The sequence below is a fragment of the Dama dama genome, chromosome 5 (assembly GCF_033118175.1).
Source record: "Dama dama isolate Ldn47 chromosome 5, ASM3311817v1, whole genome shotgun sequence".
In the NCBI taxonomy this organism is placed as follows: domain Eukaryota; kingdom Metazoa; phylum Chordata; class Mammalia; order Artiodactyla; family Cervidae; genus Dama; species Dama dama.
In genome coordinates, this window is record NC_083685.1 from 119047085 (window position 1) to 119614847 (window position 567763).

The 567763-nt window shown below is 48.9% G+C and overlaps 18 protein-coding genes, 2 long non-coding RNA genes, 4 other non-coding genes and 2 pseudogenes across 42 annotated transcripts; 16 read left to right on the forward strand and 10 right to left on the reverse strand.

The window, feature by feature from the left end:
* The first annotated feature begins 3844 nt into the window (after window positions 1-3844).
* On the forward strand, window positions 3845-118851 carry B3GNTL1 (UDP-GlcNAc:betaGal beta-1,3-N-acetylglucosaminyltransferase like 1). Of its 6 annotated transcripts, none has more exons than XM_061144429.1 (13): window positions 3845-3928; window positions 5527-5643; window positions 5744-5843; window positions 22562-22626; window positions 46368-46433; window positions 58675-58770; window positions 83465-83560; window positions 90011-90135; window positions 95845-95980; window positions 96128-96196; window positions 96629-96703; window positions 104352-104456; window positions 118260-118851. In XM_061144429.1, the coding sequence occupies exons 1-12, from the start codon at window positions 3866-3868 to the stop codon at window positions 104430-104432; spliced, it is 1089 nt and encodes a 362-aa protein (XP_061000412.1). In that variant the 5' UTR covers window positions 3845-3865; the 3' UTR covers window positions 104433-104456; window positions 118260-118851. The 6 variants fall into 6 exon arrangements, with proteins under 6 accessions (XP_061000412.1, XP_061000411.1, XP_061000407.1 ...); XM_061144428.1 differs by lacking the exon at window positions 118260-118851 and adding an exon at window positions 110588-111599; XM_061144424.1 differs by lacking the exon at window positions 118260-118851 and adding an exon at window positions 105680-106670.
* Window positions 106796-250101, reverse strand: TBCD (tubulin folding cofactor D). 2 transcript variants are annotated; one of them, XM_061144422.1, is made up of 39 exons: window positions 249766-250101; window positions 248484-248534; window positions 241566-241663; window positions 240460-240561; window positions 239078-239224; window positions 237095-237150; window positions 228771-228903; window positions 216456-216501; window positions 214887-215019; window positions 211192-211328; window positions 210509-210569; window positions 209406-209480; window positions 209050-209144; window positions 170552-170708; window positions 161715-161772; window positions 156205-156234; window positions 153256-153341; window positions 146517-146597; window positions 142367-142440; window positions 140790-140907; window positions 140109-140169; window positions 138485-138507; window positions 133320-133351; window positions 130292-130354; window positions 129303-129379; window positions 127612-127693; window positions 124098-124216; window positions 122841-122932; window positions 122023-122163; window positions 121032-121115; window positions 120378-120536; window positions 120157-120295; window positions 118887-119008; window positions 117004-117081; window positions 114444-114533; window positions 113964-114051; window positions 112960-113066; window positions 110759-110843; window positions 106796-107042 (listed from the first exon to the last, which is right to left on the reverse strand). In XM_061144422.1, exons 1-39 carry the CDS (start codon window positions 249983-249985, stop codon window positions 107028-107030), a joined length of 3615 nt encoding a protein of 1204 aa, XP_061000405.1. In that variant the 5' UTR covers window positions 249986-250101; the 3' UTR covers window positions 106796-107027. The 2 variants fall into 2 exon arrangements, with proteins under 2 accessions (XP_061000405.1, XP_061000406.1); XM_061144423.1 differs by lacking the exon at window positions 130292-130354.
* On the forward strand, window positions 197229-200660 carry ZNF750 (zinc finger protein 750). Its single transcript, XM_061141244.1, has 2 exons — window positions 197229-199851; window positions 199991-200660. Exons 1-2 carry the CDS (start codon window positions 198413-198415, stop codon window positions 200658-200660), a joined length of 2109 nt encoding a protein of 702 aa, XP_060997227.1. The 5' UTR covers window positions 197229-198412.
* LOC133058045 (U6 spliceosomal RNA) lies at window positions 245035-245141 on the forward strand. Its single transcript, XR_009693170.1, has one exon. It is a non-coding gene; the product is annotated as a U6 spliceosomal RNA (small nuclear RNA).
* Window positions 250102-251017: 916 nt separating the features above from the next.
* Window positions 251018-260372, reverse strand: FN3K (fructosamine 3 kinase). The gene is made up of 6 exons (XM_061141245.1): window positions 260063-260372; window positions 257788-257939; window positions 256688-256779; window positions 256115-256197; window positions 252310-252432; window positions 251018-251449 (listed from the first exon to the last, which is right to left on the reverse strand). Exons 1-6 carry the CDS (start codon window positions 260201-260203, stop codon window positions 251111-251113), a joined length of 930 nt encoding a protein of 309 aa, XP_060997228.1. The 5' UTR covers window positions 260204-260372; the 3' UTR covers window positions 251018-251110.
* Window positions 260373-267973: 7601 nt separating this feature from the next.
* FN3KRP (fructosamine 3 kinase related protein) lies at window positions 267974-275723 on the reverse strand. Of its 3 annotated transcripts, XM_061144432.1 has the most exons (7): window positions 275543-275681; window positions 273298-273420; window positions 271521-271672; window positions 271067-271158; window positions 269910-269992; window positions 269147-269269; window positions 267974-268936 (listed from the first exon to the last, which is right to left on the reverse strand). In XM_061144432.1, the coding sequence occupies exons 3-7, from the start codon at window positions 271661-271663 to the stop codon at window positions 268598-268600; spliced, it is 780 nt and encodes a 259-aa protein (XP_061000415.1). In that variant the 5' UTR covers window positions 271664-271672; window positions 273298-273420; window positions 275543-275681; the 3' UTR covers window positions 267974-268597. The 3 variants fall into 3 exon arrangements, with proteins under 3 accessions (XP_061000415.1, XP_061000414.1, XP_061000416.1); XM_061144431.1 differs by lacking the exon at window positions 273298-273420 and having other exon boundaries at window positions 275543-275723; XM_061144433.1 differs by lacking the exon at window positions 273298-273420 and having other exon boundaries at window positions 275577-275709.
* Window positions 275724-291423: 15700 nt separating this feature from the next.
* On the forward strand, window positions 291424-317706 carry RAB40B (RAB40B, member RAS oncogene family). The gene is made up of 6 exons (XM_061141246.1): window positions 291424-291679; window positions 312457-312517; window positions 314147-314207; window positions 314817-314894; window positions 315550-315772; window positions 316676-317706. The coding sequence occupies exons 1-6, from the start codon at window positions 291538-291540 to the stop codon at window positions 316945-316947; spliced, it is 837 nt and encodes a 278-aa protein (XP_060997229.1). The 5' UTR covers window positions 291424-291537; the 3' UTR covers window positions 316948-317706.
* A 5022-nt stretch (window positions 317707-322728) lies between these two features.
* LOC133056145 (protein phosphatase 1 regulatory subunit 14B-like) lies at window positions 322729-323160 on the forward strand (annotated as a pseudogene).
* Window positions 323161-325053: 1893 nt separating this feature from the next.
* WDR45B (WD repeat domain 45B) lies at window positions 325054-348789 on the forward strand. 2 transcript variants are annotated; one of them, XM_061144435.1, is made up of 11 exons: window positions 325229-325243; window positions 329497-329571; window positions 334752-334857; window positions 337745-337846; window positions 341412-341499; window positions 342535-342629; window positions 344922-345112; window positions 345705-345790; window positions 346503-346604; window positions 347065-347186; window positions 347533-348789. In XM_061144435.1, exons 4-11 carry the CDS (start codon window positions 337777-337779, stop codon window positions 347637-347639), a joined length of 861 nt encoding a protein of 286 aa, XP_061000418.1. In that variant the 5' UTR covers window positions 325229-325243; window positions 329497-329571; window positions 334752-334857; window positions 337745-337776; the 3' UTR covers window positions 347640-348789. The 2 variants fall into 2 exon arrangements, with proteins under 2 accessions (XP_061000417.1, XP_061000418.1); XM_061144434.1 differs by lacking the exon at window positions 334752-334857 and having other exon boundaries at window positions 325054-325243.
* Window positions 348790-361499: 12710 nt separating this feature from the next.
* On the reverse strand, window positions 361500-412278 carry FOXK2 (forkhead box K2). Its single transcript, XM_061144436.1, has 9 exons — window positions 411851-412278; window positions 388072-388266; window positions 385302-385449; window positions 382636-382782; window positions 377640-377833; window positions 376696-376871; window positions 375317-375613; window positions 374895-375104; window positions 361500-364722 (listed from the first exon to the last, which is right to left on the reverse strand). The coding sequence occupies exons 1-9, from the start codon at window positions 412261-412263 to the stop codon at window positions 364526-364528; spliced, it is 1977 nt and encodes a 658-aa protein (XP_061000419.1). The 5' UTR covers window positions 412264-412278; the 3' UTR covers window positions 361500-364525.
* On the forward strand, window positions 392597-392813 carry LOC133057997 (small nucleolar RNA U3). The gene has a single exon (XR_009693129.1). It is a non-coding gene; the product is annotated as a small nucleolar RNA U3 (small nucleolar RNA).
* LOC133055646 (uncharacterized) lies at window positions 412262-415700 on the forward strand. The gene is made up of 5 exons (XM_061140779.1): window positions 412262-412397; window positions 412467-412797; window positions 413439-413586; window positions 413946-414006; window positions 415365-415700. Exons 1-5 carry the CDS (start codon window positions 412262-412264, stop codon window positions 415382-415384), a joined length of 696 nt encoding a protein of 231 aa, XP_060996762.1. The 3' UTR covers window positions 415385-415700.
* An 11844-nt stretch (window positions 415701-427544) lies between these two features.
* On the forward strand, window positions 427545-427616 carry TRNAM-CAU (transfer RNA methionine (anticodon CAU)). The gene has a single exon. It is a non-coding gene; the product is annotated as a tRNA-Met (tRNA).
* Window positions 427617-427850: 234 nt separating this feature from the next.
* Window positions 427851-427922, forward strand: TRNAQ-UUG (transfer RNA glutamine (anticodon UUG)). The gene has a single exon. It is a non-coding gene; the product is annotated as a tRNA-Gln (tRNA).
* Window positions 427923-430078: 2156 nt separating this feature from the next.
* Window positions 430079-448245, reverse strand: NARF (nuclear prelamin A recognition factor). Its single transcript, XM_061144437.1, has 11 exons — window positions 448100-448245; window positions 447093-447173; window positions 444059-444202; window positions 441955-442087; window positions 438966-439100; window positions 435049-435167; window positions 434344-434473; window positions 434089-434152; window positions 433061-433198; window positions 432630-432787; window positions 430079-431735 (listed from the first exon to the last, which is right to left on the reverse strand). The coding sequence occupies exons 1-11, from the start codon at window positions 448124-448126 to the stop codon at window positions 431494-431496; spliced, it is 1371 nt and encodes a 456-aa protein (XP_061000420.1). The 5' UTR covers window positions 448127-448245; the 3' UTR covers window positions 430079-431493.
* LOC133057663 (ubiquitin-like protein 5) lies at window positions 439883-441941 on the reverse strand. Its single transcript, XM_061144438.1, has 2 exons — window positions 441776-441941; window positions 439883-441558 (listed from the first exon to the last, which is right to left on the reverse strand). Exon 2 carries the CDS (start codon window positions 440218-440220, stop codon window positions 439999-440001), a length of 222 nt encoding a protein of 73 aa, XP_061000421.1. The 5' UTR covers window positions 440221-441558; window positions 441776-441941; the 3' UTR covers window positions 439883-439998.
* Window positions 448246-452801: 4556 nt separating the features above from the next.
* LOC133057666 (cytochrome b-245 chaperone 1) lies at window positions 452802-459123 on the forward strand. 8 transcript variants are annotated; one of them, XM_061144445.1, is made up of 8 exons: window positions 452833-452916; window positions 453258-453434; window positions 453926-454054; window positions 454871-454912; window positions 455727-455800; window positions 456370-456466; window positions 457043-457187; window positions 457631-459123. In XM_061144445.1, exons 3-8 carry the CDS (start codon window positions 453970-453972, stop codon window positions 457890-457892), a joined length of 705 nt encoding a protein of 234 aa, XP_061000428.1. In that variant the 5' UTR covers window positions 452833-452916; window positions 453258-453434; window positions 453926-453969; the 3' UTR covers window positions 457893-459123. The 8 variants fall into 8 exon arrangements, with proteins under 8 accessions (XP_061000430.1, XP_061000426.1, XP_061000433.1 ...); XM_061144446.1 differs by having other exon boundaries at window positions 452834-452903; XM_061144449.1 differs by having other exon boundaries at window positions 452841-452903; window positions 453279-453434.
* On the reverse strand, window positions 453998-455824 carry LOC133057668 (uncharacterized). 2 transcript variants are annotated; one of them, XR_009693066.1, is made up of 5 exons: window positions 455697-455765; window positions 455284-455482; window positions 454791-454958; window positions 454541-454632; window positions 453998-454326 (listed from the first exon to the last, which is right to left on the reverse strand). It is a non-coding gene; the product is annotated as an uncharacterized LOC133057668 (long non-coding RNA). The 2 variants fall into 2 exon arrangements; XR_009693067.1 differs by lacking the exon at window positions 455284-455482 and having other exon boundaries at window positions 455697-455824.
* Window positions 459124-460187: 1064 nt separating the features above from the next.
* On the reverse strand, window positions 460188-475199 carry HEXD (hexosaminidase D). 2 transcript variants are annotated; one of them, XM_061144440.1, is made up of 14 exons: window positions 474668-475199; window positions 474317-474366; window positions 473161-473302; window positions 469881-469990; window positions 467172-467259; window positions 465905-466069; window positions 464597-464780; window positions 463673-463744; window positions 463347-463542; window positions 462516-462598; window positions 461662-461740; window positions 461485-461586; window positions 461178-461267; window positions 460188-460575 (listed from the first exon to the last, which is right to left on the reverse strand). In XM_061144440.1, the coding sequence occupies exons 3-14, from the start codon at window positions 473242-473244 to the stop codon at window positions 460389-460391; spliced, it is 1440 nt and encodes a 479-aa protein (XP_061000423.1). In that variant the 5' UTR covers window positions 473245-473302; window positions 474317-474366; window positions 474668-475199; the 3' UTR covers window positions 460188-460388. The 2 variants fall into 2 exon arrangements, with proteins under 2 accessions (XP_061000423.1, XP_061000424.1); XM_061144441.1 differs by lacking the exon at window positions 461485-461586.
* Window positions 475200-475238: 39 nt separating this feature from the next.
* Window positions 475239-490384, forward strand: OGFOD3 (2-oxoglutarate and iron dependent oxygenase domain containing 3). The gene is made up of 9 exons (XM_061144442.1): window positions 475239-475371; window positions 477891-478108; window positions 481273-481348; window positions 482493-482535; window positions 484316-484380; window positions 485302-485358; window positions 485624-485777; window positions 487856-487979; window positions 490049-490384. Exons 1-9 carry the CDS (start codon window positions 475298-475300, stop codon window positions 490183-490185), a joined length of 948 nt encoding a protein of 315 aa, XP_061000425.1. The 5' UTR covers window positions 475239-475297; the 3' UTR covers window positions 490186-490384.
* Window positions 476354-476434, forward strand: LOC133058121 (U6 spliceosomal RNA; annotated as a pseudogene).
* Window positions 490385-502000: 11616 nt separating the features above from the next.
* On the reverse strand, window positions 502001-503155 carry UTS2R (urotensin 2 receptor). The gene has a single exon (XM_061141247.1). The coding sequence runs from the start codon at window positions 503153-503155 to the stop codon at window positions 502001-502003; it is 1155 nt and encodes a 384-aa protein (XP_060997230.1).
* Window positions 503156-514519: 11364 nt separating this feature from the next.
* On the reverse strand, window positions 514520-515575 carry LOC133055647 (testis-expressed protein 19.2-like). The gene has a single exon (XM_061140780.1). The coding sequence runs from the start codon at window positions 515573-515575 to the stop codon at window positions 514520-514522; it is 1056 nt and encodes a 351-aa protein (XP_060996763.1).
* Window positions 515576-536554: 20979 nt separating this feature from the next.
* Window positions 536555-537610, forward strand: LOC133055648 (testis-expressed protein 19.2-like). Its single transcript, XM_061140781.1, has one exon. The coding sequence runs from the start codon at window positions 536555-536557 to the stop codon at window positions 537608-537610; it is 1056 nt and encodes a 351-aa protein (XP_060996764.1).
* A 27350-nt stretch (window positions 537611-564960) lies between these two features.
* Window positions 564961-566587, forward strand: LOC133055649 (secreted and transmembrane protein 1-like). Its single transcript, XM_061140782.1, has 4 exons — window positions 564961-565089; window positions 565279-565593; window positions 566176-566214; window positions 566460-566587. The coding sequence occupies exons 1-4, from the start codon at window positions 565002-565004 to the stop codon at window positions 566585-566587; spliced, it is 570 nt and encodes a 189-aa protein (XP_060996765.1). The 5' UTR covers window positions 564961-565001.
* Window positions 566588-566686: 99 nt separating this feature from the next.
* On the forward strand, window positions 566687-567639 carry LOC133056147 (uncharacterized). The gene is made up of 2 exons (XR_009692741.1): window positions 566687-566999; window positions 567235-567639. It is a non-coding gene; the product is annotated as an uncharacterized LOC133056147 (long non-coding RNA).
* The last annotated feature ends 124 nt before the right edge of the window (window positions 567640-567763 follow it).

Consider the following 567763-nt stretch of genomic DNA (forward strand, 5'->3'; position numbering starts at 1 on the left):
TGGCCAGCTGGTCACATTCTTTAGGTGCTGACTGAAAATACAGGCTCCTGTGCATATTGTGTGTGTGTACATGTGTACTCAGTCGTGTCCAACTCTTTGTGACCCCAGGGACTGTAGCCTGCCACGCTCCTCTGTCCATGGGATTTTCCAGGCAAAAATACTGGAGTGGGTTGCCATTTCCTCCTCCAGGGGATCTTCCCAACCCAGGGATTGAACTGGTGTCTCTTCCATTGGCAGGTGAATTCTTTACCACTGAGCCACTTGGGGAAGGCCCCAAAGGAGATTATTACTTGCAGGAAAAGCAGTGGTCAGAGGGTCAAGATTAGTGTGTGTGTGTGTGTGTGTGTGTAGGGGGTGTTCCTGGAGCCTCCATTCTCCTGGGGGTGACGCAATGGGGCCCTGATGGACACTGATGTGCAGGGGGAATAAGCTAGAGGCAGCAAGCAAGCCCGCTCTTCCTCCTGAAGAGCACCAGGCCCTCATTCCTCAAGGCTGCTCAGGAAAAGGCCAAGTAACCAGGGCACCCAGCTGAGTGGGGAGGAGCTCGGGACACCCATGCAGGAGTATCTCCCAACAAAGGCCAGTTAAGGAAGTTTTGAGATCCAACCTCAGGTCTCGAGGGGGTTCAGGGAGGCAGCACTGAAGGCCTGGCGATGCTGTCGTCAGTTCACATACAGGCCACCGATTCTTTGGAGGCTACTGGGTGACCTGGTGACCCTGTTCCCTCATCAAGGTCAGGGTCCTGCCTACCTCTTAGGCCTGATGATCTGTGTGTGGGCAGCACCCCGGTGTGGAGCCAGCCCTAGCAGGCAGGAGGCCCAGCTGTGGGCTGAGGGGACAGACAGTTCCTTATGGGGAGGGATGGCTAACATTTCCCTCTTTGCATCCTGCAAACTCTCACTCTGCCCCATAAAAGGGGAAACTCACCGCTGGACCTGGGCTTCCCAGGTGGCTCAGCGGTAAAGGATCGCCTGACAATGCAGGAGATGAAGGAGATGCGGGTTTGACCCCTGGGTTGAGAAGATCCCCTGGAGGAGGAAATAGCAACCCACTCCAGTGTGCTTGCCTGGAGAATCCCATGGACAGAGGAGACACACGGTCGCACACAGTTGGACATGACTGAGTGACTGAGCACACACAGGCACTGCTGAATCCAGCCCCACGGTGCACCCCACTTCTAAGGCACCCCACTTCTGGGGTGGTCTCCTCACTAACAGCCTGGCCCTGGCCTTGACAGTGACACCAGCAGCACTGGCAGGTGGCCCCCAAAGCCTCTGGTGTCCCCACTCTTCCGCCAAGTTCTAGCAGATGTGAATTTATCCAAGCCTCTGCTCCCACCCATGACATTTTCCTGTTAACATGTAGGAGGAAGATGTCTGGTTGGCCTCTCCTGGCCTTTCACTGAATACCCAAGGCCCTCAGGCACAAGCACCCTGGCCATGCACATAGCTCCCGCAGGCACCTGGCGCCCACCTGTACGTCATCCCACATTTGAAGAGCAGTTGCTAAAATCACTCCAGAAGCATCCACATGTGCTAACTGTACAACAGGGCGGTTGGCGGGGATGCTGTTTTGGGTTTCCATCTGCCTTCCTGATCGCACATCAGGCTCCTCTGGCCCCTTGCTCCACCCTTCCCACATTCCTGGTCCTGATTCAAGTCCAGCCACTGCACACAGTTCTGGGCAGGTCTCACCTGGCCTACGGTATACTATGCACGCCAGTGCTGAGGGCCACCTGTGGGATCCTGAAGTCACCACCCGGAAGTGTAGCAGAGGTAAGGTTTCCTTCCCTCTCGCTCAGGTGGTCAGCTCTCCAGGTCTCTGGGAAGGTCTGGGGGCTCAGCTCCAATGTCCATGATGAGGCAACACAGCATGCTGGCCCTGGACTCTCTCCTCCCCTACCTTACTCCCCAGCTCCAACTTCCTGGGAACAAAAGCCCAACTCATGCTTTGCGTTCTGGGCTAAGGGGGTCGGCATCCAGGACACACAAATGTTCTATGTGATACTTGAATGCTCCTGTCAAATCCATACCAAATGTTTGCCCAACTGTTAGTTTAATGCTTCCTGTGATGGGAACCTCATTACTTTCCACAGCTGGTAAAAAGTCCAGCTTCAGTTTCTTAACTCAATACAGTGAGTCTCAACTAGTCAACTAGTCATTTAAAAAAAAAAAAAGAGAGAGAGGAGCAGACAGGACACTGGTGCACACGACACTGTCACACAGCCGGCTGCTCCCTTGTGAATGGATTCATTATCAGGGCACTTTGGCCACCACAGGCAGCCTGTCTTCACCCATTCAAGGGCACTGCCTCCATGGTCAGGCAGTTCCTGACCTCTCAGCAGTATTGCTGCCCAGCAGAGGTCCAGCTGGAGCACTGTTGGGGTCTGTCCCCTCAGGAAACTCGGACAGGACGCTTGTTTGGTGGTCTTGCAGTGTGGGCTGTAGGGAAACATCCAGCGGCTGGCTTTAAAGCTTGACTTCACTCTTCATGGGCCCGCCCAGGGCAGACACATTCTGACTCTGGGTCCAGTGTGGTCAAGCCTAGACCTAAGCCCATCTTTGCTGCCTACACCCACATCGTAAGAGGGCTTTTAAATGTTGGAGGCCCTGGCGGTTGGCACTGGGTTTTCTGAATATAACCAGGATTCGCCAACAGTCTGCAGAAACAACATTTAAAAATAAAGAAAACTGTCACTCACGGGGTGAGCCATGAGCTTTGGGAGACCTGCATCACTTCCTCTCCAGAGGCCCATGACTTTGTCACCTCCTCATCCTACCCTATGTTCATGTCCCTCGTGGTGGGGGGGATGGGGTGGGTTGGTGTGTCAGGCCTCATAGCCTGGCCCCTCTGTTGAGACTCTTCCTACCATGAGGAGAAGAATCTCAACGTCACCCCCATCACCCCACCCCCATCCCCAGCCAAATCCTGCACTTTTGAAGTGCCTCTTGGCACTCTGAATGTTTGCAAAAAGCAGACTCTAGCCAAATTTTTATTAGGGGGAAGGCAGTGAAAAGCAAACTTCTGGCAGCAGGAGATGTACAGGAAGCAAGACAGGAGCAGCCAAGCCCAATTCTGATAGCATGTGCTGTGGAGTGGAGGTGCCAGACGCCGTGGGGACCCCTTATCTCTTCCTCCCACTGATTACTGAGGCAGTTGAGCTCCAAAGCCCACAGCAGGATCTGGAAGTTACAATGTGACTTTTTACCGGGTCCCTTAAAATGGAACTATTCCTAACATACCAACCCTTGGAGCACACCAGGTCCTTGGAAACAAATCCTCAGATTGCTTTTGTCCCATTATAGATAAGGGTGGATTTTTCACTCATCTGGCCTAAGCGTTCCAATTTTTACAACAGGCTTTGAAAACACTGATGCAATTTAAGGAACAATGACATTTGAAGTAATGCTTGCAAGACATGAAACAGCAGTTCGGCTTTGTCATAATTGCTGGTTTGTCGAATGATTTGCATTTAACGTTAGTCTGGGTGGTGAAGGCTATGAAGTTGTGCTCACTGACCCGATGGGTCGGGACGCCCCGTCCCCCGCGCAGGGGAGCAGTCACCTGCTTTTCACACAGAGCCTTTCCATGTCAGACGGCGCAGAGTCTTCCCACCGACTCCACCTCCTGCACGACCCATGCACTCCAGAAACACAAGCGTCCCCGAGGACAGAGGAGCTGACCAGCTCTCTCGGGAGCCCTCCCGCCCCTCTAGGCCGCGCCTCTCCACTGCCTGAGGGTCCCCGCTTGATCGACGTCCCTCTGAGCCAATCGGAGGCGCTCGGCCTCGGTCCCGCCTCCCGGCGAGCCGCCCGCGCAGGCGCTGTAGCCCGAGGTGGGCGGGGCAGCCCGAGGAGCGCGCGCCATGCAGGCCAGGGGGTACCCAGCCGCCGGGGAGATCGGCCCGACTAGCGCCCCCGCCCAAGTGGTAGGTGCCCGGCTGGCGGTGTTTCTGTGGGGGTGCCCCGCCCCTCCCCGGCCCTCCCCGCCCCTCTGCTCCAGTTCAGGTCCCAGTCTGTCAGACTCGCTTCCTCTCATCCGCTCCTCACTTCACCCCTCGGTCCCCCTCACCTCCATCCCTCTACTCTCCGCCCCTTCTCCTCTCTTTTCACCTCCATCCCTCTTCCCTCCATCCTCCTCTTCTCCGCCCTGCTCCATCCCTCCATCCTTCTCCCCTCCGTCGTCCCGGGTCTCCGTTTCACACACTACCACCACCTCTTCTCTTGGGCAGCCTGTGAGGATCTCCGCCCAAATAAACGTTTAAGCACTAGCAAGAGTGTGGACAGAGTAATCTAGGCTCATCTCTGGCAGAAATTCACATTATGTTTTGTATTGTAGATCTTGAGAACAGTAAAAATATTCTCTCCTTTTTTCTTTTAAAAAATAATTCCAAAGTAAGTATGTAAGTAAGTTAGGGAGATACTTTTGTGGATAACATAAATCTAGAAAGGGATAGCACTGTTGAATTAGATCTTCAGAGTAAAGAACTTGCCTTGACGGAACTGTATTTTCAGTACTTATATCTATGAGCTTTTCATAACCATATTCAGATTTAGTATTTGAAAATCCTCTCTATGTTTTGTATAGATGTATTTGCACATGTGTGCGCATACATGCATCTGTACACACTCACTTGGATGACCTGTTTCTGTTGTCTTGTTTAAGAATATGTCCACTCTTTAAGGTAAAAACTCAAAAGAGTGAGGACTGACTGTAACTTCTATTTTCGTACCCAAAGTCTGTATTGCTTAATGTGGCAGTATACAGAAGACAAATCCTGTAATCAGTTGTTTTGTTGGCACTCAGGTTTCACTGTTTTTACTTTATAACACTTCAGAAATGTTTGTTTTATGTGGGTCCTGTGAGAAGAGGACAGTGCCAAAGTGTCCTAAACTGATAGAACAAAGGAAGAGAGAGCTGGAGGGAGGTTACCTCCCTTTTCCCCAACCCTGTCCCCATACTTTGTTAAAGAAAGTATGTGTGTATTAGTCCTGTCTGACTCTTTGGGACCCCAGGGACTGTAGCCCTTCAGGCTCCTCTGTCCATGGAATTCTCCAGGCAAGAATACTGAAGTGTAGGGGGTGCTTAAAAGGGTTTCTTTGTTGCAGTTCCTCTAACATCATGGTTTACTGAAAATGCTTATTTCATGAGTGGGTTCAAAGATACACAGATGCTTGTTTCAACCAAAATGATGATGTTTCTGACCACTGATTGGGAACCACATGAATTTGCCATTGAATTGGGAACATTTTTGATGCCTTTCAGATTTTGTTTCCTTTTTAAAAGCAATCAAAAAAGACCAATTCAGGGAAATCTAAGACAACAAATCTTGAGAGGAGGCGTAGGCACCTTTTGTTTGTCAGGTCGTCCTCTCCCTGGAATCCTTATTCTGGGTTGTTCTGTAAGTCATGCCTTGAGCTTTGAAAATGAGCATTGTGCAGATGGTAATGGGGAAGTAAATTAGAGTCTTGGAAAGAGAATTAAGTTTCCACACTTGTTTCTCAATTCATTTGTTTTGAATTCCAGTCTGTTATCCTCCCGGTCCATGACGCTGAACCGTGGTTGGACGAATGCTTGGGGTCGGTTTTGCAGCAAGACTTTGAAGGCTCCATGGAGCTCTCCATTTTTAATGATGCCAGTAAGGTATTTACAGACTTCCTGTTGGTCATTTGGCCTTAGTGTAAGTCACCTCTGACTGTTTGGAGGAAAGTTTCCTGACCTGCCAACCTCCTCATACTTTCAGGACAAATCCATGACTATCATTGAAAAATGGAAAAAGAAGCTGGAAGGTTCCGGCATCCTCGTGGTCATTGGAGGGCATGATTCTCCTTCTCCCCGAGGAGGTCAGTAACCGTGTTTAGTTTATTATTCTTATCAACTTATGTACTTAAATAGTTTCCTGTTGTTCAAATCTTGGTGAGAAGTATGCTAAGTAATATTGGAGTGTACCACTTATTAAGGACCTGGTAGGCCTGGCTTTCTTCTGCTTCAGTGAGGATTTGTGTACGACCTCTGCTCATTCTTTTTTTTTTTACTTTTTATTTTGTATTGGGGTATAGCCAATTAACAATGTTGAGGTACTTTCAGGTGAACAGTGAAGGGACTCAGCCATACACATACATGTATCCCTTCTCCCCCATACTCCCTTCCCATCCAATCTGCCACATCACATTGAACCCCTGCTCGTTCTTTACTTATTTAGCCTAACAGAAAGCCCTTAAGTGTTTTTATTCCTGGTGTGATTGGTCATTATTGATCATTTCTAATTCTTTTTTTAAATTTTATTTTATTTTTGGCTGTACAGGGTCTTCATTGCTTTGTGTGGACTTTCTCTAGTTGTGACCAGCAGGGGCTGCTCTTGGCGGTGCCCCGGCTTCTCACTGTGGAGGCTTCACTTGTGGAGTATAGGCTCCGAGCACACTGGCTTTAGTAACTTAGTAACTGTGGTCTGTGGGCCCTAGAGCATGGGCTCAGTAGTTGTGGCCCATGGACTTAGTTGCCCCTTGGCATGTGGGATCTTCCCAGACCAGGGATCAAACCAGTGTCCCCTGCATTTCTAGGTGGATTCTTAACCACTGAACCATCAGGGAAAAAAAAGTGAAAGTTGCTCAGTTGCCTCCAACTCTTTTCGACCTCAAGCCCACCAGGTTCCTCTGTTCATGGAGTTCTCCAGGCAAGAATACTAGAGTGGGTAGCCATTCCCTTCCCCAGGGGATCTTTCCAACCCAGGGATTGAACCCAGGTCTCCCACATTGGGGGTGGATTCTTTACCATCTGAGCCACCAGGAAGCCCTGGACCACCAGGGAAGGCCCCTCTAATTCTTAAAATTCTTTTCTTGTGACATTAGATTTGTTTTTGTCCATTTAAAAAATAGTCTTCTTAAAGAATCAGCTTTTGGTTTTATTGATTGTTTATATTGTTTTTCTTTTTCCTATTTTTGTCTGTTTTCTATTTCCACTCTGAATTGCATTATTTTCTTCTTTTCTGCTTACTTTGGGTTTAAGTTATTCTTTTTATAATTCTTAAGGTGAAAGCTGAGGTCACTGGTTTGAGACCTTTCTCATTTTCCCAAACAGGCATCTAGTGATATAAACTGTCCCCTAAGTATCACATTAACATCTCACAAATTCTGATATGTTGTGTTCTAATTTTCATTCAGCTGCAAAATACCTTCTAATATCCCCCTTTGATTTTTTATTTGATTTATGGATTATTTGAAGTCGAGTATTTAGTTTCCAAATATTTGAGGGATTTTCCAGATATCTTTATATTATTTATTTCTTATTTTAACTCCTCTGACGTAAGAGAACATACTTTTTTGATGTGAATCTTTTAAGTTTAGTAAGATTTACTTTACAGTCCAGGATAAGGCCTATCTCGGCAAATGTTCTGTGTGCACTTGACAAGGTTGTGTATCTGCTGGTGTTGGGTGGAGTTTTCTGTAAAGGCAAATCCAGTTGAACACAGTCTCTTGTTTAAATCTTCTGTATCCTTGCTGATGCAAGGTCTGCTTGTTTTATCAGTTACTGAGAGGGGGTATTGAAATCTCCAACTCTAATTGTAGATTTATTATTCTTTCTTGCTGTTCTATCATTTTTGGCTTTATGTATTTTAAATTTTACTCTGTTAAAATTTGAGACTGCTGTGAAGAATTGACCCCTTCATCGTTATGAATAACTCTCCTAATCTCTGGTAATGTTCTTTGCTCTGAAATGTACTTTTTTGATATTAATTTAACTGCTCTGGCTTTATTTTGACTAGTGTTAGCATGGTGTATCTTTTCCATCATTTTTTCTCTTAACCCATTCCTGTCTTTATATTTAAAGGGTGCCATTATAGATTCTTGTAGGGGCTTCCCAGTTGGCACTAGTGGTAAAGAACCTGCCTGCCAATGCAGGAGATTTAAGAGCCATGAGTTCAATCCCTGGGTCAGGAAGATCCCCTAGTGGAGGGCATGGCAATGCACTCCAGTAGTCTTGCCTGGAGAATCCCATGGCTAGAGGAGCCTGGCAGGCTACAGTCCATAGGGTCACAAAGAATCGGGCGTGACTGAAGCGACTTAGCATGCATGCACACGTAGACAGCATATGATCATGCTTTTTAAATCCAGTCTGACAATCTCTGCCTTTCAACTGGGATGTTTACATTAGATACATGTAATGTGATTATTGATATGGTTAGATCTGAATCTCTCTTCTTGCTATTATTTTGTTAGTCATATCTGTTCTTCACTCCATTTTCCTCTTTTTCTGCCTTTGTTTGGGTTAATCAAATATCTTTTATAACAGTGTTTTTGAAATATAATTTATATACCACATAAGTCATCCATCAAAATGTATAATCAAGTTGTTTTTAAGTAGGTTCACAGATGTGTGCAACCACCACCACAGTCAATTTTAGAGCATTTTCATCACCTCAAAAAGGAATCCTGCATCCTCTAGTTATCACTCTCCATGCCTGTTCCTCCCAGTTCTATGCAACCACTGATTTGCTTTCTGTCTATAGAGTTGCCTATTTTGGACATTTCAGATAAACTGAATCAAATAATATGTGTTATTTTTGTGACTGGTTTCTTTCATTTTTCAGTGTTTTTAAGGTTCATGTTGAGGCGTATATTAATACTTCATTCCTTTTTACAAGAGAATAATGTTTAATGGTATAGGTGTACCACATTTTGTTTATCCATTCACCAGTTGAGGCACATTTGGGTTGGTCTACTTTTAGGCGGTTGTGAAGCATGCTAGTGTAAACATTTGTGTATAAATTTTTGTTTGAACACAGGTTTTCAGTTTCTTTGGGTATATACCTTGTCGTTGTATTGCTGGGTCATATTGTAATTCTTTGTTTTAACATATTGAGGAACTGCCGGACTATTTTCCACATTGGCTGCACCATTTTACAGTGCCACCAGCCATGTATGAAGGTTCCAGTTTCTCCACATCCTCACCAACACTTCTTACTTTCTGGGTTTATTTTTGTTATGGCCATTTTAGTGGGTATGAAATGGTTTCTCATCTCATTGTGGTTTTGATTTGCTTTTCCCTTCTGACTAATGATATGGAACCTCTTTTTGTGTTTGTGTTGGCCATTTGTATATCGTCTTAGGAGAACTGTTTATTCAAGTCATTTTCAAATTTGTGCATTTTAAAATTTGATTGTCTTTTTTGTTGTTGAGCTGCAAGTTCTTTACATATTCTGGATACTAGACTCTTATCAGATATATGATTTGCAGATATTTTCTTTGGGTTGGGCTGTCTTTGGGTTGTCTTCTCACTCTCCTGAGAATATCCTTTGATGCACAAAAGTTATAATTTTGATGAAATCCAATTTATTTTTGTTGTCATTACATGTACTTTTGGTGTCATATCTAAAAAGTCATTGCCAAATCAAAGTCATGAAGATTTACTCCTTTGTTTTTTTCAAAGAATTTTATAATTTGAGCTTTTCTATATAGGTGTTTGTTCCATTTTGAGTTCATTTTTTATATAGTGTAAAGTAAATATAACTTCATTCCTTTGCATGTAGATGTTGAGCTGTTCTGACAGTATTTGTTTCAGACTATTCTTTATTCATTGAAAGTCTTGGTACCCTTTTGAAAATCAGTTCAGTTCAGTTGCTCAGTCATGTCCTACTCTTTGTGACCCCATGGACTGCAGCATGCCAGGCTTTCCTGTCCTTCACCAACTCCTGGAGCTTACTCAAACTCATGTCCAGTGAGTTGGTGATGCCATCCAACCATCTCATCCTTTGTCATTCCCTTCTCCTCCTGTCTTCAATCTTTCCCAGCATCAGGGTCTTTTCAAATGAGTCAGTTCTTTACATCAGGTGGTCAAAGTATTGGAGTTTCAGCTTCAACATCAGTCCTTCTAATGAATGTTCAGGACTGATTTCCTTTAGGGTTGACTGGTTGGATCTCCTTGCAGTCCAAGCGACTCTAAAGAGTCTTCTCCAACACACAGTTCAAAAGCATCAATTCTTTAGCACTCAGCTTTCTTTAGTGTCCAACTCTTACATCCATGCATGACTACTGGAAAAACCGTAGCTTTGACTAGATGGACCTCTGTTGGCAAAGTAATGTCTCTGCTTTTTAAAAGGCTGTTTAGGTTGGTCATAACGTTTCTTCCCAGGAGCAAGCGTCTTTTAATTTCATGGCTGCAGTCACCATCTGCAGTGATTTTGAAGCCCCCAGAAATAAAGTTTGTCACTGTTTACATTGTTTCCCCATGTATTTGCCATGAAGTGATGAGACCAGATGCCATGATCTTAGTTTTCTGAATGTTGAGTTTTAAGCCAATTTTTTACTCTCCTCTTTCACTTTCATCAACTAAAGAGGCTCTTTAGTTCTTTGAAAATTAGTTGCTGGAAATGAATGCCATTTCTGGACTAAAGTCAGTAAGTACCACACTGCTTTGATAACTATAGCTTTGTGGTAGGTTTTGATATTGGGAAGTATGAGTCTTTCAACTTTGTTTTCCTTTCTCAAAATTGTTTTACAATTTCATATGAACTTTGGGTGGGCTTCTCAGGTGGCCCTAGTGGTGAAGAATTCACCTGCCAATGCAGGAGACATGAGTTCGATCTCTGGGTCAGGAAGATTCCCCGGAGGAGGGCATGAAAACCTACTCCAGTATTCTTGCCTGGAGAATCCCATGGACAGAGGAGCCTGGTGGGCTACAGTCCATGGGGTCACAAAGAATTGCACACAACTGAAGCGACTAAGCATGCACACATCCGTGAACCTTAGGATCAGTTTTTCCATGTTTTTAAGAAGGACCATTAGAATTTTGATGGGGGATGGCATTGAATCTGTAGATCTATTTGGTTTGTATTATCACTTTAACAGTAGTTAAGACTTCCAGTTCGTGAACACAGAGTGTCTGTCCTTAGGTCTTCTTCAGTTTCTTTTATCAATGCTTTGTAATTTTCAAGGTACAAGTATTTCACCTCTTTGGTTAAATTAATTCTTCAGCATTTGTTTTTTCATTGATCTTGTGAATGGAATTGTCTTTTTAATTTCCTTCTCAGATTGTTCATTATTAGTGTAAAGGGAAACTGATTTTCTTGCATGTTGATCTTGTATCCTGAAATTTTGCTGTACTTGTTTATTAGCTCTAGCAGTTATTTTGTGTGTGAATTTTTAGGATTTTCTATATTTAAGATCATGTCATCTGCAACTGATTAGTTTTACTTCTTCCTTTTAATTGGTTGGTTTATTTCTTTTTCTGCCTAACTGCTCCAGCTAGAACTTCCAGTGTTTAGTAAGAGTGGGGAGAGGAGACATCTTTGTCTTGATCCTAATCTTAGGGGGAAAGCTTGTGGTATTTCACCTTTGAGTATAATGTTAGCTGTGGATTTTTATAAATACTGATTTATAATCATGCTGAGGAAGTTCCCTTCAATTGCTAGTTTGTTGACTGTGTTTTTCTTAATCATGAAAGAAGATTTTGTCCATCTTTTTTTCTGTATCAGTTGAGATGATCATATAGGTTTTTTTCCTTTAGTTCTATTAAAGTAATATATTAACATTGATTGATTTCATATGATGAACTACCCTTGCATTACTGGAATAAATCCCACTGAATCATGGTGTATAACCTTTCTAATATGCTGCTAGATTTAGTTTGCTAGTATTTTGTTGAAGAGTTCTATAAAGATATTCATAAGGGATATTGGTATGTAGTTTTCTTTGGATGTATCTGTCTGGCTATAGTATCAGAGTAATGCTGGCTTCATAGAATGAGTTAAGAAGTGTTTTCTTTTCTTATTTTTTATTTTTGGACGAGTTTGAGAAGGATTGTTGTTAATTCTCTAAATGATTTGTAGAATTCATTAGTGAAACCATCTGATCCTAGCCTTTTTGTTGGGGGATTTTGATTACTGATTCAGCCTCTGTTTTTGTTATAGGTTTGTTCAGATATTTTATTTCTTCTTGAGTTAGTTTTGGTAGTGTGTTTATAGAAATTTGTATTTTTCATCTACGTTTCTAATTTGTTGGCATGTAGTTGTTCATAATATTCAGTTATTATCTTTTTAGGCTTCTGTTGCGTTTAGTAGTAATGTGCACACTTTTTTGGGGCCATGCTTCACAGCTTGTGGGATCAAACCCACAACCCCTGCAGTGGAAGTGCAGAGTCAACCACTGGATCGCCAGGGAAGTCCCCCCACTTTCATTTTTAATTTTAGTAATTTGAAGCATCTTTGTTCTTAGTGTACCTAAAGGTTTGTCAATGTTGTTGATCTTTTCAAAGAACCAACTTTTGGTTTCATTGAGTCTCACTTTTTTTTTTTTTTTTACTCTCTATTTCATTTGTCTCTGCTCTGATCCTTTTATTATTTCTTTCCTTCTGCTAGCTGTTTGTTTAGTTTGTTCTTCTTTTTCTAGTTCCTTAAGGTATAAAATTAGGTTGTTGATTTGAGATCTCTTTTATGTAGACATTTATAGCTTTAAATTTTCCTCTGAGCACTGATTTTGCAGCCTCCTATACGTTTTGGTATGCTGTGTTTTTATTTTGGGGCTTCCCTGGCAGCTCAGCTGGTAAAGAATCCACCTGCAGTGCAGGAGACCTTGGTTTGATTTCTGGGTTGAGAAGATCTCTTGGAAAAGGGATAGACTTCCCATTCCAGTATCCTTGGGCTTCCGTGGTGGCTCAGACAGTAAAGAGTCCACCTGCGATGCGGGAGACCTGGGTTCGATCCCTGGGTTGGGTAGATCCCCTGGAGGAGGGCATGGCAAGCCACGCCAATATTCTTGCCTGGAGAATCCTCATGGACAGAGGAGCCTGGTGGCCTGCAGTCCACAGGGTCACAGAGAGTCGGACACGACTGAAACAGCTAAGTGCAGCACATTAGGTCTTTGAACATATTTATAGTGGTTACTTTGAGGTCTTTGTTAGATCAAACACCTGATGCTCTCGCTGGAAGTTACTGTGCCTTCTTCTTATTTGGTGTCTGGGTCGTGTGTTCTTGTTTCTTCACATGTCTCCTAATTTTGTTAGACACTGGACACATTAGATAACATGTCCCAGGTACTGGTTTCCCCTCTGTCTAAGGGTTGTTACTCTTACTGACTTGTTTGCTTATAAAGTGACTGCTCGGATTGCTTCAGTAAAGTCCGCTCCCCTGTGCCTGCAGCGTGAAACCTCTCGTGCTCTGTCTCAGGAGCGCAGTGCCGGGTGAGCCCACAGTCATCCTGAGGGGGCAGTGGTGTGGGCTGGCCTCTCTTTCCCTGACCGCATCCAGCTGTCAAGCTCCGCTTACTGCTGACTGCTTTGCTGTTTTCAGCTATACCTAGGGGCGTAAAAATAATTCAAGTGAATTCAAGCTCCTTCAAAGGAATAGTTCTTGAGGTCAGTGTTTAGTTTGTTCTGACCCCGGGAGGGCTCCTCCCAGCTGTCTCTTACCCGTTTATGTTTGACAAACTGGTCGTCCCACAGCTTAACCTGTACGGTCGATGAATCTATCAATTGCCTCTTCCGGCGGCCTTTACTTCTGATTTGAGTGTACCCCACGACTTAAACTTCACACCCTATTGCAAGTGAAGTAGGGGAAGGGCAGCAACCCCTTATCTCTCTTCATATGAACCGCCTACCCCACAAGCCAGGGCAAGGGCATTTGGGTCCTCAGTTTTCTTGGTGATACTGCACCCAAGGGAGACAGAGCATCCAATGCAGCATGGGGGCTGGTGGGAAAAGGGAGCCCCACTTTTAAACTGCACTTGCCTGGGCCTCAACCTCAGCAACAGGTACCTGGAGTCAGGATGAGAAATGTCGATGCCCTGTCTCTTCCAGGAAAACAGCTTTTGAGAGGCCAAGCAGAAGAGGGAAGCTTGTATTTTTGGCTATACCTGTCTAGGGTGGGTTTCCTCCTTAGGGGAAGGGAAGGAGCAGATCTTAGCTCAAATATCTTGTTGTTCAGTCACTCAGTTGTGTCCAACTCTTTGCGACCCCATGGACTGTAGCGTGGACTGCAGCCAGACTTCTCTGTCTTTCACATCTCCTGGAGTTTGTTCAGACCCATGTCCATTGTCGTCAGTGATGCCATCCAATCATCTCATCCCCTAACGTCCTCTTTTCCTGCCTTCAATCTTTCCCAGGATTCAGGGTCCTTTCCAGTAAGTCGGCTCTTTGCATCATGTAGCCAAAGTATTGGAACTTCAGCTTCAGCATCAGTCCTTCCAGTGAATATTCAGGGTTGATTTCCTTTAGGATTGACTGTTTTGATCTCCTTGCAGTTCAAGAGACTCTCAAGAGTCTTCTCTAGTGCCACAGTTCAAAAGCATCAAGTCTTTGGCGCTCAGCCTTCTTTATGGTCCAACTCTCACATTCATGCATGACTACTGGAAAAACCATAGCTTTGACTAGATGGACTTTTGTTGGCAAAGTGATGTCTCTGCTTTTTAATATGCTGTCTAGGTTTGTCATAGCTTTTCTTCCAAGGAGCAAGCGTCTTTTAATTTCATGGTTGAAGTCACCGTCCACAGAGATTTTGGAGCCCAAGAAAATAAAGGCTGTCACTGTTTCCCCGTCTATTTGCCGTGAAGTGGTGGGACTGGATGCCATGATCTTAGTACTTTGAATGTTGAATTTTAAGCCAGCTTTTTCGCTCTCCTCTTTTACCTGTATCAACAGGCTCTCTAGTTCCTCTTCCCTTTCTGCCATAAGGGTAGTGTCATCTGCATATCTGAGGTTTTTGATATTACTATTACTGAGTTTTAGTAGATTTTCTTGAATAAAAATTTTTTTTTCATTTGCTTGGTGCCCTTAGGGTCATTTCCAGAGACTGTAAATGGTTGGGTTTTTAAAAATAAGTTTCACCAGTTTTGCTGGCAAGCGGCTGTGGAGCTCTGCATGCTATCATACCAGCTCCAATCAAAATTCCTTCTGGTTCTACTTCATCTTCTTTGTTGGCTTATTAGTTATAGTTCCCTCTTTTGCTGTTTTAATGGTTGATTTGAGTTTATAGTATGTACAACTTATCAAGTTCAATCCCTCAAATGTGTGTAGAACTTCATGTATAGTGTGAGAACTGGACAGTGCATGTCCATTTCTCCCTTCCTACCTTTTTTGAGGCTGTTGTCATGCATTCTACTTTTACATGTGCTGTAGACCCCACAAATGTTGGTATTAACTTAAACAGTCAATCATCTTTTTAAGAGATTGAAATAAGAAAGAAAATTACTCATTTACTCATATAATTATGGTTTTCAGTGCTCTTCATTTCTTTGAATAGAGCCAGATGCCCATCTGCTTTTCCTTCTGCCTGAAGGACTTTTTAAAACATTTCTTGCAGTGATGGTCTGTTGGCAGTGAATTCTTACACCTCTTGTATGTCTTTATCTGGTGCATTTGAGTGTTGGCTGGTGAATCCTGTGATGAAGAAATTTCATCACAAGCTTTATTATCCTTCCTTTAGTCCCTGCTTCTGCCTCCACAGCCCTTCCCCATTCAGGTGAGCTTGTCTCTTGGGTAAGCTGCCTGTATGCTTTTGCCTTCCTCCCTTTTGCTTCCCTTCCGTTCGTCCTTCCATCTTCCTCTGTTCCTTTTCAGAGTGGACGGGGAGAAGAGAAGGAGGAGGCCTTAGGTGGCTGGTCTTGTGTATTTGTGGGAGCAGCTTCTCCCATCCTGTGCTGCCTCCTGCGGCTTTTGTGCTTCACAGTGATGGAGGGACGGGGAGGGGGGCAGTCAGCGCACCACACAGCAGTAGGTGGAGGAAAGAACATACTCCAGAAGTTCTTGCCAAGCAAGCCCCTGGACTGTGGTGTTGGGTTTCCTTCCATACCAGGGTATGACCTCTTTCTGTCTCCTCTTGAGGTTCCTACGGTGTTTCAATTGGATGTTCAGAGCCTTATGATCTTTTGCCTCTAGTGTCGACTTGGGTAGAGAGGGAAGACTCCCAGTTTCTGTGGTTCCCTGTCATATCCAATGCCAACAGTTTATCATATTATCTTGGATTTTCTAGTTAGTCTAATCCTGAATAAATATTTTAATTTTGTTTCTTTATTTCTAATTTATTCTCTATTTTCATAAGTAGTATTGGGGTAGGAAGTCTAGAAGAACAATGTGGGATCACGTTAACTAATCCTTTTATTGTGCTGGCTTAGTGGAAATGTTTGTAGTGTTTCTGTGTTACAAGCATGATATTTACAATTGCTTTCTGATAGATACTTTTATCAGGTACCTTGATATCTCTAATTTAGTAAGCCTTCAGAAAATGAGGTGTGAGTATAGAATTTAATTAAATGTCTTTTAAATATCTGTTAAGGTGATTGTTTTTTTTTCCTCCTAACATTTTTATTGTAGTAAATTATATTAGTATTTTTCTTAATAATGAATCACTCTTACAGTGCCAAAATTAATCAACAGTGACAGTATAGTGTTTTTATGCAATGAAATTGATCAGCTTTCTTAAGGATTTTTACATCTGTGCACATAGAGAACATTGGTTTGTAGTTTTCTTGTGTGAGTTACATGTCTGCTGGCTCAGCCTAGGGCTTGATAATGTAGCTTCGTAAGAGCAGTGACTGCTTAGAACAATTCAGCCCCCTTTTGTTTCAAACTCCCCAGCAAACTAGCTTCCAGCCTGCATTTAGATGGCAGGAAGACCATTTACTTACTTTCATGAATAAATTTCTGCTTTGACTAATTGCAGATTTTTTTTTAAATAAAGAAAATGTGGTTTTTTAAAAAAAATTTAGGCATATAGGAAAGTCTGCAATGAAATGTAAAAGCCCCACACCCTAGGAGCAACCAGTGTTTTTTAGTTCCTACTAGATTTATTTAACTCACAGAATCAGTTGATACTTGCTATGAAAGAGGAAACATTTAACCCGCTGAAGGGACTTCACACTTCCCTTTCTCTTTTTTCCTCCCTCAGAGTTTTAGTTTGTTATAATATATTTATATTGTCAGCATTTATAATCTTCACATTCTGCTCTATAGCTCTTGTTGTTTTATATACTTGATTAATAAGTTGATTCCAATGGTTTAAACCTTGTAAAAACAACACTAGTGGTTTTTTAAATAAGTAACTGTTCTTCACTGCAGACCACCTAGTGGATTAGAGTTGGAAGAGGAACCGAAATGAATCTGCTGCTAACCCCATGCTACACACTGAGGGGATTCCCAGGTGTCAAGATCTATGGAGCCTTTAAAAATCTTCTGCTTTATTCCCTTCTACTTTATATGCATGTGCCATTGTTTGTTTTTTTTTTTTTTCCCCTTTGCTTTTTATTTTATTTAATTTTCTTTTTAATGTGTTTCTTTTTCATTTCTCTGGAATACTTCTTCAAGTAGTTTTTCCATATCTGGTATGTGGATGATAAAATATTCAGGGTATTTACATGTTTGAAAATGTCTTTATTTTGTACTATGTTTATTTGACAGTTTAGCTGTGTATAGAATTCTAGGTGCAAAATATTTTTCCTTAGAATTTTGGAGTAATTGCCTCATTATTTTCTGGTGTCTGCTGATTCTAGTAAGAAATCTTGTGTCAGTCTGATTCTTATTATTTTAAAGATATCTTTTCTGAAAGTGTCTAAAATTTTTCTCTTTATGTTTTGAGTTTTGAAATGTCATGCAGCTAGGTCAAGATGTGGTAGTTTCTTCATTTACCCTCATTTCTATATAGAGTGATTAGCTTTGCATTCTTAGCTTTAATTGTAATCTATTGTGCTTCCAGTAGTTTGACTTTACAATTTTCATGTAAAACTTGAGAATAAGTTTATATGCCTGCACAGACTGCTAGAACTGAAGGTGGAGGCAGGACAGATGAGAAGATTGGCTAGTGGACAGGTTCCTATAAGTTTTAGGAGTCATGTCTTTCTTTAAAAAGTAGTCTTCAATTTTGGCTCCATGTTAGAATAATCTAGGGGGCTTTAGGAAACCTGATGCCCAAGTCCTATCCTAAGATTTTCTTGTATAATTTGTCTGGGGTATAAACACAGCAGGGGGATTGTAAAAGAATCTTCCCAAGAGATACTGAGGTACATCCACTCCTTTAAAACCCTCAGGAATGTGCAGCTTCACCTCCACTCTATGGTGGGCTTGGTCCTGAGGGAGTCTTGTTAGCTCCTGACACAGCTGAAGGTTTGGGGTCCTCCTGGAATACCCCTCAGATGAGATCCAAGGGGGTGTTCGCTTTGAGACCCTGTTTGGACCCAGCAGGTGACTTGCCAACACACAGGGTCGCCGCTGCTCAGATCTTTTCCCGGTGAGGGGGTCAGTAGGGTTGTGGGATAAGACTGGAGCATTCAGGGTAGCTCTCAGGGGAAAGGTGTGAGTGGGAGAGACAATCCTACTTTCCCTGCACCTCTCGTCCTGTAAGCCCCCTTCTCATCTTCGTGCATTCTCTCTGGTCCTTTCTTCCTGCACTGGGTGGTTAGGGGACTCGGTAGCTTTCACTTGATGATTCTTGCTTGTGCCCCTTGCAAGTTCACATGGTTCTCGCCTGAGTCCTGGGAGGACTGTGCTGCTATCCCTGGGGCACTTGCTGATTTACCTGGAGTTCATCTCCCACCCCCAAGTTGAGCTCTCTGGGGCCCGCCCTCTAACGGGTTTAAACATCTCTGAACACTAGCTCTTAAGGAATATGGTGCACTGTTCTGTGAAGGGGCTTATCCTCCCACCGAGGGCAACCAGGATGAGTGCCCTTTGCTTTTTGTAAAGCCTTTTGTAAAGCTTCCAGCCAGTATTTTTATTTTTGTTTCTTGGGGGAGGGGGACAAGTAAAGGGTGAATGTTAGTGAAGGTGAGTTAAGAAACAGTTGGGCAAAAAAAAAAAAAAAAAGAAATAGTTGGGCTTTTGCTAATGAAACAAACTTCTCTCCCAAAATGTGCTCCCCTGCCCAGCCTTGTGTTCCTCACAAATAGCAGCCAATGCCCTCTACCTAGGAAAGCAGAAAACTGTAGAAAATATTTTAGAGAAAAATTAAAAATCAGAAATAATTTTAAAATCTTGGTCCTTTAAAAGAAGAAAGCTCTTTTTTTCTGCTTTTAGAAGGTTCCTATGGAAAGACTGTGTTCTTTGCTGTCGCACAGTGACCTCATGCAGAGGTGCCTGTTGTTGGGTGAGGGCTCCAGGGTTGGGTCCACTGTACCCAACCCAGCCTTGATTTCCTTCTTTGTGAACAAGTATCAGTAGTGCTCACGTGGGTATTGGGAGGGCGTAGGACAAGCTGATGGGAGCAGGGTTCCAGAAGAGGCCGCATGCAGTGGGCCCTCGAGAAGTCTAGCAGCTGTTCTGTTATTGTCTTCTTCCTCCTCCTCTTCTTCATCATCTGGTGCACATTTTTAATATATCCCCCTAAATATTTCTTATTTTCATTATCTTTAGTCTGTTAGAAATTAGTTATAAACCAGTTGTTGTGGAATGTCTATTTCAACTTCCTTCTGAAACATGCTGAAGAATTGATACTTTTGAACTGTGATGTTGGAGAAGAATCCTGAGAGTCTCCTGGACTGCAAGGAGATCCAGCCAATCAATCCTAAAGGAAATCAGTCCTGCATATTCATTGGAAGGACTGATGCTGAAGCTGAAGCTCCAGTACTTTGGCCACCTGATGTGAAGAGCTGACTCACTGGAAAAGACCCTGATGCTGGGACGGATAGAAGGCAGGAGGAGAAGGGGATGACAGAGGACAAGATGGTTGGATGGCATCACTGATTCAACGGACATGAGTTTGAGCAAGCTCTGGGAGATGGTGAAGGACAAGGAAGCCTGGCATGCTGCAGTCCATGGGATGGCAGAGTCAGACACGACTGAGCAACTGAACAGCAACTATGAAAAACCTTTGAAGATTTTTTTTAATTAAAATGTTTCACATCTTCCCTAGCTGAATGAGAGTAAATGAAAGGCATTTTGATGACTGCTGTGATTGGTTGTATAATCTTCACTTTAAAAGCAAGTTGTTTTGTTTTTTTTAAAGCAAGTTTTGTCTTTCATAAAATGCTTTTTATAGAGTAGACATAACTTGAGCCACATCACCTTTGTATGTATTCTATCAATAACAAAAGAGTAAATTGTAGTATTGTGAAGAAATGATTCTGCTGTCTCTTTGAGGTTGGATAAGGTGAATTCATGGGAATCCTGTGTTACACATTAGCAAAATGAAGTTAATTTGATTATGTCAGAAAGGACGCATTTTCCTATAATAATATTTTCTTAACTAGGCAATGTTACATCCACTATTGGATACTGTAAATCCAAAGTATCTATTTTTAGAAGTGTTGGGTATTTAAATTGGGTTAAGATTCATTTACTATTATTTCATATCATAATAGAGCAAAACATTTCTTAATAATGTGGTCACTTGCTAAAATTGAAGTAAAACACAATCCCACCCTCTTCTCTCCAAGAGTAAGGAATGTTAATATCTCACCGAGGCGGGAGTTTTTCCTGCTGTGACCATGACAACCGACTCCCCTCACAAAGGGACAGGCCTCCCCAAACATCAGGCCCTGGCACAAACATTTGACTTTTCAAGGCAATAATATTAAAGCAAATTCCTTATCTTTGCCAAACACAAGACTCATCGTGAGAAACTTTCAGCTTCCTTGGTAGCTGCGTTTTCCTTCATTACCCAAATTCTTGGGGTCAGTTTTTCCCCTTCTAAAACCCAACACCAATAAAACCACTGTCTTGCTGATTTCAAAGTGATTATGAAAAGTCTCTTCCCGTTTATTCCGTTTTGATTCCATGAGCTCTTTCTCTGGGCCTACCTTGCTTTGCGGTGATGATGGAGATTCAGCTCTAGCTACTAATCCATCCCCAGGGGTCAGGAGGCCGGCCCCTGCCTCCCCTTCTGTGCTTTTCCTTTGCTTGCTTGTTATACCTGTTCTTTGAACAGGTTCTTTGAAATCTGTGACAGTCCCACTAATTGGTTTGGGTTGGCCAAGCCCTAGGATTAATGCTGGAAATTAAGGTGCTACCTCACGTGATAACAGCCAAAGACACTCCTCTGGGTCATACCCTTTGAAGCTCTGCGCGAGGGCCGCGGTCCATCCTTGTGGTCGCAGTGCAATTTGCTCCAGACCGCGGCTGAGTAACAGGAGGGACCTGCTTTCTCCTCCTGCTCCCCTTACTGCAGAAAATTGGGGAACACCTGGGGTGAGGCCTGGGGCAGACCTTTGCTGGTGTCCCCTGGGATGGACCACAGTCTTCAGGTCGTCTCAGCTTTGAGTCAGAGGGATTTATTTATTGTTTTAATTCTGCACACATCTGCTGTGCTTTGTGTGACTTTCTTGGGTGGCCCCAAATCTAAGCGTCTCTGTAATGCGATTAGGGTACCGGAGCCTCTTTTCTAGGGAGGTGGGAATTGTGCCCCTCAAAGGCCCCTTGGCTCCTTCTTTGGGACCCAGTGCCTCCTCTAACCTGCCCTGCCCTCGGCATGCAGACCCGGCGTGCTGTGTGTTGATTTCTGTGCTTTGCTCTGTTCTGAAGCCTTTCCTAGCCGCCCTCCCTGCGAGTGCTGTCTGTGGTCCACGTGCTGCTCACTGCCCAGTCCATCACTGGGAACCTCATTCTCTCAATTTAAACTCATGTTGTCTCTCTGGCCCCCTCTGCCATGGTCTCATCTCCTCTCCATAAGCCTCCCTAGTGCCTCCCACCATTTGTTTGGCACCTCACATAGGTTTTCGGTTACCTCTCTTTCCAACTCAGTTGTAATCTCTTTGAAGATGAGGATTTTAAGCCATTTATTAGAATGTAATATCCATGTAGGAAAGTACACCTATCATCAAAGTACAGCTCAATTATTTTTCCACAAACTGAACACCCTGCAGCCAGCACCCTGAGGCAGACCTGACCTCACCGGCCCTGGCAGCACCCCCATCCCCGGGGCACCGCTTCCCTGATTCCCAGGCGCAGGTGAATCTGCAGCCTTTGTGCTCCATGTGCCGTCCCAGTGCTCAGCAATGCAAGGGGCGCCAACTCTGTGTGCGGCCAGGATTTTCATACATGTGGTCTATTTTCCATTCCGTGGGGGGTTCTTGTGCCAGTCATGTCTTGGTGAAGTTGGGTCTGCACCTCCTGGGGGAGCTGGGGGGCTCCCAGGACGTGTAGGAAGAGTGGACACTGACAGGGCCTGTAACTCATCCCTGGAACACGTGCTCAGTGAAATCTGTGCCCGTGAAGCATCCAGTTCAATGAGCTTCTTCTACCAGCTGATCTCTCACGTGTTTGTGGCCCCATCTGTCAGGTAACTGTATAGTGACTTTTATCAGCAGAGACTTCTAGAGGAAGTGCTTCTGTCAGTTCTATTCAGAGACATTGTAATTTTGTGTTTTAAAAATACTCCCCAGGGTTACCTTAGTGCTGTGCTGGATAGATGTTTGCCGGCTTTATTTTCCTTCTGTGAGCACATTCTGTCTTAACACTGGTACTGGGTGGACTGTTGTCTGTTATCATTATATTTACTGCATCAGTTTTATTTAAACTGGTCTGATTTTTTACTTGGCAGTGTGGAGTGTTCCTAGCTTTCCTACCGTGTGTATTGCAATAAGTTTTATGCAAGAGAATCCACTAAAACTGAATTCTAATAGAGCTTTTCCTTTTCTCTTTTAAACAGTCGGATATTCTAAAAATCAAGCAATAGCACAGAGCTCAGGGTCTTACCTTTGCTTCTTGGATGCGGTAAGTAACTTTGTTTTATTTAAATGTCTGACTGTATGTTGGTTCAGTAATTAAGAGATATTACATTTTAGTGTAGTTCTTTAAAATCATTGTTCTAATATGTTACAATCAGTCTCTCAGGTTGCTAAGTTGTTTCTGTGTAATTGCTGTAGCGCCTATCGAGTGGATTGATTTTTGATAAATGGGGTTACATAAAAACAGAAAATTGCACAACAGAGAAACATATAGACAAAGTGAAGATAAACTAAGAAGGTTGTTGACCAACCCAATACTTAAAAGATTAATCGCCTTTAATAGAACTAATTCATGCAAGTTGGTGAGAAAACATAAAGAATAATGAGTAGTAGATAAACAGAAAAGGACAGGAGTGGAGACTTTCAAAGGTAGATATGCAAGCAATGGTTTTAAAAATGTTACATCATTTGTGATCAAACATGAATTAGTTTGGTACTACTTTTTTTTTTTAGCTAATTAATTTGTTTATTTTACTTTACAACATTGTATTGGTTTTGCCATACATTGACTTGAATCCACCATGGGTGTACATATGTTCCCCATCTTGAACCCCCCGCCCACCTCCCTCCTCATCCCATCCCTCTGGGTCATCCCAGTGCGCTAGCCCCAAGCATCCTGTATCATGCATCGAACCTGGACTGGCGATTCGTTTCACATATGATAACTTACATGTTTCAATACCATTCTCCCATATCATCCCACCCTCTCCCTCTCCCACAGAGTCCAAAAGACTGTTCAATACATCTGTGTCTCTCTTGCTGTCTCACATACAGGGTTATCGTTACCATCTTTCTAACTTCCATATATATGCGTTAGTATACTGTATTGGTGTTTTTCTTTCTGACTTACTTCACTCTGTATAATAGGCTCCAGTTTCATCCACCCTATTAGAACTGATTCAAATGTATTCTTTTTAATGGCTGAGTAATATCCCATGGTGTATATGTACCACAGCTTTCCTATCCATTCATCTGCTGATGGACATCTAGGTAGCTTCCATGTCCTGGCTATTATAAACAGTGCTGCGATGAACATTGGGGTACATGTGTCTCTTTCAGTTCTGGTTTCCTCAGTGTGTATGCCCAGCAGTGGAATTGCTGGGTCATATGGTACTACTTTTAAAAATCAAATTAACCAAGTTCTCTAAACATATAGACACTCAGTGTTTGGAAATGCTGTGTGAACTGGTAACGTTGACAGCATAATTTTGCATTTTGTACTAAGAACTTTAAAAAGGCTTATGCTCTGGACCCTGAATTTCACTCTAGGTATCCTTGAAATTCTGAAAAAGATAATATGTACAAAGAAGCTTTAGTGTTATTAATTGTCATGGAAAATTAGTTAATGGAAACAAGTTAATACTGGACAGTAGAATAATGGTAAAGTGAATTGTGGTCAATCTGTATGAGAAAATTACTGTAATGTTCATAAAGAATTTTTAATAACATGACAAATGATGATTGTGAGTGAAAAAAGAACCCATAATTGTATCTGTTGTGTATACTCATGTGTAGATTTTCTTTTTAGTGACACTCTGAGAACATTTATCTGTAGGTAGCCTTCCCTTGGGCCCCTCCAGGCCTGGGGGCGCAGGGTGGGGCTGCACTCCTTTTGTCTGACCTCTGCCCTTGGGGCTCCTTTTCCTCTCTCTGTCTGTTTTGTTTCTCTGATTTTTGACCTTTGTGGTTTTGCATCTGGATTCATCCTGGTGCTCTACCTCGAACACCTGAAATTGGACCCTGGGCTCCATACTTGCAGCCCTTCCCCTTCTCTGAAGTGCAATTTAAGGCAGTCGTTTTCTTCTCGTGACAGCTGTGTGGTATCCCATAGGTTCTGAGCAGAAATCCTAGTTCATTTTCCAGTTTCCATGGTAATTCCTTTCCCTCTTTGTGAACGTAGGTCCCCGGGTCTCAGGGGCACAGAACTGGATGAACCCTGACCCTGGGTTCAGGACACATCCTGGTTGCTGGTCCGTACATCCATCTCCTTATTTGTTTCTGTGCCCATGTTTCTTTTGCTAACACTCAGCACCCGTAATCTTGCTGTCCAAGACTAGTGCTAACTCCTGCTCCAACCTTATTTACACTGCCTTCCATTCCTGGTGACCACCACACAACGCCCTGTCGCCACCCCCTGCTGAACTTTGGTGTCTAAGCAAATCTGAAAAAGAACCAATTAAAAAGTTGTAGTTGTATTTAACTTTATAAAAAGGGTACCAGGCTGTATAAAATATTTTGGAACTTTTAAAGCTTATATTGTTAAGGTCCATCCATATTGTTGCACATCATTATAGTTCATTCTGTTTTGTTTTGTTTTTTTTTAATTGAGGGAGAATTCTTATACAGTGAAATGCAAGATTTTCATTTTGCATCAAAATGTGAAAATGGTGTACAAAATGAGCAATGTGAGGGTTCTGACACCTGTACACACCCCTGTCACTCACAGCCGAATTGGAGCAGACAATGATTCCATCAACCAGAGCTGCTCCCATACAGAGGCCACGAGGTGTGAGCACCTGCGTTTAGCATCCACACCACATTGTGGTCACCTGTGACTGTGAATGCTGGCGGGCTGTTCTCTGTTTTAATCAGTGGTATGAAGGTACCATGCTGGTCATGCTACTACTGGTCAACATTCAAGCAGTTACTAGTTTGGGTTATTTTAATAAAAGGGCCATAAACATCCCGATGTAAGTGTTCCTGTGGGTGTGTGTTCTGTTTCTCTTGGGAAGATAAAAGGCGTGGGGTTGAGGAACCACAGGTAAAGTGGCACATCTGTCTGCAGTGTGGCCCTTCCTGTCTGCTCCACATTCTCCCAGCACTGATGAGTCAGCCTTGGCTTCAACCCCTCTAGCAGAGTCGAAGTGCATCTCATTTGTTTTCATTTACATTCCCTAATGGCTAGTGATGTTGAGCACCTTCTCATCAGTTTACGGGCCATTCATAAATCCTCTTTTGTGAGATGTTGAAATCTTTGCCCATTTTAAAAAAAAACTGGATTGTCTTATTTGTTGTCAATGTTTGGTATGTGTTCTGGATACAAGTCCTTTGTCAGATACCTGCTTCCTGAGTATTTTCTCCCCATGTGACTTGCCTTTTCATATTTTAATGGTGTCTTTTTGATAAGCCGAAGTTTTAAATCTTGATGAAGTTAAAATCACTGATTTTTCTCTTTTTATAGTTAATTCTTTTTTTCTGAGACATCTCTGCTTGCTGCAAAGAAGTTATTCTCTTGTTTTCTTATTTTTATGTTTAGACCCATTATCCACTTTGTGTTCATTTCTGTGTCTCCTGTGGTAGGAAGCAGGGGTTAATTTTTTCATATGGATATTAAGCTGCACCAGTGTTGAAGAGACTTTCTTTTCGCGGTTGTATTGCCCTGGTGCTTTGTTGAGAATCAATTGGCCGTGTCAGTGTAGGTTTATTTCCAGACTTTCTGTTCCGTTCTGTTTCTCTATTGTCTGCAGCTCATTCATTCGTCTGCTGTACAACATTCCACTGGGCAAACACACTGCGCGTATTCACCCGTGCTCCCACTGACGGGCACCCAGGCCATTTCCACGCTCTTGCCCTTGTGCATAGCTGCTGGGGACGTTCTTGCACACACCCCCTGTTGTACACATACGAGAGTTCCTCTGGGGTTCACACCCAGAAGTGAGTGCCCAGGCCTCAGGGGACGAGCAGTTTATCTACAGGAGAGGAGCTGTGTGCTGCCATGTGGCTGGAGACGTGTCCCTCCTGGCAGGTCACTGTGGGCCCCAAGCCTCCCCAGCACCGGGTGCCCTCAGCTCTCAGCTCTCGCCCAGCAGGCGGGAGCAGAGTGGAGCCTCACTCTGCTTTGATGCGTGCGCCCTGATCTCGAGCCATGGTCGGCATCACCCCACGTTGACTGGCCATGTGGGTTTCCTTTTTTCATGACATGTGTTTGCATCTTTTTGCCCACTTCCCTTTCCAACTGCGAGGAAGGTTGTAGGGATAGTACAGAAAGCTCTGTTTTCAAGGGCAGCATTGCTGACCCATTCCCCATCATGCCTGAGCCCTTCCGTGTCTATTTCCTGCAAATAAGGACATCTCCTCTGACCCAGAGCAAGGACGTCTTGCCAACAGGTGGCTGGTCCTAGTGCCCGCCTCCTTCACAGTCACCTAAGGCCCCAGAATGCATGTTGCCTTTACCTGTGAGTCTCTCATCTCCTCATCTGGAACATTCTGCAGGCCCTCCCTGACTTTCTTCATCTTGATGTATTCATAGATTCCCAGGCACTTTTGTAGAATGCCCTTTAAACTGAGTGATGGTGTTGGGCCAAGTGTCTGTCCAGAAATCTCAGAAGGGGCACTGCCTTCTTCTCGCTGTCTCCTTGGGTACCTGTGAATTGTGCCCCAACCCTGAGGAAGCCCTCTGGTCACTTGATGAAGAAGGCGTCTCCTATGTGGGATGGCCCACAGGGCCTCCTGCAGAGACCTTTCCTTTGGCCTGGCCTTCCTTGGGCCGGGGGTGTGGGAAGTGGGCCTCGGCGCCCTGAGCATGTGCTTGCCGGGAGAAGGTGGTTGTGGTCTCCAGCGAACACCCGGCTTGAGCCTGCCCAGTGTGTTCTGTCTCCGTGCGGGAGTGATGCCAGCGCAGCACGCCCACAGCCTGTGTCAAAATGGACCGTTTCTGCATAAGGATTGGGTTCATGAGGCCCCTTTGCTGGGGCATTGAGGTTGTATTTTGACTTGTTAGCTTCCTGGGATGCAGTCTGGTGACTGTGTCTGGATTCAGAACGTATTTCGTTAGGAGCAGTAGCATAGCTGGAGGTCAGCTCCCATGCTGCTCCTGGACCAGAGCTCATTCATTCAGCAGATCGCTACCTGGATGTGCCAGGTGCCTTAGCGGGTGCAGGGCATACAGCAGCGGACAGATGGAGACAGCGAAGGCCAAAGCTCAGGCGACTTCAGGTCCTGAAGTCGCTGCCTCCCCAGCCCCCCCTGACAGCAGCTGCTGTGCCTCCCGCGCCCACACCCCCCGACCCCAGGCCCTGCCATTCCTCTGTCTCTCAGGTACTTGCCTGGCCTGCCGTCCCCTCTGGCTTCTCAGTGACACTCTCACCCGCTGTATGGTGGTGGGACCTGCCTGCGTCTGGGATGTCCCTGCCCCTGCACTTCACTTCTGCACGCGACGTTTATCACCTTCAGTGCTGTGTCCTTTATTATCGTCTTTGTTTGCCTTCCCTCGTAGAATACCAGCTCCACACCGGAGGGAGTAGGGCTTGTTTTTTCCCTGATGTTTCTGAAGCACCTGGAACTTGGCAAATAGTAGATACTAATAGATGGTTGTGAAATGAATGAGTGGGGTTTGGGTTTATGTGTTCAATGTAAATGGTTATGTTAGATTGAATTAGTTACTTCTGTACACTTATCTTGGAACCCAGCCATCCTGTTGGCTGTCATTTCCATGGAGAGCGATCTTCTGAGTCTGTTTACAGATGGACTTTCAGCGCCCGTCGCTGTAGTGCAGTCCTTCAGAGAGCGTGCTCTTAGTAGCTGTCCTATAGGCTGCTGCCTGGGGGCCGGCAGTGCCTTTTGAGTGGGTTGGAAGGGCCACCCGGGGCAACCTCGGTGTCACTCCCAGTCCCCGATGTGTCCAGGGATATTCATCTTGGAGAGAAAGTGAGTCACACAAAGATCCCAGTGGTCTCAGAGGGTGTTTCGGGTGAGCAGGAGGTTGATGCCCATCCCCTCGTGGGAAGGTGAAGTCCTCAGGGACAGTCCCGCCAAACCTGAGAGGCAAAGCACAAAGCTCGGGGACACAGGGACTCGCCCCAGAGGGAACCCGGGCAGCAGGCCTGGCACCTCCCGTGTGGGCTCGAGGGCCCTGTCTACAGCCTTCAGACAGAACCCGCTCTGTGACCTGGGCACTGCCGTCAGGAAATAAATTCCTACTTAGAAGGGGGTGTCTGTGTCCTTTCCTAAACATGTGTTTTGCATTTGCTTACATCACCTTTGATTTCTTTCATCAACATTTTGTGGTTTTTCACAATACAGATCATGTACATATTTTGTTAAATTTGCACAAAAATATTTCATTTCCTTTGGAGCACCTGTTCATGAACATAGCATCTCTAATTTCTGTATTCATTGTTAGCATCTAGAAATGTGATTATTTTATCTGTTGATTTTGCAGAACTCGCTGGCTCTAGGTTTTTAGAGTAGATTCCTGAGGATTTTCTAGATGGACAGTCACATCCTCTGCAAACGGGGCAGTTTTATTTCTTCCCCTCTGATCTCGATGCCCTTTTCTTTGCCTTCTTGCCTTATTGCTCTGGCTGGAACTTCTGTGCATGTGGAGCAGACATCCTTACCCTCTCCTGACCTGGGAGGAAGCACCAACCTTTCACGTTGTGCATTGTCTTCCATTCCTAACGTGCTCAGAATTTTTATCCTGTGGAAGGTGTTGGATTTTGTCTCATGCTTCTGTTTCAGTTGAAACTTGTTGGTTTTTAAAATATGGTTGTTACCGAAGATTTTTAAGATTTTTTTCCATCTTCTTGGAATTTGGGAATTTTTCCCTGTGTGTCAGGAATCATTTCTGGAATATGGTGAGCTCTTTTAAAATGCAGACTCAAGGTTTTTTTCAAATGAAATGAAATTTTCTGTGTTGGCTGTTAATTCCTTCCTTGTGCCTTGTTTCTTTCTTTGGCTTCCGGTGTTTGAATGCTGGGTCTTATCATTTGCTCACTTCCCTCTTGATTTCTGTTTCTCTGTAACTTTGCATTTTATAGTTTGACCCTCCAGTTCATTTACTCAGTTGTGAGCTGTGACCACCCGTTCTGTCTTCGCCTTTGCTGTTAGAAGTCAGATGTATACTTTCCATTCCTCCACGTCCGCGGGCGCCTTTGAGAGCTCCTCTTTTTTGTTTTTTTCTCCAGCAACTCTGGAGGGCTGCCGCTTTGTTTTGTGCCCTGGGTCTTCTCAGGTTCATTGATGGTTGTTATGGCTCTCTGCTCCCTAGGAGGCCAGACCACATGGTCCAGGGACCATGGCAGCAGGCGAGCCAGGAGGTGTGGGGCCTCCACTCCTTGGATTGAGCCCTTCTATCCACAGGTAGGTCGTTTCTGCTGGGTCTGGGAGAGACGTGTTTCCAGGTGTCCTGTGTTTCTGGCCAGTTCAAAACCCAGCTCTCTCCCAGCCTCAGGGGTGAAGAGAAGCTTAATCCTTTGGCATCGCTTTTCCCTAGTCCTCGAGCAGCTCTGCAGACATTCCTGGTGTGCATGGGCACGACGGCCCTCCCCAGGGCATCTGCGGCTCTGCAGGCTCCTGGAGCTTGTGGTCGGTCCTGGGGCTGCTGGCTATTCTCCCCGAGAGTTCCTGTGCAGTTGTGGCCTTTCGTTGCTCTCTGGGCTGGCCATTGTGTTCCACGAGAGACTGTTCTGGACCCTCATGTTCTTGGCTCTGTGCCACCCTGCCCCCACCTCGTCACCTTTGGGTCTAAAAGGAGATGTGGGACAGGGGGGCCCTGTCCAGCTGAGTCCTCCCTGTGTCATGCCCACCTCAGTCTGGCTTTTTTAATTTACAGGATCAGAGAAGGAATTGGGTTAACAGGATCGGGGGAAGGGAGGTCTTCTAACTAACCGATTTACAGGTGACTGGAAAAGTGATTTCAGCCTCTTTTGCCATTAAACATTTTTTCCAAACTACTGGTAAGTGGAAATATTGGCTGGTGTAGATATTAGTGGTTTGTACTTCTATTTCCCCTCCAACTCTTCACTGCGCTTGTGGGGAGGGGGAGGAATGTGGACATAGAAGGGAGAGGAGTGAGTGCCTCCTGCCACGTACCTCCTGGGAGTGGAACACGAGACCACGCACTTTACTTTGAGGTTTCTTGAGAGCAAAGCTTTTGACCACAGGGCATGGTGGTTCCCACAAGGCTACTGAATAATGTTATTTTCACTATATTTGGAATGGCACACTTGCCAGTAACTTATTAAATGCAGATGTTGCCAACCAAGTGAGGAACTTTGTTTCTCCTGTCTCTACAACACATGCCACCTTACTTCTTTAAAAAATTTACTGAAGTGTAGTTGATTTACAATGTTGTATTAATTTCTACTATACAGTAAAGTAACTGTATATGTATATATATACTACTTTTCATATTCTTTTCCATTATGGTTTATCATAGACTATTTAATATAGTTCCCTGTGACCACCTGATTTTTCTGTTTGACTTGACAATTTTAGTATGGGATCATTCAGAAAAGAATATTGTTATCAGCTAAAGAGAATCTGCTACAACTTTAGAAAGCAGTTGAGAAATGTTGTGTGTTCAGGTCTGGAACAGTTGGAAGCTGCTGAATTTCAGCTCCATGGGTAAGCGTTGCTGCCCCTCAACCCCAAGCAGGAGACACATTGCTTGGAAGCCCCAGGAGAGGGGCAACCAGGCCGGGAAGAGCCAGAGCATGAGGCGCTGGGGACCCTCCAGCTCCCGTCTCTTGCCATCTCGCTGTCCCTGAGTCCTCTCCCCTGTTTTATAGCTGCTGGTGCAGAGGAGGTTGTGTGTTTTCATATGAATATGTTTATTATTGAGCTGAACTTCAGTGGTTTTCACATCAAAGATACTTCTGCCATGTTTTAAAGTTATACTTTGATTTGAAAACCACTGAAGTTCAGCTCAATTATAAACATCTAAACACACCACTCACTTTCCTTTCTGCTCCCCCTTGTCTCTTCTTTCCTTAGAGAAAAATTATGGACTTGTGTGGACCCAAGACCTGAAGGGTATCAGTTAGCTCAGGAGCAGGGCCATGTGCTTTAGTGATGGCTGTTTCCCAGAAAGCTCAAGCAGCACCCCTGGGAAGTAGATTAGGCTCTTGGTTATTGAGGGGGAGAGGAAGGGGTGACCCCTTATTTGATGGCAGCTGCAAATTGGTAAAGATCCATGTGTATAGACTCTTCTACTCCTGTTCTTTGAAAGACGAGATAGTCATTCTTAACACTCCTGTTCAGAAGGGTTTTTCTCGAACAGAGGGAAGACAGAGAAGAGTTGAAGAAAGACCTGAGAAATCTTGGCACCCTTGCTACTCACACTTCCTCAACGTCAGTCACTTGGCGCCCTACATATTCTTGTTTTGTCAGCACCATAACCTGTTGTGCCTGGAAAGCTGTAGTTCTTGCCAAGTGCCACCGGACTTGATGTTTTAAAAGAGAAGATGCTTTAGACACTAGTGAACTTTTGAGATATTTTTTATGTGTGCAGAGTGTTTTCATTTTAAGGCTTGGGGAAGGGAAGTGACCTCCGGGTATTTATTGGGCTGCTCCTCCCCAGCGCTGGTTCCAAAACCTGCCGGCCAGGGAGAGAGCCTGCTAGAAATGCAGATTTGGGGCCCATTGCTGCAGGGGCTCAGACTCCAGGTCTCCTCAGCAGACTTGGCTTTAAGGAGCTCCACAGTGGTTCTTCTGTATCCAGCCCCGGTGGCATCCATGTTTTTATTCCCAAGTAGGTTGGTGCTGGACCGTGTTGTCCCAGGCACTCCATCCACTGGGCTCCCGAGGTCTGAGTGGTCATCTTGTCCACTGCCGTGTCTGGCCCTTACTGCCAGTTTCACTGTCCCTCTCTATCTTACCAAACTGTGGGCACTGTGAAAGCAGAAGCCTCTGCCTCCTGCAGTAGCGTCCTGGGCCTGGTGGGCACTAAATTCCAAGCTCCTGCCCTGCAGAGCCTACCACCAGGGTGGACTTGCAGAGAGGTGGCAGAGTTGTAAGGAAAGATGGTGTGGATTCCACCCCAGAGAGGGCACCATCTGCTCTGCATGCGTGTGCTCTGGGCGGACCAGGACCACGGACAGTGCCAGGCGTGTCCTCCCCCTCCAGACTCCCTCTGCCCGCCTTCCTGCCAATCTCCTGTTGGTGGGAGGGGATTCTTGTCTTCTCTCCCAAAGGGAATTCCTTCCTCCACCCACGCAGGACAGAGCAAAAAGCAGGGGCAGGGGCATTGGCAGCACGTAGGTTTTGGGTTCTGTTGGGAGTGCTGTCAGCAGAGAGAAATGCACAACTTGAATTTTTTTGTATATAGTAAAATTGCATGTTTGATTCTAAGTTATTTTTGTGTTTTTCTTATGCTATAATTATAGCTGTTGAAAAATTATATATGCATATAGATAGAGACTAGAAGGGAACTTAGAATGGTGAAAATAGTATGTTCAGAGGATGATGATATTGTGTAATATATAATACTGAGCATTTCTGGTATTACTGCTGTGGAGCTTATGCAATAAACCCAGAATTATAATATTTTCAAAAAGTGTCATGGAATGAACTCAGATTAATTTTTTTCTTAACACTGAGTGTACTTTTTGGTGGGTTCCAGCAGCCTCCTGTTGGTGGTTGTTCATTAGACAGTTGCAATTTTGGTGCTGTCACAGGAGATGAGTGCATGTCCTTCTACTCCACCATCTTGAACCGGAAGCCCAACGCTGAGTGTACTTTGTTAGAGACATTATACTTTAAAAGGGCTTCCTTTGTGGCTCAGCTGGTAAAGAATCGGCCTGCAATGCAGGGGACCTGGGTTCGGATCGCTGGGTTGGGAAGATCCCCTGGAGAAAGGAAAGACTACCCACTCCAATATTCTGGCCTAGAGAATTCCATGGACTGTATAGTCAATAGGATTGCAAAGAGTTGGACATGGCTGAGTGACTTTCACTCACTTACCTTAAGAATCAGTAGTACTGGAATAATACTTACATATAACAAAGTACACTCATTTAAGTGTACATTCCATAAGTTTGGCAAATGTATACACACATATAAAAACCAACTTAGTCAACTTTAGAATGTTTCCATTGCCATAAAAAGTTCCCTCATGCCTCTTTGCAGTCATTCTCCCATGCCTTGAAGCAACCACAAATGTGATTTCTTTAGGTTAGTGATCTAATTATATTATTTGTTCTTTTAGTACATTAGATTTTTACCCCCATTCTAGAACTTCATGTAAATGGAATCATACAATATGTACTCTTGTGGTTGGCCTTTGTTGGCTCAGCGTAAGTTTTTGAGATTTATCAATATTGTTACTTATACCAATAATTCAGTCTTTTTATTGCTGACTAGTGTATCCTAATGCATGGATAAACCACAAATTGTTTATATATATATATAATCATCCATTGATGGACATTTAGGTTGCTTCCTATATTTGGCTATTATGAGTAAAGATGCTATGAAAATTTGTATACAGGTCTTATCATGGACATATGTGCTCATTTCTCATGGGTAAATATCTAGAGATAGATTGCTGAATGATACAATACATGTACATTTAACTTTGTGAGAAATTTCAAAACTATCTTGCAAAGAGACTGAAATCATTTTATACTCCCACCAGCAACTTGTGAGACTTCCAGTAGTTTCATGTTCTTCCAACACTTGGAACTGTCTGTATTTTAAATTTGAGTCCTTGTAGTATACATGTGTTTCTATCTCATTGTTTTAGCTTGCATTTCCCTGATGTCTAAATATGTTGAACATTTATTTGGGTGCTTAGTGATCATGCTGGAGAATCCCATGGACAGAGGAGTCTAGGTTGCTTCCATGTCCTAACCATTGTAAAAAGTGCTGCAATGAACATTGGGGTACATGCATCTCTTTTAACCCTGTAGCAGGTAAAGTGATAAAGCTACAGCATCATTTAATTGAAAAAAAAAATCAGGTATTGTAAATCCTCCAACTTTGCTCTTCCTTTTCAAAATTGTTTCAAATCTCTTTAGCTTTTTCGGGATTTCTGCAAAATTTTAGAATCAGCTTGTCAAGTCTGCTTGGATTTTTTTATTGAAATTGCATTGAATTTATAGTTCTGTTTGGGAATCTTAATATTGAATCTTCTAATCTATAAACCTGGTATATCTGTCAGTTTATTTGGGCCTTCTTAAGTTACTCTCAGAAATATTTTATAGTTTTCGATATACAGGTCTTACATAAATTTAACAAAATACTTCCCAAGTATTTTATGAGTTTTGGTGCTAACAGAAATGGTTCATCTCCCAGTTTTATTGCTATAAATATACTATTAATAAATTACCTTATTTGTTTTAGTTGGTCTTGTTTTGCCTTTTGCTTTTTCGATTAAGAACTCACTGTTTAGTGACCATGGTATCTGTGAGTAGAGACTCTGCCTCTTTCTCTCTGGTCCACATGCTTTTCTCCTTCGTTCTTGGTCCAGTGTCCTGGCTGGGACGCCCCCATGCAATGTCGAATACAAATGGTTCTGGTGACAGTCCTTGTCATGTTCAGATTTTAATTTGTTTCATCATTTACATCATGGAAAAAAAAAACACATAGAGAGGAGCATAAAACACAAATGTAAAGCTCAGTAAATTATCATAAGGCAAATATTTCTGAACTAGCATAGAAAATAACCACCTCAGAAGCACCTGTGTTGCCCTTTCACAGTTACCTTCTTCATCCTCCCCAAAGCTAAATATTGCCCTGCCTGTTTTGGAAGATTTTATAAATGGAATCATGTATAATCTTCCATGTCTGGCTTCTCCCACTCTGTGGCTTGTCTTTTCACTCTCTGAAAGCTGTCTATTGATGAATAGAATTCTTTAAGGAGTTCTAATTTAGTAATCTTTTCCTTTCTGGTCAATGTTTTTTGTCTTCTTCATGTGTTATATTCTCTTACTTGAAGGCCCTGAAGTTATTCTTTGATGTTCCAGATGCTTTTTTTTTTTTTTTAAACCTTTTCTATTTTGATGTAAACCCCACTTGAAATTGATTTTGCTTATTTCTGTTTAACATATAAACACAGCACAGATCATAAGTGCACAGTCTGTTGAGTTTTGAGGAAGTGAACACTCCAGTGCAGCCAATGGCTCAGCCCGGGAATGGAACATGGCCAGTGTCACACATGCCCTCCTGTTCCTTGTCAGTAATTCCCCTCCTCTTCTCCACAAGACAGCTGGGATACTAACACCCTAAGTTAGTCATTTTGACCTTTATGTGATTCATCATGTGTTCTGTGCCTGCCTTATCTCACACAACATTACGTTTTGGAGACTAGTTCACATTATTTTGTGGAATGGCAGTCACTCCTTTTCATTGCTATGTAATATTCCACAATACGAATATACCCAGTTTATCCATTCTGCTGTTTGGACATTGGGGTGTTTGAGTCATGCTGCCAAGAAATCCTTGTGCTTATCTCTTGTCACACATACGAATGCACATGTAGGAACGGAACTGGAATGTCCTCAGGTGCCTATGTTCGGTTTCGGTGGATGCTGCCAGGTTCCCGTGTTGGCTGGTCAGTTTGCACTCCCTCTAATGAACAGGCATCCTGGCTGATTTGTATCCTTCCTTGCAGCTCTGTGAGCTGACTTTAGTCCAGCGTGAATGTGAGTGTGGCCTGTTTCTGGCCTCTGTGTTCTCTCTAGTTGGGTTGTCAATCTGTCCTTTTGTCTACCCTGATACCACAGGGTAGCTTTATAGAATGTCTGATTTCATGCTATATGTTCTCTTCTTCATCTATGTAGTAGTTGGTGCTATTTTTAAAAAATCTTTTTTCATTTTTAGGTAAATGTTACAGTAATTTTGTTCATTTTCACAAAATCCGCTTTGAGGATTTTGATTGGATTATATTGGATCAATAGATCAATTAGGTGAGAACAGCTTCTTTACAATATTTAGTCTTCCTAACAATGACTATATGTTTGTTGATTTATTTAGATCTTCTTTAATTTATCTCAATAGCCATGAGTAGTTTTCATACAGAGGGCTTACAGTCCTTTGTTAAATTAATTCCTTGATATTTGATTTAAAAAAAAACATTTTTATCAGTTCTCTTGAGATGCAGTTCACATAAAACCCACCCATTTAAAGTGTACAATCCAACGGTTTTCGGTATATTCACAATGTTGTGCAACTGTCACCACAACCTAATTTTAGACTTTTTCCATCACCACAAAATTAAACCCCGTACTTATTAGTAATCACCCCTCATCCCCCAGCTCCCATCTGTGGGCAGCCACCAGCCTCCTTTCTGTCTCTCTGGATTTGCCTGTTCGGGACATTTCATATAAATGGAATCTACATAACGTGGTCTCTGTGAATGGCTTCTTTCACTTAGCGTGACGTTTTCAGGGTTCGTCATGTTATAGCTTGTGTCAGTACTACATTTCTCTTTATTGTTCCGTAGCAGTCCTTTGTATGAATATACACTTTATCTGTTTACTAGTTGATGAACATTTGGGTTGTTTCCACTTTTTGACTGTTATAAATAATGCTGCTTTATAACATTCCTGAACAAGTTTTTGTGTGGCTAGGTGTTTTCAGTTCTTCCTGGAGTGGAATTGTTGGGTCATGTGGTAACTCCATGTTTAACATTTTGAGGAACTACCATAATGTTTTCCAAAGTGACTATACCACTTTACATTCTCACCAACAATATATGAGAGTTATTTGACCTTTCTTGATACTACTCTAAGAGGCATTCATTGTACATATAAAGAAATTATTTATTGATCTTGTATCCAGAAACCTTATTAAATTCATTTTTAATTCTAATATTTCTCTGTTGATCATTTTGGGTTGTTTATGTAAGCAGTCATTTTTCCTCTTTCTACTAAGACTTGTAACTTTTATTTTTAATACTTATTTATTTGACTGTGCTGGGTCTTAGTTGCGGCACACAGGATCTTTAGATGTATCACGCGAACTCTTAGTTGTGGCATGTGGGATCTAATTCCCTGATCAGGGATAAAACTTGGGTCTCCTGCATTGGAAGCTCAGAGTCTTAGTCACTGGACCACCAGGGAAATCCAAAGCCTTGTATCTTTTATTTCTTTTTTTCAACTCAAGTCTCCAGTGAATTGTTAAATAGAAATCATGATAATAGGCATTCTTGTCTGCCTTCATAATCTGAAAGAGAGAGCTGAAATCTTTCACTGTTAAGTATAATATGTTGTTTACCATAGTTTTTATTTTCTTTCATATATAGCCTTAATAGATTCTCTTCCAAAAGCCAAAGAAATATAGGATACCCTGAGACAGAAAAAGGGTACTGGGTTTGGGTGGAAATGCTTCAGAAAAGTGTCATTTCTGTTTCCCTCCATTTTAACTGCTCTCCCCCCACTGTGAGCTCCATCCTGCAGTGGTCATCATCTCTCTGTGGTCATCACTCACAGGACTTCCTTTCAGGGTCTCTCCTTCAGCTGAATGCAGTAACACTCACCTCTGCAGTAGACTAAAAGATCTTAAATGTCAGGAAGGATGTTGTGTCTTTAGGGTGGTACTGGTTAGTGCTGGATATAGAATTTGCAAATGTTTTCTCCCAGTCTATGATAGTCTTTTTACTTTCTTGATAAATTTATACCTCAATTAAAACACAAAATTTTTAACTTTTGAAGAAGCCCAGTTTGTCAGTTCTTTTTCATTATTTGTGCTTTTGTTGTCATATCTAAGAATTCTTTGCTTAATTCAAAATAACTAATATTTGCTCCTAAGTTTTTTTCTCAAGATTTTTTTAGTTTTAGCTCTTACATTCAAGTCTGTGATCTATTTTGAGTTAATTTGTGTGTGTGTGTAGGGTCTTATTTACCTTTTCCCTGTGGTGATCCACTTGTCTAGCAGTTTGTTGAAAAGACTATTTTATTCCTGTTGAACTGCCTTGAATCAACCATAATTGCAAAGGTATTTCTCTGTTCTCAATTATGCTTTACTGATTTCTATTTATCTCTAGGTCTCCACTATAGCTTTCCAGTAGTGAGTTTCAAAGTCAGAAAATGTGCAGAAGCTAACACAACACAATTGTTGTAAAGCAATTATATTCCAATTTAAAAAAAAAAGTCAGAAAGTATAAGTCCTCCAATATTTCTTCCTTTTTCAACATTGTTTCCATTCTGGATATTTTATATTTCCAAATGAATTTTAGGGTCATCTTGTCATTTCTACAAAAGAAGCAAATTGAGATTTAGATTTCAATTGTATTGAGTCAGTAGGTCAATTTGGGGAGAATTGCTTTGCTGAGGAATTGAATTTTCCAATCCATGAACATGGGATGTCTGATCTGTTTATTTAGGTCTTTAATTTCTTTCATCAGTGTTTTATAATTTTTACCATACAAGTCTTATACTTCCTTTGTTAAATTTATACTCCAATATTTTGTCCTTTTGATGCTATTGTGAATGTATTATTTTCTTAATTTTATTTCGGATTGTTCAATGCCAATATATAGAAATAATATTGATTTTTGTATCTTGATCTTATATTATGTGACCTTGCTGAACTTGTTTGTTAATTCTAGTAGTTTTTTTGGTGGATCTCTTAGGGTTTTCTAAATACAAAATCTTGTTGTCTGCAAATGGAGGCAATTTTTCGCTTTCCAATCTCTTTCTTGCCTGATTGCACTGACCAGACATCAATACAGAAGTCACAGGAGCAGATATCTTCCCTGTTTCCAGCCTCGGGGAATGCATTCCATCACTCACCATTAAGATGTGGCTGCAGGGGTTTTGTAGGTGATTTTTATTGGGTTGAGAAAGTTCCTTTCTTCCTATTTTGTCAAGAATTTTTATCATGAATGAAAAGTGAAAGTGAAAATTACTCAGTAATGTCCGACTCTTTGGGACCCCATGGAATTCTCCAGGCCAGAATACTGGAGTGGGTAGTTCCCTTCTCCAGGGGATCTTCCCAACCCAGGGATCAAACCCAGGTCTCCCACATTACAGGCAGATTCTTTACCAGCTGAGCTGCCAGGGACACCCAAGAATACTGGAGTGGGTAGCCTATCCCTTCTCCAGCAGATCTTCCTGACCCAGGAATCGAACCGAGGTCTCCTGAATTGCAGATTCTTCACCAGCTGAGGTATCAGGGAAGTCCATGAATAACCATTAGATGTTATGAAATGCCTTTATGCATTTACTGAGATCACCATGTAGTGATTCGTTTTTTCTTTGAATATGATCTGTGACATTAATTGGCTCTCAGATAGTAAAGCAACCTTGCATTTCTGGGATAATCCCACCTGGTTATAGTGTATAATCCTTTTTATATCTTGTTGATATTTTGTCAAGGACTTTTTCATCTATATCTATGTGAGATATTATCTGTACTTTTCTTGTGATGTTATTTTCTTTGGTATCAGGTAATATGAGCCTCAAAGAATGAGCTGGGAAGTAATGCTTCCTCTTCATTTTTCTGGGAGACTTTGTAAAGGTGGGATGTTCTTTATTCTTTGAATGTTTATAGAATTCACCATCTGAGTTTGGACTTTTTTGTGTGGAGAGTTCAAATTACTAGTTCTTTTTTTTTTTTTTTAACTTTTTTTAGATCTATTCAGATTTTATATTTCTTCAGTTTTAGTAATTCATGTCTTTCTAGAAATTTGTTCATTTCATCTAAATTGTCTAAATTTTTGGCATGTAGTTACTTATAGTACTCTCTCATAGTCCTTTTAACTTTTGTGAAGTTAGAGCTACTGTCTTATTTTTTCACTCCTGAATCAGTTATTTGTGTCTTCTCTTTTTCTTGGTCTGTCTAGCTCAGGAGTCCACAGACTGCAGCTCACAGGCCAAACCCACTGGCAGCCTGTTTTTGTATACCCTCTGAGCTAAAAATGGTCTTTATATTTTTAAAATGTTGTAAAAACAAAACAAAAAGAATATTGACAGAACCCATATGTGGCAGAAAAGCTAAAATATTTACTATCTGACCCTTTATAGAAAAAGCTTGTTCATCTCCAGTCTAGCTAAAGGTTTGATAAATTTCTTGATGTTTTCAAAAGACCAACCATTGTTTTAACTGATTTTCTGTTTTTCTTTTTCTTTTTTTCTGCTTAATTGATTGCTGCTATAATCTTTATCTTCCTTCTGCTTACTTTTGGTTGACTTTGCTCTGTGTGTGTGTGTGTGTGTGTGTGTGTATGGTTGGTTCCTAAGATCTTTCTTTGTCACTTTAGGCATTAACAGCTATAAAATTTTCTCCAAGAATTGCTATAGCTGGTTTGTATTGTGTCCTGTTTGCATTTTCGTTCAAATACCTCAGAGTAGTTTCTAATTTCCTTTGTGATTTCTTCTTTAACCCATTGCCTATTTAGAAGTACATTGTTTATATCCATATATTGGTGGTAGATGTCCCCAAATCCTATTTTTGAATTCTAATAATTTTGTGTGGTAGTGGAACACACTTTATATGCTTCTGTGTGCTGTGCTTAGTCACTCTGTCGTGTCTGACTCTTCGCAACACTGTGACTGCAGCCCACCAGGCTCCTCTGTCCAAGGGGATTCTCCAGGCAAGAATACTGGAGTAGGTTGCCATGCCCTCCTCCAGGGGATCTTCCCAACCCAGGGATCAAACCCAGGTCTCCCTTATTGCAGGCAGGTTCTTTACCGACTGAGCCACCAGGGAAGCCCAAGAATACTGGAGTGGGTATCCTATCCCTTCTCCGGGGGATCTGATCTTTAAAATTTTACAATCCCTGTTTTGTGGTGTAGTATACAGTCTGTTGTTATTGGGTGGGAGTTCCATAGGTAGACGACAGCAAGTTGATGTTGTTGGGTGGGTGTCCATAGAGCGAAGTCAGCTGGTTGATGTTGTTGGTTGGTGGTGCTAATATCATCTGTAGCTGCACTATTTTGTCAAGTTATTCTGTCCATTCTTTTTTTTATGTATTTATTTTTTTATTGAAGGATAATTGCTTTACAGAATTTTGTTGTTTTCTGTCAAATGTCAACATGAATCAGCCATAAGTATACATATATCCCCTCCCTTTCCAACCTCCCTCCCAGCTCCCTCCCCATCCCACCCCTCTCGGTTGATACAGAGCCCCTGTTTGAGTTTCCTGAGCCTCACAGCAAATTCCCGTTGACTGTCTATTTTACATATGGTGGAACTCTTTTGAGTCTGTTCTGTCCATTCTTGATGGTGGGTTGTTGAAGTCTCCAACTCTTATTGTTGAATTGTTGATTTTTCTCTTCAGTACCATTCATTCTTGTTTCTTTTTGTCCCACTGTTGTTAGATACATGCATATTTATAGTTGTTTTATCTTTCTGATGGATTGACCATTCTGTCAGTGTTTAATGTCTCTCTTAGTTTCTTTTAATGTTCTTTGTTTTAAAGTCTGTTTTGATTCATGTTAATAAAACTACATCTCTCTTACGGTTATACTTTGCTTGGTGTATCTTTTTCCATTCTTTTACTTTAATTTACTTTAATTTCCATTCATTTACTTTAATGTATTTGTGTCTCTGAACCTGAATTTTTGTCTCTTGTAAATAGCTTATAGGTAGAACTTGTTTTTGTTTTTGTGTTTTTTTTTTTAATTGCAGGACCCACAGTTTGACAACTTTTACCTTTGATTAGAGTTTTGAATTTATTCACATATTTAAGTTTTTTACGATTGGATTTATGTCTGCCATTTTGCTATTTATTTTCTTTTCTGTTTTCTATGACTCATGATTTTTGTTCCTCTGTTTTCTATTTACTGCTTCCCTTTTAAGAAAAATTAAATAGATATTTTCTAGTGTACTATTTATAATAAATTAGTGATTTTTAACTCTTTTAAAATTATTTTCTTAATGGTTGCCCTGGGAAGTCTTTTATTGTCTGTTCTTTTGTGTGTTTTTACTTACAGGTCCCCTTGTCTTTGTGCATTGGTCATTGTATTTGAATACTTCTCTGTGGAGTTAATTTGAGGCCATGGATGAAAGTTCTTTGCCTCAGAGATTTTCCTCTTCTTCTTCTACGTGCCTGGGAGAACCACCATCCTGGGACCCTTGTTATCCTGTTTGAGGCTTCTGGGCCCTGTTAGGCTACATATCTCATTCACCTCTTGAGGAGGTAACCTGCCATGACCTGAGCTCAGAACTGTTGTGGGTTGAATAGCAGGCCCCACCCCCACTCCCAGTCTTGAGCAGACCCTTGGCTCTGATCTCCATTCCCTGCAGCCTGGCAGGGTTACCAGAACCATGGGTCAGAGTTTAGCTATTTCTTGTAGATCAGTGAGGACTTGAGGGGAGAATTGGCTTGTTTCCTCGCTCAGCTGATGCGTCTCAGAGATTTGGACTCAGTAGTCCCCACTACCTTGTTAACTCTGTTTAAGACTCTTTCAGTATCTTTGGTAACTGTGTGCCATTAGCCTGTCATTTCTGCAAGTGGATGTGGAGGCATTTTGACCTGGGTGTGGGTCCTGCCCTGCCATGACTTAGTTACTCAGGCTAAGTACCAAATCACAGAAGACAGCTTCTCTCAAGCAGACCCGCTCCCCTGTGTCTCTGGCTTCGGGAAAATGTAGGTGGGTCATGTACGTGAGTCCCTAACACTGTGCTTTGGAAATTGGCTCTCAGTGTGCAGGTGGGGTTTCCTCTGTTCTCTTCCCTGTCCTTCAGGGTCCTCTGCGTGAAGTGTGCATCCTGAGGTTGAGGTGTGACCAGGGAATTTCTACCTGTGTCTTCAAATCTTGTCCATAAGTCACGCATAAGGAGACTTAACAGAAACCACAACATTGACCTTGCTTTCTTCACAGATCTTCTTGACTGTAGACTGTTATTTCCTTCATGTACAAGTGGTTCCTCCTGCCCCTCACCCATCCTGGGAGTTGGTCATCCCTGGGGGTCCACAGCCTCACTCCCTCAGGACCACCCTCTATTCAGAAGCTACTGAACTCAAAGATGCAGGTTTCTTTTAATTCAGATTCTTTGACCAGATTAGTTTTTCTCTACCCAACATTCTTATGGTCAGAAAGGGAACAGTGTTTCATCTTGAATTAGTGTTATTTTTATAATACATTAAAATTCTTTCCCCTTGGCTGCCAAGGACATTTCTTACCTGGTTATCATTGTGGAATCTTGCACACTTTCGGCAAATAAATATGGAGGTTTTGAACCCTCCCTTCTGTGGTAGGGAAAGTCTGTCTCCAGATACACCTTGGGATCAGGACATGCATACTCTGGGTTTTTGTAGTTCATGCTGATGACCTTTTATATCCATCCTGTAGGCCCCCTCCTGTTTGCATTGCAGATACCAGCTGACTTTTATTAAAACCAGCTCCTGGTATTGGGTACCAGCTGTGAGCACAGTGACCTTAACCAGAGCGGGCCCCTCCCTGGGATGGACATCGATGAAAGGCAGTGGGATCACAGCAGAAACACATCTGGGCTTGTTATTAAAATACACATCACTTTTCATGTATAATAAAGATCTTTTCATGCTCCCATCTTTCAGCAAGTTTTTCCTCTTTCAAAATGGTCTTGAGAGAGCAAGGAACTTATCTATAATCTGCAGTCACTGTGCAGCTGAGACAGTCTGTTACCCTGTTAGGCTATCACTTTTTGACTTGAATGTTTACTCATTGTGTTCATCCTTGACCTTCTCAGCTTAGGGTCAGGGGTGTGTTAAATGTCTCCTGTAGTCTCCTTGTACTTGCAGATGTTCACTTTATTCAGACACCTAGCAGCAAAGGTGATAGAAGACTGTATTAGAATGTTCTTGAAAGCTAAGACTTTTTGGGCAATTTTGCTTTTTGTGTAAATTCTTGAGCTGTAAAACTGGACCTGTGTTCAAATTTTAATCCTGACGTGTAATTGCTATGAGATCTTGAATGGATTCTGTAGAGATTCCAAACCTTGGTTTCCTTGGCTACAAAATGGGGATAATACTAGCTGCTCTGCCTCCAACTGTAGAAAATGGTGATAAATAGCCAAAAAAAAGAGTATTGTGTAAATGGTGAGGTGAATTGAAAATATAATTCCGCCCTGAACAGATACTTCATTTACTCAGCAAATATTTTTGAGGTCCAGCCAAATACAACAGCTGAGCTGGTTCACACACGATACCCGTTGCAGTGGATGTCTTGGTGTCATTGAGTGTGTGTGGGAACTAGAGGCCAGAGGCTTGTGGTGGTGTTCCCGGGGTTCTCACCTGAGTTTGGAGGAAGTGGGGCTTGCGTGTGTGGTGCTGCCACTGCACAGGGTCCCAGGGGAGGTCATGCTGTGGGCAGAGGCCAGCCCTGACCCTGACCCTGCCTGTGGCTTCCTCAACCCTCCCCACTTTCACTTTGAAACACTTGCCTAGTCCTGTACTGACCTGTGCACCTTCCCACTTGCAACCAGGAGTGGGGACTGGTTTAGGAAACCGTCAGAACTTCTAGGATTCGGCATGAGGCCCCCAGACACGGAGTCACTTTTCAGGAATTTGATCAATAGACCTCCCCTTTCAGGGAAATTTCCCTCTTTTGTCTCTGCCCTGCCGCCTTGCTGTACCCTTTGTGGGAGAGAAATAGGCTGAACTCTAGCATAGCTTCTTTTTATTCTCCTCACATTGCTCACCCCACCCCCCATCCCCCACCCCCTACCCCACCACCACTTCAGCTTTCCTTGTTTTCCTTTTTACTGTCCAAGCAGCCAGGGGAGCCCCCCTGGTTTTCCTTTTTAAGGTTCCCAGCTGTGGTTGACCACGCACATGCCCGCACGCGTGGTCCTGATGGGAGCCAGGGAAGGATTCGGGCCTGGAATAGGCAACTCCTCCATTCCCGTTCTGACAGCTTCCTCCCTGCGTTTCTGTTCCTGCCTGCTGAGGGCGCCACTGTGCCTGGAGGGGCCCCTGCCCTGTCCATCCCCTTCTTCTCCCTGTCCTCTCCCTCCTCCTTCCCTCCCCCTACCCTCCCTCCTCCTCTTTCATCACCTCCTTCCCCCTCCTCCTCACATTAGCCACAAGCTTCCTCTCAGCTTACTTCATCTGCAGTTCATTTGATTAGCACATTAGGTCATGAGGCCATGTTGAAGAAATGAGAGATACAAATACAGGTCTTTTAGTTTATCTCATTGCTCAGTTTGAAGATAAATATCCTCCCAATGATATTATTTTTAGCTCTTCTATTGGGCATATTGGTACCCATATTTGCATTTTTTTTATCAATTTAAAGCAGTTTTAAAATTGTGAGATGAAACATACCTATAGAAAAATACACAGAACATGCATGTACACTTTAAATATTAATTAGTAAGTCAATACACATGTATTTACCTCTCAGCAAGTAACTGCATTGCTAATACTTAAGAGGTACACCCTGACCCCCTCCCTACAAAGTCACCACTATTCTGACTTTGGGATTATAATTTTCTTGCTTTCTTTATGGTAGTTCATATTATATGTGTGTGTATCTTAAATAATCAGGTTAATTTTGCTTGACTTTGAATTTTAAATAAATGGAGTAATACTATATATATTCTGTTGTCCTGCCTCTTTGACTCAGCGTTATATCTGTGAAATTCACTTATGCGTGTGTAGCTGTCGTTCACTCTCATACCTCAATGGTATTTGACTATAGCGAGGCACACAATTTACTTACCTTGGCTGGTTTCTGTGCACATCAAGCTGTTCCCCATTTTGAACAACACTGTGGTGAACATTTCTCTACATCTCTCTGGTGCGTATGTATAAGCCTTTTTCTGGCCATGGGGTAAATAAAGTTACTGGCTCTCGGGAATCAGAGTCTCCACCTTGCTGGACATGCCTCACTGTCTTCCTCAGATCCTCGTTCCTCCCAGCTGTGTGGTTCTTACTGGAATTGTCCAACTTCTCACTCATGCTACACTGCCTCCTGGGCAGTTGAGTTTCCCAGATGACTGATGGAGTCATGGGTCACTGGGCAGTGTCTGCACTGCCTGTTCTGGTCTCCTGCCTGCTTCGCCGTCAGGCTGTCTGTCTTCTTGCTTGTTTGTCAGAGTTGCTTCCTGGAGTTTCAAGTGTGTTCTCCCCTGCAGGACGACGTGATGATGCCTCAGAGAGTGAGGCTGCAACACGAAGCCGCTTTGCGACACCCAAAAAGTGTAAGTATGGATGTTTATGCATGTCTCTACAACTTTTGGTAGAAATGCCATTATAGTTTTTTAGATTAAGATTCTTCCTTAGGATTGAAAGAGTCGGTTTACAGTCAGACTGCCCTCTCGGAGAAAGGTGTGTGCCTGGTGTGTCTCCACACTCATGGGTGTTTTTCTTTCAAGAAAAATGTGCTTCTTGTTTTGAGTAGCACTTGTTACTTTCAAATGGGTCCAAAGGATTTTTTAATTTAGTTTTTGGTTTGGTTTAGTTTTATCAGCATTTTTAGAAGCTGTGTACCTTGGACATGAAAACAGATTGAGAGCTGTAGGGTGTATCAGTTTAAAAAAAATCTTATTATTTGCATAACCTCAGACTACACTCTCATCTTTAGAACGGCTTCCACATTGGCCCCCATGAGTGAAGCTCCCCAGGACCCGTCCTCCAGGCAGGGAGGCTCACATCCCCCTGCAGGAGCCCCATGTAGGGGAGCATCTCTACCCACTTAAACTTGGAAGGACATCTCAGGCCCATGAGTCACTCGCCCCTTTGAGGCTCAGGGTCCAGGGTGGCCCAGGCGGCTGATCCTCAGACATGGTGTTTGACCATAGGACTCACTGCTCAGATATCTATGCTGAAGTTTTAGTAAAAACATCTTTGAACCACTGGTCTTGAAAGTGGGAAGGAGAAAGTTCCAGAACTGTCTTAAGATGCATGGTGTCTGCTGAGGAACGGCCCCTGGGTTTTGCTCACTTCTGTCCCTTTGCTGTGTCCACACACCAAAGTGTCTGCAGGCCATGAGTGCACAAGCCCCTGAGATCTGATCCTGGTTGTCTGTGAGGCCTGAGACTTTGCATTTCTCAGGGGCTCCAGGTGCTGTATTTGAGGTCTGACTGTTGCCACTTGGCCTTCATGAAGGAGAGAGCTGGTTCCTGGGACAGGGTTCAGGGCTCAGAGCATGCACCCCATGAAACATGTAATAAGAAAAAGGTTCAAAAACACACTTCCTTCAGATAGTTTCTCAAGGAGTTTGAAGGATGATTTTTCATCCAAGATGAATTCTTTCTCTTCCAGTAGCCCCTAATTTTAGAGCTCTGAATTTAATCTGCTGATTTTCTCTTTTTAAGAAACAAAGATCTGTATAGTCAAAGCTATGGTTTTTCCAGTAGTCATATATAGATGTGAGAGTTGGGCCATGAAGAAGGCCGAGCACCAAAGAATTGATGCTTTTGAACTGTGGTGTTGGAGAAGACTCTTGAGAGTCCCTTGCACTGCAAGGAGATCAAACCAGTCAATCCTAAAGGAGATCAGTCCTGAATGTTCATTGGAAGGACTGATGCTGAAGCTGACACTCCAATACTTTGGCCACCTGATGCAAAGAGGTGACTCATTGGAAAAAACCTGATGCTGGGAAGGATTGAGGCAGGAAGAGAAGGGGACGACAGAGGACAAGATGGGTGGATGCTATCACCGACTCAATGTACATGAGTTTGAGCAAGGTCCAGGAGATGGTGAAGGACAGGGAAGCCTGGCGTGCTGTAGTCCATGAGTTCGCAAAGAGTCAGACACAACTGAGTACCTGAACAACAACAAAGAAATGTACCCCTCATGCTCTGTCTCTGATGGCCCAGCCCCACACACGTGACTAGGACTCTAGGACTTGGCTGTCCTGTGAACACACCTGTGCACTCCTCCTGAGAGCTTTTGTTGTCTTTTCATGGAATAGGTGATGTTCACAATCTTAAGTTTGATGTTGAGGATTCTTATTCCCTAAATTGTAATTGCACTTATATTGCTTACATTTAAACATCATTAATATAAACAAGCCTTGAAACATGCCTGTAAGAAGATAAAAACAGCTGTCTTGAGAGTCCACTCCACTGTTCCTCAGGCTGGACATTTCCAGAAGGCTGGACTTGAGGGAGGCTCGAAAGTGCCCAGCTGCTCCTTTATTGACAAGTGGCCCTTCGGCCAAGGTAGCATCAAGGGAACCACTATATGAGCTGGGGGCTGGTATCGCCAACTCACCAGGGCTGCTGGAATCCTTGGGCCGGGCCCCCATGGCCCAGAGTCTGTCTGTGACCAGGAGGTCAGGGGTGGTCGTAACTAGACCAGCCTTTGGAAAGGAACCCATATCCTCTACTCTGGTCCAGCAGCCAACACTGCCTACCAGAAGCTGCTCCTAGTGCTCCCAGGTCCATCTGCAGTGTCTCAGAGGTCTGCTCTTCCCAGCAAACTCCCCTGCATGCTGACCAGGGCCTGTGGGTTTGTATGTGTTCTTGCCCTAGCCACCTCCCAGCTTCCCACAGGTGGACATTCCAGGCTTCTGAATGGGACCAGGCTGCAGTATCAGTCCCTTTTTGGGTTGTGCGAACGTATGACACTAGCCTGCCTGCAGACCTGCTCTATCTGTGGGTCCTAGGGGACCCCCATGAGGCTGTGGGTACAGCTGAGGGAGAGTTCGGAGCCACAGGTGGGTGACCTGGGACCTCCACCCTCGTCTGCATGGCTACAGGGCCACTCGACCTCATGCTTCGGTGGTCTGAGAGCCCAGCTGCTGGTGGGCAGTGTGACCGTGTGCCCCGGCCACATCACGTTGAATGGCCCACAGCTCTGTGTCACAGGGTTCTGGGGTTTGTGCTATGACAGCCCCGTTGGGGCTGCCGGTCTCCATGTTGTTGACCACCACCAACTTCCTCCAGGGCTCTGCAGCCTCAGGGCCAGACAGCAGGCCTGTGCTTCTCCAGACCCCACTGTCAACAAGGGTCAGGGGTAAACAGGACCCCAAGAAGGCCAGGGAGACTGCCCAGTCCTGTGCCTCTCTCTCCATGGACCTCACCTCAAAGAGGGAGACGTGGTGCCCAGACCTCTGGACCCAAAAGTCTTGCTCACCAGGTGCCACAGATGTCCTCACAGAGTGGCCAGTGCGGGAATGTCCAGGGTGCAGACCACTGAACGATGTGAAGATAGCAGAGAGGGTCCCTACTGCTGACTTGCTGATGCAGCATGTGAGCGAGACGAGTGCTTCTCCAGGGGTGTGTCAGGACCAGCACCCCCATCCTTCAAGCCTCCGAGGTGGCCCAATCTCAGCCTTTTCCTCAGAATGTGATATGGTATTCGATTTACACTCACCTGGCCTTTCTCTTACATGCGTCCCTAATCACATTCCAGGGAACCCTGTGGGGGCTCGGCCAGGCCCTGAGCCTGTGCTCCCTGGTTACACCTTCAGGAACCCAGAAGTGGCCACTGGTAGGACCTGTGTGCCCACGAGCCCAGGTTATTACCTGACCCATGGACCCTTACTCCAGTGGGCATGATGGGTCTGGTGTCACCTGTTTCCTGTGTCCAGCTGCCTCATACGATCAGTGTCCCCTCCTAGCCTTACGTCATGCATCTTGAGTGCGTCACCCTTGGCATCATAGTCCATCCTCATGGGTGGGGCCTCTCCCTTAGCCGGTGGGCCTAAGTCTGAGAACTGGTCCAGGTCTAGAGACGTCAGAGGTGCTTTTCACATAACTGGAAATGGCACAGTTTCCAAGCATTGAGAACATATTTTACATTGAAAGAATTCTGTGTGAAGAATTTTCTAACCACTGTTGACATTGTAGAGAGTGAGATACTTTTAGATCTATTGTTACCCCCACTTTTTTGTGTTTGGTTCACATGTGAAGTTACTTTTGGCGGTTCTCCACTGGAAAAGGTCAGTTTTCATTCCACTCCCAAAGGCAATGCCAAAGAATGTTCAAACTACTGTATATTTGCACTCATTTCATGCGAGCAAGGTAATGCTCACAATCCTTCAAGCTGGGCTTCAACAGTATGTGAACTGAGAACTTCCAGAGGTACAAGCTGGGTTTAGAAAAGACAGAGGAACCAAAGATCAAATTGCTAACATCTGTTGGACAATAGAAAAAGCAAGGAAATTCCAGAAAACATCTACTTCTGCATCATTGACTACGCTAAAGCCTTTGACTGTGTGGATCACAACAAACTGTGGAAAATTCTTAGAGATGAGAATACCAGACCACCTTACCTGCCTCCTGAGAAATCTGTGTACAGGTCAAGAAGCAACAGTTAGAACCAGACATGGAACAATGGACTGGTTCAAAATTGGGAAAGGAGTACATCAAGGCTGTATATTGTCACCCTGCTTATTTAACTTATATGCAGAGTACATCATGTGTAATGCCAGGCTGAATGAATCACAAGCCAGAATCAAGATTGCCGGGAAAAATATCAACAACCTCAGATAGGCAGTGATACCACTCTAATGACAGAAAGAAAAGAGGAACTAAAGATCCTCTTGATGAGGGTGAAAGAAGAGAGTGAAAAATCTGGCTTAAAACTCAACATTCAAAAAACTAGGATCATGGCATCTGGTCCCATCACTTCATGGCAAATAGAGAGAAGTAGAAACAGTGACAGATTTTATTTTACCGGGCTCCAAAATCACTGCAGTGACTGCAAACACGAAGTTAAAAAGATGCTTATTCCTTGGAAGAAAAGCTATGACAAACCTAGACAGCATATTAAAAAGCGAGACATCACTTTACCAACAAAGGTCTGCATAGTCAAAGCTATGGTCTTTCCAGTAGTCATGTATAGATGTGAAAGTTGGACCATAAAGAAGGCTAAGCATCGAAGAATTTATGCTTTCAAATTGTGGTGTTGGAAAAGATTCTTAAGAGTCCCTTGGATTGCAAGGAGATCAAACCAGTCCATCATAAAGGAAATCAACACTGAATATTCGTTGGAAGGACTGATGCTAAAGCTGAAGCTCCAGTACTTTGGCCACCTGATGCAAAGAACTGACTCATTGGAAAAGACCCTGATGCTGGGAAGGATTGAAGGCAGGAGGAGAAGGGGGCAACAGAGGATGAGATGGTTGAATGGCATCACTGACTCAATGTACATGAATTTGAGCAAGGTCCAGGAGATGGTGAAGGAAAGGGAATCCTAGCATGCTGCAGACCATGGGGTCGCAAAGAGTTGGACATGACTGAGCAACTGAACAACAACGTGTAAGTTCAGAGACCTTGAAATCTAGGGATATATAAGGAATTTGGGAAAAATATAGACTGTGTCAGTTTATCTTGTGAAGTGAAAGTCACTCAGTCGTGTCCTACTCTTTGCGACCCCATGGACTATACAGTCCATGGAATTCTCCAGGTCAGAACACTGGAGTGGGTAGCCTTTCCGTTCTTCAGGAGATCTTCCCAACCCAGGGATCAAACCCAGGTCTCCCACATTGCAGGCGAAGTCTTTACCGTCTGCAACACAGTAAAGCTTATCTTAATCTTCCAGTTTATCTTAATCTTAATTAAAACACATTGTCTTATGCTTTTATAAGGTTCTAGGTTAGGGCTTTTCTCGCTAAGCTTGTGTTAAGTGCGCTGGATACTCTGTTCCAACAAAGGAGAAGCTTTTCTCCCAGCAGTGGAGCCGCTGTGCCTCCTCCCACCCCGCATCACAGGTCTGCAGCGAGACCAGGGATTCAGGGCAGCCCTGCTGCACTAGATAAACCAGCTTGAGAAGGGCTGTTGCTGTGGGGCTGGGTTTTATAAAAGTCATGACCTACAAAAATCTTGATTTGCAGTTGCCAGTTGGTGGTTTTGTTGATTATATCATATAGTTTGTTTGGAAAGAATGAAATGAATGCTAAGTATATGTTTGTCCTTGGTCATTACTTCTTTAAGGCCATTTACAAGAAAGCCATTTAATTATGAGGGTGGCAGCTCCCATAAATTGTGCAGCTGCATATTCTCTGCAGAACTTTCTAAGATGGTACGTCAGACGTTTCTTCACCCCCCTACTGAGCATTTTGGAGCGGGGTTCCAAAATGGGACAGGAGTTGGGTGGGGTCAGGGAAGCCGCTGTGTTTGGTCCAGGCCCCTCCCTGAGGGGTCGCCTGTGATGGGCAGAGGTGGGAAGCTCTGTATTCTCAGGACTATGGAGGCACTGAGGATGAAGGTGGGAAGGAGGCAGGGATCATCCTGCAGAGGTTCAGGGCAGCCCAGAATTTTTCCAGCACATGTGGGCGGGTCCTTCCCTGTGGTCTTGGGACAGGGTGATGGCTGGACTTCCCTACATCCGGATGTGAGTCTCCAGGGGGCTCGGGAGGAGTCCTCGGTGACCTGGCCTTCGCCCACCCTGCCTGGTGGGTACATGAGGCAGGAGGCAGGCACCGCGGACCCGTCTCCATCGTCAGGTGACCCAGGGCAGTCATCTCCCCTCTGCTCAGCGCAGCCTCGTCCCGCCCTGTGGGGGTGGCTCCTGTGACCTCTGTCCACCGAGAGGCACTGACCTGGTCAGGCTGAGCGCGTGCCCGGGAATGGCGCAGGCACTGCAGAGAGGGCACGGCTGTCTGAAGGGGCGGGCAAGGAGCCCACGCTGCAGGAGGCTGGGAGGTGGTGGGTCTGCTGTCAGTATCTAAAGCCGGCGCTGCCTCACTTCTGGCTCGGTCCTCACCACTCCTCGCACACAGTGGGCACCGTCTGTGTACCCAGCAGAGGCTGGAAGAAGGAGGTGCAGATGGGGGCTTCACTTAGTCACACAGAACAGAGTCTGGTGGCTGGGCCCTGTGGTCCAGCTCTGCTTCACAGCGAGAGAGACTGGCTGAGGAGCCCTGCGGCCTGCAGTGCCTGGGGATAGGTTTGCAGGTGGGCTGTGGGGGCCTCTGTGTCCACAGCTGGCCCTGATGGAGCCTGGGGAGGGGGCGTGTTGCAGGCCAGGCATCCATCTCTGGGAATACTTGGTATTTGAGAGGTGGGGTGAGTCGGGAGGGGGAGAGGGTGACTGGGGGGCTGTGGGGAGGCTACAAGAGCCCTGCTGAAAGTGGACCTGGTCCAGTGCCTGGGAGATTTGAGAGGCAGAGGCGATGAGGGCACCTCCCCTCCTACAGTCTGGAGAGGTTTCTCAGGTTAAAAATCACAGTGACGGAGCGATGTTCTTCCACATCTGCCCAACGTTGATGTGACCACCACACGTGGACAATACATGTCTGTGTATTTAGGTTTCGTGTGGCTGCCCCACACCCCAGTCACACCTGATACATACCACTCTTGATGAGTAAACACAGGTGAACCTCTTGGGAGCTAGGAGGGTGTTTGAATAGCCCTGTTTCCTAGTGGTGATTGTTGCCCAGGTGATTACACATTGATCTGTAAGTCATGATTTAGAAAAGATTTTTGATGACAAGAAGCATTTGAGAGTATGAAATAAAATAGTTAATCTAACTTAAAATATTAAAACACTGCCTCCATTCCTAAATGTACCCACTTTAAGTATTTTGAGGATTGGATCCATAAGGCAATTAGTCCTTAATGAAATCTAATTTTTGTTTACATTTTAGTAATCTTTAAACTATTCATGAACATAAATTAGGAGCTAATTTCATAAATGTAGTTAATACAGTTTTATGCTTACATTTCCCCCCACCCCCACCCCTTATTTTTCATCTTCAGGCCGTGGTTCTGAGAGGCCTTGCAGGAGGGATCTTCCAGCAACACCGTGAGGACAGTGGGTGGGGAGGGTGGGCTGCCTTCCTCTCCAAATTCAAGGTGCAGGTCCTGGGCTCATTTTACAACTTCCTATTCAAGCTTGTTGTCTGGTTTGTTATGTGGGTTTGCAGTATCAGTTCTCATTTCCATTAAGAACTGAGGTTAGTGAAGTTTAAAAAATTCAGTTTCTGGGACTTCCCTGATGGTCCAGTGGTGAAAACGCAATGCTCCCAATGCAGGGAGCCCCGGTTTGACCCCCGGTTGGGGAGTTAGATCCCACTGCTGCAGCTAAAGATCCCATGAGCCACAACTAAGACCCAGCTCAGCCAAATAAATAAAAATAATTAATTTTTTAAAATAAATGTAAAAATTCAGTTCCTCAGTAAGAGCTTGTAGATGGGTACTGATCCCAGCAACAGCCACGCCAAGCCACCTTGCAATGGCACCCCTCCTAACTCGGCCACATGCCAGTCCCTCCCCCCCTTTTTCTTTTTCTTTCTTTTTTTTTCTATTTTACTGACTTTTGCTGTTTTATTACTGTGTTCCTTCTGTATTTTGTGTAATTGGTTTTCATCTTCTGGTTTGTGTTTTGCCCTGAGCCTCTTTCCTCCTGGTCCTCTTTTCCGTGTTTTGTGTTATGATCCCACTTTACCTGTACTGTTGATTTATCAGCTATACCTCTTTGTCTCATTATTGTCCAGTGGTTGGCTTAGGGCCATGTGCAGATGGCAGCATCTCACATGGAGCATAAGATTACAAAATCACATCCTGTCACACAGTTCATGCTGCAAACCCCACGATATTTGTTTTTATTTTTACCAAAATCAATTATCTTATAAAGAGGTTACACATGGCAAAATGTGTTCTGCTTTTACACATGTTTAACATCACTGCCACTTAGCATTCCGTGTTATCGGTCAGATCGTCTTTTTTCCCCCAGAGAGCTTCCTTCATCTTTTTTGGTAATTTAACTCTTCTTGTGATGAGTTATTTTGACTTTTGGTTTTTCTGAAAAAGTCTCTTTTCCTTTAATTTTTGAAAGCTAATTTCATTAGCTGGCTAATGAATTCTAGGTTGAAGTCCTTTCTTCCTTTAAAGATGCCTCTCCCTGGCGCTTCCGTGGTGGTCCAGTGGCTAAGACTCTGTGCTCCCAATGCAGGGGGCCTGGTTTTGATCCCTGGTCAGGGAACTAGATCCTGCGTGCCACAGCTAAGAGTTCACATGTTGCAACTTTAAAAAAGATCCTGCATGATGCAACGAAGATTGAAGATTATACATGCCACATCTAAGACCAGGCTCAGCCAAATAAATACAAATAAAAATATTTTTTAAAAAAGATCCCTCTTCCTTGTCTGGTTTCCATAGCTTCTGCCAAGGAGTCTGCTGCCTTCCTTATGTCTCTCTGTGTAATGGGTGTTTTTCTCTGACTGCTTTTAAGATTTTTTCTTTAATATTAGTTTTCAGCACTTTGGTTATGATGTACAAACATAAGTTTTTATTTTTTTAAAGAGGTTGACTCTAATGAGGCTTTGTTGAAGTTCTGGGATCTGTGGTTTTATAGCCTGCATGAAATCTGTAAAAATTTTTGACCATTATTTCTTGAAGCATTTTCTGTCTCCCACTCTTTGTGTTTGTTCAGCCTGTGCCTATTGAGCACTGGGTACGGGCCCTGTCCTGGCGTGGCGTCCACAGCGGTCTGGCATGAGGGCAGGGCAGGCGGCACAGGAGAGGAGCTTGGCGTCCTGCTGCAGGTGCCTCTTTAATGGTTTGCCTTTGTCTGCCCCGTGGCCCAGGCCAGCATTCTTTTAAAAAGTGTTAGTGCACACAAAGGACTTCCCTGGTAGCTCAGATGGTAAAGAATCTGCCTGCCAATGTAGGAGACCTGGGTTCAATCCCTGGGTCGGGGAGATCCCCTGGAGAAGGAAGTGGCAACCCATTCCAATATTCTTGCCTGGGAAACCCCATGGACAGAGGAGCCTGGCGGGCTACAGTCCATGGGGGTCACAAAGAGTCAGACATGACTGAGTGTCCGACTTTCACTTTTCACTTTCACAAGGCAAACAAAATAGCCTTTCATTCTTTGTAGACCAACACTCACATTAATTAAAGCCTCAAAGAACAGCCAGCCCCTGAAGCTCCAGCTTCATTTCATGTCCTCCTAGCCCTTCTCCATGTGAGACCCCACCCAGTGTAGTTCAGCCTTCCTCAGAGGCAGAGAGTGGAAGGTGAGGTTTGGGAAGGGGGCTCAGGTGTTCACTGCAGAAATAGCATAAGTCAGCCCACGTCCCAGAGAGGCCATGTCCGCCTCCCCTCACGGTCTGACTAAAAGTGTGTCTCTCAGCGTGGGCTGGGCTGTGCTCGGCTGGCCCCCCACCCCCAGCAGCTGTTCATGACACAGCAGTGTGGGGCCGGGGCCTGGGTGTTTATACAGAAGTTAAGCCTCTTCATCTTCATGTTTGGGAATACTTCTGAAACAGAGGGTTTCTAGCTCACAGCTTTGATCCACATGTTTCCTTTTTTCTTCAAAACCTTTCCTGTTCAGCCATCAAACGCAAGCCAGTGTCAACGATACCAGAAAACAGATGGAATAGACAGCTAAAAATATATGCCTTGGTCACATCAGTCCTGCTGCCTCACACTGGGCAAGCTGCTCATTCAAGAGCTGTTCTGATGTGTAACTGTGTTTAGTATGTGCTTTTAGGAGAAATACATAAAGGTTCACAGAATTCAGTAATATGTAAAAAGAATACACGCCTATGGTCAAGTGTGTTTTATCCTAATCAGGAAATGGATGAAAGACATTTCTCTGGAGGGTCAGGCAGATGAGAAATAAGCCCCCGGAAGGAGGTTCAGCCTCATGAGCCATTGGGGATGCATGTTACAATCGCGAGTCACTGCACACACCTGTCAGAAAAGCTAGACCAAAATACACGGTGAGGACACGGGGAAACTGGTCTCACGTGCCGTTGTGGGGATGGAAGTGGTTCAGCCGCTTAGGAAAACAGTTTCTTAAAACATGACATGACTGTATGACCCGCAGTCACACTCCTGGGTGTTCATCCCAGAGAAACGAAGACTTTTGTTCATACAAAAGCCCCTACATGAGTGTTTGCAACAGAATAATAGTAACAGCTTCAAACTGGAAACGGCCCAGGTGTCCTGTAGAGGGTTAAGCTGTGGAGTATTTTTCAGCCAAAAAAAAAAGGGGGGGGGGGACAAATCTCCAGGGAATCACCCAATTGCTAAAGGCTACACACAATGTGATTGCATTTTTGCAATGTTCTTGAAAGAATTATGGCATTGAAGTAGCAGGTTTGTGGCTGCGAGCTAGCAGTGGGGGGAAGGGGGAGGGCGGGTGGGGTGGGTGTGGGGGGTCGGGGAGGGGGGAAGCAGCCATACAGGCACCGTGAGGGGCCCCTGTGGCCGTGGAAACGCCCAGTGTCCCTGAGCCCAGTGGAGGCCAAGTGTTGGTTTTTCAAGATGTTACCATTAGAGGAAACCAAGTAATAACACACATGGGATCTCTGTGTGTTATTTCTTACTACCACACGCGAATCTACCATTTCTCTCTCTCTCTCAAGAACAGATTAAAAAACCATAACAAACAAGGACCTACTGTATAGCACAGGGAACTCTACTCAGCGTTCTATAATAACCTGTATGGGAAAAGAATCTGAAAAAGAATGGATATGTGTATATGTATAACAGGATCACAAAACACAAACACAACAACAAAATTCAAGCAAAGTAGGCAAAAACCTTCTCAAAACTCTTCAGTAGCATAACTGCATTAATATAAATTAATCACCATGTGTAAATGTTGTGTATATTAGAGCAAGTTTTAAGAAACTCAGATATCATGAGGTGACTTTTGCTCGTTTCTCAATAAGGAAACTTAGGCAGTGATTTAAGTCAGCCAGCCACTCTTGACCTTCCTGACTGTGTTATCCGATGGTTGGGAAGGTGGGGAAGACAAAGCCTGGGGATCGGAGGTTAGTGTCATCTCCCGAGGCCAGCCAGCCTGTGAGAGCCTCACAGGACCCTCACCAAGGGGCAGGCTCTCTGCCACCCTCGGACACTCCAGTTGCCCTCCCCTGGCCAGAAAAGGGGAGAAAGGCCTCCTCCTGCTGCTGCGAGGGGCCCCTCCCTCAGAAACTGGCCCATTCTCTGCATCTGAGCCTTGGGGCTGCTGGTGTCTGAGCATCAGGACCCCTGATACCTGCGGGAGGGGCCGGCCTCCCTCCAAGCCTGCCTCACTGACGGGAGGGCTGGACCCTTTACCTCTGAGCAGTCTTAGGGATGTTTAAACGCACTGCAAGCAGATACCTGAGCAGAGGGTGCGGGGGGGCTTCCCTAGGTGTTGGGTGCTGGGAGTCAGCCTGCGAAGCTGCGGAGAGGGGATGGTGTCTATGGCCAGGAGGAGGCAGGGCTGGATTCCAGAACCAAGAGCAGAAGGAGGAGTGAGGAGTAGTCCGGCAGGGTACAGGAGAGGATTTAGACGGCAGCTAGCATGGATTCTTCCTGGGGCGGGGAGTGCCTGTCTGATGGCATCACCGTGGGGGCTGCTCTGGCAGCCTAGACAGAGGGAGGCGGCCGGGGGCACAGAGCCTAGACAGAGGGAGGTGGCCGGGGGCAATGAGCTCTTAGGGCTGCAGCTCTTGTTTATTTAGAAGCTGAATGGAGAAAGTTATGGAAACACGGGACTGCCCCCAAGGCTGCATGGTTTTAAGCCCTGTTTGTTATTGTTTCACAGATTATCGGTTGTCAAGTGACGCGGGAGCCCCCCAATTCCACCGAGCGGTACACGCGGTGGATCAACCAGCTGGCGCCTGACCAGCTGCTCACCCAGGTGCGTCTGCCGTCTGGGGGCGGGAGGGAGTTTCCGTGCTCTCAGCCCCTGTTCCTGCTGACTCCTGGGTGCCAAGCACAGTCCCAGTAGGCGCTGCCTAGAGGAGGAGGAACAGCGTTTCACAGACGCCTGGCCTGGGAAGGAGCCAGAGCCAGGAGGCAAGTGCGGAGGGCCTGGCTCAAGACTGGGGAGCAGGACCCATGCAGGCCGGTCACACGGGCTGAGGTGGATGGAGGCAGAGGGCAGGAGGTGGGGGCCTGGGCAGTCCTGAGCAGCTGCAGGGGTGGGGGCATCCAGAAAAGGCCTGAGTTTCTAGTGGGGCAGGGCCACCCCTGAGCAGGGCAGCTGGAGGGGGCCCGGGTCTGGGGAACCAGCTGAGATGGGCTGTGCCGGAGGTGGACCTGGTCAGCAGGTAACAGAAGTCCACGGAGCTGGAAGTGGGTGTGGGCTCAAGTCAGACTAGAAACCACAGCAGGGCGGGGGGCTGGAGGAAGAGATCAAGAAGGGCCTCAAGGTCTCAGCCTGGGGGGGTCCCAAAGTCCGTGGGATGTCGAGGGGATCCTGCAAACTGACCGCATGTTGATAAGGTGTTAAGTGAGGACGAGAACCAAACATTCTCTCTTCGTCCAGCTTTGAAAACAAACCACTGCCTTAGCGTGTCAGCACCCACTTTAAGCTCTGTAGCATGTCACCCCAAAACAGAGACCTAGAGTAGCCCCGGGCTCTTGGGGATGGGCCCAGGCCTGTTCTATTTGCCTCCTGGTCCGGCCCTGGCTGCCCCACCAACAGAAGACACTTCAGACTCCATCTTGCTGGACAAGCCCCTCCCAGGACCTAACCCCCCAGGGCAGAAGAAATGTGCTCCTCGGGGCGGGGCGGGGGGCACATCAGAGAGGGAGGAGTGGAGAGCAGCCCCTCAAAGCCCAACCAGGAAGAAGCTCTAGGAGGCATGGAAACGTTCTCCCCCCAGTGAGGTGCTGGGGTCTGTCCCACATTGTGATTCCTTGAGATCCTGCCATATAATGAAGTGCTTTTTTCTAAACTCTGAGTTTTGAAAACTGAAATCTCAGTATAATGGAATGATTTATAATGATAATCAGCTTCTGAAATTAGAGCTGCTTATGATTCTGGCATCAGGCGTTCTGTTCACTGAACTCAAAGTGATGCTGAAGAAACCCTGAGAGTTGAATGGTGCCTGGGACCACCACGTCCCTCTTGTGGGCTATTTCACATAGTTCTCTGGATGATCCGAGTTCTTTACCCTTTCCTCTTTAGTTTTGGGTTTGCCTGTTGCTTCTGTTACCAAAACTGCTTTACCAGCTTTTAGGTTCTGTGCCATTCGTGCTGGTCCACACACAAAAAAGTTCTTTTGCATTTGGATTTACTTTTCCAAATGAACTTTTTTGAGATGACTATTCCAGGAATGGCCCAATGGCCACAGGTGGTACACTCAGAACAGGTGGTGATAATAGATGCACTAGTAAGAGGGGAGGGTGGTGAGGGCACTGGGAGGCTCGGTGGGTTTCCTGCTGCTCCTCCAGCCGTGAGGGCAGGAGGAGAGCCAGCGTGTGTCTCCCAGGAGCCGGCAGGGTCTCTGGTAGTGGTGGGAGCACGCAGGTGGATGTTGACAGTCACGCGGGACAGGGGCAGCTCTGTCCTGTCCGCACCGGGCGGCCCTGGTTCACCCACAGCCACACTGAGCGCCTGGTTGTTGCAGAGCTGTTGTGAGGCTGTCCTTCCCCTCTGAGGGGTGTGTGAGTTGGTGGAGCTCTGAGTCCAAGGCAGCTTCAGGTCTCTGAGCAGGACAGAGTCTTCTGTCCTCCAGGTTGTGACCTGAGCATCCAGAGTCAGGAAGCCAAGGGCTCTGGGTGCATACTCGCATCACCTTGCATCTCAGCTGGCACTTGGATAGGAGTTTGCAAACCATCATTGGCGCATGGAGAATAAGCATCGGGTCTGGGACTCCTGTCACTGTCCCAGTCCTTCCATCTGTAGAGCACGTCCAGCCCTCGGGTCATGGTTCTGGGATGTGCCCACCCTTTTACAGATGCTTTCTCAGCACACGCACTGCCGGTTTCACAACAAAGAATTACAGCCACTTCAGCGGAGAGCTAGTAAGAGCTTTCATATCCTAACTGGAATTAAAATGTCCCATTGCGTGTGAAAGTGCTGGCCGGTGGTCAGCCCCAGGGGCCTCTGCTTCAGCGCCCTCAGATGTGGAACTCTGCACCCGCAAGGGGTCTCTGGACACACTCATCTCAGCCCTGAGTGTTCGAGGGTCGGCGAGTCGGTGGGGAGGTGGCCTCATGAGAGAAACTGCTGAGTCGGCTTCTGCCGTGTGCTGGATTCTCTGGGAGAACGTGAGTCACACGGAAACTATGTGACTTAATACTGAGGGTATAATTTACATGCAGCACACTCTCAGCCAGAATTACGAGTTCTGAGCCCAGGGCAGACTTAACTGTTAAGCGTCATAGAAATAATTAAGGGAGGATCTTCCTTAGCAGTGTTTCTCTTTAGGAAGTTAGGGGAAATTAAAATCTAAGGTCTCTCGCGAAAGAAGATATCTCTATTTAAGCCATTTCTCAACTGTTACAGTCGCAGGAATCACCAGCACTTTGTAGGGTCATTGTTCATGGTCTAAACTGAGTCATGTTTGTGAGGTGGGGAGCAACATACTTTGGTTTGATTTTTTTTTTTTTAACTTTTTATTCTGTATTGAAGTATAGCCAATTCACAGCATTGTGATAGTTCCAGGCTCAGTCATACTTATTGGTTTGATATTTGTGTGTCTACTTGAATGTCTGATTAGATTCCAAGTACAATGTTAAATCAGAGTTCAATTCAGTTGCTCAGTCATGTCCGATCTTTGCAACCCCGAGGACTGCAGCACGCCAGTCCATCACCAACTCCGGAGCTTGCTCAAACTCATGTCCATCGAGTCAGTGATGCCATCCAACCATCTCATCCTCTGTCGTCCCCTTCTCCTCCTGCCTTCCATCTTGCCCAGCATCAGGGTCTTTTCCAATGAGTTCCAGTAAATCAGAGTACCATAAAATTAATGTTCTGCTAATTCCAAATAGACTAAAAGATGGCACGTAGCCTGGACCAATGGCCTGGGACCTGTGTCAGCCTGTGCCACCTGTTTCAGGCAGTGCCCACTTTACACCTTCAGTGAGAGGCCGTTCCCAACAGACCTGCACCTCCTGGATGGGGGTGTGGTGGGGGGGAAGGGGAGGCAAGGCCAGACTGCATCCTTGCCTCAGAGGCTACCTCAGATCCTACCTGGAGGGTCCTGGCAGCTCCAAGGAGAGGTTGGGAGTCAGGGCAGCTTGCATGGGTAGCTGTGACCAGCTCTGGCTGCCTGGAGTAGGTGCTCAGGTTCACAGCGGAAGGAAGACAGCAGGTGTGGGTGTGAGGTGTCTCCCTCATCCCAGTCCCACCTGGTCCTCATCCTCCATGCCTGCTCCCAGCTCCCCTTGCACCTCTCTCAGGGATCCATGCTTCCTTGGTGTCTTAGCCTGCTCACACTGCCACCACACATACAACAGACATCTGTTCCTCACAGTCTGGAGGCTGGACATTCGAGGTCAAGGTACTGGCAGGTGGTTCCTTCTGATGCCTCTCTCCTTGGTGTGCTGATGGTCATCTCCTCGAGTCCTCACATGGCCCTCCTTCTATGTGCTTACTCACTCCTGATGACTCTTGGATCAGGGCCCCACCCTTATGACCTCATTTAACCTTAATTCTCTCTTCAAAAGCCTCATCTCTGACTACAGTTTCAGGGTGGGGGGTTAGGGCTGCAGTGGACTTTGGGGGACACAGTTCAGTCCATAGCATTTGGACACCCTCCCTGGCTCCTCCACAGCCCCTTGTGGTCCCCTTGGCCTGGGCCCACAGGACACAGTGGCATGTGGACCAGGGCTGCACCAAAGGGAATGGCCCCCTCCTATCGAGCCTCTCCTCTCATTCGTGGCCCCGTGTGTTCCACAGGGAGGGTGTCAGCTACCACTTCCCTGCAGTATCTGAGCAGCCTGACCACAAATGAGAAAAACGTACAACCCACCTGTCAGTGCTAATGTACAAACTCTCACTTTATCTAGCATCCAAGGACTCTAGACAAGCAAAATTTCTAGATGATTAAAGTTTACCTCTCCCTCTGTAAGTAGTCTCTTTACCTAAACCAGTACTCCCCAAACTTGTTTGATCATAAAATAGCTCAAGAACTTGAAAACAATGCAGATTCCTCATCTACTCCCATAGTTTCTGATTTAGTGGCACTGGAAATATGCATTTACAACACACGCCTGAATATTTTTGATGAAACTCTTTGAGAATATTATTCCCGCTTAGAAAAACTGCTTCCCTATAGATCATAGAGTCATTTTATGAAGTCTGCCCAATTTAAACTCTGTATTTTGAAATAATATCAGACTCACATAAAGGTTGCAGAAATAGAGTCCTGTGTGCCCTTCACTCAGATCCCCACCTGTAATGTCTTACACACATAGTGTGATGTTCAAACCAGAAGATGCACGTTGGTACAACCCTGCTCGCAGGGAGTTCACGCATTCTTGGGGGGTGTGGAGTGTATGGCATTTCATCACACGTCTGCATCAGCACAACCCCTGCCACAGTCAGGATATGGGACTATCCTTCACCCCAGAGAAAATGACCCCGACAACAACTTATCTGTCCGCTTCACTGGAATCTTGTCATATGAGACAGTTGTATTAATGAAACTGTGGCTTTGTCATTCCACATGATGCCTTTGAGATAACAGTTCGTTCCTCTTGTTGCTGGAACGTGCCAGTCGTTGTGGGGCTGTTGCTAGAAGGGCTGCCATGACCCTCATGGACAGGTTTCACTTCCTGAGATGAGCACCAGGGTTGGATTATGCGGCTGTGTTCAAACTGAAGTCCGTCCGAGGCTGCCCGAGCAGCTGCACCATTCCCCGTCCCAGCACTTGGTATTGTCAGATTTTTCCTGCAGGCCGTTCCCAAGTGTCTCATCACTGCACTGCCTGTTTCCCTAATGGTGGCTTTCTGTGATCTTTTGCCCATGTTCTTATTGGACTATTTGTTTTCTTACTGTTGGGTTTGAGTTTCCTTGTGGACAAAAGTCCTTTGTTGGGTGTCAGTTTTGCAAGTACTTTCTCCTCATCTGTGGCTTTTCATTCATCTACTTAACGGAGCCCTTCACAGAGTCCAAGTTTTTAATTCTGGTGAAGTTCAACTCCTCTACTTTTTAAATAGATTGTGCTTTGGGTACCGATGTCTCAGGATGCTTTATGTAACCATAGGTCATGAAGATTTTCTCCTAAAGTTTTATAATTTTATGTTTTACATTTAGAGCTATGATTCATTTTAAGTTGTTTTTTGCAAAAGAAGTCAGCTTTGGATCAAGGCTGTCTTTTCTTTCTTTCTTTTTTGCTTACAAATGTTCAAGGGCTTCCACACCATTTTTGTTGAGAATACTAGCTTCCTTTGTAGAGCTGCTTTTGGACTTTGTCAAAGACTGGTTGGCTGTGCTTGCGTGGGTGTGTTTCTAGGCCATTCTGTTGTGTTGATCTGTGTGTCACTCCATGGCTACACTGTCCTAGCTATAGAGGAAGTTTGAGATCAGTTAGTGTGGGTCTTCCAACGTCATTCTTCTTTTTCAGAATTTTTTTTATTCTAGTTCTTTGCCTTTTCCTCTATGTGTTTTTTCAAACACTGAGCAGTTCTTCCGTTCTGAGCAGACAGTCGGTGTCCTACAGTTTCACTCAATTCTGACTCCATCTGCCTGGAGACAGCATCAGACGCCACAGATTAAGGGCTCTGCCCCACGAGACTGCCTCACTTCAGCCCAGTCCCAAGTCCAGGCTGTCACCTGACTGGCTGTAAGTCAGAGTTCCCACCGATCCCCTCCTCTGTCAGTTAATTTGCTCCAGCCACTCACAGAACTCAGAGGAATGTTCATTTATAGCTACAGTTTACTATCATGGATACAATGAAAAATGCAGGAGAACAGGTGTGTGGAGGGGGGTCCAGAAGGGTCCTGAGTACAGGAGCTCTGTCCCTGAGGAACATGAATATCCACCCACATTGCGTGGATGGGGGCCTCGGAGGGTGGGGAACCTTTCATGTGTCACCCCGTCACCCCTGCTTAACCAGCAGGACTCAGAGATGATGGTCTTCCTTCCTTCCATTCCAACCGCAGGCAGGTTCTGCTCTGGTCTGGCTCTAACCTGGATTCCCACTGAGAAATCTCGTGCCCAGCTCTTGCTGATTTGACACGGCACAATCCAGTGTAGTAAGATTTGTTTTTAAGTGGGAGAGAGTAAATTAGCTAAGAATATCTTTGCTAGAACCAAAGATATGGGCAGTCAGATTAAAAGGGCCCTTGAGTATCTTGCCCAGGAGATGAGGAGACCTTGTCCAGGGAGAGAAGAATGGCAGGAACAAATGTAGTCGTGGATTTCTCAACAACTGCAGTGGAATCTGTAAAACACCGGGACACAGATTTCAAAATTCTCATAGAAGTGGTTTTGAATGTTGAATTCAAAGCCTAACTAAACTGTCAGTCATGTGAAAATACAACTAGGACTTTTTCACGTAAGGATTCAAAATCTTTGCTCCTGAAAAATATTTGTGTCCTTCTCAGAAATGTACTGGAAGACGCTCCATAAAATTAAGAAGCAAATTGAAGAGGAGGAAGATAGAAGATCTAGGAAGCAGGTCTCTAACATGGGCCAGAAGAAGCCCAGGCAGGAGTGGGGAGACAGAACAAGTGCTTCACACTCAAGGAGCATGTGTATGGAAACACTCAGGGAGAAAGGAAAATAAGGGAGAGGCAAAGGGGTGTGTGTGTGCCGGGAGATGTGACAGGGGGTGACCACACTTAAGCGGTTCCCAGTGCTTGAATGGGGCTTCCCTGGTCTCAGTGGTTAGGAAACCTCCTGCCAGTGCAGGAGACACGAGTTTGATCCCAGGTTGGGAAGATCCTCTGAGAAGGAAATGGCAACCCACTCCAGCATTCTGTCCTGGGAAATCCCATGGACAGAGGAGCCTGGGGGGCTACAGTTCGTGGGGCCGCAAAAGGGTCGGACATGACTAAGCAACTAAACAACAATAAATGCTTGAAAGAAGGCGCAACAGCAAAGGGGCAGAAAGGCACCAAGAAGAACAGAGAAATAGAAACACAGTTTCAGTTGAGGCAGATTACCTCTCGAATTGAGAAAGAGGAGAAAAGCAGCAGCGGGAAGTACCTTTTTTATTCTAATCCCATACCTGCGACATCCTGACTGCACGCTCCGTGCCCTTGTCTCCATCCCCCGTGGCTGCTGGCTCACCCTGGGTCCCCAGTGGGTCACGTCCAGCCTGGTACCTGGCGTGGCAGGCCACTTGTATGTGTGATGCTCACAGAGGGGCCCAGGCCACCCTTTACTCTGGTCCCCCCTCCCCTAACAAGAGCAGCCCCCAACCATCTCCTCTTACTTACCATTGCATGTACATTTTCTTTAAAAAAAAAAATAGAAAAAGGAAAACTTTTTTAAAAATTAAAATATAACAGGTCTACAAAAGTGCAGAGAATCCATCTCCATCCTACCCTCTTGCTGCAGTGAATGCCCTTGGGTGACCCCCTTGCTGCTGTGTCTCATGCACAAGCCAGCCCCTCCTCTTTCTCTGGACAGTGTGCCTGGGCCCCCCTCTTCAGATTCTGCTGCTCAGACCCATGAAGGTCCCAATGTGAGTGCTGGGTCCCAAGGCTGCGTGCTGTTCCTCACCCATAGGAGACCCAAGGGCCCGGGCAGCTGCAGTGTCTCCAGTGCCAAACGTTCACTATCGGCATCGTGTTCCTCAGTTTACACCCCGAGGCGGTCAGCTCTGCAACCAGCAGCCCCACTCCAGGACATCTGTCTCAGTCAGCAGCACCACCTCCCAGCTTCCTGACCTGACTTCTACCTCCCTTCCCCAGACAGGGCTGACCAAAGTGGGAACCTCGGTGATGTGCGTGGGAAGCCACGTGATCCTTCTCTCTTGACCCAGGAAGAGTAGGAGAGTTTGATAGGATGCTGTTGAGCGGCTGAGAGTCAGGGTGGGGAGGCAGGGAGGCAGGTGTCCCCACCCCGGGAGCAGGGCGGCAGGGCAGAGACTCACTCTGTGGGGTCAGCGCTGCAGGGGAGCAGGGGCGGGCTGGCCAGAAGGCTCCCATGAGGTCCAGGGCTCAGGCCACACTGCAGGTCAGCAGCCCTGGTAAGAAAGCGTTGGTGTCCTGCTCCTTGAGTCCTTGCTGGAATGGGTTCCCCCAACGGGTCGCTGCCCCAGAGGCCCCAGCCTCTGTCACCCCTCCAGCCAGTGCTCAGTTTCATTATTATCGGGAAAATGTGAGGGTTTAACAGCAACTCCCGTACTCCAGGGCCAACCATCTGCGTGACCCACAGGTTTGAAGATATTTAGCAGGACTAAATGAAGGTAACTTCAGCTAGTTGAGAAGACAGGGTGTGCAGTGGACTTGGGGTCACAGGGATGCTTTCCTGCCCATGGGGCCAGGCCTCCCATGAGCCTACTCTCACGTCTGCTCTGTCATAGCTGCTTTGAAAGACCTTTCCTGCCATCCAAGCAGAGTCTCTGCAACCAGGCTGTTGGAGCCCAGCCGGGTCACATATTCACTCAGCTCAGAGTCTTTTGCTTAGTTTTGTCCTTCACAGCTCAGTGGTGTTCACCTCATTCTAATCAGTTAATGTTCATGAAATTTTAAAAGTATGCATTTCAGAACAGAGTAAGCTGTGCCATATATATTCATTTTCTTCTTTAAAAGGAGTATCAGAATGTGGCATCTATGTTACACGCAGTAGAACCGCAGTCCACTAGCAATTTTACCGCTGTTAGAAAAGTGGTTACTTACGCACTTTCTCTAAAACATACTATCGAGAAAGGAAACTTTGTATTAACGTCTGTGTCTTTATTAAATCCAGAAGCCATAGGTTTTGGATTTCACATCAAAGTTTATTCTTGTTGCTATGTGGGTGTTAAAATGTCAGAATACTGGAAAATTTGTTATCTGTCTAAAGATAGTCTTCCAACAAATTAGAATTTAGAAATAAGGAAAATAAACCACAGGAATCTGGAAGTGAGTCATATAAACTTTGCTCTTTTTCTCTAAGAAGAATTCGTATCACTTCCTGGTAAGATATAGCTAATGAGGTCTATAAATTTCATTAAATGCTTCATTTTCTTTAACTCAAGAGTTTCTCCTTTCTAAATAAAAACTGAGCTCATTGTAAGTCTGTCATCTTTGCTTTGCTTTTGTATGTTTTAAGCACCAAAAGCATTAAGAAGTATCCATATGAACCTGTACCTTTTCATGTGCTTTTCTTGAGAACCAAGGGTGGACTCATTCAGGACAAAGTATGGCCAGGAGCTTACGAAATGTTTCAGTTTGTGCTGTATACTCCCCAAGGCACACTGGAATCAATTTTTAACTTGTATGAGCTGCGTAGAATGTCTTTTTGCAAAATGTACTTTCGGTTGGTGGCAAAACGAGAGGAGAGTGCAAAAGCCAACTGCCAGGACCCAGAAGAACAGTGTGACCCTGAGCCTTCTGCTTAACAAAGTTCCAAGAAGCTAGATTATCTAAATCAGAAACTAGATCACTAGATTATAGAGTACACTTGGTGACACATCAGAACCGGAAGACGTAGTGACAGTAAGAGACGAAAATGGATGAAATGGAATCTGCTGTAAACTTGATGACCCTGGGGAGTCACCATCTGCACTCTCACCTGTGTGCTCACCTCTCCTCACCTGTGTGCTCACCTCCTGCTCACCTGTGTGCTCACCTCCCCCTCACCTAGGTGCTCACCTCCCCTCACCTATGTGTGTTCCTTCGGTGTCCTAATGAACTAACAGGCCGTTCTGTGTCTCTTCAGCTGGGACCGTCCCCACCTGCACACATGACCTGTGTTCACAGCAGGACACCTGCAGTGGCCTCGTGACTGGAAGCATCGTGTCCCTTGTCCCCCCACCAGGGTCCTTCTGCCCCTTCAAAACTTGCCTTTTCTCGCCCAGACATGAGCCAGAGGAGCGCACTGGGTCTCTGGGAATCACGGCCACCGCTGCTGCCTTTGTGTGGCAGGGCTGCTGCCTGGCTCCGCTGTGGAGAGGTCTGATCCTCCGGTTGGTTGTGAATCTGCGGTGTTTGGGAACAGACTGTGGCTCACACTTGTGTATCAGAGCAGGGGTGCTGTCCGGCCCTGAGGTCCAGCTGCCACCTTCACTTCAGGCGCCACTTGAGTTCAGGGGCTTCTGGTGTCTGCGTACCGAGTGAAGGTCATCCTCGAAGGTCCAAGAAAATCACTGCGATGTGTCCTGAGGTTGCAGACAGGACCTGTTGTCTCAAACAGGTCTCATCCCGCAGAGGGTGCTGGCCTCATCTGTTCACATAACAGATCCTGGTCATCTGAGGAAACACTCTTCTTTCACATACTCACCCCTCCTCAAGCAAAGAGAGCTCTTCCCTGAAGACAAACTTTATGGTCCAGGGGGAGGAATGCAGTCACCGTAGAAATACAAAGCAGGGGTGAGGTGAAGACTGTACTTGTAAAAATATCACTGAAAACCAACTAAATGACTTCCCACTTGCTGGAGACAAAGGCCACTCGCTGGGACGCCTGGACATGGGGCGGTGGGTGGGCCAGGGCCCTCCTTGTGGGTGAGGAGGGCAGGGGTCCAGCCACCTGGCCCAGGGCGTGGGAGGACCGGGGGCAGAGCCAGCTGCACCTCTTCCTTGGGGGGATGGAGGGATGGGGCAGGAGGGGGTAGGAGGGGGCCGCTCCCCTTCAACCTGTAAGAAGCAGCCAAGATGCAGCTCCACACCCCACCAGGTGTGCAGCCTCTCCGGGCGCCCCACGGGCGTCTCCCAGAGCAGTTTGCTGGCAAGGTGTGTTTGTGTTCCTAGCTGCTGTGTGGTCAGCCACGAGGTCTGCAGCTGCTGCCCGCGGGTCAGCTCCCTCCTCGCGGCCCGAGCGCCCTCTGCTGGGGCTCTTGCACCCACACTGCACAGTCATCTGGTAACAATTGCACTTCTGTCACTACAGAATATGGATAGGACAGTCCCAGGGGAAAAGAGAAACCACCACAGCTCGTGTGTGTGTGTGTGTGTGTGTGTGTGTGTGTGATTTAATGGACTAAAGGGGTGATCTGGAGCAAGCCAGCCTCCACCCGGGAGCAGGAAGGTGATGTACCGAGCCAAGCCCACCCTGGTACCGGCTAGAATGTGCTGGTGAAACTCCTGGTCCCACGAATATGTGATTTATTCTTACCCTGGTCTCCTCATTAAGAAGGAAGCCATCTTGGGGGTCAGCTCTGTGTTGAGTGACCGTTTCCATGTGCAACTTATTGCAGGTAAAGAATGAAGATAAACTGCTCACTGGGGTCAGACATAGGCTGGTCTGAAGAATGATGGCAGGCGGGGACCCTTGAAGCAAACGGGGAGGTTGTCCTCATAGTTCCTTTTCTGTAGCTCCCTGGGGGGCTCAGATCCAGTGGAAAGCCAGCATATTCTCAGGTGTGTCTGAGGCTTCATGTGAGTATTAAGGCACAGGTAGGACGCAACCCCTCAGCTGTGGGTGGCAGGAGGCTGCTGGTGTCTTAAATCATGGGTGGCTGTTGGAAGCAGGAACAGAAGAAAGCTTGAAAGAAACCATCATGATGAGCCAACTTCTCTTTGAATTTTGAAAATAATTGCCTTGTTCTGATGGGACCCAAAGAAGTGGCCACCGAACTTGTACTTTCTTCGCTCTTTTTTTTTTTTGTCCTGTTTTTATTGTCTTGTTCCCATTCTGCTTTCAGGCAATGTAGGCTGGTGGCAGTGCCTGTGTCTATCACAATTTCATGCCTTTTTGTTACTAAATAATATGTATGTACTGCTTACACCATATTTTCTTTGTCCATTCATGTTTTGAGGGCCACTGGGTTATTGCCACCTTTTGGCTATCGTGGCTAATGCTACTGTGAACATTGCCCTACGTGTGTGCTTCATTCCCTGTTTCTGATTCTCTGGGGTGTATACCCAGGAGTAGAATTGTAGGATCATTACATATTTAACATTTTGAAGAATGGCAGCCGCAGCGTTTTATATTCCCACCAGCAATATAAGAGAGTTCCAGTTTCTCTACATCCTCGTCATTATTTACTGTTTTCTGGTTTCATTTTTTTGTTTTTATTTTTTTTTATAGTAGCCATTTTCACAGGTGTAAGGTGCTATCTTGTGGTTCTGATTGATAGTTCCCTAATGATCAGTGATGTTGAGCATCTTTTTTGTGTGTTTATTGGCCATTTGTGTATCTTCTTTGGGAGAACATGTGCTCAAGTCCCAAGTGTGCAGGGTCCAGAGTGTTGGCATCCCTTCTCCTAGCCCTGTTGTGCAAAACCCCACATATTTCTTTTTTTCCAATAACTGACTCTTGGGGGGTCATTTGCTTGAATCAAATATGTGTCTCTTTAAAAGAAGAAATGTTTAATGATTTAGGGTAAAAAGTCAGATGTCCTCTGGACATTCATTTTAAGGAAGGTTTTTCTCAATCTGGCTTCTCTTCTTTGTTTTTAATTCTACCTTTAATTTAAGAAAAAAAATCCCAGGGAATTCATCATAAAATTGCTTAAGAATTGCACTTGATTTCCATGGGTCTTGGTTGGAGAAGGAAGAGAGGAAGCCAAGAGCTAGGAGGCCGCCTGCTGGCCCTGCTGGAGCACCAGTGGGTCTGAGTCCCCAGCACAGTGACCATCTCCACACGGGGTGCTGGGACTCAGAGTCAGATGACCTTCAGCAGGATGACGGGCACAGCCAGGCTACAGTGAGGAGGTCTGCAGCCCTTGCTGTTGGAGCTATGATTGGAGCCAAAATACCCCCGGGTGTGGTTCAGGGTCATTCAGGGTGAGATGTTTCCTGGAGGAGATGCCAGTTCATGAAAAAGAGGTGAAAAGGTGAGAAAGAAAGAGGAAAGAGGTGAGAGTGAGGAGCGGCAAGTGCAGCCCTTGAAACAGCCAGCCCCTCGGGGTTTGCAGCCCCAACAGTGAGAGGCCTGACGGTCGAGAGGCGCCCCTGGGAGTGGCAGCTGGGGACGGAGGCCTCCCACTTTGTTCTTGGTAGATCGAGAGAAACATTACGAAATGCTTTGGAAACTGTTCTGTCTTGTTCAAAAAGGATTGGGGCAGGCGGGGGTCGATAAGACGGAGAAAGTATGAGGCTTTAAGAAATGTCTGGGAAGGAGCAACCCCCCCAAAATTATAGGTGTTCTGCTCTCGGTGATTAAGTATAATCTGAAATGATTCCGTGTAAATTGGGTGTTAAGGAATTCTCTGTGTTGGGTTGGGGCAGGGGGTGGGGACTGCCCTGCAAAGCCCGCTCGGGATGGAGGCTTTCTTGCACATTCAGAAAAAACTTCCCTCCTTCCCTCCCCCAAGGGGAGGTTGAAATGTGAATTTGGAGATCAAGGCACAGAGCCGAGAAGATCCTCTTGCGATGATGAATCCTAGAGGAAGGGTCCTAGAGGGGGAGTCCAGACGCAGTCTGTTGCCCTTTCCTTCCCCCTCTCCTTTTTTACTCTCCTCTTTCACTTTCATCAAGAGGCTCTTGGGTGCCCCCATCTCTGCCAGCAGCACCCCTGGAACAAACGTGTCTCTCCACCCTCCCTCCACCACTCCTGATCTTGCTCACCTCCTGGGCACCCACTGTCCTCGCCTGCCTAGGACACACAGGCATGAATGACGGGTTGGGTTCCACAAAGAAGAGCTTGAGACTGTACAGACGTGTCAGGGGAGAAGCTGGCCCGAGGCCCGCCCCTGCCGGGCCCATGGGGGTGCTGGACCATGAACCCACACCCAGCTGGAAGGATGGTGCTTCTGTGCCCCCCACATCAGAGGTCCCCCAGCTTTGCCACCCCCAGGGACATGGAGTCCCTTTGGCATTTCTGGAGGACAAGTTCGTGTTCCCCTGGAAGGCCATTCCCCCAAGGGGCAAGCTTGAGCTTAATGTCATGAAAAGGATAATTCTTCCCTGTCGTTGCCCATTTTCAACAAAAGGAGTTAGTTTAACAATTTCCTCAAATAATGACAGATGGGCTTTTCCTGACATTGTCCTTTTTATCATTATCACCAACCCAGTGCTGGATGGCCGGCAGCCAGCAGGGCCACACGGGAGCTCAGGGCAGAGCCAGCCTCAGGCTGTGCAGTGCCCTTGGCCCCCGTTCCAGGGAGACCGGGGGTGGGGGTCCACCTGGTCAGCGCTCCCTCCGCTGACGCAGGATCCCTGGCATCCGCTGTGCGAAGGAGCCTTTTCAAGTGCTGGGCTGTGCGCGTGTCAAGGGCCCCCGAGGGTGTGGTTGGCAGCTGAGCCGTAAGGCTAAGGAGAGGTGGCCCTCAGGACAGCACATGGTGCCGGTCGGTGTAGGGTGACGACAGCCCCCGGTCTGGGGGAAGCCGAGGCCTGCTGCAGCCCCATGGCCCCCGGTGTCCCCACGCCCAAGGGCCCAGCCGGCACAAGTGAGGTCCCCACAGGCAGAGCTGGGAGCGGCCGGACGTGTGGCGGTACTGCTGGCCCCTTGCCGGGACTTTCCTTCCTCCCACCCCTGTGAGAAGCTGGCGTCTGGGGCTCCTGGCTGCTGCCCTGTTACTCATCCGCTGCTCCTTATCCCCAAGTTTAGGGCCTTTTCACAGCCTTGGTGCAGGCCATGTTCCCCTGTGGAGCCCGCCCCTCTCACTGGCCCAGAGACTCTCCCAGGCCTCCCGTCTCTACGGGTCAAGCATGTGAGGCCCTGACCTCTAGCATCCTGCAGCTGAGTCTGACCTGGAGGGATTTATGGGACCTCCAAGCCCTCGTGGCCTCATCGTGTGCTCTCTGCTGGCCGAGGGCCTGCAGAGCCGAGGGTGGACAGTGAGGCATACCCAGCAGGCACTGGGCTGCTCTTCTCTGGGGACTCCAGTTGGAACACGTGTGTGTGTCCTGCCCAGAACACTGCGTCCACCTGTGCCCATGCACTCGGGGCTCGCTTGGCGCCCTCAGCCCCACACAGTGTCCACCCACTGCTTTCCCGTCACAGTGGACGCTCGCAACCGTGTGTACCTGCACGCGCGTGAGCAGAGCACAGGCACAAGCCTGACTCCCTCGGGTCGGTCCTGCCCCTCGAGCTCACCCACTCACCCACTGGACAATTGCTGGGCCCCATGGTGAGCAGGACACCGCTGGACACCGTGGTACAAGGGGAGAGCAGGATGGACACCCCGGGCCCTATCATGGGAGCGCGAACAGTTAGGAGTCCGGGTGGCGCCAGGCTTGTTGACTGCCTTGTGGGGTGACTGGCACCTCAGACACAAAGAAGGGATGGGGTCTGAGTCAGAGGTGCCTCCTGGCCAGACGTGGGCTGGACGGCTGGGCCCAGACGGCAGCACTAGGCCCCGGGAGATCTGAGCAGTGGTTCTTGGCGCCAACACTGGCCCCTCAGCAGTTGAGGGAGCCACGTGGGTGCTGCCCATCCCAGATCCACCCCCAAGTTGGGAGCAAGATGAGGGATTCTGCAGCAGGGCCCCGTCCACATGGGATGAGTGTGGATGTGTGTGAACCAAGCTGCTGGCCCTGCTTGGGCATCCTGTGGGCAGAACTGCCCTCGAGAGCTCTTGCTATGGCGTCTTGATCAGCATCACCCCTGTGGACAGCATGCATGTGCTGTGAAGTCTGTGCTGGAGGCATGTTGACAGAGCCCCCCACCCCACCCCGAGGGGGACGTCGGGAGGCCACAAGGCCACAGAGCACAGAGACGTGTGAGGGCATGTGGGGTGTCATGGTCAACACGGCCCCAAGTCCAATTCTCAGACACAGAGCTGCTTCTAAACCTGCTGTAAACCCTTTGTTTCCCTCTCATTTCAGGGGGAACCCAAGCATTCTGCATTTCATTCTCTTGTCAAGTCAGTTTTATATCAAATGAGTATCAATTTTCTACTCAAAATACTTTAAAAAGTGTGCCCGGATACTGCAGTCTACCCATGGTAGGCTGTAGGGTTTTCTTGCTTAATCCCATGTAATAAGTGACTTTTTAGTGTTTTAGTCCCAGGGGAACACACTGACCACATATCCGTGAATGGATGTGGGCCTTCTCCCCCTGTTCTCTCTGATTAGGATTTGAGATTTTAAGGCCTGTCTGAAATCTATTAATTCCACCCTCCATCTGGTTCTGCCCTAGATTCAGATTTAGCAGGTAGGCCTCGTTCCTCATTCCTGGTGCTGGAACAACTCAGCGAAATAAAATGGTGATGGTTGAGCATAGGCGAGAAGTGTTGATGAATCCGATGGCTTCCCTGGGCCATATGTAGTCAGTTCTCATGTGATGGTTTGTGAGTGAAGGGGTGCCCAAGCCTGTGGTCATCTGTTCTGCAATACTTCCAGAAAGTTCAGTGATTCAGACTGATTCAGGCCCCTCAGGGCCTACGGGATGGGCAACCATTGCAGATCAGCTGCGTAGGCCTGACCCTTGGACTCCTTGACCCAGCCACACGTGAGAACATTTCCCAGCAGCGTCCTCATCAATTGTTGAATATTCACATGCTGGAAACCTTGATGCCTTTTCTTAAAGAGCTGCTGGCAAATCTCTCTGGAACTTCAAAGGATTCCTCCCATCATTCCTCCAGCCCAGTGCTGGAGCTGCGAGTGGAAAACGTTTGCAGGACATGGAGGTTTCCATGGGTTCAGTCCGGAGGTCAGATGCCAAGGTGGACAGGTCCCACTTCATGGAGTGAGACACCGTGGAGAACACGGCAGTGCCCGGTGCACATGCAGGCGCTGGGGCTGGCAGGACCGGGGAGGCCTGCTCATGCAGTCAAACAACATGCCTGACCCATGGAGGGCTCACTGGGTCCTGCTGCTGTGACGACTCAGCCATGAAACTGGAAGAAATAGGTCCAAATCTTCTGCTCCATGAATCTGCATTCCAAGCCCTCATCCTGGATGTGGTGTTTGTGGGACTCCAGGCACCTCTGGCCCAGTGTCCTTACTGGGGACATGTGTACGGGGTCCCAATGGCAGCTATGAAGGACTGTGGCCCTGAGGGCTATGCTCCCTCTTCCAGCTCTGGGGGTGGTCCTCTTCCTTCCCTCCCTCCACACCAGCCCTGGACCGAGCAGGGCTGCCTGTGACATTTCTAACTTCTCTTACTTCTGGTCATGGTATCTCCACCACTTGGGCCATCCAACAGACACTTGGTTGGTTCTAGTTATTTACTGCTGCTTAACCAGCGACTCCAAACTTAGGGCTTGCAACAACTTGCTGTCAGTGGTCACGGTTTGTGGATTAAGTGGGCAGGCGAGTTTCTTGGGGTTGTGGTGGGCTGGTGGCGTCTATGGCACTTCTCCTGCTTCCCCCCAGATCAGGCACCTGGTCTCCTTGCCTGGAACATCTGAGAATTTGTCCATTTTATCTGGTCATTGAATTTACTGGTATAAACTTAACAATGTTCCTTTACTTTCTTATTAATGTCTATAGGTTTTGTAGTGACATGTTCTTTTATTTCTCATATTGATCATTTGTATCTTTTATTTTGATAAGTTAGATATTTATCAATATCACTGGTGTTTTTTTGAAGATTAAGCTTCTGGTTTTATCGATGTCCTTGATCATTTTCTATTTCACAGATTTCTGTTCTTGTATCTGTTAGATCCTTTTTCTGTTTACTTTGAGTTTACTTTGCTATTTTCCTATCTGAGATCTTCTTTTCTAATATAAATGTTTCAAGCTATAAAATCGTCTCTATTGTTCTGACTGCTTCCTATGATTTTAATGTATTGTTCTTTTCATTTTCATTTGGCTTAAAATATTTTCTAAGTTTCTCGTGTTTTTTTTTTCCTCTTCAATCCATGGAAATCTAGAAATACTTTGTTTTAATTTCCAAGTATTGGTGGTCCTACCAAAGGAGCAGGCAATGCAGAAGGGAAGGCTGGTGCTCACAAATTCCACAGCTGCCCAGGCCTGACCCTCGGCTAGTCTGGTGTTGGCCTCTCTCTTTGCTGACTAAACTCCTTCCCTCTCACTGATGCTGCCCATTGTCTGAACTACCCTTTGCTGTTTCTGTGCATTTTCTCCTACTTCATGGGCCTATGCCACTTAAAAGAATGGATTGACAGACTTCCTTGGTAGTCCAGTGGCTAAGACTCCATGCTCCGTGCAGGGGGCCCAGGTTCCATCCCTGGTCAGGGTACTAGGTCCCCCTAAGAGTTCTCCTGCCTCAACTTAAAAAGATCCCGTGTGCCGCATCAAAGATTGAAGATCCCACATGCTGCAGCTAAGACCCAGCACAGCCAAATAAATAATGAAAAAAAAGAAAAAACAACTCTGAAAATAAACTGTTTTTAAAAAGAAGTAGAACGTGTTGAACTGTTTGGGGACAGATACTTAGAAATATGATGTGATGCAGTGGAAGCTGACACAACATTGTGGATCAACTATACTTCAAATTAAAAAAGAAATAAGATGAGTCACAAATGGAAGCCAAAATACGATTTTTAAGAATGTAGTAGTTACATTAAAAAGGTTTAAAAACAGATTGATTATAATAATATCTTCTTTAATGTATACACAATATTATCATTTCAACATGTGATAAATATGAAAATATCAGTGAGATATTTTACATGCTTTTTTTCATACCAAGTCTTCAAAATCTGATGTGCATTTTACACTCAAAGCCTCATTTCATGCGCCTGTGTGTCTGGGGACTGGGTCTGTTTTCTCTGGTCAGTCCCACAACCGGGGGAAACAGCTGGAACATCAGGTGTGCGGCTGTGGAGTCACTCACCAGAAAACGCGTCTGGAGTTTTGGCAAGTCAGCGTTGAAAACAGGAAGCTCAGTTTTGCTTTGTAATGGTTTCCAAATAATAGTGTGAAATCAGCTTTTTTCTGACTGTCGGGGAAATTATGGAGCATGTTTGTTGGCACTGATGTTTTTGTATTTGCTATATAATGCTGAGTTCAGAAGGCCTCAGGGGCCCTTCTGTGGCGTTTGTGGGCTGTAGGCCTGGCTTCCCAGACCTTTCAGACCCCCTCCTACCCCCAAGCATATCCCCCCAAACACCCAGATGCTGAGAGTCATGGGGCTTAGGTCTATACTGACGGCTTCAGGATGCTCATGCCAGCAGCTTGCTGCATGGCAGCAAAGATTTTGTTAAAGACTTTTTAAGTTTGTGTCTTTGTACCTGAACTGCAGGCACCGCTGACCTTATCTCTGTCACTAGTTGTTGAAACTCCTATTTTTAGGATTCTACACAAATAAACTGTGATGGCCGCACTTCACTGACGTTCACCTGTGTTGCATGTGTATCAGTTGCTCTATTGCTGGGGGTGCATGCATTGCATCTGCACTATGGTGTCCTGCCATACACTGCTGCATAATGTTTGGGTTCTAACGTGTTTTATCTGCTGTGAAGAAAGCTGCTTGGAACATTCGTGGACAGGTTTTGTGTGGTATGTGCCCAGGAGTGGAGCAACTGGTTGTGCAGAAGGTCTGAGCACCTGCTCAGCTGCTTTGCAAAGTGGTTCTGTCTCACTGTCCTTCCCGAAACCTGTGCGATTTTCACTTGGTGTTGTCAGTCTTTTTAATTGCAGCAGCTTGAGGGTGTAGTGTGTTTCCTCACAGCTAAAACTTCGTTCCCCTGTCCCACTTAGATAGCAGGAGTGCCCCTCCCCATCTTCTCATCCCCCCCAAACCCCAGGTGTAACCACTGAAAAGGTCTGCAAACATCGACAAATGTCCCCTGGGGATGGGGGTGTGGGGGTTGCACTGGAAATGTTACTTCAAATGGAAAAAGCATCTTTGCAAATGTGATGAAGGACTTCGAGATTGCCCTGCCATCGTAAGTGTCCTCATAAGAGGAGTCAGAGGAGATTTGACCCAGACAGATGAGACACCAAGCTGCTAGCTGTGAATACAGGAGAGGGGCCCTGAGCCAGGGAGGGCGAGCGGTGCTGGAGGCCTTCAGAAGCTGCAAGATGGTCCCCCTGCCTCTGAGTGGAGCGACGCCCTGCTGATACCCCGATTTCACACTGCGAGATTCACTTAGATCTTCTGGCCTCCAGGACATTAAGAAAATAAACCACTGTTGTTTTAAGTCACTAAGTTTGTGGTAATTTGTGGCAGCAACCACAGGAAACGAGTATAGTTACTGCAAGAAATAAGCCTTAAGTGAATGGGGAGATACACGGTGCTCACATGGGTTGGAGGACTCAGTGTTGTTGAGATGTCTGTCTTCCCCAGACTGAGCTGTATGTTCATCATGATCCCAGTTGATATCACAGCAGGGTTGTTTGTTGTTGGTTTTTGGTTTTTTTTTAATGGAAATTGACAAACTCATTCTACACTTTGTTGGAAACGCAAAGGTTTTAGAACAGTCAAAATTCATCCGAAAAAAAAGAACAAGTTTAGAGAACAAGCACTACCCAACTTCAAGGCTAATCCAGACAATGTGTGTTGGCATAAAGATAGACAGATAGATCAAAGGAATAGAGTAGGGTCCAGAATTGACCTGTGTGTACACAGACAACTGATCTTTTATCAAAGTGCAAATGCAAAAAAAAAAACAAAAGTGCAAATGCAGTTCAGTGGGAAAAGAGCATTATCTTCGAACAGAGGGAACACATGGATATCTGTATACAATAAAATTGAACTTTAAAACTTCACACTATATGTGAAAATTAACTCAAAATGGATCCTAGAATGAAATGTAGAACTTAAAACTGTAAAAATTCTAGAAGAAAACTTAGGAAAAAAGTCTTTACATCGTTGGGTTAGGCAAAAAAGTTCTCAGATACCAAAATCACAATTCATAAGAGGGAAAAAATGGGTAAATGGAATTCAAGAACATTGAAAACTTCTTTGAAAGGCATTGTTAAGAGAATGAAAAGACAAGTTCAGGGGAATGGAAGAAAATATTTGGAGATAATTTCTGATAAAGGGCTTGTGCCCAGAGCTCTGTAGGGCTCTCAAGGCTCAATGATAAGAAAACAAACATCCGAATAAAAAATGGGCTAATGATTTGAATAGATGCCTCATCAAATAAGGTATATGGATGGCAAATTTAGTTCAGCATCATTCGCCACTAGAAAAATGTTAAGTCCTCAATGAGATACCAGTGCATACCTGTTAGCAGTTCTAGAATAAAAGGGCTGGCCATCCCACATGTCTGCAAGAATGTGGAGCAACAGGAACTCACACTGCTGGTGGAAACTCAAATGATCCAACCACTTTGGAAGACAGTTTAGCAGATTTTTTAGAAGCTGTCCATTCAACTGCCTTTTCATCCAGTCATCCCCTCCTGGGTGTTTACCTGAGTGAAATGGAAGCCTCTCCACCCAGAGACTGACACACAGATGCTCACCACATAAACTAGGAGCAGCCCACGTCCAACAGGCGAAAGGGAAAACAGCTGTAGTTTAGAGCGAACAGGTGGTACTGAGTGCAAGAACCCAGAAAAGAGCACGCACTGCGTGACTCCGTGTGAAATCCTGGTAAATGCAAGTAATTCACTTGTGACAGAAGGCCAATCGGAGGATCCCCTACCGGTCCAGTGGTTACAATTCCACACTTTCATTGCCAAGGGCCAGGGTTTGATCCCTTTTTGGGGAACTCATATCCTGAAAGCAGTGTGTGCCCGCCCCCCAAAAAAGGCAAGTTAGCAATTGCCTGGGGGAGGGAGGTGGGAAGCTCACCCCGCGAGACGGACACGGGCACGAGAAAGCTGGGGATGGGGTGGTTAGGTGTGTATACTTTGGTCACATTCATCAAACTTTAAATATGTACCATGTGTTGCATGTTGATCATACTCAACAAAATTGTAAGTCATTTGAGTCATCCTTCATGCAACTAAGGGAAGACGTTAGTGGGCAGCCAGGTTTGTAGTCTGGAGCTTGGGGTCCATTAGAGATGAGTAGTCATTGCTGATGGGCTCCTGGGTGCAAGTGCCTGTGGAGCAGGGCTCAGGAGCACTTGCCACAGGGGGACAGGGCAGAGCTGGAGGTCTGAGAATGGGGTGCACCTGTCCCGGACTGAATGCCCGTGTCCTCCACTCTTGTCTTGAAGTCCTGACCCCCCAGTGTGATGGGACTGGGAGACGAGGCCTTTGGGAGTGACTAGGGTCAGCTGAGGCTGTGAGGGTGGAGCCCCGTGATAGGCTCAGACGCCAGAGCTCTTGCCATGTGGGGACACATGGAGAAGGCCGCCTGAGGGCCAGGAAGGGGCCCCACCAGGCTGGCCCCTGGGCTGTGGTGTGAGTCGCCGCCATCCACCGTGTGCATCTCAGCATCTCCAGCCAAATGAGGTGGTGCAGGGGAGCAGAGCCTGTGTGTACTATCCAAACGTTCAGCTTGGTGGTCTCAGAGCCAAGTGTGTGTTAGTTGTTAGAATCAGTGGACCCTAATCGGTGTTAGAATCAGGAGTAAATGCTGGTCACTCTAAGCCAGTGCCGTGGCTGGACACAGCGCCCGTGCTCGGAGGTGTGGGTAGGCATAGCTGTAACCAGGCCCAGCATGCGGACGCTAGCCCTCCTCCCGGGGCCTTGCCTGAGACACCCTCACCCACTGAGGCCACTGCACTGCTGGGCGGGGGAGCTCGTGTTCTGGGCTGAGAAGGGTGGGGCTGGCACCTGCCTTGTGCCCCCGATTAAGGTGGAAGTGAGCTGACTTCAGTACAGGGGTCTTCAATTCCTGCAAATCCCCCTCGCAGGTGATGGGCTTGCCCTCAGGGCCCGCCTGCCCAAGGCAGTGGGATGCGTGTTGTCTGTGTGTAGGCGTGTGTGTGTGTGCAAGGGGCTTGTCCAAGTTGAAAGCTCTGTGCCCAGAGTCCAGGGCAGAGAGAGGCAGATGTTCGGGTCTCCCTGGGGACCCCTTCCGCTCCTGAGTGCTGCCTCCTTCTCCCTCCCTGCCTTAGACTCAGTGCAGGCAGTGTAGCTGAGGGAGGGGGGCCCAGTCCCCTCTGTATCCTCCCCACATCCTTCATGCCCCAGGGTGTCAAGGGAAAGAGCCCTGTGTTCAAATCTCGAGTTGTTGTTGGCAGAACCTCCATGGCCCAGGCCAGGCGTTGTGGCTGCAGTCAGGGTGAATCCCAGGGAAGCCAGGATCCCCTCTCCACTCCTAGTGGGCTGGCAGGACCAGCCTGAGCCCATGGGGGCAGTGGAGGCAGAATCGTGACCATGCCAGGGAGCTGGCCCCAGTGCTGCTGACCTGCTCAACCCACACTGGGGCCTGACAATGTTTCACATCCAGAAACACGTGACCTGAGTGCAGGAAGTGGCCGCCAACAGGCCATTCATGGAAGAAAGGGCTGTTTTTCTTCTAAGACAGTTTTGCTCAAGGTTTCTTGTAATGAGTCCCTGGGGTTTTAGAAGTGGGATACGCTCATTAAGCCTACACCACCTTCTCCTGAGGGCTCCAAGGCTCCCCTGTTCAGCTGGTGGGGGGCCGGTCTGGACAGGACCTCGGCCCCCGGCTCTGCTGCAGGACAAGGAAGGGGGACCCACTGGCAGCCTCAGGGGACAGATGGGGGCGCCTGTATACGGAGGGTGGCTGAGGGGCTCACACGCTACACCTCACACAGCAGGTTAAAACTCGGCATTCCTTCACCTGCACACAATTCAAACAGTGACTAGAACTGATGACTGGCAAATTTCTAAGAGGATTGTTAAGACCCTCACGAGTTCTGTCTTGCTGGAAACCACATTTAAAACTCAGAACCCACATGTCAGCAGTTGCTCCACTTCTTAAGCCCACGGTGGGGTGGGGTGCAGGGGGGACCCCATGTCAATCACCAAGCCCTAGTCACCACAGCAGCCTCGCCTCTTCCCTGTGTCACCAAAGGGAAAGTTCCATAAACAGGTTTCCCCAGTCACCTGTGGTCAGTGAGGCTCCTGAGTGAGCAGAGAGCTTGAGAGGCGGGGGCTAGGCGCGGAGTAGTGGCTGGTGGAAATGTCTCGAAGCAAAAGTGCAGAAGAGTGACTTGCTCGGGGCTGAGTGAGCTTGGCAGGTGAGGGCTGCATGGAAGGGGTGGGCTGTCCCAAGTGACTGTCGGCTGCTGGATGTTCACAAACCGTGTCCAAATACAGAAGAAACTTGTCCCAGGCACAGGGGGTGGGGGTCTGTCTGTCCCATTCGGTTCCAGTTCAGCTTCTGGGCATGACTCCCTGTCCCCAAGACGTGCTCACAGCCTCACACTGTCCATGACTCGGGAGCAGGTCGGACCAGATGTCAGGCAGGTTCTCACAGAGTCCCATGGCACAAGTGCAGACTTTATAACCTACTAGAAATAAAGTAAGAGTTGGGAGGCCCCAAGCCCAGCTGCCCAACAGTCAGGTGGACAAAGCTCCACATAGCAGACACGCAGTGCCTCTTTGTCGTCACTCTTCATTTTAGGCATTCCTTTTCATTAGGGTGTAGGTGAGGCTCGATCAGGAAGTGATTAAAGCACAGCCCCCGAGGACCTGGGGGTGGGCTTCCACCTGTGTCTGCCTGGAGAGCCGGACACCATTGATCTGCCTCTAAAGCCACTTGAACCTTTGTACTGACAGGGAAGGGACACGCACAGAAGTTTATCACTTTCTGAGTGACTTTCTGGGAAGTAACCCGGGGGTTGTGTGATGAACTGTTCTTCTCTGTTCATTGTGTCGATGCTAATTGCTTCCAGGTGTTTACCTCCAACGGCCCCACCGTGATCATGCCCACCTGGTTCTGCTCCCGAGCCTGGTTCGCCCACGTGGGCCCGTTTGATGAGGGCGGGCGGGTAAGTATGGTCCTTGGATTTCCCCCCAGCCCCCGGGCATGCGGGGAGGGGCTGTGAGGGCCTTTCCTGCGCTCCCTGGGCCTGCGTGCTGGTGGCTGGGCCTCCCCAGGAGCAGCAGGTTTCTTTGTGAAGACCGTGGGCGCCTGCTTTGGGCTCATATCTGCATAGCCACCTCATCCTGGTTTAAGGGCTGTTTGTGGGAAAGCGCAAGACGCTGGCAGTGCTGCCCTGCCCCCCCGGATGGCAGAGGGAAAGGAGCGCCCCTCGCTCCCCTGCAGGCGGCGGCCCCGGAGCACTCGGGTCCGAGCTGCCCGGGGCCTCCTCCGCAGAGCAGGGCCCACGCTGGCCTCTGGCTTAGAAATGGGGACCCCGACCTGCTCCCCCTCCCTCCTCGACGGCCTTAGAGGGAACACGCTGACATAACACTCGGTCAGAAGGTAAATCTTAAGGTTGATTAGTTTGCTTTCCTTTAACCCTCCTTAAATTGGCTTTGAGACATATGTTCTGGTCTCATGATGGAGCCCGTGGGTCAGACGTGTTAAGGCCCATCAGGCCGGAAGGTGGGGGTGACGCAGGCCCAGGCTCACCATCTGCCCCAGGACCTTGGCCCCCCGTCCGGCCCGCTCGGAGTCTCCTCTCCACTTTGGAGGGGACCGTCACTCACTGCCAGGGGCCCAGCGGATCCTTGGCTTGGGGCCCTCCCGACCCCACCCAGCATTTCTCTGACCACCCCCAGGGAGAGGCCAGCTCCTCTGCTTCCCCCTGCGCTGGACCCTGGTCAGACAGTCCCTCTCATGCTACCCAGACTTGCCCTCCAGAAGCTGTGCCGGTCTCACATGTACAAACCCGGGGCCCCGGCCGCCTGTCCTCAGGACTGGCCCAAGTGGGGAATGTCTGTGCCTCAGCTCCACCGGCCCTCCCTGTCCTGGAGGGTCTTGTGAGCACATAGCCGCTCTCTGCCCAGGGACTCCCACTGGGGGCTGCAGGGGGCCAAGGCCAGAGAGGTGTTGGGGTGTCCTCTCTGCCAACAGATTCTCCTTGAAATCAAGGCATGGGGGGAGCGAAGGGACACCCATGAGTCTCCCCACCACTAAGCACGTGCTGCTAAAGCTGCTGTCGCTGGTGCTGAGTCCAAGCACCTGCTGTTCTCATTCTTCTGCTGCACGTAGCCCCGAGATGGTCATCAGGAGACATTCCTTAAATCACAGCCATGAGCAGCTTCAGGACGGGAAGTGTGTCAGGTCTCTTCAGTTCAGTTCAGTCACTCAGTCGTGTCCGACTCTTTGTGACCCCATGAATTGCAGCACGCCAGGCCTCCCTGTCCATCACCAACTCCCGCAGTTTACCCAAACTCATGTCCATTGAGTCGGTGATGCCATCCAGCCATCTCATCCTCTGTTGTCCCCTTCTCCTCCTGCCCCCAATCCCTCTCAGCATCAGGGTCTTTTCCAATGAGTCAATTCTTCACATGAGGTGGCCAAAGTATTGGAGTTTCAGTTTCAGCATCAGTCCTTCCAATGAATATTCAGGACTGATCTCCTTTAGGATGGACTGGTTGGATCTCCTTGCAGTCCAAGGGACTCTCAAGGGTCTTCTCCAACACCACAGTTCAAAAGCATCAATTCTTCGGCGCTCAGCTTTCTTCACAGTCTTCTTAGCAGGAGTTAATTCTTCCTGGAGAGGGAGCTGCGGAAGGAAAAGAAAGTCCATCCCTCTCTTTGTACAGGAATCAGGGACCAAGGACCTGGGCTGGGATGGGGCCGTGGCTGCAGCAAGTGAGGGATGTGGGCATGAGGAGGGGGTCACAGATGGCTGTGAAGCCCACCGCCAGGATGAGGACATGAGGTGTTTCCTGGTTCCTTCAGGTCCTCCCCCAGGAAAACAGGTCGAGCTGAAGAGTTACTTGTGGAATGCATTTGAGGGAGCACCATATGCTGGGGGCTGGATTTAGGTTTCGGGGCTGGTCCTCAGCTGATTGTCCGGGTCCGGGAGGCTGCAGTTCTCACCCAGGAGGGAAGAGCAGGGAACTGGAGCCGCCGGGACAGTTGAGGTGCTGAAGGTCACCTCAAGCAAGATGGTGGCAAGACGGGGATAAACGAGGACACAGCGGGCGTGAGCCGGAGCCTGCAAGGTGCACTCCCAGAGTGAGGTGGGAGGGGAGTGGGAGAGTTGGAGGAGGGCGTGGGACGGCACCCAGCTTGAGGGGTCTGGATGTCCCCGGGAGGCAACTGTTTCAGGCTCTTAAACCAGAAGGAAAGTGACCAAAATGGTGTTTGTTGGTTCAGAACAGGGCTCTTCTGAGGGCAGGGATGGCCCGGAGGGGGTCGTGGTTGCTCGGAAGAGCTGCTGCCCGGCACGGCAGACACTTTTCAGAAGTGCCTCTGCACCCGTTGGAAAGATCCTCAGGCTTGGAGTCGCTGTGTGGCGTATGAGCTGTCACCCCCTCTCTGGAGTGGGGGGGCCCAGGCTCCTTTGCATTTTAGCCATTCTGACTGGAGTTCTGTGGTTTCTGTTGTATTTTAATCGACATTTTATAGATGACTTATGACGTTGAGCAATTTTTCATGTGCGGATTGGCTGCTCCTATGTTGTTTTATGAAGCATCCAGATTTCTTTGCCCGGTTTTGAGTGGAGCGTCTTATTCATTTGGCCAAGGAGGTCTCAGTTGCAGCATACGGGATCTTCCATCTTTGTTGAAGCACGTGGGATCTTTAGTTGCAGCACTCAGACTCTGTGGGATCTAGTTCCCTGACCAGGGATCGAACCCAGGCCCCCTGCATTGGAAGCCCAGAGTCTTAGTCATTTGGATTTGATGCTCCCAATGCAGGAGGCCTGGACCGCCGGAGAAATCCGTGTGGTGTCTTCTTGTTGAGGTGTTGGTGTTCTGGGTTAGATATGTGCTCGTGGGTATTTCCTCCCATCCTTGGTCTCTGGGATCTTCCCTCACTCCCACCTGTGCTCGCCCAGGTTCTGTCCCGAGGACATCAGGGCAGCAGGGCTGGGGCGTCCTCCTCTGTTTTGTGGGTTTCATTTCCCCGCCCCGGCGCCGCCTGCTCTGAGCCTGGGCCTCACAGGTGCTACAGAGGTTGGCCTCTCAGACACCCAAAGCCAGAAGCCAGCATCTTCTCTCGTGCCTTAAAAACCTCTCTTGATATCAAAGAAGGTTTGTATTTTGTCATCTCTGTATTGAATGCCCTTAATCCCATATGCTCTTCTTAAACCTTTCCTGGTCAGCTTTTTATATTTGTTTTTGAAGGTATTCTGACTCCTACCTGTTGCTTGAACGGCAGTCAGTAGGTCAGCCTATTCCCTCTCTGTCTTCTGCTGATTTTGTCATGTGATTTCTGCTCACATCAGAAGGCGAGCCCACATGCTGAGTCCCCAGGTGCCTGTCCGAGTCCCTGGACTCAGCCTCACACGTCAGGCTTCCCCACGTCTGAAGGGCCGTGGCATTCCTTGTTCCTGCACATTCAGATTGTGGTTTTGGACACACGAAGGAGGGATGGACTGAACAGAAAACCCTGGGCCACACCTTCCCTCCCGTCCTGAGGACAGCTCACTTTGCCTGACACTGCTGGGACTCACCTGGAGGCAACAGGGGAATTCCTCCCTTGTTGTTAAAGACTCTTGGTTTCATTGGGGTTTGTCTTTATGCTGATCTAGTTCCGGTGTGTGGGAACCAGGTCTCCTCTTATCTTTTTTTGGCTTATAGTTTTAAGTTTTAGCTGTCCGCCACTGCTGTGGTTTTCTATTTCAATATTCTTTATCTTTATCTTCCATTTCAACAACTTTCTCTTAACCCCTTTTTATTATTTAATTTTCTTAATCTTCACTTTCTTGTCTCTTTTCCTACGTTTCTTCAGTGCCCCTTATTTGTATTCAGATCTGCTTTCCCTGGAGAACTTTCTAATTTAATCTTCATTTCTCACATAATTTTGTCTTTTTCTTCTATTTCTTTTCTGAATTCAGTCAACCCTCTCTTATTTAAAAGGTTTATTGGGGTATAATTCATATAATTCACCTGTTAAAATGTGCAGCTCAGTGCATTTTAGCACATTCACGGGGATGCACAGCCATCACCACCATCTGACATTACGGAAGAGCTTCACCTCCCAGAGAAGCCCACCTGCGGTCACGCCCCCAGCCCCGGGCCTCCCCAGCCCAGGCTGATCCTCCTCCTCCCAGTCTCCTGTCTGTCCTCCTCTCTGCATGGGTCCAGCTCTGTTAGTTATGGAATTTCTGGTTCATGATGGCCTCCTCCGTTCTCAAGCCTTGTGAAGAACGTGTGATTTCATTTGGAGAGTCGCTTTCAGAATTTTTTCTTTTTTTTTACTTGTTAATTCTTTTTATTTTTACACAGCATGGCAAAATGAGGAAACAGCTGACAAGAGAATTTTTTCTCCTTCATGATTTTTGGTGGTGGTATTTTTTATTTGGGGCGAATGTCTGTTCACAGAAGTGTTTGTTTTCTGTGTCTTCTCAAGCTGGCTTTGTATGGCCTCTGTTCACAGGATTCCTACCCCAAGGTCGCCGCCTCTGTGACCCCTCTGTGACCCCAGCGTTGAGGGCAGGAAGGGGAGGAGAGTGTGTTCCCCCTCCTGTTTCCTTTCGTCCCACAGGATCCTCATCCCCTTTCTCCACACCTCCGAGGGTGCACGCCCTTCCAACCACATTCTCATGCCCCAAGGGCCCCCAAGGCAGGGGGTGACTCCCCCAAGTCTTCTCAGGCCCCTATTTCCATGGAGGCCTGGGGCTCAGCACCTCGTCTTCCACCTCCTCTGGTTAAATTCTCAGTTGTCTCTTTGCCAGAAATAAGGAAACTCTGGGGTTGAGTTCCTACTGGTCATGAGCGGAGAGGACATCATCTCTCCTTCCTAAATCTATAAAGCACAGGGTTACAATGTGCTCTCGAAAGGTGCCTTTGAAAATGCAGAAAATTAGAAAAAGGAAAAACATACAAATCACCTGTGAGCCCATCACCACACGTCTGCTCTGAACTTTTGTGTGGGGTCCTTTTGTCTTTCTTTTACTGTGGATAACTTTTAGCTGAGCTGCAAACAGTTTTGTGTTTTTTTTTTTTGGTTTTTTTTTAATTTGGGCTACACTGGGTCTTCATTGCTGCTCGCCGGCTTTCTCCAGTTGCGGCTGGTGGGTGTTCCTCTCTAGTCCCAGTGCACTTGCGAACACAATTGTGAAAGCTGACTTTTAACATTTTGGTATAAATCCTTTCATGACCTGTGGTCTTTGTGAAAACACTTCAGGCACCACAGTGGTCCATCAAGTCACGGAATGACTCAACCAGCTGACGCTGGGAGTGAGGCCGTTGCTGTGGTTCCCGCGTCAGTTTCCTATGCGGTCTGCTGCCCTGAGACCCCCTGGTGGCGAGTCCCTGGGCAGGGGTGGCTTTGCGTGGAGACCGACGCAGTGCTCCGCGTGGCAGCTCAGGAGTTGAGAGCCCAGCGGGCTGCCCCCAGGGTGGCTCTCAGGCCTGAGCCAGGAGGTGGCAGAATTCATGGCCGGGTGATCACAGACCCCAGAGGCTGGGTGCTTAGGGCCCAGTCAGGAGATACACTTGGGCTGGCCAAAAGGAGCCAGGAGTCCCCTCTCCCCACAAGGGTGGTGGCCACGGGGCTCTACCAGGGCATCAAGACCTCAGAGGCCAGCCGTGCCGCCTTCTCCTCGGGATGGATGAGCTGGGCGAGCAACTGTGGTCTGCTGGGAGCAGTCGGCCCCACCATGGCGCTGGCGCTGCCTTGGCCTGACCTCGGGCTGCAGAGCCGGCTAAAGGGACAGAACAGGCTGGGGCCGGTGCACAGCAGCCTCTGGGCTGTGGGGAAACCAGCCTCTGCCCAGAGCAGGGGTCCTGGCAATGTGCCTGGCTATCGCCGGGCTCTGCTCGCCAGACACGCCCTTTGTTGACCTCATGTCCAGACCCTCTGCTCTCTCGCTTTTCACCTTGAACTCAAGGAAGTGAAGGAGCTGCAATTGTTATCCCCATCAGGACTGAGGTCCCCCAGCCCCGGACTGGCCAGCAGGGCAGCTGTGGCCCCGCCGGCTGGCCCTGATCTGAGCCCTTCTCCAGACAAGGGTGGGAGGCCTGGGTTCTCACGGGACAGGAGGACCCTGTGGGACACTGTGGACCCTCGGAGCAGCGTGCCTGTCAACAGGGAGGGGGCAGTGGGGTCTAGGGTCCAGCTGGAGGCCATGAGTGAGAGTGATGACGGGGCTTGGGTCTACTCCTCAGGCACCTTCTTGTCCTGGAGCCGGCTCTTATGGTCACGTTTGCCGAGCTCTGGCCGTGAGCTGGGGGCTGCAGTTGGTCGTGTTTTTTTCCAGCTGAGGCCTCACTGGTCAGGCTGGGCTTGAGCGCAGGGGCCCCGGGCCAACCCCCATCTCCCATTGCCTGAACCAAGGCTCTGTTCTGAGTGGACACGTTTCTTCATCCTGCAGGGTGTCCCTGAGGACCTGCTGTTCTTCTACGAGCACCTGAGGAAGGGCGGCGGGGTCGTCCGTGTGGACCAGAGCCTCCTCCTCTACCGCTACCACCCCAGCGCGGCCACACACTCCGTCCTCGAGTACGCAGGTCCTGGGGTCCAGACCGGATGGGGTGGGGGGAACCCAGTCAGGTCTCTGCCCCAGGGTGGGGGCGTGGCTGACACCAGGGCACACGGCCCACGGCCTCCCAGGAGGGAGGTCGTCCTCAGTCTGTGGACCAGCGTGTTCCTCAGGATCAGGGCTAAGTGTCTGTCGTCACTTTTATTATTTATTTCCGTTGCTCTGGGTCTTTGCTGCTGCACAGGCTATCTGTAGTTGCGGCGAGCAGGGCCTGCTCTCTAGTTGGCTTCTCTCGTTGCGGCGCGCAGGCTCTAGGTGCTTAGACTTCAGTAGTTGCGGCTCGAGGTCTCTAGAGCATGAGCTCAGTAGTTGTGACATGGGGCTTAGTTGCTCTGTGGCACGTGGGATCTCAGTTCCTGGACTGGGGATTGAACCCGTGTCCCCTGCATTGGCAGGCAGATTCTTAACCGCTGGACCATGGCTCAGTGGGTAAAGAATCTGCCTGCAATGCAGGAGACACAGGAGATGTGGGTTTGATTCCCTGGGTATCAAAATCTTCTGATACCCATGGACAGAGGAGCCTGGCGGGCTACAGTCCAAAGGGTCGGACACAACAGTGCACCTAAGCACACACAGAATTCACATGTCGATGTTGTCTGGGGGTCTTGTTCTCACTTGATTTGAGCTGAAAGGACTCAGAATGAGCCCAGCCACCGCTGATGTGATTACAGGTGGGCTGGGGGTGTCCTCTTCCTTCTCTGCCCACCAAGGGGAGGGTGGCTGGGGCAGAGGTTGGGTCGTCCCCTACATGGGGCATCGCAAAGGCTGGTCCCCTCCTTCTTAGGGCCCATGGTCTCCCAGGTTCCAAAGCTGGAGGTTGACTGCCAGGGGCAGGGCAGGGGAGGTGCCCAAAGTCCATGCCGGGTGAAGACAAGGGAGCTGTGTGTGTTTCCTTTCTTTATTTTGAACTCTGTGCATGTGCACCTGTATGTTTGTGCACATGTGTGTGGGTATTTTATTTCAAACAACCACAAGTGTGTAGACCCTCAGTGCTACCATGATGCTGCTCACTTGAGGATGGAGAGGACTGGAGCCCTGAAACAGATCTGTGATCAGGCCATCTTCTGAGTGGAAAGAGCATGATGCAAAGACATGCATTTGAGTTTTTGGACACAGAAGAGACTCTGTTCTTCCCCAGAGGGTGTGAGACTCATTGGAAGGTGTGGCCTCTCAGCTGCTGTCCAGAGAGGTCTCCTGTCCACTGTCACAGCAGGTGTGATGCTGATTGGAGCATGTGTCGTGGGGAGATCGCAGATTGCAGTATCCGTATTCATTTGGGAGATCTTTGAACTTTCTGCACATGCACTATTCCTTACTGAAGCTTAGCTTCTTTGTTTTCCAGCTTTTAAGCAAAAGAGCTTGATTTCTCTTGTCTTTTGATAAATCTGAATTTTGATACAGTAGCTTTAGTGAAGCATCATAGGGAGTTTGTTGTCATGAACTTGACTCAATGTAAGTGCAATTTGCATACATGAGGTAAAGGTCTGGGGGACATAAGAATCCTAAATGTGTATATCCTTAATCACAGAGTTTCAAAACATTCAAGGCAAAAACTGGTAGAAATAAAGGGAGAAGTAGACAAATCCATAGTTACAGTTGGAAAGTATAAATAATAATTAAAATTAGATTAGTAATTTTAAAACTTTTCATGAAAGCCAAGCCAGATGGCTTTACTGATATATTCTATCAAAAGTGTAAGGAAGACTAATACTGATTCCTTCAGGAAATAAAGAAGAGAAAGATCTATTGGATGTCAGGAGGGAGGAGCTTCACACTTACTCCCTAAGACCAGTATGACTCTGAAGTTTAAAATGCTACAAGAATATTATAGGAAAATAAAATTACAGACCAATATCCCTTATGAGAATAGGTGTGAAAAATCATTCACAAAATATTGCCAAGTCAAATTCAGAAATATATATGAAAGGATAATACATCATGAATATAAGTCTGGTTTAACTCTCCAAAATCAATTAGCATGATTTACTACAGTAACAGAATAAAGGATAAAAAATCACACAGCCCAATAGATGCAGAAAAAGCATTTAACAAAATTTAATATCCATTTATGGTTTTTAAAACAATCTCCGCAAACTAGAAGTAGAAGGAAACTTTCTCAGTCTGATAGTATCTACACAAACCTATAACTAACCTCATATTTAATAATTAAAGACTGAAAGTATTCCCTTCAAAGATCAGGAGAAAGCGATCTCCTGATTGTTCCTCTCACTACTTCTGTTCAACATAGTAAGGGAAGTCAGTGCAATAAGATCAGGAGAAGAGAAGATACAAGCATTAGAAAGTAGAAGGAAAACTAGCATCATTTGTATCAATAGATGGCATGGTTGTATTTCATAGGAAATCAAAACCAATAATATAGTGAGTTTTCCAGGATACACGTTTATAGACTTGAAATAAAACAATTGAAAAAAAAATGCAGTTTAAAAAATGTACAATGGCATCAATAATAAAATATTTTTAAGTAAGTGTAACAAAGTATATCTCTAACTGCTAAAATCCATTCCAGAAAATGCTAAGGGAAATTAAAACCTATAAAATAGATCGATGGAGAGCAATACCACATTCATGGATTGGAAGATTCATTATTTATATTTTTTAATTAATTTTTTTTTGGCCGTGCTGGGTCTTGGTTGCTGCCTACAGGCTTTATCTAGTTGTGGCAGGTGGGGGCTGCTCTCTGGTTGCCGTGCACAGGTTTCTTATTGCAGTCGCTTCTCGTTGCAGAGCATGGGCTCTGGGACACACAGGATTCAGTAGTTGAGGGCATGGACTCAGTAGTTGCCGTCTGCACCATCTAGAGCTCAGCCCAGTAGTTGTGGTGCACAGGCTTAGTTGCCCCACGGCCTATGGAATCTTCCCAGACCAGGGATCGAACCTGTGTCCCTGCGTCAGATTCTTAACCACTGAACCACCAGGGAAATCCCAGGACTCAGTATTGTTAACATCAGTTCAGCCCAAATTGATCTGTAGATTCAGTGCAATCCCTGTAAAAGTCCCAGCTGGCTTCTTTGCAGAAACTGATAATCTGATTTTAAAATTCACAAAAAAATCAGAGGACCCAGAGTGGCCTAAATAATCTTGAAAAGAACAAAATTTGAGGATCCATTGTGCCTGATTTTAAGACTTACTCTGAAGCTACACCAATCAGGAAAATGTATTTGTTGCATAAATGCAGAAATACATATCAGTGAAGCAAAGCAGACAGTCCAGAAATAGACTCACAACTGATTTTCAACCAAGTCTCCAAAGGCATTCAATGGGAAAAAAAATATTTTGAACAAATGGATATGCATATGGAAAAAAAACTCACCCCCTTATTGAAGAATTAATTCTAGACGGCTTAAATGTAAAAGTAGAAGCAGTTAAATGATAAAGCTTCTAGAAGAAAACATCAGGGAATAGCTTCACAACTTTGGGATAGGCAAACATTTATTAGAGAGGACACCAGACTCTGTAGCCATTTAAAACTTGACAAATCAAACTTCAAAATTAAAAACTTTTTGCTCCTAAAAAGACACCATTAGGAAAATGAGTAGACAAACCACAGACTGGAAGAAAATATTCACAATTTATGTATGTCACAGAGGATAAGTATAGAGAATATATTAAGAAGCTCTACCACCCAAAAATAAAATCTAATAAAAATAAGCAAAATTCTTGAATGGACATAACACTTCACAAATAATATATAAATGGTCAATTAGTCCATGAAAAAGGTTTCATCATTATCATCAGAGAAATGCAAAGTAACCTCTGCACACCCACTGAAAGGGATAAAAGTAATGTCTGCAGTTCTAAATCACAGGGAGGATGTGGACCCACCAGACACACATTCATTGTTCTTGGGAGTGTAAACATGGTGCGTCCTCTCTCGAAAGTTGTTGGACCTTATTTTATTAATTAAACTGATACCTGCCCCAGGACCCAGCAATTCCGTGTCTAGGTGTTTATCCACGAGATATGAATGCGTTGCTCAACATTTCTCTATTAGCAGCCAAGAGCAGGTGCAACCCAGATGCCCGTCAGCAGGTGATTGATAAACACGGCTGTAATGGAGCATGCTCAGCATGAGAACAAACAGCTGATACCTGCAAGAACAGAGCTAAGGTCTCTCTCTATATATATACGTATATAAATATATGATTAGTAAGAGAAACCGGATACAAAAGCACACATACTGTGGCTTCCACTAGTTTCACAGGCAGAACTAGTCCACAGTGACAGAAACGAGACTGCTTTTCTCAGGGGAAGAAGGTACCAGAAACTTTCTGGGGTGATGGAAGTGCCCCACCTCTTGATAGGGGTGGGGGTTACCTGGATACATGTGTTTGTCATAACCACCTGACTTGTATGTACACCTAAGCTCCTTGCTCTTATTCTATGTGAATTTCATTAAAAATTATCAAACTGTCCGGCAAGTATATCTTCAGGGAAGTAACTACTTCCCCACCATCCATAAAATGGAGTTGGAAGCTCTGGGTGAATAAAATGCAAAGACAGTTTTTCTGGACACAAGTCTTCTGCAGAGCTGAGAAGTGCTTGGACACCTAAGATGCTCTGCAGGGCTAAGAAATGCCTGGACCTCTAGGATCTCTTCCATTGTCTCCTGAGGTTTCACGTACGTGTGTCCTCACATTGAGCTCCTGTGAAGCAAGGTGATGTGAAGGTGGGTCTATGACAACCCTGGTGGTGACCTCCTGCTCCTCACCCATGGTGTGGCGGGTGCTCATGTATCTGGGGGGGCCAGGTATCCAGCCAGAGGGCTGGTGCCACACACACCCTCATCCTGTTTTCATGCGATAAGTCTTTTATGCTGGGACTCTTCTCTTTTTGCAGTGTGAGGCTTTGCCACCCACAGTGTAAAAGGTGATCTCATGTTAGTTTCTGTGTTGGATTAAAGTCTTTGAGCAGCAAAACCTCACAGAGTAGCGAGCGCTAATTACACCTTCGGGCTTGTCGATAATTGAATTCCTTCAAAGTCTTTCCCCAAAAGCCCTGTGAGAGGCTCCCTGAATCTTGTCCTTTACATTTTAAATTGAGAAAGATCAACATTTATATCATTTAACAGTTTCACTATGAAATACTTCCAACAGCCAGAAGGCCTGGAGGAATCGTCTTTAAGATGAAGTTACCCATTTCCCCAAATCTCCTGCATCTCCCAGGTTCCATTTCCTGGTGTCCCAAGTGGGAAGTCTATTTGCCATAGGATCCATTTCTTTATACTCTGACCAAGTGTGATGTCCTCTGAACAGTATACTTTCCCTCTTTAAAAACATGATGTTGATGGTACAGTCTGCCCATTCTTTCTGAAAGTGGCAAGTGGCAGTTGCTGGACACCAGGGCAGCCGAGTCTCCCTTGGGCTCCCCCAGTTCTGTGCCTGGTGTCCCCCACACTTCCTGAGCACGTGGACATGAGCTGGGCATGTCCGAGGGTCCAGGTGGGGCAAGGAGTGTGACCTTGTCGTCTGGGCTTCTGGGTTCAGTCGCTCAGCCAACAGCTGGAGCGCTGCAGCTCCCCTGCCCCCGCCCACCCGGGCCCCAGACCAGGGGGACTTGTGGGGCAGGCTCCGGTCAGGGGAGGGAGGCCTGGGGCATCAGAGGCCCTGCCCTCCTGGTTCTCGCCCCTCACCCACCCCTCACCCCCGCAGGACCACCATCTGGGCCCACCGCGTCCGCTTCCTGGAAGAGCGGGCCCTGCCCCACTGGGCAACCTTCACCATCTGGAACGCGGGCCGGCAGGGCCGCCGGCTGTACCGCAGCCTGACAGCGGGCTCCCGGCACAAGGTGGGGGCCGGCCCCTGCACCGCCCCAGCCCCAGACCACCCCCACCCCGCCCCGCCCCCATCCCTCATCCCCACCCCGCCCCCATCCCTGCCCGGCCAGCCGCACTGTCCCCGCTGCCCCTGAGGCTGTGTCCTATGTCCTTCCCAGGTGGCTGCCTTCTGCGACGTGGACGAGAACAAGATCAGAAAAGGCTTCTACTGCTACGAGGACTCTCAGGTGCGGGCCCCCACCCGGGAGCCGCTGGCACACCTGGCCCACCTCTGGGTGCTATCCCAGGCCTTTTGAGTAGACACTACCCAGAACCTTCCTCCTGGGGAAAGGCCATCTGAGCCCAGATAGCTGCCAGGCTTGGCAGAGGCAGCCCCCAGGCTCCCGGAGTCTCTAGGACCCCAGAGGGCCCCTGTGCCTGCCCCCCCGCTGCCCCCAGCCCCACTGAAGATGCTGTTCACAGGCCTGGGTCTGTCCACTGCCTGCCTCGGGAGTCCTGGGGTAGCTGTTGATGGCCGGGCCGGGGTGTTGGAGAGCAGGTCCAGTCCTGTGTCTGGCTGTGGCCCTGGTGCCCATCTGAGGGCATCAAACTGTGAGCAGGGCGGACGTGGGGGAGCAGGGAGCAACATGGGGCAGCCCACGACCCTTCCCTCCTCTCAGGAAAGGCCCAAGCCCCGGATCCCAGTCCTGCACTTCCGAGCCGCACGGCCACCCTTTGTCATCTGCGTGAAGCTGGTAAGTATCAGCTCTCTTCCCACATGTGGCTAGGATAGCCCCAGGGTCAGGCAGTACGTCGTGTCCACCAGGAGGGCATGGGCTAGGATGGCAGGTGGCGACCACCGCTCTGGGGGTGGGGGGTAGGAGAGTGGCCTGCATGGGGACGGGAACAACAGGGCCACCTCCAGCCAGGCCTGGGGTGTCAGGGAGGCGGTGGTGCCCCATAAAGCAGGCTGCATTTCCCATAACAGCTGCAGGGGACGAGGCCGCCCAGCTGCACCTGTGTGGCCCTGTGCGCCTGTGCCCACTGGGTGACCAGTGTCCTGGCTGTTTTCTCCATCACACCCTCGCCTTTTCCTTTTATTTGTGGCCGCACGGGACAGGTGCTTGCTTCTTGGCTCCAGACGGGACATTGGGGTCCCGCAGGGAGGCTATGAGCTGGGTCCTTGAATTACCCTCTCCTTGTGGGGGTCTTGTTCCCAGCATGCAAGTTTCCATCACGAAGCCCACTGGTGGGCTCTGGCGATGGCAACCTTCTCTTGGCCTTGGAGCCCTCGGCCAGCTGGCCTGCCCGTCTCTTCTCCTTGGTTTCCGGGAGCCTGGCATCGACAGGTAATGGCCCTTGGTCAACTAGTGTTCAGCACGTTTTCTCTGAACAACAAGACAAGTTGTGACTTGTCTTTTCACAGGTTCTTCCCTTACTTTTAACACAGTACATTTATCAGCTTTTCTCTCATGATGAACACTTCTAGTGTCCTCCCATTTTGGGAATTCCTCCTTGTGGTCAGAAAGATAGTCACAAATCCAAGTGTAAAGTGTCCTTAACCCACCTGGACTGTGGGGCCAGTCCTGTGGGCTCACTTAGGGCGGGGCTGCCCCAAAGTGTCCCTGGGAGGGGCCGGTGGTGGGTGAGTGAGCAGGGCCCCGTGCTGTGCCCTGGGGACGGGGGATGGTGACAGATGTGCACACAGATGGCTGCTTCCAGCAGCTTCCAGCCTCTGAGGTTGGAACTTCAGTAACCAGAATGCCAGGCCAGAGGCCTTCCTGGAGGCAGTGGCTTTTGCAGAAGGGAGGCAGTGTTCATTCAACAGTTAGGCAACAGCAGCAGGAAAGCGAGCAGGACCCGCCTCTCACTCCCACCTCAAGTGCAGACACTAGCTGAGTCTTGGGCTCAGAGAGCCCGTGGGCCCCGCACACACTTTCACAGCAAAGGTGGCCCGCTCTGCATGTACACAGTGGACAAGCCCGTGGAGGGCATCGGAGAAAGGAGAGCCCTTCGCTGGCGACTGGTTTGAAGATCCCAGGCCTCCTCCTGTACCTCCTTCTGCACTAGCGTCACTCACAGCTTCTGAGTGCAGTCTCCTGTGTAGTCCAGGGGTCCCCCAGACCAGCCAGGCAGCCCATGTGGACGGGGGATGGGGCTTCCTTGAGGCTGCGCTCCTTCAGGGCTCAAGCTGATGCGGTATGGGGGGCGTCGCAGCGTGTTGGTCAGGTGGGGGGTCGCGTGCGGGGCCGGAGCACAGGCTGGGCATCCCTCTTCTTCCCGTCACTCAAGGCACCGCTGTGGGAGAGCGGGCGTGAGGACAGGCTGAGCCCAGGAGCCTGGCGCAGGGAGTGGCCTCAGAGCCTCAGAGCGCCAGCCGGTCCCGCGTGGCCAGGCGCAGCCCTGGCTGGGCTCCAGCCCCACAGAAGCCGCGAGGCCGTAGAGGTGTGCTTCCCACTGCTCAGTCGGTGACTTTGCACCACGGCTGAGCTGAACACGTGGACCAGAACAGAACTGCAGGGGCACAACAGGCTTTGTCAGTCTGAACAAGGCCATGTGAACTGATTTCCACGTGGACGTGTTTTCACTTCTCTCAGACACAGACCTGCAGCGGAATCGCTGGTCTTAGGGCATCTCACGCTCCACCCATCACCCAGAGGTCCCAGTTCCTCACGTCCTCACCCACCTCGTGATGTGTGTCTGTTCATCACGGGCATCCTGGTGGGTGACATGGCTCTCGTGGTGGTTTCGATTTGCATCTGACAACTGAGGACTCAGAGCATCTTTTCGTGGGCTTGTTAGACATTTCTCTGTCTCCTCTGAAGAATTGTCTGTTCAAGTCCTTTGCCCATTTTCTGAGCAAGTTGCCTTTTAATCAAGTCCTGAGAATTCTCAATATTTCTAGATTCAAGTCCCCAGTCAGATGCTTCGGCAAAAGTTTTTTCCTATCCCGTGAGCTGTCTTTTTCACTCTTTTAATGGTGTCCGTTGGTGCACAGAAATGCTTAACTTTGACAAAGTCCATTTTATCAGTTTTTAAAGAATACTATTTATTTCTGGCTGGGTGTGGTCTTGCTTGTAGCCTGAGGGATCTCTTGCGGTGGTGCCTGGGCTCAGCAGCTGCAGCAGGCAGGCTTCGTCGCCCCACGACCTTAGTTCCCCGACTAGGCACTGAACTCAGGTCCCCTGCATTGGAAGGCAGTTTCTCAACCACTGGACCGCCCGGGATGTCCCCATTTTATCTATTTTAAATTTGACTGCTCCTGTTTTGGTGTCATTGCTAAGAAAATAGCACCCAGTCAGGGGTCACGAAAATTTACCCGTGTGCTTTCTTCTAAGAGTTTTATGCTTTCTGTTTCTTCATTTAGGTCTTGAACCCATTTTGAGTTGATGTTTGCATGTGGGGTCGGTAGGGGCCAGTTTCATGCTTTTGCAGGTGGCTGTGCCGTGACAGGCCCAGGGCCAGGTGGCCAGATGGCTCTAGTCCCAACCTGTCACCCTGAGGTTTTCTTGTTAGACTGTTTGCCAGGTGGAACCTGCGTTAAGTGTCGCTATATAGCAAACTACAAACTTAGCTTCAAACAACACACATTTATCACTACCTCACGTTTCTGCAGGTCAGCAGAGGTCCAGGCACCACAGGTGGGTTTCAGCTTCAGCTGAGAGTGGTGGAGTCTGCCGGGGACGCTGTCTTCATCGGGAGGCTTGTGTGCGGCAGGTTTGCTTCCAGACTCTCGTGGTCACTGGCAGCAGTCAGAGCTCAAGGATGTTGGCCAAGGGCCTCAGTGCTTTGCTGGCTGTTTGCCACCCGCCCCCACTCACCCCCATGATGGCAGCTTATTCTGTGAAAGCCAACAAGGGGCTGGGGCTGTAGCAAGACGCCTGTCACAGTAATGCATGACCTAACCATGGGGGTGACATCCTAGAAGCAGGGGTTCCACGGGATGCGGGCGCTGTGAGGCGGGGTCATGGCCATCTGGGGCCCGGCTGACATCCTAGAAGCAGGGGTTCCACGGGATGCGGGCGCTGTGAGGCGGGGTCATGGCTTTCTGGGGTCTGTCTGCCACAAGGACAGACTCACTGCTCCTGTGGCCCTCGCCCACCTGGTCTTGCATTTCCTGGTTTGGAAGCAGTTTCCTGAGAGGCCGAGATAAGCGATGTTCTAAGTTGCCAGGGACATTGGATGAATGATGATGGGGTTGCAAGGAGCAGTTGTAACGTGAAAATTTAAACTATACACAGACGATACCTAACTTTTCAAAGAAGATGGGCTCTCTTAAGGGTCTACTTCTCAGGGACCTAAAATAGTCATGAAGCAGACACCCCCACCCATGCAGACCTTGCCTGGGGAGCAGACGTTGGGCGGGGAGGGGGTACCTTTCCCATTCCGTCATCTGCTCCGTGCCTTTGGAGGGTCCAGAGGTAGAAATGCAAACACAAATGTGTGACTTTTTTTTTTTTTTTTGGTCACACCACACCACATGGTATGCAGGGTCTTCCTCAACCAGGGATCGAACCCTTGCCCCCTGCATGGGAAACGCGGGCTGTTAATCACTGGACTGCCAGGGAAGTGTGTGTATGTGTTTTTTAAACTAACATCAGCATGTCATACATACTTATTCTATATTTTGCTTTTTCACCTAATGGTATATCTTGGAGTTAATTCCATATAAATCCACTGGCGCCACCTAACTCTGTTGTTACCTTCATCGTGAAGGGAGCTTTCCGACACATTTCGGCCAAAACAGTGAGCCCCCGCTGCTGTCCTCTGAGCCCCAACTCCCCCAACCTATGATCAAGGCAGATTCTAGCCTTGTTTCTTCATCATTGTTTCCTTAAAAGATTAAAAGCTTAAAAAAACTACCCAAACAACGCTATCTCACCCCAAATTTCCAGATATCCCATCAGTGTTGAAATCTGCCTCATAGGTGTGTTTTATCTTTTCACGCTTGTGTGCTGGAATGCAGACCTGAGGTAACCTCCGTCTCCCTCGCTTTCTTGCGACCTGTTTGTTGACGAAACCGGCTTGTGGTGTAACATGTTTCTAGGGGCTCAGGTCCAGGGTTCCTTATGCTGGCAGGAACGCCTCCTTCACCGCTGGCTGGTGGAGCTTCTGAGGGAATCACGTCCCTCGTCCTAAAAATATTTGCATCCCACTCAATTATACGGCCACTCCAGTACTCTTGCCTGGAAAATCCCATGGACGAAGGAGGCTGGTAGGCTGCAGTCCATGGGGTCACTAAGAGTCGGACACAACTGAGCGCCTTCACTTTCACTTTTCACTTTCATGCACTGGAGAAGGAAATGGCAACCCACTCCAGTGCTCTTGCCTGGAGAATCCTGGACGGGGGAGTCTGGTGGGCTGCCGTCTATGGGATCACACAGAGTCGGACATGACTGAAGTGACTTAGCAGCAGGAGCAGCAATTAAATGGATGTTTCATACATTTATTATCCAGATATTATCTATTATTATCTTACAGAAAATGTACAGAATGTAACATCTTGCAGAAAAACCCCAATGACCTTTCTGGCCAACCCAATACTTACTGACGTAGCTTCAGGCCATTTTTACTCTTTGCTGTTAGAAATAATGCTGCGTATCTTTATATATGCGTAATTTTGCTCAAGTGGCTACATGCTTGGGAGAAATGTTTGAGAGGTGCTGGTCAAAGAGCATGCCCGGCATCAGCCATGAGACCAGCCATTCCGTCCCTGGAGGCTGAGCCAGTTTACACCTCCACCAATGACCCTTCTCCAGTGGGACCAGATGTACCACCTTTTCAAGCTGCTGGTGAAAAAGAGTAAGGTTATGGTTCCAACTGGCAATGTCATGTTGTAGGTAAGGAGGGCGTCTCTTCACATATTTGTAATCATCTTTATTTCCCTTTGGTAAATTATCCTTTTCATTGGCCCATTTCTCTATTGGTCTCAGTATTTTTCTTTATACAGTAACAAAAACAAACTACCGTCTGTGAAGTGTTGCAAATTTTTCTGTGCCATTTGACTAAATTTGTATCTTTTGCCACTTGGAAATTTTTTATTCAGGTATAGTAAAAATAATTTTTCCTTTTAAGGCTTTTAGATGTTTTATTCATTCTAAGACAATCATTCCTCATTATGAAATTTTATAAAAACATTATCTAAGTCTGGTCCTCAGACTCTGGTTTTTTCTTTATTATCTTCGATACAACTGGAATTTATTTTGTTATAAAGACTTTTTCTTTCCATTAGGATCCTCAGTTGTCCCAACATGGTTTGGTGAGACGTCCATGTCTTTGCCTGTCAGGAAGTGCCATCTTTGTGTGTTAGGTATGAATGTGTATTTGGAGCTACTTCTGGAGTCCTGGCCTTTTTCTACTGATCTGTCTGCTTTGCATCATTACTGACTGTAGCTTTATGATGTTCACCACTGAGTGAAGCTAGTCTTCCTTCATTATTCTTTTTAGAACTTTTCTCACATTTCTTCTGTTTACTCTGAGGCTGTGCCGGGTCTCACTTGCAGCACGTGGGATCTAGTTGCCTGACCAAGGATCAAACCCAGGACACCTGTATTGGGAGTGTGGAGTCTTAGCCACTGGACCATCAGGGAAGTCCCTCTCACATTTTTCTTTGATAAACTTTATTGTGAATTCCTCACACCTTTAGGAAATGGCCCAAGTGTGGCCTATCAGCTGCGTCTGTAAATATAGTTTTACCAGAACAGAGGCAACAAAGGCGTAAATACGAACTACCTGCCCTTTAGGAAACTGCGGTATCTGTTCCAGAACCTGCCGCAGTTTAACAGACGACAAGCCATCCCCCAGCACCGCCCAGTTCTGTGGTTCTGTACTTTCTCAGCTCGTCCTTCAGTCGGAGCGCTTGGTCCCGGCTTGTGTGATGGAGTCGGCTGTGTTCCCTGGGGTCCGGCCTCCTCCACTTCACTCTAGAGGCCAGCTGTTCTCTTCCCGTTGGTGTTTCGGGATCCAGCCATGGGCGCCACACCACAGCGTCGTGTGGAGGGTCCTGCCTGCTGTCCTCGGCTTGTGGGGTGGCCACGTCTTCTGCTTCGCTAGACAACGCCTAGGGAGTGGCCAGGCCAGGGGGTTCTGAGGCCCCACAACTAGACGGTGGGGTTCGTTTCCATCTGATCATTGGCAGGGCTGAGACCTTTCCCACATCAGGTGTGTGGATTTTCTCCCCTGACGTTTCTGATCAGCTTGTCTATGGGATTGTGTGTCTCCTGACTTGTAGAAGTCCCCTGTGCCCTCTGAGTTCTCGTTCCTTGTTGGTTTTATGTCTCACCTTTCTGTTGTCTTAAGGAGGTCTGTCCACTCATGGAAACATCTAACTTGAACAGTTTTGTGAAGTCAGTCCCCTCCCCAGGTCAGGGACGGGCCTGTCTGCCTGGTGGCTCCTCTATAAACCCAGGTCTGTGACTGGGCTGGCCCTGAGCCCACATGTGTTTCCTTTGAAAATTCAGAGATAATGGGAGGAGAAAAGGGGGGCTGAGGACAGCAGGTAGAGGAGAGAATGTGGAAATTCCAGTTGTTTTCCAGGTAGAATGGTTTCCATTCAAATACTTCTCGCAAAACTTAGGTAATAGCAGTAGTTGCAGAAACAGCCAAGGACAAGGGGGAGCCTCCGTGTGGGGTCCCAGGAGAGATGACACCCAACGGGAGGAACGTGGTGGTCAGCTCGGCCCTCCCAGGTCCTGCTAGAGATGCCCGGCTCTGCTGGTTATGGAGGCAGGAGGGGACCTGGCAGGTGGCGCTGGGACGAAGGACAGGAGCCTGCAGGTGTTCCCCCAAATAGCGGGAGGGCGGGCTGGGAGCCCATGGGGTGGCCATGAGGCAGCCCCGGTGCAGAGGCTCAGCCGAAGGGTTTCAGACCACCGAGTCCCGCGCCAGAAAGGTCCCAGGGCACCAGCAAGGTCCCAGGGTGGACGTGGGCGGAGCCTGCCTCCTGCAGGGCCACAGCTTGTCACAGCCATGGGGACAGGCCTGGAGTGGGGGGTAGGAGGGGCTCTGCCTGCAGCTGGTTGTGAAGTCACAGGTTCTGTCCCCAGGGCTGCCTCCCACCTGTGGCCCCTGCAGAGGGCGTGGGGCAGGGGGACATCAGAGACACCCCAGGATCAAGTCAGGATCAGGAAGCTGAGTCTGCCCTGAACCCAGGCATGAGTGAACAGGACTGCCCATGTGAACCTCACCCAAGTCCCCGGGGTGGGTCAGCCACCTCCTGCAGTGGGGGGCCAAGGCCAGGGTGGGTGGAGGCCCCTCAGAGGACCCCCTGCCCCCATCTTCCTGGTGACCAGTGAGACAGTGGCCAGCGGATTCTTTTCGGGCCCCTCCCTCCTCTCAGCTGTGGAACAGAAGCTTGGGGTCCCCGGTGCAGGCTGGAGAGCCGACCTGTCGCCCCTCCCACAGGACCTCACGGGGGGCATGTTTGAGGACAACCTGAGGTCGCTGAACCTGCAGGAGGGCCGGGACTTCCTTCACTTCAGCTGACAGACCCGTGGCAGCTGCTCCCAGGTATGTACGAGGCCCCCAGCAGCTGCAGCCCAGGGCTGAGGCCAGCAGGGAAGGAGGGCCCTGGGGCCCCCACACGGGGAACATGCATGTGGGGGGTGGTGCCCAGACGCCCCACAAACTCCACTCACCAAGAGAGTGCTCAGTGATTTTACCAGGCAAGTTTTACGTGTGGTCTACACCCCACCATGTATTTGACACGTGTCCACACGTGTGTACACACAGACCAAGGCCCGGAGCAGCTCCTCTGCTCGGGGCAAGGGCTTGGCTGCCCACCATGCGCTCCTCAGCCTCCCTCGTGTCATTGGCACCAGCAGCTTGTACTCGTCACTCCCGGCTCCCCATGGCCATGAACCCCAGTGCCCGCCTCGTTCCCAGCTCTGGCCTCTGTGGAGTCTGGGCCACGTGTGGCTCCGTCTGTGTGGGGTCAGCCTGCGTTAGAGACGTGGGGCTGGACGAGGCCCCCCGGGGAGAGGCTGTGCGCTGACGCTCCTCTGGTGGGGAGTCGGCCCCTCTGAGTGCGGCGGAGACCTGGGCAGGGGAGGGAGAGGCCCACGGTGCCTGGCAGGGGCCGCGGGTGTGAGTGGGCATGGGAGCGCCTCTTTCTCTGGTCGGTCCTAAGTTGGAGGTGTACCAGAGCTGGGGAAGGTGGCAGTTCTGACCACGTCCGGGCCACTCGGGGCCAGCGGCCACAGCAGTCCTGTGTTGAGAAATGGCCTGGCACTGCCCATTTGGTCTCTTGGTCTCAGGAGCCCAGTGGCTCTTCCCTGAAGGTGATGCTGGTGCCACTGGGCTTCTCCTTGATCCAAGAAGAGATCATCGATGTGTTGAGTCGTTAGTGTCATCGATGCCGGAGTGAGTGATGACTCCCAGGGATGAGGGCCCTGCCCCAACAGTTCACCTGAACGAGGCAGTAACTCCCGGCTCCGAGGAGGGTCAAGGGGGCTTGAACAATCAGGAGTGGCTTCATTGTGAAGCCACATCTGGGTCAGAATTCCCAGCCTCGGTGATTAAAGCACTGGGGTCTCTGCGTGCAGAGGGTCTTGGGAGACCCTTCACAAAACAGAAAGGTGTCGATCAGAGGCAGGAGAACTGGTGTTCTAGCCACAGGGCTCTAACACCTTCTAAAATTGTGTGTTTTCATACTGCTGCTACTGTTGTCAAAATTCTATGTGCTTTTGAAAATCCACACAGTAGCTGTTATTCTTTTTGTTACATGGTCACAGTTTTCAGGAATCTGCCTGAAGATGTTTTTGTCATCACAACTGGGAGGGGTACCCACCGGCTTCGAGGTGGTTGCTAAATATTCTGCAACACACAGGACAGTTCCCACAGCAGCGACTCGACTCGACAGCGTGGAGACGGGAAACCAGCCGTGCACCGAGCAGGACTGTTGTACCACAGGGACCTATGCTGTGCTTACAGGTGTGGTCCAGCCGAGGCGGGCCGAGTCCACCGCGGCCTCCACGCGGCCCACGAGAGGCAGTCCGTCCTGGCCCGACAGCTGTGCCTCACACGTTCTCACCCGTCCGTCCACATCTCTGCTGCGCCCGGACCTCACCCTGTGAAGCAGCAGACGGGAGGGCCCGACCCTCCCGGCTCTGAGACCGGCCACACAAGAGCCCAGGTGGGGAACCTTTACGCGCACCGGCCTCTGGACAGGCCTGCGTGGGCGCCAGCCTGTGTGGAGAGAAGCCGCCTGTCTTTGCTTCACAAACCCTGAGTGTGTACCCGACTCTGAACAAATGGAAAAAGGGTACAGACCATGTGGTTCTTCCACGTCCTGGAGGTCACACGTTGGCACAGCGGTGACGCTGCCGACCACACCCTGTTTCAGTCCAGGTTTGAGCTACTGTCACAAGTCCCCTGTGTGGATGAAATTGGCCCCCGCAGCATTCAAAAAAGTGTCAGCTCTGAACAAAACCACACAAAAGTAGGTGACTCGCGATGCCCGTGTGCACTGGATGCTAGAACAGGGTGAGGGGGGAAGACGCTCCCCACACGACCCCTCAACAGCCCTCTGCAAAAGGACCCGGAGAAGGCAGCCACTCTCAGCCCGAGGCATGGCGCTTTCTCTGCGCTGTGATCTGACATTAAATGTGAGTCTCCTAGAGCTTGTCAGTGGGTTAGACCGAGCCCAGCAAGGCCACAGCGGACGTGGTAACAGGACAGCCATGGGAGGCTGCAACCGGTCTTCCCAGGCCTGTGCTCCCGGAGCACTCCTCCCAGTGGGTCTCAGCATGGGGCAGGGGTGGGTGGGGAGGGACCCTACACGCCCCTCTGGTTCCAGCTCCCTGACCAGACATCCCCGCCGGCACCAACGGCAGACACAGACAGGGAGCTGCTCGGCAGGTAATTTTATTAAACGTGGGTTGGGGATGAGGACAAAAGCACCGACAGGCCAGGGCACCCGGGCGCAGGACGCATGTGAGGAGATGCCACCTCCAGGTAACAGACTCCGGGTCCCTCGTACGCACCAGCCAGGCCGCCATCCGTCCACATCTTCCCTGTCAACTGTGCCCGGGCTTCTCCTGGCCAGGCAGGCAGGCACGAGCTCAGCTTCCAGGACCGGCCTCAGCGGACGGCAGGCTGCGGAGGACATGGGACAGGGTCAGCCAGTCAGTGCTGTCTCCCCAGCCGTCCCTGCACCCCGTTTCCTACAGGAAACTGCATCTGTGCCGCTTCCCCGAACGTGCCAGGAGCCCGTGGGCAGTGAGTGGGTGCAGAGCGGAACTGTGCTGTCCCCACAACTTCACCATCTTTGCAACATTTTCCTAATAACGTCGAAAGCACGTTTCCTCAGGAAGCCGGTGGTGTGCCTGGCCATCACACAAGGAGGCAGAATCAACCCTTAGCCAGCCGTCATCAGCTGCACCACCTGGGGACTGACCAGTGCTGCCCCCGCCCCACATCTGAGGGGGTCCTGCGGGGCCCCCAGAGAAGGCCAGGCAAGGGCCATACCCTTGTACGGCAGGCGGGGGTGGGGGAGACTTCACCTCAGGAATAACTCCGCCGCAAAGAGAAGAAATGGAGAGTTAAAAGAGCACAGTGAACTGAAGGACAGTGACAGGAGCGGTGGCTGAGTGAAGGCACGCCACGACCGCCTGGGCCCTGGGAAGCGAGCGCAGCACAGCCTGAGCCCCTGCGCAGTGCCACCGTTCCCGAGTGTGGCACATCGGGAAGGAACGCCGTCCTGATGGGCAGTCCCTAACAGAACAGCAGGAAAACTGCAGGACGTTAACAGAAGGGGAAGCGAAATGGTAAAAATGTCCTTAACCACTGCAAATGAAGACAAGAAAGGAAAGAAACAGGATTGAAAAGAAATTGGCAAACTAACCCAGTAAAGCCAAAATCACATATTAAATCCAAGTGGATAAAACACTCAAGTTACCAAAAATGGTTAAACTGGATTAAAAAGAGGTAAGACCTAGCTACTGTTTATAAGAAACTCAAATATAAGAACGTACACAAACTGGAAGTGAAATAATGAAGAGATAAACTACATAAACACTAAGCAAAAACTCCACTGTGGCTCTCAACATCACACCAAGGAGACCTCAAGGCACGAAGCATCATCATAGATAAACGAGAATATTTACACCGACGGTCAGTCTGCCAGGAAGACGTCACAGACTTAAAACATGCAGGCACCTGTAGCGAGTGAAAGCGGCTCAGTCGTGTCTGACTCTGCAACCCTGCTGACTGTAGCCCACCAGGCTTCTCTCTCCATGGGATTCTCCAGGCAAGAATACTGGAGTGGGTAGACTATCCCTTCTCCAAGGGATCTTAACAACCCAGGAATCGAACCAGGGTCTCCTGCAATGCAGGTGGATTCCTTACCAGCTGAGCTACAAGGAACACATCTTCAAATGCATCACAGAAGTTGAGAAAACTAAAAAAAGAAATTGAGATTTTTCTCAATCAACAAAATGCCACCAAAGTACAGTCAGGCAGATTTGGGGAGCCCTGTGCAGTGCATTTAAGAAAAACATACACAGACTGAAAATCAGTCACCTTTCTCAGCCCCCACCCCAAAGTTGGGAAACGGAAAGATTAGAAGACGAACTTAAATGGTGACTGACAAGCAGCTGGCGGCTGAGCGTGACGGGGCACAAGGGCGAGAAGCCCTGGCGCCCTCTCCACGGAGCTCGCTCTCCCGTGTGGTTGCCAAGGACCAGGACCAGCTCTGCTGCAGCAAATGCCTCACACTCCGCTTACCTCGCTCCTGTTCCCCTGAAAGGCTGGCCTTCAACAAAAACGTACAAAATGGCAAGAGAAAGCAGTCTGAAGAGACAGTGCAGATGTGAGAACCAGACTCAGACTCAGAAATGGCAGAGATACTGCAACTATCAGACCAGGAACTTCAAACAACTAGGATTACTACACCAAGGATTCTGGTGGACACAGTGGAAGCCACGCAAGGACAGACAGAAGGGCCAGAAGCCACCAAGTCTGTGAATGAAACAGATGCCTCCAATGGGCTCATCCTAAGGCCAGACATGGCCAAGGACATAATCAGTGAACTTGAAGACAGGTCAACAGAAACTTCCCAAACTGAAAGGCAAAGAGAAACAAAAATGGGGGAAAAAAATCCAAGAACTGTGGGAGAATTACAAAAAGACATGCAACATCTCTGCTCCAAAAACCATAAAACACTGAGGGGTCCGTGGATGGAGACACCATGTTCACGGTCAAGAAACTCAGAGCAGAAAACATTACTTCTCACCTAACGGACCTTCAGGCTGCAGGCAACCTCGGCCAAACTCCTAGTAAGTCTATCCTACAGGTGTGGTGGGGACCCGAGGGCTGGGAAGAGAAGACGACCATCAAGAAAAAAGAATCGTGAGACTGAGATAATTGGGCACCAGGACCCATTGTGAGATCCCAGACCCCTCCTGCATCTTGAGGACCGAGAGCTGCCTCTGTGGCTGCAGGCTGGCTGGCTCATGGATGGACAATCTGGGAACAGAGCCACGCGTATGGCCTGATGCCACCACGCAGCCAGGAGTGGGCTGATTAGGCAGATCATAGGTCCAAATGTAGAAAATAATACATCAAAGCTCTTAGGAAAAAGACTGTCAACCCTGGAGGAGGTCGAGATACCCAAGCAGGACCACGTTAAGTCGGATGAGAAGGTCGTCCCTGGAGGAGGAGACACTTGCAGGACACACGTCTAGAAAAAGGCCCCTGAAGACAAAAGCAGAGAAAGACGGGCAACCTGGAGAGAACACAAGAGGTCTGACATGCAAGGAAAGACAATGTCCAGACACCTCAGATCTCAGACGAGGTCACGTTCCCGTCACCAGGGAAACCAGGGCATGCCCATCGCGGACAGCCACACAGCCCTGAGCGCGTGCGGGGGAGCACCGGTCACTCTGGAGTCTGCTGTCAGCGCTGCCCACCTGAGTCCTCTGCCTGGCGTGTCCACCGGAAATGGGAACTGGTGCCCCAGCAGCCTGAGGCGCATGCCTGGGGTGGTCAGGGCAAACACTGGGGCGCGTGGAGACCTAGAGCTTCGACGCCACGCTCTCCTGCACACACGTCCTTCCTCAACCATCTCTCCAGAGCCAGGGTTCATGCCCAAGGTCAGAGGGACACAGCTGATGGGGACAGGAGGAGGGCACGCCCCTCCCCAGGGTCTCAGCTCCTGCAGGACCCACAGACTGAAAAGAAATAGAGCCCTGATTCTCTGCCAGGAACACACAGAATAGTCTCAAGTCTCCCAAAGACACACTAGCTGCAAGAGCAGGTCGGAGCCCTCAACGTCAGGAAACTGCAGCTACTAGGCGCACACGCCACGAAGGACGGCGACCTCGGCGGGTGGATGGCAGCCGGCCCTGGGTGGGACAAAGTCCCGGAGTTGGACGGGTGTCCAGAGGGCAACGGACACAGCGGAAGGCTGCTGTGCTGCTCCAAGGGTGAGAGACTGGGGTGCTCAGCGGGCCAGTCCTGGGTGCTGACGCGCCACAGGACACACGAGACATGCTTGGCGGGGGGCAGCGGCAGGAACACCGCCCATCGCTCAGGACGGCTCAGGGTCGAGAGGCTAGGACGGGCAGGGGGTGGGTTCATCCGGTGGGGTGGGGGGCAGGTGGGAGGAGAGGGTGGGCCTCAGCTCTGCCCCCATCCCACAGGCCTGCAGTGCTACCTCCTGGGGTCCTGAAAGGGATCGACATGGAACGTGCGGCTCAGCCTGGAATGTTCTAGACCCTGGAGCTCAGAACAGGAGCTCACGGAGCCATGGCTGGAGGTCTCACAAGGAAGGGACCCCGGGGACCCCAGGTGGCCTGAGGGGCAGGGGATACCTTGGGGACCAGCTGCGGCCTCGGCACGCCCAGGAGGTCACAGAGGCGGTTCCGCTGGGCTCTCACGACCGGGAGCTCGGCGTCCCTGGGAGGAGAAGGCGGGGAGCAGCGTCAGTCATGGGGACGGTGCACGGGGTAAACCTGCCAAGATCTTCCTGGGGTGTGCAGAAACCCCAACGCCCGAGATGAGGTAGAAATCAGGGAAAAGGATGCCTCACCTGCACTTGCACAAGGCCCTGCTCCTGCATGCTTTCTCAGGGAACCCCAGAGGATAAGCTCCCCCAAACAGGGAGCCCCACGAGGGGCCCTCGGCCCCCCAAGAGCCCCACCCAGGGGCCAGAGCCAGGAAACACCAAGACAGCAGGGAGATGGGGGCCAGGGCACAGATGGGTTTTATTTCACTTTGAAAGCTGTTTACTTACAACTTTCATTAAAAATAAAAATTTAGCAACACCATAAAACTGGCCATGTTTTTCTTTTGTAATAAGAAAAAAAAAAGGTTATCCTTAAATCCTCTGGAATTTTTTAACAAAGGAATTCAGTTACGAGACAGGTTCCCCTCTGCCCTAAACTGTGAGAGGAGGAAGGCAGGTGTGGGGAGCTCAGGGGACCCTGGGGCCCGCCAGGCGCTGCTGGCTTCAGGTCGCCCTCCCTTCACTGTCCTTGTCAAGCATGGAGGGCATGCCTCTGTGCTGTTATCACTGACAACATCATAGATGTGTCCTCTCCAGCGCTTGCAGAGCAGAGGCGTCCCGTCTCCTGGGGCCATGCTTTCTGCTCTGGAATTTTCATCGCGGGGCCTGCAGCATGTTCACCGGGAACGCCCTCCTCCTGGAGACAAGTGTCTCCCGAGGAAACCTCAACGAGGCCCTAAAACCAGAGGCCCTGCCATCCTTCAGGGCAGCCGGGCCGTCAGGCGGGGCGGGAGCCGCATCGACGCTCGGTCTGTGTGCAGAGCTCGGCCCCACAGGAACGTCACTGTTTCGAGGGAGGTCCATGTGAGGACATTATGCATGTCCCTCCCTCATAAGCAGAGTGAACTGACCTGGACGGAACCCAGTGCTGGGGGCCCCTCACTGCTGCTGCCTGAGTAACCTCTGACCTTTGGTTCTGTGCCCAAAATGGGGATGCGGAGAGTGGTCACCTTGAAGGAGCATGTGCAAGTGCCTGAGGGTGCCCACATATGTGTGAGCATGTGCATGTGTGCGGTGCCTGGAACGGGACAAGCGTCACCCGCGTGTCACCCTTCGGTGCTGCCTGCTGGACCCATGCTCACGGGCCACCCCTTCCCTGCTTCTCCATCAGCGCCTCCTTGCTCCACTCAACACCCCTCTTTCAAACCTGTCATCCAAACCCATCAAGAGTCAAGGAGCCAACAGAGATGACAGGAAACTGCTTAAAACAAACCTGCAGCCCTGACTTGGAACAAGAGGCGACCCTGGGTGCCTAGTGGGAAGTGAGTATCTGGGGTAGAAGGGAGATATTCTTCCTGGCTCCCTCAGTCTGTTTGATTTCTGAACATGTCCACATGTGGCCTTTTCCAATAAAAGTGAGCAAAGGCCAGTGGATGGCCCTCCTCTGAAAAGAGTTGGGGCCTGGAGGCTCCTCCTCTCCTCGGGGCCACGGCTGACACACGTGGTGTGTCCCCACGGAGGGAGACACTGTCTGCCACACCACACCTCCCTGCACGTCTGACGCCATAGTTCAGGGGGCAGGAGCTGCCGTTCTCAAGTGATTTCAACCCCAATAAGCTGCAGAAAGGGTGCCCAGAGCCATGACATGATCAATGGAAAAGTGGCCACAGAGAAATAAGAAGTTAGCCTCTAACCAATCTGTGCTCAGAACAACCCAACTTTTCACTTTAAAAAAATGGTATTTGGAAAAAAAAAAAAAATGGTATTTGGGAAAAAATAATTTCACTTCAAAAATCTTCCAAGCTAACACCCCAGGAGGCTCCCTTTCTTCCCTCATCCTCTTGGGTGTGAGGAAGTGAGCCTGCGCGACAGAAACACAGACACGTGGGTGAGGAGGGGTCGGCCAGACACCACTGCCTCCTCATAACCCAGAGCTGAGCCGAGGGCTGGAGCCCCTCCTCCTTCTAACCTCCGGAGGCTTTTGGGAGAGACCCCGACACGCTCCGGGGGTCCCACTCGCTGAGGCGCTGTACCCGCCGCGCTCCCAGAAGGCCGGGCCGCACTCACCAGGCTGTGCTGCTGAGCACAGCCATGACCTCATCCAGGACGGCGGCAGGCATCACGTCGTAGGTCAGCACCATCTCGTACACTTGGCTGGCCGTGTTCTTCCGAATCTGGTGGGACCGAGAGCAGAGCTGAAGCGACCCTGCCTGGGAGCAGGCAGCTCCTGAGGGCCCAGAGTCCCAGGAAACCAGGAAAGGCTGGCTGGGCAGACAGCTAAGAGGAGCTGACCTTGGACCCCACTCAGGATCCGTGGCCACAACCACCACGGCCGCCCCGCTCTGCCACGCCCCCCGGCGGCGCTTGTCAAGAGGAGACCGCACAGCTTCCAACATGTCCTCGCTGAAATGCTGCGTTAAAGCCTGCCCCGTGTCAGGGCAGTCCTCTCACTCGTTTTCTTGTCTACTGTGCCTGGCGGGGACTTACTCCACGGAACAGGAGCTCTCAGAACCCCCAGGCCCACCCCAGGGGTCCTGGCCAGCAGGTCAGGGCCTGAGAACCTGCATTTCTGATCATGGGGAAAGGGGCATCCAGTGACCCCCACTAGGAAGATGTCACATTTGGGTATCTCATCTGCCAAAGGAAGAGAAGACTTCCCAAGAACCTGACTCTGCGGTGGGGGCTGTGGGGCAGGTGTTGCCCCAGGTGGGGGTAAAGCCACTCAGCTTGGGCCTTCCACACCCACTCTCGGTGGGGCACCCAGGCGCACCTGCGGCCAGGATCCCAGGGGGCAGGGGGCCCCCCGAGTGTGGGCGTTTCCCTGGCACCCGGGCCCATTGCCTGGGGCTCCGGGGGAACATCAGGACCCGCCCCAGGGGCCAAGCTCAACCATCACACGGCAGCTGCTGCGTCTACCAGGCCCAGGACGCCCCGCCCACCCTGACGAGGCCCGCCCTCCACTGAGGTCCACTCGCGCCAACACCAGGAAGCGTCAGCCCCCAGCACCGATGTGGGGGCTGGGACAGTGGGCCCCGGTGTCCACAGACGGGACCCGGGGCTCAGACACTCACCACAGGGAAGGGGTGGCAGAGCAGGAGGAAGAGCTGCAGGAGGACCTTCCTCCTCACGTCTCCGGCGAACTGCACCAGCCCACAGAACCTGCAGGGACCCCACACTGCAGTGAGTGACCCAGGACGCCCCAAACCTTCACTTCCCGGGGCGGGAGGGGACCCAGGTTCTGCCTGTGAGGACCCCCAGGCCTCAGGGCCGTCTCCCTGCAGGGAGACAGCCCAGGTTCAGCATCACTTTCTGTCGGTGGGGCGTCCAGACCTCCAGTGTCAGGGAATCGAGAATTGTTCTATGACAAGGCTCCCTGACCCAGTGCCCAATGACCTGTCTAGGAGGCTGGTCCGAGGGTGGGCAGGGTGTGGCAGGGCCCCCCTGCTCCGCCAGGAACATGGGAACATCAGAACACACACCCCCAACCTTGTGCTCTCAGCTGCTGGGCCGGCCTCTCCCCTTCCCGCCTTAGTAAGTTCCTTGGAACTCACACTGCGATGCTCGACCGCAGTTTCTGGACGTCTTTGGACTTCTTGATCTCTTCCTTACAAAGCGCAAGCAGCTTCACACAGAAGGGGTGACTGAAAGGAGAGCAGAGGACCTGGAGGCGGGCTTCCGGGGAGCATCTGCCGATGGTGGCCCCCAAAGACAACTCACCCCACCAGGGCACACAGCCAGCCCCTTCGCAAGCACAGCAGAGGACAGAGACCCACTGTCCTGTGCGCGCGACAAGCCACCTTCCCCACGGCCCCGCCCTGTCCTCACGGCCCCGCAACAGGAGGGCAGACCAAGCCCTGGTGGGGCCTCCAAGTAACAGGAGCACCCAGAACCCCAACCCCACTGCGAGCCCAGCCAACGTGGGCCATGGCAGCACCAGGCTCAACCCAGGATCAGAGGAGGACGACCGCGCCATGACCGGGTCCCACAGACTCCTGGGTCCAGGTTCCTGGAGGGTCAAGGAGGGACCAGAGGCGTCCCCCCCGACCCCCAGTTCTGCCTGACCGAGGAGAACAGGCAGCCATGGCGGCCACGACCAGCCTGGGTGCCCATGAGAGGAACGTGCTCCCCTCCAGCAGAGCCGCAACCCCAGGCTGGTTCTGGACACTGAGGTCCCTCCCGTCCTCAGCCTACATGGCTGCTCCCCAACTCACCTTCTTCCTGGTGTATCTGCTCCCCCTCTGCTCCCCTCTCCCTAACAGTGGGGCACCCCTAAGGCTCTGCCAAGGCCCTGCTCATCCACGGTCCTACCCCGGCCACTTGTCTACACCTGCCCCCCCGCCCCACCCTGTGACCTCATGAGATCACATACTACCCGTTTACTGAGGACTTTCTACTGAGTTACAGCCTTGACGATCCATCTCTTCTGGACGAGCTCTATAAGCACCTTAAACCAAACATTTCTGCTATGAACCAAATGTTCATGTCTACTATGTTGAAATTCTAATTTGGAATGTGAGGCTATTAGGAGGTGGGGCCTTGGGAGGCTGACATGGAGCCCATAGGGCATCAGTGGGCTAAGAGAAGACGTGGTCTCTAGGTGGTCTCTCTGCCACTTGAAGACACAGGAAGACCACGTCCCTCTGCTGAACTTGGACATCCAACCTTCGGCACTGGGAGGAAAGAGTTTCTGGTGTTCAACCACCCGGGCTGTGATACTTGCTACAGCATCCTGACCTGCTAGGAGAGCCTTCCAGGTCAACCTCCAGGCCTCTCAGGTCCACGGTGGCTCCAGCCAGCCTTCCTGTCTGAGAACCACCGCGCCCTCCCAGGGGCCAGCCCAGGCGCTCACAGGCCTCCTCGGCGGCCTCATGCCCCCACCCCCACAGTGACCTGCTGGCAAGCTGCTCCCCTCCAGCACCCAGGAAGCCCCCGGCTGGAGGCGAGCCTGACGACTTGGAGTGCTCCTTTCTCCTACCATTTCATTCTGAAAGTTTTCAAAGCAGGAAAATAAATTAAGACTGAAACAGAACACTTAGCAAGTACAGTCGTGCAATATACACAAGGATCACATCCCACAACCAGTGGGCACAGCCCGTGCATGCACAGGCTACTGCTCTGACAGGAGGTGTAAGAAACACGCTGGGATGCGCCACCAACAAATTAAAGGAGAAACCCTTCGATGTTAAAAGAGCACTTGAGAGTCTCAGCGAAGACGGAGCAAGAGGGACCAACCAGATCCACTCGCACCTGGAAGAACTGACAGGGAACAAAACTCACAAGACGGCAGACTGCAGAGGACAGGACCACTGAGGCCTGAGCGGCAAAGGACGTGAGCCTGCAACCGCCCAGCTCCCTGCCTGCAAAGGGGATGTGGCGGGCACACAGAGGGGGCCTGGGCAGAACCCGCTGCCACCCTTTTTCAAATTGCAGGCCAGAGGGCCGGAAGGATTCTCCCGAGCCCTGCTCAGCACGAGGATGCTGCCCTGGCTGTGGAAGAACCCCCAGAAATATGACCCTCAACCTAGGTGTCACTATCAGCCTAGGGGGAGCTCTGAGATCAAGTGACCGAGAGCAGAGACCTCAGGAGTGGGAGAAAATGAGCCCCAGATGCCAGAGCTGCAGATGGGGAGGCCAGCGCCGCAGCAGCAATGCCCTGTCCTCGGCAGCTGAGCAGCCCTGAGGCCAGCGGAGAGGGACGTGGCCTCACGGATCCGCTCCCTGCACCCGCCCCACCGGCCTCCCAGTGGCCCCGCTCTGTCTGAGGTGGGCTGTTCACCTGGACCAGGTCCCAGCACCATGACCATCACAGGCCCTCTGTGACCCCCGTTCACCATCCAGTCCACCGTCCACCGCTGTGCTGACTGCAGGCCCCCGTCAGGGGCAACGCCCCACCTGCTGTTTCCCGTCCGGACAGCGGGAGCTCCCAACCCCCGTGGGAGCAGCTGATGCTTCTTGGTGGCTCTTAGAATGTATATAAAAGCTGACCCTGAACATACCAGGAAACTATCTCCCAGAAGCCTGATCTCTGGATCTGATCACAGTTCTCTGAAAGGTGAGCCTGAGGCTGAGCCACTGAGGCAGCACTGAACACAGAACACAGGGAACACTCACTTCTCCTGGGTGGTGAAGATGTCGAAGCACCCGTTGGCCAGCATCTGGTCCAGTGTCTTGAGCAGCGGCACGGACACCCTGCGGGGAAGGCAAGTGTGAAACACCAGGGGTCAGAACAGTGGAGGGCAGACCCGCGCACCCGGGAAACAGTGCTGCTGACACATGGGCCCTCCCTGCACGGCCAGCAGCTCAACCCCAACCAATATCCTGGCAGGACGTGCAGAAACGACAAGCCAGTTCTAAGGCTAATGTGCAAACACCAAGGATGAAGGCAAGCCCACACAGCTATAGGAAGAATGCACAGACGTGGAGAGCTAGCACCGCTTCATTTACATAATCGTGGCAGAGCTCAAGTGATCAAAACCATGTGATCCTAATGTGAAGACAAGCAAATACGTCCAGGAACAGAAGAGTCCCAAGCTGGGCCGCACACCCGCCATTTCTAAGAATGATGCAAAAGCAACACAGTGGGAAGGTCAGTCTTTCCCACACGTGGAGCACCAGGGCGTCCACAGGCAAAACTGGGACATAGACTCCAACCCCACACAGACCTGAGGTCTGAACGGAACACTCAAACTACAAAACGTCTAGGAGAAGATGTAAGAGACAGTCGTGTAGCCTTGAGTCAGGAGAAGTTTCTTAGATATGACACAAAAAACACAATTCATAAAGGAACAAGGATACAAACAAGTTGATCAAACAGTAAAATATTTGAGACTTTTAGGAGTCTTAACAGAGAGACTGTTAGGAGTGTGGAAGACAAGCTAGAGACTGGGAGGAAACGTGCAAATCACATCTCACAGAGGACTCGTCCAACGTGTGTAAGAAAACCTTAAACTCCAGCAGCAGGTTAAAAACAAGTACCCAGTAAAAAAAAAAAAAAAAAAAGAAAGGTCAGAAGATCCGGTAAGACACCTGACCAAAGATGCTCTGCAGACAGCCAACGAGTGCCCAAGAAGAGGCCCAGCACCCTCAGTCAGCAGGGAAGGCAGATCACAGCCACAGCGAGACACCGCACCCCATCAGATCAGCTGAAGTGAAAGGACAGACCAGGCCAGCTGTGGTGAGGATGTGGGCACCCAGATTTCTAAGTGACGCAAAGCAGATGAGTGGCTGCCTTGTGGCTGGGGGGCCACAAGGGGTGGGTGCGGGGGCTCAGGAGGCAAACTGTGGGTGACAGATGTGCTTGGTTGTTTCATGGTTGTTGACATGAGTCACAACTTCTCAGACTACACTCTTTATGTGCCTCTCGTTAGGTATCATCTACGCCTCCAAGGAGCTGCTCCCGGAAAGAGCAGAGCGCCCCGGGTCGAGTTCCTGTTTGCCGAGACTGTCTGGCTCCCCAGGAACAGAGCCTGCGTGAGGGGTGTGCAGTCCAGCCACAGTGACCGCTGCCCGGCCGCCCTGGGCCAGCCGAGCACCGAGTCCAGGAACAGCCCTCTCAGAAGGTGCACGAAACATCCCCAAGTCTGCAGTCAGGGCTTTGGGGTCTACACTCCATCTTCTTGGGAAAGCAGTTAACAAAATGCTACAGCAAAAATGATGAGAAGACCGGTCGCTTTCCAATTCTGGTGGTCACGGTTGTGTGTGAGCCACATGTCGGAACAGAGGCAACGATGTGGAGGCAGGTACAACCAGGAAGCACCACAGGCCAGAGCCGGACAAACTCTCCTGGGCTCACAGCCTCTGGCATTTTACTTCCAACATACACAGCTGGCTCAGAGGGCAGGCTGTGAGGGGCTGGGAGGTGACGGCCAGACCTGGGGACACGTGCTTGGGTCATGCCCTTGCTGGGCTGTGCCCACCTTACCTCCCCACAAAATCCTGCTTGGCAGTGAGACCCTGGGGGTCTGAGAAATCACTGTGAGAGCACCAGTGCTCACCTGTCGTTCAGAAGGTTATCCTCAAAGACCTGCAGAAGGGTCCCGCCGAAGTCCTCCAGGGCTGCCAGGTCATTCTGAATCTCCTTCATGTACTCAAAGAGGCCCTGCGTTGAGTACCTAACCTGCAACACAGAGAAGTGTTCTCATAACAGGCACAAGACCACGCTGCTCCCAGCTCCCCCTCCCCCGGGCTGCCTGTGTGACAGACTGGAAACATCTGCTACACAGCATGGGGATCCGGCAGAGGCTGTCCAGGCCAGGTGTGAGGAGCCCATTATGGGAGTGCAGACACCCCTATCAGGGAAATAGTTCTGGAGGCAACCCAAGCCCTCACACACTGTCACTAAATTTGTAAGCACCACTACTTAGATGCCTGGCATCTGGGCGACCACTGCTGCTGGGGAGCAAAAGCGAAGGCACCTCCCCTCAGGATAACACCAAACGCCATCACACAACCAACACCCAACAGGTGAGTCCTCAGGGAGGAGTCAGCAGAGCAAGAGAGCAGATGCAGGCCTCCCTCCAACAGCAGACACTGGCTCATGAAACAGAGTGCGGGAGGACAGTGGGCAATGATTATTAAAGGAAAATGCAATCATGAGATGAATGTGCAAGGAAAAAGCACGAGAAACATTGCAGATCAAACAATGTTTGGTAATATACAATTACTGAAACACCAAATATTCATGTGTTTGAGCAAGCTCCAGCAGACAGTGAAGGAAGGACAGGGGAGCCTGGCGTGCTGCAGCCCTTGGGGGTCGCAAAGAGTCAGACACAACTGAGGACAGAAAAACAGTGACAAAATATTCACCCGTGGGAGGGAACAAGCAGGCTATGCAAAGCTGCAGAAAGCGGAGCAACTTCAGAGAAGCAGGCAGGTGGCAAGGATAGGCAGCGAGCAGGGAGGAGAGCAGACAACCTTCCAGAAGTGACAGAAACCACGAATCCACTCAATCGGGGCCAAGGGATGGATGAGAGGCGGGGGGCGGGGGGGTCCCACACGGGGGTGACAACAGAACAGAACGAACCACCAACACCACACACAAGCAGGGAACAGGAACCTGGAAAGACCGACTGGGGAACTGCGGGGCCCTCACGGTGCGGGGTAGTGAATCCAGACCCGAACAAAAGCCAGGGAGCCGGGCTGCCAAGCTTCTGCCTCATGTGCTGTCAGGCCAGGGGAACACCCCCCCCCCCACCCCCAGCAGAGGGTCCTGAAGGAAGGAGGCAGCGCTCCCTCACGGGGACGCCCACCCAGGCGCCTGCTCACCGTGGACTCGGTCAGGCCGCCCACGGACACGGCCAGCCCCAGCAGCACGTGGTAGCGGTAGGCAGGCAGCCCCAGGAGGCGGGCCATGCGCGGGAAGGCCTGGGAGGGCGCGCCCCAGTTCACGGAGGCCACGGCGGCCCTGAAAGACAGGAGTGCGAGCTGGAGGGGCTGCCCCACGGGGAACAGGGCGGTCCCCCCGCCCCCGGAGCTGGGCCCTGTACCTGGGGAAGAGCCTCTCCAGCTCTGGCCGGGCGGGCACGTGGGGGACGGCGGGGCTGTCCGCGTGGAGCAGCGCCAGGAACACGCGGGCCGCGTGCGCACGGAACCTATCGATCTTCTCACTCGCCTGCTGGGCTAAGCAGCACATGAGCCGCTGGCAGCTGCAGACCAGAGCCCAGGGTCAGCTCGTCCGGAGCCCGAGAGCAGGCACCTGGGCCACCCCGGCGGCGGGTGGGACGGGACCTGACAGCTCGGAAGCCCGCGCAGGAGGTCAAGCAGTGAGCCTGACAGGACTATGGGCTCAAAGAAAGGGAAGAAATGGAGGAAGAGGCATCTGCAGTCAGAGGAACTGGACCGGGGGGCTGCCGAGGAAGCCAGCCCGGGTCTCCTCAGGGGCCTCGACAACAAGAGCAATGGAGGGGGCACGGTGACCCCAGGCCAACAAGGTGCCCAGAGGTAGCCCAGTGTCCGGGGAACCGACGGAGGACAGGATGGCCAGTCCCCAGCGGCAGCAGGCGCAGGGGCCCTGAGGTCAGGAGTTGGCTGTCCTCCAACAGGCCTGAACCCCAGGAGAGGCCGAGCCAGGGGCAGGGGCCCTGGTGTCGGGAGGGAGGGCCCGGGCCGCCCCTCTCCCCACACGGGGAGAATAGACTCACAGGGGGGCCTCGATCAGCTCTGGCTGGTTCCGACCCAGCAGGAGAGTCAGGTCCATCAGGCTGGTCATGGCGGCCTCGCGGACCCTGCAGAAACAAGGAGGGGTTGAGGAGCCGGCCTACTGCCCCAGGTGCTACGTGACCACCAGTCACTCGGTAGGGCCAGGCTCAGGCGCCCTCAACCCGGGGCAAGAAACACGTAGGAGGCGCGACAAAGGCTGCTGGCAGCCTTTCTCCGAGAAGCTTCTCTCACACACTACCTCAGAAACACCTGTCTGACACCCGAAGACCAACAGCCAGGGCCCAGAAAACTCTCACAAGGGCACAGAAGCAGCGCCGGTCTCCCCATGACCCTGATGCATAGAACATGCCCACTCTGCAAAGCTGGTTTGTTTTTTTCCCCTGGCAAAAAACCTTTTAAAGGCTTTTTGGCTTTTCAAGAGATAAATGTATGTAGAACAGCTCCTGTTTGCTGGTCTAACTCCAGAGTGAGAGCACCATTTCAAACTTGGGGCAAAGAACACTCAGCGCAGCTGGGCAATGGGGACCACAGACACTGCCCCACATCACCAGGGCCAGCAGGTCCTACACGCCCGGGCACCCACCCTCCCGCCAAGGAGTGAGCACCACCCAGGAGGCAGCACACACCATCACGCAGTCAGACAGACCCTGAGCAGCCGCCCACACCAGGCGAGATGGAGACCATGGCTCTGCACTCAAGGCAGGCCCGCTGCCTGCTGCAGGGCCGTCAGCGCCCTCTGGAAGGACGAAGGAGAACCACGGCAGAGCCACACGGCACACAAAAGCAGGAAGAGGGGCCCCGTGTCCCGGGCAGACACGTGAACCCCAGCCGCAGTCAGAGCACCGTCGCCCACACTGCCCCGGGAATCAAGGGCCCAGCCTGGGTCAGAGCAGCGCCATGGATGCCCCACCTCTGGCCCTGGTGGGACACTCGTGAGAAGGGCCGGGGACGAGGACGGCACGACCACCTCACCATGCCCCCACATCCCCACGGCTGTCGGTCGTGTAGTCCTTCAGACAGTCCAGCAGCGTGCAGTAAATCTGGGAGACGTTCTCTCTGCACACGGCTTCGTCCGGAGGCCCCTCTGCCCGCACACCGACAGTCTGGCAAATCCTAAAATTAAAAACGTGTGAAGCCCAGCTAACGTCTGAGAATCCCAAGCAAGCTCTCCTGCCGTTCTCATCATTTTGGCTGGATGTGTCTTTCCTGATAGGATGCCTTCAGAACAGACCTGTAACCTCAGAAGCAGACTCGGTAATGCTCCTGCACTAACGTGATGCTGAACGACACTCTTCTCCAAGCCACACCTCTAGCGTCTACAGTTTCAGGGCACACAGGGGGCCGTCTGTGGCTGGTCCCTCCTACCCCGCCACCCACAGAAGGCACAGCATGGGGCTCGTCAGAGAAAGGGCAGCCCCTGCTGACATGCATGTGTGTGACACACGTCAGCATTCCCTCCACACAGGCAACCTGGGGGCCATGGTCGTGAGCAGAACACTTAGCTCCAGTCCCTGAGCAGGCCCACTGTCCCCAAAACCCAGAGGTAAGTGCACTATGGGTTTAAGTAGTCATTATAATTATGACAAAACTATGAGTTTTGTCTATGAGTTGACATGTTCTTGGACAGTCCTCTGAAAAGAAAAGAAACTAGAAAATAAAAATGTTTGCCTCAAAATAGATTCAGCCCCTGACACACGGGGCTTCTTACACAAACTGCTGTGAACATTCATGCTCGGTTGCTGGCTTTTGAGAGAACAGAGACTTTGGGGAGAAAAACCGTTGGGGCTCACCTAGAGATGGCCTTCAAGGCATCCCGCCTGGCCTCAGCAAAGCTCACGTCCTTGGGAGAAATGTGGGTAACGGCCCTCAGGCCTGCTAGAACCTGAAGAGCAAAGACAGACCTGCTAGCCTGTAGATGCATGCACCGTGCATGCAAGTGGAGACATGGGCTGGCACCCTGCACCCAGAACACAGCACAGCATGGCCGGTGGCTTGTCCGGGTGGAACATGCCCTGGAGAACACTCGGGGCAGAGCCCCGAGTGGGCAGGGGTGCCTCCAGCCCTTCCCACGGCTGGCTCCTAACTACCCTCCTACCCACACCCCATCACCGGCACTCAGGCAACCTCTGCCAGTCTGCCTCCTCCCTCCAGGGCAAGACCCGCACCCACGGCCAGCCATTCCCTCCCGCCCCTGCCTGGAGCTGGAGCCCTCGGCACACAGAAGCGTCCAGCTTCTCACATCTTCTCCAGTTACTTCTGGAGTGACAGTTCTCTTCTAAATGCACGGTGTTTCAAACAGAAAAGCCCTGGGCAGGGTTTGGATGGCCTGTTCCCCGTCTTGACACCTAAGCTGGTCTGCTGCCTTGGATCCCAAGGCGTTGGGGGCAGGGGAAGGCAGCACAGGTGAGGGGCACGTGTGTGCAGGCACCTGGCCACAGCGATGGCTGGGAGGTGGGCCGGCAGGACCGTGACTGACGTGTGAGCCGAGGGAAAGGGAGCGTGAGGGGGAGGGCTGGGTGGGCTGAGGCCGGCAGGGTCTCCTAGGTCAGGGTATGAGGGGAGCTGACGGGTCACCCCTGAAAGGAGACAGGCCGAGGGCAGTGGAGCTCAAGGGCAAGCAGAGCCCCGCCCCCCGGCCATGCCGGGGCACAGGACCCCACGCTGGGGAGAAAGGGCACCTCCCCACGGAGGAGCTCTGGGGTGGGAGGCCCAGCACCCTTCACGTGGCCACGGGGGGGCAGCCTTCCCAGACGAGGCTGGAAACATGTGCTCCTAATGCAGAAAAGGTTGGATGGCACACCACAGGTAAGTAAAGGCCAGGTGTATTTCCAGGAGGCTGAGGCGCCCTCCTCAGCCAAGGAGTCAGCTCCCCCGAGTCTCCTCAGGCTAGAATGTTCACCAGGCTCTCAAAGACCACTCACTGCCCTGGGTGTTCCCCTCCCCTTTCTTACGGATGCACACGCTGGCCTGCAGGAATCCCTTCGGCCTACATACCCCACTCATGTGTCCGGCCCCACACGACCCCCGCCCTGCTACGCCAGCCTCACCTGCCCGAGTCGGCCCTTCAGGAAGAAGGCCGGCAGGGCGCCCAAGGCCAGGGCACAGCCACAGCGAGTCATCTCCTCAGGGCTCTGGAGTTCGGAGAGATACAGCTTCACCAGCTCCTCTGAAAAGAAGGGACCAGAGCGTGACCACTGCTGTCCATCATCCACAAGACATACTCCTCAAGTACAGGCCAGAAGACGAGCAAACAGTGCTGAAGGAGGGAGGGGCCACTCAGACGCCCAGAGCAGACGTGCTTTCAAAGCAGCGTGAATCAAACAGATTGAAGAAGAGAGGTTTTCAGTAGGTGCTTGTAAGATTTTCATAAGCAATTTTAATACACAATTTCACTCCTGGGAAAATAAAGCCAACAGTTTTACCAATAGTCAACACAGTCAGACTTCTGTTTTTTATTCACTAAGGACACAAATGTCTTCCTCAGAAGATGAGGATACTTCCTCAAAGACCAAGAGCAACTGTGGCCCCAAGCGGGAGCCCCAGGGCTAGGTGCTCAGGGGCAGCAGGGGTGCAGGGGCCGCTCCGCACAAGACGCCCACAGCTGGTCGGGCAGAAACGGGCAGTGCAGTCAGTCCGACTGAGAGAGAGCACAGGGCTAGGAAAGCAGACCTTCCCACACGGGAAAGGCCAGTCGCGGGAACTGGAGAGCAACTGAAACAGAGGTTTGACAGGGAGACGCAGGAAAAGGGGGCTTCCCTTGTGGCTTGGCTGGTAAACAATCCTCCCGCCATGTGGGACACCCGGGTTCCATCCCTGGGTTGGGAAGATCCCCTGGAGAAGGGAAAGGCTGCTCACTCCAGTATTCTGGCCTGGAGAATTCCATGGACTGTATAGTCCATGGGGTCACCAAGAGTCGGACACGGATTGAGTGACTTTCACTTTCACAGGAAAGGGGGCCCTGAAGCGATTCAAGAATTCAAGGAAGTAAAGTGGAAAAACCACATCTATTTTCTGAAAAGGCAACTCAGAAGGTCAAGGAAGGCCAGACACCCTTACTCTTTACCTACCACAACCAAAGAGGTTCCTGTTATCACTGCTTACATTTCAACACAGCAAGACTTCTATAATGTGTATGTGAAAACCTTAGATCCTCATATATTAGGGTAGGAAAAAAAAAAACTGGAATTCCACTTGCACGGACACTAAAATGACATCTTTGGTGGAACTTAAAATAACACTTCAGCTGAAACATGAAAATCCTCTTTCTAGATGTGGAACCTGCAGATACAGAGGACCAGCTGTGCTATCTCTTTATGCAAAACTGCATATGGTACAAGGACACAGTATAACATCACTAATTTGGAAAGTCTATCAGAAGATCAAATGACAAAGTATTTTCTAACTTTTGAAAAAATTCACAAAAAGTAGATTTAGACTACTGCATACATGATTCCAGATGTACAAGTTGGATTTTAAAAAGGCAGAGGAACCAGAGATCAAATTGCCAACATCCACTGGATCATAGAAAAAGCAAGGGAATTCCAGAAAAACATCTGTACCTGTTTCATTAACTATGCTAAACCCTTTTACTACGTGGATCACAACAAACTGCAGAAAATTCTTAAAGAGATGGGAAAACCAGATCACCTTACCTGCTTCCTGAGAAACCTGTATGCAGGTCAAGAAGCCACAGTTAGAACTGGACATGGAACAGACTGGTACAAAGTTGGGAGAGGAGTATGTCAAGGTTATATACAGTCACCCTGCTTATTTAATTTATATGCAGAGTATATCATGTGAAATGCTGGGCTGAATGAATTACAAGCTGGAATCAAGACAGCAGGGAGAAATATAAACAACCTCAGATATGCAAATGGCAGACAGTGAAGATGAACTAAAGACCCTCTTGATGAAGGTGAAAGACGAGAGTGAAAAAGCTGGCTTAAAACTCAACATTCAAAAAACTAAGATCATGGCATCTGGGTCCATCATGTCATGGCAAACAGATGGGGGAGAAAATGGAAACAGTGACAGACTTTATTTTCTTGGACTCCAAAAATCACTTCGGAGAGTGACTACAGCCATGAAATTTAACTACAGCCATGAAATTTAAAAGACACTTGCTCCTTGGAAGAAAAGTGATGATAAACCTAGACGGTATATTAAAAAACAGAAACATCACTTTGCTAACAAAGGGCTGTATAGTCAAAGCTATGGTTTTTCCAGTAGTCATCTATGGATGTGAGAGTTGGACCATAAAGAAAGCTGAGCACTCAAGAACTGATGCTTTTGAACTGCGGTGCTAGAGAAGACTCGAGAGTCCCTTGGACAGCAAGGAAATCAAATCAGTTAATCCTAATTTAGGCAATCAACCCCTAATATTCACTGGAAGAACTGATGCTAAAGCTGAAGTTCCAATACTCTGGTCACCTGATGCGAAGAGTCAACTCATTGGAAGAGACTCTGATCCTGGGAAAGATTGAAGGCAGTAGGAGAATGGGGTGACTGAAAATGCGATGGTTGGATGGCATCACTAAATCAGTGGACATGAGTTTGAATAAACTCTGAGAGATAGTAAAGGACAGGGAAGCCTGGCATGCTGCCGTCTATGGGGTCGCAAAGAGACAAGACTTAGCGACTGGAAAATAACCCATGATTCTTCCATACTTAAAATAATTTTTAAAGTGTTTCATGTATTTTTGAAGTAACTATAATAAATATTCTGTAATATGATACAAAGGAAAGCTACAGTGCCATATAACATGTAAATACAAAGCTTTTTAATATGAAACTAATACTCCTGAACTAGACACTACAAACAGGACCATGTAACGTGTCAGATAAACTTCAGCTTAGAGGGTGGTTCTGGAAAACCCAACTGACACAAGGACATGCCACAGGACAGTTATACCGACACTGTTCATGGGGGGAGGAGACATTAACACTTAAGATATTAACACATGAAGGACACGTGCCAGAAAAGCATTGTTGTGAGTTACAAAAATTCTAAATGCACTTAACCATGAAATAGAAAAGTCAATGAAGTAATCACTGAATGAACAGACTCCTAGGAAAAAGCATAAAACCAGGAGGATGTGGGGAGGCAGCAGAAGCGGACAACTCTGAGCTGACAGAGCCTGGGGAATGAGTGTGGACAACAGTCCCTGATAATGAAGCCTGGACCCCGAGGAAGACCAGGGACAGGACAGAAGAGAGGTCCCCACAGAGACATGGAGCCCAACCGCAGTACTGGGAGCCTCCAAAGTCCAAATCAGGGGAAAGTGGACTTAAAAACATCATTTAAGAAAACAATACTGAAATAAGAGTTGATTCTACAGTAAAGTGGTAACATCGGGGAAAGTGGACCCCACGTGGCCTCAGAGAAATCTGGCTCCAGGTGAGAATGGGATGGGCTGAGGAGGGGGCGGCGTCCTCACGGCCTGACGCCCACCCTCTCTACCCTCCAGGCCTGTCCACACTGTGGCAGGAGAGGCAGGCACCCCACAGCCACCCAGCCCCCAGCCCCACTGGATGCAGGGCTGAGTGCAGACACCCACTCACCCTGCGTGGCAGCCTCTGCCTCCCCAGGCTCCCGGGCGTGGTACTCACTGCAGAGGGCGGCCAGGGCCGACACAGCCGCCTCCTGAAACGGAGGAGACATGAGTGAGCTGCAGGCTCCTGGTCAAGGAGCAGCCAGGTGGCCCTGCGGTCAGGCCAGTGACTTGGTTTGGAAGACCCAGAGGCTGAATGATATCATCCTTTCTGGTATGTCTGCTGGTCATTATCATCGTCAGTCAGATGTGGTCATAAGTTTAATATTCTCTGCAACTAATACACTGGATATAAAAGTTACTTCCTCCATATAGTGCAAATTTCAGGTCTTTCCATGGGAAAGGCAATGATGAAATGTGGCATTTTATTCTTTCCCAGCTGAAATAACAATGGAAAAGTGTGTTAAACACCAGAAGCAGTGTGGCAAGGCCCCCCAGGTGAGCCACGAAGAGGCCTAGTATGGAGTGGAGTTGGGGTCCCAGGAGTGCTGGGAACAGGAGTGGCTGGACAGAGGAAGGGCTGACCCAAGGCTGGGGCACCTCAGGGGCAAAGCGCAGGAAGGGGGTTCATACCACACAGACGTCCGTGGCCCCTCCTGTCGCCTCCACAGTGACTCACCTAAGCCTTTCTCCATCGTAAAGACCGAGTGGGGCAAACGCTGGGTTCGTGTGTTCTTCCCAAGTAAAAGTCGCTCGGTCATGTCTGACTCTGTGACCCGATGGATTATACAGTCCGCAGAATTCTCCAGGTCAGAACACTGGAGTGGGTAGTTCCCTTCTCCAGGGGATCTTCCCAACCCAAGGATTGAACCAGGGTCTCCTGCATTACAGGCGGATTCTTTACCAACTGAGCTATCAGGGAAGCCCGATTCGTCCCAGGGCTCCTTCAGATCAGGGAGCTCCAACAGGGGTGCTGGGGGAGGGGTGTCCTCATACAGATCGAGGAGCAGGCCAAACCACGATCACAACTGGTGTGAATCAACTGTGGATGTGTTTTTAAAAGGAATTCTGACACTGATCATGAAGAACTCAACTTCAACTAGTAAAACTGTACCTGGGTTCTACAGAACGATAAAGTTACTTATAAAAAAAGGGATGAGGACTGAAGATATGTTCTATTCACCCAACAGAAAAGCTGAGACACAGGAGGCTGGAAAGCTATAAGAAAGACCAATATGTACTTCCACTCCTTCATCCTCCACATCAAAGCCTAGTTGTTATCAATACCAAGGTTATTATCTCTGCACAGGGGTAGGGATTGCAATGCTGCTAGTCCAAAGTTCACCTGTCCTGAGGCAGGACAGTAGTGGCCACTGGGACTGGGACACACACCCTTGCTCACTTGACATGATTAACACTGACATCCTGTCATGATTCTAGCCGTTCGCTCATCCACACGTGAGCATCACAAAAGGAGCCTCCAACCTCACATTCTACAACTCAATAGGGAACACGTTTGGAAGGCAAATATAATTAATAAAACTAGAAACAATAATAAAAAGTTTAAATACTCTGGTCAATGATGGCTGCATTAGTTGTCCTGATCATAAATTACATAAACAATATCATTCAGAATTCCAAATATAATTACTGGCCTTTATCAATCATGTTGGTCTACAAAAGGGACTCATAATGCACAGAGACCTTTGAAACAAATATTTCTACACAGTGCAAAAGCCAGAGAGCCCTCGCTTCCCACACCTTTATACGTTGTCGAGAGTGACTTGAAATGAGGTGGAGATTTCTCAAGGTGTCATTTATCAGCCACTGCCAACCATCTGTCAAAGAAACAAATTCATTCAGCTAGTAAAGAACATTTGTATCAAATTAAAACCACCACCACACAGATCTTCTACCTCTGAAGTCAAAGTAGACCGTGACCTTTGAGAGGAACCTGCAGGAAATCTGAGGTACACGTTCTCCAGGTCGAATGAAATTCTAAAGGCCTTTGCCCTCTCCACCTATAGGGGAAAGTCTTCTTTCTGCTGTTGAAATGTGAAAACTGTCATGATGGGCAAGTTTTTGTTCTCCTATTACACCTGTAAGCTTCAAGTGGTCTTTGACTGTACTTCTTCCCTGAACAATCCCCCCACCAATAAAAACCAAACACAAAATTCAACTAGATCTCATACTTGGAAACAAACACTAAATCATTTTTTTCTTTTTCCTCAAGTTACAGAACTTCTGAGGCTGTAGAGCAAAAAGCCAGCACAGCCCAGTAGAGGCAGTGACCCCAAGGCTTTTCCTACTGCCTCTCTGTGACCAGCGGCCACCAATGTCAGAACCTGGAGAGGCTCCAGACCAGCGCCGGGGCCTGACTGCCACCCCTGGAAGAGCCAAGGCAGCTGTTGGCTCTCCCCTCGTCCTGCGAGAGCCTGCCCCTCGGGCTGGCACTGCCCAAATGGGAGAGGAATGGCCGAGAGTGCCTGGTGCTGGGCACGGCCGTGACAGGCAGAGCCCCAGTCGGGAGCCCTGAGGAAGGAGCAAGCCCCTGGAAGAGAAGGGAGAGTCTCTGCTTCTGTGGGGAGACTGTGGGGACGCTCCCTGGTTACAGTGGGCTCTTAACAGCAACTTCAAAACAGATTCCAACAGGATGGAGTTTACCATCCACCTTAACAGGTCGGTCTTCACTTTTGAAGTTCTGGAAGAAAATGCCATGCTGTGAGTCACTGGAGGAGAGATGCACTTACCGATCACAGCGTCACCTCTGAAGGGCATTTTGGAAAGCGCCGAGTTTTCTATTAAAATGCATACTGGGAAGAAAAAGGATGAACGCAATGTCATTTCCCCAAAAGTGCCCATCTCAGCACCCACCTTGACGCACCTGAGCCCAGCGCTGCCAACACCAGCCTTCCTGCCCCTGCCCGCTCAGTGCTGGTGTCCGGAGGCAAGCCCCCAGCATGTCCTCTGCACCAGACCTGGCCCAGGCTCGGGGGCAGTGCCAGGACCCAAGAGCAGCAGCATCAAGCCGGTGCCCTCGGGGAACCCCGCCGAGACAAGGTAGCAACACGTGGAGGCTGCAGGTTTGACCCCCATATGAATCCCCAGGGACAGACAACTCAGCTGTCAAACCACTGACACCCACAAGTGACCAGGAGCAGTGGCTGAGCAGCAGGCACCCGCCCGATGAGGACCACGGAGAAGCAAGTTCCCCTGGGGGAGGGGGGGCTCCCCCACCTCAGGTCAGCACCAGGGTCAGAGGAGGTAACACTTATCACCCCCATGGGACAGTCCCCCAGATGAGCCACAGTGCTCAAAGCTCTGGTAAATTTCCGACCTCGGTAAATAATGTAGTGTCCATTTTAATAAACTACCACTTCTGTGCGTGGAAACATAAGCCAGTATAGCTACTCACTGGCCACCACCTGAGCTTCTGTGTGGTGGCCTCACATGACTGTCTCGGCACCAAGGAGGCTCTGCCGTGGGGACCACTGCAGGGACCTGACCTGCCCGGCGCCTGCCCACAGGCCACATGCCTCAGCCCATCCCGCACGACTCCTCACGCTGCCCATTCACACAGCAAGAGGGCGGCCTCTGCACCCCTACCTCTGTCCCTACGATGGAACAGCCTAAGGGTTTCCTCCTACTGAATGAGTAGTTTGCATTTGCTGGAAAAAAAATCTAGCACTACAGAAAAATAAGATAGAAAACCACCACTGACATTTTGGCGGCCATGTAAGTTGGGCTGACCTTCACTCACCTTCAAGGCTGAGAGCACAGGCACCCCTCCTGCCAGCTCTGTGCCCTGACCCCGTCTCTGCCACCTTGCTCCTGCCCTGACCCTGAAACTAAGCTGAACTGGACCATGGCTCCCACACCTTCCCCCACGCTCAGAGGGTCACAGACCACAGGCACCCCTTATGGCCAGGCTAGGCTGGGCTGGCAGCAACAAACCCCAACTTCAGCGTCCACAGCGACAAAGGCTCCCTGTGCACGCTTTACGTCTGCCATGCCTCAGCAGGGGTGCCCATCACTGCCCCCCAAGGACCAGTGACAGGCGGCGGCTGTCCTCTGAAATGCAGCCAGGCCAGCGAGGAAGCCAGCTCCGCAGTCTCTGTGAGCGCAGAAGGCTCCCGACGGTGACACCATCCCGCCTCCTCACACTCCCGACTCCCACCGTCCTCAGCACAAATGTGGCCGGCCAGCACGAGGGGGCCTGGGGGCTGGAGCAGGGACGTCCCAGCAGAGTCAGGACGCGCACAGGCCCCCCACGGCTCCAGCTGCCAAACTGCTTTTCTTCTCGAACAACATAACTGACCGTGGGGGAGCCCATGCTCTTTAGCAGATGGGCAACATCCCACAGTATGGTTATGAAGCTGTTAAGCCAATATTTCCTGCTGGGCTCAGCTCTCCTTCCAGCTTCTGTCATGTCAGACAAGGTGGCCACATACATCCTGTCAGCACACAGACTGCCCGTCTGTCCAGCAGGATGCCTGTCACTCCTACACGTTTTTGGGATGCAAAGTCCTAGGAGTGGCCCCGCAGGGCAGAAGACTGCACATTTTTAATCCTAAGAGACACTGCCCTTGGCAACCTGAAAATGCTGTAACAACATAGACGCCAGAGCAGGCACTCCATCGGCAGAGGGCCACCCAGCTCTGACGTAGCCAATACGACCGAGGAGACGCGTCCTCCTCGTGGAGCTAACCAGCATCTCCCCAGCAACCAGGCAAGGCTGAAAACTTCCTGGGTAGGAAGTTTTTTAGGGACCAACATGATCCTCTGATTTCTCCTAAAATTTCTTTGAAGTTTTAAAAAAATGTATCCTTTATACTTAAGTTTAATCAGAAATTAACCAGTTAAGTATCTGTTAATTACAGATTTAGTTTTGTGTATGTGTGCAGTGGGGACACAATTTTGTGTTCTTCCATGTGGCTCCCTGGAACATCACCAACCATTCTATCAACTGCCCTCTTCAGCGAGGTTGGAAACACACACCTGCTTTGTCACACGTGAAATCCCACGTACGTTTGAAACTTCTGATTCTCTTTTCTGTTTTACCAATCTATTCAGCTGCTCCTAAGAAACGCCCTTCTGCTTTGAACAGAGCAGTTCTAAGGACTGGAGGAACTGACACTCCTCCAACCCCCCCCACGAGCCCTCCCCTCCCCTCCCCTGTGCCCGAGCCCAGCATGGAGCCAGGACCGATCTGGTGCCTGATAAACACTGAGTCCTGGGTTTTCTGGTAGGTTTAGCTGGAAAAGCTTCAGGAAATCCAAATATTTATGTGTTGGCAACTTTTGAGTTCCCTGCAAACATTTAAACATAACCTTTAAAAACTGTTTCTTGCTGTACATTTACATTTAAAGATCATATTGAAGAGGGAAAGATGGCAACGTTCACATTCCTAACTTTATCACCCCTTCATGGTAGACACATCTTACCTCTACTTATCCATCCCACCTCAGCCGCTGCCAGCCCCGTGGCTATTAAAATTTATCAAAACCCACAGAAGCTGAAAATTAAGAGGCTGGAGTGAACACACACAGGAGAAGCAGTGGGCTGAGTGGGCAGCCCTGGAGTTATGACATGCAGCAGGTGCACTGCCATGGTAATTCTGACCAGAAAACGGCCCAGCCGTGTGTCACTGCAAAAGAACCCATCAGGGAACTTTACAGGGTTGAAAACAATAAATACCCTTGGGACTTTTGTTTTCCCTCAGTGGTGGGAAGAAAGGACCCTGACCCATAACCTGCAGCCTCTGTCGCTCAGACCTACCTGCTTGTCTCATGAGCTCTCCTCCCAGACCCCTGAAAATTAAAGAAAACATTCAAAGTTAAAACTCTCGTTATACAAAACAGCATAAATATCTTCACTAAGTAACAGGTGTAACTTTAGGCTCCAAAAAGTATCCCAACATTAAATAGTTGCATTCATTGTTGGCCATGTGAACTACTTTTTATGAAAAGAAATGAAAATATGTTCTGTGATCGCTTATGAGATGATTTTCAGTTTTCACTGGAAACTAATCCCTGGTGTGAATTATATCACAGAATCACATGTAAGAAATTCCAAACACTGTTCAACTCTTACTTTGTAAGAACTATAGGAACTTAAAGCACCAGGAAGATATCATCACCTGGCAAGACCAGGGAAAGGTGCTGCCCACCTCGACCCCGACTGACGTGGGACGCTGATAATGGGGAACAGGGGTACGTGAGTTCGAGAAACACTCTGGGAGAAGGAAGGAAAGCTGTGAGACAATGGCTTCTGGCCCAGGCAGAGGAGCAGGATTTGAGTTTGACCTCCTGCCTCAAACAAGTGGAAAACTGGACAAAAACCCAGAGGTTGTGGGAGGAGGGAAGGAGCAGCCAGGCCCAAGGCCCAGCAGGGAAGCCCCCACAGATGGAAGGTGGGGAGGCCAAGGCAGCCGGAACCTGAGGGGCTGCGGAGCAGCACACACCCAGAGCTGACCCTGAGCTGCACATTCGAGAAAAGAGACCACCTGAGCCTTAAGGAAGAGAAGCACTCCTAAGAAGATGGCAGGGCACTTGTGGGGTCCACACAGGCAGGGAGGAGCCCCCTCAGCCAGAGCACTGGCCTCCTCAGGCACGCGACACCCGGAGACCCTTCGCAAGGACCACCTGAGGGGCCAGCCCACTTGTTTCGGCCCTACCGAGCCTCCAGAGCTGGCTGTGAAAGGATCCAACTGAGCCCACCAACCGAACACCACTGGCCAGCGCAGCTGGCGCCCAGCGACAAAAATACCACAGAACCCAGCACCCCACCAAGAATTCAGAACACCCCCCACGACTCCAAGAAAACAACCCACAAAGACCCAGCAGCCCCCCAAAAGGACGGGATACACACGCAGGGTCAGCAGAACAGCTCTCAGCTCATGCATGTGTCCCAGGAGGGGAGGAGAGAGACTGAGTCACAGCAAGACACAAACAGGACGAAATGCAATCAATGATGATGGGAACAGAAACCAAAGTAATAAAAGCAAAGAGGTTTAAAGAGACCTTGCTCAAAGACAAGCAAATCACATAAAAATGACAAAGGGGTCCATTTAAACAGCCTCCGGTGGGCCAAGTACGGAGTAGTTTAAGTCACAGAAGGAATAACAAGGATGTTACTGAATTACAACATGGTGTGGGGGGGGGGGGTGGTCGGTGCAGTCTATAGTGATACATCAAAAAGACAAACAGCAGGGTGGGAGTAGGGAGGGATGCTGTTCTTTCCATACAAGTCCCAGAAAATGCACATGGAAAGAATGAGGGAATCAGCCAGGCACCCACTGGCAGGCCGCAGGGTGATGGCTGACTCAGGCAAGGCAGGCGCTGGAAACCAGGATCCGTGGATCTTGAAACCACCCCTCAAGCCAGTCACTAGCTGCAAGGGGGTGCATCCCTCTCACCGGCACGTCTGACCTTCTGGAGGTCGTCCCTAAACCCAGGGGTCAACTCAGTGTCTCCACCAGGGGGCAAACACACCAACTTCACAGGCAACACAAGGGTCCGCACCAGCCACGCCATGGGCAAGCCAGATCCAGTCCTGCAGGAACAACCCAGAAACCCGGAACGTGTAATGTTACACAACACACCTGGCCTGAAAAGAGGCTGTATCGTGAAAAACAAAAAGGAAGCTAACTGAATACCACCAAACACAGCACAAAAACTTGAGTAGGTCCTAGTTCAAGGGGGAAAGGCTACGGAGAGCATTTGAAGACAACCTGGAGGAACTCCGCTGACAGGTCATAGAGGTCACACGGAGCCTCCTGGGTGCGGTGGAGACACTGGTAGTATGTGGCCACACAGGAGAAAGTCCCTGCTCTTCCCTGATGCTTTCTCAAGTTTTAAAGAGGAAGCAACAGGCCCACAACTTACTAAAGAAAACAAACAATACACGTATACAAAGAGAAAGAAAACAATTGGTCAAGATGTTATGAATAACTGACTGAGGTGGGGGAACGGTGAACACGTATTCACTGCAAGATTCTCTTAATTTTATCTAGACCCCAAATTCAAGATAAAATGTTCGGGGCTAAGGAAAATCAGCCCTTGCTACGTCCTCCCCCAGGAAGATTTCTGAGCACAGTCTGCCCAAGAGAACGGAGTTCCCAGTGTCACTCTGATCGCTGAGAAAGCAAGGGGGGCCCTAAAGAGACCAGGGGGACGCAGCACTGCCGAGGCCTCAAGGCCGTGGCTCCCAGGACAGCAGGCGGCCCCCCAGGGGCCGACTTCTTCACTCACAGAAGGGCAGGAGCACACCCCTTCCCTCCAAGATCAAGATCCAGCTCCCTCAACCACATGACCTGCCGTTCCCATTTCCCCACAGTTCACATTTCTTTAAGACTTTCGTCCTGCAAGGGATGGCCTGTCACCACTCCTGCAGGAGGGACTGGGACACGGCCATCACAAGCAATGAGGCCCCCACGCACTCAAGTGTCAGAGGAAATTCAACGCGGGCTCCCCAGAGAGCTCTGGGCCCGCCGACGGGAAGTGCCTGCCAGTTTCAGAGCCTGGGCACGCAGTCAGGAGCACCACGCAGCTTGGCCAGTCCTCACCCTCCTGCCCCTCCCCAACAGGGATTCTCCTTCCAACCTGCCGGACTCAGCGAGCGCTCAGAGCTCCCACTGCACACGGCGGTCCTCCCGGCACACGCCCCCCACAGCCAGCCAGCACTGACCACCCCTGGGTGTCACGGGGCTGCCCTGTCAGCTTGTCAGAACCTGGGAGATGCTCCAGCCCTGTGTCCTTTGCCAGTGTAAGAGGGATCTGCAGGTCACGTGGGACCCAAGGCTCTAGCACCAGACTGACCTAAGGGGTCCCTTCCAGGAGAGAGGATTTACTTCCACAGGCAAGGCTGCTTCCTGGAGGTCAGAGCCAAGAAGGAAGGGTCTGGAGCTTTGTCCCAGCTATGGAGGTCACCTCCAAGCCCCAAGAAGGCTCTGCCAGGCACGATCTTCCATTTACCTGGGCCAGGGGCCCTATGGGAGGTCAACACTGGTAGTGCCATCCGTGATGGGGCCTCATCACAGAGAATCAGCTCAACCCAGTGGAAACCCTGGATGCCAAGGCTGGGGCGTGGTCTCCCTGGGTGGCAATAGCTGTGTGTGTGTCATGAGTAGCCAGGAGGAGGATTCGGTGTGACTCCACGGGAACAGCACCCAGCCAGGAAGCTGCGCCTGGTCTACTGTGGACTCTGTCCTCTGGGCCTTTGATGCTGCTGATTTGAATGAACACTTTTGCAGCAATAAGCCACAACCACAGCATCAAGAGCTCAGTTGGTAAACAATCCGCCTGCAATGCTGGAGACCTGGGTTCAATTCCTGGGTTGGGAAGATCCCCTGAAGAAGGGAAAGGTTACCCACTCCAGTATTCTGGCCTGGAGAATTCCATGGACTGTATAGTCCATGGGGTTGCAAAGAGTCAGACACGACCGAGTAACTTTCACTTTCATTTTTTTCACAGCATCATGAGCTATGTTGAGTGCTGAGTCCTTCTGCCAGGCAGTCCCTGAGCCTGCGAGTGGTCTCAGGGACTCCCAAACTCACAATAAGGAAATAGTCAAAAGAAATAGGGGGGCTAAGCTAGATCTCACAGGTCAGGACTGGACACTCGGATTCAAGCCCCCCCAGTTTGGTCCCGTGGGGCACGTGCCCTCCCTTCTGTGGTCTGTGTGGGAGTCATACCTGGGGCACAAACACTGCTGAGACACCAGGCCCGTCCCACTCAGAGCCCTTGCTACACCAGACGCCACGTGCATCATCTCCCTTCACTGGCCTCAAGGAAGGGGTTTATTTTCTATTTACCTTTGGGATTTATCACTAGAAAAGAACACTTAAAGGCAATGAGCAGACGTGCATTTGGAATTTGTAAGATGCTATCAGGAGCCTTCAGCTCCGAAGAAAGCCACACACGACAAAAGCACAATGGCCCCAGGCTGGCCAGCGGTTCACTCCTCAGTTCACTCAGCATACAGCTCACTCCCTGCTCATCCACGGTTAGTCCAGCGGAGTTCGGGCCACTTCATCAGGAACAAGTGAACACGTATGAACAAGTGAACATGTATGAGGAAATGAGTCATTTCTTTCTTTCTCTTAAAACAGATGAAAAGCAGGCAGGCAGCATTGGTGGAACAGCCAAGAGCGCCCAAGGGAACTCCCTCCAGGCCTCCACCCAAGAAGTAGCAGAGCCACACCCACGGGTCCAGGTCCATACCAGGCTCCACCCACCCAGCAGGAGAATCACTCAGCAGAGTTTATCACCTGAAGGATGCCTCAAAGGGAAGGACCAATAATTAGGAAACAGATACCACCAAAGAGCCCAGGAACCTCGTCCCGTCTCCACACTGACCATAGAGGGTCCTGACACAGGTATTCACCCAAGAAAAACAGAAACACACGTCCACACCAAGACTGGGATGTCAATATTCACACAGTTTTATCCTCAAAAGCTGGAAGATGCCCACCGCCTGGCAAGAAGATACCAAGCGCACAGGTAGCTGACCACCAACAGCTCCACGAGAGAACACACCGCTGTATGCCAACCACACAGTGATCTCAGGAACAGCGCTCTCGGTGAGAAAGGCCAGACCCCAAGACTGCACAGTACAGCTCTATCCACGAGACATTCAGAGGGCAGACCACAGCCACCAGGGCAGAGGGGACCTGCTGCAAAGGGGAGAAGGCAGATCCAGGCGGTGTCGCTGCTGCGGGTGGTCTGTCTACAGCCACAAGCCTGTCAGACTCCACAGTCAAACGAGGGAGCTTCTCGTCATGTTGCCTGTGAAGCTCAGAACCCAACCAGGCCTTTCACGGCTCTTTACTCACTCAAATACGACACACAGATGACTCAGCAAGGACCACTCAGGAGATGCCCGTGACTAGGGGCCCGATATTTTCTTCACAAAACATAAAACTTCAGGTATGTAAATCTTACCTGTATAACTGACGATCGTAAAGCTAAAAATAAAGAATTGAAAATTAGTCATCTGAATTACTAGGATATAAAAATATAACACGGCAGGTATATAACATCAGAAGGAGAACAGAGACACAAGCACAGGTGGGCGTTTCCCAGGAGGGGCTGATGGACTCCACGCCACTCTCCAGGAGCAACTCGCTAACAGCCCCTCCCTCACTAAGACCCTCTGTGCACAATTGCGTTTGATCCTCAAGACAGCCCGGATTCCTCCTTCCCTTGCCTCGTAGGGAAACCAAGGGTCAGAGCCGGGAGGAAGAGGATCACCAGCCGGTGACAGTGGGGGGATGCCTGGATACCGGACCTGCCCCCTGACAGCCCCTCAGGAAGAAAATTAACCCTGATGGCCCTCTTCCTGGCAAGGAACTCAGAGAAGCACCTCACAGCATCACCACTAACTCCCTTCCCTGCCCCCACTCACTGAAAGCTCATGCTGTGCCAAAAACTCCACCTAACTCTCCAAACACATTCTTCAGGTCTCACAGAAACTCAAGTAGATTCGCTATTATCCAGGCTCTACAGAACAAGGAAGGCGAGGATGGGGGTGGTCCCTACTCTGAGGCTTCTACAGCACCACATGGCGTCAGCCTGGCTCCACAGTGTCAGGTGAGCACCAGACTCCACTCCACAGGTGAGAAACGAGGGCTTCCCTGGGGGTCCAGGGGTTAAGAATCCGCCTTGCAATGCAAGGGACACGAGTTAAACCCCTGGTCGGGGATCACCCATGCGGCAGAGTAACTCAGCCCATGCGCCACAACTACCGCGACCAAGCTCTAGAGCCTGTGAGCCACGAATACTGGAGCCTGAGCGCCCTGGAGCCCACACTCCGCAACAAGGGAAGCCACCACAACGAGAAGCTCGAGCACCGCCATGAAGAGTAGCCCCTGCTCACCGGAATAAGAAAGCCCACATGCAGCAACGACGACCCACCACGGCCAAAAAACATACATGAATTAACCTATAAAGGTGAGAAATGCACCTAAGCAGATGAAAAGACTTTGCTAGAATGGAAATGAAAGCTAACAGCACCAACAGGATGAGGGAAGGACGTCAAAGTGGTCAATTATCACACAAAGAAAAACCTTAGAACTCTACCCAGAACAACAAATGGTAAAGCCATGTAACACTCAAGAGTGACTTTCATGTTATCCTGTAACATTAAGACCCACAGCTCGTACTTCACCAATTTTGAGTCACAAAAGCCTTTGTGAATCTCAAAACCCAGAAAAACACACACACCTCCTCCCCAGAGAAGTGCATGCACAAACCCTGGGTGTGACTACAGATGTGGAGCTCCCCCTGTGGAGGTAAAGCTGGGGGTGCAAGGCCTTCTGTGACCCACCATCCCGCAAGGACGCCCTGAGCGAGGAGGGCGGCCAGGACCAGACGACAGGTGGGCACTCTCTGCCGGTCCAGCGGGGGACACTTGGCCACACGGGAGAGCCTGAGCTCAGCCCCAGGGTTCGTGCCCAAAGCCCCAGGACTGACTCCAGGCTGCACTTGGAGCTGAGGAGCGGAAAGGGCGTGGGGGCAAGGAGGCCCCCAGGCACCGAAGGGGCGGCCCCGGCGGCTGCACACTGACCTGCTGGTGGATCTGCTTCAGACCATGCATGGCCTTCTCATCCAGGAAGTCCGAGACGGGCCTGCAGGAATTCAAACACGACATTTGAGGACCATGGTTTTGAGTCTGGGGCAGGGGGCTTGAAATTCCCAGGACCCCTGGGGAGAGAAGGAAGGTCAACTCAGATCCTCTATCATCGTGCCCCCAGGGAACCACCTCAAGGGACAGCAATCGACTTTATATAATACAGTATTCTCAAGGCAGAATCCAGGAACCACGGGACAGACATCACAGTGTGTGGTGAGCTGTGTCTGTGAGGAAAAGTCAGTCAGAAAGTAAGAAGATGGAGCACCTGCTTCACAAAACATTCTCGACATTCAGGCAATCTCAGTCACCCCACACTGCGTCTGTTGTTATTTATACCAACTGAACCAACAGAAGAGGCCCCGGGTTGAAACTTTTATATCCTCCGGTATTTTAGATTATTGTAAGGGATAACGAGCAAAGGATACTGAATACACAGGCTACTCCACACCAACTCTGGAAAACGTGTCTTTGCTTTACAATCTATTTAAATCTCAGAAAGAACGAGATGACGAGAAAAGCCCAGAGAGGTGGGATCCCCTAGAGAGGACAGGGGACCACGGACAGATGCTGTCAGGAGGACGGAGCACACCACAGGTACAAATGAAGGGCTCCTACCTGCCCTGCTGCGTGGCCAGCGTGTGCAGGCTGCGGGCGACCTCCGCGCAGGCGAGCACGGCACCATGCCGAGTGTGCAGGTCTGGACTCTGTGTCATCGACAGCAGACGCGGGAACACTGCCAAGCACACAGTGGGAGAGGCACAGGGGGTGACTGTCAGACGTGGGTTCAGGATCCAGGGGAGGAACGCACCCGCTCAGTTCTATCATCATCCCACAGCCAGGGTGAAACTAAGGCCTCTAACATGCTGAACTCCATCGGCAGACACGTGAACAGGGAGGGCGAATGTGACTTAAGAGGATACTTGTTCCAAACAGCACACATCTCCGGGGCCCCAGACACAGGGTGGGGACTCAGGGTGAGGACAGACAGCAGGGAAGAAGGAGAACAGACTGTTTTCCGGGTCTTTCTTATTGTTCAGGGACCCCTGGGGGTGCAGGGAGGACAGAGGCCGGGCTGTAGGACCCTACAGCCAACACACGTTGGTTCAGGCAGGAGCTCCCTCTATGCCGCTCAGAGCAGAGAAAGCCTCGGAGCCTGTGCTCTGGGGACAGAAAGCAGGATCAGGGTCCCTGCAGCCTCGCCGGGAGTACAGGCAAGAAGTCACAACCACAGAGGCTCTGTCCCTCCAGCCAGGGAAACTACGGTCACAGACATGCAGAGGCCATGGAAGCCAACAGCATCCTTGCCGGGAGGGGGCCCTCACGGGCGCTCAGGTGTGGCAGCTGGGAATGGTCAGTGTTTAAGAATCCTGGAGCAGTCAGCACTCCTGAGCTGGGAAGAAAGTGTCCCCTTCATTTAGGCAGCAGGACCATCATCAAAGGAAAGTAAACACCAGGTGAGATTCCTGACATGAAGTTTAATTAAGAGAAGGCGAAGCTGAAAAGGCCCTGAGGACCTTCACAGGCCCCAAGTCTTCATGTAAAATCCTAGAGTGTCTGAGTAAAATCAGTAACTCCAACTGAACAACTGTAATCCAACAACAGTTCTCTAATTAATGTCAGTGGGAATAAGTACAAGTCAGAGAAACCTATGTATTGTTTCCTGAACTGAAATCAGATGCCTATTGATTCCATATAGAAAAGACATGCTGGAACAAATACAGGGTTTTTTCTTAACGGTAAGGACATGTCATTAACTCAGACTGGCTGTTTTGTTATTGAGTAGAGCGCACTCAGGCCCAGCCCAGGAAGTCAGCAAGTCCCCCAAAGCCCTAGGTAGGCAGCTCACTGTTTTGCATGTTACATTATAAGCTGCTTCATTTGTTGTTTTAAGGCTCATCCTGAAACACACGCGGTGCACAGCAGATCCATCCAGTCTGGCTGGGATGGCAGAGGAGTGAACCTTGGGGCTCCCGGGGACACGCACACCTCAGTGCTCACAGCACCTGCGCTCCCAGAGGCTGGGGCACCTGGTTTGTGTTCTGTCCCTGACGAAGCACAGACCAGTTCTTCGCACCCTTCCCAGCAAGAGAGAAACCCTCAGGTCTTAACGTTAGCGAAGGGGCCTCTAGTGTGTGTGCGTGTCTGTGGTGCACACGCATGTGCACACGTGAGGGTGTGGAGGGAGCACCTACCGTCGCGGGCGGTGTGCTGGGGCGCTCGCTGTGCCAGGTTCCGCAGCGCCTTGGCAGACAGCTCCCTGATGGCCCTGGGGGCGAGGCAGAGAGCACTGTTAGTCCTGCAGGCTGAGGAGTCTGGCTTTTACTCAGAGGGGACAGTGTGTGGGAGCTGTCGCCTGGCCACTTAGTCAAACACTATGAGAACAAATACAAATAAACTAGCAAGTAAGAACCTCTGTTCGTAAATGAGGGAGAGATCCTTCACCAAGAGGCGGCACTACATGCAAGCCTGTGTCAGGACGAAGCTGCCATCTGCACGGTGCCGGATGGCCAAGTGGGTCTAACCTCCTGCGCCCCGAGGGGTGCAGAGGACAGGAGTACCAGGAGCCTGGGAAACACCACTGGGAAAATCGTAGGCTGAATGAGGGAAGTTCCAGTGGCTCAAGCTAAGAAACAGGAGGTGCACATCACATCAGTGCAAATATCTCCAATCAAGGCACAGGTGATACGTTCTCAACACACAGAACAGAAGGACGACCCCAAGACTGGTTAATAAAACCAAGCCTGCCAGGGGCCAGACGGGTTCTGATCAAACCCAGAGGGTCACTTGTGAGGTGGATGCCTGTATCCATGCACGCCACCCCCCCAGGCCCATCCCAGCAGTGATCTTCCCAATTAGTGCACTCTGAAGATAAGCTTTCTGTATTTAAAAATAATAATATTTATCATCTAGGGGGAGGAGCCAAGATGGCGGAGGAGTAGGACGGGGAGACCACTTTCTCTCCTACAAATTCATCAAAAGAATAACTGAACGCAGAGCAAACTTCGCAAAACAACTTCTGATCGCTAGCTGAGGTCATCAGGCGCCCAGAAAAGCAGCCCATTGTCTTCGAAAAACGATAACCCTATATGCAGAACAGAAAAAGAGACACAGAAATACAGAACAGACTTTTGAACTTTGTGGGAGAATGTGAGGGTGGGATATTTCAAAAGAACAGCATGTATACTATCTATGGTGAAACAGATCACCAGCCCAGGAGGGATGCACGAGACAAGTGCTCCGGCCTGGTGCACTGGGAAGACCCAGAGGAATCGGGTGGAGAGGGAGGTGGGAGGGGGGATCGGGATGGGGAATACATGTAAATCCATGGCTGATTCATATCAATGTATGACAAAACCCACTGGAAAAAAAAAATAATAATAATAATAATAAAAAAATTAAAAAAAAATAAAATAAAAAATAATAATAATAATAATAATATTTATCATCTAAATGTCAGACCTCATTTATAAAACTCTTAGGAAAAAACATAAGGGGAAAGCTTCATGACATTATATTTGGCAATGTTTTCCTTGCCAAATCTAAACTTTTTTAGATCTTTTTCTAAAATGTTTTTCAACACCAAAAGCACAGGCAAAGGACAAACTACATACACTGATAACAGATAAACTGATTATAGTTAAAATGGACTGTGTTAAAATCTAAAACTTGCAAGTATCAAAAAATCAACAGAGAGAAAAGGCAACTTACAGAATGGGAGAAAATATTTGCAAATCATGTATCTGATAAGAGACTAACATCCAGAATATATAAAGAACTCTTAAACCCAACAACAACAAAGAAAACGAAGTAACCCATAAAGATCAACACTTTAGAAAAAAGCAGAAGGTAACAAGTACTGGTGAGGATTTGCACAAACTGAAATCCTTGTGCATTCGTATTGGGAAAGTTAAATGGTACAACCATTATGAAAAACTATGGATCCCACTTCTGGGTATATACTCCCAAAACAGAGAGCAGGGTCTGGAAGAGATACTTACACATCCATATTCATAGCAGCGTTACTTACAATAGCTGAGATGTGCAAGCAACCCAAGGATGATGGGTAAAGAAAATGTGGCAAGTATATAGAATGGACTACTTGGTCTTATAAAGGAAGGAGATTCTGACACATGCTACAGCATGGATGAACCCTGGAGGACATTATGTTGAGTGAAATCTGCTAGTCACCAAAGGACAAATCCTGCAGGATTCCATAGGAGATTCCTAGAAGATTCAGATCCATAGAGACAACAGGGTTGCCAGGGGAGGGGGAGTCAGTGATTAATGGGTATGGAGTTTCAGTTCTGCAAGATGAAAAGGTTCTAGAGATTGGTTGTAACTGAACTGAACACTAAAAATGATTAAGACATTAACATAAATATTATGTGCATCTTACCAAAGTCAAAAATTTTTAATTATGTTTATCTTGATACATAAATTATTTGGGGGTGAGTATGTCCAAGTATCAGAAAATGTTTATTTTTTTTATTGAAGCACAGTTGATTTACAATGTTGTCTTGATTTCTGCTGTATAGCAAAGTGACTCGGTTATACATATATATTCTTTTCCATCATGGTTCATCAGGATATTAAATATAGTTTCCTGTGCTACATAGTAAGACATTGCTGTTTATCAAAAAATGTTTATAAAGAAACCCAAAACATTGGATAATATCTTTCAAAAGTATATACTATAAGAAGTATGACAGAATACCTACACTAGTGAAGGTATATTTACACCACTAAAGAATTCTGTAAAGCTCCCCATTTTCCACAAGCCATGTATTCACAGGAAATTGAAGAGACTCCGTTTATCAATTTATAGCTCATATCTCTTTATGGATATAATCCAGGCCAAAAACAGAGAAAGGCAGAAGTATCTCCGCCTCTGAGGAATCATTTAAAAATTAGGCATAATTTTGTTCCATGAATTCTGACATTAAAAAAAAATCTGAGCAGGTATTATCATGAGGACCTTCAAATCTGACTGCAATTTCCCCTCCATTCATGAATCCTGGAAATTTCAGGTTTTTAGAGCTTATACTAAAGAGAATACTTTCACAAAGAATGTTTTAAATAAAATTAACACTTACCTTAAAAAATGAGGAAAAAAACAAACCACATAGTAAAATGACAAGTGTAAATTAAACAACGTGGATAACCACATCAGGTGTGAAAAGACTAAAGCCCTCAATAAAACGCATTGGTCGCCAGGCTGGATGTAAAGGAGGGACCATCTGCCATCCCCCTGCAGACAGACAGACAGGGGTGCAAGGTGACTGACAGGCCACCTTTTGTTAGGCCCCAAGCTTAGAATGGTTTTCACATTTTTAAAGGATTTTATAAAGGAAAAAAAAACAATAAAATACATGGGACGATGACCTAAAATATTACTCTCTGGCCCTTACAAGAAAAAGCTTGCCGACCCTTAAGCTATAATAATATCAAATTACACTTTAAGAAATCTAACATGAAACAAAAAGAGACATTTCGTAACAATAAAGGGTCAATACATTTGGAAGATACAAAAAAAATTAGAAATCTATATGCACCTAACCAGAGAGTCTCACCCAAAATACATGAAGGAAAAAAGACAGAATTGAAAGAAGAAATAAACATTTCAACAACAGCTGGAGATTTCAATAGCTAAAAAGTTTAGTCTCTCACCATGGGTGACATAGTTGCAATTTTGGTTTTAAATGTCCTATTGACTACAGGCAACACCCACTATAAGCTGGGATTCCAGATGTAGAGCCTGAAGAAGCTGCTTGCACACACACCTCGGCCAGAGCGCCGGCAGCTACACAGAGCTTTCCAAGAGGAAATACGCCGTTCTCCCAGAGGTGCTGCCAGCAGCACTGATAACCCGCTCTGGGTCACACTGAGGCCCTCCCCCACTGGACAGACACAGTTAACTGCTGGGAAATGCGAAGACACCTTGAAACTGCCCCGTAATCAGGAAAAAGGAAATGCCTGCCTAGCTCCAGGAAGGACGGAGGAGACGGCGAAGCGGCCAAACGAAGCAGACACGAGGTGGGAGGCCGTGGCCATAGCGCGGTGAGTGGATCCCACAGCCCTCATGACATGGGAATGTTTACACACCCAGCAGATGTCACTGAAGTCTCCAGAAGTAAAGCTGGAGGTAGACCATTAGCCAACACATCAGGTGTGAAGAGTGGAACTTACATTACTTCTCAAGAGTTACTTCAAAAATATGAAATCTATAACCAAAAAAACGTACTCAAGGCTTATGAGCTCAATTTAATCTCTCCCTTGGGAAATAATAAGAATTTTTATTTGACAGATAAATTAATTAGGCAAACACAAAAACACAACACCTACCCATCCCAATGGTTGATCTTCATGGTAACCAGGTGTTCTATCATTGGTTGTGTGTACTCAGGAAAGCCGGCAATAAACATGCTGGAAAAAACAATATTCAGAGATGGTGAGAATGTGCAGGAACAAGAACTCACACATTGCTTCTGAGAAAATAAAGCGATATAACTACTTCCAAAAACTGTTTGGCAGTTTCCTATAAATACAAAGAAATCCCCTTTTAAGTATTTATCTAAAAGAAATGAAAATATAAATCCACAAAAAGACTTCTAAATAAATAAAGACTTCAAGCAGCTTCATTCATCAGAGCCCAAAAGAGAAGACCACCTAAATGTCTATCTATAACAGGAGGACTAACAGATAAACTGCAGAACAGTGGCAGACTCAGACAGCTCAGCAATAGAGAGGAACAGGCTACCAACACACGCACAGTAAGTGTGACTCTCTGAAACCACCGTGCTGAGAGAAAGAAGCCAGGTCTCGTGTGACATTCTACAAAAGGCATCAGTGAGCTACGGTGATGGGCAGAGCAGCGCCTGGGGGCCAAAGAGCCGCGCTCTCCACATCTCAGTGGCAGTGCTGGTCACCCAGGTGTGCAGGCTGCCAGCATGCACCGAACTGTACGCTTCATATGAGGACAGCTGATGAAGTGTAATTACGCCTTAAAAATAAAAGTTACATCTGAAAATACCGTAAGAGAACTTCTAAAAATAATTTCCAAGTGGGACACGCCTTTCTAATTATGACTCAAAACCCAGAAGCCAAAAAAGAAGAAATTGGTACATTCAAAAAACTCAACCAAAGGAGAAAAATGCTGCCAGGAAAAACACACCATAAAACAAAAAAAATATCTGCAATTGCTATCACAAACAAGAGACTTCTGTAACATGGAGTATTTCCAAATCAATAATATCCTCACCTAGGAGAAAAATCACCAAAGTTTATAGAAAAGATACAGCTCAAACATTCAGCATCATTCAATGGGAAACAGAAAAGTTTTGTCCAAAGTTTTTGGCAAACTGCCAAAATCAGGGTTTTACAGCTTCCGCTGGAAGGATCTAGAAGCACCCAGAAACACTGCTGGGGACAGCATCTTGGCACAGCCTCTAGAGACAGCAAGTGGCATTGCCCAGGAAATTGAAAACGAGTACCCATTGGTTCAGCAGTTCCACTTCTGTTAATTCACTCAGATATAACTACACAGGTGAGAAGATACACAAGAATATTCACTTCACATCGTTCATAACGATGCAAAAGACAGAAGCCAACAGCCAGGAGGGGGAGATCTACAGGTCACACTCCACATAAAGATAAGGAATGCTCTCCAAGACACGTAGGACGTCACTGGCAGCAAACGACGTATATGCTCTGCTGTGACGGCACACGCAGAGAGCTGCCTCCTTACTACTGACAGCCTGACTTGGTTACTACAGGCTGCCCTCGTTTCACTGTACTCCACAGACACTGCATATTTTACAAATTGAAGATACAGGGCAACCCCGTGTTGAACAAATCAGCACCATTTTCCAGCAGCATTTGCTCACTTTGTGTGTCACATCTTGGTAATTTTTGCAACAGTTCAAACTTTTTTCCAACATTATTATATGTGTTATGGTGATCTGTGAACAGTGATGGCTCATGTTAACTATGACTCGCTGAAAGCTCAGATGATGGTTAGCACTGTTTGGCAATAAAGCATTTTTAAATTAGAGCATGAACATTGTTTTTACAGACACCTAACTATCACCCCCTAACAGACTACAGATTTGTGTTAAGATAACTCTCATATGCAGTGGGAAACCAAAAAATTCATGCGACTCACTTTAATGCAATATTCGCTTTGTGTCAGCAGTCTGGCCCGGAACCCACAGTATCCCCAGGGTGTGCCTGTATCCGACCAACCCTCTGTGGATGAGCACTTCGGTGGTTCCAAGCTTGCGCACCGTGTGCCCCTGCTCAGCATGGACAGAAGGAAGTCAATACAACCACAGACACGATGCGAACCAAATCTCTCTAGAAGACACGGGAACTGGGGGTCAGCAAGGACCCCCAGGGTAGAGCCAGGTGCCTGAGAGGAAAGGGGAGACGCCCTGGTTTTCCCCAAACAACTCCTGCAACTTCTGAATTTTATACCAAGCAGATATATTACTTACTCCAAAAAATACACTTTAATGCCTCTAAAACACCAACTGCTTACATTTATTGTCTGAACTTGCCACACCATCTACATAGCCCCGCTATGGACTTGTCCATCACCCGCGTGTTACACAGAGGCTGAAAAATACAGTGGATGGCACAGAAGGCCAAGAAGGGGGAACAGGATTTTACCCAAACCCTGTGCGGGCACACTACATGTACACAAGGTGAACACGGGTGCCAGGTGGGCATGCATGTGCTACAAGGCATGAGCTCTGGGAGAGTCAAGTCAGGGAAAATCTGCGCTCTGGGCATGAAAGGAAGAAAAGCAGAGGCTTCTCCAGCCGTGAGCTGGATTGAGAGCCCCTCTAAAAACAAAGAAATCACTTAAGCGGGAGTCAGAAGAAGAAAACAGAACAGTCAGGACAGTCAAAGCTGTCAGAAATGGAGCCAAGATGTGACTCCTGGTCCCACATAACCTATGGGGCCTTGGCCCCACCCAACAAACAGACCCAACCCAGGCCAGCAACCTGAGCTCCCAGAGAAGTGGGCAGACAAACCAGCAGCCTCACAGGAAGAACCAGACAGGGGTTGGCCACCTGAATTCTAGTCTGAGCTTTGGCACTAACTAGCGGCTGACCTTGGAGAAGACGCATGGCCAGAACCACCAGCCCAGGCAGCACTCAGCACTTACAGGGACTCAGGCACGGAGGCCAACTGCAACCCAAGAGGGGCATCCACCACGGGGCGAGGGCTACAGGCAGGAGGGCCAAGGAGGGTGCGAGACCACTGGGGACCAGGAGGCAGGGGGCGTGTGACAAAGAGAAGCATTCTGTCCTGCACTCAGACAAGTGACAGGGTGGTCATGGAGGCTCTGCAACTGTACAGGGCAGTGAGAACTGGGCTACAGTGACAACTGAGCAGGCACGCAGAGTGAATGTTTGAGGGTTGTCAGGGAGGAAGCAGTGACAGAACTAGGTCACCAACTGGACAGGAGGAATGAGAGAAGGAGAAGCAAAACTGAGCTGACGATGTGGGCAGCATGATGCTCACTGAGTCAGGAAGTAAGAGGGAAAGTTCACTCTGGGGCTTCCTTAGTTTGAAGCACTTACAGGACAGGAATGTGCAAAATAACTGGAAAGCACACCACTAGAAAACAAAATATGACAAAATCCATCTTCAGAAGGATGCACAGTGCTGTGGTGCCAGCGATCTGTTAAGGAAATTTACAACTGCAAGAAGACAAACCAACAAACAGTGCTCACAACTGCTTGTTACGCCACAGCAGAAGACAGCTGGGCAAAGAGAAGCACCACCGGACGCACACATCCGAAGTCAAGCGGCTCGAACGGCCACCAGCTGGTGAGGAGGGCACAAGCCGCAGCCCGTGCAGTGGACTAGTAACTGAGCAGCATCGACGGACGATGACATACAGAGACAGGAGCCCACACACCATGTGACTGTCCTACACGTTCTAGAAAAGGTCAACTCCAGTGACAGAAGGCAACTCCGAGCCAGTCAGGGCCCGGGTTTGAGGGCACTTTCTGGAGTGACAGAAACATTCCCTGTGTTGACTACAGAGGTGATTATGTACCTGCCAAAACCCACATTTTAAACAGGTGAATTTTACTGTATGCAAATCAAATGGAATAAAATAGGAGAACAAAACTTAAGCTGATTTTTAACAAAGGGTTTTGTCTTTAGGAATACACAGGACACTGAAAAGACAGGCCACAGACAAGGAGAAAGCATGAGCAGATCATGGGCCTGAGAGAGGATCTACATCCTCTGAGAGAGAACTCTCAAAGTCTCAGTAACATGAAAACAACTAGCCCAGGAAACAAACAGGCAAACGATTGGTCAAATAAGCCCATGATAAGATGTTCAATGTCATTAGTCACTGGGAAAAAAACAAATTAATGAGCTCCTCCTGCATATTCACTAGAATGGCTGAGATTTAAAAAAAAAACAAACCAAAAACCTGACCACACCAGGGACCGGCAAGGACAGGGTAAAATGAGGTAGTCACTATGGAAAACCATCTGGCAGTTTCTTAAAAAGTCAGTGTCCAGCCACTCCACTCCCAGTGTTTAACCAGATAAAGGAAATCACCTCCCCACAGACATATGCGCACACAAAGGTGATCGAAGCCCCCACCTGGAAACGCCGAGATCCACTTCACAGATGGACAGACGTGGTTCATCACATGAAGGAACAAGGAACGCATGGGCACCCACACAGGAAGGACACATCCAAGGAAGCAGGCAGAGCGCAGGTGGCCAGAACAGCACCCAGAGTCCACACCACACGATTCCAGTCACCGAACGACCCAGAGTGACAGGAACAGACCGGTGCCTGGAGGAGTGCCTACGTGCGTGCTCAGTACTGTCTGACTCTTTTCGACCCAACTGAATTCTAGACTGCCAGGCTTCTCTTGCCTGTGGGATTTTCCAGGCAAAAATACTGGAGTGTGTCGCCATATCCTACTCCAGGGATCTTTCAGACCCAGGGACTGAACCTGCATCTCATGTCTCCTGCAGTAGCAGGCAGATTCTCTACCACTGGAGGAGGGGCACCTGGAGATCCTGTGGAGCCGGGTCTCTCACTATCTATGTTCTGGTGACAGAGATCTGTGCCCATCAACACCGATCGGCATCTACACATTAAACACGAGCAGTTTTCCGTTTGTCACCAGCACTGTGACAAAGCTCTGAGTCAAAAGTAGAGGTAAGACGATGTCAGTCTTCCCTCCTGATGGTCCACGTCCACAAGTTTCAATTCTGCATCAGACACTCCCATCTCCAGGAGAACCATCCACACGTCAGCCATACGTCCAACTCAAGATGTGCCATGAGCCCCTCATATTTGGCGAAGCTGAGCTCCAGACCTTCCCCAAAACCCAAGGCATTTTCTCCCTCACTGGTGCACCCAACATCCCAACTCTCCTGGTGACCCAACTCTTGCACCCTAGCCATCCCCTGACCATGTCCCCCCACCTCAGGAGGGGCCCTGACCTTCCGCTACCTTGTGAGGGGCCCTGTCTCCTTGCTTCCAGTTACCAAAATGTAACCACAGTGATATGCTCAAAATGCAGATCTGACCATCAAACCTGGTTCCCTGACCTCAGGACAACCCAAGGACCACTGTGGCTCAGAAGCCTCACCCCGCCAGGCTGGGCCCTGCTCTCTGGACTCTTTCCTGCAGGGCTGTCCCCCCAGCCCCACCAGGCTCCTTTGGCATAGGACCCTGGGTGTCAGCCCCGCCTTGGGGCAAGGGGAGAGCTTGCCCAAAGCGCCCTGTGGTAATGGAGTGAAGCCACAGCCCCTGGTCCATGACTGCTGGACCCATCTGCACAAACTGCCTCTTGTCCAGGCAAGTGTGCAGAACCCTATGTAAAAAAACACAGACCCCAAGCCAGCCCGTCTATGAAAAGCAGACCAACTGTGAGACCTCAGCCACAAGAAAAGCATGCCAAGGCCGAACGCTGAGAGTTTTAACCAGAAAACTTGGGCAAAGGTGGGAGATTCTCCATGTATAATACATGTTCAAAGATTAACAATCAAAGAAAACAGAATTAAAACAGGAAAGAACTGATAAGGCAAAGAAGGCCATTAAATGCTGAGGAAAGGTGGAAAGGATGCTAAAAATACAGAGTCTGTTTGGGCAAAGATTGTTTCTGGGAAAGAGGCCAAATGCTACATCTTTTAAAAAAAAAAATCTATCCGTGCTGGTTATGGAGAAATGCAGTTTCTGCACGGTTTGCACAGCAGGGGTGTTGGGGAATCTATCCTTCAGACACATAATGGTTAACAATTTAAAAAGGCATTGGTGTGCTTCCTCTCCCAATTCAAAGCAAAATTTAAGGCAAGTAAGTCACTTCATGAAATCATGCCCATCCTGTACTACTGCTGCAAATGGGTTAATTAACTGAGACACTGGGCTCACTGCCCCACGACTTACATACTTAAATTATGTAAGCTTTGATGCGATTTCTGTAAAACTGCAGTTAGGGATGTTAAATATTTATTCCTTGACCTGATTTCTCAAATACCTCTTTTTTACTCATAAAGAAGCTAGAGATAACTTTCACTTGGGAAACACTGCTTCACTGAAACAATAAAAGAACAGGCTCTTTCAATGTGAGGGTTCATTCTGAGAAGCTCCCCAGTGGAGCAGTGGCCACACAGAAAGCAACACACAGTTTTGGCTCGCAGCTATTCCCTGCAAAAGACCATGCTCTAGACTAAATACCTAATGAAATGGGCTGGTTTAAGAGAAAAATAACCACCACAGCAGTGTTCTTCAAACCGTTAACACCTCTTTAAAAAGCGAGCACCCCCTTCTCCAGGCCACCCATGACGTGCCACTGTCCTCCTTTGGATTTTTTGTGAAGTTTTATGTAAACAGACTCACACCCTAGGCACTCTGTCCCATCAATGAGAAAGAAACCTTTCAAAACAGTTTTCAATTCCTTTTTCAATCTTGTTACACACAAATTTACTTTCAATGGATCTTCCAGGCTCAAGAGACCAAACGGTGGAAACTGATCTGTGAGATCTGTGGTTCAAAGAAAACACTGTATTTTATGATGACTATTAAAACTTACCTTATAACCAGGAAACAGTTAGACCTGTTACCAACAGCAAAGTAGTCAGCTGTGGTCAAAATATCAATCCCATGAGGGAAAGTGCCCTAATGAAAAAGTGGTGGGAAAAAAAAAAAAAGACGAAAGTTATTTCAATGAGTAAAAAAGGCAATTTCAAAGTTTGATAACCATATGCACATGAGTTAGGTTTATAAACAAATTGGGAAGTGCTGGGGTACGTAGACTTGGTTACTAACTACATGCCTTAACTAAGCTCACCCAAGGACTTTCAAGTCAAGGATTACTGACTGCCTCTCCGAGGCTGGATAAAATTATTTGAACCACTTAAAAAATTTTTTTTCCTAACAATTATAGCATTTCAACTTTAAAATACTATAACAGCCCTTTCTTTAAACCACACACCACAGAAAGACATCAGATTTCAGCAGAACTAAAGTTTAGATTTCATTCAACCAGTGTCCCTCCAGCCAGAAGGACCCCAGAACCCCTGAGGGGGGGTGGCACCTGCCTGGGTTGTGAATCCTGGACAGGAGCCCACCCCCACAGTTGGTGGAAGAATGAACAAGACAAAAACTGGGAGGTCATGTGTGGGGGCCTGACAGCTGACACCCAGGACCAGACTCTGAAACAAGCGGTTGGGGAAGTCAGGGACACTGGCCATACCCAGGGACGCGCTCCCAGCCTAGGCTCAGGCCCCACCCCAAAGTCTGCAAGTTATTATTGACACCACTCTCTGGTTACAATACTTGAAAATCTGAAAACAAGACGTTTTCTAAAAGGACATAAATGACAAACCTGCAACCAAGGAGCGAATGCGGTGCTGTCACTAACCATGAGAGGGTTTGGGGAGGCCTGGGTCCCTGGCACCCTTCCTCACTGAGCAAGCCTTAGGCAGAGGGATCCATAAACCGCTAACCTTCCACACTATCTTTTTGAGGGAGCCCCACACATGAAGAACTGAACTTGAAATCTGACTCCAAATTGTCAATGGACCCTGGCAAGTTTGTCACGGATACAACCTCAGGATCAGAGGTTTGGTTCTCAAGTGAACCTAAAAGCCAATCCATCTCCCTACACAGCTCAGTGCAGGGGAGGGTCCCCCAACACCCCAGGGGCAACCGCACACCGGGCTGACTCCTGCTGGACCCCAGGCCACCCACACCAGCCTGAGGCCGAGCTAGACAGAGGCCACTGTGGCTGCAGAAGGAGGGACCCTCTGCTCCACTGTGCAAGCCTGCCGCCCCTTGGCCAACGTTGAGACGCCTCCCGACGCCCCAGGGTCTCCTTGGTCCAGCCACCCTCCAGAGGCTGGCAGCTGCTGAGTGACCAGCTTTCTTTCTTCTAAGTTTTCGGGGTTCCAGGAAGACAGGATTAAGTCACACTCAAGCATACTGGCTCTGTCACCTCACAGCAATGGAAGAAAGGCTGAGCCCTTACTAGGTTCTCGGAAAAGCACCCCTGAAGGATGAGGTGGCACCTCAACAATCTCAATGTACCACAAATTCGAGTTCAAGTTGCGTGATTTGGTTCCCTCTACCTTTGGCAATGACTATGGAATTCAAGTCTTCGTTTGAATCCACCTTGGCATCAGTTTAGCCTTAACACTGCATTCATAACTGGACACCGCACCTCAAGGCCCTAACCTTTCCACGTGTGGGGTCACAGTTCACAATACAGGCTACAGAACTCCCAGTTAATCCACCCTCCTCACTGCCCCTCGGCGGTTCTATGGCCTTCGATGGAAGGTGAGCAGGTCGGCTGCCTTCATAGACCTGGTCCAGCCTGAAGACCCGCTGATTCCTTTCTCAGCTCTACCCTGAGGGCTAGGGGACTGCTCCAACACCCGGGCCACATGGGTGGAAGCACCCCTACCCATGCCCAGTACCCCATGCTTCCAGGAGACCCGCCCACCGTGTACCAAACGTCAACCCTGTGGAAGCTGCAGCATTAGCCCTCTCACCCTGGTCCCTCCCTGTCAGCCCAGGAAAGGCGAGTCAATCCAGAGGCCGTGGGCCCAGTGCTGGGAACACAGGCTCTGGTTCAACGGCAAGGCCAGCCCTGCTGTGAGAACCCTGACGGACTCGGGGTCACCCAAGGCAACAGTTCTGCACACTCAGTTTCTCCCAGATGTCCAGGCAGGAGTCTTGGAATCCCGTGTTGTCCAAGCATTCCCTCTTGAGGACAACCACCTCTCCCAACTACCGCCTCTCCCGCCCGCCAAGCAGCCACTCTGCGTGGGCTCCCCTCAGTCCTGCAGTCTGAACTGTGCCCCTCAAGGCCTCAGGGCCCATCACTGCTTGTCCCCAGTATTCCCACACCTGAAACTCACTCACCTCCAGCCCAGACCCCTCTCCTGGCACCCTTCTCAACAGAGCTCAGCTTGGTATCTCCTCTAAGAAGACCTCTCCCCCATTTGCCACCAGATTGGCCACACTCCCAGGGTGGTCATCATCACATACAGTATGAATGACTTGGGGATAAACGCCACACTCCCAGCCCAGGCTGACCAGTGGTAAGAGATTCATGGCCTGTAGCAGGATGCTGCGTCAGGAGGGGCCGTGGGGCGCTGGCAGGAGGAAGCTGGCTCCTCCCACAAAGGGGATAGGCAGGGGTCATGTCTCTGCCCCTGCCTAGCCAGGCTCCTCTGCCCAAACCCCTCTGGTGCCCAGGGGCAACTGCTGACATCAGAAGGGTCTCAGCAATGCTTGAGGCATGGATTTCTGATGTTTGTGAAAACTACACATTCAAGTTTCCTGTAAAACAGCTACTAATTGTTTAAAACTTGTGTCAACACTCACCCGAGTTATGAGTGAATCTGTGACCAGAAGTCACCCTATGAAGTACTAGCTTATTTTACGTCAATTCTTTACCCATGTCAGTGGCTCCACTATTTTTACTTCTACATCTACGGGAAGTTTTAGGAATGAAGATATTTAAAAGTAACCATACCTGTCGTCCCACATTCTCCTGGAAAGCAGCCTAAGGAAGAGAAACACAAACAAAGTGGTGAGTTAGGTGTGCACTCGCTGGCCACTGGTGATGGACGCACAGCAAAGCCGGTGCAGAACAAATGAGCCACGGCTTTATTTTTTTTAAATAAAGGTCTCATTGTTGGCCACTCAGAGCCTTAGGGGTGGTTTTATCTTTCTCTTTTTACATCCTGCTGTGCTCTCAAACCACAGGTTAAGAATTCAAGTTTATAAAATCTGCTAAGTGGCCGATGCTGACTTTCACACCAAAGCCTAATTCAAGGCCCTAGATATAGAAACAGGAATAAAGCCAAATCTATCTGGTTAACTAAAGGCCCAAACCCCAAGTCATCTTACTGGGGATCTGTGATGACAGCTCACAGGATGGTGACACTGAGTGCCTGGTCTCCCCGTGCCACCTTCCCCAGGAACTGCAGTGGACACACTCCACGTCCCGCTCACAGGCCCAGAGCAGGGCTGTCCAGAAGGTCCAGAGCTTCACTTAGAATGAGGTGTCCCCAGATGGACCTTCTTGTTTGTTTTTTAGTCACTCAGTCGTGTCTGACTCTGTGACCCCATGACTGTAGCACAAAAGGCCTCCCTGTCCTTCAGGGACCTTCTCGCCACCAGCTATCAAAAGCACACAATGCAACTTCATCGCCACGTGCCATCCACCAGAGACAGGTCAAAGGGCAGAGGTCAGGTGGCCAGTGGCTTCAGGGAGCTCCTGGGAGGCACAAACCTGCTTACAGACACAGGCTGAATGCCTGGAGCTGGAGCGTCCTGGGAATGAGGTCATAACCTCCAGGACTTTCATCTCACCCACACCATCACCATCCCCTGGGAGTGCTGGGAGGAGCACACCTAGTCGTGCACAAGGAATCAAGACAACTGAACACAAAGACCCCCACATAATGTTTAAATGGGCGCCTAACACCTCCCGCAGGTGACAGAGGAAAGCAAAAAACTTGGCTGTCTCCAAGACCAAGCATTCGGTAGCCTCAGGGAGGTACAACTAGAACCGCCCTTCCCTGAGGGCCCTCGGGCAGCTTTTACACTGGGAGCGGGGAGACTGGACTTCTGCTATGTACCATGTTTCAGCTTTTGCAATAAATTCATTAAAGAAGACAAAAAACAAAAATGAAACCAACCAAAAGGCAATGAAAAAAAAATACAATGTCAATTTATGTAACATGCAATATTTAGGAACACATTTACTATTCTGGTGACATCATTTAAAAGGTTAAAAAAAAAAAAAGATTTATAGGAGAAAGCACAAGACCTAAAATAGTGATACAATTTGGGGGAAAAAAGGAAACGAGAGGACTCACTCTACCCAGTATTAGGATTACTATGGAGCCATGGAAACCCAAACAGAAAGACAGACACAGATCAATAGGACAGAACAGGGAAAACCTTTAGGATTGAGAGCTAGGCAATGAATTCTCAGATTCTCAGACTTGACACCAGAAACATGATCCATAAAAGAAAACAGTAGTGAGTTGGATCTCATTGAAATTAAAAGACTTGTTGTTATGAAAGACTTCTAAAGAGGATGAACAGAAACCCACAAACTAGTAAGAAGAACATGCAAACCACTTGCCCAAGAAAGGACTCGTATCTGGAATAGAGAGACTCCCAAATTTAACAATAAAAACAAACAACCCAGTAAAAAAGGGAGGCAAAGACTTTGTTGGAGCTGAAGGCAGGCCACCCAAGCCACATATTGTTATTCCGAGTTAAAGTTACTTGACAAATGGCCGGGGCGGGGTGGGGGGGGGGGGGGGGGGGGCGGGGCAGAAATGGTATTTTAAACACCCCAACTCTGAAAGCAAGAATAAATGTCTCATGTGACGGTACATTCCCCATTTCAGGAGGCAAGAAAGCATCCTCATCACCAGTTATGGAAATCAATCTTGTCACTCCTTCACCAGTCCCTTCTGTTTAATCTTCACAAATAACTGTTCTTTGTCCAAAAATGATATATAAACAGCCTGCTTTGGTCACTTTAGGGGGCCCATTTTATGAGACCGCCATGTGTATGAATTAACTTTTTTCCCCTGTTAATCTGTCTTTTGTCATTTTAATTACTAGATCCACCAGATGCACACAAGGAGCACTGGTGGTTAAATATCACAAACCAACATTTCACCGAAGAGGATACAGGTGGTAAATACCACATGAAAAGATACTCAACATCACTAGCATCACCATGAGAGAAATGCAAATTAAAGCCACAGTGAGCTATCACCACACATCTAAGCAAAGTAACGAACACAAAAATAATGACACCACCAAACACTGGTGAGGCCGTAGAAAAACCAATCACTGACAGATGATGGAGGGCAGGTTTACAGTGATGCCGCCCCTCTGGAAAACAGCAAGGCCCTTCCATACAGATCTAAACGTGCAACCACCATATGTCTGCCAAATCCTATTCTTGGCATTTATCCCAGAGAAACAGAAACTGTATTCACATGAAAACCTGTACATGAATGGTCACAGCAGCTTAATTCTTAATAGTTCCAAAGCAGAAACAACCCAGAGGCCCAACAGCAGATGCACAATTCAGGCAGCTGTGCATAGCTGGACATGGGACGCGACTCAGCCAGGGATGGGCCAGAAGCGGGGGCTGACAGTACTGCCAAGGCCTGGCTGGACTCTGGGAATTGTGCTGCAGGAAAGGTAGTCCTAAAGGTCACACTGTATGTTCTTGTTCAGTTGCTCAGTCACGTCTGACTCTTTGCAACCCCATGGACTGCAGCATGCCAGGCTTCCCTGTCCTTCACCAACTCCCAGAGCTTACTCAACCTCATGTCCACTGAGTCAGTGATGTCATCCAACCATTTCATCCTCTGTCGTCCCCTTCTCTTCCCATCTTCAATCTTTCCCAGCATCAGGCTCTTTTCCAATGAGTTGGTTCTTCACATCAGGTGGCCAAAGTATGGGAGTTTCAGTTTCAGTCCTTCCAATGAATATTCAGAACTGATTTCCTTTAGGATGAACTGGGTGGATCTCCTTGCTGTCCAAGGGACTCTCAAGAGTCTTCAAACCACAGTTCAAAAGCATCAATTCTTCGGCGCTCGACTTTCTCTATAGTCCAACTCTCACACCCATACATGACTACTGGAAAAGCCACAGCTTTGACCAGACAGACCTTTGTTGGCAAAGTAATGTCTTTGCTTTTTAATATGTTGCCTAGGTTGGTCATAATTTTTCTTCCAATGAGCGAGCATCTTTTAATTTTATGGTGGCAGTCACCATCTGCAGTGATTTTGGAGCCCAAAAAATAAAGTCTGTCACTGTTTCCATTGTTTCCCCATTTATTTGCCATGAAGTGATGGGACCAGATGCCATGATCTTAGTTTTCTGAATGTTGAGTTTTAAGCCAACTTTTTCAGTCTCCTCTTTCACTTTTAACAAGAGGCTCTTTAGTTCTTCTTCGCTTTCTGCCATAAGGGTGGTGTCATCTGCATGTCTGAGGTTATTGATATTTCTCCTGACAATCTTGATTCCAGCTTGTGCTTCATCCAGTCCAACATTTCTCATGATGTACTCTGCATATAAGTTAAATAAGCAGGGTGACAAAATATAGCCTTGACATACTCCTTATCCTATTTGGAACCAGTCTGATGTTCCATGTCCAGTTCTAACTGTTGCTTCTTGACCTCCACACAGATTTCTCAGGAGGCAGGTCAAGTGGTCTGGTATTCCCATCTCTTGAAGAATTTTCCACAGTTTGTTGTGATCCACACAGTCAAAGGCTTTGGTACAGTCAATAAAGCACAAGTATATGTTTTTCTGGAATTCTCTTGCTTTTTCAATGACCCAGATAACCCCGATGGTGTGATCACTCACCTAGAACCAGACATCCTGGAATGTGAAGTCAAGTGGGCCTTAGGAAGCATCAGTACGAACAAAACGAGTGGAGGTGATGGAATTCCAGCTGAGCTATTTCAAATCCTGTAAGATGATGCTGTGAAAGTGCTGCACTCAATATGCCAGCAAATTTGGAAAACTCAGCAGTGGCCACAGGACCGGAAAACGGCAGTTTTCATTCCAATTCCAAAGAAAGTCAATGCCAAAGAATGTTCAAACTACCACACAATTGCACTCATCTCACACGCTAGGAAAATAATGCTCAAAATTCTCCAAGCCAGGCTTCAACAGTCAGTGAACCATGAACTTCCAGACGTTCAAGCTGCATTTAGAAAAGGCAGAGGAACCAGAGATCAAATTGCCAACATCCACTGAATCATCCAAAAAGCATACAAACCACAAAGATGGCAGCTCACCACGCTCACAGCACCCCCTACACCTTGGTTCCAGAGGAGAAGGCCCCAGGTCACTGGGTGTGGTGTCCCATGGCGCGCACAAAACCAGAGCACAAAGAGGAGTCCAAAACGACCAAACACATCATCACAAGGAAGCAGCTTTGTGATAAGAGAAATTTCATCCCCAATAATTAGGTACTCAATCCCTACCTTTTCAAATGAGCTTCAAACAGAAGCACCTTTCACTGCATTAGACATGCACCACTAAGTAAGGAAGGGTTACTTAGGTGGTGTTGAATGCAAAGAACTTCCACACTAATTTTAAAGGATTTTAATTGTAGCTTGAAAAAGAAAAAAAAAAAATTTCTGTTCTTCTATTCCACCTCTTCTCTAGGATATCATAAAAGCATCAATGCTTTTATTACTGCTTCCCAAAATTAGTTCTGAGGTTCCAATAAACAGAAAGAAAATACAAAAGGCAATTTCTTTAAGGCCTCACAGCGCAGCTTGTGAAGATAGTGTGGATTGAACCCAGGCTCCCTGCAGCGGAACCCCAGAGTCCCAACCACTGGACCACCAGGGAATTCCCCAAAAGGCAACTCTTAAAGATTTAACAAGAGTTTTACTGTATTTCAAGGAGTCTTACAATTACTGCCTGGGGGAAATATCAAGGCACAAACGTGAAGATTTCTCAAGGAATCACTAGGTTTCCTACTGATGCTCAAGACAAAAGAAAAGAAACTGCAGGACACAGATAAGGTTCTGGGCTTTCCTGGGAAACTTTTGCTTGAAACACAAAGTTTCAAGGATCCCACGTACTTCAGAGAACAGAGAGCACGCAGGCCATGGGGAGCTCTGTGACCTGATGGAGCCCCTACAGCTGAGGACAGAGGTCGAGATTCCACATCACCCACAAGTAGAGGGCACGGCTGCCACACTGATCCCAGGCCCCACACTCAGATGGCAGCACCCACTCACACTCGCCCCTTGGGGACCCCCTGCATTTCCGCCTGGAGGCCAGCAACCATCGTGACCCACCCACCACAGGCTACAGCCCACTCCCCAGCTGGGACCCAGACGGAGTGGGAGCCACACTCCCCCCAGCCCCTGGGCCTCCCTCCCGCTTCACAGCCAGTGACAACAGCCTCTCGGGGGAGGTGGTCACGGGTGAGAGCCACCCACACCCTCAAGAAAAGGCCCAAACAGGACAACTTACAGAGGCTGCTCTCCTGCAGTTTACATCTCGGTCGAAAACAGTGGCAATCACCAGCGCGCTGTGAGGAAGAGAGGAGGTGGTTCATGAAAGGGACTCTCCACAGACCCTGGGACGCTGACCCCACAGTCTCCCTCTTCCACGTGCCCATGAGCCCGTCCAGGGCTCACAGCCTCGGTGGAAGATATGCTCAAAGGGCAGCGAGGGTGGCCAACCCCAACTCCACCAGAGCCAGCAGGGTCACAGGAAGGGTGGCCTCGTGAACGGGCCGTGTAGGGCAGGACGAGGACAGCAGTCTTGGTGGCAGGACCACAGGTACAAACAGAGAAACAAGAGGGCCCAGGAGGCCAGCAAGAGCAGCAACGAGCCCTGCACCTCCCCAGAAATGGCAGCGAAGCGGAGAGCTGCTCTGAGGGGCCTATTCCCCTCATCAAACTCTGATCACGGTCGGCAAGAAGGAAGCCCCCACAGGCTCAGACTGTCCATCAGCTTCATTGAAACTTTCCTTCGCTACATCATCACCCTCAACCATCAGGGACACACCAGAAGGAGCTCAAGTGCCCACCTGGCTTCGGCAACAACAGAAAACAAAGTGCGGACAGAGCTCTGCTACTAGATGTGACTTGGCGTCTCCTATCAGCCCCCAGAGGAAATGTTTGAAAAGGGGTTATTTCAGACACACAGAGGTCCCCTGAAAAGGATGCTGCCCTCCTGTCTGACAGCCATTCTGTTTGGTACTGAAACTGGGGGACCCAACTCTACAAATCTGTCAAAGCTATTCATGAGAGTGAATTTTCCCAAGTGCAAATTAAAAAGTACAGGAAGCGGAGGACCTGGGAAAGTGGAGATGTGCCTGTTAGCCAGGGACACCCCACTCGATGGACGGGGAGGACGCAGAGGAGCACTCTCCCCTGGAGCGGCTGTGTTTCTCACAGGGGAGAGTGAGCAGTGCTGAAACCACTGCACACAGACGCAGGGCAGGGAGCCGGGATGAAGAAGTACCGCGCACGGGAAGGAGGTCAGGGGACCCGGCCGGCCTGGGCTGGAATCGCAGGTGTCCCCGCAGTGGGCCAGGCTGGAGGTACAAAGGGTAGTGTAGGAGCGGATGTGGGCGTGGAACCCCGGTCTTGGATTCTAAACACCATTCTCCACTAAGAGGAACAAGGACTCCTGGAGGTGGTGGACTCCAAGGCTGGGGCAAGGGAAAAAGAAAAGCCTGGGGTATCTTGTTGTGCTACAAATAACTAAACGCACTGCAATCTGACAACAAAATAACCAACAGTGTTAGAAGACAAGCCGTGGTCTACACTGATGTAAGGAAACAAACGAGCAGGAAGCGGAGGGGACCCGTTTGCCTATGAAACCACCGCCATCGCTGCTGGCCTAGCACAGCAGCTGATGGGCAGAGTGTGAAAGCTGGACAGTTATTAGTCTCAAAGCATCCCCCAAAATGCCTATCACTTTTTAAACATTAATCTTATAGACTTCAACGGGGGCAGTGAGCTTGGGACACACCCCAAATTCAACAGCAAGATGGCACATCGCCAAACAGCAGCTGCGGTTTAACCACTGGCCCCACACAATGCTCATCTTTGGTCTCCTTTGTGAGAAGTCAACATTCAGGGAAGCTGATGAAGGGCTCTTATGGGAACTGCTATTATTTCTGCTATTCTTCTTTAGGTCTAAAGTTAGTTCAAGCTTAAAAGTTTTTTCTGAAAAGCAAATAAATATCTAAAGATTTTTAAAGATCCAGTATTAGTATTTGGGGTCCTTTCACTAGTTGAAGCTGAAATTAATTTCAGCAAAACTCCTATTAAACAGAAGGTTCTTCCCTTTTCCTCTCTCAACTCTTCATTATAAACTACAGCCAAGATGAGATTTTTTTAAAAAAAATACTAGGCTTAACACTAAAGGAAATTCGTTGACTTTAGCGGGACCATTTAAAGATTGATTGATTCCACTTCAACATCTAAATGCTTTTGTTAACAAAATCTCAGAAATCATTAAACTGACCAAGACATGTAATTCTGTGATCTTTCAATAACCAAAAACTATAAAACTACCGGGCTTTTTTAAAAAATATGGTTGACTTACAATGTTGTGTTAGTTTCAGGTGTCCAGTGAAGTGACTCAGTTACACACAGCTGTGTGTCTAGCCTTTGCAGATTCTTCTCTCTCACAGGTTACTGCAACATACTGAGTGTAACTCCTTGTGCTACGTTTCCTGGTTCACATGCAGCGGTGTGTGATGCCAACTGCAGCCACATGGATGGACCTAGAGATTACCAACCAAGTGGGGCAAAGGCAACGATCATACGGCATCACTTACACAGAGAACAGAAGAGGTACTAAAGGTGAGACGTACGGCAAGAGGAACACGGAAACTCACATGGCCATATATAAAATAGACAGCCAATGAGAATTTGCTGTGTGGCTCAAGAAACTCAAACAGGGGCTCTGCATCAACCTAGAAGGGATGGGATGGGGAGGGAGAAGGGAAGGAGATTCAGAAGGGAGGAGATATATATATGTATATACCTATGGCTGATTCATGTTGAGATTTGACAGAAAACAACAAAATTCTGTAAAGCAATTATCCTTCAATTAAAAAATAAGTAAAAAATTTTTTTAATGGTACTAATAAACTTTTATACAAAACAGACATAGACCCACGGACATATAAAACTTACAGAACTTACAGTTACCAAAGGGGAAAGGTGGCGAGGGATAAATTAGGAGTTTGAGATTAACATATACACGTGACTATTCTTAGTGAAAACATATTTGATATTTTACTCTAAATATACTCTCATCATCAATGGAATTTTAAGTATTATATTTACATATGAATAAGTGCTAATGCTAAGTCACTTCAGTTGTGGCGACTCTTTGTGACCCCACAGACGGTAGCCCGCCAGGTTCCTCTGTCCATGGGATTTTCCAGGTAAAGAAACCGGAGTGGGTTGCCATTTCTTCCTCCAGGGAATCTTCCCAACCCAGGGATCAAACTCATGTCTCCAGCATCTCCTGCACTGACAGCCACGTTCTTTACTACTAGCGCCACCTCCATAAGATCATATGTATGCTAGGAAAATATACTAACCAAGACTTCCCGCTTTCCTTCAATGTCTGACACAAGAAATATGTGGACATGTTTCTACTGACTCTGGGTCCAGCCAACACTACCAGAAGTTCACAGTACACACTGAATTCTTGAAATTTCCTGTCAATCTGTTTGTCCTAAAATACAATTTTTAAATTATTGAACACTTATTAATACAGAGAAAATGGGAAAAAAATAGAAAAGAAACTTAGAATAACCTGCCATCCTACAGGCCACCATAACCCCTGCAAGGTCACTGCTAAGTTATACACCAAACCCCTCCGACCCCCACACTCCCCGGCTGTGGACACACTGGCCCAGCCCAGGACAAGCTGAGCCCAATTTCAACCTTGGTGCAGCCAAGACCACTGAGCCAAGTCCAAGTTCCTCTCTGTACCACCTGCCACGCCATGCAGGTCAGCCTGGGGGGCCTGCCCTGTGGTGCCAAACAGAGACAGTTGGGCTTTAAGACTGTATGTTTACGTTGTAATCAAGCCAAGACAGTAATGAACTCCTGAGTTGAAGGGCCCTTCCCAGCTTCATCATGTGTGGATTACCTCCTTCCAGCCATGGGCAAACGACTCTATCTACTTCACTCTCTGCACACACTCCCCATGGTTACCTGGTAGCTATGAGGGGCGCAGCAGGGGTCGTCCAGGTCGAGCTCAGGCACTCTCTGCAGGGGACTCCATTCACACTCACCTGCGGACACCTCTCTGTTCGCCCTCAGGTGGGTCTGTGGGCGCCCCCCGTCCCCCGCAGTAAGGCCTCACTGGCCACACAGCAGTCCTTCCTGGAGAGACTGTGTGTCATGGGAACCCCAGCAGAAAGCCCCCTGAATGGCAAGCAGTGGTCTGCCTCTGGGTGCAAGGCCCCTGCTCCTTCACGGTGAGCATACCCTGGGCCTTGCGGTCACAGGGGCAGACCCCCACAGTTCACGAGGGCCCCAGGGCCAGGACACCAACTCAGACAGGCAGGGTGAGGCTTGTCCAAAGACCGGTTTACCAAAGGGCTGGCACTGGCCACAGCCTGAGACCCTGACCCTGGGGCACCACAGATGGGCCCACAAACCTCCATCAGGTTGCTTCCGCATTCGTAGGTAAAGGGCTTAAAACATTTACTGCTTTATCCACATTTAACCAGCCTTCACAGCTTTTAAGTATAGACTCAAGTTAATTCAACAAGTCCACTGTGTATACTTCTGTGAATGTAACAGGTTTTCAATACTGTTCTGATGTGGACTAAATTTTGAAAATTATTCTGATTTCACACTTTCAGAACAAAACTGGCTCATCTGGAAATACTAGCATGTTTCAAATAACAGTACGTGTGACAACAATGGTTACATGTAAACAGGAGAGATTCTCTAGGGCCCCCACGTCCTGTGGGCTGTGCAGTTTTCCTCAGCAGAACGGGGCGGAGCGTGACTCTGTGCTCTCATTTCACCTTTCCGAGAGGGGTGCAGGGGCCAGGCTGCAGCCAGCAAGGACCACTCTGAGCACCTGGCAGCCACTAGGCCTGGAACGCTCTCAGTATCTTCACCTGTTTGCTTTCACTGGGAGAGTTCAGGTGATACTTCACCAGGATTTCCCAACACAGAAGGATGGTCTATGTCAAACAGAAAGGGATTTTCTTTCTTGTCCGAGTCAGGGGAGCTGCATGCCCAGACCTGCTCTGAGTTCCAGGCACCTGGCTTTTAGCAGGTACAGCAAAGAGCAGATCTTACCCCAAACTCAATTTTTGTTAGTTTGTCTAATATTTTTGTGGCAAAAAATCCTTTTCACCTTGAGTAACAGCAATCTTGTCATTTCAAAGTCAAAACCTTTTTAAAATATCAAGACAGGTGATTTCTTACCCATCCATGCTTAAAAGCTACAAGTCACACTATCTGGGGAATAAACTGCAAGACCCGCCTGTGGCTAAATTTTTCCCTAAATCAGAAGAATCAAAGCTCAGGAGCCAGCTGACGTGACGGTAAAACACAAGACACCTGCAAAGTGCTGTCAATCACAGCAGAGCTAAAATGGAGACCGAGGGGAGACCTAACAGGTGGACGGGTGGGAACACCCTGGTCAGGAACTGCCACTTAATTTTTCTCAAGAAACCAAAAGGTTATCTTCCCCCTGGAAGTCTGCCATCAAGAAACGCTGAGTGGGAACAAGACGTAGCTTTGAGCAATGCTTGCCATTTCCTGATTTTTCAGGACAATCTTGCCCTCGAGGAAGAGATCTGGGAGCCAATCCCCAGGTGCTGCCCACGCTGCCCTGCTGGCCCAGCTCGCTCCGCAAGGCTGAGCTGGGCACTGCCCCTAGCACGGGAGGGGCCCTGTAGGGTTGATGTCAACAGGAGCTTGGCTTACAAAAGAGTTTCAGGTGAGGAAATCGCTAGAAGGTGACAACCAACGCATATGCTGGCAACAGGGCTCTTTTTTTTTTTCCTTTTCTTCTTGCAAATTAGTTTTTGATTACTGGTGAGAAGGTATTTCAAAATAATACAGGACCATCCTCTATCATTGTAACTTTGTTTCTCTCTGTCCCTAAATTACGCTTGGCTTCTCAGGAAGCCTGATTTACTTATCCACAAAATAATTATTCCATCTCTTAATTTGTGTGTAACACTTAGGAAAAACAGGTTTTCAAAATCAACCAACACTAATTCAAACCATGTTGCAAACTGACCTAAAAACTTTCTTTGGGGTATTTATAAAACAGAGACAGTGAGCATGTATCCACAGGTGAAGTGAAAGGACAGTTCCTCACGTTCCTCTAGGAAGGTGAGCGGCTGACCCTTGAGTTCTTCCCTGCCCGGCCGTCTGAGCTGGAGGCCAGCCACACTCTGACCTCTCCCTCTGTGTGGGCTGAGCCCAGTCCTGCCTCATTATTACCACCGCCTGACTCTCTTCATCAGATGTGTCTAGTTCGTTTACAGAATTACAGTTTGATCTCAACTGTCTACTTTTGCAGGATCCAAACTGAAGAGTTTGTGAAAGTACAGTTGAAGATCTCAAGATTTTATCATGTGCCAGGATGAATGGGCTTAAAAGCTGACAATTAAAATGTGGTCACTTATTACAAACCAAGGGAGGCAGATCTCGAAGGACACACCCCAACCGATACTCCTGAAGCAGGGAGGCGAGCACCAGCAGCGTCCTGAAGGCTCACATGGCACCGTGACTCACCCTGCAGCCTGCCCGCTCCACCCCCCAGGCCTGCCATCGAGATGGACCGGGAAGGGTTGGAGCACAGGCTCCCTAGGAACCTGCCAAACTGGACTGAGACAGCTGCCAGGCACAGCCCCAATGGGCACTTGCCAATCCAGTCCTGGGATGGGTGCAGGGGAAGGGGATGAGAGGGGCCCCCTCTGAGCAGAAACTCCACAAAGCACCAACTCCAGGGTCAATTAGGAGAAATTAGGAGGGCTGTGAAGCAGGAGCCTCTGGGCTCCCCTGCCAGCTTGTGCTTTCGGTGAGTGTAAACTCATCAGCGATCGCTTGGGCGTGCCCAAGACGTCAGGGAAATTTCAGCCTTCCTCGAGATCAAAGGCCCTGAGTGAACCACACGAGTTTCTGCAGACAGATGTGGCCACCAGTCCCTGCAGCTGTGATCTGTCCTTCAACCCAAGCACCATTTCTTAAAATAAATCCCAGCTCAGAAAGCCTGGCATCCTGACCACCCACCTCCACTCCGTCCCCCCACATTCCAGAGCCCTTGGGGATCCCCTGGTAGGGCCTGCCCTGCATCACCCTCGCCCTGAAGGTTGGCCGCAGAGGCCTCTACCCAGTGGGGTCACTGGTCTCTCCAGACAGGCGCAAGCTCCAGGACGTGACCTCTTCACCAGACAGGGTCTTTCCTTTTCTGAGTAACAGGGTCACACTGGAATAAGATGTGCGGTGCCCCTTCAGCCTCCTGGAGAACTGGATGGGAGTCTGTGAAGGAACGCCCACACTGGGACACCATGTTTCAAGTGTCACACATTACACGAGGGCCAGGCTTAACGTTCACCAGCACTCCTGCACACCCTCACTGGCTGGTACTCTGCATTAAAACCTCTGCTGAGATGAACACTGCAATGGTGTCTGCTTGCAGCTGAAAGAGCCTCCATTCCCAAGTCAAGGGCCCACACAGAATCCTGCTCTCTGGCTCATCTGTGCCCATAGGGCTCAGGACCCTTCACACTATGTCTCTCCAAGTTGGCAATGGAGTCTTGTGACTCTGATGCTCTCACCTATGGGGTGGCGAGAAGCTTCTGCCCCAAGAAGAGGACGTTATGAGTGGTGGCCACCCACTTCTGTGCCCAGCGCCTCTGCTGACCCTTCAGCCCTCAGTCCTGATTCTCTCTTTGGCTGGGCTGAGCCAAAGACAGTCCCCAGAGAAAGGAGGGGCCCAGGTTCCTGCAACCTTCAGCGCTCTCAGCCACAAAGGTTAAACTGAAAAAAGAAGACTGCCGAGATGATTTCACTCTGAAATGGGAATGACCCTTTGAAGCCAGGTCCCCCGAAGTCGGGGCATGTCAGCTTCCCGCAGAGGCAGTGAGACAGGTGCAGGGCTGGACCTGCCTGGACCCTGGGCACAAGACCTCAGCCGAGTGGGAAGCCACGACTGTAAATGAGACAGCTCTCATCCAGAGGCTCATCATGCTGTGACTACCGATGGAAACAGCGAGCAAAATACACCTGTGCTTTCATTCTCGTTACAGAAGCAGCTTCCAAAAAGCTGAGGAGCAGAGCAAGAAGGCAGCAGGCAGAACCCTCCCCGAAGCTGTATTAAGTAAACAGCAATCTCCCCTTTGCAGAGCAACAAGAGCATGGGGAATACACGCGAGGACAGGAGCAGGGGACAAAGGCACGGGCAGCCTGGTCTCCGCAGCCAGGCTTCAGGCCACAGACACCCACCACAGCCTCTCCAGGAGCCTACTGCCCTCCTGCCCCTCCCAGGGTGGACATGGCCAGGAGAAGTCAGACACTTTTACGACTTCCTAAGAAGCAGTGTATCTCCCTGAGCAGGGATCAGAATCCCCAGGCTGCTCTGCAGGCCTTCCCTTCACGTGAGGGTCAAGATTGAGAGATACAGCCTGGCCACGCGACCTGAGTAGTAAGCAAGCCTGAGAACCCTCTCCTGACCCTCGAGTGGCCCCCGTCCCCTGCGGCTTTCCCTCAGGCGCCGCTGGTGCTCAGACCATGGGGGAGCCCGATGCACTGGGCAGAGGAGGAGATAGTGTCGTCCTGTGGAGACGTTTTGAGACCTGGGGGTCTCCCACTCTTGTCAGGGCACCTCCTTGGTGGGAGGCAGCTTCCAGGACTGGAGATCATGTTAAAATCCATCTCTGAGTAAAAGTGGTCGGGTCAGTGTTACAACCATGACCAACCCAGCGCTCAACTCCTCTTCCAGCGTGACATGGAACCAATCACCGGAAGTGGACAGCTGAACTCCCTTCTCATGTCAAAGGACTCACTTCAGTCTAACAGGAGACAGGGAGAAAATTAACATCACTATACCGGGGACACATCTCTTTCGAATTTTCCCAGGCACAGACATCGGATCCTAAAAGTGGGGCCCACGCCCATGTGGCTGGCACAGCCTGCTGCCCTCAATGCTCTGCCCAGGAAGCCACGGAAAAGGTATTTTTCCAACCTCATGAGGCTGTGCTGGTTTTCACTGCACAGGAGCAGACAGTGAAGCAGGCAAGCTAATGCTGTCACTAGTCCAAAGCGATTGGAGAATCATTTAACAGGCTTTACCTTGAGATTGCCGCGACGAAAGGCTTCAACTCCCGAGGCTCGTAGGCACGTGCGAAGGCCCAGCACACGTAGCAGGCGGCATCCCGGACGTTGGAGCCCACGCTGCAGGCGCCCCGCTTCTCCTCGTACGTCAGGGCCCTCAGGATCACGGTGACGACTGCACACGGGGAGAGAGACTGTGAGGCGGCCCTGAAGCCGCGCTCCTGACGCCACAGACGCCGCGGCCGCTGCACCGCCACCCGCCTGCACCTTGGCCCCGCAGAGCCTGGGGCGGGCAGCACATGCCACGGTCCTGCCCCAAGGCACTCGGAAACTCACCACGTGCTCAGGAAGTCACTCACAAGTCCACCAGCTCGACTCAGGGGAAAATGTTTCTGAAAAGTTGCCCCAAACTCCTAGAGGATGGCACAGACATGCCTGTCGGCCACACCCAAAGGATGCTGCCAGGCCCTAGGAGACGCAAAGGGACACGGGCTGCCAGGAGCGAGGGAAGGGGCTGGCACATCAGGGGAGTAAGAGGAGGGTGGGCAAGGTCACCCAGGACACCGTCCAGTGAGGAAAGAGTACCTGACCCAGAGGCCACCTGCCCCGAGTCTTGTTGTCAAGGCGACCACAAGCAATACATGGGTTTCTAATTCTGGCCAATAGCAGTCACCAGCTGGGGAGTGAGCATGGACACCGTTACACGGGTGCGCTAACTCTGCTCAGAGGGCATCTGTGACCTCGCTGAGCTTCAGGGCTGAGAACTAGGAATGACAAAGTAAAGCAAGCCAGGGTCACTCTGTGCTAACTTCAGGAATAATCCAGGTATGTTTAATTACGTAAATCATCTGTGATATTTAAAATAATTGGAAGTACACACAGATTATCTTTCTAGTTCCATTTTAAAATGTCTCATTGAGTTTCTAATATTGTATATGTAGTTTTTTATATAAAGATATGAGTGAATTTAAGACCCATTGGAAGAACACTGTACTGGTTAAGGGAGCTGAAGTTGTACGGTATTTGCCTATTAAGTTTATCATATTCATGTATTTCACGTATATGGGAAGGGTTTGTCTATTAGAGACATGTGAATTACTTTAAAAGAAAATAAAATATATAACACTCATGCATAGAGTTTTATGCTGGCATGCTGCCGTCCATGGGGTCACAAAGAGTTGGACTCAGCAACTGAACAACAACAAACGGGATTTAAAAGTGTTAAGAACTAAGCTCGTGTGCCACAACTGCTAAGCTCACGCTATAGAGCCCACATGCTGCAACTACTGAAGACCGTGCGCCTAGAGGCCCTGCTCAACAAGAGAAGCCAGCGCAATGAGAAGCCCACACCCCACAACCACAGAGCAGCCCTCGCTCACTGCAACTTGAGAAAGCCCAAGCACAGCTACAGAGACCCAGAGAAGCCAAAAGTAAATAACTTTTAGGATAAAAATAAAATAGATAACCAACATGGAACTATACTCAGTATGTTAGAATATCCTTTAGGCGAAAAGAATCTGAAAAACGTGTGTGTGTGTGTGTGTGTGTGTGTGTGTGTGTGTGTGTGTGTGTGTGTGTGTGTGTGTGTGTGTGTGTGTGTGTGTGTGTGTGTGTGTGTGTGTGTGTAAAACCAAACCACTGCTATACACCTGAAACTAACATGATATTGTAAATCAATCATACTTCAATAAAAAATAAAATACGAAGCAGGTATAAATGCCAAACCAAACCAGAGTACACTATCACAGCTATTTCAGATAAAGTAGTTAAATCTAATTAGCCATTTTAAAAATTATTATCTCAACTTTAACTAAATCTGTAATGCTTAAAATTGGCCTTCATTTGTCTTACCTGGGAAAGTTCTACTTTACCTGGAATTACTCCTAGTTTTCTAGCGTTGTTCATACTCTCTGTGCTAAGAGGGTAGCCTATTCATGGCCCAACGCACGTCAAAACTAACAGGCTATGGCACCTTGAGGGGACGCATCATATAAACTCAGTGTCACTGCCTCGCCACATTCTCTAAAATCACCACTTTACCCAGCTGCCCAGACACTTCTAGGGAAGACCGTTCAGCAACTCTATAGCCTGAGGGAAATCTGGATGCTAACTGCTGAGTCCCAATTTATCGGTCCACTGGACAAAATCAATTTCCAAACAGACAACTATGAATGACAGCGGTCAGTACTGTCCACGTGTACTTCAGGTGGACGTCACATCCAACTACTACCCTCAGAAATGCTCAGGGACCCCCATGAGAAGCCCACCTCCACAAGGACACAGCCTCACCCTTGAGCGCTGGCCCCCAAGGCCCCTGAGCGGGCGGGGGCGCCTGACGCCAAGGTCAGAGTGAGATGGGTCCTAAGGTCAACAAGTCACAAAGAAAAGGACACACAGTGTGACCCATGCCCACCAACGGAGGTCTGCCTCAGCACAACGAGAGACCTCTCACAGCTGACTGGCATTTGTTGAAGGGAAAATCGTTACGCTTGGAGGTGCGACCACAGGGCTCTCTGGCCCACTTCTCTGCCTGGAGGAATGGATGGAGGCCAGCTGTGAGGGAGCCATATGTTGCACTCAGGCTCAGCCCTATTTGAGAGAGAAGAAAAACAGTACAAAACATGGGCTCTGAGTTCTGTGTAGCAAGGTGGCCCCCACAAACCCCAACTTTGGTCCCTGGCACCCACACATGCCCGTGTGATGTGCTCGGGTAGCTACTGGCGCTCAAGACACAAAGGCTCTGGACTGCTCTGCATCTGCCCAGCTAGGTCAGAGAAGCAGAGACCTGAGCCCGCCTGGGCCTCAGGGCCTCGACTGCCAGCCCTGCCCACCCATGTGGCCAGGCTGCTGCAGCTCCCCTGGCAGGTCCCACCCCAGTTCTCGGCACAGGCAGTTTCAAATTCTTTCTCTCGAAAGCTCCAGTGACCCCTCTATTACACCTGCCTCTACACACCAGTGGCTGAGGCCCAAGTACAGGTGAAGAAGCGCTCAGTTCAGTTCAGCTCAGTCGCTCAGTCATGTCAGACACCTTGAGACCCCACGAACTGCAGCACCTCCCTGTCCATCACCAACTCCCGGAGCTTGCTCAAACTCATGTCCATCGAGTTTGGTGATGCCATCCAACCATCTCATCCTCTGTCGTCTCCTCCTTCTTCTGCCTTCAGTCCTTCCCTGCATCAGGGTCTTTTCCACTGAGTCAGTTCTTCACATCAGGTGGCCAAATATTGGAACTTCATCATCAGTCCTTCCAATGAATATTCAGGACCAATTTCTTTTAGGATTGACTGGAAGAAGTGCTGCCAGCAATAAACACAGGCCTCGCTGCTGGACTGGGGTCTGAGAGAGGGGACTACACGGCCACTGACAGCAATGGTGGGACACTTGCCTCACGGTCACTGAAAGGGGATTTGATTTTCCTAAAGTAAAACAGCTCAGGAGGAGAGAAAGCGAGATGACAGATTTCTTCAACAAGAAAATTGAAAAATGAGGCTCTCTGCTTCAATTCACCCAAAGGTGGTAGGAAGTACCATGCCCCGGGGGATAGAAGGATGGGTTTGGCCTGCTTCTGCTGCTCCTGGGCAGGGCCCATGGCTGCCCCCGACCTCTCAGCCCTTCATCACCAGGCTCTTCTTTGCAGAAGGATGAGCTGGGCTTCCAGTTCGGATATCCAGGGACGGGAAGACAAGAGACAGATCAGCCCTGGTCCACGCAGGGTACGGAGCAATTACTGAGCTTTGGGATGGTATATGAAGGAGACACAGTCTTTGCCCTAAACTTATATAAGAAGCCATTATCAGAGGAAAAAATTCAAAAACTAACAGCTCTTTCCAGATTCAACAGGTTTAAAATAAGGAAACTCTTCAATCATACTGAACAAAAAACCTTTCTCATGGTTCCAATTACACACTGCAAATACATGTCAAATATATAAGGTTCCCCAGAGGGCTTCCTTTTGGCAACCCAGAGTCCAGCAATGTAATTTAAATACCCTTCTCTCTAGACAGCATGTCATTTGTCTAACGCCAACTGCCTAAGGACAAAGCAGCCTCCAGGTGAGAGAAATGAGTTAACCCTCACAGCACCAAGTCCCCACTGCAGGGCTTTACAGATGTACATCCAGGGGTCAGAAGGAACTCAGACGTTATCTGCAGCATCCTTAAAAAATAAAAAAAATCACCATATAACCAGCTCAGAAGTTATGCGTTTTGATAAGTAATGAATTATACTAATTTAAGCAGTCCATGAGGTCATAAAGAGTTGGACACAACTGAGCAACTGAACAACATACTACTTCAAAAATCAAACTCATCACATAAGGAATATCACTGCACGAGGCCAAGTCTCCCAGAATCACTGAGCCGTGTCCCCTGAGATGCACTTCAGTACCTATCAGGATGCACTGCGCCAAATCTCCCAAGCAGTACTAGAAGGACATCTCCCAGGCACACTTGGCTGAGTCTCCCGAGATGCCACTGAGTCTCGGCACATGATGGAACTGCCTGTGCAGCCATGAGCCCGCCTGCCCGGTCTGAGCCCAGGAAAGCACCAGTTTCCCGGGAGCAGGTGTGGCCAGCACCACTGAACTTCTATTTCAGCCACCAGTACAAACAGCCATCATACCTTTGTAAAGAATGCAGTCCAACTTGCTCGGAAAAAAAACATGCTGAATTTGCTGCGGGAAAAGAAATGACGGACAGAAAATCTGGTTCCACAGACATTTAGCTTTTAGTTCCCACAGGACATCTGAAAAAACTATCCCAAAGGCTGACCTGTGGGCAGCACTGCGAGCCACCGCACCAGCCACTCTGCACTCGGGGGGAAGTGCAGACTTGGGTACCAGCATTCCCTGGGGGTGAGGGATGCCCACCCCACAGACCCTGGGAGACCTCAGCCAGGGCTCATCTCCACAGGTATGACGGAGCGGGATCTTGGAGCATCCTGTGTTGCTGGGGTGGGCACCTGGCCCACGCACCAGCTGCTTTCCACTCTCCCCCAGGTGCTCCCAGCACACTCACCCTGCCACGCGGGAGCACCCATGAAGCCCTCTACCTCCCCTTCTGCAGGAAAGTCACGTGGCCCTCCCACATGTCCTCCCTGTGAACAAGACCCCCACCACCACCACTGCCCATGGTGCTATGGTTGAGAGCAAGCCTCAGCTGTCCAGAGGCCAGAAACGGACATTCCCCTCACCAGATGCCATAAAAACATGAGAGGTCCCAGTGTGAAGCATGCAGTCCAGGATTTCGTGGGATGCATATTTAGCCACAGATAAAGGCTCTCCTCAAAAGAGAAACACAATGGCAAGACAGCAGGAATTACTGTTTTAGGGCAGGAGCCCATAGTCTTGGGGCAGGAGCCTGTGAAATGCATAATACAATCACAAAGCAAAACTGAGGCAAACAAGAAGCACCTGCTCTTCCATCTGACGGCACCCTGTCCCTCAGCGTGCAGGGCAGCTCCTGCCACATCACCTGCCCAGAGGAAGAGATTAGCGAACATTCCTACATAAAGCATCTCAACCCTCGGTGGATCAATACACTCAAGAAAGTTTTAAAGCGAGTAACAAACAAGGTAAGTGTGGTATGATGGATAAAGATGTGATGGCAATTACATGTAAAAAGCTCACATACATATATCATGTGAATATTCTAAGCTAAAAAGGGGAGAAACAGCAGATGGGGAAACATGGGAAAAATGTTAAAAAATAAGGACAAGAGAGCCATTTCTGAAGATCACATGAGCAGAACCTGACTTTCAACAAAACCTCCAGACCTGCGTGCTAATGCAGTAGGCCGTGTGGCCATGACCCACCCACAGGGCACCTGTCCGGAGGGGAGAGTGCTGGAACTGCTCTGCGTTCAAGCCACACCAGGAGGAATGGGTGACAAGGTGATGAGAGCAGTGCAGGCAGACGGCCCTGGTCCTGTGTGCCGGGGCCTCCTGGGGCACGTCCCCAGCTTGGCGCCGAGGCTGCACTGCTGCCACCATGCTTCTCAGTGCAGAAATGAACCTGCCATGATGGGACGGGGTGCTGTTTAAACACAACAGAGCCGCTCAGTGCAACTCATGCTGCTACCCAAAGAATACTTAACGACAGGAGGATACTCAGAACCCTCAAGCAGGCTGTATGCTGTCAGTGGCTCACGTGCTGATACTGGTGACAGTCAGCACTCCCTATGGGCCAGGCCTTTGTCCGACTGACCCTGGAGGTAGGGGAACCGAGGTAGAGAGAGACAGACCAGCCCCTGGACTGCAAAGCCAGCCCGAGCATCACGCCGAGAGCCCCACCTGCTACAACCTCAATGGTGCCGACCTCCAGGCAGTGAGATTCCAGGTTTCCTTAGCTGCTTCTTCTTGTCACTGTCCCAAATGTCCGTAATGATCACTCGCAATCTTCATAATCACTAACAAAGGCAATACCACACTTTAAAATGTGGTTTCACCCCTTCCACTATTCAGAGGACACCGCTTAGCCACTAGGCCAAGAGCAAGTGAAGGACCCTGGGATCAGGATGACTGCTCCTTGGGGTCCACCAGCTAGCATGGGTCCCAGGAGACTGACACTTCAAACAGGATCACGGCGGGGTCCTTCTCAACATCAGACACATATGCCGCATTACTAACAGGAACCATTCCTGTGTGGAACGTGCATCAGAGAAGAGGACAAATCAGAGAAGAGTAAACACTTAAAATGATCTGACTGCTTGCTTCAGCAGCGCATATACTAAAGCTGGGATGACACAGAGATTAGCACGCCAGCACTTACATGTAAATCTAAACACGACACAACCTAAAATGCAACACAAGTGAACCTACTGACAAAACAGGAACAGCCCCACAGACACAGAGAGACAAACCTGTGGATGCCAAGGGAGAGGGGCCGAGGGAAGAAGGGGGTGGGAGGCTGGGGTTCGCAGATGTGAGCGATTAGAGACAGGACGATCAACAGCAAGATCCTGCCGTACAGCACAGAGAGCTACCACAGTCAACATCCTGGGATAAACCATAATGGAAAAGAATGTTGCAAACAATCAACACAACATCGTAAATCAGCTATACTTCAATAAAAATAAATAAGAACCACCAAAAACAAAAAAAGATCTGACATCAGCCAAGGCCACAGGAAGACAAAAACACAGATTTCACATGATCCCAGGTATTCAAAACTTAATCAAGATTTCAATCGGAAGTGCTCTTCTTTAACCCACCACACACACAGGGGTCCTCCTCCAGCCCACAGCAGTTCCCCTACCCCAAGCGGTAGCCCCAGCCCAGAGTGGTATCCCTACCTCACCCCTGGGGTGGCCATGGCAGAGTACCAATGAAGCCGAGTAACTGACAACCTTTGAGCCATGGCTTCCTCGTCACCTGTGCTATCAAGAGTATCCACCCAGGTGACATCGGGTACCCCTTTCCTCCCCTCCAGCTCCCTGGGCTCCCAAGAGGTTTAAGGAAGGTACCGACTGGGAAAGCAAGTGCCCAACACAGGAAATGCCCCTGTGACCACCATGGTAAGTTTCCACGAGGCTGGACAAGCAGGTACGCCTTCCACGGGAACTCCTGGTTAGGCTGTTCATACTAAACATCTGGTATCCACCTGGCACAGAAACAAACTGTTCTAAACCAGATGGCTCCAAGTAACCCTTCGAGTAACCTTGGACTCAAGTGTGCTCAGCCGGTTTCCGTGACCTTCCACGATGGAACACGACTCCAAAAACACAGACTTCACATGACCCCAGGTGTTCAAAACTTAATAAAGATTTCAATCAAGAGTGCTTTTCTTTAAAAATTTAATTTTTTTTAAAGGTCACTTTTTGGACTACACTGTAAAATAACCTAGATGCGTATCTTTCCTATTTTAAAAGACAATTGCGTGTCTTTTTTTAAAAATCAATTAAAATACACTGATGTACTAAGGTGTCAATAGAATGTAAACAAAAGCACCTCCTCTCTTCACTGCAGTAAGCATCCGAGGGGACAGTGGTGGCTGCTTCTAGAATCTGATCCCCTCAGGGTGCTGCCGCAGAGGCCCTGCCCCAGGATGAACTTCGGGGTGTGAAGATCTTTAACTCGCCATGACTGAGGACAGGGGCTGACCCGTGTGGCCCCGCAGCTGACCTCCCAGGTCTGTGCCCACATCCCCACCACACCTCATCCCCTGGACGTCTAATGTGTGGCCATCTCCAGGGGTGGCATGACAGGTCTGCACACAATAAGACAACTCAGTGCTGGCTGGCCCCTCTGACCGTGGTGGGGCCGGCTTTGAGTAAACAGATTATCTCCACGGTTACCAGCTCTCTGGTGCAGGGGAAATGAGCTGCTGGTCCTGTCGAATGAAACACGACTTCCACAGGCTATGAAGATGACACTGAACACGAGGCGAGTATGAGAGAGTGAGAGAGTGTGACAGCCTTCGGCGGGGCGGGGGGGATGAAGGGCCTCCAAGGAAGAAACAGAAATCGTGGGGTTCCCAAATCCCCTACCACCAGGCCCAGAAAACAGGACGACTTGCACCTTTTTTGCTGCCACCATCCACATAAATGATAAACATCAAGGCAAACTGACAAGGCTTCCCTGAAGCCACTCTCTTGGGGCCAGCTGTTTCTGAGCAGGCCAGAACAGGAACCAACAGCTGGACCTCTGTCAGGAAGCACCCACAGGGCCGAGTGTCACATGAGCACACTCGGGGGCTCAAAGAATTACTGAAGAAGGGCAGGAAGTGTGCCCGCCGCAGAAGGTGAGCAAAGACAGCGGGACAATAGCTGTGAGGGCAACGTCCCAGTAAGACATGAGCACAGGACACAGCAGGTTTTATAAATTCTGAGCACAAACTGCACTTTCCATGAAATCAAGATGCTGGATCCTTTCACAGAGGCCCAGAAGAGCAAATGAAGTTAAAAGACATGTGGAAGGTTTCTCATCTTCTACTCACTTTCTCCAAGAAATGAGCCTACAAAGAGGGCCCCACAGGAAGAGGAAGGAGGCCGTGTAGCATTTACTTCATTTAAGACGCTCCTGAGAACCGACTCACGGAGAGCTTCCAGCATCAAGAACTGTGATGTGTACATGACAGAGACATTTCTCCGTTTAAACCCGATGGTGCTACGTTTTGTGTTAGTCCACTGAGCTGCCCCCAAAGGTGAATCAGCATTTGAAAGAATTGAGGACCACACCTCCCAGTGAATCCAAGTCCCCCACTTAAGCCCCTACTCCCCTCAAGGTGGTCCAGGCACGCATCATGGGGGCCAGCATGTGGAGCCCAGCCCCCAGAGCAGCCTCCCCGCCCACACCATCTAGAAGATGCACTGCACACAGTAGGTACAAAACTGAGTGAACCTAAGTGTTTCTCTCTTATTCCTTTTCCAACACAACACACACATCCCTTGAAATTTTTTTAAACTGCTTAAGCTATTGCTCCTGGAGACACTTCCCTGATGTTTCCCACAAACATAATCTTTATAACTGAAGGATAACAGACACCCCTCTACCCTCTTGAAATACACTTATCATCCGCAATCTTTCAGCTTTTCCAAAGTTTATGTATATTAACGACAGTCTAAAGCTTTGGAGGAAAACCTCTTTCCTATCCCGCGACCTGTCACCTAGCCTAAAGTAACTGTGACATGAGTTTGATCTGTGAATAAGGCTAGTGCCTGGACACTTTGTGGACAATACAACTAAAGGGACAGGCAGAACTGTGGATTGGTTCTCTCAGCACAGGCCCCTGGACTACTAGAAAGTCACAGAAAGAGATGATTAAGGTAGAATCCTTGCATCTCCAAACACATTAACGGGCCTCCCCAAAGAAGGAGCATGAGAAAGCAAGGAGCTACTTTCCACCCAGGTGACCAGCCCCCACATCCCAGTCACACCATGAAGGAGAAGAGCCTTCCGCAGCTGGTCACAACCCACATGCCCCACAGCACATGGCAAAACTGCCTGCTGAGGAGGGTCTCCAATCTAGGGTGGCCGCCTGGACGTTTAGAAATCTCTGCTGGTGACTGATTCCATGGCCACCGTGGGAACTGACTGCTTTAACTCTTAGCTGGGAAACAAAGTTTCTAAACTGAATCATCACTGGACTATGCTAAAATTCAAATACAACTGCTCACTTAGAAATAACCCTCAGAAAATAGTCTTCTACTGACAGACTGATTCCCTTTTTCCAACACTGAAAGCCCAAATTTTCAGTTTCTCTAAGATCAAAACACCCTACCTTCTCTAAGTCCCCGACAGCCCCCCTCCCGGATCTGTGAGGAGGAAGCGCATCCCAGGAGGAGGGAGCAGGCGGCCCCCACACCTCGTCCCCGCTGAACCCAGCGCGGGGCCACCCGCCTGCAGAGCCTGCGGCCAGCACACACTTCCCGCTGAGTCAGGGCTGTGCGTGAGCAGCTGTCACTCTGTCAGCAGCGATGACAAGCACCACCACAGTGCCTGGAGCAATGCCGCTGAACAGGGGCTCTCTCCTCACCCAGCCGTGGTTTATTAAATTCGAGCTAGAGGACGCCAAAGGGTACCCAGGGGAAGCTGTCGCCGGGAAAACACAGGCACAAAACCGTTTCAGCGGTGCTGCCCACACCTGGCCCAGCTGCCCACCGTGCATGCCAGGGGCCAGGACCTGGGGACAAGGAACACACTCTCCCAACACCCCAGAAGTGAGGTGAGATGTGAACCCCCAGAGGGGTCCCATCTTTGGCAGACAGAACCGTCCCCCTGCTTTCGCAGTCGCAGCAGAGCCAGAGCGTCTCCTGGTTCTCAGCTGTCACAGGGAGTGCTGGCTCCCCAAAGGGCCTGCCCGGCCTCAGTCTACAGAACTTTCTTTTCAGGCCACCTAAGTAATGGTTCTTGTCAAATTAAACTCTCGTGATCTCTGAATAACCCTCCTCGAGGAAAAATGACACAGGCTCTTTCCGTCCCTCTGCCTAGGACACAGCACGCGGGGCCCAGCGCCTGCCCGTCCAGTCCCTTCGCCAAAGGCCACGCTAGAGAGGGGGCGGGACGGAAGAGGGCGGCACGGCTGTGCCGCTGGCGCAGGAAACGCCCACGGCTGACGACACAGTGGCCCAAGTACAGCAACTTGAAAGAAGCAAAAACAAGCGTTCAAGAGAATTAAAGGCTTAACCAGGAAGTCAGGGACCAGTTCTGCCACTGACTCACATCCCTGGATTCCTGGCCACAGTGCCCAGGCCGCCACTGGCCACAAGAGTGTCCAGGGCACAAATTTCAGGACTGGCAAGACTGGAGGACTATGCTGCCAGAGATCCCCCTTCACCGAGCTGAGGGTCAATGGACTGGAGGCCTGGCCCACGGTCAGGTGGCCAGAAGAAGGAAGGAGGGTCGATGTCAGACGACGGGTCACTCGTGTTTGATTGATGACACGCCTGCACCTGGCTGAGGGTAAGTTCTCTGAAGAGTTTTCTTCTCTCATCTAACCACCTGGGCCACCGGCTTGGAGAGCTGGGACAGGGGAGTGTGCATGGCAGACTTTCAACCATAGGCCAAGCATCTCACACAGCACACTGCCTGGCCTGCCCCAGCGACCTCCCATGTTGACCTCCAAGGGTGAAGGCAGACCCTCAGGCATGGTGGTGCCCGCCCAGCAAGGGGCTGTCCCACCAGGGAGGGGCAGAACTTGGCCCAGATAACGCCAGGTATCCCCACCACGGGCCCCTCCCCAGGACACAGCCCAGGCAGAGCTCCGCCCTCACTTCTTGGGCCCCCTAGCACTCCTCTGCTGCCCACTGTAGCCCCTGAAGATCTGGAACCCCCACCCCCCCCCCCCGAGCTATGCTTCAACTCTCACGGCACCCAAGCACAGAGCAAGCGGAGAACCCTGCAGCAGCACCAGGCCTGCCGGGTGAGAAGTCAGGCCTGTGCGTCTTCCCCTGGTGTGACCACTGGGCTGCTCCCCAGGGCACTCCTGCGGGCTGCCCTCCCAGGCTGCTGCCCTCCCAAAGCCTGGGACCAGTCTGGGGCCAGGGCCAGGCCCACACCAGCACGAAGAACAGAGCGGCAGCCCCGTGGCTTTCAGAGTCGGAGCCAGGCAGGGAAGCACCTGCAGCCGTCCAGCCCCGAAGAGGCTCCTATGGGAGCGAGAGCTGCTGTGTGCCAGGCAGCCTCGCCCACGGGGGGCGGCGAGCACGGTAACCTCGCCCCAAGCACATCACACCAACCTCACCACGTCCTCATCCTGGGGCCACGGTGCCCTTCCAGACGCCTTACCTGCCAACAGGCTCCTTCCATGAGCAAACCTGAAACGCAAGTGGAGTGAACCCACCAGCTGTCTTCCTGGCTAACAACTAGCTCCCCAATCCAATCAGCCGACCTGCATGGACTTCAAACACCAAACAGGCTTGCTGCGAGCAGAAACGGGTGACATGAGGAGAGGTAGAAATAAATTAGTGGACGAAGGGTTTTTCCAGGTAGAAAAATTTCTCATCAAAAGATTCAGAACAAGATTTTCCACTAAAATAGCATAAATGTTATCAAAGTGTCTAAAATAATAAACTGTGTGGACAGACATGACTTTCTGAGCACACCGTATATAACTGACACACAACTAAATCACTTTATAATCATAAATGTCACAATCTTGGTTTTGAATCAAACTATGAATTTCAACTCTTAAAAATAACATCAAGTAATATGATACAAGATGTTTTGTAATTTGCATGACTTCCATACTTGTGTCTACTATAAATTCTAAACACACACCACTTAGGCATGCTTAATACTTCCTTCAAACTATGAATTATTTCATAATCTCAATACTAATTTTAAAAAGTTACCAAATTTCAAAAACAAAAAAAGATAACTCTTTAAAAAACCATACATATACATGTATATACACGTTCCCATCCCCCAAAATTGCACACATAAAGAGAAAAAGAACTCAAATAAGAGAATTAAAGAAACGGTGAGGGAATTCCTTGACAGTCCCATGGTTGGGACTCTGTGTGGTTGGGACTGATGAGGGTGAAGGTTTAAGCCCTGGGGAACTAAGATCCTGCAAGCCACACAGCACGGCCAAAAAAAAGGGAGGGGGTGAAATTTCTACATCAAAAATGACACAGTACAAGATCAAGAAAATAGACAACCACAGAACTGGAGAAAATATTTGCAAATTGTCTACCTGATCTAAAAGTCTAGAATCCAGAAAACACAAAGAGTTTGTATAGTTCAACAACAACAAGACAACCCAATTTAAAAATGGGCAAAGGACTTGAATAGATGCTCAATGTTATTAGTCACCAGAGAAATGCAAATGAAAGCCATAATGAGATATCCACTAGATTGGTTACAATTTTTTTTTTTTTTTTTAATGTAAAATGATAGGGGCTGGTGAGGATATGGGGAAACTGGAACCCATGCCCTGCTGGCAGCAACATAAAGCAGCAGCCAAATCTCCATCTGTTGACACAAGGATAGACAAAATGTGGTCTGTCCTTCTGCTATGAGCTGAATTATATCCCCCCAATAACTCATAATGGGACTATATTTGGAGATAGGGCCTTTAAAGAGGTAATTAAGGTAAAATGAGACCATATGGATGGGCCCAAATCCAATAGGGCTGTTGTCCATCCAGGACACAGACACTGATCAAAGGGCAACCACGTGAAGACACAGCAAGTAGGTGGCCATCTGCAAGCCAAGGAGAAAGGCCTTGAGAAAAACAATCCTGCCAGTACCCTAATCTCAGGACACCTAACCTCCAAAACTGTTGTTTAAGCCACTCAGTCTGGGTATTTTGTTATAGCAGCCTGAACCAACTAATACACCATACTATGCAGTAATCTTCAGCAAAAAAATGAAATACACATGCTACAACGTGGATGAGCCTTGAATCATGCCAAGTGAGAGAATCCTGTCACGAAGGACCACATGTTTTATTATTTCTATTTATCAGAAACAACCAGATTAGCCAAGTCCACAGCAATAGGAGGTAGATTAGTGACTGTGCATTACTGAGGAGGATAGGGGTTTTGGATGACAGCTAAGGGTCATGGGGTTCCTTTTGGGGGTAATGAAATGTTCTAGAACTGATTGTGGTGCATAACTCTGAATAAACTAAAAGCCACTGATCTGTACACTTGAAATGGGTGAACTGTACAGAATTAAATTATATCTCAATGAACCTATTTTTAAAATCTCATAGATAAGCAGTTATTATCTCAAGTAATCAATAAGGATACTTCAAGCACAGATAAGTTACCTTTCTACTTCTACTGGGGTCAGTTTTGATAAATCATATTTTTCTAAGAATGTCTATTTTTGTCTGAGCTATCAAAGTTACCAGCAAAAGACAGTCTGAACATGTGGCTTTTATTCTCTGCAGGACCTGTCTTATAGCCCCCATCCGGGTGTTTACTATGGTTTATTCGCTTCTCCTCCTTCTCTGTTGATGAGCCAGAAGTCTCTCTTTGGGAGGCCTTTTTGGCCATTGACCTTGCAGACCTGTGTCTTCCCCCTCACTCATTTCCTGTGCTCCCTTTCACTGTCTCCCCTGCTACTACCCGCGCTCTTTCCTTAGCAGTTTGAGCCTTTCTTCTCCTCCTTACGACGTTAGAAGAAGGATAAGGTAGGGGTCAGCAGCAGTTTCTACAAAGGGCCAGAGCCCAAACAGTGAGATTTTGCAGACCACTGGCTGCTTCCCTTTTCTTTAAAAAAAAAAAAAAAGAAAACAATGTTGGGAGAAAAAAAGGAATAACCACTCTTGACTCCAAGGCCATACAAAACCAGGCCAAGGCCAGCCTGGGCCTGCAGGCCATGGTTTCACAATTCCTGCTCAAGGTTTTAGACTGCCCTGTAAGCACACGGCTAGCTGCGTCTGGAGAGTTCTGATAGACAATTGTATTACTGTTCATTTCTATCTTTAAAATTTTATTGCAAAATTTCTATTGGGATTTCTTCTTTAACTCCATATATTTTCAAACTAAACACTCATGTCATGCCTTTATCTTTCTGTATCCAACTTTCAATTTCATTGTTTTGTTGGTCAAAGAATGTAGTCTGTACACCAGTGGTTCTTTGAAATTTCTTGAGACTTGTTTTACAGCCTTACTAGTAAACGTGCAGCATTTGTAAATGCTCCCGTGTCCAAGAAAGCATCCCCTCAACCACAGCTGCACAGCCCTACATGAACCCACACAATCAGGCCTGTCTCCTGCTGTCTAAGTCTTAGATACAAGGCTCCCTGCTATTCCAGTTCATCCCACTATTCTCTTTCATAAATGAACTGTCAGCAATGGAGAGAGGTGTTCTGAGTTCTCAGGACGACACCAGATTTGTACATTTATCCCTGGAGCCCTATGATTTCTGCTTCTCACGTCCTCAAATATAACAGCAACTTATGTCAGTCACGGATGATGCCAAATGACCAGGCTACCCACATCTGTTCCCTCTGCCTCTGCTACTGGTGTCGGCGGGATCTGGGCATGGGGAGGGGACAGCAAGGACAAGGGGGACCTCTGAGCACGTGCTGCAATGCTCACATCCACCCTCTGGCCTCCCAGCCGTCAACGTGGAGGATGCAGTCACGCTGTTGAAGAGCTGGCACACCTCACCACGGATCTGCCTCTGAGTCTGGATGAGCTGCGGAGGGGTCCTGGAGAAGGGGGAGGAGCCGTGACAGGACGGGATGAGGGGAGCAGCTATATCACGGTGTCAGCAGACCAGCGTCCACACACACCATCCATGAGAGCGCTGCCACGGGATCTGCCCCAGGAGTGCGTGGCCACTGCCTGACTTCCGCCTCATGTATACCCTTCCCGCAGAGCCAGAGGGGGACGGGATCTCAGCAGAGGGACCCAGCTCAGGCACTGCGGCAGTGTGGTGGTGGCCTGTGGAAAGGAACCTTCCAAGACAGGGCTGGAGGAAGAGGGGGTAATCGTTCCCTGGGTTCTGGACGAGCCCTCCCCTTCTCACCTGAATGCTTCGGTCCCCAGGGTGACCAGGAAGACTCAGAACAATGTCTGGTGCCCAGGAGGTACTCAATGAAGATTCTCAAATTGCTGTTTTGGTTATTTCTGGCAAGCATGCCTGGGAGCACCACTTGCCCTACAGCCAAGGGCTGGGGTCTGACACCCAGGCCAACTTGGGACACATGGCCTTGGGCCTGCTGAGACCCTGCAAGGCCTCCAGGCCACCCAGCCCGAACTCCTGGTGGGAACAAGGACAAGCACAGCTGCCGGCAGTGCCTCACACCCTCCACGACCCGGGAAGAGGGGAAGTTCCACAAGGGGTCAAAGCCCCACCTGGGCCGCGTGAACCACCTTGACGGGGATGAGCCCATGCTGAAGGACACACAGGAAGCCGGCTCCAGGCTATCCCCCGGGTTCTAGACAAACATCATAACCGGCTGCCTCGAAACAGGTGGAGTGAAAGGCAGTCATGGTAAAATCACACAAGAAAAGCAAACACGTGAGGGAGAGTCTTCAGATGCCACAAAAGGACAGAAACCCAACACTCCGTATAAAAACAGAACCTAAAAGATAACACTGGAGGGGCTTCCCCTGGTGGTCTAGTTGGTTAAGAATCTGCCTGCCAATGCAGCGGACAGTCCCTGTGGGAAGATTCCATATGCCGCAGGGCAACTAAGCCCGTACACCCCAACTACTGAGCCGGTGCTATAGAGCCCATCATCACAATGAAGAGTAGTCCTACTACTAGAGAAGCAACTAGAGAAAACCTATGTGCAGCAACAAAGGCACAGCGCAGCCAAAAATAAATACATAAATCTTAAAAAAAAAAAAAAAAAAAAAAAAGACAACATTGCAAACGGAGGCCTAGAATACTAAACATATAAGAAGAGGAATGAAAACCACAGTGAAGGAATCAAGGAAGATTTTAAAAAGAATCTAAACAATGTCTGGAAATTAAAGGAGAAAAGATTCAAGGCACGGGTGGAGCTCTACGGTGGCCTTGGAGGCCAAGCTCAGGAAGTTAGCCAGGCCGGCGGAGCGATGCGACACCACACACAAGAGGGCTGGCAGCCAGGCTCAAGTAGAACAAGGGAACGACTGACTACAGGGGCCTGTTCCCCACTGTCTTTAGTCTGTTCACAGCTCTTTTATTGCTATGTTTTCACTGATGTTAATTGTAGCAAGAGACAAAAACAAATCAGTGTGCTAATTTTTTTCCTTGGCCTTGTTTGCTTTAACTAAGTGACTTCTACATGCAGTTGTGAACATATCCAGGGACATCAGGTAAAAAGCCCTTTTAAAACACAAATTCAGGGAATTTCCTGGCGGATCAGTGGTCAGGACTCTGCTTCCACAGCAGGGGGCACGTGTTCAGTCTCTGCTTGGGGAACTAAAATCCCACAAGCCACATGGCACAGCCGAAAAAAAAAAATGTGTTTAATGAATAAACAAACACATACACACACACAAATTCAATAAAAGGAAGCAAGCACCACATCACTTGCCCCGGGAAAAACATAACGAGCCTGATGAGGGACCAGCGAGGACCCTGAAACATTGGCAGATACTGTTGGGCAGGCAGAGGGGAAGAGAGGAAAGCTGTGGGAACCCTCGAATCTTGGCCCAAGTTCACAAACCTGAATCAGTCTCCCAGCCAAAGACAAAACAAGCCGGAGCTCATGGTTTCAAGTTTCACTTGAGACACAGAAGCCACAGCCCGGATCATGCTGGGCTCGGAGACCCTGCCCAAAGCAGAACCCCTCCTCCCAGCCCAGGCCCCCACGGGGGCTGGCCAGGTGAGGAGGAGCCCTGGGTCCAGCTCAGCTCGGCTGGGCTCCACACCTCCCTGGGGGAAGGCGTCAGCAGGGAGGAGTCCCGGGAGCTGCCGGCACAAAAGCTGCCCACAGGCCACAGACACCGAAACCGGAAGCCCTACGGCCACCTTCCGGGAGCACAGGACACAGCACGGCCGGGCTGGGAAGCGGCCGGCGCGCGCCCCTCCAAAACACAGAGCAGCTCCAGTCCCACAGACGTCCCAACAGTGGCCTTTACTGGGATCACAAGCAAATTAAAAGTCAAGTAATGCATTACACATCTCAGACTTCAAGTTACAAACGAAGCCCTCCACTTACTCATCAAAGGAAGGTAAACGTCCAACAATAAAACTTTCCCTGGACACTCCCACATCCCCTGGCCTGCCTCACTGGACAGCCAAATAAACTCTACTTTCATTTCTATTTTTCAACTATTTGATAAGCAAAAGATCAACCGATACCCTCAGGATTTTTTTTTTTTTTTTTAATGAGACACCAAGTACCTCACCAGACAAAGACAATCACAGTTCCAGCCCCCACCTCTGCCAGCATGTGCCCCATGCTCCCCACACTTGGTCTCATAGGCCCAGCTCTCACATGTTGACAGGGGAGGACCCTGAAGACCTGGTGGGCGCAAGTCCAGCCCCTGCACACACCACACTCAGCTCAAGCGAGGTGGATCACACAGGCCAAAGGCTTGAAACTGGGGACTGGGGGAGGTGGTCAGCACGGGGGTGGGGCACCACCAGGAGCCTCAGTCCTGGGCCTCCTGCAGGAGTCTGAGAATGTGTCTGTCCTGATCCCCTGGACTGGTTCTCCAACCAATGAACAAAGGCCTAGTGAGCACATGTGCATGAACATAAGCTACCATGAAAGACCTTAGGCCTGCGCTCCAAAGCCCACAAGTTGCAACTACTGATGCCTGTGCACCTAGAGTCTGTGCTCCGCAACAACAGTGCACCAAGGTCCGCCCCCACTTGCCAAACTAAAGAAAGCGGCACGTGCCAACAACGAAAGCCTAGCACAGCCAGTGAGTAAAAAAGAACACGTGCTCATCTCTAGGAACTTAATGAATGAATTAATGTTTACTGTCCTTTACAACAACCAAAATTTGAGAAAATGAAATTATGCTTAGGGTTTTCTGTAGAGTTTTCATTTCCTTTTCCTTTCCTCTGAATGCCATATCCCAAAGGAGCACTAACAACTGAAAGTAAAACTAACTGGTATTTACTTGTAAGGTCGAAAGTATAAATGATCTGCTTCCTTCATCAAAGACGTTTTGTTCTGTGACACATACCATTCCCACCGTACAAACACAATTTGGTGGGATACTGTAATTAACCCATCAGGTTCCAAAAAAATCCAGGAGTAGAGGCCTCCAGGGCACCTTCTACACATAGGAAAGCTGAGGCCCAGGTCAGATAACTACTCTAAGCCATAGGAGGATGAAAGAATGGAGTCAAGACTCAAATGTCTTGGTAGCAGCCACAGAGTACAAGTCCCTGATTCAACTCACAGACATGGCATCCCTCCCCCGGGGCAACCTTTTCACTGCCTAGAGGACTCTGCTCTGCTGTCCTTGAGGCTGGGTGACCTTGGCCAAGTTACTTACCCTCTCTGTGCTGCCTGACTGCAAATTAGGCTCCTGAAGTTCCCATTTCAAAGAGTTACTGCAGTGATTAAATGGATTAATAGAGATAGAATGTTTACTCAGCACAGGGCCTTACATCTAATAAGCACTCAACCTGCTCCACCAAGAGAGTAAACTCTGGTGATGATAAGCAGGTGAAGGAGGGATCACAATGAAAAAAGAAAAGCTTTGTGGAAGAAAGGGAGACTGCAGAAGGAATAGCACCACCTGTCAAAAGCCATCATTAAAATTCCCAGAGAAATAAGAGAAGCCTACTGCAATTACTACCTAAGAATAAGATACTAAAAAAGGAACACTCAGAGAACATGCATGAACTCATGGAAAGCAAAAATCTTAATATCAGGATAGAAGGGTCAGAAGAGAAAGCTAAAGAAAGTGAGAACGCTGAGAAGAGAGAAAAGAGCCTACAGGAGAGAAGCAATGGCATGTGAAGAATCAGGAATCACCATTTACACAAAATTTTACAACAGGTAAAACTAATCTATAATGGAAGAAAATCCAGCCAGCAACTGCTTCCGAGTGGTGATCGTAGTGCTCTACTTCCCAACTGAAGGCATGCCCAAGACTCAGGGAAGGTTAATCTTGGGACCTGCGCCCTCATCACATGTGAATTCTACCTTCAAAAGAAGTATTAATAGTTAACAACACGCCTGCTGAACACATCTGTCTTTGAAATGCAACAAATGCTTGAGATGGATCGACATGTGGAAAAGAGGAGGGAATGCAGAATACCCTGAGTGGTAGGGCAGAGAAAACGCTCACTGCAGAACCAGTGCTGAGTGTCTGAGCATTCACTTATGTGAATTATGTGACTCATCTGTACGTCTGAAATTTTTCATACTAAAATCTTGCAGGGAAAGAGTCAGGGATGAGAATCACATCAAACTTTTCAGAAGCAGCACTGAAAGCCAGATCAATGGAAAACACTTTCAAAACACTGACAGTAAATACTTTCTGGCCTAGGATTCTATACCTAGCCAAACTATCAACTAGATAGAAGGGCAGAAAAAAAGACACTTCCAATCATTCAGAGTCTCAAAGATTTGCCTCTCTTGCATTCTTTCTAAGGAGCCTACTAAAGGGCTGTGCTTCACTTATACTCAAACAAAGGATCAACCCAAGAAAGAAGACAATGTGAGATCCAGGAAGCCTGGCTTCCAACTCAGGAAAGAGGCAGAGGGAATCTCAGATGACAGGGAAGGCAGGCGTGGAGGTAGAGGCGTTAAAGAGCTACATTCTCACTCCCTATAAAGACAACAGACCACACCCAAAACTGGGAACAGTGAAGGGGGGTGGGGGGAACGAAACAAGCAACAGAATAATGTTATTTGTAATCAAGGAGGTAAATTTCCAAAATCATCAGCTAAGAAAAGGTCCAAGTGGGGCTCCTGGCAGAGGGGATGGGAGGGGAGCAGCCAGTGACACGCTCCCACTGAGAGGCTGGGGCCCCTCCCCTCCTTCAAACCCAAGAGAGCCAAGTGTGATCCTGTGGTGCTTTCTACTCTGAGTCCCACACGGAATAAGACTGACCGGCCACCCTGGAGAGGCCTCTGGATGAAAACAAAGCGAGGAGGAGGGATCAGCTGCTCCCCCAGGACATGAGGCAGCTAAGTGCCCACTAATGCCACAGCACACAAGGCTGGCCTGGAGCAAGCTAGACTCTTGACCCGAAAAATCTTGAGATCATAAAAATGGAAGTTTTTTAAGACACCTGTTTTGGGTGGCTTGTCATCAGCAAGAGGTGAAGGGAGCAGCAGGAACCACTGTTACTCTGTGGTAAGACAGAACTATTTTTTTTACTCTCTAAATTATGTGGATGTCTAATTGGATGAAAATAACTAAAAGACCTTTTTTTCAATTCAACATGAAGGTAATAAAGCCAAGTAAAATCTTAAGCCTAAAAAGAAAAAACTAAAACAGCATCTGGGCTGGTAGGCCCATCCTGGCACCCACACTCACGCCATGCACACCCATCTCCCCGTCCCCACACCCGCACCACATGCAGCCTCCCCGAGAGAAGGGAGGCAGCCAGAGACTCAACAGCAAGCAGTTGAAGGGGAGTGGGGGGTGCCCTGGATCACAAACTAAGCGTCTTAGTCATCTGAAGAGAAAAAAAGGGGGACCAAGGAAAGGCATGGAGGCCATTCCCAGCAGCAGCACACAGCCACGCAGCAGGGCAGCCTTACTCAGGGCTGGTCCTGGGCGTGCACCGGCAGGTCCCCGCGGCAGCCCAGGCGGCCCCCCTCCGGCTCTCCAGGAGGACCCGGGCAGGTCTCCCAGTCCCCAGGGTGGAGGGTGACAAAGGTTCCGTCAAACCCTCACGGGGAGGACACCAGGGCTGTCGGCATCCGTTAGAAGAGATGCATTTCAGGCTAAATGTCAGCATTGGCTGCCGCCTGCACGCACCGCAGCTCCCCTGGGAGGCCTCTACCCTCACCTCGAATGTGTGCAACCCCCAAGTTCACAAAGAGCCAGGCGGCACTACCATGGCACTCAGGAAACCTGGGCAGGGAGCTGCCGTGAGGCATGGAGGTGGCGCTGGCTGGCCGGCTTGGTGGGTGCAAACACATGAATCGTAGCTGCGGGCGGGAGGAATATCAGGTGCATCTCTACGCCCCGAGGGCTCGACTCCTACATTAAATCCCTCCCACTGGAACAGCCGGCTCCAGTTTCAGCGAGAGCGAGCGTGAGAACAGGTCCTGCTCTGGCCCGGCAGCCACAGCTTCTACCTCCCCACCTCTGGTAAGTACCTACTATTTGTACCTACTATTTCTTCTCAAACGCGAGTTTTCTTTGAAAACTCCTCTCAGATATATCTTAAAACTATCTGCTCAGTGAATCACCTGCCCAGAGTCTCTCTGCCCTGCTCTTTTCTCTACGGATTACTCAGGACCCAGCAGGTGCACTGCTGGAAAGGAGACCATTATTACAAAACTTTTAATAAGGCTTACACTTTATTCTAAGAGTATAAATGAGTTTATTTGGATGTGAAGTTCTCGTTTCTACCATAAAATTCAACAACTTTAAACCCAAACTCAATTTGATGTTATGCTTATCTGTTCTTCACCTTAAAAAATTAACAAGTTTCAACATAAAAGGACCACATATATAGATAGTTGCAGATCTTAATTTATAATTTAATATTACAACCTTTTAGATTAAAAAAATGATTAACACTGGGAGTCACTGGGGAAGGGACCTGGGGAGCAGAGGTGGGAGTGAGATTTTATTTTTACTGCTTTTTGAATTCCAAACTCTGTGAATGTATTCTCTCCCCAAAAATTTTAAGTTAAAAATTAAAGAGGAAAAAAAATTCAAACCTTCTGGAGTTTAAAGTAAGTGCAGTTTTGACATAAGCTTACCAAGAAAACAAAAAACATCTAACTAAAGAGGATCTCTGTACATACAAAAAGGGAATTTTCTTAACTCTTAAAAAAGTTTCTCATAAATTTGCATGAAAATAATTACTGACCAAATTATTGGTCAGACTGGCCAACATCAGACTTAACGTAATGAAAACCTGTCTATTTGTTATGCTGATTTTTATTTTGTATTAGCCAAATCCTTCCAATGCTTTAACCTGGTGCTTTAAGGTGAGGAGGCGGGCAGTTTGGGGCTCTGGCTCTAGGGAGATGGCCCGAACGTTAAAGTTGCGCGTTCACTGCTGAACACTGTCTGTAATCCAGGGTCTTTGGCTGAAACCAGAAAAGAGCCCCTGGTTGTCTTCCTGGATCCATTTCTCCAAACTATATTCCAGAAAACTATCTTTTACCCTAGGTCATGGTTGCCCTGATGTTTATCCTTCATTTTAAAGAACTGAAAGTCTGGGAGGGAGTGGTGGTTAATCACTGGAAAAGCTCAATTGGGAGTAAAACTCACAAATCTCGTTCTTGCGACACCCCAGTGGGTAGGCGACAATGGCGTGTCCTTGAGTTATGCAATAATGCCACATCACAATATCGTAATTATAGCATGCCCTTCAGAACGCGCTACCTGGCGAGGCTCCCTGCCAGGCAGCTGGACACCACCGGGGAGGGTGGAAGATTCTTCCAGTGCAGAGGTTAGTACGCATGACATGCATAGCTACCCGGCACGTCACAGCAATGCCCCATAAAGTTAAGCTATAATTACCTCTATTGTGTCCTATCAAAGTTCAAAAAACATCTTTCTCTTGCCTGTTTTTCGGAGTTCAGACTCTCTAGAAAATTGTTAAACATACCGGCCACTCACTATCACCCTAACGACTGGCAACTATGGAGACACTTGTCCACACTTAGGAGGCTGCCGAGAGACGCGCACTGGCACTTCAGTGCTTCCGAAACAGGCAGACAAAGCCCCGTGGACACGAAACCACAGGCGGCTCAGAGCGCCCTGTGGACAGCACCACCCAGCTGCCCGGGCCTGTGGGAGGGGACGCCGCAGCCGGCTCGCCGGTCCTCGGGAGGGACACAGGCAGGGGTGGCGGCACAGGAGGGGTCACGGGAGGGTGTTCTGAAACAGAGTGGGCTCGGGCCAGGGGCCACGGCATCCCTGCGGCCCTCCCTACCCACGCCCCTCAGGGTGGGACCCGACTCGGCTGAGGGCACAGCTGAGGGCAGACCTCGCACCAACAGCTGCTCGCAGACAGGAAGGCAGGCGGGGACCCCCTCCCGCGTTCGAGGACAGCACCCTGACCTGACATGCAGGGCTCCCCACGCCTCCTGCTGACCCAGTGATAGGTGTAAGAAGGGTAAAAGACACTGTCCCACAAATAACCTTCTAGGACTAGGCTAACATCTGCGTTTTCAACTAACATGCTAACGCTGCAGTTCTCCCAGGAAAGCCAAACTGAGGGCCCTGCTTTGTTAACCTCTCCCTGTGTGTCCCCTCACCCCCCCCCGCCCCAAGCCCCCAGACTGTACCAGCTTTCCCAGGACAAGGACCATGAAACACCAATCTTATCACCTTCAGAAAAAACCTCACCTCTGATGTTAATCTAAACTTCCTATTTACAAACTTAAATTCTGGATTATATTGTTTTGGCAACAACACCCTTTCTTTCCCCATCCCCACCCCGCTGCCAGCCTGCACCAGGTCTGGCAGATATAAACTGACCAGAGATGGGCAAACCCTGTTTCTGTGGCTGGCCAGACTGACGAGGTCCTGGGCACTCAGCTTTAGCTTCTCACCCTGTAAACCTCACCTGGGCAGGAGAAAACCCACGGACTGACATCATCTTCCTAGAGGCTGTCCCCTTTGGAAGCTTACAGAAGCCTCAATCTTACCCCATTTACTTCTCTGACATGATTGCATTTTTATAACCCAGTGAACTAGCTCGTCTCCATCTGCGTCTGCAGCAGCTGCACTCCCTTGTTTTAATTAGTGAATTGTGCAACCCTGGAGAGGTCAGTTTACTCAAAGCTACTAAAACTGCTGCCCCTGTGACTCCATCCAGGCTCGCCTTCCAACAGTTGCGCCCCGGAATACTCTCACCTCCCAGAATACTGACACAAAGGAAAGCATCCCCTGAGAACCTGTTCACTGTCCTCGTAAGCTAGCTGACCAAGAACAAAAGGTTCAGACCGAAACTGCGGGCACAGTATCATCTGACTGAAAAGAAGCACATATTAACATAAGAGCAATTAATTCCCAAACTATTGAGTAATGCTGTGAAACATTACAAACATACATACAACCGATCTCCTATAAACCTTTGAGGAAACTTAACCAAAATGAGCTTATTTTATATTTTGGCCTCAAAGTATGAGCAATATCAAACAATACTGCTTTTAAAGCTGACACCATCGTCATCTTAACACCGAGGGATTTTCGGCTGGTTTGGGCTCGCGGGTCCGGGGCGGTGCAGCAGGTGTGTGTCTGTGTTCACTCCTGGTACCACCAGGACTCTCGGGCTCACACTTGATAAAACGTTTTGCAACTGTCATCATTTTGATCACCGTGCTTCCAGCTAGTGATGAAATCATCAGTTTTCAGATCTCTGCCATAACATATCCTATACAATCATGGGAACCTGACTTGCAGAGGTTCTCACGCCTTCAGAATCAGGGAGCATAATGGGACGTGCCAGCACAGGTTGCCCTGACTTATCAGGCTGGCCCCGAGCTGGCTGGAATCGCTTCCTGACGGGAGGCAGGAAATCATGCTTTTATAGCCCAGGGCACACCTGCCCCACAAGGTATGGACTGAACTTGTAAACTATTTCACATTTTCCCTTAATAAAAGGGGAAATTAGGAAGACGCAAAGCTGTGACCACATGTTTAACCCGAGCTGGGCTTTCACACTGTGCGTAGTACCCGCAATCGTTCCCAGTGGGAGAGGAGGAAGGCAGGCGAGAGTCAGGCACCAGGTGCCGCTGGGCTGGCCACTGCCCACCTGGTACCCTACCAATGAACACCCCCAAAGAGGGCCTGCAGACCCTGCCTCTCCAATTCGGGGGCAGCCAAAAATCTCACTTCTCGTCCAAACTATGCACCCGAGCAACCCTGCTCTGCAGAAACTCTCCCCACGACAGAAGACAGCAGGCCACCCAAACCACTTCTCGGAAACACGTCTTCGAGGGGATGGGGCAAAAAAACAGGTTAACAGAGGCAGCTTGTTGGGAGGAGAGTGGTTCTTTGTGTTTTTGAGAAATATGAACATAATGAGCAGAGGAACCAGTCTGCTGAGAGTAAGATCAGAGTTGTTTTGTTTTTTTTTTAAAGAAGATATCCAAGTGAAATTAAAATCCCACTCCCTCCCCACTTAAGCCCTCCTCTCGCAAACTACCCATTACCTCATCTCCAATGTGGTAGCTACGTTTTACTCTGTGAAAACAAGTCTCTTAGATTTCCCATGCATATTCCTCTATTTTTAAAGGGCTGCTTTCCAACTCAGTGTTTTAACCAACCCGATATCTAGAAGGTGATGCTTTATACAAGCAATTTCACAAGGCTCAGAACTAACCATATTTACTCATTCCTTAAAACAAAACTGCAGTTGCAAGTTATTTCCTTTATAAGTTTATTTTTTAAAGTGTTTAAAAATATTGAGAAGCTAAGTCCTTTCGACATTCTTTTATGCAAATTAAAGTGCCGGCCTCGATTCCTCACCACCACCGCCCCCAGCCCTCCCCACCCACAGGCTTTCTCTAAGACACAGTCACCCCATGGGCTGATCCTGGACACGCAGCCGCGCCCGGCCCTGCCGAGATCCTCCCAGACCTCACGTCTTTTGTTCTCAGCTTCAGTTTATGAGGCAGAGTGAGAGCCCAAGGGTGTGCAGAGCAGCCTCTGAAGGAAATTCAGGAGATTAAGCTTGAGGGGTGGGCAGGGACAGGAGGACTCTGGGGAAGAAATCTGGAGGCCCCTTCTACAGGTTAAAGGCTGGGCTGAGTTCCACCCAGAATCCAATCATTTCTAAAATTAGGCACCACTCACTCTGGTTTCCTCTTGCCAGGAGGGCTGTTAAGCTTTTCTGCCTTCTGGTAAGGCCAGAACAGGCAGGGACGGGCTACTATAAGAGGTGGGCAGTGGAAGGCGAGAGCACATGAGGACAACTGCTTACTCACAGACTCATCGCATCTTAATATCATTCAAATCGTGCTCGCTTCGGCAGCACATATAATAATAATATCATTCAAATCAACATAAACACAGAACATTTGTATGCAGGCCAACACAAACACTACTCAGAAAGCTGACTTTTCATTTGTGAATGTAGAAGCAGGCGGGGGGGTTGCACGGGAGGGTATGTCGCATTTTTACTTGTTCTTCACTTTTAAATATTCCTTCGTAGAACAGAACACTGTGATTAAATAGGGCAGATGGGCTGAATGTTACAATCACACTCACCTTGTCCTCACGCACAAGTGTGAATGTCACAGGCACGCGTGAGCCCAGGCCTTCTCAGGTCACATTAGAGCTCGGCACTCGGTCCAGGCGACGGGACTCAGTCCAGAAACCTCAGGCACACAGACGGGAGCGGGATCTCAACAGTCACTCGATCAGCTAGTGCACAACCTTCCTGACAAATGAGGCCTCAGATCACAGGTTAAAGGTTCCCAAAACCCAAAGAGTTACAGGTATTCTCTGAAACTCCACTAAACCCTCCGGCAACCACACTCCCCCTACGGTAACAGAGAACACTGCGGGGGTGGCACCTGGGGCATTGCGGAGGGGCGGCTGATGCCCGTCTCATACCCGCCCCTATTTCAGCAGTTACATCACCTGCAGGGGCCTTTGCTTATCCTCCTCCATTAGCCAGGGAGCTCAGGCTGGTTCTTCGTTAGCCTGTTAGCCAGCATCCTGACACTAAGGCTCTGCTCCTCCATTTCAGCTCCTGGTCCCCAAATGAGCGAGACTTCCCTGGTCACACCCACAGCCCGTGAAGCCGGCTTCAAGTAGAAGCGCTCAGAAAGGAAAGCAAAGGAGAAGTGGTGACCTGCTTCCTTAAAAACCACCAAGGCTGAACTACGCAGGAGCCAGCGGGGCTCAGACGCCAAATCACAAAAGGAAAATGAGCCTTCTCAAAGAGCGAAAACCAAAAAAGCCACATTACATCCCCAGGCCCCCAGGAAAGCCATTCAAGTACAAGTGTTTCCAGTGTCCCTTTACTTGCAATGAAAAGTCACATCTTTTCAACCACATGAAATACGGTCTTTGTAAAAACTCCATCACTTTAGTGTCCGAGCAAGATCGTGTTCCCAAGTGCTCCAAACCAAACTCTTCGGACCCTAAGCAAACCAATCAGCCCGACCCTGTGGTGAAGCCCACCTCTTCCAAGCCCGTCCCAAGCGGGCTATCACACCTGGATGCCAAGCTCCAACACGGCCTCGCCAAGGATGACATCAAGGAAAATCTGGACCTGCACACACGCGGGCCCCACAGGTGCCTCGGACAGAAGCCCGCTCCCAACAAGGAAGCAGCGCCCCCAAGCCCAGCCCCAGAAGCTGCCGTGGGCACCCAGCCTGTTCTGGAAGGAGCTGTCCGGCCTTCAGCATTCGTTCCGGTGGGGGAGCACAGACTCAAAGGGCAGGAGCTCACAGAGGCTCCGGAAGCACTGGCCCTGACCCACCCCCCTGCCAAAGCCGCCTCCTTCCACACCAAGTCTGCCTTCCACGCCCCTGGCTACCCCTGGAGAGCTGGCTCACCTTTCCTCACACCTGAGTTTCCACATAAAATCCCATCCACAAAGGGCTTTGGCGCTGCTTCCCCGTATGTGCACCCCAGCATCACGGAGTACCCGCCTCATTTTTACACGGAGCACGGACTGGCCACCATCTACTCACCTTACCTACTCGCAGGGAACTCACCCGAGTGTGACAGCCCCCTGCTGTCTGTCTACGGGGCCCAAGACCAAAGACACTTCCTGCCTCACCCAGGGCCCATCCCTAAGCACCTGAACCCGGCTCCATCCACATACGACCATTACAGATTCTTCCAGCAGTATCACTCCAGCCTGCCAATTCCTTATGGATTTTACAGACCCGAGTCTGCGTTCTCCTCCTACAGCCTCAGGCTCCCACCCGTGGCTGGCATTTCACGGGACCAAAGCTCACATCTACTGGAAGAAGCTGCCCTGGGTTACCAGGCCTTGAGTCCCTCCAAGTTAAACTCCTCCAACTCCCACAAAAAACACACAGAGTTGGAGAAGGAGAGTCCAACTCCCGAGGCTAAAGAACCTTCCAAAGATGGGCAGAGGGACACGGAAGGGACCAAAATGAGCCCACGCGCAGGCAGCGCGGCCACAGGCTCCCCGGGAAGGCCAAGTCCCACCAACTTCACACAGACAAGCCAGCCATGCGCTGGGGTGTGCAGCCTCTCAGATGCGCCCGCCCCCGGTGCCCCAGGAAGGATCCAACCACCAGAACAGGGCCTCGCAGCCTTCAAGCCCATCAAGAACACAGACCACCCACATTCCCAGGCCCCAGAAAACAGAGCGGCATCCCCGAAAAGGTAAGCGAGTCCATTTTCCAAACCTCTGAAGTAATGTTTCTGGTTGTGCTCAGTCAGAGGGGACGGCATTTGCCCAAACTCCCCATGGGCAGGGTCCCTTAGCAAGGTCCCTGTGACGCCCTCTCTGTGTCTCTTCCAGCCTCGAGGCCTCGAACACAGACGCTCCAACTCAGCTGGGGAGCCTGGAGGCCTCCCCCTCCAGCCCGGAGGACAGCTCCAGGGTGGCCCCGCTGAACCTCTCCACGAAGCCAGAGGCTGAGCCGGCCGCCACGCACAGCCCTGCCTACGGAGAATTTGCCGAGCCGCAGGACGCGCCGCTCAACCTCTCAGTGAAGGACCCCTGCAACGCCCTGACCTCAAGGCCCTCTGTGTGCAGCCCCCCGCGAGGGGCCGAGCCCGCGGCTGCCCCCACCCCCTCTCCAACTCAGCAGAGGGAACCTGCAAACTCTGGGGACAGGCCTGACCCCAGCTCTGTGGAGGCCCCAGTGCCCAGCCCCCCTGGGAAGGCCCAGGAAATACGTGCAGCTGACAGCGATGAGCAGAAGCAGACGGCGGCCGTGGCCCTCTGCCAACTGGCAGCCTGCAGCCCGGTGAATGTCGAGCCCGCGGCCCAGGAGCCCACCTGCCGGCCAGACGCACCCAGCCCCAGGGCTCCAGGGAGCCAGGAGGCTCAGTGCGACCTCAGACCCAAAGGGCAAAAGAGGACGAGCCCCAGGGAGGCGGGGAAGGGCCAGCAGGGATCCAAGAAGGCAAAGCCCAGTGACACAGCCAGAGTGTTCACACTCCGGAAGAGAACTCGGGTGTCTTAGAGCCGCTCCTGGGCAGCCGGAGCTGCAGCCACAAGCACGACTTGCAATGTAGGCGAGATAGCAGCAAACCCCCACCTGGCCCACACTTTTCTCATCTGGTCAATTTTTACAACTCAGTTGTCTTCTTCACAAAATAGGGGAAAAAAAAAATTTAAGATAAAGCTGCAACTCAACCAAGTTTTGTAAATATTAAGCATAAACGTTAAAAGGTGCTTCTACTTCTGGCTGTAAAATATTTGAATGACTCACACTTTAGGACCTGATGCAAAATGTCAAATGAAATGCATAGGACTGAAAGGTAACTTTTAGGTGTTAGCATCTTAGAGGAACTCTCTTTAAAAATACTTATTTTTAATTGTTTTTCTATTATGTCTACTACGTGTTTCAAAGTAAAGAACAATTACTAGGGGGAAAAAATGCCAGGAAAAGACATTTCCGGTACTAGCATTAAAGTGCTATGTGTAAAAACGCTGTTTGTTATGACTGAATTACAGACAGCAAGAGGCTATTTATACAAGTAATTTATTTCCACTGGGAAGAATGCATTGCTGGGGAAGCTACTCTCAACGTGCTCTGTCTTCACTACATTACAGTGAATGTTCTGACTCATTCGGCCTGGTTTTCCACTTCCTAAAATGATGTATATGTTGCTAATTCTCCAATAAACTCATAAGTAAAATTCGAGGTTACGTAAAAAGAAGGTAAGCATAAATGCTGTGTTATATTTTACCACAATAAATAAACTCATTGAAAAAGAACTGAGGCAGCAGCAATTAAAACTGAGGGTGAGGATACCTCAGTGTGTGTGTGAGGGTGCATGCGTGCGTCTGCTATCCACCAGCGGTCATCAAGCCTGGGTGAGTGCATGTGCCTGGGGTACCTTTGAAGACCAAACATCCAGGGCCTCAGTTTCCTAAGCTGCTGCCTAAAAAGCCATAGGGCCCCCCACCCTTCACAAGGGCCATTCCCCACTGTTCAGAAGGTGCCTCTCAAAAACACAATGTGTGGGCACAGGGGTCAAGAAAGGGCCTGGAAACGGCGGGATGGAGCTGAGCTGACTGGACTGAGTGAGCGCTCTCTCCACAAGATGAGATGTTTCAACTCAACTTTGACCAAAATAGGAGCAGTCCCAACAGAGCCACCCAATAAGAACAAGCACTGCTAAGGCTAACACCTGCTGTTCCCAGTGACATGCACGTGTAACAAGGCTTCTCAGCGCTTACAGCCAAAAATTTAAAAGCTTTAAATAAAAAGTTGCCTTGTTCTAGATATAAGCACTATTCACCGGAAGATTGTTTAGTCACTAAGTCATGCCCGACTCTTGCGAACTCATGGACTGTAGCCCGCCAGGCTCCTCTGTCCAGGGATTTCCCAGGCAAGAATACAGGAGTGGGTTGCCATTTACTTCTCCAGGAGATCTATCCAACCCAGCGATCAAATCCTCATCTCCTGTACTGGCAGGAGGATTCATACCACCGAAAGACAGCCTGAACTAAAAATCCATCTGGTTAATAGTTGCATTTCAATAAGATATTATTTTCAGTTGTTTTGATCAAGATTATACTAATAACTAATTCTGTAAAAACTCAATCTAGAAAACTTCTTAAACAATTAGTATCTTATGGCAAAACAAAATGTGAAGAGCTGATGTCTGCCTTCACAGACATCCTTGTGCTGAAGACACCTGACAGAGAGATCAACAGAAGATTCTCAAGCACAGAAACATGTTACACTAGGAAAAAATCCTCTGGGAAAAGTAAATGGAAATACAAGTTCAAGGAGATGAAGGATAAAGTCCCTGCATTTCAGATGGAGTATGGTGTATTCCAAGGCATCATGATGCCTGGATCCCACCAGACACATCCCAGGCAGTGATGCAGTAGCTTTGTGTTAAAATGACAGTATTCAGGGGACTTCCCTGGTGGTCCAGTAGTTAAGACTCTGCTCCCGATGCAGGAGTCCTGGGTTCAATCTCTGGATCAGGGAACTAGATCCCACATACTGGAACTAAAACCCAGTACAGCCAAACAAATAGTTTTTACAAGAAATTTTTTTTTAAATGACAAGGACTTCCCTAAGGGTCCAGGGGTTAAGACTCCACCTGCCCATGAAGAAGACACGGGTTTGACCCCTGGTCCGGGAACAGCCCATGTGCTGCGGGGCAACTAAACCTGTCACCACAACTACTAAGCCTGCTTTCTAGAGCCCACACACTGCAACTACTGAAGCCCATGAGCCCTAGAGCCCGCGCTCCGTGATAAGAAAAGCCACTGCAATGAGAAGTCCGTGTGTCGCAATGAGAGAGTAGCCCCCGCCTGTCACAACTAGAGAAAGTTCACGGGCAGCAATGAAGGCCCAGTGTTGCAAAAAATAAATAAATAAATAAATAAAAATAATTTTTTAAAATCCTGCTTATTAAAAAAAAATGACGCTATTCAGTATGGCAAACAACCTGCCTTCCAGCAAGTTAAATTTATATAAAACCACTGATACCAACTCCTATACTCCAATACTTTAGCTACCTGATGCGAAAAGCCAACTCATTGGGAAAGACCCTGACGGTGGGAAAGATTGAGGGCAAGAGGAGAAGGGTATGACAGAGGACGAGATGGTTGGATGGCATCACTGACTCAATGGACATGAGTCTGAGCAAGCTCCAGGAGATAGTGAAGGACAGGAAAGCCTGGCGTGCTGCAGTCCATGGGGTCTCAAAGAGTCAGACACAGCTTAGCAACTGAACAACACCAACCCACAACAGGGATGTAGAGCTGGTCTTGATTCTTTTAAGGTAAATAGGAAGCCACTGTTACATATTGCCGCTGTTACAAATTGTTATAAATCATCAAGGATGGACTGTGAGTCCCTGCCCCACACCACCAATCCAACACATGTGTTGTCATGACCAGAAACCAACGCACACATGCACAGCCCTCACTGGCAAGCCTGGGCTCTCGTGTTTCTGTATACCAGTAAGCTTTGACAGAGACCAAAAACGGTACCCCTGCCTTCCAGCAAGTCCACACCCTGCAAGCAGCAAAGCGGAGCATCAGAAGCTGTTCCAGGCTTGGGGCCCAAAGCCTCAGGCCCTAGAGATAAGCTCTCACACCTCGCGCCTTACAGGCAAGAACATAAAACTTCTGTTTTGGGGGCCCAAAGATTCTAAGCTCACCGAAGAATGTCCACCATCTTTAACGACAAGAAGAAGAAACGGAGACAGCTGACGACGGTGCCAAGTCCTGCAACCACACAAGCCGGGGAGCCCCAGCGCTGCCTGCAGATGTTCACGGTGGAGCCACACGTGCCTGCAGACCCATGAAATTCACCCGCCTGAGGGAATTCCTCCAAAAGGTCACCTGCACACATACAGCCACAGAAACCGTGCCGGCTCTCTGCAACTACCTCTACAAGCACAGTGGGGTCTTAGATCTCAGCAACAACAGCAAAAAAAATTGTCTTGCTGATTTATCAATGACAGTACCTTTCTTCATTCACATATAACCCAACTCCAGAGCTGTCTCTAACCTTCATGTATAAAAAGTGGTAAATCCTCAAAAACTTTAATACAGAATTACCATGTGACCCAGCAATTTCACTCTTAGACATACACCTAAAAGAAATGAAAACCGGGATTCAAACAGATATAGGCACCCAATGTTCATGGTAGCAGTATTCAAAACAGTAAAAAGACAGAAATAACCCAAATATCTACTGACAGATGAACACATAAATAACAGGTCGTCCATACACACAGAGGACTATTACTTAGCCATAAAAAGGAATGAGACTTTGGCATGAGCTACAAAATGAATTTAACTTTGAAATCCTAAGTGAAGTAAGTAGGACACAAAGGACAATCTTGCACAATTCCACTTATATGAGGTCCCCAGAGCAGTAAACTCACAGAGGCAGATAGATTTGTGGGTATCAGAGGCTGAGGGGAGGGGAAGGTAGGGGGAGTTAGTGTTTAAGGGGACATGGTTTCTGTTTGGGAACATAAAAAATTTGGAAATAGTTGGTGATGATAATGGTTATACAACACTGTAAATGTAGTTAATGCCACTGAATTTTACACTTAAAAATAGTTAATATGGCAAGTTCTATGTCATATATAGTTGGATGGCATCACCGACTCAATGGAGATGAGTCTGGGTAAACTCCGGGAGTTGGTGATGGACAGGGAGGCCTGGCGTGCTGCAGTCCATGGGGTTGCAAAGAGTTGGACGCGCCTGAGCGACTGAACTGAACTGATGCCATATATATTCTAAAATATTTTTGAAAGTTGGTAATGTAACAAACCAAAGCCACTGAATCAGACACTTATAATAAGTAAACTGTATGTTACGTGAACTACACATCCTGGTAAAGCTGAAAATAACTTCTAAAAAGGGTCCTTGTATTCACAGTGAAGAAACAAAAGTACTGACAACCTGCTTTGTTAACAGTCTTACCAGCAGCCCACAGCCATCTACTTCTACCCCTGGTTTAATCTTCGACCAAAGTGCCCCCACTCCCAAGACAGGGAGAGGAGTATGAAATAAAGTACGCACAGACTTTCACTCAAGGAGAAAAACATTTTGATACAGAAAAACACAACCCCTACTCCACACACTAAGCCAAAGATGTCTCGGTATGGCCAGCACTTTTCTTACAGGCTGGAATGTCCAAGAGTTCAAGATTGTACAAAGGTTGAAAATCAGGAGAATGGGAAAGTTCTAGGAGAGGTCAGGCGCAGAGGGGAAGGAAGGCCAGGCACACAGGCCCATGGAGAGGGCAGCAGGAGGCGAGAGGCTGGCACTCTGCACATGAGGGCTGGCCAAGGCAGGACTGACCCCAGGCCCCACGGCCACTCCAACAAGGAGGCAGAGCAGCAGCCACGCCGTGCAGCCCATCCCAGGGAGTCGAGAATGTGTCTGAGGCTGACTTTGGCTTGAGGATCCCCACTCCCCCAGAAGCCCTTCCTGAGACCTCAAGGCCCTCCAGGACGCCGCCACCCACACCCCAGCCCCGCAGGTCTTGGGGTTGGAAGGTGGCTCTGCCAGCCTTCCCAACATTTCCTAATGAAGTAACTTGCACACTTAATCCTGTCTTGGTGCCCACATGTTCTCAGAGGACCCAGAGTAACACTGGAATGCTATTCAGATGCTGGTTTTTGGATGATGTCACAGAATATGGCCGTAGGGAGCTCCACGAATTGGTCCCTCCACCAAGGAAACCAGTAAGCTGGTAAAAACAGAATCTAGCTTTTCAGCACTCTGGAATCTAATAAAAAAAACCCTCCATCAACCAACAGGGTGCTTAGTGAACAAAGAGGCTACTAAATTTCAGCATCTAAGAAACCTCTGTTAAGTCACTGGCTATAGACTAAAACAACAGAAAAGAGACCTCAGTGACCAAACAACAAGGAATACAGTCATTGCAAAAAAAAAAAAAAAAAGTCTGGGAAAAAGTCACTAAATAAAGAGATGACTAAACCATCTTCAACAGCAAGAGCAGCAAACCTCTGACAAGGGAGAACGCGATTTCTAGAGTTACCACATCATATGTCAGAATGCCCAGTTTTCAACAAAAAAGTAACAAGGCACACAGAGAAACAAAAAACTATGGTACATTCACAGTGGGAAAAAAAAAGAAATTGACAGAAACCACCTCTGAGGAAGGCCAGACGGCGTTTTACAAGACATAGACTCTGAATCAATTATCTCAAATATGCTCCAAGAGCTAAAGGAAACACGAGAACAATGTCCGTACAAACATGGAGTCTCAATAAAGAGACAGGCTGTAAAAGAGACCACAAAGAAATTCTAGAACTGAAAATACAGCAAATGACATGAAAAATTCAGCTGAGTTAGGAGAACAACTACAGGTTTGAGCAGATAGAAGGAAGGACCAGAGAACTTGAAGACAGGGCAATTCAAACTGCCCAGTCTGAGGAGCAGGAGAAAGGATTAAAGAGAAGTGAAGGGTGTTAGACCCGTCACCTCTGGAGCCTGCTCCAGGACAAGACCGCAGTTGCCTGCACAACCCCTCGGAGGCAGGAGACAGCGCAGCTCCACAAGCCACCAGCCACACGAAAGGTCTGCGGAGAGGCCTGGCTCGCCAGGAGGCGGCCAGCACCTAAGATCACAGGCCAACTCATCACAGGTGACGTCTCACAGTTTTCTGGCCCCATCTTGACACTTTTCATCTACAATACATTCATCTGCAACAATACATTTCATCCACCACTATACGTTCTCACTCTGGCTGCTTGCGGCTGGTGGAGGCTGCTGACATCATGACATATGACAGACATACACTGTGCCAGCCGGTCTCAGGAATGAGAAGCAGTGAGGGTTCTGGTCTCCTTCAAGTTAAAATGGAATGAGCACCACAGAGGCAGAGACTTCCTCTTGACCCATGACACCCTCGCACACACACACTCACATGTCTATTTTCACAAATAAATGCGTAAGTCACTGAGGACAGAACAAGAGTAAATAAAAGTACAGCAGTACATCTCCGTGGCCTTGGGGTAGGCAATGACTTCTTAGATATGAAACCAGCAGCACAGGCAACAAAAGAGAAAACTGGTAAGTTAATCAAAACTTACAACTTCAGTGCATCAAACCCCATCAGCAAAGTGACAAGACAACCACAGAGGAGACAGAATATCCACAAATCATGTATCTGATAAAAGGCTTATATCCATAAGAATTCAAAACAATAGAAAGACAAACAGCCCAATTTTTTTAGATTAACAAAGTACTTGGACATATCCAGTGAACATATCCAAATGGTCAATAGCACATGAAAAGATGTTCAACAGAGTTAGCTGAGATGCAAATCAAAACCACAGTAAGATACCACTTTACACCCACTAGGATGGCTATTTAAAAAAAAAAAAAAAAAAAAAAAACAGAAACAAGAGTTGGAGGGGATGTGGTGAAACTGGAACCCTCATACGCAGCTGGTAGGAATGTAAAGTGGTGGTGCATGGTACAACCATTTTGGAAAAGTTTGTAGTTCCTCAAAAAGTTGAAGACAGGTTTAGCGTTGATCCAGCAACTCTACTCCTAGGTCTACGCCTAGTGATCTGAGTAAGAGAACTCAAATCAGAAAACTTGTACAGAAGTGTTCAGGGCAGCATTATCCACAGTAGCCCAAGGTGAAAATCCAAATGTCCATCAACTATGACAGGATTAACAAACATGTAGCCATACCACGAAATATTATTCAGCCACAAAAAGGAATGAAGTACTACTGCTACACGGTACAACAGGGGTGAACATTAAAAACATTACACTAAGTGAAAGAGGTCAAGGCCAAAGACCACTACTGGAGATCCCGTTTATATGAAGTGGCCCGAAAAGGCAGTTATGGAGACAGAAAGAGATCAGCGGCTGCCTAGGACTGGGGGTGTTAAGGGAAAATGGGGAATGACTTCTCCTGAGTATAGGGTTTCTTTGAGGAACAATGAGATTAGACTCAGATGGTGGTGGTTGCACAACTCTGTAAATATACTAAAAACTACTGAATTGAACTCTTTAAATGGGTGAACTTTATATTAATATAAACTATATCTCAGTAAAGCTGCTACAAAAATAAGCTGAAAGAGCCCATAGAAATCAACGGTCTAGACACTCTGCATGTGCCTCACAACGCCGAGCACACAGCCCGCACCTGCGACAACCCCACTGCTTGGCTGCTGCTGAGCAGCACCTTCTCTGCACAGACGTCCCTGCTCTGGACAGAAGTCTCCCCAGGGCGCATGGCATCTGTGGAGACACACTCCAGCAAAGGGCCCTCTTCATCCCTCCCAGGAATCCGTCCCTTCCATCCACAGAGGCACTGCCGTTCCCAGGGACATCCTCACCCACCACAGACAAGCTTCTTGTGGCCTTGGTCCCAGGCTGCACCTCCATGCAGCTGGGTCCAAGAGACAGGACATGTGAGCCTCAAAATCAGTGGTCTGTCTGCACCTGCCACGCTGTCCCGCTGCTCAGGCCCACTGCAAGCTCCCTCCCCATCCCCTCACTGGCGTGAACTTGCTCCCAGGAACCATGATGTCACTGCAGGAGAAGAACCATGGCCATGCACACATTCTTAATGGGCAACAGCACCCCCACGAGGGTGAAACTGGTTCTGGGGGACAAGACAATCCCAGACATCACAAGAGCTCACGCACAACCCTCCAAATCGGGACCGACAGGATACTGAAACTGCACAGAAGGGAGAGGAGACACTGGGACTCAAAAAGGCCTACGTGAGAAAGAAGGCTGAGGACACAGGTCTAGAAGGCTCTCTCCTGCAACACTCACGATGCGCGCATCACGCCAGGGAGTGGGCCGCGCCAGGAGGGGGCTGGATGAAGCACCACAAGGTACACACACAAACTGGGCTTCACACTCACCGTCTGAGAGCCGGGAAGGGAGAAGCAGGCCGCGTCTGCCCAGTTCCGCCAGCGCCAGACACCCGCCATGCCAGGCACTGTCCGTCTCCTGGAAACTGAAAATATAAGAGAGCATGAGACCCCAGAACCATGCCAGCTTGTCCCCCCAGGACCCAGAGCACACGTCCACCCGCTGGGGTGAAAGCATCACTAAAACTCTTAGTAAGTTTGTAAAATATCAGTCAGCTAACGAGATAAAGTACTCCAAACCAACTGGAGACGACAGCCATGTTCAGATCTCCGGAGAGAGAGTCAAAGTCCTGGGTCAGCATCACATGACCCAGAAACACGCCTGCCTCTGTGATCTCCCCACACACCTGAAACAGTCCAACACCGACCCAGTCACGTCATTTGCCAGCTCTTTGGGCAGTCTTCCAGCCATCCTACCGATTCTGAAAAGGAAAAGCAACGTCAGCATCTGTCAGCATCACCAACCCATCGAGGGCCCATGCTATACTAGGAGCATCCCGAGAGATTGTCCTTCCCTCCAGAGAGGGCAAAGTGGCTGAGTCTGCTCCACAAAAGCCACCTGCCCCATCAGGGGGCCATCACACTGACATGAACACAGGACAGGTATCTGGGGGACCCAGGCAAAGGGCACGCATTTGTCTCAGTCAAGGCTCCCAGCTCAGGCCACCAAGGTCTGACCAGCAGGCTGTCCCACCCCCATGCTGGATGCCGACTGGGCTGGCTCCCGTAAGGTCACCTGCCTGGGTTTGTCCCGGCCAGCAGCATCCCAGGAAGACTCACCCTCCCAGCCCATCACACTCCAAGCAGACAGGACTCTGGGCTTCAAAGTCACCCAAAAGCCTCCATGTGAGCCCCTTTCCCTGGCACCTGCTACATGAATTAGTTGGCACAGAAACCCAGAACTCTGGGGGGAGGGCCCACCAGCACTTCCATCCGTTCTACTTTTCTCCGTAACATTTCCTTTGTACTCTGTCCCCCATGTCCCTCTGGACCCCCTGGGTGGACCTGGGCACGTCTGCTGGCTGTTCCCTCAGGCGCAGCAGAGGGGAGATACCAATCCCTCCCAGGGACTCTGGGATTAAACTGGGCTGTACAGCATCCCTTCCCACATGAGGGGTGGACCCCTGGCCATGGGGGCAGGAAGTGGGGGTCACGGTGATGAGGACGTGGACGAGTAAGAAAAGGAACACCTGAAGGTTAAAAAAAGGCAAATGTGGCTCACTGCAGCCAAAAAGGCAAGAAAATGAAGGAGCCGCTGACCAACCTCAGCAATGTTCTTGAAAATTAAGACATAAAGCAATAAATATAAATTAGGGGGGGAAAAGTCTACCTTTTAAAACTCTCAGAGCTGTTCACAGCTCTCAAATTCCACAAGAAGTTCCTCATGATTAAGAAGACCCAGCAGACCCGTGAGTAAGCTGCCAGCCCCCGGCCCAAATCGGGCACCTACCCTTTGGCTGCAGACCACCGCACGATCGTGTCCTTGTCCTTCAGCCCAACCAGCAGCTGCTCTGAAAGAACACAGAAGGCCAGTCTGTGAGCCACATGGAAGCACCTGGAATTTGAGCTGAGCTCTCAGTTCCCAGCTTTAAGGTACCCACCCTGCACGTCACTCAAAACAGTACCATAAAGGGAATCACAGGAAGAACCTTAATTCTAATCATAAGAAAAGGACATTTCCTCCTGTGTGTTTTCAAGTCATCATTTAAGACCAACTTCTGCCATAGCTCCTAAAAAGTATATCCGCCCATCCTAACAGGCACTGGGCAGAGAGCACCAGTGAGGGAGGCTGCCCAGAGAAAAAAGTGTCTACTGGAGGCTGCAGAGAGCAGTTCTCCTGGGGACCGGGTCTTGGCAACGGTCAGCCACTAGAAGAGGCTGCACAGGGGCCTCCTGAGCATGATGGGCCTTGCAAGCCGCTCAGTGGAGGCCCTGCTGAGGAGCAGAGACAGCACAGGCAGGACAGAGCCCGTGGAGGTGCACACAGGTGCACTCTGACCACAGCGATCTAGGGTCGCGTAAGAGGGCAAGGGGGACGGCAGGTGCAGGAATCCCAGCCTCTCCTCCTGCCCTGCAGAGACCAGAGGTCGAACTGGGTGCCCTGCAAGGGGAGATGAGGCGGCCCGCACTCACCGATCACACTCTCCACCTCCTCGGGGATGTCATCCTCTCCGTCGCTGTCGGGGGTCTCAGCCTGTGTCATGGGCTCTCTGGGATTCTGGATGGAATGCTGTAAGCTCTCGGCCAAGGAGCGGCAGCCCCGCTGGTACCTGCAAGGAGCAAACGAACCTCAAGACCCACTGGGACACCGTGGAGCTAGAAAATCCTGACTGAACCAGCAAGTTATGAGCAGCATCACTGTGAAAATTCCATGTGCTTTCCAGGGACGGGACGGACAGGAAGGAAAGTGAGTAATAACGGTCGCCAGCATGGACTGTCACGGAAAGATGACCACCTCATCTGAGCTTCAGAACAGAGATTCACCCTCTAGAGGACTCAGAAACCCTCACATGTTAGAAAGCTTTCTTAGCAGAAAGGCAGATGATAAAGTGTGACAATAAGAATATGAGCAACAGAGATGGCAGAAAAGGCAAGTTTGAACCCACTGGACTGGGCCCTATTTACATAGGCTCCGCCTCCAGGTCCCACCTGACTGTAGTCCCACCCCCGCCCCTGGGCCAGACACTGCCTTCCGCATCCCAGGGGCCACAGCTGGTCCCTCCAGCTCCCACAGAGCCCACCTCCTGAACGGCTCTCACTACTTCCTGCCTACCACACCCCCCTCCTCCACCGACTGAGGTCACCAGCATTATATCCCACGGCGCCATGAAGGGTCCCACAGCACAGGCCAGCTCAGCTGTCTGACTGCACAATCCCTGAACCTCTGGTTGCCTCAGTTTCCCTGTCTGTAAAATGAGGCCGGGTGGGAGGATGCGCACGGAGCACTCAGACCAAACACCTGTGCAGAGCGAGGACCACAAACCCCGCCTCCCTTCCTGGAAGCCAGGCAGGCACGCTTGGGCCTGACTCTGGGGCAGCTCCATCTCAGGACAGGGCCTGGGGCATAAACGGTGACAGGATGAGTTATAGCATGACTAGGGGCCGCCGCCTAAGGCCAAGTCCGGTAAGAGATAACTGGGGCTTTGGAGATAGAGGCAACCTGGACATTGTTAGCTGTGGCCTTGAGGCCTCAGATTCCGTGGGGCAGTTTCCAAGATGGAAGGTCAATCAACCACCAATGGCCAGTGACGGAACCAACCCTGACTATGCAACGAAGCTTCCATTAAAACCTAAAAGGAGTGGGTCAGGAGAGGCTCCAGGCTGATGAACAGGGTGGTGCACTCAGAGGGCATGGAAGCCCTGACTATTCCTAAGCCTTTTGCAACAAACCAATAATCTTGTAAATAAAATATTTCTGAGTTCTATGAGCAACCCTGGCAAATTATCAAACCCAACAAGGGGGTAGTGGCAACTGCCAACCTGTAGCCCAACTGTCAGAAGCACAGGTGACAACTGGGACTTGCAACCAGTGAGGGGAGGCGCTGAGGGGGGAGGAGACTGTCTCGTGGACTGAGCCCTTAATCTGTGGGATCTGGTGCTGTCTCCACTGAGGCAGATTCAGAACTGAGTCCACACTGCAGGTCACCCAGAGGGTGTCCGACAACTGCCTGGTCTGGGGAAAAAACGCCCAAGAACCAGAGCAGCAACAGGTAACTGAATCAGGGAGCAGGTCAACAGACACCACAGGACTGTGGTCACCAAGTGCCCAACAGGCAGCAGGCATGTGGCAACACCTGCTGACTGTCGCTGCTCTCCTCCAGTGAGGACACATGCTCATCACCTCACAGGAAAAGTCCTCGTCACTGTCCAGCAACCAGAGACCAGACAGGCTGCCACTGGACTCTCCCTCCCGCCTTAACCACAGATCTAGACAAAGTGTACAAACCAACCGCTGGCAGGCACAAGACACCCACGGCAAGGCTCCAAGCCCTCACAGCAGGCAAGCCCTCAGGCGCACCCACTGTCCCCTTTGCTTCCTCCCAGAGGAACTTTCTAAACCACAGCACAGGAAAGTAGAGTCCAAGCAGAGAGCCACTGTCCTGATGGGCAGAAAAAAAAATTGTGACTAGTGAGATGGCTACCAAGTGGGGACAGACACTAGAGGAAGGGGACCTGAGAAAGCACCCCGAATTCTGCATAAGTCTCCCTGGAACCTCAGGCAACTGTGAGGCGTGTTAAGATCCAGACGCGCCATCAGAGAGCAGGTGGGAGGCCAGGAGCCAGAGTCCATAGGTGCCCATGTAACACCGGGCAGTCAATGCAGTGTGGGTCCGGCAGGAGGGACTGAAAGGCCACATGTAAGACACGAGCAGCTGCTACAGCAGCAAGGGCCACATCCCAGTGGGAGGAACTGACCAGGCCCAGGCAGACAGCAAGACAGCAAGACGGGCACTGCAGCCAGTTACCCGCCTGCCAGCCAGACTCACTCCTCCTAAGGGGACGATGACCAAAAAGGGAATGCATCTACAAGAGAACATGAAAGTGCATCAGAGGGGATAAAATGGAAAAAAAAGATAGGAGAGAGAAAGCAAACAACAAGACGGAAGACTGAAGCCCCCACGGTAATGATCACACCCAGTGCCCAGGGAGGTACAGCCTGAACAACGTAGCTGTGATGCTGAATTACTCTCCTTCCCGAGTAAACACTTGGAGTACTTGTGATGCTTCATTTGAAGGTGTCAAGTTTGCCGGGTCACAGGACCCAGATATTTGTTCAAACGTTATTCTGGGTGTGTCTCTGTGGGTGACTGTAGGTGACATGAACATTTACCTTGTGGGCTGAGTAAAGCAGCTTGCTCTCCCCAGTGTGGTGGGCCTTGCCCAGTCCAGTGAAGGCCCGGGGACCACAGACGGGATCACTCTCCCCTCAGTGAGGGATTCTTCCTGCCTTCAGACTCAGACCGAAACATCAGCTCCTCCTGAGTCTAAGCCTACCAGATCTGGAGACTCACAACCACGAGCCGATTCCTTGTGTCTCTTTACACACACACACACCCACACCCCCAACTCCCCCAACTGGTTCTGTTTCTCAGGGAAACGTTAACACAGTCCAGAACGTTAATCTTTTACAGCATCTGGAAAGTAGACACTAACATTAGTCTCATAAACAATTTACAGAACATAACTAACAGTATGCAAAATACTCAAAAGGTATTTCAGTAAAACATCACTAATGTATAACACACTTCTCTAGAATTTCCTATAACTGGAAACATAATCAATAATTCCTCATAATCATAATCAAATAATTCCTCCCAAAACACACATATTAATACTTGAAATAAAACTGAAGACTGTTAAAAGTGTAGTACCCCAGCACAATAGAACAGGCTGTTTCCATGGGAGCCAGTAGGACCATTAAGACATCTTTTCCATCCACAGGCAGAGACAGCTCTCTCTGAGTAAACCCTGAGGAGTGAGCCTGAAACCCAGACTGAAATGACCAGAATAGAGCTTCCCCTGCAGTGTGACCCGCCAGTGATGCTGCCCTACACCAGGATGGGCACTTTCAGAACGAGACAAGCTTTCCATCTCATCAGCCCCACTTCAAAAGAAGCCCCACTTCTACCTGGAAGATGTGAGGTCAGAAAATTATCCAAAGAAAAGCTGATCCTTTCAAAACCAGAAACCCTCTTGAGACTGGGGGAAAAAAATGAAAGCAGGAGGACACATCAATTAGCCCATTGTGCCCAGCTGCCTGAAACCTCGGGCCCCACACCAGCCTCCAGACATGCTCTGGCTGCATGGTCACCGCTCAGTCTACCAACCTCCATTTGGCCACCTGGGGCTTCAGGAAGGTCAGGCCCAGCCGCTGCACGAGCTTCACCCCGAGCTTCCGGAGCAAGGTCTGGTTGCTGTCGGGGAGCCTGCAGCTGTCCAGGCACTGGAGAACGGTGGCAGCTGCGAACACAGAACATCCTGCTCAGTTTGCTGGGAAGGGTTTGTGTGATCTCCCGAACCCACCAACCCCACCGGACACGCACAACATCAAAACCAGACACTTCACGGCCCCCTCCTCCAAGTGAGTGCAAAGGCCTGCATCCACACTGCACCCCTTGAGCTCTGCTTCATAAATACCCCTTCACCTCATGTCATTCACTAAGTGCAGCTAGAGTCGGACCTGCTCCACCTTCTCACCGTGAAGCAGGCATCCAGAGATGGAATGCGGAGGAGCCCAGGGAGGGAGCGGCAACTTGAGCAGAGACAGCGGGTATGTGCATGGCGGGTGGAGCACACGCTAAGGGCCACGAGGACCATGCAGGCAGACTTGGGTGTGAGGCTGTAAGAACAGGGAGGGATCTCCACAATCAGGGAAGCGGTGTGATCGGGTCCCCCTGCCACTAAGGCTGTTCGGGGCAATAAGGAGAGCGTCAGGGAAGGCAGAGGCGAGGAGAGCACACGAGACCATGTTTCGTGTTGAGACAAGAGCAGGGCAGTTTTCAAGCCAAGTTGTGATGGCATCTGGGTAACTCCCCAAAAGACCCAAACATCATACAGTGACCAGCCTGGGTACAACTGATGGTAACTCGAGACAGACTCGGGGTCTGCATGTACAAGTCTGTTGAGGACAAACATGTGACGATGCTCACGTTCTCAGGTGTGACCATGACATCAAGATTATGTCTCTTAAAAGAGTCAACAGATGCCAGTGGGATGACAGGGTGTCTGGGACAGGTGTGAGGGGGAGCATGGATGAAACAGGATGCCCATGCATCAAAAACCTGAAACTTGTGATAGAAACATGAGAGTCCACTATACCAGTGTCTCTGCCCTTGTGTATATGAAATGTCCCATGATGAAAATGTCAAGAAATAAACAGACTCTACTACCCAAATCTGATCCACACATCTTCTAACGCACAGACTAAGAAATTTCTCTTGTTCCAGGCAGTAAGCCTTCCCACAGCAAGAATGACTACATAGGTTTTCATAAGTTGAAGTTTAATCTAAAATTAAGAGAATGAGACAAAAAGGGCAAATGAGGTAGCCTTGGTGCCAGCAAGAATGCAGCTGGGATCCTAAGAAGCGAGCTGAAGACCTCAGGGCTAGGTCTACATTCCAAGTCCCCAGAATCGAGACCTGTCAGTCAGGAACCCAGACCTCCTCCTGGACAAGGCCTGAGGCCAAAGATTTAGATTATTCACACATACACACACTCTCTTACACACGCACACACACACATGTGTACACAGAAGACCAAAAAAACCTGTGACAACATTCAAATACAACAAGTCACAAATTTTTGTGCCTATGAATAAACTGTTACTGAGACACATTTGATCAGAATTTGGGCAAACTCATGTCACAAACACATCCTCACTTACAAATAAACCTTACCGTAGGGTAAACAGTCTTCACGTTTTCCATGCTTAAAAATTTGTGCCTAAAAAAAAAAGAAGACTATTAAAATATTACAAAAACCTTTACAAATTTAAAACATAAATTATCAAAACAAGTCATTACAATCTTTCAAAATTTTTATCCTAAACACTCGTCATGAAGTAACAAGATTTGCTATACATGACAAAGAAAGAAATTACAAGACTGAAAAGAAAATCTTCCAAGTGGGCAGCATAAACCAGGGACACAGCCCGAGGCGGGGCTCACGGACACACGCCAGTGTTGAAATAAGGGCACTGGCCTGTACAGAAAGGAAAGAATCGCACCAGGTTTCCAGGACCAGCAAGTAACTGAAGGTACCACAGGATAAGAACCACAGGTTGAATTATCCCACACAAAGGTAAGGCTCCCACGAACTCATCCTCAATCTGAGTCAACAAAGGAGAAAGGGCTCCTCCTGCACTGCGCACACGTGGGGCCAGCATGCCATCAAATCATCAAAAACCTGGAGTCCTCAACCTGAAATTTTACCCTCTGCTTTCAAGTCTGCAAAGTGAAAGTGTTAAGTCGCTCAGTCGTGTCTGACTCTCTGCAGCCCCATGGACTGTAGCCCGCCAGGCTCCTCTGTCCATGGAATTCTCCAGGCAAGAACATTGGAGGGTTGCCATTTCGTTCTCCAAGGGATCTTCCCTATCCAGGGACTGAACCCAGATCTTCTGCATTGCAGATGGATTCTTTACCATCTCAGCCACCAGGGAAGCAAGTCTGCAAAACTTGTGGTAATTCACACAGGTACCCAAGCCCTTAAATGAAGAGCTCTAAAGCTGAGCACCTGTAAGAAAACAGCTAAGGAAATCCTCCTCCTCCTTCAGGAACAGCATTTAACTGGCACAGGAGACAGCTTCTTAGACCATCTGAAGGTACGTGGGCCTGACTGCCCTGGACCCTGTCCCCGAACACCAGGTCCTGCCGGCCAACGAGCTACATTGAGTTGAGATGAAGAGGGTGAACACCATCCCAGACACTTAGTCAGTGGTGTTTCACATGGTGTTTCATGTGGAGTTGCACGTGGAGTCCCAGGAGCCCTGGACGCACCAAGGCAGGCACACAGAACAGGCCACTGGGGCTCAGACCCACAGGTCCAAGACATCCCAGTACTCAAAGCACGAAGGAACCTCCCAGCCAGCAGCCCACAGCTCCACCACCATCTCCCAGCACACGGGACAATGTCCTCACCGCACCAGCCCTGCTCTGCACCTCTGCTGCAAAGCCCCTTGACAGAAGTCATGCTCTCCTCTGTGCTCTCTGCCCTTCTCCCCCACCAACTTAACCCCAAAACCATGAGCCAGCCATCGGATTGGGAAGTTCAGGGCATTTCGCTCCCCCGTGACACACACTATAAATGGAGAAGCGACCCCCAGACATCCACAGGTCAGGTCTGAAATATACCCATTTCAGGACTGGTAAACCACTCCCCGAACACCTTTACACTCTGGATTTATGACAAGGGGGAAAGTCACCCAGATCCCCGCGCTTCTTCCTGGTGAACTTTGGAAGCAGTCAGGGAGGTGGCTCTGCGGGAAGGAAACCATCCAGCAGCCGGATGAGTCTCAATGGGACGTGGAAGCCCCTGGGTGAGCCACCCACAGCCCAGGGCAGAGCACTCCACAGCCTGCTCCAGCGGCAGTGGCCACAAGAGCAACCCTCTCAACACTGGCCGTCAGCCTCCTGGCCAGACTGCCAGGACAGGCCCAGTGGACGGGCTCAGAAGGACAGAGGCCCGAGCTGGCAGCCCTGGAGCGGGCCTGGGACCAGGAGGAAGGGAAGGCAGGCCACACCTCGCAGCCCACTGCTGTCCCTCACCTGCCTCGCATCCCTCCAGCTCTACCCTGGCCTCCCCAGAGAGCCAGGCCGGGCCTGCACACGGGACCCGGCAATAAAGCTTACGGGACACACCAGTGTGGTTAGATACCTCTAACTTTAAAAAACTAAACGTCAGGGTTCATGACAATAACCTGGTCACGGCGGTCTCAGCTCCAAAGTGCCTCACATACAAACCAGGACAGAGAACCCAGCCAAGGATGGGGCCTCACCGAGGGTCCAGTTTCTCCTTCAAGCAGAGCAGGGCTGGGGGGAAGGGGTGTGGGGTGCTCAGGGCTGGCCCAGCCCAGGTCCTGGCGCCAGCGCACCCTGTGGTCACACACCACCTCCCCTCTGTCCTCGGAGCACAAGGCCATCCACACAGCCAGTGCCGCTGCACAGAGAGACAACCAGAGCCACGAGGAGACAGCCGACAACACGACAAGCACGCGAGTTATGAAAACCACTCGGGTCTCAATCGACTTTCAAAGTGAGAGCAATTATACACTTAAAAACACAAATAAATGTCTTGGTATAAGAATAATTGCGAACACAAATTTTGCCAAAATTTTCTAAAACCATGAAGCACACTCTAGTGCGCCAATAGCTCTAGGAAGTGAAGTAGAAAATACCACTGGGAAGATAGACTATCTCAGCTTCTGAAGCACCAGAACCGCTGACAGCTCTGAGCCCTGCCCACCCCAAGCTTCACGCCGAGCCTGGGGGGCAAGAGGGGAGACCCCGTGACACACTCTGCGTTCTCTTCCAGTAGCTACTACCATCAGAATTGCTACCATGTGGGCATAAAAAAGGACGAATCTGAGCCAGTTCTATTGAGGTAGATGAACCCAGAGCCTGTTAAAGTGAAGGAATTTAGAAAAACAAATATCCTGTATTAATGCATTTATGTGGAATCTAGAAAAATGGTACTAAAGAATCTATTTGCAGGGAAGGAATGAAGACAAATATATAGAGAACAGACTAGTGGACACAGTGGGAGAAGGCAAGTGCGGGATAAAAATGGAGAAAGTAGCATCAACAGATATATCTACATACATGAGAAGGAAATGGCAACCCACTCCAGTATTCTTGCCTGGAGAATCCCATGGACAGAGGAGCCTGGTGGGCTACAGTCTATAGGGTCACAAAGAGTTGGACGTGACTGAAGCAATTTAGTAGGCATGCATGCTACATATACATGTGGATATGTACACACACACACATATATATCCGCATATGTATTGATACATATAAAACAGATAGTTGGTGAGAACACAGTGACCCCAGTCTGGCACTCTGATGACCTAGACAGGTCAGATGGAGAGAGGGCAGGGAGGTGATACATGTATTAATTATGGCTAATTTGCACTGATGTGTGGCAGAAGCTTCCCTGATAGCTCAGCTGGCAAAGAATCTGCCTGCAATGCAGGAGACCCCAGTTCAATTCTTAGGTCAGGAAAATCCGCTGGAGAAGGGATAGGCTACCCACTCCAATATTCTTGGACTTTACTTGTGGCTCAGCTGGTAAAGAATCCTCCTGCATTCTGGGAGACTTGGGTTCAATCCCTGAGTTGGGAAGAATCCCTGGAGACGGGAAAGGCTACCCACTCCAGTATTCTGGCCTGGAGAATTCCATGGACTGTATAGTTAATGGGGTTGCAAAGAGCTGGACATGACTGAGCAACTTTCACTTTCAGCAGAAAACAACACAATATTGAAAAGGAATTTTCCTCCAGTTAAAAAATAAGTTAGAGAAAAGAATTATTACCATGCGGGGAAAAAAAACTTTTGTTTTAAAAATTAGTCCTCAAAATCAGCATGCTGATTATGGGAAACACCCACTGAAGTATTTAGAGGCAGAGGAGTGACTTAAAACAGTTCAACAACACAAGTGTATGTGGTTGTGTATTTTAATATACACAAACACGTGCACACCAACACATACAACATGCATACATAGAGTCAGGAATTCAAGGACTTCACAAGAGTTCACAGAAACCAAAAGGATAACAAAGGAATTTTATAAACAACTTTATGACAACAAGTAAGACAACTCAAAGGAAAGTGACAAACTATGAGATTCCAAATTAGCAAAAATGACTTAAGAAACAGAAAATCTGAATGGACCTGGATCATGTAAAAAAAAAAAAAAAAATGAGTACTGCAGAATCTTTCCAGAAAGAAAACCCCAGGCCCCACGTGGCTTTATAACAAATTCTAGCAAACGTGTCTTGTGCAACATGCGTGGAGAATCCTCAGCACATTAGTGGGCAGAGTATGAGAAACCCCCTTCAAAAACTCATTTTTATTCGTCCTTGGTGACAAGATCAGCAGTTTAGGGGCGGTATGTCTGTCCCGTAAGCTTTACTGTTGGGGTATGAGCTGTCTGGGTCCCATGTGAGGGCCTGGCCTGGCTTCCAGGGGAGGCCGTGGGAGAGATGGAGGGAGGAGAGGCAGGTGAGGGACAGCAAAGTGCTGGGCGGTGCGGCCTGCCCTCTGCTTACTCCTGGCCCCAGACCAGCTCCACGGCCTCCACCGGGACTCTGTACACGGGAAGGGAAAGGGTCACAGGAGTTATGGATTCTCCCATGAGTGGACTCAGAAGGGCAAAGGGGGTGCACAGGAACAAGAATCACAGAAGTCCGGGGCTTTGGTTTTGTTGGTTGGTTGGCTTTTCCACAGGAAACGGGGCCGTCTTCACTGGCCTTCCCTCCTGAAGGCACACGGTCCAACCCAGCATGCGCAGAGGACGGTGACCCTCAGCAAAGAGAGGAAGTGGCCCACAGAAACACTCTGGTCTTCAGATGGTCAGGAGAAGCCATCAGCCAAGCCACTAAACGGGGAGTGCACCCCACTTTTCACGGATGCATAAGACACGAGCCAACTGAAGACCACTGAAGAAGTCACCCCACATAGAGACAAGACCATACAGCACGCACATCTGAGGCGAGATGACTGTTCCTGCTCTTAAACCAGCCCAGCACAAGGTGCAAAGAGACGCATTTCTCAGTAATCACTCTCAACCACCACACCTTCCAGTCACCACCCACCCAAGCCGGCTCTTCTGCCCGCTGTGCAACCAGCTTCCCTCCCCGGGACATGTTCTCCAGCCGTAAATCACAGGCTGTCAGCTGTTGGAAGCAAGTCTGCCCGGCTGCCCGAACAGGAGATGCTGGTCTGAGGCCCCTGAAGGCACCACCAAGTCAAGGCCAAGAAAAGCAGCTCCACCCCAGGCTCCGGGAGAAAGGGGCCCACGCCACGCGGCTCAGGGGTGCCACGAGTACCCAAGAGCCGTCCTGCGAGCTGACGAGCACTGGCACCGCGGGACTCCTGGCTGCACGACGGCCCCCTTCCCTGTCCCTCAGGACGCCGTGACATCGCCAGCAGACGGGACAGGGCCAGGAAGGGCAGCCTCCCCTGTTCTGTGCCCAGGAGGGCACCGGGCCCCAGTACCCCTGTTCCTGACGTGCACACACAAAGAGGACAGCGCACCAACACTTCAGTTCCGGGCTGGATGCCACTCAGAGCTTGCCCGACGGTCCTCGTGCGAGCCAGAGCCCAAGCAGGGCCACACCTTCCATGGAAGGCAACAAAGGCTAATTGCGCAGCCCCCTTCGAGTAAACCCAAAGGCACTGTACAAAGGGATTCTCTTAACTCATACTCCAGGCCCCCTCCCAGCAGGTCAGAGAAAAAACCCCACCACACCCCCTATTCCACCACCCCCTACTCGCCCCCCCCCGACACACACACACACACACACACGACTGGAGGCTTGCAAAAATAAAAGGGGGGGGAACATGAAAGGTGCCGTCATCTCCCTAAGAAATCAAAGTAAGCTGAAACTGGATGAGGGAGCACTAAGAAACACAGAACTGACCTGAAGGCCACGCCCAACACGTTATGCTGAGAACAGGTCTGAGGGAGGGGAGGGGGCAAGCCAGCCCGCCCAGAGGCACCTCCAGCCTCAAGAAGCAGCAGGACATCTGTTTTCTTGAGAGTGGTGCCTGCTGTATGTCCTCGGGGAGACATACATTAAAGGGAAAAGAAAAAAACTTTCTCAACTATAGAAAAATTCTAATTGCTGAAGTTGAGTTTTCAATGGTTGGGATAAACAGCTGATTATTATCAGCTAGGACCCAGAATGAAAAACTACAATTCTGATAAAACACATTTATTAATACATCAAGTAAATTTAAAAGGATTTTAAGTACATAAATATGTAAATAACAGTTGACAGTTATAAAGAAATGTTTAAACAATCAAAACAATCACATCCAGTTTTATCTTCCCACTGTGTGTTCAATCTTTCCCTAACAGTGAAAGCCCAGCAGTAAACACACACCTTCACAGGCACGCAGATGGAGCCCCGCCCCAGCCCCTGACCGCAGCTTGCAGCTTCCAGAATCCCGTCTGGAAGAGGAGGCGGCACAAGAGCTCAGAGGACACCTGACCACATGCCCTCCTGTCTTCAGATGTCAGTCTGCTTGTGACGACGCGTTCTACCACCTTATTAGCCGCCGAGCTTTCTCAACCGTTCTGAACAGAACGTGGACAGGGCAGGACCCTAACAGCAAGGTGCTCAGGTGTTCCCACTGAAACAGCCGCGCCCCAGACCCGAGCACGTGGGCAACCTCTGGCCTCACTACGCGGAGGGGCCCAGCTTTTCTGGGCAGGGGGCAGATGACTGGGAAGCCGTTCGGGTGGCTCTCACCTGACCCGGCCACCCCAACGAAGCCTGGTCAGACACCACAAACCATGAGCAGCCACACAAAGGTACGGGCACAGGCAGGCTTTCCACCACTCCAATACACCAATTTCAAACACCATGAAGCTAAAAAAGCTCAAAGCTCTTCTCTTAAAAGGATCCCAATCAATCTGAAGAGCAGTAAAGATGCTGCTGCACCTCGACCTCCACACTGGGAAGATAAACCCCGAAGATGGGAAAGACCAGGAGGAACAGTCTTGGAGGCAGAGCCAGACCAGCGGACTTCTGATCCCTCCCAAACGGGCCTCACTAGGACCAATGACTTTACTGCTGAAGATTCTTCAGACGAAAATAGACTCTCAATTGACTGATGAGTACCAAGAATACTGACTGCACGTCCTACTTGCCTAACACATGACAAACAAAGGACACAAAATGCACAATTCCTATCCCAGAAACTGAGAAACGATCAACATCGAGCTTGCCCAGCTCCCAGAGCAGAGGTCAGAGGAGGCAGCTGTGATCCCCAGAGAACAGTCCCAGGCAGAGCTGGCTAGGACGCAGGAAGGGGCAGGGGCCGAGTTCAGGAGCCGAGCCCAGCAGGAAGACAGGATTATGTGCAGAAGTGAGACAAGAGGAGACATAAGGAGAAAGGGAAAGAAGAGCCTCGCCTGGGACCAGACGGGCAGGGCTGAGCCTACTGCACCAAAGGGTTTTGACGGGGCAGGCCAGTGGGCAGCAGAAATGAGCACGGGACGCAGAACACCCAGAGGCAGCGCCCCTGCCCAGAGGGACCCTCAAGATGGGGCCAGCCGCTGAATGGAGGGAGGGCAGCAGTGGGCAGACACCCGCGCTCGAGGCGAGGACCTGGGTGGAGGATGGGGGGGCACGCGGGGGTGGCCAGCGTGGCCCGGTGAGCACTGGACCAGTAAAGGAGGGCCGGGCCGGGGAGACACCTCGCGCCTCGTCCCCACCGTGGGGCTCAGCACTGGACTTGGCCTGGGAGGGCACAGACAGCACCGGCCGGCACCCTCCTCTGCTGCGGGGCCGCACTCAGAACTCGGGCGGGAGGAGGGCAAAGCCACAGCACGACAGACACTGCCTTGAGCTGTGGAGCCTGAAGCACCAGAGGTGAGCAGAGTCAGGGCCCTGGGAGCGAGGACAGAAACCAGGGACGGAGGTCAGGGGAGACTCAGGCACACACAGAGTGCGCTGGAGGGCAGGGGAGGGTGGCCAGGCAGCCGGGTGGGTGGAGGCTTCGAGGCGGGCCACCGCTACCTGGGCGGAGGGACACGGGCAGACAGCCTGCGTCTGTCTCCCACAGGGCACAGCGCGCTCTGTCTGTCTCTCATCCAAGGGTCGGGGGCGCTGCAATGGCCGAGTCCCTTCCCCTGCAAGCGTGGGCCCAGGTTGGGCCGCCGGCGAGGGCGCACCTGTCCTGCAGGACACGTCACCCATCACACAGCAGGTGTACAAACCAGGCCGCTGGGGAACGGAGGCCAGCCTCACACAGTGCGTGTTCCAACAAGACCCGTGCACTGGGCTGCCCGCCGCGCAGAAAACAATGAGTCACGTGAGACGAGAGCGGCCTCGGCGTTGGCTGCTCCACATCGCAGACACACGAGGAAACCAAAGGTACCTTATTTCTGCTGAATCCGACAACAGCGCACGAACTTTACATAAACGTGCACACCCTGAAAATGGCCACATTCAAAGGACTCCTACCCCATTGTTCCTCCACCCAGAACCTTGCTCCAGGCAAGTGCTGTGACTAAAAAACCCAAGCAGGTTCGTCTGTTCTCTAGCCAAACACCTTAAATGAAACCACAGGGTGCTGTTTCCAAAGAACCAAGAGGACAGGCGTCACATCCCCAAGAGAGAGGTCCTGCGTGAGCCAGCACCTTCTCTTCACATCCGGCCCCTTCACTTCCCCGGTTTTTCATGTTGTCTGTCACCACATCACCCTTTAACAAGGTGTACCTGTGACAGTGATAGAACGGATAGAAGCAGCCTCACTGTGAAGGGGGGACACACCCCAGAGGCTGGCAGACTGTCCACTGCCAGGGGCGGCGGTCACGGAGTGGCAGGGCGGGGCGCACAGAGTGCCCCCCGTCCGTCCGTGAACCTCCAACCTGCAGGGCCAGGGCGAGCATGCCACACGCGCCGGCGGGAGCAGAGCGTAGCACGTCCAGACGGCCAGCGGCCCCCGTTGTTAATACTGTGCTTCCTTCCCTGGAATTTCCTAGATTTCCACTAACCCTAATGCTTAAAGAGGGCCTAAACCAAAGGGTGTTTCAAAGAGCTAGAATTAAGGGGCCTTCCAATGACATGAAGCTGCCGGACACTTGCTTCCCTCCCACAAAAGTTAAAAAAAAAAAAAAAATCACCGCTGCAAGAGGAATATGCTTCAAGGGAAATAAAAATCAAGCCCCAGTTTCGACAGTACTTGTTACGAGTCCACCTGTTTCGCCTAACCCACACTAATGAGCAGGTGGACAGAGTGAAGCCAAGTGCATCAAAGAGAGGCAGACGGAATCCTGGGGCGCAGCACGCCTGCAGGTTTCATCATGCAGAGCGCGCGCCAAGCCTCCCCGTTCAGGTCTGACGAGCTCATGGCGAAACCGCTCCTGCCCGGCAGAGCTCAGCTCCAACACTGCTTCCTCCTGCCTGGGCGGGCGGCGGCGGCAGCAGCAATTAGACCAAATTTCTCCTTCAAAAGGAAGGAAAGGACAGAAGGGACATGACTCCAGAGACACCCTAGGGTATTTCTTTTTCTTCTTTCTCCAGAGGAACCACCGGGCTTCTAAGGCTCCAAAAGAGATGGGCCTGCCCCCGGGAGCACAGGAGGGCCACCTCCCCTGGCAGGACTCTCGAAGCAGGTAATACCCTCGCCGAGGGCACATCTCCCCAGAAAGCACTGGGGTGTGGCTGCCAAAGCACCTCAGCCCACAGGGCTTCCTCCTCTGGGCCAACACTGGGGCAGGGACATGGGGTTCAACTTTGCTAAGGCTTTGAGAAAATCACTTTATTCCTCAGGAGGAAGACAAAACAGGCCTTCACTCCTCCTGAGTGTAAAATGGGGAGGCCACCCGGTATAAAGCCCTTCCCGACTCGTGGCCGGTGAAGGGGCCGGCAGGAGGGCCAACACCTGTGCCCCACGTGTGGAGAAGGAGCAGAACTTGGGAACAACCTAGAAACAAGCAGTGAGAGGATCAAAAATGTTTTTTTTTAAAAAAAGAGGACCTCTGGGCCCAGCCATAGCAGAAACTGGGCAGAATGTGACCCCACGACCTTCTCAAGCCAAGAGGCCCCAGCACCCCGAGGACTTGAGTTGGAGGAAGCCACAGGACCGCTCGCTGGTGGCCTGAGCACAAAAGCCCACCGCCACCAGTTTTGGGCGACGGACACGGAGGCCCCACCAGCTGCAGGCCCCAGGGTTGGTCACCGCTGGCTCCAGCCCCACAGTGGAGGCACCCACAGCCCAGGTGCCCTGACCTGAATGCGGCAACGGCCTCAGGAGGGGTGGCTTCTAGGCCAGGAGGCGCTGCCAGGAGACCCCTGGAGGTGCTGCCAGGAGACCCCAGGAGCCTGTCAAGGATGCAGATTCCAGACTGGGCAGAAGAGGTCTAAAGCAGGACAAAAGTGAGTCAGGAAGCGGCACCCATGTCTGGACGGGTCTACCCTGCAGGCCCAAGTGGACTGACAGGCTCAGCAGCGTTCGTCAGACCCTTGTTTCTCTATGACCTAAGACTTCTCAATGTGACTCACGCAAAAAAAACTAAGAATCCACTTACACTCAAACCTTCAAATAAACCATCTCAGTCCTATTCACCCATTCTTCACCAGGGCTCGATGCCCTACACACACCCACCCAGGAACCCTACATCAAGAGCGCGGTGACTAGACCACTCCCTCCCCTCTACTCCACGCTCAGCACCGTAATCGGCCAGCCTCCCCCAGCACTGACCCCCAAGAAAGCAATAAAGTCCTCCTGAAGCACCTCCCCATACATGTAGCTGGAACGAGAGTTGCCTGCAGCCACAGACTGATACCCATGTTTCATCAATATGACAGGTGGGTATGCCATAAAAAATTTCTAGAAGACCTCAGAAACACAGGAAATATATTTAAATTGTTACACTTTAAAAAAAAATCTATTGCTACTATTGTAGCAAGGAAGTTGAAAATATATGCTCAAACAAAATCTTACACACAAGCTTTCAGATCAGCCTTATTCAGAGTATCTCAGAATTCTGAGTAACTACAATGGAGTATTAAGAGGGAAGGAGGCACTGACAGGCTACAACATGGAAGTTCTGTGGAAACATGACGCTAAAGGAGCCAGATTCAAAAGGTCACACTGTACACGATTCCACTTGTAGGAAATGTCCTCGATAAGCAAATCCAGAGAGACGGAAAGTAGGTCACTAGTTGCCAGGAACTGGGGGTGCTGGGGGGGTGGTGAGGAGGCACTGCTCATGTGTGGGGGTTTCCTTCTGGGGTGACCAGAGTATTCTGGAATCAGACAATGGTGACAGTTGTACCTTGCGCATATAAGAAAATAATCATTGAACTCACACACTTTAAAGGGTGTATTATGCAAATTATATCTCAACTTTTCAAAAACCATTGTAACAACATATCACATTTATTTACAAAATGAAAGGACACATGAAAAAACAGACATCACCTCAACAGACTACAGGAATTCAAGACAGGTTTTATTTTTCAAGGTTTCTGGTTGTTTTTTTTTTAATGTCTTGAGATAGTCTCATCATTTAAATGACAGTCCTTCCTGAAGATATTGTGAATGAAAAGACACAGATGAGAGAACATTCTAGGAGCGGAGGAGGCAGGGCAGAGTGCTGTCTTCTGCTTCTCCCACCTCCTGTCCCTCCGCCCCGGGCCATCACGCCATCAGCCCCACGTTCCCCAGGCCCTCTCGCCTCCTACACCCCGTCAGAACCTGCCACAGCCAAAGAGAGAAGATGGGACGACACCCAAGAAGATGACATCACACTGAGTCATCGCACAAACACCCCCCTTTAAACACAGCCCCAAACACCCTGCTCTCCTCCAAGCGGGCCCTGGGCCCTCCAGCCTCAGAGACAAGGACAGAGTCGCCCACTGCAAGGACCACAGGGCCCAGGGAGGGGAGCCGTGACCCCAGAGCTTCAGGTGTGGCAGCCTCCCCCGCCCCAAAGAATTTAAACTAACCTTTCCTCCCCGTCTGTATTAGAAAAAGTACCACCAGACAAGCAAAGCAGGCAGCCAGGAAAGGGTACAGGTTCAGTCTGCACTTGGTGCGGTGACTACAAACACCCAGAGCATCTGAACAAGAACAAATCCCAAAACCTGCCTTATTTCCTTCACGCTGGTTCTAACCATTTTCCTCTGTAACAAGCCTAAGCAGCAGGAAGCCCGAGGACACTCCCCTGCCCGCCCACTGGCTCTGGCTCTGGCTCAGCTCTGCAGGCACCAGTGCCTCCTGGCGGCGACGCACAGCATCACCAGTCCATCCCCTTCACCTGGGCAGAAAGCCCATCGCTAACAGAACAGGGCCAGCCCTGGGTCACAGGGCCCAGTGAAAGCAGTAGAGGAAAGAAAGATGTTGTCGGAATTCAACATCTCCTGTGTTCCAGCCACTTCACAATGAAACCAAGGTATTAAATAGGGCTTGTCCCTGCCGTTCCCACAACCCCAAGGACTGACTGCTGAAGCCCCACAGGGGCAGTTTCCATTTTACCAGGGCCTGCAGCGTCCCGTCCATGGCGATGACCCCCTCAATGGTCTGGAAGGAGGAGCGGGCCAAAGTGTACAGGCTCCAGTCCAGGAAACTCGCCATCTTCTTCTGCTTGACATCAGGCCGCGTGACAAACCTGCCAGAAGGGAACAGACAGGTAGTGACAGCTCAAACCTGGCCCTGGCTGACAATAGCCCACCCTTTCCTGACCCACCACCACTCTCCAATGAAGACCCTGGCCCTCGAGTGGCGATTCCCACCACCACCTCTCTGGGGTCTCACACAGACAATCCCTCCCAGCTCCCACCTCCCGAGGCCCCGCTCATCCCGAGGCCCCGTGAACCATAGGCCCACCTTCACACCCAAGCCCAGCAACGTCCACTCCTTGGCCCGACTTGGCATCCCTTCCCCATGGGACTCCGCGCTGCCACCTGCGATCTCCCGCTCCGCACCTGCCTCAGGACTCCTTCCCCATCCTCTCCGCCTGCTGCACGGCCCCATGCGGAGCGCCGGCCGTGTCCACAGCCCCACTGTTCCCATCGCAGGTGCGTGCTCCCCACGTGCTGGCGCTCGCCCACCCTCTTGCACGCGGTCTGGGCCGGCAGCCACCCTTGGGCTCCCACACTGAAGCCTGGGCCCCCTTCACTCCTCTCCAGCCAGCGCACACGCCCGTCCCCCGGCTCTCAGGCTGAGGCTGAGCCCCATCCTCCATGGGAGCCTGCAGCCTGGGGGCAGAAACACAGGAAGCAGGCAAACAAGGAAAGAGCTGAGGGGAGGATGGGAGGCCCAGGGGCAGCATCAGGGAGGTGACCTGTGAGGACTGCTCGCTCTGCCAGGGGCAGGCACTCACAGGGCGTGAGTCCCTGGGCCCAATACCACGGAAACACGCCAGGTCACACTCGCCCCGGGAGCAGCATTTGGCAAGCCCAGCACCGTCCTCTGCACCCTGCAGGAGCCTCTCATCCTGACCGGAAGCCCCCCACCGCCCCCCACAGGCCCCTCTTCTCTCAGCCACCACCACCCAGCACTAGAATTACACTGCAGCCACATGGAAGGTCTCTGGGTCAAAAAAAACAAAGCTGCCATTACTGTCTTCCGCCACCCCTAACAGGGCGCATACCCAGAGACACGGTCACCAAGGATTTACCAAACTTTAGGATGCTGGTTACCAAGGAAAACTAACATGCCATACCCACAAGACGTCTTGTTTTGATGGGTCTGGGAAAAGGGGCCAAAAAGTTCACAAAATCTGCACTTCAGGGGGATCACCTAAAACGGATAACTGATGATACATACCCATCTCAATGTCCTTGGCCTTGTTTAAAGCCCTTTGATGGGGGGAGGGTGCAGATAGGATGAAGGCCACACCCATAGCGATCTGATCCTCAGCCTGTCGTCTGATCAGCCCACAGGCTGAAGACAACAGCCAGCCGGCAAGCACCACACAACTCCAGCTGGCACGCATCACACCACGTGGGCAGGCACAGCATCCGCAGCGGGGCAGCCCTCGGGACAGGCAAGGGTGCAGGCACAGAGCGGCCCACAGGGCCGGGACCCAAAGCCCTACTCAGAGACACAAGTCACGGCGCCGGCCACTCGGGGTCACACGCCCTGCTTCCTCCACCCGCTCACCTGTGGAGTCAGCAGGAGAGCCCAAAGTTCTGTGTGCATCCTGCAGTGGCTGACTTCCATTCCTAGGCAAATCACACAAGGGGAGTTGCCAACTCACAGTAAAACACCCAGGGCTCCTTTACAAGGTTTAAGCAAGTAGATTTTTTTTTTTTCTTACTAAAAATGTAACGTTGGCAGCAGAGGTCCTAAAGTACAGATAAGCAAAAGTGGAAAACTACACCACGGATGTAATGCCCAGAAAAAGACCTTTCTGCACACACTGAAAGATCTCTGAATCCTAGGCTTCCTTACTTTTTAGGAAAACTTACATCACAAATTACGTCCACTGTCAATGTGGAGCCCAGAAAACACACGTGAGTGTTTTCAGGGATCCCCCTTGTCCTTCTCTCAGGAAGGTAAGCTCCACAGAGTGAGCAGCAAAACCTTCTAACAACAGGACCAGACCTACCAGGGGGACGAAGTGCAGAACACTGGTGGGACGGACACAGCACTCATCGGCACTGTTACCACACGGCACCTGGCCCGAGAGTGAAACAGCACAGGTGAAGTGACAAACCCTATTTTGTGTAAGAACTTACTGTGTATTTTTAAATAAACAAAGGAAAAGTGAAATGTTCATAAAATGATGAATTTAGTTACAAGAGGGAAAAAAATCATTATATACCCTATGACAAAAGAAATTCCAAATGGATTAATAATTCTATATGAAACAGTAAAAAGCTAGAAAAATATCAGTCAGTTCAGTCACTCAGTCATGTCCTACTCTTTGTGACCCCATGGACTGCAGCACACCAGGCTTCCCTGTCCATCACCAACTCCCTGAGCTTGCTCAAACTCATCTCCATCGAGTCAGTGATGCCATCCAACCATCTCATCCTGTCATCGCCTTCTCCTGCCTTCAACCTTTCCCAGCATAAGGGTCTTCACAAATGAGTCAGTTCTTCACATCAGGTGGCCAAAATATTGGAACTTCACCATCAGTCCTTCCAATGAACATTCAGGACTGATTTCCTTTAGGATGGACTAGTTGGATCTCCTTGCAGTCCAAGGGACTCAAGAGTCTTCTCCAACACCACAGTTCAAAAGCATCAATTCTTTTGCGCTCAGCTTCCTTTATGGTCCAATTCTCACATCCACACATGACTACTGGAAGGAAAAACCGTAGCTTAGGCTAGACGGACCTTTGTCAGTAATGTCTCTATTTTTTAACCTGCTGTCTAGGTTTGTCATAGCTTTTCTTCCAAGGAGAAAGCCTCTTTTAATTTTATGGCTGCAGTCACCATCTGCAGTGATTTTGGAGCCCAAGAAAATAAAGTCTCTCACTGTTTCCACTGTTTCCCCATCAGATGCCATGATGTTAGTTCTCTGAATGCTGAGTTTTAAGCCAGCTTTTTCACTCTCCTCTTTCACTTTTATCAAGAGGCTCTTCAGTTCCTCTTCGCTTTCTGCCATAAGGGTGGTGTCATCTGCATATTGATTATTGCAGGTTATTGATATTTCTCCTGGCAATCTTGATTTCAGCTTGAGCTTCATCCAGCCTGGCATTTCGCATGATGTACTCTGCATATAAGTTAAAGAAGGAGCGTGACAATATACAGCCTTGACACTCCTTTCTCAATCTGGAACCAGTCTGTTGCTCCATGTCCGGTTCTAACTGTTGCTTCTTGACCCGCAGACAGGTTTCTCAGGAGGCAGGTATGAGGATCTGGTACTCCCGTCTCTTTTAAGAATTTTCCACAGTTTGTTGTGATCCACACAGCCAAAGGCTTTAGCATAGTCAATGAAACAGAAGTAGATGTTTTTCTGGAATACTCTTGCTTTTTCTATGATCTAATGGATGTTGGCAATTTGATCTTCAGTTCCCCTGCCTTTTCTAAGTCCAGCTTGAACATCTGGAAGTTCTTGGTTCACATACTGTTGAAGCCTAGCTTGGAGAATTTTGAGCATTACTTTGCTAGCATGTGAGATGAGTGCAATTGTGCAGTAATTTGAGCATTCTTTGGCACTGGAATGAAAACTGCCCTTTTCCAGTCCTGTGGCCACTGCTGAGTTTTCCAAATTTGCTGGCATATTGAGTGCAGCACTTTCACAGCATCATCTTTTAGGATTTGAAATAGCTCAGCTGGGATTCCATCACCTTTGTTCATAGTAATGCTTCCTAAGGCCCACTTGACTTCGCATTCCAGGATGTCTGGCTCTAGGTGAGTGATCACACCACTGTGGTTATGTGGGTCATGAAGATATTTTTTGTATCGTTCTTCTGTGTATTCTTGCCACCTCTTCTTAGTATCTTTTTGCTTCTGTTAGGTCCATACCACTTCTGTCCTTTATTGTGCCCATCTTTGCATGAAATGCGTCTTTGGTACCTCTAATTTTCTTGAAAAGCTCTCTAGTCTTTCCCATTCTATTGTTTTTCTCTATTTCTTTGCATTGATCTCTGAGGAAGGCTTTCTAATCTCCCCTTGCTATTCTTTGGAACTCTGCATTCAGGTGGGAACATCTTCCTTTTCTCCTCTGCCTTTCACCTTGGAATGCAGAGTTCCAAAGAATAGCAAGGGGAAATAAGAAAAATATGATTCTTTGCAAAATCTCTTATGAGGGTAAGCCTTTAAGCATAAAAGTAAAAAATAAATAAAGGAAAACAGTTACCATGTTGACTTTAGAATTAAAAACTTCAGTCCAAAGAAGAAGTAAAAGGCTACCATCTGGGCTTCCCAGGAGGCTCAGTGGTAAAGAATCCGCCTGCCAATGCAGGAGTGGGTTCAATCCCTGGCGCAGCAAGACCCCACACGCCATGGAGCGACTAAGCCTGTGCTCCAGAGCCCGGGAGCCGCAGCTGCTGAGCCCAGGGGCTGCAGCTCCTGAAGCCCGACCCCGAGCGCCTATGCTCCACAACAAGAGAAGCCACTGCAACAAGAAGCCTACACAGGGCAACTAGAGAGTAGTCCCCGCTCATGACACCTGGAGAAAGCCCATGCAGCAACACAGACCCAGCACAATCTTAAATAAATAAATTTAAAAAAAAAAAAAAAAGGTTACCAACCACCTGGAGAAAATATCACACCCTCCTTGAGCTAACATCCTTCACAGAGAAAGCGCACACTAGCAGAAAAAAAGCACCAAGAAACCCACAGATATTAGAAACCAGATTACAACACAGGACATAAAATGTCTGAAATAAGATTAATGTGTTGAAACTCACCAGCGATCAGTGAAATACAATCTAAACATGAGCAATAAATAAAACAATGCACAATCCAGCTGGGGGAGCAGGGTTGTGCGTAAGGCTGCCTGTCGTGGCAGGGGTTTTGAAAACTTGCTCCCAAGAGTCACTGGTGCACAGATTCAACAACGTCCTTGTGTCCTGTGGCCACCTCTAGCACACTATCCTAAGAAAATAATCCCAAATATCAAAATAGGTTTACATCCAAAGTTAGTCATTACCTCACTACTGATAAGAGGAAGACGTGAGGAAGCTGGTTAGAGTAAAAACAGTGGAATATAAAGGGGCCATTTAATCAGTCGTAATGTGAAATTAAGTGAAAGAACAAATGTTAATTCATGAGACTGTGCTACGCAAATTCCATACAGTGACAGCACAGAAAGACAAAACAAAAAAATACAACACATGTATTATTGTGTATTACAATTATAAATGGGTAGGGTTTTCCTAATTTTCTATGTTCCAACTTTTCCACATGGAACATACACTGATTTCATAGCTAGATAAAAACATCTGCTTTTTAAAACTAATATAATCAGGAAGAATAAAGGCATATTTTTTCATTGATGAGTTTCTGTACAATCAGGAAGAATAAAGACATATTTTTCCATCCACAAGTTTCTGTAAAGTAGCATTCATATTCAAATGTCTTGGCATATTTAACAAAGTTACAGAACGTGCAGCCCATATTTAAAGGTTCTGGTTAATAAAAGCAAACAGATGCAGCTGCAAATAAACTACACATGCTAAGAGGAAGCATTCAAAGCTGATAGGGTATGACAGGCAGCTCCCTCATGAGACACCAGAAAACAGACGCCAGCGGGGACAAAGGCCACATGTGACTACTCTTCATACCCAGGGTCTCACTGTAACAGCTCACCAAAAAAAGACTGAGAAACAGGCGAGTCAGAACCCACCTAGAGCAGCTCTAGACCTGAGGTCATCTGCCCTCTCTAAGGCTAAAGGAAACTGGGTGCACCTACAACCTAGCAAAATCAGCTGGAGCTCTTTTAATGCGTTAACAACCTGGCCGCAACCTCACAAACGCCAGCTTGTCCAACCACTAGATGGCGCAGGAGCAGCCAATCAGCAGCGCACAGGCCACCAGGGGTCTCTGGCTACCACCCTTCTGGAGGACACCTGCCACCTAGAGAAGGAGGGTTTAGGGTTTCACCCCACAGGTGCAGTACCCCACCAGGTCAAGCGCAGCACAACGCTACCAAATCAGTACTGCTGATAATAAAGACATGACGTCTCATTTAACAAAGAGCGCTACCAAATCAGTACTGCTGATGAAAAGACATGACGTCTCATTAAACAAAGAACGCTACCAAATCAGTACTGCTGATAAAAAGACATGACATCTCATTTAGCAAAGAACGCTACCAAATCAGTACTGCTGATAAAAAGACATGATGTCTCATTTAACAAATTTAGCAAACATTTGTAAGATCACATGCTATGTTGATAAATACTGGGAAAAAGGAGACTTTCAACTTAATCAACCTTTCCAGTAGCTGCATTTAAAACCCCTAGAATGTTCATTCCTCTTCTAGGAATTCATCCCCCAGAATCAATCAGAAATCAAACAATCTCACAGAAAAAGAGGTCAGACTTATGGTTACCAGAGAAAGGGGTCAGGGAGGGGAGCTGGAGAACGGCAGTCAAAAATTTCCAGCTACAAGATGAATAAGTACTGCAGATGTGACATGCAACTTGATAAATGTAATTAACACTGATAAGTGTCATATATGAAAGTTGTTCAGAGTAAATCCTGGGGGGGGTGCAGTAAAGGGGTAGGGAAGAAAGGAGTTATGAGACTATATGAAATTATGTGCGTCAAACTTCTGAAAACTGGAAAGCACTACAGAATATGACGAGTCTTTCATTCAATTTAAAAAAAAAAAAAAGTAAATCCAAAGTCATCACAAGGAAAGAGTCATCACAGGAAAAAAAAAATTTTTTCTGTATCTTTAATTTTGTATCTATGTGAGATGATACCTGTTCACTAAGCCTACCGCAATAATCATCTTATGATTTATATAAGTCTCCATGCCGTAAGCCTTAAACTTGTACAGTGCCATACGTCAATTATATATATCTTAACAAACCTGGAAGGAAAAAATAGAGCCAATCAAAAGAGTATGAAGTTTCATGTTGGGTGTCTGAGGCGGTGCTAATTTTACTAACAAAAGGTCTACTCATGCAGCGGGACTGGAGAAAGAATACATCACACCTTCATCGCGTCTGGAAGACTGACCAAAGCTCCAGGCCGGCCTGCCGGCACCTGGATCAAACCTGCAAGTGCACCCACGTGCCAGGGATCGACACGCCCACCAGCAGGGGAGAACAAAGGCCCCAGCAGTTATGTCTCTGGGGATGACAGTACACGCGAGTCTTATTTTGCACTTTTTTTAATCTTCCAAAACACACATGATTACTTTCACAGTTAGAAAGAAACGCATGCTTTTTCATTCCTTGTTAAAACATGAGAAAGCTCTGTCGGTGACTTTCTCCTCACCCAGGGAAGGTGTATCAGACATGTTCAGGTACTTCCTTCTTCACTCCTAAAATCAGTCTCTTGAATTCAGGCTCTGCCCAATGGTTTACTTACACAAATACTTACTTACTTAAAGTAATTACACAAATACTTCCTTCAATGCCCCTAAATGCCCCATAAATCAAGCATGTCTCTTCCCACCTTGCACAAGATAATGGCTACACAAATAAGACAGGGTGACCCTCAAGTGTTGCCACAATCAAGACATCCAAAAGCTCTTACAGCCAGTTTTCAACTTTCATAAACATGAAGGGGGGATAAAAGTCAAATTTTCTAACTCATTTACACTCTACACATACTTTAAATCACATCATACAAAAGATTTATAAAAACTGCTTTCTTCCATTCTCATATTCCATGAAACAAGTCTACTCAGTTTTCATACCCATCTTTGGCACCTTTTTTTTTTTTTTCCAGACTTCAGGCCCTGCTGCCTGGGTCGTCTTACCCAGCTCATTAGAAAAATCCATCTTAGCCTGCTTCAGGCAGACTGTTTTTAGTTAACATGCAATGTTTGGGGATTTTTATCCCCAGCCATAATGATGCAATCACAGCCCATGATGTCCACAAACCACAGTGTGGACTGCTAAGTGACTTCCAAAGGCTCTTTTAACTGACATCCCCCTAGAGGAGAGGTCTGGCCCCACAAAAGTGCTACACCTGTTCAAAATCTGCACTCCCCTGATGGGCCCACGAGCCACTAACCTGGCATCGGATAACCCTGAGCCCCTAACCAGCACTGACGGTGGTCACATCAGGTTCAGGTTCCCTTTCCCAGTGCTGGGTTCCCTCAGAGAAAGCAACCAAGTCCTCAGGACAGCAAAGATTCCCCAGGCCTCTCAACCGAGTGTCCTCTCTGATGACAACAGAGACACAGGTCACAGACTGCGAAGAGTCTCAGAAAGCACTTACTTGGACACAAGGACAGCAGCTGCGTCTCGGGCCTTGTCGCTGACGACCAGGTAGGACTACAGGGAAGGGTAAAAGGACAGGCGTCGTTACCACACGATGCAAACATCAGGGACCCACTCAGCGACCTGCTCCCACACCCAGCAGATCCGCGTAAGTGCAGGCTCAGGGGCAGAGGCCAGACTCTGAAGCTGCATGGACCACTCATGAATGTGGGCTCAGGGCTGCGGCTGCCACACATACACTCACCCTCAGGGGTGGGCCCAATCTGCACGCAGCATGTGGCCACACTCCTTGAAACGTACATTTGCAAATGTGGCTGAAAAATGAAGCATGTGTGTTGCTACCCAGAGTGCGCATGGACAGGCCTGGGGCCCGCCAGCACCACGGCGTTCAGAAGAGCTGGGAAGCCCTGCTCAAACACAGGAAGGCTGCACTTTAACGCAGGGACTCAGACATTTCTGAGGTTTCCAATTCTCAACTGCTTACCAAATGATATATTTAAATGACCTTTTTTTCTGAAGGAGAAATCTTTAGAAACTGAGCCTCTCCTCGGGCAATCCCACTTAGGAGACAAGCACCCAGAGGGTAACCAAACTCAGCTAGAAACAAACCACCCATCTAGAAAAGACTATTCATATTTCAGAAATAAGGGTACAGTGGTGCACCTTTTCCTCTAACGACTCTGAGGGAGATGTCTACTTACTGACATGAGACATTGAGACCAAACTGCTCCGGGGAAAAGCAGGTCCCAGAGCGGCAGGACACCAGGGGCCCCTGTACGCGTGGGCCACACGGAGCAGCATAAAGAAGGCTGGGAGCCAAACCCCTGTATTCAAATTTGGATCCACCACGTGTGAGGAAGAGAGCTGGCCAAGTCACTTATTTTTCACACATGTTGCCTCCTCAGTAAAATGAGGATAAAAACAGTGAACTGTCTCATTAAGCAGGATGAAAAGCCTCTTTGAAGAATGTCTGGTGCAGAGCAAGCACCCAGAGCAGCTTAGTTTAAGTGTGGCGGGCGAGTTCTAAGGTGGACCCTGGTCCTGCCCACCAGTGCCCACACCCTGTGTAATCCCTCCCATGTGGGTTGGAGACGATGACTTGCTTCTAACCAAGAGAATTTGGCAGGAGGTAGGATGTCACTTCCACGATGAGGTCACACTAACGTGTGACCTCTGCCTTGCTACAGACCCTGCCCCTTGCTGGTTTTCAGAGTAAGCCACCATTGTTAGGGGGTGGGGGTGGGCGCTGCATGGCAAACAGCCAGCAAAGCACTGAAGCCCTCAACCAACACCCTCAAGATCTGACTCCTGCCAGCAACCATGAGAGCTTGGAAGTGGACCTGTCCCAGGTGGGCTCAGCCCGCAGCCTGGGGAGACCTTGAGAGAGGGCCCAACAAGGCCACGGCCAGATTTCCTGATTCACAGAAACTGTGAGATGAAGAACGTGGGCTGTGTTAAGTCATTTAAGTTTAGGGTAATATTTTCCACAGCAGAATATACAAAAACCTGTATCTACACACCTAATGCATGCATCAGGAGAACCTTGAAGAAAAAAAAAATACATGTGTTATCTCTCAACACTAGTAGTTGAGAGATTTCACTTTAATATTTTTCCTGCTTTACTTTCTGATTTTCCTATGATGATCATGTATTACTTACACAGTGCTAAAAATTAAAAATTAAATTTTAAATGGACCTTTAATTTCTCTTATCACTGCCCCCAAAACCCCTTTTTTGCTATCATCAGAGTATCTGTATTATCTACAGAGAAATGAGATTTGCTGAAATAATTCATCCTGATCCCTATGAGAATTATCAGTTTCATGTTAAGTCATGAAATGGAATTCCACCTCACTGAAAAAGAGTGACAACAGCTTTAGAAATATCCAAGCGTCACAAGTGTACCTTAGTTAAGTCCCAGTGGCAGGATGGCACGAGAAAGACACTAGTCAGCAGCTCATTACCGCAGGGCCACACTCACCTCTGCTACCTGGAGGATACGGTCCATGGTGGATGCTCGCTCTTGCCCGGGCTGAGAGAGGAGGTTTCCGTCGAGGCGGGAAAAATCGAACGGGATCAGGCAGGTCACAGAGAGCCAGAGAAGCAGCATGTAGCGGGTCTCCCAGGTCTATGGGGCCGAGACAAAGCGACAGGATTCCTGTGTGGAGGGTATCCACATGGTCCCACCGCCCCTCCTGCTCAGCGCCCACCCAGGACTCCACACACACAATGCTCCAGCACACGACCTCTGGCACGCAGCCTGGCTGCTACCTTAGTAGGCAAGAAAAACAGCACAACGAACAAACAAAAATCATTAACATGTCAGTGTAACAGCTTCTTATCCCTGGCACCCTTCAGCATGCAATCAGCATTTCAAGAAAAATGGAAAACAGAGTAAAAGATAAAAAAACAGAAGACTTTAAGAGTAAAGAAAAAAATTCTCAACTTCTTGTCACAGAGGAGTCAACAAAACAAGATTCCGCTTTGGCTCCAGACTCCCTATCAAAGGCAAGAGAAACAGAGGTGAGCAGGCCACATACACAGCAAGAGGGTTTCCTGAGTCTGAAGTTACAACGCATGTGCCCTTCTGAATGAGTCCTGCGCCCAAGAACTCTGCTGCGCACACAGCTGCAAGGCTGGCCATCGGCAGCCACCTGGGAGCCTGAACGGTGGGAACGCTCCCACTGCGTCCTAACAGATGAGGGTCACTGTGCTCAGACCGTTGGCACACACCATGTGGCTCATGCCGAACACCTGCTCACCTTCTGTGTTTTAGTATGTGCCTGGCAGAGTACCCACATGACCAGCCTCATAGAAATCGTGGGTGCTGGCCCTGTGACCTTCCTGTTGGACACCTCATGTGTTCTCACAGCTTGGTGCTGTGGGAAATCACAAGTGCCTGGGGTGACCCAATGGAGAGAAGACTCTGGAAGCTCATGCCTGGTTTCTTCTGGACTTGACCCCATATGCCTTCTCCCTCTGCTGATTTTGTTGGAGTGAGTCATAGCCATGAGGATAACTAGATGCCAATTCTTGTAGCGGTCCTAGGGAATCACTAAACTTGGGGTGGTCTTGGGGACCCCCAACATAGTTCTATTTTAAGTTAAAAAAATTGTGGATAATAACATAGTTATCATCACACCATATTCAGGTATAGTTTTTTTTTATAAAGGGCATTTTGAAAAGAAAATAATTTAAAGCAACATACATAAAAAGAGAAAATCAAAGGAACAAATGAAAAAAGAGGGAATGACACAAAATAACACAAGATAAAATTGAAAGCAACAGGAAAGGAACCTACCAGTATAGAAGCAGGCAAACCAAGGAATCAGCGGGGGGTGGGGGAAGGAAAGGGACACTTACTTCATGGTCTTTAGGATTCTGATTTGTAAACATGTCTAAAACAGGGTGCACATCAGCCACTTCATGTGGAAATAAACGAAGAAATGTTTTATATCCTCGAACCTATCAAATAAAAAGATACTGAATTATATAATTAGCAAATACAGAAAGTAGCAAGATTACTTCTCTATTCAAAAACCACCACCTATGCCACCCAATGACCAAAGAAAATTACATATTACAGTGATACAACTCAGTAAGACTAAACAATAAGAAAGCCACCTTTACTTCTTAAATCATTTAAATCATTTCAGAAAAAATAATAAAAATAAAAAATAAATCATTTCAGAAACATGTTCTGTCCCAATTTGACCAACCAATCTTGGCTCATCAGACATACAGGTATGTTACATACTAACAAGTTTTGCTTCTACCTTGATTATGAGGAATAAGTCCTCGAGAACCCAAAAGGTCCCAAATTCATTAAGGCTTCTGTGAAACTCGGCACTACACCTTCAGGAGACCCTGCACTCAACCAACCGAGGGCAAGGAGTATGCACGCAGGCCTCTCTCTACCACACAGCAGGCCCCAGAGGCAAAGCCCCAGCCGAGAGGGCCGAGTCTCTCCCATGATAGGTCTACAGGCCAGCACACACATCTCCTGGGAGCCTGCAAGAATGCAGGGTATCAGGCCTCATCCCAGACCCACTTAACTTGGAATCTGCATCCTACGAGATCCCCGGAAAGCCATCTGCACATTCACCACTGAGAAGCATTTCTGCTTCCAACTTTGTTTGCTTTCTCCTCATAGAAAACTTTTCTCAGTTACTCACATATATATACATGTATGTATGTGTACATATATCCTCTCCCTCCCTTTCTGGCTAGCTGATGCCTGATCCATTCAAGTGCAAGACGCTGATAACAATGCTGAAAAGTGCTGTTGCAGCCAAAGGATCCCCTGGGTCACTAACATCTGATCCCCAGCACATGGTAAAAAGAGAAACGATGAAACCCACAACTTGTGTGTGAGAACCATCTTTCCTGATAACATTTTGGAAGGTACCTCTGGACCAAGTGTATCAAGAAAGTGTTTTGTCAGCTACAATGTGCTATCTAAATATTACCTTGGAGATGATGTAAAGAAATTTAAAAGCCAGATGTACAAGGTCTGCCGGAGATGTCTTATCTTGCACAAATTCCAACAACAAGTTCAGCATCCATTCTAGGGAAAAACAAATGTAAAATATTTGCTATTAAATTAAATATTAACATGACACTAAAACAAAATGCCCAAAGGAAAGAGCTACTTAGAAATACCAGAAAAGTTTAATATTAGTAAATCTCTATAATCCAAGTGTCAACCGAGCAAAAGAAAAAGTTTCACCTTCAGTTTCTAAAAGGGGAATAGAGTTAATATAACATTCATTCCTGCTTTTTAAATGCAGGAAAATATTTTTTATTATTACTCTGTCTCAAATCAATATCCAATACCATGCTTTACAGAAGACACCTCTACAACTACTATGTTTAGAACAATTCGGTTCTAAACAACATAAGACAGAAGAAAAAGGATTAAAAGGATTTCCACTTCCAGTTATAAAGAATAATTGATATGGAACTACCTTACCACCACCACCAATTAGACAACCCAACAATTGTACTGGGTTGGCCAAAAAGTTCCTTTGGTTTTCAAGTAAAAATAAAAGACATATTTTTCATTGTCATCAAGGATTTTATTGAGTAACACATTCACCATTTTGTTCCACTACATTTTGCCATGTTTCAGGCAACTTCATAATTCCATCTTCCCAAAACTCTATCTTCTGGAGCAAAGAACTGCTCCAGGTGCCTTTTACAGCCTTCCAGGGAATTAAAATCTTTTCCATCAGGAGAATTTTGTAAAGACCTTTGAAATAAACAGAAATCCAAAGGTGCAATGTTGAGGCTTCCCTGGAGGCTCAGCAGTAAAGAATCTGACTGCCAATGCAGGAGACACAGGTTTGATCTCTGATCCAGGAAGATCCCACAATCCACAGAGCAACTAAGCCTGTATGCCACAACTACTGAGCCTGTGCTCTCAAGCCAAGATCCACAACTACTGAAGCCCATGCGCCCTAGAGCCCATGCTCCGCAACAACAGAAGCTACTGCAATTAGAAGCCCACGCACCACAACTAGAGAAAAGCCTGCACAGCAACAAAGACCCAGCACAAGTCAAAAATAATTTTTTTTTCAAGAAAAAGGTGCAGTGTCTCTTGAATATGGCGGCTGCATTAGAACATCCCAGCGAAGCTATAACAGTTTTTGCCAGATCATCAAAGAAACATGCAACCTTGCGTTATCCCGATGGAAGATTGTTTTCTGTGGACTAATTCCAGATGCTTTTCATCCAATGTTGCTTTCAGTAGGTCTAACTGGGAGCAGTACTTGTTAGAATTAATTGTTTGGTTTTCCAGAAGAAGCTCATTAAGAGAGGACTTCCTTCCAATTCCACCATAAACACAGCATCACCTCCTTTGGATGAAGACTGGCCTTTGGTGTGGTTCACTCAAGTTCACTCACCCCATAATCTCTTTTGTTCCACATTACTGTACAGCATCCACTTCACTGCCCGTCACAATTTGTTTTTAAAAACAGAACAATTTCATTATGTTTCAGTAGAGTATCACATGCAGAAATATGGTCAAGAAAGTTTTTCCGCAACTTATGTGGAACCCAAACAAAGCAATTACATAACCAAGCTGGTGCAAATGATTTTTTTTCAACATTGTAGATTATTTAATGATATAAGAAAATAAATGCAAATGATTTTCAACACTTGATTTGGATATTTTGAGTATGTCAGCTATCTTCCAAATGGTATAATGCTGATTGTTCTCAATGTCTCAGTTTGATTGCTCTCAACTTCAACCGGTCCACCTGACCAAGAGCACCGTCCAGTGAGAAATCTCCAGCATGAGACTTCACAAACCATTTCTGACAGATCAGTCACAGTCCCTTCTCCATACACTACCCAAACCTTTGTTTTTATTTCCACCATGTACCTTTCTTGAAAATAATAAAGCATAACATGCCAAAAACGTTGCTTTTCTTCCTCCATCTTCATTATTAAAATGGCTACATAAAAACACCAATTTTGATAAAATTTTTTTAAAATGCATGCTGATATGACAGCTGTCACAATATAATCTAACAAAATTGTTTCAAATGAAGTTAAAGACAACTAAGCACTACTAGAGCCCACTTATGGAAAAAACCAAATGCACTTTTTGGCCAACTCAGGATTTTCAGGCAGCAGGATGACAACACCTTGTAACCAACAAACTGGACTCTACAGCTGCCCAGCCCGTCCACTAGAAAATAATTTTTAGAACCCACTGCAGAGAAGGGGGACTCAAGCAGAGCAGAGGCTGCTTTAGCTGAAATTTGCAGGGCAACATGCTAGAAGAAGCTAAGCAGAAAACGAGCTCTGGAAGTCTGAAAGGTCCCCTCAAACCTTTGGCTGAATCTCCACATGCACAGTGGTTAGAGTCCACGAGGCTAGGTAAGAACTGCCAGGAAGCTCTAAGGCAGAGTTCCCATAGCCCAAACAGGGCTGACATTCAGACTGCATCAGGCCAGAGTGCAGAGTCCTTGTTGAACACCCAGAGAAACCAACAGACATTCCAGAAAATTCTTTACTTAGTAGGAAGACTAAATTAGAAAAAAAAACTAGAGAAAAAGCTATAACTGCCCTAACAAAACTTAAAAAGGATTGAAAGGATATACATGATATGCAATTAACTGTTGGCCAAACTTCACTCTTTCAAGACAAAAACCTTAAAACCAACCAACATAAAAATCACAATGTCAATCAGCCACTCAAAAGTTACTAGACATATCATAAAAAAGGACAAAATAATGCCATCTGCTGAAATATGGATGGACCTAGAGATTATCATACTGAGTGAAGTCAGTCAGAGAAACAGAAATATATGATATCCCTTATATGCAGAATCTAAAAAGAAAAAATAAAAATGAAATTATTTACAAAACAGAAACAGACTCCCAGACTTAGAGAAGGAACTTACTGTTACCAGGGAGGGAAGGGTAGGGGGAAGGGATAGTTAGGCAGCTTGAGATATCCACCTGTACACACTGCCATACTTAAGATGAACAACCAGGACTTTACTGGTGGCCCAGTGGTTAAGAATCTGCCTTGCAATACAGGGGATGCAGGCTAAGACCTAAGGGTCTAAAACGAAGATGGATAACCAAAAAGAAGCTACTCTAGGAACACAGGGAAGGCTGTTCAGTGTTATGTGACAGCCTGGATGGGAGGGGAGTTTGGGGGAGAATGGATACATTTTATATACATGGCTGCCTTGCTCTGCAGTGCAACTATCACAAGTGGTTAACTGGCTATACCCCCAAAGTTTTAAAAATAATGACCTTCCGTAGGTATTATGAAGTTATTGTGATGATTACGCTGAATCATTAAAAATCATTTAGAACAAGGTAAATACATTAAAAGTAAATGAGTATGAACGGACAGTTCACAAAGGGGAAAAGTATTGTGCAAACGTAATAATAAATGTTAAAAAAAAAGAATTTGGTGCTCGCTTCGGCAGCACATATACTAAAATTGGAACGATACAGAGAAGATTAGCATGGCCCCTGCGCAAGGATGACACGCAAATTCGTGAAGCGTTCCATATTAAAAAAAAAAAAAAAAAAAGAATTTGTCCTCACTAGGAAACAAAATGCAAAATAAAAGCACATGATGCCTTTATCGCCTTTAATAGATAACTTAATGTTGGTAAAGATTTCAAATATTCAAATCTCATCTTGGCAGTGATACATACTGTTGAAAACTTAAGTTGAATTTGAAGTTAAGTATCAAAAGCCCAAACTGACTGATCAAACCAGTTAATGCTAAAGGAAATCAACCCTGGATATTCATTAGAAGGACTGATGCTGAAGCTGAAGCTCCAATACTTTGGCCACCTGGTGCGAAGAGCTGACTCATTGGAAAAGACCCTGATGCTGGGAAAGACTGAGGGCAGGAGGAGCAGGGGGCAAAAGGGATGAGATGGCTGGATGGCATCACCGACTCGATGGACATGAGTCTGAGCAAACTCCAGGAGACAGTGAAGGACAGGGAAGCCTGGTGTGCCCCCATGCTTCAGTCCATGGGGGTCGCAAACAGTTGGAGAGGACTGAACAACAACAAATCAAAAGCGCTTCCACTTCCTCCAACTCTAAATTGTGCAGAGGTGAGTTAAGGATGTTTAGGCTACTTGGAAGAGTACAAAACTGGACAAAACAGGAGTCCACACACATCTGCTTCCTCTTTCTCCTAAGAGCGAGTAAAATAAAAGCACAGTGGTACAAAACGAAAGTCCTGATCAATGGCAAGAATGGGGACAGAGCAGATGTAAAAACTTCTGGGAAAAAGCCAGCTCCAAATTAAACAGGCAGAGAAGCCCACTTTATAGATGCCCACACGCAGAACGAAGAAGAGCCCAAACTCAGGAGGCACGGTGCAGCCCAAGGTGGGGAAGGGTCTACAATAACTGCAGCCCCAGACTCACTCCACTGGGACCAAGTTCCAAGCCAACCCTTAGGTAAACGAAGGGCTCTCCAGAGGAGACAGGAGTGCCCTAGATAAAGGCCTTCATTCTGGCATCTGGAACATCCTCAATGTGATAGAGAATTCTCTATCAACTCAAAGTCAGATGACAGATTTTAAGAGAAAATCTGTCCATCAATTCATCATACTGCCCCACAAGGAGCTGCCTATCAGAATCCCATTTGGGAAAAGCCCAGACGAAAATGCTCCAACTTACAACAGCAGCAGAGGAGCCCTTGTCTGCATCCATTTGGTCTGAAACACAGGCAGAACCAGCAAGACAAAAAGATCAAATTACAAGGAAAAGCTGACCCCAGAGGAAAAAGGAGAACCTGGGGACCAGTAGAGAGCAGCCAGGGTTTGGCTCAGAGAGACTCAGACAGCACAGCCCTCCCCATGAACAGAGGATGGTGAAAGCCGATGACTCCAGTGGTTCCCTGAGCAACGCCCCCTCCAAACTTCAATAAATCAACAAAGAGAAACAAATCCACAAGGAAAAGAAGAGAAGAAACAGTAGCCAGGAGACCTCAGAGAGCACGCGGTAACTGAGCCACCCAGGGCAAGAAAGTACAGCAGCAGCTCCTGTGCCACAGCTTGAGGCCAGCGGCCTGAGGTGCCAGGGACAGCCCAGGAGAGAACGGAGGTGGGGCTGAAAACAGGAGGAGTGGTCCAAGGTCTCCAGACCACAGCCCTGTGCCAATCCAGGCAGCAGACTAAAGGCTTACTCGAGAGTGGAGAATACAATCACCACTGGCCACATCTGGGGTTTTTTATTAAACTTAAATCAAATTTTAAAATTCAAAGAAGAAAACAAAAAAATAAGACAAAATTCAGTTCCTCAGACATATGAGCCATATTTCAAGTGCTCAATAGCCACATGTACCTAGTGGCGACCTTACCAGACAGACAGCACAGATCTAGAACATTCCATCATCACACAAAAGCTCTCCTGGACGGAGGTATCCCAAAGACAGTAGGTTGAAGGGCTTAGAGCTAGAAGCCAGCCTCAGTGCCTGACTCAAAAGGGAATTCTGGGTTAGGAAGACCACTACAGGACCCTCCCCACGGGGCCACGGGACACAGCAGCCGGGCATGTCCTCCCCAGGGAGGAAAACCTGACCAGTAAGACAACTGTGAAATACACCCAACCAAGGACAAGCACTCTTAGAAAGTAAAAATGACTGTCAAAATAATTCAAGAACATCTTCTTTATGCAAAAACAAAGATCTGAAAGTAGAACTATAAAGGAAAAGGCTTAGGGACCCACAGGGTCACTCCTGGAAATTCAATACCCAGTTCACAGGCACACCAGGAGGAGGCAGAGCAGAGATGCGATCAAAAACACACCAGAAGCAAAGTCCCCTGTACCAAAAGATGCAAGTCTTTAGCGTAAAATTGTCCAGCTAATGCCTAACACAAGAAGAGAATGGAATTGTAAACACAGAGGGGGAAGAGGAGGGTGGGACGAATTTAGATGGGACCACTGACATATATATACTACTACCATGCGTAAAACAGACAGCTAGTGGCATGCTGCTGTGTAATACAGGGAACCCAGCCTGGCGCTCTGTGATGACCTAGAGAGGTGGGATGGGGGGAGGCAAGGTGAGACAGAGGCTCAAGAGGAAAGGGATATATGCATATACTTATGGCTAATTCATGTTGGTGTACAGCAGAAACTAACACAACTTTACAAAGCAATTATCCTCCAATTTTAAAAAAATTTTAATAAAAACACTTAACAAACAAAAAAAAGGCCAAGAGTGAGTCATACCCTCCTAAAATATCAAGCTCTAAAAACTTTCCAAGGCAAAAAAGGCTCCTGAGAAAGAAACTCAGACAAGGACTTGGCGTAACTGGATGAGAGACTATGGACCCATGCCCTCCATCCCCATCCAGCCAAACAGGCATGAAATGTATGTATTCTGCCCAAGATAGCGGAGAGTTCAGAATGCTTACCTTCCACAAAATCTGCTGGTTACTTAAAAAAAAAAATCAACACACAGAGCACCAGCCCACTTTTTCAAAGGCACCTGTGTGCACACTGAGGCTAACTGTTGGTGCCTCTCTGGTGATCTGAGATCTCCACATCCCCGCGGGCAGGCAGCACTGATGACCGCACATCACAGGTGAGGAGACTCAGGCATAGAGCAGCTCAGCCGCAGAGCTGGGATATAAATCCAGGCGGTCCAGCCCCAGGGCTGGTGACCCTAACCACCACCCCATGTTTCCCTCAATGTAAGTTACTATCACTACCTTCCTCCTTCCCAAATTCACTTCCAGTTACTGCTGGCCGCACTAACAAGAACTGGGCAGTTTATCCTGATAGTCTCAGCTGGTGCGCAACCATGTGCGTGCCCACGCACACACACCTGTTCCAAGGCCTCTGTAATGTATCTGTCAATGATCAAAGCCTCAGCTTCTGTTCTTACCTAGGTGTGGGTCCAACAGGTGAGGCTGCTCCTGATATTTGTCCATTATTACTAAAAAGAAAAACGTGAGACTTAACATGAGCCCTGGAAACCCTCGAGTTTTCCCATACGGGCTTTCCCAAGCAGCACCCAAGAGCACAGGCCAGCTGGAGTGAGCCCCCCTCCCTCCACCCGCCTCCTCAGGGCCACACCACCCCGGCCTCTGCTGTGTGCTCAACTCACCTTCCTCTCAGGTCCTCACTCCTTCCTTCCCTCACTGCGTGCTGAGAGCCAAGCTGAGTTCTCCCCTCCATTAGGACACACACCTTCCATTCTCCCTCTGTCACACACATCAAGCCACGTGCCCTCCAAGACCCCTTATACTGTGGCCTTCTTAATCCCAGGCAGCCTGGTTTCTACTCCCTCCTCCCAGCAGCTAGCACCGTTCCTATCAGATCCCACGCCTACCTGGCCTATGGCAGTTCTCATGAGCCTCACACACCTTCACATCTGACCACTCCCCGTGAATGGGAAAGGCGGCTTTCACTGCTCCCTGGATTTTCACCTCACCCTCAGGACAGTTCTGTGCCCAAAGTATTTTCAGTGCTAACCCAAGCAGACAGCCAGAGAAACGGGCACAATCAAGCAACCAGCCCAAGTAGCAGAGTGGGATTCGAACCCAGGGAGGAGTTGCTCAAGGGAATGCTCCTACTCAGCCGGCCACACTGCCCTTCCTGAAGTTAAAAATTGTTATCACGAGTCCACCAAGGCAAAATCATGTGGAAATTCCTATAGCTAGAAAGGCCCCCAAGGATGGTTTTACTGAATCACAAAACCCTACACAGTTATCTAACCACGGGATCTTAAGGAATCGTTTGTAAGTTATCCATTATAGACAAAGGCAAGGGTCTGTCTAAACCTGGAGAACCTAGTCTGACTAAGCATCTTGCGCTGCCCGTAGCCCCGCTATTGAGCTGGGCTGCACGCACGGTCTTGGCAGAGCCACGGGCGCTGAGGAGAAGGCTCTGGGTGGGGGCCCCCGCCCGTTTCTGCTTGTTGGGCCTCTCCTGCTCCCACTGCCCCGTTCACACAGCTGTCTCGGAGGAACTGCGCTTTGCGGTGGTCCCAGGACAGGGTGGGGACAAGGTCTGGGAAATTGCCCATCCAGGGGAGCTCCACCATCCCTACTCGTGACGGTGGAGGCCCACTGCCCTCCACCACTTAGGCACGCCCGTGTCTGGGGCCGCAAGAAAGGCGACTTGCACACCCTGCACGCTGTTCCCCTCCTCCGACCCGTGCGCACCCCGAAATCGCTCCAGGGCGCCCTCCCGGGCCGAGCGGTCACCGAGCACCGCCGGCAGACGGCCGAGCAGCTCCCGCGTCTCCGCGCTCTCGCCAAACGACTCGAGGGCGGCGCCGCAGGCCAGAGCCGCGTCCTCCGCCGCATCCTCCACCGGGTCCTCCACCGGGTCCTCCGCAGGGTCCTCAGAGGCGCCCGCGACCGGCTCCTCGCTCAGGGCCATCTTCGGCAGCCGGACTACGCCCGCGCGCGGGGTGCAGGCCGTGGGACTCAGGGCGTGGGACACTGGGCACGCGGCGCTGGGCACGGGACGCTCAAGACGCCAGAGGCTGAGAAGGCGGCAACAACGCCAGCCCCACCCCCACGAACTCCGACCTTGCACGCCGGCCCCCGCTACGGAACGCGCCGGCCACCAAAAGAGTGCGCGCGGAGGCCGTGCCGAGCCCAGGTGGGGCAGGGCCCAGGGGACAGGGGCGGGGCGGGGGCGGAGCACAAGACTCCGAGCCGGCCGCGCCTCCTTCCCCGCGCACGCGCGCTGAGCTTCCCCGTGACCGCTGACAGGTGTCGGGAATCTTTGTACAATACAAAGCAGCCCACAGGTGCGCAAGCTGCAGTGGGAGATAGGCACTTAACAGAGAAGGGTTGGCTGGGCGCTCGTAACGCCCCGAAATAATTGGTGATGTGAGCGGCTCCGTCTTCACTTGGGTGGCCGCGGGGCCCGGCAGCCCCGCCCTTCCACGGTGACACCCCGCTCACCCTGGATACCCCACGCACCCACCAGGGCTCACCCGCTACCCAAGGCTCCCGCCCGCCCCCCGCCCCGCCCCTTATGGAGCAAACCTACCAACTGCAAAATGGAACACGGAAGAGGGACAGTGGCTCCAGCACTTGAGGGGTAAGGGGGCTTTCTCCCACCCGTCCACCTAAGTAAGGGTGGACTTGGACACAGCCCCAGAGCCACTGCTCAAGAGTTGGGCCCATTTCATGGTCCCCAACTCTACCTAAGCCAGAAACAGGAGCCCTGAGTCCACGGCGGGGACTGTGACACCAACTTCTGCCTAAGCAAACCCCAGATCTGTGTGAATTTCTGTACAATTGTCATGAAAGTATCCAAACTCCATGTTCCCCCTAGATTGGACTAGGTGATGAGCCTGTCAGAGAACTTTCAGGTGATCTGGGCCCCCAGTAAATTAACCCAGCTGCATGGAGGACAGAGACGCAGGTGAAACTAAGACACACACAGTTCCATCCCTGAAACCCCCATGGGCTTTATTTGTCCCTGAAACCGCCTTGGTGCGGCCGCCCTGGTCCCTTGGCAAGCAGCTGGGCAGGGGACACAGACGGGCTTCTATTTGAGAAGCTTCCTCATGGTGCCCAGCGATGGGCTCCTGTACTGCCTGCCGAAGTGGTTCCAGTGGTTCAAGTAGTTAAAGAGCTGATAGAGCAACAGCCTCCTGTCAAACCCTGGAGCCTTGGGGACCTTCTGGTGGTAGGCGGTGAAGAAGGGCCTGGGAAACCCCCCGAACATCAAGGCAATTGCCAGTTCAAACTCAGAATGGCCGTAGAAGGAGGCTGGGTCATAAATAATGGGCCCGCTGTCATCCTCTGCCACATTGCCCGACCAGAGATCCCCGTGAAGAAGGGCAGGGACAATCTCCAGGCCACAAAACAAATCTGGAATCTTCACCTAAGAAAATAATTATGGTACATAGAGTTATCACAGGCCTGGGAGCCACAGTCTCCTCATCCAATACTTGGAAATAAGGTAAAGAGGACCTTGTGTTTACTCAGAGTCCAACCACCACTGCCTACTAAGCCCAGAGATAAAGATCCTCTGACTCCAGGGGAATGTAATTTTGTTTTGGTATTTACTGCCAATTTAGGTCTAAAAGCTCTACAACATTAGTGATTGTCATACAGTAGAGAACCTCGGAGGTTATGGTTTTACCGTTGTGTAGAATATGAACCTGAGTGAAGTTTTTTGTATGTAACTTAGCAAACTTTCTCTGCTATTCTTTCATTTCATAGGGCATATATATCTGCACCTCTTTTGAAGCCTGATTATTTCAGTGAGAATTTCAATAAAATTTCTTTTAAGCGTGCTCGTGAGGGACTGATATGCAAGTTCTGTTTTTAACATCTTGAGAGTTCTGTTTTGAAGGCAGTCATTCTGGGCCACCTGCTGTTCACACCTGCTCTAAAAGGTAAGGCATTTGTACCTTGGTGGAAAGAACAGCATAAGAGTGGGCAAGAAAATAGTAGTAAATGCCACCATTCACAAGTCAAACACCTACATTTCTCGTGAGAAAAGTTTGAGGTTAAGTATCTGGTGATCCAGGAAGTGAGGGATGCTCTCAGGGGCCACCCCCTTCTCAGTTTCCCCATTGAACCAAAAGTCAGGGCACTTATGTGTCCATGATTTGACCAGCCCTGCTCCAGGCTCAGTGGTCCCCTCTCTGGCTCTGCTCTAGCGGCGGGCCCCACACAAATGTTGGTAAGGCTCCTAAGAGGACAGTCCTTCTCCCAGAGGATAGCTGCTGTGCCCACCTGTAGCTGTGACCAGAGTTCTCGTGCCTCTCGGTCAGCATAATCCTTCTCAATGAGGTCCAGCTGTGATTGGAGCCGGTGCCGGGTGAAGAAGGTTGGCCAGTCATCCTGCCACTCGTTCACCTGAGCGACAAGGGAAAGGAAGGGGCTGGTGCTGCAGCTGATGGTCACAGGACAGAGTTATGCATGGAAACTGCCTAAACCCTACAGCAAACACTAAAAGAGCACAGCAAATGTTATCATTGGCCAACAAGGGAGACAAGATGAAAGCATTAAAAAATACTTAGTTAATTCAGAAGAGCATAAAGGGGGAACAGATAAGACAAATTAAAAAGAAGAAATGACAAGACAACAGATCCAAACCTAACCATATCAATAAGTACATTAAACATGAATGGTCTATAGACCCCAGTTAAATGACAGATCAACGGGTTGAAAAAACAAAGCAAGACCCAATTATAAGCTGTGAATAAGACATGCACTTTATACATAAAAGCAGAAACAGGTTAAAAGGATAGAAAAGATGAATCATGCTAACACTAGTCGAAAGAAAGCTGGAGTGGCTATATTAATATCAAAGTAGATTTCAGAGCAAAGACACTGACTATAAAGTCATTTCCCAATGGAAAGAGAGTCAACTAATGAGGAAGACATAATAATCCTAAACATTTATGTCCCTAATATATAGCAAATAAGCACCTGAATAGATGCTCCACATCCTTAGTCATCAAAGAAAGTAGAACTTCACTGAGATACCAGTTCACAATCACTAGGATGGCTACAGTTTTAGGAAAAGCAATATACCAAGTGCGTGAGGGCACAGAAGACCTGGAACTTTCTACACTAGTGGTGTGACTGTAAAGTGATATAACCACTTTGGAATATATTTTGACAGTTTCTTCAAAAAGTTAAATATGGTGCTTCTCAGGTGGCTCAGTGGTAAAAAAAGAAAATCCGCCAGCCAGTGCAGGAGACATGGGTTTGATCCCCGATCCAGAAAGATCCCACATGCTGTGGAGCAACTAAGCCCGTGTGCCAGCACACTGCAACTAGAGTAGCCCCTACAGCAATGAAGACCCAGCACAGCTCAAAATAAGAGACAAATGTTTATAAAAAGTTAAAAATGAACCTACATATGACCTAGTCATTGGCTCCTAGGTATGAACCACCCAAAATAAATGGAAGCATTTGTTCACACAAATTCTTGTACACAAAAGTGCATAGCAGCTTTATTTGTAAAAGGAAAACTTGGAAACAACTCAGATACCCATCAACCAGTGAATGGATAAACAGACTGTGGTTTATTGTACAATGGAATGGACTTTTGGCATGTGTAACAACATGGATGAATACTGAAATGATTGTGCTGAGTAAAAGAAGCCAGACGAAAAGGAGTGCACACCATATGATTTCATTTACGTTAAATTATGCAAAATGCAAACCCATCTATGGTGACAGAAAACAGATTGGTGGCTGCCGGGGCAGGGAAGGGCAGGAGGAAGACATTACAAAAGGGCAGAAGGACACTTTTGGGGTGACAATTTTCGACACACTGACCTAACTGTGGTTAGTGGTTCACAGGTGTGTACACACGTCAAAACTTACCAATCTGTACACTTTAAATACGCGCAGTTTATTTCATATCAACTATATACCTTAATAGAGTTGTTTTTTTTTAAAGATGTAAAGCTTATTTTATACAAAGGGTTACTTAATGAAACTCCTTAAGGGAAGAACTTTCCAGACAACATGCACTCCCAGTCAGCATCCTGTGCTGAGGATTGTGGTCACTGAACCCCTGGGTTCATCCCCTTGGTGCACCTCAAGAGAAAATGGGAATTCCCCTCCCCAAACAGCCTAAGGCATATGGGATGGCATGCCCTCCTGCCCCATCTCCTGCCTAGGCCCATGGTGTCCCAGCCTTGGTCTTCCTCCTAGATGACCAGGTCATAAAAGACACAGACTGTGTTTGAAGCTGGAGACCGGCATGGCTAGCCCTCCACCTGGACAGAGGGGCCCCTCTGCTTACCAGCTGCACGACTAGACACCACCTGGCTTCTCTGCAGACATCATTTTCCCCATCTATAAAATGAGTCAGTGGAAACCTGCTTCCTGAGGTTGCTATGGAAACTAGGGAGCTGAATCAGACACGGCAGCGAACAAACTGTGTCAGTATTCTCACCAAGCCAGTGGTCCCAAGGGGGCTCAGCTCAGGGTACCATCATTCAGGGTTGCCACATCAATGGCTGAAGCCCCTTAGGGCCCACTCAGTAGTCCCGAGGAGCAGAAAGCTTCCTGAAACTTCAGGCTGGACTATCCAGGCTGTGTCTATCAGATGCTACGTCCAGGACCATCTTGTCACAGCACAAGGAGGTGGGCCAGGGGTCCTCCCAGGTCTCCCACCCCTTCCTAGCCAGGCTGCAGCTAAACTGCTGCTGCTGCTGCTAAGTCACGTCAGTCGTGTCTGACTCTGTGCGACCCCATAGACGGCAGCCCACTAGGCTCCTCTGTCCCTGGGATTCTCCAGGCAAGAATACTGGAGTGGGTTGCCATTTCCTTCTCCAGTGCATGAAAATAAAAAGTGAAAGTGAAGTCGCTCAGTCGTGCCCGACTCTTAGCGACCCCATGGACTGCAGCCGGTATACCAGGCTCCTCCGTCCATGGGATTTTCCAGGCAAAAGTACTGGAGTGGGATACCATTGCCTTCTCCGCAGCTAAACTAAGTTGGTTCATTGATCCTAGACTCTGATGGGGGTGCTCAGTGGCTGCCTGTGTCCCTAACAGGCCAGTTCCATCCTCACCAGCTTCACACATTGGGGTTCTGTATACAAGTTCATTCCTCAGTTCTTGAAAAGTCAATATATGAGGTCAACCGAGCCTTTATAGACTTGCATTCTTAAACTCAACATCTGAAGCAGGACAACAAGCCACATTTGGCCACACTGGCCTGGGACCACTATTGTGCTGGTCACTAGCTCCAGATGGGTATATAACCCCAGGGGAGCTGGCTTCAGCAGAGATTCATAGGGTCTTAATAAGCCTGGTAAACCACTGGGTACAGTTCTAGGTACCCCAGATCTGAGGGCTGCCCCTTGACTGAGATCCCTAAATCTGCCTCCAGCTTCATAAGGATTTTGCTCCTAGTGACTCTGCCTGGGAGAACAGCCCTCTGCCCACACTGGGGAGACACAAAAGGCTATCTACTGTGTGATTCCATTTATACAAAATGTCCAAATAGGCAAATCCTAGAGAAAGAGATTGAGGCAGTCAGGGAAATAGGGAGTGACTACTAACAGGTATATGGTTTCTCTGGGGTGATGAAAACATTTCAGAGTTAGGTAGTGGTGATGGTTGCATAATATTGTGAATATAATAAAAATTACTGAACTGTACAGTTTAAAATACTGACATTTATGTCATTGAATTACACCTCAATAGTATTAATAATTCTTAAAAGCCCCAGGAGAGGGGATGAGTGACCAGGGATTAGTCCCTGACCTCAAATGCTGCCCCCCGGGCTTCCGTCCCTCACACTTAGCCCAGGCCCTCCTGTGACATGGCCTTTGCACCTGCTGTTTCCCCTGCTTAGAATGTTCTTCCACCTGCCCCACAGCTCCTTGCTTCCTCTAAGCTCAGTTCAGTGAACCTGAATATCAACTCTCCCAGCTCACACTCTGCTTTCAGGAATCAGGTAGTCAGACTTCCTTATGCCCAGGGGACTGGCACTCTGTTAGGCACAAGGGGTGGGATGAGCAGCCCTGGAGTGTCAGGAACTAAGTAGGCGCACCCTCTCCCAGGCACTCACCTGTGGGATGAAGCCGCAGCAGGTCACTGTGTGGAAGCCGAACTTGGTCACATACTGGGGCCCAGCACCCTCGGCCCTCTGGCCTGTTAACAGAAAGAGCTGCTTGTCATTTTCTTAAATGTCAGACCTCTGCAGAGCGTCAGGACCACACTGTTAGGATATGGGTGGCTGAGGAAGTACTCAAGAACATTGTGGGGGCACACTGCCTGCCACATCCTCCCAGGTCCCTGAGCCCCACAACAACCCAGCCTTGGGACCCAAGCCTGCCCAGTTTCCAGGGATGTAATACCAGCCAAGGTCACCACGGGATGATGTGGGAACAATTGGTCCACACACAGACCAGCCAGAACATGCCTCTCGCTAGCACACTGGACAATAGGGCTGGGTATAAAGGGGTCATGAGCCAATTCTACTAGCTTATCATCAAAACTCTTTTTTAACAATCTCATTTTTCACACTGCAGTCTATGAGCAGGTGGCATGAAACCCAACCCATTACTAAAATGTCCCCCCACGCACCTACCCAGGGTAGACGCACCCAGGTCAAGGGTTCACAACAGCATTCTGAACGTACCCACTCTGTTCTCCTCCTCCCTCAGCTTCTCCCCGAGCTTCTGGTTGTAAAGGTGCAAATCTGCCATCTGGTCTCCAAGTTTTGATGCCTGACTGAGGATAGAAGAAAATGAAGCCAATTAAAATAAGAAACAACAACCAGGGAACATGTTCCATTTTGAGAAATGTTTTAAATACCTTAAAAAACAACTCTCTGTTCTTTAAAAAGTAAAAAATGAACTGCAGGCAATGATCTTCTCCAAAACATCAAAATAGTGTAAAATCACCCAAGAAGGGTAGGTTTCTGTTAAAGCCCAAGGAGATATTAGCATTTAAGGGTCAAATACCAAAAAAGTAATGTCAAGGAAAAAAAAAAGCTCACAATTTTTTGTAAAAACAAATGTAAATCACAAAAAAGAAAACAACAATCACACATTCACACATCATAGCTGTGACTGCTCCCTGCCGCTGGGATGACATGTGCCTTTAGTCTTTTCATGAGTTTGCCTCTTACACCATTTTTTAAACAATAAACATACATAACTTTGGAGCTCCCCAGGCAGCACTACTGGTAAAGAACCCGCCTGTCAGTGCAGGAGACATAAGAGACTCAGGTTCCACCCCTGGGTGGGGAAGATCCCCTGGAGGAGGGCATGGCAACCCACTCCAGTCTTCTTGCCTGGAGAATCCCATGGACAGAGGAGCTTGGCTGGCTCTATAGTCCATAGGGTCGCACAGAGTCAGACATGACTGAAGCGCCTTAGCATGGCATAACTTTCATAATTAGATTTCAGATAATTACTAGATCAGACCTCACTGCCCATACTGAACAGGCACCGGTGTCCACTAAACACAGAGTAACAGATGGTTCAAACGTGCTCATTTGGTGCAGCTTTGTGAAGCCAAACTAGCCTCAGACTGGCCCTGCGTGGAAAGCAAGAGCTCCTGTCTCCATCAGGGAGGCAGGTGTGGCTCTTGGCCCTGCCTCTGCTCCTGTACTGAGTGATGTGGGCAGCTCAGCAAGAGGCTGTTCCCTCCGCCTCTCTCTTGTCTCCCTCTCTGTCCCTCTGTCCTCCTCTCTCCTTCTCTCTCTCTCACACACACACTCTCTCTGTCTCTCACCTGCTCAGGCCCCTCATCTTCAGATGCTCCATCACAAAGGCAGCCCCACCTCCAGGCAGGTCAATCACCTTGATGGGCCGAGGCACCCGCACCAGGCCAGTGCTCCGAAGAGCCTCCAGGCTCGCCATCTCCCCCTCAAACATCTGCCGGGCCTGCGTCCAGAACATGGCCATGAGCTCCGAAGCCAGCAGCGGCTCTGCAGCCAGACTGAAGCCACCACAAGGAATCACAAGTGCCAAGACCTCCGGATGCTGAAAACTGACTGGAGAGCAAGGCATCCACCCCGCAGAGAGCGGGATGCAGGTGGTCCCCTTCAGATAGGAAGGGGCTACAAAGACGAGGTTGTGCGGGGAGCTTGGGGTGGACAGGATGCTGATGTCTGCAGCAAGCACCTGCCCTGAGAGGTGAGGAAGCACAGGCCATGGTGGTGGGGGGCAGGTTCTGGGGGTGCTGGGGGAACCCTGGTAGGCTGGGAGCACCATGGAGATACCGTAGGGGCTGTTGGGGTACTGGGAGTATCATGGGAATACTGTGAGGTGCTGGGAGGCCATGGGGTGTCGTGGTAGACCATGGGGGTGCTGGGGTGCCACAGGGTGCCATGGGGTAGGGCCTGGGTCCCCTTTCAGGTTACCTGCCCCCACAATGTCTGGGGCACTTACAGCAAATGAGGGGCAACATGGGGCAGGATGGGAATGTGACTGGGGCACACACTTGGGGCACGGGAAGCCAGGGGCTGGGGGGGTCAGCTGGGCCTGGACTTGGGTCCAGGACCAGTCCCCAGAGGCAAGCACCCAGCAGGGCCTGGGGGCTTGGAAGGAGCCATCCACCCCACCCAGGAAGAAGACAGTCATGCCCCAGGGCAGCAGAACAGCCTCCACCGGGACCAGGGGTCTTCCTACTTCTAAAACATTTTGCACAAATATCCCAATTTTAAATTAGGTGAACTCTCACTTCAGGTACACTACACCTGTGTTAAAAATGTGTTTGTTATAAATATGATTTGTGACTATCTCTGGCTATAGAATTAACCCTTGTGAACAAGACCGAAACATCTATGTCCACATAAGAAAAGAATTCCATCTTTTAATTCAAGTACCTGAGGGGAGAACCTGCAAGACATCCTAACTGCCAACCCACACCTAGAATCATGGTGTGGGGTGTCCAGCGACCCTCAGTCACGCTCCAGGATGAGCTCCTAAACATACAGGGGCAGCCAACACCTGGGCTTCAGGTTGCCTACGTCCTGAGGGCTTCACCTGTCCCCTGTTCTCGTGTATTGATTGAGCACCTACTGTGTGCCAGCACTGAAGGTTTCAAGGGTAAATAGTGGGATCCCAGCCTGGAAGAGCTTTCAGGAGCCAGTGTGAACCTTGAACCCAATAACGCTTCCTGATAGGTAGCACTGAGTTATTTGGACTCTGAAACCAGACTCTAACAGATCCCAGCGCCAATGGAGCACGGACAGCAGACCAACACCAACCTACTGTCCATCCTCGACGTGGGTGGTGCTGCAGGGATACTGGAGGGGTCCACCCACTGCTGCATCTCAAAGGGGCTTGGCTTTCAGGGCCTCCCTGGAGTCCCCCACCAGAGTCAAAGAAATGCCATCCTTGGCATCCTCAGCACTTTCTGTGGGTGCACACACAGAAAGTCAGCCATGCTGACTTTCTCAACCTGTGAATATATCTATGGAAATATACATGGAAAGTATATGTAACAGCAATATTTTAGGCTGACAATGGAAATCAGGTCCAAACACAAGCAAGGCCTGTGAGTAGAAGAGCAGGGACCCGGCCCTCAAGGTCGGGCAAGGGTCCCTCCTGCCTTTTTCCATCTGCCCAGGAGGACCCAGCCGCTAAGGGAAATGCAGCCTAGAGCTGGGCCCCAGGGGAGCTGCAGAAGCAGCTCAGAACCCCAAGCCTCACCTCCTCCATGTTTGATGAGTAGGGAAATTAAAACAGACACCGAAAACGCCTGGGCATCCAGGCAAAAGGGAGTAAATTAACCCCGCAGCAGACAGAACCCTGGAATCCTGCAGAAAACGCTTGAGCCCTCCTCCCCCGGCTGGTGCCAGCCCTGCAAGTCCGCAAGCTGACCCCGCGGCTCTGACGCCAGGGTTGGAGCGGACCAGACCACAGCGCCCCCTTCCCCTGAGCCCCGGGCCCCCTCGCCCCGCTCCTCCCCTCCCCGCAGCCCCTTCTGCTTCCAGCTCCCGAGGCGGGCTCAGGCCGTTGGGGAAGAGTGCGGTGGGATGGGATGGGTGAGGGGCACGCACCAGCGTCCTGTGGTTGATCTTGACAAACACCGGGCCGGCATCTGTGTCATAGGCGCGCCCCTCGCTGATGCAGCCGGCCCCGGGGCTCCCGAAGGCGCGCAGGGTCGCGGTGCGCAGCTCCGCGCGCAGCAACTGCTCCATGGAGGCGGGGGCAGGATGGGGGACGGAGGACACGGGGACACAGGGGGCCGGGGACCGCGCAGAAAGCGGGCCGAGCTCAAGCTCACCGCTGACGCTGCCGAGGCAGCTGTCCGCCGCGGGGGAGGCTCACGCTCTGCGCGGCCTACGGGCTCCAAGCGGCTCCCAGCACCCAGATGTCCTGCCTCCGGGTCCGCCTCCGGCGGGGGCGGGCGGGGGTGTGAGGGCGGGGTGCAACCAGGCTGGGCAAGCGTTCCTTGTCTCCCCCCCCCCCCGAGGGCCAAGCAGGGTGGTCCCAGCCCTGGGGGAGAAGGGCGGAGCTCTCTGGCAGGGGACAGACTTGGAAGCGGTGCCCTCCCGTGTGTCCACAGTTCCTGCGCCTGGACCCGCTGGGGATTTGCCCAGGCTCTGTAGGGCCTGACCTCCCCGCACTGAGGTTCTCTGAACCCTGCCAGGGCCTTGGCCCAGGCTCCTCCCACCCAGCCATACCCAGGACTGTCCAGGGGAGATTTCGGTCCCTGGGATGCAGGTCACAGGCCTAGCTCGGTCTCACAGCTTCTGTAGAAGGCTGGGGGTCTCCACCATGTCATGCCAGGCCCCAGGCATGCCTGGTAACACCAGTTGCTGGCACTGAACTTTCTCATCAGGGCACCTGGTGCCCATCAGAGATAGAGTGTGCCCTTGTGGTTCTGATACCCCACCAGAACCACAGGCAACTGACCCCACCCTGAATGGGACTCCTGATTACAGAAACCAGCTGCCCCGGGAAGGGAGCTTCAAAACACACATGTGCCCTGTGCTCACAGGCATGCATAAATGCATACACATGCCCTGGCACACACAGGCCCAAGAGCAGGTGGGCAGGAGACTGTGTGGCATCTGCAGGAAGGGCCTGACCTCCCCCTTGGCAGTCTCCCTCCTCCCAGCTCTTCCTCTCATCCTGTTTAAGTCCAGTCTCTTATTGCATCTTGAGAAGGAATCTGTAACAGTAGAGCTGAGCCCTGGCACTTCTGCAGATGTCTTTATTCTTGATGAGCAGTCCTGCTGGGTATGGAATTCCGGGCTGTTCTTGCATCATCAAGATGGCTGTGCAACCTCACTTTCCAGCTCTTGTGCCGTTGAGAAGCTGGAAGCCATTTGGATTCTTATTTTCTGTGTGGAGATTGTTCTGTCTCTCTGGAGGTCCCTCAGTCCTCTGTCACCAGTACCTGACAACTCCTCAGGGAGGTGGCCGGGGTGAGTCTCCTCTGGGCAGGGCAGGTAAGCCCGTTCAGGATGGAAACAGGTCCTACACCCCTACGAGACTGCCTTCAGCTTTTTCTGCTCTCTTTATGATTTCCATTGTTTTCTCTGTTCTTTTGGAATTCCATATCTTTGGTCTAAACCCAGTCCCAAATTTGCCGGGGTCAATTGACTGTGAGCTCTGCCCTCCAACCTCCTCCTGCCCCCTTTTGGGGGAGACACTGGACTTTACTGAGCCCCATTCTGGGCTGTGGCCACAGTTTGCCCAAGCAGGGTCTGAACATGCTGGGTGGGAGCCAGGCATGGCACACCATCTTACTGGTCCCCAACCGAGACACTGGGGCTACCCCCTAGGCCTCCCAGCTCCCATCTGAGCAGCCCTGGGTCTGAAAGCAGACTCCTCAGCATGAAGACAGGTGTTCAGGAGAGCACTCTGACACTGCAAACCAGCCCAGCCTCCTCCCACACCTTTGGTTTATGGTCGGAAACTCAACTGGGAGATGTGACTCAGGCACATCCAAGCAGCCCCTGACCCACTGTGGCCAGTCTCCTGGTTCTACTGGTTCCCCGAAAACCAGAATGATGGCTGCAAAGGTGCAGAAGGCACCTCTCAGCCCCAGGTGTACCCCAAACTTAGAGAGGTGTTGCAAGAGTTCTCAGGAAAGGTATCTGGGGGTGTGGATCAGGGTGGTGGGCCGGGCCAAGGTACTGGGGTCACTAGGCAGAGGAGGGCCTGTCCTGCTCATTCAGACCCTTACCATGAACACCAAGTCCAGTGGCACTGAGAAGGAAAACGGAGCCCACAACCAAATGTGTCCTGTCACTCCATGTGGGGGAAGGCTCAGAAGGGTGAGGGGGCGTCATGCTATTTAGAAAGGCAGCACCAAGGAGGCAGCTGACAGCACGGCCCAAGGGCCATTATAATAGTCCATTCTGAAGTCGGGCAGCTGGGACAGGGGTTGGGGTTCTGAGGCCTGGCTGCCAGCAGGGCCGGTGGACGCCATCCAGGTATCAAGGCTAGACCACCATCCTGGCCTCCAATGCAAGTGTTCTGGGTTCATGCCTCTCACCCAGACTCTGGGAAAGAGAGAGGAATTCTGATGTCGCTTCAGAATTCAGAGATGGCTGTGCTGGGGCGGCTGTTCCATGCCCTCCACAGTTCCCCACCACTCTGATCCCCGATCACTGTTTAGTGTGTCCACATACTTCTGCCTAAGAGGAAACCCCAGCCAGGAGACAAGTTCTCACAAAAGGGACTTTTGGAAGCAATTTTACCAGAAGACCAGGAATTCCCTGGCAGCCCAGTGGTTAGGACTCCATGCTTCCACTGCAGGGGGCAGGGTTCGATCCCTCTTCAGGGAACTAAAATCCCACAAGCAGCATGGCATGGCCAAAAAAAAAAAAATTTCACTAGGAGACCATGAGGAGGAGGACAGAGGAAATTGCCCACTCACCCCACCCTGGGAAACAGACTCTAGACATGCTGAGCAGTGCTTACAAGCAAGGTACCCACCAAGGAGTTAATCTCCAATAACCCCTTGGGTATTGCTACCTGGGCCCACCTTATTTTTTTTTTTTTAATATTTATTTATATATTTGACTGTACCAGGTCTTGGTTGCAGCACGGGGTATCTTTGGCCTTCACTGCGACATTTGGGATCTAGTTCCCTGGCCAGGGCTTGAACCCGGGCCCCCTGCTTTGGGAACAGAGTCTTAGCCACTGGACCACCAAGGGAGTCCCTTTGCTGTTTAATTTCTTTATATCACTTTTATATTCTATTGGAATATAGTTAGTTAATGTCTGCTGTACAGCAAAGTGATTCAGTTATGCATTTATATATATTTTTTCATATTTTTTTCCATTATGGCTTATTATAGGATATTAAGATAGTTTCCTGTGCTATACAATAGGACCTTGTTGTTTACCTATTTTACAGATAGTTGCTTGAATCTGCTAATCCCAAACTCCTAATTTATCCTCTCCTATCCTTTTTCCTCTTTGGTAACCATAAATTTGTTTTTTTAATGTCTGTTTCACAAGTAAGTTAATTTGTCCTATTTTCAATTTCACATATAAGTGATATCACACAGTATTTTGTCTTTGTCTGATTTACTTAAGTATGATAATCTCTAGGCCCATCCATCTTGTCGCAAGGCCATTATTTCATTCTTTTTTATGGCTGAGTAGTACTCCATTGCATATAGGTACATCTTTATTCATTCATCTGTTGATTGACATTTAGGTTTCCAGGTCTTGGCTATTGTAAAGAGTGCTGCTATAAACATTGGGGTACATGTATCTTTTCAAATTAGTTTACACCTTTTCCAAATTTTTGCCCAGGCATGGGACTACTAGATCCCATGGTAATTCTATTGTTAGTTTTTAAGGAACCTCCATACAGTTCTCCACAGTGACTGCACCAATTTACATTCCTACCAACGGTATAGGAGGGTTCCTTTTTCTCCACATTCTCTTTAGCATTTGTTATTTGTAGATTTAATGATGGCCATTCTGTCTGGTGTGAGGTGGCACCTCACTGTAGTCTTGATTTGCATTTCTCTAATAATTAGCAATAGCGAGCATCTTTCCATGTGCCTGTTGGCCATCTGTATATCTTCTTTGGAGATATGTCTACTTAGGTCTTCTGCTGAACCCATTTTAGAAATGAAGGAGTCAAAGTACAGGTAAAACTTAAGAGTCCCCTCTCAAATTGGTCTCCTGGCCCCAAGCACAGCTTGGCTTCCATTATACCAGAAGTGGAGGGTCTCCAGGCTTCTAAGACTGTCCACTAGGTTGGTTCCTAACTCCTCCAATAGGATGTCATAGACAATAGTCCTGTGTGATGCAGGTTAAGTGTTTGCTAGATTCACGTCTGTTTGAAGCAAAGTGGCACTTTCTTCTGGAAGTTGGGTGCACTGTTCTCTGGAACAAACTGAACTTCTTTCCAAATGAGCATTTTCCTCCCTGATTTTGGCTGTAATATCTCAGATTCCCTCTGAATCCCAGACAGAATACATCCCACGTGAAAGTGAAAGTTGCTCAGTCATGTCTGACTCTTTGCAAACCCATGGACTATACAGTCCATGAAGTTCTCCAGGTCAGAATACTGGGGTGGGTAGCCTTTCCCTTTTCCAGGGGATTTTCCCAACCCAGGGATCGAACCCAGGTCTCCCACGTTGCAGGCTCATTCTTTACCAGTTGAGCCACAAGGGAAGCCCAATACACCCCATAACATCATCCTATAACAGAATCCCAACCATTTACAAGTGTCTTTCTGACACCCTGCAGACATGAGGCTCAAGACAGCAACAGATGGGGCCCTCCATGGCCACCAACTTATCCAAGCTGTCGTTTTGCACAGCAAGACAGGACCTGTCAGAATTCCAGCTTTTTACAGTAGGGATCCCACCTGGGTCAAACTCTCTTCTACAAGCATTCTCTCTCCGTTATCTCAGCTCATGCTCTGAGCAACAAACTGAGAATGAGCCCGAGAATAATCTCAAAACCCAAGCCCTGAAAACACACACACTTCACTCCCAAGAGACTTCAGGCCTTGCCTTGAGTCTGTTCTGGACACCACCAGTTACATGATTTTCTGATGTTTCAGAAGCAGCAAGTTAGAACTGAAGGAGGGGAAGGTGAGAGGATATGGGGACAAAGGGAAATGGTAAATGAGACAAAGAGAAAAGTTGTATGTGAAACCTTAATGACGATGATATGCCATAAACTGGGGAGGGGGTCTCTCAGCACCCCCGCACCGAAGATGCTGTCAAGGGCATAAACTGAGCACACAGCTGGCTAAGGCCCCTAAACAAATGACCTGAAACACTTTTAGACACACAGGGGGATGGTTTGGACAATGAAGACTGATTACAAAGGTGGTAAAGGTCACGGGCATCCTCTGTTTAAGGTAGAAAAGTCCATGTTTCAGGTCCACTTTCATCAAAAGGATACAAAGTAAGCAGCTTTGGGTGGAAAGCTAAACTTCAGTTATCTGAAGACTTTCTTCTGGAAGACTGATGCCCTGACAGCAGCAGATAACCAGATGTTTTGATATAATATTCTTATTTTCAGTAAGAAATAAGTGCCACTGTCCCAGAGCCGAGACCTGAGGCTCCTGCATGGGTGCCTGGGGCAGCTCCCACCTCCCTGGGCCTCCTAGGATGCTCGACCACCTCAAAAGGCACAGGTCTTTCCTCTCGTCTGTGACCAAGGAGTCCAGGAGCTCCAGAGCTAGCCCCTGAAGGTCTAGTCATATTTCCCCCTTACTTAAGGGGTCAGCAGGCCACCCTGCAGGGACACCAGCCACATACCTGCCCCTTGAAATTGTGCCTCTCTATCAAAACCTCCCCACCCCAATCCATTTGTGCTAGCCTATCCTCAGATGCACAGAGGTGCCTTCAAGAAACAACACTCCACAAACAGTAACTCTGGAGAGTCCAGTAGCCTTTGGCCTGAGGTCTATACAATTTTGGCAACCCTTTATATACGAATATTTACATACTTATGAATACAAAATGAGACGCCAAAGTACTTATTTTAGAATAAACTACCGCAGCAAAGTGCAGTCTAAAAAGCTGACAGAAGGGACTTCCCTGGCGGTCCTGTGGTTAAGACTCTGCGCTTCCACTGCAGGGGGGAGCAGGTCTGATCCCTGGTCAGGGAACCAAGATCCTGCATGCCGCACAGTGCAACCAAAAAACAGCTGACAGATACTGCACCATCACAAAAGCTGGGAAACACCACAGTATTGTCACCTGAGTGCCTGCCACAGCTCTGAGATATGCCCCGACATCCGTGTCTTGACCACACTGACTGGCTGCCCCCCTAAGACGCGGTGACCCAGGAAAGCTCTGGCCTTGGCTCTCCTCCCTGGTCATGTTGGGCTGACATGGCGGGGGAGCCACTGTGGGGCAGTTGTGCCGCTGCCTGAACCTGGCACAACCCCAAGACGACTCTCTTGGAAGGGGTCCACCATCCTCCTTGTCGGGAAGCCCCAGTGTCCTGTCCCTTCTCCAGGCTGCCTCCCCGTTTTAGAACCTGTAGGGTGGAGTGTGGCCTGCCGGCAAGTCCACTGGAACAGAAGTTGTGTCCAACTCTGCAACTTCATGGACTGTAGCCCACCAGGCTCCTCTGTCCATGGACTTCTCCAGGCAAGAATAAGAATACTGATAGCCATTCCCTTCTCCAGGAGATCTTCCCAACCCAAGGACTGAACCCGGGTCTCCTGCAATGCAAGCAGATCCTATACCATCTGAGTCACCAGGGAAGCCACACCAAGGTCACAGTAAAGATGCTAAAATTCTGGCAAACAAGTCTAGGAATTACTAGGTTTGAAACTTTTGACAACCAAAGCTCTTAGAAGTCACAGTCCAGACAACTAGCACTCAAGTGAGAGGGACACGTGGGGACTGCAAGGTGGTGGGAACTCACTGCTGGACCCCCAGGCATCTCACCCTATCTACCTGGTGAGATTTCTCAGCTCAGGGCCAGGGCCCCAGGAGGAGAAGGGGAGCCAGGGATGCCTGCTAAGGGGTTGGAGGGGACAGGTTTCTCCCCAACATGCCTCCTGGCCCAGGCTGGGCCTGATCTGGGGCACCCGATTTTGCTTGGAAATTTCACTGCAGGTGCCCTGCTGGGCCAACCTCAGCCCCCAAGCACAGTGAGGAATTTCCTCTGACCAAAACACATTCTTCCTGTGTCATCTTCGGTCAATCAGACACCTTTTGTGCATGGAGAAATTTTATTTTTTATTTTCTCATGCCACTGCTGCCAATACAGTGAAGAAACATCAATAAATGACAGTAATTTTAAAAAGAGTAACAATTAAAGTGATTTTTAAAAAAAGGTCACTGGGACTTCCCTGGTGGTCCAATAGGTAAGAATCCACCTTCCAGTGCAGGCGAGGCAGGTTTGACCCCTGGTTGGGGAACCAAGATCCCACTTGCCAAGGGGCCACCAAGCCAGCACGCACAATGAAAAGATCCTGAGTGCTGCAACTGAGACTCAACGCAGTAAAAAAAAAAAAAAGTTACAATCCTCTCCCAAAAACCAAACTCTGAAGCCATTAGTTCCACTTCTGAATTCCACTGAGGAGCCCTGACCCAGAAACAAAAAAAAGACAAGGGGCAAACATGGATGTATCCTCTTGGACCTTCGTCATGAGAAACTGTCCCCTCTAACACCAGTGTCCTCCAAGGCCCAAGCCAGAACTAGTAAGGGCCACCCATCGGCTTCTTCCTTGAAATGCAATTTGAGAGTTACTTTCAACCTCCCATTACCATTAAGCAAATCTCATAAGATGATGACAACAGCAGTTAAACTGGTAGCAGCAAGTCCTCAGGCCACACCTGCCCTTATCTGGAAGTTCTGAGCTTTTCTCTTACTGAGCAAAGTCAAGGGGAAAAAAAAAGTTATTTTAAGAAACAACAGTTGTACCTATTTATTGTCACATTACGAGAGTTTCCTGGCAAATGGCTCCAATAAACAGAAGAGAATTTAAACGAGGAAAATACAGTCTCACGCATCACTGAAGCCACTCAAAGTTTATTCCAATTTTTATGCAAAAGGATTTGTTAGCATCAATGGCATTCATGAACATTTCTCACCACTGCAAGACTAAAGGAGGGAAACCACTGCTGTAGTACTGGTTTCTACAGTCGATGAATGACAGCTCACAAGCTATAAAGATGAGCAGGTCCAGCGGCAGCAGAGGAAAGGGAGCGTATTGGGTTTGGAACTGGTCATCGGGAGGTGCTCCCAGGACAATGCCTTCACGTCCACAATCAAGTCTGACCCACCAAGAAGCATCACCCTGAATACCAGTCGCTCCTGTAGAGACGGGGAGCTGGTGGGAAGATGCCGTTGGTGACAGCGCCTGGCACTCTGGCCACCTCCCTTCTCTACCTTTGGGGCAGCTGTGGGTTAAATGCAGCCCACCCTCCATTGGTCCCTTGGTTCACACCAATTTCTAGTGCAGTTGCATCCAGCTATGAAGTCTAACTTTAGGATGATAAAAGCTTTCTTCTGAGATGTCACATACTTTATTTATGAGGCTGGGAAAATTGGTCTGAAGCTATTCCAGGGTAGGAGGGGGCTGGCCACAGGGGTCCAGTTAGGATCTGGCAACCAGGACTTGGGCCTCCCTCCCGAGCTCAAGTGATGAGATTCCTCATGATGCTGAGGGAGGACCCTCTATACCCGGATCCAAAGTGATTCCAGTGGTTCAAGTAGTGGAAGAGCTGATACAGTTTCAGGCGCTTCTCGAAGCCTGGGGCCTTGGGGATTTTGCTGTGGTAGGCAGAGTAGAAGGCGCTACTGAAGCCCCCGAACATGCCGGCTATTGCCAGCTCATACTCCGAGTGGCCATAGAAGGAAGCGGGGTCAAAGATGATGGGCCCAGAGGAATCCTCCGCTACGTTTCCTCCCCAAAGGTCTCCGTGGAGCAGGGCTGGGACGATGTCCAGATCACGGAACAGGTCGGGGATCTTTAACTGCCGGGGTAAATGCAGCCTCAGCAAAGTGATGGATGCGTGCGGGAGGGACACATGGGCTTTTGTGAGTGTGGCTCCCGGTGCCTGGTTGGTGCACAGGCACACCCGCCTCCCATCCTGACCCAGACCAAGGTGGCTGTGTTGGCCACAGCACCTGCAGGACATGATGGGCACAGGTCGGGGGGAGGGCGCGGGAAGACGGACACTCACCTGCAGAGCAGCCCAGAGCTCACGGGCCTCCCTGTCCCCAGACCTCTGCTCTACCAGATCCATCTGGGGCTGAATGCGCTGCTGGGCATAGAAAGTGACCCAGTCCCGCTGCCAGTCGTTCACCTGTGTGGGCGACAGCAGAGCTGAGGGGAAGCCGCCAGAGCCAGGCTGGGGAGGGCTGACCCCCAGAGGCGCCACCACAAGGGCAGGTGTGAAGCAGGGGAGCTGACCCAGCAGCCTGGGGTCTGGAGGACGTGCAGGGACAGCAAGCTCCTGGACAACCTCTCACAACATCTCAAGATCTGAACCGACTGGACAGTGCCCTGTGGCTTACTCAGTGCTGCCCTCCCAGGAAGCCACTTGCTTTTCCTCAGAGGGCGCGGCTGCCACCCTACCCACTCGGCCTGAGTGTGGCTCCCCGGGCTGAATCCCCCAGGGCAGCCAACCTCAAAATCATAGAACCCAAAGTTACAGTCCCTTTCTATTATGCTACCTTTGAAAGTCTCCTATTTAAGATCAAACGCTGTTTAACCTTCTAATTTTCAGCCCCCTTGGTATCCAGCATCCTAACCTAACCTGCTAGTCCTTCCTGGCTCCTCTGAGCTGACCTAGCATGAGGTGGACACTCTCCATGCCGACCTCTTTACATTAGCAAAGAAAAAAAAAGGAGCAAAGACCTTTTACCAAATTTCACCAAAAGAGAGGGTGCTTCTAAACGGCTGACACAACTGGGAAATGCAGGCAAAGTGCTGGTGTCACTCACCTGGGGGAGGTACCCGCAGCATGTCACCACGTCAAACCCGAACTGGGCCACGAAGGGCCGCGCCACCTGCTCATCTCTTCTCCCTTGTAGGCAAAAGGAAACCAGAGAGATGACAATCCCCCTGCTCCCCTGGGGCCTGCTCTGGGAGCCCAGAGAAGCTCTGAGGCCTGACCTCAGCGTGCCCTTCTCCATCTTGGGTCCTCTTCCAGAAACAGACAAGGGTCCTGGCCTCCACACACTATCAAGGCCCAGAATAGAGCTTGCCCCGTCAGAGTCAATGATCCTGGACACCCACTGCTTCCCAGGAGAGGCATCAGAGGAGCGACAACAACCCTGTGTCCCAACAAGGAGGGAATCCACCCCATGACCCAACAGGAGAGAATGGCTTCCAGTGACCGCTTTAGCATCTGTCACTTATGGGAAATAAGCCGCTGTGCTTGTAAATGGTCATCCTCTGCGGCTTCCCAAACTCAAAGCAAATCCTGAAGGCCTGAACTACATGTGGGTGGAGGCGACGAGGCTGTCTTTTCTAACTTATTTTTTATTTTTTGGCCACATGCCGTGAGGGATCTTAGTTCCATCCAAGGATTGAATCTGTGCCCCCTGTAGTGGAAGAGTCTTAACCGCTGGATCTCCAGGGAATTCCCCTAAGATAATAAGTTCTTGGTCATCTGTTCCTGCTGTGTCTGCTACTTTGCCAGGTGGAGAAACCATCTGGGCTACAGGTGAATTCTCCAATGTCAAAGGATGAAAATCCTGGAAGACACCCTCAGCCCTAAAAAGGTCAGTTGTGAGGGCTCTCATTCTGAGCCTCGTGTGTGACTGTTCCTAGAAGAAAAGGCATGGTATGGTAAGCCAGAGAAACTTCGATAGGCTTTCTTCTGGGGAGTGCGAGATCAAAGGAACTATAATATGATGGAGTTTCGAGTTCCAGAAATACTTCCTGTCTTTCAAATGCATTTTTGAAACAACACACTAGTCGCATTCACTGTTTACTGCACACCAAATATGCAGCCTTGGGTTTACATTCCTTTCCTGTGGCAGCAACACAGGTCTGACCACACACAGCAGCAGCACAACTCTGCCCACACACCCATACTGGCTAGCTGTCTTCCTCTGTCTGGTGGGGGGGTGTCCCCTCGGGCCCACAGCCGTACCTACTATACCAGCCTCCTTCTGGAGAGTCTCTCCAAGCCTCTTGTTGTCTAGGTGAAGATCTGCCAGCTGGGTGCCAAGCTTTGCAGCATGACTGTGAAACCAAAAGGGAACCACTAAACACGTGGCACAAATGGGGGCCCACCTGTAATTGAAAGATCTCAAGCGACATGAAGCAGGTGAGGCAGCGAGAAAAGAGTCTGTTCTGGTGAAGCAAGGGGGAATGGAGGACCTCATTGAAGCCTGCAGTCAGGTCCTCTGTCAGCATCTCAGCACAAGACTCCTCTCCTGTTTGCCTTTGGCCCTCCGAATACATGCTGTTCATTCTGCAGGACCCAGGGATTTGTGGGGTCACAGGTTTCTTCTATCACATCCTGCAGAACTGTACCCCCAAATGCAAGCTTCCCACTCAGAGGAAGGACAAAGCCCCCCAGAGGTGAAGCTGCCAGGACGCACCTGCTCAGATGCCTCATATCCAAATGCTCCATCACCAGCATGCTGCCACCTCCTGGGGCGTCAAGGACCTTGATGGGTTTGGGCACCTTCACTGTGCCTGTCCTTAGGATGGCAATTAAACTTGCCACCTCACCTTCAAACATCCTTCTGGCCTGTCAGAGAAACAAGGGAGGGGAGATGGAGGGATAGCAAGGTTCTGTGTGAACGTGTTTTCTCCAGCAGCACAACCAAGGCTCTCTGACTGCAGACTCAATAGAACGGACAACTTTTCCACTTTTTAGTAGAGCAGATTATACTTTCTGAAGCTTCATGGGAATTAAAGAAAGGGATTGTGCTTGCCAGTTTTGTGTATGTTTATGTTGTCATTGGGCTTCCCAGGTGGCACAGTAGTAAAGAATCCACCTGCCAATGCAGGAGACAGATTTGATTCCTGGGTCATGAAGATCTCCGGGAGAAGGGTGTGGCAACCCATTCCAGCATTCTTGCTTGGAGAATTCCATGGACAGAGGAGACTAGCAAGCTATGGTTGCAAAAGGGTTGGACACAACTGAGCACATATGCTGTCATTGATCCCAATCTCTCCAGAGGGAGGAACCTATGCCTGGTGCACAACTGGACTGTGGACATGGGTCATCCTCACACAGCACCTCAATCATAATCCTGTCCCACTGGGCCCTCAGGCACAGGTGGCCCTCAAGTGCATGTGCCACCAAGCTGGTGACACTTCTCACCTGAATGGACCACCAAATCCTATGGCATCTCCTAGCATGGGACACTACTTCATCTCCATCGCCTTTCCCATTTCTAGTTCAAAAGTCCTTGCTCCTGCTTTTGGAAGGCAAATCTCACCCTGGAACACACCCCAAGCTGTCACCCCACTTCCTGAGTGACAGCCCCACAGGGTCTGGCTCTGCCCACTCCCCTGCACCCTCATCTGGGCTCCTACCCAGGCTCCACCTCCACACTTATATGCCGGTGCACACACCCCTTTTGCTCCTGTATACGCCGGTGCACACACCCCTTTTGCTCCTGGATTACAGCCTCTCTCAGTTCCTCAGAGATCCCCAGCCACCTCCAGCCTGGAGACCTCCACATGCCATGTCACCTCTGCATGGAATACCCCTCCCCATTCTTTCGCTAAGTCAGCCCCTTCCTTGTCATGCTTCACATTTCAACTTAATAAAAATTTTTATTTCTCAGAGAAATCTTCCCTAACTTACCTGGCTAGGTAATTCCTCCTCTTTAAAGTATCTTTTTTTTTTTTTAAAGTAAAATTTCTACAGACATATATGAAGAAAAATGCAAACTCAAAAGCATCCAACTCTAATTCTCCCAATGTCAGCACATCCACATGATGGCCGCCTGGCACTCCTCTCCGCCCAGACACTCCCACCCCACCAGAGCATCTGTCCGTCTGTTTTGTCATCTACACAGAGGCAGAAGATCAGGCCTCTTCATTTTACGCTGCATTTGTAATGCTGGCGCATCAATAGAGTTTATTGTCCTTGTTCTGTAGAGCAAAGGGCAAACACTAAAATGTGTTTGTCCAATGAAGAACGCTGGGCTTCCAGTTTGGGTCCACTAAAAACAGTGACCCAGGATATTCTTCTACTTCTATCCCTCATAGTTACTAATTCTGTGACCTTGGTTTCCTCATCTGTAAAATGGAGTTAATAACGATACCAATTTCATAGGTTTGCTGCTGTAATTAACTGAGTTAGCAGCTAACAGTTAACACAGTCCATTCTAAACACTTTACAAATTATTAGTATACTACCTTGGAGAGCTAAGGTTGCTGAGAAGTAAGATAAGAACTGTGTCTTGCGGAGAATTTTCATAGCATTCTCTGAAGATGAAGGAACACACCTGGGCCCAGGATGTACTTGGTAAAAAAGAACTGCTGTGCAGCATAAAGCAAGGAATAGAATTTTAAAAATTTTTTAATAAAAAATAAAAAATGCAGGGAGAGGTGAAGAAGGGTCTGTGAACCCAGCTAGAGGCAAGGCTCCCTCACAGAAGTGTCTACTACCACAGTCCTAAGTGTCTAACCCTAAGACCACTCCTTCAGAGTGCGACCAGGGCAAAGTAAGCATCAGTTGGGGTGCAGAGTTACAAAAGATCCAGGACTTAGGAGAGGAACATGAGAGAAAACCAAATATATAAGCATGCAAAGGACAGATAAGCATAACGAAGAGGAAAAACTTAGACCAGGTCATTCGAGCAGAGAGTGAGAAGGAAAACAGAAGAGCAGCCATGTAGTCTTCTCTTAGAAGTCCAGAAGACATTTTCACCTCCTAAAAAACAAAGCATAAAGACAGTCCTATTTTCCATAAAATCAGCAAATATTTCTGCTACAGCCGGTACATCTGCATAACTCACACAAGTATCTATCCAAGCAAATTAGAAAAAGACCTGTTTGAAACTATCTACCAAAGGATTAGAAAGAATTTATGTGAAGACTAGCAAAAATAAAATAGACCCTGATGACAAAATAAAAAACAAGAACTGGAAGAAATAGTAGTAGAAGGACAACGTCTAAAAAGCACTGCTGAGCGGTTCCATTTTAATCGCTGGAAAGCATTTGCTTCCCTGTAATCCATACCAAGTTTTGAATGATTACAAATGCTAATGACAGTGAAAATATAGACACGAAAAGGACAGAACCACACAATAGAAAAAGAACCCTAAAAAAAAAAAAAAAGAAAAAGAACCCTGAGAAGGCCTATGATAGAAAGGACACCTCCACTACATTAGTACTGCCTGGGGGAAACCAATGTGAAAGAGCAACTTCAAGGGCCATTATTTGCCAAATTCCTATAGAAGGGATGTACAGAATGACATGCAGCCAATCCCTGTGCAACAGAGTTGAGGGCTGGTCTTGAGATATCAGCATCAATCCAGAAAGGAGATCATCCCACACTATGTAGGGTGGGATTCTGCAAGTGTGATTTCCAAGGAAAGGATAGAAGTGCTGAGGGTGTGCAATACACAGGACCTAGTACTGGGGTCACGGCCTTCAGCCCTATTTGAAACAAGGCATTGCCAGTCCTGCTCCCTGCCTACTAGAGGCATCTGGGACCTCCCAGCTAACACTACGGGCACGACCCACCCAAAGTGTGCAAAGAAGGGACATCCCGGAGTAAGTCAACTTCAGCAGGGAGGCCCACCTATTTTATACGGGAACCCTTGAGAAAACGTTCAGGTACCAACAGAATGGAGGGATGGCCCTACGGACGGAATGTGGTCCCGGAAAATTCATAGGTTGAAACCTAACCCCCAATATAATGGTGTTAGGAGGCGGTGCCTCGGGAAGTGACCAGGCCACAGGGGTGGAGCCGTCATGGGAAGATTAGAGCTCCTCTAAGAGATCCCAGAGAGCTCTCCCGGGCCTTCGGCACGGGGAGAAGTGGCCTTCACACCAGGAAAGGAGGCCTCACCACGTTCTTGGACGTCCAGCCTCCAGACCAGACCCTGAAAAACACAGGTTCGGGTTTAAAATCGCCTGGAGTGTGGTAGTGTTACAGGACGAAGGCCTGAGGACGAAGGCCAGGGCTACATTACTGCCAATACTCAGAAAGGGTTTTGATCTCTCCAAGTTCAAATAAATCGCAAGACAAGGGGTTTCTGTTATCTGTCCTTATTCAAAACTCGCCAAACAATGGACTTTCAAAGCAGCGGCCACCTGGGTCGCGCGGGAAAACCATCCACAGCGTCCAAGTGGCGACAGAGGCCCGCGCCGGACCGGCCTGGACCCGCACCGACCTCCCGAGGGTTCGAGGGGCCGCAGAGTTGAGCCGCGGAGGCCGAAAAACTCCAAGCCGGCCCGACGACGACACTGGTCACCCAGAGCCTCCTCAGCCAACGGCCCAGGCTCGGACCGGCTCCCGACACCGAGCCCGGCCACGGACCCCAACTCCAGACCGGCCCCCACCCGCGAGCCCGGACCAGGGCCTGGGAACACAGACCCTCGGCCCGGCCCGTCCCGGCCCGGCCCCCCAACCTGCACCCGCGGCAACCCTGACCTCCGGCTTGGGGTTCACTTTCACAAACACTCGCCCTTTGTCCGTGTCGTAGCTCTGGCCCTGGCTAATGCATCCGCCACCCGAGTGACCCGTGGCCTTGACGGAGTCGCAGCCCAGCTCCCGTTTCAGTAGCTCCTCCATGTTCCCCGCCCCAGGGCCGCGGACCCTACTCAAGCCTCGGGCCCACCTCTGGGCCGCAGACCCGCCTCAAGCCGCACGCAGGCGCCGCGACGCCACGGCGGCGCGCGGGGATTGGTTGAGGGGCGGGACCGGGCCGGAGCGCGCGAGGATGAGGGGGCGGGACGTCGTGAGGTCGGGGCGGGGCCCTGTGGTGCTCCCGCAGTCCCGAGACCCCGGTGACTCTCCCTGCCAGGGGGCTCGCCCAAGCCTTTCCCCTGACCTGACCTGTGACCTGCCCGTGACACTGCGTCCTGCTCCCGCCCCTCATCACCTCCACCGGCTCCAGGTCTGAGCATCACCCCTCCCAGGGACTTTCTCGACCTGGACGCTCCTGTAACACCCTACGGGATGCTGTCGTTTCTGTTTGTTTGTTTGCAGGTGATTATCCAATTGGGCTTCCCAGGTGGCGCTAGTGGTAAAGAACCCCTCTGCCAATGCAGGAGACCTCAGAGACTCGGGTTCGATCTCTAGGTTGGGAAGATCCCCTAGAAAAGGGCATAGCAACCCACTCCAGTATTCTTGCCTGGAGAATCCCATGGACAGAGGAGCCTGGCGGGTTACAGTCCATGGGGTCACAAAGAGTCGGACGTGACTGAAGCGACATAGCACCCACGCATCCATCTCCCAAGTAGATTTTAATGATTTGAGGTTTCAGGGTTGAATAAAGTCTTTATTCCGTCGACTGAAAAAAACAGTCTAAAAGTTGAGACTCATGTTTTATTGGAGACACTGCTGCTGCTACTGCTACTAAGTTGCTTCAGTCGTGTCCGACTCTCTGCGACCCCATAGAAGGCAGCCCACCAGGCTCCCCCGTCCCTGGGGTTCTCCAGGCAAGAACACTGGAGTGGGTTGCCATTTCCTTCTCCAGTGCATGAAAATGAAAAATGAAAGTGAAGTCGCTCAGTCGTGTCCGACTCTTAGTGACCCCATGGACTGCAGCCCATCAGGCTCCTCTGTCCATGGGATTTTCCAGGCAAGAGTACTGGAGTGTAGTGCCATTGCCTTCTCTGATTGGAGACATTACTGAGGACTTAAGCTGGGAAGATAGCCTCTCAGGTGGTTCTGAGGGACTAATCAGAAGAGGGAAGGGAAGGGCAAGGATGTATAGACGTTTTTGCAAAAAACAAAACAACCCACACCAAAACAACAACAACAAAAACAAGTAGTCAAACATCAAAAGACTTCTGCTAATTAAAGAAAACCAGACATCTCAAATAAATGAAGCTGGTGCTATTCTGTGTATGTTTGTATGCTTAATGGCTCAGTCGTGTCTGACTCTTTTCGACCCTTTGGACTGCAGCCTGTCAGACTCCTCTGTCCATGGGATTTTTCAGGCAAGGAATACTGGAGTTGGTTGCCGTTCCCTTCTCCAGGGGATCTTTCGGACCCAGGGATTGAACCTGTGCATTGCAGGCAGATTCTTGACCTGCTGAGCCATCAGGGAAGTCCTATTCTATGTATAGGAAGATGCAACAGTCTGAGCTTAGTGAAACCATTCCTTTGATACATACACCCTAACTATCTAGGGCCAGTATTCTGTGTTCTCCATCGTGAATCTCCTCAGAGTACACAGTCGTGGGGAGGTGGGTGGCTTTAGTAGCTAAGGGCTTGATGGCCTCAACATCTTTTGTTCACTGGTACAGCAGGTGGCATTCTTTGTCTACAGATCCATGTGTCAATCAGCAATCTCCAGAGAAATCGAATCAACAGGGTGTGTGTGTATATATAGAGGGAGGTTTATTTTAAGGAATGGCTGTGAGGATTAATAAAGGGAAACCTGTTTAAAATGGAGTGGGAAGGCCAAAAGGGAGAGCTCTCACACAGTCCGCCCAGACCCAGCCTGAAGGTAAAGATGAGTCAGCAAGTGCCATTGCCTTGGGGCCACTCAGGGTCAAGAACAGGAAAAACTGTCAATTACAGACCCCAACAAGAAGAATCATCAACAGGAAAGAATCCTCAATTAAATGTGCCTCATCAGGAAAGGCGTTCTTTGCATCTCCTACAAGAAATCAATTACCCAGTCTACTCAGCCAATGAAAACCAGTGATTACCCTCAACTCTCACTTTCTTCAGTGGTGAAGTTGCTCAGTCATGTCCAGCTCTTTGTGACCCAATGGACTGTAGCCTGCCAGGCTCCTTCGTCCATGGAATTTTCCAGGCAAGGATATTGGAGTGGGTTGACTTTTGTTCAAAACAACCCCTCCAGCTTCCTCCTTTCTGTCTGTAAAATAACGTTCCTCTCCTTTGTTTGTTGGCTTTGTCTGCAGCTTTTTCCTCTCCCGAATTGCAATGCTTTGCTGTTCTGAATAAACCCATTTTGCCCGTATACCAACAAGATGTTTTCTTTCTTAGGTTAACAGGGCTCACAGGACTGTGGAGGTAGCTGTAGTGTAGTAGTGTAGTGCTAGTTGCTTAGTCGTGTCCAACTCTGCGACCCCACAGGCTCCAGGCTCCTCTGTCCATGGGATTCTCCAGGCAAGAATACTGGAGTGGGTAACCATTCCTTCCTCCAGAGGATCTTCCTGACCCAGGGATCAAACCTGCATCTCCTGCACTGCAGGCAGATTCTTTACCGTCTGAGCTACAGAGAAGTCCTTACTTGTGGAGAGACAAGGTCAAAATCTGCACAGTAGACCAGCAGGCTGGAGGCCCAGGGCAGAGTCCTGTTGGCAGAATTCCTTCTCCCTCATGGGAGGTCAGTATTCTCAGCAGGCCTTCAGCAGAGTGGACGTGGTCCACCCACCCTGGAGAGGGTAACTGGCGTCACTCAAAGTCCACTGGTTTAAATGTTAATCTCATCTAAAAGACACCCTCACAGAAGCATCCAGAATAATGTTTGACATCAAATATCTGAGCACTGTGTCCCAGCCGAACTGACACCTAAAATTGACCATCACATTCCCCATTGTTTCCCAGTGCTTACATAGCATGATGCACAATGCCAGTTATGTTGTGGGCATTTACTGAGAATGTGCTAAAACAATGGAAGAATGAATAATAATTGAGGTTCTGAAGTTTGAAGAATTAAGGAAAAAGCAGATAGTTCAGACCAACATTCCTGCTAAAAATAACCAGAATGCTGACTCAGACAGCTTCAATACATATACAAAGCACTGGAGAGATGACAAGATAGCAAGGACCAATAGCCCCTAATCTCTCTTCATACATACACCGGGGAGTTCTACCCGGAACCAGTGCTGCTGGCACCCTGACATCCAGCCTCCAGAACTATTCGAAAATACACTTCGGGACTTCTCTGGTGGTACAGTGGTTAAAAATCCACCTGCCAATGCAGGGGACACGGGTTCAATCCCTGGCCCGGGAAGATTTCACGTGCTGCAGGCAACTAAAGCCGAGTACCTGAACTACTGAGCCTGTGCTCCACAGCCTGTGAGTCACAGCTACTGAGCCCTGAGTCAGAAGTACTGAGTTTGCATGCTGCAACCACTGAAGCCCGAGTGCCTAGAGCCTGTGCTCTGAAATAAGAGAAGCTTCCACAACGAGAAGCCTGTGCACCACAACAAAGAGTAGTCCCTGTTTACTGCAACTAGAGAAAGCCCACTCGCAGCAACGAAGAGCAGGCACAACCAAAAATAAAATAAATGAATTTTTAAAATTTAAATAAATAATTTTTTAAAATGCGTTTCTCTTAAGTGCCCAATCTCAGATTCTATAAAGAACCCAAGGAAATAAAATTTATGTTTTAAGGCAAAACAAGAAAATTTAGGCATAACATACTTCCTGCCCATAATGGGTCCTCTGTAATGTACATCTGCATTATATTAATACATTAACTGTGCATGCTCAGTCGTTTCCGACTCTTTGCGACCCCATGGACTGTAGCCTGCCAGGCTCCTCTGTTCATGGGATTTCCCAGGCAAAAATATTGGAGTGGGTTACAATGCCCTCCTCCAGGGGATCTTCCCAACCCAGGGGTCAAACCCACATCTCCTGCAGCTCCTGCATTGGCAGGTGGATACTATACCTCTGAGCCACCTGGGAAGTCCATACGTTAACCAGACCTCCTCAAAGCTGGGAATGCTGGCCTGACTGTAAATATCATTTTTTTTTCCTACTTCTGATACCAGTAATGTAACTCTTTGGAAGATTAATTTTTTCCTTTCTTAATTCTGTAAGGGATCATGGGTCTAATCTGTTGAACCTGTTCATTAGGCTTTAAATTTTTAATATTATGTTTTTATCTCTAAAAGCTCTCTTTGGTTTGTCAACAGCAACAAAAAATGAATCAATAGTCAATTTAAAGAGGAAATAGAGAATTCTAATCAAGCTGACCTGAGGACTATAATCTGGGACACAGTCTTTCACAAAGCTTTGAGTCCTATTAGAAGTTGAAGGCATAGTCACATACACAAGACCTAGTGCTTGCCTGTACATGCAGATCTGGACTATACATATTTGGTGAAGTTTATGTCTCCTACACTCTTGGCAGATTCTTTACCATCTGAGCCATCAGGGAAGTCCCCGATAACACCATAGTCTTTCACAAAAGTCAGGAGAGTGGTTGAAACAGATGTTGTTGGTACCCCATGCATGCACCTTCGACATTCACTGATATTCACCAGCCCAGGGATTCCAGGATCTGGCTCCTGGGACTGTGCAAGAGTTTTCTCTACCCCTGGTGCTGGCCCAGTCCAGTGGCCCCAGGAGCAGCTCTCTCTGAGGCTGCCCCACTGCTAAATTTCCCCAGAGGGATGCATTCCAGTCAACATTCTTTTCTGACCTCCTGGTTCACTTCCCACCCCCACAAAGGTTTCCCAGGGTCACCCTCATGTAAGCTATTTGTACTTGTACCTTGTCTGTTCCTGAGGGAGCCCACCTCTGAGACAGTGGTTGCAGTCACGCAGGAGGGAGGGTGTTGTATTGGGGAGGTATGTGCACAATTTCTGGTGCACCAGTCATGCTGTATTTCTTGACCTGTGGGGGTGATTTACAATTCAAGTATTTATAATTATTTAATAAGTACACACGTGTGTTTTCCTGCACTTTTCCATATATATATATAGTATTTCACAATTGAAAAAATATTTATTTATATTTAGTTAACATTTGGGGCTTCCTAGTGGTAAAGAACACAACTGCCCACGCAGGAGACATAAAGAGGCAGAATAGGTTTGATCCCTGGTTCAGGAAGATCCCCTGGAGGAGGGCATGCAACCCACTCCAGTATTCTTGATTGGAGAATCCCTTGGACAGAGGAGTCTGGTAGGCTACAGCCCATAAGGTTTTGAAGAGTCAGACACAACTGAAGTGACTTAGCACACCCACATGCATTAATATTTGACTGCAATGAGTCTTAGTTACAGCATGCAAACACTTAGTTGCAGCATACAGACTTCTAGTTGCAGCATGTGGGATCCAGTTCTCTGACCAAGGATTGAACCCAGGCCCCCAGCACTGGGAGCTCAGGATCTTAGCCACTGGACCACCAGGGAAGTCCTGAATTTCACAATTTTAAAAAGCAAAAGTGAGCGGATGAAAATCTACAAATGGTAGAAGGTGAACTGACACTTCAGAGGATAGTAAGGAGAATTTCAAAAATTTTGTAAAGGTCATGGAGTACCTGAATCACATCTGTCCAAGGTAGCACAGCAGTGTGCAGGGTCAAGGCCTGTTACAACCCGTCTTTATCTGTGGTCTCAGTCACTTTAACATCATGCCATGAACAGGGAAGTTTTCATCAGAATTATGCCACCACTAATTGAGATTTTGCTGAGAAATTACTTTCATGAGTGAGTTTTATGAGTCCATTTAATTTCTGACCTCATTGAAATGGTTTATTTTTATAACCATTTTATTTTTCAATTTTAATTTGAATGAAATTATTGTCTTCACATCAATTTAACCCTTTAGTCCATTTTTTTTGGTCCATATAAGATTTTGCTGACTATGCATCTACTGTTACAAAGGCTCTCCCAGGGCCATTGTATCTACTGAGTCTAATTTTCCTGAATCAAATATAAAGATGTAAATTCACTGTGTGCTTTTTAAGGCTATGTTATTTTTAAAATTTGTGTTGTTATTTGAAGCAGAAATATTCATTACATATTAGATACAAGACTAATCATTTGTATGCGCTTATTCATCCATGAGAAAATGTCCCATGATTGCTCTGTGGTGGAAGATGGGACCATGGCCTTGCTAATCCAACCCTTCCATACATTTCCAGATACTCTTGCCTTTGAGTCAAACATCCTGCCCTTGCAATTTCTCTGTGTTCCTTTCCTCCAGCTTCTCCCTCTTCTCATCTCAGCACAGTCCTACCTGAAAAAGCAGAGTTGGTGAGACTCCTCTGCAAATGGCACTCTCTTCTCTGTGTCCTGAGGTTGTCCTCCAGAGGAGGGCTCCAACCTCCCTCTCTCTGGGACCCTGTCTGCTCCTCTGTGCTTGTGTACATGGGCATGTGTGTACCCAGTCCAACTGTCCCGTCTCAATGGCAAGCCCCAACCTCACTCCTCCCATCCCAGGCACCTGCTGCGGAGCCAGGGGCAGCTGGCATTCGTGTGGCAGAGGTGGCTGGCATGGTGGGGGTGACTGGTGGCAACATATTTCTACCTCACCTCTCCCTGAGATGCCTGTGATGCACTGACACAGAATGAGTTGGGTGAGCTGCTGCAGTATCAAAAGTTAAAACCACAGTGGACCAGAGTGGGCAGGAGCATGATGGGTATCCAATGGAGGCTCCATCAACACTCCACAGGGAGTCAGCTGATGACACTTGCTGTGTACCAGTCACTTGCCCCAAACACTTGCCTAGTGTGAGGATCACAGACTTCTCACAAGCAGGGAAGGGGAATTCCCTGGCAGTCCAGTGGTTAAAACTCTGCACTTTTTTTTACTGCTGAGGGCCTGGGTTCAATCCCTGGTGGAGGAACTAAGATCCCACAAGCCAAGCGAAAAGGCCAAAAAAAAAAAAAAAAGAGAGAGAAGCAGCAGCAGGGAAATTGAAGCCCACGAAAGTGATCATTCACCCAACTTCACACAGCTGGGAAAATGGAGGCAGGATTTCACCGCAGGCAAGTCTTTGACTCCTTCTGACCTCAAAATCCACAATCCCACTCCCCAGAAGGGTCTCTGAATTGGAGACAATACGGGGACCAGACACCCCTGATCCTTCTGCACCACCCACTTTCAAAGAGGGTGGTCAGTCCTCAGGGGGGCTTCAGGGGTCTGCATTAGCAGGAGCCCTCCCTGTCCTCCAGCGTGCACCTGCTCTGCGGGGGCCTGCCATCCACCTCAAGGCTTCCACAGCCCACAGGGCCTTGGTGCAGAGACTGGGGGTCCTCTCCTCTGAGGGCATCCCACTTTGTCTGTCTCAGCACAGTCCTAACTGAAAGAACAGAGTCGGGGAGAGCGCCCTCAGATGACTCCTTCCCAGCCGGGGAATGAGTGAGTCCCTGCTCTCACACCCACAGCCCACTCCTTCCTGGTATCCAGCTCCCTTCCTGCAGCCCTCACGTGCCCTTGTCAGCCTCCACACAGAAGCCTCCACCAGAGAGCCACAGAGACCTTCACTCTGGGGCTCAGCCGAGGACCTGGGGGCAGGGGCAGGCAGGACAGGGATGGGGGCTGTTGTCCAGGGAAGGTGGACGCCAGGAGCTTCCCCTCTTCCCCAGGCAGGGCTACTTGCCACAGAAGAACCTGCACTGCTCCAACTGGCATAACTTCAGAATTACTGTAAAGGACAACCTGGCTTATATTTTAAGAGCTTCTACCCTGACCCCCAATTTCTTTCTTTCTTTTTTTTATAATGTATTTTTATTTTTGGTTGTAGTGGGTCTTCCTTGCTGCATACCAGTTTTCTCTAGTTGTGGCGAGCAGGCGTTCCTCTTCAGTGTGATGCTTAGACTTCTCATTTCAGTGACTTCTCTTGTTGCAGAGCACAGGCTCTAGGCACAGTAGTTACAGCACGTGGGCTCAGTAGTTGAGGTGTGCAGCTCTAGCGCATGTGGACATCAGTAATTGCAGCACACAGACTCAGTAGTTGCAGCTCACGGGCCCTAGGACACTTGGGCTTCAGGAGTTGTGGCAAGAGGGCTCAGAAGCTGCCAGGCATAGGCTTAGTCGCTCGGCAGCATGTGGACTCTTTCTGGACCAGGGACCAAACTTGTGTCCCCTGCACTAGCAAGAAGATTCTTATCCACTGCACCACCAGGGAAGTGCCCCAATTTATTTCTTATCTGAATCTTCTCTCCTTGACAACCGAGGAGGGGTTTCCACGTCCTCCAAACACCGAGCTGGAGGGTAGGAGCTGGGGGCAGCTCCGGGCCAGAAAGCCAGGACTGGCTGCCTGGAAGGGGGCAGAGGGGAGCCAGGTGTCCCCTCCATGCCTCCACCAGGTAGGCCTGATGTTAACAGTCCTAAGAATGATGACGACGGGCTACTGTCTTGTGGAAGACGAGAGGGGCAGTGCAGAAGAAGCCTGGCTCAGAGGCGGCCAGAAAGGGACACACGCCTTGGGGGGCCCCGACCACAGCTGGCCCTGGAGGTCTGGCAGGCGGTGGAAAGGCCAGTCGAGCCGGGCAGGGGCGAGGTTGGAGGCTGGGAGGAGCACTGAGTGGGCGGGATAGGATATCAACGAGTGGGCGGGGTATGGCAGTGGGCGGGGCTTCGAACACGCCGTGCGTGGGTGGAGCTCGCTCTGACCCGAAACCTACATTGTATGGATTTTGTCTCTACAGCTCTGGTGCTTTCTGGGAGCATCCGTGAGGTTACAGTTTTGTTTAAAATAGGTTTTCTTTCCATGGCGTAAGAACAACTGGCACAGTCATCACCAAATATACACCCAGTGTGAATCTGTGCTCAGCTGTTAGTTTCTATTTACTTCTCGACAGCAGGAGGAAGAAATAAGAGTTAATTGGTGTGTGCAAGTGCCTGGCTTTGGGGAAAATATGGTTAGTCCTTTTTTAGTTCCTCGGTCTATTTTTATTTGAGCATCAGAGAAAGAAACTTGAGAAATGCTTTTCCATAGTCAAATGGCATAAGGTGGCATAAAAAGATCCCTTGCTTTATCACCTGACGATGGCAGACATGCCTTCTCTCCTTGGCTGTCCGCTTCTAGGTCAGAGGCCACTGCACAATGCCACACAGATGCAGTGCAAACTTCATAATGATTTCAGTGCTCCAGAAATTATACCCTTGTCTGGCAGTTCCTCAAGCACTCACAGTAGTTACTACATGGCCCAGCAATTCCACTCCTATGTATGCACCTAAAAGAAATAAAAACACATTTTCCTGGAAAAGGAAATGGCAACCCATTCCAGTATTCTTGCCTAGGAAATCTCATGGACAGAGGAGCCTGGTGGGCTACAGTCCACGGGTTCTGTAAGAGTCAGAGACGACTGAACAACTAAACAGCAGCAACAACAACGCAGAGACACAAAGAAAATTGGTAGTTACCGGGACTTGAGGGGGAAGGGGAATACAGACTGAATGATTAATGGATATAGAGTTCTCTTTCGAATGATGAAAGTGTTTTGGAACTAGGCAGAAGTGGTGGTTGCATAACACTGTCAATGTAGTAAACAGTCACTGAATTGTATACTTTGAAATGGCTAAATTTATATTTTGTGAATTTTTACATGAATAAAAGTATATTTGTAAAGGAGAAAAACAGACATCTGCACAGAAATTTGTACAGAACTGTTCACAGAGGCATTATTTACAACAGCCAAAAGGTGGAAGCAACCCAAATATCCATCAGCTGAGGAATGGGTGAACAAAATGTGGTCTATCCGTACAGTGAAATATTATTCAGCTTTAAAGAGAAAGGAAATTCTAACACTTGCTACAACATGTATGAACATTGAAGACATTGAACATTGAAGACACCCTAAGTGAAATAATTTAGTCACAAAAGGATAAAGGATAAATACTGTATGATTCCATATGCAATCCCTAGAGTGGTCAAATTCATAGAGGCAGAAAATAGATTGGTGGGTGCCTGGGGCTGGGGAGAACAGAATGGGGAGATATTGCTTAATGACGACAGAGCTTCTGTTTTACAAGATGACAAAATTCTGGAGATGGATGGTGGTGATGGTTGCATAACAATTTCAATGTGCTTAATGCCACTGGATTATAACACTGAAAAATGGGTAAGATGGTATAATAAATTGCATGTTATGTATATTTTAGCACACTTTAAAAAGGAAAACGAAACGAAACCAGGTCTCTGCTGCCACACTGATCAGCTTCAGCCATGGAAGACCCAGGCAGGACCTCGGGCCTTGAAGGCTTCTCTGAGCCCTTGTTTCCCTGATGTCAGCAGGAATGACACCCCCACTTCTCAAGGTTGCTGTGAGATTAATGTGGGCTAATCACAGACACTCTAAGACCCCTTTGCTGTCCAGCAGCCACAGGCCTGGACACTCTGGATTTTTTTAACTCTTTATCAAATTTGTTACAATATTGCTTTTGTTTTACGTTTTTGTTTTTTGGCCCCAAGGCATGCAAGATCTTAGTTCCTAGACCAGGGATCAAGCCCATGACCTCAGCAGTGAGAACAATGAGTCCTAATCACTAGACCAGGGAATTTTCAAGATCTTTAAAAATGTTTAACTTTTCTTGCAACTATTTCATCATCTTGAATACCATAAAAAGGCAAGTTTGCTTGTAAAACCAGACATGTCCTACCAAACACTTCTGAAGTTTAGGGTCTGCCATCTGCTGAGTTTTTGAAACAATCTCTCTGTCTCTGACATCTCTAAATATATTTTTCCTAAATGCCTTTGTGTGACGTGCGGAGATTTTAATGCAAAAATTGGACATGGCTTGTTGAAACCTGAGGAAGCACAAATGTGTGGGAGCTTTCACTTAAAAGCACAAGGTTGAGGGTGAAGTTTCGCACAAAAGAAGCTGCTTGTTTTCTTCCTCTGGCATTCTGAATCAAATAGATTTTCTCTGAAAAGAAATGTTCTTCAGGCTCTGGGGTTGAGAAGGGATATTTTCTGTAACTCAAGAGGGGAAGAAGTGGTGGGTTTGGCACAGGATGAAAATGTTCTCTTTCAATAAACAGCATACTTTTTTCCTGGAGAAAAGCACTTTGGGGGCCTTTCTGCAGAGCACTGGGCTGGCCCGCCTCTTGTAGGATCTGGGCTATAGCATGTCCATGCTGCCTCCCCACCCCCACCCCCTACCCTCCTACCCCTTCCCCACACCCCGCTCCCTGGTGCCCAGAACAGGAACTGGAGGCTGGGTCTTCTAACTGCAGCCAAGGGTGCACGCTAACTCCCAGCTCCAGTTCCTTTGGATTTAGTGCTCAGAGTAACACAGGGGAGATGAGGGCGCGGGTGGGGTGGGGGGCGGTGCAGGCTGCAGGTGGCTTCTGCATTCACTGCCTTGGGTCCTAGGTCTGACTTTCCCATCTCTGCTCTGGATCTCATGACCCTGATGACCCAGAGCAGTCAGGGTATAGGGACCACTTCTTTCAGGGTCTAATTGGTGTGAGACCAACTCCAGCCTTTCTGTAGCCAAGGCACACACTCCTGTCCCCAGCATCCTGGCCTGGATCAGGGAGCTTCTCACTGAGAAGATAGCACGTGAGCAAGAGCTGGGCACAGGGGCCCTGGGAGAGCCCACCATGGCCTTAAGTCCAAGTCCTCATGCAGCCCCTAGTGTTTGTGAGATGTGGAACGGCTCCTTGGAGGGGGACACAAGGCTCTGCCCCTACACATAGTCCACGACACAGTGACGGGTGCCATAGATGGGACCCCAGGAAAGGGTGAGAGCGTCCCCTGACCTGGGTTTGGAGCAGCCAGCTTCTGAAAGACCCCACTGTCCCGTTCCTATGGATGGGGAGACAGGAAAGATGCTGTTTTCAACTCACTCACTGAGCACTTTGGGCCTCACATTGTGTCAGGAAGCTGCCCACTGCCCTAGTTATAATCATGTTTTCAAATCCCCAACTTACACAGTTGGTGGGAGAAGGAATGCCCAAACAGGAACATTCAGTTAGATACAAAGCTGATGAATGCCCTACAGAATGGTGAAAACTTAGCAGCCAGGCAGGAAGATAAGACTGCAAGTTCATCTCTCACTTCTCTGTGTTGTGCCAAGTCAGTGTGGATAGTGAGTCAAAGTTCATTCCCAGGAGAATTGGTGACTCTTAAGCAGTTCTCTGGAAATTGCTTGGCCTTTTCCCTGTGCTGTGGATAGTTGGTGCTGTTTGTGGAGATGATGGACATGCAAATGGATGTTTTAGTTAGACACAGGATGAGGCCCAGCGCAGGTCAGGACGGTGGAGGGAGGGTTCCTGGGAGGAGGTGTCGCTGTGGACACTGATCTAGTGGGAAGGAGCAAGCATGCATGAAGCACAGGGCTGAAGTGGCATCACGCGCTCCGGAAATACACTGGTGTCCCCGGCAAAGCGTTGGACATGAGCAGGACACAGAGCTGAGCCTACAGAGCCCCCTGCGCACTGTGGTCAGGGCAGGCCAGGGAGCGCCGCACTTCAGAGGGGGAAGATGTCAGATGTGTGAATGGCACCACCAACCCTGAAGTGAAACTGCCGTGGGGGTGGTGGTGTGAGGGAATCAGGTGAGGGCCAGATCAAGGTCAGGTCAGGACTGGGTAAAAGTCAGGGAGGGATCAGACAAGGGCCAGGGGCAGACAATTATTTCATGAGGGTCAGGTGATGCAATTAAGCAAAATATGATAAGGGTGCATGGATGGGCAGGGTGGACCCTCACTTGCCCAGGAAGAAGATAAAGAACAATGATGCTCTGCCCCAAAGAAAAACGCTAGAACTAGATATTGGGCATGTTACTGAGGCTTATTTTAACTTCAGCAACAGAACATCCATCTGGAGATGGCTAGGGCCGTGGAACTGTTCCAGTCACATGACAAGAAGTCCTCAGCTGGTGGACCACAGAAGAGGTTTCACGATGCCCTCGTGGTCACTAGCTTCATCTGGAAGTTGGCTCCCTGGTGTCCCTTTTTTGAAGCCCGCAGCAGACACCCCTCATGTTCCTTCGCTAAAGTCACATGCTAGGCCACACCTCCACTGGCTAGAGCCAGGGGACAGACAGGCTCAGATCAGCAGTTTTCAAGTGTGATCTGAGTGGGCTCTTTCATGGTCATATAGGTAGGATTATGACTTCATCTTAACTTGATTATGTCTGCAAAGACTCTATTTCCAAATAACGTCACATTCACAGGTACCAGGGATAGGACTTCAATAGATCTTTTGGGGATAACCCTCATCATATAGTATACGGTGAACACGTGTCTCCAGTTTTCCACTACAGTATTACAGTCAAGGCTGAGCAATATAGCTTTTAGCATTGATAAACAAGACATGTTATTTAGAAACACAGAAAGAAGCTTGAAGCAGTTCATAAAATTGGGATGGCATGTCATGATGCCATCCTGGCCCCACTATGCCACCAGTGGGTCTTTGACACCTTGCGGTTACAGTATTGGTTCTATCTCCACTTGAAAGAGATCAAGTATTTGAAGGGGGCTTTTTCTGATTTTTGGAGAAGGAAGACTCTGGCCTTTAAAAACTGTTTTTCTTAAGAACAGTTGGAGGCCTGATGCTATCTTAACAAAAATCAGCTGTAGGAGTTTTGTGATGTTTTTTAAATTTTATTTCATTTTTGCTGAAGTATAGTTGATCTACAGTGTTGCTTAATCTCTAACTGTAGTTTTATGTCAATGAATTCTTCAGAATTTCTGGAGCCCTGACCAGGGTGGTGTGTTGTAGAAAATCATAAATGACAGTCAAGGATCCAGTAAAGGACCAGTTGGCCCTCCAGCCTCCTTGACCATCAGCACAGTGGCCTCCCCCCTATCTTCCTAAGTATGTCTTTACTGCTTCATCTTCTAATTACATCTTATCCATGGAGAAGCATCTGTAAATAATCCTGTCTGCCCTTCTGTTTTACTTGCATTGTTCCCAGTCAGTGTCTGTGCTAGCAGGAGCCGGGAAGAGGTGTTGGGGACTTTACTTTAGCCTGACATCTGGAGCAGCTCCAGGAGATGTTCAGGGAGCCAATTTCAGCTTGGCCACAGGAAGGAATTTTCCAATGGTCAAAGGTAGATGGGACTGGAAGCCTGGCCTTGAGTTGTCAGATGGGCAAGTGGCATACAGATTCCTCTACTTTCTGCCAGGACTTTGATTGAAATTTGCCAGGGTGGGGGTGGGCAGAAGTCAATGTCTAGCCATGGAATCATCCCCCAGGAGGCTGGGGGGGCTCTAGTGGTGGGAACCCTTCTCCTTTTGTGAAATAAACACCTCTGGTGAAGACATTCCTGGCACTGTTCAGTGGGCCTTATTTTATCCTAGGGCAGAAATATGGAAATCCATATGTGGATATAAGCCTTTTCTTAGGTGGTTACTTTTATTTGGGAAGTCCAGCAGAAGGAGGGATCCTCTTTAACTAGATAATTGTCAAGTGGCTCTCAGCCCATAGGGACTGTGGAACTGAGCGTTGGAGATGGGAAGAAGTTCCCCTGAGTTTTTTGGTTTGGTTTTTGCAAGAATAGGAGTGGGGACAGAATTCCACCTCCTGCATATTTTTCCAATGTCCACTTTCCATCTTTCAATCTTACTATATTTCCTTTTTTATTAAATAGTGGCTTCGCCAGTACATAAACTAACCAATCAATCGATAAGCAGTAAGTTGTAAACTAGTGTTCCAAAGGAAACCTGTTTTTAGGTTCAAATGACAACGATAAAAATCTTAAACAATTGGTTTTTAAATTCGTCTTCTCTCTCTCCTCTGCCCGCTCTCCCTAAGTGGGGGCTACAGCAGTTCCCTGCACACGCGCAGAGGCACAGAGGGTTTTTTCCAACATTGGCTGGAAGGATGGAGCGGGAGAGGCTGGGGCCTAGGGCCTCCCAGCCGTTGGAGTTCTTCAGCGAGCCTCAGGATGAAGCCCTAGTGTGGCGTCTCCAGAGGTTGAGCGCCACCACGCCGGCGCGCGCCGCTTAGCGCTGTCTATTTTCCGCGCGTAAAGGAACGCACATCTAGTGGGACGCCCAGCGCAGAAGACAGGCCCTCCACCCGGCGCCCACTGCTTCCTAGATGCGGAAAGGAGCCCAGGAACTGGAGGGTCCTCACCTGGTCCTCTCTCCCAGCATCTGCACAGACACTTGCACGGACTCACACACAAGCACCTGAAGACATACCCAGGCACAGGTGCGCAGACGCGTGCACACACGCGCGCAGAGGCACGCGGATGCACACAAACACACGAACTGGCACTCACAAGCACGCGCACCCAGCACTCTGCGTGGTGCGGTGGGAGGACCCGTGGGAGCGACCGAGAGCCCGGGCTCGCCTGGGGCACGGCCCTTGACATCGGGCTACCTCCCGCGTGTCTGCGACCGGAACCGGCCCTTGCGCCGACCCCATCCGGCCCAGTGAGGACTCCGGGTGGGTGGGAGGCGAGCCCTGGCACCCAGCCCATGGGCCCATGCTGGAGCGTGATCACCCAGCCTCGCCCCCTGATCGCCCCGCCCCGCCCCACCCTTGGCCCCGCCCCACCCCGCCTCCCGTCTACCGTAGGCAGCAGAGACCGTAGGTTCCCGGGAGGGGCGGGTGGGGAGCGGCCTGGAGGCGGAGACGAAAGCGAGATGGATGGGCAGCCAGCCAATGAGAGCGTATAGCTGCCCTAGCAACTGCGGCCGGCCAATGGCTGGGCGGAGCCCGAGTGCGCGCTGTCAGGCTGCGGGGACCGCGGGGCTAGCAGTGCTCCAGGGACCTCTGGACCCGCGCGGCGCTGGACTGCCAGGCCACCGCCTCTGCGCTGTCCCGTGGGCTGGGCATGGGCGCGGGCGCTGGCGCGGCACGATGAGCACCGGGGGCAGCCCGGTCCGCGCCTACGACTTTCTGCTCAAATTCCTGCTGGTGGGCGACAGCGACGTGGGCAAAGGCGAGATCCTGGCGAGCCTGCAGGACGGTGCGGCCGAGTCCCCGTACGGCCACCCCGCGGGTGAGCGCCGGGCCGGGAAGGAGTCGGGGTGGAGCGCGCGGGGGCTGGGGAGGAGAGGGGCGCAGGCCCGAGAGGTAGGCGGGGGAGGGTTGCAGGGGAGGAGAGGAGAGGGGGTGGAGAGCGCGGGGGCTGCGAAGACGGGTAGCTGGCCCGGGGAGGGGCGCCAACGAGCCGAGCAAAAGAGGCCGGGGAGGTACGGGGTCCCGAAGGGGAGCGCTCCGCGGGCGGAGGGAGCAGGGAGATCAGGGAGGGGAGCAGGGGGCGCGGAGCCTGGGAGGGAAAGCGAGGCCGCCGAGGCCCGGAGAGGAGGGGTGGAGCGCGCCGGGACTGTGAAAGAGAGGGGACGCGGGACCCGGAAGGGGAGCGCCGGGCTTAGGGCCGTCGAGTCTCTGCCTGAATCCCGCTCGCACGACGCGGGCAGCCCCAGCTGCACACCCCGAACCCTGGACATGGGGGACCCAGGGGACTGGTGGGGGTGCGGCTGGGACGCGCGCACTCCGAGCGTGAGGCGGGAGCGAGCGGCTGAATGGGGCGCTGGGGTCCTCCTGACCTGGGGGTGACTGCCAGACGACCGCACAGTCCGGGTTTGGGGAGGAAGGTTGGCGGGGCTGCTCCAGGGTGTCCTGCCGGCAGGGCGCATTTGGCACACGACGAGTCTGGAAAGGACGCGTGGGGATGAGACGCCGGCGAGGGGCTGGGAGCGTGGGATCGGAGCACAGCGGGGGCAGGCTCGCAGGTGGTGGCTCTGCGCGTGGGTCGGATGGAAAGGGAGGGAGGGGAAGCACAGCGGACACATCTCGAGGCTTCTCCAGGGTTCCCTGTGTGTGGAGGGGCTCCTCCTCCTGGTGGATAGGCCTGAGAGGGCAAGGTTCCCTAGTAACTCTAGGGAGCATGGTCTGGGGTGCAAGAAGGGAAGGACCGACAGAGAGTGAGGGTCCCAGGGTGACGGGAGACCAGAGGACCCGATGGCAGCCTACAGGGGGTCCGGGAAGTTTCTGGTTTGAGAGCAGCAGCCCCTGAAAGAGGGTGGGCATTAGGAGGAAAAGAAGGGCAGCAGGGAGGAAAGTGGGCGGAACTTGGGCCAAGAGGTGGGGGGACCAGGTGTTCCCGCAGTGCCCAGGTCTTTACCCACCACAGGCTGCTTGGCCGGTGCAGACTGAGTGGCTGTGGAAGGAGACCTGTGGATGTTCACCCCTGAGCTAACATCTCAGGGGCAGGAGCCACATTTCCAATACAGAGGCTGCTGCTTGCTGTCTGGTTCCTGGGTAGCTGAGGAAGGCAGCCTAGGGAGTGGAATCTTAATGTTCAAGCCTGCCTGGGGCTGCTTCTTGTCCTGGTCAGCCAGGGTAGGACTGAGAAGACAATGGGCGGCACAGTGAATTGGGGAAGGCTTGAGATGCGGGCATGAGCTGACGGTGAAAACCTGGATCCATTCTCACACTGCAGTGCATATAACAGTCACCCCCTGGTCCTATGAAAATGCAGATTCTGATTCTAGAACAGACTGTCCAAGATGATGTCATCAGCTACATGTAGTTTATTACGCTTAAAGCATGTTAGAAGAAATACAACTAAAAGTGTGCATGCTCAGTCACTTCTGTCACATCCAATTCTTTGTAACCCTATGGACGATAGCCTCCATCCATGGGATTCTCCAGGCAAGAATACTGGAGTCGGTTGCCATGCTCTGCTCCAGGGGATCTTCCCAACCCAGGGATGGAACCCAGGTCTCCTGCATTACAAGTGGATTCTTTACTGCTGAGCCACTGGAGAAGCCCTAAAAGTGTGCATTAGCCACATTTATAGTGCTGGACAGCCACTTGCGAGGCAGCAGAAGTGCTGGACAGCGCAGTGCTGGGTTTAAGCTCTAAGAGGCTGGGGAGCTGTGACTGTTTCCTCCTCAGCTGGGTCCTCTTGGTGTGGGGCTCAGTGAATGGATGGGCCAGAGGTGAAGTAACAAAACTTTCAGCAAACACAGTGCTGTGTATGTTTGGGGGGAATAGGCTGTGGAACGTTGTCTGTTCTGTAGTAGATGAACAATGTGGGGGCAAAAAGGAATGTGGACCAGCGTTTGCACAAAGGTCCTTCTGGCTGGTGTGAGTGGAGGCTTGGTGCTTCTGCTCTGTTACTTTCATTCTATGTGCTGAACCGAGACTTCCAACAACTAGTTAGTGATTTCTCCTGAAGTTTTTTCCTTGACACAGAGGGAGGATTTAGGCTAAAAAGACACGTTCCACAAAAGGTCTTGTCAGCTTGGCTTGAGACGCTGCAGATAGATGCGCCCTCTGTGGGTCTTTGATTTACTAAAAGGTTTTTCTTGGATTAAGAAAAGAGACTATGGGGCCTCCCTGGTGGCTCAGTGGTACAGAATCTGCCTGCCAATGCAGGAGACAGGGGTTCAATCCCTGATCCGGGAAGATCCCACATGATGCGGAGCAACTAAGCCTGTGTGCCACAACTATTGAGCCTGTGCTGCAGAACCCAGAAGCTGCAACCCTTGGGCCCAGGGGCTGCAACTTCTGAAACCTGCGTGCCCCAGAGTCCATGCTGTGCAGCGAGGGAAGCCACCACAGTGAGAAGCCTGCGCACCAAAACTAGAGAGTAGCCCCCACTTGCCACAACTAGAGAAAGCCCACATAACAACAAAGACCTGGGCAGCCAAAAATAAATAAATAAAACTATTCACAACTGAACAAGATTATGAAAAATTGTAAGAAATTGGAATCATCATAATTATTATTTTAAAGATACATTTCACTCTGAAACAGTGTGGGTGCTTCTGGCAGAAAAGGTGAGGGCCTTTCAGCCTCACAACCCATCTCCCTCCACCCTATGCCTGAGTTCAGAGGCTGTTTATTATATTCAGGTTGCCCAGGTTCCAAACACCCAATTCTGCATAGTAGCTACAGTGCCCACAATTGCTCAGTGTTAATTCAATATTTCAGAGTCCTCTGTGCTCACCTGTAATCTTTTATTTTGCCGTCCCTCTGATTAGCTAATTTCATTTCAATCATTTTTTGAGGAAGGGCTCATGAGTGTTTCCTAAGCATTTTCATGTCTGACACTGTCCTTTGCCTCTATCTTTGAACACTGTCTTGGCTGGGTGTAATAGTCTCAACTGCTGTTTTCTTTCCCTCAACCTTTGTAAGTACTGCTCCCTCCTCTGCCATTGGATGTGGGGAAGCCTGAAGTCAGCTGATTTTTTTTCCCTATACGGGGTGATTTGCATTTTCTTCACGAATTTCTGAAGGGTTCCTTCCTTTTGCTTCATTTCTTGAGCTTAACCAGACCATGTCTCAGAGCTGAAAGCTTCATTTTGTATTCCCGACACACTGAGTACTCTTTCAATTTGCAGATTTTTTTCTCAATTTTAGGGAAATTTATCTTATGTCCTCAAAACATCTTCTGGTGCATTTATTGGTGTTTCTACTTCAGCGACACCAGTTGTATTAGTTTCCTGTGGCTGCTGGGCAAATTGCCACAAATGTAGTGGCTTGAAATAATACAAAGTCTCTTACAGTTCTGAGGGGTGGTAGTCAGCACAATCTCATAGGCTAAAATAAAGATCAGCAGGCCTGCATTCCTTTCTGGAGGTTCTAGTAGTGAGTCTGTTTTCCTGCCTTTTCCACATTCTAGAATCTACCTTTGTCTCTTGGCCTGTAGGTCCTTCCCCACCTTCAGGGCCAGCAGTGGGGGTTGCGGGGGTCTTTCTTGAATCTCATCATTCTGAGCTGGACTCTGCCTCCTGCCTCACTTTTAAGAAAGGTTGTGATCACACTGGGCTTCCCAGGTGGTGCTAGTGGTAAAGAACCCACCTGCCAATGCAGGAGATGTAAGATATATGGGCTCGATCCCTGGGTTGGGAAGATCCCCTGAAGCGGGGCACGGCAACCCAACCTAGTATTCTTGCCTAGAGAATCCCATGAAAAGAGGAGCCTGCAGGGCTACAGTCTATAGGGTCACAAAGAGTCGGACATGACCAAAGAGACTTAGCACGCACGGGTGTGATCACACTGGGGCCACTAGATGATCCAGAATAATCTCTGTATCGTAAGATCACCTCACTAGCAAAACTTAATTCCCCTTTGCCATGTAACCTAACATATCCACAAATTCTGTGAATTAGGACATGGATCTCTTTGATGGGCCATTATTCTGCCTGTTAGTAGCTCAGTTGTGTCCATCTCTTTACAACCCTATGGACTGTAGCCTGCCAGGCTCCTCTGTCCATGGAATTCTTCAGGCAAGAATACTGGAGTATCTTAGTTTCCCAACCAAGGATCAAACCCATGCCCTCTACAGTGAAAGCACAGAGTCCTAACCACAGGACCACCAGAGAATTCTCTAATTTTTCCTTACTTTTAAAATTTTCCTCTTTTTCAATTTTTAAAAACTTCTTTACAAGTTCATTAAAAAACTTTCCTTTGAACTATTTTACCAACTTCATGTTTTTATTAGATTGTTTCATTGCATGAAGTAACTGGAATGAATTTCCATCTGCTCCTGGGCTCACATTTTTACAAGTTGAATTCTGTTTCCCATTCCTTTTTAAACTTTTGTTGAAGTATGAATCATACATATAGGAAAATGTACCTATTATAACTGCATAGCTCAGTGAATTTTCACAAAGCTAACAAACGCATGCAACCAGCACCCCGGAAGCGCAACACCAACAGGTTCCTGGGCCCCCAGTCCTTCCGCCAGCCACCACACCCCAAAACATGACCGCTGGCCAGGCTTCTGACAGCATGGGTCATTATTTTTTCGTTCATTCTGTGTAAAAATTAGAGCTGTACTGTGACTGCTTCTCTTGCTCTCATTGTGTAAGACTCTCCTGGGTCATATATGGTTGTGGATGGTTTATGATATCCCTGGTGTGAATGCGCCCTGATCTATTTATTTACCCACCCTGCTGGGGTTGGCATTTCTGTGATTTCCAGCTTCTGGCTGTTGTGATTAGTCCTGCTGTGAATGTTTCCACTGTGCATCTTTGGAATACCAAAGACCTATTTCTGTCAGAATATACCTGGGATGGCTGAGTATTGTGGCACACATATGTTTAATTTAAGAAGATATTCTGAAAATGTTTTCAGTTTGGACTCTTGCTGCCAAGTTTGGGAGTTCTGTTTGCCCACATCCGTACCAACACTTGGTTCTTGTTCTTTTGCATTCTAGCCCTTCTGGAAAGTATAGTATAGTTTGAATTTGTATCTCTCTAATGACTGATGAGATTGAACACCTTTGTCCATTTTTCATTAGGTTGAATTTACTGGGCAGTGCGGGTGTTTGAAAAAATACATTCTGGCTGTGAGTTCTTTGTCAGAAATACGTATCGTGAGTACCTACTCATGTGTTGATGTGTTGCCTTTAATCCCTTTAATAGTATTTCTAAGAACAGAAACCCTTCATTTTTACATAATCCAAATGATGGGTATTCATGGTGGGGCCTCTGGGTGCTGAACAAGTCTCTGCCTGTTCCAGGCTGGGGATGTCCTCTGAGGCTCCACTGTCTTATCTCTGACTTTGGAGGCTGCTGTCCCCCTGGACTGAGGAATGGTGGGGGGTGGAGGTCAAGACACATTCTTTTCCAGCTGGATACCCAGTAGAGACCCCCTTCCCCGGCATTGCTTTGTCATTCTTGTCGCAGCCGGGGCACCAGACAACCCCCCACCTGCATGCTTTCTGCTCTGCAGGTGGGTCTGCTCCGTGCTCTCAGGAGGAGCTGCTGTGGATCCCTGTGTCTGTCTCATACCCGGGCAGCTCCACCTGCACGTAGTCTGTGCTCTGACACAGTCTGGTGAGGCCTGGCTTCTCCACCAAGGACCTTCTGTTTTCCTCCTAGCCTGCAGTTGGAGGGCGGGGTCTTGGGTTCCTGATCCTGTCCTGCAACCCAACTCCTGGGAGGAGCAGGAGGGTGCATGTGAGCTGTGGAGACCTCTCACTGGGTGGCCCATTGCCCAAGGAGCTGTCCTTCCATCCCATGAGTGACATGTACACTCACGGTCCTGCCAGGCCTTTACTGGCCCTGGAGCCTCACTGCTGTCCAGTGGGTTGGTGCTCAGTCCTGCCTCTTCACCCCTTGGAAGTCCTGCTCCAGGCAGAAGTGGAAAGAAGGCCTCAACAGCCAGGATCCAGAAGGAGGCAAATCAAGGCTGCGGCTCATCTTGGGTCCCCCCTGGGCTCGGGCTGGAGTGTTCCTGATGCCACCTTCATACCCTTTCCTTCCCTGACTGCTGAGTTTCTACATTTTGTTCATTTCATGAGTGATGGGAGTGGATCACACTGACATTAAAAGCTACAATCTCTCGCCTTCCAGTTTTTTTCCTTCCCAACAGGAGACTCACTGTTTCTCTGACTACTTTCTTTTGACTGTTTCTCCAGCTTCCTTTGCCCAGCAGGAAGCTCCTATCTTTCTTTCTCCATTTCATGTTTGCCAAGAGCTAAAAATAACAGTTCCCACTTATTGAGAGTATAGAAGAACCATGGTGTGAAATAGGTTATTTGTCTTTTCTCTTTGCCTTTGACAGTCTTTCTGCCAGGAGATGCCCACTCTCTCCTGCTACCTTCTAGATGCTGCAGACAGCTTACAGGGACTCTGCCCATCTCCCTGGGCAACCACTTTAGGATTCAAAACACGATTTATAAAGTCATCACTTTCCAGTTTGAACTGAGAGTTGAGTCGTGTTTTATCCTCCTTATTCATGGTCAAACTCCTTCATCTCCCTCAGTATCACTTGTGAGCACTCAGTAAACTTAATGCATTGGGTTTTTAAATTTATGTCATAAATACTTCCATGTATTTGAAAATTATAAAAAAAAAAAAGTGCATTTGTATGAGATTTTCTTGTTAAAAGTCCTTGAGTAAGTCCTACCTCTCCTGTGTCTTTGTGGGATCTTCTCCCTGCAGTGGTGACAGCCCCTTTAGTCTGATCTCTAAGTCCTGCAAACCCCCAGTCCCGGGTGAACCTGACTTTAGGCAATGGACAGGGAAGGGCTCAGAACTAGCCAGTCCAGGTTCCTTCCAGTCACAGACTCAGCTACCAGAGCCAGAGGCCCACCCACCACCCCTTGTGTCCTTTGCTACTGTCATGGGATGCCTGGTGGCTGCAGGGTGAGCTCAGCCAGGTAATCACAGCCTCCAGGGCCTGCCCAGGTCCTGCCGGCCACACCTGCTTATTCGTCACTGGCCCAGGAGCTCAGATTCGACATGTCCACTGTTAGGGGTGAAGAGAGGCAGCGAGGTGTATGGAAATGGCTGGCATATTGCTGAGCACTTGCAGGCTGTGGTAGGCTCACTTCACCTTAAGAGATTGTTTTGAACCTCTGTTTCAAAATTTCCAGGCTTCTTTAGCTTAATTGGGGGCAAAGGGTGAATTGTGTATAAACAAAAACAGAAGAGCTGCAATGCCCGAGGGGCTTGGACCTAAAAATATCAGTTATGTAGATTTTGTCAGATCCACAAAGAAGACAATTTAAAAGGGGCTGTGATGTAAGACAGCAGCTTCAGTGACGTCTTCAGGGTTTACCTTCTTCAGAAGTGAGCTTGCCTCCTTGGAGGCCTCAACCAAATTCCTCACTTGGCTTGGGTTACCCTCCCCTCTCCTCCTCTCCAGGAGCAAGGGTGCCGGTCCATCCACCCATTTGCAGGGGCTCCAGGGGCTCCTAAAGCTGGGCTGACTGCAGCATGCTGGCTTAAGATGCTACCAGCATTTCATCAGTTTGCTAACGCAGATGACTTGTCTCTTTAGGTGATCTTCTTTTTTTTTTTTAAGTTTAGTTTTGGCTGCACTGGGTCTTCCTTGCTGCATGAGAGCTATTCTAATTCCTTTCGTTTTCCATATAAAATTTAGCTTTGTCAATCTACCCACCCCCAAAACATCCAACCAGGATTTTTGACTGAAACTGAATCTATGAATCAATTTGGGGAGAACTGCCAACCTAACTATACTGGGTCTATCAATCCAATCCATGAACACATTATTTCTCTCCACTTATTTATGCCATCTTCTCAGTCAACCGGCTTTCATCGTATTCCTTGCCCCAACATCTTGTCTCTTGGATTCATTGACCTGTTGTGTGGCAAGCAGGGGGAACTTGGACCTGATCACTGAGCCCTGCTGGTGGCCTGAGTCCAGGTCTAAGCAGTGCCCACATTAAGGGGTGACCTTGAGACCTGGCAGGGGCAGCTTTGCAATTTGAAGGGGCTGGGACCCTCTGAGGTGTCGGGGCTCTGGAAAGAAGGGGTAGTCGTTGGGCCATATCAAGTGATAGTTAGGGGAAACTCTGGGTTACCCCTAATTTCATTCTTGGTGGGTGATGTACTGGGTCCCATCAGTATCTGGTTGGTGGAGCTTGTTCTTGCTGTGGGATTTCACAAGGCCTGAATACAGTAGCTTAGCACATAGATTGTTAGGGGAAAAGGCGGGCATGACAGTGGTCCTGTCCCTGCCAGGGAAGGCATGGGAGTTTAGCCCCCAAATGGGGAGTGAGCAGCTGGGGCAGCTAAGAGCTGGGAGCTGTGTAGATGAGCTGGGGTAGCCAGGGTCAAACCACTTTGCTATATTTTTTTTCTTTTTGTCCATACTACGTGTAGCATCTTAGTTCCCTGACCAAGGATTGAACCCTTGCCCCCTGCATTGGAAGTTCAGACTCTTAACCACTAGAGTGCCAGGGAAGTCCCCACTTTGCTATCTCAAAGAGAAAAACCAGGAAGGAGAAATGTACAGGGAATACACTTTCCTCTCTGGTGATTCAGACAGTAAAGAATCCGCCTGAAATGGGGGAGACCTGCGTTCAATCCCAGGGTTGGGAAGATCCCCTGGAGGAGGGCAGGGCAACCCACTCCAGTATTCTTGCCTGGAGAATCCCCAGTGGACAAAAGGATCCTGGTGGGCTACAGTCCATGGGGTCACAAAGAGTTGGACACGACTGAGCGACTAAGCACAGACTCTGAAAAAGAGCGGGACTTGGGGTGTGGAGGGAGGTGGGAGGGGGGATCGGGATGGGGAATACGTGTAAATCCATGATTGATTCATGTCAATGTATGGCAAAAACCACTACAATATTGTAAAGTAATTAGCCTCCAACTAATAAAAATAAATGGAAAAAAAAAAAAAGAGCGGGACTAGTGTGGACTTCAGTAGCTGCTCTCTGCGAGGTATTCTCATATGATGAACACACTTCAAATCCCCATTTAAAATATGACACTTTTAGAACCACTTAGAAACGTGAGGTAGGCTCTGAGCCATGGGTGAAGCTTGGGCCTGTACCTCAGCCCTGGGGTCTCCATGCTTCTCCCATGCTGAGCCCCCTCAGTCCTATGAGGTGCCCCAGCATTTCCCAACAAAGTGCCCTTCTGATCTGAAAAGCCGGGCAGGGTACATCTTGGGATAGGACTTACCTATAGATTTTTTTAAAGGTGAAATTCACATAATATAAAACTAGTCATGTTAAAGGACTTTTCCTGGTGGCTCGGCAGTAAAAAATCCACTTGCCCTGGAGAAGGAAATGGCATCCCACTCCAGTATTCTTGCCTGGAGAATCCCATGGACAGAGGAGCCTGGCGGGCTACAGTCCACGGGGTCGCAAGAGCTGGACATGACTGAGCAACTAACACTTTCACTACTATATATAAAATAGATAAGTAATAAGAACCTGCTGTATCACACAGGAAACTCTACCCAATACTCTGTAATGACTGATACGGGAAAAGAATCTGAAAAAGAATGGATATATGTATATGTGTAACTGATTCATCTTACCGCACACCTGAAACTAACTCAACATTGTAAATCAACTATATCCAATAAAAAGTTGTTTAAAAGAAGAAGAAAAAAGAAAAAGAATCCTCCTGCAATTCAGGAGCTGCAGGAGACACGGGTTCCATCCCTAGGTCAAGAAGTTCCTCTGGAGGAGGGCATGACAACCCACTCTAGTATTCTTGCCTGGAGAATCCCATGGACAGAGGAGCCTGGTGGGCTACAGGCTACAAGGTCACAAAGAGTTGGACACGACTGAAGCGACTTAGCACACACATATGCAACCGTGTTAAAGTGAATCATTCATTGGCATTTGAGACATTCACAACCCTGTAACTTTCTAATTTTAGAACATTTTCCTCATCCCTGCAAGTGGAAACCTGGACCCTCCCTCACCCCTGGCAGCCAGCACTCTGCTTTCAGATATTTTAATTCAACATAAGACATGTTCTGAAAAGTCAGGTTCTCATGATGAATACGTTCGTCAATGATACTTAGCCGGTATTTACATGTCTGGATCCTCCCAGTCATAGAGATAGAATTCAGCAGGTGCAGGAGGAGCTGAAATAGATTATTTACACATCCGGTGGCCTCAAAGTGTAAGGAGTGGCTTAGCAGTTGACATTTGCTTTTTCTTTTAGGCTAAAATTATCTCTCTTCTTGTCTCTGTTGTTCTGATTCACTCAGTGAACATTCCGACAGGTTTTGTTCTAGGAGCTTTGGTGTATTTTTATTTTATTTTGATGGACAGAGCTCTTGGTGAATTGGCTGAGTGCACCGAATGTGTGTTACACCTTCTGAGCCTAACACGGACATTACTGCTGTCAAAACTATGAACCAAAAAGTAACAGTCAGAGAAGAGGAAGTACAATAAATAGGCACATAGCAAACACATAAATGGAGGAACATTAAAAAGAAAAACAAAAAATGATTCAATAAATAAGTGGATGAAAAAAGAGACCCTCCTCACAATGAGGCTTTGAACCTGGCATGACTAGGTGGGACTTGGGGGCTTCTCCGTGGTGGACACAGCCTTGATGGAGGGTTTATCTTCTGGGACCCAGAGGCCTGGGGAAGAATGGAGCTTGTGCTGATCTGAGGCCACTGCTGGTGGCAGGTCTCAGACATGAGCCATCTGGGAAACTGAGGCACAGGAAGAGGGAGGGAGAAAGAGAAAGATAAATACCGTATTCTAACACATATATACAGAATCTAGAAAAATGGTACTGAAGAATTAATTTACAGGGCAACAATGGAGAAACAGACATAGAGAATAGACTTATGGACATGGGGAGAGGGGAGGAGAGGGTGAGATGTATGGAAAGAGTAACATGGAAACTTACATTACCGTATATAAAATAGATAGCCAATGGGTATTTGCTGTATGGAAACTCAAACAGGGGGTCTGTATCAACCTAGAGGGGTGGGATGGGGAGGGAGATGGGAGGGACTTTCAAAAGGGAGGGGAATATATGTATACCTATGGCTGATTCATGTTGAGGTTTGACAGAAAGCAGCAAAATTCTGTAAAGCAACTATCCTTCAATAAAAAATAAGTTAACTAAAAAAAGAAAAGAAAAGGGAGGGAACTGCTGGTCATCAGGAATGGGATTTTCTCAGGTGCCACAGAGCTTCTCCTTGCAGGGTCTTCACAGTCCTATATGGGAAACCTGTGGGGTCCCCGGTGGGCTAGCCCATCTTTGCTCCCACTTTCCACCCTACAGATCAAAGGGGAGGAATGTTTTCTCAGGCTTTATTTCCCATCCCCCCCAACCCTCCCCCTCAACCTCCCCTGTTCTTCCCTGTCCCAAATTCTCAGCTACAGGGATGAAGGAGGTGCCTGCCATGGGAGTGGGTCACTCAGCTGCACAGATGGGTCTGTGCAGGAAGAAGGATGGGTCTCAGCTCTAAAGGACATTAATACTGATGGAGACCATGTGGGCCTGGGTCTCCAGAGCACACATGGCTCGGGGTGGGTGCCCGACGGTTCCAGGCATCACGGTTGGTGTGCGGAGCACAGGTGAGCCGGCAGGGGTTGGCCCTGATGAGAACTACCACCAGAGTCAGGGTTCAGTTTGGGTCTCAACATTAATAGTTACATCATCATCGCTGAGTTAGATTTTTAAAATTATTTATTTATTTTTATTTATTTATTGGGCTGTACCACGTCTTAGTTGCGGCAAGTGAGCTCTTAGTTGTGACATGTGGGATCTAGTTCTGCAACTAGGATTCGAAGCTGGGCCCCCTGCTTTGGGAGTGTGGAGTCTTAGCCACTGGACCACCAGTGAAGTCCCTAGATTTTCTTTTAAATACATGTTTGGTGGTCAGTTGCTAAGTCATGTCCGACTCTTTGTGACCCCACGAACTGTAGCCTTCCAGGCTCCTCTGTCCATGGAATTTTCCAGGCAAGAAAGCTGGAGTGGGTTGCCATTTCCTGTTCCAGAGTATCTTCCTGATCCAGGGATCGAACCCATGTCTCTTGGGTCTCCTGCACTGGCAGGCGGGTTCTTTACCACTAGCACTGCCTGGGAAGCCCAAATACATTTTTACTGTTAGTGAAACTCCGGGGTGTGGAGGGCATTGTGCTCTACTTTGGGAAGATGTTAAAAGGTACTTCTGTAGCTTTTCCAAGATTTGTGTGTCAAGTTTTCTCTGTCTTTCTCTCCAGTCACTGTGCTTCATGGGTTTTCTGTCAGACAGAGCATTTTCTGGTGCAGTGTCCACTCAAAGAAACTTAAGCAAAGAGAAGTGTGTGTGGCCTCATGTAACTGACAGGTTGAGGGGTGTGCCTGATTTCAGGCATACTGGACTCTCCACTATTCCTTCTCTTCAAAGCTGCTTCCTGCCCATGCCCCATCCCTGCTTCTTCTGTGTTAGGTTAATTTCCACCTGGGGAGGAAGCTGGCCCCAGACAATTCCAAACTATACGATTGTTGCAAGCTATGATGCCAATGTGGAGAAAACAATGAAGACACTCTCTCTCCCACCTGCTTAGTCAGTCACTCTCCAGGGTTGTCAGCTCACTGGTTTTTATATCATGTCCACCATTGGGAGTTGTTATCTGCAGGAGGGCTGGTCCAGTAGGAGCTTTGCGGCTGTGACCAGAGGCAGAATGTCAAAAATTAACAAAGATCTTGGAAATTGCAAATGTGATGGCAGAAATAAAATTTCCAAAGAAAGGCAACATCTTATTAATAACATCTCAGAGGAAGAAAGCATCATTCAAGAAAGTTTCCCCAGGGACTTCCCTGGTGGTCCAGTGGTTAAGAATTTGCCTTCTAATGCAAGGGATGAATGTTTGATCCCTAGTCTGGGAACTAAGATCTCATATACTGCGGAGAAGCTTGGCCCGTGTACCACAGCTAGAGAGCTCGGGTGCCGCAACTAAGACACGATGCAGCCAAATAGCTAAATATGAAAAAAAAAAGTTTCCCCAAATTGAAAGATTTGCATCTCCAGACTGAAAGAGCCCATTGAGCGGTCAGCAAAACAATGACGAATAAAGATGCCCCATAATAAGGCTTGGAACTGCAAAACACCAGCGTCGAGGAGAAAATCCCCTCATACCTTGCCAGAGGAAAGGTCAGATTGCATTTCTGAAGGAAAATTATTAACTACCTCAGCTCTGGGCCTATCTAAACTCAATAAGGAGTAAGGGCAGCCTAGACATTTATTTATGTTGTGTCTAGGGCAGTCACTCTTCATTGAGTTTAGATAGGCCCACATCTAGAGATTTAGATGACTAGGGAGATTATAGGGAGGAGTTAGTGATAATTTCGAGAAAACTAAGCAAGTAAACCAAAAGGCAATCTTTAACTCTGGAAGAAACAAACAAACAAAAAAACTCAGGGACTTCCTTGGCAATCCAACTAAGACTCTGTCTTGCAATGTAGGGGACACAGGTTGGATCCCTGGTTGGTGAACTAAGATCCCACATGTCACACAGTGTACCGAAAACAAAAACAAATTGTACATGAAGGACAGATAAACATAGTACACCACATGGGTCAGTTCTGGACAGTGTTCACTTGGTCATATTGATGTAAAATTGAATATTGATTTAGCTAAAACAGCAACATAACTAGACTCTGTTAGTGTGTGCATGTATAAATGAGAGAGAGAATGTGTGTTAGAGATAGAGGCAGGGGGTAGGGCAGTGAAACAGAACTATATTTTCACCTTCTGTAATGGAAAATTGGTTAGGACTTGGTGCTTTCACTGGCATGGGCCCATGGTTCAATCCCTAGTCAGGGAACTAATATCCTACAAGCTGTGCAGTGAATCTAAATAAATAAATAAAATGGAGAGTGGAACACAGGTGTGGTACATTTTCCACACTAAGCCCTAGACAATGATGTGACCCCTGAAACCATGTGTGTCCACAACTCATGAAAACAAAAACCAAATATAGTTTTAAAAACTCATTTTAAAAGTATGCTTAAGAAGACCATCAGGAATGAATTCTTTTACATTTATGGAAACTTTTTTTTATTGTGGACCTAAAATATAAGTACACTAGGAGACTTCCTCGGAGAAGGCAATGGCACCCCACTCCAGTACTCTTGCCTGGAAAATCCCACGGATGGAGGACCCTGGTAGGCTGCAGCCCATGGGGTCTCGAAGAGTCAGACATGACTGAGCAATTTCACTTCCAATTTTCACTTTCATGCATCAGAGAAGGAAATGGCAACCCACTCCAGTGTTCTTTCCTGGAGAATCCCAGGGACGGGGGAGCCTGGTGGGCTGCCGTCTATGGGGTCGCACAGAGTCAGACAAGACTGAAGCGACTTAGCAGCAGCTTCAGCAGCAGCAGGAGACTTTCTAAATCAAAGGAGCCAGCCCAGCTCATGCGGTAGATTAACTTCCTTTAGGATAAAAGTGAAACAGCCCTCTAGCCTGTGAGTAGCAAGCGTCTTCTCTCATTGTCTGGAAGCAGATGTGCCAAAGCCCACGTTATCTCCAGATGCAAAAATAGATACCCAAGTGTACTTATGTATTGCTTCAGGCAGACAGTGAAAAACCTTTAAGCATTCCAAGGGAAAAACTAAATATTTGTATCTGTGTGTGTGTGTGTGTATGCAAAAAAAAGCATTAGTCCCTCAGTCATGTCCAACTCTTTGTGACCCCAAGGACTGTAATCTCTGTCCATGGAATTCTCTGGGCAAGAATCCTGTAGTGGGCAGGCATTCTCTTCTCCATGGGATCTTCCCAACCCAGGAATCGAACCCAGGTCTCTTGCATTGTGGGCAGATGCTTTACCATCTGAGCAACTTCAAAGTTAACTTTTATGTATGATGGTGGTGGTTTAGTTGCTAAGTCATGTCCCACTCTTGTGACCCCATGGACTAGCCCACCAGACTACTCTGTCCATGGGATTCCCCAGTCAAGAATACTGGAGTGGGTTGCCATTTCCTGCTCCAGGGGATCTACTCCATCAGGGATCAAACCCATGTCTCCTGTATTGAAAGTGGAGTCTTTACCACTGAACCATAAATATATACTTCTATATTCTCTATATATAAATATGTATCAGTTCAGTTCAGTTGCTCAGTTGTGTCTGACTCTTTGCAACCCCATGGACTGCAGCACGCCAGGCCTCCCTGTCCATCACCAACTCCTGGAGTTTACTCAAACTCATGTTCATTGAGCCCCCATCCAATCATCGAATCCTCTGTCGTCCCCTTCTCCTCCTGCCTTCTATCTTTCCCAACATCAGGGTCTTTTCAAATGAGTCGGTTCTTTGCATCAGGTGGCCAAAGTATTGAACTTTCACCTTGAACATCAGTCCTTCCAATAAACACTCAGGACTGATCTCCTTTAGGATGGACTGGTTGGATCTCCTTGCAGTCCAAGGGACTTTCAAGAGCCTTCTCCAACACCACAGTTCAAAGGCATCAATTCTTCAGCACTCAGCTTTCTTTATGATCCAACTCTCACATTCATACACTACTGGAAAAAACATAGCCTTGACTAGACGGACATCTGTTGGCAAAGTAATGAATGTTTCTGCTTTTTAATATGCTGTCTAGGTTGGTCACAACTTTTCTTCCAAGGAGTAAACGTCTTTTAATTTCATGGCTGCAGTCACCATCTGCAGTGATTTTGGAGCCCAAAAAAATAAAGTCTGTCACTGTTTCCACTGTTTCCCCATCTATTTGCCATGAAGTGATGGGACTGGATGCCATGATCTTAGTTTTCTGAATGTTGCGCTTTAAGTCAACTTTTTCACTCTCCTCTTTCACTTTCATCAAGAGGTTCTTTAGTTCTTCTTCACTTTCTGCCATAAGGGTGGTGTCATCTGCATATCTGAAGTTACCAATATTTCTCCTGGCAATCTTGATTCCAGCTTGTTCTTCATCCAGCCCAGCGTTTCTCATGATGTACTCTGCATATAAGTTAAATAAGCAGGGTGACAGTATACAGCCTTGACGTACTCCTTTTCCTATTTGGAACCAGTCTGTTGTTCCATGTCCAGTTCTAACTGTTGCTTCCTGACCTGCATACAGATTTCTCAAGAGGCAGGTCAGGTGGTCTGGTATTCCCATCTCTTTCAGAATTTTCCACAGTTTATTGTGATCCACACAGTCAAAGGATTTGGCATAGTCAATAAAGCAGAAATAGATGTTTTTCTGGAACTCTCTTGCTTTTTTGATGATACAGTGGATGTTGGCAATTTGATCTCTGGTTCCTCTGCCTTTTCTAAAACCAGCTTGAACATCTGGAATTTCACAGTTCATGTATTGTTAAAGCCTGGCTTGGAGAATTTTGAGCATTACTTTGCTAACATGTGAGATGAGTGCAATTATGTGGTAGTTTGAGCATTCTTTGACATTGCCTTTCTTTGGGATTGGAATGAAAACTGACCTTTTCCAGTCCTGTGGCCACTGCTGAGTTTTCCAAATTTTCTGGCATATTGAGTGTAGCACTTTCACAGTATCATCTTTTAGGATTTGAAATAGCTCAACTGGAGTTCCATCACCTCCACTGGCTTTGTTCCTAGTGATGCTTCCTAAGGCCTACTTGACTTCACACCCTAGGATGTCTGACTCTAGGTGAGTGATGACACCATCGTGATTATTTGGGTTGTGAAGATCTTTTTTGTACAGTTCTTCTGTGTATTCTTGCCACCTCTTCTCAATATCTTCTGTTTCTGTTAGGTCCATACCATTTCTGTCCTTTATGGTGCCCATCTTTGCATGAAATGTTCCCTTGATATCTCTAAATTATGTACAGTTTATATGAAATATATAATGTAATTATCATTGTATTTATTATGTGTATATATTATATGCATTCATACCTATTTATTATGCATATATACACTCTACTTATTAAATGTGTATATATTCTATTTATTTATTGTGTATGTGTGTGGGTGTCTCATGCTACATTTGCCCCAGTGCTGACTATTGCTAAAGGAAGGACATAAGCATTCGAAGGGATTTAAAGGACTGTAAAGAGAACCTTGGTAGTTGCTACAAGATGTAATTTCAGGACTTCCCTGGTAGTCTAGTGTTTAAGAATTCTCCCGCCAATTCATGGAACACAGGTTTGATCCCTAGTCTGGGAAGATTCCACATTGCTGCTGAGCAACTAAGCCGACACATCGCAACTACTGAGCCTTCTAACTCTAGAACCTGTGCTCTGCAACAAGAGAAGCCACCACAGTAGGCTCACTTGCCACAACTAGAGAAAGCCCGAGTGCAGCAGTGAAGAGTCAGTACAGCCAAAAATAAATAAAATTAAATAAATAAAAAATTATTTTTAAAAGATGCAATTACCCAAATCTGAAACTACTGACCTAAACACTCTCTGGCATCTATACTGTGTCCTAAACACTTGGATGATGTGTCCTCAGAACGTGAGGCTGAATATTCTGCCATCCCCACCAGACACGTGGCATTGCCCTTAACCTACTTTAAGACAGGAGACTTATGAAGAAGACTTTTTTTTTTTGGTTGTGTTGGGTCTTCATTGCGGCAGGCGGGCAGGCGGGATTTTCGTTGTGGGTTCAGTAGCTGCACATGGGCTTAGTTGCTCGGCAACATGTGGGATCTATCCTGACCAGGAGTAGAACTCGCATCCCCTCTATTGCAATCTGGATTCTTAACCACTAGACGTCCAGGGAAGTCCCCTGCCTTTGGGGCTTTTGCATACCGATTAAAACAGGTAAAATAGTTTAAGATGAGTTTTTTGAAATTTTAACAATTAGGAGCCTTTCCAATTCAAATGATCCAAGAAACTAGCCCCACAAATATTTTCTGCTGCTAACCCAATTTTAAGTCTTCCCAGATAGCACTAGTGGTAAAGAACCTGCCTGCCAATGCAGGAGACATAGAGATGCAGGTTCGATCCTGGGTTGGGAAGATCCCCTAGAGGAGGGCATGGCAACCCACTCCAGTATTCTTGCCTAGAGAATCCCGTGGATGGAGGAGCCTGGCGGGCTTCGGTCCATAGGATTGCAGAGTCAGACACGACTGAAGCGACTTAGTATGCATGCACACAATCCAACTTTAGAAAAAAGAAAAGCTTTTTATTACTCTAGTTTCCAGGAGACCCTGCCAGCAGGGTCAGTCAGAGACTAACTGACATAGTAAGCAATTATCCTCTGCTGGCTTCTTCTGAGTGTTCACACAAAAATCAGTTCTGGAATGCCAAAAAAAGAATCCCAACTTGGTCATTTCAAGGCAGGATTTCTTTTAATTTCCAATTAAGTAAGCACTTGCAAACATCAGTTCTATATAAACCCAGCTTGTGTCCCCATAGGTGGCTGTCAGTCCGTGAGCTGTTTGGCCTCTGAAGCACAGTTTCCCATTATCGATTTGGTTGCCTAATTCAGAGGTGAGATATGATCTGAACAACTTCCTGAGTGTGGCTGATGAGCTTTGTGCTGCTTCTGAGTCTAGCTCTCCAGGGAGTTACCCCCAGGATTGGCTCGACTTTTTTACGTATCTTAGTTTCACCCTCTGACAGTCTAAAACCACTATGGGTGCTCGGAGTACTGGGTGATCAGCTTTTATCTCATGTGTCCCCAGAAGAACAGTGGGATCTGCTGTAAGGACTGCTGCTCATCTGGAGGATTGATCCCCGGACACCTCCCTTAGGTTCTCAGTCACCTGGGGACACCTTGTGGCAGGAAGGAGCTGATGTCCCTTGTTCTTGGGGCTGAGCAGGCTGGCTTGTGTCATTGGCAAACTGTTTGGTCAGACCATGTATCGACTTGTTTTTTTTTTTTTTTTTTTTTCTTTCTTCTTAATTGAAGCCAAATTTAACAAAACCCCAGCTGCCTATGTTTCTTTGAGCATCCTGCCCAGACTTCCCTAGGACTCTACCAAGGAAATTCACCAGTGCCCCTTAAGACTCCAAGTCAAGTACAGAAGACCTTAAATAAAAGTTGTAGGATCATTACTTAAACAGTGACATCTGGATATCAGGAGAGCTCACCAGAACACCTGAGGAGTACAGAGAAGCCGGCGGGGCTCAAAAGGCTGATACTGAGCGCCCATTCAGGGTAGACCCCGGGTGTCCTCCGGTGGGTGTCTCTGATATCCTGTCAACTACACCATGAGTGTCAATGAAAAATTAATCAATTAGTCTAAGAAAGAAAATGAAGGGTTTCCCTGGTGGCTCAGATGGTAAAGAATCTGCCTGCAATGCAGGAGGCCCAATTTCAACCCCTGGGTTTGGAAAATCCCCTGGGGTAGGAGATGACAACCCACTCCGTTATTCTTACCTGGAGAATTCCATGAACAGAGAAGCCTGGTGGGCCCTAGTCCATGGGGTTGCAAAGAGTTGGACATGACTGAGAGACTAACATTTTTCAAGAAAGAAATGGAAAATTTTATTTGTACCAACCTGTGAATTATAACCTGGGAGACTGTCTTTTGGAAAGCTCTGAGGACTGCTTTGCCTGTCACAGGTCTAAGCACAGTTATAAACGTTTTTGAGACAAAGGGATATACATCAAAAGGCATGTTGACGGTTTACATAATCTAGGTCTGCTCATCCAAAGCAAATCCAGGTCATCATGACCCCTCACAACATTAGGAAAGAAGGTTATCTCCTGAGGAGTTATCAAGTGCTGACCAGGCCATCCTGATGGTTTACAAAACTAAGAAGGAATGTTCTCTCCTATGGGCTTCCCTGGTGGCTCAGCGATAAAGAACCTGCCTGCAATGCAGGAGATGCAGGTTGGATCCCTCGGTCAGGACGATCCCCTGGAGGGGGGCATGGCAACCCACTCCAGTATTCTGGCCTGGAGAATCCCATGGACAGAGGAGCCTGGTGGGCTACAGTCCATAGGGTCACAAGGAGTTGGACACAACTCAAGCGACTTAGCAGGCACGCACGTTGTCTCCTATGGAGGTGTGGTCAATGCAGATGTCCAATACACAAGGCAGAGGAGGGAGGCAGTCCATGTGGGCAGAAAAACGATCTATGTCTAAGTTTTTCTTGTCTAGCCATAGTACAGGAACTTTACTTCATCACCCTTGTGCATGTAGGTACATGTTTCATCTTTGCATAGTTGAGATAATACTTCATTACTAATTTCATTTGCTACACACTTTTACCTTACATTCTCAGTGGGATAACTTGGGAGGAAAGGAGTGCCACGTTCTAGCCCTGAGTCCAGCAGAGACAAGGGTGTGTGACTGGGCTGCCCACAGTTTCTCAGCAAACCTGGGGCCAGCAGGCCGTGTGTAGAGCCAGTGGCAGAATGGTTGTGGGGGCTCCTGCTGCCCACCTCTCAGGTTGTGGCAAGGGCCTGGGCACTGAGCTGGAGGCGGTGGTGGTAAGGGAGGAGTGGAGGTTGGAGACTGCTTCAGATAGAAGGTAGGTGAGGCTGGGGGACCAGGGTCCAAGTAGAGTCCAGTTCAGCTGCCCTGTGAGCGCTGGATCCCACCAGTGGGAAATCCTTTCTCCCCCAGCATGAGATTGTCTCTCTGATCTGCACCTTTTACCAGAACAAGACTTTGTGGAAGTGCTTGGCACTTAAGCTGCCTCAACCCTCTTTCACAGGCATTGACTACAAGACCACCACCATCCTGCTGGACGGCCGGCGGGTGAAGCTGCAGCTCTGGTGAGTCAGGGGTCCCTCCTGACCCCTGAACATGGGGTGGGGGGAGCTGTCCTGCCCCTTGGGGACTCTGATGCCATCTGAGGGAAGATCCACTGCTTCAGCCCCAGCCTGACCCAATGGCTCCCGAGGGAGTTGAGATCTGCATGGGCCTCGGAGTCAGTCCAAAGCATGTGGCCTTCTTCTGCCTCGCTGGTGCCCAGAGGGGCCATATGCTGTGACCAAGCTCAACAGGGTGGAGGGTGGACGGGGATGGGAGTGTAAGAGGCCAGGGTGTCGCCCAGCTCTGGATCGGGTCTCTTTCTTGGTCCCCACTCCTGGCAGCCTTGGTTCTGATGCTCTGGTGTGATACCCCTGGCCCTCCAGCTCCAGGGGTGGGTGACTAGGGTTTTCCTGCTGTGACTAATCCCTGGGTTGCCCCTACGCCATGTGGCTTTCCTGACCACCATCACTAGCTCCTGTGTCATCCCCTCTCCTGGGCCACCTGCATGGTTCCATTCTCCCGCCTGACCATGCCAAATCTCTCTCAAGGCCACAAGTGTCTCCAGTGGGCCCAGAGCCGCTTCTCCCACCCCCACCCACCCCTAACCAGCAGCAGTAAGCCCCCAAGGCTGACCCGGGAAGCCTCTCTCCATGATGTCCGCTCGATGTCCCTGTCCCTGCTGACTCTCAAATCTCTTTTCCCTTCCTTCCTCCCCAGAGACCTCCTGAGGGCTCCCCTCTCAATCCAAACTTTTCCTGGACTCAGAAGTCTTTTGTAACAGCTGCTCCTGTTTCTTTGGCATCTGAAATGGAGCCAATGTGCCTGGTTGGGGGTGGTCAGTCCACCTCAGTGAATGCCCTGAGACAGGGTGGAGTCCGTCCCAAAGTGCTATTCTTCTTAATCCTGATGAATGCATCCCAGGATCATTTCCTCTTATTGAGGAACATAGGGGTGTATTCACAGGGCTGGCTTCTTGTGATCTTTTCTTGCCAGATCTTAGTTCCCCGACCAGGGATTGAACCTACACCATTGGCAGTGAAAGCAAGGAATGCTGAGCACTGGATATCAGGGAACTCCCATGATGTTTTTTGAGTTAATTGAAGTGGAGTGACCCCACCAAATCCTTTGGCCTCTTTCTCCCTCAATGTAGACTCACATTCCTTACTACATAGCTTTATCTCCAAATTAAACAACATTTTTTTGTTGTTGTTAAAAACCTAAATTAGATTTATTGAAATGTCAGAATTATTATGTGGAAACCCATTACTCTGGAGAAGGGAAATGGCAACCCACTCCAGTATTCTTGCCTGGGAAATCCCATGGACAGCAGAGCCTAACGGGCTATAGTCCATGGGGTCGCAAAGAGTCGGACACGACTGAGCAGCTAACACATCACATTTCAACCCATTACTACTTTCTCTAGTTGACTTTTCAAATAATTAGAAAAGAGAAAGGGCCCAGAAGGACATCTCAAGGTCTGGATCTCTCCAGGGAAAATGTGTCCAGCGTTTTGTTGGGAGCTTGGACTTTCCTTTGGGATGGTCACTGACTGATAATTATAAAATGTACTTGCTCTGGCTCCCAAGTTCAAAAACCCTGTTGTCAAGAAGCAGTGATTTCTTCTTACAGGCATCTAATATCTTTTCCAGGGACACATCGGGTCAGGGAAGATTTTGTACCATATTCCGCTCTTACTCTCGTGGCGCACAGGTAACATCCCTTGAACTGGGAGGTCAAACTGACTTTAATAATGACGTTCGGAATGCTCTTTAATGGATACTTGGAGGACAAGGCAATTAGCTTACATATAAGTTGATGCCAGAATCTAAAGTTGTGCTGTGGACTGTTTGGTGACTCCCAAGCCTTCAGCATCAGGGGGGTGTGGTTGCATGTGTTGCATTTGTACATATGTGTGCATGAGTGGTGTGCACTCACGTGCATTTATGCATGTGCATACATAAACATGCAGGCATGTGGGTTGTGTGTGCGCCACATTCACATGCGTGTGTGTCTGCACATGTGTGGGAACTCTCTGTCCAGGTGGGTGGGCTCTGCAGTCCCCCCACATTCCATGTCCCTGGACCAGCTCATGAATGTGGGGAACTGAGCTCCAGTACCCAACTCACCTTCACATTTGAGGGTTTCTCCATGAGCTTATGAAATTATCATTGGAAATGATCATGTAGCTGCTACATTTGGCACATAAATTTTAAAAAATGTGTTTTGCGTTAAAATAAGTAGAATGACTGTTTAGCTCATTGTGAGTGTGTGCCTGAGTGGCCTGCGTGCTGGCCACTGAGAGGCCTGTTGCCTCCCCAGGGTGTGATCCTGGTGTACGACATCGCAAACCGCTGGTCCTTTGATGGCATCGACCGGTGGATTAAGGAGATCAATGAGGTACAACAGGGGCAGGGCTCCCTCCCTGTGGGCCCACGGAGGGGTGGGCAGGGGAGCCAGGGCACGAGGCTCCAGCCACAGCAGGGAGGACATGTCGCCTCCTAGCACAGGATGAGGCCCTGCACACAGTCAGGTGGGTTGACCAGTGGTGACTAGGCTGCTACCTGCTGGCACCCTGAGCAGCCCAGCTGCCAATGGGGACTTCGAGTGGTCAGTCCCACCCACTGTTGTGAGTGTCCTGGGGTGGCTGTAACAGCTCACCACAGACTGTATGGCTGAACACAAAGGAAACTCATTTTCTGAGTTCTGGGGTCAAAGTCCAAAATCAAGGTTGGCTCCCTCTGTTAGAGAGGAGGATCCTTCCTGCCTCCTCCAGCTTCTGGTGTTACTGACCGTCCCTGGTCCTTGACCTGTGGACGCCTCAATGCATCTCTGCTCTGGTGTCCTGTGTCCTCTCCCCTTCTTAAAAGGACACAGTAATGGGATATCGGGTCCACCCCAAGACCTCATCTTAACTAATTCCATCTGCAAAGCCCCTACTTTCAAAAAAGGACATACTCTGAAGTTCTAGGTGGATATCACCCCAGGACACCTGTCATACCAACAACAAAGCTTGCACCTGACCCACTTTCCTTGCCTCTTTGTCACCCTTTAGCATGCCCCGGGGGTCCCTAAGATCCTGGTGGGGAACCGCCTGCACCTGGCCTTCAAGCGGCAGGTCCCCACAGAGCAGGCCCAGGCCTACGCGGAGCGCCTGGGTGTGACGTTCTTCGAGGTCAGCCCGCTGTGCAATTTCAACATCACTGAGTCCTTCATGGAGCTGGCCAGGATCGTGCTGCTGCGGCACGGGATGGACCGGCTCTGGAGGCCGAGCAAGGGTAGGTGCTCCTCCAGGCTGCCCAGCAGCCCCCCAGCACTCAGCCTCCCAGGACCTGCCCCCAGGTCGCTGTCTCCATTCTCATAAATCGGAGCTTCTGCCCCTTGGCATTAGAGCCTCTTGGGATGGAGTGTCCTCTGGTGGGGGCATCTCCTATGCTGTGGGTGAGCTGCATCCTTGGTCTCCCTGCCCCCATTTGTGAAAACCATCAATGTCTCTAGACTTTGCTGAATGACCTAGGGAGTCAAAATCGCCCCTAGTTGAGCAGCACTGTTCTGAAAATTATTAGGACCTTGATTCTAAAAGAAGCCAAAGCCCTGGGTTGTGTTTCTTCTGTCTGATCCTCCAGGGGTTGAGGAGTGCCCTGACCGCACCAAGGGTGAGACACAGTCTCTGTTCCCAGCAGGCCCCTTGGAAGCCCTGCTTTATCTGAGCAGGGACTCTGACTCCGTTATAAAACGAATGATGTAGGTGAAATATAAGTGACAGCATTTGCTTTTCTGGTGTATTCTCCAGTATGTCTTTATAAAGCTGACAACACACATTTTTTGGGTCAGCTACTCAGTTGGGAAGCACATTTCCTGAAGCCCTTGGCCTCAAGCCCCAAAAGCTGGTTGCATTAATCCTAAGGAGACCTCATTGGCCATCACCGGGCAGGACTCATCTCTCAGACCCAGTGGGAGAGACAGTGGTGGTCTCAAGTTTGGAGGCAAACTGGGTTTAAGGAGACGGAAGCAGGACCACCCATTTCTAATCGCCACATGTAGGCACAGCGTGGGAGACTGGGACTTGACACCTTGCCCCAGAGTCCCAGAGAGAAGGGTGGACAGGCGTCCTGCTGCCCCGGTGTTGCCCCCATGCCCAGGACAACACAACTGAACCAGGTTTCCTTTTCTCTCCCAAGTACTGAGCTTGCAGGACCTGTGCTGCAGGGCGGTGGTGTCCTGCACGCCTGTGCACTTGGTGGACAGGCTGCCGCTGCCCACGGCCCTCAGGGGCCACCTCAAGTCCTTCTCGATGGCCACCGGCCTGAATGCCAGGATGCTGCATGGCCGCCCCTGCTCCCTTGCCACCAGCTCCGGCCACAAGAGGACCAGCCTCCGAAAAGCAAAGGGCACCCACCTCCCCCAGAGCCCCCCCAGACGCTGCTCCAGAAACAACTGCAAAGTCTCTTGAGGAGGGTACAAGGCAGAGGAGGGGCACAGATGGGACGGGGAGGCCGTTCTGGATCCAGACGCCCGCCAGTGTCGTGGTGACCACGTGGCCCCAAGCAATGAAACTGAGGCTGGTACCCTGCTTACCAGATACTTCTGCATGGATGGGCATGGGCTCTTATTTCAGACATGTGTTTATAAAGGGAAGAACTCTGGATAACATGGAATTTTGAATGTAACGTATCATGATTGCAGTGCAACTTTTTTCTTAAAGTAACTACTTTTTATAAGAATGGTGATATGTTTGTGATGAGTATAAATTCTAGGGACTACAAAAAGTGGGAATGGAGAGAGAAGTTAAGAATTTTCGACACTATGAGGGGTCTTTTTATAAACCTCCTTTTTAAGGTCAAAGCACTAATTTATAAGACACCATAGATAAGTTAGAGATTACGCACAGCCAATCTGTCCAGCTTGTGTATGAAACGGATTTGATCAAGTTTTTGCTACGTTATTTACTACGTTTTAGGATAAGTGATTTATATGCATATTTTCTGTAAATCTACATTTTTTTGTACAAATGTTTTACGAGTTACGACGCTAAGGGAAGAAAATGCCAAAGATATTTCTAGTTACAGTGAATACACTGCAGCACGGTTACACCAAGTCCAGATTGGCAAGAGAATGTCACTCAGAGCCGTTTTCAGCTAAGAGTGAAGCGAACACTGTTGTTTAAGAATCGATGTTTCTTGACAATAAAAAGTATACTTGTTTCTTGGTAGACTCGTTGGCTGCTTCTTTCTGGTTTTGTGTACTTCCATCATCCTTGATCCCATTTGCTTTATTGCCTATTTCAGTCACCAGAGTCAGTGCTAGTACCTGGCATTGGCAACAGGGCTGTGTCCCTGACCTGAGCCATGGAGTGAAAGGATGCCTTTTCCTGAAAAGAACGCAGAGGCAGACAGTGGGGCCTGAAGGGGCAGCTGTCCAGCCTGTGTCTGTACAGGACGAGTGGGAGGTGCTCTGGCCCCAATGCATGGGGCATCACTGCCCAGCACAAGTGACGTCAAGATTGGAGCTGACTCTGCCAACACTCCCGGCAGGGCCTCCTTCCTGGTTCTGTGGCTTGGCTCTCTGTGGCAGACGGAAGATGCAACAATAGATTAAAAAAATAACTTTCAGAGAAGAGAAAACACCCAGATGTCCTTAGTTTCTGTTAGTAATTTATAGTTTTTGTTTGCTCTTTGGGCTGTACCACCTGGCATGTGGGATCTTCATTCCCCAGCCAAGGATTGAACCCACACCCCTGGCAGTGGAAGTGTGGAGTCTTAACCACTGGAGCACCAGGGAAGTCCCTGATTTATAGGTTTTTAGAAATTTAAAGAAAGCGACACCTTCAGAGATGGTGGAGCTGTGGCCTGGAGAGGAGGAATGAGCTTAGCTGCTGCTGGTCACCCAGCCCCCGGGGCATGAAGGGGACAAATGTCCACAGGGGAGCAGGTGAGGACATAGCAGGTAAGCCTGGAGGGGACGGTCTCTCTGCAAGGGGCTTTGGGCCTTGGAGGACTTGCTGGAGGACTGTCGCATCCTTCTCTCTGTTGGGCAGTGGATGAAGAAAGGAGAGTGAAGAGCTGACCTGCTGACCACGAAGCCAGACAGCTGAGGTGGGGTGTCACTTCCCTGACCGCGACCAGCAGAAAAGAGGAGTCCATCCTGAATGCTGCCCCTCTCCCCACCCTTGAAGGGTACAAAGAAGTACAAGGTGCAGGTTCCCCAGGTAGAGGGGAAGAGGCTGGGGAGAGATGCCTGGTCGCAAGGCTAAACCAGGCCCCTTCTTTCCCTTTTCATTGTTTAATTGAAGGACCCCTGGGGCCACCAGAAGCTGGAAGAGGCAGAAGAGAGCTCTGCCCACACCTGGATTCAGACTCTGGTCTCCAGAACTGTGAGATGCAGATTTCTATTGTTTTAAGCCCCCTAGTTTGTAGCGATCTGGTATAGCAGCTCCAGGGCTCACACGAGAAAATAAGTTATGCTTCATAGTAGAAAGTGCTATCAAAGTAGCATTCCTGTGAAATAAAAATAAACCCTAATACAGTGGCGCTAGTGGTAAAGAACCTGTCTACCAATGCAGGAGATCTCGGTTTGATCCCTGGGTCGGGAAAATCGCCTGGAGGAGGGCATGACAACCCACTCCAGTATTCTTGCCTAGAGAAGCCCAATAGACAGAGGAGCCTGGTGGGTATAGTCCATAGGATCACAAAGAGTCGGAGATGATTGAAGTGACAGCACTCATGCGATATAAAATGTATTACGTACAAGTATGCATGTTCTGGTGGTGAGAACACAGAAATCATAACTGAAAGGTAAATTGAACCCTGGAGAAGCTGTTCTCAGACTTCACCATTTTCTCCTGTGGCTTCTCTGCTGGCAAAATCCACCGCCCAGTATAAACAAGAACACCAAATTGTGTCCCAGCTGTTTGTAATTGTCTTTTCAAGCGTCTAGATTCAAAATGCATTATGTACAATTATGTCTTCAATTGCCCCGTGAAAATTACTGCAATGCAGAATAATTTCCTAGACAGTTTACAACTTTGATGAGGAATGATCCAGGCAAATATTGAATCTGCAAAAAATGTCAATTACGGGCTTGATAATATTTGTTTTGCCAAAGAGAGGAAGATAGAGACGTTTCCCTTTGCGGGAGAAGTGTGTCATCAAAGTAAATGTGAATTTGAAAAGCAAGCATGAAGCTGCATGTATCGGGGAACTGGAGGGAGGTAGCCAAGCTGTCATGGGGGGCAGGGGATGTGCCCTAACACACCGGGAGGGTGGAACCCTATGTTCACTCCCTGCTCCCTATGTGCTCTCAGACCTCTCTTCCCTTGGGGCCCCAACCTTGACCAGAGGTGTCGTCAATATGCTGACCTACTGGTTGAGGCTGACAAAGCCTCAGAACAGGGCGGTTGTTGTTGCAGATGCTCCTGCTAGCAGCAGGTAGATGGGTTGATGGTAGCAATGGGAGCCACCTCTCACATAGGCAGTGGGTGCCCAAGAGGGATCCCTGCCCTGGCGAGGGTCAGGCTGGCCCTGTCCCTCCTCACCTCTGACCATTGATCCCCAACCTTTGCTCCCCAACCAGCCTAAACTCAACAGTCAGGGTCTGGCTCCATCTGTTCCAGCTTTGATGGAATATTTAGGTCTGCACCCTCCTTCTTCAGATCTCTGAAATCTCACATATTGTTCTCAGAAAAGGCTGGTTCCTGCCCATCAAGTTTTGGCTTTAAATCCTACCATCCCTTTCCTGCCTTACTCTAAAAATCAAGTGTGGAATATTGCTTCTTTCACTCTACTTTCCCATGAGAACAGTGGAGCCAGCCCAGGCACAGAGGCCTCTGAGTCACTGCGGAGAGGAAGACAGAGACAAGGAAGAGTTCCAAAGTCCACTTCGGTCCAAAGGCTGTTGCTCCAGCCTTTATCCGTCCTAGGCAAGGCAGCCCAGAGGTGCTCTCACTGCTGTCAATCACAGGTCATCAGGAACTCAGCTGACTCATCACAGTGAGAGAGACTGCGCAAGGTCGAGAAACATGGGCATTTCCAGAGGATGCTGGAAAGGATTCAGACTAACTTGTGCTAGAACACTTTGCTGTGTTCAACACTCTCAGGGAGCAGGGGTGATTCTGGGATCACTGTTTTAGTAACTCTTACCTAGAAAGTGTGAAGACTGAGCCAGGTTAAAGCTGTCTCTGCCAAGAGCAGCAGCAGCTCCGACTCCATGATGGGGTCTGGTCTTTGCTGGCTCAGACACTGCTCCATTCTGGACTGTGTTCATGCAAGGTCTTGCTTTTATGCTGTGCCTATAAGCCAGAGTGGCCTTGTCCAGGCAGCTGTCATAGCCTACAGAGCCCGCTATGGCCAGACTGGGTATATCAGAATCTCCGGAGCTCTTTCTGTGTCTGATGAGATGACAGGAAGGTGACTCTCTCGGCCAGGAGTGGACTTGGTACTCAGGTCTAGAAAACGCCTGTCTGCCCTGGTAGAAGCTGACTTCCTACTTCTACTGGAGGACAGTGCCTTGTGTAGCTGAAATCCAGCCAGCACTGTCTGCTGGTTTCTTGATACCTTGCCCCCACCCCAATTTTATCTTTGCTCCTTGGTCCACTTCAGAAATCAGGGGTAACGATGGTAGCTTTTTGAAGTTTCTCTAGATTGTTTTACTAATGAAACACTGTATCATATGAAACAACTTTATTTCCAAAGCCCTCTGCATGTTGTAATAGTTTCCTACTGCTTTTACATTCTAAGTTTTCTGTGGCTGCTGTAACAAATTTACCAACAGTAGAAATGTATTCTTCCACAGTTCTAGAGGCCACAAGTCCAAAATGGGTACCACTGGGCTGATGTGAAGGTGTGGGCAGGGCTGTGACCTCTCTGAAGGTTCCAGAAGGATCTTTCCTGCCCCTTTCAGCTTCCGTGACCTCGGGTATCCTTTGGCTTGTGGCTGCATCATTCTGACCTCTGTGTCCGTGTTCACATGGCCTTCTTCCTAAGTGTATCAAACCTCTCTCTGCTTTCCTCTTCTAAGGACACATGTGATGGCACTCAGGGCATATCTGGATAACCCAGGGTCATCTCCCCATCTCAGGTCCTTAATTTAATCACAGCTGCCAAGATTCTTTTTCCAAAACAAGGTAATATTTGCAGGTTCCAGGGATGAGGACCTGATATCTTTGAGGGCCAGTCTTCAGGCTGCTACATGAGGTACTGAATCATTGGCTGTGGTGATTTACAACAATATATATTTATTCTCTCACGGCTCTAGAGGTCAGAAGCCCGTAGTCTTGAGATCAAGGTGTGGGCAGGGCTGGTTCTTCCATCTGGAGACTCCAGAAGAAAATCAGTTCCAGGCCTCTTCCAGCTTCTAGAAGCTGCCATTGTTCCCTGGCTCATGGCCGCACCACTCTAATCTCTGCCTCCAGGGTCACATTGACACCCTGTCTTCCTCTTACCAAGGGATGGCATTTAGAGCCCAATCTCCGCCACCCCCCCCCCCCCCCGCCCCATCTCAAGGTCAATAATCACATCTGCAAAGTTGCTTCAGCCATACAAGGGGACACATTTACAACCTTGTGGGTAGTTTTTCAGCTGACCACACAGACCCCTCCCCTCTTGCAGATGACAACCCTGCTCCAGGAGAAACCACCATCTCCAGTTCTGATGGTTCAGCAGGTAAAGAATCCGCCTGCAATGCAGAAGACATGGGAGATGCAGATTTGATCCCTGAGTGGGGAAGATCCCCTGGAAGAGTGCATGGCAACCCTCTCCAGTATTCTTGACTGGGAAATCCCATGGATGGAGGAGCCTGGTGGGCTACAGTCTATGGGGTCACAGAGTCAGACTGACTGAGCGACTAAGCACAACAGCATAGCCAATTCTGTGTTGTTTTCTTTACTTGTCTGCATCCACCTCGGTATGCATCCCTGAACAGCGGGTTCCTGAGTCTGCCTGCTTTGAGCTTTGTGCAGACTGAACTGCACGTGGGTCTGCTTTGCAACTTGCTTTCTTTGCTCAACATGTTGATAGCTTACAGTGAATGATGTGGGATTTGTGATCTCGGAAGATTTAGCCTCCCTGGACCAGGAACCAGGCTTGATCACTCAAGAGCTTTTGTGTAGCAGAAAAGAGCTGTTGTGTCCTTTTATTAAAAGGACAGAAAGCTTCTGCCCAGGGGCTCCGCATGCTAAGTGGCCCGGAGCTAGTGGGCGGGCGTCAGGGAGGGGCCTGACTTGGCCCTAGTGGCCGCCATGGCGGACAGCGGCCCCATGGGGGGTGCAGCAATGGAGGCCCCGGCCAACGGACCGGGGAATGGCGGCCCAGGGCCCAGAGTGTCTATTTTCAGAGGCCCCTGGGGCTGCAGACGAGGGCTGCGACGAGGGCCCAGTGAGGCGCCAAAGTAAGGTCACGGTCAAGTATGACCGTAAGGAGCTACAGAAGCGCCTCAACCTGGAGGAGTGGATCCTAGAGCAGCTCACTCGCCTCTACGACTGCCAGGAGAGGAGATCCTGGAGCTGGAAATCGATGTGGATGAACTCCTGGACACAGAAGGCGATGATACCCGGGCTGCCAGGATCAAGGAGCAACTGATTGACTGTTACAAACCCACTGAGGCCTTCATCTGTGGCCTGCTGGACAAGATCCGGGGCATGCAGAAGCTGAGCACACCCCAGAAGAAGTAAGGGTCCTTGACCCAGCTGAACGGTGGCTCCCCAGGATAATCGCTGCCCCCGGACTTCATAGCAACAGCAATACCAGGGGTCCCCGCGGCCAGGCCCGGTGCCACGAGCAGGGCTCCCCGTGGCCCTGGCCCAGGGTCCTCTTCCCTGTGTCCTCAGTTTTCCATTTTTGGGGTTTTTTATTATTATTAAACTGATGGGACTTTTTGTGTTTTTATATTGACTGCAGCGTGGGCCCTTTAATAAAGCTAGGATGTGCCTTTGGTGCCAAAAAAAAAAGAGAAAGCTTCTGACAAAGACTTCAGAAGGGGGCCCCCACCCACGTCTTACAAGGCCTTATATGCTTTAACCAGACCCACTCCCACAACACACACCTTAAATTAACAAGATTAGAATTAACAGTAGAAAGGTCTTACCAGACCCACTCCCACAACATACTTCTTAAGATAACAAGATTAGTCAGAAGGTTCTTGTTAAGGAGAAACATGCCCACAAGCAAGACACTTTGTTACATTGACTGATACAAAGCAATATAGGGGGGAAAAAAAAAAAAGGTGGTCCTTTTCTCCTCCTTGAGAGCCCCAGACCCCTTCCTCTTTCTCAAGGGCTCCAGACCCCTTTCTCCTCCTCGGGGACTCCAGACTTCTTATCAATCTGCCTCTCTTCATTTGATGTTCATCCATGTGGACATAAGTGGCTCTAGTGTTCGCTTCTTTCCTCTCTGGTGCTGCGTATCTGTCCATTGAAGGGTAGATGGAGATGGAGTGCAACTCTTTTCCATGGGTAGCTAAATTCCCTGGACTTGCTTAGTACTTTTTATCTTTTAAAAGAAACTCTTTAATAACCCCACAGTAGACAGACAGCTCACTGGATGCCCAGCCCCCAGTGGAGATACACTTGGTCACAGGGACACTGACAGCATTCCAAACGCATTCTGAGAAGTGGGGCCTACGCTGTAAAATGTAGAGGGTGTTTTCCCTCTTACAAATAGAAAGCTGGGTCTTAATACAGAACAGATTAGTGCCTCTTGGGGGGGCTTTGTGTCCTGGGGGGCCCTGTGTCCCTGCAGGAGCTTCTGCTTGTCCTGAAGGGGGCTCTGTGCCTTGGGGCATCTGTGTCAGCTGTGTGTCTGTGGGTAGCTCTGGGTCCTGGGCTGGGGGGCAGTCTGTGTCCCTGTGGCGGGGGTCTCTCAATGGGGAGGTGGAGGGTGGGGTGGGAGAGTCTAGACATTCATTTACGCTTGACTCTTGAACAACACAGGGGTTAGGGACGGCCGCCTTTCACACAGTAAAAACATCTGCGTCTAATTTATAGTCTTCCCTCTTATCCATGATATCTAGGGTTCTGCAGCTGTGGATCTAACCAACCAGGGTCGTGTAGGTAGGTAGGCCTGAGACGTATACTCTTGAAAAAAAAAATCTGCGTGTTAAGTGGCCCCGCATTGTTCAAGGATCATTTGTGCTTCCATTTCTTCACTTCCACCCATTTTGCTCTTTTCGCGAACATTTTACTAGCACACCTGTTAAAAACTCCACAAAGCATTGTTATTTATACTGAGATACTTATCCTTTTATCAATTAAAAATAAGAAAATCTCTTACGTTAATTTGCATGATTTCCGGGGGGACAGGCTTGAGTTAGTGTGAGAGTCTGGGTCCTGCCTGCTCCTGAGGTTTGAGGGGAAAGGCTAGGGTACCCAGTCAGGTGGTTCCCGCCCTCAGCCCCGCGCTCCAGAGATGCGACCCCGCCTCTCAGGTCAGGCCCCGCCCCCAAGCCGAGTCGACTCTCCCTCTTCGGACGCGGCCCCGCCCCCCCCGTAGACGTGACGCTCTCGGCGTTCCCTCCCCGCCCGGCAGGCCGCGGGTGGATTGCTCGGCGCTCCGCGGTTCCCTGGCTGCGCGCGCAGGCGGTGGGCCTTTCGCTTCCGGCCGCGGCAGCGTCGGCGCTGGCCGGACGGATCCCAGCGGTCGACCTCCCGGAGCGGCATGCGGCGCTGAGGCGCGGTGGATCCCGCGGCGCCATGAACCTCCTGCCCTGCAACCCGCACGGCAACGGGCTGCTCTATGCCGGCTTCAACCAGGACCATGGTGAGGAGAGCCCGTCAGTGGCCCCGGCCCCCCCCTGCCGCCGTTTCGCCTCCGAGCGGGGTCCCGCCCTCAGCCCTGCGGTGGCGTCCTCACCGGGTTCAGGCCTCTTCCCCTGCCCCCAGCGTTCTCTCCCCTGCCCCTGAAGCCGCCCTCCTCCCCCAGGCCTCCCCTCTCCCCCCGGCCCAGGCCGCTTCCCCTCCGCCCTGACCCCCCACCCCCATCTAGGTCGGACAGTGATGGGATTTTCCGGGGTGGCGTCGGTTCTTTCTTGCCGGTTTAGGGTCCCCAGCGGCCAGGATGGGGTCGCATCGAGGTGGGAATGCCCCTGCAGGCCCAGGACCTCGTCCGCGAAGGTCCTCACCGTTTCTGCTGATTGTCGTAGAATATGCCGCGGACTCACACTTTTTTTCTTTTGTTGGGTGGCAACCGGACTCTTCAGCCCGGCTTTTGGGGAGATGGCCTTTTTCGCCTTTCTGAAATCTTGCGTGATGCGGGACTGCGCCCCACTCTAGCCCAGGGAGGGGGACCCGCGTCGGTTCTGAGGGTTCGCTTTGGAAGCCAGTTTGAAGAGGATCCAGAAGCAGGAACTGCAGGATCTGTGTCTCTGGAGCCAGTTTGGGGTAGAGTTACGTAGGCCGGGCAGGGGTCGCCCAGCTGTGTCAGCGCCTGGGCGCGTGGGGTGGTGGCTCCAAGGTTCTGACTGTAGGGCCCCGGGAGAGTAAAGTGTGTTCTGGGAACCAAGGCTAGGCCGGGATTTCCTTCAGGGAGGAGCCCTTAAGGGCGGGAAGAGTTCTTGGAGGGGTGGAGTTGGACGAGGGGGAAAATGTGGGATGCGGGCGGCTGAGCTGGGGACCGCAGGGGTTGTGGGGTCCGCTTTGGGGGCCAGAAGTTGGGGATCAAGCAGTGTGTGGCTGAACGCTTTGGATTTGTATTTCCAGAGGAGGGCCAGTAGTAGGTTTCTTAAAAGGTTTCGATAGTTGAAAACTCATTAAGGAGTTTAGCAACTTCTTAAGAAATGTGCTTTCAATGGAAAGAAGTGACTGATTAATATTAAGGGCAGGAAGAGGCAGTCCTAAAAAACAAACACGGAAACACAAAGCTTACTGACTCTGTGGCCTTTAAATCCAAGATCTATACCCACACGACTGAGCGACTAAGCACACATACCTGTCTTAGGGCCAGATGAGGAATCCTTGTACTAGGTTTTGGTATAATAATTGAGGCTCACAATAAAGTTAATTATTTTAGAAACCAGTGAAGTTTATAATGTTTTTATAAAGGTTTCATCAAAGATTATTTAGAAAATACAGCTCTGGCTTTTAAGTGGATATATTTCAGTTTTCTGAAAAATACACTCTCACTTTTGTAAAACCACCTCATTTGGTTGTAATAGTTAAAAGGAAAACTTACAGTGTTGCTGAAAAAAAAAATGCATTTATACTTAACCTTCTGCTTACCCTTAGCTTAATTCCCTATAATGTAAATGTATGCCAGGTTGTGGAGTTCATTACATTTTGTTTTTATATTGACTTTTAATTTTTACTCAGCATTTTTAGTACTCTCATTGAAACTTTAGCTTTAGAAACCTTTGCTCATAACTTTAAATTGTTCAAACTTTTGACTTATCTTCTCCCAAAGATAAATTGTATTACAGTTTTGAGATTCTGAAGTGTTGATATGTGTGCGTTTTCTATAATCTGGCTGCCGTTTTTCTTTCTCTTCCTGTGGGAAACAGAAGGTTTGAGTGGATACACTTCTGTAGACTAGATTGTCTTGCTGGGACCTAGTCTGAGGCCACAGACTGACTTCTCTGGCTCACTTGGCTATGGATCTGGAGTGTAGGTGAAGAACACTTGTGTATGGCGTGCACGTGGTTTGTGTGTAGAAGAATGCCCTTCAGTGATTCTGATGCCCTGTTGCCAGTCGGCTTTCTCTGCACTGTGCTTGATCACTCGCTGTTGGCTTGAGGACTTCTCTGTGGGGAAAAGTTTCATTAAGATAGCAAGGACGGGAAGGTTCATGCCAACTGTTGTGTGATAACCAACTAAAATCAGCTAATTTATTTCTCCCATCCTGCAAAATAGCAAGGATAATGCCTAGCCTTCTTAGAGAGTGGTTTCCAGTCTTGTGTTTGTAGGACTTTTTTTCTAGCTTTTTACTGATGTGCATTCCTCTTACAGAAAAGTGCATGTATCCTAAGTATTCAGCTTCGTGAATTTTTCAAACTGAACACACCTTCCACAGCACTCAGGTTAAGAAACCAAATACCTTGGCACCCTGTGCTCCTTCGGGCCACTCTCCCAGTCTGACTTCTAGCGACATAGATTAGTTTTGCCTGTCTGTACTGTATTTTGTTTCTGGCTTTTTTATTCAGTATCGTGCTTGCAAGAGCTTTTTTCCCGTACTGTTGAGTATAATTGTAGGTCATCCTCATTGGTGCACTATTTCTTTGTGTGACTACATCACAGTTGGTTTGTCCGTTCAACCTTTGGTAGGCATTTGGGTAGGTTCCCAGTTTGGGGCCATTTCGAGCATGCGGGTGCTGCTGTGATCATTCTGTTACCTGTCTTAGTGAATGTGTGTTGTCATTTTTACAAGGCTTGTACACCTAGGAGTAGAATCGACAGTGGCCGTCATGCAGACAGTTTTCCGCAGTGGTTGTCCTGGCTTGCCCTCCATTCCCATGCCTCTCTGCACACTCATTTTGGCCTTTTTGGCCATTTTGGTGGATGTTTAGTAGATCTCGTTGTGGTGTATGTGTGAGATTGTATTTGCATTTCCCTGATTCTGTAGGTTTATTAAGCATATTCTCTTTTGTGAAGCGTCCAGATCTTTTGCTCATTTTTCTATTGGGTTGTTTGCCTTTTTCTTAATGGATTTATAGGGATTGTTTGTGTATTTTATACAAGTCTTGTCAGAAATATGTGTGTTCTGGCGAAGACAAGTAAGATTGGTGTAGGCTTAAAACTTGTGGAAGGTGTAATAGTTGAGAAACAAAAGGAGAACTTTCGACTTTTGTATTATTTCCATATTTTCCAGAAAGCCAAGCTCTGATTCTTCTGTCCAGATTACATGATTCCAGTAACACAAAGAGAGAGTTACAGCCCAGAATAAGAGATAATAAGTAACATTGCACTTTCGAGTGAGTGTCAGACTCCAGGCCCAGTTAAAGTTCATTTCAGAGCCTGAGAGTTAATTACAGAACAGACTCCAACTTCTGGGAAAGCTGTTAAGGTCCTTATAGTTTTCTGCCTCACTTGGACAAAAAATAGAAGCATGCTTTTCACATTGTGGGGATGGAGTGGTTGATAGAATAGAATAATGTCATTCCAGTGCTGGAACACGGATCAAAACCAGAAGAGACTCTGAGGGCGGCTTTGGCTTTCAGGTCAGTGATGTGTTGAGCTGAGGGTCCAGCCACTGCAGCTTGTCTTGGGAAAAGAAATGGAAAGTTTGGTGTTTCTTTCTGGTCACAAGTTTCATATGAGCCAGCAGTCGAACTTGGTGGTGTTGACAGAGATTAATGTGATCTTGATTACACTTAGGCAAGTGAAGTCCAGATCACAGGGTCATCTTAAAACTTGAGTGCTTCCTTCACTTCCTCACAGCATTTTCAGCTGGACCATTAACAGTCTGGTGTGTGACTTGGGGATGGTGACTGAGATGGGTTTAGGGTGTTAGGGTTAGTTCCAGGTGGGAATGAGGTCATGGAGACCTCAAGCTGCCTTCTAACTAAAAGACCATCCATGCTAGCGCTTCCACCCCTTCTCTAACTGGATGTGTCCCTCCTGCTGAGGTGGCCTGCTTTGTGGCTGTCCTCTTGGACCCTCTTGTTTGTTGTTGCCTCTCTAGGGCTTAGGGCCTGATACAGCCCTGGAGAGGTGTGTTGGGAACGGGGAGGCCAGTGGTGGGCATTAGAGGCTGGAGTTGAGGGACATGTGGGGTGGCAGAGTGGCTGGTTCCGTAGCTGGTGAGCCCCTCTTGCAGGAGTTAAGTGTTGGAGCAGAGAGCCTGGTCCATGGGATGCCAGAAGGGCCCTGCGGAGGTAAGTGGAGTAACGTGCAAACCCTCTGATAGCAGTCCATGAGGCAAGTCATCGTGACACATGCAGACCACATCCGTGTGGCCTGAGCATCCACGAGAGTTCCTCAGAGAGGCCACTGTCTCTGGACCCCTTGCATGTGCTGCTCCAGGCCTGGGGTCTTCAGCTGAGACCCCAGTGAGGTGATTAATTTGTCTCTCTCACACTTTAGGATGCTTTGCATGTGGGATGGAAAATGGATTCCGAGTCTATAACACCGATCCACTGAAGGAGAAAGAGAAGCAAGGTGAGAGTGACACATTTCTTGGTTTCTGCCCGTCTCCAGTTCTCAGGATCTAGGTACTGTCTCTCAGACTGGAGCGGAGTGGGCTGTGAGAGGTGGTTGTTCATGGCCCCGTCAGCCTGGATGCAGCTCTGCTCTTCCTCGTGCTGAGCTTCTGTGAGTGCTGGGCTCTATGGACTGGGCGCAGTATGATTCAGTGGGTACTGGTGACTGGTGACCCCAGCACCTGCTGGCCCTGCTGAGAGAGTCAGGTGTGGTTGTGCTGGCCTCTTCGTGCTTCCTGTCCAACGTGAAGCTGTAGGGAGCTGAAGTGAGGGCTTTAGATATAGCAGGTAGGACTTTGACTCTTAAAATAACTCTTTCTTCAAAAATACTATTGTGGCAATAAATTATAGTTGCTTTTGTTTTCTTATTTCAGTGTCTTTTTTTTTTTTTTTTAATTTCAGTGTCTTAAATTATGTTTTCATGGAATACAAGTTTTCACAAGCTGAAATCAGGAATTCTTTTGGTAAAATAAAATAATGGTGGTCCTTTTCCCATTTGTCAGGAAAAATGTGTAATTTAACGGGTAGAATTTTCCCATTTGCTTCTTTCCTACATATTTTTCTTAAGTGACTCCTGGTCCTTTTTTTTTTTTTTTTCCTTAAGTGACTCCTGGTCCTTACCTGCCAACAGATGAACAAATCTCAGATAAACCATAAACAGCGAGAAACCTCCTTTTTCTTCCTGCAGTTATGGTTTTGGTTTTTATTCAGTGTGCAAGTTATATTTTCTGATGCAAGAACCGTTTCTCACCTGTAAGAGGAAGTCACTGCATTCTTATGCTCCCCTATCAGCCCCCTTCTGTTTTGACAACTAATAGTCACATCAGGGATTTTCAGAAAAATTTTTTTTTTCAGCAGTGAAACCTCTTTGTCAAGTAAAATCTTCTATACAACCCTGGTATGTAAAACAGCAAGTGATACTTTATTTCTAGGAGTTTATTTTGTAAGCTGAAGTCTGTTCAGTTCAGTCCCTCAGTCATCCCGACTGCAGCACGCCAGGCTTCTGTGTCCATTACCAATCCCGGAGCTTACTCAGACTCATGTCCATTGAGTCAGTGATGCTGAAGTCTGTAATTTTTATTTATTAGAGAAAGACCAGGGTAGCCAGGTGGTAAAAGGCTCAGACTCTGGACCCACACTGTTTAGATCCCAGTCCCGCTCTTCTCCATATCAGGTGGCTGCGAGATATGGGGCAGGAGTACCCTTGGGCAGGTTACTCACCTTCTCTTGGCCTCAGTTTCTTTTTGTGTAAAAGTGAAAATGTTAACTGCCTACCTCTTAAGTTTATTGTAAAGATGGATGAATTAGGATGAGGGAGACACACGGGCTAGTGGCAGCACACACACTGAAAGTGCTTTGTAAGCTTATTTGCTCGTCATTGGTACAGCAGTGTGACCTTTAAAGAGTGGGTCTTTGGAATTAATGAGGGTTATAGGCGATGGTGGGAGTCTCCTCTCGGTCTTCTGTGCTTCTGACTTCTATTTAATTTGGTTAGGTTGCATCGTAAATTAAGACAGCTCTGTTTTATACAGAAAAATAGTTCCAAAGTATTTTGAAACAGCTTGCCTTGCGAATTTCCAGATGCTTTTTACCTAAATTGACCTAGAAGCTTAGGAACTAGACTTCAGTGTCAAAGTTGAATCATTAGCGGCATATTAAAAGTTGCTTCCTAAGTAATGAAATGTTTACAGTGACTCTAGGATTTCTTATAACAGTAAGTTAAAACAAGAAGTATCTCAGCCCTCAGGAAGGCTTGCTATGGTCATGTCGCAGTGCTGTGTCTGTTCCCTGTCCCTGCTCAGCTGCACTGTGTCTGGGTCATACTGTCTCTGAGCTTCGCTTGTGAATTTTGTACTTGCCAGGGATCCAGCAGGGCCATGTGGTGCTTACTGATGGCGTCTTTAAGGACTCCACCTACATATGCCTGCAGGCTGGTCCGCTGCTTTATTTCTGGCAGCGAACTCAAAAACAGGCAGAAGACTTGACCTTGTTCCTATTTTATCGTCGAGATTTGCTTTCCTGTATGAGAAAGGAAGTGTGCCTGCATTGGAGGGTCATTCCCAGATCTGGGCTTTCAGGTTTGTCTGCGCTGTGACCGTGGCTCTGCGTAGGGGGACTGCACGACAGGCTGTGATCCGCCGGCATCTTGCAGTCACACCCACTGCTGGATGGAGCTGGCAGTGCCAGGAAGCTGTCTTGGGCATCCTGGGTCCCCTGCACAGAGCCGAGTGGCTTCCTCAGGAGGAGTGGGCACCCTGGGAGCACAGCCTGTGTGGCGTTCTCACTAGGGTGCTGCAGGGCCAGAGTGTAGGACTCTGATTCACGTACATCACACACACATCCAAGCATATCCTGGCAAGAAGGTTCAAGTCATAATTTGAATAAAGATGTGTCAGGAGTAATACATTTGGATAAAATTATATCTAAGTGGTTATAAAAATAAAAGGAGTACTAAAAAAGTTAACTCCAGTCTACATTTAGAAACACAACCCTCCCACATTCCAAAGGTGACTAGAACTTCTGTAGCCCACGCTCAATGAACTTGCAAGGTCCTTAAGACCCTTGTCTTCGGCGCTGCCTGACTCCTCTTACACACCACCAGCACTCACACATGTAACGTGGGCAGCCGTGTGGGGGGAGCAGAGGGCACACGGAGGCCTGGATGGGATGACTCGTGACAGACGGGACAGCAGCTGAGGCCACTTGTTTCTGAGCCCACTAAGCTGGGCTGGAGGATGCAGTGATGAGTAATGTGGGCAGGGTCCTTGGTGAGACCACCCAGTGACTGGAAATAACAGGTGACCTGTCTGCACACGGTCCATGATGCTGCCCAGTTCAGCACCTGCCTGACCTGCCAGTCTTTCAGGGTCTTACCCGTGGCCCGTCATCCTCCAATTTCAGAGCAGGTCGTGTGGGCTCCATGCCCTGTGTGGTCAGTCAGTCCAGCAGGTGAGGTGGAGGGGGCTGAGCTGATTGTGGGTGTAGGGGGAATGGGGTTGTGTCCAAATTTGTGATGACTCTGGGGAGGGTGTGGAAAGGCACACTCCTAGCCTTGATGGTACAAGTTTAAATTGGTAGAACCTTTTTGTAGAAAAATTTGACAGATGTTTCATTTTTTATATTTGCGCACATACACGCATACTCTGATCCAACAATCACACTTAAAGGATTTTATCTGAAGGAAAAAATTGGGAAAAAGACAGTAGATGCTGTGGTACCTGTGACGTGAGGGTACAGCTGTGACGCAAAGAGTGAATAAGTTGGAAAATAGTATGATGGTGCCGTTGGTTTGAGTTCAGTAGTACACACATGATCTCCTTCACAGCTGTTCCTACATTATGCTTTTCTGTGTTGTTTTATTTTTATAGTGATAATATGTGATTTGTAGGATGTGAAATAATTAAGCTATTTCTATTAAAAGAAAACGCCTGGGAAATAGGAAAGAAGCACGTGAGGGTTGCAGGGCAGATGCCGTGTGAAGAGGCTGGAGGCTAGTGTCACGCTGGAGGGCTGAGTTCTGCCCCATCATCAGTGGAGTGGAGGTTAAGCCAACACTCAGGATGTCCCTCTCCCCCATTTTCTTTCAGTTTCTGTGTGTGTGTGTGTGTTTATTTTGGCCAAGCTGCTTGTGGGATCTTAGGTCCCAGCCAGGGATTGAACCCAAGGCCTTGGCAGTTGAGAGCTCGGAGTCCTAACCACTGAACCACCAGGGAATCCCTCCAGTTTATCATTTTTTGAGGCAGATCCTCTTGGAAGAGTGGGACATGTCAGGTATTGATTTGTGCCTGAAACTTTCATTGGTCAAAGTTTCCTGGGAGCCTGTCTTGTGTTCTCCATCTCTCCGTAATTTTAGTCTGCTGCACAGCCAGCCACTGGGCCTGGCTGCTTTTAGAGACATGGGTGTGTCTCTGCTTTTTCCGCCAATTGGTGACCCCTGTGGATCTTTCAGGACCAGCCCTTGGGGCCTGGGGTTCGGGGGCTCTAGTGGCAACCTTGGGCTTCCTTTCAGGAGGACCCCCTCCTCTCCAACTACTTGTGGGCTGTGGCCCTTGGTTTGGGGGAGCTAAAAGTCCTCTGATTCTCCTGGAGTTAGGAGTCTTGCCCTTGATTGCTTCTGCTCTTCCCAGGAAAGCCTCTCGTTTCTCTTTCCCCACCTCACTGGTTGATGCTGAAGAATCTGCTCTTCTCTCTTTCCAAAGTTAAATCCCAGAGACCATGACTGTTTCCAGTTGTTAAAACTGCTTCTCTGTCTTAATCCTTAACCCTTAGCATCTTTGTAATCTTGACATTAATTAAAAAAAAAAAAAATCAAAATATAAGCCATAAATTAGGCATCCAGGTAATACAAAATAATTCTGATTTCATGTAACACTGTTTTTGTTGTTGTTAGAAAGAGGCTTAGAGAAAAGTCACAACCTCTATCATTTAAATTAAAATTTAAAAAAAAAACACCTTTGAAACAGAATGTAATTTCCTTTTAACAGAAATTTTTGGTGATTTCTTCGTGTGAAGTACATCAGTTTTTGTTTTTTTCCGATTGGTTCACTGTGCCCAGGTCACATTTCTGAGGCTGTTGTGCCTCCTGGCATTTCTTTATTCTCCCGTTAGCTTGGTCAGATCTTGAAAGTGCCTCACTGGTTTTAGAACTTGAGAAGACTTACGACTGACAAATCCAACATTAATAAGTTTGAAGTCTCAGTGCTCATGTAGTGTTGTTGATATTAGTCTTAAAACATTCTCCCTTGGTTGGATAGTATTTTAAAAATGTATTAGTTACCCCTTGGCATCATTTACAGGTTTCTCCTGATATATTTGATTCTAGAACTTACAAACTGCACTGAGGAAATAATTGCATTCCTAACAGACCCCCAGAACTCTTCATCTTGCAGAACTCTGTCCCCATTAGATACTGACTGCCCACCCCCAGCCACCATCATCCTACTTCCTATCTTCATGAATTTGTCTAGTCTAGGGACCTCATATAAGTAGACTCATGCAGTATTTGTCCTTTTGTGACTGGCTTATTTCATTTAACATAATATTACATAAACATAGAGGTTGCTTCTACCTCTTGGCTGTTGTGAATAATGCTTCTGTAAACATGCATGTGAAAATGTTTCTTTGCAACCTTGATTTCAGTTCTTTTGAATATATACCAACAAGAGGGATTGCTGGAGCATGTGGTAGTCTGTTTTTAGTTTTTTGAGGAACGACCATACAGTCTCCTGTAGCACCTGCACCAGCAGTGAGTAAGAGTTCCTATTTCTTCACATCCTTGCCAACATTTGTTATTTTCTGTTTTGTTTTGTTTTGATGGTGGCCTAATTAATGATTGTGGTGACATACGAGTGATATTGTATGATACTTGTCTTTGACTTCCTTCCCTTGGTATGATAATCTCTGGGTTCATCCATGTTGCTATAAATGACATTATTTTGTTCTTTTTAATGGCAGAGTAATATTCCATTGTGTGTGTCTATCATGTCTTCTTTATCCATCTGTATGTTGGTGAACAGTTAGGTTGCTTCCGTGTCTTAGCTATTGTAAATAGTGCTGCTGTGAGCATTGGGGTGCATGTATCTTTTCAAATTAGAATTTTCTCTGGTTATATGCCCAGGAGTGGGATTGCAGGTTAATGTGGTGATTCTATCTTTAGTTTTTAAAGGAACCTTCATACTGTTCTCCATAGTGGCTATACCAGTTGGTATTCCCACTCACAGTGTAGGAGAGTTCCCTTTTCTCCACACCCTCTCTAGCATGTAAAAAAATAATCCTTATTTGGTCTTAGTTGCAGCACCCAGGATCTTGCATATTGGCACAGGCTGTTTGTTGCGTCATGCAGGCTTCTGAAGTTGCGGGGCTTAGTTGCTCCACAGCATATGGGATTTTAGTTCCCCATCAGGGATCAAACCCACCCTCTGCCTTGGGAGGTGGGTTCTTAACCACTGGACCACCAGGGAAGTCCCTCCAGCATTTAGCATTTGTGGACTCTTTGATGATGGCCATTCTGACTGGTGTGAGGTGGTGCCTCAGTGTAGTTTTTGATTTGCATTTCTCTAATAACTAGCAGTATTGAACATCTTTTCATGTGCTTGTTGGCCATTAGTATGTCTTCTTTGGAGAAATATCTCTTTAGGTCTTCTGCCCATCTTTTGTTTGGGTTGTTTGTTTTTGTTATTATTGAGTTTTATGAGTTGTTTGTATATTTTGGAAATTAATCCCTTCTTGGTAGCATTGTTTGCAAATGTTTTCTTCCACAATGTAAGTTGTCTTTTTGTTTTGTTTATATGGTTTCCTTTGCTGTACAAAAGCTTTTAAATTTAATTAGGTCCCATTTGTTTAGTTTTGTTTTTATTTCCATTACTTCAGGAGATGGATCCAAAAAAGTATGGTTGTGATTTATGTCAGAAAGTGTTCTGCCTATGTTTTCTTCTAGGAGTTTTATAGTTATCTCGTCTTACATTTAGGTGTTTGTTTGTTTCTTCTCTTGGTTTGGTTTTTGCTCGGTTTTTTGGCCATGCCATACAGCAAGTGGGGTCTTAGTTCCTCAACCAGGGATTGAGCCCGTGCCCCCTGCAGTGGAAGTGTGGAGTCTTAACCACTGGGCCACCAGGAAAGTCCTACATTGAGATTTTTAATCCATTTTGAGGGTTTTTTTTTTTAGTTTTATTTTTGTATATGGTTTTAGAGAGTGTTCTGATTTCCTCCTTTTACTTGTTGTTGTTCAGTCATGTAGTCGTATCCAACTCTTTGTAACCCCATGGACTGTAGCCCGCCAGGCTCCTCATCCATGTGATTTTCCAGGCAGAAATACTGAGTGAGTTGCCATTTCCTTTTCCAGGAGATCGCCTGAGCCACCAGGGAAGCCCCTCTTTATGTAGTGGTCCAGTTTTCCCAGCACTGTATTGAAGAGACTGTCTTTTCTCCATTGTATTTTCTTGCCCGCTTTGTCCTCTGCCTGCCAGTGCAGGAGATGTAGGAGAGCTGGGTTCGATCCATGGGTCAGGAAGATCCCCTGGAGTGGGAAATGGCAACCCACTCCAGTATTCTTGCCTAGAAAATTCCGTAAGGTTGCAAAGAGTCAAACACGACTGAGCAGCTGAGCACACCGCACATCTTCCCGTACCTGGTGAGCGCCGGGAAACCAGGTGAGGCCCCTGGTGGTGGAGGCGTGTCCTGGCCTGGGGGGTGGAGGATCCCTGGGCTGTCACGGGTCTGAGGCCACGTACCAGCAGGGAGCGGTTTAAGGACTGAAGCGTCGTCGTCCTTTGAGTTTGGGCTGTGGCCACATTCTGTTAGAGCCAGAATTGCTTGAGGTGGCTTGTGTGTCACAGGACAGTACATTGTTTGTGAGGAGAGCTGTGTTCCTTGTGGACAGTATCAAGTACAGAGTCCTTTCTGGGGTTTCTACTAGGCCTTGAGTTTGAAACTTCTCAAGTGAGCCTGTGGACTTTGGGTCCATCTTGTATGCCTCTGACTGGAAGGTAGGAGTCAATTCTTAGGTTAACTTCTGATTTTCAAAGGTTTGGGTTCCTTGCTTGCCCTCTGCTGTACCCTCACTGTCCCAGGAGCCTGGGACAGACCAGAGTGGGGGCTGAGGGGCCAGGGTAGGGGCACCCAGCTGTGACGTGAACCGTTCAGAGAGCAGTGTGCTCCTCTGACTCCCCACACTCCTCATGGGGGTTCTGTTGTTCCCCTGAGTATTGGGCTTCCTTCTGTCATGGAGCACACCTGAAAATCTGCTGACATACTCCCCTTCACATAATTTGTGAACATTTTGGACTTCCAGAGGAAGAAGTGTTTAAAAGTGGTGAAAAGGAATTCCAGCTTTGGCATCAGACCATTTGAGATGCTTTCTCAGATCTTACTTACTTTGCTGCACTTTAAATTATGAATTCAGATATTTCATACATTTTGCTAAATTGACTTCTTAGGTGATCAGTGTTTATACATGAAAATACAGTTCTTGATGCTGAGAGGTTTGAAGCTAATTATTTTCCTAGCTGGTCACTATTTTCATATCTGATCATAGATACAGATTGCTGATTAAAAATCAAATGCTGACTGTTTTTACCTTTTTTTTTTTTTTTTAAATGTAAAATATACATACTGACTTCTTTTTATCATTTCAGAATTTCTAGAAGGAGGAGTTGGCCATATTGAAATGTTGTTTCGCTGCAACTATTTAGCTTTAGTTGGTGGTGGGAAAAAGCCAAAATACCCTCCGAACAAAGGTAGGTAAAATAATCCTGCATTTGATAATGCGTCTCACGTGTAGTCCCATCTTGAACTTTATAGAGTATCTTTGTGTCTCTGGCCACACTGGATCTCCCCTGGTGGCCCTGTGACTCCTGAAGGGACAGAAGCATGCAGAAAGAGTGCTGTGCCCTCTGCTGTTCCCAGAAGAAACATGTGACCAGAGTCACTTTTCCCTGTGGAGCGAGAGCACCTGCTTTTCACTCAGGTTGACTGGATGGGGGCCTCCACCCACATTTTGTCCTGGGTGTTCTTCTGCGGTGGGTGTTCTGTGCTGTGAGTTTCGTTGAAAGCCAGATGGGAGGCGACTTCTGCAGAGAGCCATGGACTCATGGAAACGCGTAGAACCGAGAACAGCTGGGCTCTGGGTTGAAGAGTGTTGTTCCTGGTATGCATGTGTGAGCCTGTGTTCAAAGAGACGGCAGTGTAAAGGGTGTGGCTCTTTGAAAGTAAGGGAGAAACACAAACTTTACTAGTTCAGCTGACTGTCACGTGTCTGTAAAGGTAGATGTCGTTCGGGGCACAAGGAAGAAACCCAGTGAAGGAGGGTAGAGCAGGGGAAGAGGGGCAGGTGGACGGGGAGAAGGTGGGGGCAGACCCCGGGGCTTCAGATGCCAGGTGCGGGTGTGGTTGGGAAAGCAACGCCAGCAGTTCTCAGGAACAGTCTCAGGACGCAGTTAAGAATAAGCTCAGCAGACACGACAGTTGGAAGAAAAGAAAGGGGAGCTGTGTTCACAGAAGAGGCAAGAGAGGAAAGTGAGTGTGGGCATCAGGCAGATGCTAGAGATGGGAGGAGGCCTGGGTGACCACTGCCGCCCTAGGGGACTGTTGAGTTGGAGCCCACTGGTGACAAGCTCCACCATGTCAGGGGCCACGGAGACCACTTTCTTTCAAAGCTTGGTGGGAAAGGAAAGGAGTATAGCAAGGGAGGTCTCCCTACAGAGAATAAAGGTTGGGGGTGAGCTGAAGATCTGCCCGAGACCATAAAGTAAAGAAAGAGGGTGGGCACGGAAACGCACAGAGTTCTGTTTGGGCCTGACTGGCAGTTTCTCAGGGCAGCCTGGCGGGTTGTGTGGATGTGATGTGGGGAAGGGAACCCACTCTCAGGTGAGGGTTCGCCCTGATAACATGGGCCGAAGGGCAGGAAGCCTGGCTGCTGTCCAGGTCATTGCCGGCGTGGCGTGGATGGGCAGGACTGTGGCTGTGCGTCCTGGAAGAGGCCCCCCAGAAGTGGCAATCCTGCAGCTGTGCTGGGGCCAAGGGCAGGTCTCGCAGTGGAACAGGAATTACCTGACCTGGGCTCTGTGGGAATAGGCACAGATCCTGCTGCTGGATCAGCCTTTGTCATATGAAGAATTTCATCGATCACTGGTGAGGAGTCAGGAGCCTGGCCCCACCTGTGGCACTGTTGGGGGAGGGAGGGTCACTGCTCCCTACCCCCAAGGAAGCAGTGGATTGGATAATCGGGGGTCTCTCACCTGTAGCATCTTAGTCTCAGTAAAAAATAAAAAAAATTCTGAAGTAAGAGAGTCTCAGGAATTTTACAGATTTAGAAGAAAGCAATTTTTTAACTGAACATTTTGAGTAAAATGTAAGCTTTTTGTAGTGTGCTAAAGGTGATTTTTAAGAAAAGAACTTGGTCTTTATTAAACTTATGTAAGGTTAAAAGTAGGTGTTTTCAGTGATGTCAAAATTACTTCTAAATGTTTTCATAATTGCCAGTTAGGATACGTGGTGTTACAGTGTAAAGAATATACTTCTTTGGTTTGTGAGCACAGAATAAAACAGGACTGGAGGAGACTGGTTGTCACGGTGACCAGCTGGGTCCAGACAGGGTGCTGTTCCAGGAGCAGAGAGGCCCTTTCCTTTTTAGAAGGGAGTCCAGAATTTTGAAATACTGATTTTGATATTAACAACTATATTATTAAAAGACAGAATCCTGCCCAGTACATTTTAAATTTCCAGTTCCCTGCAGCAAAGCAGCTCACAACTTTCAGAGGCCACAGGGAGTTGGCATTAACTGGAGTCCTTGGATTTTTCTCACTACCCAAGTCATCGTGTCCAGTCACTTTTGTTTTGTGAGTGAAAATTCATGCTGCTGCATCTGGCGTTTCATCACACTGTTTCCAGACGTTTCTGAAAATGGGGTTCACCTGTTTTTATGACACCCTCGACATCCTTCTGTCTGGTTTGAGCCGGTTCATGTTGAATTACAGACTTTCTGGTGTTAGGTTGCAGGGCCAGAGGAAGTTCATTGACTCGCCTTTTGTATTCAAGAGTAGAGTGTCCTTTGCCCAGAAAAGTTGTGACCATTTGGTTTTGGAATGATGTTATTTTCAATAAGGTAACCGTCTACTCACTGACATGTTGGTGCCCTTTAAGGAGAAGCTGACGGGAGAAGTTTATCATAGATGGTGTTTCAAGGAGCAAGAGGATAATTCTCTGCTTCATTTTTGAGTGGTTATGAATTATAACTAACCTATTCAATAGTAAATATGTTCTATGTTAATAATTTTGGCAGTTCTGGTAGGCTGGTATTCAGTTCTTTCTTGATTTGAAACTTGGATGACACTTACCCCTTCTAACAAAACTGACCCTGAATCCCACCCCCTGGACTGTTGTTGGTCACGTGTTGAGACCTTGAGGGAAACATTCTTTCCCTTCCATGCTCAGTCAGCTGTGACCTGACTGTGGAGGGAGCTTATTTCCCTCACCACATGTACCTCATACCCAGCTTTTCAAGTGGAGGAAAGAAGAGGTCTGGACACACACTCCTGATCCTCCAGGGTTGTCTGAAGTCTCAGCCCTTGGGACGTAAACTGCTGATCCATCCTGAGGAAGCCTGTGGTGTGAGCAGAAGGCATTCTCCAGCTTGAAGCAGAGTGAGAACAGTCAGGGCCGAAGAACCCTGACCTGGGTTTTTATGTGTCTGATTTCCTCATGAAACAACCCTTTCAAAAATAAAAAAAGAGAAAGAAACAGACCTTTCTTTTCTTGGTCCAGGTTTATCTCCAGCACTTGGTACCTGTGATTGGGCTTGCTTTTCGGCTCAGTCTAACGGAACCAAGGAGAGAGAGGTGGAGAGAAGTTTGCCTGAAAACTAGGGAGGAGGTTCGAGTGTGTGTGTGTGTGTGTGTCCAGAGGCAGAGGTTGGGTACCTGAGGTGTGAGCAGGCATGCTGCAGAGTGAAGTGGGAGGGCGGAAGGGAGCATCAGGACCTGGGAGAGCTTTATATCTAGGAGTTTATTTTGTAAGCTGGTCTGTAATTTTTATTTCTTAGAGAAAGACCGTGTGGCTGGTGGTAAAAGACTCTGGGCCCACACTGTTTAGATCCCAGTCCTCCTCTGCCCTTTGTCAGCTTGCTGTGTGACCTTGGGCAGGTTACCTTCTCTCGGCCTCAGTTTCTTTATATACAGATGAAGAGGATAACTGCCCCCCACCCCTATCAGATGTTCCTGATGTGAAGACTCCCTCAGGAGTGCCTCTAGCTAGCCAGCCCCTGGCCTGTTCGTTGTCGTGTTCATAAATTCTTTCTTGTTTCAGTGATGATCTGGGATGACCTGAAGAAGAAAACTGTGATTGAAATAGAATTTTCTACCGAAGTCAAGGCTGCCAAATTACGGCGAGATAGGTAGGTTTGGTGTCTCATTTTTCAAGGTAGAGTAGTCACCTTCTCTGAAGTTGGCTGAAATAATTTTATATTGAAGGAAGAGATGTGTTTGGGAAAATGATGTATAAAAAATAAGGCTGTAGTTTTTGACTCAAGAACATAAGGAAGGCAGTGAGTTTCATTTGCCTCCTGGGATCGTTTCGCGGTGAGCAGTCAGTGGGTGTGGGTGCACCTCTGTGGACTTGCCCTGGGCTGGCCCTGCCCTCCAGCTCTCAGTCCTTCAGGGGAACCGTCCTACCCATCAGGTGCAGACGGAGGACATGAGTTTTGACCCCTGAATTGCCTCCCTTTTAGCCCACACTTGTCGACATCATGCCTCATAAATGTTTCAGTTTGAAGGTAAAGGAGAACTCAGGAACTGCTCACAGAGAGTGTCATTGAATCTCACCTGTTGAAAGTAGCCAGTCTCTCGCAGACATTGCCCCTCGTGTTTAGTAGAACACAGGAGTTTTTCCTAGTATTTTGATCGCAGTGGGGCAAAGCTTAGGTTTGTTTTGTGGCATGGGGTGTGAATGGAGTCTGTCATCCTGCACTTGTAGGTAGACTTGTATCTTCCAGGAATGTCAACATTTAGGGCTCGTAATAATGCAAATCCTGGAGCCAAATGAAGGATCTACTTTCTCACATTTCTAAATTGTCAAGACATGTCTAAAAGTGTGTTAAGATAGAATTTCTGACTTTGTGTCCTACTTGGTTCTTATGCTATAGATAGAATGGTTGATGAGAATGCCCCCCCACCCCACCACACCTTGGGCTGTACCTGCCTCTTCCCGGGTGGGAAGGGCTCAGGCCTAGTGTCAGCCTCTGCCCTCCGGCTCCCTGCCGACCTGCTCTGCAGACCTTGCTGCCCCACTCACGGGGTCAGGAATGGGAATGATCCTCTTGTATGTGGTTGTTGGAGTGTTTCTGTTTCCAAATAATAAAAACAAAAGCCACAAAATGTTTGAGTTTCACTTTGGGGGAGAAAACATTCTGATGGTGTTTTCTTCTTTCCAGAATTGTGGTTGTTTTGGACTCTATGATCAAAGTGTTTACATTCACACATAATCCCCATCAGTTACACGTCTTTGAAACCTGCTATAACCCTAAAGGTAAGAATCCAGAGGAGGATGGATGGTGGAAATGGGCTTCATGAGTCCAGACCAGGTGGGATGCAGACCCGTGCTGGGCGCCTCTCCTGCAGGTGGTCTTGGAGTGACGTCACCCTCGTGCTGGGTCCTGGAGCATCTGGGGTGCTGGGGAAAGGTCTGAGAGGTGCAAGCTCCCCCCACCCCGCTGTGAACTTGCCCTGGGTCACAGCCCAGCCTCCTCACTGTGGAACTGAGACCCCGCCTCTTACCATAAGCTTCTGGGTCTCTCTTGGGACTTTTCACAGTGACTGTCAGCCATTCAGAAGCTCTGTGGTGAGCCTGGAATCCATGGTTTTATTAAGTTCTGAGATTTCCTTCTTGTTTTCTTCTTCACATGTGGCTTTGTTATTCATTGTATCATCTTTACTTTGCTTTTAAAGTTTTTGGTTTTTTCTTCTAGCTTTATTGAGGTATACTTTACATAAAACTCACTTGTTTTAAGTGTCTCGTGTGGTAAACTTCAGCCACTGCCACAGTAAGAGCAGAACAGCCCATCACCCCAGAGGCTTCCCAGTCTGCACGTTTCCCACCTGACCCTCAGGTTTTGCCTTTTCAGATAGCTTTGCTATCTTTCTCTTAGCTTAATATGTTTTAGATTCCTTTATTTTTGTGTGTGTGTTTGTTATTATTTTGTTCATTTTTATTGCTGAGTAACATACTATCATATGGATGACCACAGCTGTTGATCCACATCAGATTTTTTGGCTGTTAGGAATAGAATCTGCTATGTATGTTTACATGCAGGTCTTTATGTGGATATTTTTTTTTTTTTTTTCATTTCTCTTGCATATATACTGAGGAGTACAATTGCTGGGTCATATTATAATTATTCTTTAGATTCCACATTGTGTTAACATACAGTATCTGTCTTTCTCTGACTTAGCAAAACACCCTCCATGTCATCCATGCTGTTGCAGATGGCAGGATTTCATTCTTTTTTTATGGCTGTGTTGGATTCCATCAGGTGTCTATCTACTCTCTGTGTTTGATTGGAGCATCTAGTCCACGTACATTTAAAGTAATTATTGATAGCTGTGTACTTATTGCCACACGTTGTTTGATGTTGTTTTGGTAGGTCTTTTTCATTCCTTCTTTTGTTTTCTTCTTTAGTGTTCCGTTTGGATTCCTTTCTCTTCTTTGTGTGTGTATCTATTGTAGATTATTGGTTTGTGGTTACTATGAGGTTTATATATAGCAGTCAGTGTGTATGTGTGTGATTATTTTAAATGGCTGACCTCTTAATTTCAAATGTGTTTTAATGGCCCTACATTTTACTTCCCTCTCTGCATGATTTCTGGCTTTGGCATTGTGTTTTACATCTTTTTGTGCATCCTTTACTCCTTGCAGATGTAGACGATTTTACTGCTTTTGTCTTTTAACCTTCCCACTGGCTTCGTGGGTACTGCTACTCTATATTTGCCTTAACCAGTGAGCTTTATCCTTTAACCGTTCTCATGTTTCTACTTGTGACCTTTTCTTTTTTGCTTAGAGAAGTGCCTTTACCATTTGTTTAAAAGCTATTTTTTCTGCATTGGATTACTTTGATACCTTTTTTTTTTTTTAAGTAAGTGTAAGATTTTTCTGGACTCTATTCTGCTCCAGTGGTCTGTGTTTCTGTTCTTATGCCAATATCAGGCCACCTTGATTTCTGGAACTTTAAGATAATTCTTGATATTAGGTAGAATAAGTCCTCTGATCTTGTTCCTGTGGTATAAGAATTGAAGGAGCTATTCTAGGACCTTTTACTTTCCTTGTAACTTGGTGACAGCTTGTCTCTTTCTTCAGAAAAGCCTGCAGAGATTTTTACTGTGATTGCACTTACTCAGTAGATGGATGAAGGTAGGTTCCAGCCTGAGGTCATAGGACAGCTTTCCACTCACCAGGTCTTTGGTTTTCCTTTGCAGTGTGTTACAGTGTTTTTCATCTATCGTTAAATTTATTGTCGAGTTTCGGGATTTTTTTATGTGTTTGTTAACGGATTCATTTTTAGATTTTACAATTTTGCATTCTCCCAAAAGACAGACATTTGATAAAGTATATTTAATAATAAGTTCAGCAAATGTTTCCAATTATGAAGCCATCTCGAGGGAGCAAACTCTGCTTGGTTCCCTGCTGCCCTTTACTGGGAAAGGATTTTGTGACTAAATCTTACTTTTCCGTGAGACCTGGAAGGCGGAGAGTAGGTGTGGTTGTTTAAAAGCAGAAACATCGAGACGGTCCTGAGTCCTTGACAAGTTTCTTGTCTCTCTTTAGGTCTCTGTGTCCTGTGCCCCAACAGTAACAACTCACTCCTGGCCTTCCCGGGCACGCACACGGGCCACGTGCAGCTTGTGGACCTGGCCAGCACCGAGAAGCCACCGGTGGACATTCCTGCCCACGAGGGCGTCCTGAGCTGCATTGCTCTCAACCTGCAGGGAACAAGAATTGCGACCGCCTCTGAGAAAGTAAGTAGGTGTCCCTCTCCCACCGGAGGTCGTGCCTCTAGAGTGACCTCGCCTGCTATAGGATGTGGGCTCCTGGCAAACTAGCCCTTCCCTGAAGATCCCAACTCCCTGAGAGTCTTAGCCACCTTTGCTCAGAAAGCAAGTCATAGCTGACAAAGAGGGTCCAAAAGTCATTTTGTTCAGTTGTGCTCCATCTGTTTGGCAGTGGAATTAGTGTTTCTCTTTCTGACTGGCTGTGGGAGCTAGAATTAAGATGCCATTTCCCTGGGTGGTGAGTGAACTGACAGCTCTCGGGGCCTCGGACAGCCTAGGGTGTCTGCCAGCGGAGCCTGTGTGTGGGACTCCGAGAGGGCCATGTGTGGGCTTGGGCCCTGGGCTCCCTGACCCTCTCTCGGCACCTGCTGGCTGCTGTCAGACTAAAGAGATTTTGGTTCGTTCTCAGTGACAATGGGGGGAAAGTTGAGTTTTAGGTTATGTGGGTGAGTTTGGGAAAGACTCCGATGGGCTCATGGGTTTGTGAATAAAAATCATTTCAAAAAAAATTAAAAAGTTGTGAATCTTTGATAATGAAACACTTCACTGTTTTTCAAAGGGGACCCTTATACGAATATTTGATACTTCATCAGGGCATTTAATCCAGGAACTACGAAGAGGATCTCAAGCAGCTAATATTTATTGGTAAGAAAGCACGTTGTTTCACCCTAGAGAAGGGGCCCTGTGTGATCTGGCGGGAGAGGCAGGACCACCCACATGAGGCAGGCGGGGGCTGCTGTACTGGAAGGGGCTGGGTTTTTAGTTCACTTTATTATTGCTGACTTAACTCTTTATCATGGGAATATACACAGAAGTAGAATATTACAATTAACCATGGACCTGTCATCCTGCATTTGTCAGAATTTGCCTGTTTTATTTCATCTCTCCACTGTCCCTCCAGCTTATTTTTTTGGTAGTGTCTTCAGGCAGACACTGGAGGCCTTGTTAGCCTGTCTCTAGTCACTTCAGCAAGTGTGTGGAGCTGCACTTGGGCTTAAGTGATAAAAATGTAGGCAGTATCTGCATGTAGCGTCAGGGGGGCCTGTCATGCAACCAACTCTCCCATCTGTCTGCTCTGGGGCCCATCCAGCCAGTCCAAGTGACGCCCCCCACCTTGGGGGCCAGATCATTGGAGGGGAGTTTTTCTCTCCCGGGCAGCTTGTTGGGGTGGCCTCAGGGCCCCTGGGGTAGCAAGGTGGTCTGCTGTTGGCACCTGAGGAGGGGCTGTGCCCTGGTTTTGACTCTGGTAAAATGACTGTCCTGACCACGGGGGTGTTGGAGCAGGGGAGCTGAGGTCAGGACTTGCTCCTGTGTCCACACAAGACCGAGACCTGAGCTTCATCTGCTTTATCTGCAGCATTAACTTCAATCAGGACGCTTCCCTCATCTGTGTGTCCAGTGACCACGGCACGGTGCACATTTTTGCAGCCGAAGATCCGAAAAGGAATAAACAATCAAGGTAGGTTTCCTAGTTGCCTGAGTGCTGGCCACTGGGTCTGAATCACAGGCAGGATGCTTCTCGTTGGTCATTCATTTGATTTTCTAAAAACCAGTGCAGATTACTTGATGCTAAGACTGGCATCACGACTCGCCCTGCCATTAGCTCCTTAGGAAATCTGATGAGGTTCCAGGCACCTTCTAGGGAGGCAGAGCTTGGTCCTGAGCTCCAACAGTCATCCTCGTGTTTGCCATTCAGACTGTCGATTTGGTGGCAGTAGAACCCTATGTCCTGTCTGGTGGTGATGGTTTCTGGGTTTCTAATAGAGCCATTTGTAACAGTTTATTTTTGTGTGAAAAATAATAATTAAAAGCAAAAATAGAATTTAAATCATTAAGGCTAAGCCGACAGTAAGGAGAGCTGTGTCTCTAACTTTGTCATGTGACCATAACTTCCTTTCTTTGCTTCCTTGTCCTCACAGTTTGGCATCGGCCAGTTTCCTTCCAAAATACTTCAGTTCCAAGTGGAGTTTCTCCAAGTTTCAGGTCCCCTCAGGCTCTCCATGCATTTGTGCCTTTGGAACAGAGCCAAACGCTGTCATTGGTAAGTGGTCCTTCCGGGGGAGAGTGGCCCCGGGTGTGATCAGTGCCACGCCAGCCTCGCTGGTGTTCCTTCCTCTCTCCTGGGGGTCCCGTATATCCCTCTCGGGGTTCACGCAGCTCCCTGCCGTCTGGGGGTTCCTGGAAAGTTGGTAGGGCAGATCATTTGGTCTTGGAACCAACGATCTGAGAGGGTTCTCCCGTTGCCCCACTAGCTGAGTGGATGCAGCTCTTCCCCCCAGAACGGTGGGTTCTCGGCCTAGCATGCCCCCACCACGTGCAGATCCCGAGGGTGGCTCAGTGCGGGCTGCTTGCTTTTCACGCTGAGTGACGCGGTCTCCTCTGCCCAGCAATCTGTGCGGACGGCAGCTACTACAAGTTCCTGTTCAACCCCAAGGGAGAGTGCGTCCGGGACGTGTATGCGCAGTTCCTGGAGATGACGGACGACAAGCTTTGACCCTTCACCGGGAGCACGAGCACCGCGGCCCCTGGGCGCCCAGCGGCCCCTCGAGCTCCTGGGGCTGGTGATGATGGGCCGGAGGGACGGCCCGGGACCTTGTCGTGAAGCCACTCATGGCTGTTTTCCGAAGCCAGGCCTCCTGAGTCCAATGTTAAAGGAAGAATCAATGGGGCACGGGGACACTCCCACCTGACCGCCGGCTTCACCATTTGCTTCAGTGGTTCTGCCGCATCCGCCACCTGCAGCCAGGGCTCCGGACAAACTGGGGGCACGTTGAGAAAAGGAGGGACAACGTGAAATTCATTTGTGGCGCCAGATTCCATCCTTTTTGCTGAGTTTGTGATGGAGAGGTGAACACACGTGCAATCTTGGTTCTTTCTCACCAGATGTAAGTGGGATTATCACACCGGCAGCCTTAGGAGGAGGAGGGAGGAAGCCCTTCTCCCGTCTAAACTGAAGAAAGCTTAGAGTTCACAGGCTTGGTGTCTCCCTCGGGAGCCACATGTCACGTGTCCCCTCTTGTTGGCGCCACTGGAGTTGAGGCAGCGCCAGGCCTACCCCGTGAACCGCGCCTGTGGCCTCCTGGCAACACTCTGGGTCAAAGGGCGTTCCCCTTTACTCGTAGGGAACAGAGTAACGCGTAGACTTTAGAACTGAGTCACAGAAGAACGCATCGCTCAATTCGGGGGATACGAAGGGAAACCGGCGTCTCAACAAAGCAGCGCCCGGTCCTGTGGGCTTCGGCCGGCCGCCTCCACTTCCCTCTCTCACCGTCTTCTCTCCCTGTTTTTAAGACTAGCTGCACACTAACATTCTGGGAATGAGAGGCACATACTTTTTTTTAACATTTGGTAACTAAAATAGGTTATGGGCTCTATATTGTTAGTACTACTTGAGGTATATATTTAATTTTCTTAAATTCCCTTTAAACTTAATTTTGTTTTGATTTCAGGTTGCAAACATTAAAATCTGCAGCTGCAAGCTCTCAGTTTGCCAGTTCTTCTGCTGTCATGTAATCAACTAACTTTGTCTGTGGATTTCAATGTAAAGTATGCATGTTACTTTTATGTGTATTTAATCATGAAATTTAATTTTGCACACTTATTTGTAACGTTTCTTTTAAATAAACGTGGCTAATTTTGTTGTATTCTGTACCCATCAAGGGAAGAGAATTGTATGTTATAAAACCACAGCCCGTTTTGTTGGACTGTGGACTGCAGGCTGCAGGAACGGCCCGGTGTGCTTCGTGGCCTGAGCTATCCGCGGCCGCGTGGGGGCCAGGGGCCAGTGGCAGCCCAGCTCCGGGAGCAGAGAGGAGGAGAGTGGTGTTCCCTAGCAGTGTCCGTTGTCTCTGGTCAGGAGGCTCTGCCTGAGGTCTCTTTGGGGGAAAGCGTGGTGTTGGGCCGCCCATCGGTGTCTCTAACAACAGCCTTAACTTTGGGCCCAGGAGTGAGAGGGGGTATTTCACATCTGTATGATCACTAGTTTATATTTTCCCCAGTACGATGCCTTTAGTGTATCCAAATACACATTAAAGTAGGAAAAGAGTTTTGCAAAGGTTGGTGTCATGGTGAGTGGAGATGCTGCAAGCTGGTGAGGTAAGCTGGGCTGAGTGAGGAACCAGCTCACTGGCCCTGGGAGAGGCCATGCCCAGGAACATTCCATATCCAGGATGTTCTGGCACGTCCATTAACAGTCCACAGTGTGGGAGCAGGTGCAGGCTTTGCCACCCCAGGCACAGCCTTGCATGCTTTGTAAAGTGACAGGACAGGGACACCTGGGTGGTGTGTGAGTGACCCCCATCGAGAGGCTCTGTTTGTCTCCTCGGGGGTTTCCCCTCGGGGTGGTGACAACACCGAGTCTTACCTGGGAAGTGCCCTGGATGAGGCTCCTGGAGGGCAGGCTGAGGTCTGGAAGGCCGAGGTGGCGGGAAGAGCTGTCCCTGGCCCGTGGGCTGTTGGGTGAACCTTCTTCGGTTCATTTAAGGACAGCAGCAGACTTGGTTTCTCAAACTGATAACCACTGATTGGTTGCCTAATGTAGGGAAAGCATGTTCTCAGTCAGGGCCACCTCTACTTAGCCTCTTGGCTGAATCCTGCCAGCCCCTGAACGTGGGTGCGGAGGGGTCGGCGTGAGAGTCTTGTGTCCAGGGCTCCCCCAAGCCCCACTTAGTGGCTGGGCTGTATCAGCCTGATTCGTGTGTCCCCCAAGTGTCCGTGTGAACATTTGGGAGCCATCTCTTGGGGCCCCATGCACTGGGCTCTCCTGCCTGCTCTCCAGGCTGTGGTCAGGCAGTGGGGGCTGGAGGGAGGGCTCCAATGTGTCTGGTGGGGACAGAGCCCTCCGTGCCCTGCAGCCTCGCCCCCGCCCACGCCCCCGGCTCGTCTGTCCCGTTAGTCTTCAGTCCTCACCATGGCCTGGGAGGGTGTGGCCCACTCCCCTCCTTACTTTGCAGCTTGTGAGACCAAAGCTTCTCATGTTTGCATTTCCTTTCTGCAACCAAACCAAACTTGTAGGTGATTTCACACAACTTGGTCCCTGGCCTCTTTTCTGTCTGTAAAAGGTATTTCATCAATTTTAGTACTTTTGGAACTTGTGCTGAAATTTTGGTCTTCACAATGGATCATAAGATACTAATCACAATACAAAATGTTCACTGTAAGGTGAACATATAGAAGAATATGAAGTGGGAATCAACATCACCCTGAGTTGCCTCCAGAGACGATGACCTTTAGAACCCCCATGCCTTTGGGGGTGAAGTCTGTGATTTTCAATCGCATTATTGGGACCATTCTTTTAATGTTTCACAATTCAAGAACATTTCAGGACATACTATAATTGCCCAAAGATGCCTACTTGTAGTTTTTGCCTTTATAAACATTTGGAAATGGAAATCCTTGTGCATACATGTTTACACACTTGTCCATCTATTTCTTTGGATAATAGAACTGGAATTGCCAGGCCAGAGGATCTGTATGTGTAAGATTTATCATGCCTGCCATGATTGTGTCAACTTCAATAACCGACACCTCATCCTCACCAGAAGGTTCTGAGCACAAGCTTTTTAATCTTTGATGGAGAAAAAAGATCTCCAATTTTTAGCCAGGTTGAGCATTTTGGAATACATTTACTGGCCATGTGAAATTATTTTGTATGTTGCTTACTCATGCCTTTGCTTATTTTTCTGTTGGTGTATTTTGTTTATAAGGACTTTAAAAATAATCACCCCATGTCATTTTTTTCACTTTGTGTTTGCTTCAGTTTGAGGGGTTTTACTTTGCTGTGTATCTTGAATTTTTACCTAGTCTGATTGATCAGCCTTTTTCCTTTATGGTTTCTAGTATTGGCTCATGATTAAAACAAAACGCTTTTCACTGGGTTCGATGTACGGGTCTTATTTTCATCATTCAGTCTGGGCCTGATTTCCCAGCATGTAATGAATGAGGACAGGGCCTCATCTTTCTGCACCAGATGGTCAGGCAGTGCTCAAGCCAATTGTGACTCAATCCCATTCCGCCTCCTGCCCCAGGTTGTAGGGTCTCATCCACCTTAACCTTCTTTTCTATTTTGGATGAAAATTACGCGGTTGCCCTACTAGAGTTCCATCTATCAACTGATTCATTTATTACCCAGGGACTTACTGTACTGCTTCAGGAAGAACTATGTTCTGATTACAGGGCTCTGCTGATCTTAAGCACTTTTTTTCCCAGATGAACTTGAAAGCAAATGGAATAATAGCTAAAAATAAAATTTTAGTGGAATTCCAAAAACTCAGAAATGATTGTTTCTGTTTCTGAAGAGCTGAGGGACAGAATGTATCAGGATGTGATAAGTATTTTCTCCCCATCAGTAATTAATATCACAGAGGACACCATAAGTGCACTGTCATTCATGTTTGCTTGTTTTAATGGCAAAGCTATTCAACTTGTGTGGAAAGAAGCTGTGAGTCTTCCTTTTGTCCTTCCCATGTCCTCTGTTTCAAGAGGATAAGAATTATTTTATGGAATTACAACTTGGAAACTATGATATGTTTACATTTGGTTTTGTGTTTATCATGCATGGGGCTTGCTAAGCTTCTTGAATCTAGATATATGTCTTTCATCAAATTTGTGGAATTTCCTAGCCATTCCCTCAAATCTGCTGCTGTTGTCTCTTTCCTGTTTGGATTCAAGTACACATATATAAGACCTTATATTATCTCACTCACTGATTATTAAGGCTGTTCATACAGTTTTTTGAAGTATTTTTTCCTGTTTAAAAAAATAGGATCATGTCATTGAATACCACTAAATGACCTATTACTGCCCACTCTTCTTTAAAGACTTTACAATATAAACTTTAGATGAATCTGTCAGTTCTAAAATTAGTTTCTAATTCTTAACTAAGTTTTTTCATTTGTTCATGTATGTGAACAATCTTTACATCCTTGTGCATATGTATAGTACAGGAGTTAAAATCTTTGGTCATCCTCACATTTGGATCTTCTCAGAGCAAGTCTTCATTGATTTTCTTTTATTCTGTGTACGAGTCATATTAACCTGCGTGTCCTAGTACTGTGGGGTTGTATCTTGGATGTTGGAAATGGTATGTATGTTGTGGATTCTGTTAACGTTTCTCTGCAGAATGCAGGGTTTTTTAAGCCCTTTAAGCATTGAAGGGCTCTGGACCCACCTGAACAGTCTGCCCTGGGGTGCAGTTGGGTGGGGTCAAGACGAGGCGGGCAGATGAGCTGCTGAGAGCACCAAGGTGAAGGAGGTGTGACCTGCAAATGGGTACGTGGTTTTGTAAGATGGTTTCCTCCTCTGTTCATGTGGTGAATCACATTGATTTCTGAGTGTTCAACCAACTCTGCAATCCTGAGATAAACCCCACTTGGTCGTGGTGTGTTGTCCTTCTCTTCTTATTCAGTTATTATTAGTTATTGCCAAATCTTACTTGCTGTATATTTAAGGATTTGTGTGTGTATATCTGTATTAGAAATACTCGTCTGTAATTTTCTTATAAAGTTCTTGCCACATTTTGGCATCATGGATTTCGGGTTAGTAATTTTATAGTTTTGGCATCCATTTTAAAATTATTTATACCACAGCCACCAAAATAGAAACATACCGTGGGTTTTTACAAGAAAGATCTGCAGCAACACCTAGTGAAATTTATATATATGTATATATATATATATATATGTGTATATATATATATAGTTTTATCTATGAGAAATGTCACCATGCATAAAGGCTGTTTTCACCTAGGCATCTGTTCTGACTGTGCTGCCCACAGATGCTGGCGGAATATCATAGACTCTGTATAGAGTCCTCATCCTGGCCACCAGTCAGAGCTCTGTCATCGAATACGACCTGCATGACAGTGAGTTTGTCTTCTGGGGGGTGTGAACTGATGAGGGCTAGTTACTTCAAAGGACCAGTTACTTTCCTGGGCAGGTCCTATGGCAGAAGATGTCTTGATCTCCAGAGCAGACGTGTGACTCCAGGAAATCACAGTGACTCCTGCTGTTCTGACACATACTAGAGGGGCTGGACTTGGGACTCTCACGTCCAGGGGACAGCGTCTCTGCTGACAGTGCCTGTCCTCCCAGTGCCTGCTGCACGTGGCCTTGAGGTTGCAGATGGACACCCGCTACCAGTCCAGCCCAGAACAGTCAGACCATCTTAACACTATGAGCATGAATAAGACCCACCAATCAAATTGCTTTTCTAATTCCAAGAAAAGAGTTGTCTCCTGTTGCTCCATTGAAGAGTTTTTCATGTTAAAATCATTGTAACATCTCCTCTTTTGAAGGTCAGCCTGTGTCTTGAAAGACACCATTCAAAGCCTTCGGAAAATGGTCCACAAGGGAGGATGGAATGGCTGTCAGGCACCTGAGGGCTGAGTCCGCCCCAAGCAACCTCACAGCTTCAGGGAGATTAATTCCATCGCAGCCCAGTCGGGATCAAGGCTAGGGGCAGGGGCAGGACGTCTGTAAGAGGCCAGGCAGTCTCCCGAATCTGCTCTGTACACAATGGCCAGCGTCTAGTCTGTTTTGATTGAGGCTCCAAAGAAGATCCAGCTGGAGACCTTTTCTGTGAAATTCCGCTTCAAGGCGCTTTCAGCTGTGATGTGGTGCAGGGCGGACACACACAGCCTCTGCATCCCGGCTTCTGCAGTCATTTCAAGGCGTGGGTGTGCCTGACTCGGTCAGATGCAGCAGCCACCTCCGGGGCTGGCACTGAGCGGACGAATTTGCTTCTTCCCTTAGCAAATCCCCCAGGGATCCTGGGCAGACCAGGGGTTAAGCTCCACTCTACACTCCAGCCCCTGAACCCTTCAACCCCTCGTTTTGCTCGGTGGCTGTGTTGGGTCAGATTTGTAAGCTCATCATGTAAATCATATTTTTCACCCCCACCTTCTACAGTATGCATAAAATAGACCATTTAAATCATTTTACAGAGTACAGTTCATGGCACTGAGGACATACGTTCACAGTGTTGTGCAGTCTCCCTAGTTCCAGAACCTTCCATCATCCAGTACTGAAGCCCCATTCCCAACGGCAGTCACTGCCCATTCTCCCAACCTCCAGCCTCAGAGGGCAAACAAACATCCTTCCTGTCTCCACTGATTTGTCTCAACCAGGGTTAGGCCTTGAGCATATTTAGTGGGGAAGAGGGTACAGTTCAACCCCCAGCATGCAGTCTGCATCTTGAGTCTGGAGTCTTCATTCCATGGGAAATACCTGTTGTTTCAGTAGCTTCTTCCTTGATCTCCAAGTGGGGCTCCACTTAGCATATCTTGTTTACTCCTTCACCTCCTGAAGGATGTTTGGAGTGTTTCCAGATCTGGGCGGTCACCAGTAATGCTGCCATTACTGGAGCTCTTCACAACAGCCCTTCTCTCCTTCCTCAGTGGTCATTTGTGTCCTTTTTCCTTGGTCATTCCAGATGGAGTTAATCTGCTAATTTTTTTTTCTTTTCAGAGAATCAGTTTTTATTTCATTGATATTTTTCTCATCTCCTTTTTCAATTATATTGACTGTTTGCTGGGGTTTTAGTTCATTCTTTTCTAGTTTAAAGTAGAATGGTAGATGACTGAATTTTAGGTTTTCTCTTCTATAAGCATTTCGTGCTATAAAATTCCCTATGAACTCTTTTAGCTGTTTTCACAAATTTGATATATTTTCATGTTCATTCTGCGACAGTTTTCTAATTTCTAAAACTTTTTGTAATTTCTAAGACTTCCTCTTTGAATCATGGATTATCTCAAAATCTGTTGTCTATGGGACTTCCCTGGTGGTCCAGTGGTTAAGACTACACTTCCACTGCAGGGCACACGGGTTTAATCCCTGGTCCGGGGACCTAAGATCCCACATGCTGTGTGCCGTGCAGATCAAAAATAAAAAAAGTTTTTTCCAGTATCCAAACATTTGAGAATTTAAAAAATACCTTTATTATTGATTTCTACTTTGATTTCCCTAATTGTCAAAAAGCATACATACTATGTACAGTTTTATTTCTTTAAGGCTTATAAAGATTTATTACCCAAGATTTGGTATATATTGGTGAAATGTTCCATGTGCATGTGAAAAGAATGTGTATTCTGTTGAGCAGAACGCTCCATAAATCACAGTTACATTGACTGGGGTTGCTCAGGGCTTATAGACTTGCTGTCTACTTATTTTTTATCAGTCACCTAGAGTTGAGTGTTGAAGCGTCAAAATGTAATGTGGATTTATCTGTTTTAGTTCTGTCAGCTTTTGCTTCATTTAGTTAAGGTTGTTTTGAAGAATTGCTCCTTTTATCATGATGCATGCAGTGCCCTTCTTTATTGGTGATAACTTTCCTTGGTTTGAAGTCTGCTCTGTCTGAAAATAAAATAACTACTCCTGGGAATTCCCTGGCAGTCCAGTGGTTAGGACCCTGTGCTTTCACTGCTGAGAGTTCAATCCCTCGTTGGGGAACTAAGACCTCATAAGCCACGTGGTGTAGCCAAAACAGAAAAACTACTCTTGCTTTCTTTTGATTAGTGTTAGCATGGTTATCTTTTCCTGTTTCTTTACTTTTAATCTATATGAAATGTCTTCATATTTAGTTTCTTGTAGACAACACACAGTCGTGTTTTTTGATCCACTCTGACAATTTTTTTTTTTTTTTTACAAAATCTGTGTTTTTTATTGGTGTATTTAGACCATTGATGTTCAAAGTGATTACTGATATAGTTGGATTAGTATGTACTACATCTATTACTGTCTTGCACTGTTGTCCTTGTTCTTTGAAAATGTTACGCCTAGGTAGTTGGTTGTGGCTTTTTTTGTTTTTGTTTTTGCATTTATCTTGATTGGCATTCTCTGCGCTTCCTGGAACTGGGGGAAATTCTTACTCATTCTTGTTTCAAATATTTCTTTTGTTCCTTTCCATTTTCTCTGGCACTCCTGTTACACATAGGTTATATACCTTATGTAGCTGCCCCATGGTCCCTGGATATTCGGTGTTTCCCCGCCCCCCCCTAGTTTTTCTTCTGTTACCTTTTTAGTTGTGAACGTTTCTACTGATACCTCTTGAAGTGCAGATTCTCTCCTCAGTCGTGTCCAGTCTACTAACAAGCCCATCAAAGACATTTATTTCTGTTACAGTGTTCTTCATAGTTCTTAAGGATTTCCATCTTTGTGCTTACATCACCTATCTGTTCTTGCATGCTGCCTACTTTATCCATTAGTCCTCAGCATATTAATCCTTGTTTTCAATCCCATCTGCTAACACCACACCCTGTCATGTCTGGTTCTGATGCTTGCTCCATCTGTATGAATTGTTTTCCTTTTAGTTAATGCTTGTAATTTTAAAAAATTTTACTTACTTCTCTGGGTACTTTGGGTCTCTCGTGTCATGCTGGTTCTTTTGTTGCAGCACGCGGACTCTCAGTCCCCACTCTTGTATTTTCCCTTCTGTCTTCCCAGTCTTGGGGGTAGTGGTTTGCCCTGCATCCTCACCTCCATTAGATCCAAGATTAGTTGTTGATTCTCAGGCTGTTGTGCTATTTACATGGTAGGATGGATGGAGTGACGACTTCCCAGTTCCATGGATTCAGAAACCGAAGTCCCTGCTTCATTTGAGATAGTTGTTGGGTGCCTGGAACCTTAGGGTTGTTGGACATCTTGGCAAGGTGACCTTGTACCATTATGCAGTGTCCTTTAGGTGTGGTAATTTTCCTAAGATCTACTTTGACATTAATATAGTCCAACTTTCTTTTGAAGGTTTCCAGGATTTATTTCTTATATCCTTTTACTTTTAACCTATCCATATTATTTAAAGTAAGTTGGGTCTTTTTGATCCAACTGACACTCTATTAATTGGCATGCTTAGACTGTTTATATTCAATGTAATTATTGATAAGATCCTACCATATTGTTTTTTTTGCTTGTCCCCTCTGCCTTGATTTCCTGTTCTCTGCCTTCTTTTGTGTTATTTCAAGAAAAATTTAGGGGGTACTCTTTTGCCCCCTTCTGATGCCTATGTCAGAAGCTTTCTCTATCTCCTTTATACTTTAATAAAACTTTATTACACAAGCTCTGAGCGATCCAGCCTCGTCTCTGGCCCCGGATTGAATTCATCTCCTCCGAAGGCCAAGAATCCCGCGTCTTATCGTTCAGCAACAACCTTTCATCTTGGGGGCTGGTCCGGGATACTTCTGGACAAGGTAAGGATGCTTGGAGCTCTAGTTCTTTGTTCTCCTAGCAAACACATTTTCCGCTGTACTTTACTAACTCTATGGTGTGCTTGTGTGAATGAATGAAACGCCCTGCTCGAAGCAAGTGAGGAGCCCTGCTCTTCGGTTCCACGGCGACCTCATAAGGCTTATGGCAGAAACCTGTCGGGGGTTTATACTGACCTGCCAATGTCAAGAGGCAACCAATGTCTCCTTCGGGAACCGACCAGAAAAGGGCAAAGCGTGTGGACCGAACTCTCCTTTCTCGGTCAGACTTTTCGGTCTCTTTGACCATTTCATAACTCCTTGGGAATTAGAAGTACTAACCTAATCTATCGGATCATAGACTTTCCAGGGACTTGTAATCTATGTTGCTACTGTACTGTGGCCTAGGTCTCAAACTTGGGTTGGTAGTCAGGAGGCGCCTAGCCTTGCTAGGCATGGAAAGTTCGAAAGCTAGACGGAGCTCTAACTCCCAGAGCATCTCTGAGGTTAAAGGTTACTCGGATTGGAACTGCAATGGTTTTATAGTGAAACAGATCACCAGCCCAGGTGGGATGCATGAGACAAGTGCTCGGGCCTGGTGCACTGGGAAGACCCAGAGGAATCGGGTGGAGAGGGAGGTGGGAGGGGGGATTGGGATGGGGAATGCGTGTAACTCTATGGCTGGTTCATGTCAATGTATGACAAAACCCACTGAAATGTTGTGAAGTAATTAGTCTCCAACTAATTAAAAAATAAATAAATAAATAAAGTGAAAGTCGCTCAAAAAAAAAAAGAAAAAGAAAAATTTAGCATTCCGTTTTAATTTGCCCATTGGATTTTTCCTTTATCTTTGTTCTGCACAAAGCTAGCTTTTCGGTCTACTTCAGAATGTTTTACCATTTCAATATAGAAATGTAGAGACCTACAGACCTTTGCCTTCCTCCTTTATACTGTACTTTTGTCAATACATATTATGTATATACACTGAAAACCCTGACAATATTAACACTTTTACATTGGAAAGTTAGGATATTTTAAAGAATTTAAAAGGAAAAACTAGTTATTGTATTTCCCCCAATATTTACCATTTCTGTTGATCTCTTCCTTCATTCCAAAGTTTTTCTCTGCTATTACTCACTTTTTGCCTGAAGAATGTCCTTTAGCATTTCTTTTTGAGCATCTCTACTGGTTAGGAATTCTCTCAATTTTTTTCCATCTAAGAACCCTTTAATCTGCACTCCTGATATGTTCTATGGATATAATATTCTAGATTGACAGTTACTTTCAGCCCTTTGAAAATTTTCTAGGCATATGGCCTCCATGGTTTCTAATGAGAAATTTATATTCAGATTATTGTTACTCTGTATGCAAGAGTTACTTTTCTTTGGCTGCTTTCCAGATAAAATATCTTGTTTCATAGCCAGTGGTAATGCCTTGACATGGTTTTTCTTTGGGTTTATCCTATTTGAAACTGTGAATCTTTACAATTAAATCTGGGACATTTTCAGGCATCAATTTAAAAAATATTTGTTAAACACTGATGTCTTCCTCCTCTTACTCACTAAGCCAGTGTATATTATGGGTCCCTGAGCCTAAGGTTTGTTTCCAATTATCTGTTGATACACTGGATTTTTCATTTGTTATTATTATTTTGTTATTTTTAAGTTCTATAGCTCTTGGTTCATTTCAAGAATTTCTGCCTTTACTTCATGGAGTTTGGTTACAATAATGAAAGTCATAGAAAGGTAATGTCCTTTTCCAATTATTCCAACATACTTCAACTGACATGTTAACTTTCTTTCCCCTTAAGAGATTTTCCTGGCACAAAGAGATTTTGTGCATTCTGGACATTGTTCATTTTATGAACCTGAGTCCTGTTTAAATCCTCTAGTGAATGTAGAATCTTTTTTTTTTTTAAGCAGGCAAATAACCTAGCTAGATTCAGATTAAATACGCTGACCTGCCCTCTGTAGGCTGTAGTCTGGGGTTAGTTGTTTGCCAAGCTCTGCAGTGCTATCTGGGGCCAGTCTTTATGGGAGTTTGTTCAATTAATAAAGCCTTTGCTTTGCTTCCTCAAGGTCAATTCCAGGCATGTGCGGCTGAGGGTGAGCCCAGAATACCATACCTAGCCCTAGGGAGTTTTTCTCTAATGTCCTGTCTCCCTGGTACCCCCTTTTCTGGCCTTTGGCTAAAAAGTTCAGGCTTTAGCCTCTGTGTGATGTTGTACACTTCTTGGGGCCAAAGAAAAGTATTTCTGCCCTCCGCTCTCCCTGACCTTCTTTGGACTAGAAAGAAGTCCCCTTGCCTAGTTCCTCTTTTGAGTCCTGTCTCCAGGGCTACTGCTGAGAAGTATAGGTTTGTGACTCCCCTCCCCATGTCCCACAGGGGTCCCCCCTTTCCTCATGGGGAGAGGGCTTCTCTTGGGTATTCTGTTCATTCCTAAGATGCAGCTCCTACATTCAGGCTGTCCTGGAGTCTACACTAGGAGATACAAGAGGGAAGAAAAATTCAAGAAAATGGTCACCACACTGGTTGTTCTTACAGTTTTAATACTCCTGCTCCTATTTCTTTTTTCAGAGAACTGTGATAGATGCTTTGTTTGTTCAGCCAATGGTTGAGACATAGGGCAGAGTGTGGGACCTCAGGACATTTCTAAAATCAGAAATTTTGTGCCCGCAGCTTCAGTCATCTCATCAGAGGTCACCTGAGACCCATGTTAAAATCTAATTTTGTACTGCTGTGCACATAAACGTGGATGGAGGGAGAGGTCACAAGAGACACGTCAAGTCAGCACAGTTTTCCACAAAGACCTGCAGTAAGTGCTGGCCCGCAGGCCACCATTCACACCTGTGCTCCATACTACGGATTCCTTCACCTCCCATGTTTAGGCCTCAACTTACTATATGGTGATGACACAGAGATTCATGACATGCCCCAATACCTTCCTTTCTTCTCCTGCCTTTGCTGCACCACACTGCATGTGGGATCTCGGTTCAGTGACCAGAGATTGAACCTGTGCCCCTGGCAGTGGAAGCGTGGAGCCCTAAACACTGGATGCCAGGGAATGCCCCCCAAATGTCTTCCTTACACACAAAATATGGCCTAAATGTGGGCCTTCTCACAATAGCTTGGCTTTTGCTACATGAAGAAACTCTTTATCAGTTAACTGAACTGTTTCCTATACCTAAAGGCTTCCTTCAACATCTTTCTTAAAAAGTATTTAATTTGGCTGCGCCGGGTCTTAGTTGTGGCATGCGAACTTAGTTATGCCATGTGGGACCAAACCAGGAATAGAAGCCAGGCCCCCTGCATTGGGAGTCTTAGCCAGTTGACTACCAGGTAAGTCCCTTACAACAACTTTTCTTTGGGTAAAGGTAGGTTATTCTCTAAGATACCTGTCCCTTCTTATTTGACTCAGTTTAACTTCAACAAGGTGATCCTAGTAACTACCATAGTTTTTCCTGAGTGAGAAGGGGGAGGTAAGACCTAACACATCCTAAAGCATCTATTAATACAGCATGGACAACAGATCTGAAAAAATATTTAGGGATGCTTCCGTTAGGAAAGACAGTCTCAGTACACGAGGAGCAGTTCTTTTATGCTAAGATGAACTGTTTTTACATTAGGACATGAATGTCAAGAACAAAACTCCCTGTGAACTCTGTCCTTGAGCTTCAATTATCTCCCAAAGAGGCCTCTGTGGCGTCATTTCAGTATTCCTCCTTTCTCCTACTACCCCTTAGGACATCAGCAATCTGTGCCACAGACTTTTCAGTAGCTGGACAATCTAAGTGTTAACAGTGCCTTGGGGACTGGAGTACCTATGTGCCTCTAAATTTAGACACAATTTTCATCTCACGGGAGAATGTATCTCAGGCTCAGGAACAAATCAGAAGAAATGGCAGCTACGACCATAACCTCAAAGTTCGTTTTAAAACTCCAACAGGATGGATAATAGCCAGCAAGACTTTGTCATCACGGCCTGTGACCCAACTCCCTCTTCCCACACAGACACTCAGTGCCCCCGTTCTCCTGGTGGGTCAAGGAGCCTGTACTGATGCTGTCACAGCAGTGTCCTGGAACACGCGCTCCAGTGCTACCTAGGCTTTGGCGTGCTGGGAAAAGAGCATATAAAAAAGCAGTGCCTGCTTAAGCTTATCAAAATGACAATGATACTCTGTATTCAATTAAAATTAATAAAAATATTTTATTGAATTTCAGGAACTTGGTACTTTTAAAATTTCAAACCTTTGCACACAAATCACCACTATACTTTCTAGAATAGTGGAGGTTAGGACTTGAAGATTGTCACTTGTCTCCTTGTAGTCGCATAGCACAGAAATCCCAAGTCCTGACACGCCCCACCCACTTCCGACCGTGGCCTCGCCTACTCTGTTGTTCTAGGAGAGGACGATGTGAGGGGTGATGCATTTAAGGAGCTCAACTGTCTGAGTGGAGACTCTACTAGACACGAGAGGAAGATCAACCCTAAATCATGCACGGACACCTTGGGATACGCCACATCACTTGGATCACATGTGAGTTTCCCTTTTGTATTTTTGTCTGGTTCAGGGTGAAGCTGCTGAAATAAAGTTTCTAGTCCCTGAAGGAGCTCAGAAGTTTGGCAAAGGTCAAAGCAGAGACTTTCTGAAATGACATTTAGGAACCACCAGTGGACTGCTGGGCGGGAGTTAAGTGCAATGTGACTGTTGATGTAGCACCAGGCATCAAGTGGGGCCACAAGGACACAAGCTCAGTGACTCCCAGGTGTTGAACGGAATTCACAGCTAAATTCAAACATTTTAAAAACTGCCCAGGACGTGGCAGTTTGTTAATCTATGTTTTATCCCCCTGCCTTCCCCTTGATATTCTTAAACATCTATGTGCCAATGAATGAGCCAAGACAGCAGGAAACAGGAAAGAGAACGCCTCGCCTTTGAAAAAGACATGCTCTAGCTCCCGGCAGCAAAACTATCCTTCTCCCTTTAGATTTGAGAACAGGGTACTTTTCTTACCTATAAACCCAGCAGAAATCCCTCCAAACCCCAAAAGTCTACATTTTAGGCTCAGAAATAATCAACTGATAGACTGGGCCTACACAGGGAAAGTCTATCAGGGTCTTTTGGGATGGTGGTGGATACGCGTCGCCTGAGTCGTCTCCCTACCAAGGTGGTCTTGTCCACTCACCTCCCCAGAGCTCACGGTCAGGGGGCTGCAGTGGCCCATGACTGACAGGTCTGGAGCACTCAGCAGAGTGACCCAACCCCACAAACAGGACACAGCACATCTGAATTACTTTTAAAATTGCAAACCTTCTCTGTAAAAAGACAAATAAAAATATACATTCCAAGGTATCCGTAAAGTGCCTGGGAGATGTAGATTGCTGCCCTGAGGTGCTCTGATCCGTCCGTGCTTCAGTCTGCAAGTTAGATTTTGCTACTGTCACACACGTGGTCTCATTCACATGATGGTTTTGTTTTTATTTTTTAAATGGCTGAGTTATAAATCCAGCTAGTGTGCAGTAATTTCATAATTTTAATATGCATTATCTGCAATAACATTGTGACAGCTCCATACCGTGGATTGACACACAATACTTAGAACAGATTTATCATATTTGGTCTTTAGGTAAATAATAAATGTTTTAAAATTGCCTAAATATACCATTCTGAGCCGTTTCATTCCACCAGGAAAATACAGGGTTTTTTTTTTTTTTTTTTTTTTCCTCTCTTTAAAAAAAATTAAATACCAAAATAACTACATTTAAATAAATAACGTTATGATGATGACATTTAAAAATGCACAATAAGGCCAGAGCCCTCTTTCTGTTTGCATGCTGCTCAGCTCTGACCCCAGAAACCTCTGGAAAGGTGAGTGGCTTTCTTCCAGAGGAACGCGGGCTGAGGCCGAGTGGGCCTCCGAGTTTTCATTCTCTCACCTTTATTTCCTTTTCTCTCGCTTTTATTTTTTATAGGAGAGAAGTCAGCCTTAGTATTAGATTCAGTTCTAAAAGGTTGAGGGGAATTTCCTATTACAAATCAGAAAGTAACCTAGGTGTTTCCAACGCTTACCGGATGGAGGGCACCTGCTTCCAAGACCCTCGTGTTAACAGGCAGCTTCTGCCCCACCCCAGCAGCCGCTCCTGCTGTGTGGGGGCAAACCACAACATCACGGGGCGGCCGGCTGGCTGGACGATGCCGAGAGCTGGTGACGGCACCTAAAATAGCGAACGTGTCACGGAGAAATCTGTGACCTTTGTTTGAAAAAGGTGTGTGATAAAAGATTGAATCTTTTTTTTCCAAATGAAGAAGTAACAGTTCTGTTGTTTTAAACATACACAATACATAGGAGACTTGTTTTACTTAGAGTGGAAAATTATGCCAGGGACAAAGTCAACACAAAGAAACAAACAACAAAAAGTAGCAAGAAAGAGAAATGGGTAAGTGCAGCTCCAGGAGCCTGGCAGCTCTTTCCGTCAGGGTTACAAGTGGCCCGCGGGTGTCCGTCTGTATGTCCGTCCTACACATGGAAATGGAGGAGGATTAAATTCATCAGGTAACTGCTCTAACATGGGAAATTTGCAGATGTCAAGTAGCTCCATCTGACTTAAACAGGACAGACAAAAGTAAATCATTCCATAGGCTGAAAACAAACAACAAAAACAAACAAAACTACATTGTTTCTTCTCCCCAAATGAAATCCACACAAAATGTCCTGTGTGATTCCAAAATTTCCAGAGTAGAAATGGAGTGATCTGAAATGTCAAAGACCCCATTATTTTGTAAAGAAAGAAAGTACACCTCAAAATATTCTAATTCCACATGTGAACAACAAAATACTGTCTTGTCTACTGGCAGCGGGCGGTGGGGTGGCTCCGGCCCAGGCCCAGCAGGTCTGCTCGCACCGGGCGTGTCCTCCCTGGGAAGGACTGTGAGCCTCTACTGGGAGCTGAGCTGAGCACTGGGCGGGGAGACACTGCCGGAGCCCGGCTTTGCTGTTTGTGGTTCTGGTGTTCAGGGGCGACTTCAGTCTTTTTTTAACTTAAGGAGTTTTAAGGCCACCTGGGTTTGTGTTTCCAGTGCTGAGGTGAAGTCCAACCGCAGGGCCCTCTACCCACCGAGGGAACACGCTCCGAGCGTCGGTGAGAGGCAGTGTCTCCTTTTGGCACCACAGAGTTGACATTAAAGTGAGAAATGCTCTCCTGGCCGCTAGTTCTGGACGCCCTTCTCCCGCATGGCAGCCGGCGGCGCGTCCACGCTCAGGGCAATGACGAGACCCTCGCCGTCTTCCGTCTTGACTCGCTTCAGCTCCGGCTGCTCCGCGGGGTCGCCGTTCTGGCGCTTGGTGGGCAGGGAGGCGGAGGCCGAGGCATGTGTCGCCAGCATGTGCAGGGGACTCGCTGCTGCTGCAGAGAGACAGGGAGTCAGAGCAGTGCGTCTGGGTGGACGCTTGTCCCTGCCAGGCCCCTGGGGATCAGAAACCCCACCACATGTTAATGGTGTGAACAGTGAGTCTATGAATGCACAGCATCTGTTTATTGCTTCCAGTGGTGGGTTGCCTTGCTGAAGGGGGGAGGGAGGAGGGCAGAGGACTGAGGCAGAGGTAGGACACAGGGCAGATGGCTTTACTCTTTTGGCTAAGGGGCCGCTACTGGCTTCTCCTCGATGCAGGGCCCCCAAGCCCAGGAGGGGACTGGGGTGTAGCAAGCTAAGCCTGCATCTGAGCCACATACCTGCTCCAAGCCTGTCAGGGGAGGGAGCTCCAGCGAGCCCTAGGCTGGCTTCCCCACACCCCTCCACCCAAGCCCGTCCTCTCTCTGGTCTTCATCATGGAGAGGCCCTTCCTCCTCCCGGACTCCCACTGGCACAAGGGCCTCCACCACCTCTGATCACACCTGCCTCAGGCTCTGCATAACCAGGCAAACTGCAACAGATGAACCGAAGAAGGTCATCCCACACCTAGAAGTGCTCTTCCTTCAAGTGGGAAGGCAGACTGGGCCTGGGCTATTTACCACAGGGGGGGTGGGGGTAGGGCAGGGTGTGTGCTGGAGGAGCGACCTGGAGAGGCAGCATCCTGTCCAGGAAGACCCCTGCCCCCCTACCCAGTCCCTTCGGGCCCCAAGGGAGGTTCAGGACCATGGCAGCAGGCGGCCAGATGGAGAAAGATGTGCACCCAAAGACCCTGAACAGCGACCTCATCTCACGAGCATGCCTGAGTCCCGGCAGTGACGTGTGTGCTGTCTTGCTTCCCTGATGTTAGTAACTTGAGGTTAATGCTGCAGTAGCTCATGACAGTTTGCTTTACATGCTGCATAAGAGCTATAAGCATAAGGGCTTTACACCAAGCTTTACAACTCTAGGTATTCTAATGTATCGCTTTAGCTAGCACAGGGGGACTACAGAATTTCCTTCCAAGAAACGGAACTTGAAGCTAAGTGAAGAGACGGGGTAGCGGGCAGTTTGCAAACGGAAACAGATGGGAAGCCACAGAACACACACGGAGGTCAAAGAAAGGGGAGTTCCAACACTGCCCCACCCTCATCTCCAGATTCAACACCATTCCAATTAAATTCCCAGTAGGCTTTTGTATAGGAAAATTCATACGATCATGTCTTTAGGGAACAAGGGGACTGGCAGCTGGACCCTGGTTACCATGGGGCCTCTGCCATCTCCACCGTCATCTCTTGAGAATGACTGCTGTGTCACCTTCATGGATAAGGACCTGTGTGATGCGGGAGCAGCACTGCAATGAAGTCTGGGTTCTTCCAGCAGGACACACACTTCACTGCTGTAGTCCATGGTGGAGACACAGAGCCCTGGCAAGTTTGGAAGACGTCCCACAAAATTCTGGCTTGAATAAAAATGCTATTTCAGGAGGATGTAGCAATGAATCAGAGCAGAATGGAGTTAACGGTAGATCAGGACAAATGGTCAAAGCCTGGAAAATCATGTGGCTGGAAAAACAGGCTGGTGCGGTGGGACAGGGCAGCAGGGCCTGCTCTATGGGAAGCAAGGCTGTAGGTGGGGCCTGGGTCCCGGATTCTCAAGCAGGCATGGTGTGGTTCCTAGGCCATGCTGAGCAGGGTCTTCCACTAACTGATCTGTAAACCCTTAGGAAAGGTGAAAGGAAAGGACCTGGGCAGTGAGGGAACCTGAGAGGGGCAGAGAAGTCTCAGAAGGAAGACAGCAAAGGGGCACTTAGGCCACAGCGAGCAGGTGGGATGTCACCTAAATATGCAGTGTTGCCCCAGGACTCCACATCCAACCCAAATGAGTCGCTGAAGAAATAGCACAACCATAACCACACTAGTGAACGGCAGGTGTGGGCCTGGGACTGAGGTCTGGGCGGAGAGCCTGCCTCACAGGCAGGCTCATCCCACCTCTCCGGCCCTCCATGAGCACCGAGCATCAAAATGTGCCCTCCCTGTGCCCATGGCAATAACCAGAGCTCAAGGCACCTGCCTGGAAAGACAGGCTTCCTTTTCTAAGGGTGGAAGGGTGGCTGTGATGATACGCTAAACTGGGACTCTCCCCTGTGAGGTCTCACAGGCGCCCACCAAGCAGGAGCACTGTGTTCCTGTTGGGGTGCCTGGCCCTCAGTCACGTGGTGCCTCAGCAGGATGGGGACTCAACTCCAGGGCCACCTTTCAAGGGGACGCCAGGACCGTCCTGAGCCCCCATACTCCCCACCCATCCATGAGCATAGTCCACATACAGGCAGAGGCCAGCAGCTACAACCTGGGTGGTGGCACAGCGTCCAGACCGATCCTCTGCAGCCTTGTTGTGGCTGTGAATGCTCCCAAAACACCCATCTTCGTCACTGGCCCCCCAGCTTGCCTGTTTCCAGCACCAGCAGGCCCTGGCCCTGCAGGTCTCCCTGTCAGTCTCCTGGGATGCCCTCCCCGCTCAGGTAGAGACCCCACTCCTGTCTGAGTGTAGCTCAGGGACATGCTTCCTGCTACAGCACAGCACCACTGCTCCTGAGAGGTGCCTGACACAGCTGTGACTCAGTCAGAGCCCTGAGCTGAGCCAGACCAGACGGGACATCAGGCTGGCGGCTACTGAGCCACTGTCTTAGGGGAACACAGGGTAGGGCTTACCAGCTGATCAACACATACCCTGTCTTATGTGTTTTTTGATTAAAGACAACTTAACCTATACTGTTTATTCATTAACATGGAACTCATGCCTGTATTTTCCCCATAAGGCACATCACAAACTTCGTGCCTAGAACACTCCAGGCCTTCTCAGAACCAGGCCCAGAGCCCACTTTAAATAGCAAAACCATCACAAAGAAGCACAAAACATGAAACACATGGCCCTCAGCAACAGTGGGAGGCTTCCCTGATGGTCCAGTTAGTTAAGAACCTGCCTGGCAATGCAGAGGACACCAGTTCAATCCCTGCTTCGGGAAGATCCCACATGCTGTGAGGCAGCTAAGCCTGTGCACCACTATTACTGAAACCCAGGCCCTGGAGCCCGTGCTCTGCAACAAGACACCACAGCAAAGAGAAGCCAGCACACCATAACTAGAGAGCGGTTGCCATTCATAGTAACTAGAGAGAAGCCTATGCAGCAACAAAGACCCAACACAGCCAAAGATAAAATAATTAAAAAAAAGAAAGAAACAGTGAGAAAGACACATGTTCACAGTGGGAGCTGAAACAAGGAGATGGGTGTTACCACATCCTGCTCTGCTGGGAGCTAGCATGCTGAACTCAAACACCCTGCTGCTCTGCACAAGCCCGCAAAGGACTGTGAAAGCACACAGTGTTGACTTGGGAGTTATAAGTAAATTTCAGTGATCTGCAAGAAATCTGCAAATATGGCATCCAAGTACGGAGGCTCAAGTGTGTGTGTGGAACCATCTCCCAGGAGTCCCGCCAAGCAACAGCTTCACCCAGGGCGGGTGCCGCAGGTGCAGAGGCAGAATATTGCCCTGGAGGCAATGCTGCCTCAGTGCTAACCTGGCTGCGCCCCCAAGTCCAAGCAGCTCCTGCCCACACACCAGCAGAAGGCCATGCTGGTCCGGTGGGCGCCCTGCCTGCTGCATCCACAACTTAACACGTGGTTCCCGGAGAAGGCCGGGGGTAGTTAAAAGAGCACACCACTGGGCAGACAGCCCAGGTTTCCATAAAACCCTTTTGCCTCCTCAGCACCAGGACCTGGACCCAGCGCAGCACAGGCTGGAGGCCGGCCAGGGCCAGTTTTTGTGAGACGGGGAGAAGGGAACAGTACCTGTGAGCATAGCAGAGGCTCTTCAGGATGACAAGTGAAATGCTGGTCATAGGGGAACACTGTCAGCAGGGTAAAGACTCCTTTCTTCCCAAAACCACACCCCATAAGTTGGAGGTCAAGGGCAGCAGAATCTCCACAAAGATGGACTAAATATCTATGACCAGAATTGTGGTCCAGTGCAGAAGAGTTGGAGAAGTGACCAGAGCATGTTGGGTTTCTTGGGGAGCAGTATGAGCAGCCCCAGAAAGTGCCAAGAAGAGATTCCAATACACAATGGCCTGAGCCTGACTTCCAAATTCATCTACGAGGCCAGCACTACCCAGATACCAAAGCCAGCCAAAGACCATATGAGAAAACTCAAACCAATATCCCTGATGAATACTGATGTAAATATCCTCAAACTAAATACTAGCAAACTGAATTCAACAGCATATTAAAATGATTACACACCATCACCAAGTGAGATTTATTCCAGAAATGAAAGGGTGGTTCAACATATAAAATCAACTAACAGAATACACCGTTTTGATAGACTAAAGGACAATATAACACATATGATAACCCACAGTTAGTCAGTGTCAATGCTGAGAGACTGGATGCTTCTCTCAAAATCAAGGATGCTCGTTTGCCAACACTAATCCACACTTTACTGGAAGTCCTATGGGCAGCTGGGCAGGAAAGGGAAATAAAAGGCATCCAAATGGGAAAGGAAGTAAAACTACCTCTACTGGCAGATGATGTAATCTTTATAAATAGAAAATCCTAACAAGTCCGCATAAAGAAACCCCCAAATAAAAAACTCATATAAGGCAAATGTGCAAGGTACAAGATCAACATCCAAAAAAGTCAGTTGTATTTCTATACAGTAGCAATGAACAATCTCAAAATAAAATTATGAAGACAATTCCATTTAGAAAAACATTCAAAAGAAATAAGAAGAATTTTAACTAAGACTTAAACACTATAGGACTTCTATAGTGAAAACTATAAAACACTGTTGAAGAAATTAAAGAAGACCTAAATAAATGGACAGATATTTCATGCTCAAGGATGAGGGAACTTAATACTGTTAAGGTGGCAATACTACCCAAATCTACAGATTTAATGCAATCCTATCAAAATTCCAATATTTCCCCCCAGAACTGGAAAAGCTGATCTTAAAATTCATAATTCCTGACTCCAAAACTTTCTACCAAGCTAGGCTAGTCAAAGCAGTGTGATTATGGCATAAGGACAGACACGAGAATCAATGAAACAGAACCGAGAGAAATAAACTCACACAGCTGAGGTCAACTGATTTTCAGCAGCGGAGACAAGACCATTTAATGGGGAAAAACAGTCTCTACAACAAGTGGTCCTGGGAAAACTGGATCGCCACATGCAAAATATGAAGAAAGGCGCTTGCATGAGATACAAGAATTAACTCAAGATAGATCAAAGATCTGAATGTAAGAGCTAAACTATAAAACTCTTAGAAGAAAACACAGGGGAAGGTGTAAGTCTTCATGACCTAAGGTCTGGCAATGAATTCTTCTCACCAAATGCACAAGTAACAAAAGGGAAAATAAACTGGACTTAATCAAACTTAAAAACTTTTGTGCATTAAAGATACTATCAGGAAAGTGAAAAGATAAACTCACTGAATGGAAGGAAATATTTGCAAATCATATACAAGTATCTCCCTACGCCCTTTTGTAAAAGTTTCCTTTATGCCACTTTGCTTTCATGAAATAACTAAATCACTACCCATTTTCGCTAATGGAAAGAAATCTAAAGAGGATTTTCACTTCTATGGAGAAAGGGGGAAAGCAAAAATAATGCTTACCACTCGTTTTGCAGCAAGCCCTTAAAGGCAGCAGGACCCCAAGAAGTGAGTGGCACCGCCAAACTCCTCCCCAGGAACCACACTCCATCTCAGCATCAAGACAGCAGAACTTTGAACTGTGTCTGTGAGCATTTGTGCTCTATCTTGACTCATTTTGTACATCCATTAGCTAGACATGTTCTCAGGTTTCATGGGAACTCTCTACTTTTAAATAGCAGGGGATACCTGTATCTGATCAGGACCTAGTATCTAGAATACATAAAGAGTTCCTATAACTCAACAACAAAGACAAATAACCCACTTTAGAAAAAAATAGTGTTAAGGATTTAGACATTTCTTCAAAGATGCTATAAAATAACCAACGAGCATATGAAAAGATGCTCAACATCATTAGTCACAAGGGAAATGCAAATCAAAACCACAATTAAGATGACCATGATCAAAAATAAAAGGAGGAAATATCAAGTGAGGATGAAAAATAGAACCCTTATACCTCATGGAGGATGGAATGTTACATTGCTGTGCCTGTTGTGGAAATCATTTTGATGGCTACTCAGTAAATTAAACATAGATTTACCATACAACTCAGCAATTTCACTCCTAGGTATACACCCAAAAGAAATGAGAACAAGGATTCAAACCAATACGCTACACGAGTGTCACAGCATTATTCCAAACAGCCAGAAGGTGGAAATGACCCAAACGCCCACGAACTGATGAGCAAATGAAAAGGGAACACACTCAGCTAAGAAGTGATGTGCTGACGCACACTGTAACGTGGGTGAACCACAAAACATTAAGGAGGCCAGTTAACAGCAGCCACAATTCATATGCTCCCATTTATAGGAAATATCCAGCACAGGTAAATCCACAAAGTAGATTAGTGGTTACCAGGGACTAAGGTAAGTGGGGAATGAGGAGTAACTGCTTAACAGGTATGAGGTTTCCTTTTGGGGTGATGAAAATGCTTTTCAGCTAGTTAGAGGTGATGTCTTCAAAATACTGTCAATGTACTTAATGCCACTGAACTGCATACTTTAAAATGGTAAATTATGCATGTATATTTTACCACAATTTTTAAAAAGTATATATGATTTGAATCCTAAGGAGACACTGGGTATAAAAGAATTTATTGTTTATTTTTAAAACTATAATAATGGTATTGTGCTTACGTATTAAAAGAGAGTTCTTATCTTTTAGAGATGCATGCTCAAACAGGGAATGACATACGTGGGTGGGAGCAGACAGGGCAGGTGGGGAACATTATCAAGGTTGGCTATGACCTGATTTCCAGAATGTCTGTCATTTTCCACAATAAAAAGCTGAAATATCACATCTTCTGATCTTCAAAATTCATTAGTAACAGGCACTACTTCCCTTTCTCAAGAGTGATTTTCAAGGGTAAAAGAGGCCACAGCTGGGTCATACAGCATCCACCCAACACCAGTTTTCAGGAAAAACACCATCTCCACTTGCCCACACAATCTTCCTAAAGCTGATCTGCCACCTCCACCCTCCTCCCCTTTCTAAACAGCCCCTCTCTAAAGCCACCCAACTGTGCTGGTTCTGGGAATGAAAATGTCAAGATGGAGCCTGAAACAAAGGAAGAGTGACAACAGTGGCACTGGGAACCTGAATCACTACTGACTAGGTAGCAAATCCTCTTCTGGACCAAGTGATTTCTAAGTAAAAGACTGAAACTAAACTGAAGGAGAACCAATAAAATTTCCCACTAACAGATAACTTAAAATAGTTTTTGCTAAAAGATGACTAAAACTGGAAGGAGTTTCAGCATTTCTTCTATCCTTCCTTCTTCTAAGTAGGAACAAGGTCTCTGAGGGCTGACCCAGCACTTTGCTTACTGTTGCCAGCAGTGACCATCAGTATAATAATTGTGTGGTTTTCTTTAAAGCCCAGATGTATTGAGAAATGCATCTTTACTAAAAGTGAATGAATGAATAAATTGATTTATTTGACCATGCTGTGCGGCTTACAGAATCTTAGTTCCCCGACCAGGGACTGGGCCTGCTCCCTCAGCACTGAAAGCTTGGAGTCCTAGCCACTAAACTGCAAGGGAATTCCCAAATATAATTTTTAAAAGAATTAAAATTTTGGTTTTGGAAGGACTGATGCTGAAGCTGAAACTCCAGGATTTTGGCAACCTGATGCGAAGAACTGACATTTGAAAAGACCCTGATGCTGGGAAAGATTGAAGGCGGGAGGAGAAGGACATGAGTCTGAGTAAACTCCGGGAGTTGGTGATGGACATGGAGGCGTGGCATGCTGCAGTCGATGGAGTCACCAAGAATTGAACACAACTGAGCGACTGAACTGAACTGAATTTTGGTTTTGATCAATTCCTCAGTTACAACAATTGATAAGTGAATCCTTATAGTCACAGATAATTAAATCTTTAATATTTCTACATTTTGCTGTTGCAGAGAAAAGACGTACTCAGTGAATGACATTCAATCATAAAGTATATGGCATTAGCACAAAATCTGTGGAGGGCATGGGACTTAGCCATGAGGATGGGTGAGCCTGCCTATCTGTGTACTGATATATGGGTGAAGTGAAAAGTGAAAGTCGTTCAGTCGTGTCCGACTCTTCGCGACCCCATGGGCTATACAGTCCATGGAATTCTCCCGGCCAGAATACTGGAGTGGGTAGCCTTTCCCTTCTCCAGGGGATCTTCTCAACCCAGGGATTGAATTCAGGTCTCCCACACTGCAGGTGGATTCTTTACCAGCTGAGCCACATGGGAAAGTGGGTATCAAATCAGGACAGTACTCAGAGCCAGGAGCAAATTTAAAAGAATGATGTGTTATTTTAAAACATGAGTAATGGGAATTCCCTGGTGGTCCAGTGGTTACAACTTTGTGCTTTCACTGCTAAGGGAGAGGGTTCAATCTCTGATCAGGGAACTAAGCTCCTGCAAGCTGCAATGTGCAGCAAAAAATAGTAGTAATAAAAATTAAACATCAATATTCTTAATAGTGGAAAATTTAATTCCTTGCTTATTAAATTTATGAAGAAAAATTTTAGATACCAATTTAAGTATGTGAAAGGGACACTCAGTTTTTTAAACTCCTTAGACAGGTAGACATAAAAGGTTCCTGACATGCACAGTGCTTCTTAGAAGGTCTGGAACACGTGAGAAGTGTACATTCTTGAGCCCCAGGCCAGACCTGCTCAATTGTGGACTCTGGGACAGAGCCCTTGAGTGATTCTAAGTCACATGATATCTGGGAATCACTGGCCCACACCATGTCTTCATGACTTAAGACAGAGAGGAACAGCTCAGACCAGAAATGGACCATCCACCTCAACACCATCTGCTTCCAGCCACGCCAAAGATCACCAGGTTTGCCACATCTGGACCACTTGTGACAACGAAGTTACTCATAGAGAAAAGAAATATGAGACCTGACTAACTCTTACTTAGGAGACACATGGCTTGAGGGAAAAAGCATTTTAAATGGGCAACTGGTTGCAAATTTCCCAATTTATCCACAGGTGGCATGTTATCTATTATTTAAAAACAAAAAACTCCCTGGTTAATCTTCCCTAGAAAACATTACAGATCTTGTCCCTCTATTAAATTCGGGGAGGAGTGGGGGAAAGTGGAATCACACAAGGTGTCCCAGGTCTCCATCCCTTAATAGCTCAGTAAGGATTCAGAAGTCAACACAATCAAGCCTTCTGTTCCCCAACCTCTTTCAAAGAAACTATCTCTGGGCACAGAGAGCTAGTTTGAGCCAAAAGCTTCTGATTCTACTGCTTGAGGTCCTGCAGCTGAATCACAACAGCCCACACTGTGGACAGCATGCATTTCACATACCTGAGTGAAAACCCACAGCTAAGAAGTCTGAACACAAGCTCCAAGGACCCAAAAATCTTGAGTTGACTCAATAGCCAGCCGGACTCTTACTCTTCACACTGCTCCGTGGAACTGGATGGAAGGAGGGTCTCTGTTTTCTGATTTAAAAGCCAAGCTCCCTTAGGCTCATCTATGTCAGAACATCCATGGGGAGCCATGTCAACAGGCTCCTGAGGGCCTTCAGAGCAAAGAGCACAGCAGACCATCTTCCACCATCAGATACTCTCAAGCAGCCCCCTGCCCCAGGGGAGGGCACTGCCTCTGGACAGATCAGCTGGGACAGCCCCCAGGGGACATTACAGAAGTCAGGTTCAACCATCCAGCTGCCAGGCTGTTTCTAGGCCACACCTAGATGTCTGCAAAAGGTGGGAGTATTTTCATCTCTCAAGGTACTTAGAAATGCTTTCCTCTTCAGATAGCTCCTCCAATGGGAATTACATGGGAGCCAATTCCCACAGCTACTTCCCAGCTACTTCCTATTCTGTTTTCAATAGTTTAGAAATGCAAACATTTCTTCAGAAAAAATAAAAATGAGAATTGTAATAGAACAAAAACCTTGAACACCATGCTTCATAAAAGGAGAGGACCTTCACTCATGTTATCAGCACCCAGTTACCCATGGAGACAGTGCTTACCATTGTTCACCTGGCCGTGGACAGCGGCGGGGATTGGCACCACGTGAGTCCCATTTTGTGTTACAGTTTTTATTGGAAGCTGGTGCTGACCTAGAGGTGCCTGCTGCACTATGGTGACCGTCTGGACAGGGGTGGTCTGTGACGTCTGAATGATCCGGCCAGCAGCACCTAATGTGGCATGGCTAATCGCAGGAATAGGTTCTACTTTCACTAAATTCAAAGAAGAGAAAAAAATGACACCAACTAACATTACTGGGTAGCTTACAGAACTCTCACTAATTTAAAGTAAAACAAACCATGTGGCAAACAGCCCTGCTCCAGCACAATGTTACATAACATGTTAGCAAAAGGTCAGGTGAACAAGGCTGGCAGGTTTTTAAAAGCTTGAAAAACTGCCCAAAGTGACTGCTTCTGCGGCTTACCTTTTACTTCTCTGTGGTCTCCATTCTCTTGTGGCTCCGCCTTCGGGGGGGCCAGCACAGCTGCCTGAGTGACCACGGCCTGCCCTGCGACGGTGTATGTATTTGCTGGGGCCAGTCCAGCCACGCTGGTGACGGACACCGCTGGGATCTGGTGGACAACGTGAACCGTCTGCACCACGGGCTGCTGAGAAGTCGAGGTGGTCACAGGGGCGGTGACAGTGTAGGTGACAGGCTTGATCGTCGGTGGCAGTGGTCGCTGCACGGCGATTAAGACGGGTTGACTAGACAGAGGTGAGCCTGCGGAGGACAGGAGCAGAGGTGAGGCTCAGGTATCTCAAACCAACTAACTGACCCCTCAGTTGCAACCTACAGGCTGATTTAAGAAAATAGGAGGTGGCCCCTTTCATCTGGTAATAATGAAGTTGTTCACAATGAAAGAAATGACATATTTAACGCGGACAGTTAATGTATATCTAACTGCTAAAAATGCAATCTCTGCTTTGTTCAGATTTTTTTTTTGGCCACACCTTATGGCATGAAGGATCTTAGCTCCCCAATCAGTGATCAAACCCATGCTCCCTGCAGTGCAAGTGTGGAATCTTAACCCCTGGACCGCCACGGATGTTCCTGTTCAGATTTCTTACAACACCTCTTCCCACAGTTCTCTCCTCATGATAGAGAAAACATCAACACAGAATATGGGAAGGAGCTGCCCAATGATGCCTGAAGGAGGGGGCCATGCTCCCTGGTATTGAAGTCTCCATCTTATGAGAGGTGTGGAGAAGCAGGAAGCATGGAGACAGAGCTGTCTGCCAGCCTCTGCTCTTTCTGGTTTGGACATTTGGGCTCCAGCAACAGGAACTACAGATGGGGGCTGGCAAGGGTTGTTGCCAGCATGGCCAGGAACTCTAAAATATCAAAATGCACATTTTGCCAACCAAGTAGGAACCATAACAGAATTACTTTGGACACATTTTCACACTACTTTAAAAAAAAAAAATTCCCCAGGGCACACATTTTTATTCCACATTACGACTTTGTATGTACACTAGGAAATATTCACCTATCTACTAAATAGACATTTATTTCCTGACAGTGTCTACTTTGTCTAATTTATGTTATTTCTTTTTGAGGGAATTCTTTTTCATAGACTTATGAATGATGAAGCAATTGAGAAACAGGTTAATTCTAAAATTTTTCAGGCACCTACACATAAGAGTCATAAAAGAATGTTAACTGATTAGAAAAAAAAATAGAACACAGTACAGTTAGCTTTTCAGAACCTATCAGGCAAAAGGTTCAAAGGCTCCAAGGCCTCTGGCTCACACGTTCATCTGACCCATCCCTCTCCCACCACACCTGCCCTCTGCACATCTTACCTGGTGCACTCTGGGCAAACCGTGCCTCCTGGATGACAGCAAGTTTGGGCTGTGAGGCACCAGGCTCAGGCTCCAGAGGGGCTGGTGAACCTTCCCGGGACAGGCTCTCAGGGGTCTGGGCACCACTGGAGTGAGCAGACAGCACTCCAGCATGATTGGGAGAGGCTGGAGCGCTTCTGTACGACCAAAAAGAAGACAGTGGATTTTTATGATAAAGCATTCATAAAGCTGCCCTGTTGTTTTCAGTAAGCGTATATTGCAAAAAGGGGTGTCATTTGTCTTCTGCCAACCGACTAAAGTTCTTAAGTCTTACTTTCTGTGTGACGCCTGTGACCCGAGACAGACACTTAAAAAGGCTGGCACGGCTGGGACAGAGCCACTGTGTGTAGGACGCTGCTGCTCCACACCCAGCATGGGCCACACAGCGTGGGGCGGGACTGGCTGCCTCCCTAAGCAGCTCCCACCCACAGCCAGGCAGCAGGAGCCGGCAGCCTGCAAGTGGAGCTGGCTGGGTCTCAAGACTTACATTATAGTCATGTCTTTTTTCATTTAAAAACGCAGAGTAACTATTAATGAAGCTAAAAATGAAACAGCAAAGATGTAGCTTTAAAGAGCTTCTCACATGCCAAGGAAAAGGAAGAAACTATCAACATGGCATCGTCATACTGCCGACTCATCATACTGACAATATGCATTCAATGAAGCAACAATGCTACATAGGAATACAATTTAAATAAAACTTAATAATCTGAATTGTTTTAGCACTAGAAACAAAAATACATGAGAGGTATCCAACACTTCTTTTTTTCCCAAATCCCCAGCCCAACATTTAATCATAATGCATTTGGTAATTCCTTCATTTTCAAAAGGAAAATTTACCAATACATCAAAGGTAAATTCACTGACCATTAAGTGAGGTCTTTTTGTTTGTCTTTTTTCCTTACCTAGATGAGAGCGGTCCCAGAGGGGTTCTAAAGCAAGGCACGCCCCTAGGCCGTCTTTTCCTAAAAGCCTGCTCTATTAATTTGCTTTCAGAAGCAGGATCTATCCTCCAGAATGAGCCTTTGCCTGGTTCTTCCTGGGAACGTGGTACTTTGATGAAATAACGATTCAGAGAGAGATTGTGGCGAATTGAATTCTATGAAACATAAAAAAATACGTAGAATTCATATATTTCTTTGCTGAGAAACAAAAATGTGCCCCAGTTTTAGTGCCCTGAAAAGGTCCTGTAGCTCTGTGCTGGAAGAAACCGGCCCTCCCCAAAGTGCAGGAGGAACTGCGGGGCATGACCACCCAGAGGCTGCCAGGTGGCTTCTACAGAGGAACGGACAAGGACATGGGGCACTGTGAACGGCACGGCAGGGTGGGCACCGGGAGGCAAGGACGGGAACTGGGGCATGGAGAAGGGGTGAGAAATCTATACCACACGAAAAGAGGTTACTTCCAATGGGAAAAGCATCAACTTCTACCTTTTTACCAGGTAGGAAATCAAGGGCTATCACTGTGACCTCTCTCCTTTTGGAAACGAACAGTGTTGAGGACAGCTACCCCTTTAAAATATTTTTTTATCAGTATAAAATTAATTTATAGAATCCATCACAGCTTTTAAAATGAATTAATCTGCTATAAGATATTTGGCAAACCAGCAAAGGAGAAAAAAAATAAGCCAAAGTTTGAGAAATATTATTGACACCATCTTCCAGTCAAAGAACTTCCATATATTTGATCCTCAAAATAACCTCGTGAAGCACATGGAGAAACTTTCTCAATTCCTAAGTCCATTCTTCTTTCTATTACAAAAACTCAGCTCACAGTTTATGCATGACTTGAGGAGACCTCCCTGCTGCACCCAAATTGGAGACCTCCAAAAGCTCAGGAAAAGCTGGATGGAAGTCATGCATTCAGATCATTTTGTACACTTACAGTAGTGTTTAAATTAAAAATAAATTATTACAATTTTAATTCGAACTAAAATTCTGGGTTATCAAAAAATTATTTCTAAGTTCTCCAATTAACTTTCTAATAGAACTGCCAGCCATAACCTGAAACTCTGAATTGCCAGAGGTGGTTCAGAAATCCAAATAAGTCAAATACTACTTTGCAATCAATCTAAGGGACTATTCAAGAACCACACCAGTCACAGGTCAGAGCAAACCACCAATGCCTATGGACATCAGTCATCTCATTGGCAAGATGAAGAGACAGGCTAGGCTGTGTCTGATTTGTGAGACTGTTTATAAGGAGATATATTATATTAGATTTAGAATATTTCCATAACCAAAGATACTTGCTATGATATTTTATCACAGGGTCTGGCTGATAATCAGCCAAGACCTACCAACCAATCCCTCCAGAAAATGGAATCTTATTACTGGTGTCCCCATCAAGACAGAGAAGGCGATCCTCTATCTGCACTCAGACACTTTCGAGTATGGAGTAGAAGGCAGATCCTAAGAAAAAGGTCTGAGAAAAGCCAGCCCAGAAAATGAGAGTGGAGGACACTCGCACTGTGAACTAGCTTTGAGGGTCCAGAGTTCTGGACTGCACCACAGGGAGCCGGCACTCAGACAGGAGCTCAGAAGTGACTGCCTAGCCGCAGTGCTGGGCGACACATGACAAGGGCGGTGCTGATCCCCACGTGAAGGCTGGAACTGCACTGACTGGGGTGAAGTAGGTTCACATTCATGTTGTTAGGAGGAGAAAGGGAGGTTAGCACAGTGGGAATCTGAAGGCAGGAAACGCTACTTCAGGGGACTGGGGCGCTAGGGCTTCTACTCACTGACAAAGGTCAGGACCAGGGTCAGCAACACGGCGGCTGTTACCCCCCACACCACCACAAGCTGTATGGTCAGTTCTTAGGTCAAGGAGTTGTTATTTTCTGTTCTGAACCCAGTCTGCACCATCAAAAGAGGGCCTAAATTCTCCTCCACTCTGACAACAATCGCACAGACAAATGAGCCCAATTAATGGTCACCTGTGATTCTCCAACCAACAAGACTCTAGAAAATATGAAGAGGTATTAAGAAATATCTGACGCATATACAGAAATTGTATTTCTAAGGTAATTAAAGGCCTTCGTAATTTGATCAAACCAAGCTACACACATTAAGACCACACTAATTTGATTCCAGTGACTCAGATTATTATGAAGTATTCAGAGAAAAGGTGGGTTATTATTTAAAACTAAATGTGAAGGAAAGGGTCTGCAATACTTTGCACATTCTCTTTTCTCCAAATTCTCCCCAATAGAGACTGCTTCCCAGAACCCAGCTGAGGAAGGGGAAAGGCGGAGAGCTGGTCACTTGTGCCTGCTTTACTGCCCTCCCTGAGCGCTTCCAGCCTTCCTGCCCAGAATGCAGTTTGTGTCTGTTAGCCCCACTCAGCACTGAGCACTTGCCAGTGTGCATTCTGTGTAGTAAGAACTTGTAAAGAAATTTACGGGAAGAACTTTCTAAAGGAGAGTCCAATGTGTAGGGTGCAGGTGAGCACAAGTCACTCCCTCTACTCTCAGAAACCAGCTCTGATCCTTTGAGGGGCTCTACTGTCAAATTTGCTCCAGATTAATCGAAAAACTTTGCCATAGGTAGACTGCAAAATACATGAAGTAAGGAGCTATGGACTTCCACTAAGTGCTCAGAATTGGTATAGTGGGAAGAGTCCACACACGTCATCTTAGAAACTGAGGTAGAGGGAGGGATTCAAGCTCCAAGAAGCACAGCACTGCCGCCTCCTCAGACCCATGCGGCGTGGCAGGATGCAGTCTGCAAACCCCAACTTGAAAAATGCGCTGTTTTGGTTGACAGTTGGGTGGTTTTTTTTCCTTAAATGAAAAAGGATCTGGGTCTTTTATGAAACAAGGTTGCAAAACTCCTTTTGTTTTCAACCAGGAGAGAGGGAACAGGAATGAACCTTCCATGTAGAGACTCCAAGTGCAGTCCCTCAGGATGGGCAGCTCAGAGAGTCCAACGACAGAAAAGGACACAAGAAGCAGGCCTGATGGGGAGAGCAAGGACTGCTGAGGACAGGAATCTGAGTGCACGTCCATAAACTAAAGAAGGCTGGAGCAGGAAAAGTCATTTCCCGCTAAAATAACTGGAGCAGGTGCTCAATGTCTCAGGAGCAGCCTTTCATAGGCAAGAGGCACAGTCATCCTTACGAACCTTTATCTGGACAGAAAAGAAGATGTTTCAATAAAAAGTGTTAATGACAGTTTGTAACTCTCAGTTCTAAGCAGGCAGTGAAGTCAATTTAGAAGCCAGCAGCAATCTGTGCTTAGGGGTCACCTCAGTGGGCCTCACCTCTCTGTGATCACAGCCCCTCCTGACCTGACTCACTCCCCAGGAGACTAAGGCCAGGAAGAGGTTGCCCTTCAGCCTTTAACAAGAAAACCTTGTGATGCACAGTGTCAGTTCTCACATAAATGGATGTTACAAAGCACAGGAAATACAACCAGAAGGGAAATACAATGTTGAAAGTCTGGCCAGGTTTTTCAGAAATACTCCCATTATAGTCCAGCTCACTGGCATTTCAAATTATCAAAATTCTACATACAGTGAGCTGCGTGGAACTCTACCGAGCTCCTGGACAGGACACTATGAGAGACCTCACCTGCCGTGCACAGGAAGCTGTGTTCCATGGACACGGACTGTTGTCTGCCTCTGCTTTGTTTGACATTTTCTTAGAAGCACAACCTCACTGTTACAGATTCTGTACATCATCTTAAGGGACCTGCCAGGTAGCTGAATATGGAAGTGTTTTTCCCAAGCCAGCATTTCCTTCATGGCCAACTAGGAAATGCCACCTGGCTGTGAACAAGAAGGCGGGCAGGGCACAGATGCTCCAGCCCAGGAGTAGGCTGGGTCTCATTTTGTACCTGTAGCCTTTACAGACTAAAGACCCTTTACAAAGGAAGTAGTCAGGATTTTTATCATAACATGTTTATACATCTGCAGATGGAAGAAAAAAGTCTTCACCCTCCATTAAACAGAAAATGGCTTACCCCCCACCCCCTGACTGTATTACTTGATTGTGGTTATGGTTCAACAAATGTACTTGTCAAAGAATCATGTACTCATTAAGACTCAAAGGAATTCTGTGGCCATTCCTGATTACTTAATGAATTCAAAATTTGTAAATGTATATTTCTTCTCTCTTTTGATATGCTTTTACCGTTCCACACTTCAAACTTACCCTTTCTCATACTGTCTGAATTAGTGAGGTTCTACTAACTGCCTAGTAAATGTCTACACACACACACACACACACAAGGAGGAAAAACATATACAATGCAGAGGTTGAAAAACTAAATTAAAAAGCTAAACAATGGAAATACTATGCACCGATTTCCAAATGTCCTCTGAGGAGACCCAGATTCACAGACAGCCTAAAAATAGGCTGTAAGTACAAGTCAACAAGTAGGTAGGCTCCCCAGTTGAGTAGCACTGTGTTCATGTTTTGTATACTGGACACCTAGAGGAGGCATCTTTTGAAGAAAGGGTTCCTCAGTAACAGTTTGAAAACCATCTCTGTGCAAACTTCAAAAAGCTATCTATGTCATCAGAAGTCAATGAGGAAGACAGAAGAACTCCAAAGTAAAGGATGGGCAGGATTTTTAACTCTCCCTCCTTCACTGGTCCAAGAGAAACATCTCAAACGACCCATGCCTTTCCCATCCATGAAGACCATGACAGTAAGAAACAGGGCTGAGGTTTCCTCCAGAACCACTATTCCTTCTACTATGTGCCAATAAGGAGGTGAGAAGGAGCGTGGCAGCAGCAGGCCTCTGACACTCCTCCTCCCTCAGCACCAGAGACCCTCATTCATCTCATGTTACCTATGCCCCAGCTACATACACAGCCACTCCATGCCCCTCTCAGTTGTCAACCAGCACCTTCAGGACATGTAATAGAAACATTTAATAACAAACGGAAAAGGATTTACCTGCCAGCCCTTGTCTGCAGTCCTGTAGTAGGGATAGTTTTTTGTGATGTGCGTATAAATTCCATTTAGGGTGAGTTGTTTATCAGGAGCCATTGTAATCGCTTGTACGATTAATTGTGCATAGGAATAAGGTGGCTTTGAGTCATCCTGCATTAAAGTTAAAAAAAAGAGTATTGAAGTAAACAAAATTTTTACTAAACTTACCGAAGTTCAGGATTCTTGACATTTTTAAGCATTTCTATGATAATACTTGTCTTCCTTCCTATAAAAGTAATATATGATTGGGAGAATTCCCTGGCTGTCCAGTGGCTAGGACTCTGTATTGTCACTGCCCAGGGATTGAGTTTGGCTGTGTGGGGGGGGGTTGGGGGGAGGGGGTGGATATAATATGATGGGAAAGCACTTGGAAAATTTGGAGGAAACAAATGAAGACATATAGAACAGTATAAAAAAGAACATTAAAACCACATAAGGAAAAAGTCCAAAGGGCAAAAACAAAAAGAACAAGAAAATGAGAAAAACTCAGTATAATTTCTGGACCTCAGTAGAGTGCAGAGCACACATGCTGATCCACACCAGAGGCTCATCATGTTGATCTCACGGTCAGGTGAAGAGCTGGGCCAGGCCAGTGGTGGCAAGGGGTGGGGTGAGCTGGCATATCTCCCAGGCCCTGGTGGGGGTTCTCATGCACACAAGGAGACGGGGCAAGAACGCTGAACACCAAAGCAGGAGAGTGATGTCCACTCAGAACCTCCAAGAGTCCATCAAGGAGCTCCTCTTGTAAGAAAACCCAAGCAGATGAGAGTACCAGGAGCCAGACTCAGGGTTCCCACACCAGGGTCCAAGGCATTCAGGCAGGCACTGCTCAGGTGTGGAGGGCTGCCATGCATAGTGCAGGATGCTGGCACTCCTGGTCCCAGCATACCCAAACACACCGGGGCTCTGCCACTGAGATGACTCTGAACCGCATACACATGCACAAGCCCACTGGGAAGAGGGTGCACCTCTCTCCGGCTGTGAACTACACTTATCAACAAAACATAATGTTGAATGCTAACAGTAAACTGCAAAACAATACATTCAAGACGATACTCCTTATATGAGGTTAAGAAATGAACAATTTAGATATTGTTTAGAGATAAACACAATAAAGGCAGACACAGGCAGAGGACTGTGGCATGGGCAAAGAAGGAAGGTAAAGAGCCAAAGAAGGGAACACAGGCTTCACCGGCACAAGCTAAGCAGTCCTGAGAGCTGGCTGGAGCATGTTCTCTGCACAGAGAGACTGAATCACCCAGCACCTCACTTTCAAATAGCTGACATTTCCTGAGCACTTGGGTTAGGCACTGCCCTGTGTGACCGCTGAATGAGCTCACCCTGAGTTATAGGACAGGGATGGTAGAGCAACTGAGCTGGAGTCCTACCAGGGAAAAGCATAAAGCCTTCCTCACTGTGCTTATGCTGCTGTGTGGATTTCTTTTTTTTATCTTTCTTCTATACATTTCCATTTTTTTAAAAAAAAACTCTAATAGACAGGAAAGCCCACAATATATTCGTATAAGCCAAAAACAAATTTCTATAAAATGACCAACAGTACAACCAATGCTAGGTCAAGAGAGAACACAGCCCACATCCCAGAAGCTTCCTCATGCCCCGCCCCCCCACCCACTTTCAACCTCCCAGAAAGGCCACCACTTTTCCTGACATTCTGTACTAATCAGAATCAGAATCCAGCTGTGACTTAAGTTTTACCATCTAAGAATGCATCTGAAAACAATACAATCTAGCTTTGCCTGATTTTAAACCAGGAAATGGACAAGAATGGAATCCTACAGAGAGTGCCCCTGTGTCTGCGCCTGCCCAGCACCCTGGGCAAGAGGCTCCTGGCTGCTGTAGATGGTGCACAGCCACGACGTGTCCATTCCCACAGTGTCACGTGTCCTGCTACATGAATATACCACATTTTATATAAATGCATACTTAAAGTAACACTATGTCTGGTTTTATTCTCTTTTTTCACTTAGCGTTCTATCAAGAGCACTTTCATATCAGTATCTGTATCATGCAAGATCCCCTTACAAACCTTCCTTCTTTTAGGGGCACTTACGTTGTTTTCAATTCTCTGTTTTGTTTGAACTTTAGTTTGAGATTTTTGTCCATTTCCCTTAAATGAAGTCCTAGAAGGGGCATTACTGGGTCAAAGAATAGAAACAGGCAGGGTCCTACTATAGGTCATCCAATAATTATCATCCAAAAGGGACTGATGTGTCCTCCCTCCCCAAGGTGTGTGTTCGTGTGCATATGTGTGTACACACATATTCAGACATGCACATGTGCAACCTTCAGCATTTGGGACAGCAATACTGAACTCCAAGAACAGTCTCCTAGGACACCAGGCACTTGACCCCATGAGGACCAAGGGTTCAAGCTCTTAGCATCCGGGCCCACAGCTGCCACCGAGAAGGGCCCAGGGCTGAATGATCAAAAGAATGCACCTCTGAGAGCCCAGCACCAAGAACACGCTCAGCAATCATCCCGCATCCACACAGACGGGCACTTCTCAAAAGGCCCTGGAGGGGGGAGGGTGTTCCTTGACATGCAGGTGAAGATAGCTGCTATCCAACAGGCCCTGGGTTCTGTTTCAAAGCTATAAAACATTTATTTACCTTTGGGCTGTCTCCACCCGAAGCTTCCTTCTCGTTTTCTGGCTGTGAGTTGTCGGCCATTAAATTGAGGTCAGATGGTATCACACGGCCCATTTTGTACCCTGAAGACCCTGCTCCCCGAGGGCTAGAAGGACAGGAGTTCGCAGCACTGTGGACGAGAAAAGGTTGTTCCTATCAGTCTATTATAGAACATACCTCACACTGTATTTCAGTAACTGGCTCTTATTTCAAGGAAAACAAACTTTAAAAGTAAGAGAACTTTAGCATATTCACTGGAAAAATGGACTCATTAATCTTTGTGAAATTTAAGATTACTCCAAGGAATCAGGTATTTACTTCCACACGTATCGCCTTAGGAACTTACCAAGGACACAGAGCCATACATGACGGCTCTTGAGGTCAGCCTAGTAGAGGAGCAAAGAGCACCACTCTGCTCATCCCCCTCCACCAAGGAGTTGAGGACAGGCAGCAACGAAGGACAATGGCTTCCAAGCTATACCAGAAAGGTCAAGGGAAATTTGGAGAGAAGGGAACAGCAGCCAGGCTGAAGACAGGACACACAGAGGGAAGGAGGCGGTAGAAACAGATACACATGCAGGTAGGCTGTGAGGGGCTCACAGGAAACACACAGAAATCAGAAACAGAAACCCACTTTTAAATATGCACTTTTTTTTCCCCATGAGGTAGGGCTGGTCCATGACACTGAGAATATTTTGATTTTTGATCTTTGCTGATTAGAAGACACTTTATTTGTAAATTCACCAAGTTATGTATTTAATTTATGCTCCCCTTTCTGTACAGTATTATACTTTACAGAACAGCAAAAGCTACTGAAATGGAAAGATGCCAAGAAAAGATTGCTTTAAAAATCCAGTAAGTTATAGAACAGTATATATGGTTAGATCCCATTTGTATTTTGGATAAAAAATAAGTATTGAAAACATTTAAAAAATTTCTGGAAAAAATACTTAAGAAACAGTAGTTACCTCTGAAAACTGAACTAGAAAGGAATGGGCCAGGAGGTGGAGCAACACTCTATACCTGGTACCCTCTGAAGCACCACTGGACTCTCTACCAAGAAAAGGCACCATCAGTATATGCACTCACCCTCGAAACAAGAGTTCACTGCGTGCCAGGAACAACTCAAAGCACGGGAGAGAGAGGGGCAAGACAGACGGCAGAACCACAGGCATGAGCTCTCTCTCTGACTTTAAAACCAGCTAACGATTCAGAAGGGCCGACGCGGGGCAGGTGGCTGGGTGGTGGTGGCTTCCCCCACGAGTCATCTCAGCAGCAGAGACACTGTGCTGCTCAACAACGGTGCAGGGCCGTGGGGTGAAGATGAGCAAGGAATACAGGATGAAGACATGCCAGGAGGTGAGGAGAGGTTGGGTCAGGAGCTGATCCAAACTCTGAAGTTTCCAACAACCTCCGGTTCCTTGAGCACCCATGGGCAATGCGTCAGTGGCCTGACCCCCAAGTCTACTGTTCCCACTGGGGGCCGCTATCCCATGTGGGTAAACAGGGGCGTTCTCCTCTTCCTCTGTGAATTCTCCACACTTCTCATGCAATGCTGAAGAAAAATCTGGCCATGTAGCTGCTGATTTTTGCCTACTCACTGCCACACTTACTACCTGATCCATCTAGTCACACAGAGACAAATTCAACCAAGTGGGCGAGACAGAGGCAGCTTCCTCGGCAGAGCGGCCATGGCAGGGGGCAGAGAAGGGGCCCGACCAATAGCAGCTGCACTCACACGGAGCCAACCAGCCAGTCTACCTGACACTCCCTCCAGAGGCCTTTCCAGAGGGATACCTTTCTGTCCATGCTGGTTTTTAAGATAAGAAACAGAAGTATCTGACTGAAAGCTACAAGCCAGAGCTGCAGTATTCCCCCTGTGCCCTCCTCACTCAGCTACATGTGGGGTCAGCCACAGTGGACAAGGCAAACAATGTCTTCTCTGCCTCCCAGCCAGGCCCTGTGGACAGCAGGAGCTAGGCTCGCAAGAGAAGCAAGTGTGTTCATCTGCACCTAAGTCTAACACTACTCACACTGAAGATGTCTGCATACATACTCCACTCTTCTGACTGAACAAAAGAGGACTGACCATCTGAGCCTTATCTCAGGGTCTCATCTGCAGGTCCTGGGTGATTCCTGACCTGACCCTCAGCTGCTGCCCCTGAAAGCTCAGCACAACCGTAACCATCTTGCACTGGATTCCATGGTGAAGAGCAGGCCCTGAAGGCGCCATTCTCTACTTCCTGACACTCCTGGGACATCAGGACAGACACAAGTTTGTCACCTTACTGAGGTCAAATTCAGAAATCCAAACTGTAAGTGATCAGAATTCACATTAAGTTGTAACAAACCAAGATACTCTTGGTATCAAACCAAAATGCAACTGAAAACATGACTCACACTTTAGACCAATACCACAAATCATCTATGCCTAAACTTACTCAAATAAAAGAATCCACAAGTGAAAACCAGGAACATTTGGGAACTGTGTTTCACATGCAAGAAAGCGAGAGCAAACAGTGTTCAGAAACTGAACAACATTTTAAGTGTCCTCAACATCTCTCTCTCCATGCAGCTCAGTACCTGGGAAGGAAGGCATCATCACTATGCACTGCTGCCCACTACTGTGATGCACAATGGCTTCTGAATATCCCAAAGAAAGAGGCAAGGACTGAAACTTGGACAGTGTCGTGTCCACACGTACACCCTGACGCAACGGTGACTCCCATGCCCTATGGGAGCTGCTGTATACCTGATGGTTCCTGTGGGGGAGGGGAGGGGGCTGATGAGGTGGGCCATGGTGTCTGGAATGTTGATGGTCAGCGGCGAGATGTGAGCCTGCACAGGCTTCACCGGGGACTCGGGTGCCTCCTGTTTCTCCCTCTTCTCGCTGGACAGGGCAGTGAACGTGATCTTGATGTTTGTGCTCGGAAACCTGAATGTGCACCTAAAAAAGAAAAGCCAACTGTCAGCACCTGACTGCCGAGCGGCAGGACCCACAGCAGGGGACAGAGCCCACGTGTCCCCAGACATACTGGAGCCTCGACTTGTGTTGAAGAGTCAGCGAGAAGCCCACTTCAACCTCATCTCAAGTGTTACAAGTTGCTTAACGCATGATACCACAAAGGAGATGTTGTCTCATGAGTTAAAAACACTAGTAAGCAAAAACCTCATTTAGATCAGCCCAACAGGGGAAAAAATGGTAGAGCAGATTCAAAAAAGACTCAAATACCACTTAATCTGCACCAGGCAGGGTCTGAGACAGGCTCAGGATTGGGAGACAAGCCCCAGGCTTGGAGTGGGGAAGACCAGGCAGAATGCTGCTAACCCACAGGACATGGATGGCCCCACCACGAGGAGCAGCCCCAGGTCCGCCTTTCACCTGCTGCCGACCTCTGAGGACATTTCCTGCCCAGCCCTTCTCTTAGGTTCCCACCCTGGTCTGTCTGCAGCCAGGAGCCAGGATGTTTCTAAAACAGCATGATCTGCATGTGGTGTTCAAAGACAGAAAAAAGCCAGCCTCTGACTCTCCTGCCCTCAGGCACAGCCCTGTCTCTCTTGAGGTCCTCCTCACATGAGGTCCCATGGGTGCTGCCCTTCCTCCACTTCAGTGCTCCAGGGACCCCACCCCACTCTGGGTCAGACCCCACATCACAGCCTCTTGTCTGTTCTTCCCCTCGTTCACTACCCAGGGGCCCCCTTCAACCCCTCAGTCACCTATCCAAGGGTTTCCTGATCGCCCTGCACCCTCCCCTTGCTGCCTTGTTCATTTCACTCTGGCCACATGACTCTATGTTACCCCATTTCTGCTCGTTGTCACCCAATAGGATACAAGCTCCACTGGAACAAAGTCCTTGCCTTCAGGGTTCCGCGCTATAATCCAGAGACCAGAAGAGACCCTGATAAATGCAGAGATGGGCCTCAGTACACACTTGTTGAATTAGTGAAAAAGTGTCCCATTTTATACATTGGAAATGTAATTAAAATAAGCAAACCACAGGAATAAATGAACAAATGGTAAGCCCACAATTGCCTCTTTGTTGCTAACATAAGATTAGAATAATCAACTCCAGGCCTAGAAAAGAAGGGCATTAAGACTCTCACTGGCCTTAACTTCTAATACAACATACATAAACAATGATGAGAGTAAGGAAGTTTCCTCCCTTTCCTCCCCTATGTAGCTCCTGAGCCCCACCCTCAGGCGATGGTCTCCATTCACCAAGAAGGCCAGGCTGTTAGAACAAGCATTTTTACCAGCATGAGGGCTTCCGATCCTACAGAGCAGTTACCTGGCTGTGCTTGTTCCCTCAGCCACAGAACAGATGACAGCATCTCCCTCCGCGAGTGCCATGAGGATTAAGTCAGATACTTCTCACATTCGAATGTTTATCAAAACAAAAAAACCAAACTACTTTCAGCCTCACTGTAAGATATCAATACTTGCTTTTCCTACAGTTGGACATTCACCATCCACTGTGCTGTTTGTTTCACTGTCGCCCAGGAGCTCAGAGGCCCAGCCTGGACCAGAGGAGCAGCACATGCACCCACCTGTCCTCCACATGCAGTGGAAGCAACACAGCCCTGTGCATAATTCCAACACAGGAATGTAAGAATGGAACTCCTTCTTCCCCAAGGGGCACCTGCATGTCTCTAGGGGTTTATTTCTGCTTTTCACAAATAGGACCACACACTCCATGCTGGTCCTTGGCGTGTGTGTTCCCTCAGTGTCACCACCCATAGGGTCCGATGCACAGATGGACTGAGTGCTGCCTTCAGGGCAAGCACCATCACACGGAGGACTTCCTTCCTTTGTATCCTATTCTCAAAGTCCCCAATTAAAGACAACAATCGTCTCCTCAGCATGGGCATCATCTGTAAACCTCAGGCTCCAAGGACACACAGGGCATCTAAAGTGACACAAAGCACCATCAGGCCACCTGCCGGCAACCTCTGACGAACAGCATGTGAGAGTATCCTAGCCAGCAGGGGACGCCGCCATCAACCCCAACCCCACCTGACAGGTGAAAATGGCATTTCTGTTTACATATAAACATGAACTCTTTCTCATCTGTGTGTAAGCCATGAATCACAATTAAAAGCTACCCAGGTAGTCTGGTAACTTTCTATTTTTTAATCTGGGTTCTGATTACACGAGTGAGTTCCTATTAGTGAAAATTCATTGAGTTATACTATACACGTATGAAGCATACACTTTTCTGTACATGCAGTATACTTCAATAAAGAGATTTTCTTTAAAAATTAAAAAAAAAAAAAAAGCCTTCTGTAGATGAATACAGAGACTGGTAAAATGTTGATAATGTCAGGGGGTTCACAGTCCATTTTGAGTTAACAATGGCCTATTTCTTTACCAGGATTGTGATTACTATGCGTACCCACGTTATAACTGATTTTTCTGTTTGTTACATTCAAAGCCAAGTACTTCAAAATGTTTTTTGAGTTCTCTTTGGGGTTCAGTTAGTGAAGACATCCTTGTTCCCCTTTAGGGGATGCGAAAAGCCACTGTTTGACTTTTCTAAGTCAGAAATAAAAAACAATGGGATAATTTTAAAATTGTGTCACAAAAGGAAAAAGAGCAGCAAAACATTAAACAGCAGACAAAACAAGGTGAGTATCAGAACGCTGTCTGCCCCATACCACCACCAAGAGGTTGTTTATGTCTGGGCATGCTGGTCCTTGTTCCCATGAAGCACTTCAGGTCATCTAAGGGTCTAAGAGCCTGTAAGATACTATACTGATTTGGAAAATTAAGAGCATGCTGTCCATGTCTCACGCTGCTTTGTACCATCACAATACCTAACACTGTGTGCTCTTTAAAAACACTGTAATTGATCCTAAAAGATTTGTAATAAAGCTGCCCTGTGGGCATGTGGCATCTCAGTTCCCCAAACCAGGGATGGAGCCTGGGTCCCCTGCATTGGAAGGCAGGACCACCAGGGAAGTCTCAGGGAAAGATTTTATAATGAACAATAAGAAAAGCCAGACAGCAGAAAGCAGAACCACAACCCCCTAAGCAAAATCTGAGCAGGCAATGAGCAAAATCTGACCAGATACTGAAAAGTCACACACCTCGAGTCACAAATCAAAACTGAAGCAACACAACAGCTGATGGTTTCAAACTTAGGCAAGGACCCTGATGAGAACTAAGTTTCTTTTACTTGAATAAACATTAATAATTTTAATATGGATTCAGAGCTGCAAACACCTTTCTCGCCATCTCTCTTTTAGTCTCCTGTATGTGGTGACAGCCATCTTTCTTGGAGTGGAAACTCTTACAAATGAGACATACAAGCCAATGGCTTGGGTCCAGAGATCTGAATTTCCTGATTCACAAAGAAGCTCTAAGGATTCTGAAAATCTGTTCTTTATGTACAAAGCCAGGCCTTGCTGCAAATACTTAATACTAACATCATATAGCTAGGCAGAAATTAGCCATATTGAAATATCCAACCAAATGGAAAGTCAAATTGAGTGATATCTCTATGCAAAGCAAGTTTAAACAATTAACCAATCAGGCAAACTATTCCCTACAACCAAGTCCAGTTGGGCCATTTCAGAGGTGGAGCTGGCCTCAGGTAGAAGTTGGTTCCCATGCTCTTCACCCCCACAAACGATAAGACAGGCAGGAGCAGTGATCTGGCCCCAGAGCGCCACTTGGAAAGGATCACAGCAGAGCAGCCTTCCACCTTGACGCTAACTAACAGTGACTGCAAGCCCTGGGGGGGACAGCTACCATGTCCCCCAGCCTCCTGTTATCCTTTGTCGTGGCACAGATTAACTACTCCGATACACACACATTCTAAGTTGGGAAAAAAATCTCCCTACAAGAAGGTTCCATTTCTAGCTACTCCAAAAAAAAAATGTCTGAATGCAATTCAGACAGTCATTATGAGGATAACTCTGGAGTCCCTCAGTTTTTAGAGTGTGTTAAGAAGCTTAATGGGAGAAGGCCTACAGATGCCACCCCCATGGTCATGGCACAAAGCAGGAAGAGTGCCCCTGCCATAGGGTGCTGAGAAGACAGAGCCTCACCTCTGGAATGCCTGTCAAAATAACAAATCTGGACCTCACCAAGAGGAAACATCAGACAAGTATTCTACAAAACAACTGGCCTGTCCTCTTCTAAAACATAAATGTCACAGAAGACACAGGCTGAGGAACAGTCACAAATGAGAGGAAAGTTCAAAGCATAGGTGACCTGACTCTAGAAAATGAGCGTCAGTAAACAACTGCTAAGTCCAGTTAAGATCAAGTGTTGTAAGACTATACTTTCAGGGATCATTTCTATAGTTCGTTACTAGAGAAGTTTCTCTGATCGTGTAGAGCACCCGAAACCACGAGGAAGAGACGCAGCGTTTTCTCCTGAGCGTGAAGTTGGCTTTTGGTGTTGCTTGTGCAGCTGCCATGGGTCGTTGATGATCGTTCTTCTCTCCTCTATTTGGGAGAGTGAGAGGGAGAAAACGCCGTCTGAGTGGTTTTGAAAAAAAAAAAGATCAAGTGTTGTATCAATGCTAAGTAGTGTTAGTACCTGGGCTACAGTTATGGGGAATTTTTTAGCAAATAGACATGGAAATATTTCAGAGGTAAAAATGCATCATATATGCAGCTTATTCTCAAAAATTTCAGGGAAAAAATACAGCGATGAAGCAAATGTGGTCAATGTTAGTATTTGGGGAATCTGGAAAAATGAGAATATTTGTTCTATTTTGCAACTTTTCTATAAATCTGAGTAATTTCAAAGAAAAATAAAAAATTTGGAAACGTTCACGACATCTAATGCAAAGCTTGACAGATCACCCCAGGTGTCACTGGGCCCGTGCCAGGCTAGGAACTGTGTCATTGTCCATGACAAGGTGAGCACAGACATAAAGAGTCTGGAAACCACCCATTCTTCTAACTGTCAGACTGGACCTTCTCCACGGTCGGTCTGAGAGCTCTGTTCTGGGATGTACCCTCATCATTAGCTCTCTTCTATGCAGTTCAGAATCCCATCAAATCCCAAGAATAATCTTGTGGGATACCTGACAGTTACGAAGCATCACCTCACTGCAGTTCTCATCCCTCCCCCAGAGCCTGTGTGTCCCTGACAGTCAGCCTTGAACTAAGCAGGGGAGTACAACCCCAGTTCTGCAGTACACAGAACAGAGTCATGGCCATATCTACACAACTGACCCTGACTTCTGTGCCCTCACAGTCACCCAGCACAGTTGATGTCTGTTAAATCTACATGCTATCCTGTCACTGGGCTTCCAGACTGTGACCCAAGAAGCTGTGGTTTGTGGTAATAGCATATTCTATAATTTGTATTTCTTCTCTCCTGGGAAGAGTATCTGTCCCATCCCACATGTATCAATATTCACACAGAAGAATATGTCCAAACCATGTTCCCAGAGCATAGCACCGAATGTCCTAACACCCAGAACAGGCCCAACTGTGCTGCAAACGGCCCTAGCTCTCTGTTGCTCACACCAAAGGGCTGGGTCCAGCTTCTGCCATCCATCCACCCCATAAACACGGCTGCTCTGCACCACTTTTCCCTCACTCTGGGGTCCAGGCTGATGCAACGACCCCACTGAGGACACCGATGGTTTCCAGACAGAATAAATGAGTCCTGTGGCCACGCCTGCAGTCAATGGGCAGGAGGGCCCCCAGCGAGGACCCTCCCCACACAACATCACCTCCTTAGTGTTAGCAATCCCAAGAGACATCTGGAAAAGGTCATTTCAAGTCCTTTCAGCTATGCAACAGGCCACAGAGACAGCAGCTCAGCTGCTGAGCTGCTCTCCAAGGGAAGAAGTAAGAGCAGTTACTCTGTCATTCAACCTATGACAGCTGACAATGATAATCTACTATGAAGAGGAAGAGAATCTGATCCTATAATCTCAGGACTGGCAAAGGAAAAGACTGTGATAATAAAAATAACATGTCACACAGGGTGGACAGAGCTCTGGGGCCATCAATGACTTGGGGTGGGCAGCAGTGACTGCCAAGGAGGAGGGCAACAGGATCAGTTATATCCAAGAGTGGAGGGGGGTGGGGGGAAATAAGGAAATGAGTGAGGAGGTTCCCAAGGAGCCAAGGTGTGCGGTGTTCACACTGCAAGGGTCTGTGAGGACAGAGAGAGATGAGGTCTGATTAGTTTGGGAAATGGAAATAGAAATGGCCCTGCTTGACACACCCATATGTGCGGGCACAGAGGGGAGAAGACCGCAGGATAACTAGCTTCACGTCTGGCTTCTGTGACTGAGGGAATGTTGGTCAATTACTGAGATGCAGATGGATGGGGTAGATGAGGAACAGGCCACGGGGTGCAATGCCTACGTGGACACACGGCCTTTGAGGTGCCCATTCCTCACAATCCCAGAGGGGGCATCCAACCAGCCCTTCCTGAACCTAGACAGAGACACACTTGGTGTCCTCAGTGGTTAAGAGGGTACATTCGCCACATCACAGAAGGAGCCTAAAAAATTCAGCCTGCAAGTGTGGTATTAGAGAATGGCCTTCAGGACTCAAGCGAGCATCACCTTGAAGGAGAAACACTATCATAGGAGTTTTAATGATGTGCTCCAGTCCCAACTGAGCTACAACAACAAGCCATGCCTCTTTACCTTTTGCAAAAATGGAAGAAAAATTTCTCTTCTTTCCAAACCCTAAGGAGGCTTAGCCAAAGAGGCACTTTAAATGGACCTAGATATCCATTTTCATCATTCTCTTCTACTAGTTTCCTCTAATTTATAACAGAAATATTGAAACTTTTACTACAACCTTTAATAGACTGTGGCCCTTAACAGTCATATTTGTCAGTGACTGATAAACCACTCCCCACCCCAGGCTGCCTTTTCTGTGGCTCCAAGAGCAACATGTCCACACCACCAGTCAGTCCTGCCCACTGGTCACCCTAAGCTGCCACCACATGGGTCTGAATGGACCACCCAGAGCCCAGCAGGCGCTCCCTTCATCTCAGAAGAGGGTGTGTGGAGTGGCAGCTCACCAGCCCATGAGAGGGCTTACCTCAGAGGAAGTGGCTTTGGGAAGCTAGTGTCCACCCATCAAAGAGAGCAAGTCACAGGTCAAGAATCTGATCCAGTTTAAAATGGGTTAGGAAAAAAAAAAAAAAAAAAAGGGTTAGGATGATGAAGACCATACTGGGAAGAACCTGAAACCCTAAACAGTCCATGCTTTTCTCTGCTGCTCCTCAGCAGTAAACCTCAAGCAATACCTATTACCTCAGCTTGACTTCTTACCTGAAGGTGTAAGAAAACATGAAAACATTCTATGAAAATTCATGAAACACAATGGTGTTTATTAAAGGGAGTCACACTATTGTAGGTTTTGTTGGGTTTAGCATGAGTTTCTAACTGGAGCCTCAAAAGCCGAAGTCTGTAAGACACCTGCAACCTGAGCTGAGGTCCTGGCCTGTCAGTTTCATCTCTGAGTGAAGAACTTTCACTCCATGTTTAGCCTTGAGGTGACTTAGAAACTACACAGCACCTGAGTAGATAGGGCCACTGTGGGCATGCGGGCAGTTAGTGAGTCAAACAGGAGCTGTGCTCAGAAGGGCCCACAGGTAAGGCTGAATTTTGTAGCCAGCACCTTGTAATCTCCTAAACCATTACCTGAGCCTGTTTTATGTAACTGAGGCCCAACAGGTCAATGGACCACAGCCTTGGGCTTGGAAGCTCAGCTCACACACATCTTGCCTCTTGCAATCCCTTCCCCTCCACAAACACCCACTGTCCAGGAAAAGTCCTGGACAGGGGCACCTTGGACACCTGGGAGAGTCTGCACTTGCCCCATTGAGTACCCTTCCACTTAAAAAAGCTTGGTATCAAATAACAAAAATACCACAGCAGGTTGAGAGAAACTACAGAAGAAATCAAAAGCTTTTGCAGCTTTTTTAAAAAAACTGAGGTATAGCTGATGTACAATATTATTTTAAGTTTCAAGTGAATGACACACTTGAATTTTTAAAGATATATTCCATTTACAGTTATTATAAAATATTGGTTATATTCCCTCTGCTGTATAATACATCCTTATAGATTTTTGCAGCATTCTTAACCCACATTTTCATTTTGCGCTGGACCCCACATAGTATGAAGCTGGGCCTGTATCCTAAGGTACTAGTATACTAGGAAATGTACCTTTTCCATAGGTAGATCTGCCTTTGTACCCACAGACCAGGAAGCCTTGATTCCAGAAACATTCCTGACCCAATTTAGAGGCCTGGTGTTGGGTTTTCCAGCAACACATGTGACGAGCAGCTTCACAGTTGCTTCCGAGTTTTTCTTTGGCTTGGAGAAAAATTTTGTCTGTTGGCCATTTGTTGCACTGTGATTCCATTAATGAAGGTACTGGAAAGAACTGCCTTATCTACTATTCTTTGTGGCAATTTGCTGTTTGGGGGAGGCTGACTCAGGAGCACATCCATTTAAAATCCTGATGACAGGCTGAGGGTGATGGTGGTATCGGATATCAGTGTAGCCAAAGTGAAGCTTTGTGCTACCAGTAGTTTTACAAAAACAAACAAACAGTACAAATTCTACTTTAATTTCCAGTCATTCAAAACATGTTCTAGGCTAACAACGATTTTCACTAGTGTAGAAATAATCCCACGAGCCTGCTCTCACCTGGATCACAAATCACCACACCCACGCTCTGAGTACAGATGGCTAAGTGGGCCCTCTGGCCATGTCACTGACAGTAGCAGCAGACTGGCACCCCAAGCATACGGCAGGTACTCAGGGAAGCGATTACTCCTCTGAGGTAGGACTACTGAGATTACCCCAAACTTGCCCAAATAACATTCACACGAAACCAGAGCAGGCTCTCCAACAGACACCTCACCAAGACAAAACTGATAAGCAGAGCCAAGCGCAGGGCCTGGGCTCCCTCCTTCCTCTCCCCAGTTCGCAACAATAGCCTCCAAATATTTTTGACTGTATGCTTCTAAGTGAAAAATTAAGCAAGAGTCAAAATATGAATAATATATTATCAAGAAATGAAAAGGCAATGGACAGAATCAGAGAAATATTCCTAATACACACAATTCACAGCTGACTTGCATCTAGGATACATAAAGAATTCTTAAAATAAAAACACAAACCCATTAAAAATAATCAAAGAGAAATTCACTAAAGAAGATACAGGAATGGGTAACAAGCACATCAAGAGATGTTCAACACCACTGGTAATCAGTGAAATGCAAGCCAAAGACCATGATATCACTGCACATCCACAGAATGGCCAGTATTAAAAAACTGACAACATCAAGGGCTGGCAAGGTTACAGAGCAACTAGAACTCTCCCACACTGCTGGTGGGAATATAAAATGGTGGGACTGCTTTGGGAAAGTCTGTCAGCTTCTTAGTAAAGTCACTTCACCCTTAGGTGTTTAACCAAGAGAAATGAGACCCTCTGTCCACACAGACTCTTTCACAAATGTTCACAGCCATAACATGCCTAACAGTGCAACCTAGAAAAGACCCAAGTGTTCAGCAACAGGTGAATGAATCAACCAATGATGTTAAGTCCATACAAAAGAATACTTCTCAAATATCAATCAACAATCACAAAGGAAAAAAACCTGCCCAAACAAGCAACATGGATGAATCTCAAAAACATGTTAATAAAAAAAAAAAGCCAAACTGAGGAGTATACACTGCATGATTTCTTAAGAAATCCTAGGAAAGATAAAACTAGTCTACAGTGATGAAAAGCAGGGATTTCAGTCTCAGAAGAAGGGCAAAAGGGCAGGAGAGACATTCTGGGAGACAGAAACCTTCTCTTACCTTGAACTGGGGTTTCCATTACACAGATATATGCACCCATCAAAACTCTTTGAAAGGTACCCTTAAAAGAGGTTAAAAAAAAAAAAAAGAGTTTCATTTTTCTCTATGCAAAGTATATCTCAAAAATGTTTTTTAAAAGAAAAAATTAAAATGGCAATAATACATTCACATACGTATAAATTATATTACTGTATTACACACTAAAAAACACAAAAATAGCAACTAAAACAGGATGAGAAAAACAATCAGAAATATATCTTCTTCCAAACTCTAAAAGATCTTCTTGATCTCCTTCTGGAGCACGTACACACACACACATATTCTAGAGACTAATGTACTAAAGAAAACATTGCTTTTGTTTTACCTGTGAGGTTCCAAACAAAAGGAATACAATGTCTAGAATGGAGAGATTTTCTTTTTGCTATATTGAGATATAACATGGTTTAGGTTTAAGGTGTATGATGTAACAATAAATGCATACAATGCAGAAAGATTAGCATAGAAAGGTTAGCTAGTATCCATCAACTCATTATAGTTACAGTTTGTGTGTGTGTTGAGAACATTTAAAATTTACTGTCTTAAAAAAAAAAAAAAATTTACTGTCTTAGCAACTTTCAAATTTACGAACAGTATTATTACCTACAGAGGTACCATGTTGCACATTATACCCCCAGGACCTATTTATCTTACAGCTAGAAGTTTGTAATGTTGACCCCAATCCTCCTTAACCCACTTCCTCCATCCTATGTTTTATAAATCACTGATAAAGGTGCCAATTACACAGCAATAAGAGGCATGACTGGATCAAGTTCCTTATTAAATGGAGAGTTTTTACATACGTTCAACACTGGAGTAAGGCATTCCATTCTTAAGGGCACTTTATAAAATGATAACTTTTACTTTATGGGTATAAAAACAAAGGCATAATCCATAAGGTGTGTGCTCTGAATCCACAGTTCTGATACTGCCGATGGTGAATACCTGCAGGTGCACTTAGTCTTATCAGGTGAGCTGCACACAGGAGGTATGCATTCACTCAGTCGGTAGGAAAGTCTTCTCAAAATACTCTGCTGAATGGCCAATATGGACATGAAAAGATCAAATCATTAATCACCAGAGAAATGCAAATTAAAACCACAATACAATACACCACAACATACTCACTGAAAACCTAAAATGAAAAAGAGAAAATACCAATGCTGATGAAGCTGTGAAGGCACCTGAACTCTATCTTACTCAGTGTCAAAGAGATGTAAATAAAGCGCTTTCCCAAAGTGGTTGTACCTATGAAAGCTGAACACACATACACTGATGGTGAGCCACTGGAGCCCAGCCAACAGACACGTGCCCGTGCTTGTCAAAACACAGCTACCAGAATCTCAACCAAGAGTTCAATCAAAAAAGTCTTCCTACTTAAAAGACCCATAGCAGCATTATCCATTATAACAGCCTAAAATAAAGCTACCTAAATGTCCACCTATGGCAGAATATCAAATTGGCGTATATTCACATTATCAAACATAGCAATGACGATGAATGATCCACAGCTAAGTACAAAAATGTGGGCTAATCTCAAAAATATTTTATTCAGTGAAAAGCCAACACCACCTTCTGAACTCCATTCTGTATAACTCCATGTACATGAAGTCAAAAGAAAACAAACACTCTAGAACTCAGAATAGTGGTTCTGTGGCTGGGAAGAACACATGGCAGGATTCTGGGTGTTGACAATGCAGTGTTTCTTAACTCAGGGCAGGTTACACTGTGGGTTCTCATTAAGCTTTATACTTAGGATCTATATTGTAGATTATACTAAAAACAAAAATATAAACAAATTGTGGAGGGTGACTAGAGACCAACTAAGAAAGTGCTCCAGAAGGCCAGGTGAAAAATACCTAAGGCAAGAGCTATGCAACAGGAAGGGTGAGGGACAGATCTGAGAAATGTCCAAGTGGAATGAAGGGGACGGATAAATAACTGTACGAGTTCAGCAAACCAGAACAGACTGTGGAGAGGGTAAGCCCTGGTCCTAGATGGACTTCAGCTCACAGGAGGAAAGGAGGACACTTGAGCAGAGAGAAACAGCAGGACTGCAGACTTCAGGCCTGACCTACCAGCAACCGACTCAAGTCTGTAATATTCACCTATTTATTTGGCTGTGTCGGGTCTTCGTTGCAGCACATGGGATCTATCTTACATCATGGGGAATCTTTCCTTGGAGTGTTCATGTTCAGTTCAGTCACTCAGTTGTGTTCGACTCTTTGTGACCCCATGGACTGCAGCACGCCAGGACTCCCTGTCCATCATCAACTCTCAGAGTTTACTCAAACTCATGTCCATCGAGTCGGTGATGCCATCCAACCATCTCATCCTCTGTTGTCCCCTCTCCTCCCACCTTCAATCTTTCCCAGCATCAGGGTCTTTTCAAATGAGTCAGCTCTTCCCATCAGGTGGCCAAAGTACTGGAGTTTCAGCTTCAGCATCAGTCCTTCCAATGAATATTCAGGACAGATTTCCTTTAGGATGGACAGGTTGGATCTCCTTGCAGTCCACAGGACTCTCGAGAGTCTTCTCCGACACCACAGTTCAAAAGCATCAATTCTTCAGCGCTCAGCTTTCTTTATAGTCCAACTCTCACATCCACACATGACTACTGGAAAAACCATAGCCTTGACTAGACAGACCTTTGTTGGCAATGTAATGTCTCTGCTTTTTAATATGCTTTCTAGGTTGGTCATAACTTTTCTTCCACGGAGTAAGCGTCTTTTAATTTCACAGCTGCAGTCACCATCTGCAGTGATTTGGGAGCCCAAAAAAATAAAGTCTGTCACTGTTTCCATTGTTTCCCCATCTATTTGCCACAAAGTGATGGGACCAGATGCCAAGATCTTAGTTTTCTGAATGCTGAGCTTTAAGCCAACTTTTTCACTCTCCTTTTTCACTTTCATCAAGAGGCTCTTAAGTTCTTCTTCGCTTTCTGCCATAAGGGTGGTGTCATCTGCATGTCTGAGGTTACTGATATTTCTCCCGGCAGTCCTGATTCCCTGGAGTGCGCAGACTCTCTGACAGCAGCACGTGGGCTAATAGTGTGGGCTCAGTTTTGCAGTGCTTTGGCTTAGTTGCTCCACAGCATGTGGGATCTCAGTTCCCCATGTCTCTGGTTCTAGGGAGCAGAACCTATCTCATTCCCAATTTATTGCATATTTCTGTTTCAACCCATCTGGGGGCTACCTGAAGGGTGATGCAGGCAACTCTCTGTATTTTCCTATCTCAGAACTCAAGTTGAAAAAGCTCGAAAACACTGAAAGTGAAATTTGAGTCAGAGCCTGTGGCGAATAAATTACAGTCCAAATACACAATACACAGCCTAAGGCAAAAGGTGGGGAGAGGTCTTCTGGGAAGTTAGGACCTTCAAAAGTTAACAGGGTATGGGACTTCCCTGGGGGTACAGCGGTGAAGAATCCACCTGCCAATGCAGGGTACACAGCCTGACCCCCAGTTCCAGAAGATCCCACATACCATGGGGCAACTAAATCTGTGTGTCATGACTATTATACTTATCTACTAAAGCCCGTGTGCCTAGAGCCCGTGCTCCACAACAAGAGAAGCCACTGCAATGAGAAGCTCAGCACCACAACGAGAGAGTAGCCCCCAAGAGCCAAAACCAGAGAAAGCCTGAGTGTGGCAAGCTAGACCCAGTGAAATCAATAATAAATAAATAAAGTTTAAAAAACAGACACAAAAGGAAAGGAGAAACTAATCAAAACAGTTGACTACAAAAAAAATCAACATAAAAGACGGCAACTGGGGAGGAAATGAGGGACCAAAAAAAACTCTAAGACAGAGAAAAGAAAACAAATAGCAAAATGGCAGTCCTTCCCTATCAATAATTACTTTAAATGTAAATAGATTAAACTCTCCAATCAAAATACTTCAGACAAGAAACTTAAGATGTTTTCTTCAGAGAACAAACATTAATATTCATTCAGCAACTCTCCTGCATCAGCCAAGGGCAATCCATACATCTCCATGAAGTTGATTCAATAAAATCCATGTTTATAGAAGAGGACGGTGAGGTTAAGAGATTAGACGGCTCAGACACCGGGGTAAGGGCTCGTGCCTTCCCTCATCCAAAGTGGTGCTATGACACTGTTCCAGTAGCCTGATGAGCATACAGTGCCCTGCACTGGTCATTCTCAGGCCCCCCCAAACCTCGCCTACAAGGAGAGGTCTATGGAGAATAACACAGGGGGAGTGACAACCAGCCTCTGGGATGTGATTCTTACTGTGAAGCCCCCGGGAAGCTGCCCTCCACAGAACAGAGAGAAGACCCAGGCTGACCCAGTGCCTACTGGACACCAGGAGCTGAGGACACTCAACCAACCTTCTGAGTAGAGCTCCACCCCCACCTATAGACAATGCAATGGCTCACAGAGGTTTGGTCAGACTCCTACACAGGATGCCATCCCAATGGTCTGAGGTGGCCTCCGGCAATTATTAATATAACCAAGGCTTGGTGCACTACTTTAACAAACCATGGCTTTAAGTATAGAAGCCAGTCCTTTAACAAAAGTGGTCAAATTGCCATTCCCGAAATACTAAAATCATTTAAAAAATTTACTTATAAAGACAAAGTTCTTCCCATTAGAGATACGCAGGAAAAGAAAGCCTAAACATTGAACGCCTAGTTACTAGAACTCACAGGTGTTATAAAGAAATAGACATTTTTCAAAACTGTAACTAACATAAGTTTGCATCAACAAGAACATGGACACTCTGAAAAACAACTTTTAAGAGAGAATAAAATAAAAGATCAGTGGAAAATAAAATACAACTTTCAGAGGTAGGGCAGGAGTGGGGGTTGGACCACTTCATCAGGAAAGGATGTGCTCTGCATCAGGCAATCCCAGAAGGGTCTTCCAGGCCTCTACAAAAGTCCTCAGCTCCAAGAACCACCAGCAGCCTGGCCCTCCTCCAGCCCAAGGCATGAGGCCACAGGAGTCAGCATCTGAGTGCCTACTCTGTGGGAGAAGTCAAGATATATTTGCAGGGACGTAGGTACGACCAGTTCCAACTAGTCTAGTGTGGAGCAACACTGAAGAACAAAAAACTACATGGTCTGACTTGCTCCTAGCACAGATGTATAGGTTACCATGCCGCATGACAACAATTACATGATCAATGCACATCATCAAGGACATTTTTATTTAACTACAGGAACTTCTGTTCACATGTATCCAGGCTTCCCCTCTACGTATCAATCCCCCTCCATGTATCAATCAACTTATAAACACATAATGCAAAAACAAAAAGGCCACTTAGGATGGTCAATTTAAATAAGAAGACAATGTAGTGAATTGTAGAATCAAAGAAAGAATTTAATTTTAACTGTTCTAAACTGTTTCCTTTGGTGCAGTATCTCCAAATACAAACCTCAAAGCCTATAAACAAAGTCACCAACAGACACTTGAGGCCTATCACTGCCCTGGCACTACACAAGGTCACTGAAGGTCACAGGCTACATTTCCAGTAAGTGTACAACCTAAGGGTGAATGGGCCCAGCCCACAGGGCACTGGAGTGCCCAGGCACAGGGTATGTGCAATGTTTAAAACACATGTGGGCAAGTCCAGGGGGAGACTAGGCAAAGTGGGAACACAAGACTCAAGGAGGAACCAGAATGGACAGCTCACATTTAAACCAATCTTCTTCCACTCAGCTCAAACAGCTGTAAAACTGATGCTCATAATCCTAACATCCTCCAAAAGTTTAGAAATAGCAAAAACATAGCATTTTTAATATATCACTTTTGCACTCAAAATGCTATTACAGTCTGAAAAAGACCAGAAAAACACAAAGTCAGTCTCCAATCTACTTGTTTAGGGTTTTCTGTATCCCGTCTGTTTAAGAGTCAAAAGACAAGTTTCATACTGCTGATTGTGGGAGACTAAATAAATACCATGAGAAAACAGCATCCATCTGACAGCAGTTTTTCAGTGTGGTTGTAGTGACACTAATTCACATTCCCTCACACCAACAGTTCATTTTCCAGGAGAACCAAGACCACAAAAACTGGAATAACTCCACTAGAACAGCTCAATGTTTTTCACATTAACCATAAATGTTTGTTCAGTAATTTGATCAACCTAATTAAAGAAACAGGATACACGTGAGCATACACATTCCACGGTGAGAACATCAGTCTACTCCCGAGTACTAAGACTGATCTCCTTACAACCCAAGTAAGATTTGGGACTGCCTCCTCGGAGTGTCCTTCCAAAGTTGCAAAGGGAGCGATTCTATGCCAGGCCTCTCCACTTCAAGCTTCGTTTCAGAAAGGCACTGCCAATGAATTAGAAACAAATGTTATGGTACCTTAAAGGTTTTAAACAGGTACCATTTGTAAGTTATTAAAACTCACTGTCTATGGGGCTAGGAGTAACATCCCACTGTTACTGACTGCTGTAATCACTGTGGTCCAGGGTCTCCACCATCCTACCACTGATGCTTGGGGTGGTATTATTCTGTGGAAGGGGGACTATCCTTCAAAATCACAGGATTTTTACAGCACCCCTGGCCCCAGCCCACTAGGTTTCAGCTGCATCCCCGCCCAGTTGCACCAGCCTAACATGTTGCCAAATATCCTGGGGAAGGGAAGGGTACTCCAGTGAGCGTCACTGTTGTATTCTGATCTCTCTCACTGGGTAAGATCCAGAAGCATTCTGCAGATAACAAACTGCAGCAAAGGCCAAACAATGTCTAATGTCCCTATGGAATTCTCAGCACAGCACCAAGCATATACTTCAGAAACTGAGGCATGCTAGGAAAGGCAGCTTCCTATGAGGTGCCTTCTAATCTCCCCACAGCCGCTTCCTGGGATGATGGCAGTAACACCTTGTCATGGTGCTCAAGCTGCTTCGAATCACAGAAATGGCAATATGTGCCTTCAACCTGTCCTGCTGTATTGTGTTTCATTAGCAAATTCAAACAATCCTCATTAAAAACTGGGACCAGAAGTGGGAGATGACTTACTGTATTATCATTTAAGCTATTGTAAACTGCTCCAAGGGCTTCCCAGGTGGCTCAGTGGTAAAGAATCTACCTGCCAATGCAGGAGCCGCAGATTCAATTCCTGAGTCAGGAGGCTCCTCTGCAGGAGGAAACAGCAACCCACCCCAGTATTCTTGCCAGGATAACCCAAGGAACAAAGGAGTCTGGGGCTACAGTCCATGGGGTCGCAAAGAATCGGACACAACCAAGTGACTGAGCACAAACTTCTCCAAAATCCAAACATAAAAGAAAGCAGGAGCTACACAAAAATGTTAAACAGATAAGAATACCATCCAAGATGCTAACAGCTTTGATTAAAAGCTTCCTTATTTTAGGGACTTTCTGGTAGTTAAGAGTCCACCTTCCAATGCAAGGGATGCATGTTTGATCCCTGATTGGGGAACTAAGACCCCACATGCTGCAGAGCAAAAACTAAGCCCATGTACTGCAATGAAGACTCAACATCCCAAAATTAATAATAATAATAATAATAATAATAATAATAATAATAAATATTTTTAAAAGCTTCCTTATTTTAGAAACTTTTTTCCATTAAAAAAAAAAAGTTTTTCCTCAGCAAAACAAGAATTGCTGAATTTTCACAACGGAAAAATTTCCTGTTACTCTATATTCTCATCTTCTGGAATATTTCCACCAATTATGAAGCTATACTGTGCTTCTGCAACTGTGGATCTAGATGAGACCTGCTGATGAACAGGGGACCATAAGTGAGGGAACCACATCTAACTAGAATCCTGTCACTAAATGATCAACATCTGAGAGTATTAAAACAACAGTTATGTCCTAAATCAGTAGCCAACAAGCACAGATATATATGTACCAAGTAATGATGGTTATGTGTCATTACCAGAGGATACAAACACAAGCAGGACCTGGTCCCTAGCCTGGAGGAGCAACAAGGGAGAAAGGCAAGCAAGAAGACAAGTTGTAGCACACGGTGATGAGGAGGGAACATTAACATTTAACATTAATATTTCACCTTACCCTCCAGAATGGGCTTCTTGACCTACCACTTCTAGTGGGTCCACAGCACTTCTGAATGTCTGAAAAGCACAGAGCTGCCATTCGAGGCCTGCAGGGAAGCCCAGCTTCAGGTCCTCTCTGCCTTTAAGAAAGAGAACATGGACTTTCCTGGTGGTCCAGTGGTTGAGAATCTGCCTTCCAATGCAAGAGACATGGGTTTGATCCCTGGTCTGGGAAATTTTCACATGCTGCAGAGCAACTAAGCCTGTGTTCTGCAACTACTGAGCCCAAGCACCGAGGGCCTGTGCTCTGTAACAAGAGAAGCCACCGCAATGACAAGCCGGCACAGGGCAACTAAAGGGTAGCCCCCACTCACCATAAAGAGAGAAAGCCCTCGCAGCAATGAAGACCCAGCACAGCCAAAAATATAAATAAACAAGAAATAAAGAGGCCATGGCCCAAATTTCAAAAGTATATATGGTTTGTTACACTTCAATAAAAAGGCAATTTTAAAAAGAGAAACAGTAAATTGCAAAGTTCTTTGATTGGCCAGAGAAGCCACTCTTCATTAACAAAATAACAGTTTGGCCAATGGCATTAAGGAATAAGAATTCTTCAAATCAGACCACAAACAGGACATGACTTTTACCCAGTTCCCTTTCCTGACTTTGCCCCAAGGCAGAGGCACTTTTTATTTCCCCCTGAAACAGGGAAGGTTGTGGTGAAGTTGACATACTGGAGTGGGGCAGAACCAAAACGGAGGCTCTAGGAGAGAGGGCACCCTGAAACAGACCTCTCCTGACTCGGCCTGCTTGATGGCAGCAATCACATCCCATGGCCTGGCTTTATCCTCAGGTCCTGGTGAGGAAAAGACAACTTCTCTTGGCTAAAGAAACTTCAGACTTTGCTCACTACTCCCAGAGGCCTTTGATTAATCTACTGCATGCACATGTGTGGAGCTACGAGCAAGCTGGAGAGTGCTGGCCCCTTGAGGACATTTTCACCATGTCACATTTCCTGTGACATTAGTTCTCCACAGGCCCCTCCACACCAGAACACTGCGATAAAATACAAGCAGCCCCTGATGTCTAGCAAGGGCAAGGGCACAGGCCTGGTGCTAATTATGCCACACAACGTCAGTTATTACCCCTCTTAAAAGTGAGGGAACTAAAACTCAACTCAGATTAAGTAGCTGGGCTGGAATCTGACTCCAGTCTGTCCAGCCCCAGTGCCCATTCTTGCTTTCTCCTGATACAATTAGTTGCACATGAATAACCACTACAGGTGACAGGTCCCATCAGGTAGCCCTGTTTCTCAAAATGTGCTAGAAATTAAAACTATTTAAAAATCTAAAGCTACTCCTTAAGTAAACATTTAAAATGAAGAGAGTTCTACCACTACAAGAATTACTAAGCACTAGTAAAGTACAAGTAAGCTGGTTATTGGGTTATTTTTAACATAGTAAAGTAAGTTTTATGCTAAAAAAGCTGCACTATGTTCCCAATGTCTACAAATCAGGGATAATAAAAATGTATCTCAATTTGCCAAATGAATAAACATTGTAGCTTTAAAAAAAATACATAGTGGCTCTTAAAAGCAACTAATTTGTACACTGAGCACTTTCTAAAGTGCAAAGCAGCTCTGCCTGTCTGCTAAGGATTTGCCATTACATGTTGCCCACTTCTGGGGACTCCAGCAATCCGGGGCCCCAGCTCTTAGCTCTACCCACAAGCTGATCAGAGGCTCAGGGCATAAAATGAAGGTGTTTCAGCCAATCTGGCAGCCCTGAGACAAGAAATCATGCCAGACCTCACTAATGGCTCCACTTAGGTCTCCAAAGAAGACACCCTCCTTTTATCATCTCCTGCTGGGAACTCTATATTCTCCACACGTCATCTGTCCAGTCTTTGGACCTTGGCTACATCCCTCAGCAGTTTCCCCCACCCACTTCACCCTAGCGATCCATATAGTTTACCCTCCTTCTAACCCTTATCTCACCTCTGTCCTTCTTATAATATCCATCTCCTCCCCACAACCATTTCTTACACCTCCACTCTCTCCCTCTCTTTCCCCCAGGAGTCCCACACCCTGTCTCCTTCCTCACCCACCAAACACTCTAATCACCAAGCCCATGGCTTCCCATGGAGGGTGACATTACAAGTCACTGTCCCTTTCCCACATCTCTCCTCTCTTGGCACTCCCTTCCTATTTCCCTCTTTCAGGTACTGTTATTCTCTAGGAACTTTCATTCTGCCCAATCCCTATCATCTAAGCAGGCCCGAGTCGCTGTGAGATCCTTCAGTTCTTTTCTTGGGAGTCTTCAACTACAAAGCTCCAGAAGCCACTGTTTATTCAGGTCTCTCCCATCCTCACCTAAGAGGAAGCTCTCTGTGATTTAATGAGAAAATCTTCAAATGTGACATTACCAAACTTCATCTGCAAGTTAAAACATACCACATAAGAAAGAGGAGGTGGTGTTATATCACCAATTAATAGGCAGTTAACGCAGCATAGAAACAGGGTCACTTTTCTAAATAGGTACAATGGCAATTCTGCATGTTAAATATTTTTGGGCAATAGTAAATTCAACTTGCTCTATGTATAAGTCTGGCTATTAGATATTTAGGATCTGATGAAAAAATACATCAAATTCACTTGACATTTCAAAGTACACACAAATGTTAAAGAGTTGCTTATTTTTATTTATCAGTTCTACTCAGTTTGCTACCATGACCACAAGAAGAGCAACAACAGCAAACCCAGACTTTCCTGTCCAACAGATCTTCCTACAACACTTTATTGCTCACTAAGGTGCCAGACCAGGTCCTTAGACAAACAGGGACCCTGTTCCTCAAAAAAAAAAAAAAAAAAATCTTCATTCTCTCGCTGACCACCGTGAAAATGCTCCCCCACCAGGCCTAGGCAACCTCACATTCCACAAACCTGTCCCCCAAATCCTTTCCAGCCTGAGTTCTACCTCTCCAGCACCAGGCAGCTGGCCCCAGTCACACCTGCAAGGCCACTCCATCTGCCCACTTCAGGAACCTGGCCCAGAGCTCCACAGACAATTCCCTCTCCCAGTTCCAATAACAGCTGAACTTCCAACAAGTCAGATGCTCCTGGGGAGGAAAAAATTGCATTTCTGAACACCCAGCCCTGCATACTTGGTTGCAAATCAAGGATTTTTGGAAATTATTTGTTTTCTGGAAAACCACACGCTTGTAACTCTTCACGTGTTCAGCTTACTCCCCCTACCCCCAATACACCCACTCACACACCGGTCCACGCTATGTATGGAACTTACAAGCACCATGGAGAAGGTGCTTGTACTTAAATCTTATCCAAACCATTTAAAATGACAGCCAACACACAGGATCACAGGCCTCATCTTCCTCTGTTCCTCCCAAATTAATATTTAGTATTTTAATAAAATAGTGAACCATACTTCAAGTCTAAACTCCTTATGTACTCTTCCAAATTCTATGTATATAAACTTTAAATACCATAAAGTGCAAATTCATTTTAAAGATGGAATAAAATTATTATTCAAATAAGAGATCATCCAGATTTTTAAAACTCCTCAGCGATTTTTCAATTCAGTAAGCAAGTCTGAAATAAGCAATAAGAATATTTCAACCTCTGGGGACTTCCCTAGTGATTCAGTGGTTAACACTCCACATTTCCAATGCAGGGGGCACGGGTTCGACCCCTGCTCAGGGGAAACTAAGACCACTGCATACCTAGTCACTCTAAGTTACAGGTGCTTTCAAATGAATACAATTTGATTTTCCAGTGTTAAAAAGAACTTAGAACATAAAACTGAGTTTAATTTAAAAAAATTTTTTTTTCTAAAGTTTGTCTGCATTTGGCTAGCACCAATCATCTTTACAGTTTCTTCTATTAACTTGCATGTTATCCCTTACACCAACAATTTAGAAATAATGCCTTACAAAAAGAGAGGTGCTGCTAAATCCTAACAGTTATCTACTCATCTCACACTATAAAAATGCCAAAACCCCTTTCAGGAAAAAACCCACTCCCCTCTGTCAGTATGGGCAGAGGTTCCCAGGGCCATAAGAAGTCCAGGGCGGGTGGCAGCCTCGGTGGCCCATGGATTCTTCCCTGTGCAAGAGCAAGAGATGAAGGCCAAAGGCCTGGCCTCTACCCCACTACCTTTCTTAATCATCTCTTCTAAAGGCTCACTCCACCCCTCAAAAGTCTGAATTCTGCCTCCTCACAGAAAGTCCATTTATTTCCATGTTTGTTATGTCAACACAAACAAATGGTTCTGGCTGAATGGCAAAAATACAATTTTCTTTAAAAATCTCAAACTTCTCAGAGTAAAAATATAATAATACTCTTTGTTATGACACCAAGTTATTTGCAAATAACAAACTGCCTAATGAAGAAGCAGCTGTCAGGTCCCTATCATTGATTTCAGGTGTTCTATAGTATAAATACACACAAACAGCATTCTGGTTTGAAAAATAACATTCTTTGAAATGCTCCCATCAAGGTTTAAAGAATTAGCTGGTACAGCTTTCCAGGCTAAGCAATAACACAGCACACGTGAACAAAAGTCAAAGAATAAAGAAAGCAACAAATCTTACCCCATCTCCAACAACTGAAAGCAGTCAAAAATTTCAGTTTGTGGAAGAAGGTTCTACTTAGAAACAGTCTAGAGGTCTCTGAAGAATAATTACCATTTCCTAGACAGCAAGTTTGTTTTTCAAGTAGACTAAAGGCTAACCTCACAAAACCAGAGAACCAAGCTGAAATGCTCTGTAGTGGGACTGATAGTTCCCCACGAAGCTCACTTAATTACACTCTATATGACCTTATAATAATCTTTAAATAATTAAATTATTTTCAAAAAAGTTATGTTGAAAGTACCTAGTTTTCCCAAAAATTTAGGGTTCAGAGCACAGATTTTAAAATTCATCATGCTTCTTCAAGAGCTTTCACTTTCTAGGCTACAAAAAACACAGTAAGAAAAAGAAGTCCTTGGCAGCTTAAGAAACACAGGCTTGAAATAATACACTACTGAAATCAGGTAAAACAAAAAGAACATAACAGATAAGCCATCATCAGTCAAAAATATACAGAATTTTGTTTGGGGCAGTTCCACCAGCCAGACCAACGTTTCTAATCCACACCACCTACATGCTAGTTATGAAAAATATTGTGCATACTCTCAGAACTGCACAGAGAACCCCAGAAAACCTCAGCCCACGTGGACAGCTGCCTGAGCCTCCAGCTTTGGGAAGGCGAGGGTGGGGGGTCCCGGGCTGGGATTGTAGTCTGCGCTTTGGTCGTGGGTACTAAGGATGAAGCCGGGACATTGGGGTCATGGACTGGGATCCTGCCAGGATGATGGAGCCAGGGTCTTGGTCTGATCGTAGGGAAGAACGAGGCCAGATGCCGAGATCTAGGTCCTGGTTGTGGAAAGGATGGACAAGGGCTCGGGGTCGGAATGAGGTTTAGAGTCTCTACGTTCTGACTGTGCCCTACTCGTGGCTAGGACCAGGAGAGGTTCGTTGGCGGGGGGGGGCTGGGTCCCTCCTGGTAGTGGGTCGGGGTAGAGGATCGTGGGTCAGAGTGGATTGAGAGTCGGTGGTCGGGGTCCGAGTCCCGCTGGCCAGGCCGCACCCCCGCCTGCGCCCCCAGGCCCTGGCCCTGGCCCCACTCACACGCGCGGCAGCTGCAGCGGCGGCGCCCCGCGCCTTTGGAACACCCCGTCCACGAACACGCCGTTCTTGCCGAGGCAGCGCAGGTAGAAGTCGCCGCCCGCGTCGGGCCCGGGCTGCGCCGACGGCTCCGGGGCCGCCCCGCCATGGCCGCCGCCGCCCGGGGGCGTGAAGATCTCGAGGTGGCGCCGCGAGATGAAGCTCGAGTGGCCCATGCTCACATCCACCGAGCCCTGCGACGAGTTGCGCCCGATAGTCACCGAGCGCTTCTTCATCAGGTACTCGAACTCGCGGCCCTCGAGGCGCGCCACGGCCCAGCCGCCCGGCGGCGACCCGCCGCCCGCGCCCCCGCCGCCCCCGGCCCCGCCGCCCGCGGGAGGCCCCCCCGCGCCCGGGAGCGCCGCGGCCGCCGCCATGGGCCTGCGAGGGCCCGGGCCGCCTTCCGCCGCCGCCACGGAGCTGAGGGCCGAGCGAGGCCGCCGGCCGGCGAGCGACGAGCGGCGGCGAGGGGCGGGACACGCGCGGCGCGCCGCGGGCCGGCGCCGGGCCGGTGACTGACGGCCGCGCCCGCCTATAGAGGCGGTGCACGGCAGTGGGGCTACCGGCGGCCGACCAATAGCGAGGCACGCCGGCCTTGCGCTTGCACGTCGGCCGCGGCGCCCGACGCAGGCGCGGCTCCGGGCGGCCTGGAAAACCCGGGATGGAGCAGAGAGGCCGCGGAGCCGACGCGCGGCACAGCGGCGCGCAGTGCCGCGCGTGGGGCGAGGGCGGGAGCGGGGCTGGGGTCAAGGTCGGCGCGGGCAAGCGGCGGGGGCCCGCACGCGCCTCACCCGGCCCAGCGCTTTGCAGCTGCTGTCACGCGTGCACACTCAGGCTTGGTCGGAGCCTGCCGCGTGCTGGCAGCTGAAATCCAGGCGTTTCCACGGTTGCAGTGGCTGTGAGACCCCAGCGTGAGTGTCTGCGGAGTGGTGGGGAGGGGGAGGGGTAAGAATCCGCAGGGATGAGGGTGGGGAGGGTCCACGGGGGCGGGGGGAGGATCCTCGGAGAGGGTCCACGGGGAAGCGGGGAGGGGTACGGGGAGGGGTGCAAGGCCAGCATCCGGGATGCCAAGGGCGCGGTGGGAGCGGGAAGCCTCGAGGGCCGCAGATCGGGCTCCGCTCACAGAGCCGGGCGCTTGGGGTTCTCTGTGTAACAACCCATTCTAAAGAAATGGAAATTAACGTATTCCTCTGAATGCGACATCGCCTGTCTCATTTGCCCTAGATGTGTTTGTGGTTATAGTACAAACCCCTGGGAGTTCACACTGCTTTGAGCCATAAGTGTGGCAGAGTATCCTAGACAGAAGAAAATGTAGTTTTCGTTGAAGTCTCATACGTGGGAGAGATTTTAGGTGGTGATGAGACAAGAATGGACATAATAAGGGGGGAAACCTTTCATTCACAAAGCACAGTTAATCCAAAGAAAGAGCATCCGGTCAAGGATAAAGTAACTGACCTGAGTTTGGAGCCTGTGCTGTGTGCTGTTGAACTTATATAAGGCCGTTCACTAGAAACGTTCACTTGCTTTTCACATTTTTTTTTCATCAACACAGAGTATGCACCACGTGCAGGGAACCCAAGCCAGAAGGTATGAAGAGGGTGAGCTTGTCCCATTGCACTGATGTGTCTCAAGGATGTCCCTACTATGTAGACATAAAGCTCATTGATGAAAAGATGGACAATGCCTGGCAAGTGGAAATGGTAACTACCACACGGTTCTGAGAAGGAAAGCGATTACTGACAGTGGGTCCAGATCAGAGGGGGCCTGCACCAGCTCTTCCATCCATTCTGAATGCTCAGTGAACACCTGCTGGGTACCAGGCATAGGACAGGGTTGGACAGAGAACAGTAAGCAGGCCCCGGCTGCCACGTTCCAGCCTGTGTGAAAGAAGGCTCAAAAGGAAGCAGCACCTAACACCCATTGAGATGGAGGAGCAGCACCCAGGAGATGCTCTCAGGGTTTGGCAGCATTGCCGCTCTTTACATTGAGCCACAGAAGGCAGAGATGTGAAGGAGACATACCTGACCCAGGGTTTACAAAGCTTTGTTCTTTCATCCAGGGGCTGTGTCCATGCCGGACACAAGTGCGGGAAGAGAGCATGACCACAGGACCTCTGCTTGGTGAGGCATATGGAGGACCCACAGTGCACGTGTGAGCACTTACAGGCACAGCCAGGGAGCATCACATAGAGCAGCGTGAGCGGACTAAGAGGCAGGCATGAGGGTCAGGGGAGGTGGACACCTCTGCCCTGAGGCCTGAGTGACGTGAGCCAGGGCTGTAGTGACCTCTGGGCAAAGATCAAGGGCAGCAGCCCAGAGGTGGGAGGAGGCCCCTGCATGAGGGGAGAGACAGCCAGGGAGCCGTTCAGAAGCTGCTGCTCCACGAGGCCACATTCTCAGTTTCCTTACCTGCAACAAGGGCCCTGCACTGGCTGCTCTCAGAAGCCTCTTCCAGCTCAAACCCTCCATTCTGAGGAGGCTCTGGGGGCTACCCTTCTTGAAAACCCTCTTTCTAGAAGAAAAGATTCAAACAAGGCCTGACACTTCCAGTGTTTATATCCGAGCTGTCCTGAAGGGGGAAAGTGCTATCAGAATTGTCTGTGATTAGGTTAATAAACCGTCCCTGCAGCATTCTCTGCATGCCAGGTACTTCTCTAAGGACTGTCTCGATACTGGCTCCAGCCATCCTCGTGATACACCTCTGACTGACAGAAGCTCTGACTGCCCACATATTACTCCTAGGAGGCACAGAGAGGTTGACTAACTTGCCCATGCCAGCAGAGCCAGTCTGCCCTTCATTACATCACCAGAGAAATAAAAACAAGGCTTCCTGTGTGCCCTTCACAATAGAGAGGGTGCGTATTGACAATAAAATCATCATGAACTTTGATACTCTTTAAGAAACAAAAATTCAGAGTAATCACCAGCACTGGACCTTGATTCATTTAACAGAATAATATGAACAATTTGTGATGAGAAGTCCTGTGATCTTGAGAATGTAACACCGGATTTCATAACTTTTCCTACCAAAAAACCTTCAGAAGCTCACGGTTAGACACCAGAGGGAAGCCAGACCCAGCAGTCTGTTTCCTCCCTGTCCAGCTCCTGCCCAACTTTCCCAATTCTTCCCACTACTCCCAAGTGGCCTGGAGGACCCGTGCCCACCAGCCCCTTGGCACTGCCTGCACCCAGCTCTATCCTAACCGCCACTTGCCTGTTGATCCCTGCATTCCGCCTTTGTTCATCAGCTGCCTGTACCCAGCACCATCCCCCCACCTATCCAATTCCTGCTTCTTGCACAAAGTATTCCAGTGCTGAGGCATCTCTGCTAGGCTCTCCAGGGCCCCAGAGTTCCTAACTTGTGTGTTCTGTGACACTTAATAACATACTGCCTCCCTTGCATTGTTACTTTGTTTCTGTACTGTTACTTTTCATGAGTTTGTGGTATATGCCTTGTCTCCCTGACTCTCTTACTGCAGACCTTGAGCTGTATGTCTGACTCACTCCCAGTGATGGACACTCAGCACGAAGCTGCCTCAGGAAATCAGGCCACTCCATCCATCTGACTGGGCTGCCAGGCGCCACTTTCATCTCTGTCCTTGACTGGGGGTAGCCTGTCCATCTCGACAAGATAGAAACAGCACTTTGAATTGCATGGAAAAAATGTACTCTACAGAGAGGAGACAAATACTCTTCTTTTGGCCAAGCTTTTAGAGGAAATATAAGGTATGTTCATTAAAATATGTCCCTGCTGATAATCAGCACTGGAAATTCAAAAGGTGTTACCTTGAATAAATGTTATTTTTCACATTTCTGACTGTCTTCTTTATAAAAAAATACAAATACTATGGAGTAAATTTCATATTACCATAAACTTTTTGATACCCAGGATTCTGAGATGAATGAAATATTCTATTTGGGGACTTCCCTGGTGGTCCAGTGGTTAAGACTCTGTGCTCCCAATGCTGGGGGCCTGGGTTCCATCCCCAGTCAGGGAACTAGATCCCATGTGCCACAACTAAGACCCAGCACAGCCAAATAAATAAATAAGTTTTTAAAATATTCCATTTGATCAAACATCCTTGACTCTGAGGCAGGAATATGACTGTTCTTATGTTCCTATCTCAGCATCACAGTAGCAAGCAGGTAGTAGGTATTCCATATATTTGTCAAACCATAGAGCTGAATTGAGGTCCACTTGGTAGAGAGACGGAAATTTATCATATGATGATATCACTTATATGTGGAATCTAATATATGACACAAATGAACTTATCTGTGAAGCAGTCACAGACACAGAAAACAGACTTGTGGCTGCCAAGGAAGAGGGAGGGTGGGGAGGGAAGGACTAGGAGTTTGTGATTAGCAGATGCAAACTATTTTTTTTTTTCAAACTATTATATATAGGATGGATAAACAACAAGGTCCTACTGTACAGTCTGGGGAACTATATTCAATACCCTGTAATAAACCATAATGGAAAAGAACAGGAAAAAGAATGTATATCTCTATATAACTGAATTACTAAGCTGCACAGCAGAAATTAACACAATGTTGTAAATCAACTATACTTCAGTAAAATAAGACAAAGGTATCATATGACTATGAAGTTTCAAATAATTGTGACACAATCACAACAACCTGACATTAACACCTTACATGTATTTTCTTGACAATTCAGGAGGCATTTCATGATCTCATGGTGCCTATCATCATGATTATGAATACTGTTTTTTTCACTGCCATGCTATATGCAGAGAAAAGAAAAACAAAGTGAAAGTCACTCAGTTACTCTTTGTGACCCCATGGGCTCTACAGTCCATGGGATGGTGATCTTCCCAATCCAGGGATTGAACCCAGGTCTCCCGCATTGCAGAGGGATTCTTTACCAACTGAGCCACCAGGGAAACCTAAGAATACTGGAATGGGTAGCCTATCCCTTCTCCAGGGGATCTTCCCCACCCAGAGATCGAATTCAGGTCTCCCCCATGGCAGATGAATTCTTTACCAGCTGAGCCACCAGGGAAACCTAAGAATACTAGATTGGGTAGCCTATCCCTTCTTCAGGGGATCTTCCTGACCCAGGGATCGAACCGGGGTCTCTTGCATTGCAGGCAGTTTCTTTACTAGCTGAGCTATCAGGGAAGCCCCTATATGCAGAGAAGAACCTGCCAACTTGAAGTTCATCCTGATTGGTTTAGTTAACTGTATTGGTACAGATCACTAAACAAAAGTAATGTATTCTTTAATATTGATCTGCTAAGTTTGTTATATAGCCCAATTGGTCTATAGAATCAATATTATCCCACTCAAATCCCTAGTTGGCTTGCTTGTAGGAACTGACAAGCTGATTCTGATATTCACATAGAAGTGCAAAGGATCAAGATGATGTTGAAAAAGAAGAACTAAGTTTGAAGGACTTATGGCTATACTAATACAAATTAAAGCTATAGTAACAAAGTGAATATGACATGCCTTTTCTAATTCAGCTTTTAACAAAAAGCTAATAAAATATAGTGTAGCTATAGTTTTCAAATCAACATAAAGCTATACTAAGCAAAATTGTGTGGCATTGGTGTAAGAGTAGACAGACCAGTGGAACACAATAAAAAGTCCAGAAATAGACCTCCACATATAAAATCAATTGATTTTAACAGAGGTGCCAAAGTTACTCTGTAGGGAAAGGGCAATGTGATATAATAAATATATACTTGGTCTCTGCCCCTGGTTCCTGACACAGAGCTCTTAAATCCCTTGGAATTTCCTGGGTATAGGAGCATCTTTTGTTGTAATGAAGCAACTCTGGATGAGCTCATGGATGGGGGCCGGTCACCAGAAAGACCAAGCCAGTGTTAGACACAGAAGTTTTAGCCCCACCACTATCCTCCGGGAGAGGGACTGAAGATTGTTAACCAAAGATGACTATATGATGAAACTTCCATAAAAGTCTCTAAATTATGGGATTCAGAGAGCTCCCAGGTCAGTGAATACATGTATGTGCCAGGAGAGTGGTACTCTGATCCCACACAGGCAGAAGCTCCATTGAAGACCCTTCTGGGCTATATCCCTTGTATCTCCTCATCTGGCTGTTAAGCTGTATCCTTTAGAATGTCCCTATGATAAGTCCATTAACATAACTATTTCCCTGGGTTTTGTGAGCCATTTTATCAAATTACTGAACCTGAGAGGGTCGTGGGAACGCCTGTTTGTAGCCACGTGGGATAGAAGTGTTTAAGTACGGGCACCCTGTGGGCCTACTACTTACAATTGGTGTCTGAAGTGGGGACAGTCTTGTGGGATGGGGCCCTCAACCTGTGGGGTCTGCAGTAACTCCAGGTAGTTCCTGTGAGAACTGAATTAAACTGTAGGTGGCCCACCTGGCATCCCGGAGAAGGCAATGGCAACCCACTCCAGTACTCTTGCCTGGAAAATCCCATGGACGGAGGAGCCTGGTAGGCTGTAGTCCATGGGGTCGCTAAGGGTCAGACACGACTGAGCAACTTCACTTTCACTTTTCACTTTCATGCATTGGAGAAGGAAATGGCAACCCACTCCAGTGTTCTTGTCTGGAGAATCCCAGGGATGGGGGAGCCTGGTGGGCTGCCGTCTGTGGGGTTGCACAGAGTCGGACACGACTGAAGTGACTTAGCAGCAGCAGCAGCAGCAGCAGCACCTGGCGTCCACAGAGAACTGGAAATTGCTTGGTATGGAAAATCCACACATCTGGTGTCAGAAGTGTTGTGTGTAGAGGAAGTTTTTCTTTAGGAAGTCTACTCAATAAACTGCTGAAACAACTAGATATCTAAATAATCATCATAATCACAAATGAGAAATCTGACCTGTATCTTTCACCACACAGAAAAATTAATTTGAGATAGATCATAGAGCTGTATGTAAAAGCTGAAACTATCAAGCTTCCAAAAAGGAAACAGGAAACTATCCTTGTGTCTTTTGGATCACAGGACCCCAAAAGTGAAAACCATAAAAGGAAAAAATTTTTGCTAAAATTAAATTTAAAAAAATTTTTAAAAATTGTTAAAAGTTATGAAAAAATAAATAGGCAAGAGTCTTGAATAGCTACTTCACAAGAGAAGATATGTGAATGATGCATATACTCAAGGAGAGATGTTTGATATCACTAGTCATCAGGGAAATGCAAATTAAAACCACAAGAATACTGGAAGAATGGCTAAAATTAATAAAACCAAACTTAACCAAGTGTAGGCAATGATGTGAAGCAATGCAAACTCTCCTACACTGTCAGTGGTAATATAGGTGGTACCATCACTGCAAAATAGTCTGGCAGCTTCTTATTATATTAAGACTCTGAGTTTACAATGCAAGCAGCATGGATTCAATCCCTGGTTAGAAACTAAGATCCCACATGCCACATGGAGTGGCCTATAAACAAGTTTTTTTTAAAATGAGACATGCTTATTACTGTTTTTTATTATGGTAAAGGGCAGAATCCTAAACAGTGGGAGTAGCTCATGTGAACATACTGAGTGGGTATTGTTCTGGGCCTTTCCTGGTAAGTAGGTGGAAGATCAACCCTGATCATTTTCCTTATTAATACATAGAAAGTATTGATTAATTAGAGAATGAATGATAAAGAGTTATAAAGTGAAGAAGAAAATGTTAGTCGCTCAGTTGTGTCTGACTCTTTATGATCCTGTGGGCTGTGCATGGAATTCTTCTCCAAGCAAGAATACTGGAGTGGGTTGCCATTCCCTTCTCCAGGGGATCTTCCTGACCTGATCTCCCTTCCTGATCAATAGGAAAGGCCCAGAACAACACTCACTCAGCCGCTAAGATGAGTTACTCCCACTTACTAGGATTCTGCCCTTTTCCATTATAAAAAAGAATAATAAACATGTCTCACCTTTTTAACTTTTTTTTTTTTTTGGTCACACCCGGGATTGAACCCAGGTCTCCTGCATTGCAGGCACATTCTTTACCGTCTGAGCCACCAGGGAAGAGAATAAATGATAAAGAATGATAAAGTGCCTGTGTCCCCTGCATTGGAAGCTCAGAGTCTTAACCACTGGACCACTAGGGAAGTCCCACATGTTTCACTTTCATAATTGCAATTTTAAAATACAATTAAGGTTGGAAAACATAAGTAGATCACTTGAAAACTGGCAAAATGTTTTAAACTCCCATTTGATTTTTGGAAAGAACGAGTTTTATAGGTGAATGATACATTGCTAGTTGAATTTCATTCATTATCAAAAGCTTCAGAGATAAATCTTATACCACCAATTTAAAAAAGAAAATACTGAAAATACCCTTAAATTTACTGATGTTAACTGGGACGGAAAGTATGTTTCTAATCCTCACCACCAAAAGCTCTTCTCCAAAGACCTCCCTTAGGTGATCTGGAAACTGGTTGGGGCTGTATTGATACTTTATGTATTAATTATTAATCCTTATTAATACATAAAGTCCTACACACACACCCCACAGACCCCTACCACATAAGTGTAGCTCTAGCCATTCCATCCCTAGGTATTTACCCAAGAGAGAAGAAAGCAGATGCCTGCAAAATTGCTTATTCAAGAATGTTCATAACAGCTCTATTCATAACAACCAAAGGCTGAAACAACACAAGTGCCTTCAACAGGCAAGTAAGAAACAAATGGAGGGGGTGAGCACAGCGGAACAGGGGTGCCTCCCGGATTCCAGGGAGGTGGTGCAGGCTCTCTTGAGCCCTTTTGTGCTTCCTCGTACCAGCACTTTGTGGAAAGTGTTTTGAGTTTCCACAGAAAGGTCATTCAAATAGAGCAAAGCTGGGAGTGTGGTATCTTCAGACCCGGACGTTCCAGGTGCAGGAATTTACAGGTTACCAGCACAGTTGTGCTTGGTTGGTTCCTGCAGGGTTCAAAATGGAAATTGACACAGTTCTGTAATGTACATCAGTGGCAGCCAGCTGGATATACTAGGACACCCACACATTAAAGAAATGAAGGGGTGACTCTGCCCAGGTGTGGTAATGGGGATGTGTGTGCCCCATAGTCAGGGCTGATCTACCACCTGCTCACCAGGAAAGGCCCAGAACAACGCTCACTCAGCTGCTCACATGAGCTACTTCCGCTTATTAGGATTCTGCCCTTTTCCCTAATAAAAAAGAATATGTCTCACTTTTTTAAACTTTTTTTTGCCACATTGCACGGCATGTGGGATCTTAGTTTACCAACCAGGGATTGAACCCACAACCCCCGCATTGGAAGCTCAGAGTCTTAACCACTGGACTACTAGAGAAGTCTCACATGTCTCACTAATGTAACTGCAACTTAAAATTACATTTTCATTAGAGCACCTAAAAATTGGTAAAATGTTTTAAACCCCATCTGATTTTTGGAAATTGAATTTTATAGGTGAAAAATAAGCACATTCCTAGTTGAATTGCATTCTTTAAAAAAAATGAGAGCTTCAGAGATAAATCTTATAATACCAATTTAAAAAAGAAAATTCTGAAAATACCCTTAAATTTATTGGTATTAACGGGACCTGAAAGTGTGTTTCTAATCCTCTTCCACCAAAATCTCTTCTCCAAAGACCTCCCTTAGGTGATTTGGAAACTGGGGAAGGCATGATCACTCTGTATGCCTGAGGGCAGAAAGCAGGTCTGTGGGTGTGTCCCTATGTAATTCTTCACACATATAGAAACCTTACATATTTGGCTATGTGTACAGTACTTACCTCCTGGATTAAGGCAAAGGTTCTGGAAAGGCAGCCCTCAGAATGTGCCCTGGGGTAGGTGGCCCTGCACAGGCTGTCCCCTGTGCCTCTGTGGTCTAAGCCATATTTACCAAAGTTTGAGAAAAACACCAAGGACGGCCTGGAAGCAGGAGATGAAGGTATGAGGCTCATGCCTCTTGTAGTGACCAGTGTCCCAGGGCCAGCCAGGTCAGTTGCCCTTAGCATCATCTCCAGTCAAGGATGTTGGTGCTGCGGCTGCTGCTGCTGCTGCTGCTAAGTCGCTTCAGTGGTGTCCAGCTTTGTGCAACCCCACAGACGGCAGCCCAGGCTCCGGTGTCCCTGGGATTCTTCAGGCAAGAACACTGGAGTGGGTTGCCATTTCCTTCTCCAATGCATAAAAGTGAAAAGTGAAAGTGAAGCTGCTCAGTTGTGTCCAACTCTTCGCAACCCCATGGACTGCAGCCTACCAGGCTCCTCCGTCCATGGGATTTTCCAGGCAAGAGTACTGGAGTGGGTTGCCATTGCCTTCTCCAGTCAAGGACGTTAGCGTCCCCCAAAACACAGAAACATGGAAACGTGCAAAACACAGTAGGACAGAAAATTCAATAGCTAAATGCTGTTTCTGAATAAAGGAGCTTCTATTGCCTTGACTCAGGGGCCCCAGCTCCAGCCCCACTCCACCTGGGCTGTAGCCTCTCAGTGTTTGCCTAAGCATCCCTGGTCCTCTCATTGCCTGATTTCTAAACCTCTGGGCAAACTTTGATTCATGGGCTACTCATTGCCCACTCATGCATTCACTTTTTCATTCATTCATTCACTAGCTTGTTCACTCATCAAACATTCCTCATGCTGGGCCCAGTGCTGGATGCCCTGGCCCACAGGGAGCAAAAGGGACACAGGCCCTGCCTTCATCAGTCCAGGAAAGGGAGGCAGCCTTGATTCAGCACTCCTCACCTGGACCAGCAACCCAAATTCCCTCACACATGGTCAGCCCCCTTCCCTGGTTCCCCTCCCCTCAGTTGCTAACCAAGCTACCCGAATGGAAGACCCAGCTCCCATGGCACCTCCATCAGCCACCCCAGCCACCTGCCACACAGTGAGAACTGTTCCTCCCTTGGACCTGCTTTGTACCCACCTGCTTCTCAGCTTGCAGTCTGGGACAGTCATTATGTACATTATCCCAACAGATTCTGAGCTTGGAGGTGGAGCTCCTGATTAGCACTGGCCTGATGCAGAGTAAGTTTTGGAAAGTGACATAATGAGTGAATGATTATATTCCAGTCAGTTACTGTCCATTGGCCCAGGCAGAAAACTTCTCTGAGCCTTTGGATTGAAACACAGAGGACCAAGATGAAAACCTTGCCTCATCCAGCTGGCCCTAGGTTAGGGATGAGAAATTGAGAGGAAGCAGGCAGTCAGAACATGGTGCTGATGCTGATGCATCTCTTTTGTAGAGAATTCAGATGGCAAAAATCAAAGTTAAACATGTCAATTCAACATCAATGCAGAGCTGCATCCACAGGAGACACTATGCTTCATTTAGGAAATAAAAAGATGAGACACAAACCCTGCCTCTAACAAATCAAATACCACAACTGTTAAAAGTGGGCGAAGAAGATTTCTTATGTTGGATAGTGAGCTACAGAGAAGTTAAGGAGGGGCTGGAGGAAACCACGTGTTTCCGGACTAGAGCTGGAAACATCATATGAACTCATTTCAACCTTCATATGACACAGCAAAAGGGCCTGAAGAAATTCATTTTCCTGTGGTGGCACTCCTTACTCATTCACCACTAAATCACTGGATGTGGTATATGATTATTTCATTACATAGTCATGAAGCTCAGTACTTGTAGGGGCAATAAGAAATGTATTTGAGTTGCATTTGTAGTTGCCTTAAATTCAGATTAACTTAGTATACTTTTAAAGAATTACTGATCATATCAAAATTCAAACAGAAGGAAGTATCTTACTGGAAAGAAGGAAAAAAGGGGAAAAAAACTAAAAGAAAAAGTCTAGCAGAAACTTCAAAATATCAAAAAGTATACCACAATGGAAACTAAAAACTGTAATGATAAAAATCATGGAAGAATCATGATAGCCAAGAAAATATGGGTAATAAAAATGACAACACAGAGATGAAAGGTATTATGAGAGTCAGAACACTTCTTAACAGGAAGCAAAAAAAAAAAAAAAAAAAAAAAGGAAAAAAAAAGCAGAAGGAAGATGATGGTAACAGAAAGGAAAACCACAACCCTCCAGTCAGCAGGACACACCAGGTGGCCCCACCCACTGATTATATACTTCATTGATCACTGTGATGCTTCACTAAACCTGTTAGAATGAACAATAATTCCCTCAACTCTGTTTAATGAAAAATCTGTTTGTTCAAAATTTGTAATCCGATTTACAAAGAATCAAGGTACAATGGACAAAAAAAGATACTTCTTGAAACATTTTGAAAGAGTTATTTTTTAACAGGAAATCTGTTACATGATATTGGCTAGCCTATTCCAAGACTAGACATTGCCTGTATTGTTTTGCATTACAGTTTTCAACAAGACAGATAGCACATCAGACTTTCATTTTAGTGAATATCTTTAGAACTGTCAAAACTCACGGACTGCACACAGTGATGCTTACTTGAATATTGTGTCTGACTCTGCAACCCCATGAATTGCAGCTAGTCAGGCTCCTCTGACCATGGAATTTTCCAGGCAAGAGTACTGGAGTGGGTTGCCATTTCTTCCTCTAGGAGATCTTTCCCATCCAGGGATCAAACCCTCCTCTCCTGTTGTCTCCTGGATTGGCAGGCAGATTCTTTATCACTGAGCCACCTTGGAAATCCATGTTTGGCCACACACCAATCACATTAAGAACAGAGTAGGCGCCTTCTGCAAGGAGGGCAGAAACACACCTGATCCAATTAGTTTAGATGAGTAAAGCAAACATGGAAAGCATTTTCCATTTCTTCCTGATCTGACACAAAATATAGATCATGGAATACATGACACAAAGCTCCTAACAAGCCACTGTGAGGCCACCACGGATTACAGATGGATCATTGGCTCCAGACACAGGATGAAAGTGAAAGTGAAGTCGCTCAGTCATGTCCGACTCTTTGCGACCCCATGGACTGGAGCCTGCCAGGCTCCTCAGTCCGTGGAATTTTCCAGGCAAGAGTACTGGAGTGGGTTGCCATTTCCTTCTCCAGGGGATCTTCCCAACCCAGGAATCGAACCTGGGTCTCCAGCACTGCGGGCAGACACTTTACCGTCTGAGCCACCGATAGGTTTGGCCAAATCTGAGGGCAACCCTAAAAGAATAGTAACATTACCAAAGGAATGCAAGACTAACAATCTTTTCCAAACTACTACTAAGAGCAAAATTTGATTAACCCCGCTCAAAAGTGAATTATCTTTCTGTCTATCCTGTACAAACAGTATTACCAAATCATTTTCATATGACGGCGTAATTAAGGTCTGCATTTTAAAAATTGAAGAAAAAAAAATGAGGCGTGTTAGGCAGTTAGAGAAAAGCTTTGTGCTTTGTTTGAAGTTTGTGATATTAACCAGCTGTGTATAATTGACTTTTCTTATTCTAATCAACATTCACCTTCGTATCTAATTTCGCATTCTTCTTAAAAAAGGGAGCTCCAAACCGCACTAACTGGAGACTCCACCCATCCTGGACCTTGCGGGAAGCGGGACACCTGGACCCCGACCCGGAGCCCGCAGGGTCTACACGGCCCGGGCGTCCATCAGCGCGTCCCCCGGAGAGGCAGCTCCGGACGGCAAACTGTCTAACGTGCGGCACGCAGGATACCTTTACCCACGCCGCAAGCTGCGAAACGCGCACATCCCGCGCGGGAGCGCGGCGACGCACGCAGACGTCCTCAGGACACGTGACTGCCCAACCACGTGACGCCCACATGACCGCCGGCGCCGCCTTGAGGGAGAAACCTGGTTCTGTCGAGACCCGGCGCGATCCCGGCTGACTCCGTGGGCGGGCGCACGCAGTCCGCTGCTTCAGTCGCCGACAAGTGGAGCGGATGCCGGGCTTGGCCGTGGGCCCAGGGTCACGGGTCGACAGGGCTTTAGGCCGAAAGCGAGGCGGCCTCCTCCCGAGCTCTTTCGCTTTGCTGCTGCGCTCTCACTTCTCGGGTGTGCTGAGGAAATACACAGGCGCTGTCACGCCTTTCTAGGGCACTGCCTCTGGGCGGTGAGGTACTGAAAAGGGAAATCCTTTCCCAAGAGCAGAATCCTGTCACTGTAAAGCCCCCTGGTTTGCCGGGAGCGGTGTTGTGTAGGGTGTGGTGAAGACAGTGGGGGTCCCGAAGGGAAAGCAGATTAAGTCCAGGTGCGGACTTAGGGTCTGTTCCAACGTGGCCTAGCTCTTAGGTGGCTGACTGCCCGCTCTGTCCGCAGCCAGTATTAGAATGGAGGCTTGGTCACTAAAACTTGTACGTGGGGATCAGCCAAGGCAAGCTTGGTGGGAAACTCCCTGTTGTCTCCTTCCCTGTCGCCACAGCTAGTTCAGTCCAACGGTGAAACATCAGCAGGATGGCTGAAAAGAGTCTGACAGACATCTGCAGACTAGCTAGGCAACCTGGGTCAGCCTTTCCCACAGTAGAGACCTTTGGAAGAGGTTTCGCGTGGAACATGAATCTTCTCAAATTCTGCACCCATTCGGAGAAGTCCCTCCGCACATGTCATCAGAAAGCTCTTTGACCCCAATCCTCCAGTCTGGTTTTGTCTAAGCCCTACCCTGGGCATTGATGAGATGTGCGGCCCAGAGGCGTTCCCCTTATCTTCTCCCAGTGGCTACCTTTTTCCCTCCGATGTACCTATGTAGTTAGATTTATCAGGCTCAAGCAATATCCTAGATGCTTTGGGCGTGATATCCCTTTGGAAGCTAAAAAATGATACAAATGAACTTATTTACAAGACAGACACAGACTCACAGAGGTAGAATGAATGAATGAATTTATGGTTAACAGAGGAGAAGGGGGGGAGGGATTCTTAGGGAGTTAGGGATTGACATGTACACACTGCTATATTTAAAAGGGATAACCAGCAAGAACCTACTACTGTATATATAGCTCAGGAACTCTGCTCAATATTATGTAACAATCTAAATGAGAAAAGAATTTGGAAAAGGATAGATACATGACTATGTATAAAAGAATCACTTTGAGGTATACACTATACTCCAACATAAAATAGGAAGTTAAAAAAAGTAGTTCCAATCCTTTGATTGGTGTGGTGCTCAGAGTCTGGCCATAGAATTCCAGTAGTTTCAGTCTCTGTATTTCTTTTTCCTGTTGCTTCTGTTGGTGTAAGAAAGGAGACAGCTTACTATCTGCAACAGTAAGCTTCATGGACAGTTCTTACATGAAAAGTTTCAACACAAATTCAAAGATTCCCCCCACAAAGTATTTATATTCAGAATATTCTTGGGAGAACAGTTTTTACCTCTTTGAAATGCAAAGTTATTTTTAATGTTTTGCTTTGAATTAGAAAGCTGAACAGCAAGATTTTGTAACACTTTAAGCAGTTTCATATGAAAGAAACAGCTTCCTTGGCTATGGGGGAAGAAGTAGGTCAAGAGAAGAAACTGGATTAAAAGGAAAGTTACTGACAATTGGACAGATTAGGAATCTTTCAAATGATGGAGAGAAATGCTGCTTTTGCTCTTTTCTGAAATCAGCCAGCATCACTGCAATACAAATCCTGCTACCATCGTCCAAGGACACTCTGGGTAAAGACTGTGCTGCTTGACATTTACTAAACAGTAGAAAAGGGCAGAAATTTCTCTTGAGGGAGGGAGAGCAAAAATCCTCTTTATGAAAATGGGCACTGGCAGGAGGGTCCTTCCCTGAGTCCAGTTTCGTCTGCTGGCCTGCGCCCAGGGAAGCTTGGGGTAGTCAGAGGCAGACTCAGGAAAGGAGTACATTACAGCAGAGTGGCGCAGCGGGAGCGTGCTGGGCCCATAACCCAGAGGTCGATGGATCGAAACCATCCTCTGCTATAAGCCCATGTTTTTGCCTGCTATATGGCTTTTGGGTCCCCAGCTGTGGGACAAGGTTGGGCTGTGTACCCTGGTGTCCAGGGGTGACAGCTAGTTCTATGGCGTCACCATCAGCACTCTGGACTCTGAATCCAGAGATATGTCGAAGTCGTAGTGGAACCTGTGTACCTCTCTTGTCCCATCCCAGGGGCACTTAGGCCAAGAGTGGCCTGCAAGGGGACATGAATGATATATGGTTCTATGGTGTAATGGTTAGCACTCTGGACTTTGAATCCAGCGATCCGAGTTCAAATCTCGGTAGAACCTGTTTTGCCTGTGGCCATTTTTGTCTTCCCCTCTTGTGTCCCAGGCAGTGGGACACGGGGACAATGTCTGGCACAGGACAGGCAGCAACTCTGAGACCCTGGTCTATCTGATCACCAGTGCTCCCCTTCTCCCAGAAGCCACATTAGGGATGTCTTTGTTCTTTTTAATGTCCTCCCTGCCCAATTTGACTTTTTCTTTTTTTTAAAGGACCAGGGGAATTCCCCAGAAGTCCAACTGCTGGGACTCTGCATTTTCACTGCCAAGGGCCCAGGTTCGATTCCCTGGTTAGGGAACTAGGATCCCACAGGTCGTGCCATGTGGCCAAAAAGTAAAATAAGAGACCAAAGGAGCTAATACTCTTGTCCTGACATGGCTCATCATGCACCCTTTAACCTCTGGAATCCCACGTCAGGACAATTACTTAACCTTCTCCACTGGCGAGCTTTCAGTGCAGGCTGTTTACTCTTCGTACACACACAGAAAAGGGTCCTTTCAGGTACTGCCCACTTGGCACCTGGGTGGCTACTGTCATAGGGAAGAACATCATGCCAGAACTTTTCATGAAGCGTGTAAGAAATATCTATATAGATCTGAGTTAAAAGCAAGTCTTTACAAAGAGACAGGAAGATAGTTTTTCCTTGAATAAATCCAGGTTTTTTGCAGCTTCAGTGTAGCTTTAGAAATACTAGTATGTCTCATACAATTCACTACTTGCATGACTCACTAAGAGTAACTACCCTTCACCCTTAGAACTGTGCTTACAAGTTCTTTCATCAAGGTTTTGGAAATGTCCACATAAAACTAATGTGGAACACTTTTTACAGGAACATGGAAAAGAAGATACTGTTTTTCTCAATTAAAAAGCCAGGCTTTTCATAGCTTCGTTAAGTAGTAGCCTTCAATGAGTGCCTGATTCTTTATCCAATACAGTACACCTATGACTCAAAAACACCGAAGACAAAAAAAAAAAAAAAATCCCCAAACACGTGATTTATCCTTATTCAGAAAGTCCAGGGGCCTCTGCCCAAATTTGAGGCCAGGTCCTTTACTTTCCTGAACATCAGAGTTGAGGGTTCACTTGCTTTAGATGGACTCTATGCTTGCTGTTACTGATCAGGAGCAAGGCCAGTGCCTGTGTGGAAGGAGGTGGCGTTTTAAGTGCCAAGGTTGGGCCCAAGGTGGGAGCCCACATTTGGTGGCCAAGTGGCCTGTGCATTGCCTGCCTGAGCTGCAGTCCCCTCGCCTAATGCATCTGACTAGACTGTGAGTGAAGACCTGAGGTCTCACTGCAGGCGGTGTGTCCAGAGGCTTTTGTTGCTCAGCTTTGGGCCAGCAGGTGAGGCCACAGAACACCTTTAAGTCAGTGACAGAGCTTAAGAGCCTCTAGACAGGCAGTGCCCTTGCTCCACACCCAAGGCCAGCAGCAAACTGATGTGTGAGCAGTGCATGAACTCCAATCCTCACTCCAGCAGAGCTGCGAAGGAAGGACCCAGCATGTACACAGCTTACAACTGGCCCAAGCTCAGAGGCGAGGCAGAAATGGAACTGAGAAATCTGGATTCTGAGAAGTTGGTCCAGGGCAAGAGCACCAGACAGCAGCTACTTACCAGGATGGCCAACACACACACACACAGCTACCTGTGACTCCAGAATTCAGGCAAGAGCACTCCTGGAGGGCAGCTGCTGCGTGTGGTGCAAATCTGGACCTAGTCTATCCCCCTCCTCATGCCAGCACAGCATTGCTCACTAGCAGACAGCCCCTGCACCCCACCCTAGCCCGACTGGGGGGCTGCCTCTCACTGACTGCTCGTATAATTTGAGTTATAATGAAGGAAAACAAACCCTTGTCCTACTTTCCTCTCACACAGCCATAACCAAAGGTGGTCCTCCGGTTAGGACCACATGTGAGAATACCCGGTCCCCTGGCCAAGGAGTGCCTTCGTTTTAGCCCGAAGAGGTGGCTTTTGAGGCAAGAAGAGCCCACTCAGACTCCTGGCATCCCCCGCCCACAGAAGGCTTCAGGCAAAGATGGGCCTCTGGGGCTGTGCTGGCTCCGAAAGCATGAGGGAGGTCGCCTGGGGGGTGCTGGTGAGGGAGGGCACACACAGGCCCCAGACTGGGGAGTAAGTGTCTGGTTCACACACTCTCCACACTCAGACACTTCTCAAGTGTTTATTCCATAATCAGTTACTGCAGAGGAGAGAAACCCAACTGTACATAGGTTGAAAGCAAAAAATATACAATTTCACACAATATATCCAGTTTTCAACCCCAATAGGCATACAGGTACAATACAACATAGAGTCAATGAAGGAAATCTAACAGTTCAGGCTTTATAAGCACTGAGGAATCCAAGAACGTCGCTGCCATCCATGTTAACAGAATTCAAGTGCTTTGAAGAACCAACTGGAGGCCTGTCCACAGATGTCTTTCGTTTCACAGGATGAGCCCTGATATGGAGTTTTGTGATTCTGTAATTTCCAATTCTTTGCTAGCCCTTTCTGTTTATAGGAAAACTGTTCTCTTCCATTTATCTTTAAGGCGAGCTCACACGAGCACTACATGCCAGGTTGGGGGGGTCCCGTCAGGAGCCATGTGGATAAGCCAGGCCCACAGTATGTGAGGATGATGGCGGGGGCGGGTGGGGAGAGGCAAGACCATCGAGAAGCTGCCTCATCTGAGGTTGGGGACAGAATGGCTGTCACCTGTCTGATCCCACCCAGAGAAGAACGAAGCAGGCGGACTCCTGACCACACAGTCTGGCCTGAGCAGGTCAGCTGCCTCTCCCGTCCTTCCATATGTAACACCTGTCACCCTTCGCAGGCCTCCCTCTGCCTCGAGGTCACCTAAAGACTGAATGTGAAAGCATGAGTTTGGGGTATAAGTGGCCAGAGCCTGCCAGGCCCACAGTTAGACGGGCTGGTCCCAGGAGGCAGCTGCCACAGCACTCCGGCCACTGCGGCAGTGAGAAACACGGCCCACTGTTGCTAGAACTTTTTCTCTAGAGAAACTGAAAACCCAGATTCATATGAGCCCCCCAATTCCAAAAGGATGCAGTTTATTCACATTCTGGCAAAACCATTCTCAGGAATAAAAAACATGGTTTGTAAAAACAACAGCCAACTGGGAAGACCACAGACCATGGCCCACAACCCCCGCCGCCTGCCTGCTTCCTGTCATTGCCACATCAAATCTCTCTGGGGCATGTGAATCACAACTTCTGGGGTCTTAACTCTTCATAGGACACTTTTTGGATTTTTTTTTTAAGCCTGAAAGACAGTAGTCTGTCTCCATTCTTGTTCTTTGGAATATTTTAGTCTTAAAGGAAACTCAAATTGGGGCAACCCTTCTCTCCTGTTAAAATATTCCAATTACACACATATTATGAAGATAGCACCACATCGAACTGAGGGAGGGGGCTGCTGACAAATGGGGGTAGCAGAGGATTCTGAAAAACCAAAGTGGTAAAAGGAAAGCTGAGCTGTTTTCTTCAAGTGTCTATGATATCCACACAGGGTAGCTCCTCCGTCCTCAGGCAGCTGATAGGCCCACCTCCCAGTCTCCTCGATCTTCACCACTTGATGTCTCGGCTGTCAGTGGGCTGCCCTGGGCCCTGGTACGCAGTGTGCAGGGCTTCCTGGACACGGGGGGAGTCGGTGCCGTCCAGCCACTCCTGGTACAACTCCTGCACGTGGGTGCTGGCCTCTGGGAGCTGCACGGGGATATCAGCGTAGATGCCTTTCATCTTCTGCAGCAAGGCCTTGTCTGTGCGCCCATCTGCGGTCTGGGCTTGGCCTCTGCCATTAAGGCATCCTAAAAAACACAGGGTGCTTACTCTTCCCCTGCTTTCAAAGGGGAGAAGATTCTGGAATAGCAAAGCGATGATGGCAGTGTGCAGTGTCTTGTGGCCAAAGCTTGGGCCCCAAGACCCCGGGCACAGGCTCACAACCCCAGGTGCTTCCTATTCTCTCCTCTTTATACTACCCAGGAAATGTTTTTACCTAAAGCTGAAATTACTTGGCAACCTTTTAGAACTGGATGGCTATGCATGCCCATCTGGATTTCCAGTTTCTCTTAGAATTCATTAAAACCAGGAGAGCACAGAAAGTATTAATGAACAGCTAAATCACTGGTGTCTGCATAAAGCCTTAGTGTGTGAGTCCACATGTGGGCTGCATCAGGGAGAGACGGGGGCTGGGGACCCATGAACCACACAGGAGCCCAAACCCCAACCCAAACACCTCGGACTGAATGAAGAACATGCCTTCTACACATTAGTGCTGTACGTGTGTGCATGTGTGCTAAGTCGCTTCAGTCATGTCCAACTCTTTGTCACACTATGGTCTGTAGCCCACCAGGCTCCTCTGTCCATGGGATTCTCTAGGCAAGAACACTGGAGTGGGGTGCCATGCCCTCCTCCAGGAGGATCTTCCTGACCCAGGGATTGAACCCGAGTCTCTCACGTCTCCTGCACTGGCAGGTGGGTTCTTTACCACTAGCGCCACCTGTGCTACTTATTCTCAAACACGTAGATGATGTGATTTCTAAGATAAAAATTCATTTAAAAGAACTTGCAGCAAATTTCCCAACCTCCCTACCCTTACCCCTTGGCAGCACCCAATGGTTACCCTCTAGCCCTCACATCTCACTCCTCATTTCCTACAGGGCTCAGAGGGGCCCAGCTCAGCCTGGCCTCTTGAGTCTTACCACCAGCACAGGCGAGAACCTCCACAAAGTGGTACGGGAACTTGCCCTTCTTCAGCTTTAGGACCACGTTCTGGATGTTTCGAAAGCCATAAGCTGCAGCAAAGCGCAAGAGGACCTCTCCGCTCTTCTCAAGGGTGACCTCCTGGAAGTCTTTGTTCCTATGAAATCAACAATACAAACTATGACCCACAGGGTCCTTCCTCTGTGGTCAGAGAACTATTTCTAAGTTAGGGATGTTAGCAAAATTAAGTCTGTGAGTAACACATCAAAGACCTTTCCATCTTGACTGGTGTGAACTCTATAAATAGGATCTCCCCTCTCAGACCTGTAGCTGGCTGTAGGGGGCGGGGGGTCCTATTATAGAGTTTACACCTGACAGGCAGTGCTGACCACACAGGCAGACGGACAGAGGCCGCCCCAGCCCCACGCACCTCAGGGCCCGGTAGGTGACCTCCCCCACGTCCTCGTTGAACAGCTCCTTGGCCGCATGTCTGAAGATGTGTGCCAGGTACCCGTCAGAGCCGGCTCCATCATGGCGCCTCAGCTCCTCCTCCTTCACGTCACCAAACCTCACCAGGCAGGAAAAGAGGGCAAAAGTTAAATCAGACTCTCCAAGTTTTGTGATCCAAGGTCGCAAAACCCTTTGTAAGTACTTAGACTTAGGGCAAAAACCTCCTCTGTGCTGGAGTTCACTGGCCAACGTGAAGCCTGCAGGTATGCCCACCACTGCCCAAGTGACTCCTCTGAGTGCGCAGGCGTCAAGGCTCGACCCTGAGAACCTCACAACTCGGGGCATGAGAACTGGGCATCTGAGGGCCACACAAGAGAGCATGCCGCCATCTGTGGCCAGCCAGGAGGTGGCCTCTGGGTCTGCTTAGGCCCAAGCATGGGCTCTGGCTGTAAGGACACCAGCTGCTTGTTCTAAGGACTTCAGTCTGACTTCCACACCAGGGCCACATGTGGTCCTGACATCACTGCTTGGAGGACCTGCCATGCAGTCTGTGCCCTGAGGCACAGGATGCAGCAGGAGTGTGGTTAGTGGTTGGGGCGACCACTGATGGCAGAAACCCAGGCTGTTGCTCTTGGGCAAATGGACCTCAGGGAGCCACTGTGTGGGGGTGCCGCCTCCATCCCCAGTGAGATTCTGCCTCTATCCCTCGGTAGGTCCAGGTGTGATGTCAGGAACATGTGAAGTTCAGAAAGGAGGGTGTTGGTGTCCACACCAGACCACAGGCTGAATGGCATCCACTCAGCATGGTACTGGCCATGTCCTATTCAGAGCCAAGAGGCTGTAGAGGGGCGACAAGGTAGCTTGCCACGCCAGGGGCCATACCACACCTATGCCTCAGCAGGGCAGGTGGCCTCAGGAAGGTCCTGGGATGAGACCCTGGTAGAGATCACAAGGTCATACTGGAAGCCCCCAAGGGGCAAAAGTGCCCCTCCCTGCAGAAGCACTTACAGAGTGTCCAGGGCAGCATCTCTCACCGAGACGTCACTCTGCTCCATCATCTGAGCTATTTCACCTACAAGCAAAGAAGGAACATTAAGACGCCAGCAATGTCCCTGGGGACACGTGCACCTTCTGCTTTGCCCTGAAGGAGGAAGCTTCGCTGTGTCTCCAGGGTGGGTGTGGCTGTCAGGCCCTCATCCTGGACACATAGCAGCCAGTGCACTGGCCTGCCTCCCAGCGGCCTTTCCCGAGGCCCGCCCTCACCTGAGGTCAGCACGCAGTCAGTGCCCCGGGAACCCCGAGAGGCCATGGGGACATCTTCCTGAAGGGCCTCCAGCTTCTTGTCGTAGCACGGTGCCACAATGACATGGAAAATCTTGTCTGGGGACAGATTCTGTGTAGAAAGAGCAAACCCATGATGGGGGCCGTGCAGAAGGGAGAAGGCAGCCAGAACGGAGCAGGCCTGGTGCTTTCCTGGGTCCAAGCTCCACCCCCACAGACCAAATTCCTGAGCCGTGATGCCCCGAAGTCTACCCACAGTGTCACCGTGCTGCAGAACCACTGCCCAGACACTCACAGGTAGAGGCTCGCCACCTGTGTCCCCTGAACCAAGGGTACGATGATCAAACAAACATGGTGACCACAAGCTGCTGCTGGGCTGTAAATGAATGCACAGCCATTTCCCCACACTTTCCAGATGCTTCCCATGCAACCAGGCTGCCCCTCTCCATGTGCCCAGCTAAGCCAGAATCGCTGGCACCACTAGGAGCCGGCAGCTGAGTGACCGTCTTGCAGCCAGGTGTCTGGGCACCCCCTCTCTCATCAGGGCGTGGGCCCGAGACGACCGTGCACAAGCCTGGGGGAGCCTCCTCCACCCTCCCTGGCTCCCTGAGCTCCATCAGCACCGGTCCTCACACGGAAGCTTGTCACCTGAACTGAACGCTGCCCCTGGGGAAAAGGCCAGCTTACCTGCCGTCTGGCAAAGTAATCCTTCACCAGGGACCCCATGATCTGCTGGGGAGACTTGGCAGTGCAGAGGTGGGGGGTGACGGGGTGACCCAGCACCCGCTCAGCATAGCGGACCCAGCCTGAGGAGGGAAGGGGCCCATGTCAGCTCCTCACGGCTGCCCCACCGGAGTAAAGCTGGGACACCTCATCTTCCGGCAGCCCCAGGCATGCATGCCAGGCTCCCTCCATCAAGCCACCTCTCTTCAGAGGCTTGGCCATGGGAACCCCAGGGGCATGTGTCACAAGACTGGAGGGTGCTGGGGATGGGTGCCTCCCTCGGCCCCAGATCAGAGAGGACAGAGCAGGAGAAAGGGAGGAGTGGGGGTAGCAGGCTCCCCAAAATTGAGAACAAGCTTGGAGGAGCAGCTACGAGGCACTGTCGTGGGCAGCTTGGCTCCAGATCCCCCCTGCCAGCTGCTGAGCCGCTCTCACAGCCGGGATGGGCGGCCGCAGCTCAGACAGGGGCCCACAGCCACCAGGCCCACAAGCTTATCTAACAGCCCAGTAACTGCCCACTTTTAGGACAATGAAATACGAGAAACCCACACCCCCTCAAGCAACACAATGAACAGCATCACCTGCAGTGTGCCCACGGCATGCCCAGCGTAGTGCGGAGCATCTCCCCTGAGCCGCTGACTCCCACCATGCCCTCTGAGTGCACCACTGCTGCCACGGTTCCCAGAGGGGACGCAGGATGGAGAGGCCAGTGGACCAGAGCCAGCAGCTCAACCTTCTCCCGCTGGGTACGGTAATGAGTGTCTGGTGACAGAGTGGCACATATACCACAGCATCATGAGAGGGGTGGGGAAGGTGAGGAAACCTAAAGACAAGTTGCCCACAAGATGCCCAGGGCAGTCCACCTCCCCATGCCCACTCCTGTATGGAGGAGCAGCAGGCACCAGCCAGCCAATCTCATCTGAACTCAAACCACAGCCATCACCCGCTCGCCGGCCTGAGCACACGCAGGGAATGTCCATGGTCACCAGCAGAAGCCCCACAGAGAGATGCTGCTGCAGGATGGCTCCCCTCGTTCCCAGCCTCTGCACGTGTGCATGGAATGGTTCATGTTAAAACAGAAAAACTACGGAATTCCCCAGCTGTCCAGTGGTTAGAGCTCCCTGCTCTGACTGCCAGGGCCCTCAGTTCAATCCCTGGACAGGGAACTGTGTGGGATGGCCAAAATAAATAAATAAAAGGAAAAAGAAAAACGATCAAAGGCCGTGGAGCATATGGGGGCCCAAGGCCCTCCCACCACAGGTCTGGCTTTGTCAGGGCCTGTGCACCCTGGTCTCAGCGCCTGCACACGCGGCTCTCGGGCAGACCCCAGCTGCAGGTTGTGTGCCGTGAAGGCCTGGCACAAGATCAGGCAGAACACAGGCTGGTAGAGGCGAGGGCCCTGGGGGACCTCCTGGCTTGCAAGAGAAGACGACCAAACAGGGATGAGGAGGGAGAACCAGGTCACAGGATCCACAGCACCTGGCACGAGACCGGAGTGGCAAGCACTTTCCCAATGGTACCCCTGATCAGAACTTGCTACCAGCACCAGCCGGGGGCCTGGTCAGCCCTGCTGGCTGCCCAGCTTTGTGGCAGCATGGGGTGGACAGGGCACCCATGTCCTGCTCTGTCAGACCACCCACCTCTTCTCAGGGACCCTCTCTGAAGGCAGAGAAGAAACCTGCTCCAAGAAGTACCTGGTGCAAGGTGCCCACTCTATTCTCCTTGGACTGGAGAGATTACTTCCCACACTCCAGTTCAATGAGTGCTCCTGGCAGGTTCTCACAAAGCCCAAAGCCCTTGAGCACGTCCACAGCTGAGCAGCTCAATATGCCCTTGCCCACCCACTCCCACCAGGCAAAGGTGCACTGGTGAGGTGGCACTCCATTGGCTTGTGGGCAGCAAGGGCCCACCCAGATGTCCCTGTTCCAGCCAGGATGCGCTGCCCTCCAAGCAGTCTGAGGAAGCATTGCTGGGACACAGGGACCCTGCGTGCGGAAGCTGGTGAGTCAGTCCAGGGCCACCCACAGTCTGATTCTGCACACCAGGTCAGATCATCCGACCTTGATGCTGCTTTAATTTCTCTAAGTTGTCATAGGAAAGCAAAATGTCAGCGCCAAATCTAGAAAAGGGTTAGTTTCGAAGCAGATCTCACCTCATCTCCCTGAATTTGAGAGGGGGCGTAAACCTGAACAGCTACAGCTTTGACTGGCTTAGCTATGAAGAGTTCCTGGAAGAGAAAGCCTTATCATCTGAGAGTCCTGAAGAGCTCAAGGAGGCCACTGAAAGCAAATGCCAGGCTGGTGGAGGAGGGACAATTGGTGTGCAGCAGCAACAGGTGGCCCACGTCTCCACCACGCTGCCCTCACTCCTTGGACAGCGGGCACGTGCTTTCTGCAAGAATCCACCACCTGCCTACCACCCACATCAGCGGTGCTAGTTCCTGCCAGGAGTGGAGGCTTCCGTTTAGGCTCCATCCAACAGGGCTCCCCACAAAAGGGATCCATCACTATCTGCTGGGACGGTGTCAGGACAGCATAGGAATCCCTGTGATCCTGCTGACTGGAAGGTGGATGGGAACTCTGGAACCACTGCTCCAGGGGCACAGGCTGAGCTTGGGTCATTTTATGCTGCCTCTTTCTTGGGTGGGAGGGACTGAGCCAGCTGAGTGTGCCACTGAGTGAGGGCCCTGCAAGAAGCCGGTGCTGGAACCCCAGAGGCAGGGGTTCCACTGCAAGGCCTCTAGGGAGCTGGGTGGTTTCCCGAGGCCTCAGCTGTGCAAACCTACTCTTAAGCAGCTGTGCAAACATCTACAAGGACATAAACATAAAGGTGAACACCATGGCCCAGCAAAGTGTGCATTTAGTCAGTTTATGTGACTGGATACAGTCACTGCCTGACATGCCTGGAGAACTGGGAGCATCCCCCTGGGGGTTATCTTTCCAGAAGGATAAGCCCCACCTGATGCTGAGCACCTCCTGCCAGCCTGTGGGCCACTGAAAAACATGCTCAGTTAATGAGTCGATCCATGTGCCTCTTAGACAGATGGCAAGTTTCCTCTCCATGGTTTTACAAGTGAATGGAAAGTATTTCCAAATTCTAAGCAACCATACATCAACATTCCATCTTATTAACTCATGATCCCAGTGACTGATGAGTGACATATAAAATGCTAGAAAAAATTTGGAACCAGAAGGGATAAACTGAGATGAGAACTGTGAACAAAAACCCAAGATTAAGTAGACCACAACTCTCATAGACCTGATTTAGAAATAATTTTTCACTAAATGTCACTTAATGTCACCAGTATAGCACTGCCTTCCTTCCCTTATGCATCATCTTTAGAATTTTCTTATTCCAAAACCTTCTATTTTTTCAGAATTAAAAAAACCTGTGATAAAATTTCTCTACTTCAGATATCAGGCTCTATATTATAACTAAAGATTTGTTTAAAAAGTGCTCCAAGATGGAATCTAGTATTAATGTAAAATAAATTTTTTTAAGTAATATTTTTTATCATGTAATTTCTACTTAAGCTGGCAAAGGATCCATGGGTGTTCATCATATTACCTATAATTGTTTGGATGTTTGAAATACATCATACTTTGAAAAGAGATTTATTCTTAAACAGGATATGCCTGTCTCAAACTTCAGAAATATGGACAAATGAAGATAAGCAATTAATACTCAGCTGTTAGGTTTCCCCATTAAATCACCCAGAATTAATAAATATGTTGGTCGACATAAAACTACTCAAGGCCCAAACTCCTCTTCGAGACCCACTGCCTCTGACCTTGCCCACTGCCTAGGCCTGCGCCCAGACACAGACTGATGTGAAAGGGCGCGTCAGGCCCCTGCAGGCCTGGCAGCAGCCCCGTGCTCACCGGGACAGGCAGAAGTCAGCATAGGTAACGCAGGCTCTTCCTCATTGTGCTGGCGGAATCGACGCACAAACTCTTTCTGACTCTCCAGGATGCTGAAATCTGCAGCAATGGTTGTATCGAAGACATAATGCACCCCTGTGGGGAAGAGAGGCGTGTTGGGCTCCACATCACAGAATGTGAGATGGACCCTCAGTTCGCCTCGAAGACAAACTGAAAGGGCAGACTCCACAGACACTGCTAGATGCCCAAGTGCAGGACTGTGCCCTTTGCTCTCTCAAACAACAGCACGTATCACTTTTCACAATAAAGCATATATTCTCCTGCTGCTTCTTTTCCCTTTACATCTATATTTACATAAACACCTTGCCATATTCCATATACAAATGAATGTAATTTTACAGGGTATTATTCTTCCAATTCACTGGCTAAATTAAACTCCAGTCTGTAACAGTCTTTGATAGCTCTAAATAAAATGAGTAAACTGGCTGAGCATAGCTTTATAATGGTCTTAATTAATTACTATGCTGATTTTTAACTTGTCTTTTTTTTTTTTTTTTTTTAATATTTATTGATTTGGCTGTGTCATGCCTTCAGTGTCATGCCGGAGTTTTCTGTGGCAGCGCATGGACTTGCTAGTTGTGCTGCACCAGCTGAGTAGTTGCTGATCGAGGGCTCCAGGGCACATGGGCTTCAGCAGTTGCAGCAGATGGGCTTAGTTACTCTGAGGCACATGGGGTCTTAATTCCCTGACCAGGGATCGATCCTGAGTCCCCTGCATTGCAAGGCGGATTCTTAACCACTGGACCACCAGGGAAATCCCTAACTTGTCTTCTTTTTAATAAATGTATGCTTCTTTGTTTTTAAACTACAGTTGATATACAGTATAAGGTACAGATGGGCAAAGTAGTGGTTCGCAATTTTTTTTTTCAGCCTCTAAGTTTTTATTAACATGAGTTTCCAAAAACAAGCATCCATATTAGTGTGGGGAGTGAGGGTGGGAGGAGGGGGAAGGGCAGGAAGAAGGAATTCTGCTCTATTGGTAATAGAGCTCCAGGTTCATCCCATCGTGGATTTCATAGTCCCCCAGAGACACATGGCCCTTAAAAACCGTGTACCACTTCTTCAAAATGATCTTGTTCCAATGGGTGCCAGTTTGGGCTGTGATCAGCTTCTTAAGGTCCCCGATTGTGTCATCCGTATTGCACTTAACGCGCACCTTCTTCCCCAAACAGTCGTTGCAAACAACCTCGATCATCCTGGCTCAAATAGCCTGGACGAAGCAGACGCCACAACCTCCTCGCGCTGCTGCTGAGCCCAGGCCAGAGTCGCTGCTCGGTTCACAATTTTTTAAAGTTATGCTACAGTTATAGTTATCATAAAATATTTGCTGTAGGGAATTCCCTAGTGGTCCAGTGGTTAGGGCTTGGCGTTTTCACTGCTGTTGCCCAGGTTTAATCCCTTGTCAGGGAATAAGATTCTGCAGGTCTCATGGCATGGCCCCCCCAAAAATTTGTTTTTTTTTGCTATAATCCCTGTGTTGTACAATATATCCCTGTAGCTTATTTTATACCTAAAAGCTTGTACCTCTTAATCTACCACCTCTATCACGTCCCTCCACTCTGCCCACTGGTAACCACTACTTTGTACTCTACATCTGTCTTTTTCTGTTTTGTTATATTCACGAGTTTGTTGTATTTTTCTTTAGATTCTACATGTAACAGATATCATATGGTATTTGTCTTTGTCTGTCTGACTTATTTCATTTGGTATCATACCCACCAAGTCCATTTATGTTGCTACAAATAAGTTCTAAATATTGGAAAATAAGCCTAAGACAAAAAATATACTTTAAATAATTACAGTAAAATAAACAGAGCAAATAGTTTTAATATCTGCAACCAGTCTAAACCTTGATAGCAGTCAGTTATTCTTAAAAAGAAATATTATATCAAGTTAAAGAGTTACCTTAAAAAAAATCAGTTTCACTGTGGATACATTTTATTAACATATAACATCCAACTAGTCTTAAAAAATCCCCCACCCACTCCAAAATAGGGCCTTTCACTATGAGAAGGCAGAGCATTTTAAAACTTTGATCTCTGGTAACATTCAGCTAAGCTTAGGCTTTTTAAGATTAAAAGCATGAAGGATGACTTAAGGAGTCCTCATCTGCAGCTGCAGCTTCAGTTTTGGTTGTGGCACGCTGTGCACCAGCAAACAGCTCTGCACGGAAAGCAACATGCAGCAGCGAGGCAGGCAGGCTGGTGTGAGGACATTTAGTCTACGTGTCACTTTATTGCTAATCCCAATGTGTTTACAACTTTAAAAAGCCATTGAGGAACAACAAAAACTCTTACTTGGCAAACGGCTTAAGTTTTCCTCTTCAGAGCCTACCTGCAGGACACTTTAAGTCAGGGGGAAGTGAGAGTGTGACATGACAGACTAGCCAGAAGCATTCTTACCGCCCTTTATGAGGCAGTATTACTCTAGTACTCGTTCACATTTGAGTCCTCAGGTACTGAAATGATAGCTTTCTCTCTTCACACAAAGGACACAGTCCATTCCCTTCCTGCTCTGCTCTTCAGAGAGTTTCCTGGCAAACCAGATGCCAATCATTGCAGATGTGATCCTCCATCAGGTAACTGTAACCCCTGTGAGCCAAGCAACTCGACACTGCTGGGCAAGTGTGGGTCCCACGTGTCCCCAGCTACATGCCTTAAGATGGTCATTTGCTGTCCCCAGAGGGGCCAGCACCAGCCATAAGACAATACCCCATCTGCATGGCAAGGGGCTAAGTGACACCTGCCTACCATGTGTGGGTCAGAGGCATGGTCCTCTTACGTTCCACAAGACTCTCAAAGAAGTTCTTATCTATCCTGTGCCCTTGAAAATTGAACTCTAGAGATAAAAAGGGCAGATAAAAACTCAAATTATAAATTTGAATTATACCAAATCTATTTGCTATAAATAATTTCAAAAGGCAGCTCACCGAGACTTTTGAGGAAACCACAGAGCCTTCTGGATGCATCAGTCACACTGAGGCTGAATTTAGCAGCAAAATAAGGCAAAGACTGAGGACACACTGACACTGCCAGCACCTTGTGCTTTGAGGTATCACATTTCTAGGAGAAATAGAGAAGAACATTGTGTATGTGGTGATTACAAAAGGAGTGAAAGTAAGACACTTTTAAAAGGAAAAATAAAAATTACATACCCATAAATAACTGAAACGATCCATAACAATGAAGTTAAATGAAAATGGGGCCCCAAGGTCTGTCCCCAAGAGGCCTCAAGCCCAGGTCACTTAGTGGTAAATTTTAGCAAAATTTTAATTCCTAGATAATTCTCACCTTCTATGAACTCTTCTAATAAATACCAAACAAACAAATGTGAAACCACCCTATCAACACCCTGAAACCAAAACCAGATGCTGGCAGTTCAAGAAATCCCTAGAAAAATATGAACAAATTGAGTTCAGAGGCGTGCTGACTCATCACAGACATGCAGGATGCAACCTTGGGGAGCAGTGTGAGCGAGCATGTCAGGCACCACCTGCATATTAGGAAAAGTGGAAACTGGGACAGCAGTGTTCAGTGGCCACCATCCACTGCTGTCTACCTATGGACTGGCCACAGACAGGACAGTCTGGTCCTGTCCCCCTGCCCCTGCCTAGCAGCTCAGGTGAGACAATGCTGAGTCTGCCTGTCCCCTCTGGATGGGACCCCACCTTCACGTGATTCCTGGGAAGCCCACACCTGACAGGGCCATCAGGGCACCAACCTGGCACACACTGACCTCCGGCTCCCTGACAAGCTCCTATGATGCCCAAGACAGCCAGGCGCGGTTTCTGTGGTTTGTGACCAAGAGCATGCTAACGTAAATTTGGAAGCAGGAACAAGAGAGTACAAGTTTCAAATGCTAATGAAGAGGGTGGTCTATTCCCAGCTTCAGCAGTCAGACTTGGCAATTCAAGTACTTCTGTATGACACCCTGTCCAGGGAATTTCAAGGGTTCACCCCTCACTTCATTCTCACTTAAATTTCACCTCCTCTAAGGGAGCTGATCTGTGACCAAGCAGGAATCAGCCTGAGCCCCAGAGCTCAGGAACCCCAGAGCCCCAGGACCAGCAGAGAAATAGGAACTGCTTTTTCCTGTGGCAGCCCTGAGTGACTGACTCAGCCAAACCCAGAACCTCTTCCATTCCTAAGCTTTCAGTTTCATAAAATAACTAAGAATTTCCTTTTTAGGCTAGTTTAACTTGGGTACCCATTTTCTATAGCTGATATGCCGATTGGTGTGAGCATCTACATCTCTTTAATAGTAAAAGACTGTAAAAATCTACTTAATGACAAAACTTCACCAGCATTCCCAGTGAAATCAGAAACAAGATGTTAGTATTATTTCTACCACCAATGTAATTTCAGGTTGATTTAAAGGTCCCAGACCATACCACCAGAAAAAATAAAATGTATACAGGTTGGAAAGAAAGAAATTTGTCATTTGCAGTCAGTACACCCAGAAAGCAACCCGGGCCTCATGTGGTACCTGCACTGCCACGCCAGAGCACCCAGCACTGTGTTCAGAGCCTGTACAAACACTTCCTGGAAAGCAGCTGTGAGGGCTGCTCACCAGGTCAGACTGAGGGCAAACCAAGACATGCTTTTCGGCCTCATCTGCCTCTGTTTCTCCGTCTTTCCCTTTCACCTGTCTTCCTGAGTGACTTCGGGTAGTTCCATCTGTACAGGGGTCTGCAGGAATGAGCTAATGGACTGTGGCCCTAACCTCCAGGAAATCCCCAGAGGCAGAGGAGCAGCAGCTCGGCCACCACGCCATCCCACGACCAAGCATGCGGAGGCCTCCTCCGAGCTAGGGGAGCCTGGCTGGTGGTGCCAGCCACAGCTGCTGCCCACATCAGTGAGGGAGTTTGACTGTGGGTGGGGTTTTATTGGCAGGGAGAGGCTGCGGAGAGGGTCAGCTATCACAGGGGACACAAGCCAGGGCCAAGATGCACTCCCCAAGTCCCAGCAGAGGCTTCAAGCCTCACCTTGACGTCCACCCACCTCTGGTGCCAGTGAGTGCCCGGGAGGCCATACCTTGTTAAGGTTCAGAACTTGCAAGAAGTCCTTGGCGTTCTGCTGGGAAACCTGGATTCCTTCCTCCGCAGACACACAGCTGTCACAGGCCAGGCAGTCACTCAGAAATATCTTGGCATCAGCCAATTTATGGAATTCTCCCTTCTGTGAAAGAAAAGATGATGTTATGGCTTGATTCTTCAACAGAAACTCTTTAATACTTGCTTCTTTAGGAAAAGTATCAGCACAAGCATAATACAGAAAACTGCCACAAATTCTCTGAGGGTCTCATAGATGGCAATGTGTGGGGAGTGGACTGGCACCATCAAATGCAGCTTCTCCTGCCCCCATATCTTTCCCTGCTGCCTCTGGGGGCTCCTGCGTGGGTCTGCTCTGTACGCCCCGATGAGCTTGCCTAGTCCTTGGACTCTCCTCAGAAGCCTCCCTGACAGGCTCAGAAGTGGCATAGCTCACTGCTGACCTGTGGGCATCAGGGTTGTCAGGCCATCCAAGTCTGAGCTGGGACATTCAAACTCACATCTCAGTGACTCTGTTCCCCTGGACACCAAGATGACAACCCTCGGCTGCGTCGTCTTCTCCTGGCTGCACCTGCGCCCACTCACTCCCTGCAGCCCACTCCCCAGGCTGAGGTCCACTAGAAGACAAGCCACACCTCTGCTGCTAGAGATCCCCTTCCCCATCACTCTCCCCACTCTAACTTCCAGTCACCCTGGCCCTCCTTGCTCTGAGTCTCCCTGAGGGAAACACTCCCTAGAGAGCCTGGTTCACTCCTCAGACCCTCATGGACACCTGCCAGAACAGCTCTGAGCAACGCCTGGCACCTATGAGGTGGCTCTTTTCCCTGAAACGCAAGCTCTGAGGAAAGAACCTTGTCTCATGCCCTTCTGTTCTCTGACATCCCCTGTATACAGAAGGTGTCAATAAATATGTGGTGGATGAACATACGAATATTCTTAAGCCTATTAGCGCCCTTGCAACAAATTAATGAAGTCTCCTGACGGTTGGTTGTACACTGCTCTTTCAAACATGATTTAGTAAGCGAGGACTCGGGGGGTAGGGTGGCCCTCCTGCCCACAGCAGCGCCAAACAGGAATGCACGCTGTCACCTCCCTCCTCCCCAGGTGCCTGTATCACTGTGCAGTGCTCATTCTGGGACCTTGTTATGCTGCAGATGCTAATTCATGAGGTATGGATGGGAGGCAAGAGTCTGCCCTTCTAACAAGCCCTGAGGGGGGGCCAGAGGAGCTGCTCCAAGGGTCTGAAGCATGTGGCCTGGCACACAGCCGGCGTCTAACAGATGCGGTTGAGCTGCACTGAGAGTTCTGCCTCCGCTGTCCCTGTAGAGGTGCCCAGGACAACACTCTGAGCTGCCAGGGGAAGCAGGGCTTCCTCTCAGCCTGCTAGCCACATGCCATGCTCATCCTCCTAGAGCCCCTCATGGGCCAGGTCTGGTTCCTTCCCGCCTGTCACAGTCCTTCCTCTTTCTCTTGTTCCATCCTAATCATGGGCATTTTCTATGGAAGCCTGTTCATCTCTCCTTCTCTCCAATTAGCCACACTTCTCAGAGCAGTTATCAGGCCCCCACTCAACCCCTCCAATCTCTGCGTCTAGGGAATTCTTTCCCTCCCAATATCCAGTCTGATATCCTGCAAAGCTCGTGTCCATGCAGCTCAAACTGCACTCTTCTCCCTGTGCTGCACCTCTTTTCCTGCTTCTGCCACTCTGGCTGGTCCATCCAGGCCCACCACCCTCAGCCTCCCCAAGTAGCTTCCTTCCTATTGTTCCCCTGCTCTAGCCAGCTTAAGCCACCAGCCCTAAGACATGAGTCCGATTTGTCTCCTTACATTTCACACCTTCCCTGTGCCTGGTGAGCCTTCACCCCATTCCTGCACCCACCCCCCTCAGGTCTCACCACCCCTTAGGACCCACTCCAGTAGCCACCTTCCTGATCTGTTCATCCTATCAGCACATCTGCCCACTGTGCTGGAGGAGTGCCCACTTAAGCTATGAACACACATTATCTCCCAGCCACCATGGCTCTTGGAGAGAAGTAACCCAACTCCCCATGTCACTGATAAGGAAATTGAGGCTCCCAGGGTGAGATGTCTGTCCAAGGCAGTGCGGACAAAGGGCAGGCGTGGGAGGCCCTGGGCCAGCTGCTCTGGGGCTGCAGAGCCCTCGGTGCTCCCTGCCTCTCTTCTGCCTCAGTGTCCCGGGTGCTTGTCTTATCCCCTGCTGCTCACCAAGCCCTAGTCACCAGAGCACAAAGCAGAGCTGGTACACGAGAGGACCAGACCAACGCCTGTCTGACTCAATGTTGCATTAGGACTACTAGACTCAAGGAGACACCTTCTGCTTGCTTCTCCAATGTTGCCAATTCTCCTTTTCTAAAACCGGGACCAGAACTTTTTAAGGGAAGAAGGAACCTTAACCTCCCAGCACTGCGTCCTCCTCTATAAAACGAAGACAACTGTAGGGCTTACCTGAAATGCTCATTCTAGGCACAGCATGAGATCACATGTATAAAGCACTTTCTCGACTGCCTAGCTCAGGGTATGTATCCAATAAATGTAAACCGTCACTACTAGCTAAGAAAAACTTAACTCAAGAACTGAGAGAAGAAACCATTAGAAAAATAAAACTTACAGAATCATGAAACCCCAAATTATTTTATAAATTCCTACCTAAAGCCCTATCTTTTCACTAAAAAACAAAAACCAAAACCAAAACCCAGCAGTTTAAATGTTACAAAACTATTTCTAAAAAAACAGCCAAGGATAACATTTTGACTTGTTCCTAACATGGTATGCTTTGGCTTGGTGTATTCTGAGAAGACATGTTCTTACCTTGAAGATTGTGTGCCTCCAACCGACCTGCATGTTTGGCCTCTGGCATGGGTTTTTTAGCCCCTTCATTTCTTGATTATTTTTTTTCTTGAAGCAATGATGTACCTGGTAACATGAGCCCCCAAAGAGGAGAAAAACAGCAGTAGCTGTTTACTCCAGGTTGACACAAAAACTGAAAAACTACTTGCCTCTCCATTCTCCTGGGCTGGACTTGGTACATCGACTGATGCATTCTCTTGGTCATCGGTTTTTGTTTTTTTACTACATTCCTTGAAAAGACAAAGGCACATATAAAAGAACAACTTTTAATCTAATTAAGAAAACTGTATATACTAGCTGACGAATTCATTTCATATCTAGAAACCTTTTCTACAGAAATAGAAGCACTTATAATTGGGGACACACAAACACACCCATACACATCTCTATCTGCACTGTTTGCAGGAAATGGAAACTAGAAGCAATGTGGTCTCTCATGACAGGTAAATTGGTGCCCGACCACCTGGACGCGTCTATATTTAAAATACAACAAATTAGGACTGTGTGTACTGCTCAAAAAATGTATCTCTTGTATAATACTAAGTGAAAGAAAGAGAAAGTGATAGAACAATATTTATGATAGGATCGAATTTTGAAAAAAACAGAAAAGTCCCTGTGCATTACAGCGTAGAAACAAGTGGATAAGGCTTTCACAGTTACTATGGTTACTCAGGTGGCAGGAGGTCCGGCCTCCGTTTCCTTTTTGCACTTCTGTATCGTTTTCGTTACTGTCAAACACGAAAGTTTTTTGGTGGCATAAAATCCCTTAAAATTACTTTTGATCACCGTGTCCCTCATTCACACCAAGGACGGTGTCTGCAACGACTGCGGACTGGTAGCTGATGTTGCTAGGCTTTTGTGGCAGCTTTTGGCTTCTAAGGTATTTTGAAAGGGTATATCTGCGCCCCGACATCACGGCCGCCTCCGGGACACGGGAACAGGAACCGGACGCGTTGGTGGCCCACCCTCAGCTGCCGCCACCCCCGGAAAACTCGAGCTGCGGGCCAGCGCCCAGAGGTTCTGACAGGGAGGCAGAGGCGCTCGGAGCTGCCAAGCTCCCGACACCCCCGAGGCTGCCGGCTCCGCGAGCTCAGGCTCCTCCGCTCCCCCGGGCCCTGCCCCCAACCCGGCCCCGGACCAAAAGCGCGGAGCCCACCTTCCGCGTGCAGTGCTCACACTTCATCTGGAGCCAGGCGGGCAGGTCTGGGTGCGCAGCCTGAGGAGAGCACCGGGAGACGCGGTCACCGCCGCCTGCCGCCCTTTGTTGTCGTCGCTCCAGTGCTGCCCTACCCCTAGTGGCTCGGCTCGACCAATGAAAGCTCTGGGAGCGGATGCGCTACAACCCTGAACCAATAGGAGCGCAGAGAGAGCGGTGCGGCTCCACGCTACTGGGCTATGCCTAGGCCAATGAGAACGAGGGAATGGGGCAAATCGGGACCTAGAGCCAGTCGGAGCGCGCAGGGGTGGAGCTTGGCCCGCCCCGTCGGGACCTTGCGGAGGCCGTGGCCGATTCTCCCTTGGGTTTCCGCGGCGTGTGAATCTGGTTGTGGCTCTGAGTGGCCTAGCTGACGGACCCCAGGGGGCGGGCCGAGATCGTTACCAGGACTTTCTGGTGCGTCAGCTCAGCGCCAGACCCGCGCCACCTTCCAGGTTTAGACTGGTAGAGACGGCGCCGCCCTGGTCCGCCGCCATTTCCGCCCCGAGGCGCGTCACGTATGTCCGGCGCGGAGGCAGTGCGCACGCGCGGCGGATCGGGAGCACGTGGCGCCGTCGGCAGCGGGTGGCGCCGTCGGGAGCGCGAGGAAGGTGTGAAGCGTAGGTCGCCGAACCTGCGTCCTTCCGCTGCCGCTATAAAATCAAGGTGGATACGGGACCAAATGATGACGTTGACCTTTGTCCCCTGGCAACATTTTATGTAGTTAGTGCATGGTCATCTCAGCACCATCAGAAATGAGAACTGCGCCTGGAAAATAAAGCACTAGGGTGTGTCCATCAAAAACCAAGCAGTTCACGGGAATCTCAGGAATGGGCATTTCTTTCTCCACCTGGGGGTGGGGGGGGGGGTCACAGGTCAGCAAAACATTCGAGGGTATTCCAAGTCCCCAAACCTTAAAATACTTCCCTTTAAAACTTTTTTTTTTTTTAATTATAGTTTTTGGTGCATACCGCTCTTTTACAACTTGCTGTCGGTTAAATTCAGGAGGTCCTATCTGGCTGCCAGATTAATACATTATTCAAATCTGTGTCAGCACCTCCTCTTGGAAAACATTTTCAAGGGACTTCCATGGTGGTTCGGGTGGTTAAGAATCTGTCTTGTAGTGCAGTGGGTGCTGGCTCCATCCTTGGTCAGGGAACTAAGCCCAAGTGCCCCAACTACTGAAGCCCATGCACCACAACTGGTAAGTCTGTGTGACTCAAGGAAAGATCCTGGATGCCACAACTAATACCCAAGGCAGCCAAATTAATTAATTACTTAAAAAAGAAAACATTTTCAATTAGCAACTTAAAAGAATTCAGGTTGTCACTTATATTTTGTAAATGTTCTAAAAGTATAATGCAAAATCATTATGTGTGGAAAAGGCAAGTTACAATTCTTTAATTTCATCAAGGGGTTTCCCAGGTTGCTCAGATGGTAAAGAATCCACCTGCTATGCAGGAGACCCCAGGGTTCTATCACTGGGTTGGCAGGATCCCCTGGAGAAGGGGAAGAAAGTGAAAGTCAATCAGTCCTGTCCGACTCTTTGTGACACCATGGATTATACACAATCCATGGGAGTCTCCAGGCCAGAATACTGGAGTGGGTAGCCTTTCCCTTATCCAGCAGATCTTCCTGACCCAGGAATCGAACCGGGGTCTCCTACATTGCACGCAGATTCTTTACCAACTGAGCTATCTGTTCCATGAACAGAGAAGCCTGGTGGGCTGTGTGTAGTTAAGTGTCCAGGTTTCCCCAAAGGTCTGTTCATTTTAGTTTCAATCTGGATCTGAATAAGGTTCATTGTTTCATTCGTCTGTATTTCAATTGGTTTGTGTGTTTCTTTCTCTTACAAAAATTTTGTTTCTAAAAATAAAATTAGTCTCACTTAGTTAAATATTGTATAGGGAGTTCCCAGTTCTAAAGTTTTGGGGGTTTGTTAAATCTTCAGGTTCCATTCACATACCCCTATCTCTCCTTGCTTGTCATTGTTAAAAAATCAGGTTGCTCCATGGACGGAGGAGCCTGGTAGGCTACAGTCCATGGAATCACAAAGTCTACACGATTGAGCAATTTCACTTCTCAAACTGTTTGACTGCAGGGTTTTCGGCAATTGCTGACTGCATCCATGTGGAGTTCTTTAGCATACTCTTGTTCTGAATTTTCAGTAAAGCATAGCAGGATCTTAGTTCCTGGAACAGGATCAAACTTGTATCACCTTTATTGGGAGCTCAGAGTCTCAACCATTGGACTGCCAGGGAAATCCCAGGAAAAGACTACTTCCTAGGTGGTGGTGTGAAATCCCTCAGGCAGTTCTAGTGCCTGTCCTTTTCTGATGTTAATTTGCAACCATTGATGAGATGGCCTGGTTTCATTAAGTTGATGTTTTAATCCTACCATTTCTTCATTTATTAGCAGGAGTGCTTCCATAATGAGAAATTTATCTTACTCACTATTTGGTTATTCTGTTGAATTCTTCTGACAACACTAATAGTCTTTTTCCTTTTCGATACATTTCCTTGTACATTTCTACTTTAGACCTGACCTCAATATCACTGGAGGCACTTTACTACAAAACCACTTAATGGGTTGCTGGGAAAGGTGGGGGATACTGGGTGCAGCTGGCCAGTGTGTACTATAAGAGCTGAACACTGGAGAAACCCTGTGCACTGTGGATCCAGGACAACAGAACCAGACAGAGAAGAGAAACTCTTCCTCTTGAAGTGTCTCCTGCACCTTCCATTGACAAACCTTAACATCATGCCAGAGAGCACAGAAAAAAAAAAAAAAAAGGGCTCAGATGCATTTTCATAGAACAGGCAATGCAGTTTGAATTTAAAACAAAGATGTATTGATAACTGGTAAAATGTACAGATTTTATTCACTCAGTCCCCTATTTATGGATTTTGTATTTATTTCCAGTCTTTTGCTCTTAGCTATATTCAGCAGGATTTTAATCAAATCAGACATCATTTGTTCTCTCATTTAACATTAACAGAAAGCCAGTGTAAGTTTCATTTTTAAATGGCTTGTACTCTGGTACAAAAGGTTAAGTTATGTCAAGGACTGTAATGCAAAGTGGAATTTTCTGGATATCAATTCAGTTCTCCCTAAATTCTAAGGAATTAAGATCACAAGCAGAGAGGACTTAAAGGAGGTGCTAAGCAATTCAAATGGACCTTCAAGATGGCATGTGATGGGACTTCCCTAGTGGTCCAGTGGTTAACAATCTGCTTTGCAGTGCAGGGGAGACAGGTTGGATCCCTGGTTGGGGAACTAAGATCCCACATGTCTGCATGCCTCAACTAAGATCCAGCACAGCCAAATAAACAAATAAATAATAATAATAAAAAAAAGATGGCATGTGATCTTACCACAGATGGCATTTCAAGGAAACGGAATGTGAGATGAGGCATCAGGTCAGGGAACCTGCCACATTCAGGCAGAACCCACTTTTGTTACCGCTTACAGCTCAGAGCATAAGTTCTCTCGGTGTGGTTCCCAGAGCAGCGGGCACCAGCATGCGTACATTTCAAGCCCCATCCATTGCTGGAACAGGTTCAATGGTCTGTGTTTCAAGAGCCCCACCAGGTGATTCTGAACCACAGGCGGAGAGTACATAGAGACTGGTGAAATAAAGTCATCTCCAAAGTTTTGACATCGTGCCTATATTGGTAAAACGTCTAGGGTTATGCATACCTATGTGTGTATATTTCTTTATACACTGTGTATGTATCTTATGTAAATTATAGGACACATGAGAATAGACATAAAAAGTAGGAATACAAGCTCTAGGATGTTCTTCCAGCACTCCACAGATCATTTTGACCATCCCAGTTTGGAGGCACTGGCTGTGTGGTGGAGGCTCTCCTGTTTCAGGTAGGGTCCTTCTCTGTTGGGAAATAGGCAAATCAGAGTCCTGCTTGGGGCCTCATCTAGGGGCCGTGGTGGTACATTATGAGCGTTTTGGTGGAGAGTGGAGTAGGGAGGGCGCCTAAGCGGCCATTTCAAGGTTTTCCTGAAAAACTGTCTCTTACTATAATCCTCCTTCCCCAACACTGGGGCAAGTTTAGGAGGAGCAGAAAAACTGCCCTCACGAAAATGTGAATTTCCCAGCTACACTGAGATTTTTGGGGGTCAAGGATCTCTAGATCTCCCCTACCCTCCTTCACAGTGCCTTGCAGCGCTGTGCAGATTTTTCAACTTGTTGATACTCTTACTGGGTTCGCAATTGAATCTGCAGAGCAAGTTGGGAGAATTCACATTTTTACAATAATTTTCCAAACCATGAACAACTATTTTAGTTCTATTTTAATGTTTCCCATTAAAGTTTTTACAGAATCTACCATAATGTTTGTACGTATCCGTTGTGAGCTTAAATACATACTTCACGTTTTCTTACCATCTTAAATGGCTGTCTCCTGCTTACAACTTCACCTACCTCTGCAGATCTTCTAAAGCTTGCAACCCCAGGCGCTCTGTGTTGAGCGCCGGGGCCCGCAAAACCCATGGCAGCCTCCGCAATCTCCACTATTTGTACCCAACCTCTTTCTAGAGCCTCGCCAGTCCTCTCCTCTCGCGGGCTGAATCGAGGCCCCGGAAGTCAGGAGCCGCGCGCCCCGCCCCGCCCCCGAGTCCGGAAGCCTACTGTCCCATCCGCCCCCGCGGGTCCGGAAGTCAGCTGGTCCCTCCCCCAGCTCCGGAAGTTGGCGGCCGGCGGGTTTTGAAGTCCCGAGGTCCCGCCGTCCCGCCTCCGCGCCTGCAGGTTTGTGTCGGCGGTGAGCATCTGGGCTGTGCCACGTTTGCGGGTGGGGGGCGTGGGGCGTGCTGGGGGGCGGCTCCCGCAGCCGGGGTCCTTCCGGGAGCGCGGTCTTGGGACCCGGCCCGGGTCGATTCCCCGGGGGCCTGGTAGCGCTCGAGGCGAGGGGTGTGCACAGTGTGGCTGCAAGGGTCAGTGAAGAGTGTCCTAAGTGGCCCGTGCAGGTGACAGGAGTGATCTCGCCCCGCGGACGGCTGAGTCGCGCCTGGAGACAGGCGAAGCCAGTCAAGGGGAGGGAGCCAGGGATATCGCAGAATCTTGGCTTCGTTTGTGTGAACTGAATCCACTCTTTGTTGTCAGAAATTTGACTTAACTTTACAGAGAATACCTGAAAAGCGACCCTGAACGGGGACCCTGGAGCCAGCATTTTGAACGTATTGCATCGTGCAGGGCAGAATTCTCCACGTGTCGAAGATCAATCCCCTTTGCTGACTCGTTCATTAAGCTGGTGGTCAGACCGTCCAAACCCTCCGCTGGGTGAGGACTGTTGTCTCTGCAGCTGCAGGAGCTGACTTTTTCAGTCAGTGCCTCTCATCAAACCATGATGAGACTTTCAGTTCTCTTTTTCATAGGCCTGTACAGGGAAATGAGGGTGTTCTGGTACGTTCTGATAGGGTGCCAGAAGTTTGAAGGCTGCTGGGGGTAACGGTTTCCAAGAGACTGAGGTTTCCGGATAGGAAGTGGACAGGTGATGATCAAGTGTTGATGCTTTGTGAGCCAGAGCAGGGGACATAGCCCCAGTGCAACCATTACATCTGCGCAAAGAACCTTCCTTACAGAGGACATGGGTCCCTGGGGGGTTGACTTGCCTGACCACAGAGACTGCAGTCAGCACAGGCTGACTGGTTCCTGAACCTGTGTGGGCCTTGTTAGTGGGCAGCTGGGCATCCTGTCCTGGAGAGGAGCTCGGTTCTCGTCTGATAGCAGTGGCCCTAGGGCTGCAGCTGTCTCTTTGTGTCCTTCCCCAGGCGTCCTGGTCTCCTGTTGAAGGTGGTGGCAGCACGTTCCAGGGATGTATATGCAGGTAGAGTCGCGCACCAGCTCCCGCCTCCATCTGAAGAGGGCTCCAGGCATCAGATCCTGGTCCCTGCTGGTTGGTAAGGATGTTCATATTTCTCAAATTAAAAATCCAACTTTAAAAAAGGATGAAGATTAAAATTTTCCTTGGTTCTGCTACCCCAAGAAATAGCAACTATTATGTCTTTCCAGCTTTTACCCTTTTCAAGTGCTTTTCAGATGGTCAGTCTTGTGTTTTTTCACCATTTAACATCCTTTGGTTAATAGTCTCCATGCTCCTGTGAGGTCCCTGTATTTCATTTTTTGCTTGCTTTCATACATCCAGTCTCCCGTATATGATTTAAGTCAGGGCCTGTGTGATGGAGACAGTGAGGAGTAAGGGTTGAGAGGCCCCTTGTCCTCTATCCCTGTCAATCCCCATTGCCCTGCACTCCCTGGGCATCTACACGTGTTGATTGGAACTGAGGTGTGAGGGGAGGTGCTGCTGCACCTTTGGCAGCCTGGCTCTGGGCCGCCTTTGCCGGGACTTCTCCTGTTTTGTCTCGTGCAGGGTCGTGATTCTTTACCTGCAGTCTTGTCTTCATTCCACACAATGTGCTGTCAGTGGATGAAACCCACATCAGGTTCCTCTTTCTGGTTCCCCCGTCAGCTCTGGAACCTCAACATAAACATGTGACCAGTGAATACTGTGACTGATGTAGAACATTCATGTAAACAGACTTTCTGGTTGTTTCCACAACTTCTGAGCCTGGTGGTTTTCTTGCCCCCTTACTCCCTGTTCTTAGCCATCCCTGGCAACGGGAAGGGGCTGCTTACCTGGGTCTGTGGGTCCTGGGAAGAGGTGGTCTCTGGGCTAGTGGTTGCCCAATGGGAAGGTACCTGTTTTCTCCCCACAGGAATCTTGTCGATCGGCCTGGCTGCTGCCTACTACAGTGGAGGTGAGGAACGTCATCTGCTCCGCCCTGCCCCTAGAAGCTTCCTTAGCTGATTGGAAAATAGAGAAAAAAAGGAAACCCTGTCATTTGTAATCTGACAGGCATGGTTTTGGGGATTGCCCCTGCCTCTAAATGGGGCTTCCCTGGTGGCTCAGATGGTAAAGAATCTGCCTGCATTGTGGGAGACCTGGTTTTTATCCCTGGGTTGGGAAGATCCCCTGGAGAAGGGAATGGCTACCCGCTCTTGCCTAGGAAACCCCATGGACAGAGGAACCTGGCAGGCTATAGTCCATGGGGTCATAAGGAGCTGGACATGACTGAACGACTGACACATTCACTTTCTGCCTCTAAATGGTTTGCAGGCATGGTCTCACCTTCATGTGCTGGTGTTTCCCTCACAGCTTGCATTCATTTACATCAGCATTTTCATGTCATAAAATATTCAGAAAGGCACTCTGATGTCTGCCTCAGGTCTTGTGGCAGGTATAGTCTGTGCTTTCAGCAGCTCCCTGGAAGTAGTCCCCCCTCTCTGCTGTCACACATGGTGCCATGATCGTCACCTCGAGGAGTCACCTAGGTGGAGAGCTGAGGGCAGAGCTGGTGGACCATGTCCTGTCCTGAGTAATAGGGCCCACAGTGGTGGCCTTGACAGGGGTGGGGTGTCCTTGGAGGCATGGGCAGTCAGCTGGGCCCCCAGGGGCCACTCCTGCCCAGTGTCTGGGAAGCACCTATTCTGGGAGGAGGCACCCCCTGCAGGCACTTTGACTTTTGCCCCTCTGCCACCTACCCATCGCAGTCTCCTGTGTTTGCTCCCCAGATAGTCTGGGCTGGAAGCTCTTCTACGTCACAGGCTGTCTGTTTGTGGCCGTGCAGAACCTGGAGGACTGGGAGGTGAGGCTGATGCAGGAAGGGTACCCAGGCTTTGGGGCTCCTGGGTTTCCCTGCAGGGCATGTCAAAGGAAGAAAGACTCCAGGGGCCTAATGCCCTCCACCCCAATCCTGAAATGTGAGCCCAGTGGTTTCTGGCCAGCTAGACTTGGCCCCTGGACATTGCCTATTTGTGACCATTTGTGGGCCACAGAATCCTCTGAAGCTGCTCTCCTAGATGTTCTAGAAGGGCGAGGCCACCTCCCTCGCCTCCCTTCTGTCCTTCCTCATGTGTCCTTTGGGTTGCTTGGCCCCAGTATTGCTCTCTGACCTGTTCCCTCATTTGATGACCTTATCCTCGGTGCTCACCTCTCTCAACTGTGGAGAGGAGAAGTACCTGCTTCTCTTTACACCCGAGACCCTGGAGGGGTCCGGCTGCAGGGGTCTGGGGTTCTGACTGGGATGGGAAGGAAGAGGGCTGCCTCCTTGAGTGTCTGCTCTGGGGAGGGTGGGGACAGAGTTGGCGAGTTTGCGTGTATTAGACTGGCGCACAGGCCAGCAGCCAGGTGACCCCCTTGTGGCTGGTGTTCTAGGAAGCGGTCTTCAACAAGAGCACCGGGAAGGTAGTGCTGAAGACGTTCAGCTTGTATAGGAAGCTGCTGACTCTCTGCAGAGCAGGCCATGACCAAGGTAAGGCGTGGGGAGTGAACAGGATATGGGTTACTCTGGGGTGGACGGAAGGCAGTGAGAGTCTGTGTGACCTGGGAAGGGGAAGCTGGCTGCTCGGTGACCCGAGCTGTGTCCTGCCTCGTGGATGCTGTGTATACCCAGATGTGCCCTGGACCAAAGAAAATTGCTGGGCAGTCTCCAGCTCAGTGACTGGCCACTAGAGACCAGGAGGGCATTTTCCAGCAGTTAAGGAAAATGAGGCAGAAAGCTGGGCAGTACCATGCTTAGCCACCCCCTGACATGTTAGACTGAGAGAACAGGTGGGCTTTTCAAGGCAATAGGCCTGCCGGATGTTCCCTCTCACTCAGACTGGATGTTAACTGGCAGTCACACGACCCTGTGCTGTGGTCACTTCCTGTGACATCTAAGGCTGGGTCCCGGCATCCTCTGGGCCTCCGACCTGGAGTGACACACGCTCCTTCATGACAAGCAGGCTCTAATCCTCTGCACTGTGTCCCCAAAGCCACTGTGCCAGCATCCAGGAGAGAGGGGCAGGGTGGGCGGGGAACATGGCCGCTGACCTGGCCCTGCCCACAGTGGTGGTCCTGCTCAGTGACATCCGGGACGTGAACGTGGAGGAGGAGAAGGTCCGGTACTTCGGGAAGGGCTACGTGGTGGTGCTTCGGTTCGCCACAGGCTTCTCCCACCCCCTCACCCAGAGTGCTGTCATGGGCCACCGCAGGTAAGCCAAAGACAGGAGGCGATGGGCCAGGGCTGCCCACTATGCCCTTGCCCCCAGGCATAGTGGCCCTCATAAGGGACTGTGGCAGGACAGAGAGAGGATTCAGGAACATGGAGGAGGTGGGGCTTGGGGAGACAGGCATGGTACCCCCTACTAGGGAGTATCAGGGGTCCCTGCAGGGATAGAGAGGGGAGGGGCACATCAGGGGTGCCCAGTGGCATAGAGGCCTGGGTTAAGGTCAGGTGAGGGTGGGGACCAGGATGTAAGGTGTGCAGTCCTGGCGGGGAACCCTAGAGGGTGATGCCTGTGAGGAGACTGGCGTGGTCTTCTGGCTCCTGCTGGGAGGCCAGGACCTCTGCCACGGTGACCTGTCCTCCCTCCTGGTGCCGGCCTGGACCAGCGATGTGGAAGCCGTTGCCAAGCTTATCACTTCTTTCCTGGAGCTGCACCGCCTGGAGAGTCCTGTGGAGCTGTCTCAGAGCAGTGACAGTGAGGCCGACGGTCCGGGAGACCAGAGCTGACCTCCATGGTGCCCCTCAGCAGGGTTCTGACGGAGCCCCAGCAGGACTGATGGGCCGCCTGCGAGTCCTCCTCCTCGACTCTTGGCTGTGTCCCTGGCAGCCCCAGGGCAGGACCCTCAGCCATTCCTGCTGCTTGCTTCTGTCCTTCAAGCGAAACCACAGTGGGACCTTCTCTGCAGGCTGATCGGCCTCTTCCTGGAATCAGACAGCCCGCTGGGGCAGTAGCCTGATGTGGACAGGCCAGACCTGCTAGCCATGTGGGGCTCAAGGCCTCTGAAATGGGACGGACACCCAGGATCCCAGGGCACGAGGTGTCGGACTGAGCTCTCTGCGTCAGGGTCTTGGCCAGGACTAGGTCCTGCAGGTTGCAACAAGGTTTCGGCAGGCGGGTGTGGCTCCTGACTGGGTCAGCCTCTGAGGATGCTCTGTGCCTGTTGTTCCTGCGGATCCCAGTTCCTGCCCTGCTCCCCATGTTCATCCCTCCCACCAGCTAGACATCCTCAGTGGTCGGAAGTGAGGTGCTCACCCGCGAGGTCCTGGTGCTCAGGGTGGATGCCAAGGGGCCCGTTTGATTAGTGTGCTGTTGCCATAGTGAGGCCTCTACAACCCCAGATGGCTCATCTCGAGTCCAGCTGAGGCAGGAATCAGATGGTAAGCTCCAGGTTAGACATTCACAACTGGCCTCCTGTTTGCATTTCATGGGGCAGGAAGATGGGCTTCAGGATGTATACCTACAACTAGGAACTTGTATTTCCTGAGACAAGAGATAGGTGGGCTCCAAGTAAGGCATTTAACTTTCCCAGGTGCAGAGCCATTTCGTGGGGCAGAAAGAAATGGGCTTCAGGATGTATAGGTACAACTAGCCTCCTGTTTGCTCTCCACAATGGCAATAACAACAGAAACAGGGTAAATAGCCAGTGTTTGTCTCTTAAAACACCTTAAGGTAATAGTTATGCAAGGACAAAGAGGGGCAAAACCCTGTTTTGAGTAAAGGATTAAGGGATGTCCACTCCTTCCATTTCCTTTGGGGACAAGGGAGACACTGCACATATGCAGAAAGGTTCCTTGGGGGTCGAAAGTCAGGGGATAATGCCAGGCCATAATGAGTCTTGCTCCTCCCAGAAGCCTTCAGTTGGAGATCCATCTTGGCTGAGAGGTGCAGGCACACCCAGGGGAGTGTCTAAGGGTGGGCCAGGTGTGGAAAAGAAACCAGATAACTGGCTGAAGGTAAAGACCCAAAGAACTGACCTATATACATGACTTAACCGCCTCTTTACAGCGTTCCTCCTCCTGAGGGGGACGCCCGCACCCTTTCTCTCTGGGTGTGCGTCTCTGCCTTGCTTCTCTCCTAACAAACCAGTTCTGTGTGCTCTTCCGCTTGTTACGTCTCAATAAACGTTGTACCTGCACTAACAGTTTTTGCCTCCGTGATAAATGCATTTTTCACCAGGGGCAAAGATCAAGGGAAAACCAGCTTCTAGCCTTTAGCCCTTGCTGGTCTGGTGGCCAGGATTGCTGGTTCTCATCCAGGATACCCAGGTTCAATTCCTGGGTATTAAGGGAATTAAGATCTCACTTCATACCACCGCTCACTGCTGCCTCACCCAGATCACAATCAGGATTGCAGCTGGGCTCTCACAGGGAGGATAACCTCCTGCCCCTGCCCCAAGTGTAGGCAGAGGTTTTCTCTTCAGTTCAGTTGCTCAGTCGTGTCCAACTCTTTGCGGCCCCATGAATCACAGCACGCCAGGCCTCCCTGTTCCATCACCAACTCCCGGAGTTTACTCAAATTCATGTCCATCGAGTCATTTAAAGACTTGCGCCCATCCTTTGGAACCCATATTCCCAGCTTCTCTCAAACCCTGGTGGTTGGGCCTGTTTGTATGTGGCCAGAATGGGCCAGGCTCATGACTGCCCTTCAGCAGGGCCTGGGCAGCTGGCTGCAGCCACCCCCATGGAATCTGGGTGCCAGTCACACTGACCCTCACCTGCGCTGTTGGTTTTCTGCTTTCTCTGAACCCAGGTTCCTCCAAGGTATAGCATGTGCCAAGAGCATCTCAGGGAATCCACAAGGCTTGCACTGGGAATGGCCTGGTAGACCCATAGACCCAGGGTTCTGAGGCTGCCTGGGTGAGAGCAACTTGAGGGAACTCCAGAGAAAGGAGATCCTCTCCTTTCTAAGTAATGGCTGCCAGCCAGACCTATGGGGACACAGTCACTTAAACATGCCAAAGTTAGGTTTCCAAATGGTTAAGTCTGGAGTGCTTTTCTCTTAAAAGGTGTGACAGGCTGTACACTGGTTTCTGGTGTGTCCATCCCAGGGCTGGAGGAGGCTCCAGGACCAGAGGGAGAGTGGCTGACTTCACCCTGGGAGCTGGGTTGGGCGAGAAGGGTCTCCAGAACATTGTGAGGGCCCCACTGTAAGCAGCCCATGCCAGAGTAGTAATGAAGCCTTTTGAATTCCTAGTAGCACGATTGCTGGATTCCACTCTCCTTTTTATTTCAAAAGAAAGTTCTAATGCTGATCACTGCATAGGCCCAGGGGGCGTTTTCCTTCCATATTTACTCTGTGGCTGCTGCCCGCTGGCATGGCTGTCCAGGACTCAGGAGGGGCACATAGGGCTGGATGCAGCTAGACAAGGGTGCTGGGCTGCTGAAAGCCTGTTCTTGGCCTCTCCCCTCAGGGGTCCTGACCTGAGTCCTGCCTGGGGCCGGCCGCCTCACCCAGGTCCTGTAGCAGAGCCTGCAGCCGCCGCAGGCTGGGGTGCACGTTCTCCTCCAGCCACTCCTCCACCGTGTCCGGGTAGAAGACACGCTGCAGGGCAGCCTCCAGGTCCCCTGCGAGGGCATCCCACCTGGCCAGGAGACTGAGGACCAGAGAGACAGTGACCCTGCCCAGTGAGGGCCCTGGGGCATACCTCATGGCCTCCAGAACCCCACAGGTCAGGACATCCTGGGCTTCAGTTTACTCATCCATGGAACTGGGCCCTTTGCACCAGCCTCATAAGGCTGTTGGGAATCAATGAGTGACTGTCAGTTTGACCTCTGAAACTAGCAGGCACCTTACAACTGGCTGGCAGGGTTTTTCTTGGTGCCTGAACCTGCCGTGACAGTTGAAGGCATCTTATACTCAGTGGGGACAGTCTGTGTTGGCCTCTGCTCACAGCTGGGGGAGCGGTGGGGAGGGCCGGCTGGGACCCTGTCCCCATGGTGACACATGCGGCCACAGGCCTAGGCAGTCTGGTCCTACCAGGAGCCCTGGACCTGGCTCAGGGCGTCTGGTGACCCTCAACCCTCTCAGGCAGGAATGCCCCAGCTTCTCTTAACACCTAAGGGCACAGCTGATTCAGTCAGGTCACCCAGGAGTCGGTGGCTGTGATACCTAGTCACCTCGTCCAGAAGGCTACCAGTGCGCAGTGGAGGGTGGGCAGCCCCGGGGACGGACACAGCAGGGCGGGCCGTGGGATACCTGAGTGCCTGGGGCTGGATGTGCTCGATCATGACGGGATGGATGAGCTTCCTCCTGCGATGGTAGGGGCTGAACCAGCCGGTCACGTACCTGCAGTGGAGTGGGGGCCAGGGGGCAGGGGGCAAATCGACACACATAGGTGGGTGCACTGTGGCTCATAAGGCAGCCTCAGTGGTTGTAAAATAAGACCTTTGAAAAGCTGGTAGAGACTTTTAAAAGTTGTTTTCCACCCAGGAAGCTTCCCTGCAGTATTACCTGGCCCTTGCCCTGCCAGGAGGTGGTGGGGGTCACGCCCCCGCCTGCTCACCTGTCCCTCTCCAGCAGCGCATCCACGGAGCTGCACAGATGGAGGCTGACTTGTATGACGAGGGCCAGGATGTCGCTGCCAGGGAAGGAGCTGGCGCCCTCACTGCACAGGGAGCCGACGTACTGAGGAAGGGCCCAAACATGAGGGGAGAGGCAGGGCAGGGGGTGAGGGTGTTACCTCCTAAAATCCATTTCCTCCAGGCTCGAAACCCCAAGAAAGTTCTCCACTCTTGCTTTGACATTTTCAGCAAAGTCTCCTGAAACCAACCATTGATGGAGGTCAGAGGGGCCTCTGGAGGAGGTGGCCTGGACCCTGTGCTGGCTGGACCTCCTGGCCTTTGGGCACGGGTGGTGGGCAAAGTAGTCGAGAAGGACCGCTGGCCAGGTCCAGCCACATACATGCCGACCTCAGGGATGGACGAGCCCAAGGCGGGAAGGTTAGAAAAGGGTAGAGTCCCGGTATCTGTCCTTCCACATCCTTGTGGCTCAGCACAATCCTAAGTGTGTTCATTATTCAGTCCTCACTTTCTTCAGCCACCTTAACATCTTTCTGCTCCAACACAACATACATCATCAATTAAATTCCCACCTTGTCTCGAATGGGAGTTTACATAACCAGGGCTTCGCCATCAAGCATGTCTGCTGGTTTCTTCCATCTCTAAGCATCTCTGCCTGCACCTGGCTGCTCCCACGAGAACCAGAAGTGAGGGAGCTGCCCTCGCTGGGGGCCACACCCACTGACTGGGCACTCAGGATATTTACCCAGTGAGGACAGGCCCTTTCCTGCACCCTGTCCATGATAAGCTTTCTTGTGGGCTCTCTCTGCCTGAGGGGCCCATCCCCCTACCTTCCTGGCCTCTGTCTTGGGTTTAGGCTTGAAGACCCAGGCTGCACTGGGGTGGGTGGGCAGGTGAATCAGGGCCATGGTGTGTTCCCCTCGCCCTCAATGGCTGGAAGACCACAGTCCAGCCAGTGGAGGTGGCAGTCGGAGGCCCCGGGACTTGGCTTCCTGGGAGGAGCAGGGGACCATACCGTGCAGCAGCGCCTGCAGACAGACAGCCAGGGACGGGATTCCCACGGGCAGCAGCTCGCACAGCACGGAGAAGTGGTCATACCTAAGTCCGCGGGAGAGGGACTCAGCGGATGCTCGGGCATGAGCCACCACGAGACAGGACAGGGATCGAGAAGCTTCTGCTACTTCCTGAGCTTCCTTGGTTTCGTGGGTGTGTGGGCAGTCACACTCGGATCCCACCCTAAGGGACCTGCCTGGGCTTAACGCTCTGCAGCTGCCACCTTGAAATTCTTGGGAGTTCATCTCTGACTCAGCCCTGTGAGGGCGGGCTGAGGGTCAGCAGTCAGCCCCGCCTCCAGCTGCCTCCCGTGGGGTCAGGGCCTCCTGCTCTTGGTGTCGGGGTCACCTGGCCTCCCCCTCAGCATGGGACCTGAGGCCAGGACTTGCCTGGGACCAGGGGTTAACTTGTAACTCTACTTTTCAGATGGTGTGAAATTCTGAATGAGCTGAGGCCTGTCTTCACGCCTCTCCCAAAGTGGCCGGGGTGGTGTGAACACGCAGAGACACGCATGGTGCAGAGAGAGCGTGCACCAGGAGGGCCAGTGCCCCGGGGCGCTAACACCCTGAGCCGCATCCCCTCAGCAGTGTGGTGTGAGGGGCTTGACCTCAAGGGGCTTGTTTTGTGCGACTGGTCCTCCCACACCCTCCTCAGAGTGCTGATTGCTTCCCCTTGACAGAAGGAGAGAAGAACTGAGGCCCAGACTGGATGGGCTGAGGAGGGCCATGTGTCCTGAGTGACGGGAGCCACTTCGACCCTACTGAGGGCATCCCTGGGGCCCACGTGGCCTCACCTCTGCCAGCCAGTCAGGATGATGCCCCGCAGCGTGTCAGCTGGCACGCTGCCCGCCACCTGCAGCCACTGCAGGTGGTTTCTGAGGTGGTGCTCAATGGGGGTCAGGCTCTGGTTCACTCCTGTGGCCCCCTTGAAGGCACTGGCGGCCCAGAGCCAGGAGAAGCCGCTCTTCCGGTACTTCTCCACAAGGAGCGCTGGGTGAGTAAGTAAGAAGTGTGAGTGGCAGGCCCTGAGGAGGTGCAGCTGCGAAGCCTGAGACACTCGCTTGTCTGGGTGGAAAACCAAGAGGAGCCCATGACCAGCAGGCTCCATTCTGGTACTGACCTTTGCCGTGGATGTCCAGGTCAGCCCCGTAGTCCCAGAGCACAGGCTCCACCAGCTGTGGTACCCTCGACCCTGGGGGTGGAGAGAGGCCATAAGGGTGAGTCCCGTCAGCCCTCCTTTCTTGCATTAAAATGGATTTAAGTACAGACTCGGTACTGCGCTAAGCGTTTGGTTATAAACGCTGCAGCCGCTAGGCCAGTCAGCTCTGGAAGTGACTGGACACTGCTGGAGCCGCTAGGGCCGAGCCCCAGGCCAGCGGCCCCGGAGCTCCCTCGAGGGAGGGAGCTGCACTGTCTGCATGCGGGGCAGGCCCAGGTGCAGCAGGAATGCACCACTAAGCGGACTTATTTATAGTGAATTAAAACCTAAGTGGCCACATGTGGTAATGGCTGCAGCCAGGACGCCTGGACCCTGCAGAAGCATTCATGGCAATCTCCCCATCTCACCCCAGAGCCTCAGGCTGGGCCTTGCTGGGCTTGGTGGGGGCCTCTGCGTCCCTCGACCAGCCAGTGTGAACCTCAGTGGAGGCCCCTACAGGGCTGGCCATGCAGGCGTGTGGGGCTGAGGGCCCTAGAAGCACTGGATGCTCTCATGGTCCGCTGGGGGCCGCTGCTCCGCAACCCATCCCCTGCTCCCGACGGTTGATGCCCCCCCAGGGCCTCATGCTACCCTCCAGGTCAGGTCTCTCACAACCACCCTCCTGCAAGACCTTTTAGGGAAATAGCACTGTCATATGAGAAACACGTGAAAGTGGTCTGGAACTAGAAACTTCAGTGCAGCTCTATGACAGGGTCTAGGTCTCTCCTGAGCAGCTGGGGGCTCGGAGCACTCGGCATCCACCCCTCGTGGTACCAGGAAGCCCCACTGCTGAGTGTGACCTGCACCACCACCAACCCCCGCTCGCCAGGGCCGCACTCCACCAACCTGAGAGCTGGTCCTCGGGGATGTCCCGCAGCATGTCGTCCCACATCAGGGGTGTTGTGGTGGGGTACCGGGCCTGCACATGGCTGGCCACCGCCTCCATGTGGGACAGACACAGCCCTGCTTTGCTGTTGGGCTCCTGCTGCAACCACTGTCTTGAGGTCTCACCCTCTCCAAGGTAGTAGACCTAGGAGGAGACACAGGTGGGTTGGCCCCAGGACCATACATTCTCACCCATGGGTTCATGCTGTGGCCTGGGAGAATCTCAGGGCAGCTGCCCATGGGGAGGGGGCAGTGAAGGGTGCCCTGACTTCTGCACTGACACCCCAACTCAGCTCAAAGACTCCCATGAGCCTGGGCACAGGAGCACCACAGGAGCCAGAAAGTAAAAATGACCAGATGTCCAGCAATACAAGATGGACAAACAGAGTGTGGCCTGTCCACACACTAGAATATCACTCAGCTGCCATGTAGATGAATGAAGCTGGAGAAGGTGAATGCACGCATGGAGCAGCATTTCATTTATGGGGTGCTGGGGCAGGGGGATAATGCAGAGATGGAAAGGAGATATGGCTGCAGGGGCAGAGGGCAAGGGGGTAGGGAGATGAGAGGCCCTGCACTAGGCAGGGATGAGGGCTGCACAACACTGAGAATGACTAAAAAGTTACTGGATTGTTCACTTTCAATTGCTTTCAGTGGTAAATTCTGTATTACGTGTATTTTATTTTAAAAAAAGTTTTTTTTGAAGAAGAGGATCAAACTCTGGAATAAAATGTCCACAAACCACTGTCCCAGCTCAGATGCTTGAGCTCAGACAAGCAGAGGTCTTTGGGTCACTGCTCGGTGGCTTGTAATCTTCCTAAGACCCTGTGTTTCTTGAAGACAAGAGGGGGCACCCCTGGGAACTGCCTTTCCAGCCAGTACTCCATGACCCTAAAGTGGTATTTCCTTTCTCTCACTGTCTGAAACTGCACTGCTTCAGGTAGAGAAAACTAACCGGCTCAAACTCATGGCCACCTTGGCCCCAAGGACATGAACGTGCGGTAACTAGGGGCTGCTCTGCTGTCCCGTGGGTGCCGAACCCCACTGCACCCTGCTTGGCTCAGTAGGTTTGCCCACAGGAGATCATTTGTCAGCTGGGACCAAGGCTCTCACTGGGGCACATCTCCTCAACCAGCCTTTCTTTATCCCTGGAGCTACTTTTCTATTTAAGAGAAGACCCCACGAGGTGGGAGCAGGTGAACTTGAGGCGAAGAGAAGGGGCTGCCGCAGACTTGGGGGAGCTGCCTGCTGGCAAGGGGAGGCACCCACCTCGTCACAGCCGACGTGGAGCCACCGGGCGCCCGGGTGCAGCTCCATTACCTGGTCGATCATGGTTCTGACCAGTGCCAGGGACTCCTCTTTGTGGGGGTTCAGGGTATTGGGGAAACGTGCCACTTCCCGGAGGTGAGCAAGAGCCTCATGCTTCAGCACAAACTGCGGGGAGACAATAGGAAAGCTGGCAACCCTGGGGAGAAGCTTGCGCCCGAGCTCCCCGCAGTTGGGCTCCTGCCCCTGCACCCTACCAGCCTCGTGTCCATTACAGTTCCCAGAGGGGCCAGCGGGGCTGCCCTGGGCATGAGAGCCAGGGCTCTGAGCAACCTGGCTGCCAACAGCCCTTCTCCTTTCCACCTCTAACTGGGCTGAGTAAGAAAGTGGACAAGACAGTCTCCCTTCACAGCAGAATTACATCTGGGTGGACTTCTTGCTCAAGTGAAGAGGCTGGCAGACTACCCACTCCCCACCACCCTGCCCAACACACACACACACACACACACACACACACACACACACAAACAAGTACAAAGTGGAACCATTTGTCAAAACCAACAATTTCAGGCCTCCAGAAACCAGCCAAAGGTGAACAACAAATTGGGAAATGTTTGTTCACGAAAGACTGTCACAACTTTGGGTAAAAACAGAGACTCTGCAGCTACACACACACACACACACACACACACACACACACACGGGCCCGAGAGGGCTGGGTGGAAAGCAGAAGCCATGGCAGATTGAGCACTGGCTGAGCTCTTAAGTGTGGCACCCCAGCCCCTGGGGCACAACATGGAGCCTTACGGGCTTGGGCACAACTACTGCCCAAACTGCATGGAATCACCAGCTGTCAAGACAGAAGAGTAACCCCCTAAGAGCAAAAAATAAAAACAAGAATAAAAACCCAACAGAGGCATCTGCGGCCACACACAGCTGGGGAGACAGATTAAATCCAGGCAATTTACAACTACCCATGGGGGAAGAAGTCAGATTCACTATAACATATGATCTGAAATATCCAGTTGTCAACCAAAAATTGAGACATGCAAATAACTGGAAAGTGGGATGGACACTCAAAGGAAAAACAAGTCTATGGAAACTGACGTTGAGAGGGCCTAGATGCTGTATTTATCACACAACAGCACCTTAGCTGTTCACAGAGCCTCTCTATGCAGCACTGAGCTGCTCCCTGCAGGTGGCTGGCCCTGCCCGTGCACCCCTCAACCCCACACCCGGGTGCGAGGTAACTTCCCTTCTTCCCACTTACCTCCATGTGCCCAAATGTCTGCACCAAGGGAATGACCTCCAGCTCATTCAGTGTGGCCAGGTGCAGGATCTCTTTGATTTCGGAAGGGCTAGAGAGACAAAGACCACCCTAAGAGGTGCAGGCCAGCCTCCATTTAGGCTCCCAATCCTCGCTTGTCAGGTTCCTGGGGGACTCTACTGAGGAAACCAGTAGGATCACTAACTCTGAAAAGCCCAACAGGTATTCTTAAGTTTTCAGAGAAGACTTCCATGCTACAGTTCAGGAAAACCATGCTCTGTTATGTCATCAAGTAACAGTTTACTTCTTACCAACTATTCTGACTCAAACGCTACAAGAAGCTAAAGTCATTTTACCAGAAACTGGGCCACACAAGGAATCACAGTCTAGAACAACGGTGGGAAGACAGGGCCTGAGGGTAAATTCACCGCTTGTTTCTGTACAGTCCGTGACCTAAGAATGGTTTCAACATTTAAAAATTGTTGAGAATGATCAAGAGAAGAAAAACATTTTGTGACCTGTAAAAATTGTATGGGAGGGCTTCCCTGATGGCTCAGCGGTAAAGAATCCACCTGCCAATGCAGGAGACACGGGTTCGATCCCTGGGTTGGGAAGATCTCCTGGAAATGGCAACCCACTCCAGTATTCTTGCCTGGGAAACCCCATGGACTAGAGAGCCTGGCGGGCTACAGTCCATGGGGTGGCAAAGAGTCGGACATCACTGAGTGACAAAAGAATAAAAATTGTATGGAATACATCCTTCAATGTCCACAAATAGGGTTTTATTGCCATGCCTACTCATTATTATCACCTGTGGCTGCTTTTACCCCACAAACAGTTGTAACAGAGATGAGATGGGCTGCCCAGACTGAAATATCTACTGTCTGGCCCTTTACAGAAAAGACTGGTGACCCCTTTAATAGAGTTCCAAGACTAGGTGGAGTGGCTCATCTCAGGCCGTTAGTAACCCCATCTACTGGGGCTTTCCAGGTGGCTCAGTGGTAAAGAATCTGCCTGCCAATGCAGGAAATGCAAGAGACGTGGGTTCAGTCCCCAGGTTGGGAAGATCACCTGGAGTAGGAAATTGCAACCCACTTCAGTATTCTTGCCTGGAAAATTTCCATGGACAGAGGAGCCTAGCAGATTATAGTCCATGGGATTGCAAGGAGTCAGACATGACTGAGCACGCATGCATTTGTTTATCCATCTACAAATGGATAAAACCCTTGGAAGGAAGTCACTGTCAGCACGCCTGAGTGTTCGTCCAGGTCAACATCCTGCCACTGAGACTACTGAGGATGCCATCCCGGAAGGGCCCCTGACCACTCTACTCTGAGTTGTCATTTATGAATTCATCTCAATTTCTGTGTTTGAACCATCTCTAAAGTTAACCAGTTTTATAAATGAACTGATTATATGAGGTTCTATCTTTAAATATACCTTTTTCAAACTTCACTGGAACCCTGGTACCTTTTTCACTTTTAAAAACAAAGGAACAGAACACATTTATTGTACGAAGAAACACGAATACCTCCGCCATCATACCACATTAATGCTCTGGATCACGCCTTTCCTGTTTCCCATTCACAGGAATGGGAAGTGTGTTGGCAGTTCTGTCACACGGAGCCAGGCATCCTCCAGAATGGTTAGGCTGCTCTATAGCCCACCAGCGGGAGGCTAGTTTTTGCTCACCCTCATGGACACAGCACTATCATTTTGTTTTAAAAGCTTCTCCAATTTGGTTGCCAAAACGGCATTTCATTGTTCTATTATTATCATATACTTCTTTCTTTTGGGGGGGATCAAAATGTTCTTTGTCCAATTTTCCTTTGGGCTATTTGTTATTGATTTACATGGATACCCATAATTTTAAAGCCAAGTGCGGTATGCCCATGACCATGCTATCTGACCTTCCTGATTCTGATCCTTTCCCCGTTAATCGTCACTTTTCTGGTGAAGATCCCACCTGGGGCCTTAAATACCCTCCCTCCTTCTCCTCCATGGACACCTGTCAAAGTGTCCTCCATGCATTTCACATCCACAGACAAGACTGAAACATATCACAGCGCTTCCTTCTGGGGGATCATTTGTGGTTGTTGTTGCTCAGTTGCTAAGTCATGTCTGATTCTTTGTGACCCCACGGACTGTAGCATGTTAGGCTTCCCTGACCATCACTATCTCCTAGAGCTTGCTCAAACTTTGTCGGTTGAGTCAGTGATGTTTTCCAACCACCTCATCCTCTGTTGCCCACTTCTCCTCCTGCCCTCAATCTTTCCCAGCATCAAGGCCTTTTCTAATGTATCAGCTCTTCACATCAGGTGGCCAAAGTATTGCAGCTTCAGCTTTAGTCCTTCCAATGAATATTCAGAGTTGATTTCCTTTACAATTGACTGGTTTGATCTCTCCGCAGTCCAAGGGACTCTCAAGAGTCTTCTCCAACACCACAGTTCAAAAGCATCAATTCTTTGGCACTCAGCCTTCATTATGGTCCAACTCTCACATCTGTACATGACTACTGGAAAATCCATAGCTTTGACTATAAGGATGCTTATTTTCTTTTAAACGTTTCCAAATTCTCTTCAGTGAACATGCTTTATTTTTATGATTAAAAACATGCATTTAACAATTCTTATCTCCCCTCCCCTCCATGTTGCTGCCCTGCACATCCCATTTTCTCTACAGAGGCATCGCCCTGCTTGGCAGCTCAGGTACCTGTACGCATGCTTGGCCCTCAGCAGCCTCAGGTGGCCCTCGTAGGGAAACATGTCTTCATACTCAATGAGGACACCATTTGCACCAAGGGCACGGAACAGGGGGAAAATCTGGGGAGGAGACAGAAACATCACGAAAAAATGACTATTTGAATGGAAAATGACACACATGCAGGTCACAGACTCATTCTTTCAGCTGATGGACATGGATTATAGCTGATCTTTGGATTGATAATTCTCCTGGAAACTTTCCACCTGATACGTGTACTCTATGTTATGCCAACTAAACACAAATGCAGTGACATGTTCACTTGACACAAGGGACGGGGTTTCTGCATGCTATAGAATAGTAGCTTCCTGGTGGCTTAGCTGGGGAGGGAGGGCTGGGCAAGCAGGGTTAGATGGCACCTCATCTGGATGAGACTTGCAGCGTGGGGGCCTCCTAGAACACAGGGAAGGGGCAGGCTGGGGCGATGGGAGCCTACAGGGCTCTGGAGGGTTAGTGGTGAGCGCCTGGAAGAAACCTAGAGAAGGGAGACGAAGGAGGAAAGAGGTTGTCCCTCTGTGCTCACGGGGTTCCTGCCCTGGTTCTCTCCCACTTCTTTCTCCACCTTTATCTAGAGAACATGGACTCCTATCCTCCAGGACTTTTAGGGCTGTATCTACTGTACACAGCACTGAGATTTTCTTCTAGCCTGGCATGACAGGCAGGGGTGGGGGCTCCTTCACGTATTTAGAATATAAAACCACCCCCAGACAAGGGCCACTACAGGTTTTACACAATTTGTAGCACTCTCTGATGTTGCTTTCAAAGTTTTCTTTCCCCAAGAGTATGGGAACATTCTTAAACATGCTGGATAGAAGAAGGAAATCAGCTTTGGACCAATAATTCGCTAGGATCATTTATAAAATGGGTCATCAATAACTGACTGCAAATTATAAGAAGAGGCTGATTATGGAAAGGAGTCAGACTAACCCAGGTCAGTCACTTGCACAAATGAAACATAATGGTTACAGTATTTCCATATTTTCTGCAGTGTTTTTGCTCCTGGTATCCCTTGCAGCCTTTGGCCATCTGACCATTGGATGGCCTCTTTGGCATTTCTATTGGGGCTGGTAGAGATCCTTGGTGCTCTGGGTGGCTGACAGGCTGCTAAGCTTAGCCTGAGGGAGCCACTCAGCAAATCGTCGGAAACAGGAGGAATAAGAAATTGTTGTCTGAACCTGACTCTGTCCATTAGCAGCAGCAGGGGGCTCCAGCTACACATAAACTAGGTCTTCTTTGCCTGTCTTTCACATCTATCCATGTGTCACCGTGCTTTTCTCTCTTCATGTTTGACTTTTTTTTTCTTTTCTGCCGTTGCTTTCTCAATACTGGTTCCCATGGTGTCTATTCGCTTTTGTCCTTTTTCTAGTTTAGTCTCAATTTCTGATTTTTTTTCCTTATAATTCATCCCTGAGTCTGGAGGCAATCTTTTCACAAGCTACTTTTGTCTCGCTGTTGCTTTCTGGACTTTTTAAAATATTTATTTGGCTACCGTGGGTTCTAAGAGTAGTATGGGGGAATCTTCGATCCTCATTGCAGCATGGGTTAGTTGCAGCACGTGGGACTGGGCTTTTCTATTTCTAACTTATGCTGTTCTTCCACAGCTTCTATCACTTTCTTAGTATCTCTGATCTCGTTCTGAAATATTAAAGAACTGTGTCACCTGCTTTGTAGTCATGTGGTCCTGGTGCGCCTTCACGGTTACTCAAATCATTGTCCTCTATTTTCTGGCAGTATTTTCGTATGGCACAACCACACTCCTTTCCGATTGCTCATTTTACAATGAGATGTGTTTCCTTCTATTTTGGAGAGTAGGTTCTAATGTTTGGGATGGAGCTGGGCTCCCTCTGCAGCTGTTACATAAAGGATTAGCAGTTACAGACTTTGTGCAGCTACTTTCATAGCACTCAGTCTTCACTCCCTCTGGATCCTGTTCCTCCAGCATTTGAAACTTCTCTCTCCTTTACCTCAGTGTTACTCCCCAGTTCAAGATGGAGTCTTTTCCCAACATTGCATTTTGAGTGTGGGATTCTGTCCTTCTGGAAGAAGTTTCTGGAGAGTATTTTGGAATGCCTTGAGGTCTTGAGCACTCATCCTCAATTTGGAGCCAGTGACATCTCATCCAGTTTCTGACTTACCTTTACTTGTTGGGCTATTTTGTGGGTTCCCTGGTCTTAGAGTCATCTGAATTTTTTTTTTTTTAATATTTATTTTTATTTATTTGGCTGCACTGGGTCTTAGTTGCGGTACGTGGGATCTTTGATCTTCGTTGTGGCATGCAGACTCTTATTTGCATCATGTGGGATTTAGTTTCCTGACTGGGGATCGCACTTGGGCCCCCCTCTCCCCCAAGCATTGGGAGCTTGGAGTCTTAGCCACTGAACGACCAGGGAAGATCCTAAATTCTTTTTTATCTTTTCTCTACCATCCCCTGCCCAGCTGCTAACCCCACAGGAGTGTTGAGCTGTCCGTGATTTGGCCCCGCCCCTTGCATTTTGGCATTCACAGGGAAACCCTGATAACTTACATTTGTTTTAGAGTACATGCTTTTCCTGTGGCTGCCATAACAAGTCATCACAAACCGGGGGGCTTGAAATAGTAAGAATGTATTCTCTCACAGCTTGGGAGGATGAAGCCCAAAATCTAGATGTCAGCAGGGCCATGCTCCCTCCCAGGCTGTAAGGGGCATCCTCCCTGTCTCTTCCAGATTCTGTGAGTTTCTGGCATCCTTAACCCTCTTGGGCTTGCAGATGCATCGATTCTAGTCTCTGCCTCTGTCCTCATGTGGTACCTTTCCTATGTTCTCATGTCATCTTCCCTCTGTGTCTATTGTCCCCTCTCCTTATACAAACACCACTTATTGGATTAGAGCTCACCTTGTTCCCACATGACCTCATCTAACGTCAGAGACATCTGCAAAGACCCTATCTTTAAATCACAGGTCACATTAATAGGTCCGCGGGGTTAGGATTTAAACATATCTTTTTAGGAGACACGATTTGGTTCACAACAGAGTTTGTGGGTTTTTGTCTTTTCTGTTTTTCCTTTTGCTATCCTGGTTGCTATCTGCTTTGTGAGGGGATATGGGGGAAATACAAGATCTACGCTGCTGCCACCATGCCTCAACTCAGAACCCATGGTTGTGTTCCAAGAATGTATCTACAGAATGCTGTTCACAACTTCATAACCAAACCCGAGGCAAAGTGATTCTCTAGAGAAGAAGGGGAACTCTTACCTCCGAGAGGTAGCAGACCTTTGGCGGGGCTCCTTTCAGGTCCAGATGAACTAGTCGCATCTTAAATGGTGAGGAACCCGACATCTCACTATTTTTTGAGAAGTCATATAACTAAAAAAATCTCTTTTCTGGGCACTTCTTCCTAGTGCAGAAATTCAGGGTTATGTCCTTCCAATGTCTGTTTCAATTCTGATATGAACTAGGAGAAAACTCATGTTCAAATACAAGGACCCTTGTCATACAGCACTGGTTTCCTTATAAGATGGCTATAATCTACAATAATACAAATGACTGGAAAATAATCTCCTGTTTTAAAGACTGTCTTATCCTATATATACTATGCCAGTGAAAACAGGCAAATATCTCTTAAACATTTTTCAGGCCCCACAATATGATGCTTCTGTAGAAAACTGATCCTCAATTTTATTCTACTTTAAATGGTATTAAAAATAATTTGCATTTTTAGAGTTTGAGTCAGCTTGGTTGCAAGGAGGGAGAAACTGTAAAAATTTATCCTAGGTCAGAGAAAACTGTCTAGGATTTAAAATAGGCCATTGATAATTTAAAAACAGGTAAGTCACAAGTTTATCAGTGCTGACTAGTTTATGTTAAACTAGAGGAGGTATCTGGATGAAGCATAAAACACACAGAATGAGACAAGAAAAGAAAAGAAAATCTCTGTATATTGGTCATATATTCAGCTCCACAATTCAAACTACTCATTCTGTGCAGATTCATAAATCCCTGACCTTAGGGATTTTATAATATAGCAGAGACAATAACATAATGCACATAGAAATCAACCAGTTTGATTGAAAAAAATAAATTATATTCAAAACAATCTCAATGACAAAGTTCTTAAGGCAATTACCTAAACTGCTATCTGAGAAGTGGATGAGTTTAAGACAAAGCATTCTGAAAAACTGAAATGTCTCAAAGCTGAGTTGCTTTACGTTTTGAAAAAATAAATAATAAAAAAGAAAACTCTAACAACCCCCCCCCCCCCAATAACCCAAATGTATTTTCTAGAGAATAGAGTTAAAAGAAAAATTTTTGAGCTAAGAAGTCTGTATTAGCCCGGGGTTCCTTGTGTTTAGAGAGAAATCTTCTTACTTTTCCTATAGCCCTATGGCAGGAATGAACACCGACATCTTACCTGATTCAGACACATTCAGAGTTGTTTACCAAAGTAAATTGCTGCAAAATCTAAAGGGAAAGGAGAGTGAGAAGTTAGTATTCCCTCTTGCAAGTGTGTAGTTCTTTACTTTGATTCCCTCCTGCACAAGGTCTATAGAAATATGATTATTTCCGACTTGGGTCAATTGTCACTATTGTTATCAGACAACCTGGTAGGTAGGTCTGCAATTGTCCTAGTCTCTTGGGCTTCTAGGTAAGTTGCCAGGCGATGGCATCTGATTTCCCGTTTGGAGACTGTTGGGCAGATCTCTTTTCTTGTTCAATGAGTCCAGGTTTTTTTTTTCCCCCTCTGTATCAATAAATTACTCACCTTCTTTAGACTTAATCCTTATGAATGCACCTCACTGCTAATTCCACTCATTCAGAATCTTAGGTATCTTGACAGGACTGGTTAAGATCTTACTTCTTGCCCACTGGACAGGAAACTGAATGTTGTAAACTAAACAGCAGGCCTCACAGATACTGAGCACCAACAGGACCCAGTGCCCTCAGGTGTGGCATGGGCCCAGGGAGAGGAGCGTTGGAAATCCCACAGGAGAGGGTGCGGAGACCCTGGGAGGAGGGCTTGGACACCGCGGGGAGAAGGCTTCGAGACTCTAGGAGGAATTGGAAACCCCGATAGAGCACGCACGGCGGGGCAAGGACACACTTCAGTAGAAGGTTCGGAGGCTCGTCAGGTTCCGTGGAGGTCGGGGGAGGCGGGGTACGGCCAAGGCAGGTGCGCCGCGGGGAGCAAGCCAGGTCCGCGCTCGGATCCCCGCCCTGCCCCGCTCGGCGCTCGACCTCCGATTGCTCAGGCCTGGTCACCAGCCCGGAGGTTGAAGGCTGAGGGTGTCGCTTCGTGTGCCCGGCCGCGCCGGCCTCGCGCTACCTCTCGCAGCACTTGTCGCGGGCTTGTGGCAGCTCCCGCATTCAGCTTAGCTTCGCGGCGGCGTGGCTAATGGCACCTCAGCGGAGGGGTGCTCCCAAGGCCCCCGAGGGCAGCGGGGCGGCGGAGCGCCGGCGCCAGAGCAGGTACCAGATAGCGCCGGGAGCGCGCGTACGGTGGTTTGGGCGGGGCCTGAACGAGGGGCGGGGCCTAACAGGGGCGTGGTGTGGTGTGGCTGTGGGCGTGGCCCGGTCAGAAAAGGGTGGATCTGGTGCCGGCAGGGCCTTTCCGGGAAAGGCACTGCAGTGTGGGTGTGGCCTGGCCGTAATCGGGCGCCTAGAAGGGCGTGGTCGTCCGGAGGGCGTAGCTTGCAGAATCCAGCCCGGACCGCGGAGGAAAGGGTTGGGCGGGGTTGGGCGGAGCTGGCGGTCGGGAAACCTTCCCTGAACTCTTCCCCAGTGTGTACCGAGGGCTTTCTGCCGAGACTCAGAGGTCCGCTTCGTCTGGTCTCCGTGTGCTTTTCTCAGGGCTGTGCACGTTATGGTTCTCCGTTGGGGGACCCGATGAATGAATAAATGATCTCATAAGGTAGCCTTCGAGGGGATTCTGCCCGAAGCTTTCAGAGCCGGAGTGTATTCACTCCAGGATAAATTACCTTCTCGTCGTGCTTGCCCCATGGGCCATGGACCTTGCTCCAAACCCACTTCTGTTTTGGCAAGATTCTCAGTGTGCATTTGGGTCAGCTTACCCTGAACAGGGGTGCTTATTTTGAGGACACCTCAGGGAAGTATTGCTTCCAAATCTGGCCCAGGACGCTGTTTTTTCCCCTCTTGTCTCTACCTCTCTTTCCGTCGCTTTCTGTTTCAGCACCCGGGGTGTCCCAGGCGAAGGTGTCAACAGCTTTGTGCCCACAGTAGGATTTCAGCCCCTGCTGCTGAGATGGGCTGGCAGTCTCCCTGCCCTATTGGGGAAGAGAAATATTGGCCCCACTGGAGTTAGGGGTCCACCCTTGTGTAGTTAGAGGAGACCAGGTGGGCTAGAGGCTAGACAGCAGTTCTAGGGGTGAGGGTGGGGGGGGGGGTCTTTGTGACTTGGGTATTTATGCTCCCTGTTTAAAATGACCACGTAGTGCTTGCTTCGGCAGCACATATACTAAAATTGGAATGATACAGAGAAGATTAGCAAATTCGTGAAGCGTTCCATATTTTTTTCATGTCAATGTATGGCAAAAACTACAATATTGTAAAGTAATTAGCCTCCAACTAATAAAAATAAATGAAAAAAAATCAAGTCTTACTAGTGAATAGGCAAAATAAAATAAAATGACCATGTATCCACCCAATATGGTCTGACTCAGCTGTGCCCACATTGAGACTTATTTAATCGGAACTTGTGTGTTATAAAGTAAAAGTGTGAAAGTGTTAGTCGCTCAGTCATGTCCGACTTTTTGCAACCCCATGGACTGTACCCTCCAGGCTTTTCTGTCCATGGAATACTCCAGGCAAGAACACTGGAATGGGTAGCCATCCCTTCTCTAGGGGATCTTCCCAACCCAGGGATCAAACCCTGGTCTCCTCCATTGCAGGCGGATTCTTTACCCTCTGAGCCAGCAGGGAAGCCCGCGTATGTTTTATATATAAAACAATTTGAAATGTGGAGGGACATTTAAAAATAGAAGGCAGACTCCCTGCTTTTCAGGAATTAATCATATACTTGAAGATGCGAGGTGCACCTCCTGAAAGAATGTCCGGATTGCTTTTCTCATTTCTGCCAGTCCTTCAAGCCCTACACATTTTTCTCAGTTAACAGATTACACAGCTGCTCAGTTACACATATGAGAAAACACATACACCATCCAAACACATAGATACATGTGTGCATGCACACACACACGCACACACACACACACACACACACCTGCAACTTCTGCATAGGTGGTGTGAATCCAACAGTTAACCCAGGTGATACAGAAAGTGCCTTAGTGTTGAATCATTTCTGTTGTACTTGCATTCCCTTCCTGGCCGGCTGGTGATTTCAGTGAAATGAGTTTGGTTCATGTTTACCTTAGTTCACCCTAGTAGCTCAGCTGGTAAAGAATCCGCCTGCAATGTGGGAGACTTGTGTTTGATCCCTGGATTGGGAAAATCCCCTGAAGAAGGGAAAGGCTACCCACTCCAGTATTTTGGCCTGGAGAATTCCATGGACTGTATAGTCCATGGGGTTGGAAGAGATGGACACGACTGAGCGACTTTCACTACCTTAGTTCACATTGTGTGTGAGTGTGTACCTTAGGGCCAATGCATGGGGTTGTGTCAGTCATTTTCAGATGCAGGCAATGTGATTGATGCCACAGGCTCTGTCAGGATCTCCCAGATGGTTCTCCGTGGACATGGCCAGGCTGGAAGGGACCCTGACTGGCAGTTCATCTTGTCCTCAGGGGCATAGTGAGCCCTGTCTGGTCACATGGAGCAAGGGGCACATTTCCCACCATGTCCTCCTATGCTGGCAAGTGACTCTGGATTGATGGAGAGTAGCTCTGATGATGACCAGTGTGGGAATCGTTTAAGGCTGTAACTAAGTGTGGGTGTGGCCTCTGGTCATTGTGGTCTGCGTTTTCAGCAGACGCAGTTGCCTTCGGGTGACCACAGCTGTTTTCTGTCCTCAGCACGAAGAGTATCCGGGCGCCTCGGGATGTGCGCAAGAAGTGGTTGAGAGTCGCTGTCCTGGGGTCCTGCACTGCGCTCGCCGCCTGCCTGTTCTGGGGCAGCCTGGGGGGTGATGACGGCATCACTGAGGTCCTGGCTCACCGCAGCGAGATCCTGCCAGGCAGGTTCATTGAGGTGCCCTGCTCTGAGGACTATGACAGTCACCAAAGGTTTGAAGGTACGCGGTGCCAAGGTGATTCAGGAAAAAGCAGCATGTTAACATGGAATTCACTGTGTTCAAAATGTGTCTTTTTTTATTTCAATGAATTGGTGGGAATCAGGTTGAAAGTAGTGTGGTGTGGGGTGGGGCAGGTGACCTCCCCCCCCCCACGCCCCCCAACGTTGGTTAGCTCACACCTGTTCCGGGAAGTGTGAGTGTTTCAGGCCCCACCTGTGTAGGGGCAGGCCAGGCTTCACTGCCCAGGCTATGGCCAGTGTTTTACTGAGGTGCCCCCCACCTCAGTGTGGATTCCATCTGGTGGAAGAGGTGGTTTGCCTGGAAGGATGTAACAGAATTGGGAAGATATCAATGAGCAAGTTGAACTGAGAAAAGGCATTTTCTGTCTTAGGGGATAGTTACATTAGAAAATGTTGCAACAGGAAACGTGATACCAGAGTCCGTTCCCCCATATGTGTCCCATCCTGGCGCCTGCCTGCTCTGTGGAGGGCAACAGTTTTAAAAGCCTAGCCAGAGTGAGTGGGTCTTAGAGGCAGAATTTAGTTTATTTTTCTATTCAGAGCAATGCTTTGGACTTGAACCAAGAAAAAGATTGCTGAGTCCTTCCACCAAGGGGCGCTGTTGTGATGCACACAAGTTGGGTTAAAGTGAACAGAGGTGTGTGGGCCCCTTGGCAGAAATGGACATGCCGAGGAACTGGGGTTCCCTTTCCCCTCTGGGGTCAGGAGTGGACAGGTTCTGTTGTGGGCATGCTGTCTCTGTCTTGGTGAGCTTTTTCCCTGTAAAGTCCCAGCTTTTGACAGAGTATATTTTTCCTGTGCTAAGTCGCTTCAGTTGTGTCCGACTCTTTGTGACCCTGTGGACTGTAAGCCCGGCAGGCGCCTCTGTCCATGGGATTCTCCAGGCAAGAATACTGGAGTGGGTTGCCATACCCTCCTCCAGGGGATCTCTCCTACCCAGGAATTGAACCTGTGTCTCCTGAGGCTCCTGCATTGCAGACGGATTCTTTACCGCTGAGCCATTATTTCTTGTACCCCTTTAATAATTTATCAACATTAAAAACAGTTGGAATGAGGCAGAGGAGGAGTTGGTATAGATGGAGATGGGATTTCAGTTGGGAAGGTGAGAAAGTTGGGAGATGGTGGTGGTGACGGTCACACAACAATGTGAATGTAGTTAATGCCCCTGAGCTGGCTAAAATGGTAAATTGGGGGTTTTATATATTTTTTTTTACCAGAAAAACACAGCATCAAAGTCTCTGGACTCCCCCCTCTCTCACCCTTCTCGCCTCCCATAGCTGACAGGGGCTCTGCCTGCCCTGGACCTGTGTGTCTGGTAGGCACATCTGCATGGTTGTGTCCTGTGCCCTTGTGTATATGCACGGACATCATCAACCACTCACAACTTCCTTTCTTGTCCAAATGATACTCTTAATGCTCATTCATAGTCAGCATGTTGTGTTGCTGCTGGATTTTCAGATTTCAGGGTTGACAGAGTTTGAATTCTCTCTAATTGTCCGGTAGCTGGAGACCATAACCTGTATGGGAGAGAACCGACTTTCCTGTTGGGCTAATATGTTTTTGTTAATGTTGCACGTATACCTGAAAAAAATGTGTGGTTTTGAACAGTTGTTGTGAAGCTCTGAGTGTCTCCTAGTCTACACTCCTGTGGGCAAACTGTCTTCTTGGACGTCTTGTCTTGTTCAGTTATCGGAAACTGCGAGGCGGGGTCTCCACCTCAGTGGTGGGTCTGGTGGCCACCTCACGTGTTTGAACTGATGTCATTTGGTGCTTCTGTTGCCCCTGCATCTTCCTGGTGAATCGTTCCTATTATCAGTCTCTTCCCCTCTCATAATTCTTTTGTCTTTACGTGTATTTGTTTGTATGGTATCACTCCCCAAGCTGCTGTTTGGTTATTGTTGTTTTTGCCTTTATCGTCAACCTTTAGGGAGTAACTCTCAAAAAAGCATTTTTGTGTTTTAATAGAACCCAAGATCTTGTATTAGTAGGGTTGTATTTAGCTCCATGGAACTGAGGCACCCCTTCTCTAATAACCCCCAAGTAGAAGTTTATTTTTTTCCACGTGATGAGACCCAGAGAAAGTCACCCCAGGTCAGCCTGGCTCCCTATGAGCCCTTTGCGCTGAGCCCCCAGCTCTCCCCCTCAGTGTGTGGTTTATGTGGTCCCAGGACACCTCCAGGCACGTTCCAGGCAGGAAAAGGAGAAGGAGGATGAAAGCTAAAGGTCAGCCAGCCCAGCGTGTCCTGAGAGTGTTCCATTGGCCACATATCCTATGGTCCACCCAGCTCGAGACAGTCAGCCTGCCCTTTGCACCAAGACACAAGGCACTTGCTGAGCTCATCCATCTCTGGTGCTCTGCCTCATCCTGGGCCCATCCATCTGACCCTGGCCCTGTCCACCCTGACCCTGGCCACTTTACCCCTGGGCCTGTCATGCTGACCCTGGCTGTGTCCCCTGCTGGCCCCGATCCTGTCCACCCTGACCCTGATCCCACTTTGCCTTTTCACCCCAACCATGGCCCCATCCTCCCAACCCTGACTACTTTCACCCCAACTCTGGCCCCATCCACATCCAACGTCCGCCATCCTCCTCCCTCTAAGCAGCTCAGTCTTGGCTGCAGGGACAGAGGGAGGCAGGGTGGAGTGGGTGGGGAGCACCTTGGAACAGCTCTGCAAAAGGATAGCAGCTACAATTGCAGGCACAGCTTTGGTCATCCAGGAGGGACTTGCCAAAGGTCTGGATCTGTGGTCAGTGATGGTTCAAGAATGTCGTGGATGCCTCCTCTGGGCAGAGTGCCTGGTGCTTCCAGAGTGGCCTGCCTGGCGTGAGGCCGCCAGGAACACAGTGAAATTTGTAGGGGAAATTTCACAGTGAAATTTGTAGGGGAAATTTCACAGTGAAATTTGATGTAGGGGATATGCATGAACTGGAAAGTCGCAGTTGCTTATCTGAAATTCACTCTGACCACATGGCCTGTAATTTCCAAACCTGGGCCCCTAATCCTGTGAAAGGCAAGGCCCCATCCCACAAAATTCTGTTGTCCCTGAGAAGGGGGACCCACAGGTAAATGCTTGACAATGGCATGCTACTCTGTTGTCGGGGTTTGGCAGAGGCTGTGTGACATCCTGATTTGACTCTTTCCAGGCTGCTCCCCGAGGAAGTGTGGCCGGGGCGTCAGCGATGCTGTCATCACGAGGGACGAAGCCCGGAGGATTCGCAGGTACACACATCTCCGAGCTTCTGTCCTGAACGAGTGGGAGAGTGAGGCTGGGGTGGGGAGCAGAGAATTACTACTAAAAGGAAGATTTCAAGAGATTCATTTAGAATTCCTTAAGAATTCCCCTGCATACTTCCAAGGCCAAGATGGGCTTCTCTGATTTCCAGGAAGAAAGGCTGTTGCCCTCAGTGATGTGGTTGCTGATGGAACCTTCTGGAGGTCCAGGCCCTCTCCAGGGGCAGCAGGGGAGGTGGGGAGGGTGCTCTGTTTTGGCCCATTGGTGAGGTGGGGGGGATGCTCTCCCATCAGCCATTGAGGGGCCCAGTGGACATTTGTGTAGAGACAGCGGGTTTACCCAGCAGCCCCAGGCAGTCCCTAGACAATATTTCAGTCTCCTGTCCAAAACTGATTGGGATCAGCCCTCCCACCAGCTCTCCATAACTCATGACCAGGCAGGAAGTCTTACTTATAAGTAGTTGGCATTGGATTCTTCCTTGTCTTTCAAAAGCAGATCTTGATGCTTTGATTTTTCCAACATGGAATTCAGACACAAGCACGTGCCTAGTGGAGCAGTGTCTAGTCTGTGTGTTGAGCTGAGTCCCAAGGGGAGACTCCTCCTGTTTCTAGATAACCTTGTAGGGGCCAGTTGGGTATGGGGGGGTCACTGGTATGAGGGCTGAATCCAGCCCCTAATCAGTTTCCAGGGTGGCCATGAAGCATCTGTCAGAGACACCAGAAGCCTCTGCGTCTTCACTGATGCAGGTGATCCTGTGAGGTCCAGCCCAGGGTACCACATGGCCTCTGCCTCCTGAGCTGGTAATTACAAAGTCTGCCTTCCAGCCTGTGATGACAGGAGAGAGACTTTCCAGCCCAGAGGAACCCATTCAACTCAGCACCAGGTCTCTGAACTAAAGATGGAAAGTAAGCCCACTTGTCCCCAAACTGGGTCATAGGATGTTAGGGAGATGGTGACAAAATATTAATATTTACTTAACTTGAAAGTCGAGTACTTTGGTCTAAGCATGTGATTCTGTCATAAACATTAAGCAGTCTGTTAACATTGTGTTAGCTGTGTGATTGGCATGTGTCTAGAGGTATCATAGATGATGCTGTTAACTGAATTCTGACATAAGATCTTCTCCTACAGCATAGCCGAGAAGGGGTTGTCCCTGGGAGGATCCGATGGAGGGGTGAGTTGTGTGTCGTTCCTGCTTCAGTTTTCTTCTTACCCTTTTGGCTTTGCTTTCCCTCCAAGGGGAAATGAGGGTACAGGATGTTCAGGCCCCCACAGATGCAGTGTACGGACTGTTGTCCACTGAGTGAGACTGCAGGGGTTCCAGCAGTGACCCCTGAAAAATGCACCCACCCAGAACTGTGATGGGACCTTATCTGGGAAAAGGGTATTTTGCAGATGTCATTAAGTTAAGGGTCTCAGGATGAGATCATCCTGGATTATCAAGGTGGCCCTGCTGCTGCCACTTCTAAGTCACTTCAGTCGTGTCCGACTCTGTGCGACCCTGTAGACAGCAGCCCACCAGGCTCCGCCGTCGCTGGGATTCTCCAGGCAAGAACACTGGAATGGGTTGCCATTTCCTTCTCCAATGCATGAAAGTAAAAAGTGAAAGTGAAGTTGCTCAGTCGTGTCCGACTCCTAGCGACCCCATGAACTGTAGCCTACCAGGCTCCTCCATCCATAGGATTTTCCAGGCAAGAGTACTGGAGTGGGTTGCCATTGCCTTCTCCCAAGGCTGCCCTAGATCCAATTAAAAGAGTCCTTGTAAGAGGAAGGCAGAGGGAGGTTTGAGACTGAAGAAGGGGCCATGTGAAGATGGAGCAGAGTGGAGTGACATGCCACAAATCATGTCAAACCCCTGGCACCACCAGAAGCCCAAAGATTCAAGGAAGGATTCTCCCCTGGTGCCTTCAGAAGGAGTGGGACCCTGCTGACACCTGGATCTCAGCCTTCTGGCCTCCAAACCTTGAGACAATGAATTCTTGCTGTTTTAAGCCTGCCATTTACAGCAACTACAGGGAACTCAGACAGGCCAGTGCAGCTCTGCAACTCATCTGCTTCCTGGGTAGCCTTGAGAGTCCATATGTGAGAGCACCTTACATTGGAGTTCCCACATGGTCCCAATGGGGATCTCCTTGCCCAGTGTGTGCGTCCTGGGGGAACATCTGCTCTCCTCTGGATAGTTCAGTCATTATCTCTATGACTCTTATCCTGCAGACTCTTTCTTTTTGAGTTCTAAAAATTAAGCTTCTCCTTTTATTTTGATTCAGTTCAAGGGGAATATTTATTAAAACCTACTTGTGTGTGGACTCGTCTTTCACTCTCTGCTCAGCATTTACGTGAAAAGTTGTCTTGCAGGGAATCATCCAGGTTTGATATCTTTAAGGGCAATTAACATTTTTTTAAGCCCAGATTGTGTTCAAACAAACCCTCTGGGATGGCCGTTGCATCAGTGAGAAAAGACACTCAGACAGAGGTGGGTCCGTGCTCATGCCCACTTTCCACTTAAGACATGAGGAAGGCCTCCTGGAGGCAGGATGGGCAGGGGTTGGAAACACTGGTGGTTCATTAAAGAGTGATGATCCAGTTATTCCACTCCTGGGCATTTACCCAGGAGAACGAGAGCATCTCCCACGATAAAAACGTTGTCCATCAGTGCCTTATTTGCAGCTGAGCTGGGAGCAGCCCACATGTCTGTCTCCCGGTGAGTTAGTCACAGGGAGGAGCTAGGCTGAAAGCGAGTGCACCTGCATGACTCCAGGGCCTCCTGTTCTAGAAACTAACCAGCACCTCACACACCTTTGTCCAAATGTCTTGAAACCCAGCCTGTGTGCATTGTCGCCCTGACCTGGGTGTGCAAGGACAGGTCTCAGGAACTCGTGTTTAATGTTGGTGGCTTTCAGAGCTCAGTCACCTGCCAGGCAGCCCTCACACCACTCTGCCAATGTCTTTTCCAGGCGTCCATCCTGGACCTGCACTCAGGGGCCTTGTCTGTTGGGAAGCACTTTGTAAATCTGTACAGGTGAGAACCTGGGGTGGGAGGGTCTGCCCGTTTTTTGTCCGGGGACACCTGAGTGAGACTTGTGTGTATGGATCAGAAGGGCTTCAAGTCTTGGGAAAACCTCGACATTTGCCATCAGACTGAGGCCAAGAGAGGACTGGGAGATTAAGCTCTTCTGAGGGGCTGGGTCCTCGCTCACCTTGCTTTATGAAACAGTCTAGGTAGGGAAGGGGCTGAGGGATGGGGTCGGAGAGAGAGGTGAGTGGCAGGCCAGGCTCCTAAGAGCTGCCTCCTGAGGGCCAGGAGAAGCAAGAGATCTCCCAACCTTAATAAATGTCACCCTACCTGGTGGCTCATACGGTAAAGAATCTGCCTGCAGTGCAGGAGACCTGGGTTCGATCCCTGGGTCGGGAAGATCCCCTGGAGAAAGGAATGGCTATTCACTCCAGTATTCTTGCCTGGAGATCTCATGGACAGAGGAACCTGAAGGACTACAGTCCATGGGGTCAGTAAGCATTGGACATAACTGAGCAACTAACAGTTTCACCTGCCAGGTACCACCCTCCCACCTCCCTCCCTTTTCTCACATGGTTATTGCAGCTGCAAGATAAGAAGGACCAGCTGATTCTCAAGGACTTGCTGGTTAACTGGAGGAAAGACTGAATTTAAAGGAAATGTGTTAGTCGCTCAGTCATGTCTGACTCTTTGCAACCCCATGGACCATAACCAGGCTTCTCTGTCCATTTAATTCTCCAGGCCAAGAATACTGGAGTGGGTAGCCATTCTCTTCTCCAGGGGATCTTCCCAACCCAGGGATTGAACCTGAGTCTCCTGCATGGCAGGCAGATTCTTTACCATCTGAGCCACCAGGGAAGACCCAAAGGAAATAAGGAAACATTAATAAAATGTCTCATTTGTTAATACTGCTTATTCTTTTCACAGATACTTTGGGGATAAAATACAAACTATCTTCTCAGAAGAGGACTTCCAGTTGTACCGGTGAGGGAAGGAACACCCAGGTCAGAGGTGGGGAAGGTAGTGGGGGCCTGGGACTGCTGGGGTGAGTCCTCAGAGAACTGGCACTCAGGTTTCTGGTTTTGCACATGATACCCTGTCACATGTGTGTGAACCCACGGGTGTATTTGCTCACCTGTCCTCCTTCTCCAGTTCACGTCTTTTTGTGGTGTAGTTTGATATGGGTCCCATGGACCCGTGGAGACTCCTCTTCCAGCTGCTCCGAGTGATACGTGTGTCCTCTCGGCAGGGATGTGCGGCAGAAGGTCCAGCTGGCGATCGCCCAGGCGTTTGGCATCAGTGCGTCTTCACTGCACCTGACAAAGCCCACCTTCTTTTCCCGCATCAACAGCACGGAGGCCCGGACGGCTCACGACGAATATTGGCACGCGCACGTGGACAAGGTGAGTGCACCTGGGGCCTGTCCACTGAAGGGCTGTCTGTTCACGTAGTTGGGGTTTTAGACGTTTCCTCTCTGGTGATGCTGTCGAGGAAATAAGACTTGTTTCTCATGTGGTGAGTTGAGAGAAGATGGTGAAACGCATGTTACGGAACAGGGAGGGCCTGGTGGGGACCATCCTTTGCTACTTGTTCCCAGATGCAGAGCTGTCTCTGCCTGAGCCGTGAGCTTCATCAAGTGTCACCTGACCCGGCCTTGATTCAGCCTTTCTGTTGGGTGGTCTCCCCTTGGACATACGTCCCCCCACTGCCCAGGAGGCTCCCTTTTCCCCCTTTTTTTGAGGGGGAGATCTCTTGACCACTCTGGATTCTGTGGATTCCTCTTCTTTGACCTCCTGTTGTTCCCTAGACACGAGGACACTTAATCTATCAATGGTCTTCATCAGCCACAATTGAAGCCCTCTCCCGTCTGCCCCTCAGCCCCACCCTGACCTCCTCGGCCAGCATGCCCAGCGTGGCGCCAGGGGAGTTTTGGCCACAGAAACGTCTGAGGGCTGTTGGCAGTCACCCCAGCTGCGAGTGTGCTCAGGTGACCCAGATAATCTCTGCATTGCTTGATGCTGGAACAAAGGAAGTGAAGTGAAAAATAAGCTGAGGGTTTGGGCAGAAGCTCGCAGATTGGGCTTCTGCCTGAAATTCGGTCAGACATTCATGTGTTTATTTAATCTCGACTGTCTGAGCTTGACGGAGGAAGGAGCACTTCCCTGTGGTTAGTGAGACTGAGGAACCCAGTATTTAATTAAGCTAAACTGAAGCATCTGTATGTGGCCAGTGGCTCATCTGAGCCAGTGTAGCTCAGGGGGTTCTAGGGGACTCAGGTTGGAAGTTGGGGCATCACCCCAAACTTCCGTGGGTGCTCCTGTGGGCTTACAGTTGATCACTGGGTTCAAACTCATCCAGCCACCATCAATCTTCCTGTTTGCTGTCACCTCACAGATTTAGCAGCCACCGACTCATTGAATAACCATTGTCTAGATGCATTATTTCATTAGGAAACCAGGGCTGAGACCTTCAGTGTAAGATCATCATAGACATTGCAGAGGGGAAAACAAGGCTCTATGGGATTGAGGGCAAAGACAGCATGTGCAGAGGACAGACAGGTTCATGCAGCAAATGGGGAAGGGAACCTAGAGTTGGGACGGAGTCTGGGAGAATTTCCCTGCGTGAAGAAAGAGCAGCCTTCCACATACTGGGAAGGGTGGGTTTAAGAGAGACAACACTGAAGGTAGCCTGGTTCTGTGATCCAACTTCGAAGGAAGAAAGATAAGGAAGATATTCTTCAGGCAGGGAAAGCAAGTCAATAGTGATGAGCAGGGTGGCCTCAAACGTATTAGAGCTAGGAGGTCTTGTGACAGGGTGTACAGGACCTGGGTGCTTGTCATAGCCAAGGGGTCGCTCATGCATGGATGTGGCAAAAAGATGTCCTCCCATGAGGGGACTCCAGGAGTGAAGCATCTGCTCCTGGCTGTGGAGCTCTTCAGCCTCTGACTCAGGACAGCTCAGGCCCCACTGGCCTCTGACATCCCCGCCACCTGCCAGAACCTGCCAGGTCACTGTGCTCACATGAGTTTGGGGTGGTTTCTTTGCAGTATCTGAGCTGGGTGGGTAGGAGAGGGTGAGGCTACGGGACACCCCCCATCCCGGTCTCTTTTAGGTTCTGTGCAGCTTAGTGGATGTGAGGTTCACTGCTGAAGCAACTCAAGGGCGCTGCCCTGAGCTGTTCTCAGGTTTAAGTCACTCTGATATTTGTTTGGTGCCCTGATACCAGAAAAGGGACCCCCAAATGGGGTCTTGGTGGGGGATGTGGCGGGAGCCCAGGTCAATGTAGAAAGTCCAGCTCCACAGACAGTGTGGTACTGAATTCACCAGAAGGTGACAGGGTCTTGGTCACCTTGGCAGGCTGGTGCTCAGCAGAGGGTTTTCTGCAATTGGGAGGGCAGTGTGAGGCCTGGGTTCTGTCCTTTCCTGAGAACCAAGCCCTCCCACAAGCAGATGGTGACATACCCTCATGCTTTGCCCACAGGTCACATATGGTTCCTTTGACTACACATCGCTACTGTACCTTTCCGACTACCTGGACGACTTTGGTGGGGGGCGGTTTGTGTTCATGGAGGAGGGGGCCAACAAAACGGTGGAGCCGAGAGCAGGTAGGACTCACAGGTGGACTCTGGGGTGCTTGACTGTGGCCTTTCCTGGGATGCTGAGTTTACAGTTGATTATCTCCTATGAAAATTAACAGGGAAATATGCCAAGTGTTTTCAGTTTTCCCACCTGTTCACTTTCCAGCCCCCTCCATACCCTCCTGTGCATCCAAGTTCCAACAGGTACATTCCTCTTCTGCCTCAGCATTTCATGGTGTGCTGGTCTTCTGGTGATGATTTTCTGAAAATATTCTTATTTTCAGCTTTTTTCTAAAGGATATTTTCACTGGAGGTGAAATTCTGGATTGGTGGGTTTTTTTCTTTTTTTAAAAAAAACCCATTTTCCTTTTCCTCTGGCTCCCTTGTTGCCATCACCACTGTCACTTCCCTGTAGAAGCTGCCTCTTTGCTCTCCACCTGCAAGCTGCTCTCTAGTCTCTGGTTTCATCAGTTTGACTATGATGTGCCTCAGTGTGAATTTTTTTTTATCCCACTTGAAGTATTTATCCTACCAAGCTTATTGGGTTAAAAGTCAAAGTTTTCATCACAGTAGGGAAAGTGTTGGTCATTATTTCTTCAAATCACCTTTTTCTGCACCAGTATGAGCTTCTCTTCCCTCCAGAGCTCCAACATGAGGGGTGGACGGTTTCCTGATGTCCCACAGGCCATGAGGAGATTGACTTTTCCTCAGTCTTTTCTTCTCTGTTCTTTGGTGCCTCTGTTTGCAAAGTGTGCAGAAACACTGGGGGCCCCTAGAGACCCCCCACTCTTGCTACAAGTCAGTGATATTTGATAACTGTGTCTGCAGGGGTGGGGGTGCACAGATGGCATGGATGGGCAAGGAGGCCATTGAGCCCACTGTGCAGACTGGCTTGGCTGCTTGTCTGATGTCTCAGGTGTGATTGAAACCAGAGAAACAAAGGACAAAATGTCCTTTAACAACGTGGGCCTCAGGAAGTGGTGTGACTCTAGACTGCTCTGGGAAAGAGTGTTTCCTTCAGGTCAGGAGCAGCCTGGCTGGTCCAGAGGAGGGTCTGAGTTCTGAGTGTCCCCAGGACCCCATGCAGAGGTTTCTGTGTGTTACATGTTTCCTTTTGTCCTTCTGTTTTTGGGCAGAGCACTGGTTCTTTTGTTTACAACCAGAAAACAGTGGACTCTGGGGTAGACTTTTCTCCTCTTTCAAAGATTTAGCAGTCAAGTTCCTGGCAGTGACCTTTGAAGGGAAATGAAGTTGTCATGGAAATTTTTTTTAACTAATTAATTTGTTTGTTTATTTGGCTGCATCTGGTGTTAGTAGTGGCATGTGGGATCTTTCATTGCGGCCTGCAGGCTTAGTTTCAGGTGGGACCTTAGTTCCCTTACCAGGGATTGAACCCATGTCCCCTGCATTGCAGGGTGGATTTCTAACCACTGGATCACCAGGGAAGTCCCTGTCATGGAACATTTGGTGCTGGGCCATGTGGTAGGAACATAGCATCTGTGGGATCCCAGGGCTCCTCCCTAAGGATTCCATTAGGGTCAACTCCATTTGTCCTAAAAAAAAAAATCTACAGTGGTGTATGTGAGGCCAGTTAAATATTGACGCACATAGACACTGGGTCCTCTGAACACAGATGGCTGGAGGACCCGCCCACTCCAGGACCTTCAGAAGCCCCCTCCTGTGTCCTGTCTTTAGCTGCCCTGGGAGGGAGCTATAGGTGCTGGGTGTGTGCCTTGACCTGTTTTTCCTAATTCTCTGTTAAAACATTGTCATCACCCTCCAGGGTTTGGTTTTGTTCCATGTGTGGTTAGAAATAAGATCCTCAGGGGGGTCTGGGGAGGTCACATGGCTTGTAGGGGCCCCTGGGATGGGTGGCAGGGCCTCACTGCAATTCTAGGCTGACCCACAGAGGGGCTGTGCCCAGGCCTGGGGCATCCTTCATCCTGCAGGTTTGACTCCAAGCCCCACCTTCCTGCATCAGTGGTTTCTCCAGCCCGCCAGGTTCCTTGTGTCCCTGCGTCAGCCTGAATGCAGGTCCTCTGAGGCCCGGCTATGTGTGTGACCCCAAGGTCATGCTCTGTTCTCCCCTCTCCCAGGTCGGGTATCCTTCTTCACCTCCGGGTCTGAGAACCTGCATCGGGTGGAGAAGGTCCACTGGGGCACCCGCTACGCCATCACCATTGCCTTCACCTGCAACCCCGACCATGGCATCTTGGACCCAACACTCACGTAGCCCCAGGAGGCCTGCCCAGCAGCCCTGCCCGGAAGCAGCCATGCTGGACATGCACCCCTTCCCTCCCGCTCAGCTCATTTCTACCATTTCCACTGAACAAGGTGCCTTATGAATCATCCCGAATTTTGATTTGCTAATGTTTGATCATTTATCAACTCTGAGTAAATGGAGGGGACCAGCTTCCCCTCACAAGGATCAATCTTGACTGTGCTGTGCTGACATGGGCCCCGGGAGCTGGCAGGCCCCACCCTCCTTTCTCAGGAAGGAATCCTGTGCCCAGGGTGGAGTCCCCATTTGTCAGCGGACAGAGGGTCATTCCCTGGCCACTGGAGACTGACTTAAGTGCAGACGAAGCCAAGTGGGGCCAGCAGCCTCCACTCGGGGAAGCAGAATCAGTGATCATGACACCTTGGAGAAGGTTCTGGAGGGAAGGCAGCTCCAGGGGCAGCAATAGGGGGCCTGGGAGGGCTGATGGTGCTGGATTCTGGATGGAGGTGAGCATCTGATATTCTGGTAGCTCTGTGCAGAGCACCCTAATGCTGCCGGCCCCTGAGAGTCAGGGGCCCTGACACTGTGTTCATGCCAGGCTGGGCTCTGCTCCATCACTGGCCAGGGTCCCCGACACAAGCTTGGAGTGTGTTCCCAATGTGGCCATCCTCAGCTCACCCGGGGCCTCCTGTCCAGCTGAGGATCTGTCTGCACAAGTTCAGGTCTTTACAACCCCCTCCTCATCTCAGAGCCATCCTTGCCTATTACGTGAAAGTAATGGCCAGGGGAGCCAGGAATGGTAATTAGACCAGCCATGGGGGAGGCCTGGGCAGCACAGCCCAGGGAGAGGGTTGTGTTTATCAGTTGGCTTCTACCAGGGTTGGGCAAGTTTCCAGGGCCACCCCACAAAGCATCTGGCCTGGGGTTTGGGTGCCTGCTGGGTGAAGAGTTAGTCATCCTGCCCCACCCCCCTTGAATACAAAGAGAGCCCCAGAAATGGCTGTGGGGGCAGGACTCTCCGGGCCACCCTGACCCGGGAGGAATCACAGCACCTTCTTCTCCGCCCACCCAGTGTGGACACTTGCCCCCTATGCTAGAGAAGGCTGCACCTTTGGCCACCACGGCCCCACAGGTTCCCCAAGCTCTGCAGCCATCAGGCTCCTACAGGGAGGGGCAGAGTTTCTGGACCCTGGGATGAACACTTGCAAGGCCTGTAAGGCTTCAGTGGGAGTCTGGAAGCTGGGATCCCTGGGTCCGCACCTCGGTCTTCTGGGAGTCCCTCCTGCCCACGGGCGATGAGGGGGCCAAGCTTCCACATGCAGACGATGACATGGGGTGTGCTCCCCTCTGGATCATGACTGCAGGTTGTGGGGAGGTGGGGCCTCCACCCCCACAGGAGCCTGGATCGTGGTTCCTGTTTTGAAAGGACTTTGGTCAGATCTGGGAAGGATGAAGTTCAGGCTGTGGGTGGCAGACCGGGGTGACCTTAGGGTCGTGATGCTTGAACGCACTGTCTCTAGGTTGGACCAGCGGCCTCAGTCTGTGCAGGAAAAGCTATCTCCTCTCATCCGGGTTGCCCTCTGGCTTCTCCCGTTTTGGCTTTTCAGAGGTTGGTTGCTCTGGTCTCGGAATGGGATGCTGTGAACTCTGATAAGAAAGCCCAGTGTGGGCCTCTCTTTGTTCTGTAACTTTTGAGTTATCTGAGTGATGCTGTACCCTCAATTTGAGGATGGGCAGACATCCCTGGGTGTTCCATGGCCCACATGGCCACTTGCTACATCTCGGGGTGGTGGTGGCGGGGCAGCCGTGGGTCTGATGGTTTAGTTGTGGTTGAAGTGTTTTGGAAATAACTAAGATACTGGTTTTAATTGATAGTCTTTGCTACTTATCCTATTCATACTCATCACAGAGGTTCTTGGACAAAGAAATAAAGATTTGGGCGAAAACAAGAATGTCCTTCATTTAAAGAAAAAATGTGTAAGCCCCGGAGATGTATGTGCATGTGCTGGGCGGCCTCCAGCAGTGCTCACCTGGGGCCTCGTGAGCTCCTCAGTCCTGTGGGGAGGCCCTGACCGAGGGTGGATGTGGTCTGTTCCAGGGAGAAGTGGGGGTCCCAACATACCCTCTGCTGAGTAACTTATTTCCTATTAAAAAGTGTTAGCATCTGGATCAAAGAATGTGAGCATTGGTCTCACTACTGGAAAGTGGGCCTTGCCACTCCGGCTCTCTTGGCGAGCCAGCCACCAGGGCCAGACCTGAACACGGCCGAGCCTCCATGAGAGCTGAAGCCGAAACGTCAGGTCAGGAGCTGACCCAGTGGGATGGGACCTGAACTGGCTTCCTCCCTCATGCTGAAAGTTACCTTTCCTGCCCTGCACAGGAGAAAAGGGCAAGGGATTGCAGAAGTGGCCGCAGTGTGCCAGGGAAGGCGTCCAGGGCAGGTGTGGCCCCACCAACTGTGCGAGAGTTGGGCTCGGCTAGCACAGGGAGGGTGGGGTTGCTTGTGTCCACCTTGAGGCTGGCTTTGCCGGTCACAGCCTGGCGCCTCCGCTGTGCCAGGCCTCTGCCTTCTTACAGGGTGGGCAGGTACAGCTGATGCCTTGCCCAGCACAGTGCTGCCTGGGCCTCAGGGCAGCCTGGGAGGAGGAGGGTCTTAGGGTTTGGGGAGGCTTGGAAGGTGCTCAGCAGCAACAGATGGCAGGGCCAGGCGTCAGCACGAGCAGGCAGGAAGGACGTGGCTGTGCCATCCCCATGATTTGCATGAAGCCATGGGAAGGGGCCGCAGAGCAGGGGGCGGTGACTTCAGGGGGTTGTTGCAGGGGCCAAAGGGCTTTACTGGAGGGATAGGGGATTTACAGAAATCTCCACAGCTGTCCACCCCATCTCAGGGCTGATCCAGAGCGAAACACCAGTCTGTTTGTTCCCCTTCAAGTTACAACTGGTAGTGCCTTGAAGGGTCTTGGGATCCATGCTGGTTCTCAGGTGGATCTTCTAATCCTGGATCCACTTCGCTTCTGTGTTCTCCCCTCCAACACGATCTTCACATGAGAATTGGGACCAAGCCACCCCAGTCCCCACCAGCCCTCAGCCCCCAGGCAGCACCAACTTCCAGGCACCTTGTTGGCTTGCACTGAGGGTTTTCTCATGCAGTCTAGGGAAGTGGTCCTCACTGCCAGCCCCCTAATTGGTGGCATCTCTGCCCTGCCAGCTGGGTACTGGCTCATTTGCCTTTGGCATCTCAGGGCCTCCCACACCTTCTAGAGGTTTTCACAGGGAGGAGGAGTGTGGGGACACTTCTGCTCATCCCTGAGACTAGGGGACCAAAGGACCTAAGACTCCAGTGACATGAGTCTGCAGTGACTCAGCGTCTTCCAGAAACCAAGCCAGTCACACCAAACTCTGGGCCCTGGCAGTGCTCAGCCTGGAAAGGAGGGGCTGGGGTGGAGGGGGATGGGCAGCAGGTGGGGGCAGCAAGATTTTATCCCCTAGCATGTGTACAATCTGAGACATGCCGACAAATTACAAACCAGTAAAGCAGATGAGATGGAATAGCAGGCTGAGGCCAAGCAGGGGAGAATACCAGTGAACCAGACATCAGTCAGACTTCAGGCTGGAGACTCCTGGTGGCCCCGGGGAAGAGGGAGACATCCTCAGTCCTCATCCAACCCATCTCAGGGTCTCTTCGGACGCACTGACATGTAAATACCAGTTTCTTATCTTGATCTTGAGTTTCAGGAGAAGTGTAGAGCCCCCATTCCTCCCCGGAAGAGACCCTTCAGGCTTCTAGCATCCCAGCGCCCCCCGCCCCCCAGTTTCCCCTCTGTAACTGTTCACCCCTGGGGGCCTGAACCACCCCTGCTGGCCAGTGCACATGCCCTGCAGAATAGTGGGAAGGGTCTGGACCAGGGTGGATGGCCGTACTCTGTCTCCTGCAGATCTGTGGCCCCATCTTGATGTTCCTTCCATCTCAGCACCTTTGAGGCCAAGCAGATCCCAGTGGGGCTGGGGGTGCAGGTCAGCCCCCCTTCCTGAGGCCATCAGGGACACCACTCCCCCCTGCAGCTTGGGGGTCATGGCTACTACCCTCCATCCCAGTGAACCCAGAAGGTGGGGGCTTGGAATCTTGCTGTGGCCACACACCTGGCCGGGTGCCCAGCTTGAGCCCCTTGCCCCTGCCAACTGTCCCTGGGTTTCCCAGACATGGGGGCACTTATGCATCTCCTCCCATTCCCCTTGATAAAGAACAGAGAGCTGGGGGGCACTCAGGAAGGACCTTATTCCTGAAAAATTCTGGTGAACAGGGAGGAGGAGGAGGAGGGAGGAGAAAGGAAGGGGAGGTGGGTGGACGCTGTCCAGGGTCTCTGCACACCCAGGGTGGGTCCTGGACTAAGACCTCCTTCCCAGGTAAAAGCGGGCCATGTGCTTATACCTGCTGCCCGCTCCCAGAGTCCCCGGCCCCTCAACGCCCTCCCTGCCCACCCCACGTAGCCAAACCTCCCCCTCTCCCTGCCCTGGAGGGACTCCGAGGCACTAGCAAGGTTTGTGGGGTGAGGGGGATGTGGCAGGGAGGTAGGGGCCGAGCAGTGGGTATTGTAAGGTGAGTGCAGAGAAAAAGAGAGTGAGCAGGATAGTCAGGCAAGAAAAGGAAATTTATTGAGGGAAAAGAGAGGGTGACTGGCTCTTAAGGAGAACCAGCGTTCTCCATTTCTGACGGAGTCCTACTTATACCCCACCAATGAAAAATTCTCTGAAGGGATGGTCATGTACCTGGAGGTCTGGAATCTGGTGATCTCGCAGCTTTGAGAAGATAGGCGCCAGTGAGATAACAGGATGCCATTTGGGCAATTTGGCCAGTCTCATGGATCACTGTGATTTATTCTTTGTTTGCAAGGTCGACATAACGAGCCATCTTATCAGTGAGACCCCATGTGGGCCCTATCAGGTGTCCTCCTGTGCCTGTGTCTCTATGAGGACAGTGCAGGGTTGGGTTGGGGTCTCTGTTTCCTGGGGACCCCCGCCCTCCATGCCTACCAGCTCCTCAGAACCCTCGCTGAGGCCTTGTATCCAGGGTGCGTGGGTCTTGCCTCCTGGAGCTGGGCTTCAGGCACAGACCCCTCAGAGGGGGATCCGGACCCCTCAGCCAGGTTCAGGACCTGCCCAGGAGACCCCAGCTGGCACCCCAACTTCACTGTCAGCTCAGGCAGCCCTCCCACATCCCTTACAGGTGGGCACGCGGGCTAACATTACTCCTTCAGCTCCTCCCCCCTCCCTGTAATCATTCATGCACCAGGACCACCTCCTGGCCACGCCTCCTGGGCTTCAGCTGCCCACGGCTCAGCCTGGCATATCATGGGGCACACACTGTCCATTGTAGCTCTGCCCATCTGCTGCAGCTTGGGGAGGGCACAGGATGAGGAGAGGAGTGGGGAACATTGGGAGACCAAGGGCAGAAATGGAGGTTCCCCATCCCCCATCAGGCCCCAGACCTGGCCTCGACTTGTCGTGGCCCTAGGGAAGAATCTTGGCATGGGGCAGTCAACTCTGATGCCCAGGCAGCCTCGGTATTTCACACTGACACACAGTTTTGGGTTGAGACCAGGCTCTGGGCTTTCAATCACACTGCGGGGTGCCCCAGGCCATGAAGGGCAAAGGGGGTGGACCCATTGAGCTGAGGATGGGTGCTCCTGGCTCCTGTGGGTCCCGCGTGGCCTGGTTCGTCAGCTGTGAAGTGAGAATAAACAGAATTTTGTAAAAAAAAAAAAAAGATGACCCAATGGTGAGCTCGCTGAGGGTCCCTCCTGGGGGGCCAGGGAATTTGCACATGGAGGAAGGGCAGAGGAGGTGGACTGGAGTTCCTGGGCCACCGAACACCCAGCTGCCTCCTGGCTCTGATCCCGCTCAGCACTCAGGCCCGCCAGGCCTCCGTCTCCACAGCTCCGGGAGGGGAACGGTGGCAGGACAGAGCCATCCAGCCTGGGGGCCTGCCCTGTGCAGCTCAGGGGATGGGGCTCTCCTCGTTTGGCCCCAGGAGAACCCCCCACCCCACCCCCTGCATAGGGTTGGGCCCTCGGCCAGCCTGGGAAAGGCAGGAGTCTGGTGCTCTTGGCTGCTGGCCGTTGGCAACCTCTCGGTCTTCCTGCTCAGAGCGTCATCTGTCTGGAATTCCAATGGAAAAACCTGCTCCTGCAGGTGGCCCCGGGGCTCTCAGATTCCCAGTTTGGTGGTCTGTGGATGTATAGGGCCCAGGCTAGACTCTGGCCATCCCCACCCCCTACGTGGGGTAGGGGCTCCCACCTTCTGCTGGCTGAGCTCCCTCCTCTCTCTTGCCTGGTGGGTATGTAAGTGGAGGTGCCTGTGAGCTAAGGGTTTTCTCCAGGCTAGAAAGGAACCCCAGCATCCTGCCCCCCAAGCCTGGCCCTTCAGGTGGGGCGTGTTCAGGTGTGGAATCAGGTAAGAGTTCAGGTCTCTGCCAACTGGCTGGGCCACCCTACCAGGGAGGGCCCCTGTAGCTGGTACTGCCCACCCCCGAGCTCTATTTGAAAAGGATGGTCTACAAAAGCAGAGAGAACTCCCTGGGCAGGTAAACAGCGGTGTCTACTGGTTGTAGGTGCAATCCAATTCCCAAAGAATGAGTTCCTGAAAAAATTAGGGGTAGCAGAAACTTGGCCTGTGTGTGTTTCTTTGTTGATGAGAAATTTACACCAAGTGCGGCAGTCTCGGGCGTGTAGCCCGGTGACTCTGAGCACTGTGTGTGCTGATGCGAGAGCTGGGCTCTCTTTGCCTCTCACCCCTGGGGACCCACGGAAGATGGGAGGGAGGGAGGGACTCCCAGCACAAGTTTGTGGACTGGGACAGGCCACTCTCCTGTCTGAAAAAGCCCGCGGGTCAGCAACCAAATCCTGGCCAAGGTTGAGCCTCTTGGAAACTGTCCGGCCTGCGGGGCAGGAATGTGCCTGCACCTGGTAAATCCATCACCAGAGCCTCCACCACTAGGCTCCTGGATGCCCCTGCCTCCTGCGAGCTTGGCTGTGAACTCGGCTGTGAACTCATCCGCCCCTGGTTCCTTCCCCCCTCCACCATCTCCAGGAGGACAGATGACAGAATATGAGAGGGCAGCAGGTCCCTCGTAGAGGGACATAGTTTGTCCACTCATACATTCATTCATTCATTCCCCAGTGGGTGCCGGCCACCACTGTCCTAGTCACAGACCCCACAGCCTGCCTGATCACTGTCCCCACTCCTTGTTTTCGCTATAGAAACTAAGGGGAGTGGGGTGGGAAAACTCAGGGAAGAGGGTGCAGGAGCTGAGGATGGGATGGGGAGACATGCCCATAGGCCTGGCACAGATGCAGTTGGGCACCTAGTCCCCATGGCCCTGTGCCCAAGGTCTTCCAGAGGAGCTTCACGTACCAACCCTAGCAAAGACCTCCCCATCCAGCCTGTACCCTATTAACCCAGATTCACGGCAGCCCTGCTGGAACAAAATCCATATTCACAAAACATTCCATTGGAGCACAGTTAGTGTCTCACAGAGGGATCCCGGCAATCTATGAAAAGAAATTCATTCCCCCAATGCGGGTGCGGGCTGGCAGTGGCCCTGGGCAGTGGTCAGGGACCCAAGTCAGTGCAGTGGTGCTTTGTAAGCTGTCAGGAGCATTGTGGCCAGCACTGAGCCTGGCCTTGGCGTCTTGGCTCCTCATCTGCAAGTCTGGAGGTTGGGTGGCTGGCATTTAAATGCTGAGACCTCATCCATCACCCTGGGTGACCTTCAGCCTGAATGCTCATCCATCAGATAGTCGACAGCCTGCTCATCCCCACTGCTAACCACCACGGCCCTGGAGGCCTGGGCTGGACTCAGACAGCAGGTCCTCTTAGCCCCTGACATCCTGTGCTGTTGCAGAGGAGCACCCGCTGCACCTCCCATCCTCCCTACTCACTTACCATCCCGTCCTCCTCCTCTCTTCCCCCATCCCTCCCTTTCCTCCTCCCTCCCTCCTCCCTTTTCCACACTCCCTACTGGCCCCTCTGCCCAGCAAGGAGGTGGCCCCAGGTGAAACCTCCACCTGGTTTCAGCAGCTCAGTTTGGGTCTGATGCTTGTGGAGTGGACAGGGACACTGTCACCATTTTCTGGAGTGGTGGCCCATGTCCCGCTCCCTCCCTCCCCAGTTGCATGTAAAGCCTGGTGGTCTCCTGCTCAGGAGGAGCAGAGGCTGTCATCCAGGACGTCCAGTACAGACTGTTGGGTCACTGGGGACCCTGACAATGCGGGAAGGATGCCTGAGCAGAGGCCCAGGCCCAGTGGCACCTGTGTGGGCCTGAGATTCTGGGGCAGGCAGGGAAGGGACAGGAGGCAGGCAGGGAGCAGCCCACCCCAGGGAGGGCTCTGTAGGACAAGGCCCCTCACCACAGGCCCCAGGGTTTATCAGGCCCCAACTGTGGTTGGGGTGTGTGGGGGTTAAGGTCAGAGGGCCCCAGCGCCCAGGGGTGAACATCCCTTTGGGGCTTCCCTGGCTCTGTTCCCTATGACCTGCTCCCATGGCATCCACACTGCCTCCCATGGTGTCCACACTGCCAGATCTCCAGCACAGCCCTGTGGTCTTAAGCTCCAGAAAACACAAGTCAATTTGCAGAGCAAACCCCGGGTTCGAAGCCCTCCTCCCTGCCTTTGAACTGTTGGGAAATACTCGGCCCTTAGAGAAGCCCCAGCCTCCCAGCAGGATGTGAGGCCTGTGGATGTGCCTGGTCAGTCTTCCTGGGGACAGGGGACAGGAGACCTGGTCATGGCCTTCCCCAGGTTGTGGGGATGTGGGGTAGTGACCTGTCCAGTGCCTTTCTGGGGACATGGGAAACTGGTCATAAGGGTTCAGATGACCCGTAGAACCAAGACGATCCACAGTGAAGGTGGCCATGACGATGTCCCCTTCTCCTGAGGGGTCCTGCAGCCTGCCCCTCCCTCGGTACACGTTACCAGGTGGGGACGCTCCAGGTTCCTGGGACAGAGCTGGAGGTAAGGAAGCCTGGACTCACCCCTGTTGGGAGCCAAGGTGATACAGATGGGAAGGAGGGTGCCCCTGCCCCCCACCAGCCTGCCACCACCCATCGAGCAAGGCTTAGGGCCCCAGCCCTGCAGATGCGTGACTCTGAGAGACGGTCACCATCACAGGGCCACCTGTTTCTAATCCGAGTTTACCCAGAACAGCTGCTCTTTTGTCATAAAACGGTGCCTGCCCAGAGCGAGGGCAGGGTGGGCAGGATGAAGCCAAGAGGCCAGGAGCCCACACGCAGGGCGACTGGAGGGGCAGCAGACGCACGGCCACACGGGTGGTCACAGTGGCTCTGTTCACTTAGGGAAAAGGTGGAAGTACCTCAAATGCCCACAACCAACATGTGTTCATCCAAGGGGGCACATTGAGCTCTGCCCACGCTACAAAAGGGCGTCTGTTCCCGGAACATGGTGGGTGGGGCTCCTCCAGGCACTTAAAGGTCTTCCAGTAAAAACTGAGATTTCTGGGAAAGAAGGAATTCTGCCCCAAGGCTGCAGTGTCTTCTGCCTGAGTTTCCAGCCCGCAGGCCTGCTGCCCCACCCGCCAATGGATCCCAGACATGCCAGTCCCTTAATCACTATGCCTGTTCCTTCAAAGAACGTTTTAATATTTATACATCTGTCTTATTGGTTGATTTCTTTGGAGCTTCCTGCCTGACAGGACAGGGAAGCCTGCCGGGCTCTACAGTCCAATGGGGTCACAAAGAGTCAGACACAACTGAGCACGCACACCTGGCCTGACAGATGCCCGGAGACTGAACTGTGATGTTGGTTACATGACTCTATCCTTTCACTGAAAATCATTACTTGTACTTTCAGTGGGTGAGTTTTATGGTGTGAAACTGCCCCAATAAAGCTGTAGCATTTGAACAGGAGCCCTGACCTGCTATTCTAGAGCCCTATTCTAGCCACATACAAGCTCGCCCCGGTTGGCCCCTCACCCCAGGGCTCTCTGCTGTCCGGCTTGCCAAGGGCCAGGCACCATGCCTGATGGGTGGATGACTGTGGGTCTTGAGCCAGACTAAGCCTCCATAAATCACCGGTCCCTGACTGGTGGGTCCTGGGGGCCTGTGGTGAGGGGAGAGGGAGGGGCTGTGGGCAGTGGATCCAGGGAGGTCGGCCAAGATGTAGTAGGCCAGGAGTCTCCACGTGGCTATGTGAGTGAGTACACAGGCGTGAGAGCCTGCTGGACATTTTTAAGCACTCTGAAACACTCAGGCTGTTATCATGAGGCTCCCCAGAGGCTGGCAGGATGGTGGGGGGCACTTCTAAGTGGGAGGTGGGAAGACAGCCCCCGAAGCTGTCCCAGGCCTGGCAGTGGAAGCTTGGCCGGCCCCCCCCCCCCCCGGAGCATTAACCAGGGTACTCAGGTCTTAAATTTGGGGCCAAAAATGTAAGTTCTTCAGCATCAAGCCAAGAAATAGTGCAAAGAACACCTTCACATGTGCAGATGAATGGGGACTGCAGGGACACTTGGGTGGGGGAGGGTCTCTGTTTTCCAAGTTTGGGGCCTTCTGGGTAAATCCTGGAGTCAGGATTCAGGAAGCAGAGACCTGGGGTCTTGATCAAGGTGAAAACTTTGGGCTGTTTTCTTCCCAAAACATTGGGGGTCCCAAGTGGGGCCCCTCACACTCCATACTTAGGGGCCAGATCTCCTCCTGCCCACACATTAGGATCCAGTCAAGGCCTTGAGTCTGGTGTGCGTGCAGCCTTGGCTGGGGCCCAGGTGTGGGATGTGAATTAGGGGCATGTGTGGAGTGAACTGGTTGCCAGAGAGTGGGATAGGTGTTGGGGTAGGTCCAAAACCTTTCCCCGTGGGTTTGGCTCTCTGTGGGCAGGGCCTGATGGTCTTGGTGTCCACAGGAGGTCCAACCGGGATGCTGTACACAGGAGGCATGAGATTAAACCTCTATGTGCCTTGTATATGATCCACCCCCCACCGTCCCCCCAAGGTCTGGGGAGGGAGAGGCAGGTGAACTGCAAATAGGAGAGTAATTCTGGCTCGTGGTTTCAGTTTGGGCTCCAAGTTCCTGCCCTGGAGTGCTGTCCCAGCCGCCCGTCCTCCCTGAGCAGGTTGAGGCCGGTGGCTCCCCGCCTCAGTCGCCCCAGCGTCTCAGGCCCCACAGCCAGGGCCTGGCTCAGGCCAGACGGCACCCGTCCACCACGTCAGGAAGGCCGAACGGCCAGACGTGTCCCCTCCCCGGTCAGGCAGACGGGCTCCTCCAAGTGCAGGAGGTCGTCCTGGGGGTCCTGCCTCCCTTGACAGCCCACCCACACTGCTGCGGCAGACAAGGCTCAGAGAGCTCGGTGTTTATTGTTCCAGGTGCTGAAGCTGTGAGGGATGGAACCGCGTGGCAGTTGGGAGGAACGGGTGCCACCGCGGCCGCGCTCGTGCCAGGAGGGGGGGGTCCCAGGCAGGCAGCTTGTGTGGGGACATGGTGTCACCTGCCACAGTGTACCCGGTCACACGTCAGGTATGCATTCACGTCTGCAGGGGGCCGCTGAAGACTCCACTCACCACGGTCTTCAGGAGCTGGCCCTGGGCCCGAGCCTCCTGCAGACCCTCACAGATGGACAGGGCAGGGGACACTTCTGGGCGTTCTGAGGAAAGTGGCTGTGCTGATGGAGCTGAAGTGAGTGAGGGGTGAGGGAGAGCCCGGAGCTTTCCGGAAGAGGACTGGGGGAGGGCGGCAGACAGTGGGGAGGGTGGTCCAGGAAGGAACTGGGCTCCGGGGGGCCACTCCCCAGCCTACCCCCAGGGCACACAGGGAGGCTGGGGCTGCTCAGACGCAGAGACTCCCACGGGCTGCCTGGGACAGCGCGATGGTCTCAGTGGCCTGCTGGCTGCTGGAGGACACGGAGCGACCCGAGCCGCGCTGGCAGCGGGTGTGGCCCTGCGGGAGGCTGCGGACGCCCACAGGCCCACCGGTGCCCCTGCTGTGGAGCGAGCGTTGGCGGTAGTCACGATAGTTCTTGGTGAGCAGCGTGTAGAGGAAGGGGTTCACACAGCTGTTGCCATAGGTGAGGCAGGTGGTCAGGTAGTTGACGATGCGGGCGGAGCGGGGAGCGAGCGGCGGGGCCCCGCGGTATTGGGCAAGGAGCTGCCACAGCCAGAAGGGCAGGAAGCAGGCCCAGTAGAGCAGCACGATGCCCAGGATAAGATAGAGCACCCTGGGGTTGGGCAGCCGCCGCGTTTGCGTGAAGGAGGCCCGCTGCGATAGCCAGTAGGCCCGGGCCAGGCGGACATAGAGCAGCCCGATGACCACGCCGGGCCCCACGATGCTGGTCCCGAAGAGCAGCGTCAGATAGGCGCGGTGGGTGCGCTGGCCCCAGGCCGGCAGGCAGAGGCTCTTGTGGCCCCTGCGGACCAGCCGGATGGCCAGCATCATGGGCAGTGCCAGCAGCAGTGCCAGCAGCCACGTGCCCAGCGCCAGGACCTTGCGGTAGCCCTTGGAACGCTGCACCATGTCCAGTGGCCTCACCACGGCGGCGTAGCGCTCCCTGCTCATGAGGGTCAGGGTGAAGATGCTGGCGTGCATGGTCAGGAAGTCCAGGCTGAAGAGGATGCGGCAGCCCACGTCGCCGAAGTTCCACCTCTTGGTGACGTAAGTAGCTACAATGAAGGGGATGCTGAGCAGGTAGAGGAGGTCCGCCAGCGCCAGGTTGATGACGTAGACGTACATGGAGGCCGAGGCGTGCAGGAAGCGGCACATGACCGTCAGTGTGTACACATTGCCTGCCATGCCCACTACGCCCATGGCTGAGAGCACCACCCCGATGGTGCCCGTGGCCACCAGGTCCTCCAGGGAGTTGGGCTCCGTTGGGCTGGCCAACGAGCTGTTGAAGGACGCATTGGGGGCACCAGGCAGCTCAGGCATGGCGCTGCCCATCGTAGCCGGCACCGGGAACCTGCTCGATGGCTCTGGGCTCAGTGCCATCTCTGCCACCTCACACTGGGCTTGGGGCTGGGGCCGGCTGCTCCTTTAGGCAGAGAGGGGGCATCTGTGGGTAACAAGCTTGTCCTGCGGGAGAGGATGCTCATTAAAGATGCAGGTCAGGCACCCCTTCCCACTCCCAAGAGGCCATAAGAGGCCACAGTTCCCACCGGGCTGGGGAGGCCTGCAGAGGGACAGGGCTCACCAACTGTGATGCCCCCTTGGGGACTCTCCGGTACAGAACTCTAACACTCTGCCTCAGTTTCCCAGCTATCCAGGGAGACCAGAGAACCACCCAGACCAGTTGCCCCCATGCATGCCCCAGTAGCACTCCCACCCTGGGCCACAATGCAAGTTCAAAGGCCTCTCAGCTGGCTGGCCTTTCCTGAAAACCAGGGCACAGCAGGCATAATCCAGGATGGTTCACTCCTGGATGAACCAGGAGTCCTCACTAGGCCTCCTCACTTCCTCATCCTTGAAGGGCAGGGAAGCCGGGCTGACCCCTGTGTCTTCCTCCCCATTTAGTTCTCCTGCGTGTTTTTAAAAAATATATTTTGTTCAGATTGCAAAAGTAATATCTGCCAACTTTAAATTTCAAATAGGAAAATATGTTAGATAAAGAGGGGAAAGCCCTCATAATCTTCCTTTATTCACATGGGGGAAATAAACCTGACTCCTATCTCCCACCACACAAGAAAACAATTCAAGGTGGACTGTACCCGTATGTAATAGATTAAACCAATTAATTAATCAAGCTCTGGAAGAAATGTAGGAGAATATCTGCACTACCGTGGGTAAAGAAAAATTTCTCAAAAAAAAAAAAAAAAAAAAGAGCATAAAGTACTTGTAGTAAAATACCCACCAATTGGACTTCATGAAAATTAAGAACTTCACTGAGAGAGTAAAGATGTAAACCATGGACTGGGAAAGATAATCTGAAGACACATCTCAGACAAAGAACTAGTAATCAAAATACGTGAAAGAACTACAAATCAATAAAGACCAATGACTCAACTGAAAGAAAAAAAAAGACAAAATTTGAACAGGAAATTCATCAAACTGCTGGGAGGACATGAAGGAAATGAACTCCTGAACTGCTAGTGGAGGAAGAGAACGGTGCAGCCGCCTGTGGCAAACACTGGCACCCTCGGTAAAGTTGGACACGCGTCTGTCCTCTCATCCAGCATTTCTACTCTTAGGTTTATGCCAAGAAAAATAAGTGCAAATGGCTGCAAAAAGCAAGAGTGAGAACGTTCATAGCAGTCAGAATCTGGAAACCACCCAAACATCCATGAATGGTAGTGTGGATAAAGAAACTGTGACACACCCCCCCCCCCCCCCCCCATAAAAATGCTCCAAGGCGATGAAGAAAATGAAATTATTGAACAGCCAACAACTTGATGAAACTCAAATATGCTCTGTTGAGTTGGGGGGGTGGGGGTGGGGAAGAAACGAAGCACACAAGAAGAGTACACACTGTAATTCCCTTTCCCTGAAGCTGGGGAAAAGGCAATATCTCTACCAGTGGTTGAAGAGGGTGCCAACTGGTAGGGGGCACCAGAGAGCACTCCAGGGAATGGACTTTTGCTATGTCCTCATGTGGCGCTGGTTACACAGGTGTCCTGGTGGCTCAGATAGTAAAGAATCCGCCTGCAATGCGGGAGACCTGAGTTTGATCCGTGGGTTGGGAAGATCCTCTGGAGGAGGGCATTTTCCTCCACTCCAGTATTCTCCCCATGGACAGGGGAGTCTGGCTGGCTATGCAGTCCATGGGGACCCCAGGAGTCAGACAGGACTGAGCGACTAAGCACAGACATGTAAAAACTCCTGGAGTTGCATACCCATGACCTGTGCTTACTGTTGAAAATTACCCTCATAAGAAAAAAAAAAAAAAAAGCTACATCTCGAATACTTGAATGAGAGGAGAGGCCCCTTTATCTCCCGATCTCCCCACATCCAGGGATAATGTGGCCGGATAAAACTGGCTCCCGGTTTTTTCCCTCTACAGGTACAGCGTTCGCACTAACATGGATAAACTCGGGTTGTCCAACCGGCGTGGCGTGGTCTGAGCCTTCGGTGCAGATGGGCAACCTGGGTGCAGAGACGCTGTCCTAGGCCCCCTGCCCGTGGGACCTGGCCCAGCGTCGGGCCTGGCGAGGGGAGCTGGGGTCCTTCCTACCGGCTCGAGGCGCCGTCCACGGCCGCAGTCCCCAGTGGGTCGGGGTTCCAGAGCCCTCCAGCAGGGGCTGCCGCGAACCTGGCGGAGGACCTCCCAGGAGGGACGCGAAACAGCCGCCGAGCCCACCGCGTACACCTCACCGCTCGCTCGCCACCCTCCGAAGCGCCGCGCATCTCCCCAGGGGGCGCTGGGAGGGCTTTGTGGCCGAGAGATCCTGCCGGGGACGGCGCGGGCCGGCGGGGAGGGCGCCCCGCGCCCCGGGTCCCTGCCCCTGCTCCCGCCCCGCACCCTCGCAGTGCCTACGCCCACCTCCGTCACCGGGCAGTCAGGTGTGGTCGCCGAGCCCCCCGGGGTCGTGCTCTGGACTGGCGCTTCGTCGCCAAGCGTCTCCAAACGCTCAGCGCGGCACGGAAACCTTTCCGAGGGCTCTGCCCGGTAGAGGCCCGCAGAGGACGTGGGGGCTCCCAGGGGCGCGTGGTGGAGGGGAGCCCGCCCGCCGGTCTCGCCCGGAGAGCCGCGCTCCGCGCCCAGGCCCCTGTCGTCGCCGCCACCTGCCCGACTGCCAGCTGGGAATGCGCGGCGGCCCAGCGCCCGGCCCGGATATTAATAACCCGGGGGAGGGGGGCGGCTGGAGAGGGGGCGAGGATGCGCTGCGGTGGGGGGAGCCACGGAGGCCCGGGGAAGGGAGGGCAGCAGGGGCGGTAGCGGGGGGGTGGCAAAGCGAGAGGGCAGATCACGGTCGCAGCTGGGACCCCAGACGCATCCGTGGGGTGAAGTTCAGTCCAGCCTGGTTGGCCCCACCGCGGAGCGTCTCTGCTTCCCTTCACCCTCAGCACTCCACCACCCCTCAGTTTCTCGGACACTGAGCCTGGGACTCGGATTTAGATTGTCAGTCAAGCCCTGGACCCTCCCCTGCACCTGGTGGGGACGCACTGGGTGGAGGGTGGTTCTGAGAGACCCATGTGAGGCCAGGACCCAGTGTCATTAAAGACATTCATAATCTGCACTCGTCACTATTTCCAAAACCTTTTTATCAAGGCAAACCTTTTATAGTCCCCATTTGACAACTCCACATCCCACTCCCCCAGACCCTGACAACCACCATTCTCCTTTGGTCTCCATGGATTCCACTACTCTAAGGAGCCCCTGTGAGTGGGATCATACATTTGTCCCTTAGCGTCTGGCTTCTTTAATTTGCCACGATGTCTTCAAGCTTCCTTCATGTTGTAGCAAGGGTCAGAGTTTCCATCCTTTTCAAGACTGAAGAGTATTCTGTGAAGACTGAAGAGTATCTTCTGATTGAAGATAAACCAGTTTGTTTTTCCCTTCATCCCTGATGGATTCTTTTGGTGATGGTGGCTAGTGCTGCTATGAATATTTTTATTTATAATTTTCTGTTCCTTTTATGCATCATGGTCCTTTCTTTATTTCTTTGAAAAATCCTAACCGTCCTTAGTTGTCAGGTCTTTTCCAGATGACTCCGTTTTCAGGGAGCACTGCTGTCCACTCCTCATTGACCCTCAGCCTGGAGGCTCCTGGTATGGGGGTGTGCCTGAGTCACCCCACTGCTACTCTTGGACAGGTGGACTCATAGGCAGGTCTTCTTCTCATCCTCCTGCCCTGTGGACAGGTGATTCAGGCTGGTCGGCCTCATGGTGTTCAGGCTCACCTGCTGCCTTTGGTCCAAGCACCCTGTGACCAAGGGCAAGCCCAGGTCACAGAGAGAAGCTTCCAGGAACACAGCCAGGGTTAGCTGCTGGGGTCACTGAGCAGCCTGGCTTGACATAGGCCCTCAGGGCTGCAGGCTGGGAAATATGGATGATCAAGGACAGCATCTCGTTTAGGTGTTGGTCAGCTCCCTGCCCATCTCAGAGCAGCCTTGGTCTCATCTCCTGGTCATGATGTCCTGCAGAGACACAGGCCACACAGCCCATGGCCTCCTCTCTGTTTGCACCACGAGGGAAGGACAGACACCCATCCATCGTGCATGTCAGACAGACCCCATGGACGGCAGGGGAGGGGCTGGGCTGTCCTGAGTGTGAGTGACAGGAGCCAATGGAAGGAGGGGGAAATATTGTGAAACCTGAAGGTGACGGTGGCTGATATGTCCTCTCAAGGGACGTCATCAGGGAGATTATCTGAAACTCTTCCTCTATTGCAATGTGTCCTTAGCCTGGACCTGAGAGGACCTGAATGCCTGCAATGGTGGGGCTTGGGGCTTGAGGAGAGAGGGCCAGGATCCTGCAGGGAGCTGGTGCTGCTGTCCTCAGGTTAGTGGACTACATCTCTTAAGATCTACTGTGCTCTTTGCAAACTTAACTGCCTGTCTCTGATTCACTTTATGGACCATTAAATCATAATCATAAAGCTCCCACTTTCCACAAATGTGACTTTAAAGCTTTGCTCTGCATGTAATGGGGTTTCCCTGGTGGCTCAAATGGTAAGAAATTGTCCTGCAATGCAGGAGACCCAGGTTTGATCCCTGGGTCGGGAAGATGTCCTGGAGAAGGGAATGGCTACCCACTCCAGTATTCTTGCCTGGTGAATTCCCTGGACAGAGGAGCCTGGCGAGTTACAGTCTATGGGGTCACAAAGAGTTGCGTGACTGAGCCTGTCTCTGATTCATTTTTATGGACCATTAAATTATAAATCATAAACATAAAGCTCCCACTTTCCCCAAATGTGACTTTAAAGCTTTGCTCTTCATATAATGTGTTCATTATATTTTGAAATGATCATTTTTCTGCAAGAACTCTTTTCCAACTGGATTACTAAATTAGGTGGAAAATGAGATGCCATAGGCTGAATCTGGCTTCATGGGGTCTCTTCACAGGTGCCCACCCAGCCTGACCACAGACTTGTCAGAGGCACGTCTTGTCACTGTCCTGTCCCCACAGCCCCTAAAAAAAATGCCTTGGAAAGAGAAAGGGGAGGGAGTAGGACTGGGGGTGGAGGGAAAACAGGCCTCAATGCACCTGTAAGAGTCTAAGCCAGCTCCTTGCAGGAGAGCAAAGACTGGAAGGAGTCCAGAGTTGGGCAGACATGGCCCACATAGCCTCACCAGTCACTGACAGAGACTTTCTGAGGCCCAACGGGGGGGCCCCTGCCCCAGAAGGAGGTCCCAGAAGGGACACACCTGCTTGGCCACCCCTCCCCCAGCCCAGGGCCCTTCTGCAGTCAGTAGCTAACTGTGTTTTCTAGGAGATTTTTCCCTTGATGCTGCTGCTAATGTTGTTACTTGATTTCAATTTCAGAAACAATTTCCCCAATCCTTGTCTCATATACTCAAGATCTGAGACCCAGCTGGAGGAATGAGTATTGCAATCAAACCAATTAAAACCTGTCCAGGTCTCCAGCTGGAGGCGGGCCCCTATAGACTAGCAGAGAGCCTCCAGCTTCTGAGCAATCCACGTGACTGAAGTGCATGAGAGTTCAGAGAGGTCCCAACTGTAAATATCCGGGTTCAGGAAAGCTGGATGCTGGGAGAGGGAGGAGAAATGTCAAGTACACACAACACTGTCTCTCTCATTATTGACATTGGGGCCCCTGGGGGAGCCCTGTGGCCCTTTTGCCTAGAGGAGAGGTGTTGCAGGTCCAACGCTGCTGCCTCCCAGGTCCCAGGGGGCCATACAGGCTGGGTAGCCTGTGGAAAAGGGCCCCAATTCAGAATCCATGAAACTGTGTATTCTGAGTGAAAAGGCTGGAGGAAGAGGCCCCAAGAGCCCTTCTGGGGATGGCAAAGTGGGAGTTGGTGCAGGAGATGGGGTAGAAACCCCAGGGCCTCCAGTTCTGTCCTGAAAGCAGGACAGCCAAGGCCACGTCCTCACATTCTCCATGGGCTCTAACTCCTGATTCTGTCCAGGTAGCAGAGTACAGAGGCACCGCTCCCCTCAGCATGGCCATCACACTTCTTCCTGCCTCCTTGGGAAACCAGAAGGTCAGGGACCCACCTTGTGAGGCCCTTTATCCCCACCCCTGAAAACAGCAGTGGAGTGGGGTGCCTGGGCCTCTAAACTAATGGAGGTACCTCTGCTGCAGCCAGAATCCGAGATAGGGGGTCCCTGTTCCTACAGGTCTCTCCTGGAGTATTTAAATGCACATTCAGATAGACTTTAGGTTTAAAAGTCTCCAGGACCATCATCACCATCAACTTTACCACCACCTCCATCACCATCAGCAGCAGCAGCAGCACCACGATCAGCAGTGGCAGTATTTTTACCTTCACTCAGTACATAACACACACCTGGGTGCCTCCGTCTAGCTCAAGTGATGGTATTTTTCCATATTTGCTTCCAATGGTTGTTTAAGGAAATTATGCATCCCCAGCCCTCCAAGTTCCCATTCTCCTCTCTCCCCAGAGGCACTGCTGTCCTGACTTTGTGGTGACTCTCAGACTTTGTTTTTGATCATGTCTTTTCCATGTGCAATTCATAATGTGCTTTAACATTTTTGTAAATGGAACATACTGTACCTATCTTTTTGCACTTTTATTTTTTCTCTTAACCTGACAGATATGAGCTCACTCGCCCTCTGAAAGGCTCTGTGGTGCTCCACGCCACACACACCAACTAATCTGGCCTTTCCTAGGGCTAGATATTGACCAGAGTCAGGCAGAGAGCCCTGGACCAGATACGGAAATGGCCAAGGACGTCTGGACACCAGCTGCCTCAGTGTGGATCTGGGTGCCTTCCCTGGGCAGCTGCATGGCCTCAGGGGAACTACCATCTCTCTGTGTCTCAGTTTCCTCTTCTGTAAAATGTGACTAAGAGTAGACCTTATCTCATCCGAGTGTTGAGAGATTTAAAGGAGTTTATGCTTGTTAGTGCTGGTGGCTCTCAGTAACCACTGGTGGTCAAGACAATGATGGCGATGAAGATGAAGGTGACGTCACGGTCCCTGCCTTTAAGAAATGTTTGGTCTAGTGAGGAGAGGAGCCACGATCACCTTTCATGTGGCTTCCCAAGACAGAAAGGCAGCTGCATCTGGCCTGTGTTTGGCTCCTGGCTTAGTGAGGGGAAGAGACAGATATCGCCTCTAACCACAGAGGGGGGCTGGTCTGGAGGGGGTCCTGGAGGAGGGGGCTCTCTGTGCTGTGGGACTGCTAGGACGTGGCAGGGGGAAGTGATTCTCCTAAATCTTAGGGGTCTGTGCAGTATGACCTGCCAGGCACAAGGCTGAAGCCCCCAGAAGACAGAGATTAAAGCTGGAACAGGCCACAGTCTCAGCTCAAGCCAAGGAGTGGTCAAACGTCCCCTGGTGCAGTGAGGCCCTGGGTGCCTGGACATCTGCCCTGTGCTACTGTGGCCTGTGCAGGTCAGGGTGTGGCCCATCAGCAGCCATAGCACAAGACCCAGAGGCCCCAAGACCTGGGTCTTCAGAGGGTCAGGCTGCAGGGGAGGGGGTGCATGCCTCCTTCATACCATGCTAGGGCCCCCACAGGAACAGGCCACATCTGGACCCCATGTCACCTCCTCAGGTGCTAGCAGTGACTGTAGCCCAGCCCTCAGCTGGTGAGGGGGTGCCTGAGGTTGGGGTAGGGAAGTCTCAGTCCGTAGTTGTCTTCCCTGCCTAACACAGATACTTCTAAAGAAGCCCCAGAAACGTTAGCAGATTTCTGTCTGTAGGTTGGGGCAGGGACCCCTTTCCTGAAAGTACATGCTTCACCCATGTTGCCCCTAACACAGAAATCGTTGCTGTGGCAGGACAATTTGTGGAGACACTTCGTCCTTCCTGCAGTGTTTCCACCAAGGGCCCAGGGTCTGGGCACTGGAGACCATGGACCACCACAGAAACAGAGGCTCCTGCAACACAAAGATGCCCCCAGGCCCCAGGGGCAGGGGTTGGCTTGGACTGGAGCAGGTCCCTCAGAAGCGGGAGGAGCCCCAGGCCTGGTTGTGGTCAGCAACATGGACATGCATCTTGATCATGTCCATCAAGCTCCTTCCCTGCACAGAATAGCAGGAGATCTGGCCAGTCCTGTCCTCCTGCTTCCTTCAGAAATACCAGAAGCTCTGGGGTCATAGGTCCCCACCCCCACCTCACTTGATGGGCAGCTGCTCTCAGGGTGGTTTGGAAAAACCATGGCGTACATTGTACAGCCCTCTCTGTGGCCCTTCCCAGGGCCTGGAATGCTGCCAGCCCTGCAGCAGTTTCTGGAAGGGGCCTGCCCCACAGACGGTGGGATGCCACATGCCTGTGCCCTCTCCCCTCCCTTTGTACCCCACCCTATCTGTCCTGTGTTTTTTCCAGTGCTCTCGGCCTAGTTCCTCACGGAGTCTCACACCAGGTCTGACCTTCTGGGGCCGGCGCACCATCGACTGATAAAGTACAGAATCCAGTTAAATTTGAATTGCTGATCAATGACAAATTACTTTTAATGCTGTTTGGGACACCTGACAGGAATATCCCTCCACAGATGCCCAGGCTGTGAATGCAATAAGCATAATTATTTGTGCTGCTGCTCTGGATTTGAGAGAAAATCACCATGTAATTGTATACAGTGGGAAGGCCAGAGTCTCCACTAAAGGCCAAAGTTGACTGTTGCTGTTTTAATGGAAAGAGTGGATTAATTCACATTGGAGCAGTATGAAGGGGCTGGGGGGATTGTTGGCACTGTTCTTCACAGGTCCTCCAAAAAGAGAACAGATAATTATTCCTACTCTGGGCCAATGTTCTACATATTTTACTTTTGATTTTTTTTTAATTGCAGTGAAATTCACATAACATAGTTAACTATTCAGTGGCTTGTAGTACTTTCACAATATTGTGCAGTTATTACCTCCATCTAGTTCCAGAATATTTTCATCACCTCAGAAGGACACCCTATACCCACTAAGCAATTATTTCCTCCTCCCCCTTTCCCTCAGTCTCTGGCAACCATTCGTTGCTATTGTTTCCATGGATTTGCCTATTCTGAATATTTCACATAAGTGAAATTATACAATGCAAACTCTTTTGTGGCAACTCCATTCACTTATCACACTTTTCAAGATTTATCCATGTTGCAGCATCAGAACGTTACTCCTTTTCGTTTTTGCTTTAGTCACTTCAGTCCTGTCCTACTCTTTTGCAACCCTGTGGACTGTAGCCCTCCAGGTTCTTCTGTCCATGGGATTTCCCAGGCAAGAATGCTGGAGTGGGTAGCCATTTCCTTCTCTAGGGGATCTCCCCAACCCAGGGATCGAATCTGTGTCTCCTGAATTGGCAGGTGGATTCTTTACCACTCAGCCAACAGGGAAGCCTCATTCTTTTTTATGGCTGAATAATAATACTCCACTGTATGGCTAGATCACAGTTTGTTTCTCCATTTGTCAGTCGATGAACTTTTGGGTTGTTTCCACCTTTTGGCTATTGTGAATAATGCTGTTATAAGCATGTGGGTATATGTTATTAAATTATTTGGGTATATGCCTAGGAGTAGAATTGCTGGGTCATATGGAAATTATATGTTTAATTTTTTTTAGGATACACCTGATCTTATTTCATCTTCACCATTACCTTGTGAATTGATGTTTTCCCCATTTTCAGATGAGAAGAGCTGAGGAACTAGCTGTAGCCTCTTGGCAAAGAGCTGGGACTCTTGCTTGGGCGCTATTTCAGGGCTGCCGCCTCCTGACCCCAGCATCACCGCAGTACTGCAAAGCAGCTGGGTCATTAAAAAAAAAGATAGCCTGCCTCAAACAAGGGTTTGCTGGAGTCATGAATAAATGGACTGTTTAACCTGGAGGGACAGAGAAAGGAGGGGGTGAAGGCAAGACCACACTCTTTATTTGGAAGAAGAGCCAGATGTGTGTTCAAATACAGACTCCAAGTCGATAAATGCCTACAGAGTTATGAGATCATGTTGAAATGAAGTGTTTTGAGTGACTGCTGCATCAGTGCCTTCCCTTCATCTAATTAGCATCAGATGTCTTTAAGACCTGCCTGGAGATTCACATCTGAAAGATATGAGAGAAGAAGACTGTTCCCAAATGTCAATGAAAGGATCTTACTGCTATGTCAATACCTAACATAGCAGCAACTCCCCAACTCCCACACCTAGAGTGGGCCCTTAGACTGGCATCTTTCACTGAAAGGGACACAGCTCATCTTTGGATCACTGGAGGCTCTGCCAACCAGAAACTCCCAGCGGAGGATTGTGGAACCCTCTAGATTGGTTGTTTATAAGGAAAAGAAGTCGCCAATTAAGAGCTTCTTCCTAGCACTTGGACAAGACCTCCAAAGCTTCCTTCTCCTGTAAGTCTGTGCAAAGAATGGAGAGGCTGATGCACATGGTCCCCCATTTCCATCCCCCGTGTCATGAACATTATTAGCAAATTTTGTGCATGGTTCTACCTCTAGTTTATTTGTTTGTTTGTTTTTAAATATCAGGGGCACAAATTTAGATTGACTAAAATCTGCATTTGATGACACAGTCTCATTGTTCAAAGTATGGCCCTTTGTTATTTTAAGCATGTGTGTATGTATTTGTTGTTTATAAATAATGTGATAAATACCTGTAAGCACTAGGAGCCAAAAAACTGACCAGAATCCTCATCTGGCCTGTGCTGCTCCCCTCTCTGTCCCCTGCTTCCAGGGACTTAAATCTGTAAAGGGACTTGACCGGGACACTTAGACAATAAGTACTAGCTGAGGATGAATCAAGACAGGGCTTTGATGCACAACTCTTAATACTTTATTAAATTTAAAAAAACAAGAACTAAATTGTCAAACTGCATTAAAAGGCCAACATTAAAAACCGGGCCTTCTCTCACTACAGACCAGAATGTCCAGTGCTGCTGACAGGGTCCTGTGGAGACCCAGAGACCCCCTGGTGACCCTGTCACCCAAGACTGAGAGTATGTATCCCACCCATGACATTTCTCTACAAGTCAAGGGCACGGCTCTGCACCCTGCTCTTCATGCCACATTCTACAGCAGTTGTTCACACCAGCACATCCTTGTCAGCTTCATGCTCCTAACTCCATGACAGGTGGCTTCTCTCCTCAATACTGATATTTGTGTTGTTTCCTTGTTAGGCTGTGGTAGGTCCCATTTCTTAACCTCTGGCCACTGACCATTCTTCCTCCCCAGGCCCAAGTCCCCATCCATTGCTAATGGCTACCCAGGCTGCTGTGGAGTGGTCAGTCCTTCTAGCCTCTGATGTTCTGGGGAAGCCAGGACATAGTGACCATGTGGGCCTCAGTCCGTCAGTTCTGGGACCCTGGGTTGAGGGGCTGGAAACGTGGCATCTCTCCCAGGGCCAAGGCTCCCACAGCAGCCAGGTTCTCCCCAGGCTCTCTGGGCCCACTGGTGCTGGCATCCGCTCCTTGGGAGGAGGACTGTGGCCTAGAGGCTGAGTCCCCCTCCTCAGACTTCCTCTTGGCCCAGGGTGAATAAGAAAGGATGGTGAATCCCCTCTTAAGCAGGGCTGAATCTGCAGGCACCAGCTCTTCAGTCTGCCCTGGAAGAGAGGATTCCAGAATGCTCAGCTTCCAGTGGTGCAGTTCCTGCTTCTGGGGTGCATCTTGGAGTCTCACCACCCACACTTCCTCAGGCTCCAGCAGCAGTTTCCAACACTGGCCTGGGGTCATTCGGACCCTTTTTGGCTTCATCTTCTGGAGGTAGACAGCATCATAGCAGCCCACTAGGGAGAGGATCTGCAGGTCCAGTAAATAGGCTTCAGCCTCAACAGGGTCCATGTCCTGGGTGGTGCCCAGCTCCAAAACCATGGGCTCTCCTGGAGGCAAGTCCACTTTGAAAAACCCCTCCCATGGAACAGAGGGGCTTGGCCAGTGGGAACAGGTAGGGATTCCCCCAAATCTCCAGGGAAGGCCCTGGGTCCAGTCAGCATCTTCAGCATCCAGGCCCAGGGGTGCCGCATCCTGAGGCTGCAGCTCAGTGGGCACAAAGTGATCATCTAGGTCCATGTCTTCTGACTCCACAGGGCCTGATGCCAGGGTGTCCAATCCCCAGCCCACAGACTCGCCCTGTGCAGGCTGCCATAGGCCCTGCGCCCAGTTTGGCCCCATCCCTGGGGATGACCCTTGCTCAGACTCTGTCTCTGAGTTATCCATAAGTTCAGGGTCCCAATCTCCATCTTCCCAGTCTTCTGACTCTAGCTGCTGCTTAAGGTCCAGAAAGGCAGCCTTGTAACAAGCAAAGCAGATCCTTAGCTGGCTGCCATGTTGAAGCTGATACATCCAGGATGCATGGAGATAGGACATGCCCTCTGCCCCATACCGCTTGCTGACTGGAGGGCACATGGCCAAGCTGCCTGCCTCCTGAGAGAGAGACAGCAGGAGCAGGACTAGATGTGATCTTAGATGGTCTGGCCCACAGAAGGGGGCACAGAAGAGCAAGGGTCAAAGAGGAGGGGCAAGAGAACAGAGAAGAGAAAGTTAAGATCACCAGGAGAAGAATTTGGGGTGGGGGTGGATGAGCTGGGTCCCAATCCAACAGGGACCTGTAGAGGTTGGGAGCGAAGAAACTCGGGAAATAACTTCTGCTGATGCCAGGGCTCGGTCCTCTGGGAGCTGCAAAAGAAAAGTAGTGAGGTTAGGGCGCCCCCAGCAGGCAGAAGGGAGCAAGTCACACAGGGAGGAGAATCGGACCACATCTGACAAAACCTGAGGGAACCTCTCAGGACCTGACAGAACCAGAAAGAATCACTTAGAATCTGAGGGTCCTGTCAGAATCTGACCAAATCTGACAGAACCCGAGAGAATCGGTCAGAACCTAAAGGAATCCGTCAGAACCTGACAAAATCTGACCAAATCTGACAAAACCTGAGGGAAACTTTCAGAACCTGAGAGAGTCTATTAGATCCTAAGGAAACCTATCAGAACCTAATAGAATCAGAGGCAATCAATCAAAACCTTACGGTCCTGTCAGAGTTGCACCAAATCTGATAAAACCTGAGAGAACATGTCAGAACCTCAGAGAATCTGTCAGAATCAAAGGAAACCTGTCAGGACCTGACAAATAGAATTGATCAGACCCTGAGAGAATCTGTCAAAATCTGTCAGAAACTGAGGGAAACTGTGAGCACCTGAACAAATCTGACCAAATGTGACAGAACCTGACCAAGTCTGACAAAACCTATTGGAACCTGTGAGAATGTGTGAAAACCTGAGGGAGCCTGTCAGATCCTGACCAAATCTGACAAAACCTGCCTGAACCTGACAGAATCTGAGAGAATTGGTCAGAACCTGAGGGAATCTATCAGAACCTAAGGAAATCTGTCAAAACCCGACAGAGAGAATCAGTCCGAACCTGAGGGATCCTGTCAGACCTGACCAAATCTGACTGAATCTGACAGAACCTGAGGGAACCTGACAGAACCAGAGAATTGGTCAGAATGTGAGGGTCCTGGCAGATCTTACCAAATCTGATAGAACCTGCCAGAGACTAACAAAACCTGAAGGAAAGTGTTGGAACCTGAGAGAATGTCAGAACCTGAGGGAGCTGGTCAGAACCTGACCAAATCTGATAATACCTGTTAGAATCTGTGAGAACCTGAGGGAATCTGTCAGAACCTGAACAAATCTGACAAAACCTGACTGAACCTGACAGAATCTGAGAGAATTAGTCAGAACCTAAGGGATCCTGTCAGACCTGACCAAATCTGTCCAGTCTGACAGAACCTGAACAAATCTGACAGAACCTGATGGAACCTGACAGAACAAGAGAATCAGTCAGAACCTGAGGGTCCTGTCAGATCTCACCAAATCTGATAGAACCTGCCAGAGACTGACAAAACCTGAAAGAAAGTGTTGGAACCTGAGAGAATGTCAGAACCTGAGGGAGCTGGTCAGAACCTGACCAAATCTGATAATACCTGTTAGAACCTGTGAGAATCTGTGAGAACTTGAGGGAATCTGTCAGAACCTGAACAAATCTGACAAAACCTGACAGAACCTGACAGAATCTGAGAGAATCAGTCAGAACCTGAGGGATCCTGTCAGACCTGAGCAAATCTGTCCAATCTGACAGAACCTGACTAAATCTGACAGAACCTGATGGAACCTGTCAGAACCTGACAGAACCAGAGAATCAGTCAGAACATGAGGGTCCTGTCAGATCTCACCAAATCCAATAGAACCTGCCAGAGAATGAGAAGACCTGAGGAAAACTAACAGAACCTGATAGAGCCTGAAAAAACCTGAAGGGACCTATTGGAACCTGAGAGAATATCAGAACCCAAGGGAGCTGGTCAGAACCTGACCAAATCTAACAGAACCTGACAGAACTTGTTAGAACCTCTTCGAATCTGATAGAGCTGTCAGAACCTGAGGGAACCTGACAGAATGTGTCAGAAACTGATGGAAACTGACAGAACATGAGATATCTGTCAGAACCTGAACCTTATAAAATCTGAAAGAGTCTAACTGAACTACCCCCACCTGAGCTAGCCTGTTTGGCCTGAGGCCACGCTGGACCACATTGGCACTGCAGGCTCCAAGCCTCACACTGTTAGTCTGTAGGCCTCACTCTTTTACTTCAAGGGGTTCTCACCCAGCTTGGTACCACCCTCCTGTGGGTACACGTGGGGAAAGGAGGGAAGGGATCCTGACTGAGCATATAAAGAGCCATTTCCCATGGTGCTCTGGGCTCCATATTTCCCATGAGCCTCAGCCCACCAGGAAATGAAACTGCTGAGTCATCCTCACTTCTCTCCATCCCAGGAGAGTCTGTGTAGCCCCCAGAGAGGGCAGTCTTGTTCCTCTAACCCTGTCACCAGGGTGATTGTTCCTGTGATATTTACTCCTCTGAGGGCTGAGAAAACTGTTCCCATTGTTCTTTTCATTCTGCAGGTTTCTGAAATTGTGTGGGTAATCCTCTGTCTTATGGTTATTGTCGCTTTGTGGGTCCCTTGGGTGACTGCCTGATCACAGAGCTTGTCTTTCTGTGGTTAAAATGGATTCTTTCTTGTATCTCTTGATGAAAGTTTCTTTATGAATTCCAGAAACTGATCAATTGCCAGTTATTTACAATTTAGGCATATTTCTGTCCCTCTGACTTTTCACTTTTAAAATAAAGGCTCTTTTACCTATAAATAATAAATAATTGCTGGAGAGGGTGTGGAGAAAAAGAAAACATTTTTGGTGGGAATGTAAATTGGTACTGCAAGTATGGAGAACAGGATGAAGTTTTCTCAAAAAACTAAAAATAGAGTTGTCATATGATCCAGTAATCCCACTCCTGGACAAGTATCCAGAGAAGACTGTAATTTGAAAAGAAACATGCACCCCAATGTTCATAGAAGCACTATTCACAATAGCTAAGGCATGGAAACAACCTAAATGTCCATTGACAGGCAAATGGATAAAGAAGATGTATCCCAGGTGGCCCTAGTGGTAAAGAATCCACCTGCCAATGCAGGAGGTACAAGGGGCAGAGTTTCAATCCCTGGGTAGGGAAGATCCTCTGAAGTAGAAAATGGCAACCCACTCCAGGATCTTTGCCTGGAGAATCCTGTGGATGGATGAGCCTTGCAGGCTACAGTCCATGGGGTTGCAAAGAGTCAGACATGACTGAAGCAACTTAGCATATATATATACACGATGGATTATTATTTGGTCATAAAAAAAGAATGAAACATTGCCATTGACAGCAACATAGATGGACCTAAAGGTTATCATACTAAGGGAAGTCAGAAAGAGAAAGACAAATACCATATGGTATTATATGTGGACTGTAAAATACAACACAAACAGAAACACTCTCACAGACATAGGAAACAGACTTGTGGTTGCCAAGAGAGATGGGGGATGTAGGAGAGAAGGATTGGGTGTTCGGGATTAACAGATGCAAACTATTATATAGAGAATGGGTAAACAATGTCATACTGTATAGCAGTGAAAGTGAAAGACTCCTAGTCATGTACGACTGTGCAAGCCCATGACTGTAGTCTGCCAGGCTCTTCTGTCCATGGGATTTCCCTGGCAAGAATACTGGAGTGGGTTGCCATTTCCTTCTCCAGGGGATCTTCCTGATGCAAGGATCAAATAGTGGTCTCCTGCATTGCAGGCGGATTCTTTGCCATCTGAACCACCAAGGAAACCCACTGGATAGCACAGAGAACTATATTCAATATCCAGTGATAAGCCTTAATGGAAAAGAATATGAAAAAGAGTGTATATATATGTGTGTGTGTGCTTAGTCACTCAGTTGTGTCTGACTCTTTGTGACCCCCATGGACTGTAGCCCATCAGTCCCCTCTGTCCATGGGGTTTCTCCAGGCAAAAATACTGGCATGGGTTGCCATGCCCTCCTCCAGGAGATCTTCCAACCCAGGGATTGAACCCAGGTCTCCCATATTGTGAGCAAATTCTTTACCATCTGAGCCACCAGGGAAGCCTATATATATATATATATATATATATATATATATAACACAGAATCACTTTGCCGTATAGCAGAGATTAACACAACATTGTAAATCAACTAATACTTCAATCAAATTTTAAAATAAAATAAAGACTCTTTAAATGAACACTTAAAAAATTAAGCACTGCTTTTAGAACAGTTTTGTCTTCATGGCAAAACTGAGGAGAAGTTAGAGAGAATTCTTATAACTACCCCTGCCCCACACAACACAGCCTCACTATCAAACTCTACACCACATGGTACATTTGTAACCATCAACGAACCTATAGCGATACACTATTATCACTCAATGTGAACAGTTTGCATTAGGGTTTACTTTCAGTGCTGTTCAAACTATGGATTTAGACAAAAATTTAATGACCATACATATGTGGTAGTTTTACTGTCCCTGTTCTCCCCATTTAACTCTATCTATCCCCACCCCTGGCAACCACTGATATTTTTTTGTCTCCATAGTTTTGCCTTTTCCTGAATGCCGGATAGTTGGAATCATACAATAGGTAGCCTTTTCAGATTGACTTCCTTCACTTTGTAATATGCAGTTAAGTTTCCTCCATGTCTTTTATGGCTTGATAACTCACTTCTTTTTCAGCACTGAATATTCCATTGATTGGATGGACATTGTTTATTTATCTACTCACTTACTGAAGGACTTCTTGCCTGCTTCCAAGTTTTGGCAATTTTAACGAAGCTGCTATAAACATCATGTGCAAAAAAAAAAAATTACATGCAAGTTTTTGTGTGACAAAAGTTTTGAACTCATTAGGCAAATACCAAGGAGTGGGATTTCTGGATCACTTGATAAGGGTATGTTTAGTTTCTTAAGAAATCCCCAGTCTTCCAAAGTGGCTGCACTATTTTGCATTCCCACCAGCAGTGATTGAGAGTTCCTGTTGCTCTACATCCTGGCCAGCATTTGGTGTTGTCTGTATTCTGGATTTTGACCATTCTGATAGGTATGTAATGGTATCTTATATTGTTCTAATTTGCAATTCCATAATGACATATAATGTGGAGCATCTTTTCATGTGCTATCTGCCATCTGTATACTTTCTTCGGTAGGTTTCTGTTTAGGTTGTTTGCTTAGTTTTAAATCAGATTGTTTATTTTCTTATTGGTAAGTTTTAAGAGTTCTTTGTATATTTTGGACAACAGTTCTTTATCAGATGTGTGTTTTGCAAGGGCTTCCCATGTGGCACGATCGTAAAGAACCCGCCTGCCAATGCAGGAGAGGTAAGAGATGTGGGTTCGATCCTTGGGTGGGGAAGATCCCCTGGAGGAGGGCATGGAAACCCACTCCATTATTCTTTCCTGGAGAATCCCATGGACAGAGGAGCCTGGCAGGCTACAGTCCCCAGGGTCACAAAGAGTTGGCCACGACACGCACGGTTTGGCATGCATGCATGTCTTTTGCAAATATTTTTTCCTAGTCTGTGGTTTGTCTTCTCATTCTCATGAGTGTCTTTTGCAGAGCAGAAGTTTTTATTTTTAGTTAAATCCAGCTGATTCTATCTCTTCGATGCTACATCTAAAAAGTCATTGCCATACTCAAAGTCATTTAGATTTTATCCTATTATCTACTAGGAGTTTCACAGTTTGCACATTATATTTAGATCTATGACCTAATTTGTGTTAGCTTTTTGTTCAAGATCTGTGAATAGATTCATATTCTTGTATGTGGATGTCCACTATTTCCAGCACCATTTTTTAAATAGACTATCTTTTCTCTACTGTATTGCCTTTGCCTCTTTGTCAAAGATCAGTGGACTATATTTATATAGGTAACAGACACTTTAAAACAAAGACTTGTTTAGAGTTTGATAATCAAATGTTAAACGTTTCTTTTGAAACTTTTTGGCTTTTAAGTATATCCCACAATTCCAAGGCCATGATGTTACTTTCCTTCATCTAATTCTTATTCTGGAATACTTTTGTTAGTTTGCTTCTTGTATTAATCAGCTAGAGCTGCCATAAGAAAATACCAGACTAAGGAGCTTAAACAGCAAAAACTTTTCTCACAGTTCTGGAGTCTGTAAATCCTAGATCAGGGTGCAGGATGGTTGGGTTCTGGTGAGAACCCTCTTCCTGACTATCCAGATCGCTACCTTCTTGCTGTGTCATCACATAATAGAGACAGGGAGATCTAGCTCTCTTTCCTTATAAGGCCACAATCCTATCTGATTAGGGCCCCACTCTTATGACTTTATTTAACCCTAATTATCTTCTGCTTCCCAAGGTGACTTAGTGGTAAAGAATCCACCTGCCAATGCAGGAGACCCGGGATCGATCCCTGGGTCAGGAAGATGCCCTGGAAAAGGAAATGACAACCCACTCCAGTGTTCTTACCTGGAAAATCCCATGGACAGAGGAGCCTGGCGGGCTACAGTCCATGGGGTTGCAAATAGTCAGACACGATTTCGCGACTGAACCACTACCACCAATTATCTGTTAAAGATCTTATTCCAAATGTAGTTCTAGTGAGGATTAGGGCTTCAACATATGAATTTTGGAGGGACCTATTTAGTCTACAGTACTTCTCTTTCATTTGTATACAAAATGCAATTTAAATGGGAGTTGCTTTTGTTAACAGTGTTAAGAATGTAGATAGACAGCTTTTACAACGATTTGCCAATTTAATTGTGTAAATCAATCCTTTCCAAACTTCAACAGATATATTCAAGCACACCAGCAGTGTCTCCCCCGAGATGTTTGTGGCACATCCCAGGATGAAGGAATCTGTAGTCGGCCTCTGGGCCTGGATTAGGCAGTGCCTGCAGGAAGGAGAAAAGACCACCTCTAGAATCAGGCAACTTAAAGGTTCTTCAACTCCCGGTGGTTCCCAGATTTTGCTCCAGGTTAAAATTTTCTTGGGAGCTTTGAAGAGTCCCAATGGCCACATCATAGCATGCGGCAGACACACCTGAGGTGTGTTACACCCTCAGTTACAGTCAGTTACACCCTCACTGTGATTAGTGGTGGAGCTTGTGACTTGCTTCCAACCAAGAGCAGTGGTAAAGGTGGTGGGTGTCTCTGCCTTGATGAGGTTACATTATGTGGAAAAATGTCCCTCCTGCAATGAGGAGGTTATATTATGGGACAAAGTGTCCCTTCTACAATGATATTACTCTAAGATTAAGTAAGACTCTTACCCAGCTCTTGCTCTCTCCTGGAGGCCTTGAAGAGGGAGAAGAGCCGTGCTGTCTGTGAACTGTGGGGTGCCTCTGGGACCAGCTGACAGCCAGGAAAGCCGAAGCCATCGGCCCTAAAACCACAAGGAAGTGAATTCTGCCAGCAGAGAACACAGCACGGCCAACACCTTGGTTGAGACTTTGAGCAGGGGGCCAGCCAGAGCATGTCCCAACTCCTAACCCATGGAAACTTAAAAAAGAAATGTGTGCTATTTGGTAAACCACTAAATTTGGTAATTTGCTACAAAGCAAAAGATAATTTACACTCACCCCTTACCAGTGACATCAGAATTCTTACATGAGACACAGGCATTGATGTCTTTTCAATCTCTGCAGGTGCTTCCAAAGTGCTGTCCAGTTAAAGAACCAGTACCTAGACCACTGGGTGATGTTAGAACTTTTCCCATATATTGGGTCCTTTGATCCCTCCTCTCTTGCTAGTAAACCTGGTCTGAGTTCAATCGATACCCAAGTCAGTCTCCACAGGACCCTCAGTAGCCATGGCCCATCAATGACCAATGGGCCCCTCGTGACTCAGATAACCCACTGTGACCTGCCACAAACTGAATAATTGGACCTCTCTTGAGTTCCTGACTCACGTGGGCTTCATGCAGCCAGAGTCATGGTCCAGAAGCCAGCAGGGCCCAGAACCTGCAGGACACCTAGACCCTGCCCATGACTCAAAGACCAGCCCCATGAACCCCGGACACAGGAGTTTTCATAATGGAGAAGGGTGAGAGAGAAGATGATGGTCAGCAGGGCTGACAGGCCAGAAAGGCACCAGGATGACTGCCCTGGTCCAGCTCAGGGCCCCATGGCAGGGGGAGCTGAGCGCAAACACTGGCTAAGACTCTCCGAAGGAAGAAGACCGAAGCCCCACCATGTGTTGCCAGATCACCCGCACCTTTGTGCTGCAGCAGAAGTTACTGGTTTCACCCATTCAGCCGTCCACAGTTCCTGAGGCTCAGAACATTCCAGAGATGTTTGTGGGGTGGACACATTCCTGCTCCTTCTCTGGCTTGGTGACCCCCATCCTCAGGATAGCCAGTTGTCACACTGTTCCTGACCCGCTGTATTCCCGGGCATGGCCCCTGTCTCCCCAGACTGGTTCAGAGCCAGTGTGGGCCAGTGCCTTTCCCAGACATAGCCTCTGCCAGTGTGTCCGGGAATCTGATCTCAAGACGGCCAGTCATGCCCAGAGAAACCACCCAACCCACGAAGCCGTCAAACTCCTGTGGGCTTGGATCTGTGGGCAAGTGACCCAGCTGGAGTCAAGCCCTGACAAGAAAGAAAAGTGTGTTTAGACAATCAAATGACTCACCAAATAGAACCTTCTTGAAAAGTATTGTAATAATCAAACTGAGGAAGGGATCACTGCCTATTCCAGTGAAGTCCAAGTACTTGAATCTTAAACATTTACATCGTTGCTCTTGTATTATAAAGCAGAGTCCAGCCCTCACCTCCGGTCTCCATATTTACAGCAAGTGTTAGTCACTCAGTTGTGTCCGACTCTTTGAGACCCCATGAACTGTAGCCTGTCAGACTCCTCTGCCCATGGAATTCTCCAGGCAAGAATACTGGAGTGGGTTGCCATTTGCTTCTCTAGGGAATCTTCCTGACCCAGGGATGGAAACTTGGCCTCCTGCATTGCAGGCAGATTCTTTTTTTTTTTTCTGTTATTTTTATTAGTTGGAGGCTAATTACTTTACAATTGTAGATTCTTTGCCATCTGAGCCACCAGGGAAGCCCAACCAGGGGTCATTTGCCCCAAGCATTTCACTAGATTTTTATTGGCTTTCCCCTCTCATTCCTCCTCTCAGGCAATAAAGAAGATGAACGGTTTAATACTTTCTTGCATGAGTTCACTACAGAGAGCTCTTCAGAGGGATACTGCCTGTTGATGAAAAGGAAAATCTCTGCTTTTCCTTCCTAAGGCGATACCTCATTGCAATTTTGATTTGCTTCTGATGAACCCATTTCCAAGGCAGGAATAGAGAGACACACATTGAGAGTGGACCTGTGGACACAGGGAGGGGAGGGAAGGATGGGACGCAGCGAGGCCCAGAGGATGTGAGACACCATCATTGCTGTGGAGAATATATGTGCTCCGCAAAGTTTGCCTGACAGTTGACTTTCTTTCTTTCTTTTTAAACTGATTTTACTGATAAAATTAGAGTTGTATTTCTAAAAGGAATAGGAAGCCATAAAGATAAGGACACATAAGAATTCTCTGACCGACTTATGCCAGTAGGACTCAAAGTCAGCCATAAAAATGAATAAGGCTCATGAGCTTACTGAAAAATAATGCACAGAGCCACTGGTTTCTGTCTCTGCATCCCTTGGGGGTAAAATGGGGGTCACACACTAGTGGGGGCCTCCAGCATCATGCTCCAATTTCCCTTAGAGGCACATGCTTCTATAGGGACATTAAATTTTGAATGCTGTGATAAATCTGAAGAAATATCAAGAGTCTTGGATTTTCATTTTCATATTGTATGCACCTAGGCATAAGTCATTTTTACTTGTTTCCCTCTTACCATTAGAAGTTAATGCAATTAAAGAGTTCAGCTGCGTCTGTTCCCCTTCTGCCCTGACTGGTCTTTGTTGGCCAGTTTCACATCCAGGCATGGCCCCATCATCCTTTCTGCTTCTAGCTGCTTCCAATTAGAGGTCTGACCTCAAAGGACACCTTCCCCTCAAGCAGGCCTTGTGCCTTTCCAGTCTCTGGGCAGCACAAGCTTCAGGGACTTCCTGGGGATAATATAATGCAGATTGTGCCTCCTTATGCATTCCTCTTCACGTGCTACACACTGCAGGGACATGCCCCATGCATGGTCACACTCTCCTTAACATCAACCTGGACTTTTACCATCTGAAATTAAGGTGTTTCTCTGCTGAGGAGATGATTGTTAGACCCCCCTCACTAAAGGGCTTCACAGGTGGCGCTGGTGGTAAAGAGCACACCTGCCAATGCAGGGATATAAGAGATATAGGTTCAATCCCTCGGTTGGCAAGATACCCTGGAGGAGGAAATGGCAACTCACTCCAGTATTCTTGCCTGGAGAATCCCACGGACAGAGAAGCCTGGAGGGCTGCAGTCTATGGGGTCACAAAGAGTTGGACATGAATGAAGAAACTTAGCATACACACATACCTCATTAAAATGGAACCTGCAGAGCAAGAAATAGCCCTTTTGTTTGTTTTCGTTAAAAAAATTTTTTTTAATTGGAATATAGTAACTTTATAATGTTGTGTTAGTTTCTGCTATACGATGAAGTGAATCAGTTATATGCATACGTACTTCCCCTCCCTTCTGGACTCCCCTCCCCCTCTCCCCATCCCTCCCCTCTAGGTCATCACAGAGCACTGAGCTGAGCCTCTGTGCTTTATAGCAGGTTCCCCTAGCTGTCTATTTCATACATGGTAGTGGGCATATGTCAACCCTAATCCCCCAGTTCGTCCCATCCTTCCCTCCCCTCCCTGTGTCCACAGGTCCACTCTCAATGTGTCTCTCTCTATTCCTGCCTTGGAAATGGGTTCATCAGAAGCAAATCAAAATTGCAGTGAGGTATCGCCTTACACTGGTCAGAATGGCCACCATCAAAACATCTACAAATAATAAATGCTGGAGAGGGTGCAGAGAAAAGGGAACCCTCTTGCACTGTTGGTGGAAATGTAAACTGATAAGTCACTATGGAGAATCTTATGGAGTTTCCTTTAAAAACTAAACATGGAACTATCCATATGACCTGTCCTTTTCTTTTAACCCTTGAGTTCCCCCACCCAGGACAGGCCCTCAGCATGAACTGTCCCACAGGTGGGCAGGTGGGCTGTCAGTCCCAATGGGAGGGGTCCCAATGGGCTCTAGAATTCAGTCGCACTATGTTACTGCAGCTGGACCTTCATGTGCGGCGAGACATGCCCAGCCTTCCATACAAACCTGCCAGACTCAGATATGGGGCTGAAAAAAAGTGCAAGTGTTGGTCCTTTAGTCATGTCCAACTCTTTGTGATCCCATGGACTGTAGCCCACCAGGTTCTGTCCATGAAATTTTCCAGGCAAGAATTCTGGAGTGGGTAGCTGTTCACCTTCTCCAGGGTATCTTCCCCACCCAAGAATCGAACCTGAGTCTCCTGCACTTCAGGGAGATTCTTTACCATCTGAGCCACCAGAGTTTACCAGAATGAGGTAAATGATTTTGTTGTATGATGCTAATAGGCCATGTCTTATAACAGGAACTTGGGCTGCAAAGTTTCTACGAAAGGGGCACCTCAGACACTGTGGGGCCACCACGGGAGTTGACGTTACGATCCCAGGATCCCAACTAGGAAGAGGATGTGTGCAGGAGGGGAATAAGCGTTGGAGACTTGAGACTCAACTTGAACCTCTGGCTGGGCAGAGGCAGGGAATCCATTTAATTCTTCATTTTCTTTTCTACTACTGCTTCTCACAGCAAATGCGCCTTTTGGGTCTTGTGGGCCCAACTGACTATAATTGGATGAATTCCTTCTCTTCTCAAGGGTTGTCCGGATGCCATTTAGAAACATGGATGGTTTGTGCAGAGATGTCATTTTGGGAACTTCTGGGCAGTAGAACCCTCTTCATATCTGACACTGAAGGGAGATTTTTATCATCGTTTCAGATTTTTCTATCTTACGGGCAAACTCCGAGAGATAGTGAGAGACAGGGAAGCCTGGCATGATGCAGTCAGTCCATGGGGTATCAAAGAGTCAGACATGACTTAGTGACTGAACAACAAGATTGTTCTGTTGGGTATGGGGCATTAGAAGGGCCAAAGCAAAAGGGAAAGGAGGTATGTGCTCCGAGATTCTAGCTTTTCTCAGCCCCTTGGGAAGATGCTTACAACAAGTTGTCCCAGAACTTGGAGCAGAGGGTGGCCTTGAGCCCCCACTTCTGACACATGTGAGTGTCCAATTTGGTCCTGTGGAAGAAGTCAGCTCCTGAAAGTCAGGGCACTTCCCATGAGTCCTGAGAGATAAGATCTTTCCAGAATTTCAGAACTGGACAGGAATCAGTGAGAGCATAGGATGGGTCAGCAGACGGCTGGACAATGTCCCCGAAGATATCCACTAATCCCAGGACCTATGACTATGTCACTACACACAGTGGAGGCTTTGCAGGTATGATTAAGTTAGGAACCTTGTCATGGTGTGGGTGGATAGCCTGGAACCAATGACATCATCACCATCCTTACAAGAGTGGGGACAGAGGGCAGAGTCAGAGAGAGAAGGTGTGAGGACAGAAGCAGAGATCACAGGAGATGATGTTATATTGCTAACCCGGAGAGAGAGGAAGGGGCTGCAAGCCAAGGGATGTGGCTCCTCTGGAAGCTGGAACAGGGAGGAAGGGGTTCTCCCTGGGAGCCTCCAGAAAGAGCCAGCCCTGGGCCCACTGCAGATGCCAGACCTACAGACTCAAGAGAAGAAATTATGTGGCTTCAAGCTGCTGAGTGGTGATGATTTGGTAGCCACTGCAAACTCACAGGATGAACGTGTTTCTCCCTGGATGGTTCTGAGGGCCTCTGACATAGGGGACATCAAGATGCCCCATTTTCAAATCTCTCCCTGAAGTAGAGAAAAGACAGTGTCAAGGGGATACGTGCCTCCCAGCAGTGCATGAACAGGGCTGGGTTGGGCTGATGATCACTGCTTGTGGGAACATGGGGAGGACGTGATGATCACTTGTTGGGGGGATGTTCACCCTGAATCTAGCTCTTCTTATGGTGACCACAACTGTTGGAACCTCCAATGCCTAGAGGTAACCATGTCAACGGCCTAGCTGATGGATGTGTGCACAGCCGCACAGAGTCTGAATGGATGTGGTGGCTATGGCTGCTGTGGAACTTCAGACACAAGGGTTGACATGAAAGAACCTAAGGATGGTTCCAGAGGCTCTAGAGTCATCTCTCCAAGGGCTCTGGGCACTGGAAGGCCCCTGGGTTGGAGATCCCAGCCCTGTCATGGCCCTTTGGAGACAGTGCTCACCCTACTGTCTTGTCCATCCACTGAGTGCCAGTCCCTCAGTGGAGTTTGGGAGTGTGAGGGTTCACAGTCCATGACAGCCTGACAGGCAGGCACTGGAGGGTGCCTGGGGGAGGCAGGCAGTGGAAAGAGCTGTGCTCAGGACGCCAACCAGAAGGGGCTGGTGTAGAACTCACCACTGCCCTTGAAGCACTTTCAAGGGCTTTCAGTGGCTGCCAGAGGTGCAATCATAGCACATACTTATTCTAGAAAAGTAGGCAAATATGGAATCAATGAAGAAAATTAAGTAACTCACAATACTGTTGCAGGAAGGGGGACCCCTTCCAGGGCCCAAAACTGGGCTCTTGTCTAACACTTGGAAATGAATTGTCCAAGGAGATGCATGTGCTGACAAAGCAAGAGATTTTATTGGGAAGGGCACCCGGTGGAGAGCAGGAGGGTGAGGGAACCCAGGAGAACTGCTCTGCCACGTGGCTGGCAGTCTCAGGTTTTATGGTGATGGGATTAGTTTCCGGGTGGTCTTTGGCCAATCATTCTAATTCAGAGTCTTTCCTGGTGGCGCAGGCATCGCTCAGCCAAGATGGATGCTAGCGCGAGGGATTCTGGGAAGTGGACAGACACGTGGTGTCTCCTTTTGACCTTTCCCGAATTCTTCTGGTTGGTGGTGGCTTATTAGTTCTGTAGTCCTTACCAGGATCTCCTGTCATAAAACAACTCATGTGAATGGTTACTAAAGGGCCTGACCAGGGTGGGCAGTTTCATTCAGTGTGCTTCCCCTAACAATACCACACTCAGAGGTAATCACGCTGATAATTGGTGTTTCCATTCTTTACATGCTCAAGGGATTAAATCTGATAGGCAGATGCCTGAAGAACTATGGACAGAGGTCTGTGACATTGTACAGGAGGCAGGGATCAAGACCACTCCCAGGGAAAAGAATTGCAAAAAGGCAAAATGGTTGTCTGAGGAGGCCTTACAAATAGCTGTGAATAGAAGAGAACTGAAAGGCAAAGGAGAAAAGGATATACCCATTTGAATGGGTATATCTTCACGACCCAGATAATCACGATGGTGTGATCACTCACCTAGAGCCAGACATCCTGGAATGTGAAGTCAGGTGGGCCTTAGAAAGTATCACTACAAACAAAGCTAGTGGAGGTGATGGAATTCCAGTTGAGCTATTTCAAATCCTGAAAGATGATCCTGTGAAAGTGCTGCACTCAATATGCCAGCAAATTTGGAAAATTCAGCAGTGGCCACAGGACTGGAAAAGGTCAGTTTTCATTCCAATCCCAAAGAAAGGCAATGCCAAAGAATGCTCAAACTACTGCACAATTGCACTCATCTCACATGCTAGTAAAGTAATGCTCAAGATTCTCCAAGCCAGCCTTCAACAGAACATAAACTGTGAACTTCCAGATGTTCAAGCTGAACTTAGAAAAGGCAGAGGAGCCAGAGATCAAATTGCCAACATCTGTTGGATCATCGAAAAAGCAAGAGAATTCCAGGAAAACATCTACTTCTGCTTTATTGACTATGCCAAATCCTTTGACTTTGTGGACCACAATAAGCTGTGGAAAATTCTGAAAGAGATGGGAATACCAGACTACCTGACCTGCCTCTTGAGAAATCTGTATGCAAATCAGGAAGCAACAGTTAGAACTGGACATGGAACAGCAGACTGGTTCCAAATTGGGAAAGGAGTATGTCAAGGCAGTATATTGTCACCCTGCTTATTTAACTTATATGCAGAGTACATCATGAGAAATACTGGGCAGGATGAAGCACAAGCTGGAATCAAGATTCCCAGGAGAAATATCAGTAACCTCAGATATGCAGATGACACCACCCTTATGGCAGAAAGGGAAGAAGAACTAAAGAGCCTCTTGATGAAAGTGAAAGAGGAGAGTGAAAAAGTTGGCTTAAAGCTCAACATTCAGAAAGCTAAGATCATGAGATCTGGTCCAAGCACTTCATGGCAAATAGATGGGGAAACAGTGGCAACAGTGAGAGACTTTATTTTTGGGGGCTCCAAAATCACTGCAGATGGTGACTGCAGCCATGAAATTAAAAGATGCTTGCTCCTTGGAAGAAAAGCTATGACCAACCTAGACAGCATATTAAAAAGCAGAGGCATTACTTTATCTAGTCAAAGCTATGGTTTTTCCAATAGTCATGTATCGATGTGAGAGTTGGACTAGAAAGAAAGCTGAGTGCTGAAGAATTGATGCTTTTGAACTGTGGTGTTGGAGAAGACTCTTGAGAGTCCCTTGGACTGCAAGGAGATCCAACCAGTCCATCCTAAAGGAAATCAGTTCTGAATATTCATTGGAAGGACTGATGCTGAAGCTGAACTCCAATACTTTGGCCACCTGATGCACAGAGCTGACTCATTTGAAAAGACCCTGATGCTGGGAAAGATTGAAGGCAGGAAAAGCGTACGACAGAGGATGAGATGGTTGGATGGCATCACTGACTCAACGGACATGAGTTTGAGTAAACTCCAGGAGTTGGTGATGGACTGGGAGGCCTGGCGTGCTGCAGTCCATGGGGTCACATAGAGTCAGACATGACTGAGTGACTGAACTGAACTGTACATCCTCAAAGACATGTGATACCCAACATGTGTGTACACGGCACAGAGTCTCTCAGACCTGTGACACTTACATGTGCAGATAGACAAGAATCCACTTGCACACATCACATCTGACACTTGCACAGGTGGCCACAGATTTTTTTCTTTTAAAAAATCAAAGCAATACTATGTACATAACTTACAACCTGATCTTTTCTTTTCACTGAACAGATGCTGATCACTTCACAGTGTATCTTCCTTGAAGCTTGTTGTCTGTAGCTGTATATGTTCCGTGGTGTGGCTGTATCACAAGCATTCCTACCGGTGGACACTGGTCTTGTTTCCCGATTTCCACTCCTCACATCGTTACAAAATGGATGTCCAGTTTTGCAGTTTTAAACTTATTCCTGTAAACATCAGTGTCTTTGCTGACATCTTGTGGAAATGAGTTGTAGTCTTTCTGTAGTGCAGGATCATTTCCTTCTGTCTCTCTCGTGTTCATAACTGTCTTCACCCTCAGCCACTGCCTTTGGTTTCTGAAGAGACCTGAGAGGAGAATCCATGGGTTTGAGGCTCCCCAGGGTGTCCTAAATTCTATATCATTCCTCCCATGGACTCTCTTGAGCATTATGAAGGGTGCGTGGATGTTGGGAAGCCTGTGCCCAGGACTCCATGACACTGAGTTGCCATCCCTCCCAGCTTGGGAACTGCTCCAGAAGCCGTGCCAGCCCCCAGTGTGTGAAGCTGCTGCAGATCCTTGTTTCTGTTGTCCTGGCACCGTGCTGACCCTTTGTTCCGGCCCCTCTTCTGATAATTGGGCATCCTGCAGGGGTGAGCGCTCAGCCTGGGTCAGGGGTTGTTGGTGCCTGTTGAACAGATATGTAAATAGATCAATGAAACACCAATGACCAGATTCACAGGAAGAGAGGCGACGGTCCTCTAATCCTCTATTCTGATCTAGAGTTGCCAGGAGGGGAAGGGGAATGGGAAGATGGGGGGGGGGGGGCTGCCCTCACTGGGAGTCTAAGTGCCTTTGCTCTCCCCTATGCAACACACACACACAGCCAGGAAGCCAGGTAGGTGGCCATCCCTACTCAGACCCAGGGTCCAGGAGCCAAGGCTGTCACCTTGAATGCTGGAGTCCATGAGAAATCATGGTTGAGGGTAGACCCCTCCATTGTGAGCCCCAGCATCAGATGGCAGAAGGGGCCTGGGCGCTTGAGAGGAAGTTCCAACAGGCCAGGGTTCAGATGCCCGCGCTTGGCCTCCTTGCTGTGGGGGCATCGCCCCCCAGGCTTCAGCACTGTTCATCTGCTGGAAAGGGCAGCTGGGGTCAGGTAAGTGGCTGGGGGCACAGACTCTGCCATAAAGATGTCCCAGGTGGAGTTGAAGCCTGACAACCATGGGCATTGAGAAAGGGATGGGAGAATGATTCCCCCAATGATTGAGTTTTGTGTTCTGAGTTTCTTCTCTATGTTAGAGACCTGAGTCAAAGCAAGTCATCTACTCTGGGTGGCTGCTGCTGCTGCTGCTGCTAAGTCGCTTCAGTCGTGTCCGACTCTGTGCGACCCCATAGACGGCAGCCTACCAGGCTCCCCTGTCCCTGGGATTCTCCAGGCAAAAACACTGGAGTAGGTTGCCATTGCCTTCTCCACTGGGTGGCTGACAAGGAGGATAAGATAAAGATGTGTAGAGAAGACAGACTAGTGCTGGGGAGGTGATGGCTCACTGGGCTCAACAAGTGAAAACTCACCCCGAGGGCCGTTGCTATTCATTAGTGTCCCAGGCTTAGAGGGGGTGTCGCTATAGGTCACACAATGTTCCTAGCCTCCAAGTCCGCAGCTCTTCCAAACCACCTGAAGCAGCCACCTATCCCTTGCGGTCCCTGCCCAGCAGATGAGAATCAGGGGCCCCAGACCTCCAGCTTCCAGCCACAGTTCACAGAATGGAGCTTTCCTTCCTTAAGTACATGGGAGACAAAGCGAGAGTCTGCACATGTACACATGTGTATGTGTACATGTAGGTGATGTGTATATGCATAAAGGTATAAATATCTGATAGTATACGTATGTATAGAAAATAATGTGTCATATACAATATATGCAGTATGTATGTATTTATAAAATAATGTAATCAAGGGGATGACATCCATTACCTTGCCACTTCCTTGGTTAGAAGCAACTCACATTTTCCCCTCCAATCAGAAGGAGGTCTTGACTGCCTAGGGGGTCACCTCAGGGTGTCTGCCACATGCTATGATGTGGGATTTCTCAAGGTCCCAAGACAATTTTAACATGCAGCAAAATTGGGAAACAACTGATCCAAGGAATTTTATTGTCATCTAATTCCAAAGGTGGGTGGGTCTTCTGGCAGACCCATGTGTTTTGACCAGGAGCCTAGATGAAAACTCGTTCACTTGCGGACACTCGTCAGATATCCTTGGGGAGATGATGCAGATGCAGCTGGATGTACTGGTCGGAAGTTTGGAAGGAAGGGCTAGATGACGTGATTAATTTAGCAAATTATTTTAAAAGCCATTCTCAGGTTTCCTTCATTATTCAAGCAAAGACTACCTATGAAACCTTTCATAAGCTGAAACAGCCTGGGATTTCAGAAATGAATATTAACGTAGGACTTTGTGGCTCAACTGGTAAAGAATCTGGCTGCAATGTGGGAGACCTGGGTTAAATCCTTGGGTTGGGAAGATCCCCTGGAGAAGGGAAAGGCTACCCACTCCAATATTCTAGCCTGGAGAATTTAATGGACTGTATAGTCCATGGGGTTGCAAAGAGTCGAACACAACTGAGCGATTTTCACTTTCACTTTTCATAAAAAAGAAGTGGCATCAAGAGAACTTTTGCAAAGCGGGGGATAGAAAGGGAAGTCGCTCAGTCGTGTCCGACTCTTTGCGACCCCGTGGACTGTAGCCTACCAGGCTCCTCCATCCATGGGATTCTATACCTGTATGTATTCTCTTGTATTATAATTTTCTTTTTTTACAAAAGCAACTTACTTACATTTAAATTAAGTTAAAAATTAAGAAGCAAAGGAAATAAAAAATGTGAAAGCATTAATATGAAGCTACAAGAAACCAACATTTTGTTCTTGGGGAACTGAAGATGTTCTTTACAAAGACCAAGAAAATATTTTCTTGAAAACAGATGGACACATTTCACCATAACTAAAGACTTTGAACAAAATGAAACAGTGAACCACAAAAGTGTAAAATGTGGTTAAAATGTATTTTCAAAAGAAGTGTTTATTTAAAGAACACTTTATTTTAAAAGTGTTTAGCTCTGAGAAGAGCTAAAGAGACAGAAATATGCTGTCAATTGAATAAATACACGCAACCTAAAGGTTGAAAGTTATGTTTTATTCAGCAGAAATTTTTAGGCCTTAAGCCCAGGAGATAGCATCTGAAACAAGCATGAGAAAACTGTTTGTTCCAAGGAGGCAGAGGTGGGGGAGCAGGTTATGTAGAACTTTTGCAACAAAGTATAGGTAGCCTGGATGTCAAAAGTTTTTTTGTAAATTAAAGAAAACTAGATAACCCAAGTTAAGGAATTTAGCCTGTTTCTGTATATGGGAAGATGTAACCTCCTGGACTCCCGGAAATCATTCCTTTGATATGCACCTCAACTCTGTGGGGCCAGTTTCCTTTATTTTAATACCCTGCACTTTCTTTCCTCAGGACTCACTGGTAGGGAGTTGGCTACAATCCAGATGGCAGGTATTCTTCTCCTTCCTGAGTTCCCTCAGGGTTCACTGGCTCATATTGGAGGGCTGCAATCCACTGATGACAGTGACATCCTTGTTTATTGATATCCCAGAAAATATTCCATTTCTCAGTGCTTAAAACGTAAATAACTGGCAATCCGTTTCTGATATTCATTAAAAAGAAAAAAATTTAACCAAGAGATACAAAGGAGGAATCCATTTCAACCACTGAAGGACAGGGCCCTTGCTTGACCAAGCAGGTCACCCAGGACCCGGGACGGCACAATGACCATAAGGGAGACGCTCACCCGCACAATTTCAGAAACCTGTGGATAGAAAGAGTGATGTGGATAGTCTTCTCACCCCTCAAGGAGAGAATATCACAGACACAATCACCTTGGGGACAGGGTTAGGGGAATAAGACTGCCCTCCCTGGGGGCAGGACAGACTCTTCTGGGATGGGGGTGGGGAGGGAGGATGACTCAGCAGTTTCATTTCCTGGTGGGCTGAGGCTCATGGGAAATAGGCAAATGAGCCCAGAGCACCATGGGGAATGGCCCTTTAAATGCCCAGGCTGGCTCTGATCCCTCCTTTCCCCTCAGGGTTACCCACAGGAGGGAGGCACCAGGGAGGGTGAGAGCCCTTCTGAGTAAGAAGTGTGTCTGGGGCCTACAGGCTGGCAGAGTGTGGGGCTTGGAGGCTGAAAAGCCCGAGGTTTCTCTGTGGCCTCAGGCCAGACGGGCCAGCTCAGGTGCTGGTGGTTCTGTTATGCTCCATCTGGTTAAGTCAGGTTAACCGTTTGGTAAGATTCTGATAAGTTCCCTCAGTTTCTGACAGATTCTCTCAGGGTAAGTCAGATTCTGTCAGGTTCCCTTAGTTTCCCCCAGGTGAGGCTGACAGGGTGTCAGGATCCCTGAGATGGGGGTGGGGTGGGGAGTTGGAGGGGTGAGAGGAGGCTGTGTGGTCCACAGGCCCTAGGTCAGCTAAACTGAGCAGAGACAGAGTAAAAGGGCCAGGTGTGAGCCCAAGGCCCCCCTGTGCCCTGCTCCTCCCTGCAGGGCACCTGCACCCACCTTGCTGCTGGGGGGGGCCTAACCTCACTGCTTTTCTTTGCAGCTCCCAGAGGACAGAACACTTGCATCAGCTGAAGTTAATTCCAGAGTTTCTTCCCTCCCAACCTCTATTTTGACCCAGTTCATCCACCCCCACCCCAAATTCTTCTCCTGGTGATCCTCATCTTTCTCCTCTGTTCTCTTGCCCCTCTTCCCTGACCCTTGCACCTTACTGTGCCCCCACCTGTGGGCCAGACCCCCTAAGATCCAGGCAATCCTGCTCCTGCCGTCTCTCTCTCAGGAGGCAGGCAGCTTGGCCATGTGCCCTCCAGTCAGCAAGCGGTATGTGGCAGAGGGCCTGTCCTACCTCTACATGTCCTGGATGTATCAGCTTCAACACGGCAGCCAGCTAAGGCTCTGCTTCGCTTGCTTCAAGGTTGCCTTTCTGGACTTTAAACGGATGCTGGAGTCAGAAGATTGGGAAGATGGAGATTGGGACTCTGAGCTGATGGACGATTCCGAGGCGTGGTCTGAGCAGGGGTCATCCCCAGGGATGGGGCCAAGCTGGGGGCAGGGCCAAGGGCAGCCTGCACAGGGTGGGGCTGTGGGCTGGGGGTCAGGCACCCTGGCATCAGGCCTTGTGGAGTCAGAAGATGTGGGCTTGCACAATCACATTGTGCCCACCGAACTGCAGCCTCAGGATGCCGTACCCCTGGACCTGGGTGCTGAAGATGCTGACTGGACCCAGGGCCTTCCCTGGAGACTTGAGGGGCTCCCTATCTGCTCCCACTGGCCAAGCCCCCTTCCTCCATGGCGGGGGTTTTTCAAAGTGGACCTGCCCCTGGGGGAACCCATGGTACTGGAGCTGGGCACCACCCGGAACGTGGACCCTGCTGAGACTAAGACCTGGTTACTGGACCTGCAGGTTCTCTCCCTGGTGGGCTGCTGTGATGTCATCTACCTCCAGAAGATGAAGCCAAGAAAGGCCTGGAGGACCCCAGGCCAGTGTTGGAAACTACTGCTGGAGCCTGATGAGTGGTGGGTGGTAAGACTCCAAGATGTACCCCAGATGCAAGACCTGCACCACTGGAAACTAAGCATTCTGGAATCCTCTTCTCTGGAGCAGAATGTAGATCTGGTGCCTGTGGACTCAGTCCTGCTTAAGAGGGGACTCACCATCCTCTCTTTTTCACCCTGGGCCAAGAGGGAGGCAGAGGAGGGGGACTCAGCCTCTAGGCCACAGTCCTCCACCCAAGAATGGGATGCCGGCACCAGTGGGCCCAGAACGCCTGGGGAGAACCTGGATGCTGTGGGAGCCTCGGCCCTGGGAGAGCTGCCACGTTTCCAGCCCCTCAACCAGGGGTCCCAGAACTGACGGACTGAGGCCCACGTGGTCACCATTGTCCTGGCCTCCCTACAACACCAGAGGCTGGGGAGGACTGACCTCTTCATAACAGCCCCTGTAGCCATTAACAATGAATGAGGACTTGGGCCTGGAGAGGAAGAATGGTGAGTGGCCCAGAGATTGAGAAATGGGGGCCCACCGCAGCATCAGGGGAAAGGGACACAAATACCTGTAACTGGGAGGGAAGTTCTCTGTCAGATGTCATGGAGTTAGGAATCTGAGCTATTCAGGATGTTGTGGGTGAATGGATGCTGTGCGATATGTGAAGAAGGGAATAGGGAATTGATCTGGGTAACAGCCCTTCCCTGGGGAGGGATGTCTGAAGTGTAACTCACTCCCGGGAACATGGTGGTGGATTCGGGACCACAGGGATATGTGCTTGTCTTTAGTCAGTGGGCTCTGGGCTCCACAGGACCCGGTTATCAGCACTGAGGACTCGGCAGTGTGAGAGACCTTGTTTCAAAGATTGGCTATTTTATGTGGCTTGGCTATTTAGTTTCTGTCTCTTTGTGTGTCATTTTAAAACTAAATAAAGTCATAGAGATTGCAACGAACTGTTGTTCAGAGCTCTTCCCCAGAAAATCTTTGTTGGTTCTCTTTGTCCTCTCCCTCTCAGGGACAAATCAATCCTAACAGCCCCTACTTCAAGAGTCACAGTTGTACAGGATGGCTAAGAATCTATAGCTTCTAGATTAGTGATGGTTAGGAAACCTGAGGGTGACCCTGTGTGGGAAAGATGGAAGCAAAGGTGTGTGTGTGCTCAGTCATGTCCGACTCTTTGCGACCCTATGGACTGTAACCTGCCAGGTTCTTCTGTCCATGGAATTCTCCAGGCAAGAATACTGGAGAGGGTATCCATTCCCTTTTCCAATTTCCAGGGGAAATTCCCAACCCAGGGATCGAACCCGATTCTCCTGCATTGAGGGTGGATTTTTTACCATATGAGCCACCAGGGAAGCCACAGAGTGTCCCTCGAAAATGCCTTTGCATCTGGCTGACACTCCTCCAGTGTTTGGGGTTCCCAGTCACATCCCATGGCCACACAGACAAACTGGGCTTACTGTATTTAATTCCATGGAATATAGCAATATCATTTTTTTTTTCTTTCATAAAGTTTATGTGGGCAGCTAGCAGCTGAAACCAGATATCTCAAAATGTCCATCTCCCCATCATGGCTGAAAGCCACCTATTCTTGCAAAGGGTTCTGGTTTCAGACCACCTGCCCTCCCAGTTCATGGTCAGCGTGCCCATCTCCCCACGTAGGAAGAGAGTGGCTGTGGGTTCATGCCCCTTGTCTCATGGGTGCCTGAGGCAGGCAAGGTCACTGCAGGCTGGGTGGGGGGTGGCAAGTGAGGGGGCAGAAGGGACTGGGCGGCTGTCACCACTGTCACTGAGAGTTGCTTGCCATCGATGGCTCCCTTCTCCCACCACCGGCAGAAAGCTCAGTCTTGTCACTTCCAGCAAGAGTCAGGCCGTACCTCTGCCACCAGCCCAGTGTGCCCCTGGGTGTGGCCCTGTCAGTGCTCCCTGCCCAGCTGCCTAGAGACATGTGGAAGTCGGAGTACCTTTGGAGTTGGGGCCACAGGCTCCCCTGCTGGAAAGTTCCCAAGGAGGGAAGGCAGCACCACACCTCTGCTCAGATTCCCTCTGACTCCTGCCTCGCTGCCTCCCCAATGCATAGGTGGTGGGGGAGGTACCCCTTCTATCCTGGCATTCAGGTCTCCGCGTGTCCACCCTGCCACCACCTGCAGGAACAGATACTCCCTGTGACCCAGGCTGGGGTTCCCCTGGTTCCCTTGAGGCCCAGAGCAGGGCCTGAGCTCCGTGACCTGGGCCCAGCTACCCCCGCCCCTCCCTACCAGGCCACCGAGGGGACTTAGGATTCATGCTTCTGGATTGCATGGATTAAGGAAAGTCTCTGATCCTAAAGGCCTGAGTGATGCTGATCTGGATGAAACCTCCCACTCTGGCCCCACCTGACAAACGGAGAGGTGGCCCCACAGATACGGAACCCATCAGCAATAGACCTTCGCTTAAATACACCAAACACGAAAGATGTAAACCTGGGATGCTTCTGGTAGACTTTCTTTTTTTTCTCTCACCACCCTGTAAAAATATCATCTCCTTCAAAACACACATTCTAGGAAGCTAACAGAAAATGCTGAAGATTAAGCATTCTGGGCAAACCATAACAATGTGGCCTCAGTGACTGGAGGCCTGCCCTCTTGGAGACCGGGCTCGTCACTGTCTGTCATCTGAGTGGATGGTTGAGGCGCTTGATGAATAACACATTTTTCAGTTAAAAAGAATTTCTAAGATTTATTTCAGTTTAATTTATTTGTTTTGAAGTCAGAGAGAAACCAAACTTGTACAGAGAATGAGCTGACAGGTTCAGACATTTGAAACAGGCACAGGTCACACTCACTGAACTTCCACTCCATGACGATCGTGCCCATAGGCTGTAGACTATCGTGCACTGGAGAAACCACAGGATATACGTGGGCAGCTCTTGTCACTGCCACGGACCCCACTGCTGGACACGGTGGGGGATGCCATGAGGGGACATCCTGAGGGGAATCATGAGGGGACCCACAGAGGAGACACTATGAAGGGATAATCATGAGAGAATGCCACAAGGAGACACCATGAGGGAAACATCATCAGGGGATGTCATGAGAGGACACCATGAGGGCAGCCATGAAGGGAACATCATGAGGAGACGCCATGAGGGAAACCATTGGGTACACTATGAAAGGAACAGGATCAGGGGACTCCATGAGGGGATAATAAGGAGGAGGCACCGTGAGGAAAGAAACATCATCCAGGGAAGCCAGGAGGGAACATCCTGAGGAGATGCCATGAGGAGAATATCAAGGGGAACAGCCATGTGGGGAACTTGAGGGAAACACTGAGAGGACTCTCAGAGGGGATATCAGGGGGGTGTGCCATGAGGGGACATTGATAGGCACACAAACTGTCCCACGGAGGCATAGCCACGCCTTCTACTTTACCTAATGGCTCAGCTCCCAGCTCCAGGTGGGAAGAACATGCCCACCCCTGGCCAAATGAGGATCTTGCCTGGCAGCAGGACTATAGATGTGACAAAGACCCTTCTCAGGTGACCCCTGTTCCTGCTGTGTGTTGCACTTTTGTTTAAAAACCCACGACTAAAAATAAATAAATAAATAAATAAAAATCCACGACTAAACAACACCAGCACGTAAACACAAGACTGAATCACACCCATAAATCTTTGGGTGGTAAAAAGATTATGGAAACTGGGGGCTTCCAGGAACCCTTGACCTGCCCCACTGGCCTGTGGCAGGCCCCTCAAGTTCCTGCGGATCCCAATGACACTGGGGAGCAGCCCTGGGGTGGCAGCTTTGGCTCTCAGGCCTGGGAATCTGGTGCTGACTTACTGTTTGCCAATGGCATCCCTGGTGGTGACTTCAGGCTGCATGGACTGGTGTGTCCCCACCCCAAACCGCAGCCTCATGAAAGGAGCCCCAGCCCAATGCTGGCCTGGCTCTCATCAGAACTGAAACTAAGAGTCTGTCCTTTAAAACATCCAAGATCTCCCGACTCTGATCTGCTCTGGCCTCTATTGTCTGATCTGTGGAATCAGGATGTTGATATGACATCCTCAGGGTCCGTTGTTCTCTCCCGGCGGAGCCCTGTCTGGTGGGTTGGGAGCATGTGGAAGCCGTCCCCCAGTCCAGCCCTGTTGCCACACCAGCCCCGAGACCTGCTATGAGTGTGCACTTGTGTGCTTGTCTGTGAGTGCGGGTGTGCAGTGTCTAAGTGTGCATGCATGTGCCCCTGTTGTTGGGTGTGTTCCCGGGGCCCTTGGAGCAGGTACCTTGGTTCCTAGATCCCCCCTGCCTAGGCCAGGTCTAGTGAATTAAAGTCGATAGAAGACTTAATTAAGAGCCATAGGACCTTGAGATGCAAAGGGCTGGACCCCGAAGGCAGGAACCACAAACTTAGAGGACTGAGAACCAGATGTTGGCCAAGGCCACTTTGGGGAAGGATTTTCTGCTTATCTGTGTTTTCCAAGGCTTCTAAAATGAACATGAACTACTGTGGAAATAAGAAAACACACAACTGTAACATTCTCACCTAGTGTGTAGCCTATATCCACAGTCTGGGTGAAGCAGAGACACAGAGAAGCATCAAGAAGGACAAAGGGGCGACCCATCCAGCTTTCCCCTGCAGATGGAAAACCCAGGCCATGCAGAAGCCTGTGAGTGGGGTGCGGGTGTGTGGGTCCTATGTAATGTGCTGGGTTCGACACCAAAGGGGCAGGGGGCGGTGTTAGGGAAATTAAAATGGAGGAAGTCTTGTTCAGGTTTCAGAAGCAGGAGAGCAGATCTTGCCTGGACTATGTGCCTGCTTGCAAACACACAAATTGTTACCAGCAAGTCAAGTGGCGCTTTGGATAAGAAAGGGAATGGGGCTTGGATTTTCTTGAGCCCCTGGAGTTCTGGCCAACTCGCTGGGGTCCGGAAAATCTTGTGACCCACAAGGTGAAACAAACAATGTTGTAAAAGTTAAAGAAAAACCAGAGCTGCGTTTTTGCACACTCACTGATGATGATATCAGCTTGCATCCTGGGATTATAAGCAGGAGCCTCCAAAACTGCAATTTGAAGTCTCACCTGCGTGATGTGGCCCTTTTCCCAATTGGGACTCCATATGGCTATTACTGAGGGACTTGCCAGCTCTGCTTAAGACTGGATGTTTGTCGGCCCCATGTGGTGATGTGTGTGCTGTTACTTTTCTCTATTGTTTCTATTTCTCTTCTTTTAATGGCTGTATATTGAAATTAAGCCAAATTATCTTCTAGTAAATATTGAAAGTGTTTATTGTGTGACAAGTGGTTTCTTTTGTTAATGAATCCTTCGAACCAAAAACAAAAGTAAAACTTTCAGCAAAATGGTGAGGGGATGGTGTGGATCTGAGGTCACCCAGCCAGATGTGATGTGGCACCATCCTTGAGGACCGTTTTACCTCTTTCGGTGACAATTCCGATTCTCTGCAATCTCAACAGACTGTGCTGGCAGCATAGGTGCCCACGAACACTCCCTGAGATGCTGGGAGCAAGTGATACTGCGGCAGGGGTGGTTTCCAAATTGGGTCCTGGAGCTCATCTCTGTAAGACTCCAGAAACAGTCATGCTTGTCTGGGGTTCATCCTGTGCCAGGCCACATATGACATGTGTGTGCTTAACACAGGGCATCCAACCCCGAGACAGTGTGAGGCCAGTGCCGAGAAACTTCAAAACAGCCAAGTTCATGCCAGACTGGTGGGGCTCAGGGCCCCCACAGCTAGGTATGGCCCCTCAGCTGGACTCTAGCCTGGGTCAGGCCCCCTGAAAACTGGAGAAACAGAAGGTGCCGTGTCAGAACCCAAGGTCCTGAATCCTCCGCCAAAGGTCACTCCCATGCGGAGAAACTTCTCTGCAGCCTGTTCAGGGTCTGGCGTTGACTGGTTCACACCCTGGGCATCTTGCCCTGAAAATGACCCTCTCTGCCCTAACTTTAAGTTCATCAGCAGAAACACCCACGACTGAGCGTCGTTTCCACTTTGGCTAAGTCTCTTCATTCTTTCTGGAGCTATTAGTATCACCACGAAAAGGCTGTGATCCATGAAGGGGCTAAGAAGGTGTATGTGCCATTATCATGATACTGGAGATTCTTCTAGGTGGTTGTCAAATAGCTTAGCAGAGTCAGTGGCTGGTGAGTGCTCTTTTGGTGGACTTTGCTTCTTGGGATTTGGTGGCAATTCCTTTTCATTCTTTCCTGATTCTGCAGAAAGAGAAACTGTAGGAGCAAGTCCTCAGAACACTCCGGCTTCTAGCAGCACAGTCTTTAGTACCCCGGCTTGTCTTTGCTGCAGTAGAAAGGAGGTCACCATAGCGGTGACTCGGAAGTGGGCTGGGTAATTGGCCTGGTGGATGGAGGTCACACCCTAAAACACAATCTCTTTACATCCAAGCTTTGTGAACAGTCTGAGTAACGGGGCAGAGTGACACGCTGTCCCTGTGGTGGGATGGGGCCTGTCTGGGGAGGAAGAAACGAGCATGTCCCAGCCACCCCACGCCTGGCCCTTGGTTAAAGCTGCAAATTCTGCTCCTTTTTGGAAAGCAAGACTCTAGATGTTGGGCTCTCAGGACATTTTGGCTAAAATGTACTCATATACTCAGATGACACAGGAATTCTCTGTCAATTTATATGTCATTCTCTCAGTAATAGAAGAAGTTGAAAAGTCTTTTATATCAATGGCTTGGGGAAACAGTATTTGTGGGTCTTAGCAGATGTTTCCCCTTTTGCAACGGTCTTATAATTAGGAAAACCTCTAAGAAAGAAGCTTTTAAACCATATATATGGTCTCCAATCTAAGCTCCGGCAAATGAGAAAAGGAAGCACATTGCCCAAGTGTTAGGAAACCAAAACTGAGAGGGCCAGGAATGCAGTGGAGGAGGTAGTAGAATCATTCACTAATTAAAGCCATTGCTGCCTCCCCAGGCTTGGCTTCCAAGCCACTGCTGGAGGAAACAGGAGAGATGTGGTAGAAATGGCAAAAAAGAGGGCTGGGCCATTGCTGCCCTTTTTCTGGTCACTTGTGTTTGAAGAAGAAGGAACTTGCTGCTTTTGCAATAGGCTGCCAAGTTCCACATTTCTTCCCTGTGATCTTGACTTCCCACCATGATACCAATGAAGACCCTCATCCTACGCCTCCCTTTCGCTGGAAGCCCTTCCACACCTGTGCAGTTGGCGCCCTCTGCGGGGTGGCTCAGCAACTTACAGGTTCATCATGCCCTCACCCATGGGGGACAGGTGTGCTTTCCAGGCTCCCCTAAGGAAACTGGTCAAAGGAAATTCTCAAAATAAAACCTGGCATGGAAAGAACAGAATGAACACCGTCAAATCATCCATCAAGCTCCGTGCATGACTATGCTCAAGACTGTTTTGCGACTTAATGAATGAACGGAAACTCTACCTCTGCATGTTGAGATTTTGAGGATTTTATATCGTCACGCACAGTGCTTTGAATCTGCCAACATTTCCATAATGAACATGTACTTATCCCTTAGGTGTTTTTTTAAAACTGGATTTTGTTTGTTTGTTCACATAGTGTGTCTTAATCTGCTTGGGCTGTTACAATAGAGCACCCCAGGCTGGGCAGCTTATAACCAACAGATATTTATTTCTCACAGTCCGGAGGTTGAATATCCAAGATCAGGGTGCCAGCAGATTCGGTATCTGGTGAGGGCCCTCTTCCTGGTTCCTAGCAGCTCTTTCTCACTGTGTCCTCACGTAATGACACAGAGAGGTAACTCTTGCTGTTTGTTGTTGTTCAGTCACTAAGTTGTGTCCCGACTCTTCTGGGACCCCATGGACTGTAACCCACCAGACTCCTCTGTCCATGGGATTTCTCGGGCAAGAATCCTGGAGTGGGTTGCCATGCCCTTCTCCAGGGTATCTTTCCGACACAGAGATGGAACCTGTGTCTCCTGCATTGGCAGGCGGATCCTCTACCACTGAGCCACCTGGAAAGCCCAGAAGGAGCTCTTGGGTCTCTTTTCTGCGGACATGAATCCCTTTCCCTTTTGTGTGGCTCCGCCTCCTGACCTGGTCACCTCCCAAAGGCCCCATCTCCTAACGTGGTCACAGTGGTGGTGGGATGATCAGGATTTCACACATGGATTGGGGGTACACCCGCATTCAGCCCGTGTCACAAGCATGAAGATCAGCTTTTGTGCTGAGGTCCCTGTGTGCACTTCTGCATCTCTGTCAATGACTCCTGGAGGACTATGGGGAGCAAAAATGCTTTGGCTGGAGGGCCGGCCTGTGATATTAGTGACTCTTCAATTCCAGCTCAGGGCCAGGTTTCTGAATAAGCACAAGAAATATAATTTACACTTATTTCACTAGTGCAGTAGCTCCAAACGGACCAGTGGTTTTTGTTTTGTTTTGTTTTTTACTTTAAAATATAGAGGGGTTGGTTTGCTAAACTACAATGAGCAGATACCTTTAGAAATGTGCATCAGGTGTCGGGATGGGTGAGTTGGAGGAGGAGAGAGAGATGAAGAAAAGTTGTGAGGTGATGGCCAGGGCAGGACAGTTGTAGCAGCCAGCCTGAGGAATCGCAGGACACCTTATGGAGGGGCCTCAGCCCTGATGACCCCTTTCCCCTGCCCAGCAGGTGGGGACACGTCCCTCCAGCCCTGGGTCCCTTTTGTGTGTCCTGAGGCTTTAGTATCTTCCATCCCTCCAACTACTGGGACTCAGAACTGAAACAGAAGCCCAAATCCCACTTTTCCACCATGAGGACAGGTTAAAATGAAGCCCCTCAAAGGAACATGAATCAGAAAGTCAGAAGGCTTTAGCTCTAATGAAAGAAAAACGCGAGTCCGTTCGCGTCTCTGGCATTCATTGGCCCAGGGCTCTGCTGTGATCTGCCCTGACTGTGTGTCCTGAAGGGTGATAGAGAGAGCTCTGGCCACTGATCAGCCCGTGAAGCTAGGGACCCCTCTCCCTCTGGGCTCCAGCCACAGGGGAAGGTTTTGCCCCTGAGAGGGCTGGCCACGGTGCCTGCCTGTGGAGCTGGGTTGGACCCACCTGAAGCAAATCTGTGGCCACCAGGTTTGTGAGGTGTGGGCCAGCATGAGGCATGGCTCCTGGACCCCTCTCCCCGTGTGGCCAGGAGCAGCAGCAGCTGGTGAGCAGCACACGGCATGGCAGCTGTGCAGACCTGCGGAACCAAAGCTTCCCCGTGATCCGGTGCTCGAGATACGCACAGGCAGGAGGCACGGTCGTTCACACCAGGCACTGTCCTGAGATCTGATGTGGTCTCCTGTGTGTTTATGAGCAGTGTACTGCCCTCTCCTCTTCAGCAGTGCTTAATTCTAAAAGGTTCTCCTGACAATTTTTAACCCTAAACCTGCCATGGAGCTTTATTCATTGTCTGACACCAGGATAGCAGAGATTGCTCCCAGCCACGTGGCTCCATGGCATGCCCGCACGTGAGCATACGTGAGCCCGTGCCTGTGAGAGCACCGGCTGTGGGCCAAGTCGAGCCCGAGGGCAGTGGCCACCGTCATGGGGCAGGTGGGCTAACGGAAGTGCACGGTGAGCCCGGCAGGATCACACAGGGTGCTTTGGGGCAACCTCCTGTGGCATGAGGGTCTCCAGCCACGCTGAGCTCCAAGGTCAAGTCGCTCTGCAGAGTCTCAAAGCTGTCTAAGTAAAGATTAAACAAAAGACAAAAAAGAAAAATATACTTGCAAGTTGTGTCGAAGTCTGTTTTGAGAAAAAGGTGTAGATCTGGGTTGGAAGGAGACACGGGCAAACGTGACCCAGGGTGCTCCCTATCCTCCGTGAACTGCCCCGCAACAGTGACAGCGACACACGCAGCCAGGGCAGGCCCAGGTGTGATTCTGACGGCGACAGTGTCACAGGTGGAGGGGCTCTGGCTGCCTGGACCCCTGAATGACCGTGTGGCACAGGCCCCCTGCACAGGCTCCCAGGGAAGGGGTGGAGGCCCCTGTTTCCACAGATCCCCCACCGCAGACCAGCACCAGGAGGTCCCTCTTCCAACAGAGGGCATGGGCATTCGAGGGGAGACCAGGTCAGGTGCATATGTTCACAGGGGATCACCCGCACACCAGTCTCCCTCGCCGTGAGCAGACCCTCAGACCAGGCCCCCCAGGCATGCTGACTTAGACCTGCCAATATGGGGCCCAGTTCAGAATGGTATTCCCCCAACCCCGATAGCAGCTGCCTAGAAGGCTTGTCCAGTTAGAGCCAGACGTGAAACAATGGGCCAGTTCCAAATTGGGAAAGCAGTACGTCAAGGCTGTATATTGTCACCCTGCTTATTTAACTTATATGCAGAGTACATCGTGCAAAATGCTGGGCTGGTTGAAACACAAGCTGGAATCAAGATTTCCAGGAGAAATATCAATAACCTCAGATATGCAGATGACACCGCCCTTATGGCAGAAAGCCAACGGGAACTAAAGAGCCTCTTGATAAAAGTGAAAGAAGAGAGTGAAAAAGCTGACTTAAAACACGACATACAAAAAACCAAGATCATGGCACCCGGTCCCATCAGTTCAGTTCAGTTTAGTGGCTCAGTCGTGTCTGACTCTTTGTCACCCCATGGACTGCATCATGCCAGGACACCCTGTCCATCGCCAGCTCCCAGAGATTACTCAAACTCATGTCCATTGAGTTGGTGATGCCATCCAACCATCTCATCCTCTGTCATCCCCTTCTCCTCCTTCATTCAATTTTGCCCAGCATCAGGGTCTTTTCAAATGAGTCAGCTCTGTGCATCAGGTGGCCAAAGTATTGGAGTTTCATCTTCAACATCAGTCCTTCCAATGACTATTCAGGACTGATTTCCTTTAGGATGGACTGGTTAGATATCCTTGCAGTGCAAGGGACTCTCAAGAGTCTTCTCCAACATCACAGTTCAAAAGCATCAATTCTTTGAGCCTCAGCTTTCTTTATAGTCCAACTCTCACATCCATACAACTACTGGAAAAACAATAGCCTTGACTAGACAGACCTTTGTTGGCAAAATAACATCTCTGCTTTTTAATATGCTGTATAGGTTGGTCATAACTTTTCTTTCAAGGAATAAACATCTTTTAATTTCAAGGCTGCAGTCACTAGTCCCATCATTCATGGCAAATGATGGGGAAACAATGGAAACAGTGACAGACTTTATTTTCTTGGTCTCTCAAATCACTGTAGATGATGACTGCAGCCATGTAATTAAAAGACAGCGGCTCCTTGAAAGAAAAGCTATGACCTGCCTAGACAGCATATTAAAAAACAGAGACATTACTTTGCCAACAAAGGTCCATCTAGTCAAAGCAATGCTTTTTCTAGTAGTCATGTATGGATGTGAGAGTTGGACTATGAAGAAAGCTGAGCACAAAAGAATTGATGCTTTTGAACTGTGATGTTGGAGAAGACTCTTGAGAGTCCCTTGCACTGCAAGGAGACCCATCCAGTCCATCCTAAAGGAAATCAGTCCTGAATATTCATTGGAAGGACTAATACTGCAGTTGAAGCTCCAAAACTTTGGCCCCTTGATGCGAAGAGTCAGTTCTTTGCTGGGAAAGACTGAAGGCAGGAGGAGAAAGGGACAATAGAGGATGAGATGGTTGGATGGCATCACCGACTCAAGGGAAATGAGCTTGAGCAAGCTCTGGGATTTGGTGATGGACAGGGAAGCCTGGCATGCCGCAGTCCATGGGGTCACAGAGTCAGACACGACTGAGTGATGGAACTGATCCTGAGAAGGCCTGCCTGGGTGGTAGAGGCCTCCCTCCATGAGCCTGGTCCCCGTCTGGGCTCACAGCCTGAACACCCAGCACCTGCATCCTCGAGCAGGGTCCCACATTTCCAGCTTCTTCTGATTATAGGGGTGAGGCCACGGACAGTCTGTCAAACCAGCACCAGTTCCCAGAACAGCGGACACAGTTCAAGGCAGCATGCTGAGCCCGTGGGATGGCAGGAAGAAGCTGTGTGGCTGACTCATCTCTTCTGTGCAAACGCTGCGGAGGCTCGGCTCTACAAGGAAACATGGACCAATTGTAAACAGTGAGGAAAGAACTCAACTCACCACCACCCAACTCTGACACATCCTCTCGCCTGCCTCCCAGATGTCTCAGCTTTCTGGCAGGATAGCCGTCACGGGCACATGGAGGCATGAGGCTGGACTGCTCCGTGGGCTGGCCGTTCCGTCAAGGCCTCTGTCTAGTCCCTAGTCTGGCTTCTGAGACAGGATGACCTCCCGCTCCTGACAAGTGCCTTCCCCACCCACCTCCCCTCCCCCCAGCAGAGTGCAAGCCAGAGGTGTGCAGGACTGATGAGGAATTCCAGGCCCAAGGTCACTTCATTGGTTCCAGGTCCATGTGCTCCTTTGTGTGTGTGTGAGTCACTCAGTCATGTTCAACTCTCAGTGACACCATGGACTGCAGCCCGCCAGGTTTCTCTGCCCATGGAGTTCTCCAGGCAAGAATACTGGAGTGGGTTGCCATTCCCTCTTCCAGGGGTTCTTCCAGACCCAGGGATGGAAACTGAGTCTCCTACATTGTAGGCAGATTCTTTACCGTCTGAGCCATCAGGGAATTCCATCTGATCCTTTAGTAGTAAACAATCCCCACATTCTTTTAACCTCTGAATACTTTTTTGAACCCTTTATCAGCTGAGCCAGTGAAAATGCAACAACAAAATGGAAACTGGGTGGCAGATACTCCATGTGCAAAAACGATGGAGTGAAGGAGTGTGCGGCCTCCATTCACATGCCACCAGTCAAGTCCCGAGATTCTGTGCCAAATGACAACAAACCGGGTTTTCTGAATAGTATGCATGTATTATGAGGCATAATACATGGGACTCTGAGGTGGGACTCAGAGTTTTCCGAAAACCACACTCACGTCCTTTATTTAGCAGTCTGTCTCCAAAATCTTCCCAGGTGACTCAGAGGTAAAGAATCTGTCTACCTAGCAGGAGAGGCAAGTTTGGTCCCTGGGTGGGGAAGATCCCCTGGAGAAGGGAATGGCAACACACTCCAGGATTCTTGCCTGGGAAATCTTGGGGACAGAGGAGCCTGATGGTCTACAGTCAATGGGATGGTAAAAGAGTTGGACGCAACTCAGCAAATGAAACAGCAGTAGCCACCTAGAAAGTGGGGAGGGCCAGCGGGGCCGGCTCTGAAAACACTTGTTCCTCTGTCCCAGGGACACCCATGGCTGTTGAGCACCATTCACGGAGAACCTACTGTGTTCAGAATGGAGGACCTTCACCCCCCTGGAAGAGCAGGGACCTCATCAGAACAAAACACCCTTGTTTACTGACCCCTCGAAGAAGGAAACGTGCACTCTCTCTCCCCACCTCACCCCGACCCCAGGGGCCCAGCCTCAGTGTGGACCGTCCCCTGGGGCTCCCATGAAGCCTGAGCAGCTGGCTCGGCTCTGCTCTCAGCCTATGGACCTCCCCCTCAGGCTGACTCTGGCACATTCCAGAAGGTGGGACCTGAACCCTCAGATGTGTGCTGACCAGCTGAGGGCCGGGCACCCGGACCGTCCCCAGCGCACCTGCCGTCAGCCTCCTGCTCACAGCCCGCCTTGGGCCCCTTGTGGGAAAACACCCATTGTAAACTTTGACCCTCAGTCAGTCTCAGACCTGGTGGCCTCTGGCCTGTATATTCCAGCCCTGGGCCTGGAAGCCTCTACCAGGAGAGGAGGTCAGAGTTCAAATGAGGATGTGGAGGAAGAAAGAACTGCCTCGGGGTTGAGGTGGGTGTGGGAGGACAAGAGGGGCATCTTTGCTCCTGAAGTGTCCCGGAGCTGAGGACCAATCTTCTCAGGGCAGAAAGGTGGGAAGACCCTTGAAATACCTGACAGCTACTCATGGCTGAGTGAGCCTCTGAACAGGGTGGGGTTGGGGGGCGTGTTCTGGGGGGGATGCTCTTGACTGAAAGAAAACCACTCAGTGAGGGAGCTATGAGTGCAGTGAGAGACTCCATTCCAAGAGATGGGAGAGGCCAGCTGGTGTGGGGCTTCTGGCCAGGAATACAGGTGGACTTCCATGGTGGGACTAGTGGTAAAGAACCTGCCTTCCAAAGCAGGAAACGTGAGACCTGGGTTCAATCCCTGGTTAGGAAGATCCCCTGGAGGAGGGCATGGCAACCCACCCCAGTATTCTTGCCTGCAGAATCCCATGGACAGAGGAGCCTGGCCAGCTACAGGCCATAGGGTCACAGAGTCGGACATGAGTGAAACGACGTGGCATGCACAGATGGTCAAGGATATGTCTGGGTGAAGGTGACTCTACTGCTTGCCACACAGAACAGACATATCTCAAGTTAAGGATGATGGTGCTCTTCTTTGTGTGGGAAAATGCAACCAGCTGGGGTCACTGAAATTCTTCTTGAGTCTCGCACCTAACCACCTAAGGGGCTGCTTGTCCAAAGTACACAGTGTCCGGTAATGTCTCTAATTCCTGTCTGAGCACAGAAGTGCACTGTGGGTCAGCGGCTGCAGAGGATCAATCTTTGCAGAACTGGACAGTGAGCAAGACACTCTTTGCTCCTCTTTTGTGTGCAGGGTCAGGCCCACCAGGCTGCAACCCTCAGCGGAGTCACTCAGGGATGGCCCCTCAGCCTTGGTGACCGTCCAGGGGTTCCTGGGAGCTCCCACTCCTTCCAGATGGTCTTGGGGTGCCCTTCCACCCAGGAAAGGCAGCATGGTGGTGCCAGGGTCCCACAGCCCCTCCCCTGGGAAAGGCCAGGGATGGGTCAGAAGGGTGAGGTGATGGCCTTCAAAGGACCCATGGTTTTGCACTTGAGCCCATGGGCATTTCAGCCTGGCCCCACCCCTTCCACCCACTGACCTGGGACCTTGGGGAGGGCCCAAGATAGCCATGTGGGGGGTCATCCTACTGTCCCTTCTTCTCCCATCAACCCTTCTCTCTTTAATCTAATAAAAATTGTTGTTTATTCTTAAAGAACACAGTATTCTCTGACTACTTGAGCACAGGATCACTGTAGAAATTCTGGAGGAAAAAGGCTGAAGAAATTGTAAAAACCTGTTGTTCCCAGACTCAGACTTCATTCCTGATGACATTTTATGTTCTTCTAGCTTCTCTGGAAGTATATGTTTCTATGGATTCAAAAGGAAGGGGCTTCCCAGGTGGTACTCGTGCTAAAGACCCTGCCTGCCAATTCAGGAGATAAAAGCACATGCAGGCTCGATCTCTTGATCGGGAAAATCTCCTGGAGGATCGCATGGCAACCCAGTTCAGAATTCTTGCCTGGGAAATCCCATGGAAGGGAGCCTGGTGGGCTGCACTCCCGTGGGTCCCAAAGAATCAGACACGATTGAAACGACTTGGCATGTACGCCCGTACGCGTTCAAACAGAAATTGGGACGATGCTCTGCAGAGTTGGGGGTTTAGGCTGCCTGGTTCTGCTGATGCGCCGACAATACTGTCAGATGTGCCAGGCTTCACCTCAGCCCCTCAGTCTACACCAGACACGTCACACACAGGAGCTGTGTATGGAACCTGTAACTGATGCAGCTACTGTCACAGAAGCACCCCCAAACAGATCCTCTGCTTCCCCGCAGACCCTTGGGTGATCCCAGGAGCACTGGCTCCTCCAGGTCAGTGGCACTTCCAGTGGCAGGGCCCCTCTCTGCCACACAACAGACCCCATGGGCCCTCCCCGCGTGACGACCATTTCAAGTAGCCCCTGAAGAAGGTCTTTCCCAGCTCCTTCCTTGCCCAGAAACAGCTGAGGAGTCTCGCTTTGTCTGCAGCGCTCTTTCTGAGATGCCTCTTGGAAACTCCCATGGAGGGAGGGCATCTCCCGGGATCAGAAGTAGCTGCATCTGGGCCCTGGCATGCCCTCTAGTTGCTCTGGGGTTAGAGTCTTCCCAGAGAAGCATCTTGGTTCTCGGGTAATTCTGAGAATGGAAGCAGAAAGCTGAAAGCAGAGAGCAGACTGTGTGTGTGAAGGTTCCTCCACCACCTTCTCTGGGGGTCATGCAGGGTGACTGGGGCAAGAGAGAGCCGGAAGCCAGGACGTGTGGGCCACTCTCACGCTCAGTGGGATAAAGGGAAGCCTCTCTGAAGGGCTCTAACTTCTATGGATGTTTTGTAATTTTGTCCCTCCCGGGCCTGCTGGTCCAGGTACTTCCCAGGATTGGGGCATAAGCTTCACCCTTCCTGGCGCTGGTTCCCACTCAGCCCTCCACAAATGTTTGGTGAATAAACAAGAATTGATTTGGGAAAGAATTCACATTGTTAGAACAGAGTACTTTAAGCAAATCAATAAATAACAACACAAAATAAACAAATCAACACAATGATGGAATTATCCTGCCCCCAAAGTTTCCGAGCCAGGGATGCCTCTCACCTTACACGTGAGGATTCTGTGGGGAGCAGGTTTGAACACCCCAAGTCATCTGGCACCCTGACAGCTTCCATAGGTGCTCCCCCAGGGCCCAGAGTCGCCAGGCCAGCCCCCCAGGAAGGTCTGAGACGGCTCAGGGACTCTCGTCTGTTATCCCAGCTCCTGTGCCTGCAGCCCCACCCGGGACTTGTCTGCAACGCCCCAGGGTGATGCCAAGGAGCTCGTCACGCTTGCACAGGACCTGCCTTCCAAGGTAAACCCCGACTGGGCCCCCCAGGGGGCAGGACACCCACTCTGAAATCAGAGGCACTAGAACAAGGGGGAACTTGCTGTTTGGGGACCAGGGGGAAGCAGAGGCTGGTAAGCCCGTGTGGATGCAGGGGGACAGTAGCAGGATGGGTATTTACCTGAGGAAAGGGGGCAGGAGGAGCCTCACTCAGGGCCCACTGAGGGATGGGGCCACCAACACCCTCATTGCACTGTGCATCGTGTACATAAACCACAGTGCTTGTAAGCACACCAGAGGATTCCCTCTAGGGATACCATCCCAGGAGACTTACTTTCTGTTGACCTCTTATTTAACTTCTATGCAGAGTACATCATGCAAAATGCCGGGCTGGATGAAGCACAAGCTGGAATCAAACTGCTGAGAGAAATATCAACAACCTCATAGATGCAGACGATACCACTCTGAATGGCAGAAAGTGAAGAGGAACTAAAGAGCCTCCTGATGAGGGCGAAAGAGGAGAGTGAAAAAGCTCGCTTAAAACTCAACATTCATAAAACTAAGATCTTAGCACCTGATCCCATCACTTCAAGGCAAACAAAGGGGAAAAATGGAAGCAGTGACAGATTTTCTTTTCTTGGGCTCCAAAATCACTGTGGATGGTGACTGCAGCCATGAAATTAAAAGACACTTGCTTCTTTCAGAAGGAAAGAAAGCTATGACAAACCTAGACAGCATGTTAAAAAGCAGAAACATCACTTTGCTGACAAAGTTCCATATAGTCAAAGCTATGGTTTCTTCAGTAGTCATGGACAGATGTGAGAGTTGGACCATAAAAAATGAGTGCCGAAGAATGGTTGCTTTTGAATGGTGGTGCTGGAGAAGACTCCTGAGAGTCCCTTGGACTGCAAGGAGATCAAACCAGCCAATCCTAAAGGAAATCAATCCTGAATATTCACTGGAAGGACTAGTGCTGAGCTGAAGCTCCAATACATTGGCCACCTGACTCACTGGCAAAGACCCTGATCCTGGGTAAGACTGAAGTCAAAAGGAGAAGGAGGCAGCAGAGGATGAGGTAGTTGGACAGCATCACTGACTCAATGGACACAAATCTGAGCAAACTCTGGAAGATAGGGAAGGACAGGGGAGCCTGGCATGCTGCTGCCCATGAGGTCACAGAGTCAGACACAATTTAGCAACCCAACAAGAACAGCTTTTGTAAATGCTATGCAATGAACACGTTGTTTCCCCCCTTATAAGGGGGAAACAGTGATCTAATGTTTGAATCACCTAGTGAAACCTTCCCCTTCCAGGCAGAGCTGCCTTCCCCTGGCTACTGTGGCCACTGAATCTCCATTCCTGTTGCCCCATCAGCAAGGTGACTTCAAGGTACACTGACAGGGCTCCTCCCCAGAGAGGAGAGGAGAGTGTCCAATCAGCGGTGGCCTGTGCACCAGGGTCTGGGCAGCCTGGATCATCAGGGACCCTGGAGGGAGCTGTGGGGACCACGTAGTTCAGCGAGACTGGCGGATCCCCGCCTCTGCCCTGACTCTGAGGGGGCCAGAGCAGGAGTTAGACCCTCAGGATCGAGTTACTCAGTGTCTGTCGGGGGCAGAGCCAGAGCCTGACCTACCTCATGTTCCCTGAAGCAGCTACAAAGCACCCCAGCTAATAAGCACTTCCATTAATAAAATGTTATACTATGTTGAAGAAATTAAAAGAAGGTTCAGATAAATGGAAAGGCATATCTGGGTCTTAGCTGAGGAAGGATTAATACTGAAAATGTGATTCTTTCAAAAATGCAGTGTAGAGACAAATAATTCCGAAGATCACAGAAGGCTGGGGCAGCTTGGGACAAAATAACCAGATGTTTGAGGAATGCAGCCATTTCAGAAAGCAAACATCATGCTTCTGGGTGTCTCCATCAGAAAGAGAAATATTAATCGGTTAAGAAGTTTAGTCCCAAGGTCACATCCAGCAGCCCTTTCTCGTCTTGAGGGTATGAGAAAATAAATGACCCAATCAAAAAATGGGCCAAAGAACTAAACAGACATTTCTCCAAAGAAGACATACAGATGGCTAACAAACACATGAAAAGATGATCAACATCACTCATTATCAGAGAAATGCAAATCAAAACCACAATGAGGTACCATTACACGGCAGTCAGGATGGCTGCTATCCAAAAGTCTACAAGCAATAAATGCTGGAGAGGGTGTGGAGAAAAGGGAACCCTCTTACACTGTTGGTGGGATTGCAAACTAGTACAGCCACTATGGAGAACAGTGTGGAGATTTCTTAAAAAACTGGAAATAGAACTGCCATATGACCCAGCAATACCACTTCTGGGCATACACACCAAGGAAACCAGATCCAAAAGAGACACGTGCACCCCAATGTTCATCGCAGCACTTTTATAATAGCCAGGACATGGAAGAAACCTAGATGCCCATCAGCAGACGAATGGATAAGGAAGCTGTGGTACATATACACCATGGAATATTACTCAGCCCTTAAAAAGAATTCATTTGAATCAGTTCTAATGAGATGGATGAAACTGGAGCCCATTATACAGAGTGAAGTAAGCCAGAAATATAAAGAACATTACAGCATACTAACACATATATATGGAATTTAGAAAGATGGTAATGATAACCCTATATGCAAAACAGAAAAAGAGACACAGAAGTACAGAACAGACTTTTGGACTCTGTGGGAGAAGGCAAGGGTGGGATGTTTCGAGAGAACAGCATTGAAACATGTATATTATCTATAGTGAAACAGATCACCAGCCCAGGTTGGATGCATGAGACAAGTGCTCGGGCCTGGTGCACTGGGAAGACCTAGAGGAATTGGGTGGAGAGGGAGGTGGGAGAGGGGATCGGGATGGGGAATACATGTAACTCCATGGCTGATTCAAGTCAATGTTTGACAAAACCCACTACAGTATTGTAAAGTAATTAGCCTCCAACTGGTAAAGATAAATGAAAAAAAAATTTAAAAATCACATTTTATATGTATTGTCAGGATAAAGAGATAATATTGATTTTTCTGTGATGATTTTATACCAAGATTGCGGAACTCTATAAGAAGATGTGAACTCACTTTCTTGGGTTTTCTACATAGGCCATTGCAATGTGTCAACCTGACTGGGCTAAAGGATGTCCAAATAATGTTTTACATTATTTGTAAATAAATAAATAAAAAATAATGCTTTACATTACCTGAAAAAAAAAAAAAAGAAGTTTAGTCTTACATTTTAAAACTTAGAAATGTCTAAAACACGAAAGTTCCATGGTCTCTAGTGATGAGGATTTTGCACTTTCACTGACGTGGCCCGGGTCCAATCCCTAGCTGAGAAATTGAGATCCCACAAGTCATGTGGCACAGCCAGCTTGGCTGAAAACATTCTGGACCGTGAGAGTGAAATGACCGGGACTGAATGCTGACATCTGGACCGCAGGAGCCCTAGGGAGATCACTGAAAATGAAGAGGAAGGATGTGCATTTCTTGGCGTTTAGAAAAAACAAGAAAACAAAGTGAAGGATTTTGGTTTGAAAGGGGATATAGGCACTAGGCAGAGGAAGTAAGGAAAACACTCCCCCAGCCTCACCAAGGGCTTCTAGGTGGCTCAGTGGTAGAGAATCTGCCTGACAAAGCAGGAGATGCAGGAGGCACGGGTTCAATGCCTGGGTCAGGAAGATCCCCTGGACAAGGAAATGGCAAGCCACTCCAGTATTCTTGCCAGGAGAATCCCATGGACAGAAGAGCCTGGTGAGCTACAGTCCACGGGGTCGCAGAACACGGAGCATGGCTTAGCAGCTGAGCAGAGCACAGCGCTCCTCACCAGAGAGGAGGAGTTTCCGTCTCCCCAAAGGCTGCCGTATACAGGAGCGAGAACAGTCGGATTCTGCCTCAGCTGCTCTGGATACAAGGTGAACTGGACCAGAGCTTTCGAAATAGCGAGGAAACGAGAAGCCAGGATTCTGGGGCTGTGACCCCAGCCTCAAAGTTCACAGACACAAAGCCCTGTTTAAACACACTCTGAGGCCCATGAGCCCTTGGAGGGTCAGCACTGGAGACCTGCCGTGAGGTGGGGGCGCAGAGTGTCTGAGATGCCAGCACATGTGATCATGAACGTGGCCACATGCTCGGGGAAGTTGCTCAACCAGAATGAGAGAATAGAAGTCTGCACATGTCAGCGTAGGATGGGTAATGGCTGGTGCACAAAGATCCCCCCCACACCAACAACTCTCTCTGCCCACCTGATGAGGACTTGCTCAGCCTGAGTCCACAGCCTCTCCCCTGGCGGCCCAGAGACACCTCTTTGCCCCTTACTCCGCTCTACACCCTGTCAGCAGGTCATTTTGGGTTCTAGTGGAAGGGGACCGTCCACATGCCACTCAGTTGGCACTGAGGACCTCTGGGCTTCCTTACCCCACCTCCAAACCACCCATAACTCTGGGGACTCCCTTCTCCATACACCTTCCAGGCTTCTGCACCCCCATGGAAGCACCTTCAGACTCATTGCCCCCACCCCACTCCTGCCTTCCAGGGGTGTAAGGTACAGTTCCGGCGAGGCAGAAAAGGAAAGATGACCTCAACAGAAGTAGGTTACCTTTATTAAGGCAAGGAGGGGCGACAGTCGGCCTAACGACCAGGCTGAGCGCCGAAAGGGATCAGGGAGGCTTCATACTTATAGGGAGGTTTGTGGAAGCAATAAGGGAAACGTCAATCAAGTGGGATATTTTGAGTATTCTTTTGTTGAGATGACACTTGTAGTTGGGCAGGGGGTGATAAGTCTTCTGGGTGGGTGTAGGGGGTGGTAGGTTTCCGGACAGGGGGTGATAAGTTCTAGATAGATGCAGCTGGCCTGGAGCATCAGGATGGAACTAAAGTTATACTTTGTTTTCTCCGAAGTTAGATGATTCAGCAAGGGGCCTTTGAGACTGTTGTTCTCTTTTCTAGGCCCAAAAGACTCCTTCAAGGGGCCTTTATTGGAAGTGCAGGTCTGATGAGGGACGTCCTACATGGAACAGAAACATCCCCTTTCTCCTGCCCCCCAACCCTGCCACAGCATCCCTGCGGGGTCTCTCTCTCCAAGCCTCTCTCCTTGGGGGTGAGGGTGGGCAGAGCCAGGCCCAGCCCTGCACATGCCCTTTTGTCTCTGGCCACCCTTGACTCATGACTCCATCGCCCCAGGTGTGAGCTCATGGGACACGCGCTGCCCGCAGCGGCGGCTGCACACCGGCCCCTCTGCCACGAGAAGGTGAAGCCTGGAGGGTGTGAGCAGGCAGGTAGGCCAGCGGGGAGTGACGGCAGCAGCCCTTCTTATGGTCTGCAGGAAATCTGGGCCCCACTTGCGAGAGCCCAGAGGCTAGCAAGCCTGGACATGGACCAAGGACTCCGGATTCAAGTCAACAGCAGCCGCTTGCCTCCAGCAATTTGAAAAAAACGGAGCCTAAAGTGGAACAAAGAATGATTCAAACACCTCTGTCCTTCCCCACTCTTGTGCCTCTCACACATTTCCCTCATTCCCCACTTTCAGCGTCTCAAAGAGAAACTTCTATCTTAGTGATTTTTATAAGCACCAAACCATTTGTACATCAGAAGCGTGCACACCCCATAAGGAAACTCCCAGCTCCCAGCACTGCTCTGAGGTCAGCGCCTACTGGACTCCACCCTCTGGGAATGACCCCACTCAGGTCTGTCCCGGGGTCACCTGTTTTGGCCACAGAGAGTCTCCACGCCCACCCTGCTAGGACCCTCCGTGGGGAGGGAGCTGGGAAGAGGGGCTCCTTCTGCTCAAGGGCTAATGAAGGACAACTTATATTTTAAGCTCTTTACCACTTGCTCCTATTCATTCTCTCTCCTTATCCCTGCCTGTGCACCCAGCATGACTTCTATCCAAGTGGCCCCAACTTGCATTTCTGACAAGTTGCAATCAGGCTCTGAGGATTCTCAGTGGGCAGGGCTCTGCCCAGTGTCTGTGTGTGGGGGTGATGCGCACAGCAGGGGTCTGGCAGCTCCCCAGATCCACGCAGGGGCATGAGTACACCCAGCTCCCCAAATAAGGATCTGTTCAGACAGAGCTTGAAAGTGGAGAATCCAGGAACTGGCTCTCCTGGAAAACTGCCACCTACCGTTTTCTTTCGAATGATCATCTAATCTTCTGCATCTAATAAAAATATAATAAGGAATTCACTATCAAGAAAATGATCTTTTCCCCTGAACTCAGGGCAGTTCCTAAAACTCCAGTTCAGTTCAGTTCAGTTCAGTTCAGATGCTCAGTCATGTCCGACTCTTTGCAACCCCATGAACCACAGCACGCCAGGCCTCCCTGTCCATCACCAACTCCCTGAGTCCACCCAAACCAATGTCCATTGTGTCGGTGATGCCATCCAACCATCTCATTCTCTGTCGTCCCCTTCTCCTCCTGCCCTCAGTCTTTACCAGCATCAGAGTCTTTTCAAATGAGTCAGTTCTCTGCATCAGGTGGCCAAAGTATCGGAGTTTCAACTTCACCATCAGTCCCTCCAATGAACACCCAGGACTGATCTCCTTTAGGATGGACTGGTTGGATCCTTGCAGTGCAAGGGACTCTCAAGAGTCTTCTCCAACACCACAGTTCAAAAGCATCATTCTTCTGCGCTCAGCTATCTTTATAGTCCAACTCTCACATCCATACATGACTACTGGAAAAACCATAGCCTTGACTAGATGGACCTTTGTTGGCAAAGTAATGTCTCTGGTTTTATAGGAAACTCGAGTGTCTTTCCATAACTTGAAGTTTCCTTCCTGAATATAGGACCTGGGTGTCAGACCCCACGTGATTGGATTCTGAATCATCCCCGCCTCCTCCTTTCCTGGCTCCGCCCTGGGAATATCATTCAGGTTTAGTCCAGCCGCTCAGACCAGTGCACAGACAGGCTGCAGCTGCGGGCGTGGAGGAGGAGCTGGTTACCTGGTCGCAGGTGAGAGCTGGAGGGGCGGGGGCCGAGGGACCTGGTGTAGGACCACACTCAAATAGGGGCTGGGTTGATGGAGATGTAGCACTGAGCTCCCGGGAAATGTGATGAGGAAAGGTTTTGAGGGGGTGAGGTTCCTTCTGGATACTATAGACCCCTGGCTATCTCCCTCCCAGAAAGAACACACCTGCCCTTCCCACTAAGTCTCCTGGTCGCACTGGGCATTCGGTGATGATGCCAGGTCACCAGCAGGAGGCTCCCCCTCTCACACAGTGAGGGATCACTGCTCTCAGGGCACAGGCTTAGGTGGTACTCTTCCTTTGGTTCCCTGGTGGGTGAACCCTCCATGGACCCTGAGGACACCTGCCTGCTCCAGGCTTGGGGGCCAGTGGGCAGGCCTCCCTGGGAAGGGATTCCTCAGCCTGGGGAGACATGGCCTGCCTCTCCGTCGATGGGACACCAAGGCCTATGTTCGATGGGAAACAGGGGAGCCAAAGGCTGTTCCGAGGTCAGTGGAAGCAGCAGAGTGGCTGGGGCCCAAGGGGAGATCTTGAGGAGACTGGAAATGCTGGGAGTCCTGCCCAAGGCTTCCTCCAGGACAGATCAGTGGCCAGAGAAGAGCACACAAGATGAATCTCCTGCCTGCTCAGGCAGGCTCAGGGTAGGACATCTCTGGGCAAGGGTCTCCCTCCAGGCAGCCCCGAGGGCTCTGGCTAGGGGGCCAGGAGTCGCTGTCCACCACCAGCAAGGATGCCTTTGGGCCCTATGGGTCACTGGGCACCATTCTGTGTATGAGAAACTTCCAATTTAAGAAGTTATTTTGTAAAAAATACTCAGGAAAAGAATTGAGCAGATTTTACCTGAAGTGCCAGGAAAAACCCCAGCACAGGAAGTTGCAACACCTCTTTCTAGAACCTTCCATCACATGAGGTTCTCAGCAGCAAGTAATAGTGATGAGCTATTTATGCCCCATCCTGGCAAGTGCTGAAAGGCAGCTACTGGATTGTGTCCACCTGTGAAATCTCAGCCTCTCTTGCATTATGCTGAGCAGGTTGGGGTAGGATCAGGGCAGCTGCCTCTCTTCACTCAATCACTAAATTCTTGGTTCTTAAAAAAAAAAAGAAATAAATTGATTAAAACTGTGTTAATGTTCTTCTGTAAACTGAATGTCAAAGGAAAGATAAACAGCCATACAGAGCACCTGCCTTCCCAGGGGTGAAAACGCACGATGGGCAGCAAAGTAACTGTATCACGTGGCCTGGCAGGGCCTGAATAGCCCCACATGGTGGGGGTGCCTTGGCCAGGGGGACAGGGAGCTTCTCTCTTCAGTGCCTCAGTCACCACTTGTCCTCCTGGAAAGGAAGCAAAATTAAACCTGTGACATGCCACTTGCAAACAGACCTTGAGGAATATTCAAGATTTGAGCATAAAAATAGACAAAACTTGACCATGATGGATATTCCACCATCTGGGAAGCCTTTTAAAAAGGATACTTTAAACAAACAACAAAAACTACTTTAAAAGAAAACCCTGAAGCCTTCCAGGAAAAGACAGACAGGACAACATAAATACTTGGAGTCTTTATCCAAAGATGATCCAGGGAGAAATGGTGATGGAAACGTACTTATCCTGGAAGGCAGTTTGTTTCTTTAAAGGGTGAGTCTTATAAACCTGTAAGGAGAAGACAGACAGTCCCAGGAGGATGAGCGAAGGGTTTGCAAAGGCAGTGACAATGTGGAAACCCGAAGGGCCAGAACCAGGATGAGCTGGTCAGCCCTCCACAGCCCCAGGTGTCACCAGGAAGAGGCGGAGCTGGGAGCCAAGGGGCCTGGGCTGCTCACAAGCTAAGACAAAGGGAATCCTTGCAGCCACTGAAGTCAAGCTTTCAGGATCCTGGGAGGCAGACCTCACCAGCAACACACTACAAAGTGAGAACCAGACGCAGAGAAATGGACAGAACATGACCACAGAACACTCCCTCCAGTGTCTGGGGTTTGTGCCTGATCATTCCAGTGAGGGGAAAGCTGAGGTCTGGGGAAAGAGGGAGGGGACCGTGTGAGTGTCCTGGGGCAGCCGTGACCAAGGACCACAAACAAGGGATCATAAGAAGCAAAGTTTGCCCTCCTCCAGTTTGGAGGCTGGATTCCAAAATCAAGGTGTCAGCCCGGCTGCAGGGAAACATCCTTCCTTGTCTCTTCCAGCTTCTGGTGGCTCTGGTGTCCCTTGGCTTGTGGCCACATCCTGTGCCTCTGTCAGCTCCGGGCCTCTCCCTGTGTCTCTTTCTTATAGACTTGTCTCTTCTTATAAGAAAGCCAGTCACATTAGATTGGGGCCCACGCTGCTCTAATACGACCTCCTCTTTCTTTATGACTGCAAAGGCTCTGTTTCCAAGTGAGGTCACCTTCACAGGTTCTGGGTGGACGTGTGTTTTGGGGCCACCTTGCAGCCTTCCCTGATGGCTCAGTGGTAAAGAATCTGCCTGCCAATGTGGGAGATGTGAGTTCGATCCCTGAGTCGGGAAGATCCCCTAGAGAAGGAAATGGCAACCCACTCCAATATTCTTGCAAGGGAAATCCCATGGACAGAAGAGCCTGGTGGGCTACAGTACCTGGGATTTCAAAGAGTCAGACATGTCTTAGCGACTAAAAAACAAAAACATTCACCCTAGTACATACAGTACAGAGGGAGAGAAGAGTGAATCAAGTAATGGGTTATCTAACCTGATTCCACATATATAAAAGCAGATACATGTGTGTGCACAAGAACACGTGTCTCTCAGGTGACTTCTTTCTTCTTCAACTACAGATGTTGTACATATGTGAGAAAAGAAGGCTGTCCTTCTGACGATAAATTAGGAATAGAAGCAAGTCTAGAAAATCAAGGGAAGCAGCAGACAGCAGCACCAGTCACAGGGGTCTGGGTCCTGAGATTGTCCCTCCCCATTTCATTCTCCTTGTTTGACCCAGAGTGTCCTGGAGTCAGGACTGGGGCTGGTCACCAATGGCCCCCAGCTCCTGGAAGGGATTACATCCACAGTTCCCTTTGCTTCAGGCCCTTCTGCCCAATTACCCTTGAAGTGGGGGAAAAAATATCAGAGACATTGAATTCAAAACCAAAGGGTACCAACTCCATGGATCTGGAAAAGGCAAAACTCTGGACACAGTAAAAAGATCAGTGGTTGTCAGGAGTTGGGGGGAAGGAGGGATGAATAGATGGAACACAGAGGATTTTTCAGGCAGTGAAGCTACTTTTTGTTGTTCAGTCGCTAAGTCGTATCTGACTCTTTCTAACCCCATGGATTGTAACCCGCCAGGCTCTTCTGTCCTCCACCATCTCCTGAGTTTGCTCAACTTCATGTCCATTGAGTTGGTGATACAATTTAACCATCTCATCCTCTGTGTAGTACCTAATGGAGGATACCTGTCATTATGAAAAGTGAAAGTGTGAGTTGCTCAGTCATATCTAAGTCTGTCCATGGAATTTCCCAGGAAAGACTATTGGAGTTGGTTGCCATGTCCTACTATCAAAGGATCTTCCTGACCCAGGGATTGAACCCTCATCTCTTGTGTGTCCTGCATTGGCAGGCAGGTTCTTTACCACTGCACATCTGGGAAGCCCAAATGTCAGTTTTACTGGATGCCAAAGCCTGAGATGAGCATTTGTTTCAGAGGAAGTGAAAGTTAGCTTCTGGACTGTAACTCACGAGTTCCACAGGAAGACTCTTTTTGTTGATAAAAGCAAATCTGGAGAGTGGACCAAGTGTCCCCAAATGCCAAGCCTCAAAATGCAAGAGCAGAAGAGGGGCTGGGAGCATCCAAGGTGGTCTTAGGTTGGTGTCAGGTTTAAGGGGTTACACGAGATTCTGTGTCCTGACCCGTCTCTACAGGACACACGGCTCAAGGAGTTTTGCATGTTTTATACAAAATTCAAGATACCCCAGAATGTCAATGGACTTGTCTCCCAGGGACTTGTTTCCTGTCTCATCTGTGTTTCTCATCTGTCTGGCAGTGCTCCCACTGCAGACATTATAAAGGTGTAGAGAAGGGTCAGGTCACAGTGGTGAGGGAGGAGCTTGGGGACCCTGGCCAGGGTGCAGCCCCTCTCACAGGCTTCCGAAGGAGCCTAAGGGATCTCTGACTCATCAGCTTTCCTTCCTCCAGGGAGTGTCCCAAAAACCAGTTTTAAGGAGGACAAGGCACCCCTTAAAACTCCTCCACGTCCTGCGGGCCATGCTGACCTCAGCATCCACTCTCCTCGCTCCCAGGATGCTCTGGGTCCTCTTGTTCTTGGCCACCTTCAGGAGTGCTCAGAGTGGAAGTAAGTTGCATAGTCCCAACTCTGCAGGGGGTTGGGGGAGGCAGCAGGGGCAAGCCGGTGTGGGAGGAAAGACCTAGATCAGGCCAGGAGGGGCCCAGGCTCCAGGTAGTGCCAGTGACCCCAGGAAGGGCAGTCAGTGGATGTCTGAGGTCCAGCCATGACCCACACGTGTGACTGTTCCCCACACAGTCTGGGATCACCCCAACTGCACCAAGGGCGTGGTTGCTGTGTTGCGGGGCAAGCCAGCCACGATGACCTGCAGCATCTCCAATGCCTTCTTCCACATCAACATCTCCCTGCAAACGAACCCCACGGCTCCCTGGAAGCTCATCTTCAGCGTAGAGGCCCCAGGAAAGTTCAGCCAGGATGGATGGAAGCTCTGGATTGAAGAGGGCAAGGCGCATCTGGTGATTGAAGAAGCCCAGGACACCCATGCAGGGCAGTACAAGTGGACTCTGACGGGGTGCCAGAGAAATGTCGAAATCACCACCCTGATTGTCTTAGGTGAGCAGAGTGGGTTGGGGGGGATTGACCCCCACGAGCTTCTCTGTCTGGAGGGTGGGAGTGCGGAGCAACTAGGGAGAAGTGATTCCTGCCAACCTGAGGTGCCCAGAACCACGGAGATGAGGCCTGAAGAGGACTCCCACCCTGCCCCACCCACCCCACGTCTGTGCCCGCTCTGAGCCTCTCCTCAGGGCAGCCCCGGCACATGGGCCTGGTCACTCTCCCCATCTGCTCAGGGAGCCGGCGCCTTCCCTCCCTGCACACCTCCTATCCCCCCACCCCCACCCCTTCCTTTGCTGCAAAGCTTCCCCAGTCACCATCCCTCCACCCACCGCCCTCGCTGGTTCTGACTCAGAGTAGTCACCCTGAGCCCTGGGGACAGGAAGTTGGGGTCCAACTTTGCCCCGGACCAGGAACAGTGGGAGGAGCTAAGAAGGCACCAGCCGGACCCTAAGTGGGGAACCCAGTGAGGCCTTCATGAACTCCTGTATCCAGGGCTCATCTGATACCTGGGGTGGAGGGGCTGCATCAGGGCAGACCCTGGGCAGGCCCCCGACAACCTGCCCTGTGTCTCTTGGGCAGAGCCACAAGACCTGCTCCTCACACCTTCCACAGGAAGGTGTTTCTATCTTCATCCTGGGGTATAGAAGGGGAGCCTACAGAAAGCCCTCTTGGGTCTTCCCTCCTCTGACATCCTCACCCTCTGTGCCTGGAGCCCTGCCCATCCCATGCATCCATCCCCCTGCCATTCTCCCACCCATTTGCTTCCCAACCACAGGCGATGTCCCCCTTGAGGGTGCCCGCAAGGGGGTCAGGGGCTCCTGCACAGGTGAACAATGGAGGGTGGTCCTGCCCATTTTCCGCAGGTCCGCAGATGAGCATATTCCCTTTGGATGTTAATCCTGAACACAAGAGCCAGACCCAGGTAATGTTCCCCATCGTCGCCCTGGATGTTCTCTTCAGCCTACTGATCTGCACACTGGTGTGGCTCTGAGGGTTGGTTCCCTGAACTTTAAGCTCCAGAAGGTATTGGCCGACGTGCCTGGTCTGTGGACAGGGGAGAGGTGGGGTCATCTCAGACCTGAAGTAGACACTCTGCCCCATGGTCTCGTACCCACCGAGACTAGTGAGAGAGTGGGGAGCGTTTGAGGTCCCAGAGAGCCAGAACCCCTCCCCCAGAGGACCCCAGCCAGCATATGCCATCCCAGTCCCAGCATGCAGATGCCCCACCCCGGACAGGCCACTGAGTCCACACTGTCCCTAGGACACCCTAGAGGATGGCATGGGGGCTTCCTGCTCCTTCCAGGAGACCTAAGATGTGTGGGTGGTGGATGTTCCTGCAGGATGCACTTGTGGTCAAAGATGTCTGCGCGTGGCTCTCATCCCTCCCATCCTCCCTTCGTCAGGTAAGGAGGCTCTGAGCCTGGGGTGGGACCTGTGTGCACCGTGTGCACTGGGCTATGCAGAGGGGACATGCGGGAAGACCAGGCTGAGGACTAGGAAGCTTGGCAACTTCCTGGCTTCTTCCTGATCTACATGCCAAGGAAGGCTCCTTAGCAGGTTTTGGGGCTCAAAGTGCAAAATCTCACGTTCCATAGCACTTGACCTAACAGGACCCTCCCCCTCCTCCACCCCACGCAGGCCTGTGCTCCTCCCTAGGGCAGGAGTGCCACGCTGCAGTCACGTGGGAGAGGCCCCAGTCTGGGGTCCTCAGCTGATCATGGACACGCTCTTGTCTTTGGAACATGAATAAGAACCAGTTCAAGGGACCTTCCAGGAAGCACTTATGGAACAAAAATGAGGCTATCAGTGGCCTGAGATGATGGATGGGGCCTCCTCCACCACCCCAAAGGGTAGAGCAGCCCCTCTGGATGGCAAGCTGGACGGGTGGCTGCTGGTGGAATCTGTGTCCAACCTCCCTGGTCTTCCCCAGCCCTGGGGCTCCCCTCTCTACCACCTGCCCCATGTGCTGCCCCTTCCTGTTCCCAAACCGCATCCCAAACCACATATACCAGATGTCTTTATAAGCAAAACTGTACAACCCCACTGAGTGTATTCTTTGTTGGTTGTTTTTTTTTTTTGGAGGTGGTGTGGTACGTCTTTTTTTCTTCCTTTCCTCTTCTTTTCTCTTATGATTGGATGACTTTAGTGATGCACTTGAATTCCTTTT

Bases quoted from the DNA above. Each gene is read 5' to 3' on its own strand.
- B3GNTL1 (XM_061144429.1), top strand. From the start codon at position 3,866: ATGCAGGCCAGGGGGTACCCAGCCGCCGGGGAGATCGGCCCGACTAGC. The intron at 22,627-46,367 runs GTAAGTAACTTT...TCTCCCCTGCAG, and splicing joins ACCTTTGCTTCTTGGATGCG to GACGACGTGATGATGCCTCA. The intron at 96,197-96,628 runs GTGCGGGCCCCC...CCCTCCTCTCAG, and splicing joins ACTGCTACGAGGACTCTCAG to GAAAGGCCCAAGCCCCGGAT.
- ZNF750 (XM_061141244.1), top strand. From the start codon at position 198,413: ATGAGCCTTCTCAAAGAGCGAAAACCAAAAAAGCCACATTACATCCCC. The intron at 199,852-199,990 runs GTAAGCGAGTCC...TGTCTCTTCCAG, and splicing joins AGAGCGGCATCCCCGAAAAG to CCTCGAGGCCTCGAACACAG.
- TBCD (XM_061144422.1), bottom strand. From the start codon at position 249,985: ATGGCCCTGAGCGAGGAGCCGGTCGCGGGCGCCTCTGAGGACCCTGCG. The intron at 240,562-241,565 runs GTAATATTTAGA...TTTATTTGATAG, and splicing joins TTCTTTACATCATCTCCAAG to GTTCGAGGATATAAAACATT. The intron at 210,570-211,191 runs GTGAGTGCGGGC...GTGTTCTTTCAG, and splicing joins GGAGGTGGAGAGTGTGATCG to AGCAGCTGCTGGTTGGGCTG.
- FN3K (XM_061141245.1), bottom strand. From the start codon at position 260,203: ATGGAGCAGTTGCTGCGCGCGGAGCTGCGCACCGCGACCCTGCGCGCC. The intron at 257,940-260,062 runs GTGCGTGCCCCT...TTCTGGACGCAG, and splicing joins AGATCAACCACAGGACGCTG to GCCCGGCAGATGTTTGAGGG. The intron at 252,433-256,114 runs GTGAGTGCCTGG...CTTGTCGCTCAG, and splicing joins GCTGCGGCTTCATCCCACAG to GTGAACGAGTGGCAGGATGA.
- FN3KRP (XM_061144431.1), bottom strand. From the start codon at position 275,683: ATGGAGGAGCTACTGAAACGGGAGCTGGGCTGCGACTCCGTCAAGGCC. The intron at 269,270-269,909 runs GTGAGTGACACC...TCGCCCACACAG, and splicing joins GCTGCGGGTACCTCCCCCAG to GTGAACGACTGGCAGCGGGA. The intron at 268,937-269,146 runs GTGAGTGTCCGT...TTACCCCGGCAG, and splicing joins AGCTCTGGGCTGCTCTGCAG to TTAAAGATCCCCGACCTGTT.
- RAB40B (XM_061141246.1), top strand. From the start codon at position 291,538: ATGAGCACCGGGGGCAGCCCGGTCCGCGCCTACGACTTTCTGCTCAAA. The intron at 291,680-312,456 runs GTGAGCGCCGGG...CCTCTTTCACAG, and splicing joins CCCGTACGGCCACCCCGCGG to GCATTGACTACAAGACCACC. The intron at 314,208-314,816 runs GTAACATCCCTT...TTGCCTCCCCAG, and splicing joins CTTACTCTCGTGGCGCACAG to GGTGTGATCCTGGTGTACGA.
- WDR45B (XM_061144434.1), top strand. From the start codon at position 325,177: ATGAACCTCCTGCCCTGCAACCCGCACGGCAACGGGCTGCTCTATGCC. The intron at 341,500-342,534 runs GTAGGTTTGGTG...TCTTCTTTCCAG, and splicing joins GCCAAATTACGGCGAGATAG to AATTGTGGTTGTTTTGGACT. The intron at 346,605-347,064 runs GTAGGTTTCCTA...TTGTCCTCACAG, and splicing joins AAAAGGAATAAACAATCAAG to TTTGGCATCGGCCAGTTTCC.
- LOC133055646 (XM_061140779.1), top strand. From the start codon at position 412,262: ATGGGCCTGCGAGGGCCCGGGCCGCCTTCCGCCGCCGCCACGGAGCTG. The intron at 412,398-412,466 runs GTGACTGACGGC...GCCGACCAATAG, and splicing joins CGCGGGCCGGCGCCGGGCCG to CGAGGCACGCCGGCCTTGCG. The intron at 414,007-415,364 runs GTGAGGCATATG...CTCTTACTGCAG, and splicing joins GACCACAGGACCTCTGCTTG to ACCTTGAGCTGTATGTCTGA.
- FOXK2 (XM_061144436.1), bottom strand. From the start codon at position 412,263: ATGGCGGCGGCCGCGGCGCTCCCGGGCGCGGGGGGGCCTCCCGCGGGC. The intron at 388,267-411,850 runs GTGAGTGGGGCC...TTTCTTTTTTAG, and splicing joins CCGCTGCAGCTGCCGCGCGT to GTGCACATTCAGGTTTCCGA. The intron at 382,783-385,301 runs GTAAATAAATGT...ACTTTAATGCAG, and splicing joins CGGGTGGAGACAGCCCAAAG to GATGACTCAAAGCCACCTTA.
- LOC133057663 (XM_061144438.1), bottom strand. From the start codon at position 440,220: ATGATCGAGGTTGTTTGCAACGACTGTTTGGGGAAGAAGGTGCGCGTT.
- NARF (XM_061144437.1), bottom strand. From the start codon at position 448,126: ATGAAGTGTGAGCACTGCACGCGGAAG. The intron at 435,168-438,965 runs GTGAGCACGGGG...TTCCCTCCTCAG, and splicing joins GCTGACTTCTGCCTGTCCCG to GCTGGGTCCGCTATGCTGAG. The intron at 432,788-433,060 runs GTGCGTGGGGCT...TTGATTTCATAG, and splicing joins GTCACCTACCGGGCCCTGAG to GAACAAAGACTTCCAGGAGG.
- LOC133057666 (XM_061144447.1), top strand. From the start codon at position 453,970: ATGTATATGCAGGTAGAGTCGCGCACCAGCTCCCGCCTCCATCTGAAG. The intron at 454,913-455,726 runs GTGAGGAACGTC...TTTGCTCCCCAG, and splicing joins TGCTGCCTACTACAGTGGAG to ATAGTCTGGGCTGGAAGCTC. The intron at 456,467-457,042 runs GTAAGGCGTGGG...CCCTGCCCACAG, and splicing joins CAGAGCAGGCCATGACCAAG to TGGTGGTCCTGCTCAGTGAC.
- HEXD (XM_061144440.1), bottom strand. From the start codon at position 473,244: ATGTCGGGTTCCTCACCATTTAAGATGCGACTAGTTCATCTGGACCTG. The intron at 467,260-469,880 runs GTACCTGAGCTG...TTGTCTCTCTAG, and splicing joins AGGGCCAAGCATGCGTACAG to CCCTTCCGAAATCAAAGAGA. The intron at 460,576-461,177 runs GTATCCCACGGC...TCTGGTCCTCAG, and splicing joins ATCCAGCCCCAGGCACTCAG to TCTCCTGGCCAGGTGGGATG.
- OGFOD3 (XM_061144442.1), top strand. From the start codon at position 475,298: ATGGCACCTCAGCGGAGGGGTGCTCCCAAGGCCCCCGAGGGCAGCGGG. The intron at 478,109-481,272 runs GTACGCGGTGCC...GACTCTTTCCAG, and splicing joins CAGTCACCAAAGGTTTGAAG to GCTGCTCCCCGAGGAAGTGT. The intron at 485,778-487,855 runs GTGAGTGCACCT...CTTTGCCCACAG, and splicing joins GGCACGCGCACGTGGACAAG to GTCACATATGGTTCCTTTGA.
- UTS2R (XM_061141247.1), bottom strand. From the start codon at position 503,155: ATGGCACTGAGCCCAGAGCCATCGAGCAGGTTCCCGGTGCCGGCTACG.
- LOC133055647 (XM_061140780.1), bottom strand. From the start codon at position 515,575: ATGTGCCCTCCAGTCAGCAAGCGGTATGGGGCAGAGGGCATGTCCTAT.
- LOC133055648 (XM_061140781.1), top strand. From the start codon at position 536,555: ATGTGCCCTCCAGTCAGCAAGCGGTATGTGGCAGAGGGCCTGTCCTAC.
- LOC133055649 (XM_061140782.1), top strand. From the start codon at position 565,002: ATGCTGACCTCAGCATCCACTCTCCTCGCTCCCAGGATGCTCTGGGTC. The intron at 565,594-566,175 runs GTGAGCAGAGTG...TCTCTTGGGCAG, and splicing joins CACCACCCTGATTGTCTTAG to AGCCACAAGACCTGCTCCTC. The intron at 566,215-566,459 runs GTTTCTATCTTC...CATTTTCCGCAG, and splicing joins CACACCTTCCACAGGAAGGT to GTCCGCAGATGAGCATATTC.